The sequence below is a fragment of the Pseudopipra pipra genome, chromosome 25 (genome assembly GCF_036250125.1).
Source record: "Pseudopipra pipra isolate bDixPip1 chromosome 25, bDixPip1.hap1, whole genome shotgun sequence".
Classification (NCBI taxonomy): Eukaryota; Metazoa; Chordata; class Aves; order Passeriformes; family Pipridae; genus Pseudopipra; species Pseudopipra pipra.
Window position 1 is genome coordinate 1 of NC_087573.1, and position 544,918 is coordinate 544,918.

A 544,918-nucleotide genomic window follows, 5' to 3' on the forward strand; every position below is an offset into this window, starting at 1 on the left:
AATTACAGTCCGGCAGGACCGCTCCTGGCCAAGGCCACCGGTCCCTGCAAGTCAGACCACTCACCACCCGGGGCGAGGATTATCGGGGGCACACCTCCAGCTTTTATTCTCCAGAAACTCCAGTTCTTTCTGGTACCGCTTGCCAGAAAGTCTTCCCCTGCTGGAAGAGGTCACTTTAGTCTTTCGAGGGGCCAGACTGCCAAAGCCCGGCCAGTCCATTCCAACGAGGAAAGGTAGCTTGGTCTTGGACAGGATACTGGGGGGGGAGACACAAAATAAAAGTTTAATTTAAAACTTCCTGGAAGAGAAAGCAATTCAAACATAAGGCAGACAAGACTCGTGCAAAACTGAATTACACTGGACTTCAAAGGAGAATTATTTCCCTCTGCACCTCAGAGAACCCCAATTTTCACCCAGGTCCTGCTTGCCATCGTCCAACAAAACGTGCTGACAAAATTTTTCATGATGACAGTGGAGAGCTATTAAATGCACACTGCACAGGGAAGCTGAGGCTGCCCCTGGATCCCTGCAAGTGTTCCAGGCCAGGCTGGATGGGACTTGCAGCATCCAACCGGGGATGAGAGTGGAAGGTGTCCCTGCCCACGGAAGACAGGGTGGCCTTTGAAGGTCCCCTTCAAACCAAATCGCTCTGGGATTCCCCTCCAAAATCACTACCCAAGAGACACAGCAAGCAAAGCAGAGGGACTGCACTCCCAGCTTTTCTTACCTGCAGGCACACAGCACGTTGGACATAAAAGCCACAGGGTTAGTCCTGCCAGAGGTGTCCGGCACACACGTGGCAAACGAAGGGAAAGAGGGAGCCTGGGAACACAGAGTAAAAGACACTTTAATTAGGACTACACCGAGCACTAGCCAGGTCATTCACACAGCTTCACTGTCCAGTCACACAAAAAACACTCACCGAGGCTTCAGGGAGGATGGTTCCTGACGCTGACCAGGTGAATACCTCCCTGGAAGCCCGCTCCGCTCATGCCAGGCACTAGGGCTCCCCCAGAAGGGCTTTGCCAAGCATCCAAGGGAAATTAAAATTACAGCCTGGGCAGGAAATTAAAATTACAGTCCGGCAGGACCGCTCCTGGCCAAGGCCACCGGTCCCTGCAAGTCAGACCACTCACCACCCGGGAGGATTTTCGGGGGCACGCTTCCAGCTTTTATTCTCCAGAAACTCCAGTTCTTTCTGGCACCGCTTGCCAGAAAGTCTTCCCCTGCTGGAAGAGGTCACTTTAGTCTTTCGAGGGGCCAGACTGCCAAAGCCCGGCCAGTCCATTCCCACGAGGAAAGGTAGCTTGGTCTTGGACAGGATACTGGGGGGGAAGACACAAAATAAAAGTTTAATTTAAAACTTCCTGGAAGAGAAAGCAATTCAAACATAAGGCAGACAAGACTCGTGCAAAACTGAATTACACTGGACTTCAAAGGAGAATTATTTCCCTCTGCACCTCAGAGAACCCCAATTTTCACCCAGGTCCTGCTTGCCATCGTCCAACAAAACGTGCTGACAAAATTTTTCATGATGACAGTGGAGAGCTATTAAATGCACACTGCACAGGGAAGCTGAGGCTGCCCCTGGATCCCTGCAAGTGTTCCAGGCCAGGCTGGATGGGACTTGCAGCATCCAACCGGGGATGAGAGTGGAAGGCGTCCCTGCCCACGGAAGGAGGGATGGCCTTTGAAGGTCCCCTTCAAACCAAATCGCTCTGGGATTCCCCTCCAAAATCACTACCCAAGAGACACAGCAAGCAAAGCAGAGGGACTGCACTCCCAGCTTTTCTTACCTGCAGGCACACAGCACGTTGGACATAAAAGCCACAGGGTTAGTCCTGCCAGAGGTGTCCGGCACACACGTGGCAACCGAAGGGAAAGAGGGAGCCTGGGAACACGGAGTAAAAGACACTTTAATTAGGAGTACACCGAGCACTGGCCAGGTCATGCACACAGACAGCTTCACCGTCCAGTCACACAAAAATCACTTACCTACCAGGGCCTCAGGTAGGATGGCTCCTGACGCTGACCAGGTGAACACCTCCGTTTGCCCCGGGGGGTCAAGAATAACATCCCTGGGAAGAAGTCACCCCCAACAACAAAAAGGGAAAATTAGTGAAGCACGGCGTCCTCTTCTGACTAGATTGCCACCAGCATTCCATAGCAAATGCCATGACTATTCTGTTACAGACGAGAAAACCCTGTTCTCCCAAACAAACAGCGAGGAGATTTATGGGCACGCCTGAAAATTTCCTGTGAGGAACTTTTTGTAACTAAGGAGCAGGTGCTATCTTGAGTTGAAGGCATCCATTTGACAGACACTTAGTACAGCAAACTCTTCAGCAGAGCAATTAATTGCTGCCTATTTGAACAGCAGGGGAGAGAAAATGACAGTCGAAGGGAAGACAAGAAAAGCAGAACTGCAATCAGCAGACTTTTCTTCCATCTCTCCCGAGAAAGCCTAGTTTGTCTGTTCTAATAATTCTATGCCCTTTTCTACAGGAAACTTAGACCAAGGCTGAAAAAACAACTAGAAAACACGGAGAGAAGCTTTTTAGAATTTCACGTGATTTTCCCAAACCGATCCCAGAAAAGCAGAACTCGGTAGAATGTACTCACCTCGAGGCCTTTGGTCTTTTTTTCCATAAGCTTCGTCACCTGACGGAAAAAGCAGAGCAGACTCGGTATTTAAGCTCACAACAGGAAAACTTCCCCTTCGTTTCCTAAAAGAAACTACATTAATTCGCACAGCTGCAGGCGCGTCTCCAGCTGTTAAAGCCTTTCAGCTTTTCAGAGGGTGAGAATGCCCTGCTAGGGAAGGCTGAAAAATGCTCGGAGCCTGCCCAGGTCAAAGAGCCCCTCGATTTTGTCTGTGTTCCAGTCCCTGGCTAAAGAAAGGGCAGAAGAAGCGCAGTTGTTGCTTGCCTTTTCCCTCAGAGGTTTTGCCAGGCGCCGGGCCAGCCCGGGCACTGCGGGGGAAGGCCGGCAGCGCCCAAACCCCGCCGCTTTCCCGGGGGCGTCGCTTGCGAGAGCGCCCCCGAGCGCCGGGCCCCGCCTCACAGTCGCCGCCTGGCGGACACGGCCGGGAGCGGCGTTGCAGCCGCGCGCGGCGCTGCAGCCGCGCGCCCCCCCCCCCACCCCTCGGCGAGACCCGCGGCGCCTTTCGCGAGTACGGGCCTTTCCTCCCTAAAACCTGCCCTTGCCTAGGAAAAGCTGAGCAGTTCACAGAGTTACTGTTTCCACCCCAGCTTCCCAAAGGATTTCTCTCTCCCGGCAGCGCAGACAGGGTCCCCGAGGCAGCGCAGACCCTCCCCGCGGGGGTTGTGGTGCGTGTGCAATGCCAGGGCACATCCGAACCCGGCCCTGCGGCGGCACGCAGGTGCAAGTTTCTCCGCAGAGGCGAGAAACTTGCCTGTCGCTTCCCCTGCCTGCAGTCGCCGATGGCCGCGGGAGAGGCAGAAGAGCGGCCGCGCCCAGCTTACCCCGGGGACGATGTCGGTCGGATCTGGCGCCGTGGGTCGCTTCCTGGGGGGGGGGGGGCGGGGGGGGGGGAAAGGCGGCGGCGCAGCTCCGACAGCATCTCCAGGGCACGGCGGGAGCGGGAGCGGAGGGGAGCGGGGGGGGGGGGGAGCGGGGGCGGGAGGGGAGCGGAGCGGAACGAGGCGGGCGGGCGGGCGGAGCGCCGCGCGCGCGGCGCCGAGGGGGGCTGCCGGCGCCGGTGCCTGCCGCCGCCCACGAACCTGCCGCCCGCGCCCGGCGCCGCCGAGCGCCCAGCCCCGTCCCCACAGCGGGAAGCGGCGCGGCGAGACGGCGCTGCGGGCGCGGGGCGGGGGTCCGGGTCGCGGCGGAGGTCAGACAACCGCCATCTTTAGTGTGGCCTCGGCTAAGTTCCGGTCCTGGCGGCGCCATCTAGAGTGTGGCGTCGGGGCGAACTTCCGGGCCGGGGCCGCCATCTTTAGTGTGGTCGTTCCGGTCCTGGCGGCGCCATCTTTACTGTGGGCTTGGCGGACTTCCGGGCAGGGGCCGCCATCTTTAGTGTGGTCGTTCCGGTCCTGGCGGCGCCATCTTTACTGTGGGCTTGGCGGACTTCCGCGCCGGGGCTTGGAGGACTTCCGGTCGCTCTCTACTTCCGGTGACCGAGTTTACCCAAATTAGCGTCCCTCCTGGCTAATTTCTGCGCTTTCACCCCAAAAAATCTTCATGTTATTCCCCCCACACACACCCCGGGAGAGACGGGAGACCGCCAGTCCCGCCCTGCCGCCGGAACCGGCCCTTAACTCGAGCAGGGAGCGCTGCACCGGCACGAGAGCCACTGCGCATGCGTCGTCGGTCCCGCGCCTGCCTGCCCTTACTTACACGTCATCGCCGGCGTCTTGCCAATGACTGCGCACGCGCCGGCGTCGCCACCTCGGCTCCCCCCCCCACCCCGCCGCCCGACCGCCCGGCTTCGCTTTCTTACTGCGGCTCCCCCTCCACTTTTTCGGCTCCCTGGGGTTCCCTCACCCACATTTTGGGGTCCCCTTCTCACATTTTTGGGGTGATGACCCCGCAATTTACGGTTCGGGGGGGGGGGGAGGAGAGGAGAGGAAACGGGGTGCCCAAGAAGGGGTTTCTTTTTTTTTTTTTTTTCTCTTTTATTTCATTTTCATTTTATTTCCTTTTTAGGTTTTTTGCCTTTTTTTTTTTTTAATTTTCTTTTGGTTTTTATATTTCCTTTTTTATTTCGTTTATTTTTTATTCTCTTTATTTTTCATTTGCTCTCCCAGTGCTCCCCAGTAACACCCAGTGCTCCCCAACAACCCTCAGTAACACCCAGTGCTCCCCAGTGCACCCCAGTAACACCCAGTGCTCCCCAACAACCCCCAGTAACACCCAGTGCTCCCAAACAACCCCCAGTAACACCCAGTGCTCCCCAAAAATTGACCCAAAACCGACCCAAATCACCCCAAAAGCTGACCCAAAACTGACTCCAAAAGCTGACCCAAAACTGACCCAAATCACCCCAAACAATGACCCAAAACTGACCCCAAAAACTGACCCAAATCATCCAAAAAACTGACCCCAAACTTTGCATTTATTTGGCATCATTTCCTCTCAAAAACAACATCTCCAATTTAGCCATCATTTTAAAATCATCCCAGGAATCAAAAGGGACTGGAAAACACACAGAAATCATTCCTACACCCACCAAATCTTTAGGAATTGGAACCCGATTCCCTCATCTCCCTCCTGGTTTTTCTTGGCTGGAAAACCTGATGATCCCCGCTGGCTATTTTTAGGCTGCTTTTCTTCCACAGCTCCTTTCTCCCGGCTGAAACCTCCTGGCACATTCAGGGCTTATCTGGAGGGAAGCCCCTCTGAAGTATTTCCTCTCGTGGCAATTCTGTGGGATGAAGAAGTAAAAAAAGCACGTCAAGAGCTCCTTCTACCCCCTTCCTTCGCAAACACCCTCCCAGTTTGTCCTTGGCAGCTCCATCCCCCCGGCACCCGCACCCGACGCTTCGGCTCCGCTGGCAAAGGGACAGCAAGTGCACAAGCAAGTTCAGTGCTGGGCAGGGGCTCCCTGGGGAACGGCACTTCAGTGCTTTAGTCCGTGGCCTTTCCTGCTGCCCTCCCTCCTGGAGGCAGAGGATGACCCGGCCCTTGTTTCTCCCACGCTCGCAGACCCAGGTCCTGCTCCTTTGGCCCCACTTTTCTTAGCAGACCCGGCATCATTTTCCAGGGTCCCCAGGAAACTTCTGCACTTGACCCATTGCTAAGTGCAGAGCACAGAGCAAGGGAAGGACAAATTCCTTGGCACCCACCCCCTGGAATTTTCCTTCTCTGCAGCACGCTCCCGTTCCCACTGTCTCTGGAGGTGCCCGCACGAGCCCTCCTTCTCCCAGCACCTCAGAGAATGTCCTTTTCACCCAGGTCCCGCTTACCGTCGTCCAACAAAACACGCTGACAACATTTTTCAGGATGCCAGTGGAGAGATATTAGAGCACACTGCACAGGGAAGCTGAGGCTGCCCCTGGATCCCTGCAAGTGTTCCAGGCCAGGCTGGACGGGACTTGGAGCAACCGGGGATGAGAGGGGAAGGTGTCCCTGCCCACGGAAGACAGGGTGGCCTTTGAAGGTCCCCTTCAAACCAAATCGCTCTGGGATTCCCCTCCAAAATCACTACCCAAGAGACACAGCAAGCAAAGCAGAGGGACTGCACTCCCAGCTTTTCTTACCTGCAGGCACACAGCACGTTGGACATAAAAGCCACAGGGTTAGTCCTGCCAGAGGTGTCCGGCACATCCACGGCAACCGAAGGGAAAGAGGGAGCCTGGGAACACAGAGTAAAAGACACTTTAATTAGGACTACACCGAGCACTAGCCAGGTCATTCACACAGCTTCACTGTCCAGTCACACAAAAAACACTCACCGAGGCTTCAGGGAGGATGGTTCCTGACGCTGACCAGGTGAATACCTCCCTGGAAGCCCGCTCTGCTCATGCCAGGCACTAGGGCTCCCCCAGAAGGGCTTTGCCAAGCATCCAAAGGAAATTAAAATTACAGCCTAGGCAGGAAATTAAAATTACAGTCCGGCAGGACCGCTCCTGGCCAAGGCCACCGGTCCCTGCAAGTCAGACCACTCACCACCCGGGGCGAGGATTATCGGGGGCACACCTCCAGCTTTTATTCTCCAGAAACTCCAGTTCTTTCTGGTACCGCTTGCCAGAAAGTCTTCCCCTGCTGGAAGAGGTCACTTTAGTCTTTCGAGGGGCCAGACTGCCAAAGCCCGGCCAGTCCATTCCAACGAGGAAAGGTAGCTTGGTCTTGGACAGGATACTGGGGGGGGAGACACAAAATAAAAGTTTAATTTAAAACTTCCTGGAAGAGAAAGCAATTCAAACATAAGGCAGACAAGACTCGTGCAAAACTGAATTACACTGGACTTCAAAGGAGAATTATTTCCCTCTGCACCTCAGAGAACCCCAATTTTCACCCAGGTCCTGCTTGCCATCGTCCAACAAAACGTGCTGACAAAATTTTTCATGATGACAGTGGAGAGCTATTAAATGCACACTGCACAGGGAAGCTGAGGCTGCCCCTGGATCCCTGCAAGTGTTCCAGGCCAGGCTGGATGGGACTTGCAGCATCCAACCGGGGATGAGAGTGGAAGGTGTCCCTGCCCACGGAAGACAGGGTGGCCTTTGAAGGTCCCCTTCAAACCAAATCGCTCTGGGATTCCCCTCCAAAATCACTACCCAAGAGACACAGCAAGCAAAGCAGAGGGACTGCACTCCCAGCTTTTCTTACCTGCAGGCACATAGCACGTTGGACATAAAAGCCACAGGGTTAGTCCTGCCAGAGGTGTCCGGCACATCCACGGCAACCGAAGGGAAAGAGGGAGCCTGGGAACACAGAGTAAAAGACACTTTAATTAGGACTACACCGAGCACTAGCCAGGTCATTCACACAGCTTCACTGTCCAGTCACACAAAAAACACTCACCGAGGCTTCAGGGAGGATGGTTCCTGACGCTGACCAGGTGAATACCTCCCTGGAAGCCCGCTCTGCTCATGCCAGGCACTAGGGCTCCCCCAGAAGGGCTTTGCCAAGCATCCAAAGGAAATTAAAATTACAGCCTAGGCAGGAAATTAAAATTACAGTCCGGCAGGACCGCTCCTGGCCAAGGCCACCGGTCCCTGCAAGTCAGACCACTCACCATCCGGGGCGAGGATTATCGGGGGCACACCTCCAGCTTTTATTCTCCAGAAACTCCAGTTCTTTCTGGTACCGCTTGCCAGAAAGTCTTCCCCTGCTGGAAGAGGTCACTTTAGTCTTTCGAGGGGCCAGACTGCCAAAGCCCGGCCAGTCCATTCCCACGAGGAAAGGTAGCTTGGTCTTGGACAGGATACTGGGGGGGAAGACACAAAATAAAAGTTTAATTTAAAACTTCCTGGAAGAGAAAGCAATTCAAACATAAGGCAGACAAGACTCGTGCAAAACTGAATTACACTGGACTTCAAAGGAGAATTATTTCCCTCTGCACCTCAGAGAACCCCAATTTTCACCCAGGTCCTGCTTGCCATCGTCCAACAAAACGTGCTGACAAAATTTTTCATGATGACAGTGGAGAGCTATTAAATGCACACTGCACAGGGAAGCTGAGGCTGCCCCTGGATCCCTGCAAGTGTTCCAGGCCAGGCTGGATGGGACTTGCAGCATCCAACCGGGGATGAGAGTGGAAGGTGTCCCTGCCCACGGAAGACAGGGTGGCCTTTGAAGGTCCCCTTCAAACCAAATCGCTCTGGGATTCCCCTCCAAAATCACTACCCAAGAGACACAGCAAGCAAAGCAGAGGGACTGCACTCCCAGCTTTTCTTACCTGCAGGCACACAGCACGTTGGACATAAAAGCCACAGGGTTAGTCCTGCCAGAGGTGTCCGGCACACACGTGGCAAACGAAGGGAAAGAGGGAGCCTGGGAACACAGAGTAAAAGACACTTTAATTAGGACTACACCGAGCACTAGCCAGGTCATTCACACAGCTTCACTGTCCAGTCACACAAAAAACACTCACCGAGGCTTCAGGGAGGATGGTTCCTGACGCTGACCAGGTGAATACCTCCCTGGAAGCCCGCTCCGCTCATGCCAGGCACTAGGGCTCCCCCAGAAGGGCTTTGCCAAGCATCCAAGGGAAATTAAAATTACAGCCTGGGCAGGAAATTAAAATTACAGTCCGGCAGGACCGCTCCTGGCCAAGGCCACCGGTCCCTGCAAGTCAGACCACTCACCACCCGGGAGGATTTTCGGGGGCACGCTTCCAGCTTTTATTCTCCAGAAACTCCAGTTCTTTCTGGCACCGCTTGCCAGAAAGTCTTCCCCTGCTGGAAGAGGTCACTTTAGTCTTTCGAGGGGCCAGACTGCCAAAGCCCGGCCAGTCCATTCCCACGAGGAAAGGTAGCTTGGTCTTGGACAGGATACTGGGGGGGAAGACACAAAATAAAAGTTTAATTTAAAACTTCCTGGAAGAGAAAGCAATTCAAACATAAGGCAGACAAGACTCGTGCAAAACTGAATTACACTGGACTTCAAAGGAGAATTATTTCCCTCTGCACCTCAGAGAACCCCAATTTTCACCCAGGTCCTGCTTGCCATCGTCCAACAAAACGTGCTGACAAAATTTTTCATGATGACAGTGGAGAGCTATTAAATGCACACTGCACAGGGAAGCTGAGGCTGCCCCTGGATCCCTGCAAGTGTTCCAGGCCAGGCTGGATGGGACTTGCAGCATCCAACCGGGGATGAGAGTGGAAGGCGTCCCTGCCCACGGAAGGAGGGATGGCCTTTGAAGGTCCCCTTCAAACCAAATCGCTCTGGGATTCCCCTCCAAAATCACTACCCAAGAGACACAGCAAGCAAAGCAGAGGGACTGCACTCCCAGCTTTTCTTACCTGCAGGCACACAGCACGTTGGACATAAAAGCCACAGGGTTAGTCCTGCCAGAGGTGTCCGGCACACACGTGGCAACCGAAGGGTAAGAGGGAGCCTGGGAACACGGAGTAAAAGACACTTTAATTAGGAGTACACCGAGCACTGGCCAGGTCATGCACACAGACAGCTTCACCGTCCAGTCACACAAAAATCACTTACCTACCAGGGCCTCAGGTAGGATGGCTCCTGACGCTGACCAGGTGAACACCTCCGTTTGCCCCGGGGGGTCAAGAATAACATCCCTGGGAAGAAGTCACCCCCAACAACAAAAAGGGAAAATTAGTGAAGCACGGCGTCCTCTTCTGACTAGATTGCCACCAGCATTCCATAGCAAATGCCATGACTATTCTGTTACAGACGAGAAAACCCTGTTCTCCCAAACAAACAGCGAGGAGATTTATGGGCACGCCTGAAAATTTCCTGTGAGGAACTTTTTGTAACTAAGGAGCAGGTGCTATCTTGAGTTGAAGGCATCCATTTGACAGACACTTAGTACAGCAAACTCTTCAGCAGAGCAATTAATTGCTGCCTATTTGAACAGCAGGGGAGAGAAAATGACAGTCGAAGGGAAGACAAGAAAAGCAGAACTGCAATCAGCAGACTTTTCTTCCATCTCTCCCGAGAAAGCCTAGTTTGTCTGTTCTAATAATTCTATGCCCTTTTCTACAGGAAACTTAGACCAAGGCTGAAAAAACAACTAGAAAACACGGAGAGAAGCTTTTTAGAATTTCACGTGATTTTCCCAAACCGATCCCAGAAAAGCAGAACTCGGTAGAATGTACTCACCTCGAGGCCTTTGGTCTTTTTTTCCATAAGCTTCGTCACCTGACGGAAAAAGCAGAGCAGACTCGGTATTTAAGCTCACAACAGGAAAACTTCCCCTTCGTTTCCTAAAAGAAACTACATTAATTCGCACAGCTGCAGGCGCGTCTCCAGCTGTTAAAGCCTTTCAGCTTTTCAGAGGGTGAGAATGCCCTGCTAGGGAAGGCTGAAAAATGCTCGGAGCCTGCCCAGGTCAAAGAGCCCCTCGATTTTGTCTGTGTTCCAGTCCCTGGCTAAAGAAAGGGCAGAAGAAGCGCAGTTGTTGCTTGCCTTTTCCCTCAGAGGTTTTGCCAGGCGCCGGGCCAGCCCGGGCACTGCGGGGGAAGGCCGGCAGTGCCCAAACCCCGCCGCTTTCCCGGGGGCGTCGCTTGCGAGAGCGCCCCCGAGCGCCGGGCCCCGCCTCACAGTCGCCGCCTGGCGGACACGGCCGGGAGCGGCGTTGCAGCCGCGCGCGGCGCTGCAGCCGCGCGCCCCCCCCCCCCCCCCCTCGGCGAGACCCGCGGCGCCTTTCGCGAGTACGGGCCTTTCCTCCCTAAAACCTGCCCTTGCCTAGGAAAAGCTGAGCAGTTCACAGAGTTACTGTTTCCACCCCAGCTTCCCAAAGGATTTCTCTCTCCCGGCAGCGCAGACAGGGTCCCCGAGGCAGCGCAGACCCTCCCCGCGGGGGTTGTGGTGCGTGTGCAATGCCAGGGCACATCCGAACCCGGCCCTGCGGCGGCACGCAGGTGCAAGTTTCTCCGCAGAGGCGAGAAACTTGCCTGTCGCTTCCCCTGCCTGCAGTCGCCGATGGCCGCGGGAGAGGCAGAAGAGCGGCCGCGCCCAGCTTACCCCGGGGACGATGTCGGTCGGATCTGGCGCCGTGGGTCGCTTCCTGGGGGGGGGGGGGCGGGGGGGGGGGAAAGGCGGCGGCGCAGCTCCGACAGCATCTCCAGGGCACGGCGGGAGCGGGAGCGGAGGGGAGCGGGGGGGGGGGAGCGGGGGCGGGAGGGGAGCGGAGCGGAACGAGGCGGGCGGGCGGGCGGAGCGCCGCGCGCGCGGCGCCGAGGGGGGCTGCCGGCGCCGGTGCCTGCCGCCGCCCACGAACCTGCCGCCCGCGCCCGGCGCCGCCGAGCGCCCAGCCCCGTCCCCACAGCGGGAAGCGGCGCGGCGAGACGGCGCTGCGGGCGCGGGGCGGGGGTCCGGGGTCGCGGCGGAGGTCAGACAACCGCCATCTTTAGTGTGGCCTCGGCTAAGTTCCGGTCCTGGCGGCGCCATCTAGAGTGTGGCGTCGGGGCGAACTTCCGGGCCGGGGCCGCCATCTTTAGTGTGGTCGTTCCGGTCCTGGCGGCGCCATCTTTACTGTGGGCTTGGCGGACTTCCGGGCAGGGGCCGCCATCTTTAGTGTGGTCGTTCCGGTCCTGGCGGCGCCATCTTTACTGTGGGCTTGGCGGACTTCCGCGCCGGGGCTTGGAGGACTTCCGGTCGCTCTCTACTTCCGGTGACCGAGTTTACCCAAATTAGCGTCCCTCCTGGCTAATTTCTGCGCTTTCACCCCAAAAAATCTTCATGTTATTCCCCCCACACACACCCCGGGAGAGACGGGAGACCGCCAGTCCCGCCCTGCCGCCGGAACCGGCCCTTAACTCGAGCAGGGAGCGCTGCACCGGCACGAGAGCCACTGCGCATGCGTCGTCGGTCCCGCGCCTGCCTGCCCTTACTTACACGTCATCGCCGGCGTCTTGCCAATGACTGCGCACGCGCCGGCGTCGCCACCTCGGCTCCCCCCCCCACCCCGCCGCCCGACCGCCCGGCTTCGCTTTCTTACTGCGGCTCCCCCTCCACTTTTTCGGCTCCCTGGGGTTCCCTCACCCACATTTTGGGGTCCCCTTCTCACATTTTTGGGGTGATGACCCCGCAATTTACGGTTCGGGGGGGGGGGGAGGAGAGGAGAGGAAACGGGGTGCCCAAGAAGGGGTTTCTTTTTTTTTTTTTTTTTCTCTTTTATTTCATTTTCATTTTATTTCCTTTTTAGGTTTTTTGCCTTTTTTTTTTTAATTTTCTTTTGTTTTTTATATTTCCTTTTTTATTTCGTTTATTTTTTATTCTCTTTATTTTTCATTTGCTCTCCCAGTGCTCCCCAGTAACACCCAGTGCTCCCCAACAACGCTCAGTAACACCCAGTGCTCCCCAGTGCACCCCAGTAACACCCAGTGCTCCCCAACAACCCCCAGTAACACCCAGTGCTCCAAACAACCCCCAGTAACACCCAGTGCTCCCCAAAAATTGACCCAAAACCGACCCAAATCACCCCAAAAGCTGACCCAAAACTGACTCCAAAAGCTGACCCAAAACTGACCCAAATCACCCCAAACAATGACCCAAAACTGACCCCAAAAACTGACCCAAATCATCCAAAAAACTGACCCCAAACTTTGCATTTATTTGGCATCATTTCCTCTCAAAAACAACATCTCCAATTTAGCCATCATTTTAAAATCATCCCAGGAATCAAAAGGGACTGGAAAACACACAGAAATCATTCCTACACCCACCAAATCTTTAGGAATTGGAACCCGATTCCCTCATCTCCCTCCTGGTTTTTCTTGGCTGGAAAACCTGATGATCCCCGCTGGCTATTTTTAGGCTGCTTTTCTTCCACAGCTCCTTTCTCCCGGCTGAAACCTCCTGGCACATTCAGGGCTTATCTGGAGGGAAGCCCCTCTGAAGTATTTCCTCTCGTGGCAATTCTGTGGGATGAAGAAGTAAAAAAAGCACGTCAAGAGCTCCTTCTACCCCCTTCCTTCGCAAACACCCTCCCAGTTTGTCCTTGGCAGCTCCATCCCCCCGGCACCCGCACCCGACGCTTCGGCTCCGCTGGCAAAGGGACAGCAAGTGCACAAGCAAGTTCAGTGCTGGGCAGGGGCTCCCTGGGGAACGGCACTTCAGTGCTTTAGTCCGTGGCCTTTCCTGCTGCCCTCCCTCCTGGAGGCAGAGGATGACCCGGCCCTTGTTTCTCCCACGCTCGCAGACCCAGGTCCTGCTCCTTTGGCCCCACTTTTCTTAGCAGACCCGGCATCATTTTCCAGGGTCCCCAGGAAACTTCTGCACTTGACCCATTGCTAAGTGCAGAGCACAGAGCAAGGGAAGGACAAATTCCTTGGCACCCACCCCTGGAATTTTCCTTCTCTGCAGCACGCTCCCGTTCCCACTGTCTCCGCACGAGCCCTCCTTCTCCCAGCACCTCAGAGAATGTCCTTTTCACCCAGGTCCCGCTTACCGTCGTCCAACAAAACACGCTGACAACATTTTTCAGGATGCCAGTGGAGAGATATTAGAGCACACTGCACAGGGAAGCTGAGGCTGCCCCTGGATCCCTGCAAGTGCTCCAGGCCAGGCTGGACGGGACTTGGAGCAACCGGGGATGAGAGGGGAAGGTGTCCCTGCCCACGGAAGACAGGGTGGCCTTTGAAGGTCCCCTTCAAACCAAATCGCTCTGGGATTCCCCTCCAAAATCACTACCCAAGAGACACAGCAAGCAAAGCAGAGGGACTGCACTCCCAGCTTTTCTTACCTGCAGGCACACAGCACGTTGGACATAAAAGCCACAGGGTTAGTCCTGCCAGAGGTGTCCGGCACATCCACGGCAACCGAAGGGAAAGAGGGAGCCTGGGAACACAGAGTAAAAGACACTTTAATTAGGACTACACCGAGCACTAGCCAGGTCATTCACACAGCTTCACTGTCCAGTCACACAAAAAACACTCACCGAGGCTTCAGGGAGGATGGTTCCTGACGCTGACCAGGTGAATACCTCCCTGGAAGCCCGCTCTGCTCATGCCAGGCACTAGGGCTCCCCAGAAGGGCTTTGCCAAGCATCCAAAGGAAATTAAAATTACAGCCTAGGCAGGAAATTAAAATTACAGTCCGGCAGGACCGCTCCTGGCCAAGGCCACCGGTCCCTGCAAGTCAGACCACTCACCACCCGGGGCGAGGATTATCGGGGGCACACCTCCAGCTTTTATTCTCCAGAAACTCCAGTTCTTTCTGGTACCGCTTGCCAGAAAGTCTTCCCCTGCTGGAAGAGGTCACTTTAGTCTTTCGAGGGGCCAGACTGCCAAAGCCCGGCCAGTCCATTCCAACGAGGAAAGGTAGCTTGGTCTTGGACAGGATACTGGGGGGGGAGACACAAAATAAAAGTTTAATTTAAAACTTCCTGGAAGAGAAAGCAATTCAAACATAAGGCAGACAAGACTCGTGCAAAACTGAATTACACTGGACTTCAAAGGAGAATTATTTCCCTCTGCACCTCAGAGAACCCTAATTTTCACCCAGGTCCTGCTTGCCATCGTCCAACAAAACGTGCTGACAAAATTTTTCATGATGACAGTGGAGAGCTATTAAATGCACACTGCACAGGGAAGCTGAGGCTGCCCCTGGATCCCTGCAAGTGTTCCAGGCCAGGCTGGATGGGACTTGCAGCATCCAACCGGGGATGAGAGTGGAAGGTGTCCCTGCCCACGGAAGACAGGGTGGCCTTTGAAGGTCCCCTTCAAACCAAATCGCTCTGGGATTCCCCTCCAAAATCACTACCCAAGAGACACAGCAAGCAAAGCAGAGGGACTGCACTCCCAGCTTTTCTTACCTGCAGGCACACAGCACGTTGGACATAAAAGCCACAGGGTTAGTCCTGCCAGAGGTGTCCGGCACACACGTGGCAAACGAAGGGAAAGAGGGAGCCTGGGAACACAGAGTAAAAGACACTTTAATTAGGACTACACCGAGCACTAGCCAGGTCATTCACACAGCTTCACTGTCCAGTCACACAAAAAACACTCACCGAGGCTTCAGGGAGGATGGTTCCTGACGCTGACCAGGTGAATACCTCCCTGGAAGCCCGCTCCGCTCATGCCAGGCACTAGGGCTCCCCCAGAAGGGCTTTGCCAAGCATCCAAGGGAAATTAAAATTACAGCCTGGGCAGGAAATTAAAATTACAGTCCGGCAGGACCGCTCCTGGCCAAGGCCACCGGTCCCTGCAAGTCAGACCACTCACCACCCGGGGCGAGGATTATCGGGGGCACGCCTCCAGCTTTTATTCTCCAGAAACTCCAGTTCTTTCTGGCACCGCTTGCCAGAAAGTCTTCCCCTGCTGGAAGAGGTCACTTTAGTCTTTCGAGGGGCCAGACTGCCAAAGCCCGGCCAGTCCATTCCAACGAGGAAAGGTAGCTTGGTCTTGGACAGGATACTGGGGGGGGAGACACAAAATAAAAGTTTAATTTAAAACTTCCTGGAAGAGAAAGCAATTCAAACATAAGGCAGACAAGACTCGTGCAAAACTGAATTACACTGGACTTCAAAGGAGAATTATTTCCCTCTGCACCTCAGAGAACCCCAATTTTCACCCAGGTCCTGCTTGCCATCGTCCAACAAAACGTGCTGACAAAATTTTTCATGATGACAGTGGAGAGCTATTAAATGCACACTGCACAGGGAACCTGAGGCTGCCCCTGGATCCCTGCAAGTGTTCCAGGCCAGGCTGGATGGGACTTGCAGCATCCAACCGGGGATGAGAGTGGAAGGCGTCCCTGCCCACGGAAGGAGGGATGGCCTTTGAAGGTCCCCTTCAAACCAAATCGCTCTGGGATTCCCCTCCAAAATCACTACCCAAGAGACACAGCAAGCAAAGCAGAGGGACTGCACTCCCAGCTTTTCTTACCTGCAGGCACACAGCACGTTGGACATAAAAGCCACAGGGTTAGTCCTGCCAGAGGTGTCCGGCACACACGTGGCAACCGAAGGGAAAGAGGGAGCCTGGGAACACGGAGTAAAAGACACTTTAATTAGGAGTACACCGAGCACTGGCCAGGTCATGCACACAGACAGCTTCACCGTCCAGTCACACAAAAATCACTTACCTACCAGGGCCTCAGGTAGGATGGCTCCTGACGCTGACCAGGTGAACACCTCCGTTTGCCCCGGGGGGTCAAGAATAACATCCCTGGGAAGAAGTCACCCCCAACAACAAAAAGGGAAAATTAGTGAAGCACGGCGTCCTCTTCTGACTAGATTGCCACCAGCGTTCCATAGCAAATGCCATGACTATTCTGTTACAGACGAGAAAACCCTGTTCTCCCAAACAAACAGCGAGGAGATTTATGGGCACGCCTGAAAATTTCCTGTGAGGAACTTTTTGTAACTAAGGAGCAGGTGCTATCTTGAGTTGAAGGCATCCATTTGACAGACACTTAGTACAGCAAACTCTTCAGCAGAGCAATTAATTGCTGCCTATTTGAACAGCAGGGGAGAGAAAATGACAGTCGAAGGGAAGACAAGAAAAGCAGAACTGCAATCAGCAGACTTTTCTTCCATCTCTCCCGAGAAAGCCTAGTTTGTCTGTTCTAATAATTCTATGCCCTTTTCTACAGGAAACTTAGACCAAGGCTGAAAAAACAACTAGAAAACACGGAGAGAAGCTTTTTAGAATTTCACGTGATTTTCCCAAACCGATCCCAGAAAAGCAGAACTCGGTAGAATGTACTCACCTCGAGGCCTTTGGTCTTTTTTTCCATAAGCTTCGTCACCTGATGGAAAAAGCAGAGCAGACTCGGTATTTAAGCTCACAACAGGAAAACTTCCCCTTCGTTTCCTAAAAGAAACTACATTAATTCGCACAGCTGCAGGCGCGTCTCCAGCTGTTAAAGCCTTTCAGCTTTTCAGAGGGTGAGAATGCCCCGCTAGGGAAGGCTGAAAAATGCTCGGAGCCTGCCCAGGTCAAAGAGCCCCTCGATTTTGTCTGTGTTCCAGTCCCTGGCTAAAGAAAGGGCAGAAGAAGCGCAGTTGTTGCTTGCCTTTTCCCTCAGAGGTTTTGCCAGGCGCCGGGCCAGCCCGGGCACTGCGGGGGAAGGCCGGCAGCGCCCAAACCCCGCCGCTTTCCCGGGGGCGTCGCTTGCGAGAGCGCCCCCGAGCGCCGGGCCCCGCCTCACAGTCGCCGCCTGGCGGACACGGCCGGGAGCGGCGTTGCAGCCGCGCGCGGCGCTGCAGCCGCGCGCCCCCCCCCCCACCCCTCGGCGAGACCCGCGGCGCCTTTCGCGAGTACGGGCCTTTCCTCCCTAAAACCTGCCCTTGCCTAGGAAAAGCTGAGCAGTTCACAGAGTTACTGTTTCCACCCCAGCTTCCCAAAGGATTTCTCTCTCCCGGCAGCGCAGACAGGGTCCCCGAGGCAGCGCAGACCCTCCCCGCGGGGGTTGTGGTGCGTGTGCAATGCCAGGGCACATCCGAACCCGGCCCTGCGGCGGCACGCAGGTGCAAGTTTCTCCGCAGAGGCGAGAAACTTGCCTGTCGCTTCCCCTGCCTGCAGTCGCCGATGGCCGCGGGAGAGGCAGAAGAGCGGCCGCGCCCAGCTTACCCCGGGGACGATGTCGGTCGGATCTGGCGCCGTGGGTCGCTTCCTGGGGGGGGGGGGGCGGGGGGGGGGGAAAGGCGGCGGCGCAGCTCCGACAGCATCTCCAGGGCACGGCGGGAGCGGGAGCGGAGGGGAGCGGGGGGGGGGGGGGGGAGCGGGGGCGGGAGGGGAGCGGAGCGGAACGAGGCGGGCGGGCGGGCGGAGCGCCGCGCGCGCGGCGCCGAGGGGGGCTGCCGGCGCCGGTGCCTGCCGCCGCCCACGAACCTGCCGCCCGCGCCCGGCGCCGCCGAGCGCCCAGCCCCGTCCCCACAGCGGGAAGCGGCGCGGCGAGACGGCGCTGCGGGCGCGGGGCGGGGGTCCGGGTCGCGGCGGAGGTCAGACAACCGCCATCTTTAGTGTGGCCTCGGCTAAGTTCCGGTCCTGGCGGCGCCATCTAGAGTGTGGCGTCGGGGCGAACTTCCGGGCCGGGGCCGCCATCTTTAGTGTGGTCGTTCCGGTCCTGGCGGCGCCATCTTTACTGTGGGCTTGGCGGACTTCCGGGCAGGGGCCGCCATCTTTAGTGTGGTCGTTCCGGTCCTGGCGGCGCCATCTTTACTGTGGGCTTGGCGGACTTCCGCGCCGGGGCTTGGAGGACTTCCGGTCGCTCTCTACTTCCGGTGACCGAGTTTACCCAAATTAGCGTCCCTCCTGGCTAATTTCTGCGCTTTCACCCCAAAAAATCTTCATGTTATTCCCCCCACACACACCCCGGGAGAGACGGGAGACCGCCAGTCCCGCCCTGCCGCCGGAACCGGCCCTTAACTCGAGCAGGGAGCGCTGCACCGGCACGAGAGCCACTGCGCATGCGTCGTCGGTCCCGCGCCTGCCTGCCCTTACTTACACGTCATCGCCGGCGTCTTGCCAATGACTGCGCACGCGCCGGCGTCGCCACCTCGGCTCCCCCCCCCACCCCGCCGCCCGACCGCCCGGCTTCGCTTTCTTACTGCGGCTCCCCCTCCACTTTTTCGGCTCCCTGGGGTTCCCTCACCCACATTTTGGGGTCCCCTTCTCACATTTTTGGGGTGATGACCCCGCAATTTACGGTTCGGGGGGGGGGGGAGGAGAGGAGAGGAAACGGGGTGCCCAAGAAGGGGTTTCTTTTTTTTTTTTTTTCTCTTTTATTTCATTTTCATTTTATTTCCTTTTTAGGTTTTTTGCCTTTTTTTTTTTTAATTTTCTTTTGTTTTTTATATTTCCTTTTTTATTTCGTTTATTTTTTATTCTCTTTATTTTTCATTTGCTCTCCCAGTGCTCCCCAGTAACACCCAGTGCTCCCCAACAACCCTCAGTAACACCCAGTGCTCCCCAGTGCACCCCAGTAACACCCAGTGCTCCCCAACAACCCCCAGTAACACCCAGTGCTCCCAAACAACCCCCAGTAACACCCAGTGCTCCCCAAAAATTGACCCAAAACCGACCCAAATCACCCCAAAAGCTGACCCAAAACTGACTCCAAAAGCTGACCCAAAACTGACCCAAATCACCCCAAACAATGACCCAAAACTGACCCCAAAAACTGACCCAAATCATCCAAAAAACTGACCCCAAACTTTGCATTTATTTGGCATCATTTCCTCTCAAAAACAACATCTCCAATTTAGCCATCATTTTAAAATCATCCCAGGAATCAAAAGGGACTGGAAAACACACAGAAATCATTCCTACACCCACCAAATCTTTAGGAATTGGAACCCGATTCCCTCATCTCCCTCCTGGTTTTTCTTGGCTGGAAAACCTGATGATCCCCGCTGGCTATTTTTAGGCTGCTTTTCTTCCACAGCTCCTTTCTCCCGGCTGAAACCTCCTGGCACATTCAGGGCTTATCTGGAGGGAAGCCCCTCTGAAGTATTTCCTCTCGTGGCAATTCTGTGGGATGAAGAAGTAAAAAAAGCACGTCAAGAGCTCCTTCTACCCCCTTCCTTCGCAAACACCCTCCCAGTTTGTCCTTGGCAGCTCCATCCCCCCGGCACCCGCACCCGACGCTTCGGCTCCGCTGGCAAAGGGACAGCAAGTGCACAAGCAAGTTCAGTGCTGGGCAGGGGCTCCCTGGGGAACGGCACTTCAGTGCTTTAGTCCGTGGCCTTTCCTGCTGCCCTCCCTCCTGGAGGCAGAGGATGACCCGGCCCTTGTTTCTCCCACGCTCGCAGACCCAGGTCCTGCTCCTTTGGCCCCACTTTTCTTAGCAGACCCGGCATCATTTTCCAGGGTCCCCAGGAAACTTCTGCACTTGACCCATTGCTAAGTGCAGAGCACAGAGCAAGGGAAGGACAAATTCCTTGGCACCCACCCCCTGGAATTTTCCTTCTCTGCAGCACGCTCCCGTTCCCACTGTCTCTGGAGGTGCCCGCACGAGCCCTCCTTCTCCCAGCACCTCAGAGAATGTCCTTTTCACCCAGGTCCCGCTTACCGTCGTCCAACAAAACACGCTGACAACATTTTTCAGGATGCCAGTGGAGAGATATTAGAGCACACTGCACAGGGAAGCTGAGGCTGCCCCTGGATCCCTGCAAGTGCTCCAGGCCAGGCTGGACGGGACTTGGAGCAACCGGGGATGAGAGGGGAAGGTGTCCCTGCCCACGGAAGACAGGGTGGCCTTTGAAGGTCCCCTTCAAACCAAATCGCTCTGGGATTCCCCTCCAAAATCACTACCCAAGAGACACAGCAAGCAAAGCAGAGGGACTGCACTCCCAGCTTTTCTTACCTGCAGGCACACAGCACGTTGGACATAAAAGCCACAGGGTTAGTCCTGCCAGAGGTGTCCGGCACATCCACGGCAACCGAAGGGAAAGAGGGAGCCTGGGAACACAGAGTAAAAGACACTTTAATTAGGACTACACCGAGCACTAGCCAGGTCATTCACACAGCTTCACTGTCCAGTCACACAAAAAACACTCACCGAGGCTTCAGGGAGGATGGTTCCTGACGCTGACCAGGTGAATACCTCCCTGGAAGCCCGCTCTGCTCATGCCAGGCACTAGGGCTCCCCCAGAAGGGCTTTGCCAAGCATCCAAAGGAAATTAAAATTACAGCCTAGGCAGGAAATTAAAATTACAGTCCGGCAGGACCGCTCCTGGCCAAGGCCACCGGTCCCTGCAAGTCAGACCACTCACCACCCGGGGCGAGGATTATCGGGGGCACACCTCCAGCTTTTATTCTCCAGAAACTCCAGTTCTTTCTGGTACCGCTTGCCAGAAAGTCTTCCCCTGCTGGAAGAGGTCACTTTAGTCTTTCGAGGGGCCAGACTGCCAAAGCCCGGCCAGTCCATTCCAACGAGGAAAGGTAGCTTGGTCTTGGACAGGATACTGGGGGGGGAGACACAAAATAAAAGTTTAATTTAAAACTTCCTGGAAGAGAAAGCAATTCAAACATAAGGCAGACAAGACTCGTGCAAAACTGAATTACACTGGACTTCAAAGGAGAATTATTTCCCTCTGCACCTCAGAGAACCCCAATTTTCACCCAGGTCCTGCTTGCCATCGTCCAACAAAACGTGCTGACAAAATTTTTCATGATGACAGTGGAGAGCTATTAAATGCACACTGCACAGGGAAGCTGAGGCTGCCCCTGGATCCCTGCAAGTGTTCCAGGCCAGGCTGGATGGGACTTGCAGCATCCAACCGGGGATGAGAGTGGAAGGTGTCCCTGCCCACGGAAGACAGGGTGGCCTTTGAAGGTCCCCTTCAAACCAAATCGCTCTGGGATTCCCCTCCAAAATCACTACCCAAGAGACACAGCAAGCAAAGCAGAGGGACTGCACTCCCAGCTTTTCTTACCTGCAGGCACACAGCACGTTGGACATAAAAGCCACAGGGTTAGTCCTGCCAGAGGTGTCCGGCACACACGTGGCAAACGAAGGGAAAGAGGGAGCCTGGGAACACAGAGTAAAAGACACTTTAATTAGGACTACACCGAGCACTAGCCAGGTCATTCACACAGCTTCACTGTCCAGTCACACAAAAAACACTCACCGAGGCTTCAGGGAGGATGGTTCCTGACGCTGACCAGGTGAATACCTCCCTGGAAGCCCGCTCCGCTCATGCCAGGCACTAGGGCTCCCCCAGAAGGGCTTTGCCAAGCATCCAAGGGAAATTAAAATTACAGCCTGGGCAGGAAATTAAAATTACAGTCCGGCAGGACCGCTCCTGGCCAAGGCCACCGGTCCCTGCAAGTCAGACCACTCACCACCCGGGGCGAGGATTATCGGGGGCACACCTCCAGCTTTTATTCTCCAGAAACTCCAGTTCTTTCTGGCACCGCTTGCCAGAAAGTCTTCCCCTGCTGGAAGAGGTCACTTTAGTCTTTCGAGGGGCCAGACTGCCAAAGCCCGGCCAGTCCATTCCAACGAGGAAAGGTAGCTTGGTCTTGGACAGGATACTGGGGGGGGAGACACAAAATAAAAGTTTAATTTAAAACTTCCTGGAAGAGAAAGCAATTCAAACATAAGGCAGACAAGACTCGTGCAAAACTGAATTACACTGGACTTCAAAGGAGAATTATTTCCCTCTGCACCTCAGAGAACCCCAATTTTCACCCAGGTCCTGCTTGCCATCGTCCAACAAAACGTGCTGACAAAATTTTTCATGATGACAGTGGAGAGCTATTAAATGCACACTGCACAGGGAACCTGAGGCTGCCCCTGGATCCCTGCAAGTGTTCCAGGCCAGGCTGGATGGGACTTGCAGCATCCAACCGGGGATGAGAGTGGAAGGTGTCCCTGCCCACGGAAGACAGGGTGGCCTTTGAAGGTCCCCTTCAAACCAAATCGCTCTGGGATTCCCCTCCAAAATCACTACCCAAGAGACACAGCAAGCAAAGCAGAGGGACTGCACTCCCAGCTTTTCTTACCTGCAGGCACACAGCACGTTGGACATAAAAGCCACAGGGTTAGTCCTGCCAGAGGTGTCCGGCACATCCACGGCAACCGAAGGGAAAGAGGGAGCCTGGGAACACGGAGTAAAAGACACTTTAATTAGGAGTACACCGAGCACTGGCCAGGTCATGCACACAGACAGCTTCACCGTCCAGTCACACAAAAATCACTTACCTACCAGGGCCTCAGGTAGGATGGCTCCTGACGCTGACCAGGTGAACACCTCCGTTTGCCCCGGGGGGTCAAGAATAACATCCCTGGGAAGAAGTCACCCCCAACAACAAAAAGGGAAAATTAGTGAAGCACGGGGTCCTCTTCTGACTAGATTGCCACCAGCATTCCATAGCAAATGCCATGACTATTCTGTTACAGACGAGAAAACCCTGTTCTCCCAAACAAACAGCGAGGAGATTTATGGGCACGCCTGAAAATTTCCTGTGAGGAACTTTTTGTAACTAAGGAGCAGGTGCTATCTTGAGTTGAAGGCATCCATTTGACAGACACTTAGTACAGCAAACTCTTCAGCAGAGCAATTAATTGCTGCCTATTTGAACAGCAGGGGAGAGAAAATGACAGTCGAAGGGAAGACAAGAAAAGCAGAACTGCAATCAGCAGACTTTTCTTCCATCTCTCCCGAGAAAGCCTAGTTTGTCTGTTCTAATAATTCTATGCCCTTTTCTACAGGAAACTTAGACCAAGGCTGAAAAAACAACTAGAAAACACGGAGAGAAGCTTTTTAGAATTTCACGTGATTTTCCCAAACCGATCCCAGAAAAGCAGAACTCGGTAGAATGTACTCACCTCGAGGCCTTTGGTCTTTTTTTCCATAAGCTTCGTCACCTGATGGAAAAAGCAGAGCAGACTCGGTATTTAAGCTCACAACAGGAAAACTTCCCCTTCGTTTCCTAAAAGAAACTACATTAATTCGCACAGCTGCAGGCGCGTCTCCAGCTGTTAAAGCCTTTCAGCTTTTCAGAGGGTGAGAATGCCCCGCTAGGGAAGGCTGAAAAATGCTCGGAGCCTGCCCAGGTCAAAGAGCCCCTCGATTTTGTCTGTGTTCCAGTCCCTGGCTAAAGAAAGGGCAGAAGAAGCGCAGTTGTTGCTTGCCTTTTCCCTCAGAGGTTTTGCCAGGCGCCGGGCCAGCCCGGGCACTGCGGGGGAAGGCCGGCAGCGCCCAAACCCCGCCGCTTTCCCGGGGGCGTCGCTTGCGAGAGCGCCCCCGAGCGCCGGGCCCCGCCTCACAGTCGCCGCCTGGCGGACACGGCCGGGAGCGGCGTTGCAGCCGCGCGCGGCGCTGCAGCCGCGCGCCCCCCCCCCCACCCCTCGGCGAGACCCGCGGCGCCTTTCGCGAGTACGGGCCTTTCCTCCCTAAAACCTGCCCTTGCCTAGGAAAAGCTGAGCAGTTCACAGAGTTACTGTTTCCACCCCAGCTTCCCAAAGGATTTCTCTCTCCCGGCAGCGCAGACAGGGTCCCCGAGGCAGCGCAGACCCTCCCCGCGGGGGTTGTGGTGCGTGTGCAATGCCAGGGCACATCCGAACCCGGCCCTGCGGCGGCACGCAGGTGCAAGTTTCTCCGCAGAGGCGAGAAACTTGCCTGTCGCTTCCCCTGCCTGCAGTCGCCGATGGCCGCGGGAGAGGCAGAAGAGCGGCCGCGCCCAGCTTACCCCGGGGACGATGTCGGTCGGATCTGGCGCCGTGGGTCGCTTCCTGGGGGGGGGGGCGGGGGGGGGGAAAGGCGGCGGCGCAGCTCCGACAGCATCTCCAGGGCACGGCGGGAGCGGGAGCGGAGGGGAGCGGGGGGGGGGGGGAGCGGGGGCGGGAGGGGAGCGGAGCGGAACGAGGCGGGCGGGCGGGCGGAGCGCCGCGCGCGCGGCGCCGAGGGGGGCTGCCGGCGCCGGTGCCTGCCGCCGCCCACGAACCTGCCGCCCGCGCCCGGCGCCGCCGAGCGCCCAGCCCCGTCCCCACAGCGGGAAGCGGCGCGGCGAGACGGCGCTGCGGGCGCGGGGCGGGGGTCCGGGTCGCGGCGGAGGTCAGACAACCGCCATCTTTAGTGTGGCCTCGGCTAAGTTCCGGTCCTGGCGGCGCCATCTAGAGTGTGGGCTTGGCGGACTTCCGCGCCGGGGCTTGGAGGACTTCCGGTCGCTCTCTACTTCCGGTGACCGAGTTTACCCAAATTAGCGTCCCTCCTGGCTAATTTCTGCGCTTTCACCCCAAAAAATCTTCATGTTATTCCCCCCACACACACCCCGGGAGAGACGGGAGACCGCCAGTCCCGCCCTGCCGCCGGAACCGGCCCTTAACTCGAGCAGGGAGCGCTGCACCGGCACGAGAGCCACTGCGCATGCGTCGTCGGTCCCGCGCCTGCCTGCCCTTACTTACACGTCATCGCCGGCGTCTTGCCAATGACTGCGCACGCGCCGGCGTCGCCACCTCGGCTCCCCCCCCCACCCCGCCGCCCGACCGCCCGGCTTCGCTTTCTTACTGCGGCTCCCCCTCCACTTTTTCGGCTCCCTGGGGTTCCCTCACCCACATTTTGGGGTCCCCTTCTCACATTTTTGGGGTGATGACCCCGCAATTTACGGTTCGGGGGGGGGGGGAGGAGAGGAGAGGAAACGGGGTGCCCAAGAAGGGGTTTCTTTTTTTTTTTTTTTTCTCTTTTATTTCATTTTCATTTTATTTCCTTTTTAGGTTTTTTGCCTTTTTTTTTTTTAATTTTCTTTTGTTTTTTATATTTCCTTTTTTATTTCGTTTATTTTTTATTCTCTTTATTTTTCATTTGCTCTCCCAGTGCTCCCCAGTAACACCCAGTGCTCCCCAACAACCCTCAGTAACACCCAGTGCTCCCCAGTGCACCCCAGTAACACCCAGTGCTCCCCAACAACCCCCAGTAACACCCAGTGCTCCCAAACAACCCCCAGTAACACCCAGTGCTCCCCAAAAATTGACCCAAAACCGACCCAAATCACCCCAAAAGCTGACCCAAAACTGACTCCAAAAGCTGACCCAAAACTGACCCAAATCACCCCAAACAATGACCCAAAACTGACCCCAAAAACTGACCCAAATCATCCAAAAAACTGACCCAAACTTTGCATTTATTTGGCATCATTTCCTCTCAAAAACATCATCTCCAATTTAGCCATCATTTTAAAATCCTCCCAGGAATCAAAAGGGACTGGAAAACACACAGAAATCATTCCTACACCCACCAAATCTTTAGGAATTGGAACCCGATTCCCTCATCTCCCTCCTGGTTTTTCTTGGCTGGAAAACCTGATGATCCCCGCTGGCTATTTTTAGGCTGCTTTTCTTCCACAGCTCCTTTCTCCCGGCTGAAACCTCCTGGCACATTCAGGGCTTATCTGGAGGGAAGCCCCTCTGAAGTATTTCCTCTCGTGGCAATTCTGTGGGACGAAGAAGTAAAAAAAGCACGTCAAGAGCTCCTTCTACCCCCTTCCTTCGCAAACACCCTCCCAGTTTGTCCTCGGCAGCTCCATCCCCCCGGCACCCGCACCCGACGCTTCGGCTCCGCTGGCAAAGGGACAGCAAGTGCACAAGCAAGTTCAGTGCTGGGCAGGGGCTCCCTGGGGAACGGCACTTCAGTGCTTTAGTCCGTGGCCTTTCCTGCTGCCCTCCCTCCTGGAGGCAGAGGATGACCCGGCCCTTGTTTCTCCCACGCTCGCAGACCCAGGTCCTGCTCCTTTGGCCCCACTTTTCTTGGCAGACCCGGCATCATTTTCCAGGGTCCCCAGGAAACTTCTGCACTTGACCCATTGCTGAGTGCAGAGCACAGGGCAAGGGAAGGACAAATTTCTCGGCACCCACCCCCTGGAATTTTCCTTCTCCGCAGCACGCTCCCGTTCCCGCTGTCTCCGCACGAGTCCTCCTTCTCCCAGCACCTCAGAGAATGTCCTTTTCACCCGGGTCCCGCTTACCGGCGTCCAACAAAACACACTGACAACATTTTTCAGGATGCCAGTGGAGAGATATTAGAGCACACTGCACAGGGAAGCTGAGCCTGCCCCTGGATCCCTGCAAGTGTTCCAGGCCAGGCTGGACGGGACTTGGAGCAACCGGGGATGAGAGGGGAAGGTGTCCCTGCCCACGGAAGACAGGGTGGCCTTTGAAGGTCCCCTTCAAACCAAATCGCTCTGGGATTCCCCTCCAAAATCACTACCAAAGAGACACAGTAATCAAAGCAGAGGGACCGCACTCCCAGCTTTTCTTACCTGCAGGCACACGCAGCACAGCACGTTGGACATAAAAGCCACGGGGTTAGTCCTGCCAGAGGCGTCCGGCACACCCACGGCGACCGAAGGGAAAGAGGGAGCCTGGGAACACGGAGTAAAAGACACTTTAATTAGGAGTACACTGAGCAACAGCCAGGTCATTCACACAGACAGCTTCACTGTCCAGTCATACAAAAAGCACTCACCGAGGCCTCAGTTAGGATGGTTCCTGACGCTGACCGGGTGAATGCCTCCCTGGAAGCCCGCTCTGCTCCTGCCAGGCACCGGGGCTCCCCCAGAGGGGCTTTGCCAAGCATCCAAGGGAAATTAAAATTACAGCCTGGGCAGGAAATTAAAATTACAGTCCGGCAGGACCGCTCCTGGCCAAGGCCACCGGTCCCTGCAAGTCAGACCACTCACCACCCGGGGCGAGGATTATCGGGGGCACGCCTCCAGCTTTCATTCTCCAGAAACTCCAGTTCTTTCTGGCACCGCTTGCCAGAAAGTCTTCCCCTGCTGGAAGAGGTCACTTTAGTCTTTCGAGGGGCCAGACTGCCAAAGCCCGGCCAGTCCATTCCCACAAGGAAAGGTAGCTTGGTCTTGGACAGGATACTGGGGGGGAGACACAAAAGAAAAGTTTAATTTAAAACTTCCTGGAAGAGAAAGCAATTCAAACATAAGGCAGACAAGACTCGTGCAAAACTGAATTACACTGGACTTCAAAGGAGAATTATTTCCCTCTGCACCTCAGAGAACCCCAATTTTCACCCAGGTCCTGCTTGCCATCGTCCAACAAAACGTGCTGACAAAATTTTTCATGATGACAGTGGAGAGCTATTAAATGCACACTGCACAGGGAACCTGAGGCTGCCCCTGGATCCCTGCAAGTGTTCCAGGCCGGGCTGGATGGGACTTGGAGCATCCAACCGGGGATGAGAGTGGAAGGTGCCCCTGCCCACGGAAGGCAGGGTGGCCTTTGAAGGTCCCCTTCAAACCAAATCGCTCTGGGATTCCCCTCCAAAATCACTACCCAAGAGACACAGCAAGCAAAGCAGAGGGACCGCACTCCCAGCTTTTCTTACCTGCAGGCACACAGCACGTTGGACATAAAAGCCACAGGGTTAGTCCTGCCAGAGGTGTCCGGCACATCCACGGCAACCGAAGGGAAAGAGGGAGCCTGGGAACACAGAGTAAAAGACACTTTAATTAGGAGTACACCGAGCACTGGCCAGGTCATGCACACAGACAGCTTCAGCGTCCAGTCACACAAAAATCACTTACCTACCAGGGCCTCAGTTAGGATGGCTCCTGACGCTGACACCTCCGTTTGCCCCGGGGGGTCAAGAATAACATCCCTGGGAAGAAGTCACCCCGAACAACAAAAAGGGAAAATTAGTGAAGCACGGGGTCCTCTTCTGACTAGATTGCCACCAGCATTCCATAGCAAATGCCATGACTATTCTGTTACAGACGAGAAAACCCTGTTCTCCCAAACAAACAGCGAGGAGATTTATGGGCACGCCTGAAAATCTCCTGTGAGGAACGTTTTGTAACTAAGGAGCAGGTGCTATCTTGAGTTGAAGGCATCGATTTGACAGACACTTAGTACAGCAAACTCTTCAGCAGAGCAATTAATTGCTGCCTATTTGAACAGCAGGGGAGAGAAAATGACAGTCTAATAGAAGACAAGAAAAGCAGAACCGGAATCAGCAGACTTTTCTTCCATCTCTCCCGAGAAAGTCTAGTTTACCTGTTCTAATTCTGTGCCCTTTTCTACATGAAACTTAGACCAAGGCTGAAAAAACAACTAGAAAACACGGAGAGAAGCTTTTTAGAATTTCACAGGATTTTCCCAAACCGATCCCAGAGAAGCAAAACTCGGTAGAATGTACTCACCCCGAGGCATTTTGTCTTTTTTCCATAAGCTTCATCACCTGATTGAAAAAGCAGAGTAGAGGCTCACAACAGGAAAACGTCATCTTCATTTCCTAAAAGAAGCTACATTAATTTGCACAGCTGCAGGCGTGTATCCAGACGTTAAAGTCTTTCAGCTTTTCAGAGGGTGAGAATGCCCTGCGAAGGAAGGCTGAAAAATGCTCGGAGCCTGCCCAGGTCAAAGAGCCCCTCGATTTTGTCTGTGTTCCAGTCCCTGGCTAAAGAAAGGGCAGAAGAAGCGCAGTTGTTGCTTGCCTTTTCCCTCAGAGGTTTTGCCAGGCGCCGGGCCAGCCCGGGCACTCCGGGGGAAGGCCGGCAGTGCCCAAACCCCGCCGCTTTCCCGGGGGCGTCGCTTGCGAGAGCGCCCCCGAGCGCCGGGCCCTGCCTCACAGTCGCCGCCTGGCGGACACGGCCGGGAGCGGCACTGCAGCCGCGCGCGGCACTGCAGCCGCCCCCCCCCCCCCCCACCTTGGCGAGACCCGCGGCGCCTTTCGCGCGTACGGGCCTTTGTTCCCGAAAACCTGCCCTTGCCTAGGAAAAGCTGAGCAATTCACAGAGTTGCTGTTTCTATCCCAGCTTCCCAAAGGATTTCTCTCTCCCGGCAGCGCAGACAGGGTCCCCGAGGCAGCGCAGACCCTCCCCGCGGGGGGGGTGGGGGGGCGCAATGCCAGGGCACATCCGAACCCAGCCCTGCGGCGGCACGCAGGTGCAAGTTTCTCCGCAGAGGCGAGAAACTTGCCTGTCGCTTCCCCTGCCTGCAGTCGCCGATGGCCGCGGGAGAGGCAGAAGAGCGGCCGCGCCCAGCTTACCCCGGGGACGATCTCGGTCGGCTCTGGCGCCGTGGGTCGCTTCCTGGGGAGGGGGGGGGAAGGCGGCGGCGCAGCTCCGACAGCATCTCCAGGGCACGGCGGGAGCGGGAGCGGAGGGGAGCGGGGGGGGGGGGGAGCGGGGACGGGAGGGGAGCGGAGCGGAGCGGAGCGGAACGAGGCGGGCGGGCGGAGCGCCGCGCGCGCGGCGCCGAGGGGGGCTGCCCGCGCCGGTGCCCGCCGCCGCCCACGAACCTGCCGCCCGCGCCCGGCGCCGCCGAGCGCCCCGCCCTGTCCCCACAGCGGGAAGCGGCGCGGCGAGACGCCGCTGCGGGCGCGGGGCGGGGGTCCGGGTCGGGGCGGAGGTCAGGCACCAGGTTAAACGCCTCTCTGAGGCGGGAGGGGGGGGGGGGGGGGGGGGGGGGGGGCCTCTCGCCGCCGTCTTGAGTGTGGCGTCGGCTAAGTTCCGGTCCTGGAGGCGCCATCTTGAGTGTGGCGTCGGGGCGAACTTCCGGGCCGGGGCCGCCATCTTTAGTGTGGTCGTTCCGGTCCTGGCGGCGCCATCTTTACTGTGGGCTTGGCGGACTTCCGGGCCGGGGCCGCCATCTTTAGTGTGGTCGTTCCGGTCCTGGCGGCGCCATCTTTACTGTGGGCTTGGCGGACTTCCGCGCCGGGGCCTGGAGGACTTCCGGTCGCTCTCTACTTCCGGTGACCGAGTTTACCCAAATTAGCGTCCCTCCTGGCTAATTTCTGCGCTTTCACCCCAAAAAATCTTCACGTTATTCCCCCCACACACACCCCGGGAGAGACGGGAGACCGCCAGTCCCGCCCTGCCGCCGGAACCGGCCCTTAACTCGAGCAGGGAGCGCTGCGCCGGCACGAGAGCCACTGCGCATGCGTCGCCGGTCCCGCTCCTGCCTGCCCTTGCTTACCACGTGATCGCCGGCGTCTTGCCAACGACTGCGCACGCGCCGGCGTCGCCACCTCGGCTCCCCCCCCACCCCGCCGCCCGACCGCCCGGCTTCGCTTTCTTACCGCGGCTCCCCCTCCACTTTTTCGGCTCCCTGGGCTTCCCTCACCCACATTTTGGGGTCCCCTTCTCACATTTTTGGGGTGATGACGCCGCAATTTACGGTTCGGGGGGGGGGGAGGAGAGGAAACGGGGTGCCCAAGAAGGGGTTTCTTTTTTTTTTTTTTTTTCCTCTTTTATTTCATTTTCATTTTATTTCCTTTTTAGTTTTTTTGCCTTTTTTTTTCTTTTGTTTTTTATATTTCCTTTTTTATTTCGTTTATTTTTTATTCTCTTTATTTTTCATTTTCTCTCCCAGTGCTCCCCAGTAACACCCAGTGCTCCCCAACAACCCTCAGTAACACCCAGTGCTCCCCAGTGCACCCCAGTAACACCCAGTGCTCCCCAACAACCCCCAGTAACACCCAGTGCTCCCCAGTAAACACCCAGTGCTCCCCAACAACCCCCAGTAACACCCAGTGCTCCCCAAAAATTGACCCAAAACCGACCCAAATCACCCCAAAAGCTGACCCAAAACTGACCCCAAAACCTGACCCAAAACCGACCCAAATCACCCCAAACACTGATCCAAAACTGATGCCAAAAACTGACCCAAACCATCCCAAAAGCTGACCCAAAACTGAGCCAAAACTGACCCAAATCATCCCCGAAAGCTGACCCAAAACTGACCCAAATCATCCCAAAAGCTGACCCAAAACTGACCCAAATCATCCCAAAAGCTGACCCAAAACTGACCCCAAAACCTGACCCAAAACTGACCCAAATCACCCCAAACGCTGACCCAAAACTGACCCCAAAAACTGACCCAAATCATCCCCAAAACTGACCCAAAACTCTGCATCTATTTGGCATCATTTCCTCTCAAAAACAACATCTCCGATTTAGTTGATTGCTAAAGCCATCATTTCAAAATCATCCCAGGAATCAAAAGGGACTGGAAAACACACAGAAATCATTCCTGCACCCATCAAAATCATTAGTAATTGGAACCCGATTCCCTCATCTCTCTCCTTGTTTTTCTTGGCTGGAAAACCTGATGATCCCCCTGTTGTTGCTTGCCTTTTCCCTCAGAGGTTCTGCCAGGCGCCGGGCCAGCCCGGGCGCTCCGGGGGAAGGCCGGCAGTGCCCAAACCCCGCCGCTTTCCCGGGGGCGTCGCTTGCGAGAGCGCCCCCGAGCGCCGGGCCCTGCCTCACAGTCGCCGCCTGGCGGACACGGCCGGGAGCGGCACTGCAGCCGCGCGCGGCGCTGCAGCCGCGCCCCCCCCCCCCACCTTGGCGAGACCCGCGGCGCCTTTCGCGCGTACGGGCCTTTGTTCCCGAAAACCTGCCCTTGCCTAGGAAAAGCTGAGCAATTCACAGAGTTGCTGTTTCCAGCCCAGCTTCCCAAAGGTTTTCTCTCTCCTGGCAGCACAGACAGGGTCTCTGAGGCAGGTACCCTAGCCCTCGTTCCATCCCTTAGCTGTAACCCTTGACTGACCGCTCAGAAACTTGGATTTCTGAAGTCATCTTCAACACAGAGTAGCTTCACCTCAAGACCGGACAACTCTTGTGAAAAGCTGACAAGTTGCAGCTGACACGATCAGGAAATCCCAAAAGATGCAACGCTCCTAAGAAAAAGAAAAAAAGAGAAAAAAAAGAGCAAATTACAAAAGCATCTTACCATCCCTGAAGACAAGACACAAAAGGAATAACTTCAAAAACCATGCATTCAAGTGTAATCCTCTTCATGGCCACATACAGGTCTGCTTCTTTAGATGCCAAAGCTGGTGGTTTAATAATGCTGAAATAATTTGAGAGGCTCTATTAATTGAAAGAAAGAAACAGCTCTTAATCCTTTGAAGCCCGGCTGGCAAATGAGCTCCTTGACCAAAGGCTGGGGCTAATACAGCCCTAGCCACGCCCACCTCCCTTCCCCTGAGGAACGGGAAAAGGGAGGATCCAAATACTGGGAGGTATAAAGGCTCTGGGAGAAGCAGCACCCAGTTTGCCTCTCTGAGTTAAATTCAGGATGGCTAAAGGGCCTGAGGCAGATAAAGCTCTTTCTGTCTTTAGAGTGTCCAAGGTGGCCCACCACCTGCACTGGAGATCCTGAGGCCTTAAGCTTTCTTTCCTGGGGGAGACAGCTGTTGTTCTTTTGCCCAGGTAGGCCCATCAACTGTACCTGACACAGAAAAGCTTTCTTTCCTGGGGTTGGAGAGCAGTGTCCAGGAAGGGCCCTCTAAATACCTCTGAAAGCATCCACTGAGTTTTCAGATGTGCCACTTAGTTTTTCTCTCGTTCACCCAGATACTCCATGCGATTATGGCTGTAGTCTCCGGCTGCAGCCAGTTACCCTGGATGGTTTGCCTAAAAAAAAGTGAGACTCTTTCAGTTCTCCCTGTGCGTCCGGGTGACTTGGTAAATCATTTCTTTGCGAGGGATAGGATGTAAAGCAGAATTGAACATAAAAGGCCAGAGGAGCACAGCAAGAAGGTGGGTCATCATCTGATGTCAGCATGAAGATGTGACTTTTGGGTCCATGTTTACTTGATGTTTTAGGGATTGATTTTTTTTGTTTTGGTTTGGTTTTTCTTTGTTTTATGAGGCAGAGCCCTTGGCCCAGGAGGCTATAGGGACCAGAGGGGAGGTGAGCCAGGTGAGTACTGGTGAGCATTGACTCCGGGACAGAATTAGATGCTCTTTTACAGGTGTTGTGGTTTTGGTGAATCTGGGCACAGATGGAGCCTGAATTTGGCTTTTTTTAATTTTTTCAATGTAGTTTGCTTTTTAACCCTTTCTGTGCTCTGTATGTGCTTTTTTTTTGCTTATTTTTGTGGGATTTTTTGCAGTCTTTTCTCCTACAGGTGTTTGGTATTGTTTGGGGGTGGCAGTGTTAAAAATTTTGGTCAGTAATTTGCATAATTAAATGACAAATTGCATAATTACACATTATTACTTATTATTTAGCTCTCTAGATGGGAGTAAGAGGGGTGGAGAATAATAGTAATCATATGACTGGCTTTACTCCCATCTGGAGCACTAATTATGGGCTATATACAGTATAAATAAAAAAGAAAATGGCTCACTCTCTGGGAGTAATTTTTAATTTTTTTTTCTTAATTAAAAAAGGCTGCATAGAAACAGCTTCTGTTTCAGACTGAAGCAGCCACTTCACTGAAGCTAAAATGCCCCCCTCCCCGTGTGCATTCGAATGGCGCGCAGGGAGAGCGACGTCCAGCGATAATCAGCAAAGCGTCATTCCGCGGTGGTCTCCCTCCTAGGCCACTTCCGCCCCCCCCCCCTCCGCCGTGCGATGGTCTCTCCCGCCCCTCCGGCGCAGTAGGCCCCGCCCCCTGACATCAGTCACTCCCTTGCCTGCTGGCGATTGGCCGATCTGCAATGCCTTGCCCGAAGTGGCCAATGGCGGTGCTTTGCCCGCCCGGAGTCAAGATGGCCGCGCCGAGAGCTGCGGGGGGGCGGCTCTGAGGCGGCCTGCGGGGGCCGCCGCTCGCTCCGCGCCCCGCTCCGCTTCGCGCCCCGCCGCGCCGGGGGCCGGCCGGCCGGGGGTCGCTCGCTCCCGCGCTCGCTGGCGCCGGCCGGCCGGGCCCGCCCCTCCCTCCGCCATGGCGGCCGAGAGCGGCCGTCAGTTCTGGAAACGGAGCGCCAAGCTGCCGGGCAGGTGAGCCCGGGGAAGGGGTGCACGGGCCGCAACACCCACCCTCCCAGCTGGGGGATGTCGGGAAGGGGAGCTGGAGCCGTCCCTCTGCCTTGGGAAGGGGCTGTCACCTACGCTGGCTCTGGGATTGAGGGTCCTGCGGTACTTCCCTGCAAGGCTGGAGGGATACCAGGCGTACCTATCCTGGCTGCAGGGCAGAGGAGCTGGCTGGGGACCTAGGGTTCCCCCCTCTAACGGGGTAGATGCTAGGGGCACCCCAGGCTATGGGACAGAGAAAGTTTGACGGAGGAAGGCTTACTGTTTAAGAGACAAGGGTAGGATCAGAACTGCTCACTCATCTGTAGGACAAGGCAGGCTGTGTGGGGGCTGTGGGGACCCCTGTGTGCTTCCTCTGCCCCATGAGAAACAGAATGGAGGGATCAGGGCCTTGAAGACCCCTTTGGGGTGGCCTCAGAACCAAGACTGGACCATCTTCCTTTCCACAGCTACCGAAGAAAGCTCATCCTTTCCTAAAGTCCTTAGAGGTATCACTTTAAGTGGCAGCAACTCTGTCCTAGAGGGGTGCCCCTGCCAACGCCAGTAACCCCCCCCATTATCCTCCCTTAGGTAGGATATTAATTCTTCTCCACCTCTACTCAAGATGGAGAACTTAGAGGGGCTCTCTGTTTGCACCTCCCCTCAGTTCCTCTGGCTGTGATGTCCTGGTTCCTGTCGAGGCATGCACGCTCACCCAGGAATGTCGGGAAGGGGAGAAACAAGTGAAATGTCTGATTCGAGTGGTATTTAGGAAGAAGAGGCTGGTGGTGATGAAGGAGATGCTCCCTATAATGTCTTGGGAGCAAGGCTGCCATGGGGAGAGGGGGTCTGCCTCTCTGTGAAGGCTCTCGCAGGTGCTTTTCACATCTGAGGGCTCTTCATATTTGCTCTCGTTTTCCTTATGTGAATCCTGCCCTTCCCCTCCTAGGGTACACACACAATCTAAAATGCTTAGTTGGCTTTAAAACCTGCTAGACCACTTGAATGTTTCTAATGTGCTTTCACTCATCTCTCTGTCAGTGTGCTGACTCCTTCAGGTTGGCTGGACAATCCGGGTCTGTGGCAAGCGAAGGGAAAGCAAGGAGCACTCAGCGTTCCTCCTCTGCTCCTCATGGGGGAGGAAAATGCTGTGCTTTCCCTGGGTTATTTTGTCTCCTGATTGCTGCTGTCTCTTATTTGAAGGTCTCGGATGTGCGCTCAGCTGATGGTCTTGGGCACCATCTCTCTTCTGCTTTGGTGACTTTTGAGCTTTGACTTGGAAAGCTCAAACCAGGTGAACCGGTCTGGGAGGCAGCCAGTCCTACCTAGACAATACACTCCATCGTAGAGTTTTTGGCAGTGTTCTCTCCTGCTCCTAACTGCCTACTTGGCAAATATCCGGCTGTGCAGGAGCCGTGTTACCATCCCCAAATACCCTGTGTGCCGGTTATTTCCAGGGACAGTTACCGATAGGTCTTGGGCAACGTGACCACAAAAGGTGGAGGTGGGATGTGCTGCATCCACGGTCGCTAGACAGGAAGCTTCCTTTCTTCTTTTTTGTCTGAGCTTTGAGAGACCTTCTCGTACAGATTCTTGGCTCTCTCCTTTCTTTACCCTGACAATCTGGCAAAAGAAGGCTCTGTAGAGATTTGGACGCTGTGTTAGCTTCCTTTTCCATGACACTTTGTGCATTTGGTCACTCAGTTGTATTAGCTTTTATTTAGTGCTTTTGGTCCCTCTGAATTTAGGGTGGCAGAACTGGTAAATATTGTTTTTTCTTTCCAATGCTATCCTATAGTTTTTGCATTGGAAATTCACTCCCCAGTAATTTCCTGAAGATGCTTTGGCAGGGTGGTCTAATGTGTTGTCATCTGTGATGTGGTGTTTATTTCCTGCTCTTTGGGGAAATGGGCAGCCAGTGTCTGCTTGGGGCTATTTAAATGCTGTTCTAAAAGGGGAGAAACAGTCTGCTAGAAGTAAATATGTTCTGTGTCCAAAGGGGCACTGAAGTTTCATGGATATGCTTTCTGTTGCAGTGTCAAATAACCCACACCCTGTGATGATCTCGTGAGCAGTATAACACAGGTAGCACAGCCATTGTACCGTACAGTTAGTCACCCATTGTACCAGATGCTGAACATTCAGGTAACAAAGAGCCTGTCCCAAAGAACTTAAACTGAGACTGAACAGGGGAGTCCAGTCAGTCTGGGAGCACAGTGTCAGCTTAGCACGAGATTCTTTGTTTGGGAGTGTCTGGGCTCTGAGGCTTTAAAAAGCTGTTTGGGAGGTGGGACCCTCTGCCATTATATCAGCCATTGGCCGATTGCTTCAGAACCCCAGGAAAGAGTTTCCTCACCCAGCACTGGCTGTCACATCCCCTCCTCTCTCTCTAACGTGCATCATTCATTGGTCTCGTGAAGTTTAGGCCTTTGCAGGCAAATCAAAGCAGTTGCCCATTGGCAGCCTGTGGGTCTCAGCGCAGCGAAGAGCAGCGGTGTCCTGGCTATCGCGAGACAGTGCGAGTTTGGTACTGGTTATGGGAAAGGCTCTGCTGGCTCCTTTTCTGCAAGGAGCTGCCACAAGTCATTGGGAAACAATGCTGATCTGGAGGGGTTGTTTTTCTTACTCCTGATTATCTGCTTGCTGTGGCCATCCATGGAGGTGCCTCTGCTTAATAGCTGTGCTGACTTCCGGATGCTCATTAGTCATCACACTCTATCCTACCACCCCGTTGGTGGGTAAACACAGTAAGCCTTTTCAGCACTTCCAGCCATGAGGGACAGGTGCTGCAGTGGTGAGCCCACTCCTTGCTGGGCTACTCTGCCAGGATCTCTCTATGCTGTGGTTGTTTCCAGTCCCTGCCCTGGATCTCTGCATCTCTTCCGTGCCAGCTGGACCTGTTGCTTCTGCCTCCTCCTCATCATCTGGTTCCCAGCGTGCTTTCCAGCTGTACCAGGCTGCCATCCCTCTCCTACACGGCGGGGCTCTGCTCGTTTTACTGCCAGGCACCATCTGCAGCTCCTAGAAACCAGACCAGCTCTATTGACCCACGAGGAGCTTGTTTCTTGTGTGCCAGCTCAGAATGGGCCTTTGTCTTTGCCGTGGGTCGCGGGACTACGCTGCGTACCAGAGGATGGGGAGGACTTGTTTTTCAGAGATGGTTTTCCAGGGTGAGGTGGCTGTGAATAGTTGCCCAAATGGAGGTAATAACTCAGAATCCCTGTCTCACATCCAGAGTCTGTAAAACCAGCGATTAGCACTTGTCTAGTAGCTCCTCTCTGAGGTGATGTTCCCCATGCAGTGTGTGGAGCCCTCAGGCTCCTGTTCCATTAGTCCCACTCCACAGAATGGGGAGCCAAGGAACTGAGTTGTGGTGACTCATTTCAGGCCACATAGGAAGTAGTTGATTAAGCTGGGATTTGGACCCGAGTCAAACCACATACTGTACCAGACATTCCAATGCCCTAGCGTAGCCTATGATCCTGAGAGCCAGCATGGGGTTCAAACCCTCAAGTGTATTTGTGGAAGATCCCCAGTGTCACTGTCCTTCCCTGTCCCACAGGCCTTGGAAAGGTAAATTCCCAAAACTGGAAGTCCCCTCGATGGAAAAGAGAGTGAACATCAGCAGGGAGACTGAGACACGTGATCACTTGGAGTGAATCGATGGCACAGAAAAGAGCAGATCTAAAATCCCGGTTCAGGCTGGAAAGGGCCTCAGAGTTTAAACAAGGCTTCTCTTTGCTGCTGCAAAGAACAGATCTGCATCTGAATGTGGCACTTTGGATCTAAGGCTTTTAAGTTAGAAGGTTTTTGAAGTTACTTTTGGTCTTATATTCAGCTCCTGAGAGCAGACAAGAATTGTGACCCCAACCTAAGATGAGATTATTCGTGGGACCTCTTTTTGTAGTGTCTTGGGTTGTTTTTTTTTCTTTCCCCTTCCTGCAGCATTCAACCTGTCTATGGAGCACAGCATCCTCCCCTGGATTCCCGGCTCACCAAAAAGTAAGTGTTTATCTCCTGAAGATGCAGGCCACAAGGCTTTGCAGGTTTTTGGCTCAGTTCTGCAGTAGGTGGAGGTCTCTAGCATCCCTGGCATTGTGATATTGCAGCAAAGAGGGACAGCAGTGGGGTGCTGTGCTGTCTCGAGTGCTATGAAAGCTTGCATGGAAAGCTTATTTGCTGTGCCCTTTATGGCCAGAAATCCGTACAGTAACAGCCCCATCAAAGGAGACAGACTTTTTTTTTTTTAGCAGTGGTGTCTGATTCTTCTGCTGCTCTTTGGAGCTGGAAGAATTAAGGGAAAGGGAGGTAAAGCTGCCCAGCAGCTACAAGACTGGAGAACCGCAGCACCATTATTGGCAGGAAAAGTCAGAACTGATCTGAACTGGCTCCTTATCCCCATCTCGTGCTGTGTAGTGGTGAAAGTTCCCTGCTTCGGGTGGTGGACTTTGACTCTTGTAGCTTAAAAGTAAATGCAAAGGCTCCTCCTGCGCCTGAGGAAGGAACCAGGCTGATCTGGCTGCTGGGAACGATCACAGCTGTATTGGGACTGTCCACGGGAGCAGACCTGCTCTGTCTAACCTCTGACATGCCTCTCTCCAGGTTGCAAGACTTTTTTTGGGTGGTAATGTACCTGTTTTCTGTAGGGTGGGGGAAGGCAAAGCTGGAGGAATTGTATTTGCCCTTTTGAGCCGGGAAGCCTGGCTTCTCTCCAGCTGTCTGCTGCCACTGTGGCCTCCGTGACTGCTGTCAGAGCAGCTCAAACTCTGCCTCCAGTGGGGAGCCCAGACAGACTTAATATATTCCTTAGGTCTGGGAGGAGGAACAGGGAAATTGGATAAAGGGATTGGCTGATTGGAACCAGGATGTGGGGAAAGGAGACAAAATGGACTCATGTAACGGCATGGCTCTGATACTATTCCTCTCTGGCTCGCAGCTTCATCAAGGACCGCTCCAAGGCCGGCGCATTGCCTATGAAAAGCAAGAAGGCCTCCAGCTTTCATGAGTTTGCCCGCAGTACCAGCGACGCCTGGGACATCGGCGATGACGAAGATGAGGACTTTTCTTCCTCCTCTTCCTCTTTGCAAACTCTGAACTCTAAAGTGGCCAAGGCCACAGCAGCCCAGGTTTTAGAGAACCACAGCAAGCTGCGGATGAAACCCGAGCGGGCCCAGTCTACTCTCGGTGACATGCCCACCAACTGCAAGGTCATCAAGTCCAGCAGTGAGGCCCAGCTCTCCAGGACTTCTGGTAAGAGCTGTCTTCAGGGGCAGCCTCCTGCTCTAGTGCTCTCCTACTTGACCACTGAACTCAAGTGCTTATTGCTACTCACAGGGTATGGGCAAGAGGCTGTGACACAGCCTGTAAGCATAACAGAGGCTTTTTCTTCCTTGTAGTATCCTGTGCTCCAAGCATTTTTAGTGGCCTAGTCTTAATGCTTCAGTGTCCTCTGCTGCTCAGTATCCTGCTACAGGCCTGTCTGTCCAAGAGTATCCCATGTTCTGGGTGCTAAGGGAGTTTGGAGATCTGTTAAGTTCTTGCTTGGGCTTGCTCACTGTCTGCTTCCTTTGTGGCCTAGAGTGTGCTGCTCTTAGTAAAGATCTGGATGAGGTCCTGTTGACACCAGGTCGATACAGCTTGGGCAGGGAATTGGGCAGCATCAGCCCCTGCTCACTCTGCCTTGTCTGCCTGTGCAGTGAAAGTAACCCAGAAGGTGGCGCTGGCAGCCCATTGCCTCCTCTTTCTGCACTAGCAATTAGCTTTGTTGCTATTTAGATCAGTGGAGAGCAGAGCAGATCTGATGGTCAGTTCTGGAATTCCCACAGCTGCTTCTACCTTGTCACCTGTGTCCTGCCCATGGTTTCCCATGTGCAGAGGGAAGTCTGATCCGCTTGCAGCCGGGTGTCTGGATACAGGAGGAAGAAAGGGAAGGAGAAATGGGGGGAAGCGATGGAAGAGCTGCAGCAGATGCCTGTGAACCAGCCAATCCATTGGAGTGGGCCAATGATGCTGTTTACTGGTGCTGGGGAAGAGAGGGGCGAAATCTGCAGTGGCAGGTCTCTGAGAGTGGCTAGAAGAGTGAGGAAGGGTTGGAGAGGTGCAATCTCCTTCCAATCACTTCAGTGCAGCATCTGGTCCTTGCAGAGGAGGCCTGTGTGCGGACCCCCCTTCAGAAGCAGCAGTCCCTTCCCCTTCGACCTGTCATTCCACTTGTTGCCCGAATCTCTGACCAAAATGCTTCTGGTGCTCCCCCCATGACTGTGAGGGAGAAAACGCGGCTGGAGAAGTTTCGACAGCTCCTTTCCAGTCACAACACAGACCTGGGTAAGTGTGGCAAAATGAGGGTGCCTCTGGGTGGGAAGGGGAAGGCAGAGGGGGCCTGCTGCCTCTATCAAGTTGTAATTGAGTCTGCTTCAGAGTGGAAAAAATTACTACCTGCAGTTGCACCAAGTGGGATGGTTGCACAAATCACTCTGTTGACAGATGATAATGTGCCCCAGCCACTTCTTCTGTGTTCCTTGTCATTCTCCATCTTGTATATGATGGTTGGGATCACTGGGGGCTGTTGGACTCTGCACAAGAACTGAGGTTCTGGCCCACTGGGGCCCCTGCAGCTACCAGTTCTGTGCCCGAGCTAAGCTGAAATCATCTCTACTCCCCTTGCAGCAGAACCACATGCCCAGTCATTGCTAGTGTGGGAGCCTTCCTGGTGGCTCAATGTCTCCAGAGCCTGCAGGAGCAGACTGGGCTTTCCTCTCCTTCTAGGTACAGTGGTGCCTGGACGTGCCTAGGATCTAATCCATTGCCACCACTGTCCGTTTGCAGATGAGCTGAGAAAATGCAGCTGGCCTGGTGTACCTAGAGAGGTCCGGCCTGTGACATGGCGTCTCCTCTCAGTAAGTACTTGGAGCTCTGACACAGGAGTCTGGGGGAATTGTGCTGAGCCAGAGATCTGCTCCTAGACCTTCATGTGTCCCATAACCAGCTTTGCTCGTGTTTTATCTGTGCCCGGTCTACAGGCGAGCTCTAGGGTGTTTTTGATTGGGGAGTGTTATTGCTACATCTTCTTTGAGCTCAAAGCCCAGACTGGTGTGGGGAAATATGCGGTTCACTCTCACGAGGGAAAGTGAATCAAATGAAGTTGGGTTCCTCCAAGATCCATGAAGACATCGGGCTCAGAAAGCCAAATGCCATGAAAGCTCTTTCCCCAGCTCCTGAGTTTGTGTGCCTGATATTTCTGGGTGCACAGCTGACTGGCAGGATTTCAAGGGATGGTTTGTGATCAGGAAGAGGGTCTGCCCTGATATGGGTTTTCCTGGTGCAGGGCTATCTTCCTGCAAACTCGGAGCGTCGAAAGCTGACTTTGCAGCGCAAGCGGGAGGAGTACTTTGGCTTCATTCAGCAGTATTACGATTCCCGGAATGAGGAGCACCATCAAGACACCTACCGACAGGTATGAATCCTCTGCCAGCTGCCCATCTTTCTGTCTTGGTTATGTCCCTTTCCTCTCTGTTGCCACTGCTTGTCCATGAGGTTAGGGTGATGCTAGAACTTTCTCTAGCTGTAGCTCATAGGAGTCTTCTCCTTGGGTAAAAAGCACCATGTTTCTGTCCTTGTTAGTTTAAGCTTTCCCTAAAATGATCTAGTAATAGATCTAATAATAGATCTAATAACAGACCCCAACTCTTTCCCAGCTCTGGCCACCTGCCTGCACCTGAGCATAGGAGACTGGAGATAAAACTGTAGATGATTTTCTCAGTACAGCTGTCATCTCTAGCCCTCACTGTGCTTCTCAGCAAGCGCAGCTCTTGCTTGGTGGGACGCTGAGACGCTTTAACCTGTGATGAGTTATTGTGGCCCCAATAGAAAACTGTGCTTATAGAAAGCACAGTTGGTGTGTGTAACCCACCCTCTTTTCCAGATCCACATTGACATTCCAAGGACCAATCCACTTATTCCCCTCTTCCAGCAGCCACTCGTCCAGGAGGTAAGGGGAAGTGAAGCTCCTGCTCCACATTTGCCGTGGGGTGTGTGTGTGGAGTTAGACAAGCATTTCTACTAGTGAGTTAGCTTTGAGGGGAAACTTCCCTGGGTCACAGCTCCTGATGCAAGTACCTGCTGAAACTGTCTGGTCTTGTCCCATATTTCTGAAAGACTTGGAGCTTGAGGGTTATGACATCATCTGTTCTGTGGCAAGATGTAGCCAAGAGTTGGTAAAAGACCTGAAGCTTTTGTTTTGAGACAAATTGGAGGCATTTGAACCCGAAGAGGAGATAGTTCTGTTTTACTTCGAAACGTTTTTTGTGCAAAGTGGTATGTGAGCAACCCGGCCGGGGACAGGTTTGAGAGATGGCCAAGAGGGCACCTGTCCTCTTTGGAAACAAGCCCAGTGTGCATATGCGGTGTGTCAGAGCATGGTGTCCGTGAGGATGGGGCAATTTGGGAATAGCATATTGGTTGTTGTGGGGGAGACTACTCTTTGGGAACTATCCCAGTCTGTGATGTTTTGCTGGGAGTACTGTGCTAATACTTAGCTTTCCACCTGATGTTCAGCAAAGCATGCTGCTCTGATAAGAGGCAGCCCTGTCTTGTGGATATTATGCTATCTGGTTCTTGAAAAGTTGAGTGTGCTTTTCCTCAGGCAGAGGCTTTGATGAGGAGTCTCGACTGGACTGTCCTGTTCTCTGAGAGCGGGCTGGAATATATGGGGGATCTGTGGATCATACAGGAGTCTCTCCTAGGACTTTTATGCTTTTTACATTACCTGTATTGCTATAGAAAAGCCTGTCAGTGCATGGTCTCCACTACCTGAACTTAGCAGTTATGCTTTTCTGCCTTTGCTTTTGTGCATGGCTAATGCAGGTACATGCTTTCCCTCGTTCTTCCCTAGATTTTTGAAAGAATCCTGTTTATCTGGGCCATTCGACACCCAGCCAGTGGCTATGTACAGGGAATCAATGACCTGGTCACTCCGTTCTTTGTTGTGTTCCTCTCTGAGCATGTTGGTAAGTTACATTTGCTGCTTGAAGCACTCTTGACGATGGTGTTTGAAATGGTGTGAAATGCTGGCATGAGGAAAACTTGTCTTGCAGGAGGAGGGGGTGATGTGTTCTTCCTTCAGAGTGCCTGTGCCAGGTTGGAAATGCATCTTGACCTCTTACTGTATCTCTACTTCCTGGTTGAATTGGCTTCAGTTTGATAATCTTGCTGAGCCCCACAGAAGTTAAAGTGCTAAAAGTGGGTTTGCATTTGAATGTGCTTAACAACATTACAGTTTGGAGGAGAATGGGGTCTTTTAGGCACTGAGGGAGTTTAGGCAAAGCCCTGGTATACAGAGTTGCAGGAGGGTCTTGCTCTCAAAGCTTGGACTTGGAGACATTCCTCTAGGAGGAATGAGTGAAGTATAAAGAGACCCTGCTGAGAATGTAAAATAAGCTATTTAAGTAAGGATTCCTGTCCCTTGCTGCTAGTACAGGGGTGTTTCTCAAGCTGAGAGATTCAGAAAGCGAACTGACTTCTTCCTGCTGCTTTTGGATTTCTTGTCAGCCTGTGGCTTTTAGATGGAGATCAAGTCCTCTCCACCCAGAAGTCCCATTGAACAAATATTTTTAAGGTTTGATCCAAAACATGTTGAAGTTGGTGAAAGCCTTCCACTATCAAGCTAAGGCTTTGTAAACTAGTACTGATCTGCCTCTTCTGAGGGTATTGTGAAGAAGTAAGCCACCTTACTTTCCACTGTGATAGTGTGCTCAGGACCGATCCCTAGGAAATGCTGTTGCTCCTCGCAGCCTGAAGGAGAAGGCACAAAATGCTACCAGCTGGAGTGAATTCCCTTTTGTGGGAGGTCAAGAGCATTTCAGGTCTGAACAGGTTCTCTTTGAGTGACCTCTCCTGTGCCTTATTGCTTGAGCAGCATCGATGGCACATAGTCCTCACGGAGGCTCAGGATTGATTTATTGGGTTAGCAGTAGAGCTGTGCACAGTGAGTTACCTATGTAAGAAGGGAACTGGTCTGAAGCATCAGAGCTGCCTGTGGGTACCTGGTGTGACTTCTTGCATTCCTGTTCCATGTTGATTGTCATGGCTTAACTCTCTCTGCATGTGGCATCAGAGTTCATGCTGCATTGGCCCTGTCCATCTCTTTGCTGGGGTCATGCTTCTCACCATCTTCCAAGGCTGTTTTCACCCCTGATTGAAGCTTCCTCTGTGGATGTGACCTTCCTTTTTCCAGTTATCTCTGAAACTTGTGTTGGAGAAAACCCTCTGCGTGAGACCCGTTGAATAGAATTTGGCCAAGCAACATCATGCATCCCCCTTATGTCCCCAGAGCCTGCGATTTAAAAACCAGCCTTTAGGTCACAAGCTGTCTTGATGGCTACCTGCTCCCTAGCCCTCACTCCAGAAGGGATGACAAAAACGGCAGTGCTGTGGGATCCCTCCCACAGTTCCCTGGGGAGCTGGGCTGGGTTCAGGTCATGGCTGACAAGTCTTTTGGGATTCTTAGCCTTTCACCTGAGTTGGAGAAGTAGGTCAGTGCATGGGTACTGCAATCAGTGCCAAGCACACCTCTCACATGCACAGAGTGTTGTAGTCCTCTTGCAATGCTTTGGCTTGATAAAGCCCCTCTGTTTGTCCCACGTGCTGCCTGGTGTCCCCCATCTTCCTGATGCTCTTCGCTCTCTGTTTTGCAGAGGAGGATGTGGAAAACTTTGATGTGACAAACCTGTCGCAGGATGTTTTGCGGAGCATCGAAGCTGATAGCTTTTGGTGCATGAGCAAGCTGCTGGATGGGATACAGGTGAGCCTCTGGGGCCATGGAGATTTCTCTTCCCTTGCTGGGGTAGCAGTGTGGTTGTCTTCTCTCCCTGTCTGGGTGAGTGTTCTGCACGTTCTGGCATTAGGGAGATTTTGCTACTTCACTGAGCTAAATCCATTAGTAAAATCCTGGGGAGATGGATGCTGATGGCACTGTCCTGACTAGGGACTTCACAGCAGGCAGGTGATCCTGGTGCTCAAGAGCCATGTCTCCTTGGATCATGACAGTCTCATCTCCCTGTCGAACTGGTGGTGATCTGGTTCTGATCGTTTCTAACTGTTGTTAAAGCTGCTGCTTCTGACTTGTGGCCTCTCCCCACAGGACAACTACACCTTTGCACAACCAGGGATCCAGAAGAAAGTCAAAGCTCTAGAGGAGCTAGTCAGCCGGATCGATGGTAGGTGACAGGGGAACCTGATCATGTTGGCTCTTTTGTCATAACAGCAGGAGGCCTTCTTTTTAAGTAGTACTCTCTTTGTAAGTAGGGCAGGGGTAGACACTTGCTTACAACACGTATGGAAGCATGGTAGGGTGGGGTCAACCAGAAACTTCCTGGTGACAGGATTTGCTGGCTGGGCAGCACAGGGTGAGGAGTGGAGGAGTTTGGGAGAAAAAGGTCTCAGCCTGGAAGTGGGTGAAAACCAGTGTGTTCGGAGCAGTGTGCAGGAGCTGGGGCACTGTGATCCCCAGGTGTGTAAGTGAAATGTGCTGTTTCAGAGCAGGTACATAATCACTTTAGGAAGTACGAGGTCGAATACCTGCAGTTTGCCTTTCGCTGGATGAACAACCTGCTTATGAGGGAGCTGCCTCTTCGCTGTACCATCCGCCTCTGGGACACCTACCAGGTACACAGGTTTCCACTGACTTTCCTGCTGGGCATGTCACTGTGGGGCCAGTTCCCTGTACATGAGAGGACAGAGGTCTTCTGGCACCAGCTGGGGAGATGAGGGAAACAAAGCAGTGTGGCCCCAGGACATTTATAGTGAGTTGGGTGATGGGTGACCCAGTAGGACATTATCCAGGGAAGTCATTCTCCAGATGATGCTGGAAGAGCTGACCCAGAGTTTTGCTCTCCACAGTCGGAGCCAGAAGGATTCTCACATTTCCACCTGTATGTCTGCGCTGCCTTCTTGATCAAGTGGCGGAAGGAGATCCTAGATGAGGAAGACTTCCAAGTAAGACACTGAGGTTGAGGATAATTTCATGGGGGTAAAGGGGAGGGAATTGCTCTAATTGGGAGCCCAATGTGGACAGTCAGCTGTCATCTCAGAGCTGGCTCCAAGATCATCTGGTCTCAGGAGCTTTCCTTAAAAGTAACTTTTGAGCCTCAGTGGTAAGGACAGAGAACTGAGCTGTTGGACAGTTCAAACATCACATACCAGCTCTTCCCTGCACCTGAGCTCTGATCACAGTAAGTGATTGCCGTCCTGTGTCCAGCTGTAAGCCTATAATAGCACCCTTTACCTGAAGGGGCTTGGAGGCATCTGAGGTGCTTCACTGATTCAGATCTAGACACAAGCACATCTTAATGCTGTCTCTGAGCCTTTCAGACCTATGAGTGTGGTGCCTAGAGCTGCTGCCTCTGGTCGTTCCACCCCCAAGCCTGCTCTGGATCTGCACTCTGCCTTCAACCTCTCCAAACTAAGCATCTTCCCTTCTTTCAGGGCCTTCTGATGTTGTTACAAAACCTGCCCACAATACACTGGGGTAACGAAGAAATTGGACTCCTGCTCGCTGAAGCCTACAGACTCAAGTACATGTTTGCAGATGCCCCCAATCATTACCGCCGATAGGTGCCCAGACTTGACTCACTCCTCTCTCCCATGCCCGCTCCGTCGTCCTGGCCCGATCTGATCACTGTGGCATTTTTGTCATCCCAAGTCCTTGGACACTCCAGCTGGGAGCTGATCCTTGCTGTACAGAGTTCACATCAACTCTTGACGTGTGCCTGTCTGCCACTCCATGCGCCTGGATGTGCCATTTTGATGACTGTCAGTATTTTACACCATGCTGGAGGCTCAAGCCAGGAAGGGAGGCCTTAAGGGGCTGGGGGAGACCATGGAGGGAAGGTTTACAGATAAGCCGGAGCTGAAGATGAAGCCTTTCTGTCCTCTCCACTCCCTGTCCTGGGCTCGTCTGCCTCATGTTAACCTGCACCACGTGCGCTACCCCATCTGCTCCTTTCTCTCTTCTGACACTGTTTGCGCCATCTCCCAGATGAAAATGCCTTATCAGAGACCTGCCTGGCCGGAAAATCCTTCCCCACGAGGGTGGCAGGGCAAGAAGTTTCTCTCAGGGCCTACCTTCGCTCCAAGGGTCCAGAGACCCCAAGCACTTTGTGGGTTCACAAGAGAGTCCCTCATGCCTGCCCTCTCTCCTTCTCTCCATCCTCTTCACCTACCTCTCCACCAGGGCAGCAGGGCAGGCATGACAGGGGCGATGAGCACTCCATCCACATACAGTTCGAATTATGTGTGCCAGCTTGATGGAACTTTTGGTGACTGATGTTCTGTGAGTACAGCCCCCTCCAGTGTGTGGGGGAGGTGCAGGGCGGGGCTGGTAGGGGAGCAATATCTCCCAAAAGCTCCTTACAAAGCCCCCACTCCTCCGGGGTGTTCTGTGTATATTGTGTTCTTGTGTATATGGGTCAAAGATGTACAATATATGTCTTCTCTTTGTAGCAGATTTTATATTTATAATGTGCACCCCTTGTTCTCCCCATCCTCTCCATGCCCGAGAAGGATGCCTGACTGTGGTGTCACAGGGCTTTGGACCACTCTGGAGGTGGGGGGGTGTTTCAGACCTGCAGGTAATGTCTGTCCCAGTATGTGCTTGCAGTGTTGGGTCTGCCAGGAAGAGGTGCCATAGAAATACAGATCTCAAGGCATCCCCTACAGACAGAATTTGGGTGGTTAGAGGAGATGGGAGCTCCCAGCAGGAAGCAGGGCAGAGCTGTGTCCAAGAAACAGGGTATCCAGGCTCATCAGCTGCTGGCAAGTACCTCTCTGAGCACTGCAGGGTGGAGACCTGCCAGTGCTGGCTGGCAGGACTCTACAGGGAGGAATAATCCTGGATCCAGCACTGGCTGTCCCTGGCGCTGTCCAGCTCTGTGGACACAGCCTCCCAGGAATGGCAAAAGGATCTGGCTGACCTTTCTGCATCTGCTTTTAAATCAGTCAGGCTGGGAATGTTTTAATGCACCATTTTCTTCCCATGGGCAGAAACCATCTGCCACGTGTGAAAGGCTGGAGTCAGGAGGGCGTGAGGGTAGGAGGGCATTGGGCAGGAGGCCCAATCTGGGCCACCTTGGGTTTCTCCCAGCACTCCTGCTGCCCCATGAGGGCTGTCTTGGTGCGGAGGCTCTTGGTCCCTCTACTTTCCATTTCTGTTCCCAGTGGAGAAAAAGCAGGGGGCAGCGAGGCTGGGGCCCAGCATGTGACAGGCACAACCTTGTTGCCAATAAAACTCCAAACAGTATCTCAAGAAATCACTTTCCTAACCTGGAGCTGTTTCTCTCAGGCATTTGTCTGTGTGTGCCTTTTGTTGTTTTCTCTGAGAAACAGACCTGGTGGTCCTTAGTTGAACATGAATTAAAAAACAAAAGAAAAAACCCAAACAAACCAAAAAAACCCCCACCAACACCAAACCCAACAGCAAAAACATCAACACAACTCCAACCATCAACTGAGCTGTGTGGGTCAGGCAAGTGTTTGCAGTGCACCACTGCCTGGAGGAACATGAACCTGTGCAGGGAAGGAAAAGTGCATCTCAGGGAAGAGAGACAATGCAAGAGCCATGCTGAGATGAGAAACTCTCCCCAGGCACGTGACAGGGATCAACCCAGCTGCAGGGTCTGTCCTGCTGCCTCCACATCCCATCTGCTGGCAAGTCCCACCATCCCTGGTCCAGCACCACCAAGAGATGTGATTCAAGCCCCAGATTGCCAATTCCCATCTCTTCGGGGCTCTCAGCCAGCTACCCCATCAGCACGCTGCTGTGCAGGGCTCAAGGTGGGATCGCACCCTGCAGCATCTAGCCCTGTCACCTCGTCCCCAGGAGATGGTCAAGGACAAGAAACCCCTTCGTGTTTCACTTCCCCATTGCTCTTTGCAGGCTTTCTGCCTGCATCTGGGACAACTGAGATGATTAAAAGCCATCACAGTAAGTTCTAGATTTCAGGACAACACTAGCAAGGAAGAACACTTCTTGAGGGTAGTGTTTTGGTTTTTTTCATACATTAGAACATTTATTTCTCAGAGAGAAAATATAGTCTCAGACAGTCAGATTATAGAAGGTAAAATTAGGTTTTTCTTTTCTTTACAAGCATAGATTTTCTTATTACCCCTCTTATACCATCTGATATAAACAATTCTAGAAATCAAATAAACTCACTTTCTACAATAAATAAATAAATCTGTGCTTTACAGCAGACTGACAGTAACATTTAGGTTCCGTAGCAACAGCAGGACATTAGCCAATTCAAATTCTGAAATGTAATTTAAAAAAAAAAAACAAAAACCAAACCAAAACAAAAAATCAAACCAAAACAAACAAACACTAAAAAAAACACCTCCCAAGACCTTAAAGCATATACACAGGTCACAAGTCCACAGCTGAGCTACCACCTAGAAAAGTGTATGTTCCTTTAAATAAATTACACTGTGTGCATATAAAAGACCCAGCAACACAACTGAGGACTTCAAGAATAGTGACAATAGGTCTGAATAATTTAGAACATTTTACAACTATATACACAACATCCTTCCCTAGCCACACTCCATAGGTGTTATTATCACTATAAGTATTTTTACAAACCTATGTCCTACCTCTATATGTTGCAGGAATCTTAAAATTCCTTCAACTGTGGTTCCATGCCCCAGTGTATAAGAAGTGGCATTTTAAAAAAGTAGACCAAATAGAAATGGCAGTGATTACTCCCCACTATTCATTATCATTCTCTTTAGTATGAAAAGGTTAAAAATAATTTAAAAATATTGAGTTAAAAAGCAAAGTGATATTCAATCTACAATCTTACTTTGCACCTTTGGTTCTTGAAAATGGGAAAGCAAAAAGAGATAAGCAACAGAACAGATCAGAGAAATCATAAAGTCCTTGGCTGACAGAAAAGATTTTGCCATCAAGTTTCCAGACATCAGTTTGTCCCTGTGTTTTGCAATGCAAACACAGAACAACAGGGATTGTCTGCAGAGCTGGGTTTACTTGGCTTTGGATGAGTGACAATGCTGAAGACCCACACACCAAGGAAAGGATATGTCTGCATAGGAGAAGGGGAAATGGCAAAATGGTTGTGTGCTTTCGTTAGCACTTGGTTTCAACCCGAACTGCATCAGAAGAAAACATTAAATAGACAGAAAAGAGAGAAGAAAGGAAGAGGAGCCTTACACCAAATGTGCATAAACCAACACAAAAGATGTATCTCCCTCCAACCCTGATCAACCTCAGTACCTGCAGAGCTACTTCAACTCTACTTAGACACCTTCAAAATTACTTTTACTTCTTAAAAAAAGGAAGTTATCTTTGCTTAGATTCCGTACTGCACAGTCATGATATAAAATGTAACAGCAGATTCACAGATACAAAATAAATTTCTAGGACATACATATACACACAGATCAGGTAATCTGCTTTTCATCTTTAAAGCTCTGTGCATCTGTGCATGTAACTGTGTGCAGCAAGGGGGGGAAAGGTCACTGATATATCTCAAGCTTTTCTAAAGGCAATGAGAGAAATCTAAACATGAAAACACTATGTACATAGGCAGGAAAATCATAATGTGAACTCCCAGCTATGATTTTGTGGGGGTTTTTATATGATAGGACAATATCATTTAAAGAAAAATGAAAAGGCCAATGACGGTTTGGGTAAATTTGGCACAAGAAAGTCAAGTTGGGATTTCCGTAAAGGATCCTGGTTCTGTTACAGTGGTGGCAGGTTCCCAGGAACTACTCCAGGCTAGCTGACGACTTACAAACCCTGGCAGCACAGGGGAGGCAGGGGCAAGGGAGGGTGCATGAGGTCCAAACATCCAAGTGCTGCACTCTGCTCACTGCATCAACTCACCTTGGCTCCTATCACCGGTCAGCTTTTGCTAACTACCTTACTCCCAGCCCTGTAGACTACACATTTCCATCTCTTGCCAGCTCTTCAGCAGATACATTCAGAAAGAAGCTGGACAAGTTTTTTTTGGCACATTTCAGGGTACTTTGAGGACTGCTGAAAGCTGCCGGGAACGGTGTTCCCCTGCCAGTCAGTGCATGAGATGGTCCACTCTGCCAATGCAGTGAGCACGAGGTCTGGGGGGAAAACGAGGTCCAGTCACCCCAATCCTTTACAGGTAACTGGATGTAATGAAGGGATGGTCTCCGTGCACTCGGCTCATGTGGATCATGGCTCGGTCATATGCCACCTGCACAGACTTGCGGATGCTGGTTTTTCGTCCTTCCATCATCTTTAACTTGTCCACTGTGTCATCAACACCAAGGGGATAGACTTTGTCACGTGGAAGCCACTGCCTGCAGTAGAGAGTGCAAAGACCTGTCACCAAGAGTATCGAGAGGGAAAAAGGGGAAAGAAGAGCAAACACCTGGAGGCCTCTCACCCTTGCAATACCTGAGCAATCAGCAGGGGTGCGACTGCTTCAGTGTACCTGGCTCATTCCTACTGCATGGCTGCTACAGGCCAAGGACATTCTCCCATGAGTTTCCAGGACATGGCCAAGTACTCCAGCTCCTCAAGCTTTCCCCACATATCTCAGCAGCCATTAGTCACTGGCTGTTATCTCCCCTCCAGGAGCAGTTACACTTATGTAATATATTTGTTTATCATTAACAACCACAATGATGCTACAAATGTTTAAATGCCTGTATTTGACATAGAAGAACCACCTGTAGCCAAAATGCCTTCCAAGCACAGTCTTCTCTCTCCTTGGAGTCCTTACTCAAGGCTTTCAATGCTCCTTGGAGCTACAGGGGAAACTTGGAAATCCCTGTGTTCCACAGAGCAGAAAATAATACAGAGGCTTCCATGGTGGAAAGCAAGTTCTTATCCCCAAGCAAGTTCTGTCTTGTTCCAAGAAGCTGTAAGCATTAGAGGTTAGGTGGGTACAACTATCTGAGTATCACCCAAAACCAGGCAACTTCCAGTTGACATGTCCGAAGCCCAGGCTAACCCCAATGGATGACTTAAATTGCAAATGCCTTGTCTGTAGCAGGTTTTTATTGCATCCAGATTAACCAGTACACTGAGAAACATGCCACCTATCTCTCTTAATGAAGTTCAGCCCCTAGGAACTCAATCTCAGCCACTGCTAGCACAGTTCAAAGCATTTCCCAGCCAGCCAACATGGGCGACGAAGGGCAGCTCAGCTTATCTTCACCACAAAGATGAGGGACAATTTCAGTGTTTGTGACCCTTCTGCAACATCACTGAAGTCAGTAGAAATTTAGGACTTTCCTGAGGTGCCTTATTTTCCCACAAACTACAAACAAGGCTCTAAGGGGCCACTTAAGAGTGTAAACATACAGCAGAGCTTGTATTCAACAAGAGCAGGGCAAAGCCAAGGAAATGCTTATTTTTGTTGGAAAGGTAGTTTCAATTACAAGCTTGGATTTAGGTTTTTCAAAATGATGACTACAGCATGGTACTGCCATTGATTTTCTGCTAAAAATCATTAATACCTCTTTGAGGAACATGCTCCGTATCAACTAGTTCTGGTAATCAGGAACAGTGAAACAATGCAGTGTTCTAATAAAAAGCCTCAGGAGTTTGTCTCTTGACACCTCTTTTCCCCAGAGAACACAGAAATACTTCTCAACTTCCCAAGCAGATGGCATATACTTTGCCTGCACTGCACCTTGTCTCCATCTCCTTAGATTGCATAAAACACTGCTGCAGCCCCAAAATGTGAGGGGAAACCCTCTCCCTTGCTGCTTTAACCCACTATGTGTTTGGCTCTGCTCTATTCCCAATAGTGTATCTTCCCTCCAGCCCTGACACCACCTTTGGGCAATGCTCACCTCCTTCCTCCAGCCTCTGGCCCTTGCCTGATCTCATGCCTCACTACTCTTCCAGGAATGCCAGCAAAAACCTTCCTCAGGAGACTAAAGAGAAGGGCTCTTGAAACAAGGCTTCTTTTTAAGTTCCTGATACGTTATTTTATAAAGGCAGGAGAAGGAAAGGCAAGCCCATCTATCTTCTGTTCCCACAGCATCCCAACAGTCCAGCATCTGCTCTGTCTGCAGTATAAGCTCTCTGAATCTGTGATCCCAGCTGCACGCTCCTGTGTGTGACAGCGTATTTGCATGGTTCATGTTCCCATGTGGTAAATTCAGTGGGCTCAGCATGTGGCTGCCACCTCTTCCTCTTCCAGTATAATTCTCCAATTTTACAAGTTTCCCATTGTTTCATACACAGATTTCAGAGTCTTTTTAGTATTTTTAAGGCACTTCACTTGTTTATGACTTATTACATCTGGGTGGTTTATTGTTACCATGTGAGCATGGTTGGCAATTAATGCTAAAATCAGCAGATTCAGTCTGTCTGAAGCAGAACAACAAAGGCCTTGAGATATTTCACATGCTTTGAACCTACATGCTTACACCTACATTTTCCATCCTAAACAAAGGTCTTGATTTGAAAACTGCGGGTACTTAGCACCTCTGAAAAATCAGCCAAGTCTAAATATGAAATAAACTCAGCATTTTAAAAATGTTACCCTGGAAATTTCTGGCAAATCTTTTGTGCAGCATTGGAACAGGCTGCTTAGTCTGCTAGTGTTTTAAAGTCAAGTGCTCTCTGTAATTCGCTGCAAATTAACTCTCAGTGTGCCTCAGTATTTTCTTGGTGATGTGACCCTTGAGTGTAGGATGCTGGATTGTTCACTGTGGAACTGTGAGATGTTGTGTGACTGGGCCGGGAAAAGCAGGCTGTCTTCCTTAGACTCTTCTTGACTGCTGCATGTTCAAATTCTCCAATTTGCACGTAATATCATCATCATCATAATCCCTGTGTGCTCCCATATATCAAAGATTACGTTAAATCTTCCTTCTCTGCAACAGCACTCACCACAGGCCTGTCTGCACACACTCACCAGGTTCTCTTGTTGTCAAAGAAAAGGACAAGGAAGAGCTTTTCTCCTGCCTCTGTCTGCCTCTGCTCCCCCAACTTCAACACATCCATGGGCGGGACAGGGATGGGGACTCCATTGTGAAGCAAACCCTCACGCGGCATCTTGGGGTCGATTATCTAGTGACACAGGGAAAGGATATTTAAGAACAAAATCCTTTCAAGTACTGAAGAGAAGGCATTTTTTTCTGTTCTTTCAGTCTATCCAAGCTAGACAAATAAGTCTACTTTGGATGGTAAGCAAAATTGCTTGTTATGTTTCAGTAGGTCTTTCTAAAAAAACTTCGTCCTCGAGCCTTCCCCTGTAGAAGGGAAGCCAGTCAGTTCGAAAGTCAGGCATCCAATCTTAAAAAAGTGAAAGGATCTAAATATGTGGTTCTGTGTGGCGTAGATGCATCTACACTAATTGGTAATTCAGTACAAACTCAGTATTGTGTTCAGCAAAGATCTCCCTCCCTCACTTCAAAATCATACAATAAATGTAACAAGACTGCTGTACTCCACAGGCGTAACATGATTTCACAACAGCTCCATTCTGGAACAACCCAGTTGACTTGAGTGGCATTGCTCAGATTTACACTGCTATTAGATTAAAATCAGGCCCAATATTCTGAGAGAGTTGACAAGCAGTGCTGGCTTCATCAAGCTAGGGTAACACAGACTATAGTAATTTTGAAGAGAAGTAACAACAGATGCATCAATTCTCCCCAGTGTCCAAATTGCTATGTGATCACAGGAGGAGAACAAAACAGCAAAAGGTGGATGCAATACTCCATCTATTCTTCTTTGCCTCCTAAGGTCTTGAAAAAGTAGATTGGCTTTGACATTGGCCATCTGTAGTATGAAGGACACTTTACCACCACAACAGGCTGCTATTAAAAAAAAAAAAAAGCCTTTTTTGGAGGCAGTCTCAGTGGTTAAATGCATTCTAAACCACAGTTTAACTCCAGCTGTAGCCACACAGACAATTAAAAATGCTTTGGCTGGCCAAGATGGCTAGCAGATGCACAGCTGTTCCCTCCTCTGAGCTCCCACTTGGAGTAAGAATATAGATGAGCGTGGTTCAATTCCAGCAGAATCCGCCGTTTTTGATGGCATCAGAACTGTGCTCAGTCACAACCAGGCCTGCACACTGTGTCAGCTTATGCCCAGTCTCCCAGCTCTGCTGCTTGGATGTAGAGACCCCTCTAATTTCTGTGATGGCCACTTTCTTTTAGCCCTTACAATTTGTCAGCAGTCACAAGAGCTGTCTGTCCTTGCCATCCGAACCAGAAAGGTACTTAAGGGCATGGCTGCAGCCACATGGAAATTACATGAAGCAGAGATGGCAGGAAAAGCCATATCTCAAGGAGTATATTTAAAAGCAGCAGAAACAACAAAACATGGTTAGCCTATCTCATGTTCTTACACATATCCTCATTTCAGCAATCTCTGTTGACAACTTAACAAGCACTGAAATGCCTGCGGTGGTAGTGGCACTTCCTAGCAACACCTGCATGCCAATGTTTTGCTTTGAAAACAAGTATGGTGCTCAATGAAGACAGGTTTATGGATTTCATGTTTATAGAAAAACATCCAAAGAGATAAATATTAAGGAACTGTTGTTCAAGGGACTAGGTGCAAATGCACATGAATATATTCTCATATTTAAATCAAACATATGGTTATTGAAAGAGGATACATATGATAGGGCACCTACATGTGGAGTTGTACTCACTACACAGGAAAATGTGCAGGCACTTAAGACACCAGGTGGACCATGGCGCCTGCATTTATAAAATTTACGTCTTCTCATCCCAAAAGTACTAATTACTTTCAGGCGAGGGAAGGGGAGGGAAGGGGAGGGGGGTTCCTATCCCTGACAGTGAGAGGCCAATGTTTTATAAATTCTCTGCAATGCTCTGAAACAATGAGCACAGGGAAAATTAACTGCGCAAAGGGGAAAGAAAAAAAAAACACATATTGCATTATTTTGGGAAGTTTTCCTTTTCTGTCTGGTTACACTGCACACAAGCACTGTGTTCTGGGCTACCTGCACTGCAAGTACAAGTTGTGAGAGAGCAGCAGGGTACTTACCAAGGCAGGGTAGGAAGGATAGCCACGGCACTTGGCCCACACAAGCTCCAAGGGCTCCAGCTCAGCCTGACTCTCAAAGGACATCAAGAGAGTTCTGCCTAAGGGACAGGAGGACACACGACTTAGAAGGGCTATTACTGGCAAAAGGGTTATGGTAACACAAGAAACCACACTGTCATCTAACCCAGGCATGATGGCCTGCATTGTCTCAGGAGCAATCAGCTAAAATAGTTGAAATACTGTTGTACTTAAAACCTCTGACAAAACAAAATGGAAAGCCACTTATTGTTTGTACCCATATGCATTGGGTGGCCAAACGAGATGTGATATGACACACATCTCATCTGCAGTAAGTTTATGATAAAATTTAGTGTGCACTGAGCTCCAGCCTTCTTTATGCTCTGTCAGTACAGTCATGTTCAGCATTAAGATAAAGCCACAGCCTCTTAAATCACGGGTCCAAGTCTATGCATGCATGTAGCTTCACATGAACTCTTCAATATGGAAATATTAATCCAATCGAGTCACTGAAATCAAATGGCTATACAAGAGATGGATTTGGTCATACACATGAAATCTACCAGCTCATGGTCCTGGAAATGGAGTAATCTTCATTAATGCAAATTTTATAGCAAGTAGTGCTTGCTGTCAGGAAAATGATCAAACAACTGGCATTGAAAATTGAATTTAGAAAATGCTGAGTACAACCCAACTGAGCACCCTGTCAAGACAGATTTGATGTGCTTCTCCACTATTGCATTCCAGACATATTCTTCCATTAATGAAATTATATTCTAAGACACAGAATTGCCCCACTGAACCTAATTCTCATGTTACCAGCCCCACTCTGCAAGCTTATCTCCAAAGAAGATTGCTGAACACACAAATTCCAGGATAATAATGGTTCTCAAAGAGCCATGACAAGAGCCTGCACTCGGGAGCTGCACAGAAGGGCATGGGCATTCCAGGGCATCAAAGCTGAATTCTGATTTCAGCACAGACCTGCAATAACTCTATTGTTGACATACCATAAGAAAGCCAAGAATCTGGTTGTGTGAGCACAACACAGAAAGAATGGTGTAGTGCCTTGGGTAGTGACAAGTGAGGAGTGTGACAATTTTATAGACATGTAGCACAGTTTGACAAAGACAACTTTGTTATGAGGACCTTGCAAGCAATACAAGAGGGAACAGCTATGAAGTCATCTCCAGAGAGACCCCTCTTACAATTAACTCTTCGTATTGCAGCATCATTAAAGAGAACTAGTCCCAAAACAGGAGACAATGCCAGGCACATCACACACACCAGCCCAACAGAAAGTATCCTTCCAAGGAGAAGACCGGGCATAAGCACTCAGCAAAGGTGAAAGCAGGAAAAATCTTTTATGCAATAACCTAAATTTGTAATAAAGCAGGTAATAATGCCCAGGCAGGTCAGCAGCCTGATCATAAAACCTGGATAGTTTGTCCAGGACTGGTTCCTGGTGTGATTTGGGATGTGTTCCCTTTGGTTTAGATGGATGTCAGCCCTACAGTGCGGTGGGACCAGAGCAGTGTGTGCTGTGCAGCAATTCTCACCTGAGCCACTGAAATCAGGATCTCCATTCACACCTTCCACGAAGGGCATCCGAGAAAGAGCCGGCTTTCCTCGACTGCGCTTAGGAGGCATCAAACCACTGTTAGAAAGACATGGAAAAGAAGGGCATTAGGAGAAAACAGATTATCCTTGAAAACAAGGACAAGGAAACAGATTCCCCAGCTCTGTCTAAACTACTGAAAAATTACTGCACTGGTGCCTCACTGACATGAAAAGAAAACTGAATACTTAAGCAAAATGTGATCTCTTCTGGTGAAAGCACAGTGGACATCATCCCAGCTTTCCCATGAACTAAGAAAGGGCCTAATAGAAACCAAGCTGTAAACATGAGTAAGAAACCCAGCAAAGATGTCACACTTGAGAGTTGATGTAGTGATGCTTTTGGAGTTTTCATGAGCTATACCAGTTGTGTATAGACTTATGACACAAATGGAGGCAAATATGGTGGGGGCCATAAGGCCAAGACATGGCCTGAAAGGCAACTTCTGGCTCCCAGTCTTGTTCTGACAGCATCCTCACCCCATCAAAGATTTCTGCATAACTCAAGGACCCTCATTTAAATGACACTATAACTATGCACAAATCCGGGTGTCTCCTGTTTCCCTTCAATGCAGTTTCTTACTTTACAATAGTCTATTGCAACAACTTCTTGTAAGATCTGCACAGAGGTCATGGTAGCATCCAGCCTACAGAAGAAGCAATGACTGAGATGAAGATCTGGACACACAGCCCAGAAAACAGGGGAAGAGATGAAGTGCTGGGTGTGTGTCTCATCTCAAAGAAGAGCTGAAGGTTCTATGCCTACAAGGGGCTCAGCATGTGCAAAGAGAGATAATTTACTGGGGTGCCACATGCTGCCCTTGGGTTGCCCAGCACCTGACTGTGGAGGTAGGATCACTCTGCAACAGAGAAAAGCCCTTGCATCAAAATTGCTCCTCCAAACCCAGGGCCTTGCCCTTTGTCATGGGCATGATAGACTTTGCAAACAGATTTACAATGGTAACACTAATCAAACCTTAGCTACAAGTGCAAAATTATACGCCTCTTTGGGTAGCTAACATTTAGGATCCCTCTGCCCAGCAGAGCAGAGTTTTCATTTGAAAAATGCTCCTGTGATTCAACCCTGCCGCAGAACAATTTTTTACACAGCTAACAGTTTTGAACTGTTGTTTAGCCCTGAGAACGGGTGTACGCAGGCATATAATTTTAAGTGCCCAACTAACACTGCAAGCTTGAAATCTTACACAACTAACTGAGTACATGCATTGTGAGGAAGCACAAAATGTCCAAACGTATTTCTCTAGTGATGGGTCATGTTCAAGGCACTGCAAACATAACCACAAATATCAACTAAAAACATCTTGCTTCTGTCTGTCCTGGATGATCTTACCCATCAAGCTCAAATGTGCTCAGCCTGCCACTCAGAGCACACACAAACGTGATTCTGGCATAACAGAGGTTTTACTGTGCAGTGAAAGGGCTGTGAAATAACTTAAATCAGTGCTAGGAGGGCTGGACAGGTAAATAAGACCAGAAAATTGACACAGCACTCATAGGTACCTACTGAAATTGACCAAAAGATGTCAGGTGTTTGCTCTAAGTCTGTTCTAAGTCATGTTTGAAGCACCTAGTTCTACTTTTAAACTTCTGAGAGGAAGAAAGCAGCAATTCAGTAGGTGGCAGAAGTTCAGCTTTACGTGCAGTGCTGAACTGAAAATCTGAATTCAAGTTTTTTCCAGTTTTGGCTCTCAAGGACTGCAAGGCATTCATCAGCAGAGAGGATGTGTATGCATTGAGAGAGACAAGTATAACAGATACCCACTTGCTTGAAAAATCAAGCCCTGCTTTTGGGACCAATAACTTAAAAGAACAGGACAGAAATACAGTAGCTTTTTGTCTTTTACAGTAGGCACAGAAGTAACAGTTCGGGCTAGGTTTAAAATGAAGAAGTCAAAGAACAAAACCAGAGAGAGAAATCCAGACGCAGAAGGTGCTCCAGGGCACAGTTTTGCATGGGGCACTTACCTGCAGGATTCAAACACCAGTCCACTGCCCAGGGCAGAGCTGCACTCGAAGTCAGAGCCACTTTCTGCATGCTTTGCAAAGCCATTAGTCACTCCTGCCAAGGAGACAAATGGGAATGACAGGGACTGACTCCTGAGAGCATTCCCGAGCCCAGAGCATGCACAAGAAGCCAGATGACAATGGCTTTCCCCCATCCAGGCATCCACCACCCCCAAGTTCCCATGGGCTCACCAAAAGTCCAATAGCCATACAAAAGGCAAACTCATGGTAAGATCACTATTGTTTTTTCTAGGTGTAAATATCGAATTGCCACAAGGCACACATTTCTGGGAAACACCTTGTTATGAAAATCCTCTTCCCAATGACCTGCTTCTGCAGTAACACAGATTCATCACACCAGACACTCCCTCCCGTTAGGAGAAATCAGTTGTGTCTGAAATCATGGGAGGAGATGGGGCCATATCAAAAAAGCAGTGCTGCAACTTGAAAAAAAGCCAGTAGTGCTGCTTCAGCTGAGGAGAAATGTCACTGTGTGACGTGATTTTCCAGCACCCTGCCTTTACTTGCCCTTTTTTTATTTTCAGCCTCTCATTCTGACCTGTATCCAATACAGATGACAACTTTCTCCTTTAATTACCAACAGATGATGATGGCGAGTCCCTCAACTCTGGAGAAGTCATTTGTGATCCCTTTAACCTGTCCTGGTAAGTCTATCTCCACATTCAACTGCTTTCCTCCCACTCTCAGTATGCTAGCAACCTTATGATAGCCTTATAGTTATGAGATAATATTTGAAGTGTAGGCCAAGTCAAACCTTACAGGTGGGAACTGTCCCACAACAGCCGTTCACACAGAATCAAAAGAAATTACAGTGCTGTCACTCAGATGTCTCTTTCCTCTTGTGTCTTTCCAAATTTCACCTCAGGTGCTTATTCTTATTTGCAGATCTAATTTGAAAAGGAATCTTCTTGGTATTCCCACCAATTTTATTTAAACTCCAGAACTGAGAGTACAGCTGATTTAAAAGCAATGTTTAACATCTCATCTTACATGGGTGCTGTGTTACTACAGACGGTGCACACTTCCAACCAAATGCATCATTTCTGCAGCAGGAAACTCTCACTCCTAAGAGTGATCAAGCCAACACAAACCCTTCTATAAGGGCAGGAACGCCAATCTCAGCCCAGAGTCTCCAGACAGGCCTCTCAACAGCTTTGCAAGCAGCTGGGCACATTGGCTTGCCCTACACAAAATGGAAAACTCTCTCTTACAGCAGCCCTGTAGACTAGCAAAGAGAAGAATCATTTGTGACTTCCCTGGGTTTCATCTTGGTACCTCTAAATGTCTAAAATGGAGGTGACTAGAGCTGAACTAAGATACCAAAACCAACATGTACGGTCAGTGGAGAAGTGCAACTCATTATGGACATGTCTTGTCTGCCCTGTTTTAGAAACATGTGGAAGAGATGCAGCTTTCATCAGGCACATCTGGTCATGAAGCCTATGTTTTCTTCTAAGCATAAAGTCAGTTCCAGGTGATGCAAAAGTTTTTACTCAGCCCCAGGATTTCTATGTCCTCGGTCCCATCTCACAGTTTCCAAGGGTTCAGAGGGAAAAGAAATCCCAAAGAACTGGGATTTATAATCAGGTTGGAAAAGACCTCTGAGATCATCAAGTCCAACCCATAACCTAACATCACCATGTCAACTAGACTATGGCACTGAGTGCCACGTCCAGTCTTTCCTTACCTCTCTGTCCTGCCTGCCTGGGTGACTTTTCTCGATTGCTCTCATTGCAGGTTCTGCTCTGTGGCCGCTTCCGAGCTTGTCGCTCCCCATCAGGGCAGGAGGGTGAAAGCTGCCCGCTCTGCCTGCGGTCCTCCCTGTTTTCCAGGGAGCAGTCCAGACCTCTCTGCAGCTTCACCCCGTTCTTAGCTTTTTTAAAAAGGACAGATGTTCGTCGGCCCACGCTGCTGAAGGAGGGGCTGGCAGGGGTGTCTGCAGGCGACAAGGCCAGTCCATTCAGGCTGTTGTTGGTGAGCAGGCGCTGGAAGGCTTGGCTCTCCCGCTGCAGAGCCTTCTTGTCAAAGAGCTCCCTGTCCAACACCACCCTCTTCTGCAGCTGATTCAAGGACTTACTTTCACTGATGGGTTTGAGTGTTGGAGGGTCCTGCAGAGAGTCTAGCTCCGAGAGGGAGGGTACAGGTCCTGTGGGCTCCAGGGTTGGAGGGTGCGGGGGCTTGGCATCATCTGCTAAAGGAGTAAAGAACCTGCCTGAACATTTTACAAAGACTTACTCCCAAAACTACCGACAGCAATTCTCATCTTTCACAGGGCCACAGACAGGAGAAACAGCAGGTCTTGACTGCTGACATGCACTTGAGAGCTGGAATTAAAATCCTGCTGCAACCTCTCACCTTTCTCCCTTTCCTCAGCCTCATCCCTTGATGTTTTCTCCAGCCTCTGGTCCCGCAGCACAGTCTCCCCCTTGGCCATGGTCTTGTTCTGCTGCTGGGCCAGTTTCTGCCGAATGGAGTTGATCTCCCGTCTCAGGAGCCGTATGCGTCGTGTCCGTGCACCACTGGACCGCATGGTGCTCACTATGTCTAGTTTTTCCAGCAGCTCCTTCAGCTGGGCCTCCAAGGACAGGTGAGCTCGGTTCTCCGGGAGGAGGATGTTATCCACTGCATCAAAAGAGATTGTAACAGTGAAGGGAAGGAGTAAGGCTCCTTGAAGAAGCATCTGGGACCACTGCCACGCCTCACTCCCTTTGATGCTATTCATGAATCAATCGCTTTAGTCTGGGGATTTAGCAATCATTAACCTTGGAGCTCTGCCTTCCTTCCTTTGGGCAAAAAGCAGCTGATTTAACTTGCACTGCCCTTTAGTTCCCCTTACTGTCCCAGGGGCCGCAGTGAAAGGATGTGTTTGCACCCCACGCAGAACAGTTCACAGTCTAGGTCCTTGTCAGAAACCTACTTCATTGTCAGATAAAATGACAAAATCAGACCACAAACAGAACTGGTCAAAACATAACGTTTGCCATTCCTCTGGCTCTGTTGAAGGGCTGGCCTCCAAAGGAGCAGGACAGACAGCTGAAAGACATACTATCATGCACCAACACAAATTTTATAATGACTCTCCATCTGTACCCAAGAGAGCTTCAACATTTAGGAAGCAGATGGCAGACTGCAAGCTCTGAGTGCTTCATATTGGCCTAAGTATTCTGTACTAAGTTTAGCCAAGTTATTCAACCAATGCTTTGGAGCTGCATCTCAAGAGGGCTGTAGGAATGGATGCAACCATGTTGGGAATGGGAAGTCTCAGGTAGAAGGACTGATTGGGTTCCACTACTTTGACTGCCCCATCACCCCCTCCCAGACCTCAGTGCTCCATCTAATCCAGTGGCTCTACACTTCGCCAATTTACAATACAAAGAAATGCATGAGCTTTCCCTAGAGCAAAAAATCCTAGATCCACCTTTGCACTGCTTTGTAAAATAGCAAGTTTGTACTACAGGCACAGCACAAATCAAAGAGCATGAGCAGTTTACAAGGCTCTTCTGAGACAGACATGCCCTAAGAGAGCTGGAGCTAAGCTGCACCTAGCTCAGAGTGCCCAGCTCACCTGAAATCCTGCTCTCTGAGGCTCTAAAGGAGTTAGATATATGCCTAGGTAAACAGATGGATAGGAAAAATCTTGTATGTAGAATGATGGGTGTGATTTACATGCAGGCTGAAAGACATGCTCAGAACAAAAATTATGATCTGCCTGAGAAAAAAATATTAATAAGTACTCACCATCCTCCCAAGAAAAGCAGTAAAAGTCCTCAGTTTTGGGTGACTCAGGCAGGTGAATCCCCACACCAATGTCAAAGCCAATGCTTTCAGCCTGCCGCCGTGCGTGACGCAATATCGCTCCTCCGAAGTCTCTGAGCCGGACAGCTGCTCGGTGGAAAATCGTGTCTTTAGCATTATACCTCATGCAGTTGGTAACTATAAGGTTAAAGTCTTCCTCAAACTCATCCAATGTTCGGTACAGGTGGGACTCCAGCTTCCGCCTCATGGTGGAAAAATCCATTGGGTTGGAAATGAATTCCAGGTAATCTGGAACCTAAACATATAAAACCTGTACAATTACAAAAACCATTTACTAGCCAACTAGAGTGCATCCATCATAAGCACTCTTAATGCCCTTTCCACTGGCAAGGGGCAGCGCCAGAAATTCACTTCTGTGTCACCCACTCAAGGCAGACACACCCCGGCTCTGCAAAGCATTACTTGTACAAGATGTGCTAAAGCTTCTAGAAAAAAATGCCCTTTTTTGGCCCGGAAGGATACTCACATCATGAGTCCTTTTTCAGATATTCTTTAGTCCACCAGGAGCTTGGGACAAGGTAGTTTATGCTTCTAGGGTTACGACAGCACATGAGCCTCTGCCCAGCAATACCTTATCTACAACCCACTAGACACCTCTAGGAAAGAGACTTGCCTCATTCAGGTTAACAGGCTCTGTGAAGATCTGGGCAGCATCCTTCTCCTGCAGTAGATCCAGCGTTGTGCGCAGAAGGACATTGAAAGGGGTCAGCTGTAGCTCCATAGCAGCCTGCTGAACCTTGACCTGGGAATGAGATATGTGAGTGGTGTCTCCCTCCAGTTTCTTCCGAATCATCATCCCAGCTCTACTCAGTGGTGGAAACCTCAGGTCGGCATACCACTAGCCTGGCAGACTCATTGCTGTAGAACTTCTGGCAAACACATTGTGCTCTCCACATGCAGGATGTACATCAGCAGACAGCACTTTACAGAGTCTAACCGCACAGAACTCCTATTTATTCAATCTCATCAAGTCAAAACAGGAGGAACCCCCAGAAAATTAAAAGATACTACAACCAAAAATGAAAACAGGCAGAGGCTTTTCACACTTGGTAAATTATCCTGTAGAACTCCCTGCCTCATGATATTATTATTATGCCAATTATCAACATTATACAAAAGTTGAAAGTATGCAGGCGTTTACATGAGCAACAACGTCCCTAATTAGACTATAGAGCATAAATAAAGTTTAAGATATAAGCTCTCAGACTTCAAGGCAGAAGCCAAACAACAACAGTGGTCTGATGTCTGCAAATTCCTAATACAGTTTCTTATATCCCTTATGAAGTCTCCAATATTGTTTGTTTTCAAGCAAACAAGTTGTAGTACTGAAAATCTATTCAAAGAAGACTGGAACGGGATAAAAGTATTTATTTGTCTTTTAACATTTTAATTTCTTTGATCTTATAATTGCTCGTTATGTCATTAAATCAAGCACTCCAACAGCAAAGGTAAGCAAGTCTGTTTACACAAAGCAAACTGATGTGCTAAGCAACAAGACAGGATCAGTGAGAGAATGAATGAAGACAAGATGTAAAGACCACACTTTTCCCCCAGAACAGGAAAGAAGTCAAACAAAGATGCATGATTCTGGAGTATCCTTCTCCACTCATCGAAAAGGTGGGCTGGGATAGAGCTCCAACTAGACACACTTTTCTGTGATATTTTATTGTTTTATAAAGCACAGCATAGTTTCCACAAGCTTTTATAGATTTAGCCAGCTGTGACAGGGATATGTCAAGATATCAAAGGTGAACAAAGCCCAAGAATGATTTTTTTTTCATCCTCATACCTAAAATACATCCATACAGCAAGCAGGGCTGACCTACTGATGTAAATCAAGGACAACGCAGCAAATGAACCAGTGCTGGCATCAAAAGGACTCCAGAAAAGCTATGGGTAACTTCTGGCCACAAAAAAATTGCTTGCAGAGGAGCTGCTTTCCCTCTGCCTGGCTCCCTGCAGACAGCCTGAAAGCACCCAGGCAAGGCCTGAGGACACGTGTAAGGGCTCACTGTATGCAAGGCGAGCCTTTCACGAAGCTGTCCTTGAAGATACTCCTGCCAGAGAGCATTGTCGTGGGTGCAGCAACCAAAGGCAAGCAAAGACCCTCAACAGGAAAAGCTGGCAAGCATGGGAAGCAACCTTGACTGGTGCAACTTTGGAGATCTGCACACAGCTCAAAGAGTAAACTGGAAAATTTAGTAAATTGTCTCCATCATAAAACTTTTTCATCCAAAAAATGTACATAGAGTACAAATGACAGGAATTTTTAGCTTTAGAGATTAAGAGCTGAATTGCGATTTAGACCTTTCTCTGGAGTAGGTGTTACCAAACTCCTGAAATTATTATGAAAGGAGATCTAACTTCTATTCTGCAAAACACTTGCCCAGAAATAGAAGGGGTGCTGTAGGTCAGAAATCAAATCCACTATTAGTTATGCAAATACATTTTCCCAGCACTTTTCAGCCCAGCCCTGGTTCTGTGACTGACAGGGAGAGAGAGTTCTGCGCACCCAACAGTCAGACTCTATGAAAAGAGGAAAAGGTTCAAGAAAAACTGTTGTGTTCCTTCTCTGCCTCCTGCAGCACAGAGTGCTTGCATGGGACTGAAGTTAAGTGCAGCAACTCAACAGCCAAAACTACTCACCTGCTCCCGTTTGAGTTTTTCCCTCTTACGGATCAGCTCAATAAGCAGTCGAGCCCGCTCCAAGTCATGCCGCAGTTTTTGCCAGTACTTCAGCTCTTCCTTCACTGCACTGGTCTTCTCATCCTGCTCCTTCTGTAAGATACAGCAGTGGGGTGAGATAAAAAACACAACTGGCTTCCTGTGTTTCCTTCTTTTTCTGGGCATCCCCACTGAATTGCTCTCCTCTTCCTCCTATTCACTTACCTCTTGTTTAGACTATTTCCCCTCCTTTCTACAGCATTTAGCTGTAACAAACACAACATCAGCCTTTCTAGATTTTATATTATCTGTGAAGTTAGCCTAAGTTATACTGTAGCTACACTCTGGGAACACACTTCAGTGCATGCTCATTTACACCCTCCCAGCTTTTATATCCAAGTTTATTACAGAGGCTGGAAATTTTTCTGTTGGCTGCTATGCATTGAAGCAGCAGCCCAAAGCATTTACAATATAAAGGCAAGGTGACCAAAAGCAGGGGAGGAAGGAGCTATTATTATCCTCCTTGTAACCAATAAGAAATAGAGCCACAGAAAGACATTTGCCAAAATACGAAGGAACAGCCAACACTGGGAGATGAGCTCACACCTTCCAAGACAGACAACCTATCCAAGTTCAGTGGCTTCTCAACAAAATCACCCTTCCTCCTCTAAATCTGTAGCTTCCTTAATGGCTTGGATGATATACATAAAGTGCATACACTTTCACACAATTGCCAAGAAGACAATTGCTTCACAAGATCTTCATGGTTTATATTAATAGGACATTTGTTTTTAAGAACTTACCTATAGTAAATTGCCAATATAATACACCAAGGAAATGCTGCACTTTTCCAAGCTCCACACTGATAAGTGGGAAATAATTTTTTTATTTATCACCCAGGGCAGTCTTCTTGCAAATGAAAAGTCTATAAATTCCTCCAACTATAGTAAAAATATACGTGCACATTGTATACAATACCTACTGACAGGTTATGTTAGAGGATAGAGTCCAACTGCTTCATTGGTTCACCAACTACTTCTCATGCCAAATGCAGTGCTGCTTAATAGCATCGAGATCGAGTGACTCTAGACACTGGCTCAGAGGAGGAAGCAAAGGAGTCCAGAGCTGATGATTATGTCTAAACTTCCATATGAATGTGCACAGGACAGGCAGAAATTGAAGCTGAAGGAAGAATGACCCAAACTGGAATTTGGCCAAAACTCTGGAGCTAACACCCATTTTCTTTAATCACTCGCAAGAAATGTGATTTTATAAATCATCTAAGAGATCAGTCCACCAAGGGTCCATCACACCCTTGTGCAATCCTGGGTCTCCTAACTCAGGGGAAAAACTCCCACCTGCAGATTCATCAACACAAATTTTAGTAGCATGATGGATATCCCACTAATATACTAACTCAGTTCTTCAGGCATGAGCATACCAAGAGGAGACCAGAAGACACTTAAATCAGGCCTCTGATCCTTTCACCCTTAATGCCCTCCTTAGCCATGTGCCAAGCACATCTCCCCCTGGAATGCAAGCTCTCCATCCTCCCATGGGTGTTCAGCTGGGGACCAGTACCTGCTCTGTGTTCCGCTGGGATTGGAGATGTGAGTGCAGGCGCCGGATCAGGGGCACCCCATTCCTCGCCTGCCGCTTCAGCAGCCAGTAGTTGTGGAGCCTCTGCATGAACTGGTTCTTCCTCTGGAGGGAGAGCCCACTGCAAATTTTGTTCAGCCTGAAGGAAGCAAAGAGATGTCATAGAGCAAACTGCAAAGCAATTGTAACTCTGTGGACCCTTAGGTTTCCCGATGAAGCTTTGCAGTGCTGTGTCAAGCACACTCTGAAATAAACATAAACTGGTATGATCTGGGATCTCCTCAGCATGAATACATATGTGCCTGTGTTAGTAGAAACCTGGCTGGAGGGTCTCACCAAGCACTTGCCCCAGCACTGTCAAATAAGCAATCACCAATTCAGCTCCAAGCCTTAATTTCAAAAGTACTTTCTGTGTTAAGAACTTTCCAGGGGCCATTTAAGCCTGATGTTATTAAGCTGGACTCTTGAAAGGAGTCCAATAATAATATATCACCTATTTTAACCCTTGCTTATCATTTTTAGATTATACATGGTGCCTTATCAGCAGTTTCCAACACTTATCTGTTAAAATATCAGCAACACATCAACACACTTCCTAAGGCACCAAACAAAAATTCAGCACTACCTAGTTCTGCACAAGGAAGAGCTGGGAGAAAAAAATAAACAGTCAAATTCAAAGCTGCTTGCAACACTGACAGGTTTGACATGCTCTGTAATAAAAGGAGCAATTAAGAAACTATGAAATGAGACTTAAAAAAGGTCAGTAGTGGGATGACCCCTACCTGCCTACCAACCTGTAATGCCTGAAGTATTTTAAAAACACCTTCATGCCAGATAGGTGTTTGCTGTTAGGGACCACCATGAAATCTGTGTTACACAACAGTCTAGGATGGCTGCTTGGCAAAGCAAGAAAAGCACAGTATGCCAGTGACACTCACGTAGAAGAAAGCCAGTCAGGAATTATGCTGCAGAACACTCTGGACACAGCAATATTTATTGCTAGGCCCTGACTGAAGACTCAGTGTTTCCAAGTTCAACAATGACAGAGACTGAGTCCTTAAAACAGATCCTGTTCAGCTCCAGCTGTTCAACTCCTTCCTTAAACCTGCAACACTCACCTGTAAGAGGGAATTTGTGTGATGGTCACCATGGGCACAGATGAACGCCATTTGGTCACATCACCAGGCTCCTTTTTGATCTTTTGCTTCAATTTCACTTGGTTCTTTTTCAGAGACCCCTTGGGAGGGGCAGAATTGGCTTCCTCCTCTCCCTTCTCCTTCACAGTGTCCTCCTGCCCATCACCACTAGCAGCTGGAGACCCCTTTTTTACCATCCCAGGCGGGGAATGACTCTCACAATAGGCAGTCTTGCGCACAGTGAATGTCGTGCCATTGATGCTGGTCTCCCTCATGGGTTCAATCTTCATGAAGAGACCAGCCCTCTGGGCACAGGTGACATGGAAAGCAGTGTAACAGTTCACCTTGTGGCATTGAATAGCAGCTCCCATCCCCTTCTGCTTGCAGATACAGCATGTGAGCTTCCACCGAGCTGGAGGGATGTTGTTGATCCCTTCAATGGGCTCCAGGAAAACAGTGTTTGCAAAGCAGACCTCTGGGATCCAGATGGCACAAACCACGTGAGCCCAGCGGCCATCACTAGTCTGCTTGAAGGCTCCCCCTTTGTTCGGGCAAAGGACACAATCCACAGGGCGAGAAGGGGACTGTAAACAGCAGCGACAAAGCCACTGCCCCTCAGGGATATAGGGCACACCGTAACATTCCTGGTGCACGGCCAGATTGCAGATATCACAGAACAGAATGACATTACTGTTGTGACACTCATCGTCCATGCAGACACAGCAGAAGGCGTCCTCATCGATGAGGGACTGCTGAGCCCCATTGTTCCGGCTCTCAAGGTACGACTCCTTTTCCAATCGATCCACCAGCAGCTCAAAAGTGTCAGCAGAAACTGTTCCATAACCATCAGCCCTTCTCTTCTCGTTGACCATTTCCAGCCATGCCAGATCCTCCTCATCCATGTCATACTCCACTTCTACATCGAGGTCTTCAGGAGGCTTTTCCAAATACCGGTAGTAGGCAGCAGGAAGAGGAGGGGCATCTGGCTGGCTGAAAGAGTCCAGCACACGGAAGTTGGGCTGGGGTAAGTGTAAAGACGTCCCTGGTGCATGTTTGGAGAAGGACTCCTTCTTCCTGCCTTTAGAAGGTGTTTTCTTAGATTTGGAAGGCAAAAGGGGTTGCTCACTGTTTTCCTTGTTGCTGTTGCACTCAGTAATGTCCTGGGCAGTCAACTCATCCTCTGTGATGAGTTTTAAGGGATCGTAGATGCTGATGCGATGAAGCCGCCCATCGATGTCCACCTCCACGATCCGCTGGGCCTGAGCATATGTCAGAGTCTCCCGAGTCGGGGAGCACTTGAGGCTGTAGGGCGAGGGAGAACGCCTCCCCTCCAAGTTCTGTCGGGACCTCCTTCGAGGCTTCCTCATCACTATGGTCCAGAGACCCTGTAACAAAACAGGACAGAGGACAGTGTAAGACAAGGATACAAGCAAGAAACAGCGCAGACTGAAAAACTCACTCAACATTGCAATAGCGCAAATTTCTACTAGAGACTTGAGCAGTTTCAGGCTTGCTGAGTCTTTACACCTGCTTAGATAGAAGCAGGTAATTGATATATCAACCATTTCTTGCACTGTGTATCAGAGCAATGCACAGCACCCTCCAACTTTCTCTATTTGCAACTCAGGAGATGTATGTACCACCATATCACCTGTGAGAAGAGCTCAAAATAATTTTACAGCACGGTATACAGTCTGCTGTGCATTCAGATCAGCAAAACATTCAGATCCTCTGAAATTCAAATACTACTTATCATATCTGCTTGCACCATTCGCATACTAAGGTCACACAAGCCAATGAGTTCTTCTCTGTTCTTTTGCCTGTGACTTTTATATCTCAAATAGCACACAAAATGTGCTGGATGTTTTCTAGTTCAAAAGGAATGCACTGTTCAGGTCTTATGAAAGCAGTTCCCAATTATTTTTTTTTTTTTGTCACTGAGCTCCAGATGAGAAAACTAGCACTTCTCCTTCAGTCCAGGAGGGAGCTCCTCCAAGTTTCACACCTAAGGGTTGCCACCACCAATTCTTCTGTTCCAACACTGCAGATGCAAAAAGTTCTATAATGAAAAATCATCCTCCAGCTTTGCTTTTCTTTCTCTCTCAGATGTAGCTGTTCCTTACACCGCTCTCCAGATAGTGTATGCTGAACAGACTGTGTCCTTCCCAACATGCAAATGGGTCACAAACAGAACCAGAGGATGAACCAAGCAATATATCAGATACCAGATGTGTGTCCCTTCTGCTCTTCGGTGGGATCAAGGAGGAAGTGAAGGGGAACGAGCATGGGAACAAGCAGCATGGATCCAAATGGACTTAGTAGCTCTGGCTCAGCGTTAGCCCCTTTGGAGTCATAATTCCCATTCATGCACTTAAGCCAGTTCTGCATGGAGAATCCACAGGGGTACAAGGAGGAAAGTAGCAAGGCAGCTTCCAGACCACACCAGGAACCATGCAATGGTATTTGCTCAGAGCCTTAACAAAAACCCCAGGCCATCTCTGTCCTCACAAACTGCTAATCAGCAACCCAGATAATTAGTTGAGAGTCGGTTCCTGACGTTAAGGAGGTGCCTGTCAAAGGGGAGTAGAGGAGAAGCCTGCAGCTGGCGAGATGATCTGGGGGAGGATGCAAACATGGCAGAGCTCAGTGATCTGAGGGCGAAGAAGGGAGCTAGCAAAGAGGGAAAGCAGAAAGAAAGCCAAGTGAGTAACACAAGCAAGAAAGGAGGGTCAACAGTGGAAACATGAGTTATGGGAAGAAATGAGCGGAGTCTGAAAGAAGTTGAAAAGTAGACAAAGGAAAGCAAATGTAAATTCTCCTTGAGAAGACAGGCCAGCCCAGAGCTTATCTGTTGCCATGCAGAGGCCTGAACCTGCACCTCACCCTTATTTAAAGCAATCCCACATTCAGTCCCTTTCTGTGGGACCCATAGACAAGAAAACACACTATAAACCCACAATTTGTGGTTAGCCAATGCATTATTTGTGCTCTATGAAGGGCATAGCTCCAGAGACTCTCTATCACGCGAGTCAGAGCAAGCAGCACCTCACAGGAGTAGGACCTACAAGAAGTCCAAGCTTATTCCAGAAAGAAGCAACAAATTCCAGGAGCAACACATTTTTCGGTACTGTTTCTGTGAACCATGAGATTAAGCCATGACACAACATGTGTATTAAGAAACAAACAGGCTCTGGGATGGGTTTTCAAACTCTTCCTTGCATCCACAGAAATAAGCTGCAGGTGCCAGTTTCAGTAAGGATACTCATAATGATGGAACCTCTAAACACAATTTTATTTCAGGTGGAAAATATGAGATGACAATTTCTACCTGCAAATATAGGTACCACAAATTTTGGGATGTTTGCCTTAAACCTTTAATCAGTCACTTGATCCACAGACCGCAGACACGCAACTGCACTTGTCCTAGCTGAGCTCCAATGGCTTCAATGAGCGGGAAAAAACAATTTTAAAATAAGGGTATAAAGGCAACTTGATCATCAAATGAAAAAAAAAAAAAAAAAAAACAGAAAATCCTGCTGGCAAACAGCTCTCTTCCAATTCAGGCCAGTACAAGCAAAGAAGACACTGGAGGCAAAAAGATATATGGGCAAAAATATATTAGAGGATGAAGTAATTATTATGAGCTGACTGCACCCATAATTAATATTTTATTCAGGAAAAATGAGGTATTAGCCACTTGCTGAGGGACAAGTAAATTTCAGTGAAACAAGCTCCTGAAGGAAGGGCTATTTTATCTGTTGATGGGAAAAACAAGGGTACAGGGCTCCTTTAGCAAAAAAATCAATGTATTTCTAGAAAAATTACTCAAAGTGGGCTTTCCACCAACTGCCATAAAACAACCCATTTGTAAAATACACAATTACTTAGCACTATGAAGAAGCATCTAAAATGGCATGGAAATTGCTGCCAGCAAGAGATGACTACCTGGGATAATACATGCATCTGGACATCAGGAGAGACACAGCTACCCACTTCCAAAAAAACTTTGAAAGCAGCAATGAAATGAACTCAGACCCACTGAGCTGAACACTATGACCTTGTCTACAACAACAGAAATTTCTAAGCGACAACCTAGGCATGTTTTGATCTCCCTGGTACACTTGAGAACACCTCCCTGCTACGCATAAAAAAGAATCCCTCTGCGAACAGCACCCATGCACACTGAAATGCTAAAGACACTTGACACTGGTGAGATTAAATGCTATTTCAGCTCATGCTGATTACGTCCTACCATGGACAAAGGTTGCTGATGTGAATGCAGAAAGTTCAAACAGTCGTGCTCTGACTATTGCCACAGTATGCTCAAAGCTTTCCAAAACCCTCCCATCACCCACTTCCGCTGGATATTGCGCCAGGAGCAGGGTGTGAAGTTCCTAGAGAATACAACTGAACAAACAAGGTGGCTACAATACATAAAGCTTCTGGGAATGAACTTAACTCCGCCCCAGGAGTTCATTCAGGAATGGTTCAATTCTCCTGAGCAGCAGCTTTTACACCTGTAGGCAAGAGATGCCGGGGGGGGGGGGGGGGGGGGGGGGGGAGGGCTGTAAAACGCAACCAAGCCCATCGCCAGTTCACTTAAATTTACTACAAAGGGGTCAAAAGCTCCACTGAAAATCAACATGTATCAAACACCACCACAATACAGGCCCCTATTATACATGCAGCCTGGAATATCTGACGCAAATGAGTCCTCTAAAGGAAAGGCGAAATGTTGCTGTGATTTACACCCATGCAACACTATGTTGGCCATTTCCAAGAGTCAGAGACACCATCTCACATTGCAGAAGGCCTCAGTCTCCTTCCCAACTCTCCTTCATGCTGCAGTCCTTCCTTCTAGCCTTCTCACACTGAACAACCAAGGATTTACTTTACAGCACCAGGTTTCTTTGCTAACGTGCAGAGGACACAAGGCTGGAACTCAAGGCAGTGGAGGAGTTTCCTGGCCCTTTCCAGGCATGGCTTGGTGATCCCAGTGAAGAACTGGGTTCCTCAACAATGAAGAACTTCAGTGACTTGCAGCAAGAAGGCCACCTGGACCTTAGTGAGCAGCAGCAGATGTGAGCAAAGTGGCTCTCGTTCAATTCTGGCACACCATGACTACTGGCAGTGGCTATAGCTCATACAGTCCTAAACAGTTTGGGATTTGTTGTCACCAAAGACTGCCTTTCTTTGGGACATGTCAAATATGAGGTCTGGAGACGTTCCTCAGCATTGCTCTCCTGCACCACCAGCCACCCAGCTCTGTCACTTGTGGCTGTTTGCTGGGATTTAAAACCTAGTCCTGTGCAATGGGGAACAGAAACCCATGGAGCTATTTAAGAAACACATCTGCCAAACAAAAGCAACAGATGCCAGAGGAAAGAAACAACCTGGAACCGTTGCAGCCCCCTTTCCACCTTTTGCCAACCAAAATGCTGTTTAAACTCCTGCCGCCCTTGACAACACCCCTCCACGTTCCTGCTGTGTCTGCACTTACCACGGGCTCATATTCCCTTCACGCACCTGCCAAGGGTTTATAACTCCTGACACCCACACTGATGCCTACAACAAAGTGTGTCAGTGCTCAACAGATGTAATGGAGAACTGCCTGCCTTGGCACACAGAAACATCTTTATCGATCCCCTGGTACTTCTGTAACCAAATCAAGCTGACAGGAGATGCACCAGACTGCAAGAGAAGACCTCCTTCCAGAGGAGAGGGTTGCGAGACAGGCTATGGATAAAGTTTAAGGTAACGTCTGGGCTCACCAACAGATCGTGTGTGCCATGAGCTGTGTCTGGCCTCAGCAGCAACTGAGGGAACTATGACGTGCCATGAGCTGTCAGGTGCCGGCGGGAGCTCCTCTCAGGAGCTATCCTGTGCAGCGAGGGACACGGGATTCCTGCAGGGAACTCCAGTAGCAGCCAGCGATCTGGGTCAAGGCACAGCAGGGACTCGGACAAAAATGAAGCCGACCCCGGGAGAGGAAAAGGCGCGCCGGGCGCCTGCGACGACCCTCGCCGGTGCCCAGCACTGGGCCATGCCCAAGCGAGACCTCCCCTCCCCGAGGAGCGGGAACACTCTCCAAGGAGAGGGGCCAGGGCGGAGGAGAGCGAGAGAGCGCGCGGCAATTGGGAGGCGATTGGCTGTCGCCGCCGTACATCCCAGCTCCAAAACCAATAGCAACGCAAGACTTTGCGGGACTAAAAGGGGGTGCGCTTGGCCCCGCCTGGGCCAATAGCGTAGGAGAAGGTGGGCGGTGCCCCCGCCACGCCGCGAAGAAGGGGGGCCAAGATGGCGATAAGGGGGGGGGGTCGGCTGACACAGTGCTGTCCGTTCCCCGTCCCCAGGCGCTCGCCGCCGCCTCCTCCTCCTCCGCGAGGGCCCGCGGGCCGCTCCCTCCGCGTGGGGGCAGAGCGGGCATGCAAGAAGGGCCGCAGGATGCAGCGCACCGTGCTCCCCCAGCTCTTTCCCGCCCGCCCGGTCACCTTCCCGCGACCCTGGCTCGGGGGTGTGAGGGAGGGAGGAGAGACCCCCTGAAGGAAGGGTGTCGCGGTCTCCCACGCAGCGCTTTACCTGGCCGGCTCAGCGCGCCGCGGACGCGGCGTCTCCACCGTTGCAGCCGCCTCCTTTGGGGGGAATTTTTTTGTTGTTTTTCTTTTTTTTTTCTTTTTTTTCTTTCCTTTTTTTTTTCTTTTTTAATCCTCTCCGCCTCCCCCTCCCCTCCCCCCTGGGGCGGACGGGCTCACCCAGCTGGCGGCGGGAGGGGAGGGCACAAGATGTCGGTTCCGTGCGCTCCGGCCGCCGCCGTCTCCTCAGCGCCGCCTTCTCATGCCGTTGCCGCCGCTGCTCCCGCCGCTGCTCCCGCCGCTGCCGCTCCGGCCCCGGTGCCGCTTCGCCCCCCACCACCCTCACCTCCCCCCGCCCCCCCCCCCGGGGCTCCAGCGCCCCCGACGCTCTCGGTGCTGTGGAGGCGGGGGGGGGGGGGGAGCAGGGGACACACGCTCAAGATGGAGGCGGCGGCGGCGGCGGCAGCGCGGGCCGGCCGAGCGGTGGGGAAAGGCAGCGGCCAGGCAGGGGAGGGGGCTCCGCGCTCCGCTTCCCTCACGGGCAGGCACTGCCCGCCCCTCCCCGGTCCCTTCCCACACTCCGGCCGCACGGAACGGGAGGCCCCCGGGGGCTTGCGGTGACGGGAAGGTGGGGGGGGGGGGGTGTCGGTACCCGGTGGCCTCATGGCTTAGGAAAGGTCTGTTCCCGCCCCTCTCCCCCTCCGCGCCTGACGGGGCAGAGAGCACCGGGGAACCGCGGCCTCCCGGCACCCGCCTCTGGCTCCAGGCGGCTGGAGAGCACTGCCCCCGCTCCTCGCCTCCGCTCCCCTCCCCGCATCCAGCCTCGCGGGGGGGGGGTTGTCTGAGAGCGAGGGTATCATGCTAGGCGGTGTCTTGCAGCCGGTAGCCCCCAGGCCACGGGAGACGGGATTTTTGTCCCAGGCTCATTGGGGCGTCTTCATCTTGCACCCAGTTTTTTGCAGGAGGCATGGGATCCCACAAAACGTCCTGGAGTATTGCCAGGTGCCAAAGAATCTGTGGCTTTGTTTCTGCCACTCTTCGCCTAAACAAGCAGCATCAAACAAACAATGTAAATAGCAAGAGCCTGTATTTATTTCCTAGACCAACACTTAAGGTCCAGATGGCCTCCTAACGTGCAGAAGTGTGAGCGGGTAAAAGGACAGAGAGAGGGATGGAGAGGAATGAACAAGGAAGAAGCTACATTTGCAGCTAAGCGGTGAGATAGGAACTGCAGAGGCTCCTACACTTTTTATAGTGTACCACATACTTGGGCATATGTATGCTGCACCTCCCACTCTGTGCAGAGTATTGTATAATATTACCATCTGAATTTACAGAATTAACTGTTTTAGAAGGAAAAAATGAATGCTGTTTTCCCTCATGTACAGTCCAGCTATAGATCTTTTGTCTCTTAACGTATGTTAACTGTGGAATCTGAGAGTCTATGACAAGTCTGTTTTGCAAAGTCTCAGGTTGGACCAGAGCTTGCTGAAGCTTTAAAAGCACAGGAAAACATGTTCCTTACTGCTGAACAATCTTACAACCTTCTAAGTATATACTGTGTATATAAAGGGTATGCTTTTTCTACTATTCATGTATCAGAACTTGAAAATAAATAATAATCTATTCTTGTCCTGCATGAAAAATAACATATCAAAGATTTAGAAATAAAGTCCCAATACTCTCGCTGATTTACAATAGGATCTCACTTAACCCCAAAAGAACAGCTATGCAACAGTACAGTCCTAGCCATGAAGGACTAAAAAACAATCTAAACCTCAATCTATAGATACATTTGCTTCCTAGTTAAACAATAAATAAAATTATTTCAATAACTGATGAGCAACTTCAAAGGCTGAGAGAATGGGTATATTCAGCCTGGAAAAGAGAAGCTTCGGGTGACCTCATTGTGGCCAATGAGAAAGATGGAGACTTTTTAGAGGACAAGGGGGAACTGCTTCAAACTAGAAGAGAGTAGGTTTAGATTAGGTATTAGGAAAAAAAATCTTCCCTGTGAGGGTGGTGAGGCTCTGGCACAGGTTGCCTAGAGAAGCTGTGGCTGCCTCATCCTTGGAAGTGTTCAAGACCAGGTTGGATGAAGCTCTGAATAACCTGGTCTAGTGGAAGGTGTCCCTGTCTGTAGCAGGGGGGTTGGAACAAGTTGTTCTTTAAGGTCCTTTCCAACCCAGGCCATTCTAAGATTCTATGATTTTCCTTCTTTATGTGAGAATTTTAACAGTGGGTTTTACTTGATTTTTTTTTTTAGCCCTTTTAGTGTGTTTTTTAAATATGACGAGCTTTTGCAAACTTTCATTTTGATCCCCGTTTTGAAACATTATACTCTTAGATTTGCACTAGAGGTAGCTTATTATAATCACATTAGGTTCCCTATTAAGTTCAGTGGGATGACTCATGCACAGAGATGTCCAGATGACTGGGGGCCATGTGTTACAACATCAAAACAAGTTATCCATCGTTTAGTTTTATATCAAAGCTGTGGAACTAATGTGTTATTTGGAAAAAAACATTCTGAACTTCTCTCAACTCCCAGAGGCGAGTTAATTCAATTTCTTTGCTCTCCCAGTTTTTAAAGGGTACTAGTGCAAAACCAGTGATGTTGCTTCAAATGAAAGCAGGAGCTAAGACACTTAAAACAGAGTTGGGCACCTTCATTCATACTATTATTTTCTGCATCTTTATTTAAGTATATAAAACAAAAAGGGAAGAGAACTATCATTTAGAATTGAGAACTGATATTTTTTTCTTTGTTGATTCATTAACCCTCAAAACTGAGTAGTGTTTGTATCCCTCTTTGGCTGGTTGTTCTGCACTATTGCTAAAAAGGACCCCTATGTATTAAAAGTTAAAAGCCTGATATGTCAAAAGTGACAGTCCTCAGCTGCCATTTATTTCAGCTGGATTTGCAAGTGCTCAACTGCACTTCCTAAGACCCTTGTTTTGTGTGGAGTATATATAACCCTCTCAGCCTCACTAACATCAGAAAGGTGACACAAGCACCCAGCACTATCTCTTCAGTGGTGTTATTTTTTTTCCCCCCTCAACATCCTACAGTTTTAAGACATTTTTTTTTCAGTTGAAGTGTTCTCAAGACATGGTTTATGGTAGGAGAATTTTTATTTTTCCAGCCAAGCTTAGCTAAAAAAAGTTAACTGACTTTCATTTAACAGAAATTCAATGAGCATTGAAGATATAATATACTAACCCTTCAGTATTATTTAATGGAGTGCAATCCAGCAAAAAAGGAGTTATCAGTCAGCCAAAAAGCTGACTGAATCAGCTGTGAACCAGCACCAGCTGAATATCATACTAAAAGCTGTATAAACTCGTGCTCAGAAAATGGCCTTGTAGAGAGAAATCAGGTGAAACATTCTGTAAAACACATTCACCTGGAAACTCCAGCATTTTCACAGTGTACAGCTGGACTTAATGACCTTACTGGTCTTTTCTGACCTGAATGATTCTATGATAAGGTGCAGCGAGTGTACATCTGTTTGGGGGAAAAACAAATTAGTACTGGCTATTGTGGTCTTCATTCAATCCTTCATGTCTTGTTTCTCTTAGTTGCAAAAAGAAAAATAGCCATAATCACGTTTCCAGCCAACACTCTGCTGACCCATGATACAGGAAAATGCAGAGGATTAGGAATGCTTTCCCTGGTTGCTCAGGCAACAGTGAGACATGGGAATATGAAAAGGTATTAACATCTTTTGTACAGCATCTCACTAGAGTTCTCAGATGTGTTTATATTTGTCCATGTTCTTCTTCTTTCTCATTATCCCATAAATGAAAACATGAAAATTATTTGTTTAGTTTGCTACCTAGAATATGAAAATATTATATATGAAAACATATTATTTTTCTTTTTCCTACAGGATAAAATAAGTACAGTTTTCTGAGAGGCTGGAGAAATTTTCAAAACTGTGCACCGAAAGGTTTCTAGGTAGTATCCAAAACACAGCAACTATTGTCTCTCTTAAAAAATCCTTGTAATTTTGCAGTGTCTCTTAAGAAAATAATCATTGCTTCATCTGCTTTTTCTTTCCCACTTACATGTGCAAGTACCTAATAAATAGGTCCCGTAAAGTTCCAACTTCACAGACCTAATTAGCTATCAAAAAAAACTTGCAGAGAAGGATTGTTTATAAAGGCTTCACTTTCCAAATTTAAAAAAATTACATGAATGTAAGGATAGCAAGTAAGTAGTATTTCAAGTTAAACATTGGTATGTTATGTGAGACAGGCACAAAAATTCTATCCATATATCCACGTAAATTTTCATCATACATCCTTAATATAAACAGCAAACATATTTGTGGCTGGCCTAATTTATGGAATTTTGGATCACTTTAGGGCTGAGTGATTTTTATCACTTGATTTTGTATTTTTAAGTATGCAAACTATGTAAGGGCAAAAAAAAAAAAACATAATGAAAGGAATATGTCCATTACCTGTTGGTCATCAACAGGCACCACCTGCACCTCCACATAAGAGAATTCCTTCTTTGATTAACAGTGTCTGTCAGGGTCACACACACCCTCTCGTTTCTTGTGCTGATTTTGAAGTACTTCAATCCTGGCCTGAGTCACTGACTCTCTTAAGCAGGTGTTTTTCAAGCTCCTTTCATGAAATGTCAATGTGATTTTCCCCCCATCCCCTTCTAGTAGCTCATTCTCTTCATTGAAACATGTCCTCAGATGCCACACAAGCACTGGAACAGTTTGTCTTCACAGACAGACATGGTCTTTCTGCTGCCGACCTGCTACATTTCCTGCTCTCTATTTTGAGTTCCTGGCTGGTACATACCACAAAAACCAAATACACATACACTTCCAGGGTTCCTGAGCTTGCAGAGCACCAGCTCCCTGAATTTGTTGGGATATATATACCAGAAGAAATAGTATTTGGCTCTTGGACAGTGAGCTGTCACTGTATGGGGTTGGTGGGTGAATGGATGAAACCAGAGCATGGAGCTCACACACCAGCTGTTGAGATTGCTCTTGCAATTTCAGAGCATTCAGTGTAAGCTTTCAAAAGAGAAAACTGACAGAGAACCCCAGTCCCTGAAACACAAATTATTTTCTGGATGCATACTCAGCAGAAAGACTGATACCAAAGAGACTGTACATGCTATCCCTGAAACAAGTGAGAATAATGCTTGCTCTCAGTAATCTATGTACCCTCCTTGGTTGTGTTCAAAATTGTTCTTCTCACACCCATTTGTATCAGAAGTCCCCAGTGCCTCTTCATGTTTGTCCTCTGGTCAGACAGACAATTCCCAAAGGGCATCTTAGGTTATTCTTTAAAACTATGCCAGTTCCTCTTCAACTACCAGTAGACTGCTCAGTACATTCCTTCATTATGAAGATGTTTTCTCTCTCAGCCGTCATTACAAAGAGCCAGACAGCTCTTCAGGTCTACCTATTCCCTTTTGGAGAAGGGCAAGAAGATTAAGTTACACCCTGAATTCCCATTTACAGTGGTTTAGGAGTTCTGTCTGAATGGGTTCTTTGCCTTAACAGATGACTTTCTGAAAGAAAGCTCTGTACTCTGAAGATCTCCATAGATTTACTCAAATTCCTCTACAAGAATGAGCTTTTAAGAGTCTTCCCTGCCTCTCTATGTCCAGGGTTGCATATAGTCAGGAGGTCAGCCTGCCTCACCTACAGCCCTGAAACATCTCCCCGTGCATTCACAAACACTCACCTGGACAATGACCCTCCTCTGAAACCACCAAGCCTCATTTTACCATGGCAGAGGTAGCTTTAAACATCTGCAGCTTTCCAAGATGTTAATGGCAGCTGCCGAGACATTCTCCCCAACTTCTGTTCAAGATTACGCAGGGCACATGGCAGCCAAGTCAGATGCCAGGTTCAAAAGGACTATATTCCAGCTGCTGTTTGACATGTGCAGCTAGAACTTCTCCCTTTCGCCATTCAAGGAAAACGCAGGTCATCTCACACTTAGCAAGAAGTCCCTACTTAAGAGACAAGTGAGGCAAAGGGCTTATACGTGATCCAGAGAGATATGAGGCAAGAGAAACTGCGTCTCATCAGCATGGACCATCTGTGCAGCTACAGCAGGATAACATCAGTACTGTCCTATCAAAAAGCAGCAGGCGCTGAAGGGTTATCCCAAGTGCTTCATGGCATGAGCTGCAATAGAGAGACTGCCAAGAAACACAACAACACTGTGTCTGGTTCCCACTGAAGAGAGATCAGAAAATTCTGGTAATGTTGCAGTTTTCCCTTCCTTGAGGTCTGTACAGCAAAACTGAACATTACTGAAGAAAATTAGAGAGTACTGAAAGCAACATTGCTGAACCAAACCAAAATAACTCAGCAGCTACAGAAGAGGGGGAGATTTGAGAAACACTGCATGTATTACTGAGTTCACATGCCCTCTCAACAAATACTTTTCTCTAGCCCTGGGGACTATGTGCTGTGAGCTCTGATACAGAGAAGACACTTGTCTCTAGGCACAAATCCCTTGGGATGGACTTTGGAATGACTGGCTGAACCTGACTGATCATCATAGGGAAGAAGGTGTTGCAGTCCAAACGGGTTATCCACAACCAGTAGATGTACCTGCCTAGCACTGAACTATCTAATGACTGTATCAATAAGCCATGGACCTGCAGATACACCAGTTTCAGCATAGGCTGGAAAACTTCCTGCAGACTCATATTCAAACTAAGTTGTACAGCTCCTTGGGATACCCAGTCTATCAGTAGGAGAAGCAGCTTTGAATTCCCAGGCTATGCTTGCAACTAGCGGTGAGGAGACAGCACTGATCAAAACCCAGGGAATAAAAAAGGGGGGGGGGGGGGGGCAGGAAGGGGAAAGGGAAGAGGAAGCAGCAGTGGCTCTCCAGAGGGGAAGATCCTGAGCAGAGTTATGTGTATAGGATGAGTTTGGAGCTGCTCTGAACACAGACTGATCCTATGATCAACTGTATTCCCATGGCAGCCTGGAGCTGACACTATCCCAGCAGCCTTGCTATGCTGGATGCTGTGTAACTGCTCAGGGAAGGAGGACACAATCAGAGTTAGATTGGATAAAGTTTTGTTCTGCTGAGTGTCACTCTTTCTGATCATTTTGCTTGGGACTCACTTCCCAGTCAGTTTTACCTTTTTCTTTACCTTATCCATAATTAATGTACTAAACCCTGTGCTTGAAAAGACTAATGAGAAAGAATGAACCCCCTTCTCTCTCAAGTGGACAAATACAGTGGTAAAAAACCCAAACAAACAAAAAAACCCACCAGGTAAAATTCTCCCACTTAAAGTTTCAACAAGAATATATTTATCTTTTATGTTGAAAACTGTCTGGAGTGCTTCTCTTTTGGTAGAACAAAGTTCAATACCCACAGCATAGTGCCATCCTTGTGTTGGCACACAGAGAAGTCCCACAGGCCAAACGATAGCCACCAGCAAGGCAGTGTGGAATAAATCCCATCTGTCGTCGAGGAGAAGTGAATCCCAGCCACAGCTGCATCAGTCACTATAATGACATCCCACTTTGCTTCTTGGAATCCTTCCGTGCAATGGGACTGAAGGACAAGATCTCCTTGTAAATATGCTCTTGAAAAACATAACAAAATAACCATGAATGTGTGATTTTAGAGGACACAAATGAAAGCTTGAATGTTATATGTGCAGAAAGGAGGTATTCAGTGACAGGTACGAGATGGAAGAGACAAAGGAGAGAGGCAAAAAAAGTCTGCCTGAAGAGCTGGAGGGATCTTTGCTGAATGCAGAACAGCAAGAGCAAGGTAAGAGATGTGCACTGCCATTGAGGCATCAGCAGGCAATCACAGCCTTACTCAGCATGTGCACAGGAAAGAGAGAGGGGTTAGGAAAGTCCCATGCTAGACAGGAACTTCAAAGAAAATAAACTTCTTACTTTTCCACTCATCTATTGAAAGCTTTTCATGTTCCAGAGAATCATCATAGGACTGTTGTGCTTCTGTCTCCTCCTCGACATCTCGGAACTGGTCAAAAAAGGGGTGAGCCAATGCCTCTGTGGCTGTAAGGCGCTTTTCCACATCAAGCTGCAACATCTTGTCAAGCAGGTCCACAGCTGTAGGAGAAGATGGGAACAGGGCTAAGTAAGGTGCTGTGGAGAATAGGAATCGTGTGCATGAACCCTGCAAGCTGATGGGACTGGTATTTCCAGTACAGCATCTCCAGACCTGAAAAAGAAAGAGATTCCTCAACCCAGTCAAGGCAGTGAGGACCTCCTGTCAGTGGAGTTTCAAAGTCTGCCCAACAGCAGCCTCAGGGAGCTCTTACTAACAGAAGTTAAATTGTGCAGAAATAAATTAGTCTTGAATAAGCTTTGGGGCTGCACAAGGATGAAGAGCAAGCCAGTAACCTCAAGATATTTTTCAGTTTTTATAATTTCCTTTCACTCAGAGTCCTGCATCTCAAAGTAGTCTTAACATGAGTAATCCATATAGAAGTCTATACTTCTGTGGTAAACAGGAGGGCAGAAAACTCAGATAGCATCTAGTCTGTCAGCCCCATTCCCACTTGGTTTTAACATTTTAATGCTTTCTTTTTTTCAGTTTTTAGAACAGCTTTGTTTGCTTTCATCTCTAAGCTACTTGGGAAGAGAGCTCTTTGTAAGAGATCAGTTTTGACTCTGAAAATTATAAATTAACATCGTCTGTCTGTTAAGGATCACTAGATCCAGGTATTCAACAAAGAGGATCTACACTGTACTAAGAAAAAAAATACTTTATCAAAGCCCATGGTGCCTCAGATGTTAGGCTGGGAATTAATAATGAACAAAGAAGAGCTGGTTTGTTTATCTAAGAGCTACTGATCATATTGTCACCTGCTTGGTTACAACAAGAACAACTTCAGGAAGCTAACGTCAGCAAAAATTCATCCTAACTTTCATACTAATTGGAACTGATATATGCAACTGTCCTAATCCTTAATTTGCAACCCAGAACCAGGACATCCTGTTATATCCAGCATCTGCTTTCTTCTGGTTTGTTAAGACGAAAGTCAGAAGTTTATCTCTTCCATAAATATTGTATGTTACAGACTGTGTAATTTAAAAATAATTAAAAAAAAAAGTAGTAAATGTCCAAGAACAGCAAAACATCACTATTGCAATAAAGAATCATTTTGGTTTTTACTTGATACATATTTGCCCTGGGAGGGGCAGGGGCATAGCCTGCAAGGGAGAAATTATAAGAATTATAAGAAAAAGGAGAAATAGAGTTGAAGCTGTGGTGGTCAGCTTGCCTCTTTTTCAACTGTGAAAACTCGTGAGAAATGCTGGAGATGACTTACCCTGAGGATTTGCTTTAGGGAAAAGCACAGACAAATCTTTCTTGGGGATTTTAGGAAGGGACTTGATATAACTCTTAGCCTGAAAAAGCAAGGAAAGCACAATTACTGCACGTGGACAAGTATGAGGGGATGTGAAATACAGCCTTTAGATCTCATGGCTCTAATGAGCAAAGGCAAATGGAGAGAACGGCAAATTGTCCCAGATGTCACATTTCAGTGAGCAGTTTACAAGGAAGTATTTTTATCAATTGAGATACAGAAATACTTCTGTTTTAAGAGCCAAGCTAGAGAACAGAGAAGCTTGCTGGTTTGCTAGGGCATCAGGCACCTCACATGGGAGTTCCTGCAATCCACACCAAGTCCATCAGATGTGCCACTAGCAGAGAAATGTCTTCCTTGCCAAGGGGAAAAGGCTGCTGTTGCCATTCCTCACTGCTGCTGTAGAGGCAGCACCTCTCCCATCTCAAACACAGACATGTTAACCTCTTCCCCACCATATCTCTGCCACCAGGACCTAAATCCATAGTGAACTTTTTTACCGCTTTATCCTCCAACTTCTCCAAGAAGTCCTCTCCTGGATGCCCCGTTACTTTCAGGATCTGAGTCAGTTGATCCAGGTCTGGCAAGCTGTGTTAAAGATTGCCCATTGAGGAGCGAGCCCTGGACACCCTCCCACAACTCAGCTCAGTTTGTAATGATACAAACCCAACAGAGTTACACAAGTTCATTAGACTGGCAAAAAGAGCTCCAAGGCTTTTTTCCTGGCATGCCATTTTTATCAGCAGATAATTTTTCTGGCACAGCTATGCCAGGACACATGTCCATGGTCTTGGGGGGATATGCAAAGGTTTGGGGATGGAGCCATGGCCATGCAAGGTTGAACTGGTAGAGCTCTAACCGCAAGGTAGGGCACCCATGGCCAGCACAGAAGTGTATTTCTAAGGTCCCCTCTTACCTTCTGCTTTTCTCACCAAAAAGACTGGTCCCTGTGATTACCTTCCGGTAAACCAGACTGACACCTATTTTTCTCAGTAGCCTCATTCATTAAAAAGTGAATCCAAGAATTACTACTCCCCCCAAGGAAAAGGTTCAGCTTGAAAGGATACAGTCTTTGCCTTTAAACAGCGTTTTCCCAGTCAGCATTTCTGCCATGATACAGCCAATAGACCAGATATCCACTGTTCAGAGTGAAAAAGGGGGGGTGGGGAGGGGAGAGAGGGGGAAAAAAAAAAAGGAAAAAAAAAAGGACAATGAAAAGGCAGCAATGATTGCTGGGGCTGTCGCTTTTGTTGTTGCTTGCAGCAGGGACTGATTTAAATGTCACTCCCATTCTCCTCTGTTCTTTCTATGCTGCTAAAATCTCTGCTTTCATCATTTCCCGCAAGCACTAGCTTTGGGAGTGGCGCAACACCTTTGGGATCTTCTCCGCTCCCAGGAACACTGATGATAAAGAAGAAAAACAACTGGACGATTACGTGAGGTTTGACCCAGCAGGATCCCCAGGCTCGTCATCAGATAGTCATGCTGCAGAGGCAAGGCTGCTCACCTGTCTGGTTGTAATGCATCCAGTTCAGGATGACTTCTGGGGCTCTGTACCATCGTGTAACCACATAGCCAGTCATTTCAGCATCAGCATGTCTGGCCAAGCCAAAATCCAAAATCTGCAGTTGCAAAGGAAGACGAAGAAGGAAGGGCAGGAAAGAAAAAAGAAATCCTATGGGCAAGTAAGACTCCACTTCTAAGAGAAAATTAAGCAGATCCAATCAGATAATAACAAAGCTCCAACTACACCAAAGCCAATCATGGGATGGTTCAAAGACTTAACAGGTTTGTCTTGATTCCACTGTAAACTGCAAGTCAGTTGCAAAACCAGTTGTTGTGAGAAAACTCTGCTGAAAGGATCAGGGCTCTGTGCTACCTGGAAGGTCACTTTCTTTCTTGAAGCTTAAGTTTCAAGTCTGTGCTTTATTTGAGTTGGTCTATGACCTAGTGGTGAAGGCATGCTCCCAGGCCACCACGACTCACCCTTTCCTATAAGAACACCTTGCAGCTGACAGAGGATGGCCTCTCCCTCAATACTGAAGATGAACAAGCTTGACCCAACCATTACAGGCAATGAAGCCACTCCCTGTAATATACATTACAGAAAATACATGCTAGAGCACCACACCAGCAAACTGCAAGCAAACCTTTCAGAGCAATACTAAAAATAACTTTGTCTGGAATCACAACCATAATGTCAATGGGAACCAAAAGGCAGCTGTAGTTGAATCCAGTTACCCTTCAGGGATCGTTCACCTAACGCAAGCGTTGCTCAGCAGTATTGAATTTATCTAGGAAGTCATTATAAACTGCCATGCCGCAGGAATTACAGTGACAGGATGTTATTTGAAGTTTTGCACCTTGATTCAGCAAGTTACATCAGCAGGTATTTCCCACTGCCTGCAGTTGCCAAATAACAAAACGAAAGGAGGAAACGTGACAGTACCAAGTTCTTGCTGGCAGAGCAGTTCCTCCATGATCTGATATGCTACATGCTTCCAAAGTGGTGCTTTTCCACCTACCTTTAGCTGACAGTCTTCGTTCACAGCCAGGTTACTTGGCTTCAGGTCCTACAACAGTCAAGAGCAGAAAAAAACAGATGCTTCGAGTTGCAACACATCAACACAGGGCTCAGCTGAATCTCTGCTTGCCTTTGATGGGGTCTCATAACATCCCAAGTCGAGTACCAATTCAGCAAAGATACCATGCCTGCTATACTGTACAGCTTTAGATTGCTGTTTTATTTTTTCTGAAACAGTTTTAATTCAAGAAGCATCATAAAATGCTTCTCAGCTCACCAGAAAATACAGCATTTCCTCAAAATGCTGTACAAATGAGCAAATTCAAACATATATAGGGTGTAGGATGGAAAAGAAACTCCAGAGCAGACAATGCTATTAGTAAAATGATGTCTAAGAATTTAATAACTTTATGACTATGCTGTGTTTCTCAAACAGACAAAAATCAGAGTAAGAGCAAACATGAACTTACCCTGTGTATGATGCCGGCTGAATGAATATACTGCAATAAAAAGAGGAGCCACAATGTGATCACCAGCAGACAAGACTTTCTGTTCTCCAGCAGAGAAATGAGAGCTACAAATCAGAACTTGCTGTGAACACAACTCTGCATCCTGCTACTGCAGGGCAGCAGTTTGAAAAGGAATCTCTCCCCTGAATTGCTGATAGTATTTGCAATGCTATTGCCAGTCTAAGGAAGATGCATAGAACAGAAGAGGAAGGATGAAGCAATAGTTCCTTAGAGCAAGTACAACAATAGCTTCAAACCATCAAAGACATCAGGGTTACAGGAGACGACATGAAAACTTAGTTATTTTGGGTGTTCAAAAAAATAATCTCAGCATAAAAACATAAAATTGCAAAAACTGACTGCGTGGCTTGAATCACACCAATTAAACCTTCTGCATGTTCTTCCCCCCTTTATTTAAACTCAAGATAGCAGTGAACTGGGGAAAGATGTTATTAAGGTGAACTCATGCCTGTAAGCCACTGCTCTGATTCCAGGTGAAGGATGTTAGAGGGCAGCATTAAGACACTGTCTCTACATCCTGGGGTTTTCTGCAATTGCTTTCTGCTCTCTCAAAGCCAGTTACAGAAGCATATTTCTTTCTTATTCTACTAAATCGGAAATCAGTCCCTCTGTCTTCTCCCCTGAGAGCCTCTGTTATGAAGAAGCTCCTTCAGCAGAAGCTCCTGTTGCTGCCAATCTCTTACTCTCAGTGTAGAGTTTTGCTAAGGGTTTTGGCAGGTCAAAGAGCAATGCAATTGCTGCCATGGAAAAACAATCGCAAGGTCTATGGCTGCTGATTGCTTTGATACCCAGCTGACGTAAACAAGCAGTCACTTCCAGTGTGCTGGAACAAGAGCAGTTCAACAGCCAATATCTGTTCTTAGGTGATGCCATAACACCCCCACATCTTCCTATACAGTGTTGGAAGGGAGTTTAGTTAGGGTCAACCCTCCCATATAGAGGAGACAGAGGGAGTCACTAAACTCCTCCAGACCCACTTACCTTCAACCCTTTCAGCATTTGGTAGATCAGGTACTGGATCTTTTCATCACTGAATTCATGTCCCATGATCTTTTGTAAATCTGTCCGCATGTATGGCATCACCAGGTAGCTAAAAGGTAGTAAGACAAAGCCCTGAGTCTAGAAGAAAAACGCAGGGGACCAGGCTAGCCTTGGGGGTTAACTTACTGTAACTAACTGCGTTAACTTACTGTAACTAAAATGAGTTGCTGTGACAGTGTTCCGGGCTAACTAGCACAGCCTGCAGTGAAGCTGGGATTTCAACCTGCTCAGAAAATTGCTCTTTTTCCTCCTCTTAAATCAGGTATCTGACATCCGGTAAGAACAAGGATCTTTACAATCCTGAATTAGTTTACTTTAGACCTCAAGTGATGTTCAGTTCTGGACAGCCTTTCACCACCCGGAAGCTGAAACATCTTACACAGCAAAACTGTGTTGGCTCCCAATTTTATCTTTGTAATGTTCTCCTGCCCTGCCTCAAAAGACAACATCTAGCTTTCTTCAGTATCTGCCTGCCGAGACTGCTAATTAGTTGACGGTCTTCCTGCAGGAACTGCTCTGAGAACCTTCAAATGCTTTTCCTGCAGGCTGCTAAATACCCAGCCATCAGCCAAACCCCCAAATCCAGACACATGCTGCTCATTCCTAGTAATGGGGAAGGGAAAATGACTTGTCCATCCTAACCATAAACACTGAGGGGAAAAAAAAAGAAAAGCCAGAATCAAGATGAAAAGGAAGCCAGATCTTTAAAATTCTCAGTTTAATTGCCCTGGGGCCTGATGAACAAACAATACTTCTCCCATTCTGAGTGCAGCCTCTTAGCTCAGCAGTCACACAGCATGGATCACACTACATGTGATAGCCATGGAACATAACACATCCTCGTTACATAGGTTGGTCTGTACATTCTGTGGTCTCCCAGCTGTGAGTATGGCATGTGATCTATTTATGTATTCTGGGTGTGTTAGCCATGGGAACTGACATGTGCTTTTGATTCTCTGTGTTATTTGGGGATGTCTGGCTTTTAGTCTGGGCCCCTTGCACCTCAACCCAATCTGTTATCCTGCTGCTAAGACACAAGTGTCTTGGGCAATGGCTGAGTCCAGATAGAGCAAAAAACTCCAAACTTACAAGTCCTGGAACCCCTGGTAGGAGGCAGTGGAGGTAAAGACATCAAGCAGCCCAATGACCTGATGGAAGAGAGAAGTCCGCATTTAAACCTGGAAAGCATTTACTGTGCACATGGGACTCAGGTAGTAGCTCTCCACTGGCACATGCATCTGCGTGAACACAGAACTCCATCTGAAGAATCCACGGACTCCTCACTGATGCTGCACAAATGTTTTTCTTTTACTAATACATGGTAGCACCCATTACACATCTGCTTCAGACTGGTGACAATTGGGCACAGCAGAGGCAGCACCTGAACCCCAAAACTGCCTGCACATGCCAAATGTCAGTATCTCTCCCTATATTAAAATAATCCATCTCTATATATATAAAAATAAACATGGTGCCACCTGAAAGAACTTGCTCCCAGGTGGCAAGAAAATACCCCTCGTATCAGCAGGAAGAGAGAGAAATGAGTACTTACGTTCTCATGTTGCATGTGCTTCAACAGCATCAGCTCTCTGTATGCTCTCTTGGCAAAGATCTCTGACTGGAATGGGCGGCAGAGCTTCTTGATAGCCACTTTCTCCCCTGTCTTCTTGTCTATGGCTGAACTGCAGCAGACAAATAAAAAACAATTCTGACATTGGCAGCATGTTCTAACAAATTTTGTAATCCCAAAAGTCACCTCCTAGAGAAGAGTTAATTCTTGTGGTCACAGAAGAACAGCAAAGAAAGGCCCTTTGAGAAACCCAGTGGAGCTCTGCACAGGAGATGCTACCTGCGTGGCTTTGGGCAGCAGACCACAGCCTGTGCTCTTTGGATGACTAGGTGGGATTCCTAGCCAAGTATTAGTGGCTCATCTTTATTCTCTATAACCTGTAGAAAGAAGCTGGAGGTAACAGAGCTGTGAGAAGAGGGAAACACAAATGGCTGAAATTCAGAATTAGTTCTAACTCTGCCCTCTTCCCTAATGCAAGGAGGTAAGGGAATAAAGCAACTTTTGCTTTGCCATCTGCCTGGAGGCTCTTGTCTTTTAAGGCAGGGCAGTGCCTTTACTGTATCCTGGAGACAGTGGATGTCACACATTAAAAATACAGGCTGCTGGAATTAATTCTGCTGTATTCAGGATCTTTGATGCTACACATATGCTTCTGTGTAAAAGCAGGTCTGGCTGAAAATTAGAGTCTTCTATAAAGGTAAAACATGGTACAACAGCCATCACCACAGACATGATGTGTTATTCCCTCCGGTCACGTTCGCTGTTTATGTCACTGGCAATCCTGTGATAGTTTCTCTTCTTCTAAAGGCTTTATGCTCAGACTGCAAAGGAGGCCTCAGGTTCCGAGTGGGAAGGGAGGTCCTCAGAAGTCTTCAGCTGTAATTTGGGATTCTGAGTGGTGCCTCAGTGGTGCCTCAGCCCCTCCTTGACCCCTCCCAAGAGGCAAACATGAAAAAATCACGCTGTAGATTTCCAGAGCAGTTCCCATAGCTTCTTAAATCCCTATCCCATCTCCCATGGAAACAGAAGGGCTATAAATCATCATATTCAATCCCATGGCTTTTAGCTGCATCCTCAAGCCTTGCACAAACACATTTCCCCATTCAGTCGGTAAAAGCAAAGGAAGTGCAGGAACAGCTACACAAGGCAGCTTCAGCACTGAAGATGCTATAGGATATCATAGGAGGCCTCTGAGTGAAGAGTTGTCTCAGTTTCAGGACTTCAGCAGATGTCAGCAGAGGGGACAGCACTGTGTAAAGTTTTCTGAGGAGCGGGGAAATTAGAGGAAGGCACTCGGACTAAATAGTCAATCAACTTCTGCAGAATTCAAGGCAGATTTCCTAATCTGAGGGTGCACGTTCTTACCTGCCTTCCCAGCTGCTGACATACAGAACATCTAACCCCATGTCCCAACACAGGAGAGCAGGGTGATGGAGCTTCAGCCTGCGCAGCACAGACGGCACTAGTCACACCCTTGCCATAAGCACAGCTAGAGCTAATTCAGTTGACGCAGCTGAGAGAGCCCACCATGTTCTTCCCAGCACAAATTTAATGAACAGATACAGTTTGGGATGACATGGGACAGGCAGAGCTGTGTCCTTGCCTCAGCTGGCAGAGATCAACAAGACCAGTGTTGAAGGGGTCAGAAGACTCTTCTTTCCCAATTACATTCAGCTGGAAGCCAAATCACTACATATTTTGGCAAATTAATAAGGGAACAAACAAGACTTTGCTGTTTCTCCTGAGTTACTTTCTCAGCTGCTCAAGAAGGTGTAAAAGCCAGCTGCTGAATAACACTGCAATAGGAAAGTTTCCCAGCAATTCCCAGCAGAGGACAGCAAATCCTAACTCCACATGCTTCCACCTCTGTTTTGTACAAAAATCGGCAGCAAGCCCTCCCTGCTGAGCACTGTCCATTCAATACTACCACCACCATGGACCTCCAGACTGTTTCAACACCCTTTCCTCCCTCCCTCCTTGAGAGCTCCAGAGCAGCCGAGACTTTCACAGGGAACAGTAAAGATCTGTCTTACTGGTGTTGGGGTTTTTTGGGTGGGGAAGGAAATTTTGAAAGGATTTCTCTCTTCCTTTTTTTATCCTGTCTTTGTTTTCCTTCCTGCTTTCCTCAATGGTAAAAACCTGAGAAAACTGTACAAATATAAAAAAATAGTCTAGTCTTGCCTGATTTTGCAGGCCTAACTTAAGCATCTCAGAAGTGTAAAGGCACCTGGACAGCAAAAGGGGCACCTCTCTATAAATTGGAAGCCAAGGGACAAGGACAGAAGCTGGAAACCAGGGTTTCAGGATTAGTGCTGTGACAGCAGCAGGAGAGACTTTGCCCAACACCTATGAAAAGGGATACACCTTTCTTTTTTATTTTTAGCTCAGCATGTTATGAAACAAGGGCTCTGTTCAGATACTATCACGGACTGCTTCGTATTTAACCTACCTTTCAAAGAATCGCCCGTCTCCTCCAGTTTGTCAGTGTAAACCAAGCAAGGTCTGACTTCTGCTTGCTCTCACTACAGGCTCCTTTACCCAGGTGAATAATTAACCGCAGCTCATGCTGCTCTCTCATAGATTAGGGATTATTATTGGCCATGAAGGAAGTCCCAGTCTGTTACTGATCCTGGTTTACAGTAACATCTATCTACTTTATGATTTCAAGCTGGAAACAGTATCAGAGTGGGAGTGGTATTGTCCAGCTGCTTAGTCCAGGCAGACCAGCATCAGATATCTTGGACTAAGCAGCAAGGATACTTTGTTCCAGTATCCACCTCTGTTACCATCTACAAATTTCTTTCAGACACCTAGGTATTCCCTTCCCTGGATAATCTTCATGCAAGCTCAAGACCAAAGCAGCTCAAAAGCTGCCTGACCCCAGTGCTGAGGTGACACCCCAAGCTGCTCGGCACCCCTTGCTGCCGTGCCTACACAGTCCCCTCTCTGCCCACCCGGGGTGACCACAGAGGGAAACATTTTCTTCAAGTGACCAAGTCTCCAGCCCACTGCAGGAGACAAACCACCTCCATCACACATGCAAATGTCCTTTCTTAATGGAGAGGTGTTGACAAGCACCTCCTTGTTTTCCCCCTGGCAGGGAACACCCCTACCTCGCCCCATACTGCTGCTGGCAGTGCAAGCAGGACCCCACTCACCACACCGAGCCGTAGGCTCCAGACCCCAGCGGGTGGAGGGACGTGTATCTCCTGGGCAGCTCCCAGAGGGTGTTGTTCACCTCCTGTCTGTAAAAGCCTCTTCTCCTTGCGATGTTCATCGCCCGACGGGTGTGGGAGTGCCACCCCCCCAGAGTACTGGAGTACGGGAGGGTCTCTGGGGTGAGAGCACGACTGTGAGGCCTCCTGCGCTGGTAAAAAAGGCTCCAGCGAGTTTCCTTCTCTGTTTCAGCTGTTGCGAGCATGAAGGGACATGTCTTTTGGCCCTCCTCCCTCCGCCTCCACATTGGCAGAGGTGAGGCATCAGGTTTTCCGACACGCCTCAGTCTTGTACAGGTGCCTCTGGGCTCTGCTATAGGAGTGGAGCACCCAGCCCTGCTCAGGCACACCCCCGGGAGCCCTGTCACCTGGAGCTCTTACTCTCCTGCCTTCACAAGCCAAGAAATATCCTCATGCAGCTTGGAGGGGGTCTCATGAAATCCGTCCTCCAAACAAGTGGATGAGTAAGGACTTGTCGAGCTGGGGAATCTGAGGGACAAGCCACAGCACCTCGTCAGACAAGCAGGGACATTCTTCTTTAAAGCTGATGAAGGACAGCTCCAGCCTCATGACAAAGAACACACAGTGTTACATCCATAAAAGAGCAAGGAGGCGATGGCAATGTTCTCCAAAGTCTGGCTTCCCAGCAGCACAGGGACGTGCTGAAAGTAGGCTGAGGTTCTCCACCTATATCCAAGTGACTACTGGGAGGAGGTTCAGGAGCAGCTGTGAGATGGGAACATCCTGAGAACTGTTTGCTGCATCTGGTTTCATCTCCCACAGCAGGTCTAACTCTTTCTCGGGGTCTTCACGGACAGCACAGAGCCCAGGTTCACTGCTATGCCTACCATGACCAGGCCAGACCAGCAAACCCAGCCTGCAAGAAGGTCCATTCCTAGTAACCAGATGGCACCTCAACATTTTGCTCCAACATTAGGAGGCTCAGGCAGGGCTCCCACGCACGAGGTAGGTGCATCCTACATGCTTCCCAAAGGAAGTGACTAAGCTGTGCCTTACCAAGCCAGCCTAGCTGCTTACACAGTGTTCTACCTCACCAGCCCTCCACCCTGCCTAGAGCCTCTGCTCCTTCCATACAGGTAATCTGCAAAGGTGTCCCTGCTCCAAGAATATCTGTGCAGCAAAATTAGAGCCAAGCTACCTGGCAAATGAAAAATACACAAAAAGCACTATTGGGGATTGGGAAAGATTCACTGTTCCTGCTTACAGGCAACCACTGCAATACCCATCAGCACTGACCCTTATGTTCTTCAAGTAATCATGCTACAGCCACAGGCACAGCCTGCTGCTTTGTAAAATACAAGCTAGGGACAAGGCATTATGGTAGTATTTTAACCCTGCTTATGCATATCTGTGTAAATCAGCCCTGGCTGTAGCAACAGCACAGTCAGGAAATGAACCATCTGCTTGGCTGTGTTCTATAAATACACCTGTGAGCAAGAAGTGTCACAGCAAAAACTCCTGGTCCATAAGCAAACATGTAACTCCTTGGTTATTTGATGAATGCAACTCTTGCTCAACTACTTGTGCACATGAAGGTAATCAGAATGCAATTAAGGAGTCCTAAATAGCTGCAGCATGTCTGGGCTGTAAAAATATGAGTTAATTCAAGTGACCAAATCAAACAGCAAATTTTAGATTCATATCATTTCCTTTCGGTTGGAAAAGATAATCTTGAAGGTCAAATCTAATCGCAAACCTAACTCTGCCACATCCACCAAAAGAAGTGATGGGATGACCCATACATTCTTCTCCAGGCACCTCGACAGTGCAGCTGGAGGTGATGATAACTTACAATTTTTACCATTGCTTCCCTTCTAGTAATAGACATTTCATCATGGACCTACCCAAACGCCCAGTATGTTGTTCTCACCTGTGATGGCCCTACCATTGACTGGAGCATAGTTGGACAACAATTTGCAAGGGCTGCACACTGACTGTTAAGCTTCATGAGAGTAATTTGATTTTATAGGTGTAATTTCCCCCCTCCCAATTAAATTCTCACTGATTTTTTTATTTTTTTTTTTTGCTAACCAGGATATATTGTAACCGAGCACATTCTGGAATTGTACATCTTGGGTGTTCTGAATTTTTTTCCCAGAAAACAACAAATGACTGGTCGTGTTTAGGCTTTTTGCTCCCTCTCCTCTGTTTGCACCTAGGCCAACAGATGGTGAAAGCCAACAAGAAGGCTCATGGAGCTGAGAGAACATCCCCTCACTGTTTTTTGTACTTCCTCAAATCAGCTGCTGCACAGCTCTGTGCACACATTGTGGGGATCAGCTGCCTGACTGGGATCAACACAACCCCCCTGGTTCATCAGGGCCTGGGAACTTCAGTGACTGAGGGTTGTGCCAGTGTGAAGAACACAGCTTTGCTCAATCTGAGTTCTTCTGATTAAGTAGCTCTGATACACAATAGAAGTTGGAAAAGCTCCGCTATGGTACAGATCTTTCCACCACCAACTAGACAGCAACTGAAGAGGAAAAAAAAAAAAATCACTTTTAAATAGCAAACAAGCACAAACCAGTCCTACTGGGGAAGGGTCCCAGGGCCAGGTAAGCAGCAGAATGCTAGTCTATTTGTGTTGAATTATTGCTTCCCTGCACTAAACAAAAAATAAAAGGTGGGGCTTTTTTTCTGTGTCCCATACTCACAGTCAGACTCTAAGCTACTTTTGTAGCAAAGAATTCACTTGGGACAAATAAGGACAAGAAGCTCCATGTCAGCAGAGTCAGCCACCAAGACACGGCCTCGACTCCCGCCCCAGCCATCACACACAGGATCTCTTACAGCACACACCATGCTATAACAAACTTTAGTGTAAGAGGTTTGCAAGTACCATCAGTGCAGTAAATCTGAAAAATAAATTTTATTTTTAACCAGTGGTATTGTGACATCTTATCTGGCATAACCAATTACAGCAAAATTCATGGATAGAAACAAAATAGCAGATCTTTTCTTTCAAGTGCAGCATCCTGCTCAGTCTGCAGGCAGCTGACCAGCATTGCACTGACAGCAGGAGTGCATTCCACATGGGCTCCCTTAGGGACAGACTACGAATGAAACACTGCCGTTCACACACGCGCACAGACACACACACACACACGCGCGCGCGCACAACATCTATATTTTTAAAAATTTTTAGCAATATTTCCGCATGAACTCACACTATAGCATCTACACATAAAACAGCTGATAAAAATAATCTTGCTGTAGGTTTACATAGTATATCAACATTTTCATCTGAATACCCAGACTGCTGGTCCAGCAGAGAAGGGAGGTTTTCTGTCTTGATTTTTTTAGGCTGTGGAGAGTTTTATCCTAGATATAACTACTCTCTTCATCTCAGCCCAGACCTTTATTAAATATTTGGCCTGAAGAGATCACTGGGAAGTAGCCTAGAAAGAATCAATGGCTTTGTCATTCATGTCCCATCCCTTTATGCTGCCTCTTCAAACAGGGTAAAAACACTACAAATGGTTCCTCTCTGCTCCATAGGTAACAAGAATACAAAATACTTCAAAAGCCTTTCTCCTCACATACATAGTGATGTGATGAGTTGCCCACACAAGATGTCTGCAACAAATTAATGTCTAAAAATGTCTCCTCCAGAAGCCCTAAGATTAGGCTCCTGAACTCCCCAGCTACAGTTCTAGCACATGAACGTGCTGAGAAACCTCCCTCCTACCAGTCCCTAACTGGGTATTTTACTCCTGCAGAGTCCTGTAAAATACAAAATATTTGAACCCTGTTTATATTCAAACATACTCTCTTCTCACGTTTCCTTGGGCAGAGATCAAACTGCTAAAAAACAGCCAAGAAGCTCTTATCTGAGAGGGTAAAAAAACCTTCTGGTTAATGTTAGTTTTATATATATAAATATTTATATTTATAGATATAGACAGTGAAAGGGTGATTGTGTGTTTATGCATGCTTATTTCTTTGCTTTGGATTCCAATACTTCTAAAAAATTCTTTTCAGGAAATAAGTTAAGTTCTGGCACAAGATACCATGTTTCTTTAAAGAACATTTTTTACACCTGATCTCACAAAAAACTCTCCAGCCCAAGCTCTCCTTCTCTGCAAACAGAAGGTCAGAACAAGGAAAAAGGGGCACGTTTCTATATGCCATATATTATCTCCTTTCCTTGTTGAATGGCAGGTATTTCCCAATGAGCTGCAGCAAAGGAGGAAGGGTGCTGTGATTTCACGGCACCAGCTGAGGTACTCAGTAAACATTTCACTGATGATTTAACTGCCCCAGTGCCATCCCCAAAAAATAAGGACAAAAATCAAGCAGCTCTACATGCACATTCAGCTACAACATGCAAAACACATCACCTTCTAAGAAACAGAATACACAAATGTGTGGCTAGCAAGAATCTTCTCCAACCTCTGTCTCTCAGGAGCTAATGCTAGGAAGCCTCAGAACAAGAGGAGGAGAAAAGGGAAAAAACACAGGAATACCCAATCCAGGGGTTGAGGCTGTTGCCTCAGAAAGTTATTTCCTGATTACACTGAGTTCATGCCTGGCTATGTGGGAGCCTTCACCCTCAAAAACAGTGGGTCAGAGATTTCCTTTCCTCTCTCTTCCCATTCATTTAAGGCACAAACATATTTACAGTTTCAAAACAACATCTTTTCATGTTCCAAGGATCAGGCGTTGGAAGGCTTCTACATTCTGCTGTACCAGGAAGATCTGGATATAAATCAGACACCTGGTACTGAACAAGGATGTTCCTTAACCCCACCTTCAGTCCTGAAGAAAACAGAGGACTCTCTAAGCCTATAAACCAACTTTCATTATTTTGAGGTTACTTAGTTGTAGGAGAATTGATAAATGGCAATGACTGTAACCAAACCTTTAAACGTCAACTTCCCCATCTTGCCCCAGCAGTGCAAAATGGTGGTGCACTGTTACTCTGGAAGAACTAAGTGCAGTCAGAACAGGTCTCCAGAGGCTTGCCCCAGGCTGTACACAGAATACAAGAGAGCATGCAGCATGTTTACATGGACTCAGCTTTCTTCCCTCCCCCCTCCCTCCCCAATTCAATACACACAAAACCCTTCCACCAAGGAGAATATTGTTGTGATGAGGCACTTGAACGATAATTGGAGAGTCCCTACGAAAAGGCCTTCCCTTCACAGTGAAGTGGGACAGACAGAAGAGAGCAGTTTCTCAGGACTCCATCTCCTCTTGGTCAAGCGGTGGTGGCACAAAGCTGATTACTTCATCGTAAGTCAGGCCTGGTGGGAAAAGTGTGACAGAAACTTAGCAGCAGTACTATGACAGCAGTACTAAAGACATCTCTTCATGCAAGAAAACCTACAACAACCTTAAAGGTTTTAAAAACATATTTTAATTAAGACAAAAAAGAGAAGAATGGTTACACTACTCTCAGAGACTAACATACACAATGAAAGAGCATTGAGATGTGAATAAGTTACAAAACATAAAGACATGAGCAACTATGTTGCTTACATGTTTGAATGCTCCTAGTAATAACCAGTTACCAGGGACTATCCTAAATATATGCATAGCATACAGTAGATTCAGCCAGTATAAGGACCTCAGGATCAACAGAATGCCCATATTTTTATCACTTTCTTTTGTGCCTCGAATTACCAGGGTTTAGTTGAACCACAGCTCATGGGATGGACCCAGCTCACAGGATGGAGAAGACTGAGGGGAGACACACTGGGGTCTGCAGCTTCCTCCCGAGGGGCAGCGGAGTGGCAGATGCTGAGCTCTGCTCTCTGGGACCGGTGACAGGACCCAAGGCATGGCTGGAGCTGTGTCAGCAGAGGGTTAGGCTGGGTATTAGGAAGAGATTCTTCACCCAGAGAGTGGTTGGGCACTCGGAAGAGACTCCCCATGCAGGAGGGCAGAGGTCATGGTCCCAAGGCTGTCAGAGTTCAAGGAGCATTTGGACAACACTCTCAGGGACATGGTGGGATTGTTTGGGTTGCACAGGACCCCTGTGCAGAGCCAGGAGTTGGACTCCATGATCCTTGTGGGTCCCTTCCAACTCAGGATATTCTATGATTCTATGACCACAAGAGAAGCTAGCTGGCTCTCTCTCCCCTCCCCCAAACTTACTTTTCCATTCTTCAATCTCAAGTTCTCTGCTTTCAAAAGACTGGTCATAGGGGTCTGCCACTGGTTCATCGTCTGGATCATGATACTGAGCAAAGTAGGCGTGGGCCAGTGCTTCTGCTGCAGTAATGCGTTTGTCCGTGTCCAGCACCAGCATTTTCTCTAGCAAGTCCACAGCTGTAAGAGCACCAAAACAGAAAGGATTACACAGTGAGATGTGTGACAGTGTACTCTGAAATGTAAGCCTGTAAAAGCCCAACATATATGAGGAATCTGTAGTTTCTCAGGACCCACCCATCACTCACGATTTCTTCCTTTTACACCCTTGGTCCACACATACTTTGTAAACTTGAAAACAGTACATAGCCCTGTTCTGTACTAGTCAGAACAAAACTTTGGGAATGTCTTTGTGTCCCAGGACATGCTAGCTTCAATTTCAGGAAGAACACAGCATTTAATAAAACAAGTCTTACCCAGGGGATTGGCACCAATAAACACATTTTCAAAGTTCATTTTCGGCATGTAAGACAAAGACTGAATGTAGTTTCTTGCCTGTGGAAACAAATGCTCTGTTGAAGTATAATACAATCCAGCCACCAAGACAAAGTATTTTTCAACTATCCTAAAGCACTGGTTATTATAGTCTGTTTCCTTGCTTTGCCTTCTCTTTACTTACTCTGACAAGTACTAAGTGCATCAGCATTAACCTGTCCCAACTAGCAGGCACTCAAGACAGTAGAGGAAGAACTGACATTACTTGTGGTTCATGCAAGACTGAAAAGCAAAGAGGTACAGCAAGAGCTGACTCCCTGGAGTCCTAGTAAAGCTGTATGCAGCGTGCTGTTCGTTGAGAAGCTGCACAACACGGCACACAATACAAAACCAACTCACATCCACACTCTCCCGAGTCTCAGAAGTCTGTGGTTGGGCACGCACTGTCCAAATTTCGAGACTTTATTTAGTACAAAAATCTTGCTGAAGAGCAGGTAGTTAATTGCCCACCCCATGCCACATGCAAGCATAGAATTTATAGAAGAGGTGAACACTAAGTGAAGACCTGCCCTGCAAACCCCCCTCATCTGCTCAGATCTCACCTCATGGCTGGGCATCCTGTTAATGAGATATGCAGGGGGTGTTCCCGTCAGACGCATGATCTGCTGAAGCTGGTTAATATCTTAAGTGCCTAGTCAAGGGCTTTGTTAAAAACAGTGCAAAAACCATTTTAAACACAAAACAGTTGCATACAAAGCATCTCTTCTGCAAACCACAAGGCAAAAGCCATATAGGCAGGGCCCACTAATTTTTTCAGCTACCTGTGAGAAGTTAAGCAATTACCCTAGTGAACACTTGAAACAATGGAGGATCACTGATCAGTTGGTAACTGCCAGTACAGGAAGTATTTCTGTTTAATAAAAGCACTATTACACTCCAACGTGGTTGCATTCACATTTCCCAAAAGTTTTAAGCCATCAGAGTAGATGTTTCCTTCAGCTGAAGCTACACCTCAAAATTCTTCCTAGGCCGCTGAAGCTATATACAGCTTCAGGAAAATGAACAAAAATTAAAACAGAAACAAAACCTGTATCCTCTGCACTGGTTACCAGCTTTTTTTTACCTCCTCCCTGCATGGAGAGTACTTTAGTTTTTTGTGGTGCAAAGTGAAACTGGTTCACAACTGACACCTGAACAGCTTTGAATGCACTTTGATATGTGGGCGAGGTGAAAGAAAGCAGTAAGTGCAAAATTAGCAAAACACTAGCTTTGCATAAGACTGATGTCAGGGAACAGGGAAAGTGAGAGCAAGTAAAGTAATGCAGCAGAAAAACAATTTGTTATAGTGACACACTAAAGGCCCTCAAACACGTAATAGTTTTGCATTCCCCATACAACGGAAAAAAATTGTAGAAACAGTATTTTACTGGTTTTTTTTAACAGACTCTTGTTTCAGACCTCAGTAAGAGCAATTTTTAACTATTATTGCACAATAAATATAATAAAAGACCCACTTCAACTTACATATGCAAACTAATCTTTTGCTTAATTTAGTCAACCTTTCAGTTTATGTCTCTTGCTAGTCCCCTGTACTTCAAACACCAAACTGGCCTTAAGGTCAGTTTACAGAGCAACCAAAGCAACCTGCATTAATCAGTTCTAATCTCTCCAAAGGTAGAACATCCCAGGGCTTTTTAAATTGGTAGGATATTCAGCAAGTTGACCAATTTATTCAAATTTGCACTGCACATCTACCTTCTTCACATGTAATCCAAGGCTAATCTCACATTTTGTATTTACAGTCACTGTTACAAGAACAGGAACATAAGCTGCAGCACTAAATCTTATCCCCACTCTCCACTGCTCTGATCCTCTGCTGTGCATCACAAACAGCAGTGACTTGCTGAAGCACCGCCAGTGACCCCTGTGCCAGCTCACTGCCCACTGTGCATTAACCTGCTACTCCCAACTGCTACGGAGTTTATGCACTCCACCTTCACAAACAGGTAAAATTAAAGGCCATTTTTAACCCTGTCTTTGCAGAAGTTCACAATTCAAGATTAGTACAATATAGCAAATGGCAATATGGCTGTTTTTTGCTATTACCTTGATAAAAAGGGCCCCATATAGCAACATCCTACATAGCACAAGTAGTTATATGCTCAGCAGACTATGCTGTGTGCCCTGGAAACAGCTGCTAGATACAGGCATCTAAAAGGCATTTTATGCTACAAAAACAAAGATAGTGGCAGCAGTGTTTCAGGACTTAATCACAGCACAGAAGGGACTGTGTGTGTTTACAGGATAACACACTTGCTCCTATTTAGAGAGATCCCTGGGTACATAATCTGGAGAAGTAATAATAGAGATAAGCCTCAAGCTCTTAGCTGTGAAAAATATTTCCCCAGTAATATCTGATCATACAATCCACAAACTCAAAGAAAAGTCACAAAGCAGTAAAATGGGAATGTGAAAGGACAAAATCATACCATGGGCAGAGGTAAGAGGAATAAAGAACAGATACACATAGCATAAGAACTCAAAGCCATCCAAGAGCAAAGAATTGCAAAAGAATTAAAATAACAGAAAATAAATCCCAACACAAACTACAGAGAGACTACAGGAGAACAACACACAAACTTGGGACTTCTGAAAGGGCAGATATCACAATCAAAGTGTAAACTCACAGACTCTGAGGAGATTTTCTTCAAAAGCTCAGGCCCTGGGGTTCCAACGAGTCTCAAAATGAGCTTCAACTGATCAATATCTAATGATGGACCATAAAGGAAAATGCTGGGAGAAATCAAAATGAAAAGTGCAACATATCACCCTATTAATGTTGAAAATTAATTCCTGCCAAGGCCTTGACTGAAAATCTACTTTAAGCAAACCATATTAATTCCTCTTGTTTACAACTGAATACCCCTTTATAACTCATCTCTCTATCAGACAGATTGAACATCTTGTCTACACATACAAAACATGCATTGAATCGGTCACTGCATCCTTAACTATTTTGGAGCAGAACTCTAAGATTTTGCCCCACTGGCACAGGATCAGTTCACATGCTCCCTTCACCCCTTCAGGCCCCACACCAAAGTGGCCGCAGTTAGCAGGATTAGGTTGCGTTAGTGACAGCTGAAGTAAAGCAGAAGGCTGAAAAGGGTAGGCACTAATATTAAAAAGAAAGCCAAGGCCTTTTGTGAACACCTTCCAAGATAATTTAGCCACTTCTAAAACTTAGAAAGTAAGAAGATGATTGGACCCTGCTCGTAACCTCCAGCATTGCTTCACCTGAGCATGGGGCACAACTTTCGCAGGCCCAGAGCAGCTGGGCTGCTGCAGCTGCCAGAGGGTACTGACCCCTGCCAGCCCCTGGGATCAGGAGGGCCAAAGCACCTGCACATCCCCTTCTGCCCTCCAGACTTGCTGGAGCAGCAGAGAGAAACAGAATATGGGCTCAGGTTTAATATATCTATGTGGACAGCTCTCAGGATGTAACACTGCAGATGCAAAGAACATTTACTCCAGAACAGAGCTTCCACCAGGTCACATACCAGTCTGAGCTGTCCTCTTTAAGAAAGCCCAAGTGACAAAATGTACAATTGAGTGGAGGAGAAAAATAGGTCCATCAAAGACACTGTTTTATGTCTAAAACTCAAGATAGTAAGGAGACAAAATATCTTTTTAGGAACCATTAACACAAAATCTCTCTTCTTCCCTGAATTATCCTCCATAGTGATTTCAGACTGTCTGTAATGTTTACATTTGCTTTAATTATACCAAACTAGTTACACATTTCCCTTGCAATAAAAGTAGTCTACTTACTAGACAACCTTTTTTTCTGGGATCAATGCCTTCCTGATGATTTAAGATACAGCTACCATTTCCTGTTAGAGTATCTTTTAATTTCAGTACTACAAGGAACTTCAAAAACTGTCACCTGTTTAAAAAAAACAAACTGAAAAACAACAACTCTGAGTTCCTGTAATACTGGCAAACTGTATATGAAGGAAATCACCAATATTTTGCTAAAACCTTCACATTTTGATGTAAACTCCGGTCTAAAGTTTTACATATTAAATTAATTAAAAGCCTTGGAAATAGTTTGTCAGAACAGCTGATTTAACTTCTCACTTGTCAAGTTTCTTGGCCAACTTGTAGCTACTTAAAGCACTCACAACCTAAGCGTAAACCCAATGTATCTAGCTGGATTTAGCTTAGCTGAATTGGCAACTCTTAATTGTCAATGCTTAAAACGAAGTCAGAATACCCACTCACTGGTTTAGGAGAAATAGCAGAGGGCACTATACTAACCACAACTGACTCTTAAATTGGCTTTTCTCCAGTGCTATTTAAAACAGCCCTTACATCTTTCATTCATTCTTGTGCAAGACACAGTTGTGTAAATTTCAACTGCTAACATGCCTCAGAAGTCACATGCCATACCTCAGTTTAAATATTTAAATTACTTTAAAGGCATTTAAAATCGTGTGCACCAGGTATGCCCACAATATTGCTGCCCCATTTACTACTGGAAGTTACTTGTGTAATATGCTTCAGTGACTTCTGAGATAAACAAGAGAAAACACAGGATGTGTAACTGGCACTGCCACAGGCCTGCCGAAATCCATCCCTGCTTCTAGTTTCAGGCCTGCCATCTATAGCCTGCTGAACTGCAGCATTCTTTAACTACTACATCCCAGAGAAATCAGCCATAAGCAATTAAAGACAGGAAAAAGATGTAGTAAATAGAAAGCAGAAGAAAAATACCACCACATGTGCATAGAGAAGGAAAGCACAGCATGCAAACCCCAAGTGCCATCTCCAAGATACTCCCAAGGACTGATGAGCCTCAGTGATTCTAAAATTCAGAAAACAACCTGCCATCACCATTAGCAGCAGACATCATAGGATTGTAAGAGCTTATCCAGACAAAGCAAAGTTCAAAGTTGTTTTAGCTGCCACCACAAGCAAGAGTAAGACATAATAGAAGAATAGGTAATTTCAGACTGGTTAGTTATCATGAGACTCATACTACTGAATAGAAACAGTAATAAAAACACTCTTCAGAGTTTAAGGGAATACAGTCAACTTAAAACATACAGAAAAACAAAACTGGCTAAACTAGTCCAAACAGTTCTAGATATTCTTATTTTCACTTTATATGATTTTATGCAAGTCACACTGTCAAAAAGAGTCAACTTTCCTACTTACTCGTGTGAATCATTCACATTACAAGAGCTGAAAAAATTTAATATACATGTTTAGCAGAAACTGATCTTGGTATAAGACAGATACAATAATACCAAAAAAAAAGCCTCTATCTATGACTCATGCTAAAAGCCTAAAGGACTCTGATTTTCATTACCTCATATTTTGTCTCCGACTAGTCTTTCTCACAATCTTGTTCCCCTTCTCCGCCTCCTGGCAGAGATCTTACCAATACTGGAAGTCCATCTTCCATCCAAATATTTCTACCCATAGATCACAATACAAATAATTCAATTACCTTGCATTCAGTTTTAAGTTAAGAGTACTGTAACAATACTGCAGAGCTAGGCCCATATTAACCATAGGGGGGTTTTTCCTAAGAGTATCTCAATTCTTGCTTTACATCAATGACAGCCATGTTCAGAATCTCTACAAATTAGGTCTTTCAGAACATTAAGTTCAGCATTACTTTATCAGTGGCATAATCATCACAGACAGCATTGAAGATCATAATCTCAGAATACAACTTTATTACTTACCCAATTAAATGGACTGTACAGCTTACCCATACTGAAGCTTCTTACAAGTAACAGATGCATCTCTGCGCCGTATTAAGAAATATGTGATGGACTGTAAATAACATCACACCATTTCTGCCAGATTCTTGGTGAAAGGGACCAATACTTCAAACAAAAGAACCATCTAAACAGAAGGACGATCATCCTGAGAAGCCATTACGTATTCTGTCACTGTCTCTTTAATTTTAGAAACGTGAAGCTCTAGAGTCGAAAAAATGAACATCTTGAGACCAAGAATTTCAAATTTTCAGTTGTCAAATAGGAGCAATTTCCAGCTTCTTGAACACACAGAATGCAGTCACGTTGCCTCCAACTGCAAAGAGAATTTTCTAGAACTAGAACTGCAGTGGATTTGGACATACTGCAAGAGGCAAGCTTACTTGAGGCAAGCAATACTTACTAGAGGCAAGCTAAATATACCTTGAATTATGTATGTTAATAGTATTTGCAAAGTCACTAAGTCAGCAGTTGTATAGAGACACTGCAGGAGGAACACAGGCCTCAGCAAATCTGCGGGTACAAAGAAGTTATAAAGAGCCCAGAACTATCCAACAGTGTCTAAACCTGGAAAATTTCTTAAAAACGTTCTTCTAAAATCATGCATATATTCAAAGAGCCCTCCAAGACAGGAATAAACTAGAGCCGACTGTTATCTAGCTTCTGCTTGCTGTCTTTAGATGTCAGCAAAACTGGGATGAAAGCTGACAGCTTGGGTCCTTTCTAGATCCTTGGATGAGTGTTACATGCACAAACAAGATTCTGAACCAACGCTGCTCCCCTCATAGTTCTAACTTCACAATCAAAAAGCATATACATTTACCTGAAGTGGGAAACCACACACACAAACTGCAAGAACTACAGTACTACAAAGTTTTGTCTAAAATGGGAAATTGGATTTTTCTTAAATCTCACCATATTTTCCTAAATCTCAGAACAGAAAAAGCATTTAATTAAAAAGCATTGCTGCCATTTGCGGAAGAAATTGTGCATTTAAAGTAAACAATCACAAGCATCTGCTGGGAGATATAACTTAGTGAAGTATAACAAAGCAAACAATTTAGATCCCAGAAGTAAACTCTATTTTGCGTTGCAGATATTACTTGCTATAATTTACAGCTAAGAACACAGTTGGAGAAAAAAATTCTCAGGCTTGGAAGATCACTGTTGTTCAAGTCATAAAGAACTCATCATGAAGGATTTGTTACACACTGCAAATCCTACTAGCAAATATTTTAGCTGCAAGTGTCCAGATTTTTAAAATCTAAAGTGCCACTGTTACCAGAGTCAAATAATGGCAACAGCTGAAAGACTTTTGCTTTGTTTGAATCAACAATCCTTGATCTCTCAGTTTTTCTTGAAAGAAACAAATCTGTTCAAAGCAACCTGCACATGCTCAATCAGTGGATAGAAAGAGAGCAACTTTTTTTCTAGCTTTGAAGCCACTTTTGTTTTAGTTCAGTTTCTGTCTGACAACAGAAATATACAGCAGAGATGACTACAGAGTGGAATACAATCAATTCAACAAATATGGAGACAAATTATGAGATGAAGACAACCAGAAAAATAGGGAAGAGGATAAAGTTACAGCACACTGAAAAGGGAGGTTACTGTGTCAAAGCTGGAATGAGAGCCTTTTCCTCGAGATGCTTTCTGAAGGCAACACAGTAAACAGAAGGCCAGCACTTCCAACACTAGTGTTCTTTTCATCAAGTGCTAACATATTTGAATTAACAGACATAAATATTAATAAATTAATAAAAGTTACTAAAATAAACAAACTGTGGCTGAAATAATAAACTTTAGTCAAAGGTGGGCAATGTACTTTTCTCTGGCAAATGAAGTCCTCTAGGCAATGAAAATTCTTGCCAGTAGTAAATTACCCTGCTATGCTGTGTGCCTGAATGGAGAAAAGCTGTTAAGAGCAACAATTTGCATCAAGTCTCAGTTCCAACTTCCCAGGGAAAATGTGACCAAATCTCACAAACTGTTCTCATAAATTTGCCAAAGTGTCCTACCCAGTCCACTTTGATAAGGCCAAAAAAAAATAATTTTGAAAAGACATTATTCGAGCTTGATTTTCATATCAATACAAGCATGCTGTGAAAGAAGGCTCACAGTCTGTTTACAGTCAGGTGTGGAAGCAGAACCTAAACATTTCAAAGCAATTTTAATGAGAACCTTGGCACTAAAGAACCTGCAAACCCACTGCTTTCACAGCATACCCACAGGACAAGGAAAAGCCAGAAGGGATGCTTCGCATTTGCTAGAAACCTGAAGCATGAGAGGATTCTCAGCAGACAGCCATGCAGGTATTTTCTACAAACTCAACTAATAAATTTAAATAAACTTAAAGGAAAGTAACTCCCAGAAACAAACAGTATTTGAGTAATTCTAGGGATGCTAATAAATAGGAACAGATGTGCAGCAAAATCAAGAACTCACCTCATCGTACTGGAATAGAAGCCATTAATTTGAAAACAAACAAAAAAGTACACAACCAAACACACAACTTATTTTCTTGTCAAGTATGTGAAAATGAATATCTCTAACTTCCATTTCAAAAAATATATTACTTCTAAAGGATACGGTCTGTACCAGGGAACAATGTTCTTCCAGTCAACAGTTCAGCCATAATGCATCCCACTGACCAAATATCAACTGAACAAAATAAAATAGGAAACAAAACAACATAATGCATGAAAATACAATCTCAGTAGAATCACCCTGTCCAACTACTGCAAACAACTCCACCCTTAAATAGTCTCATGGCATTGAAGCAATCTGAAATACACTGCAAGTTAACTAATACAGTTCCATAACTGTGTCATCTAAAACTTGTACAAACAACAGAATACTAGATCAGGCAACTCTTCCTTCTAGAGAATAACATGAACTGAACACCAAAGAGCTGGGGAGGAATCTGTATAATCAGAGGACGAAACCTGTCCAAGACAGCTCTGAGAAATGAATTTGCACTTCGCCTTACATAAATTCTACCCAAACAACCACCAATTATTATACCAGAGATATAAGACAAGCCTATATACATGCAAGAGGAAAGAAAAAAAAAAAAAAAGAAAAAATATTGATGTATGAAATTGGGGTAGCACATTATTTTGTATGGTGCATATGCTGTCCTGTACAAGAACCATTCTCAGCCTTTGTTTTTTCTTCTCTGTGCCTGATCTGCAAATAGGAAGTGCGGTGTGCTGGAGAGAAGATACTGGAAACTGTGAGGAAGATAAAACTGAACAAATGGCTAACAAGAGGGGAAAGGATAGATTTATATACTTTTCAATCATTTCTTCACAGCATAACTGCAGACATTTTTCAGTGTATTCTCAGCAGCTTCCTAAAAGCACACCTTCTTATCCAGATCCATTCCAGTCACTTACTTTAAAAACTACTATGCTAGGGAAAACAATGGATAAATGCTGACAATATTTTACTGATTGCAGTTTCAAAGGTTCATATTTAAAGCAGTCTTGCCAATGCTATCACAATGATTCTTGACTTACATCTGACAGACTGTGGTTCAAATACCAATTCTATGACTTGCTTCTTTTAAGCTCCCTTACTGAAGCATAATTACCATGACTGCCGACTTATTCCATCAAATGGAAGGGAGCATGTACAAGGACAATCTCTTTGTTCCCCACCATTCAGAAACTGAAAAGCCTTGTGTTAGTTAGAGGCATTACCTGTCTGGTTGTAATGCATCCAGTTCAGCATGATTTCAGGGGCCCTGTACCACCGGGTAGCCACATAACCCGTCATCTCATCGTCTGTGTGTCGGGCCAAGCCAAAATCCAGGATCTACAGAAAAGACATACACCAACTACTGCAGTGGAACAATGCAAACCAGCTAGAGCAAACAATCAAGCAATCACTGGAATGGGGAGAAGAGGGGTAGTGGAGCTGCAAAAACAGATTATGAAACCAAATTTCACAACCAGTTAAAATACACTAGCCTAGAGCAGTATAGGACTCGACAATAAGAATTACGTCTCAATATCTTGTCTCCAAAGCAACTAAACCCAAACTAAATCTATTAACTCTTCACTTTCATTATGATTCATTAGAAACACAGAAACAGATACAGAAAACACATCCTTACATCTCTTTACATCTGGGAAGCACATTAGTATCTTGGGCTACAAAAGTATTTTCAAAAGGAATTATTTTGACCCTTTAATTGCAAGGGACATCCACGCAGCATTCGCTCAAATCTCAGTCAAACCAATCAGATCTTGTGATTACATTACCTTCAGCTCACAGTCTTCATTAACAGCTAGGTTACTAGGTTTTAAATCCTAAAAAATTAAACATCAACAGTGTTGTTTCACAAGTCTGAAGTAGATAAAAATATAAATGCAGATAGAAATATAGATTCTAACTCAGTGTAAATACCAACTCTGGGTAAAGTATTTTATCAGAGAGTCAGAGATCTGACATCCTCAGACGTGTTACATATAAGCAAAAATGCATAAAGGATTATTGCAAAACCAGTGCAATATATGTATATTAATAGAAAAGCTGCTTCACAAAGATACAAGCTGAACACAGGCAGAAACAGAAGTTACAGATCTTGATAATCACTTCCCATGTTTAATCTTTTTACTATTTAACCAAACTAATTCTCAGAAAATTTCTTCTGGCTTCAATCAGTGCTACATGGTAAAATTCTCTGCTTCATTTTTTAAAAACATTGCTTCCTGTACCAAAACAATCTTAGAACAAACACTCACCCTGTGTATTATGTCAGCTGAATGGATGTACTGTAAAAAAAAAAATGATAAATTTTATATAAGAGTCCAAGTAGCCTCCTTTTCATTTCTTCGGTAGAAAATACTGCCCTACACCAGCCCACACAATTCAAATGCTACAGCTTGTCTGCAGAAGGACCTGGCTGTGTGTCTGTAAGTTTTAAGTAGGTAGGTGTTCCAGTTTGTCTCTCATTAGGAACACCCAGGAGTGCTGTCACCTGAGTGAAACCACACAAGTAAACAAAACTGAAGAAAGGGCAAATTCATAGTCAGAGCAGATTGTAGGGCATCAGTTCATAGTTTTCCAGACTCTGCCCACAGGAATACACAAAAATGATAGGAAACCTTACTGATATAGAGCTCCAAAGAGCTATAAAATGAAAGAACGATAATATAAAGTTGTCCTACGATACATCAGGAAAGTTACAGAAGCCCCACTGTGTACTCACAAGAATCTCTGACACTCCTCAAGAACTTGCACCTCCTGTTGATGAGCATTTGGGTAGGACAGATGCACGTACCTTCAGCCCCCGAAGAATCTGGTATATGAGAAACTGCACATGGTCATCGGTGAGCTTCTGGCATTTCACAATGTTGTTCAGGTCTGCTCCCATAAGGTGTGTCACCAAGTACCTATTATCAGAAGGAAACACGTGGGCTATGAAGCAATCTCTTCAACAGGATTAGGATAAAAATTCTCTATGCATCTCCAGTAGCAGGGCTGACTGTCCCAAAGCATGTTAATGAACAAAATATGTCCACAACACTTTAAATAATGTAGCAGATTAGTACACTGATTCCAACAGCACTAGTCAATAAAACACACCAAGTGAACAAGTTTGACAAGGGCAATAGCTTAGGATGTCCTAGTATCTTTGTGCTGGAATTCAGAATTATTTGTGAATGATGGCAGATGAATTAAGGTGTTAAGTATTTCTGTAATAATCTGGGAGACATAAAAGAAGATACAAAAGGTATTTTGTTGCAGTCTTCAGAGAAGTTACCTACACATCATTGAATTCTTCTAGTGACTTGGCAGGGGTGAACACATCCAACAAGCCAATCACCTAGAAAGAAAATAGTAAAGTTGTGAAACATATTCATAGCACAATATGATACAATTACTAAGATCCTTTGTGGCATAGAAGCTACTCCTTCCAGTAGATGTTTTTATTTCCATCTGCTCAGTGTTGTGCTTTATGTAAGCTAACGAGGCCTTCTGAAACTTGAAAATATAATGCAGACGCACTTGAGTGCTCTGCAGGTTCATTTACTTGCTCAAGATCATAATGAACTAGACTACATACAGGATATAGAAAACTACCTTATGTTCAAGGCCCTTAAACTGCCATACTTTCCAGATTTGCACGTGATGAGACTTTTTGCTCCACTGCATGTAATGCTTGCTCCAAACAGTTTGCAGTGTATAAATATGTTGGTGGGCTCTGGTGGTCTAGTGGTTAGAGTGCAGGACTCTCACTGCTGCGACCTGGGTTCAATTCCCGGCCCCCCGGGCAGTTGGAGCTCGTCAGCCTTGTAAGGCAATCCAGCTAAGAGAAGGTCACTCTAAACAAACCTACGTCCTGGGGACCTCACTGTCACTGTCCAAGCTTTGCTCGGCCCCGGCAGATGAACCTCAGGATTAAAGGGTGGGCTCAGTTCAGCGCACGCTGTGTCTCACCTAAAAAAAATCCACTGCGCAGGCTCGAAGGGTTTATGACCTTTCCCAGATCTTCGCTCGCGAAGACTGGCCATTATATTAATGTCACACACACAAGAAATGGGTCAGCCAACTGTGTTCTATACCAAATGCAACTTATATCAAAAAATAGTTCAACATAAACTTTGTCACGTTCTGTTTTGTTTCCTTGTTGATGAAAAGCCATCTAATTTCCACCCCTTCACCACCACCCCTTTTTTCCTCTCTATTTTACCTACAGGAATCTAGTGAACATCTACTTCCCGCCCTTCTGATACAGGCAAGCCAAAACAAGTATTAAAAACCCTCCAGAAGCCACTAAAAACAAACGTTGGGATTTTTTTTTTAAATAAATGCTTAACATAACAAAAACTGCAGTTCACTACAGCAAGCAAATACAAAAATGTAAGTGACATCACTTGTGTCCCAAACCTTTATGACAGCATCAACTTGCTAAACTGTAACTTCAAGATTATATTCTATAGAACATTTAAGATTTTTTTAACAGAAAATTGGCTATTGTGGGGTTTTTTGGGTTTGGTTTGTTTTTCTTACTCTGCATGCTTTTTTACAACTATAATCCCTTGGACTACTGCAAGCTTTGTATTTAACATTAGGAAAAAATCATATGCAGCAAGATCTTAAATACAATCATGATGGATGCTCACTGGATAGTCCAACTTCAGAGAAAGATTTCATACCATCTCCTTCAACTTACATTTTCGTGTTTCATGTGCTTAAGCAACCGCAGCTCTCGGTAGGTCCTTTTGGCATGGATGATGGACTGAAATGGTCGGGACAGCTTCTTCACAGCCACACGCAACCCAGTTTTTGTGTCAAAGGCAGAGCTACAACAGAGAGTAATCAAACTATCCAAATGAATTCTTTATAAATGCCTTCAAATCCACACTTAGAAACTCTAGGCAGCAGCTATCTAGATACTGAGTCACAGTCAACACCGTTTCTGCAATGAAAATAATTTCTAGGTATCCTGGTCCGTAACCTGCATTCCCACCCAAAATTCCCACATATTTACACAACTGTTGGTTTCAACAGAAAATGTTTAAGAGACGTGTCCATACAGTAAAGGGTCTTGTCCATACAGTAAAGGGAAATTTTGTAGAAAAAAAAAGAAATGTTTCTGACTTTGCTGTCTAAAGTGCTCTTAAACATAAATATGTAATAAAGCTCTGGAAAGAGGGAGAGTACTTGTAAATATTATCACAATTCCTAAACATACTTTCATACGCCACACTTCATCACAAAATGCTAAGCTCAAGATACTACCATTCATGGATTTAAGTCCATACAAAAATCCAAGACTTATGCCTAGTAAAATTATATATGACTGTTGTTAACTATGACTGAAGCTGAAATCAAATTTCTTTGGTAAATCACATCCAATCCTAAAGTTCTGTTATACAAAAATGCATGTGAACAAATGATAATTAGCTGTACATTACCAAAACTTGTCCCTTTAGCAGAAATTTTGTACAAATAGGTTTGGGGTTTTTTATGCTTTGTACTGTAAAATTATCCTTTTTTTAAGTAAGTCCTTATATAACTTATAAAGCTCTGGTCTGTCCAAAAGGAAGGAGAAGGAGAAAGGGAGGATGTGAAATCAAGGTAACGCTTGACTCAAGACAACAAACATGAGGAGAGTATGGAATGAAGAAAGTCATAGAAGTACAATATTTATTTTCCTGCTGCATTATGATTCAGGTGAACTCCTGCTTCCATCTAAAAGTGAGTATGCACTAGTTCTTGATAAACATCAAGCAAAAAGGAATGCTACACATTTACAAATGTAAGGTGAAATGTAAAGCTTAACTAACAGAAAGTTCAAAACCAATCAAAAAAGTAACCCTAGAACAAACCCACAATTGCCCGGGCAACCCACAATGCCCACTCCTGCCAAAGCAGCTATTTGAAATAAATGTAGTTGTCATTTATTCTTAAAGCAATCAACTGGAATTAACCTGCAAAAAGACTTCTTAGCTCAAAGTTGCCCAGTTTCCAAGGAACTTCGTAAATGAGGTTCATGAGAAATAGAAAACACAGTATCGGTTCATTTCTGCAAAGAGGGATCCTTTCCCCAGGTCCTGCCAGAGACTGGAAACACCCACTGTGCGCAGTGGAAGAAGAGTATCTCCTTTTCTATAAAGGGCATACACACAGTGGAAAGAGCTCTCTGGAAAACGCACAGGAGTACAGACAGCAGGTCACAGGAGCACCAACCTGCCACAGCTGAATTACTGAAGCTACATCATACTGGCTCAAAGAATGCCCGTGAGCAACTGCTTCCACACGTTATCCTTTACACCCCACTCAGCTTGAGTACACAAAAGAAGACATTAAGCATTCATTTTTTAATCTTGATTTGAAATTAGCAAGTTCTCACACACCACTAGAAAAATAAATATTTAAGCTGCAACACTTCATGAAATACATACACCATTTTGCAATATACCAAGATCCCTAATTCAGCCTGAAATTACATTGACAATATTTTACTGATACATAAGGTGTTTTCTAGGACTTAGAGCAAAAATAAGATTAGTTATCATAATTCAACACATGCTGTTGTGAATTAGTCATGAATCTTTATCAGTTTTCAAACATTTCAGGTACAAAATGCAGCATATACCAGTAACTCTTTCATACTGATGGTTTCCAAGATATTGAGAAGATTTCAGAGCCATCAGACATAACATAAGGTGTTTCAGGGTCCAAATGAAATTCAATTTCATCTTTTTTTTTTAATGACAATTTTTGGGGCTGTATCAAGTTATTATGCTGCTATAGTAGCTGTACAATGCCCAAGAGGAATTGCCATCAGCAGCACTGCAACAATGACACTGTGCACAAGCTCAGGAAAGAAAGTTTTGTATTACTGCACATTCACAATCTAGACTTAAAGTCAGAAGACTAAGTTTGGTCACATTTGAGGCCTAAAGACTATTTCCCTACAGATAAAAGCATGCTGAGTAATTTTCTGCCAATATAGATAATCTGTCTAATGGTTCTCATGGAGCTACAGGACAGCTGTCAGTTGGAGAGCATTTTGAAGAACATGAATCTGGCTTCCATCACAGACTTAAAAGAGCTGCATAACACTGATCATATTTCAGCTAACGAAGCCCAATTGGGTAAAAAAACTGCATGACGTACAGTTTTAAATCTCTTTTAAAACAGGATCAGCACAAATTCAGAATTTATCATACATTTTTTAACCTCTTACATAGTACTGTGCTATGGCAAATGAATTGCATCCACCTCACCCTAAGCGAGCTAGAATTACAATTCTGAGCTAACCTGAATTAAATCCAGAACATAAAAGGTAGAATAAAACAAGTATTTTAGAGAACCTATAAACTGATCCAACTTAGATCTTAGAAGTAACATTTGAAGTAGTCTGAGGAACTAAAGTATGCACAAAATTACTCATGAACACAATTTATTTAAATACGAGATAATCAGAAAGATTATTTTGCAAAGGCTATTTTGCTAAATAGTATGCTGCACATTGCTAGTGCAAATACCTAAGCTGAGTATCTTCAGTGGTACCTTTGAAGTTAATTTATATACCCCCAGTCACAGACAGAAAAACACAGTTCTTAGTACCTGACAGTTTATTATTAACACCAGTCACTTCTGAGTTCAACCTGTACCTGCATTTCAGTCAGTTACCCTCCCAACACACTATCAAAGTTGTAAATCTCATTTTCCTCTGCTACACTAACTTCTGCTTCTAAAAAAGTTGCAATAAAAATCTCCCTGTAGGACAGATATCTTCACACTAATTTCACTTCTTAATATAAAAAGTTCCCATAAAGCTCAAACTACTTGCTAGCATTTTCAGAGCTCTGCCCATGGCTTTTCTGTGCCTGCCCTTCTCCTACTCGATTCTCCCTTCCTCACACATCTTCTGCTAATCCTGTCTGTATGGCTGCTTCCTCCCACTCGGTTTTGTAGTTCTTTTCATATCACTCCTCACATATCTACCACACCTTACAGGAGAAGCAGGCACCTGTCCCTTCAAGCATACACATGCTTTAGAGGCACCTGCATGCTTCTACAGAGGTGATATTTAGGGTTGTTATTTAATTCCCTCTGGAGCCTGATGTTTTAAAATTTCTTAAATCCATATGTTTGTCTGGTAATTATCTCAGTATCCAAGACATTCAGACTCACTGTTAGTACAACTGAGGGTTGAAATGGGAAGAAATCATAGGTTTTGCAAGGATTGTATCACCTGACAGTCTACCAAAAAAATCCAAAACCAACAAAACCAAATTTAAAAAAATCTTATGCAAGATTTTGAGGAAGAATAAGTTTTGGCTGTTCAATTGCTTTCCAAATTAATTAAGGCCATACAGACAGCTTGCAAAGAATTAAACCAGATCCATTATTTTACACAGGTATCAATATAACACACAAACAGCAGCTGCTAAAAATACAACTACGAAGTAAACTAAGAGTATACTGAGTGTGCCTTCACAGCATTTTAGAAATTGATGGCAAAAATTATCAAAACACTGTTTTGCTTAGCTTAGAACTGGCTCAACTAATGCCACATGCCCAGACTTCCCACCAGCACACACAAGAAGCAAAGCAATCCTCCAACTAACCTGTGAGTCACCCATCAATCCCATCTCTGTTCAGCAACTTCCCACTGCAAGATGTTGTATTGTCTAGGCCCCTCTCCTCCTTAAATGAAACATTACAAGACTGATACATCAGGAACCCTTTTTTTTTCCAGTGTAGGCCTGGTTACAAAACCTTTTTCACACAAAAGACTATGCTGTATGAACATACAAAACTGCTGCAAGAATAAATGAAATACCATTTCACACAGCAGATGTCACAGCAATTGTTATATGACTTAGTAAGAATCAATGGGAGGATACATACAGATTTTTCTCCAAGTTTCAGAACTGAATTCCTACTTGCATCTCCACATATTTCCATTTCTTAAAACAGATCTTGAAAAATACCTGAGCTGGCCATTTGAACATCATTCTTCCAATACCGCACACCATCCTTTGAAAAAAACTGCAATATTTGCTCTAACTTTAGGCACGTGTCTCAGGCTGCCTGCAGAAAATGCCTCTCTCTCCATCCACTGACTACACAAAGTCAAGTTCGTGTATTAGGGTGTTCAGACTCACAACAGACATTCAAAGCACCCGACAGCTCCATAGTCTAAGTGATTCATCTATTGGCTTAATTCTTTCTTTTTTATTTATTTTCCCCTCCACTATATAGAAATCCCTCATTTTCAAATGCCTCATCTTGGCAACTAAATAAACAACAGAGCATTTTACTACAGTTAAATATGATCATGCAGCAAATATATACCAAAGTATATTTAAGCATTTGGTTTAAGGGTGGTTAAACCCCACTATTTACTATCCCAACAAAGATACACCAAACTCAAAGTCTCAAATGAAACCAGGTAACTTTTTACTGGGGAGAAAAAAAAAATCTCTAAAGGGATAGAGAGCAGAACAAGTCATTGCAGGAATATCCTAAATAATATGAATCACCACTTGTAGCTTAATAAACTTACATAAATATGTGAAGACTTTTGTTTGTTGATTTTTTTAACTTTGACATACTTTCCATATCACTAGTCTTTTTGAACTATATATTTTCTGAAACCTATTTTTAGAAGAACATACAGGAAGCTATTAACATGGACTGTAGAAAGGCTCATGTGCCACATGTTTGAAATTGCTTCCAATACAACACTGTTTCATCTGGTCTGAACACAGTTGCACAATCTTTGAAAGTTTTGACACAGCAAAACAGGAAATTCACGATGCAAACTCCTTAGTTATTGGTTATGAAAACAAGCTTTGGAACTATTACACACAGTGGAGATTGTGGAGAGGGGGAAAAGAGGAGTGGGCTAGACAATACAGAATCAGCCTTAAAATACAATGTACAAGGCACTGAGCAAATTAATCTACCATTACATTTCAGGAGTTACATAACTCTGTGATACTTACAGGGGTATCTATCAGCTCCATCAACAAGGCCCTTCTTTCACCAAACAAAACCTGTCTACTCCCTTCCAATCAAAACCATTCTATGATTCTATTAAAAAAAAAAAAAATCAACAAGTATACTGGTTAATCTTGACACAAAATTGATCAGCCGTTTTTTCTTTTATGAAATGGAGGCATTTGCATACTTGAGGCTCAGCATTTTAAGAAATGCACGTCGTTTCAGCTCAACTTACCAACAATTTTATAACTGAAGAAGTTAAGAACAGCTGAGAGCAGTTCATTAAAACCATAGCACATGCAAAATTCTTTACTAGCATGCATCCCTCCTTATAATAAAATTGATACTCACGATATAAATTTGCACACTGTGTTAATAAAAAATATGCATGCCAGCTCAAACACAACAGCAGAGCAGCTGTGTAATCATTACGCACCCGTATTTGCAAATTCTGATCACACTCTGACAGAACCAAAGAACATAGAATGAAAAACAGAATGATTGTGTGGAAGATGTTTCTTAGGAAAGGGAGACAGTAATCTGTGAATGCTATACAGTTCTACTAAATGACTGCTAAAATCTAGCCGTCAAACTGATCCAAATACTACTTTGTCTTTAAGATTAAGCAATGCATGCAACTCCATTTATGTTTAATGATCCAACATACTTCAGCAGAGCAACTACAAATTAAGGATGTACTATATTTCACACATGTAGCCTGTTTTGCTCCTATTAAGTAAGAATTAAAAACTAAACTCTTCAAGCTTGCTGTATTTCTGCAGGATTCATACCAGGACTTTACTCTCCCAGGGAGAACACACTGCAGTAATTCTGTCCTCCTACAGCAATAAAAGGAGTTTTCCTGTGTTCGTCTACTAATGCCAAGAAAACATCGGTACTTGTACACCCACTACAATTCAGGGATACAATAACAGTCCTCGTAGCCTCCCCTCTACTTCTCCCTGCCTATCAACAAATTCCATTTACAATACAATTGCCTCAAATATAATCTATTCTTCACGTCCAGAAAGAAACTGCGACAAGAGCTGCCAGGCCCTCAGCTCTGTAAAACCAGCTATGGGGGACTTACCAGGCTCCATGCCTCTCCAGCCCCCACCTACTAACTGCAAGAAGGCACAGTGAAATATGTCCATATGAGATCATTCGGGGCGGGGGGACTGGGACGACACATTATTATCTTCCTCTACAAAAATGTTTCAGTACCACCTGCCGTGTGGTGCAATCCCCAACGCATTCCAAAGACAAGACTGCGGCTTCCCGGTAGTACCGCTCTTAAACCGTGAGGAAAATTGTTCAACGGGAGACCGGTAAAAAGCTGAGGGAGAGGAACTCCCAAAGGACAAGCAAGCTCCGCTCGCCGCGGTGCCCGCCCCGCACGGATCCCGCCGCGGGTCTCTGCAGGGCAGAGGGGGGGGCAGCGACCTAACGTGACCTCCTCCGCACACCCCGGTCCCCTCCCAGCACTCACCAGACGGAGCCGTAGGCCCCGGAGCCGACCGGGGAGAGGTTCTGGTAACGCTCGGGCACCTCCCACACCGTCTTGTTCAGCTCCTGCCGGTAGAACTTGGGCCGCTCCTGAGACATCTCGGCTGCGGAGCCAGCCCCGCCCGGCCCGGCTCGGCGGGAGGGGGAGGCTTTGCCCGCAGCTGCAGCAGCAGCAGCACCGACGCCGCCACTACCTCCTCCTGCAGCAGGGACAACTTCTTCCTTCCCTCCTTCCTTTTTCTCCTCCGCTCCCTCCCCTCCCCGCCTCGCTGCTCCCCAGGCGGGGACGGCCCCGCAGCAGGGACGCCCACGCAGCCGCCGCCGCCCCTCACGCCCCGCCCGCCTGCGCTCCGCGCCGCCACTACCCCCCCCCTCCAAAAGACGCGGGGGGCGATGCCGAACGCGGCCCTGTCACCGCCTTTCCGCCCTGCTCTCTCTCCCCCGGGTTAAGCCGCGAGGGGCTGGATGGCCCCGTGAGGCGCAGCGGGGGTCGCGCAGCCGGCAGCGAGCGAGGCGGAGGCGCCGACGTGCGGGGCGGGGACACACTCCCGCCGCAGGTAGGACCGCGCAGGCGACACCGCAGCTGCCGCCGCCTCTGCCCCGCCCCAAGCGGCCTCGGCCCCGAGTACCCGTACAGCCCGGGCACCGGCCCCGCACAACCCGCACCGCCCGGACACCGATCCCGGGCACCGATCCCGGGCACCGGCCCCGCACACCCCGCACGGCCCAATGCTCGTCACGGCCGCGCTCGCGAGAGCTCCGGTGCCAAGGACAGAGATGCCCCAATATGGAGCGCGCGCGACGGTCTCTCGCGAGAGCGGCCCCGGGGGCGGAGGACGCGGTGTGGGCGCGCCGGAGTTGGGCAAGGCCGGGCCGGGCCGGGCCGGGCCGCTGGTGCCTCCGACGCCGCTGTGAGCCCTGCTCGGCTCTTCTGCGCTGGATCCCTAAGGCTGTACTAGAAGTAAAAAAGAAAAGAAAGAATAGATAAAAAACCATACCTGGGGCAGCACTCCTGCAGGCGCAGAGTGAGTAACTGCCTGCCAGGGTGTATCCCAGGGGAGCTCTAGTCCTTCTGAAGTCTTGTAAGCCGGTATTAATTGTTCTTGTAAACTTGCTAAGGAGAGTTTGTTCGCTTCCAGAGGTGTCAAGCCAGGAGTGATGGGGAGAGCTGAGATCGCCCTGCACAGATTTCCCAGCCCCCTGATCTTTCTCTGTGTGTTTGGAGAATACTGAAAAAGGCCTTGCAATAACAAAGATACGAAGTGCTTGCTTTCAAGTACATGTGTAAGACTCAATGAAGTCATTAAGTGCTGCTGGTTAAGCATATTTTGGAGTGAAACCCATAGTGTCTTCAGCAGGTATTAAGTACAGAATATCACAGCAAATAAACTGTTAGGGATTTGTGTTTAAGGCCACAGCTTTTGATCTCAAGCTTAAGAGTCTTGCAATACTATGAAAGACAGACACGTTCTAAATGGGATATGGAAGCTTGCTTTTAAAACATTTGCCTTCCCATCTCAAAACCTTTCTCCTCTGCGCAGTGTAACAGTAGCACCCTGTCCTATGTTGTTGTGAGTCACTGCAGTCCAAACCACAGGAGTGAACAGCTGAAAGTTACCATTGCTGGCGTCTAAAAAATAACTACTTCTTGGCATGTTAAGGTTTTTAATGCCTTTCATTTGCAAAACTCTTTTGCTTCATGTTAGTTTTGCTCGTTGTATGACTTTGCCTTGAAAAGAGGTAATTGTGCTCGATGTCAGACACACTGAACTCTCTCTGTGGTTTACAATGATCGGGGCATGTGTACGTGTACAAGACAGTAAATATAGTGCTGGAGTCCCTGTTGCAGTATCAGAACAAGCAGGTCTCGGTGATCTTCGTGGTTTGTTTTAGTTTTGTTTGACCATTAATATCTGTTTTCCTTCTGAATCTCTTTTTGGATCCAGAGTGAACTCTCAAAGGTTATGGCTGTGTCTACTCCACAAAGCACTCCTAGGAAAGTAAATATAGGATTTCTGATTCATCATTTATTTGGGCTTTGTTTCAGCATGTATACTGAACATATACTGAAACTTAAACTGTTGTTTTGAGACCATGACAGGTCTTGAGACTCAGGTGTGCCTATGGGTGAGGTTCTACAAGGTGTGCTGAGCTAATCTATCAGCTTGCTGCTGCCAGAAGGGACAGGACCACACAGGGAAAATGAAGAAGGGGAGCCAGCCTTCTTTCTATATAACTAGCTCTTTCATCAGCTTAGCTATGTATGGTACTGCAGCCTAAAACTGCGGGTCTTGTCTAACTTATGCTGCTGTAAAGCCATTTCCTGGTGATAAATTCAGGTAAATGGAGCTGTAGTTTGAGTTGCTATTGTTTTTTCTAATTTTCATAAACCATGAAGACTTATCAACAAGATTACTTTCTGTAATAGTGAGATCCTTCAGATTGTGCAGTAGCCCTCTGTTCCAGCACTGTCTTTTTATATCTTACAACAAAATGTAAGAAGGAGCTCGGATGAAATTCTAGAGTCAGAGAAACAAAATCACTTGATGGAAAAGGTTGAATTGTGTATAACTATGACATGATCTAAAGTTAAGAGTCTGTCCACCTGTCCACCCAGAAACACTTGGTGCAATAAAATAGGTCTTGCCCAGGGTTCAAAGAGAGCATTTTTGCTCTGAAGTCATAGGTAATATTATTGGAAACATTATCATTGCACTCAATGTTTAATAAGAAAATATCTTTTATTCCCTCACCTAACTCATTTTTAAAAACCATGTCTGCCTTGCTTCCTCATAAGCTTTCCCCCGTTTCTTTTCCACTTCCTTATCTCATGTGTTTTCTCTGTTCTCCATTTGGTACCCACTTGTCAGCCTAGTGCATAGTCACCCTGGACAATGAAATTATGGAAAGGGACTCAGGTCTATAATGTTAATTGGTGTAAGTCCCCCACTCACTGTTCACACTTCCAAGCTGCCAGAAGCCCTGGGCAGTCAGGGTCACTTATATTTGGGTTGTACATAGAAAATCACCAACATTGCCAGGGAATTAAAAAGCAGAAGAAGGAACACTTGGCGGTGGGGTTAGTCAGAGTTCAGCTACTGGAAATTCTTATCCAAAAACATAGATGCAAAATAGATCATGTAGGTCAAGTCCTGATTTAATCGACTTACTAAATAATGTAACACAGGAAACATTTGCGTTTTGGGAGGTGGCATAGGTGTAAACTGCGGTGGTAAAGGATTTTAGTGAATGTTATAGTGTAGAGTTTCTTACTGTAGAGGAAATGGAATCCTGGAACCCTCAAACCCTTTTGGACGGAAAGACAGAAAAAACTGAAAGCCCAAATGGCATTGAGTAATTATCAAACCACGTATGCTTCCCTGCATTGTTTTGGACAGTGGCTTTATGCCAAGCTCCTCTCAGCTCTGTTCAAAACAAGTAATATAAAACCCCTGAAAAGTATAGCCCTAATTTCCAGATTCTGTTGGCTGTCCTATGTTAGCCTTAATTTAAGATAAAATGGCATTCCTAGCTGTTGGCAACATCAAAAGTCTCCACTGAAACTTAAGAGATATTTTTTTTTTTTCTTGTTCAGCAAAGTTCCAATCTTCATGACTTTGCAGAGTTAAGCACCAGGGGACAAATCAGAGTCAGTATGTTAGCATGCTAATTACGGGTATTCATCCTGCAAAACAAATATCTTACTGAGAGGAAATGTAGTCAATCCTGATCTTTTTCCCTTACAGTTGCATGGTGCCATAACTTTGCTTCCACATACGCACAAGGCTTCTGTGTTTAATCTCTGGACGTGGCCTGTGAAGTACAAAGCATGTACTTTATAGCCAAATATTCCACCTATACCTCTAAGAAACCACAGAAGTCAGAGTTTAAAGGCCTGCTTGTAATCTTGTGTTTGTTGGCAGCCTGACATTCTCACCTGACATAGTTGCAACAACTACTGTTGTTTTGTGCATGCAACAACATTTTCATATTCTTTCCAGCTAGTCGGATGCCACGATTTTTCCTAGCAGGGCATGTTGCAGAAATCCAGGCTGCTCTCCCACTGCACTGAATTAGAGGATACACATCCCCAGACATGCACATTTTCATTGATGATAGTGCAGTGTTCGTATAACCACCCTCAGCTCTGTTGTGGTTTTAGTCACATGCTACTCCTATGCATAAATAGCTGCAGAAGATATAAAGCAGCTGAGGAAGCTCGGACACCATGCAGAGCATGGCAGAAGCAGTTCTTGGGGCCATGCGTGGCAGCGGGGCACACTGCACAGGAAGCAAGGAGGAAGGACCAGATAAACCACTTATGTATGGGCATAGTCTGGGGACATTTATTCTGCTCCAAAGAATAGTGCCAGGCTGGCTGTGGAAAGATGAGTGTATCTTTGATGGTGCTGCCCTGTGTTTTCCATTCCCAAATTAGAAAAGCATGGAAGAAACATGGCAAGAAGAAGATGCTCAGTAGTATCTTGTTTCTGTAGCAGACCTCTGTGGAAGGCTCCTTGTTCAGACTCCGGTGGCAGCTACCGGTTCAAGGGAATACAATGCCAGTCTGCATGTGTGCTTCACTGGGGACTTTCCAAATCCATCCAGTGGGACTAGGGAACAGAGCAGTCTGGCAGGTGTGAGCACAGACCTTGCTAGAGCCAACAGCACGAGTCACTTTGTACAGATATGGGATGACAGATAGGCTACCTCTGAATTGAGATTATAATAGCTTCTGTGGTCTGTTAATGTTATGTCTTTGAGGTAGGATGTTGCTGTCCAATGCTAGCTGGGGGGATTCCATGACACTTGAGGACTTTCAGCTCAACCTTACCCTGAACACCGTAGTTGTGCAAAGGCTGAAATTTGCCCCTCTGTTGTGTTATCCCAAAATCTTGTGTTAGTTTCTCACATAGAACTCTTTGCAGAACAGATGTCCTAAACATCTGATGCTTGTAATAACAGAGCAACAAAGAGGATTTTTCTGTCTTCCAAAATTGCACACATGCATACCTGTCTTTCCCTGAAAATATTCATGATCTGATGCCAAAGGGCCCACCTCTTGGGCATGCTTAAAATGTCCTAGAAATTAAAACCAGACCAGACATGGCTCATGCTCCAGTCCCAGCTGATGGCCTTGACTCCCTCTGTGGCTTCCTGACAGGAACCCTCGACAGACACCTGACAGAATACGTAACATGCTTATAACAGAGCTGCAAGTAGTTTTTAGGAGTAAAATGGTGTTAAGCAAACTGCAGATAGTAGAACATACAAAAGTTCTAAGGTGAATATATAACCACCTTATACACAGGTATTTGTTCAGTGCGTGCAGCAAAATGTCTGAACGGCCCAGCAACTGAAAAGGTTTTTTTCATGGTCGTTATTGAATAAATGATTAAATATTAAAAATCTCTTAAGAGGCATTACACTCCTGTCGGGGCACACGACTTTACACATCGGTTCACCGCAAAGCTTTGCGCGCTGAGGAGAGACCGGTGCGGGTGCGGGAGGCCGGCGGGCGCCCCGAGCGGCCCCCGGGGGCGGGCGACAAACGGAGCTCACAGCGTCACTCCCGACCGTTGCGCTCAGGGCGCCGCAGCCGCGGAGGGCGGGCGGCCCCGAGGAGGGAGGTGCCGAGGGAGGTGCCGCTCCCCCGGCTCGAGGCCGCCGAGCCGCGCGTGCCCAGCCCGGCGGGCCCGGCGCGACGCAGGGGCGGGCGCAGCGCAGGCGCCGGGGGGCGCCGGCGTTGGCGGCCATGGAGCGGAAAGGTGAGCGCGGCGCGGCCTCCATCGGCCCCCGCTGGGCCCCCGCCGCCCCTCACGCCTCTCTCTTCTTCTCTCTCTCTCTCCCTTAGTGCTGGCTCTGCAGGCCCGAAAGAAGCGGACCAAAGCCAAGAAGGACAAGGCCCAGAGGAAGTAAGTGCGGCCCCGACTCTCTTCAGGTGGTATCTCCCGCCGGCACCGCCGCCTCTTTGTTTCCCTCGGCTGTCCCCTCGGGGAAGGGGCTGCCGAGCCCGGCGGCCGAAGCGTGCGAGACCCTCGGGCTGGGCCGGTGTTTAACGGGAGCTCAGTTGAGGGCACGTTTCTCGTGCTCGTGGCCCGGAGCGGCGGTTTTGCCGCCCAGCTCTCCGCCGGCGGCCCCTCGCCGTCCCCTGTCGCGGTTCTTTTGGCTGGACGGGGGAACGGCAGATTCTGTGTTCCCTGCTTCTCCCCGAAACCCAGAGATGGAGCTGTAGTCGTGCTTATGGATGGAGCTCTGTGTCGGGCTCTGTCCTTGCAGGTTCCTTTCCTCAGTCGCAGGCTGTACCCCGGGGAGAGTTTGTCAGCGTCCCCTCTCTGCAGCCCCTCGAGCGCTTCAGTAACTGCTGGCTTGGGAACCAGCTTCTCTTTACTCTTTTTCCTCCTCTTGCCCCCTGAGATTTTCTTTTATTTTTTTTTTTATCTCGCCGAAAGAATGCCATAATGCGTTGTTTACTTCTTTCTGTAACTTTGATGCTCTCGTGTGGCTTCTCTCCTACCACAGGAATGTCACAAGTCTTTATGTGTGGTGAGCTTTTGGATGCAGATATAAAAATTAAAAGAACTCGAGTAAATACTAAACAATGGCTTCCACCAGACTGCATTAAGTACTGTGTTCAGTGCTGCTCGTGGGTTCCTTTCTAGTGAAAGGTGATGTAAATACTAGAGCTGGTTCTGTGTGCTCCATAACATGCTGCTTATTCCTGTACATCTCTGGTGTCTCAGGAGGTTTTTTACTCGCTGGTACCTAGGAACCAAAGGTTTTCAATAAGTAAGGCTTTGAGGGTGGGACTTGGAGGTTTTTTCCTTTAGGCCTAGAGTGATGCTTTCTTAGTCACTTCCTAAGAAAAATCATGTGGATTTTCATTTTTTTTTCTCGTTGTCTCCAGCTGAGATTCAGTTGTTTTGAGATAGGGCTTTTGAGGAGCGAGGAGCACTAACTAAAGTATTTGGGAGATGCGTGTTATGGTTCCATGCTGTTCTGTACATGTTCCAGGTATTTCTTGAAGGTAGCATTAGGACAATTTTTGAAACTCTCCTCTTTTTCTAATTTCTGTGCGAATAATCCATTGTTTAATTCTATACATGTTACTTTTTTTTTCTTCTCTAGCTGCAGACAAACAATACTGACTCTGCCAATAGAGTCCACAGTGCAGCTGGAAAGACTGATTTCTGTGTAAATTCTGAGGTTGCTGAATGGTAACTTTCAGTGCTGGCATGTTGGTGGTGGTTTGGTTTTTTTTCTTTTTTTTAATCCTTTTTAACCACATATCCAGGACAGGTTATCTGTACTGCTGGCTAGCTCTTGATTTTGCCACTAACCTTGATTTGAGTGCAGAGCTGTACTCTTTGTAAAATGTTGTGTTTATATTCTTAAACTACATGCTTCGACTCTGTTTTCTGGTACCATGGGTTTATTAGGTCATGCCTCAGAAATTAAAGAAGCTTGCATATACTTTATGTTGTACAACTAAAAGAACCCAGTGTCAGCCTCTAACTTTAGATACAGTTCCACAATATTTATGCTATTTAATACAAAGCTGCTTGAGTTAAATCTTCTAAAATAAGCTTAGCTGGGTTGTTGCAAGACTTTCCACAAAATCTAAACTTGGAACTGTGTGGAATGTGCCTTTAACATCTGATGTTCTATGGTAGTTTAGATTGCGCATGTAACTTTTCCTGTAATATATTGTATTCTGTACTTGTGCAGTAAAAAACATGAAACAACTGATTTTAAAAGGTTGAGTTTAGTAAGTACTATGAATTATTATGAGTAAGTATAAAAATGCAGAGAATGTTCTGAAGGGATTTAAAACAATTCAAAATATCTTTTATTTTAGAAAATAACTGCACCTACTTTAAGTTTACCTATCAACTGAACAAAAAAATCCACTTGGAAAGGTTAAAGTAATCAAAATGAGTTGTGTTTCATACAAAACTGGAAAGTTACTTCTTTTTTTCATCATGCAGTAGTTACATCGTTCAGACAAGACAAGCCTAAACTGGTTATTTACAGAAACACCTTCTAAATACTAATTATGGTTCTGTGTATAAGCTTTTTTTATGGGAAGGTCAACCACGTTCTTAATTTTCTGCACATTCAGGATGTTCCTATTTCTTTCCATCTCTCCTGGCTTAAAAGTTGCATTTGATATCCATGAAGGAGAGAATGCATTTATCACAACACACTTCTGTAGAAAGACAACAGGTAGAGTTTCTTGGAATTATGAAGGTGAGGTACCTATGTTTTCCCATGCCAGTAAAACTACTCCAAACCTTTGGTGATACGGAAGACTCATTAAATCAGCTGTCTCAAATGTTTGCTCAGGAAGTTTCTACTTGCCAAGCCTGCTTGTTAGTTCTATCGCTGCCACTGTAGAGCTGGAAGAATATCATGGCTGTGTGCTTTTGTTCAGATCCCATATCTGTGAAAACCGAGGAGAAAGACGGGGAGGGTGACAGCTGAATGCCTTGGAGGGACAAAATGCAAGCTTAGATACAAGGAGATCCTGAGTTCTAATATTGATGTCACTGGGTTGCTTTGTAGCCTTGAGTGAAGCATTGATTTCAGTTTCTTAATTTCACCATTTTCCATCAGAAGGACAAGGAATTAGAATGAAAATTCCTTTAGTCTGAACTATTTTTAGAAAATGAGAAGCTTTTTCCTTAATGTTAAGAATATGTCAGGAAATATGCATGTCAAAGCTTTAGTTGCTAACAAAACACGGGGAGCTTGGTACGTAGGTTATTGCGCTTCGTGTTGCTGCCCAAAGGTGGCTCTTTGAAAGTTATCTGGGGAAGAATGTGGTGTAATAATTTTATAATTTCTTGAGGTGTGAACATCTTGGGTGCTGACAGTCAGTTGATTCCCAAAGACACTCAAAAAAGCCTTTCAAAAAGGAGCCCGTAGGCTTACAAGCTTTTGTTCATACAAAAGCATTAGTAAGTTTAACTACAAACTCTTCAGATAGCAGTATCTGGTGAGGTACATTCAGGTAGTTATTTTTGCTGAAGTGTCAAAAATGCAGAAGTCTTTTGCAGTTCTTTGAAGTAGTTACTATGTCTCTGGAGTTCAACACTGGGAGACAGATGTGTTAGATGTAGTATTTGCCCTGGTCCTGAGGAAGGTGGGAGAGATGCACAGTGCTTTCCTGGGAACACTTCTCGGACTAGTTTGCCTTGTGTGACTTCTGTGGAATTGCAAACATAATTCTCTGTGTAGTCTTGCTTCCACCCCATCTTCCCAAGTGCCTGCAATATTCATTATGTTCAAGAAACTGGTTTACAGTTACCTGAAATTTTCTGGCAAGACTCTTTACATGGAGTGAAACCTCATTTCTTTCTTCTTCCTCTCTTGTATTGCTGTGAAGAGAGACAAAGTTGGTAGTTTCTCTATGCAGTCTGGGGAGCAGAAATTCTTAGTAAGACCTGATACTTTCAGGTTGTTATTGTATGTCTTGCTTGTATCACTTTACTTCTGTCTTTGAGGAGCCTTGGAGTTCTGACAATCACCTTGGTTTCTTTCTCAACTTGTTCAAAGCTTTGCCTGGGATCAGGATCTTGGATTATGTTTTCCTCACTTGTCTTTCATAATTAAGACCAGGGATATGTCTTTCATAAGTATTTTGAACATAAGTTTAAGGTAGAGTAAGAATGCGTTGTCCTCTGAATTTTTTCATTCAAATGCAGAAGTGATTATCAGACTGTGACAGGACACAGCTGAAGATCTGCGGGTTTCCGTGGAAATACCTTGGTTTGTAATAGCTGGAATAGCAGACAGTTCTACAGCTTGTTCAGTGCTCGTGTGGGGGAGTGGGTATGGGGAGCAAGAAACTTGATTGCCTGTTATTTGTGTATTAATACTGTTACCATGTGGAAGCCATTACTTATCTTCAAACTGAGATCCTGAAGATCCACTAATCAAAAGTATGTCTTGGTGCCTCTGAGTACTGTTCTTTAAAAGCTAAATGTTCAACCATCTCCAGTCTTCTTTTAAGTTCTTGAAAGTGGTAGTCCTGTAGCTCTGGGGTGAGTGCTCTACAGCAGCAAGTATTGTGGATCTGCCCTACTGTGAGAGCATACCAGTTCTTTATTCAGAAAAATAGGGATGCAGGAGTGAATGAGTTGCAATAATCACAAAATAATGTGGATTATAGACTCAAAAGGCCCCTATAATCTATGATTTATTATTCTCTCAAATCCCCTCAAAATAGTTGAAATTTCTTGAGCAGAAAGATAACTGCATATAAGCAGAAAAATACTTCTATCATTTTGGACCTGAATTCGTACTGAGAGTTCATGTGTAATTGGTTACCATATTTATTGAACATGAGGTTTGCCAGGAGATCTGCATGTAAGCATTTTGGAGGCTGGCATCAGAAGCAGTCATTCTCACTAGATGTGCCTTAACATGATGTTGAAATTACAGACACACTAAGGAATAGGAATAAGATGCAGCTTGCAAGCATACTTCCTTAAAGAGGCATTGTCTCGATGCACAGATGTGAAAATGGGAGGGAGCTTTTAAGTCTTGGCTTTTTACCATGCCATATGGAGTTTTTTCTTTTTCTCAAATGAAAACAAGGAATTTTTAACAACACTGAAGGTGAGATCTTGCTGTAGTGGGTGTAGAGCCCTGGAAATAATTGGCTGGATGGTTAAGGTGGAAGACAACACTTTGTTCAGCAAGTCCTACGGTGTGTTAACCTTTATCTGTGGCACCTACAGGGTGAGCTGGAGTCATCATTCATGTTACATTCACTGAATTGAATTCTTCTTGGGGGTATTCATGTGTGTAATTTGAGCTCACAAATAAGGGATGACAATGTTTATGAAGACTGTGTTGCAGGTGACTTAAAAATCATTTAGGAAAGCATTTCTCTTCAGTTTCCTACAAATGGGTGTCATCTTTGCCAATATCAAGGGAGAGGCAAACTGAAATAAAAAGGTGTAAAAGAGTATCTTTTTTGTTAGTACATATATAAGGATGATGAGTGTGACAAAAGTGATTTGGGCTAAATGTATGTTGCCTTCCTTGTTTGAGGGTGGAAGGAATCTGCTTTTGTATCTACTTAAAGCAAATAACTTTTACCATCCCTGCTGTGCATTGCAGAGGTGAACAGAGTTATTGGGTGATATCTTCAATGAACGTGGATCAAAATCTTGTCTACAGTGGAAAATTTTGCATGTTGTTAGTACCTTTTCTAATATGAAGAGGTTTGGCAATGCTAAACTGTTAAAGGGATGTTCAGATTTCAGTAAGCTTTTAAGGTGAAAATACTTTAGATATACAACCGAATGAACACATTTCTTCTTTAAACCTCTTGGCTTGAAACTGCAGGACCAGCTTCAGAGTGTCTTTCACTAATAAAGTCCTGCTGTCATGTTGCTGACTTGTTTCCCCTATCACTTACATAAACCAGCAGGATAAACAGGCACAGGAAATGGCTGGTAATTCTTCTGCATTGTTGGAGGATGATGTTAAGTGCCTGCTGCTGTGAAAAATACTCAGTTCAACTTTTTAAAGAAAATTTGACTCCTTCTGCTTGTTTTGTTACTTTTAAGCATAAAAGATAAGTTTTTCTTGTAACTCTGGATGGGGAAGTTTGGGATTACTTTAGAAAATTCATTTTTACTTTGAACGCCCTTTCTCTTCTGCATGTTTGTGCTGGCATTTCTCTATCACAGGGTTGGTCTGTTGACAATTACCATGATCCTTGTCTTCATTCGAGCTTTGAATGCAGTGGGCTATTGAATAGGCAAATAAAACCGGCTGGTTCAGGAAGATGAAACAAAGTATCTGACTGAAAATCTAATTTCATGAGAGGGAAGAATGAGACAGACATCAAGAGAAGGGGATGAATCTATTTATGCTTACTCCCTAACATGACTGAATTTGCAGGAAGATCAGCTGAGAGCAAGCCCCAGCCTTGCTGCACGGCCCTTCACCTGCAATGCAGTGCTGGGCAGCTGCGGCTGGGTGCTGGAGGCAAATCCCTCTTCTCCCTCACTCTTACACAAAGCTTTGCTGTGTTCGAGAAGAACCAGCCCCTCTGCCTGCTGCTGATGTCCCCCTGCTCCCCAGATAGTGTGGTGTCTGATTTTTGATGGCTTTTTTGAAAACTATTGGGCTGACTTCGGGAATTTATTTATCAATGGGAGGCCGTGCTTCATGCAGGTAGGTTACCCTCTTTAATTTTGTCTCGTGAATTTATGCTGTTCTTCAGGCATTGCTGAGAGAATAAGGACTTTCGGGAGGGTCTCTAGATGTGGATTCATACAAATTCCGTAGAAGATCTAGCATTTTGCCTTAGCATTGCTGTTCCACATTGTTTTTCTTAAGTAGAATACTGCTATATAGCTGCAGAGGGACCCTGCATATCCAGTTTATTCTGATGTTTAATTAGCACATTAAGAGAGCAAAAGGAAAAAGGTGATCAGGGTGTTTTTGGGTAGACCAGAGGTGGCTATAAAAATAAGTACCCTAGAACACTTGATTTTTAATGTGTAAATAATCATTTAGTATAGAGTTCTTATATACTTTATCTGCATTTTGCAGTACTGCCAACAGCTGTTTCAGCTGTCATCTTTAAATACTGGGTATAGTATGGATTTTTCTGCTGTCTTTAACAGCCTTTTGTGCTTTTTAGAGTAGTGTCTTTGTGAGCAAAGCAGACAGATGAGGCTTGTGCTTTTGTGTATCAGTTTTTCTTAGGTAGTAATACATATTCTGCACTGATTGATTCTCTCTTAATCTTCAGCTGACATGGTCATTTTGAGGGAAGAATATGGTGGGATGTAATAACATCAAACGAATTTTCACAGGAAGGTGAAGGAAAGAGATGTGTTTTGGAGATGATTTCATAAAGGAAATAGCACTGTAGAAATGTATATGACCTGAATACAGCTCTCACCTTAGTTGGTATAATAGATTATAATGTAAAAGTGAAATGCTTTTGGATCCCCATGACAGACTCAGATGCAGACTACTGGGTGTGTCGTGCGAGACTGTCAGCATGATCCATCAGCCCTTTAGGAGGGACACAGAAAGCTTCCAAGAGAATGAATGGGTTTTAATGCTTCCAGTAACTTCTCCCTCGATGCATGAAATTACTATTATTGAAAACCATTGGGACTGCAAAATGGCGTGATGTTTCTGTCAGTAGTTCTTAAGGTGAATTTTCTTTTGAGTCCTTTCCAATCCCCTACATCTTGTGCAGTTAAAGTAAAAATCTTGAAACAGCGTTGGAGAGAATTACTCTTACGCTATGTGTGTGGCTCCTGGGCTTAAATTCTTTCCATCCAATTCTGTGTTCTTGTTCTCTTTACCCTGTCTGTAGGATTTGTTGTCTATGAGCATCTAGTTTCCCCTTCGACCATTCTGTCCATGGCCCTTTCTTGCCATTGCTGCCTGCAATTATAAATGTTTGCATTTTATGGAAGGATCTTGAATATTAAACTTCGTAGACATTTAACCGTTCCCTGTAATGCTTTGTAAAATAAATAAATTACCTGATTTAGTGTTATTTCATGAGCTGTTTCGCTGTGATCAGTGTGATGCCATAAAGGAGTTGAGACACAGGAGACAGTGTATGTTTTAACTTGGGGAACTCGAACACAGCGTGAATGTGTGAGAGCATTGAGGTGGCCTTTGCAGACATGGTCTTCACAAGCAGGAACTCAGAGTAGCACATTGGGTGAAAAGTTAAACACCTAACATTACTGGTTTTATTTATGAATGTGGGAGTGAAAAATTCCATTGCCTCAGTGCCTGATTTCAATCCCTCTGCAATAACAAACTCTCAGCAGTTTGCTGAACATCTTCTGTGTACTCCCCTCTCTGTAGTTCAGACAACTGTAATAAACTTTAGACCTCTGGTGAAGAGAAGAATTAGAAATGCAGCTTACCATATGAGAACAGGAGAAATAAAGGTCAGTTAGGGGCTTTAGAGTTCTAAAGTGTTAGAAGCAGAAGAATTGCTAAACGTTCATTTGACCTTGAACGTGAAAGAGATGAAGGGCACAAGTTCTAAAACACTGGTTTACTTTTTTTCCAAAGGAGTGAGAATTGATTGATGTTAGTCTGTAAATGTTGATGAATGTTATTTTAAATTTTCAGGTTTTACATGCGGTAACAAAATATAAATTTGCTTTAGAAAAGTCCTCATCAAATGAAAGGCTGGGAAGGGGTTCAAAGAGGCTAACGTTTTGGTGGATCATTAAGCTTTTAACTCGCTATCTGGTCTGGTCTTTTCTTTGTTCTTCTATGAAAGTGAATCTAGGACATTAAGTTGTATTTCTCACTAGTATAGGAAAAATTATTTCTCTCTACTTTTATACTAGCTTAGGAGTAAAAGCATTTAAATGTGAATAGTTTTTCTGAAGGCTGAATATTGCATCTCCTCCATTATCAACAATCCCTCGTGTGACACGAGAGGTACAGGCTTCAAGAGAACATGTGTGAGACACGCAGTGTATTCTCTTTCAGACCTGACACTCAGCACCGGGGCCCCGCTGCTCATTCAGAGAGTGATGTCCCAGAGCAAGAGGAAGAAATCCTGGGATCAGATGATGATGAGCAAGAGGATCCAAATGACTACTGTAAAGGTGAGAATTTGCCTGTTTAAGATGCAGGATTTGCAATTTAATTCCCTTCATTTCTCACTTACTATAGAGAATGAAAATAGACTCCATCATACTTTAAGGGTGTTTTGAGACTGCATGATTTTTCAAGCCAACATGAAATGGAGAAGCTCTTCTCCAAGTTTCCTTCTGTTATCAGTCAAGATTTGAGTTGAGAGCTGTTTTTAATGCATGAGTTTAAAGCTGTAAACTTTTCCTCTGTGCCAGAGGGCTTTCATTATTGATAAAAGCAAGTAGGCATTTAATTCCTTTTTTTATTTTCATTGTAAAAAGGACACTTTCAAATCCTTTTCAAATTCTTCAGTTTTCTTTTGAAGATCAAATCATCATGTTGGTCCATTCTTCAGAAAACTTCGCGTCTGCAAATAGTCTTCCACTGTTTCTCTGAGCAGAAACTAAATACAGAGAAAATGGAAATGCCAAATCACAATTTCCTTTCTTGTTTTCTGCTAGTTCCATTGTATGTCTGGCTTCTCATGTTTTTGCTTCTATTGTGGAATCCTCCTGCATAGTCAGTAGCTTGAGAGATATGAGGGGAACAGGGAGGAGACTTCCCTGTTTTCAGTGGTGATGTCAAGTGGCAAAGTGCCTTTCAGTCAGGAAGGCAATTGCAAGGAAAACTCCGGGATCTTGGCTGCAGTACCCTTTCATATAATGGGGTCAGAGCATGCAAAAGCAATATTGATACTTAGCTGAAAGATTCTGTTACTGACCATTACAACCTGTATTTTCCAAAGATGATCAGCCTAGCAGACTTCAGATGCTTGCACTGAGGAAATATTATTTTGTGATGCTGTAGAGATTACCTAATTGAAAAGATGGACATGTCATTCTAGTTCAATTATATTAAAACTTTCGAGTCAACTAGAGGGCTGTTCACAGTTTCTTCTCCAACATACTGTGTATTTGTACTAGCAAGATCCAATTAGAGAAACACTTGCATTTGTTTATATGATTAAAAATTTAAACACATCAAATAAGTCTGCCTTAAGTTTTGATGCTTGTTCCACACACCTGTTCTTTGGTTCTTCCTGCTATTTTTCTAGGTGGTTATCACCTTGTGAAAATAGGAGATCTCTTTAATGGACGATACCACGTGATTCGGAAGCTTGGATGGGGCCACTTCTCCACTGTGTGGCTGGCTTGGGACATCCAGTAAGTCTTTCTGTTCTAGCTAGTGTTTCTGGTGGGAATTTACAAATGTGATCAGAAAACATCTTTTTACTTTTAGATAAAAACACAAAACATAGCTGTCTGCATCCTAAACAGAAGTTTCTTTTGATATTGTGGATGCAAATGTGTGGGAGGGAGTTAACAGGACAAACCACGTATGTGAGAAGAGTACTCTTGTGTTCAGCAGTTTCTGACCTATTATTACATTTTAGGAGAAATTATTAACATGAATGTTTTATAAAAAAAGAGTCAAAGACAGTCTTTGAGTGTTTAAACCTTATTTTTCCATTATGCATAAAATAAGCTCTCTTTCATGCAAAAGAATTGGGATAATCCCGGAGAACAAGTTCTTTGTATGAGCATTAACTGTTTCCAATTTACTTGCCATGTGTGAATAGAGGGAGGAGATTTGTGGCAATGAAGGTGGTGAAGAGTGCAGAGCACTACACAGAAACAGCACTAGATGAAATCAAGTTGCTAAAATCGGTGAGTGCCTGAATTGTGTTTAATTTTTTATTTTTTTTTTCCATTTTGAGGAGTTTAAATTTGTCATGTGCTTGATATATAACTTTATATAACTATATATAACTTTTGTGTAGAAACCTAGCAGTAGTGCAGTAGATCTGACTTCACAGTAATCTCTTTCTCTGCAGGTCCGCAACAGTGATCCAAATGATCCAAGTAAAGAGAAAGTTGTTCAGTTATTAGATGACTTCAAGATCTCAGGAGTCAATGGCTCTCGTATCCTTTTGTGGAATAACAGCGAAGAACTGGGAGTTGCTTGGGCAGCTGTCCTGTTTGGGCTGGGGAGCAATGCCCAGGCATCCCTTTCCCTGCCCAAGGAAACCTGCTGTAGAACGGTCTGCTTCAAAACTGCCTGCTAAGCTCAGGTTCAGAGTGATCTTTCAGCCTGATGCAATGTGTGTCAGCCGCACTGCTTGGTCCTGCTTTTAACGTGCCGATGCCAATCAGTGAATCTGGACTGAATGGCTGTATAAGAGGTACCTTTGGGGTAGGAGAACTTATCTATCCCAACCCCTCCATTTTGCAAGCAGCCTGTTTAAGCCTACTTAAATAACCTGTTATTTAAGTAAAGCGATACAAAACAGTAAGATCAGTAGCTGAAAATAGCAAACACATGCCATCTATAACTTGATAATAAGCTTGTTTTCTAGTTATGGAAGCATCTTACTTTGTACTTTATCAACATTGTTAGCATGTTTAAAGTGTATTGCTTTGAAAATACCCTGTAATTCTGTGAACAGCCTTTTAATAGGCAGTTACTTGTAGCAAGTCCTAATAGATCCTTAACGTTTGAAAGTCGGACTTCTAGGCATGTTTTCACTTTGCAATAGCTTAAATTTTATTTCAATGAGAATTACTAAGTGCTTGAGATAATTGAGCTGTAGATTATAAATATTCTAACACTTCAGAAAACAGTAGGCTCATAATGTATTTCCTCTATTAACCTTCTTCTCAGTAAATGTTGACCTGATCTTGTATTTCTTCTTGTGAAATGTGTACTTTCTGCCAGTGTATACAAAAAGCAGCCTAATAAAGTCTTAGGAATTTGGATTCTAAAGCAAGGGCACTGTACTGAATATGTCACTGGAGTGACTGTAGCTGTTGAGATCTTATAGCCAAAAAGCAGATAATGTAAATATTGTTGAAGTCCAGGCTTTGTCAAAAGTTTGTTTTGCTGGTAAAGAGGCAAGGGAGGGTGAAGAAAGTAACCTAATTATTCCGAAGATGACTTATTATCTTTTCAGATAATGCTGCTACAGAGAGATCTGGCATCGAGTTTTGCCTGGGGTGAAAGCCTAGGCTGTTCCAAACCGTACATTGTTGGCTTGAAGCCCTCTCACTACTAGCAGGAAATACTAATGCATGCTTGCTTGTGTAACTGGCTTGCACTCAAAGCAGGAGATTGCTACTGCTGCAGTAGGACCATTGTGCTAACCAACTCCATCCCTCTGTATTGTGTGTTTTAGATAATGGTACTATTGTGTAGGATAGGATGATGCTGTTGAGGAAGGCAATTTTTCTAAGCTATGTCAGAAGGATGAAGGTTCTTTAATATATAAGAAAATATAACTGATGTGGATTTCTTTTGATCCTCTGTCCTGGGAATTCAGGGCTCCTTGGGTCAGGATGTCCATTTTTTCCCTTGATTGAGTTCCAGATATCTGTATGGTGTTTGAAGTTCTAGGACATCATCTTCTGAAGTGGATCATAAAGTCAAATTATCAGGGGCTTCCACTCCCCTGTGTCAAAAAAATCATCAAACAGGTAAGTTCCAGTTCTAACTGCACTGTTCCCCTTGACCCGGTTAAAACTCTTTCACTAATCTTTCTCATTGACAAGAAAACAAAAGTTAAAAATCAGTGGTATCTCTCTCGTGCAGCAAAATATTCTTGGGTTGATATTTCCTTTCTCTACTGCAAACTCCTGCTGCAGATAGTTAATTTTCTGCCAGTTAAACCGTGATGGGAGGCCAGCTGTGCTTTTACCTCTTCTTACCCCAGTCATTCCTCATAAGTGAAGTATTTTTTTAAAGTGTCACAGTAAGCACAGTGCTTAATGATAGGAAGAGCAAGAGAAACCAGTTTTCCCCACTAAATGATTGCCTAAGAAGAAACATCTTTCTACATGTGAGGTGGAGGGGAGGAGGAAAGTGTGATTTTATTGTAGAGTATTAAGATTACATTTTCAACTTTGATAAGTTATGAGGGTAAATAGAGCATTTTCAAATCATAGCTAAAATCTCTATGCAAATCTCTATTTTGTGACACTGCGTAATATCCACTGATCACATTAGCTCTAATCTGGAGCATTCTCAAACACAGAAGCCCTTCAGGTTCATTGGGCATCCTAGGCTATTTTGCATTTTTACTTCACTCTCAATTTGCTCATTATTTGCTTTGTCTAATGGTTGATTTCCTTCTTTCTTATCTGCAGGTTCTTCAGGGTTTGGATTACTTGCATACAAAATGTCGAATCATTCATACAGATATTAAACCTGAGAACATTCTTCTCTGTGTTAACGACCAGTATATTCGCAGGCTGGCTGCAGAAGCAACAGAGTGGCAGAGATCTGGGGCTCCCCCACCATCTGGCTCTGCAGGTGAATTTTTTTTTTTTTTTCACCCCTCCCCTGAAAATTGGTGCTATCTCTCCCACATACCCCCAAATCATCACTAGTCTCACTAAGGAAAACTTCCTGAGTACAGTGGAACAATTATGCAGGCAGCCTCTGAAAACCCAACTGTAAACGGTGAAGTTAGTCATAAGTTGTAACTCAAAGATGACTGGGAAGGCAGTTTGTGTAAGAAAAATGGAGAGATGATAAATGCACTCTGGCACCTGCTTTTAATACAGCTAATCTGGCACTCCTAAAGTGGTAGGATAGTCAGTCTTACGTAGCACAATCAGGATGCACTCAATATAGAACTGGGATGAAAATGTGGCAACATATTTCTCACATTTTCTTCAGAAGTTTATTATCTTCCATTGCATGAAGCTGTACCAGTGTGTACTTTTCAAGAACTACTGCAGTGTGTATTGGAAGGCTCTGTCAGTCATAATCTTACAAGACCAACATTGAGCTGAGCCCATCGTAGCATATCTTAGCTTAAGGAAGCTTCCTTAAGTTTAGTATTTTAATGCTTTGATTTGCATTTTCATTTAGGTAAGATGCATAATACATGCAGTAAATGAAGCTACATGACAGGAAGTTTGTTTCTGATATCAGTCAAGCAAGTCTTCTATCTGGAATTTTAATTATGCATTTACACATTTAATACTTTTCTCTTTTTTTTTTATCGTTGTATTTTTGTAGAGAAATGAGCCCTTAAAATAACATTTGCTGATATCATTAAAATGTTATTACCAAACCACATAGGAAAAATCCTACCTTAAGATCAGGATTCAGTTATAGTTTTTGAATATAGACATACTAATTTATTGATCTTTCTTTTCCTTTCAGTGAGCACTGCACCACAGCCAAAACCAGTAAGTGTAATAGCTTTCATCTGTAAGTACCCATCTTCTGATAGCATCTACTGCATTGTTTCATAATCCAGTCAGTGTTAAGGGAAAGCAACCTCATATCAGAAGAAAAAGTGTGATTTGTGTTTGGCATAGGCATCAGGTTCAATGCTGTCTTGGAGATGTAAATAGTATTAGCTCATATATCACCAGAACGAGTCCTTGTGGTGATCTCAAGGTCTGTTGTGAAAGCAATTTTTCTATAGAGTCTGAGATCCCTCACTTGGAGAATAATGTAGGTTTCTCAGGTCAGGGCAAAAATGCACTGATAAAAGCCATAGACGACTGGTTTGAAAGCTATAATAGCTGCTTTTTATCTGAGAGAAGAGCTATCTCCAACATTTTCATTGCAGACTGCTTCCTCAGCTCTAAAATAAATTAAAACTTGGCACATTTTAGATTTGTTGAAATATGAAATGCTAAGTCAAATTTCTCTGCTTGCCTCTGTGTAGGCTGACAAAATGTCAAAGAACAAGAAAAAGAAGTTGAAAAAGAAGCAGAAACGGCAGGCTGAGTTGTTAGAGAAGCGAATGCAAGAGATAGAGGAAATGGAGAAGGAAGCAAGCCCTGGGCAGACACAGCCTGAGGAGGAGGAAGAAGCTCAGACCCCTCTGGAAATGCTCATAAAAGTTAGTCCACCAGAGGAAGGTGTCGGCAAAAAGACAGGTATGGACCTGAAGTATTGCTGACATGGAGTGGGCAGTGTTGTCCATTCACTTATGTGGGTATGAGGAGAGAGTACCTTTAGTAGAGTTGGCTGTTGTCATTTCCCCTTTTTGCATTGCATTCTGCCCTTCTAAAGAGACTGGGAAATGTCCTGTTGCAAACTGAATTAATGCATGATTGTGTGAGAACTCCCTACTTCTGTGGGCTCCTTGAATAGCTTCCAGCTATTTGTTCAGACATATTTTGCGATATTCTCATTTTCCACTCTTCCAGCACAAGTCCTTGTACAAGAGCCATCTAATCTAATGGAAGGCAACGTGGAAAAATGTGTAACAGAAATAAACTGCAACGGAGTGATACAAATGACGGACTTCACAGACTCTGGGAATCAAGGGTCTGTGCGACTTGAGGATGACCTTCATAATGCCAATGACTGTGGCAATCACCCTCATACACAGAAGACTGAGAACTTCCATAGCTGTAATTACAGTCAGCATAACGCTGACTCAGAGAACAGGCCTCAAGAAGCAATGTCGGACTCGTTTGTGCCCTTAGTTTCAGAGGATTCCATGGCGTGTCAGCCCACATCCAATGACAAGCAGTCATTCAATGTGCAGGAGATTAACAATTTTCAGGAAAGCATCCGGACAGAGACCCCTTCAGAAGATGAGAATGAGAATAATAGCCCGTCAGACAACAAAGGTATAAGGGGAACCTTGTAAGACAGGGCTCCTTCCTCCTTGATGTGGGAGAGTTCTGTTACAACACTTCATCAGAGTATTAATAGAAATGTGCATTTTGTAGGCTGAAGTGATCAGAACCACCTGTTTGAGATTTTTCCTGCCAGGAGTAATTAACCTGACAGTTATACTTCAAGATGTTCACTGCTTGTAGCTCCTGGTTGTAGTTGCACCTTAGTTTTTGACTTTTCAATGCATAAGTGTTCCTACTTTTAACAAGTACTTATACACTTGGTTTTCAGTGTAAGACCATTTTCTCCTTTGAATAAGGTGTTGCTTATTCAAGTGTGATTTTCACTAATAATTAGAAACACAAGTTTACAAATTGTCACTGGCTGCTAAATTAGGGGATAAGTATTGTTCAATGTATTCTGATAGTATACAGCAGTTTAAACACATTGCATGTGTGTGTGTTAAAATATGAATGGATAAAACTGTCTACTTTTGCATCTTTGTGTCAATGTCAGGTAAAGTATATCTACTTGGAGAAGGAGGGCAAAACTAACATTTGTACTTTTTAAAAAAAAGGTATTCTAGCATTTTCTTGCCAGAGTACCACTGGGGAGTTACATGGATGAAAAGTAGCAAGAGATGTTTATATTTTGAAACTTGAACTGCAGTTAGGTGGATGCCTCTGCTAGATTACTAGGCGTCTTTTGCTTCTTACGGCCCTTTTCCAAATTGCTGGATGTAATTTAGTGACTTAACATTTTTGCTCTCCACTGTGTCATTCAGTTTCCCCAATATATACTTCAGCTCTTGTAATTGTGTTGCAGCAGTGAGTGATGGGTATATCAAAAAGATAGTATAATATGGGGACTTTCCTTCTTCAGAGACTTAGGGATTGTGAGGCTTGTTCTGTTTCTGGCAATGCCCTTATTTCAGCGTTTTTTTTAAATATAGACAGACTTCTTAAGGCTGTGCAAAGAGTGCTGGGAAAGTCACTCTTGTATATGCTTACTTGTCCTTCTGTCCTTCTGCTTTGTGACACCAGTCAGTTCTTAATGGTGGTACTTCTGTTGCTGATAGTGGAGACTGCTGATTTTTATACCTAAGCATCAGGGAGGGAAAAGTTCTGATCTGTAAGAAAAACCCTTCCTGGCTAGGGAGAGGGTGATAGGATTTGGGTGACAGATGGTGACACTGTCTGTGTAGCTTTAATCAGCTGTTGTACACATTGCCTCTAGGAAAATCAACTGCTGGGAATTTCCTTCTTAATCCTCTTGAGCCCAAGAATGCAGATAAGCTCAAAGTGAAGATAGCTGACCTAGGAAATGCCTGCTGGGTGGTAAGTGTACACTATTTTCACATTGACTGTTTAAACCTGCAAATTCATTCACAGTATGCCCAGATGGAAAATAATCTGTAAAAAAGGTTTTTAGACCTGGCTGTGAAAGTAGTGAGTTTGAAACTGTGACAGGGAAAAACAGAAGGGGAAGCAGGGACACTAAGAAAGAAATGGTCCTCTAAACATAAGCTTTTGGTTCATGCTTTGGGTGCCTCACTGGCATTAGATTTACTTCTAATGGCCCTGTGAATCATGTCGCATACAGTGCTTAGAAATCTGAGTATGTGATATTTCTGAAGGAGTTTGTAGCTGTCTTGGAGACTGTGAAAGTTGCAAACAATTGCTCTGATGTGCTAGTTCTGTAGTTTGTCAGACCATTTCAGTGGATTTGGGAGCTGTGTGAAAGATACTTGTGCAATAAAACTAAAAAGTTTTCTTTGATGGTTGTGCTGTGCTGCTTTCAAATGTTTGACATTTCAAATAGAAAAAATGTCTCTTTTACTTGGCTTCTAAAATGGCAAAATACTTCAGATCTTGTGGGACAGATGAGTCTCAACTCAGAATTGCACATCAGGCTTGCAGTGTCTGGCAAGGTGATCTCTTACATTGGTGTTGCTTATCTGATTTAAGGTAGCTGGATCATGGCCTCTCTGTCATGACTGGGTAGGAGAAGGGTGCATTTTCTGAAAGTCTTCCCTTATTCTGTTTTTGTGGCTTGCTTTCCTCTAAATTGCTGGACTGTTTCACTTGAGGAGTGTCTCATGTAGAGCATTTAAACAGCACTTGTAGGAATATAAGGAAATAGTTAATGAGGATGTTAAATGCGGATGAAATGTAATGGTAATGAGCTTTGATCTACTGTGGCCTTCCAGGTTGTTGATTCTCCTCTTTTAAACAGTCTTTAACTTTTTAGTAAAACATTTCTTTTATTTAGCACAAGCACTTCACTGAAGATATCCAGACAAGACAGTACCGGTCCTTGGAGGTGTTGATAGGGTCCGGGTACAACACCCCTGCTGACATCTGGAGCACAGCATGCATGGTGAGTGGTGTCAGCTGGGGGATTTTACACTCTTTCTACAGAGCATTCTGGGGAACTCGTTTGTGCTGTGTGCTCTGAGCTGCTGCGTGACTGGCCAGGCCTGGCAAAAAACCCTTACAAGTGTTCAGTCAACTTCCAGACTTGCTGAATACCGTGTTTCCATAGCAGAGTTGTTTTATTTTTTTTTTCCCCCATGTGTGGCTTTCCTTTTGAAAATTTAGTTGTACAGCATCAGCGGATTCCAAATGTGATTGTACTTTGCCCATTGTGATTTTTTGAAAAACAAGACAACCATGCAATTCTGAAGACGATATCTTTTTATATTAAAAAAGCCTTCCTGCTGTATCTAGCACTGTTTCACAGATGCCCTCAGTATAATTTCTAATTTTCGTCATCCTCTGCGTGTTTAATCTGGTGTATAATCTGAGTAATGCTGAGATGAGGCTAAAGCTGTTCCTGTAATAGCTGGCAAATGTAGAATATGGTGATTAAAAAGATCAGTCTAGTCAGTTACCGTATGTGCCTCTTTAGTGTCTCCATTCTGTGTTTTCTACCTATCAAAGCTTGGGGTTTATATTTTAAGCTTGGAAAATAGACATTTTTGCTGTTTTGGAAAACAAGCTGTGATTTTGACAAGTGTGTTAAAATAAAAGGTGACAGGGTCGTGTTTTCTCTGCAGAGCGTGTGGCCATAATTACACTGTGTGCCTAATTCAATAATTTGGCAACAGCAGTTCATAAAGAAAACTAACAATACAGAAGGTCAGAGGTAGTATTCTGAGTAAAAATGAATACATAAAGGGTAAATATGTTACAGAATTTAGGAGCGGTGAGTTGAAATGAATGCAAATGCTCTTCTCATTTAAAACATGTTTTCATATCTACAGACAAATGTTCAGAAATTAACTGAAAAAGGCCTCTGAAATTTGGGGAGAGGAAGGAATCTTTGTACAAAGAAGAAAAAAAAAAAACAACAAGCAAAACAAAACAAAAAACCAACCCCAGAGACTATAGTTTGGACATGACATCGTTTTTGCAAAATGCTGTTGAGGGGAAGAGGAGGACAGGCTACACAGGTGTTTCACACTGGTGTCCTGCACTGTGCTGTGATCCAGAATTCATCATAGATGTGCCTATGATGTTTTTAATGGAGTTGTTAGAATGGTGCAAAGTCATTGCACATCTTAGGCTGTAATGGTGTACTTAACCTGCAAAAATCTCGTACACGCCTATAATCTTACTTTTTCCCCACCGCTTTGCTTATGGCCCACAGAGGTTTGCACAGTGTTTTGAAGTGATTTAATGTGCTCATTTCTGTTTGTTTAGGCCTTTGAGTTAGCAACAGGAGACTACCTGTTTGAGCCTCACTCTGGCGAAGATTACTCACGAGATGAAGGTCTGTTTGCCTAAGTCTTCCCTTTTTAAAATGAGACATGAAATTCAACGGTTGCCTCTTCAGAATGAGCCTTCTCTTTTGAGTGAGCAATGCAAAGGCTCCTTGCAAAAACATTATTTACCCAAATCCACAGCAACTGTGCTAAAGCCTCTGCAGTAAAACACTATGCAACAAGTCTATATTCTTGTTCTGGTGTTTCACATTCCTCTTGCTCCTGGATTCTCTACCTTGCATCTCAAACTGATTAGGGCTTCAAATTCCCCTTATTTTTTTCCCCCCTTGCCCCCTGGCTTTGTTGTTACTTAGTATAATCTTGATTTCAGGTTGATATCAAAGTAATTTTTAAGGCAGATAATGTCTTTCTTATATCCCAGAACAGGAAACGGCAGCATAAAGATGTCTTGTGTATTTTTGGTGTTGTTTTTTTTAACATGCAGATCACATTGCATTGATCATAGAACTTCTGGGGAAAATACCTCGCAAGCTCATTTTGGCAGGAAAATATTCCAAGGAGTTTTTCACCAAAAAAGGTAAAAGGAAACAAAGGAAATACCACTTATCCCCTCATCTTCTACCCCAAATACACAGTAATGTCTTGCTGGAACTGCCAGCAAAGATGCCTCTTTAAGTCTTTCCTTTGTTTTATGAAAGGCTTCATCAGTAAAACTGCAGCTAAATCTAAGGCATTCTTGTTTTACTGCTAAAAGTATCCTACATCCCAGTACTTGACATCTTGGTGTAGATCAAATGTAGCAGGTAGAAAAACAGTACATTAGATGTTTAGTCAAACTTGATGTAGCTTTATTTAGCTGATCTTTGTCAACTAGAGGTGGTGACTCACTTTTGAAGACTTCTCTAGACAGCTTTACTCCATTTCTAGCATGCCAGTCACCTTAAATAGTGCCTTGCATCATGAGCCATATTGCTCAGAGCACATAACATTATCATAAAGCCCTAAGTACCCCAGAAATGTATTGAGTCGAAAAAGTAGGTTTTGACCTAATTTAATACTTTTTTTTTTAATAAAACCAAACTCTTTTTTCTTAGTAGCGTATTGCTTTCTCAAACAGTGCAGTATACATTGCATGTATTCCAAAGTCAATGGCATAGTGTTTGTCTGTCATGTCGAAGCAGTCTAGCTGGTGATTTAATGAAGGTAATATTTGCTTATATTGGATCTGAAATAGCAGGAGGTGAAAAAAGAACCTTTCAAGGAAGTACATTTCTGCAATACGCTTACAAAGCAGTAGAAAAGGGGTTTTACTGTAATTTACTTCTCCCTTCAGCATGCCCTACCACATTATATTCCCTATGCCCAACTATTAGAACAGTTTCTGAATGCAATCTGTCATGTTTAGCTGTTCAGCCTATTTTATTGAGCTGCTCTGTTCCCATGTCTTGCCAGACTTAACCTGTCTGTCTTGGGTTTTCAGGTGATCTGAAGCACATCACCAAACTGAAGCCCTGGGGCCTTTTTGAAGTGTTGGTGGAAAAATACGAGTGGTCCCAAGATGAGGCAGCTGCATTCACAGACTTCTTACTACCTATGTTGGAGCTGATCCCAGAGAAACGAGCTACAGCAGCAGAGTGTCTCAGGCACCCTTGGCTTAATTCATAGAAGCTTCAGTGCAGTGCCACAGCGTTACACTCTGGTTTACAGCATACCCTACACACACCCAGCTGCCCCTTCCCAGATCCATTGTTCTCCTTGTTCACTTTCAGTGTGAAGTTCTTCCTTCAAGGCTTCCAAGATTTTAGATAAATCTAACCTGTTCTGCTGAATTTGCTTGTGTGACTTAATGGGGACTTTCCTCAGCCAGTGGGCATCATCTGTGTTTTGCCTTGATTGGGCTTCACCAAAAACTAATTGACTGGAAAATGAAATCTTCCCTCAGTCTCCTCACTGTTAGGCACCATGTGTTACAGATGTGAGTTCACCTGTGCTCAGATGTGCTCTCTTAGCTAGATTTCAACTCTCCTTTCTTCATGAGGGCCATGCAAAGATCTCACTGACTCAGGAGTAAATTTCCCTGATCCAATAGCTAGTGACGGGGTGAGAAGTAACAGGTGGCATCAAGGTGGTGCCACATCCCTGTAGAGCGAAGACCTTGAAATCCTCCATCACTTTCTAGGTATCTACTGTATTCTTTCCAGTCACAAACTTTTATTTAGTTCTAGCTGCTTTTGAAAAAGCTTTTTAAACCTAGGTTTTAGTATCCTTTATTTCTTCCTCCAAAGTGTCCTGTCTGTTAACCTTTTCCTTCCCCATACCCTTGGTAGAATAGTTTCTGAACTTGGTGATGTTTTCTACTTCAATGCCTGTGACTAAAAGGCAAGCAAAATAAGCAAAAGCTGGAACTGACTGAACGCACAATCTTCAGCACACAGATGGGTTCACCCCTTGGTCTGCAAAGTGAGAGCCTTGTTGCAGGCAACTCTTAACATTATAGCAAGACGTAAGGTTTGGGGATTTTTTTATCCCTAACTGGCACTTTTTTGCCTTGCTTGAGGTGGTTGCTGTATTTGTGAGAGACTGCCTTTCACAGATGCAGTTTACTCTGACTTTTAATTTTTGACCATTCACTTTTTCCCAAGGAAAGGGTTGCAGCGCCTGTATCACAGCCATGCCATAGCCCTGGACTTTCAAAATTAAAACTTGAAATCTCTGTAAAGATTTCTTTTCTCTTAAATTGCTTCAGGTGCGGGCCTTCAGAAATAACTTCCCAGGATGGGACTGCCTTTTATTTTCTGGGCCATTAGCACAGGAAGAGCTAGCAGAAGTGGAAGAGAATTGACTTTTCCATGTAGATACTGGGTTAGAAGCTGTTTCTAGAGTTACCCCAAGTAAAAAGTGTTCTATGGGGCTTCTATGTAAACTTCTCAGAGGGGGTTTGGATATAATGAGTTAAATGGGTTAATTTTAATTAAAAGTTAAATCACTGTGGCATTTGCTAGTTTTATGATGGCTTCTTCTAGAGTTGCCCATCCTATTACAGATTCAGTGCATCCCACTCTTCTCTAAGCAAGATTTGGCAGCGTTGAGACTTCAGAGGCACTTCCTTACTCTGGACCAAACAAGCCTTTGGATTTGTGGTGGCTTTCAGAGGATAGAAGTTGCTGGAGGCCATGCAGATGCTATCCAAGACAATTACATTGCCAAAGCTGCGAAGATCACTGTTATGTGTCACTTCTATGTGTGTGTTTGGAAATTTTGGTTTATAAGGATCGTTCATTCATAAACCGGATCATTTAATCCACTGGAAAAGAGTTTCTCTGGTTCAGAGCCTGATGGGGCTTATTTATGCAAATCATGCTGCATGTTCCTTTAGTGGTAGATCAGATTCTCTATGCATATAATATAAAGTGAAAGGCAGGTAACATACCAAAAACGTTTCAAACGGCTGATTTGACAGGTTTTTTCCCCCGTTCATCTGGAGTTTTCCAGTTCTAGGTCTCTTCTGTATCTGTTACAGGACTGCAGACAGTACTGGGTTCCAACTTACTGTGAAGATACATTGGCAGGCAAACAATTCCTGTGCTCTTGAAAGCTTGCCCAGTCCTGCGTACTTGAGACTGGCTGATGAAGGAACATTTCCTAGAAGGGGTCTACAAGTTTTGACTCTTAAGAGCTCCTGCCCATCCTTTCTTCCCTTTCATCTGCCACCCCTGACTGGAGGAGGAAGTTTTTTACCCAGATAGCTAAGGCTAGAGCCAGCTTGGGAGTTAAAGACCTGCAGAAGCAGCTGTCACAATTCAGTCTTGTACTGTCTGCTTATTCACTTGGGGTTTGTTAAATTTCCAAGTTGCTGTAATGTGCTCACACTAAAGGATTTGTACTTGCTGTGTCAGTCTAAAACCTGAAGGAAAATACATTTTTATTCTTTCTACTTGGGTGCTTTGTCTTTTTTTTCTTTGTGAAAGCCCTACAATAAACAGATCATTTAATAACTGAACCCTAGTCTTCATACATTCCCTCTGTAAGTCTGTTCTTTCTGAGTCAGTGGCCCGTGGATGAAATTTGCTTCAATAGTGAGTGATTTCCAGAACGAGACAGAGGGAGATGGTGTAGGTGAGGATTTTGTTGCTGGTATTGTGATCTGTTTCAAAAAGGGGGGAAGAGTAATAAATAGCAGGACAACTGCTGGAATTTTTCCATTCTAAAATACATTTTTCTTTAAGTTTGTCGTATCTCTGCTGTCTTCCCTAGCCAAGAATATTAACAAAACCTTCCCAGACACTTTTTTAGAAGGAAACATAAAATTGTAAGGTACTTCTTGGAACTGAATTGAATTGACTGCTACAGGAACCAACAAATTACAGCAAGTAGAAATTAAAATAATGTAGGCTAATTTTGGGTTCTGACGAGGTAAGAGCTGGACAGGAGAATGTTCTGCTTTATCTTCTGCAGAAATGGACTGTGCCACAGGCTGCCGTGGGCGGGTGTTGGATGGGATGAGAGATGATGGCTAAATCAAGTTAATGGGGTGGTGCAGTGACTGGCACCGTCTGCTGTGGTTTGCAGGTGCTGTTACAGGCCTGCTACAGCCCAGCAGATTGGGTTTTGGTTTTCTTGTTTGGTTTTTCTTTTCCCAGGAAACTGCCCTTTTGGTTATTGTTGCATAGAGTGGGAAACTGATTCACCGCTCAGGTAGGAATTGGCTGTCATATTTTTCAAGTAAAAGTGCAATCTGGGACATGACAGAGGGTTTCCTCTGCCCTGAGCAGACTAGCACAAAATCCAAAACACTGATTTTTATTTTACTTTTTATTCATAAGTAATTTCCTTGAAAGAAGGTGTACAAACTCCACAAAAAAAAGCAGCAAATCACTGTCATTTCCCTCTTGCCCAGGACTCAGAAAAACCCCATGTCCAGTTTGGGCTCTTCCCATCAAATAAACTCCACGAGAGCTGTGAGCCAAGAGCAGCCCGATGGGTGAAGAAAACAGTTGTAGAAAATCCACAGAATTTGGTAAGTTTAAATCTCCTAGAAAAGTCACTTTAAAGAAAAGAGCTGATGAAAGAAGAGCTCTGGGTCTCCCTGGGAACAAAAAGAATAAGTCAGCTGTTGCCAAATGGAGTATGACTTCAAATTTTAAGCTTGTGTTATTTCATCATTTGGCAAGGGTTTATGTTTTCCCAGTTCTGGGATGCAAAGCAAAGACTATTTCCTCTCTAACCACAAATAAAACCAATGTGACTATAGCACCAAAACCAGTTGTCAATCGTTTAGTAATCAGAATACAACAGCAACATTATGTATGCTGGGAAGAAACATTAAAAGTCTGTGGGTATCACTTACGTGGTAATGAGCTCTGTCAGTCATTTCCCTCTTCTGTAAAACAAAAAGATAATTACAGTGTTAATGGGGTGTGGTATAAAACTCGAAAGTACTGGGTGTGTTTTACAGGTTTGTTTTCAAAAAGGGAGAAAACAGTTTAAAACAGGATGAGGAGAAAGCCCCATGCCTGTGAAAGTTAGTATGGGTCCATTTGGGCTCCTGCCTTGTTCTCCATCAGTCTTCTGCCTGCTGCTGGCTCTCCATCCCTATGAAGCAGTGTGATGACTATGCCAGGAAGGAAGCCAGCATCCTCCCAAATAACAGCAATGAGCTGAGTGGTTGAAACACTGCAGCAGGACAGGACCCCAGAGCTCAGCCCTAGCTGTCTTTACCTTTATTTTCCACTTTGAAATCGGATGGGAGGAGGTTGTCCTGCCGGTTCCCCAGCACAAAGGCCAGGAAGGACAGTATGAGAGCGTCGAGGATGCCAATGATGCAGAGGATGTAGGCCCAGCGCACGGTGCAGGCACCCAGTGTGTATTTGTCTGTCTTGTCCCCACACAGGCGCTTCACCTCGCTCGAGTCCCAGCCGTCAGGGTAGATCAGGCAGCCAATCATCAGCCCAGTAGCTGCAGGGAGAGGGACACACGTTGCCATTGGGGGACATTACAGTGGCCACAACTTGCGTCCTGAGCTGATACTGGGAGGTGGAGGAGCATGGCTGCAAACACAGCACTACAAACAGATAAGGCACTACAGACTGGCTTGCCAGGCTTAAAGGGGCCCTGTAGTTGCCCATCACTGTGGGCTCTGCTCTGTTCCACAGCTGGGGAGGAGCAGGATACAATATGCTGCCTTCCCACAAGTCAAGGACATGCTGCACCAGCATCTCCCATCACTCTGTTGCCCAGGCAACATCTCTCCTGCCTCTGCACGCATCCTTGGCCATGTCACTTCAAAGGAATGTTTTCTCCAAACAAAACTGGAATGGGTTTAGTCTGTGCAAGATGGAGAACCTTCCCAGCACCCTGCAAGTAGCTGATTTCAGCTTAGGGTTTGCTAAGTTAGAGCTGGTGTCAGCAGCAGCTTTGCAGGCAGATTAATTCTGCTTGTTCAGCTGTGGTGGTTCCAGCCCAGCCACAACACATCAGCTCTTCCTGTGACTGTTCTCAGTGCACCCACGACCTCAACAGCTGATCCAGCCTGGCCCCAGGGCCCTCAGCATGTCACCTCTGCAGCTTTGCCACAAGAGTTGCAACAACCTTGGTGCTGGCAGGCTGTTGAAGCTCCTGTCCCAAAACCTTGGAAGTACTTTTTTTCCCTCCTAACATGCCAGAAAAACTGTTGTATTTACTGGACAAGAAAAGTGACTGGGCTTGGGATAAGAGACGAGTTCATCTATAAGGCTTTGGGACATGATTAACAGAGGCCTTTCACATCCTCCACTGTTATCTTGGTGCAGAGCATGGAAGTAATTCGTGTTTTATGTGTTTTGGTGCAGATGCAGGGCTGTTCCCGACTCCTCTCACACAAGAAACAACCCCATGGTGGGACCTCTGGACAAGCAGATGTTTGTCCATGCCCCTCTTGGACATCTGCAGCCTCCTGCAGCAGTGAGATGCACCTTGCCCCACACCAGTGCCTCTTCTCTGTCACTGGGTGCTCAGTAAACCAGAAAAGACTTTTGAGGCAGTTGCTTTGTCCTTTTCCGATGTTTTCTTTTTCCTTGGCTTAGGGACAAGCGAGCAGCAAGGAGAGCAGGCAGCTTCCTTGGTCTGCAGGGAAGATTTCTCTTCACTGAAAAGCAGCTGGTTTATTCTGTATTTAATTAATCTTCCCTGTAACTAACTGAGAGGAGAGGCACAGAGAAATGGGGAAAGCTGGAATGAAATAATTTCTGTGAAAATGCACCCTGGTGCACAGCAAAGGCCAGGAAGTGAATCCTCTCTAAGCCCGCCCCCTTCGTAAAGTAATTCCTAAAATGCAGCAGCACCTGACCAGTTCTGCCTGTGACATGTTTCTCTTCCCCCATCCAGAACAAAATAAATACAGGTAAAAGCCCCACATACCACAGAAAAGCCTTTCCCTGCTCCAGTTCAGCTCCCCAAGATGCTGAGCTGCCCCAAGCCTCTTATCTAAATCTTTGCTTGAGCTCGCTTCTTTAGCTGGGAGCTGGAGAAACCCTGATGGACGGGGTGTCAGCTGGGCTGTCCCTTCCGTGGGAGCTGTGGCATGAATGATTCAGGAGCAGCAAAGGGCTGGGTTGGGTTTCAGCTGAGGCTTCGATCAAAAACAGGAGCTGGGTTACCAGGTGTCTCAAGTGCATTGGGAGAGAGGTGGGGAAGGCTGGAGATCCACAGGGGTGAGCAGAAAAGTAGGAAAATGCGAGTGATGGTACCAAGTCATAGTCAGTCTCCTCCTCCTCCTCTTCCATCTTCCTAGTACATTATTCCCTGAGCTCACAGAGTTATTAAAATAGCCCAGCAAATGTTATCACTGTCTCCCTGCTTAATTCTTTCAGGATTCCAAACACAGCAGGGAGTTCCATGCCCCAGCCCTGCGGGGGTTTTGTGCTCTCAACTGATACTCCAAAGCCACAAGCTCGCTGCACGGTGGGGCTGAGCAGGAGCGCTGGCTGGAGGGAAGCTCCTCCAGGTAAGTGGAGCCAAGCCGGGGCCGGGCCGTAGGTGCCGCGCGGTTTTGCTGCTGCAGCAGCACCCAGGGGGACGCATCGCCCAACATGCAGCGAGTCTGCTGTGTCTCAGCTGCTCTGACAGGCTTTACTTACTACAAACTCCACACTGGTAACCAGTAAGGGAGAGCAAATGGCATGAAGGTGACACAGGTGTCTCTTTACAGGCCAGCCCCGCTCTCAGCAGGGTCGAGGTGGGGGCAAAAAGGGAAAAGCGGCTCTGGTCGGATCATGGGCAGCTCCCGGCCCCTCCCGTGCATCGCCCCAGCCCTGCTCACCTGCTGCCAGCTGCATCCAGGCACACACTTTATAGACAGTGGCTGCGTTACAAAAGAAGAAGAGGCTGAAGCAGAGGATGGAGCCAATTATGAGGAAGGTGGATATGCCTACGAAGAACATGGCAGTTTTGAAGGCACTGGAAGGGATGGTGCCGAAGTCGAGGGGGCTGCCCTTGCAGATGAGCTCCCCGGTGAGCGCGTTGCCGATGCAGTAGGAGAAGAGGCCGAAGTAGCCGGCCTGCGGCGTGTCGATGCTGTCGCCGATCCAGTACGGCTGGATGAAGGTCACCACCATCAGGATGGAGAAGCAGAGGGTGAAGAGGGCCCAGAGCACTCCCATGGCCCGCGCATTCCTCACGTAGTTGGTATGGTAGATCCGGGCTGCTTCCTGAGCCGGCAGCAGCTTGGACATGGCGGGGCTCCTGTCCCGGCCCCGCTCCCGGGGCGCCCGGAGCGGCCCCGCCCGGCAGCGGTAGCGGCAGCGGCTGGACCGCCCCGGGGGGCGGTGGCGGTGAGACCTTCCCCACACCCCCAACGAGCCGGGGAGGACCCGGGAGGAGCCGGCACGACCCCCGCCCCCTGAGCCGGGGAGGGCGCGGCAGGAGGCGGGCGGCGCGGCTCGAGGTGGGGTCGCGGGATGCGCTCCTGGGATGGGTCCCCGGAATGTGCCCCGAGGGTGTGCCCTGTGTCCCTGGAATGCTCTCTCGGGATTTGCCCTTTGCCTCCATCGTATGCCCTACCATGCACCCTAGGATAAGCCAAATATCCCCAATGTGCACCCTAGGATCTGCCCTGCGACGCACCCTGGGCTGTGCACCAGAGTTGCACCCTGTGCCCTGCTGTGCACTCAGGGGTGCACTCTATCCCCCGCCTTGCCCCAGAAACGTGCTGTGTGCCCTGCAATGTGGCATGCACACCCAGGACATGTGGCAGGATGTGCTGGGCTGCACTGTGTACCCCTGGATGTGTCCCAGGATGTGCCACATGCCCCAGGATGCATGTTGGGATGCACCCTGGGATGTGTCTTGCCCCCCAGTATGTGCTCCAGGACGTGCCAAGGGCTGTGCCATTAGCCTTGGGATCCCACCAGGCTCTGCTGTGTGCCCTAGGATATGTCCCAAATTCTGTGCCTCCTTGGCTGCTCCCTTCCGGCCTCCCAGCTCATGTCACAAGGGTCTTCCCCCACTGGTGGGGAGTACATAGGGTGCTGCATCATTGGGGTGGTGGACTGCAGGCCCTTTGACCCCCCATTGTAGCCTAAAATTGGCTCTTAAAGAAACCTTTAAGAGTCAATTTGTGAGTTTTAGAAGCCAGGCATTCTTTATTACAATGCGCTGTATAATCACAGCACTGCCCCGGGAATCAGTTCACCAAAGTGCACACAGAGGTATCATCTTCACTACAGCTTATATGTCAGTGTTACATGATTATTCATTTTTCGTTCCTTGCATTCTTGTTGCATATTTATGACATCTCTCAATGCTTTTTAGCATGCATACATATCCTTATAAGGTCTTTGAGGGGCTTCGTCAGTGATCTCTGTTGGTTGTCCATGTCTGGAACCCCCAAAGTTCTAAGTAACTGCCTTATGAACTTCAAGACAATACACCTGGTTATAGAGGAACTGGGTGTTGCTTGGCTGGCTGCCTCAGTTCCCTTCTTCATTGTTTCTTTACTTTGCTTGGTTAGCCCCTTTAAATCACTTGGCTCAGCTATATGTAGTTTCTACGGTACATTCCTCTGTAAAAATTGTTAGTTCTTGTTGCATCTCAAAACTCAGATATCACCATCAGCTCCAGGGCTGACTGGGGCTGCAAGCAGGCAGGGGACCATCCCCACAGTTTCACTGCAGAAAGGGAAATGGCTCATCCTGCTACAAGGACACACCAGAGTGTCAGCCAGCACCTGTGGTAGGGCCAGGTCTCTGCCCAATCCCCATGTTCCCATGCCAGAGGAGCATGGGCAGCCCTAGAGCCTGCCCTGACAGGTTGCAGGCACTTGCAGCCACCTTGGGACCTCTCTTCAGGAGCCACATCTGCCTCACATCCCGAGAGACCACACAGGTCATGAGGACTGGATGCCACAAGCCAGCGTGACAGCCATAGCCAGCGTCATCCTCGGCATCACCCCTGCAGCTGTCAAAGGTCAGGGCTGCCTGGCCATTAATCATTGCCGAGAACAGCCAAGCATGAAAAGCTGTGCTGTTCCCAGGGCTGTTTTCCTTTCATCAGCTGCAGCCCCCAAGCACTTAAACATAGAGCAAATATTTGGCAGGGCAGGGTGAGGTTCTGGCCCGTGGGCTGGGGACCTTGGTGAGCTCTGGAGCACTGAGAAAGGCCAGCAGGATGCTTGCAGGGGGCCGAGCTCTCTCTTGTATGCTTGGGTTTCTTGGCATCTGTGATCATACCATTTGAGTGATGGAGGATCTGGTGGCGGGCACTTTCTCATGGAACAGAGTTCCTACCATGGCACCAGCCCTCACTTTGCCTGGGAACACCCCAGCAGAGCCCAGCAAGGAGGGCATTTCAGAGAACCTCAGCTCCACAGCTCGCCGTTGCCAAGGTGAGGGAGAGGAGGGAGGACTGGAAGAACAGGAGTGCTGTTACTTTGCATTCACTTTGGCCAAAGGAGCTGCCAAAGGGCAGGTTGACATCACCAGCAAGGGACAGTCACCTGGGAATGGGAGCTGGTAGCATTGGTAGCACAGGTATCACTGTTTCCCTGCCCTGGGTGGTGCAGCACTGTCCTAATGCCACGAGTTGAGATGTGATAGGAGCAGCCACGTCAGCTGATGGAGACACCGGCTATAAAGCGCCTGCTGGCCCCGTGGTGGAGGCACAAGGGAGCCCACCATGGCCAACGTGGTGCCTGTCTGCCTGCTCCTGGCCCTGATGCTCCTGGCCCCAGCCCTGTCAGCACAGCAGGAACGAGGGCTCATCTTCAACTTGGTAAGAGGAGACTAACCATGATCTTGGCACAGTGGGGGTTGCTCCAGTGCTGCAGTGGGGCACACAGTGCATGGAGGGTTGGAGGTGTCTGCGGTGCTTTGGCCTCTGGCAGCAGTTATGTGAGGGACCCCCAGGATGATGGATGCAGACACCAAGAGCAAAACTTATCGTGTCTGGGAAAACTGAGGCAGGTGGGGATGACGTGCTGGGTTTTCCAGAGTTGTGAGAGATCTTGGATCCCGGAAAAGCAGCTCTGTAAAGGAATAGGGAAGTCATAGAGCAGATGAAACTGAAGCTCTCAGCTGCCTGAGCCAGACAGAACCCCCACCCTGGGTGGCTCACGGGGACTGGGGAGGGGAGACGCTTTCCTGTGGTGTCTCAGCCCTGCTCCCATGAGCCCCACAAAAACAGCACTTCAGTGGGTGGCATTTTGGGCCAGACTGAGGAAATGCTGCAGACTGGGAGACTCAGGCATGCTGGCAGTGGTGCTGACCCTGAGCTGAAAGGCAGAGCTGATGTTCGACACCCACCCAAACCCCCTGGGCCCACAGCTAGGGAGGGATCAAGGGGGGACAGAGAGGGACCTGGTGCTCAAACCCTGCCTTGTCATGCAGGAGATTGGGGAGCTGTGCCTACAGAGTGCCCAGTGCAAGAGCGGCTGCTGCCACCGGGACAGTGGCCTCAGCATGGCTCGATGTGCACCGAAGGCAGCCGAGTTCCAGGAATGCACCCCAAAGGTATGTACTTTCCTGCTCCCAGGAGTGGCTGGGGATGGGGGCATGTCCCCCACACTGCACTGTGTCTTGGTTCCCTGCAGACCATCTATGGGGTCTATTACAAGTGTCCCTGTGAGAGTGGCTTGACCTGTGATGCTGATAAGACCATCGTGGGCTCCATTACCAACACCAACTTCGGCATCTGCAAGGACCCCCGGGGCTTCTACAAGTGGTGAAGAAAGAGACCCCCTGGAGTCCCTGCCCCTGCCACCCTGCCTTTCCCCTTCCCAGGGGTGCCTGGATCTGGCTGTGGGAGAATTTGAGTAAAGAGCAGCTTCTGCTGAGCTGCAAGCCAGCGTTTTCACTCGGCGCAGGCCCCCTGGCCTGGGATAGGGACAACAGGGCCAGAAGGTCCTGGAAAAAGCCACAGGGACATGATAGTTTTACCTATATGTGTGTGCAATCATATAATAATCTGGTCTAGGTCAGCAGAGAGCCATGGGGTGAGCTCTGCTCAGGGATAGTGTTAGCAAAGGGGGTGCAGGGGAAGGGAAGATGCAGCAGCCCCAGGATATGAGAGAGCTACTTTGGTTGTGCTGGACTTGTTTTATTTCCTGCTGTGGCTGCTCTGATTGGAAACATTTCCTAGAAAGGTTTGTTGCTAGGGAAGAGGAACTTGCAGGGGTTGTTGAAGCTGTGGGTGCTCAAGGTGTTTGGTGGTCATGTCCACCTCCCATGTCATGCCACACTGTGGGCTCTGGATGACATGCCTGCACCTCCTCCTCAGGGTGAGCAGATGTGGCCAGGAGGTGAGAGGTCAGCCAGGTGGGAGTCCTCCCTGAAAAGGACCTTGTAGGGGCAGCAGTTGTAAATGCCATGGGAGACCCTCATGCAGCACCTCCATCAGCATCTTGTAGAGTATCTTCTCTGGCTGAAAGATGTGCAGGGGCTTTGGGAATTCAGGATGGACCTGGGGAGAGACGGTGCTGGAAGCAGCCCTGGCTCGCAGTGAGGTGGCAAATCCCCTAAGCCCTGACCCCGGCAGAGCTGTGCCCTGGGCAGGGTAGCCTGCAGGGTGTGATGCCCAGCTTGGAGTCAACGTTTTGGGCATGGGGAGGGAGCACAGATGTACTACAGCAGGATGAGGAAGAGGAGGCACCCATCAGGCAGAGCTGAGGAGGGAGCAGGAGATGAAGGGGTCATCAGAGAGGGTGTTCTTGGCTTCTCTCATGCAGATTTCGTGCATGTTTTTTTGCCCTGGGGGCACGACAACAATCAGGCACCCCCACTGCTGCTTCCCACTGCCCCAAGGGGCTCTGCACCAGGTAGGGAGGCCACAAAGCCTGGGGGCCATACCTTGCAGCTGAGAAGGTGCTGTAGGAAACTTGCTTTCCAGGAAAACAGTGACTGGCAGCTTGAGGATCTGAACCTGCAGAAGCACCAGGGACACCTCTGGGAGGGTGGCACAGCTTGGAGGGTCCCCATTGTGGCAGCATGGGGACCTTCTGGCCCCTGAAAGTTTGACTCGGCGGAGCTGCAAGAGGAGAAAATTCTGACCTGGATTTTAGTTTTAAACTTGTGGTGGGTGGTGAAAGCTTTGAGAGTCTTGTTCTCATCATAACGGTGGCCCTGGCAAGAGGCCACCAGGTGAATGTCCTCATCAGTGCACCCCCTGGTGTGTGTGGGGTGCTGCCAGCCCTGGGGACAGGGGGACCCTACACTAGTGTAGGGGCAACCTAAGTTGGGAAGGGGGATATAAGCAGGGCATCCTTGTGCAGGCAGGTTTTGCTGCAGCAAGGTTCCTTGTGGAGGGACATGTGGGAGATGCAGCCCCCCAGCAGGGACCATACTTCACACTGGGTGATGGAGAGGAACAAGCATTGGGGTACTCCTTCCTCCCTCAGTGCTTTGGATGGGGTTTAACCCTCCTTGGTTAAAAAGCAATGAGGAGTATGAGACTCAAGGGATGTTGGGGTGGAGGGCAGCCCAAGACCCTCCCCAGCCTCACCCCATCATCAGGATTGCACCCCACTGTCAAACCCCATCCCCTCCTGTTCACCCATGGGGTGCCCCGCTTACCAGGGAGGTGTGTGGAACATTCCACCCGCCTGAGTGTCCCCCCTTCCTGCCTCCCCTGTGCTCCCCCGCCCGCCCTGGCTGTTGTTACTGGAGGGTACAGGATGTTCTCACTCAGCCGAGCTCCTCTCCCCCCTCTCTCCCCCCTTTCCGCCAGCCCTTGGCCTTCACCTCTTCTCCTCTGCACTGCTTTAACTCTGTTTTTTTTCCAAAACATCACCTTTTCCTCTTCCTCTTCTTCCGCCTCTTCTTCTTCTTCTTCTTCTTCATTTCTTTTTAATTTCTGCACAGATGCACTGATGCTCCTTCTCTGCCCCTCCCAGGGAGTCCCTGCACCATCAATTCACTGCATCTTCAGTGGTGTGCCCACACAATGCCCAGCTTTGCAGACATCCCCAGCAAAGATGCCCTACTCCTGACCTTGCAAAACATTCCAAGAAAGAAAGTGTGTGTTGAGCTGCCTCTTCTGGCTTTGCCTTTGCATGTGACACAGGGAACAATGTCAGACACTCTCCTTTTTTCCCACTCTCATGTTTTTCCCTGGAGTTGGAACAGGAAAGGACCTGAGTGAAGGGCAGGGACCTGCTCCAGGCAAACCACAGCCCCCGGAGTCCCAAAACCTGGGTGTGAGGATCTCGGTCTCTCCTCCATCCTCAGGGTTGGCTTTGGGGCTGGAAGTAGGGTCTCTTGAGGAGGCTCCCCCATCCCAGAGCAGCCCAGGGCTGAGGACTGCCCAGCTTGGGGCAGTAGTGGAGGTTGCAAGTGGGACATGGGGGACGCAGAGGTGGCCCTGGAGGACATCCAGGCACCCCACACACATCCATGAGCCCCTCATGATGTTGTCCAGCAGGGCACAAGTGGAAAAATCCTCAGACTGAATAATTTGCCCTGCTGGAGGAATTAATTAGTGCAATACAGGGATGTGAGGAGGGTGAGTGAGGGAGGCTGATGGGCTGCCTCAGCCTCGTGAGAGCTCGACAGTAGGTGCTTTGCTACAGCCACTTTGTGGGGGTGGTGTCAAGCTCAGATCCCCCTTGATGAGTATTTTTAGCATTAAATTCCCTGAAATGCTAGTGAGCGGGGCTGGGGGAGCGGGCCAGCCCCATAGGTGGGAGAGGAGATACTGGGGGGATACCTGGTGTGGCATGGCATTGCTGGGGATGCACTCTGGGGGATGCAGAAAGGGGTGTTAGGGTTGATGCTGGGGGTTGATGCCGGGTGAGATGCCAGGGGCATTGCTGGGGGGAACGCTGGGGGAATGCGGGGTGATGCCGGGGGCCACGCCGGTCTTCACCGGCCAGGGGACCCGAGCGGGACCAGCCGCTTGGAGGTCCCGCAGTGGCCCTGCCCGGTCGCCTCCCCCCTCCGTCCCCCCCGCCCCCTCCCGCCGCTGAGTCAGGCTGTTCCTGGAGCTCCCGCAGCCGGTACATCGCGTCCCCACGCCAGGCCCTGGCACCGCGCCCGCCCGCCCGGTGCTGCTCCCGGCAGGGGCAGGGCCCGGCCCGGCCCCGGCGGCTCCTCCGGGCTGCGGCTCCCGGGAGTGGTGGGGCTGAGGCCGGGGGCGAAGCCCCGGGAACTGCCGGCGGGACTTGGGGGGACGCAGCCGTAGCGCTGGCCCGAGGATTGCTTGTACATATCCCTGCCGGGTGTGCCCTGAACCCAGGGCTCCCCGGGCACCCAGCAAGCACTAGGGCACCCGGGGGGGATCTCCCCGGAGTGTTTTCGGGCCTCAGACCCCTCTAGCAGGAGCGTCTCCACTGCAGGGCACAGCCTGGCTGCTGAGCATCCTCGAGGGTATTGCACCCTTTGCCACCCCCGCACCCAACCCAAAAGAGAGGTGCCAGCCTGCACCCTCCCACCCGGACACCCCCGTTCGAGTGGGCAGGTGAGGAGCCCCAGCCACCCCCAGCCATCCGCCCTCCCCGGCGGAGGCTGGTACAGTTCGTTACGTCCAGACCGGAATGTACTTTGTGTTGGAAGTGGCCACCAGCCAGGACGGCAAAGCCGGACTTTATTTATCCTCCCTGCTCTGGCCCCGCTGCATCCTGCCCTTACTTGTGTGGGGCTGGATCTCCAGCAGGGCTGGGGGAGCCCTAGACTCTGTCCACCCCTCATCTGCTCATCGCCAGCTGGGGAGGACAGGGATTTTCCCCCTTTCCTCAGAAGATAAATAATCTGGGAAAATATTTGTGTCCTTTCAGCTTGTGAAAGCTGTCCCTGGTGTCTGGAAGGAAGTGTCATAGGGAAGATGGGGATGCAGGGATGGGTCCAGCCCAAGCAAAGCCTCTGGCTGGAGGTGCCCGTCTGCTGGCAAGAGGGTTTTTTGCAAAGGGACCAGAATTTGGATCACAGTCTGGTAATTTATGGATTGGAAATACATGTAGAAAGAGCCAGTCCTAGCTGTGATGCAGAATGGAGCAGGTTCAAGCCTCTGATGGAGTCAGGGCTTCTCTGGAGGTCCCCATGTGTGGGGGATATGTCTTGGCCCCTCTGCTGTTCAAAATTCATTGTAGGAGCCATGAGTCCAAGCTAAGAGAGGGACGGTGTTGGAGCCTCAGGACGGATGGGAGGGATTGCCCCAGGCTGGGTCTGATCAGTCATTCCACGACTAGACAGAGAATCCCTCCTGTGGCCTTTCTGGTAGGAGGATTTGGGGGGGAATTTAATACAGAAAGCAGCTTTCCAGCTGCTTTGCACCCCCGGGTCAAGTATCCTCATACCAAATGAGTGGTCTTGCACTACTGCCTCCATTCCCCCATGCCCTCATGTCCACCCTGTCCGTCCATTCCTGCTGCCAGTGCAGCTGCACCTACAGCCAGCAGCGAGGACACAGTGTTCTCCTGTGCTCTGCTGCCTGTTGTGCAACACCCGGCTGCACCTCCCATAAACACACAACTTCCCATGACCACGACGCCAGGCTCCTGCCACACTGCACCCCTCTGCCTGAGACAAACTGGGCCCTTGGAGGGGTGCACATACAGGGGGTGCAGGTGGGCGAGGCCATGGCATCATCAGGCTGCAAAAAACTGCTTTGATCCCCCAAATGGGCAATGGGGATCTGGGTACTGGGGGGAACGATGGATTTGATCCCCCTGGGAAGGGAGCATCTTGCATGGGTCATCTAGCCCAGGACCATTGATTTGTGCTGCCACAAACACGGAGAAAACCCATTTTTTCTACTCTCCAAGGCTTGAGAGATTGACTGATGTGGCTCTTCACTGTGAAACTGAGGTGGAAGGACTCCTCTCCTCCTCATGCTCTCGAGGCAGATTAACACTGGTTATTTTTAGCAGAAGACAAGGATGAATAAAAATATCCCCTATTATTTTTAAATTTTTTTCTCTTTCAGGAACTGCTGCTCTTACCTCACACAAGGTGCTTGGGAGCAGCACAAGGCAGGGCAGATTTCTTGGCTTTGCTCCCTTGTTCCAGTGCAGGACAAGACTTTCCCCCAGACTCCCTGCCCTTTTGGGGCTGGGCACAGGGCTGAGGCCGGACATGTTAAGCCAGCTGGACGGTGAGGGGGAACAAGCAGTACCCCTGGCAGCCGCCCCAAAACCGGACAGGATTATTTATGGAACAGATTTCCTCCAGGTTGTGTTACAGGGATGTGGGTGAACGGGGCAGACCCCAGCACTGGCCAAGTGGGAGATTTTGGACATCTCACCACCCAAGAAAGCAGAGTGAGCTGAGGGGTCCAGTGCTGATATAGCAGTGTTTTGGAAGATGTCTTTAAAAAAAGCAGCTCTAGTGCTTTCTTCCCATGTGTTTTGTGTGATTTTTTTGATGCAAATTTACTATTTTTGCAAGGTTTGCAAGGACAAACCAGGCTGAACCCCCTCACTGCTGCCATTGGTCCCACGGGATTTTTCAGGGCTTAGGTGTTATTTCGGGGGCCTGACAGAATTAAACTATGTGGTTTTCTAATATTGAAAGCACACAGTATTTTTTTTTTTTGGTAAATGGAAATGTTTAAAACCAAAATGCAAGATTCACCTGGGTCATTTTAGAGAAGGAAAAATGAAATGTTGTGAAAACAATTTTTTTTCCCTAAAGTGGGCTTTAATTTTAACTGTATTTCTGATAAGTGACATCAGTGTCTAAATTACAGCTGGGGAAATTGAACTCAGAATACAGAGCAGACCTGTGAGAAAGCACCTGCCAAGGCAGTGCTGCCTTCAGCTTGGCCCTGGGGGTTTTTTTGGATTAACATGTGGGAATCAGGGTGCAGGTTGGGAGCAGCAGGGACTCATTCCAACACAAACCTGGTAAAAAAGGACACTTTATAAAGCACTCAGAGATGCCCCATTTTAAATCTGTCCCCAACTTTCTTTTGCACCTCTTTGCTCAGGCGCTGCAATTAGCTGAACGTGCACAAGCAGCGATGAGATGCTTAATTGCAAATGTACATTATTTCTAATCTCGGGGGGTATTTGGAGGCAGCTTTTAACAAAAATCTTATCTCCTTCATACCAAAGTGGAACATTTCTGCACGTCCCAGCAGCCAGTGTGTTCTCCAAACCCACGTCTCTCTGTCCCTAACTGCGGAGACAAATTTTTCACTCTCTAGTGCGGAATTTCCCATTACAAACCCCAAGGAGCTTGCAGGCGTTGGGGTACCCGTGGGGCGTTGTGGGGAGCTGGGGCACTTCTGGGGCATCGCACGGGGCTGGTTGTGTCTCTGGGGCCGGGGTGCCCTTGAGGAGCTCCTCTGAACCTGGTCCCCCTTCTCCCCCGAGGGGGACAGCCCGGGGCTGAGGGAGCATTGGAGCACTTCATGGAGCCGACCCCCGCGGGCACCGCTCGGGGCCGGGACCCCGCGGAGCATCGCTCGGGGCCGCTCCCGCCCGGCTTCGCCGGCCCCGCCCCGGCAAATGCGCGGGGGCGACCGGGGGGACCGAGCGGTCCGGCCCGTCGGGGCGGGGAGAGCGCCCTCGTTTGCATATGCCTCCAGTGGAGCCAATGGGAAGGCACAGCGGCCGTCCTGGGCGGGACGAGCCGGCGGAGCGGCCAATGGGGCGCGGGCGGGGCGGGGCCGCGGGCGCGGTGCCGGGAGGCGCAGCCGGGTGGGCGCGCGGGGTCACTCGGAGCCGGGCGGCGGCGGCGGCAGGTGGGTCCGAGCGCCCCGCGTTGGGCTGTGGGGTCCGGTGGGCAGTCTGTGTGGGGCTGAAGAAATGCCGTGGGTAAGGGAGGCGAAAGCGTGGGGTGGTGCGGTGTTGGGGAGAGGCATTCGTGGGGCCGATGGACCCTGCCTGGGGCTCCGTGGAGGGCTTCGGGGTCCCGCGTGGGGCTGGAGCATCGTGTGGGGAAGAAGATGGTGCCCTCAGCTCTTGTTGTGGGATGAGGATAGGATGGGGGTTCCCACCCCATATAGCCCCCTCCGTGCAGGGAATGCCCGAGAGTTAATGCGGAGGTGCCCGAAGTGTTGCTGGAGGCACTGGGGCGCGCTGGGTGGGGAGGGGACGGGGCTGTCATCATCTGTGCCAGCGAGATGGTGCTCGACGGAGGGCATTTTTTTTTCCCCGCTTCACCTCACTAGACGAGGCTCCTGGGCGCAGCCGTAGGGTTTCCTCTAACACCACCGACCAGAAAGACCCTGCAGGGCGTGTGCATTACTATATAGCACCTTTGGCAGCAGGTATAAGTAGTTGCTCAAGGTAAATGTGATTTTTTTTTTCTAACTTCTGCTATTTTTCCCTCTCTCTGGGAATACAAACTCTTTCAAAGCTTCTGTTTTTAAAATGAACGTTCAAGTGAACTTACTCTTCTCAGGAGACAGTATTTTACACAATGAGCTATAGGAACTTGTGGGTGCTGGTGCGAAAAACCCTTAAAAAATAAAGTAAAAAAAAAGGCCAGGAGCTGATACTTTATGGTTTTAAACATAGAGTTTAAATAGTGTCTCACCATAATGGGCAATTAAACTGTTGAGGTGGATTTGGGATATCACTGGGGTATTAACCCCAGCCTGGAAACTGGCAATAAAAGTTAAAAAAGAGAAGGTGAAAGCACAGATCACTCCTTCCTTTAAAATGTGGGAAAGCTGTCTCCCTCCTGCCTCCTTCCCTGCCCTGTTGAAGGGCTGGGGAGAAGAAAATAATTAAATACATCTGGTAGAGCCTGTATCTGGCTTTTATGGGCTGTTTTCCCGAAGGTGTGGGTTTGATTTGGATGGCAGTGCTGCAATTTGGAGATACTTGGGTTTTATTTCCAGCCTGGTACCCTGGAGATGGGACAAAACTGCTGGAGGGGACAGAAATGCCGCTGATGGAGAGGGAACCGCTGCCAGGGGATGTACCAGGAGTGTGGGGTTGAGCAGGAATAACTTCCCAGTGGTGCTGAGAGTTTTGCAGCCCAAAGGTGGGATGCTGGTCTTTGGAGGCGTGCTAGTCCTTGGCCCTGCAGCTTGATGACAGCAACTTGTGTGATGCAGGAAGGGGAAGGCAAGGCTGGGATGGAGCTGGGTGCTCACAGGAGCCAGTGGTAGTGGGGTGCTGGTGGAGGAAGGGGTGGCCGGGGCTTTTCTGCGGGCTTGAGATGGTGGAGCAGGTGGGTCTTGTGCTAGGGAAAATATGTGGTGGCATCGAGAAAAGGAGATTTCTGGAGAGTTGGTGGAGAAGTAATTGTCTCTGCTGAAATGCATGGGGAGGGGTGACAGCATGTGGCCTCTGGTGGCTTCGAGTCTGGAGGATGGAGCAGGACTGGTGCTGGAGGGGGTCCAGTAGGGAAGGCTGGCATGATGGGGGCTGTTCATGGTGCCTATCCTGCCCAGAGCAGAGGTATCTGCTGGGATCACTGCTTGTGCAATTATTTTTTCTTCTTTTCTAAAAAAATAAAAAGAGATAATCTCCACTTCCCAAGGTTGTATTTGCCCATGTTGAGGTCCTTTCCCAGCACTGTTAGAGCATCTTCCCACTGGGACGAGGCAGAAAATAAGGACAATTCCTGAATAAAAACCATACTGCATCCCTTGAGAACATCACTGCTGTGTAATTAGATATGTTTTAATTACCTGCTTGCAGAAGGAGAAAGTTTGCTGGAAGGTTTGAGATGCTCAGCACCAAGACTGTCTTCTGTCTGGTTGCAGCTCCCAGGCTGCCTCAGGGGAAGAGTATTTTATAAACTGATTGGAGAATAATTTATCCTCAGTTATTTACCCTTTTATACTTTTTTATATTTTATTTTATAGTTACTCTCAGTTATATGTCTTGATATAAAATTGTTTCAGCCCCTTGAGGGAGCTACAGAACTCATACAGATCTCGTGCATATCACAGGGAAATAGCAAATTACTTAGCAAAGGTTTTCTTTTATTTTAGTGATCTATGTTTGTGAGTGTACAGAAGTGGCCGTGAGTGCTCTAATGTACAAGTTGTTCATGTAATTTGTTTGTCATGGAGCCAACAAGCTTTTTCCGTAACTAGTAATTGTTATTACTAAGGATTTCTGATTTTGCAAGTGAGTGTGTTGGAAAATTAGGAAAATAATACCAAAGTAACTGTCTGTGAAGAGCTGGGATGATGAGGGACTGCAATTAAATCATCTTCTGCCTGCAATGTCCCGTCTTTGTAAATAGCAGTATTACTCTTAGATACTTAGCCTCATTAAAAATACTCTTATTTCAAGTACTTTTGGATTTATGTTAAATGTAATCACTTAATAAAATGAGCTCTAGGAGGCACCACCTGGCAACTAGCATCGTGTCTAGGATGTGACCCCCATCCCATCAAGGAGCCCTGGTGGGATGCAGAGCTCCTTTTCTACCCTCAAGTCATGTACACGAGTGTGTACGTGTGCCCATATGTGTTCATGTGCATGTTCTTGCTCCTCTGGGCAGGCAGGGGTCCGGGAGCCCTGGTGATGGTCCAGCATCATCCCCAAAGCTTCAGCGTCTTCAGCCCCCAACCCTCCTTCTGCCCAAGGGCTGACCCTGCCTGCACCTCGCAGTGTCCCCCAGTGACGGCCACCCTGGACCCCCTCCTGCAGTTTGTCCACTTGTGACATTTCCTTCTCCTCTCCAAGAAATCCTGATTTGGCACAGGAACAAGCTGGTGTTTCACAACATGCTGGGAATTGCATTTTGCCCAAAATAATTTGGCATTTATAGACCGTTGGTGCAGATGGTCTTGTGTGCCGAGTTATTTCTGGGCGCCAGCACTGCTGGCAGCGATGCTGGATGCTGAGTCGGGGATCCCCCCTTGGGATTCGGCACTGGGCTCTCGAGGTGCTGCCGAGCCCTTCTGCATGGAGATAAGTGATTAAATACAGCATTTGCACTGCCAGGGGGTGCTGCCATTTGGGGTCACCTGGCTGATAGTTTCTTGGAGAAAGCCTGAAATCTGTTGCAAGCAATGAGATGCTTTTAGAAATGGAAAAAAAAAAAATCTAACTTTAATTGTCAGATTTATTCTGGAGAAAAGACTAAATCAAAACAGAATTGGCAAACAAGGAGTTTCTTGTTTATTCCCATTTTGTATTTATTTTAGTCTCCTCAAGCTGTCCCTTGAAATTGAATTTGCTCAGCATTGGTGTAGCTGCTGCCAGGAGGCTGCTTTGAGTCGCTTGTGGAGGGCTTGGACTTCACCAGGGTGTGCTGTATGGGGAGGGAAACTTCACATTTAATAGCCAGAGGTGAAATATTTCCTTCCAAAAAGCCTGGCTGGATCTGTTCTCCCTGGTTGTTTGGACCAGGGGAGAAGACATGATTGATAGGAGCCTGCTTATTTTTGATGGCAAAAGACCCAGTTAGAGAGTGCCAAGGAGTGGGTAGTGGGATGTCAAGTACTTTCTCACATTTTACAGATGGTTTATGTAACCTTCTTGTCTATATTATTGTATTTTTTTCCCATACAGTTACATAATCCTAATTTATGAAAGCTTTAGGAAATTGCATTCCCCACTGTGATGTGTCTGTATATAATGGCCTCTGAGCTTGTTAGGATGCAGCACTTGGCCCTTCTGCCAACCATCTCCCAAGAAGCTCAGGCAGGTGTGGAATAGCTATTTATACATTTATTGTTACCGTACTTTCTTAATTATTTTCTTTTAGCCATCATCGGAAGCTGTGTTAGCCCCTCAGGAGGGGTGCAGGCTGTTGCCTCTCCCTGCTGATGCAGAGCAGAGGCTTTGCTGCTGGCTCCTGCATTCCTCTTTTTTCCAGTATTTTTGAAATCTGTTGCCCGTGGCAGAATCTTGCTGTGATTTTTGTGATGGGAGCAGCTGAAATCCATGCTGGGGCCAGGGATGGCTTTGGGGGCCAGGAGCTGTAGAACATCGATGTGTAAAATATCCTCAACTGCATCCTGTCCCTAGCACCTTCTTCCCTTGGAAGAGCAACAACCCATAAATGTTTATGGCTTTTGCTCTCCCCAGTATACATTCATCTTTTGAAATAAGGGAGGAAGAAAAGAAAATGCTGCCTTTTTTTTTTCCATTTCACATGAAAGCGAAAGATGTTGTGTCTCTGGGTCCCCACACTGGAGGGGATGGACCACAGGCTGCTGATGGGATGCTCGCAAGAGAGTTCAAAGGAATTTTATCTGTGATTTTTTTTATTTTGAAGCAACCTGGAAAAAGCACCAAGCAAGCATTTCCTTGCTGTTGCCTTGCTAGGTAACTAGCAAAAGAGCCAGATTATTTTTAATGGGTTTATATTGTAAACTGGGAGGATAAAACCACCCCTCTCTGGAAGTCTTTTGTGTGTTGTTGGCATGGGCGTGTTTGCCTCACTCTGGGGGATGCAGAGAGACTGAACCCAACTTGCTTTCGCCTGAAATATTTTTTCTGGCAGGGATTAGTGACCCGTCCTGCTCACTTGTTCCTCTCGCTGCAGCTGAAATTGAGGGCAGCCTCTTATTTCACATATTTAAAAAAAAGATAGTTATGACTTGGATCTTAACTAAAACCATTCCAGAAGCTTAAAAATATTAGCTAGGCAGAATGGTTAAGCAAGTGTGATGGGAACATACACAGTTGTATTTAAGTTAGTTGCATGCAGTAGTTTTCTCACTTTGTTACTCTTCATTGTTTAAAACCCTTCCCTTGCTGCTGCTCTTCCGTTAATAGACTGATATGTTCCTGTTCCTGGGAGGTGATTGGTGACTGCATCCCCCTCTGAGATGTCCCCATGGGATGGGTGGCACCGTTTTGCCTGGGAGCAGCTCAGGAGATACTGGGGTTTCCATGGGCAGAAGGTGTTAAACCCAGAGCAGGGACTGGCTGTAGATAAAGGAGAGCAGGGAGTTTGCTTCGGTCCCTAGTGAGTCAGGGCTCACCCTGGGCATGATGGAGGTTTGTTAGAGTGCTGGGCAATTAAAGCAGCTCTGTTTGCATTTTGGTTTTTTGTTAGAATAAAAGTTGCCATGCCCGGCCTGCTGGGATGTTGGCTGCTTGCACAATGTGTGTGCTAGGAAGTAAATCGATCCTCGTGAGCAATTGTTTCAATTTTATGGCTTCCCTGTTTATTTTAAAGGAGGGAGGAAAAAGTCAAGTGGCCAGGATTAAAAAAAAGAAAAAAAAGTTAATATTTAATTCAAGCTGTGATGTGTGAGTGTGAGAAATGGCACTCGATGTCTGGGTGCATCCTTATGTGTTGGGATGGAGCTGAGGATTACGTGGAGCTGCCTTGTTGGTCTTAAGAAGGTTGTATTTTGTTAGTAATCCCAATTTGAATTTATTATCACCATCTACTGGGTCTGTGCTCAGGAGGTTGGCATTGCAGGTGTCTTAAAACACTCTCGTCTGGGTAAAATCGCTGCTCTGGTCTTCCCTCTCCTGCTGCACAGGGACAGTTTGCTCAGCAAGAAGATATTTTACCCGAAAAAGTAATTGTGATCAAAGGGGAACTGGAACCCCGGTGGGACAGTGGAGAGAGCCAGCTGCTATGCTAATTGGGTTGTTCTTCATTATCAGTCGGCAGGTGTGGTGGGGATGAAGGATGGAGGTGCAGCCCCATGCTGCTGCTTAGCCTGAGGGGCTGGGATTCGGGGTGATGCTCACTAGCATTCATAGCCCATCTTCCTGCTATGCATTTAGCTTTGTTGTTTTTTAGCCTGACCTTTGCATTTTAAAGAAACTCCCTCCCGGGTTGCAATCTGAAGCTTTTAGGGCTGTTGTGGTGCCGTGGAAGTGCAAGTACTTTATGCTAAGTGAGTCTTAAAAAACTAAACGCCAGAGCAGCCAACTCTTATTTTTCCATCCTGCTAATTTTCATCCTAGTAAAAAAATTGGACCAAATATAGCCTTGGTTTATTTTTTTAAAAGCAGATGGTAAGATGCTAAACACTGTTTGTGGAAACAGCAAGTCAAAACATCTTCCCATGGCTGCAGTGAGCAGAGGAGCTGCCATGGGAAGTTTTTGCCAGTCTCATCACCGCTCTCTGACCATGGTGGAGCATCATCTGTAGCTTGAAACTGCTGTCTCAGTTCTCCCTTCTTCTTAAATCCTGAAATCCTCTTTTAGAATACAGCACATGTGGTTTCTTTCCCCTCCACCCCCACCTCTTCTTACCAGGTGTTTTCCCACTGTGTCTCTGGGTGAACACCTCCCCAGACACTCCCTGGACCTTCAATCCTTCTCCAGCAATTTCATGGGGGCAATGTAAGACCCCTCAAAACACTCCCCAGTCTTGCTCTTCTTCCTCCTTTTCCCCTTCTGTGAGCCTCTGAGATCTGCAACATGAAATTTCCATTTGGAGCTGACAAATTCCTGGTATGCTGATTTCTAGGAAACGTGGCTTGGGATTGGGATCGTGTGGTTGGTGAAACCCTAACATGTGTGATACCTGCCTGTCCTCAGCCTGGGGTCAGACATCTGCATCCTGTTCTCTGCTCTGAATTTTCACCCATTTCTCTGGATTGGAAGATAGCAAACACCTGGGTGGAGAGGGGATTGTAAAATTAAATGGCTTGGTTTTATGACATGGATTTCTGTACTTCTCCTACCTGTCCATATTTATATCCCAGGGAAATGAAGCAGGAGGGAGGATGGTTTATCCTGGCTTCATTTACAGATGTACAACATTAACTTGTGTATAGTAGCAGCAGTGGGAGAGCAGAATCTGCTTGTTGTGTCAGAAACACCCATGGGCTTTTGTGCAGGGTAATTAATTAGTTCCCTCCCTATATCCAGAGTACACATGGTCCTGCAATGAGAAGATTCAGGCTCTGACACCACCAGCAAACTTGCTCAGCTCTCAGTGACATCCCTGTCTGCTTGGCATTTAAGTCTCGGGGAGTAGCAGATATTTCTTTTTGCCCTACAACTGTTTGTTTCAAATTAATTGGGATTTTGGACCCTAGCCAGCCTCCTTCTGTTGCTCCAAATGGGATATAAGTGGGAGCAGCATGCTCTTTTTTCTAACCTAGTTGGAACTGTTTTTGCTGGACGGAGAAGTCGTGAGCTCTTTTATAATGTGGACCACATCTTAATAGCTGGTCTTGTGGGCTCCATCCCTCCCACTGCTTCTGACGCAGAGCGTCTCCCCTCCCGCTCGCCTTGGCCAGCTTCCCTGGATGACTCCTCTAATTGCTTACGTAGAAAAATAATGAGAAGGATGTGTATGGTGTATTTTTAGATGTCTCTTGGTGGGATTTAGCAACCGGCAAGCCAGAGCCAGCACCTCCCCTTCCGTCTTCTGCATCCCAGCGGTGGCTGCTTGGTGGACCTTGGGAGATTCTGCCCCAGGAGGTGGCACTTCTTTGGCAAGCTTCTCCCCTTTTCAGGCTTCTCCTGGTCCTTAATAAATGGGTTATGGATGCTGCATCTGTGGTGATGCACAGGATCTGTGCCAGGAAGCCCTGAGCTGGTACACAGTGCCAATGGCATCCCCGTGCCATGATGGGTACCACTACCTCCTTGCTCATCTCCAAGAGGAAGGCTGTGGTGGTGGCAGGGCAGTGTGAACTGTGAGGGCTTGGAGACCATCCCAGCACCAGAATCATAGAATCATGGAATGGTTTGGGTTGGAAGGAACCTTTAAAGGCCTTCTAGTCCAACCTCCCCACCACAAGGGACATCTTGCACTAGACCAGGTTGCTCAGAGGTCTGCCCAAACTGACCTGGAATATTTCTAAGGATGGGGCAGCCGTCATCTTTCTGGGCAACCTGTGCCGGGGCTTCACCACCCGCATCATCAAACATTTCTTCCAAAGCAACTGATGGCATGTTTTCCAGTATATAAGTACCTGCAAGATAGTGGATCTCACCACAAGTTGTTTTTTCAGTGGTTTTTTTTTTTAAGATGTTCCCATCTGAAACCTCAGCAGAGCAGAGGAAAGTTAAATATCACCCTCAAGACTGTTGAGCATTGCAATAAGTAGTTCCCTTATTTTTCACTTTGCTTCTTCCATTGCAGGGCTCTTTGTGTCTCGGTGGCTTCCTGTGCTGGGGGGGGGGCTGGGCTCCAGTTCTTCCCTTTCCACTCGGGTGCAAGGAACACAATTCTTCTTGCAACATGACTTAGCTGCCCTTGGAGCTGAAAACATCCTTTCTCTGCTCTTTCTGAATCCCCCAAATGAATGATTTCTCCTGCTGGTTAACATCAGCTTCCACACCAAAGACTGTGGGAAAGTTTCACAATTAGAGTGACTTTAATAGATCTGGTTTATGTCTGAAAAAAACCATTGCTTTCCAATTCTATGTCACATGTTTTCTTGATGACGTGTCATGCAGCAGTGCAGCTACCAAAATAGCCTTACAGTCTGAAGGAAATTATCAGGAAATATGTTTTTGAAACCATAAGCAATTCCTTTTTCACCAGGAACCATTGGAAAAAGTCTCTGTTTGATGGAAAACGTGGCTTTTCTGGCACCTTGGCTGCTTATGTGGTGGTGGTGGGAGGACAGTGCTCCAGCAGTTTGCCCAAAGAACCTCAGTTCCTTAGATTCTTGCTGTGAATTTTCTCTTTATCCACCCAGATAGTTGAGATTCTTTTGGTGTTGGGTTTGCTTTGGTTTTTGGAGAAGATGCTTGCTGTGCATTGTCTTTCCATGAAGAGTGATAAACCCTTTCCTTTTACACCACCTTTCATGATCCTGCTGGGCTGATGGGTTGCATTCTGTGTCTCGCCAGGTCCAGTGCCTATGCCAGGAGACCATGACCACTGATGAGGCCACCAAGACCGAAGGGGAGGTGCAGGCAGTGGCCCTCACTGAGCGCGGGGAGGACATCACACCAGCTCAAGACCGAGGGGTTCTGAAGGTGAGGGGGGCTTCCAAGAATGTCCTGCCTTTCTTTCTGCATTTTGAGGTGCATGGTCACGTTGCTGGGCTGCATCCCCAGTCCTTGGGGTCACATAGTACTTTCAGGGTTGTAGGATTGAGTTCTTTCATTTGAAAGGCATCAATTGGAGTGAAGAAGGATGGGAGGGGTGTTTGAGACTGAGCTGCTCCATGAATTTCACTGCCATTGTGTTCCTAATCAGATTATTAGCTGTAAATCCACAAAGAATTTTTGTATGTGACTCACAGACGTTAGAAAGAGCACATTACTGAGGTCATCCAGTCTGCTCCACAACCCCTTTTCATATTCAGAGCCATTTCTGGATAGATCTGCTCCCCAGCGCTTGCTCTTCTCCAGTTAAATAGCACCTTTCCTCTAAGAATAGCATCCTCCCCTGCTCCATCCTCAGCTTGAGAACTGCTTGTTCCAGGCTGTAGCATTCAGAAAAAAAGAAGTGTTGACAAGAAGTGAGTAGTGAACAGACACACCCCTGCGAGTAAAATGCGTACTGACAGAAAGTGAATGTAATTGCATTCACTTTGGGTTTCGAACCACAGTGTTTATCGAGACGCCTCCGCAAAGTACCGGCAGGTCTCCCCTCCCAGCCCTGTCCCACTCCATTGTCATGGCTCTGGTTTGAGATTTATTTTTAGGGGCTGATGGAAGGATGAATTGAATGACTCCCACTTGAGCCTTCTGTTTGTTTAGAGCGGCACTGTGGTGTATATGCATGTGTGTGTATATATATATATGTTTATGTAAATGCATGTGTGTGTGCGTCTCTCTCTTTCCTTCCATACGTATCCTCAGCTGTCCTATGGCCCCTGCTCATGGGTGGTTTCTCTTTCACAGATCATTAAGCGACCTGGGAGTGAAGATGAGTCTCCCATGATCGGGGACAAGGTTTATGTCCACTACAAAGGCAAACTGGCCAATGGTAAAAAATTTGACTCCAGCCGCGATCGGAATGAGCCCTTTGTCTTCAGCCTGGGCAAGGGTGAGCTGGTCCAGGGAAGTTCATCCATGGGGATGCTGGAAGGTGGGATGATCCCAGTAGGAGCAGGTGGGATCATTCTGGTGGGATCAGGTGACCCTGTTTCAGTACAGATGGACGATGTCAGCCCTGCCCTAAGTGGCTTGGGTGTATGGGCTTTTTTTAGGTGCCATCCTTACAGCACTCGGGCTATTTTTTTTTCTGGGCTGCTGGTTGCTCCCTCCTGCCTGACATTTGCCTCTCTCCTAGGTCAGGTAATCAAGGCATGGGACATTGGGGTAGCTACCATGAAGAAGGGAGAGATCTGCTACTTGCTCTGCAAACCCGATTATGCATACGGCTCTGCTGGCAGTGCCCCCAAAATCCCCTCCAATGCCACCCTCTTTTTTGAGGTGAGTAATGCTGGTGAGCTGGCGCATGGATGAGCTCACTCGCTCCCTTCCTGCCTTGCTAACCAGCTTAGAAATAATAATAATAATTTTAAAATAACAAAAAACAACAACAAAAAACCTAGCTTGGATTCCTGAAGTGTGTCTCTCTGCTCCAGGAACTGCTGCCAAGGTTTTCTCAGAAATGTGTGTCTGAGGGAGGCTGGGACTGAAACTCTGGGTGAGGAGAGCACCGGTGCTGGGGCAGGGAGTGGGCAGATTCCTGGTTTAAACATGTACAGGGGAAGGAGAAAGGAGGTGGGAAATGCTTCCAGGTGCTAAAAAATGATTAGTGCTGTCGAGCGGTAGAAAAGCCACATTTTTGGCACAGTGTGGTTGCTGAGACAAGGCATTCCTCCTGGGCTGGGCTCGTTGGGACAAGGCAGGAGGAATGGGTCTGTCCTAAATTAAGGCTTAGTCTTTCCAAGTCGAGTGTGGACTAAGCTGTGGGTTGGAGTTGGTCCCATCAGAGGATGAAGGGGAAACTCCTGCCTAACCTGGTCCCAGGCAACTCTCACAGCATCTTCCAGCAGTAGCTGTGTTGTACCCTTACAGGTTTAATACATTTATTTTTACTGTTACTTTGTGTTATGCTTCAGGTACTGGATGTGCCCCAATTTCTAATAAATTGTGTGTGTTATGCTGTGGTTTGGAGCTGGATTTTATGGACAACTTCTGCTTCTCAGCTGAATGGAGAATACGCTGGCTTGGTTCTCCAGCCGGAGGATGAGCTGCTGCTTTGTGGCTTTGATTTTCCCTTCTCCTTCCCCCCTCCCTAAGCTCTGCCCACTTTTTCTTTATTTTTTTTAGGTTGAGCTGCTTGACTTCAAAGGCGAGGACTTGTTTGAGGATGGAGGAATAATCCGAAGGATCAAGAGAAAGGGGGAAGGTTACTCCAACCCTAATGAGGGTGCCACTGTGGAGAGTGAGTGCTAGTGCCTTGTAGGGGAGCTGGAGGGATCAGCCTGTCCTAAGCCACTCCACTTTCTTCTCCCTGGCAAGGACCTACTGTACAGGCTGTAGGTGGCTGTGCATCATGATAGGATGCAGTTACATCCATCTGGAGGCCAGATGGGGTGGAAAGGGGCTGGGAGAGCAGCAGTGTACTGCTGACCCAGGGATGCACCTCTGAGCTCTCCTTGGCTGGTCCCTGTGATGGCTCTACCAGAGCTGCTGCCCTAGAGGGCTGGTTGGAAAACCCGGAGCCCAGAGCTGCTCAGCCAGCATCTGTGGGGAGGATGGAAGAAGCAAAGCCCATGGGGTTTCAGAACTCTACCATTTCCCCTGACCCTTTTGCATCTCATTGCAGTGTCCAAGATGCTCTGTGATGTGCCATCTGCCAAAACCCCTGGCTCTGCCTTGCCTCCAAAGCATCAGTTGCCAGGCCTTCCTCCCTTCATGGAGGAACACATACTTGCTAAGTGTTTTGGGCAATGATACAGGCGCTTGGCACCTTCTTTGGCCTCTTTGTTCCAATGTTGATGGTATTTTTGGTGGGTTTTATCGCATCTCTTGCAGAACGGGGCCTTTTCCTTTTCCTATGGCCAGAGAGCTGCTCATGGGGGGGAAGGAGATTATTACAAGAGGTTTGCTTGTAATAAGGGTGGTTTCAGCTTTTGTGGGAGGATGAGGAGATCAGGTCCCATTGGGCTCTCCCTGTTCTGATCCCATTTCTGGAGCAGATGTTTCATGAGGCTGGAGAGGGGAAGCCAGATTCGGATTTTGGTTTTTTTCTTTCCCAAGAACCACTGGGACACAGACCCAGAGCTTGCTTCATATGGGACACATTTAGCTTTTTTCTAACTTCCAGAGCTCCTGTGCAAAGATCCTAAAGTCCCTTTAGCGACTGAGAAATTGAATCTGAGCTGTGACAGCTTATAAAGCTTGCGGCCTTAAATGGCCAGTTCTTCTAACGAGGCTTTTTTTAAGGAAAAATGAGGTTTTGACTCAGATTTGACTGTCTGCCTCTCCCATGCTGAGCATCCTAGCTGTGGACCAGCCACAAGCTAAGCTTCAAGCTGGCTCTGCTACCCCAAAGATTAAACTGAAAGACTAAATATAATTGAAATCATCACAGATCCAGCTCTCATCTTTATTTTGATTAGGTCTGAGCTCTTTAAAGACAGTGCTGTGCTCAGTGGGGAGGACAGGAAGAGCACTGGTCCTTCTGTAGTTGTTCCCTTTGCAGCTTGAGGTTTTTTGGAACGTGATGATGCTCAGGCTCAGGCAGGGGCTGGGGGGGGCAGGGGAGGTCATCAGCCAGGAATCATCTCTTTGAAAGGACATAAGGAGCCAAATAACAAGTCTCTTCATACACCAATGTCCCACAGCCCATTATCCTTGCTTTATTATTTCAAATTAGTGTCCATTGGAGCAAATGCCGTGAGCAGGAGCACGTGTGTCTCAGAATCACGGAGGTAGATGCCCTGCCAGGCCATCCTGCGGAGCCAGCGCTGCTCGTGTAGGGCAGGGATGGGGAATGCTGGGCTGGTCCCTGTGGCAGCCCACTGGCCCTGCCAGCCTTTCTGGTCGTAGCTGCTGTGGCCCCTAATTCATTGAGACCTACACATCCTTATATGTTCAGAGCCCTGAGACTACTTTAAATACATCCCCGTGAGACAGGACAAGGAGAAGGCAGCCTTGCAGTGAATGCTTTGGGTGCAAATAGATTTTGTTGGTTGTTTTTTTTTTTGTAACAAATGCAACTCTGTTTATGGTGGGCACTATGCTGGGGATGGCACAGCAGCTGTGGGGACAGGCAGCCCACCCTGGGATGAGGCTGTGATCCAGGGGGGCAGCGATGGTTTCCCTCAGCTGTGTATTTGGGAGGTGCTGGAATTAGGCTGGAAGAAACCATGCTTCCAGGAGCAAGTATCTCCAGGTTTTTATAGGTTTTAAGTTTTATAGACCTTAATTCACAGTTCTGATCTCTAAAACCTGGGCTGCACTCAAAATCTGTCATTCCAGCTTTTGTTACATCCTTTCCCCCCACCCCTCCTCCTTCTCCGTTTTTAATCTGAGTACAAATTGCTGTCAGCACATCAAGTTCGTGTGCCAGCCACACTCAGTACACTCTGTTCTCAGCTCTTCAAAAACAAAATCGCTGCAGGCACCGAGAGAACAATAAGTCAGAGCTGCAACCAGAGTGATGTTCCTTCAGTGGCTTTTTTTTCTCTGTAATCCAAGAGCAACTGCAACCAGCTGACCTGCTCCTGGAAACCTGAGTGGAGATTTCCCCCCCTTTGCCTTATTTTATGTGCAATTAAAATAGAGAAAAACTGTCCTTGAAAGGGAAGATCATGGCATCTTCTTGTGCATCCTACTCTAACATGGGATCTTCCTATTGCTGCCACGTCCCACAGAGGGTGTGGAACTTGGGAGGGCTGTAGTGCTGCTTTTGAGGTCAGGGATTATGGATCTGTACTCCCTAGGAACATGCAGGGAGATGGCACAGTGCTGTGGGGTTGCTGGGTTACCTGTATTTTAGGCAGAACTTTTCAGTTTTCCTATGCCTAAGGAAATAGCCAGATTGGTATTGGGTAGTGCAAAAGCAGAGGTTGACTCTGTAGGAGCTGGATTTGCCTTTTGTCCTCATCCCAAGATGGGTGAGCTCACACCAGCCTGAGCCTGGTGGTCACTGTGCACCAGTGTGGATGCAGGATGCGTCCTGGGAAGCTGGCATCCTCTGCTCCTCCACGCTTGAGTCCTAGCATGGCTTTGGTGGCAGGAGCTAAAGGGCTGAACCTGCCGTAGGAATGGGGGACTGCCTGTGGGCTTGCTTGGTCCGTGTGTCTCATACTGGGGACTTCCTGTAGGCCCCAGGGCAGGGCAGCATCGTGAGGTGGAGATGGGTGGGTTTCCTTCAGCGCAGGCTTCAGCTGTCCAATGCAGAGCCCAGATCCTCATGGCTGTTTCTGGTACAGTGCTGTCTTTGGCTTGTCCTGCTGCTCACCTCCTGCCACCACAGTGGGATGGTCAGTGCCCTGTAGCATCTCAGGTAGCACCCTGCTCTCTCCGAGCAAAGATTAGGCTCACATCCTTGCAGGCCACAAAATCTCTAAGCACAGTTGTGACAACAGGAATGCCCATTGTGAATTTTTCCTCTTAAAAAGCTTTTTTTTTTGTTTCACTTTTTTTAACAGTATGCAGGAGTTCCTTATAAAACTGCTTTTACTTTGTGCCTGCCTGCATGTGTATGCCTTGTACCCTGCAAGCAGAATGCAAAGATTGTAAAAGCGTCCCCAAGGCCTGGAACATCTTCAGGATTGAATAAATAAAGAATAATCTTGCTGTGGAAACACAGCCAGGAGTGCCAGGTGGTGGATGTGCCAGGTACCCAGTGTCCGCTCTGGCTGCACTTCTGCCAGCGTCTGGGGCTGGAACAGCACAGTTACTGGTTGAAGATTAAAAATAAAAAGTTTATCTTGTACTTTGAGTTCTGAGAGTCAGGAGAACATGGCCTTGTTTTCGAGGTAGAAGTCAAGGCAGTATAGTGCTGTATAGAAGATTTGTAATCACCGTGATAAACTCTGTGTGGCGGCGTGCCAGGAGCAATATCCAGTTCCAGTAAGACTTGACTCGTGCAGTTGAGTACAAGGGGAACATATTAGTCACGATGTTTATCTGTTGTTTGGTCCTTGGTTAGACGAGATATGCCTGCCTTGCTTTTCAGCAATGTTCCTAAGCTGTCCCTATCCCTCTCTGCACCAGGAGGTCCTTGGCTGCCCCCAGCCCTTTGTCTTCCCTCTTCCAGGGCTGGAGGCTTTGCTGGATTTTGGGAGAGATAAAATACTTTCTGATATTTTGGAGCCCACATTGCTCCAAGGTTTGGGTAACTGTGGGTGTGATCCTGCCACATTCCCTCTTGTCCCCCTGCAGTTCATCTGGAGGGATTCTGTGGCGGCAGAAGGTTTGACTGCAAAGATGTGAAGTTCATTGTGGGCGAAGGAGAGGACCACGACATCCCCATCGGCATTGACAAAGCCCTGGAGAAGATGCAGAGGGGAGAGCACTGTATCCTCTACCTCAGCCCACGGTAAGGATCATCCCTGCAGGGATGCTGTGTGGGTTTCAGCTTCCAGCATTGTTTTAGCACTTATGGAAGATGGCTGTCCTGAAAACAGAACTCTCCAGGAGAGTTGCAGTTTAGCAATGCCAGCAGGAATAGTAAGAGAGACTAGTGGTGTGCAGACAAGAATCTTGAGATGCTTTAAAAAAATCAGGTAAAAGGGCTTTATCCAAGTCCAGTGTCTGATGTCTCCCTGGAAATTGCCAGGGCTGGGTTGTTAGGCTGGAGAGAAGCCTATGGAAAAAGATGGCTTTGCAGCCAGAAGGGCTGATTCCCAATATATAATGCGTTGTATATTGTCAGGTATCTTTGCTCGTGGAGAATAACATAACCCTGGCCTCAAAATGTTAGAAAGCTGTGGGCAGGGAGCTTGGATGTGAAAACAGAATTGGGAACCTGGGCCTGCGTTTATGGCCAAGGGCTGCTGAAATGAAGGGTTTCCCCCTGTCCTCTGACTGCCTCCTTCTGCCCTCCAGGTATGGCTTTGGCGAGGCGGGGAAGCCAAAATATGGCATCCAGGCGAATGCTGAGCTGGTGTACGAGGTTACACTGAAAAGCTTTGAGAAGGTGAGGGCAGAGGCATGCTGGTCCCTTCTCAGATTACAGGAGTGTTGGGCCCTGTGTAGCATCCAGCCTTTGTCCCTGGTGTGTCTGCAAGCCTGACCCCCGCTGAAGTGGACACGTCACCAAGGAGCTTCGTGTTCTTAATTTGTTCTTCTCTGTTGGTTTGTTTTATTCTTGTGGCTGGGGTCCAAGGCTGGGTCTCTTATTTGTTTCTAGGCTTGTCCTTTTGTACTTTCTTTTTTTTTTATTTCTCCTTTTCCTTTTTCCTTTTTTCCTTTTCTCCTTTTTTCTCCTTTTTTCTCTTTTTTTCTCCTTTTTTCTCTTTTTTTCTCCTTTTTTCTTGTTTATCTCCTTGTTTCTTTTTTCTTTTTTTTCTTTTATTTTCTTCCTCTTTTTTTCTCCCCTTTTTTTCCCCTGGGCTCCACAGATAAGAGCTGGTGCATCCAGCCAGCTAGCCCTGAGGAGCTTGTCTGTGCCCGTGAGGAGCCTGGGAATGGGATACAGGAGAAGCCCATGGGATGGGGCAGGTGCTGCTGTGCCGCATCCCTAGATGGGTCCCCTGCCATCGCCCTGGCTGCAATAGGAGCAGAGTTGGCTCCTTGCTCTGGATATGGCCCTGGTGAGCCCTGAGCATGAACAGGCTGTCCCAGAGAGTGGTGTGGTCCTGCCGGGGGACGGGGGCTGCTGCACTCCCCTGGGAGTGCTCCAAGCATTCCTTTGCAGGCCAAGGAGTCGTGGGAGATGGACACCAAAGAGAAGCTGGAGCAGGCTGCTGTCGTCAAGGAGAAGGGCACAATGTACTTCAAGGTTTGTGAACTTGGGGATGACAGAGGTGAAGGAAGGGAGCTGGAAATTAATTTGGGGTGACATCAGATGCATGACTTGGCAGCCGTCAGTGTCAGAGAAACCATGTGCCCCAGACAGTGCTGGGGAAGGCAAGTCCTGCCCTCCCTCTGTCTTTTGCTCACTCCTTGATGCTCCTCGAGATATCTCCTCCTTTCCCAGTGTTTCCTTGGCTGTATGTGCTCCCTGAAGAGCAGGACAGCAGATTGAACCCTTCCTGGGCCAGGGCTAATGCTGAGAGGCTTTAGAGTTCCCTGTCACAGCTGGGGCATCCCAATCCTCCCCACTGCTCTGACTTGGCTTTTCCCAAGCCTGCTGTTTTTGTAGGTGTTCAGCATCCTCCTCCTTTCATTTACTTACTGAACACACCACATTACACCTGTTACCTGTTGTGAGATGTTGTGGGAGCAGATGAGTGTTGTCGCTTGGGTTCCTCTAGCCTCTTCTTTGCTCCATCCCAGGAAGGCAAGTACCTGCAGGCAGTGATTCAGTATGGGAAGATTGTGTCCTGGCTGGAAATGGAGTATGGCTTGTCTGAAAAAGAGTCAAAAGCCTCTGACTCATTCCTCCTGGCTGCTTTCCTCAACTTGGCCATGTGCTACCTGAAGCTGCGAGAGTACGCCAAAGCTGTCGAGTGCTGTGATAAGGTAGAGGTGCATGAGCCCCGGGGATGGAGCATGCTCTTCTCCTGCTTGTTTTCATTGGGAGTTCGTTGGGATTTTTTTGATTTCTTTTCATATAAGAAGCAATTTCCAAACAGCAATGGGATGATGGCATCCCTTCCACACCTCGAGGTCTCCATGGATGCTGTGTGCTTAGGACCAAAAGTGCCTTTTGGGGTTCAAAATCCACCTGGACATGTGTTTACAACAGCTTTTCTTCCTAAGCCAGATCCATGAGACTGGATCTGCGTAGACTGATGACCTTGGGGTGCTGTTTAGATCTGCTCAGGCTGGGTCTGGGCACTGAGTTCTGCTCTGGGTGTGACAGAGGCAGGCTCAGTGGAGCTGCAGTGGATCTCCAAGCCAGTTGAGGAGTGGGATGGGGCTTTGCCAGTCCCTAAAAATCTTTGACCTTGTCTTTGTCAGGAAACTCTGAATTCTTTTATAAAAGGCTTAAATTTAAGCATCTTGCATGTGGGAAAGCTAATAAAGCTAGTTGTCTTAATCTAAAAGGTAAATCATATCTGAGGTGCATATATGGCTTTTACTAAAGGAAAATAATGTCATTGCTAGAACAAGGAGACTAAAGGGCTTGGGTTGAGTGTTTACACCTGATTTCTTGCCTGTGAATTTGTCTCCCACTGACTGTCACACTCAGGGGTATTTTAAGCAAGGAGAAATAAAATTCTATATTAGTGACCTGCCATCTGCTGATGGAGAAGAGGTAATTTTTGTTGAGCAAGATGCAAGTGCTCTGGAGACTTGAAGCCACCTTCTCCTAATTTTGACAGATTTAATGAGGCTTTGACCATTAAATTTTTGGGGGGAGCTCCAGGGTGCTAAGGGGACTTGTGTGTTTCCAGGCACTGGGACTGGATCAGGACAATGAGAAGGGCTTGTACCGGAGGGGCGAAGCCAGGTTATTGATGAACGAGTTCGAGCTGGCAAAGTGTGACTTTCAAAAAGTGCTGGAAGTGAATCCACAGAACAAAGCAGCAAAATCTCAGATCTCTGTGTGCCAGAAGAAAACGAAGGAGCACAATGACCGGGACCGGAGGATCTACGCAAACATGTTCACAAAGTTTGCAGAGAGGGATGCAAAGGTGACTGTTGCCCATTTTTGGCCATCTAGCAGGCTGCACTGAGGGATGCTCGTCAGGCTTGTGATGAGAAGAGATGGGTTAAACCAAATTGAGTTATAGATCAGGCTGAGGATGGAGGGATAGAGCCTGCTGCAATGGGAGGAAGCATTTTACTTCTTGGTCTCTTTTGTGCAGACGCTGCCATCAGATGCTCAGTCATCAATAAAAGGATTTGCAGTGTGAGCTCACATGGGCTGATAACAGGGTCAGCATTGGTCCTTAATTTTGCTGTTCCCAGCTAGTGACTACTGATGAACTCCTGGTCTCCAGTAAAATGAAATATCATTCCATCTCTGACAAGGCCAAGGGTATTTTGAGACATGATAGTATGGATTTCCTGAAGTTGGTAAGGCAATAGCCTGCTCCTCTGCTCATATGGAGAGATCGCTGTCTCGTAACAGGCTCTCATCCAAAATTCCACTGGAAACCTGGTGTACTGTAATGAGAGAGGACACAGCTTTGCAAGCTATCTGTGTGGGTAATTTTTAGTATAAGCTCTTCTGAACTGGTGCCTGGAGGTTGAGGCTGTGGATTAAGTGACCAGTGCAGACTCTGGGGAGCAGCATGCTGGGGCAACTGGCTTGGGCAGGGCGTGGAGCTGCCCTGGCCATCTGCTGGCACTGTGGTTGGCTTGTGCAGCTGGTTGTGGCAGGAAGAGGCACTGCTGGAGCAGGCATAAGGCTTCACCGTGCCTTAGTACTCCTCTCCTGCACCCACTGGATGGGTTGCACCCACAGTTGGGTGGGTGGCCTGCAGCCATGACCAGGTGTACATGCTACACCTCCAGCTGGGTGGACAGGCTGCACCTGTGACTCCACTCCGATGCTACTGCCTTACCTCCTTGTCCCTCTCTTCTGTGCCTCTGCACCCATCTGTCCAGGCTCACTCCATGTCAGTGCTCTGCTTCTGTTGAGGTGGGTCACAATCGTTCCCAGGGATCCCATACCTTCCCCAAAAGCTGGCTGAGCTGGTGAGGTTTAACCTCCACCAGCCCCTGAGAAAACAGGACCCTCCAGTGTAAGCTGCGGTATTTGATAAGAATGGGGGAGCTGTTGGGGACAATTTTGCCTGCCCTTCCAGGCTTGACTGCCTCTGCCTATCCCCAGCATCACTATCACCTGCTTGCTTCTTCCTTTTCCTGTTTCCAACTCACTGTGCTTTATTTGCTGTTTGGCAGGAAGCAGCTAGCAAAACCGGGGTGGAAAGAGTAGCAGAGAAGGCAGCTTGTGAAAAAGGACTGAAAACTCCTGGTGCTGAAGATGAAGAGGCCGAAGGACACGTATGATGGAGGAGGAGGGGATGGGAGAGCCTCCTGCCCTTGGCCCACACAGAAAAAGGTTTCTGCCAAACCTTGGAACTTGCCAGTGTTTTCTTGTAAAGCTTGTTACAGTTAGTGTGATTGTGAAAGCAAAAAGAGCCCCGCAAAGAAAAACAAACCCTGTCCTACCGCCTGGGTGCGCTCGGGGACAGACCAGGAGCGGCGGAATGCCAAGGGACCACCGCACGTGGAACAAATAGCTTTTAAAGAGCAAGAAAAAGAAAAAAGTAATAAATTAAAACTCTTACATCTTGGGACGTTTCCATAGACAGCTTTTCCCAGCTCCCTTGGCTTTATATCCACTGTCAGCACAGCATCCTGGGTGCTCTGAGATGCGCTGGGATGTGGGACATACTCCTTGTACGCTGCAGTGCTGCCTCTGGTATCCGGTACACGACCGGGCTGCACCGCCCCGGCGCCAGCCCTGAGCACGCAGGGCAGCGCTGAGGCACGGGCACGGGGGGAGCCCAGGGCTGGCTGACAGGGACGTGGCCCCGGGGCTCTCTCACCCACGGTGGTTGGCTTTCTCTCCTGCTGAATTCTTGCCTGTGGCCAAAGGGGTTGCAAAGCGGAGCCAGGCTCGATGTGAGGACCCACATCATCTCCACTGCAGCCCCTCAGCGCAGGGATGTAATTTGTCAAGCACTGTTTGGGGAAGGGGGGACACAGAGATTTTATCTTCTGAAGAAGCTGGTTTCTATTTCTTTAGAGAATAAAAGCCTATCCAGGTTTGCAGGCACTCAGCCTGCAGCCTGCACCCCATCTCTTGGCTCCCGACTTCAAATGGGAGTTTTATTGCTTATTTGGGATCCATACCTAGAGAAAATAAAGAACAGGTTGACATGTGGTTCAGAAGGCAAGTGACTGGGTCTGAGCTGGTACCATGGGTTTGTAGCTTGTCAGTGAGCTGCTTTCCCATGGTGAGGAGGTGCATTGTGTCCTTGCACCGATATTGCTGCCTCCTCAGCCATCAACCCTCTCCATCCTAAAGGGATGCTGTCACTTCTGCGTGAGAACAGCTGTCCAGTTGTTATTTTTCCTGTCTCTTTGTAATAATGCCTTTTGGAGCTTGAAAATAAACAACTGAAAGAAAAAAAAGAAGTATTTTTTTCTGGATCCTGCTCAGCAAAGAAGGTGGCTGTGGGGAGGATAGGTGTGTACTCCCCAGGTGGAGATGCCCCAGCAATTAAGAAATTACTGGTGTCTCCAAAGTCTGATGCTGCTGCCCCTTTTTATCAGTGCTGTCATTTACTGGAGAGCCAGTGAAGGGCCAGAATGCTGTGCTTTGAAAAGTCCTGACTAGAGGATGCTCTTTGGGGGTCTGCTGCTCCAGCTGCTCATCCAGGTCTCGGGTTTTCCACCACCCTGGGATGTCCTAGAGCCAGCAAAGTATCCCTGGGGGTGCTGCCCAGGGAAGCTGCTGTGAGACCCAGGGTCTCTGAAAAACATTTTTTTTTCTTTTTTTTTTTTCTTGCAGGCAGGGCAAAAAAGTCCTTTGGGGGCAGCCCAAGCCACATTTTCCATAGGAAACAATCTCTACCAAAAGAAACCCAACTCACTTTGCGGTTTCCGGGCTTGCTTCCCGTTTTAAAGGAGATTTTTTATGTATTTTAGCTTGGTGTTTTTCTATCCCTTGGAAAAGAAATTAAACTTATGTGGGTGATGTGATGTGATTTAGAGATTAAAGGGAAACCAGGAGGATATTGTACGGAGGCATCGGAAGTTTGCAGTGCTGGTGGGTCTCGGTGTGCGGTGCTCAAATGCCATCTAGTGGCACCGGGCACGGCGTGGCGGGGGTTTTGGGGTGTCTGTGGTGGGCGGGGCAAGACCAGGGGTCCGGTGGAGACACTTGGCTAGTCCGGCTTTGCAACCGAACAGCATCTGCGGGGGCCTTTGAGAGGGAATATTAAGAACAAAATATTAAGTAGTGTAATAACGAGGTGAGGTGTGAGCTGCAGGGCGTGAATCCCATCACCCAAAGAGACCTGGGGACATGGACAGGGGTGGAAGGAAAGTGGTGGTCCGTATGGAAACCCTTAGCACTGCCTGGAGCCAGGGATGTTGCCTACCCCTGCATGGGCTTTCCATGCACAACTCACACAAACCAGTCCAAATCCTCTATTCTCTCACCAAGAAGACTTTTTGGGTGGAAAAAAAAATAAAAGAATATCCAGGGAGGATAACCCTAAATACAGTCAGACAGCATTCCTCTGCCCACACCAGACTGGAGTGAGTGGCTCTGCTGTGTTGGGGACCCCACTCAGCAAGGGAGGAGCTGTGCACCCCCTACATTCCTGTAGAGCCCCCTTTTCCTGTAATTACTACCCTGCCAGCTGCTCTCCCAGCAAGCCTGGCTGACAGCCCCTGAAATCCTATTAAGTGAGTTTCAGGAGAAATAAAGTTAATCATCTCCTTCACCTGCTCTTACTCCTCCTCCTTCTCCTCCTCCCACCACAAAGGCTTGTGGAGGTGGCTGAGCCAATGCTGTAAGAGCACACAGACTATTGTAGCTGTGACTGACCCCATGGATCTGGTCCTGGGTTGGTAGGGGCTGCAGCACCAGAAGGCCAGCAACTGGTGCCAGGGAGGAGGGGAGGCGGTCGGGGCAGGACAGAGGAAGCGATGCCGTTGCAGACGGAGATCCTGCGCGAGGTCTGGGCTGCGGACAGGTGAGTGCCCCGGGGCAGAATGTGACCTGTGGGGTGGATGATGTGCTGGCTGTCCCCACCAGACTCCCATCTCCTCCAGTGCCTTTTTCTCCTATTTTCAATTTAAATGCAATTTAATGAGCAGTTTTATCAGAGTCTTTTTGCTTCAGGGGTTGGTGTGATGATGCTCATTGACTTACAGAGAGGAAAAGTGTTTGTTAGAGGGGAATCCCCAAATTAACCTCCTTGCTGTCACCCTTGGCCAAGTCAGAGCCTCTCCTGTGCTCCCCACTAGGAAGGATGATGTCAGACAAGCTTGACCCAGTCGAGACAGGGGAAAATGCTTCTGGAGCCACATGAAAGGCTGACCTTTACCCCTTCACCAAAAATTGGGGCAGTCTCATGCTCCCTAGGGTCTTTGGAGGTCTGAAAGCCCTCACCGCTTTGCTTTCTGTGCCCCACAGTCCCAGCGAGGAGCCAGGGAGCCCCCAGCAGCAGAAGCCCAAACAGGTGAGAAAAAATCCTTCCCCTCCATCCCATGTGCTACTATTCCCTGCTGTGGGCTGTCCTCAAGGGCTGGAGTCATCAGAGACCCTGAAACCCTGGAGCCCCACACCAAGGCTGACTAGGGGCTGGATGGGCTCTCTATTGGGGTGCTGCAGCCCAGGAGGGCATGAGGTTTTTGGGAACCCTCTTCAGAGCAGGTGGGTAGAGAAAATCCCACAGCCCTCCCTTCTCCTTTGTGCATCCTTCTGAACCCCCTTTCCATGACTTTGAAGTACCCCATGTGGCAGTTTCCTAGTTAACACTTTAATTAAGCCCCTCAGTTAAGCTGTCAGCTGTGACTCACTTTCCTCAGGCTGTGACCCTGAAAGCCAGACCCCCTTCTTGCATTTCGGCACAGCCCTCACGTACCACCCGACCTTGGAGGGGTCTCAGCAGCAATTTCATCCACCACCCAATTTAATCAGCACCCCCTCCTCAAAGGACTTCATTAAGTAACGAATGGCTGTCCTCCCTGCAGCTGCTTAAGGGATTAGGGGATGTGAAAGAGCTTTTCAGTGTGAGCTGCTGACATGGAAGAAAACAGCTGGTTCCCAGCTCCCCTGTGGGACTCCCAGCTCCCCCTCCCCAAATTTGCAGTACTGGGATCCCACTGGGATCTGTCTGGATCACACCTTTTGCAAAACACCTTCACCCACCACCCTGGAGCATCTGGGAGGAACACAATCCCTATGAGGGGAAAGATACTCTCTTAGGTAGTGGAAGCTCTAGAGCATCTGGATTTGCTTAGATTGCCTTCTGAGGGCCCTGAACTGATACCCACTCCCCAAATACCTCCTTTCCAGAGCCAAGTGCTGACCCACATGCTCTGTATTTGGTAAATCAGGGTTATTTATAGCCCAGCTAACTGGGATTAGGTATGCTGTGTCTAATCCTCCTGCTTCCTTGCTCCTGCTGACCTCCATCCCAGCAAGGGATGCAGCTCCTTTTGCGGGGGTGAGAGATGGAGGTGAGGAGCAAAGCTGTCTGCCCTTCCTCGTGTACCCTGTCCCGGCTCAGGTACCCAGAGTGCCCATCAGTGCCCAGAGTGGCTCTCAGCCAGGGTCCCTGTGGCACAGTGTGGCTTGTTCCTCTATGCTGACACAGTCCATGGTGTCAGGGCAGTGCCAGCATCACTTGTCAACCCCTTGTCTCTGGGGCTGGCACATGGCTGCCTGTCCCAGGGTAGATGCTCTTCTGTTTGTCTGCTAACAGTCCTTTCTGTTTTCGTTCCTCTGCCTTCCCTGGGGGGTTGCCCCATGGTAAGTCACTCATTTTAAAGTGTGTGTCCCTACCCCACAGCGGGTCCTTGCTTCCATGCTGGGCCAGGGAAAAGCACAGCTGTACTTCTGAAAGGGAGCTGGTGCTGTATGAGCAGGGGTTGCCTTGCAAAGAGAAAAGGGGTTTAAGGCCATCACCACCTCTGCAGCACCATCTGTGGGGGCAGAAGCTGAAGAAAAAGAGGCAGGAACCTGGGCTGGAGCCTGAGGCCAAGCCAAGGCGGCTGCGGGTGAAGAAGCCGGGCGAGGCGGGGGCTGTCGAGGAGCCACATGCCCCAGCACAGGGTGAGCACAGATCACCACAGCTCCCATAGAAATGGGAGGACATACTGCCCACCCGCCCCCCTCCCCCCCAACCTGCCGTGGCCCCATCCTGCACCTGCCGTTCTCTCCATCACGAGCATCTCTTGAAATGTGCAGGGGTGAAGAAGCTGAGGAAGAAAAAGGAGGAGAAGGGAGAGGAGGAGAGCGACAAGGATGCCTATTCCAAATTCACCAGGGAGCCTCGGAAGAAGAAGGAAAATCCAGCACCTCGCTCCCATGTGGCCAAGGGCCCCAAGAAGCAGCAAGGTGTGGTGACAGCACCCACCTCTCTGCAGGCACTCACTCATGGCTCCTCATGTACCCATGCACCATGTCCCACCAGAGCCATTGATGCTCCCGGTGTCTGCTGGGCCTCTGCACATCCCTGGCAGAGCTTTTTGGCCAAAACCCAGCTACAGACCTGGGAGGAATGGGAATGTGTCAGGGGACCTGCACTCATGGCCTTGGCTGGGGAGTTGGGACCGGGGGGAGGTGGGGGGTGACGCACTCCCTGGGATTGTGGCAGTTGGTGGCTAGCCAGTGCCATCAGGTCCCCAGCCACCTTCCTGCAGGAAAAGATTGGGCTTGACCCCTCCTCTGCACCGGGGCTGCAGCCGCGAGAGGGCGCTGGGACCGCGCCGGCACCGTCCGGCACCGGCCACGTCCCACGCGCCGCTGGACACCGGGACGGGACGGGACCCACAGCCCCGCACCCCGGCCGGGACAGGATGACTGTCCATTCCGGCCAGTGTTGTCGCAAGAGGATCCGTCCTCGCAAACCACGAGGCTGGGGGTCCCCGCTGCAAGAGGACATTGCGTTGCTGATGCCATGGTGTCACCTCTGGGCAGAGCTGGCTGAGGACGAGGAGGATGAAGAAGAGGAAGAAGAGGTGGAGAATAAAGACCCGCCAAAAAAGCTCAAAAAGAAGCTTCCTAAAGACCCCCCCTCAGGAGAGAGCCGAGAGAAAAAGCTGAAGCCGAAGGGTGAGTGCCCAGGGGTAGGGATGACCTAAGCCCGGCTCTGTCATCATTTGCATCTGTCCTTGCTGGGATGAGGGAACTGCCTGCATCCTGTTCCCATCACTGTCCCGGGAGGCTCAGGGTGCTGCGGAGCAATCGCCCCCTCCCCATTCAATCTACCCTCAGCCCAGCCCTTCCTGCTACCTCCATCCTGCTGCCTCCCTGTCCCCATCACTGCCTGTTCCAGCTGCTTATCAGCTCCTCTGTCCCACCAGGAGACAAGAGTGACTCTGACAGCAAAGCCAAATCTGCCAAAAGCACCAAGAAGGAGCAAATGTCCGTGTTTCAGGTGAAGAAGGAGAAGAAAAGCAAGAAGAAAGGTATAGGGTGAGCAGGAGGGGGAGGTATCCAGTCCTGCTGCCCCACAGCTTCACCCTGGGCCAACAGCACCCGGTGTTGCATGACCGTTTCCCCCATGTCCCTCACAGTCACCACCAGCAGTGATGAGGAGGATGATTCTGACTCCAGCACCAAACCCATCAGGTCAGAGAAGAAGAAAAACCCAGCATCCCTCTTCCAGACTGGTGGGGACCCCCCCAAGGAGAAAAAATCCAAAAAGAAAGGTGAGAGTCCAGCACCAGTGATGGAGGGTGGTATGTGCTGGAGGGGCTTCTGGGAGTGCAGGTGAGCTTGGTCGTGAAGGATGGGGGTTACAATTAATGGTGTTGGCATGTGTCTATGCCAAGCTTGATTTTGGGGCTCAGCAGAGTCAGGATCTTCCCCCTTCTGTGCCCCTGCCTGTTCCTGCCTGCAGTTCCTCCCAAAGGGGCTGAGAGTGAGGAGGAGATCCTGGAAACCCTGCAGAAAAACTCCAACAAGAAGGGGAAAGCAAAGAAATCAAAGAAGGTACAAAGGTCCCCTCAGAGCCATGGGGGTCCCCTTGGGGTGGGGTGGGGGAGAACAGCTGTTCCACCCAGGGTGAGCTGGGAGGCTGCAGCATCCCCCAGCAAGACCCACTGCAGCATCATCTCCAAAGCCATCAGTTGCAGGGCCACAGCCCAGGGGGGAATTGGAAGCAAGGAGCAATTGGCTGGGAAAGGAGGGGGGCTTTCAGCAGGTTTGACTTTGGGGTCACCTTCCCCTCTCATGAAGCAGCTGAAGGAGGAGAGGCCCCCATCTCCTGTCATTGAGGTGGACAACCTGGAGGAGTTCGTGCTGCAGCCGGCGCCGCAGGGGGTGACCATCAAGTGCCGGGTGACACGGGACAAGAAGGGGATGGACCGGGGGCTTTACCCCACCTATTACCTTCATTTGGATAATGACAAGAAGGTTAGTTAGGGTGAGGGCATGGAGACTCATGGGGCTCTGCGTCCATCCTGGGGAGCACTCCCAGGGTTCTGGGGGGATGCTTGCCTGTACCCCCCTGTGGTGGTGGGTTCTGGATGGGGCCGCTTCCCTCTCCTGCAATTCCTCTTGGGAAATGCCCTACATTGATGGTACCTGGGATGATGAGCTAGTGTCAGCTAGAGAGCCATGCTGATGCTGGGCTGGGCTCAGCCCTCTCACCCTATGGCATAGCCAGTGTTTTGGGGATCATCTTCACTCCATGACTTGCTCAAGGTCATGGCAGTGACCTGTTGGGGGGTGAGCCAGAGACAGCACTGTCGATGGCAGTGACAGTGTCCGATCCTCACGTGGTCCAACCGCTCTACCAGGTGTTCCTCCTTGCTGGGAGGAAGCGTAAGAAGAGCAAAACCTCTAACTACCTCATCTCCATCGACCCCACTGACCTGTCACGGGGGGGAGAGAACTTCATCGGGAAGCTGAGGTAGGAGTAGAGGTGGCACCCCATTCCTGCAGCACCCTGTTCCCACCCATGGATTACTGGTTGCTCCAAGCAATGGCTGGGTCAGACAGGAGGCTAAATTCAACATTTCCCACTGCTGGGTCTGACCTGAGGAGTGGCAGGGGGCTGAGAGGGGAAAACAGGCTTGTCCAGTTCCTCCCAGCAGACAGGTCATGGCTAGAAAAGGTGCCCAGCAAGTCCCAGCCCACTGCATCACCAGGAGCCACACAGCAGTGCTGGGGGATCCCTGTAGTGGCAACACCCCGTAACACCCTGATTTAAGGGTGCCTTGAACCACAGCAAATGACTAAGGAGTGGGAAGGATGGCACTGGTTGGGGGCTGCATCAGGGGGTTGCAGCTAGACCAAAGCAAAGCCTGTGCCTGGAGAGGGTTCACAGGGGGGCTGTGGTGGACTCAGTGGCATCAGCCATGACCATCTCTCATCCTTGGCTGCAGATCCAACCTGATGGGTACGAGGTTCACAGTGTTCGACAATGGTGCAAACCCCGACAGAGCCAATGCTGACTGGTCCAATGTGCGGCAGGAGCTTTCGGCCGTGGTCTATGTAAGCAGCAGCGTGGGAAGCCCCCCTGGACCTCCTGGGCAGGCAGCGAGGGGGTCCCAACATGCACCCCTTCACTGGGTGCTGCCCCAGGGGAGTTGCAGGGATGAGGGATGAGCTGGAGCCATCCCTGAGTCCTTGTTCAGCCCCCATGAGTGGCTGCAGCCACTGGTGGTTGCTGGTTTTAGAGACGCGGTTTTTCCTGCAGGAGACCAATGTTTTAGGCTTCAAAGGTCCCCGGAAGATGACGGTCATCATCCCTGGGATGAATGCTGATGGTGAGAGGGTGCCCATCCGTCCCCGAAACGTAAGTCAGGGGCTAGGCTGGGCGAAACTCCTTGGGGGCTGGGTTTGCTGTGGATCACCTTAGATTTTACCAGTTTGGAGCATGGAGAGGCTTTCAGATGTCCCTGAAATTCAAGGCACTTTCCTGGGAGGTGGGAGACACAGTGTCTGTACTTTTTTCTCTGTGACAGATCCCATTTCCATGTGGGTACTGCTACAGAGCATCTCCCCCAGGCACACCACAGAGGGTTGCAGGCCTCTGGGGGAAGTCACCCTGACCTTGCTCTCCCTGCTCTTGCCCCTCCCCAGGATAATGACGGCCTCCTGATGCGATGGCAGAACAGAAACATGGATAATGTAATTGAGCTGCACAACAAGGCACCAGTGTGGAATGACGAGACCCAATCCTATGTCCTCAACTTCCATGGCCGGGTCACCCATGCCTCTGTCAAAAATTTCCAGATTGTTCATAGCAGTGACCGTAAGCTGGGAAGGGGGCAGGATGGGATGGGAGGATGAGGTGGGGAAGCACTGTCTCATAAACTGGCCCCACACCCCCTTATTTTGCCGAGGTTTAGTTTTTTCATGCTTTGGGGTTCTGCCTGCCTTTGCTGGAGCTGGGATGAAGCCGGACAGGGAGATCAGCATTGCGGAGAAGCTGCCCTGGGGCCCCAGCACTGGCAGAGGCAGCGTGCAGGGCTCCTGTTGCCACAGAGATTAGAGCAAGGACAGATCCTGTAGGGTGCTGAACCCCCCATCACACTACAGCCACCCACTCAGCCCAGAACACCCCAGAGCTTTAGCCCCAGCATGCACCCCACATCGCCAGTGGGCTCAGCCCAAGCCGCACTGTACCTTGGGGACAGTCTGTCAGGGGTGGCAGCAGCTCTGTCTGGATGTGGCCACTTGTCACCTGTCTGGTACAGTCAGAAGCTCTCAGCCTCCGGGGTGTTGGGTTACTACACAGAAAGAAACCTCTTGAGGGCCCCTGGTTATTTTTACAGATTTCCTGTCACCCCCCCTCCAGTAGCAGCAGTCCCACAGTCAGGGGATGGGAGTGTGGTCCCTGTCCCTTGGGGGACTGTGACTCCCAGGGAGGGGGTGCTGAAGGGACTAGAGGGTGCCGTGGTCCTTGTGCTGGACTGTGCAATGAGAAAATGATGCTTTTTGATAACATGTGCTGCAGTATGGTGCAGCCAGTGTGGGAGTCACAGGCAGAGCTTGGGGCTGGGGGGTGGGCAGCTTCTTTCAGACGCTGGGAAAAGGCAGGATGGGTGCACAGGTGACATTCCAGTTGCTCGCCCTCTTTCCCACAGCCGACTACATCGTGATGCAGTTTGGGCGTGTGGCGGATGACGCCTTCACCATGGACTACAACTACCCTCTCTGTGCTGTGCAGGCCTTTGCCATCGCCCTCTCCAGCTTCGACGGGAAGCTGGCCTGCGAGTAGCACCTGCACTGGGCCTGCTGGGACCACTGGGACCGCCTGCCAGTGCCCGGCGTATGCTCCTTCATCCCTGTCCTGTTCCGTTCCCTGTGTTTCCACCTTCTGTCCAGTGCATGGTTGCAGTCACAGTTGCTCCTGGGGTGGTTCACAGAGCATGATGCTTGCCAAGCACCATGGGATGCTCATCCAGCTGCAGCCACCCTCTCTGAGCAAATTCAGGACAGATCGCTGGTCTGGGGTGATGGTAGAGTCAGGCCTGAGGTATATTTAGCAGATGAGGCTGACTGTGAGCCCTATCTCATCCCTTTGAGATGTTTCTTGGACTCGGATCCTGGAAACTCATCCCCCATTTTTTTCTTTTTTTTTTAGATTCTGATTTGTATTTTTATGCTCAGTCCCCCAGTGAGAGAGTGGTCTCCTTGCTCTGTGTTTTTTCATCCCTCTGTGAGTCTGCACAGAGCCCACATGCAGATGGGCTCTGCCCAAGCTCCCAGCTAGAGCCCCCCATCCTGGCTCGATGCCCACTGGGCACAAAGCCCTTCTTTTGCCCCATTTTGTCCTGGTGTGAGTGGATGGCCAGTGCCCATGGTGTCTTTTCACCTACTGGGTCTCACCCCGCTGCCCAGAAACTGTTGGGGATTTGAGTCCCTGAGAAGCAGCCTGGCACCCAGAGCACTGACAACCTATGGGCACGTGCTGAGGGATGGTGGTGCCAGTGGAGGAGGGCCAGCAGCCACGTGAGGCAGAGCTGGCATTGCTGGCAGGGGGCCCAGCTGGGTCAGTTCTCCAGGAGGGACCTGGAAGAGAAAACTGAGGGTGCACCAGGAAGCAATGGAGTGACTCATGAGGTGTGGTGTGGTGCTGAGTCATGCTCAGCACCCAGACAGGCCCTCCCAAACCCCCTGTGCCTCTACCACTCACTGCCCCTTCACTCTGCAACATCCCTCCAGACCCCACACATCCTGGGTGTCCCCACTGCTGCAACCGGCCCCACTGGTGCTCCCTGTTCATGGGGAGGTGGTGACCAGAAGGTGCCACCCCCTGTCTCAGACTGGTGGGGTATCATGGGGAGCTGCAGGGAGACAGTGAGAAGGGGAGATGCTGGAGAGGGGTTAGCTCAGTGAGAGCAGATCAGCCCATGCTCCTACTGCAGCACAATCCCACCTTTATGGAGCGAGGATTTGGCTTCAAAGACAGTCCCAAATCTGATTAATTCAGTGATAAGAAATACAGGGATATGCCAAGGTCCCCTGAAACACTATCCTCAACTCCCTGAGCTGTTTCTCTTACCTGCTCAGCTAATGCACTGACCCGAGGACAATTTGGGCTTCCTTTCCCAGGACACATATAGGTTGTTTCCCCATTCTGGAGGTGATCTGAACCCCTCAAGTTATTGCATCTGAGAGGTAGCTGGAGCAGTCGGGCTGAGGAGTAGTAGATGGATGAGACAGATGTAATTGTGCAAGAGGGATGCTCGTCCTCACGGGACAGTGTTGCAACACTGACATGGCCCGAACCTGTCTCTGCATGGAGCTGAGGACAGATGACAGTGACAGTGGGACTACGAGCTGCTGCTGAACCACTGCCGAACATCTTGCTCTGGTAGCTTTGCAGATGAGAGTGAAAATTTTCTCACCAGCTGCATGAATCCAGGCTCCATCATTCATCAGCAGATGCTCATGGCAGGGGCAGAGGGAGGTGGACAGCTTGGGGACAACGGGCTGGCATGGGACAGTGTCCATTACCCGTGCAGCGAGATCAGAGACTGTCTTGTGAGCTAAAGGGAGAACCAGCCACAGCAGTTCAGGGGCAGCATCCCTCGTGAGGTATGGCCAGCAAATGTGGGGAAAGCAAGAGCTTTCTGCCCAAATCCAGCCAGGAACTCAACATCTGTTTGAAACTGGGACAAGCTCAGCTGATGGTTGAGCTAACACTTGTCCCTGTTTCCTCCAGTGGAAGCAGAAAAGAAGCAGCAGGGTGAGAGAGAGGGGTTTGGGCTCCCCAAGTTCTGGCTGGAGCACAAGCTGCTGTTATCCCAGCCGTTCCCCAGGATGATTCTCCCTTCCCTCACCCAAGAAGTCTCCGTTTTGCCGGTTGTTGCTCGCAAACCCCTCAGGTTTCCTGGCCTGTAGCCTAAGCAGAGCAAAATATCTGCCTTGGGTGTCCAACACAATGTCACCCCATCTCAGAGCCATCACTGCATCAGTCGCCCACCCCAAATCCCTTAGACAAACCCTCTAATGCAAACCAACTGCGGCACAAGAAACAAATGAAAACAATTTAAGAGGGCGATGGATATTCGGGCCCTTTGTTTGCGCTGGCTGTTAACACCAGAGGAGAGGAGGGATGGAAGCAGTTTAAATGTGTATCTACTTTGGCCGGCGGAAAGTGTGACGGATGCGCCAGAAGACCAATGGCTGAGGATGCTGGGGTGTGCGTGGGTGTGAAAGGAATGCTCGCTGCAAAGAAAAGAGAAAAAAAAAGAGAAGAAAGAGCCTTATCAATGGTGTTTGAGCCCAAAGTGTGTGTCTTCCTTGGAGAAAGGGTTTTCTCAATCCCCAGGGATGATATTTTCCCTGCATGAGACTTTGAGGCTTCTGAAGCTTCATTTTAGGGTGCTGGTGTTAGGCTGGTGCTACAGGGATGGCCAGAGGCAACTGTCGTCAGCTCCTCAAGGGAACCTCCTGGGAAATGCATTTTATTTTCGCAGAGATGCTTATAAGGCAAAGGGGAGGAAAAAAAATAAGGCTCTATGATGCTGAGCATGTGTCCCTGTCAGGACCAGTGTTGCTGTGGTGCCAGCACCTCTCAGGTAGTGGCTGCTGGCATCCCCATCCCATGCTCATGAGTGGAAATATGCTGGTCTAGAGCTGATCAGGAAGATGGATCTGGGAGGTTCTTCTCCAGTCGCTTGCTACTCCCTCTTCCCCACACCTCTGGGGCTCAGTGGGCTCCATACACCCAGCCCTGAGTAAAGGCTTAGCCCCTGCACTCTTTGGGGAGCTCACAGATATCTTCCAGAAGGCAAATACCCCATAGGGCAGGCAGCTGAAAAGGGAAAGGGTTGGTGCATTCCCAGAGAGTGCAGGAGGGGAGGCCAGCACTGGGAAACTCCCTGTCCAGCAATGGAAGGGCTGGAGCTGTTTGGTTCCCAGCAAGTTGCCTAGCAAAGAACAGCGTCTCAGCCCTGGGGGCTCTCTCTCCAGCTTTGAAGTGGTGATACATTAATTAATTAAAGAAGTGATTGTGACGAGGTGTTTTTCTCTTCCCTTTCCTTCCCCTTGTATTTATTTTGGTGACTTTTTTTTAGAGGGAAAGGCAAAGTAAGCTGGGCTGTGGCTTTGCAGGATAGGCTCCTTCTTAGTGCAGCAAGCAACAGGCAGCAATGGGAAAGCTAACATTTTTCAACTGCTTTTTAAAAAGGAGTCATTTTTTAATTAGTGAATCCATTCTGGAGAAGTGTTGGAGTTTTACAATGTTGTAGCTGTTCTTGGTGTCTTGCCTAGACTTGGATGTTCTGGCCATAAGAAAATATTATTTATGGCATTGCAGCTTGCAGCTCTTTTATATTATAATTTGGGAAAGGAAGTTGCTTGTTCCCACCAGTGGACAAAAAAATAGCAGAAACAAGGATTATGGACTTCTGAAGCAGAGAAAAAAAAAATTAAGAGGCAGAACAGAAACAAACCACTGAGCCGGGCTTGAATCATTGCACTCCAGAACAAGCTCATCCCAGCACTGCTAGCAGTTGCATTGGATGCTGAAGCGAGACCCCTGCCTGCTCAGCAGGCCCAGAGCAGCAGCGACCCCCTTGGTACTCCCCTGCACAGCATTACATGTGTTCCTAAACATTTGCAGATCAGGCTTTTATTCATGGGCTAATGCACACTTGTTTGCTCATGCCTTACTCAGCCTAAACTACTATTGAACTCAATTAAGGCTGTCATCTCCAGGAGCACTCAATGTCATTTTTGCCCAAGTAAGGGATGAGTAACGAGGCTCTGAACAGTCCTTGGAGAATAGCAGCCATTTTGTTACAGTTTTTAGTCCAGATTTCTTACAAGTTAACACCAGGCCAAGGGTGGAAGAATGCGATATGGCTTTATGAATCACACACAATTGCTGAATGTGCTGGATGCTTCAGAGCCTGTCACTTCATGAGCTGAAGAGTTGGCTTGTCCCAAAATGCTTGAATACAACCAAGCTCATCACAAAAATTAGAAAAATATGTTTCTAAAAGGGATGGGATGCAAAGAGGATCCCATCTCCAAGCAAGGCAATGGGAGGATTCCTCTCTGTGGGTTTTGAGGACCACGGCACAGGTCTGTGCTGCACATCTGCATCTGGCAGGACCAGAGGTTTTGCCCCTGTTGGGGCTGTGGCTCCCGACAGTGGGGCTGGGTTGTGGCCAGGGACTCGTATGCCATCAGCCAGCTGTGGCTTAGCACGTTGCCATCCATCAGCTTGCTCAGAGGAAATGACCATGGCTTGGCTCCTGGATGAGTTCCCTTGGGAACTCATTACAACAGTGTGGGCTGAGATCCCCATCCTGGGCACCATGGGGTGGGTGTCTGGGAGAGATGGGGAATCTGCAGTCTGGTGGGATGCAGGGGACTGAGTATATGTGAGGATAAGGAGAGGGATGAAGGTCTTGGGAGGGTGTTGAAGATGTGAGATGGGAATAAGGAAGAGGATGACGATGTGCAGCAGGGCACTAGAGTGTGCAAAGGACAATGAAGATGTGCAGAAGGGGATGAAGGTGAGCACAGGGACGAAGGTAAGTGCAGGGGGGCACGGATATGCAGAGTGGGATGAAGGTGAGCACAGAAGCGATGAAGGTGTTCACGGGGAGCCCTGGCCGGCTGGGGACGGGACGGGACGGGACAGCAGCACCCTCATGCCCCGGCCCGAGAAGGAGGAAGAGGAGAAGGATAGTGAGTGAGGAAGGTTCATAGAGGGCGCTCCTAGAGACCGGGCCGAGCCGAGCTCCAGGGCTGCCCTTTCCCAAAAAAAACTCCCTGCAGAGGGGAAGTCCCGCGTCCTCGCTGCCCCGACGGGGAGGTCGGGAGAGTCGGCCGGCAGGAAGGGCCGAGAGGAGGAAGAGGAGGAGGAGGAGGAGGAGGAGGAGAAGGAGGAGAAGAAGGAGCAGGAGCAGGAGGAGGAGGAAGAGGAGGAGGAGGAGGAGGAGGAGAGCAAGGGGGGAGGAGGAGGCCCGGCCCGGCCCCGCCGCCTCCTGATTGACTCCCAACTTTCTGCTCCTCCCTCGCATAAACTTTCCCGTCCCTGCGCCTGGCTCCGTGCGCGGACCCGGGAGCCCGCCGCGCTCCCCGCATTCCTGTCGCCCTCTCCGGCCAGGCCCCGGCCCCGGCCCCGGTCCCGGCCCCGGCCCCGGTCCGGCCCCGGCCCCTATCCCGGCATCCGCGGCCGGCCCAGCCCTCCGAAGCACGGAGCAGGTAAGCGCTCGCCGGGAAGAGACTCCCAACCCCCCTTCCTCCGCCTCCTCCTCCTCCAGCCCCTCCTTCCTCCCGGCCCGCAGACCTCCGCCTGCAGCTGGACCCGGCGGATGGCGGGGGTCGGCGGGGTCGCACCAGCTCAGTACCTCCTCCCGGGGCTCCCCCCGACGCTCCCCGATGGGGTATGTGCGTGTGGGGGGCACAGCCGAGGTGTTTCCACTCTCACCATCGGGTCCCCAGGCTCCCGCCCCGTCGGGGTTGCGCTGCCCCGCACCGGTCCCCCGCCGAGTGCCCCTGCTGCGGCTCATCCCGGGGCTACAAAGGGGCCTTGTGCCCGTATGTCGGGAGCGTGCGGGGCGGGCACCGGGCGTTAAGGACGGCGAGAGCCTGTCCCAGCTGAAGCTCCCCGGGAACCGGCGCGGAAGGGTCCCCGGTGAGGTGTGGGGTCACACGTGTGTCACGCTACATGTGTGTCACGCGCATGTAGGGGATGACCATGCACTGTATGCTAAACACTTTGTGCCTCGTCATAGGGGTGCATTGCTAACAAGGCAGCAATTAGATGTATAATTTTCAGCAGTGTGTCATCTTTATTATTATTATTATTATTATTATTATTATTTTATTTTTACACCCTCCTTGGGCTTGGGGTTGTTTTTTTCCCCTTAACCCCCTTGGAAGGAAAATAAGGCCAAGCCCTTGCAGTGCCACCCACCTCCGCCCCCTGAAACTGCTCAGGCCCTGTACAATGTGTTTGGGTTCTAAGGCTGAGAAAAAAAGCAGAGTTTGGGAAGAAACCAGCTGGAAATAGTACCAGTGGCCCTGCTGGGGCAGCGTGAATCCTGAGCCTCTCACTGCTGTTGGGTGGTTGGCATGGGGTGGCAGAGGAAAAAGTGAGGGCAGAGCTTTTGGGGGTTTTTGGTGCTTTGCAGGGAGCCAGGACAAACCAGGCTGGGCAACCGTCCCATCAGCAAAGCGATAATCTCCCGTGTCAGGCACACCAGAGTATTTTGGGCTCCGGCATCCTCTCTCCCCTCCTATCGCTTTACCCCGCGCGGGTACGTGCGTGTCGTGAGTCAGGGCATTGGCACAGCCTGGCCACCCCGGGGGGCCCTGCCAGCGAGGCTGCCAACCTCCCCCCACAGTACTGAAGTGCTCATAATGATGGGTGGAGAATTGGAGTTTACTAGGCTGGTGACCCCCTCCCCATGCACCCAGCTGCCCTGGGGTCTCCATGGCCCCACAGCCCTTTCCGACACCCCAGCTGGGTCATTTTCCCCGGGAATGGAAGGAAGAGGGTCCCAAAGTGGGCAAGGGTTGAGGACTCACCAACGTCACGCAACAGGGAAGGCAGGAGAGAAATGGGAGGGAGCTTGGACCCCTGCTGACAGGGCAGGTGATGGTCACTGTGGCAGTGCCCCAGCACTTCCCCACCAGACTGGACAGGCACAAGTGTCCTGTTGGGAGAAGGCACTGGAATTGGTCTGGTTTGGGTGTGCAGGGCCAACATTCTCATGGGAAGGGACTGCAGATGGCTGCGGGGTGAGCAGCTTGCCCTCCCAGCTGGGTGATGCAGGGGAAGACATTCCTGTCCCCCGGGACCTCAAGCACCCAGCTACCTCACCAGGGTGGGCATGCAGCTGGCACTGCACTGGCTTTTCTAACAGAAATAACCCTTTGAAAGTGGTGGGCTCCAGCTGCCTTGGGTAAATGGCACTCAGGTATTTCAAGGACCCTTGTCCTGATGGGGGTGACTGCAACATTGGGGCACAACTCAGAGTGGGGGGATGCTTCAATGGAGGCATTTTGGACAGCATAACCCTCCAGCAGTCATCCCACATCTAACATCCCTTTCCTGCAAAGCGGAACCCTCCAGCCTCCAGGTCCGCCAGTAAAAGGGACTTGTATCCATTTGCCATGACATACGGTCGCTATTTATCATGATATCAGAAACAGCATCTCCTTTTAATCACCATTTAATCCCCATCTTACCGCCACCAAATGGGTTGGGAGGCGAGTCCTGGTGGCCCTGGCACTGTGCTGAAGGAAGGAGCCTTTTCCTGGTGGTGTGTGAGCAGGTCATGGCACTGAGGAGGTGGGGATGGCAGTGGTAATCAGCTATAATTAAGGTATTAAAAAGCAAGTAACTGCGCAGCTCCTGTCAAACACGCAGAGAGCACGAGGCTGGTGGCAGGTGAGCTCAGTGGTGGGGCTGGTGGAGGCATGCAGCAGCCAGAAAGGTCATAAATGGGCAATTTTGGGCTGTTTGTTGGGAAAAAAATGTGTTTTCCTGCATTAGTACCTCTTCTTCTGTCCATGGGAGTGGAGAATGGAGAGGAAAAGAGAAGGGGCTGCAAAGCCCTAACCAAGGGTGCTGCTGGGACTTACATGGCAAGAACCATCCCGGGGCTCTTTGTGGGGTTGGCATTCCTCCATCCCTCAATGAACGGGTTGGATGCTGTCCAAAAACTGTACCACCTCTGGGAGCTTTCCTCTCTTATTAGGTCCCTGATGGCAATTGCAAGGGGCTGGTGAGACTGCCACAGCATTTACATCGCCTTGAGCACTGTTGATGGATGGGATATAACCAACTACCCTTGATTTTGGGAGCTTCCATCCATGGGGGATTTGCTGGGTGGCCAGGCCATGCTCTCAGCTTCTCAGCTGTTTGTCCAAGGTGTTATCTGGGGTCGAGGCCGGGCCGTGAGCCACGGCGGCCGAGCCCAGGCACCTGTGTGTTGTGGTTGGGGCAGGCACCTGAAGCGCATGGGTGTTTGCTATTGCCACCATCACGTGGCAACTTATGAAATGTTTTTTTGGAGGGAGGGAGGGAAGGTAATGATGGGGTGAGCCGGTGGAGCCATGCCCTGCACCAGCCTGCAGTGGGCACGCTGCAGGAGCAGCCCCCCTCTGTGATAATGCACGTCCAGATCCTGCTGCGGGTCCAGACATGCTGTTACAGCTCCCAGCGCTTTGGTTTTCCCCGCCTGTGAAATGGGAGCGAGGGGCCCCAGCAAAACCTCCTCGTGGTGCCGGTGGGCCGCTCACCTGCCCATGGTGGTGGGGAGCAGGGGGTCGTGCAATGCTGGCTGCTGTTTCAGGCTCCCCATGCAGCTCATTGTGGAGTTTCCTGATGAGCGCACATGGAGCCCTTTGGAGGTGACAGTCTCGTTCCTGGGGTTTGAAGCTGGTGGCCTAGTGGTAACAGTGTTCATGTAGGGCTCTGCAGCCAACAGGATCCTGTCAGCGAAGGGTTTGGAGGAACACTGATTTTACAAAGCATGTCCCATCCTGGCGGTGCAAATCCCAATGGAGCATGTCCCCCCACCTGGTCCCAAAGAGATGCAATGCTCCAATGTTCCCAGTGTCCCCCATTATGTGCCATGAGACAGCAGCAGCACCAGAACCGAGCGTGCCCACTGCTGCCACCTTCCAGATGGGCACTGGGTGTGTCACGAGCTGTGCTAGGTCTCAGCTGGTTAAAGCTGACCCAGGAGCTCACCTTCAGCCATCCTCCCGCGAGCCAGAGGCACAGAAGTGACTGCAGTGAGCTTCAGGGCTGTGCTTGTCCCCGGGAGAAGTAACTCTGGGAAGTGCTGCCTCGCGGGTGGCAGGTGAGGTGCAAGTGCTGGAAGAGGCTGATTGATTCCCTTCCCCCTTGCTGTGGGGGGATCAGTGCAGACCTGGAGTGTGTGCTGGCAGAGCTCCCCTGGCTGCAGGGGGTGGCTGGTAAGCGGGCAGCAGAGCTAAAACTGATTTTAGGAGGTGGGCAGAGCCTCACGGGAAGCAGCCGGCTGGAGGGAGGTGTTGCGCCACAGTGGCCCACAAGCGTCGGTGGCCCACCAGCATTGAGAATGAGCACTGGGGGTCCCTAGGTCTGAAGGTGCTGCTGTGGGCTGGGAAGTAGGCCCTGTGTTGGCAGCCCAGTTTTCTGCTGTGAGGAAGAGACATGCCACTGACGATGCCCTGGCTGCTGGAGGGGTGATGGGTCTGGGGACACACACAGGGGCAAAGCCCCAGATATCTGGACTCAGGTTTGCATCACGCAGAAGGTGGGTGAGCCCCATGCTGCTCCATGCCTCAGTTGCACTGTGACTGTCTCGCCAGCGCTCCCCCGGCAGAGTGCGATGAAGGCAGGAAGGCTGGCCGGGCTCAGGGATCCTCGCCTGGGAGCGCCAAGCCTTATTATTTCTCCACAACTGTCTCCTCCTCGCTCCTCGTAAAATTAAATCCAGCTGTTCACAATAGCCACTAACTTCTCTCCGGAAGATGTTCAAAGTTTACAGACGCGGAGTGGCGCGGGTGCGTGGAGGATGGGCTGCCGTTCCCATGCCAGCTCTTTGCTGCCCGCCCTTCCCCCAGAGGCAGCCAGCCCCTACCTCCCCCCCACCAGCTTAGGCAGTTTTGGTTTAGGAAGAAGCACACCCGCCTGGAGGCATGTGAGCCCCCGACCCAAGTGAGCGTCAGGTTTTTATTAGCAAGAAGATCTGAGTGCTTCACAGTCTAGGAGCAAAGGTCTGGTCCAAGACTCTGCTTTTCCATGCCCAGCTTTGTGCCTGCGTGCTTGGTGAATAAGTTGGGCAGGGTCCTCCCTTGGTGCTTGCCAGCACCTGTGCCCAGCTATGGCATGAGTTTGAGCTCCAGCTCTCATGTGAGGTGGCTGCTGTGCCCTGCTTGCAGCCTTGCCTGGGTGGCATCACAGAGCGGAGGGTCAGGGTCCAGCTCCGATGTTTGGATGTTAGTGTGCAGGGTAGGGGGCTAGCACACTGTGCCAGGCTCTCTGGCGCTCTTGGGCCATCCTCCTTGCTGGAGCTCCTTCTTTTACCAGGAATACTGCCTTCATGTATTTTTAGCAACTTTCCTTCCTGAGAATTCCAGAGCAATTTTTCAATCTGCAGGAACAGGAATCACTGTGCCCATTTCCAGCTCTCGGCTCAGGCAGCAGTGAGAGGTGCTGGGAGAAGGCGATTCACTGCCACAAGCTCCTGACATGCTCCTGGCATGCACAAGGATCTGCTTGCTGGGACTGTCTGGGGTGGTGGCAGTAAAATGGTGCTAAACCAAAATATACCTCTCTGAGAAAAGGTGACCAATGGAGTTTGTGCCAGGCAGCATGTACCTGCTATCGCAGCTCCTGCAGGACCTCAGCTTGGCACTGCCTCAAGATTCTGAACTCGTTGCAAGAGGGCAGGGAAGTGTGCCCCCTCACACGGGTGACAGTGGCCAGGTGACAGTTCCATGTCACATTCTGTCCCAGATTCTGGCAGCCAGGGGCATCTCCATGTCTCAGCTGGGAGGGTAATACCTGACAGCCCCCCTGCCCGGTGTCTCAGGTGCCGATCCCCCCCAGTCAGTTCTTGCACCCTCCAGCCCACAGGATTTCTCCTGGTTGGAAGCTGGGAGTGTGACAGTCGGTGCTAACCCTGGGCTCTGGCGGGTGCTGCAGCGCAGGCAGTGGGTGCAGCTGCTGCCCAGGCAGGGTTGGGTTTCGCGGGGGTGGAGGCAGCCGGGGGCGCGTGTGAAATTCATTTCAGCCTTCCTCCTCCTCCTCCTCCTCCTCCTTGCCTGGCAGCCGGTGTCCCCTGGAAGACGTTTTCCCTGGCCCTGCTGCAATGGCAAAAAATGGGGTCAGCAATACCTGGAGCTCCTCTGTGGAGGCATTTCTCCTCTCAGGAGCAAATCTGAGGGCTGCTGGAGTCCCTGAAATGCCTGGCTGGCCCAGATGGTGGGACACTATCCCACTGCAGGCACAGGACTGCCTGGCCCAGGCTCCCCCAGTGCTCCCCTGACAGCAGTGCCCCTTAGCTTCCCCTTGGGACAAGCTGGGAGTCCCTGAGGACTCCAGACTTGTGGGCTGTTCCAAGCTCATCTACAGGAGATGTTCAGGGAGACATTCTGGAATGGACACGTTTTGGCACAGAAGCAAAGCAAATTCAATGGTCCCCAGGGAGTGCTGTGTCCAGCACTGGCTGTGCCGTGGGCCACTAGCACTGGGGGTGTTGCAGGCATGGCAGTGGCCCATCCCTGGCAGGCGACTCCAACCCTGTTGTTTCCATCCAGCTAGTTTCATAACACAGAGAGCAATTAATGCTGTAAAAGCTTTCTATTTATGCGCTGCTGGGTGAAACGCCCCATCCTGGCTGGGCAGGGCAATGTAATTGGGCCAGGGAGGCATGCTGGGTTACAGTGTCCGTCTGTCCTCTGCCCTCAGGTCTTGAGCCTGGAGGCTTGAGCAAAACCGGCTCAGGTCCTCCAGAAGCTGAAACCCAGCTCTGCTGCCCTGCCAGGGCTGGGGAAAGAGGAGGGGATGGAGGGGTTGGTTTGAGTGCCCGTGGTTCTGCTATTAGGAGGGAACTGTGCCCTGCATTTGCCCCATCCCCTCCCTCCTTCCTGACAAAATATTTTGGGGCAAATCACTCACATTTCCTCTTTGTTCGTCCACAGCCCTTTGGGATGAGGGGTCTGAGCATCTCTCAGCCGTGTGCCACTGAGTGAGGACCAGCCACATCCCTGCCAGGTCGAGGCTCAGGGCTTTGCTGGGAGCTGGGGAGCAGCAGGGGTCCAGCTGGAGCTGGGGACCATGTGCCCAGGCAGCCCTGGCAGTTCTTCAGACCCTAGTGGGATGCTGCCACATGGCCTCCTGCAGTTTTCTCGCTCCGATTGCTTCCTGAGCTGCCCGCCAAGCCGGAAGGGACAGGAAGCAATAGAGAGGAGGAAATTAGTTGGGCTGTCTCACAGGGAGCCAGCCTAGTGCATGGGGAGCTTTGCCACCGCCTGGGTCCCCAAACTGTGCCAGGGGACCCTTTTGGGAAAACGTGTCCCTCGCCCTGGCAGAGAGGTGCAAACCTGGGTGGGAGAAAGCAGAGTGGCCGCCCTTCTCTCCCAGATCCAGGGAATCCCTCAGCGCAGCGAGAGCTGTTTGGAAGAGGAGCACGATATAAACAAGCCTCCTTCCCCCACCCTCTCTGCCGTGCTGCATCTTGCTCAGCTGCTGCCACCCGCATTGATGAGTTCTGATTGTCCCTGGGACAGCCTCATGCCAACCAGGATGGTGTCCCTGTGGGAATGGGGTAGTGTCTGGGGCAGGACGTGGGGCAGGGTGTTCCCAAAGGGTCTCTGGGCAAGGTGCTAGGGATACGGGACTCCTGCAAAGAGCAAGAGAAGAGATGTAGGGTCATCCTCAGCAGAGCCAAGAGCATTCGGCTCTGTGCACTCACTGGGGTTGTCAGCAGACAGAGCAACATCTTCCTGGTGTGTTGTGGTCTTGCTGGTGTCCCCCAGGAGCTCCACGGCTTTTGGTTTTCTTTCAAGGGGCTCTGCAGAGCTGGTGGCTGTGTGATGGTGTGGGCAGCATTCCCTCCGGCCGTGTCACCAGGTGAGCAGAGGCAGCATCATGGACATTGCCTCCGGCCAGTGCTCCCCTGCCTGAAACGAGAGGCACAGTAATGAAGGCCTCTGCCTGCCTACAAATCAATGCCTGGAGTCAGGGCCCCGGCTGTGCTCTCACTGAGCCCCAATGTGCCAGGGCATGTGGGCAGGAACTGGGGTGCCTGGGAGTCTCGGCTTTGGAGTTTGCTCAACTGGGGTCTTGTAAAGCCATCCCTGGATGAGGGCTGCACCCTCAGCATCAGGGAGGATGGGGGCTTCTCTCCCCCTCAGCCCTGGTGTGGGTGTGCCACTGGTCATGGTGACAGTGCAGTGGTGATGGTGGCCTCACTCATTCCCCCTGCAGGGCTGGCGCTGGCAGCACTGTGCTGGTGCGAGGCTGAGCACTGCTCTGTGCCATGCCTGCCTGGGCTTGTCATGAGCTTTTGTCCTTTTTCCATGGGGTCTGGGTGCAGGGGAGAGGGAGAAGGACTGGATCACCCTGGGCCCCCTGCATGTGGAGGCAGGACAGAACCGGGATGCTGCTGGCCCCCCACCCTGCCTTTGCAGGGTTCTTTGCTTCTGCAGTGTCCCCAGCACCTTTTTCTCCCAGGGTCTTTTTCTCCCAGTGTCCCCCTCCGTGGGCTGGGGGAGCCCCAGATAAGAAGGGGACTCTGGGGCTGCTGTGCCCCACGTGTTGTCCCTCCAGATAGTGCCAGCAGTCCCCCTTCTTGTGCAGCAAATGCTGATTATCGTGTCCTGCATCCCAGGCGCTTTGAGGGGATGCTGTGACAATAGCCACCCCTACCCCCTGTCCCAGTTTAACCAGGACAGAAGGGTTTGGAGCAGTGTGAAGGCTGCTTGGGCTGTGCCTTGTGGCTACACCAGATGAGACAGTGCTTTTGGGGTTGACCATGCTGGGATAGAGGAACATGCTGTCCCCTCAACTCGGTGGCACAGGGATAGGGATGGAGACAGGGTGCACAGACTTTGCGGGGGTGACAGGCACCTCTGCCTATGTCATAACCTCCCTGTGCCCCCAGCCCCAAGTGCTCTCCTCCATCCCACCCCACACACCCTTGACCTGATCTCTATCACAGCTGGTTGTGCTGGTCCCAGCAGCACCTTGCTCCTGGCCTTGACACCTGTGCCCGGCCCCCGCGGGGCACCCACCACGAGTCTCTGACCACAGCTAGTCGCCTCCGAAGTATTTCCTTCCCCCCACCCACCAGATAACACTCATCTCCCTAGGACCCCTCCCTCTTTGGAACTTTCTTTGCCTTTGCAGAGCTTGAAGAGGCTTCTTGTTGCTTTAGCAGGGTCTCCCACCCAAGCAGCTCTCCCAACAGGGCAGCTGCCTGCAGCCCTGCTGCCTGCTCAGGCCCCAGGTCTCCCTCACGTCCCCCGCAGTGGTGCTGGGGCCGAGCTCTGTGAGCTTGTGGGAACACCATTGGTCTCCTGGCGCAGCTTTGTCCTCGCAGGGAGATAAGGACTGCCCTGGAGGCATCCTCCCCTGCCTGCTGCGGGCACTCGTCCTGCATCCGCTGGGGGACCTCACAAGGGTGCAGCCCCCTCCATCACCCTCTAAAGCCGTGGGCTAGAGTGTGTCCCCCCACAAAGGCAGGATGCAGAGGGGTAAGTGAGCTGGATGTGGGGATGCCTGCCTGGTATGGGTGCGTGAGCATCCCCAGAGGGGGTAAGCACCGCTCCGTGGATCAGTGGTCCTGGGATCCGATCCAAAGCCTGCAGAGATGCCTGTGCTGTGGGAGGGGTCTTCCCGCCCTTGTCCCTGGGGAGCAGCCGGGAGGCAGGAGCAGGTGACGTGTTTTCTGGCAGGTCCGGTCCCCTCCCTGCCCGGAGCAGGTCTGGCCGCAGTCTCTCCACAGGCCGTCCAGCCCTGCCGGTTCCCTAATTGCTGCTGTTGGTGTTTTGTAAGGGGCAGGGTGGAGCGGCACTCGGCCGTGCCTTGCGTCAGCGCGGTGCATGCACCCTCCCTCCAGGAAATCCAATGTCTTGGCCTGGCCAAGAGCAGGTTCGGTGGAGGAGGAGGAGAAGGAGGAGGAGCTGCTTCCTCGCACCTTGGTCGGGGCCCCAGCATCACCCTCCCTCCTCTCCCAGATTCCCTGAAAAGGCTGGACTGGGATTTCCCTGCTTGGGGGGGGCAGTGGGGTGGGAGGGGGCTGGGGATCTCCTAGGAAGGGGGGCCCATGTGCTGCAGACAGGGTGTGGGGGCAGCCGTTACCCTGCCTGTGCATGTAGTTCCTGGCACAGGGACGATGACCCAGGGCACTGGGCATGCTGCCTGCAGTGGTGGAGCCAGCCCCATGGTTTTGCTCTCAGCCCTATAGCTTCACTCTTGGCCCTAATTGCACTCACCAGTTAGGAAGGGCAGGGAGTCTAGTGGGTCCCTGCAAAGTCAGCCCCTGGCACCAGCTCCTGGGGCTTACTGCTCTTAGGGTGAGCAGTAAGCAGGCTGATGGCAGCCCTGTGGTGCTCTGGGGTCCTGGGATGCTGCTGGGTGCTGGGCTGGCACCAGACTGTGGGGTCTCTGACCACTGAGGTATCTTGAGGCTGGGTGCTTCTGAGTTGCCGTGGTGCTGGGGGGTCTGGGGCTGCCATGGTGCTGCTGTGGGGTTGGAGGCCATTGTGGGCTTTGGGAGCAGCAGGGTCTTGGGCTGCCGTGTGCCGCTGAGTCATCTCCGGTTTCCATATGTCTGAGGGTTCCTGAGCTGTTGGGGGGTCTTGGACTGCTGTAGAGCAGCCAGGGCTCAGCACCCGGCCAAAGCAGCTGCACCCAGTGTAGGTACCTCGCTGGGACGGAGTCCTGATGTGCTTGATGAGCTGCAGAGGGTCCCACTGGGGCTGTCCCCGCTCAGTGCCATCCCTGCTCAGTGCCTGGTCCTGGTGTCCCCCCACCCTCCCATCCCAACACCCTCCTAGGTTTGGACAATGTATCCCTCCCAGGGGGCTGCCCCACAGAGCGCCCCAGCAGCAAGCACAGCACGGGCCTCGTGGTGCCGCGGGCCCGTCCGGCACTGCTGCCGCCATCCCTCCCTTGGCTGGCTGGCTCGATCCTACAATCCAGTTCTCCTTATTTGGCCACAGTGCTCGGCAAGAGGGGGAGCGGCGGCGGGGGGGACGCGGGCAGGGACGGGCAGCGGGACCGGAGGGGCTGACATCACATCACGATGAGGGAGAGAGAGATGGGGGGGTAAGTTTCTTTTTTTATAAAAGGAAAAAAAAAAAAAGGCAAGGCCTCACAGCGTACTTGAGCCAGCGGGCTCGGCAGTTCCTTTAAAAGGAGATGTCTGTGCCGGAGACCTTTGTACACTCCCAGCCTGTCCGGGAAGCACGGCGGCGCAGGAGACACCTCTCTACTCTGCTCCCACCGCCGCCAGCTGCCGCCAAACATGTTATTGCAAAACACTGAAACACTGCGCTGGGAGCCAGGCAAACGGAGGAGAAGAGCAGAAGGAGGAGGAGGGTTGAAGACTCTCCAGCATCACCCACCAGCTGGGGAGGGCCTGGGGCCCCAGCAGAGCATCCTCAGAGTGGGGGGCCTCTCCCAGTGCCAGGGGTAGGGCTGCCGGACAGCTCCGGCCACCTGGTTCCTATTAGTGGGGTCTGGCTTGGAGCCACCCAGCATCTCCCTTCAAATCCCAACTCTGCCTTTGCCATGCGTAGTGGAACAGGGATTTTGGGGGTTGGGGTTGTTCTTGGGGCCAGTTCGCTCAAGGAGGCTGCTGTGTGGCAGTTGGTATTGGTGTGGGGTCAGGGTTCACAAGCTGCAGGGCTCTTGCCACCCTGTCCCAAGGTGTCACCCGTGAGCACCATGTGCCCAAGTTCCTTGTATGGATAATGCAGTAACCAGGCAGTTTTCTTCCCAGACTTTATTTGGTGGATCCTGGGTGGTCACCTGTGGCTTGGATTTGGGGGAAATCATGGCTCTGCCCCCAAGGAAAGCCTGTTTGTCTCTGATGCCCCACATCTAGATGCTGCTCTGGGTGTGAGTGGGGACAGAGCAAGAGCCAGGAACAGACCTGGGACCGCACTGTCACTGCAGCCTCACGCCCCCAGCAAAGGTCTCTGGGTCTAACAGGTGTCCCCTGTGTCCCAGCAGGTTGTCGTGTGTCCGTGGGGGCTCAGGGTCGGAGCCCAGAGCAGCCAGCACCATAGCGTCCAACAGCTGGAACGCCAGCGGCAGCCCCGGGGAGGGGCGGGAAGATGGCCAGGATGGCATGGACAAGAGTCTGGACAATGATGCCGAGGGTGTGTGGAGTCCGGACATTGAGCAGAGCTTCCAGGAGGCGCTGGCGATCTACCCACCCTGTGGCCGGCGGAAAATCATCCTCTCAGACGAGGGCAAGATGTACGGTGAGTGACAGGGGCAGGATGGAGGCAGCAGGCAGGGACTGGGCTTCTGGCCAGAATGGGGTGGCCAGGGCTGAAGCAAAACCTTCTGCCCCAAACCCACACTGGGGCATTGCCCTTGAACACCCCCCCAGCCCCGAAAGCAGCTTCTCCAGGTTCATCACAGAGCTGGACTGGGGAGGTGGCAGTGACCTGCGTCCCCTCCCTCTGCGCTGGCTCTCCCTCCTGCTCCCTCCTTCTCTCGGCCCTGCTGGACTGACTGGTTTGGTGAAGCTGTCAGGCAGGGAGGGGGTGAGGACAGGGAGCTGGTGCAGGACTGCAGAGCCAGAGGCAGCCCCAACCCTCCTGCTCCTGTGTGCCTTTGCATCGCTCCCCAAACTCTCCCCAACTGGACCCAGTGGTGAGCACCCTGTGGCAAGGGACACTCACCCACCCTGAGCCATCTGCAGCCCGCTCAGTTTTTGGTGACGCTGTTGGCAGCAGCAGGGTTGATCAGCCCCACTGGGACAATGATTTTGGGGGGGTGTCAGCCTTGTTTCCAGTGTCTCCCAAAACACTTCTGTCTTGGTGACTCTGCAACTGGGAGAAAGAGGATAAGGATGGGTCATGTAGGCAGGAGGTAACACTGACATGGGGCGCATGGTGCCACCAAAGAGCAGTGGAAGGTGCAATGGTGTCTCTATCCCTGCCATGGTAGGGGCTGGTCCCTCTTCCCCTCTGCCTCCCAGGGTGTCACCCCCAGGGCTGGTGACCTCAAAGTCAGCAAGAGGCTATTACTATAGCCATGGTGACAGCAGGACCAGGGCCAGCATCTCTATCCCCAGCCTCCAAAATACATCAGGATGCTGCTGTCAGGGCAATGGCTCACCCACTGCCAGCGGAGAGGGGCAGAGGGGATGCAGCTTTGTGGAGAGCACTATGCCATTGTCCCTGTCCCCATGCCAGCTCCCTGTGCTACCCTGCTTGCCAGGGCCCCCAACTCACAGCACCAGGACTGGTGAGTGGGGGGTGGGGGGGAGCACAGGGCTTCCCAAGCGGGTGCATTTTTTGGATTTCTCCGGGAATAGCTGAAGTGCCGCCGGGAGCCTGGCCCTGCGAAGCACACCCCAACCGGTTTTTCCAGCCTTTCAGAGACATCTGGCAGCTGCTTAAAGAGGCAGTAGCCCCCTCCAGCCGCCTTTCATCTCCCCCCACCTTCTCCAGCACCTCCCCACTGGGATTCACAGTATCCCTGGCTGGCCATACCAAATTTACCAGGACCCCCAGGGTCACCGGAGGCACAAGCGATGCCAGCATGTGACATAAGGGTGTGCCAGTGCCACTGCTCTCCACCACCACCCCTCTTTTTGGGGGTCCAATGGGATGCCCACGGCCACACCAGCCCCTACCCCACTGGTGCGGGATTGGCAAAGCAGGTGGGAGCTGGGGGACCAGGACCCAGGACGGGCATACTGGGCCTTGCTACACTCTGCTGCCTGATGGGTTATTTTTAACCCAGCCTGTCCAACTGGTTCATGTGGTGGTGTCAGGGGAGAGGAATTTGAGGAATGTGGTAATTTGGAGGAGGACATGCCCTCTCAGAGGGAATGGCACGGTCCAGATGAATCACAAGGAAAGGGGACAGGGCACGTGGGTACAGGGATGGCTGCAAGGGTGTAGCCTAGGGTGGCCTGGGCATGTTGTGAGGCAGGACGGGTGCAGGAGATGCTGCCCCTGGCTCCTGGGCACTAGGTGCTGGGCTGGCACTGCCCCACTGGGTCCATGAAGGCACCTACATTTCTTTCCCATATTTTTTCCCCATATTTCTTTCCTGCAAGCAGGGTATGGGAGGGACAAGGTGGGACTCAGGAGAAGGGCATGCAAAGGGAGATGCTGTGGTGCTCAGTGAAGATGTACCCCCAAGCTGGGGCTCAGCACCAGAGTCCCTTCTGCCCGCACCCCTTGTCATCACCTTGCTGTGGGCATCGCCTCACCTGGGCACCCTGGAGGACCTGGCCCTTGTTAGGTGCTAATGAGGCCAAGCACCGGCACAGGCTGGGAGGCTGGAGGGATGGGAGCTGTGCTCAGTGCTAGGGTGCCACACTGGCTGTGCAAGGGGTACCCCCATTGCCATCCACCCACCAGCTCCTGCCTGGCGTGGGCACCCCAGGGTGCAGCCATCCCTGCATGGCACCTGGCCCTGTCTGTCCTCATGTATGTGTCCCCCCAGGAGGGTCCAGTTGCTGTGGGGCTGGGAGGGGGCCACTTGGAGTGGAAGAGGAGAGGGGAGTGTATTTTTTTTTAAGGGATTTTTTTATTCTTTTAAAGCTGAAACCCACTCCAAGGGCATTTCGACAAGTTCCAACCGCGACCATCTGGTCCATTAAAATAAATCTGGCGTGCCTGGCCGCCCCCGTGCGCGGGGGGGGGCGAGGGGGGCGGCGGGGGCCGGGGGGGCCGGGACCGGGAGAAGAAAGCTCCCAGCTGCTCTGACGTTTGAACGTAGATTGGCCACAGCTGGCCCCTGAAATGTGGCACAAAAGCAACTTCTGCTTCGAATTAAACCAGGACGTTAGGAAATACTGGTGGAAAGGCCAGCACGGCTTGCAAACGAGAAGCGGGGTGTTGGGGGAGCAGCTCGCGACCCCTGCGGGCAGGGCTGCGGGGAGTGGGTTCATCGGCTCCGAGGGGGTTCCAGCTGGGATGAGTTTTGGGGGAGTCTGTGGCTGGGGACACCGCTGTAGTCCCCGGTGACCGTCACCTCCCTCTGAGCCCCGGTGTGTGGGGCTGGCAGAGCCGGCGGGGCGGGGGCGCGGGGCGGGAGCGCTGCCCTGTCCCGGCCCGGCCCCCCGAGCCCGACACTGTCCCGGCAGCGCCACCTCCCGGCAGCGCCTCCCCCGCTGGCCGGGGGTCCGCGGGCGCTGCGGGGTGATGCCCCGGCCCTCGTTTCCCGGGGCTGACTCCTGGCTGTGCCGGCAGGTCGTAACGAGCTGATCGCCCGGTACATCAAGCTGCGAACGGGAAAGACACGGACGAGGAAGCAGGTGAGGCATTGCTCTGCTGTTTCTCCTGGGGTGGGCTCAGGGTGGGATGGGAGGGGGTGCCAGGTAAGCCCGAGGGGGAGCGGATTTTCTGGCTGCATCGCCCGCCCTCCGTGTCCCCTCCTGGAGCCACCGCTGCTGTCAGCGGGTCCCCCATCCTCTGTGAGGAGCTTTGCCTGTGAGCACAATCCCCCTCGGGTTTGCTCTCTCCCAGGATGCCCTGAAATAGGGCTTGTAGGAGCAGGCAGCACCCAGCCCCCTGCCTGGTTGAGGTCACCCCATGGGTGGCAGGAGCCCTCAAAATCTCTATCCAAGGCAGTGTGTATATCTGTGTGTGTTGGCATGAATCTGCTACTACTCCTGAGTCTGGAGACTGTTCCTGCCTCTGCCCCATGCCAGGCATTTTACCACTTCTGCCAGACGCCACAGCAAAGGCACCCCTGGGCTGAGACCAAGGCATCCCCAACTCAGCCAGGGATCCAGGGACTGGCTGTGCAGGGCTGTGGTGCTGGTCTTGGTGGGGCCAGAGGTACCGCAGAACCCTTTCCCCGACATTGCTGCCCTGCGCCGTTGGATGCTGGGGCAGACAGGGATGCTGACAGGGCAGGGAGCACACAGTGGTCACACTCATCCCTGGAGCCCTCATCGCACCAAACCTGTCTGAGGACCAGGCTGCTGCAGCCCTCAGTGGGACATCTGTTTGTCACATGTCCAGTGGCTCTTCCCTCCCCTCCACGGTGGCCCCTAACCAGGAGCCAAACCACCTGTCCTGGCAGAACCAGTGGCCTTGGATGCTGGGGAGCATCTCCCACCACAGGGAGATGGATGGGTTTGGGACACTTAGGCTGGGACTGCCATGAGTCCCAGCAAGAGAGGAATGCTGGTGCCAAGACACTGGAGGTGACATTGCTCCAGGACTTATGCTGGAGGGAGAGGGACCACAGTCTGGCCACTGTCCTTGTGTTTAGACCAGTGCCAAGCAGTGCTTTATTTCTGGCTTAAAGACATAGGTGAGCCCCCCCTCCATGGGGTAAGAATGCAATGCTCTGGAGGGACTCAGGAAAAGCGCAGGGGAGAGCTGACATGGCATTGATCTCTCTGTGCGCTCGTGTCCTGGACAGCCCTGTGTCTCTTCTTGGACAGACTGGCACTGGTGTGAGAAGGTTCTTCCTAAAATCAGCCCTAAACCCTGGTGGGTTGCCAGATGCCCCCCTGCCTGTGGCTCAGGCCCCCCAGCCATGCTGCACCTTTCCTGCCTGGACATCAGTCCCTTTTCTTTGAATCCTCCTCCTACAGGGACCTAGACACAAAAAACCACTTTCTCATCTTTCCCACCTGCAAGATCAGCAGGAGCCCTGGGGCAATGAACCAGTCCCTCCTGGATTAATTTAGGACTGGCAGTCCCACTGCAGCCCCTGCCAAGTAACCCAGGGACACCCCAAACCTGCAAGGCTGTATCCTTAGGTTATTGTGCTTGCAGGGGCTGGCAGGGTCTGTCTATCTCCAAGAGATGGTAAATATTGACCCACTCAATTGCAGCAGCTTTACTCCAAGGAGCTTCACCCCAGCCAGGGGGGCACAAACAAGCATCAACCAGTGCAGCACCAGGGTCCCCCTCATTTTTCCTTCCTCCAGCTCGCGGCAGGTGCACGACCCTCAGCATCATCCAGAAGCAGCAAAAAGTGCTCCCCCATTTCTCCACACTCCCTTCCCTGGGGACAGCATCCCACCCTGCAGGGGGAACATATCTTCACGTTCTCTGTGTTTTCCTTTCCGAACGGCGTGGCGGGCGCTAGGTGTCCAGCCACATACAGGTTCTAGCTCGGAAGAAGGTGCGGGAGTACCAGGTTGGCATCAAGGTACGTTGACGCCCTTGCCCAGGTGTCTGCGGCGGTGTCTCTGTGAGCATGGGCAGCCCCTTTCCTTCTTCCTCCTTTCCTCTGGTTGACGGCTCTGCTGTTCCCCCTCTCCTTCTGCTCTCTCTCTGCAGGTCTCTAGCCACTTGCAGGTTCTTGCCCGACGGAAATCTCGTGAGATTCAGTCCAAGCTGAAGGTACGCGTTCCCCGCATCGCTGGCCCCCGCCTGCTGACGACTAACCCCCTCGGCTCTGCGGTGTGCCGCTTGCTTCCCTGTATTACCTTTCTTTTTTGGTGTTTTATTTTTCTTCCCGCTCACTTGGCTTCTAGGACCGGATGATCTTTACAGGTGTCATTGTGGGATGCCCGGAGAGAAGTGCAAGGAGGGGCAACAGAGCCCTTCCCTTTCCTTCAGGAGGGTGAATTTGGGTGCCGAATCCCCTCTTTTCACCTGGGCAAGAACTCTGCCATGGGGAAATGTGGGTTTAAACCCTCCTCCAGTGATGTATGAGGGCTGCCCCCTCTTTTGGGCCATCAGGGGTTCTCCCAGGAGGGGAAGATCTCCCCAGAGCAGCCAATGAAGCAGAGTAAGGTTTAAGCAAGGTATGCAAAGGCCCGCTCCCCTCCTCAACTGAGACCTGACCCTACTCAGGACAGCTGCTGGTGGGATGTGGGCAGAAGCAGGGGGGTCAGGGGGCTCCCTGCAGGCTGCCAACCCAGTGGCTTGTGAGACACCAGGATGTGAGTATGGCCTAGGGGCACCTCAGGGATGTGCATGGCAGCAGGTCCAGATGGGACCATGGTGCTGGGAAGGAGGCTCAGCAGTGTCGGGGCAGTCCATGGTTCCAGGAGCCAAGGGAGCCAAGTGAGGAAAAACTGGATCATCCTCTCTCTCTTCTCTGGTTGGCTTTTCTTTCCTTCCTTCTCTTCTTCTTTCCTCCTAACTGGAGCCCAACTAATCCTTCCATAACCGTTCCCACCGAGCTTTGTGGTGGCAGTGGGGAGGGTGATGGTGGGGGGGCGTAGACAGGCCTGGGAGCATCACCGAAAGACCGAGCCCTGTTCGGGTTGGACACACACGGTGCAAGGTGGGGGGCAGAGCAGTCCCCACTGCATGACTGCCCACTGGGGACAGCCAGCTCCTGGGATGTGCCTGACTTAATGCCTGCACTGTCACACCAGGGAGGATCTCCTTGGGCATCTCCAGGGGTGACCTACTGCCTTGCTGGGTGTGTGGGAGCCCAGAAAACCTTTCAGCCCACTGACCTTGAGGTCCCAAAAGCATCACCAGCCCCCCCTGTCCTGGGTGCTCTATCCATCTCCAGCACTGAGGCTGGCAGCAGGGGCCAGAGAGTTGAGAGCGAGGGCCACCATCAGAGCTGGAGCTGGCAGTTTTGTCCTCAAAGTTTTAACAAGCTCCAGTTCATGCTGCCTGGAAGCTCACCAAGTTGTGCCCTCCAAAGCCCTTCAGCAAGGACCCCAGTGCCCCATGACTGAGGTGGCAGGAGGGCTCCCACAGCCCAGGAGGGTTTGATCTGCTGGGAGAAGCCAGGAGATGGCACCCAAAACTATTTGGGGAGGCTCCTCTGCGCTTGTATGTCTTAAACCCAGCTCCCGAGAAGGGCAGTCAGGGAGGTGAGGGCAGCAGGGTCAGCAGCAGCAGAAGCCTTTACAACAAAATAACAGAATGAATAGCTTTTCTTGCTGCACAGCACAGTGCAGGGCAAAGGGGGAGTTGGAGGCAGCAGTGACTCCTGGGGTCCAGGGTTGGAGGCCTGTGTCCATGGCTGTGCTCTCTATCCCCAGGCATGCTCCCTGTGGGATTTGGCAGGGAACGGCCAGGACAGAGATCCCCCTGAGCAATACTCCGGGGATACAAAACATCCTTTCCCAAGATCGGTGCAGGCAGCCCTCTGCCCTCACGCAGCACTGTGGGATGGAAATTCCCTTCCATGAGCAGTGTCTGTATTTTTGAGCTGCAGTCATGTGTGTGTTCATGCTCCCGGCGTGTGGCTGCATGCCTGCGCTCCCACCCTACCCCAGGTGAAAATAAATGAAGCATTGATCCCTGGGGAAGGTTCAGAAGGAAAACAGAGGGTGTGCACTGGGACCAGCATGCACATGTCCTGTGAATGCAAGTGGAGGATCAGCCTTGCCCCAGGCAATACCTGGGAGCCTTGAGCCCTGTGCTCCTGCCCAGCAGTGCTGTGACCTCCAGAGCAAAAGGGAAAAGGAAAAATGATTGGTCTCCTATATAAATGCACACATGGCAGGTGCAGGTGCCCTTTGCCAGTCAGAGCAGGAGCTGGCAGCTCTTTCTCTCTGTGCCCTGGCAAGCATTGAGGGCCCCTGAAGAGGTTGTAGAGGTTATTAAAGAGCCAAGAAAGACACAGGCTTGGCTCACCTCAGTGACCCCATAAAATACTGGGGGACTTTGGCATCCCGTTCCTGGTGGGATTAAGCCCAGGCATAAATGGCCACCATGTGCAATCCCCTGGTGACCAACCAGGTCGAGGGGTTCACTCCCCAAATCTGTGTGATGCCGTGATGAGCTGGGAGTGGGGATACCTGACTGATGGGGAGGTGCACACAGTACCCATAGGCTCCCACAACGCTCTAACCTTTTTTTTTCCTTTCTTTTGTGGACAGGCCATGAACTTGGTAAGTTGAGTTTGAGTTTGAAATGCCTTTTGTTCCCCATTGCCTTTTGCCCTCTTCCATGGAGGGGCTAACCCCAAGGGTGGGGGGCAACAGGGGTTGGGAGTGGGACAGGGATTCACATCTTCCAGAGCTGTCAGCTTTTGCCCAGGGAACATTTTCAAGCTTCAAATGTTAATTAAGATGGGTACATTTGAGAGGGGTGGGGGGATCCCTCTGCCCTCACCCCTCGGCCAGGCTGCAGAGTTGGCTCCTAGCTTTGCAAAACCTGTCAGGCACAATTGGATTGAGGGAGCTCAGTCTGCCCCTGTAACCACCACTACCCTCCTGTCTTCCCTTTTGCCTCCAGGACCAGGTCTCGAAGGATAAAGCTCTGCAGAGCATGGCTTCCATGTCCTCTGCGCAGATCGTGTCAGCCAGCGTCCTGCAGAACAAGCTCAGCCCCCCACCTCCTCTTCCTCAGGCCGTCTTCTCTGCTGCCCCCAGGGTGAGCACAACCCCATGTTCCCCTGTACAGGGACCCCCTGGGGCAGGGGGGGGCATGGATCCCTGTGCATGAGCCACACAGGACAGGGGGATGATCAACAGCCATCCTCAGCCATGCAGGGGGAGAATGCAGGGGGAGAAATGGGGGCTCCCTGCTGTTTGCAGCAGGTGAGGGGAATTTGGCTGGGGCAGAAAGTCATAAGCCGCTGACTTTTCCCTGTGCTACTTCCCCAGTTTTGGAGTGGGCCTATCCCAGGACAGCCTGGACCCTCTCAGGAGTAAGTACGAAACCCCTCCACTACCTGGCACCAGGCAGGACCCTACCTTGGCAAGGGAGTGGGGTATCCCGGGCTTGGTAACCTGATGATTGCTCTTTACTTTCCAGCATTAAACCGTTTGCACAACCAGCTTACCCCATCCAGCCACCCATGCCTCCATCACTAGCCAGTAAGTCACATCCTTGCCCCCTTGCAGGGAACCCTGCGCCCCTGCCAGGTCATATTTGTCCCCTGTCCCCTCCCACCCACGGTGCTACCCACCTGAGGCTCCTCCCCAGTCCTGATGGGGGAAAAGCCTGAGTTTAAACCTGGCAAAAAGTCCTGCAGTGAGCAGGACCCTGCTGCTCCTGGCTGGGTCCCCTCCAGTCCCTTTCCACTCAGGAGTAGGACTGGCACATCCTGTGTTTTAGCCACTCTGTGGGAAAACCCCCATGCTGGGAGATAAGGGAGAGTGGGGAATGCAGTGAGGACAGCAGCACCATGGCATTGCAGGGGGACTCCCCCCAGTTCACAGCTGCCCCCATCCCCATGTCATTCCCCCTGCCCCAGGTTACGAGCCCTTGGCTCCGCTCCCGCCAGCTGCATCAGCCGTGCCTGTCTGGCAGGACCGCACCATCGCCTCCGCCAAGCTCCGGCTCCTGGAGTACTCGGCCTTCATGGAGGTGCCGCGGGATGCTGAAACGGTAACGGTCCCCTCCGTACCCCCACCAGCTGTGGGGGATGGCACACACACCTGTGCTTGGTGGCATCTTGCTTTCACCTGACCTCTCATTCTAATGTCCCTGGTCCCTACAGTACAGCAAACACCTCTTTGTGCACATTGGCCAGACGAACCCCTCATACAGCGACCCACTGCTGGAGGCTGTGGACATCCGCCAGATCTATGACAAGTTTCCTGAAAAGAAAGGTGGCCTTAAGGAACTCTATGAGCGTGGGCCCCAGAACTCCTTCTTTCTCGTCAAATTTTGGGTATGATGCTGGGAGGATTAGGATGGGAAGGGTTGTCCTTGAGCCATGGGCTCGTTGCAGGTTGGGCCCCCTGCCAGCATGAAAGCTGGTGTCTCCTGTCCCCATCGAGAGCTGGGTGTGGTGGTGCCTAATGGGACCCTCTCTCCCCTCATCTCTCCAGGCTGATCTGAACAGCACGATCCAGGACGGGCCGGGGACATTCTACGGTGTCAGCAGCCAGTACAGCAGTGCAGAGAACATGACCATCACAGTATCCACCAAGGTGTGCTCTTTTGGGAAGCAGGTCGTGGAAAAAGTGGAGGTGAGTTCCATGCCCTGCTGCATCGGGAAGGGGTAGGAATTGGTCCACACCAGGTCCTGGGATGGAGAAAGCCCCAGAGCTGGGTGTAGGACATGTGGCTTCATACCTGTCCATGGGCGGAGCGGAGAGGACATCACTGTGTCCCAGCTGGCCACCACTTGCCCATGCCTACGTCCCATGTGACAGCTGCTCACCCTGGCTGTCCCCTGCAGACGGAGTATGCACGTCTGGAGAACGGACGGTTCATCTACCGCATCCACCGGTCTCCCATGTGCGAGTACATGATCAACTTCATCCACAAACTCAAGCACCTCCCAGAGAAGTACATGATGAACAGTGTCCTGGAGAATTTCACCATCCTGCAGGTACCTCCACTCCTTTTCCAGGGAATGTTTCCCACCAGAAGTGTGGAGCCCGCACTTGCATTGGCCCTGCCGGCCCTGGGCATGTGCTCCAGCAGCTCAGATACTCCTGGCTGTGCCTGAGCCCACACAGTCCCTGAATTCCAGGGAGCAGATCTTGATGATGCAAACAGGCCTGAGCCTGGACGAGTCTCCCAGATAATGGGAAGCAAATTTTTCACGGTGCAGTTAAATAGGCTGTGCCTGAGCCTGTTTGCCTTCCCCAAATAATGGGTAGCAATTTTCTGTGGTGCAAATGCAGTGGCTATGCCTGAGCCCATGCAACACTCTCCCAAACAACAGGTAGCAAATTTTTGGTGGTGCAATTCAGGCTGTTCCTCAGCCTGTTCCCTCCCCCCCGCCCCAAAATTGGGTAGTAAATATTGACAGTGCAATTAAATTGACTCTGCCAGTGCCTGTGCAACCCTACAAATAATGGGTAACAAATTTTTCATGATGCAAAGTGGCTGTGCCCATGTGCATGAGCCCATGCAACCCCCTGAATAACTGCATCTGCCCACAGCACTCCCCTAACACGCTCTGCTCTGCTACAGGTTGTTACGAACAGGGATACCCAGGAAACCTTGCTCTGCATTGCCTTTGTTTTCGAGGTCTCCACCAGCGAGCACGGCGCCCAGCACCATGTGTACAAGTTGGTCAAGGACTAGGGGCACTCGGGGACAGGCAGGGGCACAAGGGGCGTGCAGGGGAGGGAGGGGGCCATGCAGAGTAGCCACCCGTGCCTGTTGCCTTGTGAGAAGTCATTTGAAGAGAGGAGGAGGAGGAAGAACAACAATAGCCAAAAAAGACTGACTTGTGATTGCAGATGTTTTCTACTTAGGAACAGTTTTTGTTTTTTTTTTAATAAATGAAAAAAAAACCAAAAAAACAAAGAATGGGAAAAGAAACATAGGGAGAAAGGAAACCCACATCCGGTGCTGGATGAGGAGAGACCGGTCCTCGGTGTTGCTGATAAAGGCCAGGATCCCACCGTGTCGTCACCAGCGGGATGTCGGAGCAGAGAACGACCCTTTCTTTCACCCCCACCCTCACTCTGAAGTGGTCCTGGTCCTGAGTGGAGAGGAGTGAGCACAGATGGGCTGGAGGAGGGGCATTGCACCAGGTCTGGTCCAAAACTGATTGGCATGGCAGCAGCAGTGTCATTGGCACAGCTTGGCAGAGCCCAGGTGGCAGTGGGGACCTGTGCAAGGCAGGAGCAGGGCAGAGCAGAGTGGAGGAGGGGGACATTGCTGCCTCCCTGGGACTGGCAGCCGGGAGGCTTCTCTGTGTGCAGTTGGGGCACTGGGAACCAGTGGCAGTGAAGGCATGAGGGCATCGACAATGCAAACCATGTTTTTTTATGTCTCTTTCTTTTTTTCTTTTCCTTTTTTTAAGTTAAAGTGCTTTTTAAATACTTTTTAAAAGGACACCGTGCTTGTAATCGGGATGATGACCCTCTGCAGTGCCTGGGCCTCTGCCCCGTGCCGTGCTGGTGACCAGCAGAGGTGACAGCAGAGTTTACTGGGTTGGAGGCAACAGCGGAACTACCAGGCACAGGGAGTGGCTTGTGTAGGGAAGGCTCAGGATATTTTCATCTCTGGCTGGTTTTTGTGTGGGATCCCCTGAGCTCTGTGTGGGCTTTCAAGGATAGCGCTTGGGGGTGGCCCAGGCTCAATGTCCCTGCTGTGGTCACTTGCTGAGGAGTCATGAGTAGAGAGCAGTGAGGTTAGATTTGCCTGATTTACTTTGCATATATACATTTTCTTTGTTTCGGTTCTTTTTTCTTCACCTTTTTTGCCTTTTTTCTGTGTTGACTGTTCTGGATTGCTCTGTCCACTTGCCTGCATCCTGTGGGAAGTGGCCAGAGAAGTGGCTCGTGCAGGGAAAAGCATATTGAGGAACACAGGGCCAGGCTGTCAGTGGGCAGGGTTTAGGACAGAGGGGACAGAGACAGAGAGGGGACAGAGAACAGGAAGGATGCCAGGATAAGGGACTGGGTGTGCTTGGAGGTATTTTTATGGCTGCTGCCCAAAGTAAGCCAATGCAGCATGCCCAGCCCTGAGGCTGCAACTGCAAGAACAGAGGCTGGGAAGAGCATCCCCGGGGTGCAGGAGGGGCACAGAGAGACAAGGTGGCATGGAGCAGGGTGGCAGGAGGCTGGCAGGGGGACAGGGAGCCCGAGGTGGCCAGGTCTGGACGGATTTCTCGTGTTGGCAGGGGAGCGAAGGTGGCAGGAAATGCAGAGACCAGTGCTGCAGGGGGGGCAGGAGTGGTTTGAGGGGGGCTAAAGCCCAGGATGGGGAGACAGGGCAGGTTTAGGCTCAGTGCTGCCAGGTGCAAAGGAGCAGGAACAGCCTCAGAGCCCAGGAAAGTGCCTTGGCTGCCACTGTGATGCCTTGTGTCTGGTGAGGCATGGGGGCTTTGACCTCTTGCTGCTGGGAGAAGACACCCATCCCTGTGGGACAGGGCAGAGCCATCCTGGCCCCACACCCAGCTGAGGGCTCCATGGTGGGACTGGACTTAGGCAGCTGCATTGAACAGGGCAAGATGGAGCAGGGTGGAGAGAGGGAAAAATCCAAGGCAAGGCACTGGAGTCCTATCCCAGTGCTGTGCCAGGGCAGCCTGGCTGAGTTCTCATATGTAGCATGTTTGTTGTTTTGTTGTGTTTTTTTTTTCTTCTTCCGTTTCACTCACTGATCTGAAACTCTGGGAATGAAAACTCAAAACTCCCCCACCATAAAACACAGGTGTGCCCCACTCCCAGCCCCAACCAGGGACAAAGCTCTTCATTAACTGGACTGGTTTGTGCCTCCACCCTCCCTCCACCCCTGCATCCCTCCATCCTGCCTGCACTGAGCCCCAGGGTGTGCACCCACACCCCAGGCACACGCTGACTGGTGCCCCCAGCAGCCCTGGCCGGGGTTTAGCCAGGATCCCAGAGACACTTTCTCAACTCCCCTGCCCCCCAGCCTCTCTGTTCTCCTCCAGTGTATTTATGAATTTCACATGAAGTACTGTTTTATTTTTTTAAAGACTTTGTAAAGCTTACCAGGGTTACAATCACCATTTTTAGAGCTGTGTCAGTCCACAATGTTAAAAATCCAATTTTTTATGTATTATATTTTTTGTGTATTTTTTTTAATCCAGCTGTGATGGGTTGTATCATATATTTGTTGTGTTTACTGTATCTGTCCAACTTCAAAGAGAGGAGACTGTAGAGCTCCGAAAAAACTACAGTCTGCTAAATAAATATTAAAATTATTTGTTCATGGGTTGGCTCAAGTGCTTCTGAAGTTCATATTTTATTTCTTGGGGTTTTCTTCAACAACCAGGACTATGAAAGCTGCTCTGTCCCATGAAACCCCATGGCTGGGTAACGTTTCTCCCGCGACCCCCTCTCCCGGCACCGGGATGCCACATCCAGCTGTATTTTGCTCTGATTTGAATCACTGGTGCAGGGTTTGCTTGGGAAAGGTCGACCAACCCCATGGAAGACGCTTCCCTGCAATTCCCGGCAGCATCGCTGGGTTCAGGGACACGTTTTAGGGGGTCGCATTCTCGCCCACGCCGGCAGCAGGTGGCAGAAGGCTGGTCTGTCCCACCAGTCAGCAACACCCCTCGAAGCCCTGCTCGTAGTGCCTCGGCTGTTCGGTACACACACACCCGGTTCCAAACACAGGGGACACAGACGACGTATTTTAACACCAGCTGCTTTCCCCCGTCCTGCGAGACGCGCGTACCCCAGTGCTCCTCGTGCACCCCCAGCGCCCCCCGTTACACCCACCGGCCCATTCACCGACCCCAGACCCGGCCCCGTCCCATTCATCCGCCCCGGCCCAGTCCCATTCACGGACCCCGGCCCCAGACCCGGCCCCGTCCCATTCATCCGCCCCGGCCCCAGACCCGGCCCCGTCCCATTCATCCGCCCCGGCCCCGGCCCCTCCCCTTCCGCTCCGCTCCGTTGCCTGCCGGGACGCGTAGTCCGCGTAGTCCGCGCAGTCCCCGCAGCCCCGCTCCAGGTCCGCTCTCGGCCCCGCCGGTCGCTCCGCCTCCCGTTCCTCCTGTTGCTCCGGTCCCGTCCCCGCTCGGCTGGTTGCCCCGTTCCGCCTGTTGCCCCGTTCCGCCTGTTGCCCCGCTCCTCCAGCTGTCCCGCTCCGCCTGTTGCCGCTCCGCCTGTTGCCGCTGCCCCGTCCCGCTCCGCGTCCCGCCGCTGTCGCGCCGCCCGCCCGTCCCTCGGGGAGCTGGGAGCGGAGAGCGCCTCGGAGGGCTCAGCCTTGGTAGGAGACGCCGGTGTTAGCACTGCGCAGGAACGGGACGAGCAGCTCGGTAATGCCGCCGGAGCAGGCAGAGCTCGGCTCCCTCCCCCGGCCGCCTGCTACCGGCATCCTGGATAATCTTACGGGGTCAGGCGTGAGAGAAGCGAGGGCTGGGAGAGCGCTGGGGCTGGGAGAGCGCTGGAGCTGCTTAGGGAGCTTCTGGCTCCTCCGCGGTTTGGAGTCTCCAAAAGGATGCGTGGGCTTCCCGAGTGGGGAGGTGTGGGGGGTTGTCCCATGCCCGTGCTTCGCATCTCCAGGGTTTCACCCTGAAACCAGGGTGAAAGTCCATCCTGGACACAACTCACTGACAGACAGAAGGTTGAGCCCTGTATGCCATCCCTGGCCCACCAGTGTCCAAACTGGATGGAGGGTCACATAGTGGTCGGGGTACATGGATCCCTTTGTGGGGGCAAGTTGGGGTTCGGGATGGGCTTTGTGCACAGGAGCAGAGGGGTCAGGCCCAGGGTAGGCTGGAGCACCCTGAGCACTCCTCCTTCCTGGCTTTTGCCTTGGCTCAGCCTTTCTGCTACGCCAGCCCGGATCCCTGGCTCTGTCCTGCACCTTCCGCCGGCTCCCCGGGGCTGTCCCCCCAGTCTGCTCCCTGCAGGACCCCCCCCTGCCCAGCGTTGCCCTCTGGCCTCTGCAAAATCCAGCAAGAGATGGAGGGCGATCCCGCCCTGCGCCTTCGTGTCTTTGACCTCAACTGCTGGTGAGTCCAGTGTTTGCCAGGGCTGTGCCAGGCTGCATGGGTGGGGATGGGGACACCACATTGGGAGAGGGGTCCCACTTTGGGGTTACCTTTGTGTCCCCTTCATTTTGGAGTCACACCACTCTCCTAGCCCCAGAGGGTCATGAGGTGCTTGCCTGGGTAGTACCTCCAGTCCCCTCTGTGCCTGTTAACCCCGGGGAAGGTCCCCCATTTGCACCCCAAGCAAGGATGAGCTGCCTCAGATCTGCAGGTAGGAGAAGCTGTCCCCAAACAGCCTCCCTGCGTTATCCCTCTTGTCCAAATGGCCTCGCATAGCCCTTTCCCATCTGCATCCTGCTTATGCTGGTGCTGGAGCCCTCTCTCCCCATTTCGGGTGGCAGTGTGCCCCGACAGCCCCCATCACCCCGTCCCCGCCAGGCTGTGACTGTCACCCCTCTCTGGCAGGGCCATTCGCTACCTGAGCAAACGGCGGCAGGAGCGCATCCGGCTCATCGGGGACATGCTGCGCCAGGAGGACTTTGATCTGGTACTTCTTCAGGAGGTGAGGGCAGTTTCTGAGCCGAGTGTGCCCATTCCCAGCGTGGGATGTGAGTGTGACTGTTCTCAGCCCATCCTACTGTTCTCCAGGTGTGGAGTGAACGGGACTACAGTGACTTGAAGGTGAAACTAGGAGGCTGTTACCCCTTCTCTCATTACTTCCGCAGGTGAGAAGGACAAGGCCAGCTCCCCAGGACTGTCTGTGGGGCAGTGGGCAGGGCTGTGCCATGTCCTATGTTTGACACATGTAGAGACTGGTGCAGGTGCTGTAGGTCACCTCTGTCACTGTGGGAGACCCCATGTCTGGAGAGTGGGATGCTCATGGGAGCACACTAGGACTCAGGCATCCGTGGAGCCCTCCTGGCTCGGGGCTGGAGCGAGGCAGAGTTTTTGGGGACCACACTTCCCCACTGTGCTTTTCTCCTCCTGCAGTGGGGTGATCGGCAGCGGCCTCTGCGTCTTCTCCAGGTTCCGCATTCTGGACACGCTCCTCTACCAGTACTCGCTGAATGGGTACCCCTACATGGTAAGTGGGGCAGGAGGCATATGGCACCATTGTGTCCACCCCCGTGGAGCCTCAGTGGCCCCAACCTGCTCTTCTTCCCCTCTGGCAGCTCCAACATGGGGACTGGTTTTGTGGCAAATCCGTTGGCCTTGTCATCATCAGGATCTCAGGGATCATCTTCAACATCTATGTCACCCACGTGAGCATCCCAGGGAAGGACCCAGCATGGGGGGGGACAATGGGAAGGAGGGAGATGAAGGGCCACTTCTTTGCTGTCCGCTTGCTTTAACCCCTGCTCTTCACCCTCTGTCCTGGACTATGCACTGATTTAATAAAATATTACTCAGGAAGGGGGGACAGGGACACACAGTCTGGCTGTGCAGTGGGGTGAGCATCCCAGGCTGTCCCCAGGGGGGTGAGATAAAGGCAGAGGTGTTGGCCAGACCCTAGGTGAACCGTCTAGAGAGGTTGGGTAGGTTTGCAGGGAGCCTGGGAGCAAGGCAGGTATTGGCATGGGAGTCAGCCTCTTTGCTCCCCTGCTCTCACCAGCTGCACGCCGAGTACTGCCGGGAGAAGGACGCCTACCTGCCCCACCGCCTGGTGCAGGCCTGGGAGCTGGCACAGTTCATCCGGTGAGCAGCCAAGGGGTGCCCCACAGGGTCCCCCATTGCAGGTCCCCAGGATATGTGCAGTCACCCCTGCCCCTGGGTATGCACTGCAGAGAGCTCCCAGCTGCACCAGTCCCAGTCAGGGGTAAGGCTGAGAAGCACTGGGTGAGTCCCAATCACTGCAGTCTGGTGCAGGGCAGTGCAGGGATGGGAGGTTAGCCATCCTTTCCCCTGCAGACACACCTCCAAGGCGGCTGATGTGGTGCTGCTGGGAGGGGACCTGAACATGCACCCTGAAGATGTGGGCATCCGGCTGCTGCGTGGCTGGACGGGGCTGCGGGATGCCTTTGCTGAGGCCACACACTTTGAGGTGAGCAGCAAGGGCTGAGTGGGGTCCAGGGCAAACCAAGAGGCCCCCACCAACCAAAGCTCTTGTCTCAGGGCTGTGAGGATGGTTGTACCCTTGTTCCCAACAACTGCTTCACTGACAAATCAGAGCTGCTGCCCTTCCCACTGGGCATCCGCATCGATTACATCCTCTACAAGGTAACGGGGGACCCTTCGCCACCACCTGTGAGTGGAGAGGCTGAGGAACTGGTGTGACCCCCTTGCACCCTCACCCAGGCCATCTCCAGCTTCATGGTAAAGTGTGAAGAGCTGAAGACCACCACAGGGGCAGCTCCGGGCATGGACGTCCCCTTTTCAGACCATGAAGCTGTGATGGCAACACTGCACATCCAGAGGCAGGGACAGGCTGTGGGTGCCACCCTCGCCACTGCTGGTAAGTTGGGGGGCTGCTGCCAGCGTCCACATGTGCTGGGAGGGCTGGTGGATGGAGGGATGGAGTTGGATGGAGTTTTCTGGGGATGTTTCCCTTTGCGTAGGACATCCTTTGGGGTGGTGCTTGTGGAGTGGTGCACGGAACAAGGCACGGTGTGGGGATGTGAAAAAGGGGGGGTATAGGAGTGGTAGAGAGGGGTCCCACCCTGTTGAGGCCCCTTGTCCCCGCAGAGCCAATGCTGGTAGATGTGGTGACAGAGGCACGGACAGAGGTGGCCGTGGGGCTGCGGGCAGCACAGCGGCAGCGCTACTCCTCGGGCAGGATGGCCTTGCTGGCCCTGCTGCTGCTGCTGCTGCAGGCCGTGGCCGCACTGGGTGCGCTGGCAGGGCTGGACGCCGGGCAGCCCTTCCCCAAGCTCTCCTTCTGCCTGCTGGCCTTCCTTGCCATCGGCATCCTCCTTCTTGCCACTGGTCTCCACCTGTTTCGCACCATGGAGGTGAAGATGCTGCACAGCACCGAGGAGCAGATGCGGATGGTGCTGCAGACGCTGCAGGAATGTCCCAGTGACGGCTGAACTGAGGCTGTGGGTGTCCCACAATACCCCTCCAGTGACAGCTGAACTGAGGCTGCGGGTGTCCCACAATACCCCTCCAGCCCCACTGTGTCCCTTTTTGATCCTTTTTTTAGCTGTCTTCTGGCAGCAGTGCAGCCAATGCAGTAGTGCAGGTTTGACATTTGCCTCTGAGAGAAATTAAGATATTGGGGGTAGATTTGTTGCACTGGCCCTTGTGGGAACTACGATGGACGTGGGGTTTTATTGCTTTTTAAATACACCCTTTGTACCTGGAGGGACCTGCTGGCCTGGTTGGGAGGCTTGAAAGACTCAGGCTCCCCATGCCTGGGGTGGAACGCTGGCAATTGCTCTAACAACCAGATTTGACTCAGATTGAAAATAAAGGTGGTATTTTAGCCCTTGGTGCCGGGTCAGGGGGCTTTATTAGAAAGGAGGGGGGCTGCAACAGGATGGTAGGGCTGGTACAAACACCAGGGAGAGCTGGAGGAGACACTGAGGGGAATGGCAGGATAAGGGCTGAACACAGGGTGGTATTGCTAAGAACCCATGCCTGGGACCCCCGTCCCCAACATGTCTGGGGCTGCTGCAAGATCCATTCAGCCACAGAGGCCACCCTGCAACACCTGGAGACTCTAGGGGGTCTGAGGTCTGTGCAAAGGCCATTGTGGCATTGCCAAGCAGGAGAAACCTGAAAGGGGCAAGGAGGACATGGCCACTGGCGTCCCTTGTCCTTGGTATCACAGAGTGATTGGGCACAATATGGACAAAATGCCCTTCCCTGCCCCAAGGGGCTCATGGTGGGGTTGTGATCCTGGTTTCCTGCAGCAGCTGGGGACAGCATGGACATGGCATGCAAAAGCAGCTATGCAGAGTGGCAGGATCAGCCCAATCTGTCACTGGCCCCCACTTGTAAAGCCAAATGTCCCTTGAAGAGATGGACAGTCCAGGCTGGGATGGATGCCCTCAGCTGGAAGGGATGTCCCAGGGTAGCTTCCAGGGACCTGTCCTGATGCTGCCCCTGCACATTTGACATCTCCCCTGTGACCTGCCTGTGGTGGCTACGGTCACCTCCTTGCTGCTGGGCACCCGTGGAGCCCCCTGCAAATCTTATTTTCAAGCAAGCACAAGGCAAAGGCAATCCAGCCACATGCGAGAACACCCTCTTTGCACCCCAAAGCTGGGTGCTTCTCAGTGTCTCTCCATGTGGGCATCCACCAGCAGGTCTGGCCCTCCCGTGACAGGCTTTGGCAAGCAGGGAGCTGGATTCGCCATGGCAGCTGCTGGTGCTTGCAAGCAGCTCAGGCATCACGACCATCACAGAGGCTGCTCAGAGTGATGCTTGTACCAGGAGACACACACACACACACACACTGCTTGTCCCCCCAGGGAGGATCTGGTGGGTCCAGGGGCTGTGAGGATCAGGCCCGCAGCTCACTGAGCCGCTTCTCCTCCTGGATGTGGATGAGGAGGTTGCGCTCATTCACCACCTTCAACAGCTGCGCCAGAGTCTCCTGCTCAGCCCTGCAATCCTCGGGTGTCTTTAGGGTTTCTGTGGGTGCAGGGGGCCAGAGTAGGGCTGGGTGGGCCACAACCCTGGCCTGCTCCCCACACCATGCACAGGGACCCCCCTCCCATGGCAAGTACTGGCACTCACCCTCCCTGTTCATGTAACTCCGGAGCTTCTTATCAAGCTGCCACTGCTGCTCCTCCAGCTTCAGTTCCTGCACCCTGTGGGGAGGGAAGGAGTGTGCTGAGTGCTGGGTTCGAGAGGGGCTGGGATGAGCTGAGCCCCCACACTGACCAGAGAACATCCCCCCGAGCCTTACGCAATCATGAGGTCTGACTCCTCAGTCATCAGACTGTTCTTCTTCTGGACCAAGTACAGCAGCTGGTTTGTCCACTGTGTCTGCTGGTCAGCTGGGCTGCCTGCAGGACAGGGAGATGGTGAGTGGGGTGCAAACCCCCGTAATGGGGGACACAGTGCTCCATCTACCTTGGTCTTACCATTCTCATCCCGGAGTAATTTCTCCAGTTTGATGCCTTCCTGCTCCAGTTCCCGGAATGTCACCTCAATCTCCTCCAGCCGTCTCTGGATGGCCTGCGAGGGAAGGGCAGCACTCGTCTGTGGGCTGGCACCTGCCATCACAAGGCCACCAGGAGCCAGATGGAGAGGACAGGGGATGGTGCTGGGCTGAGGACCCAGCTCTCCCCTGTGGGGGTTACCTGGGCTTTGCAGAACCGCTTCATGTGGGCTTCCCTGGCCCGGCGGGACAGTGTGTGCTCACAGGTGGAGTACATATCCTCTTTGCCCAGGTTCAGGCACTATGAAGAGATGGTGGCATGGGCAGAAGGGGGTCAGTCCCTGCACCAGGCACCTCCTGCCTCGGCAGCCATGGCTGAGCCAGACCTGATGCCTCTGTGAGAGGAGATGCCAGCAAGAGCCCCAGCTACCACCTGTGCTGATGGGGCCACTGCCACTCTGGAAAAATCCTCACCAACTCTGCCATGATGCCAAGGTCTGTGCCTTCCTCCTCTTTCTCCTCCTCCTCCTCTTCCTCGCTGTCGCTCTCCTCCAAAGCTGCCCCAAGAGAAAAGCCCTTTCAGGCTGGTGCCTCATGAGCAAGACGTGGGGTACAGCAGGTTACAGCAGGGTCCTGAAGGGACTGAGAGCTTTGCTCATCCAGAGACTCCAGCTTCTACCACCTACTTTTCTGCATGTCAAGTTCCTCCTCCTCCTCCTCCTCCTTCCAGCAGTCTTGACCCTGCCATGGGGCAGGGAGGGCCTCAGGCACTGCTTGGAGCCACAGACGAGCTGGCTTCGGTGGAGGATCAGGCTCTGCTTCGCTGGTGAGATTCAGGGTGGACAGACTGAGCTTCTCCAGCGGTGTAAGGATGATCTTCCTCCTGCCCCCACTCTCCTCACCCTCCTCTGCCACCCCCTGGAGTTCTGCTCCAGGACCCTCCTCCTCCCTTGCATCCCCCCCGGGCTGTGCCAGCAGCTCCTGCTCCTCCACATCACCAGCATCCGCAGCATCCTCCACTGCGCCAGGCTCTTCCCCTTGCTGTGGAGCTGCTGGAGTGGGCTGTAGGGGACCAGGCGCCCCCTCCTTGGGGGACACACATGGGCTCCCAGCATCCAAGGGTGGGTCGGTGGCAGCATCAGCATCCTAGGGCAGAGCCAGAGCAGAGGAGTGATGCAGCATAGGGGCCATGCTCAAGCATCCCCCTCCACATACTGTCTTTCCTCCATCACCTAGGTGATTTAGGGTGACTTACCCCTAAATCCGGCAGTGCTGGGGCCTCGTGCTGGGATAGGTCCATGCCAGGTAGATTGGGGTAGTGAAGTGAGCAGTAAAAATTACCTGGGGGGCAAATTCACGTGATGACCTGCAAGGTGGAGAAGTCCTGCCCCAAGCATCCCCTCTCCCCAAAACCCGCCTCACCATCCTCCTCGTTAAAGGCGTAGTCGCCCAGGCGCAGGGTGGCCCCACACCGCCGGCACTGGAAGCAGCCACGGTGGAAGAAACGTCCCTCGGCACTGGCTCGCTCCAGGATGTAGACATGGCTGCCACAGAAGTAGCAGGCATCGCTGTTCTCCCCTGCCCTCTCTCTCGGTGGCTGTGGGGGGAGAGGACAGGCCGGGGTGGCACCAGGGTCCTGGCACCCACCCTGCCCCGCGGCTTTGCTGGCAGCCATAGGTGTGCAGTGGGGGTTTTGCCCCTCTTGCAGAGACGGGTCTGGGTGCTCAGGTTGGATTTTCTGGCACCAGTGAGGGAGCGGCAAGTCTTGGCTCTGGAAAACCAGTTGGGTCAGGAAACAAGCAGGGAGGAGCCAGGAACCCGTGGGTGTTTGCTTGCGTAGCCCTGGTCCCAGCCCTTGGCTTAGCCCTGCCAGCCACTGGTGTCCCCCCCAGTGCCACCTACATAGCTGAACCCCCCATCCCAGGGTGACATAGGACCAACCTGCCCTGGGTCCGTCATGGTGGTTTGCAGCGGCTCATGGGCACTGTCCAGAGTGTCTCCATCCAGCCCCGTGTCCAGCTACGAGCGACCAGAGGGGGAGGGTCAGCCCCCCACTCTCCCCCCAGGAAAGCTGCACCCCTGCAGAGCACTCCTCGGGGTGCCTGGGGCAGACCCACCTCGGTGTCCCTGTGGCTCCTCTTGGCCTCAGCATCCTTCTGGGCACTGTCCTGCAAATGCAAAGGGAGTGGCTAGGATGGGGAGGGGGACAGGGCTTTGGTGTGTCAGGAGAATCCGGGTGGAGGTCCCTCACCTGGGCGCGTTTGCGTGTCAGGTTCCGGCTCTTCTGCAGCTTGCTGAGGAAGAGGATGGCCCCTCGTGTGCCGTGGGGAGACAGTGGTTTCTTGCTGACCTCCTCTACCTCTGCACAGAAGGACACGGCCATGTTGGTGGGACCCACTCTACAAAGAGGGGAGCAGCCAGCCAGCCCCAGTGGGGCTCAGGATGGGACAAATACCTCCAAAATCTCACACCTGGTGAGGTCTTGAAAGCTTCATAAAACTGGCTGAGGTAGGTGATGAGGCCCAGGTGGTCAGGCTCTGTCATGGTGGCCATCTCAATGCTGGAGAGGACAGGCTGGATGCCCAGCTCCTGTTCTGCCATGTCCAGCATCATCTGGTGGATCTGAATGGCATCCTGGGTGCCCACAGAGTCAAAGTCCCTGGGGGGACACACGGGTGCCATCAGGGTGGGCTCCGCAGGGGAGGAGGTCCTGAGGGGTCCCAGACACTCACACTAGGTCAGGGCGGAAGCGGTGGATGAGGGCACAGAGGGCCAAGCCACTGGTCCAGGAGGTGGTGAAGTTGGTCACTGCCACGCCACGGTACCCAGCTGTGCTGGCCTGGCACCAGCTCAGCAGCTCTTCGTAGACGTCTCCAGAGGCTGCTGGGGAGGCAGCATATGTGTCTCCATCCTACAGAGGCAGGGGACACCCCCCCAGTCTGCCTCCCACTGCAGCATCACCGCTTTAATAGGGGAGGAGTCCAATGGGAGTGACCTGAGACTCCCCCTGCTACCCCCACAACCACCCCTGCAAGGCTTGATAAATGGGTTCATAAAGCATCTGTCAATATTTCATGGCTCAGCATCGGTGTGGGCTAGGAGGGAGGCAGCCTCCTCCCCAGAAGGCAGTGGGGGGCTGTGTCCCCACATGGGGAGCAGAGGGAAACCAGAGGTGCCACTGGGACAGAAACGCAGTCAGACAGCTGAACACAGGCCAAGGCACAAGAAACAAGGATGGAGAGGAAAATCAGGGCAGGAGCTACTCGGGCATGGGCTTCAGGGAGGAATGGGGGAGCTGCTGCAGGGGGTTAGGGCAGGACTGGCTGCTCCTACCGGTGATGAGCCGGTTGTCACTCTTCCTCTTGTGGTCCACCTCCTCTATGCCCACAAGGTAGAGGTCTCGGACCTGCCAGTGGGGACATGCCAGTGGTAGGTCACCACATGCACAGAGCCAATGGCACCATGCAGGTGAGCTGGCCCTGGCAAGGGAGACACCTGGATCCCTCCATAACTCTCCAGAACCCTCCTGCATCCACAATGGACAATGTATTCAATGCCCTGGGAACTAACAGCTTCAGTCTTGCACCCTTTGGGGACTGGGAACCGTGCAAATTAGTGTCACTCTGACTGCCAGGGAGGCTGGGCTGGCTGGCTGGCCTGTGGCAGGAGCTGGCTGGGTACCTGGCTGGGTTTGATGGCCTGCAGGTTGATGTTGGGGTAGCGTGTGGCCGGGTCGATGCTGTACTGACTGATGTTCTTGCTGGTGTTGTCTGGGGAGGTCTGTGAGAGGTGCTGGTAGATGCTCTCCCTGGGTGCAAGGGAAAGGGCTTGGGTCACTGCTACCACCCTTGCCCACTCCAGAACCAGCCCAGCAGGACAGGGACACTCACCTCTCGGCCAGCACCTCCAGTGGGGGGGTCCCAGCTGCCCACCGCCGCACCATCCATGCTGCGTCAAAGGCGGCGAGGAATCCCCTTGCCACCCCAGTGCCCAGCGGCCAGAAGGGCTGCAAAGGGAAAGGCAGAGCTGGAGCTGGAGTCACATGGCTGGTCAGGGCAGCTGGGAGGAGGCTGAGAGCTGCCAGGCTTGGCTGGGGATGAAAGCGGGAGCGGCGGCAGACGCGCAGAGAGGATGGGTGGCTATCTCCTCCCCGACGGTACAGATGCGTCTGGGGAGGAGTTGGGCTGCTTCTCCACCCTGAACCAACCCCAAATCTCTGGTGGGGCTGGAGAAGGCATGCCACTACTGGGTCCTGGGGAGCCTGGGATGGGGTGCACTGGGCAGCTGGGACGAGAAGCACTTAGGGAGGGGGAATATATTGCAACCAGTGCATCTTGCAGGAAGAGACATGAGGTGGTGCTGCAGGGGGGACCCTCACCTCCACCAAGCAGTCGCCCACCAGCCCCAGGAGCAGACGAGCCCCATTGTGATCCCGCACCAGCGCCGCATTCTCCGAGCGTGTCATGCAGGTGAAGTCAAACATGTCAACATCCGGCAGGTCCCGGTGGTTGAGGGCAAACTCCAGTTCAGGCAAGTGGTAGTTGGTGGAGAAGTTGGCAGCTTCTTTGGCATAGCTGAGGAGGGCATCCTGGTTCACGTTCTCTGGGGACAGGAGGCTCTCGATGTCTGCTTTGTCCTGTGGGGATGGGTTGAAGCTGGCTGGAATGTGGGAGATGGTGTTTGCCCCTCAGCCTGGGAGCACTCAGATCTGGGGTGCAGCTGTGCCATTGGGCTCTGAGCCCCCTGAAAGGATTTTTCTTGTGGCACAGGCAACAGCTGCCAAAAATCCCACTATCCCAGGGGTATGCAATCAAACCAGCACCCATGATTTGCATCCCACCTTCCAGGCTTTCAGTTGCCCATCACTGTGGGATCCCAGGGCCAGACCCTGCCCTTCTTACCTGGAGGATGACTCCTTTCTTGAGCAGGCTCTGCTTCTTGGCCGTCATGACAAAATAGTGAGTGTCGTCCTTGTAGTATACAATGTTTTCCAGGTCAGTGCCTGGTGATGGGGAAAGGGCTAAGCCAGGGCCACAGGGAGCCTCTGCACTGAGCTCAGCCACCAAATGGCCCCACCAAATGATGGGACATGCATCCCATCACAGGGGACATCCTGGGGCTGAGCCTCCAGCTGCATCAGGAGTCGACAGGGACTCCCAACACCACCTATGCTGGGGCTGGGACCACCAACCCGTTTTGTTGTAGAGGTTCTGGAAGAACTTCTGGTTGTAGATTCGGGCCACACCACTGATCTCAGCCACCTCCACCTCGGCCTGGCTGTGGCGGTTGATGAAGTTGGTGGTGATGCCGATGGCCAGCTTCCCCCGTGTCTCCTTCCGCTTGAACCCTGCAGGAGAGGAGAGGTATGAGCCCCCACCCAGTCCCCCTTATTGGTCCACAGGTTGCAGGGACCCCTTTTGTCACCTTCAGGGACAAATTTGCCACCGCCAGCTGAGATGAGGACGTCAAACTGGTAGTGGGTGAGGGGAGAGGAACTGGGCTGCACCACAGCTTGCCAGGCACCTGCAAGGAGGGGGATGGTCATAAGTGTGCTGGTTCTCAGCTGGGGCAACAAGAGGGTTGCATCTTGTTCCCCCCAAAAGGCATGCCCCAGGCTAGCAGAGGGACTGGGGGGCTCAGAGTGGCCACACGCAGCCCTGTTCTTGTCCCCAGGGATACCACCTACCCTGCAGCAATACCATACCTGCCTTGCGTGTGGGGGGAACAAGGCCCTCAAACTTCACATTGATGTGCACCTCCACCCCCAGGAGCAAAGCCACCTTCAGCAGGATCAGCTGGAGCTGCCGGATACCTGGGAGGGGAGAGGGCTGCACTCCCTGGGCTCCCCACAGGAGGGGATGCGGGGTTGCAGAGCTTCATCCCCCTGAGACTCACTGATGTGATCCAGCGTGCCGGTGCAGAAGCGCCCATAGAACTTCTTGGCGCCCAGTGCCCGCAGGTCATGGATGGTGAAGGGCCAGAGATGCAGGACGTTGTTGCGGGAGAAGGAGTCCCGCTTCTCCAGCAGCACCACGCGGGCACCCAGCAGCGCCAGCTCGATGGCCGCCCGCAGCCCGCAGGGGCCGGCTCCCACCACCAGGCACTGCCACGGGATGGGATGGGCGGCGTGAGGGGGGCGGGCAGACCCCAGAGCAGGGGTTTCAGTGAACCCCCAGGGAGTTCAGCACTCCCGCAGGCAGCATGTCCCTGCTCCCCAGGTCAGGATGTGGCCCTCCCAGCCCTTCACCTGCAAGCAGTGGTTCTCCCTGCAAACCAGGGGGCCCTGTGAGGTGGCCCCACCACTCTCTGAACCTTGCCTTTGCCCAGGCCAATGGCAGCAATTAAAGCACTGGGTGAGATAAGGCTGCAGGTCTACTGCAGCCCTGACACCGGTTTGGTCTCCTGGCAGCCTCTGCACAGGGCTAGGGGATGATGGGGCACAGCAGTGGGGACAAAAGCCATCAGCTGTGGGACAGGGGAACCCCAGCCCCAGGGGTACATCCTACTGCAGCATGCTCCTGTCTCCCAGAAAGGGCTTGTCATGTCCCTCTGCCCCTTTGCAGCCCTCCCATGGGACATCCTCAGCAAAGAACAGCTGGGAGAAAGAAGGACGCTGCTGGCTAGGTGGCATCGAGGTGGCATCACACCATGCAAAGTGGAGCAGCACTAGTTAACATTCTGTCCCATTAAACCCCATCAACCTTCTGCCTGGCACATCCTGCATCCCACTGGGGTGAGGGGCAGAGTGCCCCAAGGGATGCTCTCACCCTGGGAACAAGGACACAGAGCAGGGAGGGACCCAAATCCCTCGCCCCATATCCTTGGTACCTTGGTGCTGGCACAGGCCTTGCCCTGGTCGTAAACCTTGTGCCCGGCTTTCTTATCCAGCTTGCTCCACAGGGCCTTGGCACTCCAGTAGTTGAGGGCAGCCTTGAGGCTGTGGTAGAGCTGCAGCCCACTGCCCTGCAGCCCCAGCTGCTGGCACAGCTCCTCAAAGCAGCCCAGCACCTCCTGGCACTCCCCTGCATGCAGGAACCTTTCAAAGATGGCATGGGCGACGTTGCCCGGCTCATCAGCTGGCACGCTCATCCCACGCCACCCGAAAGCCTGGTGAGGAAAGGCAGAGATCAGCAGGGAGGGGACCCTTCTGGACCCCATCCAAAACCCACCCAGTACCAGCCCTGCTGTCTCAGCACTAGATTTCCCAGCTGCAGGTGCCGTTGGGTGATGGCACTATCAAAATTTGGGCCCTTTCTGGCAGTGGCTGGCGGAAACTCCCCCGGATGCTGTACCCAGAGAGCCACGGTGTCATCCTGCCAGGGTGACGTCAGGGGAGGGGATGGGGAGGGCTGTGGTGGCAGTAAGTGGCTTCCTCCATACAGCGTGTACCTGCAGCAGCTGAGAGCAGAGCAAGCTGTTTTGGAGCAGACACCGCTTCCTTCCTCTTCACCCTTGGCCTTGCTGGGGGGGCTGGGAAGAGGCTCCTGGCTTTAGGAACCAACACAGCTGCCCCAAAACCCAGCAAGATCAGCCCTGGGGCAGGAGGCAGCAGGATTGGATCCGTCCTGCCAGCCTGGCTTCAGCAACTGGGAGTGAGGAGACTCTCCCTCACCTCCACCTCTGCCACTCCCAGAGCAGGTGGAAGCAGATTAGCACAGAGGAAGCACCGGTGAGGAAACAAAAAAAGTCAAACCACCATATGAATGGCCCCATAATGCCAAGGAACCCAGGGGAAGGGCGGTGCAGCACATTTCCCCTGGGCACACCAAAACCCCCTGCCCCTGGCATGACTGGCACTCCTTACATCTGTCTCCTGCTCCCAGCACCATCCCCCCAGCATCAGCCTGTGCCACCCTCTGTCTTGCCAGCCCAAGCATGAAGAACAAAGCTTTGCCCTTTCCAGTCAGTCGCCAAGCCCTGGGGCTGTGAAAGGCTCCCCCACCCCAGCAAAGCAGCTGGTGGAGACACGGCACTGCCAAGGAGGATCCGGCTCAGGATTACGGAGTGCTCCTACCTTTGAACCACCGCTCTTTGCCCTCTTGCCACTCAATGTTACCTTGGGCACTTGGCGGCACCCCAAAGGTGGCAGCCACCCCTGCAGTGGGACACTGGAGTGGGAAGGATGCCATGAATGAGCCAAGCTGCCCTGGGGGGGAGGCGTGGGGGCAGGGAAAACAACTTGGTTAAGCCTGGGCTTAAATTTGGGCTGGAAAAACTGAATTCTAGCTGTGTTTCAAGTTTGGTCTCACCCAGGAGTTTCGCAACACCAGAACTGTGCTTTGCAAAGCAATTCTGCAGGTCACCTTCCCTCCCAGCATCAGAGTCAGGAAATCCAGGCATTTTAACCTCTTCCTTCCTAGGCAGACATAGGATAAGGCATCCAGCCAAGCAGAGCAGGAGCTGACACCCACCAGACCCCAGAGTGGCAGCGTGAGGACAGAGGACATGACCTTTGCGTTCGTGACAGGACTGTGAGACCTGGGGACAGCTTTCTGCTCTTCCCCTGAGTGCTGCTAGCAGGACAGAATGAGCCTGGGGAAATTGAGGCAGCACTACAAACCTCACTGGAGAGCGTAGGCGTGCTGTCCCACCAGCCATCCGTTCTCCTGCCATGGAGGATGCCCAGGCAGCACTTCCTGGCCAGGCACCACTGGCCCACGTGGATGGGTTTCCCCCCAGGAGCTCATGTTACTGCAGTGGTGCCTGCCAAGGTCACCATGCAGCAGCCCCAGGGAGATGGGGTGAAGGCAGCTGCTCGTGCTTAGAGCATCTCCTCCAGCCTCAGCAGCTCCTGGCTTCGAAATAAGCCCATCTCAAGGCCTCTATTCCCACTGGACATGATGCCGGGAGGAGCACGCCATCCAGGAAAGCTTTCCAGCCCCTACACTTTGGCAGGGAGGCTCAGAGGAGGCAGAACAAGCCTTGTGTTACACCATTTCCTGCAGAAACAATGATCATGCCAGCACTTTGGCACACTCAAATCCCTTTGACAACTGCAAGCAAGGACAGAAACTCCTGGAAGAACTCATTTCCTGCAGGTTTGATGCAAATAAACAGCTTTCAGCCCACAAAGGCCAGTGGCAACAGAGAAGGGCACAGTACTGCTCCAGGCTGCCTCTGGTTCTGCTCTCACCCTCAATGCCTTTTGCATTTCTTCCCTTAACACAGCTCCTGCAAGCAGGAGGGAGGAGGGGGGGTTGCAGCCAGCCCTGACTCAGCTCATATCAGCTCTGGTTGGGGTGGCTGCAGACATGCCTATGGGAACATCACCCAGGTCTGACACATGTGGAGCATCCCTGGAGCAGGGATGCCCCATCTCACTTTGCAGGTTGAGGTCTTACCCTTGCATGGAGAGAAGCAGCCTCTTGGGAGATGGTGGGGGGAGCTGCCTGGGAACTCACGTGTCTTCCAGGCACATGAAATGGGGTAGGAAAGGACACAGCTCCATACAGAGCTAATGAAAGCTGGGAGGATTTCCAGCAGCAGCAGATCCCATTGCCTTGCTGCTGCTCTGGCTCACAGCATGGACAGGCAATCCCGGGTTTGAGATCCAGCCTGGAGACCCCCAGCTCAGCTCGACTGGACCCCATGAAAGCCCTTCCAGCAACAGGTCGGTGGGCAAGATGGAGGTTTTCTTGTGATCATCCAACAGCTTGGCCAAAGCCCTTGCTTTCAATGGCCAGCCAAGCTAGGAAGGTGTCAGGAAGAGGTGAAGGCACTGGATGCTTTTACCAGTGTTATTGTGCTCAAGAGAAACATCCCAGGTGTGGGACTGGGCAGGGAGACGACCCCAGCCAACCTTGCAGAAACCTGCCTTAATTTGGGTGGATTTTAATCCTTGGAGGGAGGGGAAAATCCCTGTCAGCTCCTCTGGTTTGAGGTGGGGATGTGGGTGCATGAGAACACAGCAGCTGAGCCCCCCTTTGCAAGGCCCCAGCATGGAGCTATGGGGAGAAGGGCTGAGGAGAGGTGACAAATATGCCACCAGCACTGCCCAGGGCTGAGGCTGACAGCTTCAGGGACCCGGTGTCACAGTGGAGGGGGCTCACTTTCAGGGGTGCATAACTCGCCCCAGAAAGCTCAAGCCAAAATCCCCCCTTGGAGGTGCAGGACCCAGTCTCGGCTCCTGCGCTGCCGTCAGCAGAAGTGGGCACTTCTCCGGGACATTTTGGTGTTGCCCTTTGCAGGGGATCTACAAGCCACAGCCTGGCAATGTCCCAGGGAGCCCTGGACAGAGACAACACTTGGAGAGGAGCAAACCTGCCCCCCCTGTTTTGGCTGCTCAGCCTGGCCTCCCCCGCTCTGCACCAGGCCCATGGACGGAGCTGCCTCTTGCAGCTGAATTTCAGCACAAAGGGGAAGTCTGCTTACAACCAGGCTTCACACCCTACATCCTTTTCCTCCTCCTGCTTCTCCCTCACCACAAACCACAGTCATCCCCACGAGGATGCCATGGAGCATCCCTCCATAGATCCCAGCAAAGTTCTTCCCACCCTATCCTACTCGGCACTGGGAGCACTGGTGGTTCTGGGAATGGAGTGGAGGAGGATGAGCAGAGGCTGCTGTCTTCTCCCTTGTCCTGGGAGCAGCAGAACTCAGGGGCTGGAGGGGAAGAGCAGTGACGATTAGCCAGGGGAACACCACTGCTCCCGAGAGAGGCTGCGGGGAGGGGGCAGGCAGAGACAAAGCGCTTCCCTGCCATGAAGCAGGGACAGGGACCCTCGTTCGACATCCCGGGGTCACTCAGGACACGGGTTCGGGGGGGCTGAGCCCCTCGGTTTTCGCACCCGCCTTGCGGAGCGATGCTCTCGGCAGGGCGGGCGGAGGGGACCGGCCGTCAGGATGCCGGCACCACTGTGTCCGCAGCCGAGCGGGGGGACATAGGGCTGGGGGGGCAGCAGAGCTCTGACCCCCCACCGCCAAGGGATGTTCTGCCCATCTCCACCCCCCACTCACCTCCACAGCCTCTCGAAGGGGGAAACTGAGGCGCGGACCGGGGCGTGGGGAGGGACCGGAGCTGCGTGCAGCCAGGCGAGGGCGAGCAGGAAACGAGCTCCGGCTTCGCAAGCAGCTGCCGGCCAGCCCGGCCCTGCCCTCCCCTCCTCTGCCCTCCCCTTCTCAGCCTTCCCCTCCCCTCGCCTGCCCGACCCTCCCCCACGGCCGAGGGGCTTTGTGCCGCTGCCCGGTACGGCGGGAGGTTTGGAGCAGCGGGATGAGCGGCACAGCACAGCTCCGGCAGGGTTTTTTGAATTTTGGGGTGAGAAACCAGACTTTTCCCAAAGCAGACCAAAAGATTCGGGTGATGAAGCCAAACCGCTTCACGTCCCGCCCCCGCCGCTGTGCTGCTCCCCCCGCAGCCATAAACTGGCCAGGAGGGAGCTGGAGCCATGGGAGGACCCGGGACGGGGGGTCTAGCCCAGTGCAAGCTCCAGATCCCGACCAGTATCCCAGACCACCACAACTCACGTGGAAACTTTTGGGATGATGTTTCCACCTGGGTTTATCCGGGTGGGAATGCTCCCAGGGGGCGTGAAGGTAGCTTAGGGCGGGGGGTGGAGCCGCCGGGGTCACCGAAGATCACTCCTAGCTGGTGCTCTTTAGGGGTTTTGGTGTCCTCAAGGTGCTGCTGGACACTTGTCGTGTGCTGGGGTGGCACAGGAGCTCGCAGCCTGTGACTCGCAGGGACAACCTGCCACGAGGCTGGGGGCGGTGACTCAGGGACACAGGGTGTGGGTTACGGAGGCCACCATGAGTCACCCGTGGCACTGCTGGCAGCTACGGCAAGCAGAGTGACCCCTCCATCCCTGCCTCCTGCAGCCCCCTCGGGCCTCTTCCTAGGGCTCCTGGTGCAGAACCCCCTGCCACGGCCCTGCACAGCTTGGCTGGGCTGTTTTGGGCTCACAAAGTTGCTGGGTGCAGGCACAGTGAAGTCCACCTGTGTTTCAGGGCCACTCGGATGTGGAAACGGGGCATCTGAGTCAAACCAGGCCATTTTCCTATGCAGTGGAGTGGTTGGAAATAGCTCCCTCTGTTTGTGAGCATTTTGTGGTGCCATGGGAAAGGCTGAACAGGGACCTGCTCCTTCCAGCCCCAGCATTATCCCCCAGTCGGCAGCAAACGAGCATTAGATCTGAATCGCAGCAGGGACCGAGGGCGTGCGGTGGCAGAGGGCACGTGGCCAGCACCATGGGACACGGCTCTACTGAAAGGCCATGGCTGTGGGCAGCCCAGTCTGTCCCCAGCAGAGGGGACGTGTGGGGGCACACCTGCACCCCTCAGTGTGCCAAGAACAGGCAAACTCACAGTGTCAGTGAGGACTGCTGCAGCTCCCTGAACCCTTCACACTTATATGGTGGTGCCAACCGTACCTTAGATCCTACCACAGGGTGTTCCACCTGCTCCAGCATTACAACTGCCCCATTTTTCCTCTAACTTTTTATTCTAGAGCTTTGGTGATTTATGGCATGGGGAAGGAGCAGTGACACCTCCCAGCTGCCTTCCCCTCCCTGGTCCAGCTAGGCCTTGGGCGATGCTGCAGACTGCAGCCGCTGCAGCTCTAGGGCACGGATGAGGAGGAGGAAGGCGATGCTCAGGAGAAGCAGCCAGAAGAAAACCCAGTAGTGCTGCGGGAGGAAGAGCCACGGCCGCCACAGCTCCACTGCGGATCCCTTGGACCTGGGGAGAAAGCAATGGGGGACACTCGTCATCCATGGGAGAGAGCAAATTCCACCTCCACCCCAGCTGGGGATGGGGAGGGCGTTTAACACAGCCCCAGGCCTTCCACAAACCAAAATGCAACAAGCCCGGGGAGGGCGTGGGTGACCCGCAACGCATGGGCAAAACTGAGGCACAGCAAGGTCTGGCTGAGGCAGCCAAACAACATTCTGGCCTTCCACCACTAAATCCCCCAGCCTGCTTCCCAAGTGCTGGCCACCTGGGGACCACAGAGAGTCCAGCAGCCGTAGGGGAATGCTGGGCACACACAGTGCTGCTCACGTCAGCCCAAGCTGCTCCGGCTCCTCATCCCCTGCCCTTGAGCCTCTGCCATCTGCCTCAGCCACCAGCTCCTCAGTCATTGCACTGCCCTGGCCCTGTGGCTCCAGTTCACTCCTGGGGAGGGAGAGGACAAGGTCTGTGCCATCCCACATGGGCCAACAGCAGCCAGTACCATGACTGCCCTGCCACCAGTTACCTCTGGGTGCTGGGCCAGCGCTGGGCCCCCTCTGGCTCCGTCTCACCTGCCAGGGCTGCTCGGCTGTCAGGGCTGGCACCTGGCTGGGCACCAAAAGTAGGAGCATCAGTGGGGACTCAGACCCCCAGTAGTACTGAGCCTGGGGACACATGCCCAACAGCAGGGCACAGCTCTGTGTGTCCCCCCTGCACATGTCCTTACCAAGAGCTGCTTGGGGATGACAGCGATGCTGACTCTGCGGCGGGCAGACCCCTGCAACAGAGGGGCTGGGGGTGAACACCACACCGGCTGCTTCTCATCACCTCCTTCCCTATCACCTCCCCAGCAAAGGCAAGGGACACCGAGGAGAAGGGACACTGCCAGCTCCCACTGGTCCTGCACTAAGAGGGGAAACGGGAAAGCCAGGGAGATGGGGGAAGGTCAAAGCCAAGGGGTTTGCGCCTGTCATTACTGCTACAAGCTGTGCTGGTGGGGCTGCCTAACCCCCTTCCCGAGCACTCCCCTACCTCTTGAGCTGTAGGGGAATCAGTGCCGAATTCAAGCTGGTGCTAGAGAACAGCCAAGCCTGTGGTTCTCGAGCTATGACCCTGCAATGCAGAGGGATTTGCCTGAGACCTCCTGGACAAGCAGCCACAGGAAACCCTGTCTGTGTCCCCCCAGCACTTTGAGGCTGCCCCTACATTTTGCCTTATCCCCAGCACTTCTAGCACATCTTCCCTGCAGCAAGCAGCGAGCCAGAGTGGCATTGCCTGGGGACTAGGGGGTGCATTGGGACAGCCAGCCAAGGGAGAACAGCAGGGCATGGGGAGGCAGTGGCTCCAAGATGGCTGAACTGGACCAGTTACCTGATGGAAAGTTCGCTTCAGGGGGTGAGGCCTCAGCCGTGGCTCCACATCATCTGGGAGCAAAGAGAAACCACCTTACATCGTCCCCCAACACTAAGATGGGGCTGATGTGCAGGCGGTCGCAAACCTCCCTCCCATCAAAAGCTGTCCTGGCCATTTGCTTTGTGCGTGGCAGGGGTGCCCTGAGCAGGGGGACCTGGTCACGTGCACAGCAATGGCACATGTGGGGCTTGGTGTCCAGGGACAGAGAGTTCTTTGTGTGCATGGGGCCCCCCTGCCCCGCATTCCCAGCTGGGCTATGGGGGGATGGCTCTCCAGCCACCAGCAGCTGCTCCCATGCTGCGTCTGCTGTTACAGTGGCCCCTTGCATCTGTCATCAGGTCCCAGCTGTTCCCCCACCACTGGTCCCCAGCTCACACAACCCATTGGCTCTGTGGTGCAGGGTCACACTGACCCCCCCGGAGGGGTGTGGGACCAAATCCTGCAGGGTTGCTCTTTGCAAACCCCATGTGGGCCCCCGTGGCAGAGCCCACCTCACCCTGGGTCTCTGCCAGCTGCCGGTTGCGGGAGTTTTGCTGGATCAGGCGCTTCATCTCCTCCAGCTCCGCGTGCTCCCGCATGTGGTGCCGCTTCAGGTTCTCCACGTGCTGGACCATCACCTCTGCTGCTCGGCTCATCCGGGCCTCCTGCAGCCAGGCAGTATGGCAGATTAGGGCCCCCATTTCCTGGTCCCTAAGGAGCCAGGTCTCTGCCAGTCCCTCCCTGTGCATCCCATAGTGCCTCCACTCAGGGAGTGCAGATACATCCCCTTCCTGCTCCCAAGGACAGGCAGATGCAGCCTGGTACGTGCAAACATGAGGTCAAGGCCAGCACCACGAGGAGGAGGGACAAACCCCAGCATGCCCAGGGATGGGTCCCCAAGCCCAGCTATAGCACCCTCCATCACTCCTAGCCCTGGCAGGGAGCTCTGGTTGTGCACAGACCTGGTGTACAGCCCCCAGCTTCTCTGCAGCGCTGGTTGCCCGCTCGACAGCTGCTGACAGCACAGCCAGGTTGTGCTGCAGCTGCTCCAGCATCTCCTTGCAGCCCACACTGGCACAGGATGGACCCAGCCTCTGTGGGGGGAGAGAATGGAGCTGCTGGAGCTGGGACTTTGAGATGTCCAAACCCCTCCCGGGCTGGATGTCCCCAGCACATGCCAGCCCCCTGCCCTGGTGCCCACCTACCTCCAGGGCAGCCCGGCACTGCCCCAGCTCCTCCTGGATGTTTTCCTCTGCTGCATCCCGTGCCCGTTTCTCCACCTGAACCCGTTGCTGCAGGGTGAACATGTCACAGCGAAAAGCCAGCGCGAGGTGGGCAAAGGCTGCCTGAGAAATGGGGGGCGAGAGATGGGACATGGGGCAGAAAGGAAGGCACCAGGACAATGTGCTGCTGTCCTCAAGGCACAGAGAGACCTCACAGTGTGCCACCAAATGGGGCAGTGCTAAAGACATTTAGCACTTGCCTTTCCCCAGCACCAGTTAGGTTGCTGCATGCTGGACACAGTCCCTTGAGATGCCAGCCTGAGGAAACACGTCTCCCAGGCAGCCGATAACGCACGGAAATCCCGAGCCCTCCTGGCAAGAGCACGCGCCGGGCAGACGCCAGCGCTCGCTGCGGGTCCTGGCTGATGGTGGAGCCTGACTCAGCCCTGGCACTCGCAGGGAAATTATTTTTATTATCGTGGCTCCCGCCAGCTCCCCAGCTAAGGGCGCTCTTCAACAGCTGCAGAGCACTTTGTAGGATTGCTGGGTGCTCAGAGGACAGACTCATCTTGCCATGGAAATGCAGCTGCCTCCAAATGCCAAGAGCATTGCTGGGAAAGGGTTTATAAGGTGTCTGCCAGTGGACTGCGGTGCCTGAAGGGTGCCCAGGAGCAGCACAGCCAAGGGACTGTGAGCCAGCAAGGTGTCCATCCCTGTGTCCCCCTTCCCTAGCCCACCTGCAGCCCCTGGCAGCCCTCACCTCCAGATCCTGCTCTGTCAAAGCCACCCTGCAGAAAAAGAAGTGCTGTCAGGGACAGAGGCATCATGGGGGCTGCATGCTGAAAATGCCCTTGTTCTGCCCCCAGGGGTGCCAGCCACCACCAGAAGCGGGAAGCCAAGTGCCCACTGCCTGGACAGCAACTCTTATGCAATGATAAAGGAGGAAAGTCCAATCTCTGGACCATGTGGTGCCCTGGTAGCCCCTGGAGAGATGCAGGTGCTCACTGGTCTTACCTGTGCAAGCCTAGTCTGTCCAGCACCGAGAGCTCACTGGGGAAACTCAGCACTGGCTCCTCCAGGGTTTCTGCACCTGCAGGGAGGCAGGGACACCACAATAGACCACACATGAGAACTTCTCCTCAGCCTTCCCTCCTCTCTCTGCCTTTCTGTCCTGGCAGGGAGCAGGTGCCCCTGGTGTGGAACCATCCCAATCCTTCCTCTAGCATCAGGGGGCCTTCAGGTCCCCCCAGGCCAGCCTCCCCTTCCCCATGTACCCACCAAGTGAGATGACCCCATCAGAACATGTTCCCAGACTCATCCACAGCTACTTCAAACCTTCCCCTAAAGGGACTCAGCTGGGATGTGGGATGGGGATTCACCCACCTTCTTCAGTCCTGTCACTGTCCCCGATGTGAGCAGCCTGCTCCTGCCTGTCCCTGCCTGGCACCTGGGAGGCACAAGGGTGCTGTCGGAACAAACCTCTCCCTGGTGCTGCATGGCATCCCAAAAAGACCAGCACCAAGAGGCTGAGCCCAAGGAACTGGGGAGGGAAGGGCCCCCCCAACCTGTTAACCTCCCCTCCCTCTCACCTCATTGACACGCTCCGCACTCTGCTGGCTCCCAGCCAAAACCCTCTCTGGGTGCCTCTGGGGACTGCTCATCCTGCCTGGGGACAGAAAGGGTGGTGGGAGCTGGGCAGCAGGGTCCCCTTCCCAGCCTGACACCACTTCAGAGGAGACCACTGAAAACATCACTGGCATTTTGGCAGCCTGCAGGCTCACAGGGAATGTGAGCTGGCAGGTGCTCTGCAAAATATCCCTGTGAGATTAAGGGAGCTGCTGCTAGGCTGGGCCAGGGCAGGGGGAGGAAGGCAAGGTGCAGAGGGTGGGTTACAGCTGGTGAGGCAGATACAGGGGAGAGGGTTGGGGTCCCAGGGCTGGAAGGGGTTGCAGGCAAGTGCTGCCAGGCCAGGGGACACCCTCCTGCTGCTCAGGAAGGGAGGGTGCAAAACCCACCACTTTGCCCCCATCCCCACCCTGGGCTGCCCTTACCTTCATCTGGAGACGTGGGGAGCCCGGACAGCTCTGCCTGCTGCTCCCTGTGGAAAGAAGCCTGGGTAAACCCTAAAGAAACTCAGAAAGCATCGGCAACATCCCACCCCTCACCCTCCCCCCACTGCCACGGCACCCTTTGGTGTTGCTGCTCCGGACCTGGGTCCTTTCCGAGCATCCTCCACAGCCTGCTCCGTCCCCATCCCCGCTCTCCCTGGCACGGGTGCAGCAACCCCCTCCACTCCTGCTGCTGCTGCAGAGCCGCCACCGAGGAGCCTGCCGAAGCCGTTTCCAGCCAGCAATGAGTCACCGGCCCGCGGCCGTGCTTTTCCTCAGCACAGTCTTTTTTTTCTCGCCCTGGCTGCCAAGCAGACCTCACTGCGAGCTGGCCTCTTCCAGCACCACAACGAACCCAGCTGCCGACAGAGCCCAAGCACCATCTCACATCACCCCCTGGGGATGGCAGGTCTGGGTGCATGCTTTTACCCCCCTAAAAGTGCACTGGGATGGCCTCATCAGTCCAAAACCCTGCCTTGGGTGCAGGAAAGTCTGGCAGCTCTGTAGCATCCCTGCTCACTGGGGCCAGGGATGCTGGAGCTCGCCAAGGATGGCAGGTCACCAGTGCATGGAGATACAGGGGCTGATGTGCAAAGGGCCTCTGTGGCACCATGCTGGATCCCAGCACATAACTTGGAAAGGGTTTGAATCCCCAAACTTTGCCCTTAGCTCTGGAAAGGGCTACAGCAGGGTTTTTCCCTCGCCTCCTGGCAAGCCTGGGGGTCATGCCCTGAGAGCAGTGGCTGCAGGAGAAGAGGGTGCCATGCCAAAATGATGCTCAGTGTCCCTTGCCTGGCACTGCCATCCCCATCCCATCCTTGCCAGCACCCCAAGAGCCACAGGGTGAACTTTTTGTGCACATACCTCCGAGGTGAGAGGCCGGGTTGGCAGCTCATTCTCTGCCGCTGCCGCCGCCGGCGCCCCTGGGTGAGTCCCTGCGCCTCCTCTTCCCCCTCTCCCAATGAGGTCCCTGTGAGTGGCTTCATTTGTGGAGCACAGAGGCTCCAGGACCAGCACACCTATCATGAGAGACACGCAGTAGCTGTGCACAGATGGAGAACGCCTCTAAATGTTATATTTTTAAAGCATTTTCTCACCCAGCAGGAGCTCCGAGCTCCTCTGCTTAGCATGGGGGCATGTGGGAAAAGAGGTGGGGAGGCCCACTGTGATTCAGGAGGAGGCTGGTGGGATTCAGGTGGGCATGGTGCAAGGCAAGTGAGGAATTTAATACAAGCCCCATTTGTGGGCAGCGCCGAGGGGGGACTTTTGCCTGGGGCTTGTGATGTGGGTCATCTCTGTGTGGGGAGGTAATTTTGCACCCACCAACCAGTGTGAGCACCCAGTGCAGAGTGAGAGCGACCCACTGTCCCCCAGGCTGCAGACAGAGCAATCTCCAAGCATCTTCCTGCAACACTGGCTCCCAGAGAGACTAATATGAAAGATTTCCGAGTCCAAGGGAGCTTGGACAACTCTTTTAAGCTGTTTTATAACATTTGAAGAATTAGAGAAAGATGCAGAAAGCCCACAGAGTCCCTCTCCCAGCCCAGGGTAAAGTCACTGTGCAGAAGGGACTGTCCCACAGGACACATCTCCTCAGAGGCTGTTCCCACAAACATGCAGATATGGGGCAGAAGGAGAAGTTTTCTGGCCAGGACAAGAAATACAGCAGAAGTTTAAGGGGACAGAGAGCAGGGACTGCTTGAAGCCCCCCATACCTGTGCAAGCCTTGGCCGAGCTCAGTCTAGGTCACCCCAGCATCGAGCAGGGCCATCAGCCGACTCGCAGAGCCTGATGAAGGTGTAAAAGCAAGCAGCACTTGCATCTATCGAAGCCAGCCCATTTCATGCCCATACACTGGGAATTGTTGTTGACACCTTCACCCCCCCAGGGGCTCAGGAGCCCCCAGCCACTGGGCATCAGCCAAACTCATCACACCAGCAAGCATCAGAGTCCTCTGGAGGGCTGGTCCCTGCTGCAAAGCGCTTGCTCCATCACAGCCATGGCAGACCCTGCTGTCTCACTACAGCTCTGACAGCCTCACAGACACTCACTCCTATCTTTGTTTTACGGATGGAAATACAGAGGCACACGGCTGGTTTGGCATAAGTAACCCCCTGGAGAACCAAACCGAGCGCTTTCCCTCAGCTTGGCGACTTCACCAAACGCTCCCCGGGTCATTACCTGCCTGAACTCGTCTCAAGCAGCCGAAGGCAGATGCTGGGGCCACCCATCTCAGACCCAGCACTCAGCGCTGTTGGGCCCCCATCAGACCCAGGAGGGGGTCAGGGGACGTGGCGTGGCTGGCAGATGGTGGGTCGGGGGGTGCTGGAGCCCCACACGGTGCAAGCTGCCAGCAGCAGAGCCTCCCCGGAGGGGAGAGCAACTGCATCTGCAGCAGAAGGAGCTGCCAGGGACAAGCCAGATGAGAGAAGGCCTTTAAAGGAGATGCACAAGAGCAGCTGGGAGCTCCCTGTGCCGGCCGGGGCGGGTGGAGTGGGCTGCAGGTGGTCAGGTGACCTCTGCTTTCGATGAAAGGCCAGTTCCTGCACCCACTCTTAGGAGGTGACAGAGCTGGGAAAGACAACGACTGCTCCCTCTGTGCCGGGTGTCTGTAGAGCAGAGCAGTCCTGGGCAGGAGGCTCAGGGCAGGGTGGTGGCACTCAGGACCTCCACAGAGACGGGGGATCCCCCCATGCTTTCATGGGGGACTCAGCACCAGGCTAAACCAGGATAGCTGATTAGGAACCCCTGTATTAGGTGATGCAGGGAAGCCATTCTGCCCAGGCCCCCCATTCCTCCTGCTCCTCTCAACAGTCCTACTTTCCCACCAGCCATCACCCCACTGCCCCTTCCCCTGCCCAATCACTTTACTCAAATCCATCACATCCTCTAAAGCAGCTTTCTTCCCCTAATGAGCTTACAGAGTCAGATTCGATGCTCAGCACTACCAGGCTAAGCAGGCAGCTGCTGTTGCCCCCCCTCTTTGTGCCCAAGGTACCCTGATGTACCCCAAGGAACAGTGCAGCCCCTTGGGGTCTGCAAACCTCTTAAGCCCTGGGAGGGCAAACAGCATCTCCCAGCCCCGGGGCAGACCTGGCCCAGCCTGTGCCCTGCCTGCCAGAGCAAGAGGCCAGGGTGTGGCCCCAGGGCCAGAGGTTACAAAACAAGGGGGGGTGGAGGACAGACACCTTTGCACAGAGCCCTGGCTTCCTCCCCAGGAGCAGCAGCCTGGCACCAAGCAGCAGATGAGGCTCTGTGGCCTCTCCTGCAGTGTCCTGGCAGGTCCACAGCTGCAGCAAGGTGCTCCATGAGGGACACAGACCTAAGGACACCATCACACTAGCTCCCCTATTCCCTCCCACGCTCTGGGGAGAGTTAATAAGAGGCAGTGCCCCTCTTTGCAAACCATCCCATTCAAACAGCCTCTAAAGCATTTACTTAAAGCACACATGGATTTTTTTCTATTCTTATTTTTAGCCTTAGAGCATCTAAATCGCGATTGCAATCCAGGTTATCATAGAGCCTCAAACAAGAAAAAGCAGCCCAGCTCCCCTCACACAGACCTGATCAGTGGGAATGAACAAGACCCTGCTGGGAGTTCTCCAGCCCAGGGAGGTGAGCACGTGGCTGTGGGATCTGGCTTTGCCCCCTGTTCTCCTTCCAGCGAGGTCCCTCCGGCAACGCAGCAGCTACTGCAGCAGCATCTTCCAGGGCTCCTGCTGAAGCTGAGCTGAACTTGCAGCTCAGATTGCAGAGACTCTGGTCATCTGGATTATCCACTTCTTGGAAGAAAGCTGCTCACACCGACACTGGCTGCTACTGCTGATGTGGCAAACGTGATTTATTAGGTCTGTGCAGGGGCCCAACAGTAAAACAACAGCCCAGCCCTACCACAAAGTCACCTTTCTGAGGCCCTGGCTCCTCAGCCGACAGGGACCTGGCAGCCACCAGACTACCCAAGGGAGAACATGGTTCTCTTCTCATGATAAAAAGGTTGTTGGCAAAAGGATGAGAAGGAAAAATGTTCTTTTTATTCAGTTTTAAATTCCAAGTTAAAAAAAAAAAATTGCTGAGCCTTCCCCAGAGCACTTCAGCCTGACATCTGGGTGTCACAGCCCCCAAGTTTCCATGCAAAGCAGCATCAGCACGTTGGGGATTACACACAGGCAATTAACAGGCTGTCACTGGACATGCAGTTACCTCCAGGGAGAAGCAGGGTGACTACTGGCCCCTGACACTGCTGCAAGAGGGTGACACAGCAACTACCTGGACATGCCCGCAGCTCCTGCTTGGAGAGGGGCAGCCCCTTGGGGATGGATATGGACCATTTTCAGGAAAGCTGCTGAGTTTCAGCCCTTTCCAGCAAGCTGCTGCATGGCCCCAGGCTCCTCCAGGGCTCTGATGTCTGGTGTTTAATATCTGTGGATGCACTGTTCGCACACCCCTGCCCAGCCCAAGGATGTCTGCTGCCCGATCATGGCACCACGATGGCACTTGGGGAGTGGAGGGATCATCTTGTCATGAAACTGGTTCAAAAATTACTGTGGAAGCAGCAAAGTGGACAGATAATTCATGCAATCATATATTATGGATTTCCTTTAAAAAAACCAAAGAACTAATAGGCCAAAAAGGGAATTCCCCACTGTACTATGAAGGAAGTAAATCTCTACAGAAGAGGAAGCAGATAAGGAACCACTGTCAAATGTCACAAGTAGACTGGCTGAAAATTATACACCTATAATATATGCATTCAACATCCAGCCTAAGAAAGGTCTTGGACAAAGCTTCAGACAATTCTCTCCACCAATACTGCTATTAAATCAGGGCAAGGGCAAAGCCAGTCCTGGTGCTCCCTCCACCCTTGGATAAGGTTCTGCTAAACTATAAAACCTGACAGATGTTTTATGCTGCATGCACCTCTTTGCACTGTTCAAGCTGGATTTTAAAGTTCTTGAGGGTCAAGAGGAGTCAAAAGTAAGGTTTTCTGTGTGGGTGCTACCAACTGCCACATAAACAAGCAGTCTATCACCAGCATGTTTAGTGTCTCTGGGGTTTGCTCCAAATTCTCCTTACACAATTGTTATCTGCACGTACACCCTAGAGGAATCCACAGCACATGATAAGCTGCAGCCAAGAGCAAAACCAGGGCTAAGAAGGCTCTGTCCACAAGCCAGAGTAATGCTTCCCAGCAGAACAGGAATCCCCCTTGCAGTCTGCAAAGCTGATCCCTTCCTGACTACCCTTTCTTGCAAAACCCACGTAAGCTGGCCCAAAGCACAGCTCCCACTGTGTCCCGACAAGTTGGAGGCACAAGCTGCAGTGCAGCAGCAGCAGCCAGGAACTGTCACAGTGAGCCCACTGCCTAAAGATAACACCGAGGAGTTACAACAGCAGACACCCCTTGGGGAGCAGCCGTGCGCCACGGCCGGAAAATTTCCAACCCTTTATCACTGCCCAGTCCACAGAGACACTGAGGGTTCCCCACGGAGCTCCAGTGCACACGGCCTGTACCTTCTCAGCAATGACACCAGGAAGCTGATTGCCATGAATTTGAGATCAGTTTGTCCTTGGTCATCTTCACATGACCGACAGCCACGGCCAGATGGAGCAGTGGGGACAATGACACTGAGGTCATTTGGTAGAAGCTCTGCAGGGAAACTGCAAAGACCAGAGCCTGCTACCTAATAAAGCCAGAACAGCAGTCTCAGACCTTGATGATCATGGCACAATTTCTATTTATGTCATATTTTGGGCAGCCCTACAATAGCTTCACTTTACTGAGCCACTAACTCAGTGGAATGCAAACACAGCAACAATCCAGCTCCCTGGAGGTTTCTGTCTTCCAGCTAATGCAGACTTTGAAGCCTCATCAGTCCACTGTCACCTAAAATAGCTTAAGAGATTCTTATATAAAGAAATCTGTGCTCTCAGCCTTAAGAGCATCACCTAATGCTTCAAAGTTTCCTTCCTCTGGCTGGATCTAAATGAGCAAACTTAAAGCAGCCACGTCACACCTACAAGTTTTAGTTCCCTTTCTCCCTTTGTAGATGTAAATGTTTATGGATTTTTAAATAGCTCCAGAACTATGCAACACTTCTAACCTTCATTAAAACCCTAGCAGTACCTCTCTGAGTCCATCCACTCTCTCCCATCCTTTTCTTCCCAGCTCCCAGACCAGGAGGTGCCTAAATGAGGTTTCATGCAGGTATTTTCAAGGATACAGGATAGAACTTTGGGCACAGTCACACTATAGAAGCACTTTTTATTAGAGTATCATTAAACATCCTGCAACGGGAAGTGTCATCATCCCTGGAAATATGTCACACACAGCAGGGTCCCTAGCAAACAGGAAAAAAATGTGGATTTAAAGCAGAAAATTCAAGTTTCCCAGCTCTTCAGCTAAGTCCCACTCTCCTGAACCCAGAAATCTGTAAATCCCAGCCGATCAGATACGCAGCGCAGCAGACCGCCACACTGCTCCGAAACCAGCTCAGCTCTCGGAGAGGAACGCTGACACGTGCAGAGCTTCTGCCTTGGAATGTGACAATGTAAAATCAGGATAGTGAATTAGGTCCAGAATTATTAGCCTCACAGAGCCTCAAATCAATATCTGTCCTGGTTCAGCGATGTGTTTTGGACATTAATAACTCAGAATCTGCGAACTCAGCCCCAACAGCCCCACCCGGCCGGCATCCTTGGAGGGGCGGGGCGGGGCCGCCATGTTGAGTGTGGCTGGGCGGGGGCCGCCATGTTGAGTGCGGCTGGGCGGGGGCCGCCATGTTGAGTGCGGCTGGGCGGGGGCCGCCATGTTGAGTGCGGCTGGGCGGGGGCCGCCATGTTGAGTGCGGCTGGGCGGGGGCCGCCATGTTGAGTGCGGCTGGGCGGGGGCCGCCATGTTGAGTGCGGCGGGCCGAAGGGAGAGCCTGGAAACACGTTAATTGTTCAAACAAGAGCCCTCACCTCCGAGCTCCGGGGATGTGGGAGGCTGGGATGGCGCTGCCCAGTGATAGTACCCTCACATCAGATGCTGCCGTGAGGCTTTGGATACTCTGTGGGGCACAGACACCATCTGTGGGGTTCCACCCCATTGGGGGAAACCCAGTGCAGGGTGGGCTGCAGCTGCCACTACGCAATGAGTGTTCTCTATGCAAGGAACCTGTCACCTCGCAGTTCCCTTTGGTGGTCACCTGAGAAAAGAAGAAGACAAATCAAGAACAGGGAAGCCCACCGCCATGCACAGCCAGCATGGTGCCAGCACGGCTCCATCACGGCTCTGGCACAGCTCCATCACGGCATCACGGCGCCTGCTGGCCTAGAGCAGAGAGCCTGTCATCCCCCATGACAGAGACCCCTGCACCCACCTCATCTGGCCCCTTCCAGCACAGCCTGCAGTGATTTCTTCAGAGCTGCATTGCTCTGATCCAGGGCGGCAGCCAGATTGCTCCGGTGAGTTGGGGTGACCTGGGAGCAAGAGAGCATGAGCTTGGAGCGCTGCCCTGCCAGGAGCCCACCTGAGACCACTGGACCAGGTCCCAGGCCAGCTGCAGCCCTGGCTGCCGGCTCACCAGCCCATCTGCAGGACCTGAGCCTGGTCTCGCTCACCTGGCTCTGGTACATGGTAAGCATGGCCGTCACCAGCTTAGCATAGTCAAGTGATGTGGCAAAGGCTGAGGCCTGCCGGCACAGCGTCAGGACCAGGAGATCCAAGAGCTCCGGGGGCAACACCTCCTGGAAGAAACCCAGGAGCGGGTAGGAGAACTAGTCCTTGCTCCAGCACTGCTGGAGTCAGCAAGGAAACCTGGGGGACAAGGGGCCTCTCTCACCTGCCGCCCCAGAACGGCCTGCACTACCGGCAGGAGCTTCTCTGACAAAGGCATCTCCAAGACTTGGCTAAAAGCACAGTGAAGAGAAGACGTGCTGCTTCACGGCCTTGCTGGTGCTCCCGAGTGGCTGGAGCCAGCTGACCCATCCGGGGAGGCATGAGGCCAAAGCAGCACTGTTGACCCTGTAATCCCTTACCTTAGCACCAGCTGCACACAGTGTGGCTCCAGGCACTCCTCCACAAGCTCACACACCAGCTTGGTCTGCTCAGCACCTGCAAGGGCAAGTCAGATGGGGAGAGCCTCCAAAGGCTGCCAAATCCATAGGGATGTGCCCAGCTCTTCCTAGCAGCCCTTCACGCAGGCATAGTGTCAGTTAGGACATGCAAAAACCACATAGTGCCCCGTTCTATTGTTCAGGATAATCCTGCTTCCTTTGCCCACCTGCACTCAGGGTTTAAATAGCACCAGTCCCTAGGAAAAGGGGTTCACACATGAGGAGAGGCATTCAGCCAGCAGCTGGGAAAACTGATGCTGGAAGCTAGCTTGGCCTCCCCTCCCTCTCCATCTCAGGCATCTGTAAACCCATCTCCCATTCTAATGCAAGTGATTGCTTGCCCAGGTAAAACCAGCCCTATGTCTCCATGGATCCTAACACATGTTCCACGTGACAAATGCCTCCCAGAAGACAGCACTTTGCAGTTGGGGCCCTTCTCCAGCTCCCACAGCCATGTCTCCCACAAGCCCACCGCACCTTCCCCTGGCTCCTGCAGGACCGCAGCCACCAGCACATGGCAGAAGGGCTGGGAATACTTGGAGCAAAATGAAGCGAGGGCAGCCATGAGGTGTCGGGAAGGTGGCTGGGTAAGGGACAGGACCTAGGGACAGAAAAGGCAGGAGGTGGGGATGGTGGAGAAGGGAAACAGGGAGCAGGAAACTTCTGCTGCCCTTGCACGTACTCGCCTGAGGAAGAGCTGCTCTGCCAGGATGGCCGCGCTGGTGTAGCTGAGGTCAGGGGTGAGAGCCAGCAGCCACCTGCAGAAACGCCCCAGGAAGGGCTCTGGGCACACAGACAGCTGGAGGAAGGAGCACAGTCCTTCAAGCTGGGGATGGCAGAGGGGATGGGACGTTAGGGATGGCAGCAGGCCCTCCGCAATACTGGCGGCTGCAGCAGGGATGCTGAGACTCACCTGGCTGGGGGAGCAGTTGTTCAGGATGCAAAGCTCAGGCGGGATGCTCAGCTCAGAGTGCTGGAGGGAAAACAGTCCTAAGTAATGCACCAAATAAATCAACACACAATATATGGCTCTAAGGATTTTCCTTTCCCCTCACGTCAGCCAGCGCTGTGCCCACAGGCTGCCCCTCACACAGCAACCCCTGCGAGGTGCAGGCACGAATCGGTATCCCAGCCCAGAGGAGGTGGCAGTAGGGCTTTCTATCCTTGTCCAGTCAGTCCCATGAAACCCACCTCCTTTCTCACCCCTTTTGAGGCCCTGGCACGAGCCCATTTAGACCACTGGCTCCAGGAGACAGACAGAAGCAACCACTTACGCTGGACTCCTGCAGCAGCAGCATTTTCAGCTTCTGTCCATGCATCTGAGGGAAATGAGATAAAGGAAGGGGAATCAGGCTGTAAAGGCTCACTGTCTGGAAGGGGAGAGCAAACCCTACCCAGTACCTGGAGAAAGAACTGAGCCTCTGCTGGCAGCTCTGTTTCGGGACTCTTCCTGAGCTCCCCAACTGCATCCTGCTGGGAGCTGTCTGGAGCAGCCCCATCTGTGCCCTCAGCACATGTATCCACTGAAGGCTCCTCAGGCATCTCCTCTTCTATCCCTGTCACATCCCCACATTCCTGGGGTCCCAGAGGGTCAAACACCACCTCCTCCAGCAGCAACCTCTTCCTCTCTCTGTCACTGATCAACTCCGCTCCCTCCTCCAACACTTTCTTGCGCTTTCCACCTTGAGGCACAGAGTCAGCCACATCTCCAGTGGCACCAGGCTGCTTCCTAAAGCACCAGTTCAATTTCCTTTGCCCCTCTGGTTTGTTCTGGGCAATTTTCTGGCACAGGCACCTAAGCTGCTGCTGGCATGTAGACGAGAGTGGAGTGGGAGATGGGAAGCGCTCTTCTGTTCTTGTTCCCTGCCGGAGCAGATCCCCCAGCGTCCGCATCCAGGGATCCACATGGGAATCCTGTTCCATGGCCTGGAGCAGCTGGCCAAGGCAGCCCCCTGGTACTGCATCCCGCATCACGAGGAGCAGGGAGAAGAAGTTTCTCTGGCACATGATAGGCAGCAGCAGCAGCCGTGGCTTGCTGGGTAAGGGGAGAAAAGGAAAGGCAACTTGTCACAGCAAACCTCCTCGTCCTGACTCCAAGCTGCCCTGTGTGCCTCTCTATGGAGCAAGAGGAGGCAGCAGCTAACGCCTTCACCAGCTTTTGCAGACACAAGCTGGGAGATCAGCTGGCCGCTGATACGATCCCAGACTCAGGCATAGACCACTGCACTGGGGTAAGTGGACATGCGGTCCCAAATTAGGCACCTGACACGCCAAACCTCCCACAAAACACCAAGTTTTAGAAACGCATCTGACTCACACAGCCAGGACGCCCTGTGGCTCCTCCAGCACGGGCTCCTCGGCGCACAGGGCTGCGGTGAGGGCCTGCCAGGGGAACGCCTGTCCCGGTCCCTCGCGGGGCTGGTCCCGCTGCACCATCCGGAGGGCGGCGAGTGCCCCGGCGGGGCCGGAGGCCAGCGCGTGGAGCAGGAGGCGGCACGGCCGGGCAAAGCTCTGCAGCCAGGGCGGGCAGCGGGGCTCCATCGCTGCTGCGGGGGCTCCACAGCCGCCTGCGAGACACGGGGGAGAGCCGGGCACGGGTCACACGGGGAGAGGCGCGGGAGCATCAGGACCCGGCCTGCCGTGCTCGGAGCCGACCCCGGCGCCAGTTTCGGGGGCTGCCCTTACCTGCCCTTCCCGCCCGAGGATGCGGGAGCGTCACTGGGGTCGCACCGGGAGCCCCTCGGAGCCCTCCAGCACCCCTTCCCCGGCAGCTCCCCCATCCCCGGCTCAGTCCCCGCTGCCCTCCCGGGGAGCTCCCCCCGCCCCCTGGGCACTGCCCCAGTCACTGCCGTGCCCCGGGCACAGCCGGGGCAGCCCCGACACTCATGGGGGGCCCCGCCGGGCTCCACCCGCTGCCCCGGGCCCGGACGCGCCGCTTCCGGCCCCGCCCCGGGAAACGCGGATCAAGGGCGCGCAAACGAGTCATTATGCAAATATCCCCTAATCCCAAAAACCGCCCCGCCCCCTGGGGGCGGAGCCAGCCAGCCCCCGGACAGAGACCCCCGGTACCGTGATGTTACGTACGCGTTTTATTTCGTAATTCCCGGATTTGGCTAAAACCAGTTTAAAATAGTGCCCGCGGGCCTTAAATCCCCACGTTAAACCCCCAGCACCCAGCCCAGCCCCCCGCCCGGCACCCGCGGGTCTCCCATTGAGGGGGCGAGGACAAGAGCATGGGGACTGTGCCCCACCGCCCTGAGTCACTCCCGGCGCCCCGATAAATGGCAGCCAGACCGCTTCCCCATCCCACCCCCTCCCTGCAACACTGCCTATGCCCAGAGCCACTCCAAAACAACGGTGGAAGTCAAAAGCAGATGATTCCCCCTCCCAGAGATGCCACCAGCATCACCTAGGCCCAGTGTGACCCCCCACGGCTCAGTCCGAGTTGCTGAAGTCAATGAGAAGCATCTCGTGGCCATAACTTGAGTAGTGAAATTCTGTCTCCAGCACAGTCAGGGTGAGAGCCCACTCGAGCACGCAGAGCTCTTCATCCTCCTCACCAGAGCTCTCCGAGGAAGAAGGGTTGAACTCCTGCAGCACAGGAGGGAGGATGAGCCCCGGTCTCCCACCGCATTGCACCCAGCCCAGCCCCATGACTTGCCACCCCACTTACAGTGGGCATCCTCAGCCGCTGCTGTCTGCGCCGTGGCAGGCGGCTGGTGGGCAGCTCGTGCAGGTAGATGCAGTCAGACCTGAATGGGCAGTGGCCACGGTTTCGAACAAAGAATTTACATCTGATTTTCCTGCGGGATTCCAAGCAGTTGTGAGTTGGCTCCCGAGGCAGCACAGAGCCCCCAGCCCTGCCACCCACAGTTCCATGCACTCACCCCGTCCGCGCCTTGAAGGTTCTGATGAGCTTCTCCTTCTCACCCACATCCGAGATCCAGTATTTGTGGGGAATATAGTAACTGGAAGTGATCCGGCACTCTGGGCAGGCCCTGGGTGAAGGCAATGGGTGCAGATGGGTGTCCCAAAAAGGGAGCAGGGAGCACAGGCTCAGCACCCATGCAGGGTGGTCCTGCTGCCATGGCCTCATCCAGTATCCCCATCCTTACTCCCACTGACATGTTCCCAAAGAAAAGTCATGCCAATGCAAAGTCACATCACCAGACCTAAGGAAGGATTTCAGGGTGCAGAAGGGGTGATGGTGACCACTCTCCATTGTCCCCATCCCCACTCACTTTATGACTGTGCTCTGGAAGTCCCGGCTGCGGCGCCACTTGCGGATGCATCCCACGCAGTACGCGTGGCTGCAGTTCGGGAGGATCCCAAAGAGCCGCTCTTCCGGCAGCGGCTTCTCGTACACCCTGTCCATGCAGATGCCACACACCACGGCCTCACTCTGGGCTCTCAGTGCCTCGGTGGGGACTGGGGCTGCCGCAGCACCCAGATCCATAGAGACCTGCACGCAGAGAAGCAAAGCATGGCAACCCCCCAGCTCCATCAATGCCCTGGCCTTGGGGAGTGCCCGGCCACAGGACACCCCCAAACCCACCTCTGCAGGGTCAGTCCCCGTCACCATCTCCACCACTGTCTCTCTGGGGTCAGAGGAGTCTGCATCCAGTGCCAGCCCTTGTAGCTGGGAGCCTGCAGGAGGAAAGCTCTTAGAGGGGAAAAGCACATCCCACCCCCCCATCAGAGAGCCAGGCAGGCTGCTTAGAGCATGCAGCCTCAGCAGTGACGGTCCCCTGGAGACCTCTCCACAGCCCCAGCTTGGCCAAGGTTTGGGGCACGGGCAGAAACATACTCGGACTGCTCCACCGTGACCACTCCAGTATCCTCAGCCCCACTGGTCCCCTGGGCAGCCTAGCACCTACCTGAGGCACACTGAGCATGTGTGGGGACAAATTCTCCACTGATGTTATCAGGTGCTGTGACATTCTTCTCGTCTTTCTGTTCCACCTCAGCCTCCATGTTTGGGAACTTGAAGGCCACATGTGTCGTGCTGGGGGCAGGGTAGTCCGAGGTGTGCTGGGGTCCCACCCAGCCCTGGGCCGTGGCCGTGGGCACAGTGCCAGGCTCTGGGCCCCAGTGGCAGGGGGGCATGGAGGGATCCAGGCCATGGCGGGATGGCACCAGCTCCTCCTGGATGTGCTGGTAGCTGGAGGAGCCCAGAGACAAACAGACAGAGAGTCTCATCAGCCCAGCATGACTCCTCTTGGCTCCCAGCCCATCCTTGGGGCATCAGACTCCTGCTCGCTGCCCCTTACCTGCACTGCTCTCCGTAGCTGCAAAACCCACTCTGGAAGTACCTGCAGATCTGAGCTGAGTTTCTGTCATGTAAGAAGCGGCAGCTCCGGCCCCATCGACAGGATCCACGGGCAAAATTCCTGTTGGCCAGAGGAGCCGCATGGTTGGGGTCAGACCCCACTTCAACCTTGCTCCACCAGCCACCCTGACACCCCTCTGGGTACCAGCTTTGTCTGGGTGGGGCCATAACTTGCAAAAGCCCCACCTGGTGTCTGGGCTCAGGAGCCCCTGCCAAGGGCAGAGCCCGGGGGGAGCCAATGCTCTCCCAGCCCCATCCAGCCTTCTCTCCTGGTTAATTGCAAAGCAAAATAAAGCTTAGGACTGGGCTGGCCTGGGGGCTCTCCTCAGGGCAAGCCAGGGGTGCTGAGGGCTGGGGCAGCCCCTGGCTCCCTGTGGAGCCATGGAGAGAGCAAGGAGTCCTTGGTTTGCAGCTGACGGGAAAGAGGTGCCTGGCTGGAGTGTTTCTGGGGACCCCCAGCTCCGGAGGTGGGGCAGCGGCATGGGGAAATGGGTGGGGGGTGGGTCAAGGCCATCCCAATCCACTCTCTGTCCCCACAGGGAGGGACTCGTGGCCCCATCTCAAGCCTATCTCCCCCAAAAGCTGCTCGCAGCCCTCCCGACCCCAAGCCTTTTACCTGCACCGGGGTCTCAGACAGCTCTCCCTGGCCGTGAACGTCCCAGATGCCACCGTCGAGCCCGGCTCCATCTGTTCCCCGGCAGCCAAGAGGGTTCGGCCACTTCCCGGGGCTGTTTATGGCCTCAGGTGTGTCGTAGTCCGTCTGGGATAATTCTCCCCTCGGAGTGGGGGCTGTGCTGCGATTTGGGCGGAAGACAAGCCTGAACAAGCCCGGGCTGATAGCACTCGGGAGTGTGAGCATTGTTTACTTTGAGTCAAGGACTTCCCAGCTCCTCTTGCTCCTGAAGTGAGAAGCCTGGCGGGGGTCACCACTCCAGTGTGCACACTAAATTCTGTATATTCTAATTCTTTTATCATTACTATTTCCTTTTTGTTTCAGTCATATTAAACTATCTTTATCTCAACCTATAAATTTCACTTTTTTCTCAGTTCTCTCCCCCATCTCACTGGGAAGGGAGGCAGTGAACAGCTCGGTGATGTTTCGCTGCCTGCTGGGTTAAACCATACAAGGTCCCCAGCCAGGTACCCTGGATCACATGCCCAGCAGCACCACAGCTCCCTGTATCCCCAGATGCATGGGAGAGGTGGGGGACAATGGAATAGGTTCTCCCAGGGGCACTCAAACTGGGGAGAGTGAAGTCTGAGGGTCTGCAGCTGCTCTCTGCAAACTCTTGGGTGTTCAGACACAGCCAAGGGCAGAGCCCAGAGCCAGAATGTGGCCCATCCTTGCCCATCTTGGGGTGGTTTTGGCTGGGCTGAGCTCATTGCCCAGCTCCACCTGCAAGCATTTGGGGCAGGAAGCGCCCAGCTCTGAGACTGGGATCCTGTTCAGAAATGGCTCTTTCTGCTGCCTTTAGTTTGCAGGCAGGAAAACCACAGGAGCTATGAGATCTAGGAATAATGGAGACTCAGGAATCATGGCAAATTCCTGGAAATCACAACAGATCCAGCAAATCCCATCACCTCTGCTGGAAACCCTCCCATGGGCAGCCCCCCAGGTGCCAAGAGAAATCCCACAAAGATAGGCTGGACACTAAAAGGTTCTTAAATATTTAATTCAGATTTATTTAAAGTCAAGTCAGTTTGTGGACACTATTTATATTATTAAAAACACTTGGAGGTTTGTACTTCTAGCAAAAATATACATTTCAGTTTGAGGGTTGTTACACTGTTGAGGAAGGAAGAGCAAAAAGTTCCCCAGGTGATGGGCACAAGTCCTGCATGTGGCTGTGGTGGGGATGCCACCAGGGCTTTGGGATGGGCAAATCCCCTGGGCTCCATCCAGCACACGCATATCTCCAGTGCCCTCCCGGAGAGGGCTTCAAAGTGCTTCAGAAATGGTAACTCCTAACGCCCCTGCAAGGTAGGGAAGGGAGGGGCTGGGCAGGGAAACTGAGGCACAGCAAAGGGCTGGAGTGCGGCAGCAGGGGCAGGTTTGGCCATCGCCAGCCCTGTGACGGGGTGGGGAAGCCCAGTGCTCTTCCCCTTTGGGTTTTTTAAAGGAATTATTGCACCAGGGAAATCTGCTACCCTGAAGACAAGGAAAGTAAAATAAAACCGACTAATTTGCTCCCACAACCCCTCCTTGGGGATTTCAGTATTTTAATAAGGCTGCTCAGGACACACAGGACCAGGAGCTGCAGACAAGTAAGTGCTGCTACTTAGGTCAGACACCATCATCCTGAGAGGGAAACTGAGCCCTTCCCGGGTCCATCCTCTCCCCTCGAGCTCAGGTGATGCAGCCCTTCACACTGGGGGCCTAGCCCAGCCCAGCCCAGGCAGCACTATGGCGTTTCACTACAGCTGCGAGAAGTTATGAGGTAAAGTCCCAAAACGGTGCTGGGTTTAGGCAGACCCTGAAGCCTGGAGCTGTCCCAGCTCTCGGGACAGTGGCAGAGGAGGACTGGCAGCTTCCCCAACCTGGCTGTGCTCTCTGGGAAGCTCCTGCCCATTGTGAGCATCCTACCCACTCCCTCCCAGTTTATAAATCCTTGGCATTTATACTGGGGTTTACAGCTGTAAAGCTCTTTGCAACCAATGCACTAAAGGATCCTTTTGCTCCCCCTCGAAGCAGAGAGCCGGTGACAATCCAGGTCCCTTTCACAGGGCAAACTGAGACAGGACACCAAACCCTGACCAGCCCAAAGCCCCTGACCCTGCACAGACCTTTTTGGTAACTCATAGCTGTGCAGAACAGCCTGTGGAAGCCACAAATTCCAGCCTCTGCTGTGAAGGTGAATTTTAACGAGTCAAATCCTTTCCCTTCCACCTCCCCATCCCTCCTCTCATACTGAGGTGCCAAGGAACACATTCCCTCTGGAATCAGGGTGCCAGGAGCACAGGTTCCCACACAGCACTCAGGAAGGCAGAGCTCGCACAGTCCCTCTGGGAGACAGGAACACACTGCACAGCACAGGGGGCTGCTGCTGAGGGTCCCTGCTAGGACAGCCCTACCCGTGTTCAAATACTCTGGCTTTTCTTTGGGAAAGAGAGAAACATCCTTTCACATCACAACTGTCCCAGACTTCACGGCTCAGGACTATGTCTTCGGAGTGCAAACAAACAAGAAAATACAGACACGCTGTAAGTGCTGCTGCTGGTCCCACCGGACCCCTGCACCTCGCTCGGGTCTCCTAAGGACCAGAGCTCCTCCCACCTTGGGGACCTGGGGTGCTGTAAGAACCCCACTGCCTGTGCCATGTAAACCGGGCGGCCGCTCCAGAGGCCCCGGAGCAGCTGGAGCTGGGCCGCAGTAACGGAAGCAGCAGCTGTGGAGATCTGTTAGTGTGTGTTAATGGAAGCCCTGGCCGAGCAGGAGGCAGCTGCAAATCGTGACAGCATCTTGCCCTACGTACCGTATGTCAGGGTCACGTAGAAAAGAGTTTCCAGTAGAAGAAATGGAAGACACAGGGAAGGGTTTTCTTTGTTTCTGTACAAAGAGTCTTGATGGGAATCCATGGCTTCATTCTCATAAATAACAGGTCCTTAGTACATGTCCTTGTAGATCTCCTGCAGAAGTGGGTGCAGAGATGTCTCTGTCTCTGTCTTCTTGATCTTCTGCACCAGCTGGGCATGCTCTGTCACCAGCTGCCGCAGATCTGCCATCTTCTGCAGCAGCTTGGGGAAGAGGTACTGGGCATCCGGGTGGTTGGCCTGTAGGTGAAACTCCAGCACTCGCAGGATGTTGTCTTGGATCTCCTCCACCTGCTTCACGTTCATCAGGCCAGGACGGTCTGTGGAGAGGAAGCACAGTAGCTGCAGGGTCATGGGGCAGCCCTCCAAAGCACATGCTCCTCCTGAGAAAAGGAAGCTGGGGACTGTATCCCACCCACTGTGACTCCAACCTCATCAGCTAGAAAGGGGAGAAGTGCTGCCCACAGCAGCACATGAGAAGGAGATGCCACTTCTACACTCCTTGCTCTTGGTCCAAGCTCGCCAGGCATCACCACCACAGAGCAGCTTTGGGTTTGGAAGTGTTCAGTTCTCCTCTTGTGCCCCTGACACACCCCTGGCTGACCCCAGGGCCAGCTGCAGCTCAGCTCCCTCAGCCCCCTCTGACCCACCTCTAAGTAAGGAGGACTCTTCCTGACTCTGGCATGGCCGAGGGCACCCGCTCACCTCCACACAGGATGATGGCTGCCACAAACAGGGACAGGTCACTGTCATCCAGCTCCAGCGCATTGAACTTCACAGCAAACTCAAATTTGGGCTCCATAATCTCACTGAAGGGCTTGCGCAGGCTACGCAGGAACTCACGGGTCACGAAGCCGTTCCCGTTGGCCACCAGCAGCCCATCCTTGTTCATGATGGACGCCAGCATGGCGAAGATGGCCTCGTGCACCCCGTACTTGAGCAGAGTCACTTGGTCGTTCAAGTAGAGGCCTATGAAGCTGGGGATGCTCTTGGCAAACTCTGTGAGCTCCCGCACAGTCTCCACCGTGGTGCACTGGCAGCGGTAGAAGACGTGCACCCCAATCTCCTTGTAGGGGGGAATGCCATTCACCAGCTGCTTCCACACCAGCCCCTTCTCTGCCTGCCACAAGGTGTCCATGTCATGGATCACAAAAGGCTGCTTGAACAAGAAGCAAGTTAGGAGTCTGCTGTGGGGACTCGAGGTGCCAGCTCTGCCCAGGACACTCATGTTTGCCTGCCTGTCCCTGTGCTGTTCCCTGCCTCTGGGACTGACAATGCTCAGGCAACCTGCACCCACCACCACAGCACAAGCCTGCACAGCAATGGGACTTTTCCTAGCGAGGGGCAGGACATGCAGGGCCCACCTGGCTGCAGGTGGGAACTGGTGCATGTGAAACAGCTATGGCAGGAGGGAGATGTGCAGCATCTCCCAGAGAACAGCCCTCTGTGCTGCCATGGCCAACCCCGCCTGCCCTGGGAGGGAACTTACTGGGGTGCTGCTGGCTTTCCCGGTCAGGATACCTCTTGCCTTCTTTTTGGTCATGTTGAAATTCTTCAGGTAGGCATTGTAGATGTGCTTGGAGAAAGCTTTCAGGTCAGCCACCTGCGGGTTCTGGCAGCTGATCTCGCTCGCTGTCAGCCCTGCCACCAGCTTTCTCTTCTCTGCCTCTGGCATGCGCCCGAAGCGGATTGCTGGGGGGGCAAAACCAGTGGGTCAAGACAGGGGGGTGACTCCAGGAGATGCATCCAGAGAGGTAGCAGGTTGTTCTGCCACCGCAGACGGACAGGTCTGCTGGTGAACCCCTGCACAACACAATGCTTCTCCAGGATGCAGCTCCTCCAGCACTGGCACCTTCATGAACCAGCCATTGTTGCTTCCCTCACACCAGACTCCCATCCCAGTCCTCTGGGCTCTTGCACAAACCCACATAAACACCTTTGCTTGGTCATGACCTAGATGACCAAGAAGTTTTAAAATCCTGGCACAGAAGAGCAATCTGTGTGTCCAATTCCCTCTGGGCCAGTTCATAAGGCACAGCCATGTACCAGCAGCTGTCCTGCATGGTGGGAATGAACAGCCCCTTCTCGTATAGAAGACAGGGATGAAGAGTCAAAAGCTTGAAATATTGTGTTTGAATGATCCTTTGGCAAGGAGAACCATGGGCTAAAGCACAGCCTGCCATATGCACCTTTCATAGGAGGGCAGCTGGCCCCGTGTCACCCAGCCAGTCAGGCCTGTGGTCAGCAGTGACACTCACCATTGTGTGACATGCCCAGGGAGAGGCATTTCTGGAAGCGGCAGTACTGGCACTTGTTTCGGTTCTTCTTCTGAATCTTGCAGCTCCTCTCACACTTCTCGTACTCCAGCTTCATGCGGATTGTCCGGCGGAAGAAACCCTGTAGGCAGGGAGCAGGGGGACATGAAGCAGCAGTGTTAGGGCCTGTGGTTTGGGACCTGGCTGGTTTCTTAACCCCAGGAGCCTCAGGGAGGTTCAGGCAGGTGAGTAGGGGGAGCCCTGGGTCTCTCTGATGCAAGCAGAGTCTCTATCCCAAGAAGGTTGTGCAGGAAGCACATCCAAGCTGCAGCCAGTGATCCCAGGGGGATAAACACACAGCTCAATGCTGATCTGCGGCACAGAAACCAACCTTGAAAAGCAAACTCAGGGGCCTTGTGGGGACAGATGGATTTGCCTTTCAAAGTAAAGCATGATGGGGCAAGATTTGGGCCACACGGGTCTCAGCCACCTTCCCAGGGCAGCACTTGCTGCCTGCTGTACTTGCCACACTCTCTGGACAGGTTTTTTACACTCACTCAATCCCACATCCCTGTTTTGCTGCAAATCTGCTTGTTTGAGGAGGCAGCCCAGTCCCTGGGGTCTAAGCCCTGCTTGGTGCAGCTGATCCCAGCCCTCCCTGTGGACTCACCTTGCAGCCCTCGCAGGCGTGCACGCCGTAGTGGAACCCCGAGGCTTTGTCCCCGCAGACTCTGCACTCCACGTTCAGCGCTCCCAGGGCCGCCTCCTCACAGCCCACCTGCAGCTGGTCCGACAGCGAGGGAGAGGAGCTCTGTGACACGTCTGCAAACACACACAGGGACGTGTCCTTCCACGTTACAGCCATAGGCCCAGCTCCTGGTTTGGCCAGCTCCTCCAGCCATGGGGCTGAGGAGGGATTTCCAGCCCTGTCCTGCCCACCACTGCCATAGCAGCTGGCCAGTTACCAGGAATCAGGCACTGGCTCCAGGCAGATTCCAGGCATTCATGCCCAGGCAATGAAACACAACCAGCTGATTTTATAATCCTTGGTTGGCTAGCCGCTGGACAGGGCTGCCCAGCTGGAATGTCCAGGGCTCTGGAGGAGCCTCTTCAGCAGCCACAAACCTTCTCTCCCAGCTCCTACAATCACTTTGCACTGAGGACTTCAAGAAGTGTCCAGGGAAGCATTCCCAAGCACCCTAGGAGGCCCCTTGCTCTGAGGCATAATGTTACCTGCCTGTCCTTTTAATTTCCACTCCACAACCCATTGCCAATGGGTGTGCAGTGACCGCAGAGCAACAAGTGAGCCTCTCCATGACTTGGCTATTGGTGCATTATTTCACAAAGGGAAGAAATTAAAACCAGCTGAACTCCATTCAGAGACAGGTCCTCTGCCCTTGCAGCTGAGCACGCTGCCTGGGGGCTGTGGATGCCTGTATGCTCTGGGGGCAGATGAGCTCCCATGGCTCCACTTACCTGTGTAGCTGCTTGAAGGCAGCGAGCTGTCTGGTCCTCCAGTTGGGTCCGAGGCTCTGCTTGCCACCATCACTGCCTCTTCCTCTTCCTCTTCCTTGACCTCAGGTACTTCCTCCTGTAGTTGTTCCATAATTGATCACCCCTCAGTGCCAAGACTGCAATCCCTGTCATAGCTCTGGCATCATCCGTGTCTATCCGAGATGGACCCCACCAGGCTGTTCCTGCTAGCCTGCAGGACACGGGAGAGAGGCCGGGGTCAGCGCTGAGTGCCTGCATGGAGCAGCTCAGCAGCAGGACAGTGTGTGACCAACCACACCAGTCCTGCTCTGCGCTCACTCCTCAGCCCGTGAGACATGCAGAGCTGGGGCCCTTTAAAGACCCCTTTGCACTCTGGAATAAACATTCTCTAAGACTCAAGGAAGCAAAAACTCACAGAATTGTATTTAAAGGCCAGCAGACAGAACCCAGATGACAAACCAGCTCAGATGCCACCCAGGGACCTGGGGTCCCCAGCCTGCAAGTCCCATAGCAGAAACACCGCCCCAGACAATGTCCCCCAGAGCCGCCAGTGCCCTAGGATGTCACGGTGGCAGCCAAGGCCAGTGTCTTTCAGAGCCAACACCTCCAGAAGGATCAAGGTAGGGCTGGCTTCATCCTACATCCCCATCCAGCCACGGCAGAACTGGGACCAGGAGCAGCGGCTGACCGGGGTGTTCTGTGCCCATGGGTGGGGGATGCTGGGGGAGCAGGGCTGGATGTAGCAGCAGGCAGTGGCTTAAAGCCCCTGGCCCGTGTGAGCCATCTGCGAGACCGACGGCTTCCTGCTGGCCCTGCACTCGTGCTCCTTTCCATCACAGCACTGCCAGTTACAGCCTCTGTGTTTGTTTTCACTTGGCTCCTCTGCCAAGAGCTGCTGGGTTGAACGTGTTGCTGTTGCTCTGCGCAGCTGCCGGGCTCTGCTCAGCCACAGGGTCCAGCAGCACAATCCCAACAGCCACACAATCCAACCAGTGTCTTAATCCTGAGTTTCCTGTGGGAGGAATGGCCCCATCCTCCCCCCGCGCTTCCGCTCCTTGTTTGCCTTACTCTATCCCAAAGAGCCCGCGAAAAGCTCAAGCTGTGCAAACGATGCATCGCCACTACCACAGCCATTGCAGAGCCATTCCCACCTCCCTCCCAACCATGTGGATCTTGCCTGAGCATCCAGCTTGTGCTGCAACATCCTGGTGCTCATTTACCTCCAGATCTTGATTCCTAAACTGACTCTTGCTTGAGTAATTAATATCTCAAGTCCAGTTTATGTAGAGTTCCATCCACTTCCTTAAAGGAGCTACTTTTAAGCAGAGAAATATCCATCAGGAAAGCCACTAAAATTCAGGTTCTTCCAGGAAAGCCTCAATTTGCAGGCCCAAGTTAAACCAATGCAGCATCTCACAGGGGCCTCATACAAGGGCAACCCTAAGCTCTGGGATGGTCTGTGCCCTGTGCCCAAGTCCGTGGCACAGCCCAGGTCTTGCTGGGGGAGGGTGCAGTGACCCAGGACTCCCTGGGCTCGTTTGCCCTCCTGCAGCAGACCCTCATGCCTCACACTTTGCTCTTAGAGCTGCAGCCAGTTCCTTGGATTCCTGGAAAGCTGTCAAGGTCAGAGCTCCCTGCAAGATCAAGGAAGCATCTGAGGGAGAGGACAAAACCTGCAGGTGGGAGGGTGAGCACAAACATGTTGCAAAGCCAGGACAAAAGTCACCCCCAGAGCTGGTGCTGCACAAGCCTGGGTCTCCCGCAGCCAAAAGGGCTTTGTTTTCCCTGAGCACAAGGAGGGACCTGCCCTGCCAGCACTGCAGCCTGGAATCTTTGTGAGATAGCACTAGAGATAACAGAGGATGGCCAAAGGACCCATCTCCACCCCAGGACCTCTCCAGCTGCTTGGTGCCCCCACATCCAGTGGTCAAGTAGACAGAGCAGGATAAGAGAACTCCATCTCCTCCTCTTGGCTAAGGAGTCCCCCACCAGAGCACAACACACAAGCTTCAAGCTGCAGGGAGAAGGGCAGAGATTTCTGCCTAGCATAGCCAACCACTCCTTTTTGCCATTTGGCAGCTCTCACAGAACAGTGATGGAAACAAGGATGAAGACTGTGAATTCCTTCCTAAATTTCTCCAGAGAATCCAGCAAAGCTGTTTCCCTTCTTCTTCCCACAGGGGAATGAGCAAGAGGGCAAACATCTTGTGACTTGCTCTGCTCTTGCCTCAATCCCTGTTCCAAGGAGCTTTGGTAACCCTGGCTGAGCCAGCAGCTCTCTCCCAGGAGCCCGCAGCTGGCAGAGGGAGGGTTTGTTTGCTGGTTCTGGGCTTGGGCTCATGCCTGCTGGCTGCAAACAGCTCGGGCAACAGGTTTGTCTTTCCTAGAAGCTGGTATCTACGCCAAGCTAAAACACTGGTGGGAACAGGGAAAGAGATGTGGCACACAGGGAGCTAAAAAACGGAATAAAAGTTAAAAAGAGATAAATCTTCAGTGTGGATTCCCTGCAAGAAGGCAGTACTCCAGAGCTGACCAAGATCCAAGCCTCCAGTTCATCAACCCACAGCTTGTGCTGTGGCCCAGGAGCTCCCCACTGCTGCTTAGTGCATAAACCCTGGAGCCAAGCTCAGAGTTCCCAGGCAAAGCTAAGCGCCAAATAAAGGTCCAAACCTCCCAAGGTCAAGTCACAGAGTTGATCTGCTCTAAGCAGTTGTTCAACTTACCGTAAAAGAGGTCACCAGGAACTGTAAAAGGAAACCAATTTATCATGGGAGCACTTCTGACTTGTGTTTTTATTCCTCTGGACAAAAATGTTAGCCAAATTCACAGTCAACAGAAGCAGAATGGGTGAGATGAGAACTCAGCCCTCCGTAGGGCAGTGCTGTGAAGCATATTTTGAATCCAAAATTGACCTGAATCCATACAGGAGATGTGATTACTGCTGGTTGACCACCTCTTGGCAGACTCCCCTCAGGTTGTGTCACTGCTTCCAAGATCTGCTGAGCAAGTACCAGTTTCTGTTCCTCCTCCTTCACGTCAGCTACCACTAATAAAAGCCAAATATGAGCTAAGCAGATGCTGCAATACAGGAAAGGTAACTAAGTGTACAAAACAGGAGAGACAAACACTGAAAACATGTTTGTGTTTGTTCCTGGAAGATCAGCATGCCCCCACATTAGCCAATGAGATCCCAGCAGCACTTATTAGATGAGTGCTTCCTCCCTTACTCAAAGTCTTGGCTGCAAGGCAGGCTACACACAAAAACAGACTACTGGAGCTAGATAGGTTCTTCCTTGCCATGCAGCCCTGACCAGGATGGATATTCTGGGCCGGATTTTTCCCCTTGAAGCGCTTGCTCAGATGTTGGGCCGTGCCCCAGAGTCCAGTCCTGTGATTCTCTCTCCAAGCCTGACCACCTGTGTTTCCCCAAGCATGAGCCCAGCTGACTAAGCAGCAGGGTGCTGCCAGAGCTGCCATTACCGTGCTGCTGCTAATTACTCAGGGACATGTGACACGGTGCAGGAGATTCCCTCGACTGCCTTGAGAAGCCAGGCTTGCCAAAATGAATCACACATATGCTGCGTGTTTTAACTCACCCACTTCCTGGGCATTGAGGGGAAAAAAAAACTTGTTAAAAAGATTACAAAACTCAACGGATTCTTCTCCTTTCATACTATGATTGATGCTGTTACCCAAAAAAGGTCACAGCACTTTGCTGCAAAAGGAACTGCTTTCTCGCCTGTGCTGGGTTTGTTAAGAGCACAAGAAGTATCGCAGACATAGGAACAAATCAGACTTTGGGCACTGAACTCTCAGCCATGTGCAAAGGAGGGTCTGCCAGGCTGCTTGGCCTCCAGGAGTTGCAGCCATTCCTGGCTCCAGCAGGTCCAAGCATGAATAAGATATGCTCGGAAATCTAGAGATGGCAGATTACTGAGAGACAGAGGAATCATCCCTCCACACCTTCCCAGTGGAGAGACTCTCTGCCCTTATCAGGCTCTACGGCTGCCATTGGCAGAAGGGCAGCAGCAGGACATGCAGGGAAGAGCTGCACAGTTGTTAGCTCTTATTTGAAGTGCTGCTCCACAACCTTCAGCAAATTCAGTCAAGTCCCATACCTCCATTTCCTTCATCATCAAAAAACCCACAAACAAAACCAAGACTCACCACAAAAAAACAAACCTAGGACTTCTACAGTGCTTCATTCCTGATCCTCCCCTTGCTGCGTTAGCTCACAGAGACAGAACGTTTTGGAAGTGCAGAGCAATCGATCAGTGCCAAGTGTCATTGTTTATTCCTGTATTATGGATTTTGGCACCTGTTCGCAGTCACACTTGCAGGTCTGGCCCGCCCAGCCCCCAGTCAGCACCCCACACTTCTCGTGACCACCTTCTCCTGTTATACATTCCTGTACAAGCCATTTCCAGGAAGACTTTCAGCAAATAAATGGGCGCTGACTGGCATTTGTGCTTTGCTGTCAACTCACACCAGCCCAGAGCACCCAGGGCCAGGAGGGGCATGTGGGTCTGACCCACTGGAACAACAGCAGCCAGGAAACGAGCAGGTACTGGAAAGGTGACAGCACTGGGGCTTCTCAGTGCTGGAAACAGCACAGAAGTGCTGCTATTTGAGAAGACCACTAAGACTGGCAAGGAGAGAGAATCATCCCCCCACAGCCCAGGGCACAAGTAGAGGTGGCTGTGAAGCTGTGGTAATGCTTTGGCATCACACTGCAAACCCAGCACACACATGCTAGAGAAGCTGTCTGGGATATACTCCCCTTTCCTTAACCATCCTGAAGGTGAGGAGAGGTTGAAGGCTCAGAACTCACTGAACCACTGTAAGATGATGCTTTCCCATACTGCTGAAGTTCTCTTGGCTGTACTCCAGGGCTGCTGGTTTGCTTAAGGACCTCTTGTCCTCCCAGACCTGAGCAGGACACGTGGAAGGATCTGGTTTCAGGAACATCAGTAATTATAGAACAGGGCTGATGAGGGAGGAGCTCACAGGAACAGAAACACCACTTCCCAAGGCAAACACTGGGCACAGGGTGTTACAGACTCAGAGAAGCACTGAAATGGAACTCCAGGAAAGTGGCAAGTGGAACAAGCTGTGGCTGCCAACAGGAGCGCCGATGGTCAGTGAGGCCATCGTTTGGCAGTGCTGCACACACCAGGACCCAGCTTAGCTTTCCCCAAAGTCTCAGTGTCACTGGGACAGCAGCAAGAGTCACCTCTGCTTTGGATGGGGCAATCAGCTCCCCAGAAAAGCAGTGGGGGGCAGAAAAGCAGCAGCGGGCCAATGCATCGCTCAGGATCACACACACGTGTGTGCAGCCTTCTTTCTGGAGCCAAACACCCAGCAGGCCCCTAAGTTTTATTGCGAGGCTGCCAGTGCTCCCAGGTCCAGGAAAAAAACCCATAAAACCAGTAGCAAGCCTTCTCCTCTTTGCAGCGACAGATTTAGATCCCATGGGCTAACCAGGAAAAAAAAATAAATCCATCAGCTTGTAAATTTTGTTATGTTTACACTTGGACTCACAGAAAAGTGCTATTGGTTTTGTAGACCTTAGCAAAATATCCTGGGCACCAGCCATGCTGCTCTAATCCCAGGATGCAGCTGACAGAGAGCAATTGTGCCCAGGCACAAGTTCCGATGATTCAGCAGGGCCAGGGAACACGTGCCAGGGAACTGAGACAGATCCAACAGATCCCTGCATCTGCTGTAGCTCCACTTCAACCACAGAGCAGGAAAACAGAGGGGTCCAAGTCTAACTGCACAGGTCTCCATGGGAAAACCTCCAGAGAACATCAGAATCACTTTGCTACACAAACCAGTTCAACATCCTCTCAGGGAACTAGATGGGAATGCTGTTTCCTTACTATTTTTGGCCACATTCACATAGCAAGAGCCGGCTGGAGAACAGAGATTTCCCTGCACTTTCAGCAGTGAAATGAGCAGCAACCATGTCAGCATAATTCTGCCAAGATTCACAGTGTGTTCTGACCATTTGAATTTCTGCACCAGCCCCCAGAAAACAAAACATTTGTGCAAAGCATTAATACCTTTCATAACATCCTTGTGTCTTTGGCACTGTCTTGAGAGTACAGGGTGAGCTGCAGTGGTCCACAGCAAGCCAACGACTACTGTTTCCCAACACAGCCAGCTGCTGGGAGCCTAGTGGGCTCCACAAGTTCATGCTCACAAACAACCCTCTTCCAGAGATCCCCATGTCCCTAAGTCCCACAATACAACACCTACCTCACGGACATAAGAACCCGTGGACATTTTCAGAGATATGGGACTCTGACCATCAGCCCTTATGGGGTTAACAGCTTTCAAGGGCCAACATCTCTAGCAGAATCCATATAACCAACTTAAAGGTGAAAAGCTGATTTGAGCATTTTCAGAAATGTCCCAGATTGCATTATGATGAAATCGAGGGTTGCATTAAAAAAATGTTTGTAACAAGTCAGGCAGGATAGAGATTTGAGCTTAGGTTCCCATCAGCAAGGTGGCTGCACAAAGTATTGTTATTTTGAAGCCATCTCAATGGACCTCTCCTCAGCCTGACAAAGCTTTTCCTGAGGAGACATTCATTAGGCAGGCATGTGGTTCACAGTAAAGCCTATCTTAACAGCTCATCAAAGAAACACTTCCCTATCAATTCATTTGCCCTTTCAAATCACCAGAACTATTCCCTGTCTCCATCCCACATCTATGTTACGGGTTGAACATGCAAGTTCTGTTTTTTGCTCTTCCAAGCTGCAGTTTGCAGACCAGGGCAAACCAGGAAACACATTGATGGAAACAGTTCTGGTTAGCATGGAGGTTACCTGGCCGTGGCTGTGCCCCAGCCCAGAGATGGGCTCTGTCTTGACCCAGCACCATGAGAAATGTTCACACTTCTGGCTTGTGCTTTCATCCTGTCACTTCCTCCTTGGTCATGATTCTCCTGCAAACCACAGCCTCCCCAAAACTCAAACCTTCAAAGCAGAACCTGTCCATGGGGTCCCCAGGGAAGCACCCTGACAGTCACATGTACTTTGGAACCCTTTGCAAAACCAAATGGAAAGACCTGACCCAAATGATCACAGATGTTCACAAGCTCTTGACTAAGCTTTGGAGGACACAGACATTTTCCAGATACTGTGATCCAAACAGTGAATATTAGAGCATTTCAAGAAGTCATCCTGAAACTGAGATACATCTCAAGTCAGTTCTACTCTGAACCCTTCCTGAAATCAAGCAGGGCTCTGGTGAATGTCACCCCAAAACATATATTTTGGGTAAGACACATTTCACAATCTCCTTGACCAAAAGGACTCATAGTGGCATCAATCGTTCCATTCTAAACCCTGCTTTGAGAAAGTAATTTCCCAGGCATTCTGCCAAGGCAAGCACATTTCAGAGTATTAACAAAAAAATAAAACTAGCTCTACAGAAAAATCTCATTTGTACTCACTATGGAAATGACTTCTGCTTGTCTAGACTTTCCCAGGGTCTCCAAAATTATTGCAGCAGTGCTAAGCAGTGTATCTCTGAACATGGGCACTTCTAGAAAAGCAGAGATTGTTCTGCAGCACCTGATGAGAAGCAGTGAACACAGCCTGACAAATCCACAGGTATCAGTTTGTTCCTGCTCTAAGCAAGAAAGCCAGTACAAAACACAAACCTCCGACATCTCTAAAATGTCATAGTCAAGGCAAGCCAGCCTGGCAGCAAATAACCTTTCAGGCATAAGCACTGTAACATCATCTCACCCAATTAAAACACCATTTGCATGTCAGGTTCTGCTGTTCGAAGGAGATGAAGAGCCTTTTGTCGTGCCAATTCTGCAGTCTCCAAGAACATTTGCAGATTTCCAGCTCATAATTCAATAGCCACAGACGAAATATTCCCCAAAAGGCAACAAGATGTACCGTACAAAAATACATATTTGTCAAAAAGCATCACGCAAAAGAGACGGAGCCCATCAACACCAGGAAGCAATTCCGTAAAACAATGCTCTTCTGATCAGCAAAGCCTCACGGGGCTCATTACAAAATCCTCTCCATATGCTGTGAAGATCCTTGGAAGTTTGTGTCTTGAATATCAGAACAGAGACAGCACAACAGTTGCACAAACTTGACACAGAAATCCACGGGAGCTGAACACCTCAGACCTGTGTTGTGGCAAACACACCCACAGCCAGGTGCAGACAGCCTCGGCACCGCTGGAAGCCACACACAGTGTCCCGGTGCGGGGACTTCAGTGAAGACTTCCAGGCATCACTTCAGAGGTCTGCAGGCAGGAGGGTGCCCTGCCCGATCCCACTGACCAGCTCCTCCAAACCCCCACCCCGGCTCTGCCGTGACCTGCTCGGCTCTGTCGGGCACCAGCAGACGTCAGCAGTGCCACGCGTGTCGGATCGGTGCGTGATTGGTTACCCACATGCGGCCCCGGATCTCATGTGCCCTCCCCAACCTAACAGGAGCCAATTTCAGTATAATCATCAGTGAAACAATGAACTATTATGTCACTATGCTTTGACAAGCAATAGCCAGCTGAGAAGAACAGGATTAGACCACGGTCCTCACAACGTACTTCTAAGATCATATTCATAAAGATCATATTCAGAAACTGAACAAAAATAAGGTATAGAGTTTAAATTTACAATGAAATTTAAGAACGTTTAAGCTCCTGGATGAAAGTGAAACTTGCTGAAAGCAAACTGCTCTTCCCAGGCTCTTCCGTGTCCCAAGTTTATAGAAACATACATAAGGTCAGTGCCTTGGTCAGTCGCCTGCAGTGAAGGGAAAGGGTTACCTCTGTGGAGCTGCTGTCCCTGTCTGCCTGTTGTCGAAAGCCACCGCTCGGTCACCATGTCAGCATGGAGAGCCAAAACCTGGAGCAATCTGCAAGAGGACAGAGCGCGGATTTCCACGGCTGTGCTGAAGGCCAGATATTTATGCCGCTGGGAGCACTGGGCTGGGTCCAGCAGCAGCTCTGAAATTTAAACACACACTCCCTCTACCGCAGGCGGTCACAGCATCTGCCCCAGGACTGGGAGGTAGAGCAAACCCCTGGATGTCCCAGCAGAGACAGCCCCAACCCCTCACCCTTGCCTTATGTCACCTGCAGTTAGAGGCTGATGACCCTGAGCTTTTCTGACAATACATGAAGCTGATGTTAGAAAAGGGTCTGTGGTGGCTGTAAGGTGGTTTGTTTACTCAGCTTGCTTAATCCACCTTCAGGAGGCTGCCAGAAAGTTCCTGCAACTTTAATGAACTTCCCTCTCGGGTGGCTGAAACTTAAGGATTTGACAGAGTTCATTCACTCTTCTTGGTTTTCCTGATAACTTTGCCTTATACGAATTTCAGGATCAGAACAACAGTAAGAGACCAATGCTAGAAAAAAATGGCTTATGAAGCTTTGAACTAGAGGACTTAGAGAAAATATGTCCTATTTTTAGACAGTTATGCAGACTAACTGGACTAAAACATTAAACAAAGATGTTGTGAACATGATGCTATTTGCACCCACATATCCTCCTTGACATTACCCAGGCTTAGCTGCTCCTCCCACCCCAATAGAAAAGCTGTTTCCTATTGCTGCCCCCAACACGGGATGACTTGTGAAGCAGCCGAGCACCAGCAACAAACCAGCGTCACCAGCCCCCACCAGGATGGGCAGCTCGGCAGAGACCTGCACGTGCTGGGCTGAGAGTGAGCCCCTGGTGTCGCCTGCCCTTCTGGCTCTGACACGGCACCAGGAGCTGCAGCTGCTCAGGAGAGGATGAAAAAAGGATGCAAATCCCCTGCCCCAAAAGCCAAGGCTCTCAGCACACTGGCCTGAGTGTGGCAGGTGTTCCCTACAGCACCAAGCAGATCAGGTACATCCGGGGGGGTCACAAGTGTGAGATCCAGAAATACGACCCCAGTCCCTCACACTGGAGCATCACTCTCATCAGGACTGCCTGTTCTTGTGGTCAATAATGTCAAAGTCACAGCTCCCCTTGCAGGCAGCAACTGCTCTCCTTTAGAGGCGGGGCAGGAGCCTCTGCTTCAGTGGGGCCATAAAATGGCCCTCGGGAGCTTCACTTTTGCAGCAGTGCATTACAGCCAGAGCAGGTTCCTCATCCTTTCTCTCCCAACATGGAAGACAGTTTTTCTAAATAATCCTGACAAAATTTCTCTTCAACCTTCCTAATGAGGAACAATAATAAAGTCATTCCAGCTCCAGTGGCACATCAGGAATTGGCTTCCTCCACCTGCAGTAAAGCCCATCAGCATAGCCTTGACACTGTCAACGAGGGCTGAATCACACACAGGGAGTGCACAAATCACACCCTGAACTCTCTCCCATCACAGACCAGTGCTCTGCTGCTGCTGCTGCCAGAGATCTGAGAATTAAACCTAAATGACTGGCTCACCTTGCCCCGCTCACAGTTAAATGCCAGGACATGCCCAATCACACCACACACAAGGCAACACTTGCACCAGCTCAGCAGGGCATGGAGGGAATCTGCCAGCATATCCCTGCTGGACTCTTCCTCTGATGTCCCTGGCTGACACATGGTAAGTCACCAGGAAAACTCCCACCTCAGCACAGCCTGGAGCACGTTTGTGCAGAAGAGGATCCTCCGCCAAAGGCAGCAAGGGATTTGCATGGAGAGGGCTGTGGAGAGGAGAGTGGAGCAGAAACGAGAAATGGGACATGGGCTGCCTCAACCCATGGGTCACTGGTTTAGAGACCGACACTGCAACCTGCCCTGGGATTCCAACTGAGGAGTGGCCACTGCTCAGACCCCTCTGTATTGCCACCAGGGATGTTGTCCAGACCCTACAGCACATCCAAAGCTTTCTTGCCTCTCTGCCCACCCAAGTGTATTCACAGGGGCTTTTCCAACATGTGGGGGCTCAAAAGATAGATTTCTTCCCAAAAAGCATGTCCTTTATCTGGGATCTCAGGGAAAGCGGGAGCAGAACACGGAAATATGAGGGATGGGAAAGAACTCTCAGATCCTTCTTCCTTGAGCAACCCCTCACCAGATGCTCTGCTGACTGACCATCCTGCCCCTCTTGGTTCTCCTCCTTCCAGCCCCAGACCCCAGCAGCGCCCCTCACTGGTACCCTCAATCCCCAGCCCAATTCCCCTCTGCCACCTCACCCTGACACAGAAGATGGGCACTGTCCCCCTCAGCCTCCTCCCGTGTGGGCCACGTCCCATCCTCTGTCTGCCCTGATTTCCCAAGCAGGAACTACAGCCTGAACCCTCAAGTCACTGCAATCCCCCGCGCGCCAGCTCCTCGCACCAACGTCCCCTCTGCCCCAACCCCTGTTCCTCACATCTCCCTGCCCCGTCCCAGCCCCTGCCCCTGCCGCCCCCCGTTCCCCTCACAGCCCTGTCCCAGCCCCTGCCCCTGACGCCCCCCGTTCCCCTCACAGCCCTGACCCAGCCCCTGCCCCTGACGCCCCCCGGTCCCCTCACAGCCCTGTCCCAGCCCCTGCCCCTGACGCCCCCCGTTCCCCTCACAGCCCTGTCCCAGCCCCTGCCCCTCACGCCCCCCGTTCCCCTCACAGCCCTGTCCCAGCCCCTGCCCCTCACGCCCCCGGCCCCGCTCACCTCGCGCGCGGCCCCGCTCGCGCCGCCGCCCCCCCGCCCCGCGCGTCACCGCGCGCCCCCTGACGCCACCGCACCCCGCGCGCGCGGCCAATCGCGGCGGCCGCCGGGGCCTCGCGCCCGCGTCACCACGGCAACGGCCCCGCCCCGCGCCGCACAGCCCCCTGCCGGGCACCGCCGGCACTGCGCCCCCCGGCGGGCGCGGGGCCTCATGGGAAGTGTAGGCGCTGCCCGCGGGGCGTGCCGGAGGGGGCGTGCGGAAGGGCGGGGCGTGTCGGCGGGCGGGGCGTGTCCGGCGGGCGGGGCGTGTCCGGGGAGCGGCCGACAATGTCCCCTCGGCTCTGTCTCGTGGCTCTGTCCCCCGTGGCTCTGTCCCCCGTGGCTGTGTCCCCGCGGGTCGCTTCCCCTCGGCGTCCTCTGCGACCTCCGGGACCGCTGCTTGGCCACAGAGCGGCGCGAGCTCAGAGCGAGCGCGGAGGGCGGGCCGCGAAAGGCAGCGCGGGGAGAGGGGGCGGGACTGTAAACATACGGAAATCATTCCTACACCCATCAAATCGTTATTAATTGGAACCCGATTCCCTCATCTCTGTCCTTGTTTTTCTTGGCTGGAAAACCTGATGATCCCAACTGGCTACTTTTAGGGTAGTTTTCTTCCACAGCTCCTTTCTCCCGGCTGAAACCTCCTGTCACGTTCAGGGCTTATTTGGAGGGAAGCCCCTCTGAGAGATTTCCTCTCGTGCCGGGGAAAAACCCGGACTGGATTTCGGCCATAGTACGGAATGGGGGGAAACCCCGGACTGGATTTTTCTAGAGTACAGAATGGGGGAAAACCCAGACTAGATATCCAAAAAAAAAAAAAAAAAAATTAAAAAAATGAAGGGTTGGACTTGATGATCTCAGAGGTCCTTTCCAACCCTGTTGATTCTATGATTTTATGAGTCTCCTGCGCACGTGGAGCCCGAGCAGCTTGGGGCCGAGCTGGGAAGGGTCCACTCTGCCAGAAAACATGTGCAGAGTGGAGGGATCCTGTGTCCAAGTGGTCCAGCCGTGATGGCACAGGACAGGCAGGGACCTCAGATGCACAGGGCTCAGGACCACCCTGCTGCAACCCAGTGCACTGGGAAGGGGGGAGAGGTGTTGAATTTGACCTGCAGCCCCCGAACCACCCCTGCCCTTGCTGTGCGTCAGCACGGCTGTGTGGGACCGGGCACGGGGCCACCCACCCCCGGGCACACAGAGCACTTTGTCCCTGCCCCGCGGAGCGGGGGAAAAGAACTGTGAAACAGTGTGGGAGGGGGGCAGCGCCCTGCGAAGAACGCCCAGAGCGCCCGGGAGGAAACAGATTGTAATCTCCCCAACGAACTGCGGCTCATCCGAACGAGGAACAGCAGGGGCGGTGCAGAGCTCCTCCAAGGACCTGTTCCGGGGGGACCCTCGGAGGCTCTGGGCCCTGGACAATAAAGACCCCAAAGGCACAGGTGATGGGACTGTTTAAACAGAGATGCTCGGGAAAACTAACTCTGATGATTGTGTATGCTATTGGGGTTTTTTTTGTTTTATTTTACATCCCTCTTGGCCCTCCAGACCAACCCAAAATCTACTGGTGGAGCCACTTTCCACTGATTCCTTTCAAAGGGCTCTTTCCTACAGGGGGAACCCAAAACCCACAATGCTCAGGAGAAAGGGCTGGTGCCTGCAGGGCCACCAGTGTGCAGGGCAGGAGGTCTGTGGCCACCGGCTCCAAAAGCTTTATTGCTTGTTGGTTTCTGCTAATTCTAAGTGACTCTAGGACTAACAACCACCATCAGGGAACACAGTGGTAGTTAAGGACACCCTGGCCGTGCTGGGGGGGCGATGAGAAGGTCATGCTCTGTTGGCCCAAGCATCCCTGGCAGGGCCCCACAGCCCAGGGTTCAGCAGGCGATGCAGAAGGGTTGTGGTAGAAACCAAGGGGAAACTGCAGCCCTGAGCCACGCAGTCCTGACCCACCAGTGCTTCTTTTTTAGGGCAGGGTAGAAACCAGAGTGCAGGGAGTTGAGTCCAGCAGCCCAGAGGAGATGGTCCTGCTGCCCTCTCCCCAGAGTTGGGCTACCTGAGCCTCCTGGCACGTGGCAGCTGCAGCCCTTTACTGATGGAAATGGGAGCATCTCTGCCTCATGCAGTCCCCTGTATGCTCTGTGCTGGTCCACACTTGGCTTCACCCAGAGACAGCCACACCAACCGTCTGCTCAGAGGGACAAGCTGGGCCCTACCATTCCCAGCTGGGCTCTGCCATCCTGTTGGGCTACTTGGTGGGCTCTGTGGCCACGGTGTCCGCATCTGGAGACGGCAGAACACCACTGTTCCCACCATTGCTCACGTTTTCCTCGCTGTTGTCTGTCATGGGGCCACTGCTTTTATCTTCCACTTTCTGCTTGAGTTTGAGGGAAGAATCTCTCTGGGACAGGAGGGGCTGGTAGCCAGCGAAGACTCCTCCGCTCACGTTTGTACGCTTGTCTGTGGGTGGACAGAAAAAGAGAGCTGTTTACCTGGGGTCCAAACTGACCATTCAGCTGAGAAAAAGGGTTGTGGAGTCTCTCCTTGCAAGAGGCATTCCTTCTCTGAAAGATGAGGATCCTTCTGGCCCCCAGATGCTCCCAAAGAGGGGCTGATGGGTGGGGGACTGGGCTCATGCCCCAGCTCAAGGGAGGCTGGTTGGCTGGTCTCCTACCTCCTGGCCCGATGGGGTGCATCAGTCGGTTCATCTGGACGTTCCAGTGCTTGACGTTGGTGCTGGCCTGTCGCAGCTTCCGCTGGGCTGCCTGGAGGGAATGGAGGAGAGGGGTGAGCTGGTCACCACACTGCCCCTGACTCGGGACTGTGGGCATGGATTTCCCTTCCCTGAGTAAGCCTGGATTGGAGGTTCCCTCTGGGATGGAGACCCAGCTCACCCTCCTCTAGGTCTCCTACTCCTCCTTCAATTCTTACCCCTCCACACACTCCCACTGTTGACATCGCTTTGGACACCAGGGCTGTCTCCACGGGGCAGGACATGCTTGTCCTGTCTCAGCACTGCAGCACCCCGTGCCTGCACATGGCACAGCTCAGAAACCCCCGAGGCAATGCCACCTTGATTCTCAAAGCTGCTGTGTCCTCCCCAGTACGGAGGTGGCTCCAGGAGGGCTGGGAAGTCCCCTGGGGCTCACCACATGAAGGGATGTGACACTGATGTGATGCTCACCATGACGTCTTGGTCCACCCGCTGTCTGTTCACTCTCACTTCTTCCAGCTGCTTCTGTGCCTCTTCCAGACATTTGTTCTTGTTCTCCATCTCCTGCTTGAGGACTTGCTTCTCCCGCTGAGTTTTGATGATATATTCCTCTTGCTCCTCCTTCAGCTTCATCAGCTGCTTCAGTTTCTCCTCTTCCTCAGCCAGTAGCCTGACAATGAAGAGCAAGAGGTGAGAATGTCCCTCTGCCACTTCATCCACCAGCTTCCCCCGTCCCTGCCAGCATACTGGGAAGTCACCAGCACACCTCAGTACCCAGGAGAATTGAGCTGCCCTAGGGAGCACATTCCCATGCACAGCTGCTGCCCTGGGAGCGGGGCTGGTTGGGGAGAGGGAGGGATGCCCCTGGGATACCTGGCCTGCGCGTATCTCACGGCTTCCTCATCCTGCCGAGCTTTCACCTCCTGCTGCAGGGCCTCCTGGAGCCGCTCCTGCATGGCCTCCAGCTCCAGGATGCGCTTGCGCTGACGCTCTGCCTCTGCCTCCTTCAGGACCATCTCTGCCTGCATGGAGGCACGAGCCTGCCGGGGGGACAGGAGCCGTCAGCGTGGGCGGCTGGCTGGGCCACCACCACTGTCTCCAGAACCCCTTAGTCCTGCATCCCGGGGTGGATGCCAGACATCTCCCAAAACAGGGAGAGCCCACGGCAAGTGATCCAAAGCAAAGCTGTTTCCCTGCTCAGGAGACAGGCTGCATCATTTGGAGCCAGTGCCGGCTGTGAGGTCAGAAATGGGCTCCCTGGCCAGCCTGGCACCAGCACTTGCCTCTCACTGCCCCCCTACATACCCTTGGGGCAGGTTGTCCCCATCTCCTGCTCTGCAGGAATCTCAGGCCTGTCCAAAGGCTGCCCCAGGGAAGGGAAGGGAAAGGAAGCACCCACCCCATGAGCAAGGAAGCCCTGGCAGGACTCTCCACAGGGTGCACCCACCTGCTCAGCTTCCCGCAGCTGGATCTCCAGGGTCCTCTGCATCTCCTCGTGCTGCTGCCTCCGCCGCTGCTCCTCCTCCTGCAGCAGGATCTCTGCCTGCCGCTGGGCCTCCTTGAGCAGTTCCAGCTCCTGCAGCTTCCTCTCCTTCTCCTCCTGCAGCTGCTTGAGCCGCTGCGTCTCCTCCTCCTTGGCTGCCTTGCGCTGGTCCCGCTGGTCCCGCTGCTCCCGTCGCTTCTGCTTCAGGTCCTTGTGCAGGGATTTCTTTCCCTCAGCCTGCAGCCGGATAGCCGTCTGGATGGCTGGAGAGGGAGGCCACAGTCAGTGGGGACATGGAGGGGGGCACAGGGAAGCTGGGGAAGGGGTGTGGGGTGGGCACAGACCGAGCGTCCACTCCTGGCGCTGCCGGGTGTCGGAGGCGCTCATCTCGTAGGTGCGGGAGGAGGTCTTCACGCAGAACATGCACCTCTTCCCGTCCCGGTCAGGCAGCACCTGCAGGGTGAGGACACAGGACGGTGTTACCCTCGTACCCCACCTCATCCCCCTGGCTCCAGTGCTCCTGGATGTAAAATTGTGTGTTCTTGGGTCTGCCTTCCTGGGGTCTGAAGGGGATCTCCCAGGTCTCCTGTCCCCAGGCTGACGAGTGGCCCTGGCTGTACCTCCACGCAGCAGTGCTTGTCCAACGCGATGCTCCCCTTTTTCTCCTTCCGCTCCTCGCTCATGTAGTAGGACAGGACACTGGGCTTCAGCATGAACCACCGCTCTGACCAGTTCCTCCTCAGCTGGCCCCTCTTCCAGAGGTATCCCTGCACACAAGAGACAGAGATCAAAACTGGGGATGGGGGCAGGACAGGGCTCGTGCCCCAGGACATGTGGGTTCCTTGCCTGTTTGAGCACATCCTCGATGACCTCCTGGTACACCTCCTCCACGGCCATGCTGATGGCCTCCTGCTCGATGCCTCGCAGGAACCGCCCTGAGTTCACCATGTCTAGGAACTGCCAGACCGTCAGCCCCTCTTGCCCCTGTGGCTCCTGGGACAGGTAGTCATCCAGCTCACAGGAGTTCAGCTCCACGTTCATGGCTGTACAGATCTTCTTCAGCAGGTACTCCACCTGTGGGGATGGGGAAACTCAGGGATGTGGGGAAGTGAGAGCTGTTCCCACCCCACCGACCCCTTTTGGAGAGCCCAAGACCGCCTCTCTTTCCAGCCTGGAGATGCAGGACCCTGATCCCAGAGGTTGCAATGGCTGAGGTCATGGCCAAGGCATTCTAGGCAGCAGGCTGCCTCAGGAGGTTGGCACTGGGTTAGAGCTTGACCACTGCTGGGAGGTTTTTCCTTTTTAACCCCAAGGCTGAGATGTTTTGGGTGGTTTGTCTGCAGAGTAAGAAAACTCTGCAGCAGCCAAGAGCCTGAGGGAGAACAGGCCAGCACTGCTGGACCCCATACACAGCATGCAAGGTCAGTGTCTCAGAGCACAGCCCTGAGCTCAGCACCACTTTGATTTCCAAAATCACTGGGAGGAGCAAGGGGACAGGACCCAAAGGAGCATCGTTTTGAAACTGCAAGTAAAGTGTTTCTAAAAAGAGCCAAGATGGCTGACATGATGTGGGGAAGACTTATTTCAGCTTAAGTTTTGCTGCCAGCTCTCCTCTGCCCACGATCTGGGGATTGAGGCAGGTGGGTGACTGCAGGGAGCCACACAGGAAGGTGACACACAGCAGGGTCCCCCCAGCTGGATTTTTAATGTCATTTAACTAGGAGAAGGGCAAGCAGTGAATGCGCTTGCTCAGCCCCGTAAGCAGAAGGATGGTTCAGTTTGTCATGGTCTGGGGAACAGGAAACACCTCTTGCAGGGTGCAGGAAGTGTGGTTGCCCTCCTACGTCTGCGCAGCACGGCCCTTCTTGCCTTTTTTTTTGTCCTCTTGTTTTTTGGAGTTTTTTTTTACTTTTCTGCTGATCTCAGGATGTTGATGGGGTAGAAGCCAACAGCAGTTGCTTGCCCAGCTAAGTTCCTTCTGCTGATGCTTGTTCTTGGCTTCTATGTTTGTGCCTCCTCCCTAGATCTGCCCCCCTTCTCATGGGGCTTTCATCTGACCCTGGAGAAGGGAGAACCTCCCCCGCTAAATTCTGTGGAATTTGGAGATTTGGAGATTACTGCCAGAGGCTTTGCTTTGGCTGGAACCTCGCTCTTAACGCTCCAGATTCTGGGCAGGGGCTGAGTGCCCAGTGGCAGCGGCCACGGAGGGGGACAGACAGCTCTGCTCTGCCACTGCCCTCTAGGTGAAAGAGGCTCCAGCATTTTGGAGGGGTCCTCCCAGATGCTCCCAAGTCACTCCCTTCTCTGTGGGCAGAGGGGGTGGCTGTGGGCATAGCAGGCAACCCTCCTCCCACCTCTTTCCTGCTCTCTCTCACCCCCTGGAGCACCACATCTTGCAGGATGTGGTGGGACGTGCCAGGAAGCGATAGCAGGATGTGTTACCCCCAAAGAGGGCTCTGCCAGAGCACGGAGCCCTGGGAGGACAGGGATGGGGGGAGAGGCAGTCCTACCTCATCTGGCACCATGACAAGAGGGTATTTGTCTTCAGACAGAAAGTTGAAGAGACACCAGAGCTTGAAAGCATCTTGGTGGGATACAACGCTATTCCCGTTCCGGTCAGGTTTGTAGTTTTTCTTCGCTGTGAGGGTCCAGCAGAGCTCATCAAAGTTTTCTTTGACAAAAGCACCTTCCTCCACCTGTGGGCAGGAGTTGATGGTGAGCAGGGAGCTGCAGGGCTATGGAGAGGGGTTCTGAGGGGGAAGTGCTAGCGGGAAGAAACTCTCACTCCTAAAATCTCTTGTCCCTGCCAGTGAGAAGCACAGGGTGATTTGGAGCACCAGCAGAAAACCTGTGGTGCAGCACATGCAGCAGTGTGGTGCTCTTCAACCTCCCCAGTGCCTCCACAGCTTCGGGTCTCTTTTTATCCCATTCCACCATAAAGAGGAACTGGGGAGCGAAGGGAAGTGCTGGCCTGAGGGCAGGCAGCAGTGGAGGCAGGAACAATGCCTCCACCAGCCTCGGCCCCACTGCTGTCTGTGAGCTTCTGTAACCATGTCCTGGCACTGCAAGCAGCCTCACACAGCAGGTTTGGTGAAGATGGGTGAACTGTGATGTGTGAGGAGCCTTGGCTGTCCCTGGGTGCTCCATCCCAGGTGTAGGAGCCACATGCTGCCAGCACAGGAGGAAACTGCAGCCTGTGGCAGTAGAGCTGGAGGAAAACCTTCAAGTGGGTGGCAAAAGCTAAAAGCCTCTCTTACTAGGAAAACCCACTTCCCCTTCTCAGGCTGCTTCTGGGATTTTATTAACCATGGTGAATCAGAAAAAGGGGTTTAAAGATCATCTCCCAAAGAACCACATGGGAAACTAGAAGGATTTTGGCCACTTTGTGATGGGGAGATTGGGCTGGGCTGACCTTGGGCAGCTCTTGCCCTGGGCAGAGGGAGCTGGGGAAGCCTCTGCCCTCACTTGCTGCAGACCAGATCCCTGCGGCCAAGATCAGCTTTGCTGGATCAGACTGGGCAGCTCCTGACCAGCTCCAGGCAAGGCAAAGATGGGCATGAAGACCCATAGAGAACTGCCAGGAGAGCCAGGGGAACAAAGGGTTACTGCACCCAGCTCTGGCCCCCTTCTGTGAGCACACAGTGGAAGAAAGCTGCCAGTCCTCGCATGCCTGGAGGAAACAGCACCCATGGACAAACTGGTGGCTGTACTAGACAAAGGTGCATTTGAATTATGGAAAAAAGGGAGAAAGCCCCTGCCCACCCCAACTCTGCTCCTGTCCTGGCACCTCATCCTCCTCCCTCTCCTCTCTGCCAAATGACGTCACACCCCAAATTTGAACAGGGTTAGAGAGGAAAAAGCGGCCAGTTTCTCTCTCTGCACCCTGCAGGAAACATGGGCAGAGATACTGCTGCATCCAGAGCCTTGATGGAAAGGGCTGACTTCACCCTTGCCAAGGAGACATTGAGAATTAAACGTTTCTCACTTGTTTTGGTATTCACCTGAGTGCTCCCCATCTCTCTGCACCCTTTTTCCAGCCATCAAGGCATGTGACCTCCTGCGGGCTGTGGGGAGCGGAGCCATTGGGCTCCCGTGTGATGCAGGAGCAGCCCAGGCACCACTGTGTCCCCCCTTCCAAGGCCAAGGGGCTCACCTTATCCAGGATGTACTTGTTCAGGTATGGCATGTAGCCCTGGCTGGACACTGGCCCATCATCGTCATCACGGAAATGCTCTTCCAGGGCCACGGGATCGTGGGGGATGCACAGCACTGTGTACAGGTTGTGAGACAGCACCTGGCCAAGCACAAGATGGTGAGAAGGTGAACAACCTCCAGCCCTGCCCCAGCACACCTCTGTGGTGCCACTCCCATACCCACTATGCCCTGTGACCTCCCTGCAGCCACAGCACTGAGGCAGAGTTTGGGTTTGGCAGAGAACGGGGCATCATTCCCAAATGAAAACCTTACAGAATCATTTAGAAACAGGTAAAAATTAAGGATTTTTTCACATTAGTTACTTTTCTTCACACATCAGGAACTTTTTTTTTAAAAGAGCTGTTTCAAACCTCTCAGAGAAAACAGGACTTGCTCTGATCTAGAAAAGCTGATAAGCCACCCTGAGCCACGTGTTTGGTACAACCATGGCCCAGCCTGGCAGCAGCTGTCTGCCAGGGGGCACAGAAAGATGGAAACATGAAAATAGAAAAGATTTATAAGAAACTAAGAAAAAGTTTTGTCTGGAATGGGAGCAGACAATGGAGATCTGGAGATGCACCATCTGCAGAAACACTCCACGAGTCTCACCAACAGCCCGTTTTTGTTCAAATTCCACAAAACAAAGGGTGTTTGGAAGCTCCCAAATTTCCCACGTGCTGGAAAGCTCAAAGCAAGGCTGTCCACGAGCATCACCAGCATCTCCAGCTTGTGATGCCAGACAGGCAGTGCTCTCCTTGCCTCTACCTCCCAGAAGTAGGAGATGACTAAATGAGCATCCCAGACTGATGTTGCCCCATTGCACCAGGATCTGGGGATGCAGCTGGCCAAGGGTTGAAGAGAAGGCCTGGAGGAGAGGGTACAGCATCCCTACTCCTCTGTGCAGGGCTGGAAATTTCCTCCCAGCAGGAGAGGAGCCGGAGGCCACGCTGGGCTGCTGCAGTTGGAGATGGTTCTTGCTCAACCAGATTTTCTTTCTCTTTTCCACCCTCCAGACTGATGGGATCAGCAGGACTCCGCCCTGTGCTCACACACCAGGGCTGCAGCCCTGAGCACCGTTGCTACAGCTGCACCTTTTGGGGTTGGTGCAGCCCTGGGGTCTGCACAGGACTGGAAAGGGTTGGGAACACCCAGGACATCCTTCAGGATGTCCTGAAGGCTAAAAAATCCATCAGGATGGACTGAAACTTCGGGAATTGCATCCTGTTCCCTGTTTCCAATGTGGGCCCTCGTCCCCATCCCTCACACCTCTCACAGCATCCCTAAAAAGCCCTGGGAGGTTTGCACGTGCAAAACCATGGGGTTCCATGATGGGAACCCCAAGCCCCTCTGTCCACCTTGGCACACCGTGACCCACAGCTCCTCCGCTCGCAGAGCTGTCACTGGACAAACTGGGAGGAAAGCCCCAGCCTGGCCGACGGTGGGGTGACTGGACAGAGCAGAGGTGGGAAACACTCCTGGGCTCTGAAACAGAGACTGGAGGGGGAAAAAATGACAGTGGGGAGCCACTGTCATGATCCCCATCACCTGTGAACAGAGGTGCTGAAAAGCACCAGGACAGTGCTCGGTGGCTCCCACCTCCTGCTCCAGCCACGCACAGCCACACTGAAGGCACACACCCCACATCCCAGCCTGGATCCGCAGAGACAGGGAGCAGCTCCCTCTGCTCAGCCAGGGAGGATGCAATGGCACCGAGAGGATAAATCCTTTTCCAGGAGCAGGGCTGGCGTGTGCCTGCGCTGGGAACAAAACTGCCCGACCTCGCTCGGCGCGCAGCACTCCACCGCAAGCTGCCCTTCCTTCCTGTGCACACACACCCCCACACTCAGTGTCTGCACACACTCGCCTCGGAGAAGTGCCCCTGCAAGGAGCCCAACGGCTCCCACAGCTGCACCATCACACTGGAAACCCCAATATGTTTCCAGCAACTGGCTGGAACGAGGCTGGAGTTCAGCCCCAGCTCCCGCTGGGACACTGCCCCATGTGCCAGCACAATCCCACCCAGTTCTGGGACTGCTTCCTTTCTGCAGGTGCAAACCCTGTGAACGCCGCTGCTTCTCCCACCCTTGTTCAAGACCCTTCATGCAGCAACACACCCGGGTGAGGAGCAGAACACAGCTCAGGAGGGGTTTGGAGAGTGCTCAGCCACTGTGGCTTCGACACGTTATTAATCAGGCCTGCAAGACCTCGGATTCCTTCTGCACTGAATGGACAAAAATGCTGCTGCTGGCCTGGGTAGGCTGGGGCAAACCTGAGCATATTTGGAGATGGAAATGAGCTCTCCCAGGCCTCGAGGCAGGTGGAAAGTTATCCAGAACTGAGTTTCATCATTCAACAGTGCAGCTCAACCCACCACCAACCTGTCCTGTCACTGAAGGCTGGGGGAGAACAGCAAGGAGGAAAGTTCCCTTCCCCTCTGGGTACAGCTGCTATGGACACACCATCCCCAGCATCCCCGCAGCCCCTACACGAGGGTTTGCAGCCCCTGTCCCCCCTTGCACAAACTCTCTAGGAAATTGCCATAAATTGAGGGTTTCTGTGGCCTCAGCATCATATCTGGTGATAAAGATCTCTCAAGACAAGCACTGCACGTGTTCACACTGGCACTTTTGGGTCCATCACACGTGTGGGCTGGGCTCCAGACCCCGAGCATGGGTGCAGGGGATGCTGTGAGGGGGGCACAGCAGCCCCTCTCAGGGATTAGCAGAGGGAATTAAGCTCTGGCCTACTTTGGGATTTTCCTTAATTCCTTCAGCTATTTTTACAGTTTTAGCAGGTGAGTGTGGCTCGCAGGACACATGCTATGAGTTCTGGGGAGCAGCAGGAGGCTCTTTGCTGCAAAGGCAATGGCTACTTTCCCTCCAGATTCCTGCTAACAAACTCTTAATTTTGGGGCAAAACATGCCTCCCCACCAAGCGCAGCACCTTCCCTGCAGTCTGTCTCTGGGGAAACCCTATAAAATAGAGGAAATAGTGGAAAAGGGCTTTCTTTGCAGCACTTCACAACTGGTCTCGCAAACTGGCAGCAGCTGCCAAGTCCTGACGCAACACCTCCCTGTGCCTGGCATTCTTCTGCTCAGGTCTCTCCTCTCATCTCAGCCCCTGATGCTGATCAGCATTTCCAACCCTGGTGCCAGCTTAAGAACCAAGAGAACGCTCACATGGCAACAAAAATGAGGCCCACCACGTGCAAAGTAAAAAAAAAATCAATAATTACTGTCGAAGCCAAGGGCTCCCTGGCAGGTTCGACCAACCACGGCCTGGGGGCAGGCAAAAAGATTTTTAAAGCCGTGATGGGTTTGATGAAGGGCTAAGGGCAGGAGCCCTCTGAAAGCTGCTAAGCAGGGGGAGAGGGGAAAGCAGAGTTTTTAAAAACGCCTTGTTATTTCTGGCCACAGCACTGTGGAGTTTTAGTTTAAAAACAAACTGCCCCTACCTCCCGACCCACTGGCTCAGCAGGAAGCAGAAATGCAGGTGCTCTGGCAAGCAAGAAAATATAAACTGAGTTTGGGCTGTTAGTTGGCCATAAAAAATGTAAGAAAATGTAAAAAGCTAGATTTCTCCTCATTTTCACCTAGAAAACATACTTGAGCATGAACTCCCAAACTCCCACCTCTCCCTCTTTTTTTTTTTTTTTTTTTTTTTTAAAGGGAGATGATGCAGAGCTTGAGAACTTCACCAGAATCAGTACGGAGGCAACAGCAAGGTCTTACCGATCTCAGTATTTAACAATTCCTCCGTGGAAGGTGGGGGGATGCAAAGAGCCCTGGACCTGCTCTGCCCCTCGCCGCCCACCCTCCAGCCGCGCGGGGGCCGCCCGAGCCCCCCGGGAACTCACTTTGAGCTGGGATTTGGAGACCTTGCCGCTCTTCTCCACGTCCAGGGCGGTGAAGGCGTACCAGATGGACTTGAGCAGCTCCGCTCGCAGGTCCATGGCTGCGGCGGCTCTGCCGAGCCCGCGGATCCGGTTCCTGGACGCCGCCCGGGCGGGCGGGACGGGGCGGGAGCGCCGCCCGCCCGGGGCTCCCCGGGAACCCCCCGCGCCCCATCGCTGCCGCTCCGCTCCCGGGGCTCACGGACACGAGCTCGGCTCGGCCCACACATCAAACGCTTCCTCGGCATTTGCGCTCTGGGGAGAGAAATCTCCTCCCTGGCTCAAGCAGCAGCTTCCCCTCCCGGGACTGAGGCGCAGAGCTTCCCCTCGCAGCGGGAGCACGGGCTGCGCTTTGGAACGGCTCCAGCTCTCCTTGTTTTGCGATCAATCGCATCAGGGCAGGTGTGGGGAGACCCAGCGTGCTGCACCCTCCCGGGCTGTGCCCGTTCCGTGCCCGCAGAAACCTCTTCCTCTGCGAACTCCTCGGGGACGTCCAGAAAATAATCCACCTGACTGCCGGGATCCTGCACTGGGCTCAGGTTTACAGCTGGACTCAACGATCTCAAAGGTCTTTTCCAGCCAAAATGGTTCTATGGTGCTTCCCGTGCTGGCTCTCTCTGCCCAGTGCCTGGGGCAGTGGAAGGGCTGAGGGCACCTGCCCAAGTCTCTCTCCCCAGCTCAGGGGCCTGTAAAATGTGTTCTCTGACACAGTTCCGTAAATCTGGGCTTGCAGGGGTCCCTGGAAGAGCCAAAACCTGATCTGAGATTTTAGAGACACTTCTTAGCCCCCCCAAGCCACATGGTGGGGGCTCAGAGGGTACAGCTCACCCTGCTCCTTGCCCTCCTCTGGGACAGTCGCTGCTTTGGCAGGACACATTCAGTCAATTCCACAGATCTCCTCAATTTCTTTAATCCCTACAGCTGCAAAACAGTAACATGGATCACCTCCTCCCAGCCTCCACCAGAGAGAAGGGGGCTGCTTTTAAAAACAACATTGTTAATTTATTTTTATTTCAACTCAACATTTACATTCAGGTCTAGCTCAGCCCTCGAGAAGTGCAGGCTGCTCTGCTCTGCAGCCAAGGAATCAGCCACGGAAGCTTGCTTGAGAGCGGAATGTGCCAAAGAGATGGGAGAACTGCTGTCAGAGCACTGGCTCCAACGGCAGGTACTGGTCACCCTTGAAACCAAGCCCAGGACAGCCTGGGCTTGCTTTGATGGGCCTTTGTTGCTTCCATACACATGCTGCCCACCTGTCCCTGAGCTGGAGGGGTGGACAGGAAAGGGGAGCTGTTGGACTATTCCTAGAGGTAGAGGGCAGGAAGTGCCTCTCTGAAAACAGGGCTGCTGCTCAGAGCCCAGGAGAGGCTCCAGCAGAGCCTCCAGGAGAAGGCAGCAGTCCAGTATCTTTGCCCTCCCTCCTTGGAGAGAAGAGCCCTTTGCACGGGGTCACTTCAGCAGCCTCACGCTGCCCTGTCAGCCCTCCCGGCCCGTGCGGGGCAGGTGCTGGCTCAGACATGTCCCTGCCCCGTGTCCCCCTGCAGCACCCACTGCCCCCACCCATGACAGGCCAGGGCTCCTCTCCCCCTGCCCCAGCAGCTCTGCCGACCTCAGCTCCCTTTCAGCTCCCTTTCTCAGATACGGCTGTGTCAGACGTCACCGGTCCACAGGGGATTACTGCTGCAGCCATGCTGACGCCTTCCTCCAGGCTCTGCTGCTCTTCCAGCTGGGGGAGGCAAGGGAGAGAGATAGTGAGTGCTGAACCCCCGAAAGGCATCTCAGGGCAGCCCCCAGAAGGACAGGGGGGCAAGGGGGCGGTGACAGAGGTGTGAAGCAGAGGGGCAGACGTGGCCGTGATGCAGAGAGGCTGCTTACACGAGAGCATTCTGCAATCCCAGGAGCACGTCCCTGTGCTGTCCTCTGTATGCAGGGCACCTGGGAATTAAGAAGCAAGCCTTCTGGGCAAGCAGCAATGCAGCAGGGCAAGAGGGCAAGTGCTGCGGGCAGTAGGTGGCTGGGGAGCAAAGGGGTGCATGGCAGGAGCCTGCACCATGTGTGGCACCTGCACAGTGATGTGGGTGCCGTGGGCAGTGGCCAGCAATGCCACCTGCTGATGATGGAGAGGGGCAACGGCGGATTCCTCTGACACGACTGCCCCAGAAGTGACTACGGTCACCTAGGAAAATCAGATAAAAACCAATCATGTTTTAAAAGAAAATGCAGCTCCTTTCTAGCAGAGAACAGGAAAGGTCCCAGTTTTGCCTGTACCCCCTGTGTCTCGGTGCCATGGGTGTTGGCCACAGTCACGGTGCGAGTGTCACCCACCAGCTCTCCCTTGGGCACGGCAAGGGCCCCACTCTGTGTCACCACACTGATGGCACTGCCCAGGGCCCGCAGCTCTTCCTGTGACAGACTGACCTGGGGGATGACAGCGGATGCTCAGGGAGTCTTAGACCACTCCCTAGTTTAGCAATGCAAAGGTCTGGGCAAGGATGAAACAGTCTCCCCCCAAGACCGAGGGCACAGAGAACTCCAAGGACTTTGCCCAGGGCCATGGACAGAACTGATGACAGAGAACTCGGAGCTTGGGTCTCCAGCCCTCCCTGCTTGTACCACAGCTCCCCTCCCCACTCAGCCTCTTCTTTCCAGGCTGTACAGGACAGCTTGTGCATTGTGGCAGCAGAAGCATCTCAGGCTAAGAGGAAACAAGTCACTTTTGGCAGCTGCTTCCTTTGCCCTGTACCACAAAAGGGAGTTTTTTCCACTCAGCACATGGGCAGCTGGTGGAGGGAAGTACAAGAAAAGCACTCCTGCATACAAATGATGACAAAACATCTCCAAATCCAGCCTATGTCAGCAGATGTTGGGAGCTGCTGGGAGCTGAGGACTGACAGGCACTGCACACAAGCCTGGGCAAACACCTGGAGACCCCATCAGCAGGGAGAGGCACCCTCCCTGCTAGATCAGAGACACCCTCAAACCAAGACTGCAGCAGTGGGTGAGGCTGTAGGAGGGATCCCTCAGAGCAGGCAGAGCCCATGGAGCCCCAGGGTCTGTTTTATGCTGAAAAAAGGCCCTGAAGAGAACACTGCAGCTGGGTAGAGGCAGAATCTCACTTCACATAATAACTGCTGTCCCTGATGTGCTGGAGGCTGTCAGTGTCTGTACCTGCTCTGTCCCATCCTGAGAGATAAGTGAGACCTGTGTAGGCTCAACATCATCTTCTTCATCTTCCTCCATCTCCGACAGGAAAGCAATATGCTGGCTCTTCAGCAGGCAGCCTCTGTCAGCAGCAGCAACTGGGTCAGGGAAGGGGAAGAGCAGCATTATCAGAACATGAAAGCACATGCTGGGCCCCAGGACCTGCCTGTGGCCTCAAGGGCCAGCACAGAAGAGCACGAGATCACGATGACACCAGCCCAGTGATGGCCTGGTAAGAAGGGCCTTTACCTCTCCCTGTACTATAGAATGGGCAGGGGCCTGCTCCCAACCTGTGACTTACAGCAAGGACCATCAAACACAGATCTGGATTTGATAGGGAGGCAGGAGGCCATGGCACAGACCTGGGTCTGAGAGGGGAGCAGCTGCAGGCTCTTGCTGTCACCTCTTCCCCCTTTGCTGTACCTGACCTGAGCCTGCTGCAGGTGATGGGGAGTGGGGGCTCACCTTCCAGCCTCAGCTGCTCAAAGAGGGCCCGCTCACTGTCCTCCATGGTCTCCAGCTTGCCGTGGCTGCTGCGCTTGTGCATGGCCAGCGTGGAGGTCTGGCGGTACGTCTTCCCACAGCTGCTGCAGGTGTAGGGCTTGCAGTGCGTGTGCACCACGTGGTGCTTGTAGAGGCTGGAGTACTCCGTGAAGCGCTTCCCACAGCCTGGCACAGTGCACAGGTATGGCTTCTCTCCTAGGGCAGAGGCCACAGAGCACAGCTTCACCCACTCGCTCTCCTCATGCTCCAGGGAGGGATTCCCCACCAGAGCAAATAGCTGGAGGTGGACCAGTGGAACAATAATCAACCCAGCAAAGCAATTCCCACTATTTGCTTTAACTCCCTGGCCACCCCCAGATCTACTCCTGCAATGCTGGGCCTGGAAATGCCCATCTCAGCCCCACAGACCTCCCTGCTGCTGGCTGGGAGGAGCTGGCCGCCTCCTACCTGTGTGGATTCTTATGTGGTTCTTGTAGTTGGTGGCACTGGTGAAGCCCCTCCCGCAGCTGGGCTCTGGACACGTGTACGGCCGCTCGCCCGTGTGCGTCCGGACGTGAACCTTGCGGATGTTGGAGGTGGTGAAGGAGCGGCCACAGCCCACGAAGGGGCACTTGAAGGGACGCTCACCTGCATTGACAGAGTGATGTGGATGAGCCCTGCTACCATGCAGCTACCTGGAATGCCCTGGAGACCCTTTCACTGGCAGTGCAGTTCTCCCCCTGTGCTGCTCACCTGTGTGTGTGCGGATGTGTTTCTGTAGATCCCCAGAGGTTCTGAAGGCTTTGCTACACATATCTTCTGGACACTTGTATGGTTTCTCACCAGTGTGTGTTCTCATGTGGCTCTTCAGCCCATACCCTGTTCAGGACAGAAACCACAATTAATTTTGTAACAAAAAGGAGACGCCATGATAAGCTGTGTACCACCCCCCAGTTCACGTACTTGAGTGTCTGTCCTGTGTCTGCAAAGCTAAGGGGGAAAAAATATCCAAACAGCTCCCAATGCTACTTTCAACCCTACTTCCACCATTATCTGACTACAGTCAATCAAGTCCTGCAGGCTCCCATGCTGTAGTTCCCTCACAGAAGGCTTTAGATGCTCTGGACATTGTGCTCTGCTGGACCAGAGCCAGGGCTGAGGCTCAACAGCATTTTTGGGTTGGAGAGAAAGCAAAATCTTCTCAAAAGAGAAGCTGTTACCTGTAGCAAATGCTTTCCCACAACCTGGGAAGTCACATGTATATGGCCGGTCACCTGTGTGAGCACGTTCATGTACCTGGAAAAGGAAGAATGGGTCATTAAAATGAGGACCAAGGCAAGGAGGAAGGAAAACAGCTGTACAGAATGCAGAACCCTGGCACTGTAACCTGGGATAGGTCTGGCCTGCACACTGCCATGTCAGCTGCTTTACCTTGCGGTGGTGGGCAGTGGTGTAGAGGCGGCCACAGCCTTTGTACCCACAGGGGAAAGCTCTGCTGCTGACCTGCTGCCCCTTCCCATGGCTGTGCACCTCCTCCTCCTGCAAATCCTGCCAAGACAAGTACAGGAACTAATCCAGCAAGCCACCACAGCAGGCTTCACCAAGCCCACACAAATATTTCCCTCCTTGCCATACATATGCACTCCTGCAGTTATCCTCCAAAAACATGTTCCTACAAACAAGCTTGTACCCGCACGGTGCAGCCCAGGTGACAGAGCTCCACAAACCTGCATTTCCCACTCCCACCTCCCAGCTCACTGGGGGTTCTCAGACACCTAACTCCCTCTCTGGGCTTTGCTCAGCTCATTTGTGAAGTGTGCACTTACTATTTGCTAACTCGGCAGAGAAGCCACCAACGCTTTTTTAATTATTCGCTGGCAAAGAGGAGTTCAGCCTAGTTCCAGTCACTGAAAAATTCAGACCTGAGAAGGGACGTTGCTGGAGTCCGTAGGGTTCATAAGGCAGGTGTCTGTCACTCCCTCCTCTTCCTTGTCAGACCCCTGTGGGTGAAGAAGCACAGGCACTCTTTGTGCCTCCCTGTACAGTGTAGAGCACGAGAGCAACCCAAGCAGGAAGACAATGACAGCCAGTGCCACCCCGCCCTTCTGCAGAGAGCTGGGACTGGGCCTGCCATGGCAAGAAGGTCTGTGCCCAGCTGAGCATTGCCAGCACACTGCTGGCAGCCCCATCTCCACAACGCTATGCAGACGGGAGAAAACGGCAGCACCAGGATGTTCAGGTGGGACACTGCAGTGACAACGCATCAGGATCGAAAGCTGTTCTGTTTTTTTGAGGTCTTTGTCACCATGGGGACAGTGGCCATAGTTTAGCCACTGCTGACATGCCAAAGGCTGTATCACAGCAGCTCTCCTCTCTTCCCAAATCCAAGCCTGTAGCATGTTAAGGGTGGCAGGCCCAGCACTCCATGGGACCAAATGGCCCCGTTCTGGGCCCCTAACTGCCAGCCACCCATCAGTGGTGGCACTTGCCCTGGAGCCCTGTCCAGCTGCTTCTCTCAAAGCTGGCACTGCTGAAAGACAGATATACACAAGTACTGCTGAAGGGAGGGCCAAGCGTGGCCCCCAGCCCGTGGTGCTGCTGGCAGACCCCGGGAGCAGTGCTGTGCCCTCACCTTACTGCTGTACTGCTGTACTGCATTCGTGGTCTCCACACCAAAGGCATCATCTTCCTCCTCCCCAGCTAACTCCTCGAGCCCAGTTCCTGTCTGCACTTCCAGGATGGTGCTGCCAGGTGCTACGATGACAGGACGGTGGATGTAGGCAGTGCAGTCCTCCACCTGGATGGCCTGGAAGGTGCCAGGATCGTAACCGTCTGGAAGAGGAAACCAATTACATCAAACGCAAAGAGCTGCTGAGTGCGAGGCAGAAGAGTGCTCCGCCTCCCCAGCCACCCACAGCCCTGGAAATCTGGGACACTAAGTAGCTTCTGCTCCAGCTGCCAAGTGAAGAGCAGGGAGCACTTTACCTTTAGCTGTGCTGTGTATGTAGGCCATGCTGCCATCTTCCAGCACCACTGGCTGACCATCTTCCAAAGCCACAGACTCTAAAAGAGAAGTGAAACATCCACACACTTTCCTGGAGGACTCAGGATGGAGGGAATACTGTGGCAGTTCCTGAACCCTACAGCATTAAGGCTCCCGGGAGAGGACACAGGGCTCCTGCTTGCCCTGGAAGGCAACCACAACTGTAGGTTTTAAGACACCATTTGAACCCTTCTGATGTGAATTATGAGATTTTTCAAGGCTTCATGCACAGATTTGCCACTTTCTTAGCTCAAAGCATTAGTGAAGTGCCTTCCCAGTTTCAAAATGCCAGATTATATCCCAGACAAGGAGGATGGTTCTGGCACAGGGATGTGTGAAAGGTAACATAAATATCCCATGGCAGAGGAAGGAGGGATGAGAAGGAAAACCCTTCTCACTTTGCGTGTGGAGGCAGTGAAGAGGATGAAGGGGGGAAAGGCATAAAAAGTGGGTTTCAAGCAACCTTTTGAGATTAGAAGAGGGAGATGGCATACAAGAAGCTTGGGAGGGTAAAGAAGGACTGCCCAAAGCAACCGAGCTCTTTCTACCTGCCCTTTTGCATCTTAGCGTGGTCAGGGAGGGGCCTGGGTCTGGGCCACTCTGCTGCCTGCCACATGAAATGAATTCCCACCACCTCTCAGATTAATGTCATATCAGTTTGGAGGTGACATAGGCCGATGGGTCAATGATCAAGGTGGCATTGCTTCCAACAATCCCCACCTGCCCTTCACCAACACTTATTCCAAAAGTAATATATTATCTCGTAGTTCAGAGGAAATTCCCGTCCAACTGCTCCCACATGAAACAAAGTCTGTGTGGGAGCAGCACAGAGCTCACTGGGCTTGTGGTCTGTCAGACTGACAATGGGGAGAGAGAGCCCAGAGGTGAAATGACACCTCCACCAAACTGATCTTCTTGACAGATTGCTGAAAACTTTGCAGGAAATCACATATTCTATGCCCTTGTTTATTCAGCCTCAAAACCATGAGCAAAAAAAGCCCTACACAAACCCTGGACTTGTGAGAGCTGGAGCTGACAGGAGCCCAAGCGCTGGAGCACTGCCAGCTGCAGCCACATCTACAGTGTCCTTCCAAAGAGAAAGAGGGGAATGTATTGTTCTCACCTTTCTGAACTGTCACCTGATGGATATAAGCTGTGGTCCCATCTTCAAATTCAATGACTTGTCCTTCAATCAGCTTTTCACCTGAAACAGTTATAACATCCCATCAGCACTGCTGAGCCCAGTCCCTCTGCCTCACGTGCTTCCCAAGGAAACCAGTCCCACAGAAGGGAGAAACTGTCACTTGTAGGCTGTTAGGGACCAGCTTTCCCTCGGATTGCTGGCACCTCACTTCCCAGAAATGCCAGAGCTGCCCTTTCCTAGAGAGGAGGACACACAACAAAGACCCTTAGGCATCACTTGTTGACAAGCTGCCCCTCCCAGCAGTTTGTGCCAAGGAGCAGAAAGAACATTGTGTGCTGAGCATTTGGAATCTAGTAGAAAGCATTAGACTTGTGCTGGAGAAAAAAATCAACTGGGAGCTCTGAGTGGCATCAGCAAGTGCCTGGAGATTTCTTTTTTTCTACTTTGGCAGAGGATCAACTCTTGGAAAAAAATTACAGTACCTAAAGGGGCCTAACATGCTGCCAGGGTTGGGTTCTGAAGACTGAAATCTTACAGAGCCTAACTCTGTGCAATCCTGTAATAATGACTGAGTTACCCAAAGATTTGATGCAGAGAGGACATTGCTCCATCCCACTTGAATAGGTAAAATCCAGGTTGGTTTCACCTGGAGCACAAAGTTTGGGGGGGGGGGGGGGTCACACAACCCAGTGGTTCCAAGACAGTCCAACTCTACACATGTGGAATATAAATAAACTTCCAGTGAGTTTTCACAGAAAAGAAAGCAAGAGAGCAACCCCCAGGACATGGAGCTGCACAGCTCATCCATCCTGTTCTGCAGGCTGGGAAACAGCATCCTCCTGTTCTGGGAGCAGTGGGTAGTGGAGGAAGGGGCACCTCACACACATCAAAGTAAGGAAAAGTGTTGAAATTGGCACCTCTCTGAGTGAGAAATGCACTGTTGTGAACCAATCCCTGTGCACACCAGTGAAGCAAAACCTCCTGCTCAGCCCAAGGCAAGTTTTGGTGGAAAAGAGCCCTCCAAGCCACAGCATCAGCTCTGCTTCCCCCAGTGATCCCAGAGAGAACAAGCCTCATCTGGTCTGAACAGCACTTTTATTGTCTACAGCAACAGCTCTCTCATCTCCACAGCTTCATTTCCACACTAGAGGCACATTTCAATTCTGTTTTTATATCAGACTTCTGTTCAAATCCAACAGAGAATCACCTGTGCTGCTCGTGTGACGCGGCCACACACGTGTGGCAGCTCATGCACTGTGAGGGCACTTTTGGCAAGTCTTTCATTTGAGCCCCAGAAAAAGACTTTGAGCCCTGCAGCCCGAGGCTCCGTTACCTCTGGCAGCCTGCTGCAGGAAGGCCGTGGTGCCGTCCCTGAGGGTCACTGCTGGCAGCCCCAGGCTCTCCATCCCGCCGGGAGCACCGGGCCCAGAGCCAGGGGCCTGGGGGACACTGGGCTGTCCTTTTTGCTGCAAGCCTTAAGTAAAAAGAACAATTCCATTTTATTTTCTCTCCTCAGATGTATACTCACTTTTGGACACCAGGAAAGGCTTGAATGGCCTCAAACTAGTTTTGAGGTTATAAAGGATTAAGATGGACAACACTGCATCCTTCCCCCACCAATGGCAGGCAGGGCTAACAATCTGTTCCACAGACAAATATAAAATCACACTAGTGAACTGACAGACTCTTCTTTGAGACAGTGCAAATGCCACATTCAAGCCCTTCCTGTCTTCCAAATGATCTGCAGGGAGGGTTTCCAAGTACTATAAGGCCTGAACCTACAGGCTGAGCATGTCCTGTACTGCAAGAGACAGGGGCAGGATGATGAGCTTCATCCCTGGAAGCATCCTCCTCTCCTTCCTTTCCCGACTAATTCCCAGCCTTTTGAGAAACAGATTTTCAGGCTCTAAGCACATTATATTAAAACCACCACGCCCCCACAAGAACATTTTGCTAAAGAGGCTCTCTGCTGACAGAATATCTTTCAAAGCAGCTACAGTGGGTTCTTCCTGAGCCATCTCTGAGATAGCCAAATACTTATTCGTCTGATTTGCAGGAACAAGTCGGACCGCCCTGTCCGTCCCCGCCGCAGCCCGGGGTGAGCTCGGCTTTGAGCCCCCTCAGTACGCCTCACCCCGCACCCTCACCCCTCTGCGGCTGCAGCGGGTCCTGCCGGGGTTCGTTCCCCCTGGGCTGCGGCGGCCCTGCACTGCTGAGCCCCCGGTACGGGCTGCGGTGCGACGGCACCGGGGAAGGGCAGGGCCCGAGGGGAGCGGCCGGCGGGCCGGGGGTGGCGGGGGACAGGAGGGGCTCTCCCCGCGAGGTGCCGGGGGCTGGGGCAGCCCCGAGGCCCGGCCGCCATCGCCCCCCGCACCGACCTGAGCGACCCGCCGGGCCCGGGTCCGCCGCCGGACCGACATGCACCGCGGCCGGCCCCGCAACCCGCACGGCAACGCGCTGCCCCCGCGTCCGCAATGCAGGTTCCGGGGCGGGCCGGGCCGGCTCGGGGAGCGCGCGCCGTGAGGCGGCAATGCGGGCACGCGCGATGTTAACACTGAAGCCGCGAGGCACCGCTTTCCCTTGCCCTTCCCGGCCGGGGGCTGCGCGGGCCGCCAGCGGGACCTGCCTAATGCCGGTGTTCTACAGCACTGCCGCCCGCGGGGAGCCTGTCCAGCTCGCTCCTCACGCAGCGGACGCACCCCGTCTTCTTCCCGGCAGTTGCTCAGGGGAGCCAGAGGCTCCTAGGATGCGCTGTGAAGCGATGGACGAGCTCCTGTCCTGGTGGTCCGCCAAGGAGGCAAAGAGACCTTGGTTGTTCGTTTAACAGGGAAGGAGATGCGGGCAGGGCAGGGCGGCGCTCTCCACCGTTCCCAACATGGTGGCTCTGCGCTGCCGCCGCTCCCTCCATGGCGCCGCGTGGCCAAATCTCGCGAGATCTCGCTCTTATTTATACCGCTCCGGGAGCTGTTCGGCCCCTTTGGTCCGAGCAGCCGCCGCCATGAGGTGGGTTGGTCCTGGCTCCGCATCCGCCGCCATCCGCCGCCATCCGCCGCCATCCGCTGCCATCCGCCCCGTCCGCGGGGCTGCCCGGGCCGCCTGGGGGGTCGATGCAGTGGGGTCGATGGCGGAGGGAGAGCGCGGGGGCCGGGGCGGGTTCGGGCCGCGCCTCGGGCGGGGCCTGCCCTGAGCCCGCGCTGCCGTTTCCCCCCGCAGCAGCAAAGTGTCCCGGGACACCCTGTACGAAGCGGTGAAGGAGGTGCTGCACGGCAGCCGCGCCAAAAAGCGCAAGTAAGAGCCCCAGATGCGGCGGGACCGGGCGCGTAGCGCCCGGCCTCGGCCTCCCCCCGCCCGGCCGGGCCTCACCTGCTGCCTCTCGCAGGTTCGTGGAGACCGTGGAGCTGCAGATCAGCCTCAAGAACTACGACCCCCAGAAGGACAAGCGGTTCTCCGGCACCGTCAGGTTCGCCATCCTCTCGCTCCCACCCAGCCTTCGGCGCTGCCCGGCCCTGCCCGGGGCCGCCGCGGCGCCGAACCGCTTGGGGAGTCCAGAGCGCCCCGGCCCAGCGGGAGCGGCTGGACGGACCCTCACCCTGGGTCTTAAAACATGAGGGGAGGTGTGGGAGCCCCCCGGGCTGTCCCCACCGGCCTGCTGTGATGGCAGGTGAGCGGCGGTGCAGGACGCCCCGTGCTGTGGTAAGGTGTCTCCGTGCTGGCTCCAGGGACACGGCAGCGGTGCTGGTAAGGCACTGACTCGGACCTTCCATCCCCAGGCTGAAGTCGACGCCACGGCCCAAGTTCTCGGTCTGTCTGTTGGGGGACCAGCAGCACTGTGATGAGGCCAAAGCGGTTGACATCCCGCACATGGACATAGAAGCTTTGAAGAAGCTCAACAAGAACAAGAAGCTGGTGAAGAAGTTGGGTGAGTGTGGGTCAGGCTCTGGGTACCTTAGCCAAATTGGGAGGGGTCTGGGTAAGCAGGAGGTTTTCTGTCATCTCAGATTTCCATGTCATGGTTAGCTCCAGGGATAGAAAGCTGAGCAGAGTACCAAAATCTGCCCAGAAACTACCCAGAAAAGCCCCCAAGCTGCTGGCAGTGCAGGTCTGACAGGTCAGTGTGCAGCAGGAGTGGGGCTGGTTGTCCTGCAGAAGGAAGGAAGGGACATAGGAAAGCATGCCTGTCACAGAGTTTCACCCTTTGCTGTGTTCCTCGATTTTCTGGTCAAGGACCTGGAGTGCAGCAAAAGCAGAGAAATGCTGGAGGCAAGAGTGGGATTTAGTCCTGCAGTTCTTACATGAACAGAATAAAATTTGTCTCTTTTCTCTCGGAGAGAAAATCCTTCCTTCCCTGAGAACTCTAGAATCACTTTGGTACGTTCCTGAGGCAGACAAGAACTTGACACTCAATCCATGATCAGCCACGGAACCATGTGCAGTTAGGAAGTGACATGGGATACTATGGCTGTTGGCTAAGCCTCTCGTAGATGGGTCATCCATCCTGGTGTGCACAGGCTGTGGCAGGAGGCTCCTGGCAGAGCTCAGAGTTCAGTGTCATCTGGGGCTCAGCAAAGGACAGTTCCTTTAGGGAATGAGCTTTGTGCCGTTCGGAGTCTGTGTCAGGAGTGGGGCTGGGGTCTGGCTGCTGTGACAGTCATTCCTGATAGATTGTTGGTAAAACCAGCCCCTGTCCAGGTGGGACTGTGGGAGTGTCTGTTGGGGGAAGTGGAGCTGTGCAGGCTTGGCTGAGCCGCTCACTGGGAGCTCAGTGTGGGAGCAGAGTCTCTCCTCACCTCCCCGGTTCTCTCCTTGCAGCTAAGAAGTACGATGCCTTCCTGGCTTCTGAGTCCTTGATCAAGCAGATTCCTCGAATCCTGGGCCCAGGCCTGAACAAAGCCGGGAAATTCCCTTCTCTGCTCACCCACAACGAGAACCTGGTGGCTAAGGTTGATGAGGTCAAATCGACCATTAAATTCCAGATGAAGAAGGTAAAGCAGGGCTTTTCCTCTCCAAGGCAGTTCTGTGTCTCTGCTATATCTGGGATGGACTGTAGGTGGCCCTCGAGTGTTTCCTCCAGCAAAGGGAGACCTCTGCTGCCAGTCAGAAAGGAGGAATAATTTTTCTGTCATTGACAGATCTGGAAGCAAGTGATCATGAGATGATTCGATATTTCAGTGCTGAGCACAATCCAGTGCAGTTAACACTTCTCCTGCTCCAGTGCTGGCTCTGCACAGCATGTCGTGTGTCCTTCCCAGTGTTGCTGTCTCTGGGAGGCAGTGATGTTCCCACCTTCTCCTGGTCAGCTCTGTGTGTGTTAGAGGTGGCATCCAGGGGCTACAGGCACAGGGAGCCACAGGCCAGGTGCAGCAGGCACTGGAAAACCCTGTGGGTGGGCTGGGGAAGCTGTGTCCAGCTGACAGACCATGGGACAGTCCAGCACATGGATGAGTTCAGGTCGGCACCTTTGCTCTGCCCATGAAACCTTTTCCTGGTGTTTGTCCCCAGGTGCTCTGTCTGGCTGTGGCTGTCGGTCACGTGAAGATGACAGAGGATGAACTTGTCTACAACATCCACCTGGCCATCAACTTCCTGGTGTCCCTGCTGAAGAAGAACTGGCAGAACGTGCGAGCTCTGTACATCAAGAGCACCATGGGGAAGCCCCAGCGCCTCTACTGAGGGGGCAGCAATAAACTCTGTGGGCACCCACGGCCATGTGTGGTTCTGTTACTCCAGAGCTCCTTGGGGTGGGTTTGCCAATGAGCTGTGTTGATAGGGATGTGAATTCCAAGTGGTATATGGAGCTTTTGAGGGAAGGGGCCTCTGTGTTCAGAGCAGGGAGGGGGAACGGCTTCACTTGCCCCAGACTGATCAGAGCAGAGGTGTCCCGGGGCAGGTGGAGTTTCAGCAGTTAAACTATGGCCCCCAGATCCCCCTGTGCCCATGTGCAGTGCTCACCTGCAGCCATCCTGCTGCAGAGCCCACAGCCTTAATCTGAGGGGGGCTCCAGCTTCTGAAGGCTTTTGATGCTCCAGCCTCGGGCCGGGGGATTCTGCCCAAGATGCAGCGTGTGAGGACTTGATGGGCATCGTCCAGCTGCCCAGGGATGCCAGGGGATGGAGCTGCAGCCCAGCAAGGGGGTTGGGGCCAAGGGTACAGAGTGTGTTCCATCCTCTCTTCCCTCTGAGCCAGCCTATGTCCAACTCCTTATTCTGGGCTAAAAATCAGATTTGTTGCATCTAATTAGTGTGCATAAATAAATACATTGTGCTGGGACTAGTGAGCTTAGGGAAGTCTGAACAGGGAAAAAAAATACCCTGGGCCCTGGAAAAGCTTGTCAGCATCTGAGGAAACCAAACAATGAAAATAGCTCTGGATCCTGCTGTTAGAAACCTTTCAAATAAGCATCCGAGCCAGTTTTTTGAAAGATCAACATGACACCAAGAAATTCCATTTAATAATTAAAAAAAGACAATACAAAATGCAAACATTTCTTTTTACAAAGTTCAAATACATTTTTCTTTTAATCAAGTGCAAATAACTTCATGAACTACATCTTGCTCATCACTTTAATAATTTTTGCTGGAGATGGCAAGTCCTGGCCTGCTGCAAAAGCCAGATATAAATACTCCAACGTGGAAAAAAAACAACCCCCCCAAAACCCTCATTTCTGTTCACTGCTGAAACATTCAGTTCATCCCCGAGGTGGCTGGTGTGGGTTTCAGCCTTTGAAACCCTTTCTGGGCTGGGGGTGGATGGGGGAGTGGGGCTGAGCCACACTGGAGGAGGTGGGTCCAGGGTCCTCGTGGACTTTTTTGGGGTTTTTTGAGCTATTTGGTGAAAGGTGGCGGAGGAGGTGCCATTACAGGAGGACATGTTGCCCACCTCATGCTTCCAGAACTGCTTTAGGGGAGCAGAGGTGGTGGTTGTGATAAGGGTGGGACAGTGAGCCCATGTCAGATCCCCCAGAGTTAATTAATGCTGGACTGCTCTTTGCTGGACTGCTGTGGACTGGGGCACCACAGTGGGGTTGGTTATTCCCAGGCTTGTATTTTTGCTGTTGTTTTTTTTTCTTCTGAATATGAAGGACCCTCTCAAGGGTCACTGCCCTGCACGACTGTTCCAGAGCCACAAAGCCCCTCCAGATCCCTGCAGCAGCTTTTGTGCATCAAAGCAGCTGCTTTCAGACAGCAACCAAGTGGTAAACAGTGCAGCCCACAGATGTGGAGCTTCCAAACAGGCTGGGAGCCGGCAGCAGGAGGGGAAAATCCACAGCTGGGATGAATCAGGACAGACTTTTCCAACTGACACATCTTGGGGACAAACCTCAGCCCCTGTGCCAGTGCTCACCCCGCTGGCAGCCCCTCACAGAGCCCGGGAGAGGCTCGGAGTGCTGGAGCAGTGTGGATCAAGGAGGGAAAACAGGGATGAGCAGCTGCCTCCTGGATTCAGGAAAGACAGACCCAGTGGGATGTGCAGAGCAATAAATAATTGGTTTGTTAAAAGCAGAGCTGGGCCCACGGGCCCAGGTGTGGGCAAAGGGATGGGGAGGGACAGGTGGGTACAAGGGTGGGAGGGGACCTGCCTCTGGCAGAGCTGTAGGCAAGCTGACCATGTTTAGTTCTGAAAACTCCAGGTTTTTGAGAGGATGAAGATGGGGATGAAGGCACAGGGAGGTGACAGCTGAGAGCTGGTGACAGGGCTGGAAAGGGAAGGAGGCTGGGGGAGGACGAGGAGGGATGACTGGTGGCAGCAGTCACCTGTCCCTGGGGGTCCTGTCTGTCTGCATGCTGGGGATCAAACCCACCAGTGGTGTCCACCTGGCCCTTGCCCCGAGCCAAGCCTGTCTGCAAAGCAGGGGGCAGGCAGGTGGCAGTAAAACAGCAAGTGGCAGGATGGGTCTTTCCTGGGATCTGCACCCCATTCCCTGGGGAGGGGCTTCCACAGCATCCCTGTGGGACGAGCATGTGCAGAAGGACGGAGCCAAAAGCACCTTGGAAGAGCAACTTGGAAGCACAAAGGCTGCCCAGAGGTGGGAGGGTGGCTCTGCCTCCAGGTCTCTCCGTACCTGGGGGAAAAATTTAGGGGCTGAGTGAAGGCGCAGCTCCCCTCTCCTCCCAGCGTGCCCCCCAGACCTGAACTTAGGAGCTGCCACCCCATCTTCCATGGTCTTGGCTCATCCCTGAGCCCCTGCAGGAAAGCAGATCAGTTTGCAACAAGCAGATGATGGGCCGAGTTCTGATCCCCCTCGCAATGAGGCTTGAACAACACCCAAACTGTGGCAGATGAGCCTGAAAGGGCACGGCTGGCCCAGCTGCTCCACCCCCTGTGGACGGATCAAGATGCCTCAAACTCCCTGCAAAAACTCACCCCATTGTGCTGAGCAGGAGAGGCACCATCTCCCCCCAGAACAGGGGCCTTTACTGGGGACAAATGTGGCAGAAAAGGCCTGAAGACGCCATCGTGCCGGTCAGTGCAGCCCAGGGCCAGGCTTGCTCTAGGAGGGTGGTTTTTGTTTTCTTGCAAATGCACATTCTCATTTCTCAGGCAGGTATAAATATTGTCATTTCTAGTAGAAAAAAACAACAACTTCCCTCTAAATAATAAAGACTCAAATGATTGCACTTAATACATATGAGAAAGGTAGAAAGGAGTATATCCTAGTGCACAAACATTGACTCCTGCTCTTCTCAAAGCTTGCTTTTCCGAGTTACTCTTTGGCCGAGCTTGTAACAAAGTCTGGTTTCTTGGCACAAGTGTCTGGAGTTGGGGGAAAAAAAAATCGAACCCAGCTGAAAGTCCTTCTCCTTTGCTCCCTGTTTTCTCCTGTGCAGCCAGACATTGTTCTCTGGGAATGTGGCTTGGCTGCACTTCCCTCCGAGTGCCAGCCCGGCTCTCCAGCGGGATGGCCACGGAGCCACCACACTGCCATGCTGGTGGGCTTTGCCATCTCTCCTTTACGTTTCCTTTTTAATCAAGTCGGCTTTGTCAATGGTCTTTCCCCCGACCTCTGCAAAGCAGCACCGATGCCCACGGCCCAGCGCTGTGGTGAACACGGCTTCACCTCCTGCACTCCTCTGCGAAGGGCTCTGTGGGGCTGCAGCCGGCACCAGCCCCAAGGGCTGGAAGGACAGTGACCCCCTCAGTGTCCTGGGCTGCCGGTGGCACCAGGGAACATGGACAGACCTGGCGAAAAGGAAACCAAAGGCAGGACAGAGGACAGTGAAAGGACCAGTACTTCAGTTTCCTAAAACGAAGAAGCTGCTTTGAAAAAGGGGAGCGGCTTCGTCCCCAGCTGGATGAGGCCAGAGCATCCCCAAGGCTGGGAGCACTGCTCTGCAGGGAGCGGCGGGGAGATCGTGGGGAGATGTCTGCGGGATGAGCGGTGGTGATCCTGCCAGAGCCGGGTGGAGGAAGGAAAAATCGGAAAGAAGGAAGGGAGAAGAGGGTTTCCTTGGCTGCGGGGCGGCCTGGGACGGCGGGGGCACGGGGGGCTATTTGTAAGGCCGAAGGAAGCTGGAGACTTTGGAGCGGAGCAGTTTGATGAAGGAGCGGGGCAGCATCTCCTTGTGCTTCTCAGTGTACTTGAAGTAGTTCTGGGGGTGTGCCAGCACGTCGAAGAAAGCTTTGATGAGCTTCTTGTCCTGCAGGGAAACCGAGGCAGAGGGAGGTTCACCACCCTGCCTTGTGCTCCCCTGCAGTGGCTCCGAACTGAACCCCTGAGTGCAGGGAGAGCATGAGGCACCCCTGAAGGGAAGGATGTTCCTGCATCCCCTGCAGCCCTGGGTAGCATGGACATGGGGGCACACGCTCACCTTGAGGATCTCCTGGTGGTTTTCAGAGGCGTAGAGTCTGCCATCCCGCACAATGTCCTCCACCAGCTGCTCATAGTCCTCTGCAACACCCAGCCGAAAAACACAGTCAGGGCACGCGCTGCCACTTGTGTCCAAGCATCTGGTCCCCATCCCTGAGTCCACTCCCCCCAAAACACACAGGAGATGTCAACTGGGGGTGACCTGGGTCCCAAGCCGGGCAGGGTGGCATCAGCCTGCCAGAATAGTGTCTTCCTGTGTCCTGTGCTCACCGTCATAGGTGACATAGGGGATCTGGAAGCCCCGGGCGCTGTTGGCTTCACTGGTTTTGAAGTTGATCCACAGTTTCCGTGAGCGGGCGGTGAAGGCAATGGGCCTCTCATAGGTCTGGCACGTCTCATAGGTGGTGATAGAGGATGGGGAGGCTGCAGGGAATGGCAAGGGGACACGGGATGCCGGTTGCCCATCAGCAGACCTACCCCCAGCCTTACTGGGCTAAAAGGCTCAGGGTGAAGGGCAGCACCAGGGATGGGGATTGTTCATGTTGGGCAAGGCTGAGCCCCCCTAACCCTCATGTTACATACCAGGGATGTTGTTATTTCTTCCTTGCTCTGGAAAACTCCAAATGGGGCTTTTTACCCACAAAAAATAATGCTGAGACTCAGATGTGCAGCCCCGCCCATCAACATCCCCCTGATCCAGCAAGACACCAGGCCAGTAGGGTGATGCTGATCTCCCCACTCAATTCCCAAAATTCTCCTCCTGCTGGCCGGGGATGTGGCTTTCTCCCTTTGCACAAGACAGCCGTGCCAAACCCTGAACTTTTCCTCCCTCAGCTCCTCCTGTGAGCACCGTGGCCTGCTCGGTTACCTACAGTTTTTCCGCATGACCAGGACGTCGCCACACTCGTCCTCAGAGGGGAGGAAGATCTCTGGCACCACGATGAGGATCTTGCGCTTGGGTGGCGGGTTGATGTTCCAGGTGCACTCGACGTTGGCAGGGTAATTCCCCGGGTAGTTTGGCGACTCGATGTAGCCCGTGTACTCACCCAGCTCCCCTCCACACTGCCGGTCTGCAAGGCATGGGGAGAGCCAGTTCCACTGGGAATCAGTGCCATGGGCACTGGGGGTGGAGTGTTCCCCTGTGGGTGGTTTACTGGGTGAGGGGGCGTGTTCCATTAGCACTGCTCCATGCATCCCCCCATGCCTGCCTGCATGCATAAAGCACTGAAATGACCCAAAACTCTATTTTACAGAATTTTAAAATACTTCTGAGGAAGAACGCCACGCCTATCTGCCCCCCATCACACCCCTGCCCGCCTACTTTTGCACTGGGACACAGAGGTGGAGCCGTCGAAGTCGGTGGTGGTGTTGCCGGGACAGGCGATGCAGTAATTCTGCCGGAAATCGGGCTGGTAGGTGCCCACGGCACAGCGGATGCAGCGGTGGACACTTGTGTTGTAGTAGTGCCCCGGGGAGCATTGGACTGTGGGGTCAGAGAGCAAAGGGGGCTGTTTCAGCTGCCAGCACAACCTCACTGGCTGCCCTCTCCCCAGGGACCAGCTCTGACCTACCTTTGGTGTCGCAGTCCTGGAAGGAGAGGGCTCCCTCGTGGCGGGTGGTCAGCCCCCCACCACAAGGGAAGCAGAGCGCCCGCCCCACTTCGGGCTGGTAGGACCCACGGGGACACAGCTGGCAGGGCTTGAAGCCATCAGCTGAGTGCTGGCCAGGGGGACACTGACCTGTGGGCACAGGCATCGCTCAGTCCTGGCACCCCACATACCCAGAGCTCTCCTGCCCCATGTCCAAATCCTCTCCCCCAACAGCCTTGGCAGGACCAGTATATCCAGAGCAAGTGCTGCCTTTCCCAGGGTCCCCTCAAAGTGATAAACACCCAAAATAGCAACTTCTGTGGGCTCTGGCAATGCTTAGGGCTTTCCCCTCTTCTGGCTGATGGTTGAGATTGCAGCCCTGGATATTCCCCAAGTGTGCCTCTGGTCCCACTCCATGCTCTCCTTACCTGTGCAGCTGGTGATGTTGGTGGCTCCTACGGGTCCGAATGTGTCTCCACGGGGACACAGGTCACAGGAAAGCTGCCCCTCCTTCTCCTGGTAGGTGCCGGGGGGACAGGGCACGCACTGCTCCGTCTGCCCGTGGTAATAGGTTCCCTGCGAGCAGCTGACTGAGAGCCAGGGGGGACATCGGTGATGCTGTGGGGGCTGTCACTGCTGGGGCCCCCCCAGATACCCCCCTGCTCCTTACCACACTTGCCAGCCAGGCGCTGCTGGCCCGGCCCGCAGCTCTCCTGCCGCTCCGGGGCCACGCTCAGCTTCCGCGCCACCTCGTACTCCATCCCCGCGAAGCGGAGCAGGAACCGCTCCTGGTTGATGGATTTCTTCAGGGCTTTGATGGCCGACTTCAGTTTTTTCTCCACTCTCTGTCGCAGGCAGTGCAGGTTGCAGCTGGCTGGGGGAGCAGAAGGGAAAAGGGGTGCAGGGGGAAACAAGGATGCAGTAAGAAGTGAGGGATGGAGAGAGAAATCCAAAAGGATTAAAATCATCCCCCCTATGCTCAGTTGCAAGCGCTGCCCAGTACATCCCAGTCCAGTGCAGGATGACAACTAGTTTGTCTCTCCTTGCTGCATAGGGATGGTATTGTGTCCCTGGTCCCACCACTGTCCCTGTGGTCCCACCACCCCTGCCTGCACCTGAGACAGACCAGGCCAGTGCTGCACCCACCTGTGATCTCCTCCGGCTTGATCTCCGCCTCGAACTCCAACGTGATGCGTGTCACCTCTTTGTTGGGGGAGTTGCGAGCCCGGCGGCCCTTCCCCTTCTTGGTTGAGTCGCACTTGAGGTTGACGAAGGTGACCTGGCAGTCAGAGCAAGGTGCCGAACCACCTGCACGTGGGGGAACAGGTCAGGACCCCATCTCTGCTGTGAGGACGGGCACCCCCCCCCCCGGCTCCCTGCCATCACACCTCACCTTGTGCCCCAGCCTTCCCGGCCTCATCCTGCTTGCCCTTGGCCCGTGGGTGCAGGTAACACTTGGCATCTTTGATCTTGAAGGAGGCCTTCTGCTTGACTGGTGCAGTGACAGTCTCTAAAAGAAAAGGCAGGTGCTCAGCAAACTGGAACAGCCCAGCCTGGCTGGCGACGGCCATGGGCACCTCAGGAGCCCCCTTACCGAGGCACTGCTGGCTGCTGTTTGTGGATCTGTGCTGGCCACCCTGCCACAGGACGGGGGTCCCACAGCTCACCGTGTAGCTGCTGTCGGACTCTGTGAAGGAGGAAGGGGAGTTGGTGGATGCCAGAGCAGCTGTCTGGTTCCCGTGATGCTCTGCCAGGGTGATGCAGGGAGGCACAGCTGTGCTGTGGAGGGAGGATGCCCAGCACCCTGCCATGGGGATCCTGCACCAGGGCCCATCCCATGGGTCTACACCCAATGACGAGCCCTCCTGAGCAACAACCTTCCTCCCTCACCCAGCTACTTCTTGGGTGCTCTGTACCCCAGCTGTGCAGCCATTCTCCCTCTCCCAACTTTAGGCCATGCAGGGAAATGGGGATCCCTCTGCCCAAGCTGGCCGTGGCACTAGCACTGGTACCTGGCAGAAATCGTGCCTTGGAGGTGCAGGAGAGGGCACAGCTATCCTTCTTGCCTGTCTTGTTGCAGGTGAGGGTGGCCCGTGGTGGCACCGAACCTGGCAGGCATTTCACCAGCTCCATGGGACATGCGCCGGCTGGTGATGACAATCGGGGACACCTGTGGCTGGCACAGCCCAGGGACCCACGAGGGACCCCTGCACCCTCCCAGCTCATGGGGGGATTCACTGGGGAGGAGAGGGTTCCAGAGCATGGCATGGGGACGCCAGCCTGGCATCCCAAATCCTCCAACTCCTCCACCAGCCGTGGTGGCTCCTGGCCTGACATACCGACACAGTCCTTCTTGTTCCAGTGCAGCTTGCAGCCGGTGGGACAGGTACACTGATAGCTGCCAGGTGTGTTGATGCAGCCAAATTTGCAGCCACCCCGGTTGATGCTGCATTCATCAATGTCTGCAGGGAGGAAGGGAGAGGCAGGGGGTGAGGGTCAGCGAGACCCCCGGCTCTGACACTGGGACAGGGGATTTGCACCACAGGGCACTTCCAGCCATGCCAGCTTCGTGGGGATGAGGGACACTCCTGGTGTCCCCAAGGGCTGGGTGGTGATGGGTGCAGCCCATCCAGGCTGAGTTCAGCTCTGGCCCCCGCTGGGCTGAGGAGCTGCAGGGGAGACAGCAGACAGTGCTGACATGGAAGCACTTAGGAACTGAATTCAAACACAGCTGCTCCGCAGCTCTGGCCTCTCTTCTCAGCAGGGACCCTCTGCCCCAGCCTGAAACAGGGTGTTTATGATTCAGGTCTGGCATGAAGCATGGCCAGGGATGGAGCTGCCCCCCACAGCCCTCCCTGCTCAGCTACCCCTCACTGGGGGCACTGGTGGAAGTCGTCAAATCCTCTGCTGCAGGGTCACCCTGAAAGCATCTGGGGGCTGTGCTGGCTCATGCTGGCTGCATATTTTGGGAATATGAGAAGGGTGCTTGCCCTCACCAGCCGGAGGCATCGGAGCACCCGGCCTCCTGCTGCCGTCATCCCGGGCTGCCGGCACGGCTGCCACGACACGCTCCGGCAGCCCCTCCAAAGCATGTTTCATCTGCCTCCCGCTTCCCGGGCGCCGCACGCCCCCGCCCTTGGGAGCTATCTGCCTTGTGAAATTTAAATCAAACCCTTTTGATGTTCCCCTTCCCACCCTGTCCCAGCTCCTTGCCAAAAACGTCGGGGATTTCTCCCTCTCTCCTGCTGCAGACAAGTCGCAAATTGTTCCTGTCGCTCTGTTTGAAGTTGCAGACACCAGCTTGTCTGGCTGTGAGCCCCCTCCCTGCCTGGTCTCAGCCTGGGGTATGTGTGGAACCGACCCTCTCCATGGGCCCTTGGGGTGAGCTCTATCCCCAGGGGTGCCACAGGAGCCGTACTGTGGGGCTGCCCCACCCCCGGGGGCCCCATGTGCCTCCTTGGGACCCGAACCCTGTGGGGCTGCAGGCTGCTGCCAGCACCCAGCTGGCCCTACCTCCGCAGTGCGTGAGCCCGTACAGTGTGTAGCCCTTGTGACAGAGGCACTGGAAGCTGCCGGGGGTGTTGATGCAGAGGTGGTCACAGGTCCGGTCAAAGGAGCACTCGTCGATGTCTGGGGGAAAGCAAGGGAAGGAGGTGAGGGCTGGCACGGCAGAGGGGCCATTCATGACACAAGGGCTGTCCCCTTCCTGCTCCAACTGCTCCAGCAAGCTGGGAGCTGCACTGTAATGCTATGAGACCCTGCAGTGGGATGCTCCAAGGATCCAGCACCAGATTGCTCTGGGGATCAAGCACCAGTTTGCTACAGGACCCTGTGCTCCCACCCTGCCTGCCTCCAAGCTCCCTCCTCACCCACTACACCAGCATCTCCTGGCTGCAAGCTGCTGCAGCCCCTTTGCATCTCAGATGGGCCAAACGAGGCCAGCACCATGTCCTTGGCATGGGAGGGCTGTGAGAGCCCCTGGCTGGCTGCTGCCTTGCCAGTGCTCAGCTCTGTGCCAGGGCAGGATGAGGAATGCTGCACAGGCAGGTTCTGCCACAGGGGTGGTGCCAGCGATGTCTGCTTGGCCCCGTGGGCACCTCGCTGGGGCAGGGAGGCCCTGGCTGGAGGGTGAACCCAACCTGGCAGATTGGAGTGTCATTTCACTGACTTCATTAAGTTAATTGCTGCGCTCATGTCAAACTCCCAGAGCACAGAACCTGGAGGGAGATGAAAGCAGTGGCAGCCCCAGAGCGTAACAGCCCCCTCCTTCCCCAGCCCTGTGCTTTCAGGAGGCAACACTCGGGCTCATGCACACCTGCTATGCTGACCCTGGCCGTGGGCTGGGGGGCAGAGCTCCACATTCCTACCAGGACAGCCCAGCGACCTGCTGGGTCATTTAAACCTGCTGTGCTTATGTGGGACATGCAGAAGGATGTCAAGACAGAGAGAAAAAGGTGGAAGAAACAGCATGGATCAGCCAGCTCCCTCCGGAGTGAGCAGGAGACATCTTCCCCCCAACTCCCGCCCTCCAAAAAGCAGGAAGCCTGGTATCTGTCTAATTGCCCGCTTTAACTCTGCCTCAAGAAGAACCCACAAGTCCCCAGCTCTGAGATCAAAGGGCTAAGCCCCAGACCAGAACCCAAATCCAGCACTAATCCCCCAAAGGATGTATGTGGTCCAGAGGAATGAGTAACCAGGGCAGCACTCCTCCAGCAGCAGCTGTGGGAGGGCTGCGAGACACGGGAGAGAGGTGCCATCCCCGGACAGGGCAGGGTGCTGGGGGCCCCCTGTCCCTTACCTTGGCAGTTCCTCTCATTGATGAGCAGCTTGTAGCCCTTCTTGCAGCTGCACTCAAAGCTGCCCACAGTGTTCCTGCAGATGTGGTCACAGCCGCCGTTGTTGAGCCGGCACTCGTCAATGTCTGGTGGGAACAAGGGACACCCGTCACACCCTGTCTGGGACGCTTGCCCAGGAGAGACGGGTGCTCCCCTCTGGAGCTGGCAAGCGGAGGAAACCCTTTGGGCTCTGATGGTCACCAGTGTAATGTGGCTGCTGGTTTTCTCTGGGTGCATCTGGAGAGCCAGTGTGTGACACTGGCCAGGACTCCGGGCTCAGCTCCCCTTGAAAGTGGTGCAAAACAACTACTTTCTGCAGGTCTCAGCATCCCCTGGAGCAGAGCTGGGATCCACGGTCTCTGAAAGAGCCTTGCAGCTGAGGGAGAGCACCAGACCAGAATTTGCAGAGTCATGGGTTTGGGCTGGGGGCTGCTTGGGGGGACCAGGAGCAACAGGAAGAGAGAGAAAACGCAGAAGGGAAAAACTCTCCTTCAGAAACAGCCACTTAACAAAAAACTACTTTTCAGCCCTGGCCTCTCTGCTTGCCACCTCCTTCCTGCCATGAAAGCCAAAGCTAAAAAGGATGAAACACAATAACTGCAAAGAGCCCCAACAAACTTGAAAGAGGCTGAGACCTTTTTTTCAGTTGTTTTTCTAATTTTTCCACTAATCACAAAATTTACTGCTAGGAAATGACTTGTAAAATGGAAGGAGACCAGGAAGACGTAGTGGCCTGCCCTGTCCCTCCATCCCCCAGCGCTGGGGTAACAGCTCTGCCTCGATGGGGCTGAGGCTTTCTTTTATACGACTGTGAGGGAGTGAGCTGTAAACCCACCCACAGCCATAATAAAACCCCAGACACAGGGGCCGTGGCTCTGGGTTATTGCATGTTCCTGGAAACTGCAGAATTGGAGAGGGGGGATGCTCTGATAAAATACCAGGGGCAGGGGGTTCTGGAAGCAGTCAGCAGGTAGACAGGCAGACGGCAGCAAGACAGGCTTTCCTTTCAGCCGGGGTCAAGTTCCCAGAGCTGCCAAAAGACACAACACAGGCACTGGGCACTCCCAAGGGGGGCAAGTTTGTGGTGCTGGGATAACCAGCCTTGACTGCCCTGTCTTGTGGGGGCAGGTGGTTGGGGATGTCAGTGGGATGTGCTGCATCTCAGGATGTTCTCCCCCAAGTGGGACATGGTGCTTGGACCTGGCTGGACAGTGACCCCAGAGGGACTCATGCACCTCAAACTGCCAGAGCAGGTGTTGATTCCCTGCACACCCAAACCTACCCCTGGGGCAGCTGAGGCACTGGGGTGGCACTCCAGCCCAACAACTTGACCTGACCCCTTTTCCTCCTCTCCACAGGCTTCCCAGAGGAGCAGGGCTAAGCACGGTGCCTGCAGCAAGACAGCCAAGTGCCCGCGCAGGGGGGTGATTCCTGTCCCCACCGCATGGATGCAAACACCAAGCCAGTGAACGCTGTGGGCAATGTAGAGCCTTTTTTAAGGGCATCCAGGGGTGAGCAGTGAGCACCCCAGCCCTGTTCACACCCCCCTACCTTTGCAGGTCTTCCTGTCAGGCTGGAGCATGAAGCCCATGGGGCAGCTGCAGTGGACGCCCGTGGCCGCATCGTGACACTTGCTGTCACAGCCCCCGTTGTTCACAGCACACGTCTCTGCATGGGGAGGGGAGAGAAAGGCTGGGGTTAGGGACTGGTGTTCAAAAGGCTGGGGGGGTCACAGCACCCAGATATCCACCATGCCACAGCCTAGAAGCAGCAGCAGATACAAACCTCCCTGCAGAGCCCTTGGCTTCTCACTCAACAGTAACGAGGTCACAGAGCCCCGAATTAATGAACACACTGGCATGGGGGCTGCATGTCCCCCACAAACAGGGTCTCACGGAGGCTGGCTTCGGCAGCAACAGTGAGGAGGAATTGAATTTCCAGGGGAAAAAGTCACAGCACTTGTGCAAATGCAGCCAGAGACAGGTCTCGACGGGGGTGCCCAGGCTGCGGCTCCCCAGGGATTGTGGGTGAGCAGCCCCAGTCCCCCAGTGAGGTGGCAGGGGGGTCCCAGCCCCCTTGCTGCCACCAAGCTACTGAGCCACAAAGCTACAGGTGACCCCGTGCTGCTTGGGCACAGCAGCTGGTCCAGTGTTGCAGGCTAATTTGGGAGACACTTTGTATAATTAGAACACACACTCAGAGGCAGGCAGCATCAGTGGAAAAAAACTCCAATTGAAAAAAAAGCTAATTATTTCAGTATTATCAAAATCAGCTGTTGTTGGTAGGACTAGAAGGGACACTAATTTAAATGAAACATTTTCAGCTTGACAGCTTCCCTGTGAGATCAATCCTCAGTTTTGACCCTAACCACTAGAACAATGGTTTGAAGTGCATTAAGTTGTTCACAAAGGATAATAAAACATTCCTTTCAGAAGGCTGGTTGCTTGGATAAATGAGGCATTTGGGCTTCAAGGAACCCAAGATGAAAATGCCTTGAAGAAATTCCTTGGAAAGAGCAAATCCCAGGTTCTCCTGCTCTTTGCAAGCGCTGCATGGGGTGGGAATGACAGAATCATCCAACCATTCGCCGCAGGGCTCGGGAGCTGGGATCGTTCTGTGCTCGTCTTGCCACTGCTATTTTTATGATGTCCCATAATAAGAGAACAAAAGAGACCATTTTATGAAATTAATCGCCAGCACAATTACAAAACCTAACGGCAAGGGAGGGATTTCTGCGGATACTATTCCTTCAGCCAGGTCCTTGCGCTGCACGCAGCCCAGCCGTGCCAGGGCTGCCCTCTCCCTGCGGCGCCAGGGCGAGGAGCACAGGGCGGGTGACACCGCGCCCGAGGGAAGGGAAACTTTCTGGAAGCCCAGTGAATTATTGAACACCAGCCTTTGTTTCAGCAGCTGATGCAGAAGCAGCCCGGGGAGGACTGATTTAACAGGGTCACTGCCGAGGGGCTCTCAAGAGAGTGCAGTGCCCTGGGCACACTTCATGGTGCTCACAGCCTCCTCCAGCACTGTGGCACCCATATGCCCTCGTGGCCCCTTTGAACCTCTGGACTTTTCGGCCCCGATGTAAGGCCAGTCCCACCCACCATCCCAGAACCACTGCCACACTGGGCTTCAGCGAGGCCTCCACCACTTGGGCAGGGAGTGAGCAAAGCAGCTCCACACTCCACCTCAGCTGTGGTCTCACTTCCCGGCTGCTGTGCCACGGCGCTCCTCGCCCTGCTCAGCACCCTCCCTCTGCCCCCGTCACTGCAGAGCCCTGGCTGCACATGGTGCAGCCTTGCCTCCACCTTCTGGGATGTGATTCCATGAGCCTGAGGGGATAATTCCATGGTAATTGGAGGGATTACAGCTGGGCTGGCTGAAGTGCAGTGACTGAGTGGATCTGGGCTCCCTTCCTTCTCCCACCCCTGTGGGAAAGGCTCTTCAGAGAAAAGCTGCAGTCAGTGCTCCCTGCACTGGTGAGGTGCACTCCCACAGCTCCTTCTGGATGTGCCAGGAGTTTGCTTGTGCCCAACACATCCAGGAACAAGATTCCTCACCACAGACAAGTCGCTGCACCTTCTGCCTCAGTTTTCTTGTAGGCAGAGCAGAGGCATTGCCTTACCTTTTTGAAGGGCTTGGAGACACCACGGGGATGCAAAGAAACCCCTGGAGAGGTGCCCAGCCGTGTAAAGAGCCATTGCAGCTCTGCCACTGCTGCAGCTCCAGGCTGGGAGCCTCGGCATGGCGAGCAGCCTTGTGAGACCTAGTCCTGGGACACCCAGAATATCCCAGAGGGGACTATCTGTGAGTGGGTGGGCTCTGGGAAGGGGTAATTGTGGGAGTGCACAGCATAGAGATGGGCACGAGCACCCCCCTCCCCATTGCATGGCTGCTGGCAGCCCACTGTGAGCTCCTCCTGGTTGGTGGGGGGGTAAGCACCACTGCCTGCAAAGTGGATTTGTCACCCCCTGAGCCAGGCTGGATTGACCAAAGCAGAGCGAGAGCCCCCATCTCATGCAAGCACAGCCAGGGGAGGGTTTTCTGCTCTGTCCCCCAGCCCAGCCCGCTGGCAGCCTGGGCCAGGCTGGCCCTGCAGGGTTTGGAAGCAGCAGCGGGGCACGGTTAGTGAGACATGCAGTTAGCATGGCAGCTCAGCCCCCCGAGCCCTGTTATGATCTCAAGAACAGAGACCATCTACAGTTAGACCCCTTTGTAGAGATAGAGAGAACAAAAATATTTACCATTAGAAAACGTCTCAAGGATAACGTGTTGCTGGAAGTGTCTCTCCCCTGTTTAACATTATAAAAAAGTGATTTAGAAACAGTGTCCAGCAAGGAACTCGGTTGGTGTCACATGTCAATGGGTTTGACTCCGCTGCCTTTCTAGCCTGGTGGAAACTGTCCTTTCAGGCTTTTTCTCCCCCACCTCCCAAAAGAGCCCAAACCTGAGGTTTGGGTCCAGTGCTACTGACTCCTCCATCACTCTGCCCCAAGCATCTCATGTCCCTCAGCCTCTCCAAACCCTCTCCAGTTTCACACACTGTGTTGGACTGGCTGGAGCCCCATGCGAGAGGGAGAAGCATATTATGAGGAGCGTTAGTGCAGCCTGTTAGTCTGGGCAACCAGGTCCTCGCCCTTGTTGGAGCAAATCCAGCATGTGCCAGGGCAGGTGGCAATTCCCAAGAGAAGCTGTGTGGACACTGTGCAGCCATGGGCCTCGGGAAGGGAACCGTGTCCTGCCAGTGGCACTTGCACGCCTTGGATTTAGCAGCCAAGCCAGCAGTGAGCCCAAAGTCTGGGTGTGTTTGGGCTACTGAGCCTCACCCGTGTGTGGGTGCCCCCAGCATTGACCTGGCAGTGGGACTGGCGCAGACTCTGCTCCCGACTCTGCCGGATCCACAAAGCCGGGGCACATCGGCAGTGCCGCCGCAAACCGCCTGGGCGTGGGTCAGGAAATCAGCCATAAAACTTGAGCTGGGTTTAGTTTCCCTCTCCATCTAATAATATTTCCTCTCCACTCACCCCCTCCCACTCCACCAGTGCTCACCACAAGCAGGGGTCCAGCAATGGCCCTGCTGCACCCCAGATATCAGCAGGGGGGAGCTGCAATGATGCCCTGGCTGGTAAATCTTCCCACAAAGCCAAAATGTGCATCAACTGCAACAGCTGTTTGCATCTCCCCACGGGCACTGCACCCTCAGCATGTGCTTTTTTATTTTTTTTTTTAAAAACTGCTTTTGGAGCATAAATATAAATATACAAGGTCACTGGCCTCCCCTCCTGCCTCCCCCTCCCCCTTGTGCCTGCAGACATGTCGGGAGCCATTAGCTCTGGCCCCCTTGCTCAGAGGCATGTTATTCATTATCTGCATTTTTAAAAGCAGCAATAAAAAGCGGAAAAATGAAAAACACCAGCCGTGGCCTAATGAAACTGTCACTCAGAGGGGCTGATCGTGCTTCCTGCCGCGTGGTGTGATCTGAAGGGAACCTGGACCAGGGGCCTGTCCCGGCAGCCCATCAAACGCACCGAGTACAATTTCAAAGCCCATGGCCTGGGGAACGACTTTGCGTTTCCACTCACTGGAAAATTTATTTCCCTTGAAATGATGAAATATTTTTGAGGAAATGGGGAAGGGGCGGTGATGGGGGCACCGTGGATGGGGGAGGGCTGTTTGCTGAGCCCCAGCCATAAAACAAGAAAGGGTGGTTATAAATATCCAAGCAGGTACCTTGGCTGGAAATCCCCTGCCTGGGCATCCCTGCAGGGTTGCTGCTGACTCCCAGCAGCCGAGGCACAATCCCACAGTGTTCCCACAGTGGGGATGGGGGCCAGGAATCCTCCAGGGAATGTGGGAGCTAGGTAGGCCCCTTCCTGTAAGAGGGGACTGCAGACCCCAAAGGGATGAGATAGATGTGGTGGTGGGCTTTGGGCTGATGCTGCTCCTAAAATCCTCCTGTGCAGTGTTTGATTTGCCCTGGGAAGGTGGACAAGGGGAGAGCTCACAGGGATGTGCTGTCTCTGGTGGGAGATATCTCCCTAGCAGATACGCTGCAGGGTATGGGGACAAAGAGGGAGATTCTGGCCAAGGCCATGAGGATAAGTGATTTTGGAAAACCCCAAATCTCACCCTCACACCTGTGGTACCCAGGGTATGACTGCAGAGATCCCCCAGTAAACGGACCACTCTCAAGCATCCCCCAAATTAAAGGATGCTTTGGAGAGCTGCTGCCCCCAGCCATGCCCAGCAGGTCAGGAGCATCCTTGGTCCCAAACCTGCCCAAGTCCTTGCACCAACACAGACACCACGCACAGAGCCCTCCATCCAGGAGGAACACACCAGCTGATGCACCCCGGGGTCCCAAGGACCCTGCTGGAGGAGCTCTGCCCACCTGGGCACAACAACAACCCCCTGGGGACAGGACGCAAACCCGAGGACGGCGGGACCAGGGGCTGCGAGCCCCTGCCAGCAGCCAGGAGGGACTGGGATCCATCCTGGGAGTGGGCTGGGGGACAACGGTGACATTAAGGCAGCAGCGAGCTGATGGGCAGGGGGCCTTTGCTGGGGGCTCAGCCCCAGACACCCCTCAAGCCAGCTGGGAGCAGGCAGAGCTCGGGGGCTCCGCTGCCGTTTGCCCTGAGGACAGAGTCATCTGTGGAAAGTGCAGAGGGTTTTCCGTTCAGGCACAGCAGGGACACAGGGAGCCAAAATCTCTCTTGCTTTCTTTTTCATTTTGCAATAAGAACTCAAACGTCTCAAGCAATTTGTGGACTTAATCACTCCCCAAATATAACATTTTTTAAATCAAAGCAGCTGTTAAACAGCACAAGCATATGAAACCAGTAAAACTTCTATCTCTGTTTGATGTTCTACAATTTGAAAACACACACAGGAAAAGGACAATTCTGGGGTGGTTGAGTTGTCAGGTTGTTGGGGTTTTGTTTTTTTTTTTTTGCAAGACAATTGTTCCTGGGCCAAGGCCACGCAGTGCCAAGTTGGAACAGATTGCTGTGGCCAAACCTGTCCTCTCCATGTCCCTCCTCAAAAGCTGCTGGTGACAGCAACAGTAACAATTTCTGGCATGGGGATATCCTTACTGCTCTCCCTCCAGCAGCATGGATGCAGGCAGGGACCCTTGTCCACACCCCAGCACAGCGACCTGTCCCCAGAAGTCCCTTCAAGCATCCCCGTGGTCACTTCTGCTCCTGGTGGTTGAGCAGCAACATATCCCTGCACCTGCGGGTGCCGCAGCACCCCTCACATACACACTGAGCTTCCCCAGTCTCAGCAAAAGGAAACGCTGCATTCCCAAAGCTTGGGATAAACCCTTCAGCAGGCCAAGGACAAACCACCCAGGGAGGAGGACGAGCCATCCTGCACCCTGCCCCACATCCCCGTGGCCAATGGTCTGACTTACCTATGCAGGTCACCCCGTCGGAGTGGAGCAGGAACTTGACGTGGCAGCCACACTTGGGCCCCTGGTCGGTGTCGTCGCAGGTGTGTTGGCAGCCCCCGTTCCCGTAGTTGCAGGTCACTGTGGAAGCAAAGCACCGGCGTCACCACGGCCCCAGCTCCTTCCTCCCTGCCTGGCATCCCCTTGTGGTGCATAAAAATGGCTTGGGAACACCTCGTCCGTACCCTCCGAGACTTCCCTCCCTCCTGGATAATTCCTAAAGCCCTTCACTCTCCCTGTGGGATCTCGGCAGATGCAAACTGTTGTGTGGTTTCTCATGTCTTCCTTTTTCATATCTGCTAAATGCCACTAGTGGAGACTGAGCAAAGGGGACCAGTGGGCTGGTTGCCCCTGCCCCTGAATCTGGTGTTACAGGGGAAGGGTGAGACTTTCCTGAGCGCTGGAATGACTCAGGATCTTCTGGGAATCCCTCCCAGCCCTCCCCTGGGGGCAAGGTTTGCTGTTCATTTAGATTAGAGAGAAAATAGGCTCCTAGGATTAAAACTCCATTTCATCAGCGATTTTACACGTTCGCTGCAGACAGCAAATGAGAAACAAAATAAAAATAATTGCATAAACACATATATATCTATTTAATAACCCTGGCAGTGCCAGCGGAATGCTGGCAGGAGATCAGATGAGCTGAGAGCACCACAACCCCCAGGAAGAGGATTCTTGCACTCCTCACGTGCCGATTGCATTCTCCCTGTTCACCTCCCCTTCAGAAAGTGAAACACTGGGACAGGGACAGGGGATGCTGTGTCTCTGGGACCTCTTTAACTGCCATTTCAGCCTGGTCATGTAAGGACAGAACATCTCATGGCAGAGAGGAGTGCCAGGAGTACTGTCTGTAAGGGAACAGAGGCAAAGCTGGGCATGCTGGGCTTCAGGTTTGATGAATCAATTGCTACCGGGGGATCAGGGCTTTGCTGCAGGGACAGGAGGTGTTTGTATCATGAGGACGGGGTTAGGGGGTCTCCAGGAGGCTGTATCTCCAGCCCCAGAGTGCTCCTTACATTTGCAGTCACGTTGGTTCTTGGTGAGCTCGAAGCCAGGGCGGCACTCACAGGCGATGCCCCCCTTGGGGGTCTCCCGGCAGATGTGGGCACAGCCGTGGTTCTTGTTCATGCAGTTCATTCCTTCTAAAAGAGAAAAGGAAGCAAAGAAATGCTCCATGCTTCAGCAGTGGCAGAAGCATGTCTGAGGTGGGATGGGATGGGACGAGGGGGGCAATGAGGGGAAAACCTTGTCAGTGAGGATCTTGGGGGAACAGGTTAACCCTGGGCAGCCTCAACGGGCAGCTCCTCCTGACACAGAGCTGCTTGAGAAGGTGGACAAAGCTACCTAGGAGCCTTCAACCTTTGATTCCCTCCCAGCTTGGGTGAGACCTTGCTCCCACACCTCAAGGTGGCTTTAAATCCCACTGACTCAAAACACAGCATCTGCATCCCTTTCCCCAGTGGGGCCACCCACTGCAGCACCAGGAGGAAGAAGCAGACAGCTCATCCCTCCCAGACACAGAGGGCTGGGGACATGGGAGATGCCACTGTGGCTGCTGAGCCATCCTAGGCTGGGCAAGATTCCTGGGGAGCCAGAGTGACCAACACAGCTGGGAAGGGGGAAGAGGAAAGCAAAAACCTTCAGCTTGCTTTGCCAAGCAGTGGAGATAAAAATCAGCAGAGATGCAAAAATCTCTCATTTCCTTCTATTTTGGCTAAGAGATTGCTCCAGACGGCAGCAATTTAGAGCTGATACCAAGATGAAGGGCTCGGTGCTGTACAAGACTTGGCAGGAGAAGATGAGTCTGGCAGGGTGGTGTGACAACCTCCAGGTTCCATTTATTAATAAACTGCTCTGGGCATAGGATTAACGTCCTTCATTCAGTATTGCTGTGCCTGACCAAGGGGCCTGCAAGGGTTTTGCTGCAGAATGTTTATCACCTCGCAGCCTCCTCTCCCAGTGTGCTCATAATAGATTCACTTTCAAATCTGCCACACCACGAAGGGTCATGACCCAGCAGCAGCAGCCAAACCCAGGCACTGCACAGGGGTGGCCAGAGGTGACGGGGACAGACCTGCCTGATAAATGCAGGGATGGAGGGTGCCCTGGGGCACAGAGCTGCTGTGCACTGACCTTCGGGGCGCTGGATGCAGGTGTGCTGGTTGTCGCTGAGGAAGAACCCCTCCCTGCAGAAGCACTCGTAGCTGCCCATCATGTTGACACAGGTCTGCTGGCACCCGCCGTTGCCCTCTGAGCACTCGTCCAGGTCTGCAGAGGGAGGGTGGCAGGGGGTAAGCACAGCTCCGTGGCACACCCAGGCAATGGGGACAAGGTGGGACAGATCTGCTGGGTAGTGAACTACTTTTGGTTTACATCTGTGACCCCCCAGCTACAAGAAAGGGGGATGCTTGAGGGCTGCAGGGGACAAAGGCAAAGCACAGCAAGGGGTGGGTGCAGGGACCATACAGCTTCCCTAGCTGATGGGCATGAAGTATCCAGCCTTGTTTTACAGAAGGGAATACAGACAAAGGTTTTTTTCCTTGTCCCGGGACCCCCAAATAACCATGGATGGGACATCCCAGATAACCACGGATGTTTATCTGGGATGCTGGTTGCCCCCACTCCCAGCCCCTCAGAGCCTGTCGCCAGCTGGGGATGCCTGCACTTCATTAGGGAGAGCTGGGAAACCTTAGCCCAGAGCAGGGATAATTACTTGTAAGGAGACTCGCATCCCCAGCCGCTTGGCTGCCCTAACACCTGTTTTGGTTTAACAAACCAAGGCTGCAAGGGGCTGGAGATGTGGCCCCGTGGCGGCAGCAATGCCTTCACCCTGGGCTACTCCTGCTCCAGCCTTGCAAATCCCACATTTAATGAAGAGCAACGGCCTGTTGCTCTCCCCAGAGGGTTTTTGGGGACAGTGGTCTGAGCTGAACTCACCAGTGCCCTGAGGTGCCAGAGCAACCAGACGCCGGGTTCAGGCAGAGACAAACTTCTGCCGTGGCCACCCCTTGCCCCCTCTGTGAGGGGCCCCGTGCCAAAGAAAACGTCCTGTGAACTCGAGCATTGCAGAGCCGTGGCTGAGGGGAAAGCTGAGCCCACCGGAAATGCCGGAACAGCGGCTCAGTGACGACACACACGGGGGGCTCCCAGCCCCAGCCCCCCAGGACAGGCCCCCTCCCCAGGCAGCACGGCACACATCAAAACCTCTTGCTTTTGGGCAAAGAGATGGATGGACAGATGGATGCCTGAGGGGTGTGGGTGCCCTACACTGTGTCCCAGCCCCAGGCAAGCCCTGGGGGAATGCTCAGAAATAGAAGCAGAGCTGCAGCTACGGCTGGAAACTGCCAGGGAGCAGAACCCAGAAGCACCCCACAAAACCACTGCCTTGGAAAGGAGGTGTCGCAGCCAGGCACAAAGGGACATCCTCTGCAATGGCAGGAGGCTTGCAGCTTCCTCCAGGCTCGTCCCAGCCAAACTATGTCCTGCAGATGCCAATAACTCTCCTCAAATCCCCCTGCTTAGAAAAAAGGCTTAAGGTCTCACAACTTCTCCTTCCAGCTACGCTCAAAAATGAGGAGGCAGCCATTCAAACCCAATGGCTGAAACGAGACTCCACTGCTCTAATACCTGTTTTATTAAATGCAATGGAGATGGGCAGAAGCCAGAAGGGCCCGTGTCAGGACAGTAGCTCAAATTCCTGTGCTGGTTCAAAAGGTTGCCCAGGGTGGGAAATGGAGGGGCTGGTGGGATCCTGTGGGCATGCACCCTGACCTCTCTCCAGCTCAGCCCCTGCCCATGGCACCAGCAAAGCCTGGGCACGATGCTGTGCTTTGCTCTGCTTCTCTTTCTTTTGGCTAAGAGAGGATGCAGGCAGGTTGGGCAAAGCATGTCAGGATCAGGGATGAGATGCTGGGATGAGCTGAGGAAAGGCTCAAGGTGGGAGCCAGGCTGCCTCCCACCCCCAATCCCTGCTTCCCTGGCTGCTCCCCAGCCATCTCCATCCCCTCCCACCCAACTCTGTAAACACATGACGTCTGTGGCTCGCCGAGTCCGGCTTTCCTTTCTTCTCCTCGGGCTCATCCTCCCCCGGGAGAGGAAGGCAGGGCCACCCGCCCGCGCCTCCTCCCAGCTGTGTAAATCTCCCTCCTCCCCGAGGAGGCTGCAAAGATCCCGGTGATGGTGGTTAATGCAAAAAGTATGTGTCCATAATCCCTTCCCCCTCCTCCTTCTCCAAGTGATGAGCTCATTAATGACCCCTGTGCAGACATTAATTAGAAAATAGTAAGAGCTCCAGGCGGAGGGAAGGTGGGCGGCCCCGTGCCCTGGCGATCCCGCATGGATGCTGCGGGAGGAAGCGGGTGACGGGCGCGGGCAGCCCACGGGACCTCAGGGCTCTGCCGGGAGCTTTGGCTCCGCCGCGGCCGGATGGAGTTTGGGACGGTGGGAAGTGGCAGGGAGGATGCACGGCCGCTCCGTAGGCAGATGCCGGGTTTGTCTTGGCCCGGGTATTATTTACCCAGTCCCTTTGCTGGTTCCCATCTCCACCATGTTTGCTATTAACTCATCTGTTTTGGCAGGTGCAGGGCTGACCTCAAGCAAGAGCGGAGCGAGTGGCAGGGCCCGGGTGAGCTCTGCTGGCTGGTCCTGCCTTCGGCAGCGGAGCAGAACTGCCAGCCCGGCCACTCACCACAGCAGGATGAGGCTGTGGGGAGGCCGTGGCTCACACCCAGCATCCCCAAACCCCAGCCTCACAGTCTTGCCTTACCCCAACCCTCCCAGTCTATGGAGCGTCCTCCCTTGGCATCATCCCCGTGTAATGGGGAGCAATCCTGTCCCAGCAAGCCATTGCAGTACAGGACACATCTGCACCTAGCTTACTGCCCTGGGAGTGCCACCACGCTTCCCCGGCTCTGCAACAGCCCTAGGGGTGTCGGGGCTCAGGAGGTGCCTGGTAGAGAAAGCCAGCAGGCTGGTCCCAAGCTGCCAAAGCTGCCAAGGGGCTGGGACAAGCTGCCATCCTTCACCTAAGCAGTTGTGGCCATCGTGCGCCAGGCGGAAGCCGTCGTAGCAGGTGCAGCGGTAGTTGCCGGGGATGTTCACGCACTCATGGACGCAGCCCGCGTTGTCCTCCCGCTCGCACTCATCGACGTCTGCAGAGAAGGAGGGCAGGAGAGCTGCAGGGCTGCCCCAGGGGCCGGTGGCTAACCCGACACATGGGTACTGCTCCCCACCTCCAGCGTGTTTGCACCCCGGCTGATATTGTGCCTTGGGGTCTTCTGCTCTCTCTGCCTATTCCAGCAGGTCCCCAGCTCCGTTATCACTTGCAGAACTCCTCCAGACCATGCAAAAACATCCCCGTTCTCCCCAGGCTGGACCCTAGACCCCCAGCTAACACACAGTCTTACAGCCTTGGCGCAGTGCAGCGCACTGGGAACCACATGGGATTTCCCAGGGTGGAGGCAGCACAGCCCACCTCCACGGCAAAGCCCAGCAGTTCCTGGAGTGCTTTAATCCCTCTGCTATTTGTACTTGGTCCATCCTGACCCTGGACCTGCTTCTAGCAAAGCCATGAATTTTTCCCCCTGCGCCATTCCTGCTTTCCTGCTGCTGCTCCTCCAAGGAGCCCATTTTCTTTCCATTCCCCACTGAACTGCATTTATATATAGATCCATACCTATATCTATACCGATATCTACATTTACATCTATATCTACATCTATACCTGTATCTATATCTACCATCTATATCTGTATTTCTATATCTTATTTTGAAGTTTGCCATGTTTTAACTGCTATCACAGTTCTGCAGCCTCAGAGTTGAAAGTCCTGCTCGAAAATAAGCCTAGCTTTGTTTAAAACAAGCCCCAGGTGACCCTCCTGGGACTGGGAAGCCCCAGCCATGCAAACACAATGGCTGTCACCACCACCAGCAAGGACAGTCGGTGCTGATGAGCCACCGCCAGCCTCTGACCTGCCAGGGTTGTCACTGCTCAGCAGAGCTCTGGCTCTGGCTCTGGCTCCAGCAGCAATGGCACGTCCCTACCTTTGCAGTGCTTCCCGTCGCCGGTGTAGCCGGACTTGCAGATGCATTTGTAGGACTTGGGAGTGTTCTGGCAGATGGCATCAATGTGGCAGTTGTCGGTGCCCTCCACGCATTCATCGACATCTGCAAGAGGACAGGCAGGAGGAGCTATGGGGAGAGCCAGGGACCTCTACCCCCGGGGAGCCAGGAAGCAAGAAACAGGAGGGAGAACTGGGGAAAACATCAAAGCTTCTTTGGGGACGCAGACAAAATCTGCATCTCCTCCATCCCCCTTTGCCCCTCAACCCTCTTCTCTGGGATGCAGCGCTGTGGTACCCGGGACATCACAGCCAGAGCTCCACATGCTGGCAATGGCCTCAAGCAGCCATGTCCAAGGGTTTGCTCTGTCAGGAGGCCACAGGGATGGAGGTTTTAAAGGCATTTGGGAAACGGAAAAGCCTCAGGCACATGGGGTGGAGGTTTGTGAGAAAGAGGCTGCTCAGCTGAGGCAGCAAGGGAGACAGGGAGCCCTGACTGCCAATGCTTGGAGGGGGTCAGGCTGCTGGGGGGCAAGAGGGGACTAAGCATCACCCTCAGCCCATCAGGTATGGGCAGGGCTCCCAGAGCAGCCCAGGCTCCCTGCTCCAACTCCACTGGCATACGGGGAGCACCAGCGCTGCTCCTGAGGGTTTGCCTCCAGCTCCTCTCACAGGGATGGGGAGCATCTCATCAGGGAAGGGGGACCTGAGAGTCCCCCATCAGGAGGAGCGTGAGGCTGCAAAGTTCTCAGTTGTCTTTAAAAAACTGCTTTTCACAGCCCTAAGAGGAGCTCCAGGAGCTCCCCCAAGACACAAAACATCCCTGCAAGCGGCGGGCGGGCCAGCAGCCCTGCAGGACAGGGGCCACGGCCGCGGGAACGCCAGCCGGAGCCCTGGCCCGGCCACCCCGGCGGTTCTTTGCCGGGAGATGTGAGTCACCCGGCCGGGAGTAGGAGAGCTTTGTCTCTGCACCAGGGAGGCGGCACGTGCCTGCGCATTGTATAAATATTTACAGCCCGCATTCATATTTGTTATTTGACATTAGCCATGGCCCGCGGCCACCACAGCCTCCCTTGGGCCATTAATCACCGGCTGGAGGCTGACCCACCACGGTGCGGACGACGGAGGGATTGCACGGGGACCGGCGCCAGGATCCCGGCTGGCACCGTCACCTCTGTCAGCCACAGCACCGGCCACGGTGCCACCACACTGTGGCCACCCCAGCACCCCGCAGCATTGCCGGGGAGCAGCTCGCAGCCCTCCCTGCACCAGGGCTCCCGGGGCTCTTGTCCCTTCGGGGAGCTGAGCGTGGCTGTTCAGCACTGGCAGTGACCACCTCCGGCTCCAGCATCCTCACTGGAACCCAGTGACAGGAGCCTGGGAGGATGGTGGGAGGTTGTGGTGCTGGAGCAGGGGGACACGAGGGGACATCAAGTGCTGGCCATGATGTGTGCAGGGACTCAACAGCAACAAAGCCAATGTTGACCCAGAGATCTACTGAACCTGCAGATCCTGGTCATGGTCCCGTGTGGTCAGGAACCCCCCTCCAGGTCTTCCCCCAGAGTTATAAATCACATCTTGATGTTTCCAGCCATGGTCCCAAGGTGAGAGTTGCTGGATGTGGCACCCAGGCACCCACCCTGGCATACTGGTGGGAACCAACACCCAAACAGTGCAGACCAACCATCGACCCCATCTCCTTCCCCTAAAAACACCCAAAACATGAAGCATCCACCAGACATCACATCATTTAAAACTTTCCCAGTCTTTTGCCAGGAATCTCACTTTTCTGGGGGTTATATTTCCGCTTTCTTTTTCCTCCTGCACCCCCAAACTCAATACCATGAACACACTGCCGGGCCTTTCCCACTTGCACATGCATAGTACCTTTTTTTAATGTCTTTTTTCCCCCCATTCTGTAACTTCAAAACTTCTCTAACTTTGGAAAGATTACACAGCAGCAAAAGTACAAAAGAAAACATTATCAATTTTCCACTCTGTCATTTTTCCAAAGCTGGAGACATTCTGAAAGGTTACAGGATTATAAAAAAAAAAGGAAAAAAAAAGTGTGTGTGTGTGGGAAGAGTGAATAAATACCCTCCTTGACACCCCAGGAGCCATCCCGAGATTGGCGAAGATCCCAATTTTTAGAATGCTGAAGTTCTGGCTCCTAAGTATCCTTCAGAAACGACGTAGTGAATTAAAATAAAAGCCAATGAAAAACTAATTTTTTAGCACTTTTGTCAATGCAAGCAACATTTTCCCATGAAAAGGAAGATTTGCTGTCAGGACAGCCTGTTTTTCCTGCAGGAGAATTTTCTGCATCCAAAAAGCTGCTCGTGGCCTCATTGCAGGTGCTCTGAGCTGCTGCTGCCACGTGAAGAGTTTCATATTCAAACCAAGTGAAGATTTTTTTTTTAACAAAAAGTCCTTCTTGATGTTCCTGTCCCTATTTGCTTCCACAAAGTCCTCACTGGGGGTATGTCCTGCTTGTCCCCCTACTCCAAGGTGCCTGCTTCAGTCCAGCTCCCAAATTCAGGTGGGATTTTTGGAGGGTTTGCCAGGCTCCCAGCAGACTTGCATCCCTACAGCCCCTCTATTCCTTCTCTGCACAAATAATCAAAACCTCTGTTTTTCACCCCAAGCTGCCTGAAATGAGCCCAAACAGGGCAGCACAGATGGGCACATCACACCTCAAATCCCCAGCACTGGGGAGTTTTGCACCTGGCGGGGAATTTGGTTTAGGTGAAGACATTGAGTCTCTCTGGGGACTGCAGGTCTCGCCTGCGGTGGCCCCACCTCCCCATCCCACTGTGCTGGGGTAATTAGGGCTCCTCAGAGGGCAAGAGCATCCCTGGCACAGCCATGGCCAGGGGCTGCAGCGAAGGGCAGGAGGTTGTGGTGCTCGCCCTGCGCCTTGGGCCATGTTTTTTATTCCGTTGTGGGTGGGATTTTCCAGCTCTGGCTGTTGGGCCCCGTTCCGCTCCAGCTGCAGCTTTATTCTCCATTTCAAAGGCAGCGGAGGCAGACGGTTTCAATGCCACTGCCATTTCAAGTGTGCCAAAAGCAGGGGGACCGCCACGTCCCTGGGACCGGCGCGCTCACCAGGCACCCGGAGGGCTCTGGCTGAGGCCAGCGAGGGAGACGTTGGCAGAGCCCAGGGGCACCTGGGCCCCATGTCTGCACCCTGTGGCATCACACTGCCAACGACACCCCGACACAGCAAGCAGGGGGATAGAGCAACAGCTCGTATATTTTTAGAGCCTGGATTGAGCCTCTTTCCTCAGTTCCTTATTTTGTTTTAAAAAAATAATAAAAGATGGTTTTATCCATAGGCTGAAAGTCCCAATAAATTTGAGGAGAGGGGCAAAACAGGGCAGCAAAAACCCATCTGAAAATCCCTAAACAAACAAACCCACCATCCTTTTTCCCTCTTCTGCAAGCACTTCAGCTTTTTCTTCAGATTAATTTTATTCTTTGTTTTCATATGGGCATATATATTAACAGCCTGTCTGTATGGGGATGTGTGTGTAGCTGTTGGCAGACATGCGGAGTTTCCACTCGGCCTTAATGCCAAATTAAAGCTTTATAACTTCAGTAGCTCTTTTTACCAGGGTATTAATAACCACCTCAGACACTGTGGTGCAGTTTATTAATCATTTGTTCATCCGGGGAGCTCGTGAGGGCGACTCGTGCTGTGCCACGGCAGGATGGGAGCGGGGCACAGCCCCGGGAGGGAACAGGGGCTGGGAGAGGGGAGGAGGATGCCCTGCGGGGCAGCTTTTTGTAAATTGGCCAAAGATGTGTTATCTGAACTCAGAGATCCTGACTCAGGTGGTGGGTGATGTCCTGCTGTGCCAGCAGTCTCTGGGCAGGTACCTGCACTCAGATCACGTCAGAGGGGATCTGCATCTCACCATGTGACAGAGACCCTCGCACCAGCCTGGTGCCCCATGCACCCACCCAGCTCTCCTGAAAGCATGTGAGACACAGGAGAGGCAGTCTCAGCTCTTGGCCCTGTGGAATGATGGAGCACGGATGAAGGACAAGGAACCACAAGTCACAGTGAGGACCTGGGGGGTTCCCAGCCTAATCACCCCACTGTCCCATGCCTAGACCCTGCTCTGTACCCCTTGCAATGGGTTTAGCTTCCCCAAAGATGGCAGTGCCCCAAAAGGGGCTTTTTTCCCCTCTCATTGATGCTTCCCACTCCCACGAGGGCAGAGACGGATCGAGATCCCCATTCCCTGCACTAGTTTAGGTTGTCCTGATGGATTGGAGCTTTATCACCACCCTCTGGGCTGGAAATGCTCCCTGCATCTCCATCCCACCTCCTTGTGCTAACCCTGGTCGCTTCAGCCCAATTCTGTCACCATTTCCCCATGAAGGGTTTGATGCTCCCCACCAGCAGCATGTTCATCTCCCTGGGGAATTGTCACTGCTGTTGTTGTTTCTTTGGCTTATCAGGCTGATCAAGCCTTGCTTTAAAAAATGTGTTTGTTTGGTTTTTGCTCTGGGAGTAGCAACTGCAAGATCCCCAGCAGGGAGATGGCTTCCCCGGAACGTGGCCGGACATCCTCCAGCACCACCAGACAGAGCAAACCTTATTTGCCATCCCAGGCCTCTCCTAAAGCTTCTCGGGGGACTTATAATTTTGGAAGTGAAGGTTAAGGTCATTCATGCATGTTTTTTTCCTAAATGGATTACTCTAGTGTGACTGTCTGCAAAGGAAAAATCTCTATAAAAATAAAAGGAAAAAGACCCTAGCAGTTTGGAGACAGCAATACATCGACACTGGAAGACTCAAGGTGTCTGAATATTTATACTCCAGTTGGCAGTTATAAAAAAACTCTTCTTCCCTCCTTGTACCCACCCCCTCCCCTTTTTAATCTCAGTACAGGCACGTTAGACGCCCTCAGTCAAAGATCTCCTTTGAACTGTGTATGTGAAATGTTTACAGTTTTACATTTCATATTTCAGCGGGGTGGAGGGGACAGGCACAACAGTCGCACACTGTGAATGCCGGAGAGGGAGGAAGGCAGAGGCCAAGGGGGAGGAGGTTTGGCAGCAATGGGAGGAGAATCAAACACCATCCCCACACTGCAATTGGAAAATTTTAGACTCCTTAAAAAAATATTTAAAAAATAATCCCTGGTGGCGTAGGCTCTGCAGGTGCATCCCACTGACACTGGCCCCTCACATGGGATGGTGGCTCCATCCACCAGCACCAAAAGGGCTGGCGTTACCCACAGGTGACCACTGAGTGACCAGCAGGCTGGACTGGGGCCCCAGTCCCACACAGAACCCTGCACTGGGTCTGTGGGAGTGCCAGAGGCTACAAACTGGAGTGCTGAGGTCCCCCAGGGAAATGCTGCATCTCCCTCCCAGCCCCATGCCCTGGCATCATCTGAGGGCAAGTGCAATTAGTTGCAGGGAGAAGTGGCAAATCCTGGTACATGTCCCCAGTGATGGGGGTGCTGCCAGAGGGGCTGGTGCTGCCTGGTACAAGAGGAGGCTGCAGAGCTGCAGGTCCCTGGGCTCGGCTGTCCCAGGGCACAGGGAGGGACAGATGCTGGCAGGCAGTGGGCAAGCACACTGCTCTGCTGAGAGGGGAGCTCAGGACAAGCTCCTCTGCCTGGCAGGCTGTGAGATGGACTGACAGACAAGGGGCTGAGACACTGGGGGTGACATTATCTGTCCAAAACCCAGGGGAGCAGTGGGCATGGCAGTGTTTGGGCAGCTTGGACTGGGGGACCAAGAGAGAGTCCATCCTAGCTGTGAATGCATGTCAGCAGCCTCCCTGTGGTTACTTAGATTTATATTGCCAGTACTCCTCTTGAAAGCTTTCCTAGCCCTAAGCTGACCCTGCAGCCAGACAGGTCTGCTGGCAGACACCCTCCAGGCCCAGCAGCCGGTTCTCTAAATCCTTCCTTCCCCACAGACTAAACTTTCTGGGGTAATTCAGTGCAAGAAATGAGCCAGCAAGCCTGACCCATGGCACAACGTTATCCCAGGAAGACAAGTCGATCCGACGGGAGAGGAGCCCTTCCCAGCCTGTGACAGTCACCCGGTGAGAGTGGCTGTCCCCAAAAGGGCAAAGGCTTCGGGGTGATGTGTCCCCATCCTTGGGGCATCGCCCAGCACATACGGGGGGGTGCTGATGCTTTTCAGAAATATTCTGCTGAGACATGTCCCAGACACACAGGGCAGCTTTGAGGAGGAAACCAGGCAACAGCAAGTTCCGAGGAAAGGCACAGGTTGTACCTGTCATCAGTGATGCCCTAATGATGCCCATGAGTTCAGTCTCATCCAAAAAGGATCAGGATCGGGTCCAGCCCTGCCCAGAGTCCTTGCATGCCCGCGGGCACCAACCTTCGCCCCTCTGCAGCTGCTTCCCCCTCCCCAGCCCACAGAATCCCCCAGCAGCAGCCTTGGGGATTAATTCCCCACCACAACTCCCCTGGCTGCCAAGTGGCCGGACACCCAGGGGCAGCTCGGTGCCTGTGCAGGACCAGGAGGAGACAGCACCGTCCCAGGCACACATGAGCACCAACCCGGTGCAGGATTGAGCTCACCTCTCTCCACCCCCACTCCACCCCTCTCCTTCCCTGAAGGGATCTGTCAAGTCTCTGCACGATGGAATTTCACTTTGCTATTTTAATGCAATTCTGGCTCAGGCTTAAATGGAACTGGAAACCAAAAGGCCTTAATAAATAAATATTATGATAAGAAATGAAAGCAATGCATACACTCAAGATAATTTGAGGGGGGATAAAAACCTAAGCATTCCTTTCTGTGCCTAAATCATAAAGCTTCACGTGAAGCTGGATGTCATCTTACCAAACCTTTGCCCTGGAAAATCTCTCCTGCTTGCCCAGGCTGCCCTCCTGAAAAGTTGCCTATTGTTTTAGAAACACTTTGAGCCAGATAAGACAATAGCCTTGAAATTCCTTCTAACTTTGTCGGTGACAGGGCTCGGGTGACCCTGCGCATGGCTGGAATCCGCCTATAAGAGATCTTTCATTATATTCTGCGCTCTGAGATTTCATTCACACGCTATTTAACCTTGCCGTGCACACAAACACGCAGCTGCCACAACAGCACAGCCAGAGCGGGGCTGGAGAAATCCTACATGCTGTAAGTGCTACGGAAAGCAAAGAGAAAACCCAACAGATGGCACAGATAGTGGGGAATTAAGGAGAAAACCCCCTTTGAGGCAGCCAACACCATCATGTATGGGGCTGTGTGTGCCCGGGTGCGCGCGCACTCCCGCGCGTGTGCATAGAAAAAATCCGAGCTAAATATAGAGGTGCTATAGAAAAGGGAAGGTATAGACAGACCATACATAAAGCTCTGTGTGTACGTCTGTGAAGGGGAGGCTCTGGTTCAACACGGGAGTGGTGAAACAGAAAAGCCAGAAGTTGATAAGGATGGGATGTACCTCTCTTTCCAAGAGATAGGGAAAGAGCTCCCTTATTTTTCAGGCTTTGCTGTGCTCAGCTACCCGAAGTTTTCTGCTGCCCACACCCCTGGAGCCAACATCTGAGATTCCCCCACGCCGATGTAAAGCCCCTGAGCACAGATGCAGCCTCCCGGCGTTATCGACGCCCGCTCCGCCATCCCTGCCCTCCAGCCCAGCCCGGGGCAGCCTCCCTGCCTGCACCGCCCTGCTCAGCCCCATCTCAGGGACACCGAAACCAGCAGAGCCCCCCTAAGCCCCTCCAAACAGCCATATTTTCCCTGTGATGGGTGCAGACTTGTTTGCCCACCCTAATTTTCTGCCTCTGCACTCCCTGCCTTGAGATAAAGAGTCCAAACAAAAAAAACTAAAGTCTAAGAAATGCAACTCTTATTAAAGAGTTTACAAACCCAACCCCAGTCCAAGGCAGTAGGAGAGAATATCTGCAAGCGACATTTAAAATCCCCTCCACTGTTTGTTGTTACTGCTGCTGCCTTCTCCAGCCTGCACTTAAACCCCAGCTCTAAGGAGGAGATCCGGCTGCCCAATCCACACATCAAACAGCAAACCTTCAAGCAGGGAAGATTTTCTCTTACCTTGACTGGCTTTATTTGCCAGAGTGTTTCCAGAGTGGAGGAGAAAGAAAAGGATGGAAAATCCAGCAATCTGCAAAGCTCCCATTGCAATCCCAGTCTGCAGGGAGGAGCGGGGGCAAGAAGGGGGATTTCTAGTGCTTTAAAGGAAACAAGGGGCTGAGCATGCGAAGGAAAATCAAGGGGAGGAAGGGGGTCTCTCCTTGCCGTGTGTGAGACAGAGGAAGGGAAGGGAACTGAACTGATGGAAAAAGCTGCTTTGGGTTCAGTTTGGGGCTCTTGGTGTTGCTGAAGAGAAGAGAGCGAGGGAGGGAGACCCAGGGCAGTTGGAGGAAAGTGGACTCTATCGCCCTCTCTCTGGCGGCTGCTCTGATCCCTTCTCCTTTTTTTTTTCCTTAAATAATCCCAGCCAATTCCAGTTTTGCAAGAGCAGCAGCAGCAGCAGCAGCAGCAGCAGCACTGAAGGGGGGAAGCAGGCGCCTTGCCCTGGTGCTGGGGACCTGGGAAAGGGGAGTGGAAAGGAGAGCCCCATCCAAGCAACGCCCTTTTTCTCTCTCCCAGCCTTTCTTTCTTTCTTTCTTTCTATTTGGCTTTGGTTACTCCTTCCCGGCTCCCCCCCTCGCACCCCCAAGGCTGGGCTTTGCCTGCAGGAATTTACAGTCTGCGCTGAAGGAGAAGGGCCAGTAGCCATGGAGACTGCTTCCCTGGGAGCAGGGAGGTCAGGCGGAGACCATGGGCGATCAATGCATCAATGCAAAGCCCCCCGCAACCCCCAGACCCACCCGGCACCTCGCAGCCCCTCGGCCAGCCGAGGGCTTGAGGTGGTGGCAAGGGGAGGGGTGCCGGGGGAGGCTTATGGAATGAGAAAAGGCAAGGGGTGGACAAGAAAAGGGGAAAGAAAAATATATATATAAGAAAAAAACCCAAGAGCTTGCAGATGGCACAACCCGGCTGGGCTTGGCAGCTGCGGGAGCATCTCAGAGTTGTGGGCCAGGGGAAAGCAGGGCCAGAGAGTAGCTCTGCTGGCCACAGGGAAAGGTGGGAGGAGGGACTGAAAATAAGGGTGGAGGGAGAAGAAAAAGACCATTCTGAAATATTTGGGGGATTTTGTTTGCTTGTGGGAGCTTCTCATAGCCTGGCCTTCTGCAGCTGGGGGCACCCCAGGCAGGCAGGGGGACCCCTGCCCCACTCCATGACCATCCCTGTGCTGGGAGCTGCTGGCACCATCCCTCTTCTGGGGTGTTCCTGCTCCCCAAGCCAGGAAAGGCATGGCCAGCCAGGAAATTGCAGCAGGAGATAAGGCTGGGAGCCAGGAGCGGGACCAGGAGGAAGGTGTGCAGTGATTCCACCTGTCCAGGGATACAGGGTCCCACAGCCACAGCAGCCACCATGCCCACAGGGTCATCCTGCCCATGGGCTCCTCCCAGCCCACCATGCTGCCCCTGCACCCTCCTGTACCCCCTTTTGTCCTAATGACACCTAAAGATACGACAAAGGGGGCTGTAGGCAATGGAAAATATCCAACCTAGCCAAGGCTCCCGCTGCATAGAGGAGGGTCTGCAGCTGGATAGGAGGATGCTGAGGAGTCCCTGGATCTAGTCATTCTTTCCCCAGAAAAACATCCCTCCTTGGGCTGCCCTCATTGGATGGGGACCTTCCCTTTGAGAGGGGGTTTGCAGGAGCAGGTCTGCTCCCCTGAGCCACACCAGTAATGCAAACCCATCCTTGGCACAGCCAGGCTCCAGGGCAGCTGGGAAAGGGCAAAGGCGTGGGAGTCATTAGTAAAGTTGCAAAAGAGTTTTACACATAAAAGTACAAATGCAGAGGTGTTGTCCTTAGGATGTACTGGGAGAGGACCATGACCAGTACAGTGCTATCCCACTTGGCACTGCCACTGAAGGAAGCCAGCTCCAGTCTGTGCCAGGAGCTCCTGGGGAGGAAGGCTCCTCTCGTACTGTGCTGAGCGGGAAGGAGCCCTGGTCCTTGCATCCCACATCCTGGCACGAGCTGAGACCATCCTTAGTGGGGTGCCACCACCCTCCCACGAGCATCACTCTGCTTTTCTTTCCGGGCTGGGATTTGCTGCATAAACACGAGTCTCTTATGGCTGTTGCAAGAGCAGAGTCAAAATGGAAACTCTGCGCTGGGTTACGCCGGCAGACCCTGTGCCTGCCACCGCACCTCGCACCCCATCCTGTGATCTTTATCATCATAACCAGAGGAAAACTAAACAGTCCTCCTTTTTTTCCCTCTAACCTGTCCTCTAAATCTGGAGACCAATCTCTCGGCAGGAGGAACAAGACCTTCAGCAATGTTGATTTATAATTGAGCTTCTAAATTGCAGGTTTACGCATTAGTATAAACACCCATAAACCAGCCTTAAATACACAGGACCGTGTGTAATTAAAACACCAAAACACCAGGCAGCCACGTGACAGCATGGGGGGATGAGCAAACCTCCTCACTTGTGCCCAGGCTGCCTCAGTGGAGACTAGTCTCCAGCCAAGTGCTCCCAGTTAAACCAGTGCCTTGCACTGGGGGAAGTGGGTCTTGCCCTTGAAGGCAGATCCTTGGCCAGCAGAAGCCTTGCTCATGCCACGTGAGCCAAGGGGCTGAGACCCACATCTCACTCCTCCAACCGGCTTGCAAAGCACCACAGCAAAGCAGCAGGGTTGGGGTGAGCTGCTGATGACCAGGAATGCACTAAAATATTATATAATCTTGCTTTCTTCCCAAAACATGCTGCCTGGTCAAGCGGCCGAAGGGCCGACGGAGGCGTCAGGGCTGTGCATGCTGCGGTGCCCCTTCAAGTACAGGGGTGTCCCCTGCCCCATGCACAGATGGGGAAAGTCAGGCAGATGGAGACTCCCAAGATCACACACGGAGTCTGGACAGAAGGCCATGAATCACACCTGAATCACCTGCAGGACAGCCCAGCGCTTCGGCCCTGATGGCTCCTCACCAGCTCCTGCTGCTGCCAGGCGGAGCTGGCATGGGTCTGTTCCAGGGAGCCCTCTCTGAAGGCCTTCACAGGCACTGGGACAACCCTGCCAGCCTGAGCCTTGTGAGTGCGTGTGTGTGCATGTGTGGCAGGGAAGGAGGTGGCAGGACTCTCCTCCCCGCTGCCTCCACTCCCCGTTGTGCACTTCTGGGCAAAATCCATTTGCTTTGGCTTCATGTAGGGCCAGAAGATTCGGCCCATTGTGCTGCAGCACTGAAGAGCCAGCAAGGAATTGTCAGCCATGCTGAAACGGTTACATGGGGAGTCATGAAAATTTACTGCACCACACTCCAGTCCCTCGCCAAGAAATAAAAGCAAAAGATCACAACAGGCATTTTTTTAATTTGAAGCAAAATTAAAAAAAGAACGGATCTGCACTCAGAAAACAACAACCACATCCACAGATCAAAGCAGCTGTTCTCCTCTCATTCAGGGTTTTAAGAGGTTTCTGCAGCTACAGAGATGTTTACACAGGGAGAGAGATACATACATTGTGCTCTCTTGATGCTGCCTCTCCCCCCTTCATCTGGCAAAACATTCCCTGGGAGGCGATATGAGGTCATTCCTAGCCCCTGTCTTGTTTTCCTCAAGCTGCAAGGCTTCGGGGCAAGAGGCAATTCAGTTCCCATTAGCACACACACATTTGCACTTGGAACCCTCCCATGTACATTTTGCTGGGGAACCTTGGGATGAACAGGGGACCAGCCCTCATCAGTTTTTTCCCTGAGGGAATTCCAGCAGCCAGAGCTGATGGGAGAGCCAGTGGCTCTGACAAAGCTCCTGGGAAGGTACATGGAGCCAGGAGGCGGGCTGGCATCTTCTGCAGACCAGCTTCTTCTGCAGACCAGCCACAATGTTTCTGTGGCTTCCACCACTTTTACGACAAGAAGGCTGAATGGCTCTGGGGAGCACTAATGGACTGTAAAAGGCTTTTTCCCCTCTGCCTCCTTGGCTTGAGCCCAATTCCGAGCAGCACTGAGCCCCACTCCAGTGCTTGTGCAGGGACGGAGGCTGTGGGAATGTGCCAGGGCAGGCTCTGCCTTCACCTCTCGGCATCAGCACGTCGGTCCAGCTGCTCCGTAGGCAGCACCCGCTTTGGCAAACGGACAAATTCTGGCTGTGAGCCAGCCTGCACTGTCTGTGCAACTGAAAAAACCCTCCGAAACAAATCTCCCTATCTCTAGCATGAATTCAATGCCATGTGCTAGGAACGAGCTGCGTCTCCAGCTCGGACTGCGTGTGCTTGCGTGATGCTGAGCCAAAAGGTGTTTGAGGCTGCAGAAGAAGCTGCTGAGAAGCAAACTCCCCAAGGCCCTTAGGGCCTGCAGAAGCAGTGACTGAATCAGGCAGGGATATTATAGGCAGAAGAGTGAACTGGGAGATTTCCCCTTCCCTCTAGTCCACAAGGACTAGAGGGACAACACTGCCCATTCAGGGCAGGACCCCCTCTCTCTGCTGCAGGGGGTGGTTGGATGCTGGCACCGTGTCCCACCCTGCACGCTGGAAGGTGCCGGGTCCAAGAAACAGCAGCCCAGACATTTCAATGCCCCAGTGAGGGCTGTAGCCTACAACTTGGAACAGAATAGACTATTTTTAAAAACAGAGAGGAAAACACAGTATTCCCAGCGACGTGCCAACAGCCCAGGCTCGTGCGACCCAGCCAGTCCCCAACGCTACGTCCCTCATTTCCCCTAGGGTTTGATCAGGATGCCTCCAAGGTGGGTAGAAAAGCACCAAGTAACACTAAATGAGTGCCTGGCACCCTGTGACACCTTTTTTCCAGTGTCACGGAGTTTCCTAAAACGCTGTGTGCGAAAGCCCTTGTTTGTAATTCCCAGTTTGCAGCAGGAGAAGGTGACACACGCTGAGGTGAGGTGACTTACCCGGCATCATCGGGAAGGTCAATGGCAGCGCCAGGAATAGCCCAGTTCCCAGTTAACCACTAACCACACTTATCCCAGAATAAGGGTCTCTTTTTCCAGCTAAATTTATAACAGCTTTCCAAGTGACATAAGGTCTTACAGAAATAGGCAGGCTTTTATTCCAGAATAATTACTGGGAGATTGGACTGGAGTGTGTATAATTACACTGGTGTCACTGCTGCCAGCGAGTCGGACCCTGTGCCACTGGGACACTTGCTGCACACTCCCTACAGCTTTTATCTCATCCTGCTTTTACACGAGTGTGTGTATGTCAGCTGAGATCATCGGGGTGTGGGTGGAGAAGGACGGGGCTTTGTGTAGAAAGGAAAGCGATGTATCACTCTCTAAAGCTCTGTTAATTGCATTTCCCATGGAAGATATCCTGATAAAAGGTCTTCAGCTACTGAACTCAAAAGGAGTCTTTTGGGGGGCACTGGATCGCACCCCAGATGGAATCAGCAATGCTCTGTGCATCTGCTTCAAGTTCATCCCAGACACAGCTTTGGAGCAGGTGTTTTATTTTAAATACATTTTACACCCCACATCAGTAAAATCGAGCTCTGAGTCCAGGTCAAGGCCTGAAACACATTTCTGACATAAGCTGCGGGGACACATTGTACGTAAACACCCTTTGAAAGTAACTTCTGTGTTTATCAGGTGTTGATGTGTCTGGGCATTGGCTGGAATGGTGCCTGCCAGGAACAGGGCTATGGGGGCTGTAGGGGGCTGCAGGGGGCTCTGGAGGGCTGCTCTGCCACCCCTGGCCCTGGGGCCACACACTGTGACAAGGCAGGGGTTAACTGTGACACCGCGGGAACTCCAGGACCCAAACGCACATGTTTAAAAGTAGCACTTCTCTCCTTAAAATAGTTTATGAATCTTACTTGGGGATAAATCCAACACCCTGCAGCAGAAGGAGACCTATTAATTCCTGAGTTTTTTCACGCCGTAGTAAAGCAGCGGTTTTATTTGCCCGCCTTGTGTAAGATGTCAGTCATTTTCCCACTTGCATTTCCATCTACAATTTAACAAGGCAGCAGTTTATTTCCAGAAGCCCCAGCCAGACCCCAGCCAACTGCGTCAATATTTTGTTGCTTACACAAACGCCACCATTAGAGTCAAAACCCCATTCTGGGGGAGGCTTTTTCCCTTTTTTTTGGAAAAGGGTTCCTCTGGGATGATGCATGTACACTCTGGAAGTATGAAAGGTAACAGCAGCCTCTCCGAGCGGGTACCCGGTGCAGAGACGTTCTGAAATCATGAGCACACTGCTCAGGGCACTGACCCGACCAAAGGCATTTGCTAATTAATTCATTCTTCCAAGAGACTTAACTGCCTCTTGCCTTCGGAAACCAAGGCAAACCCGAGCCAAATCCAAAGCCTGTCGGAAAACAGGGAGAGACCCTTATTGAGTGCAGAACACTTCAGAGGTGGGAGCTGGCTCCCGCTCGTCTGGTGCTGCCGCGGGGCCGAGGCAGGGCAGGCGTCCAACCCCGAGCGGCCGCTTCGCTCTCCCGCAGGGTTCCTCACTGCCACTTTTGGGACACAGGAGGGAGGCAGAGCTTGGCCATGCCAGGGCCTCCCCACCTTCTTCAGCCTCCCCCTACAACACTGCTTTGGGATGTCTTCCCTGCGCTGCAGCTGGTCACGGGCTGACCACGGCTGCTGCCTTGTTTGACGGTTGCTCCTGCAGCCTGCATCATCCTGTTGCCTTTGGCAGGTTCTCCCAAAAACCCTCAGAGATTTTCTGGTCCAGTGTGAGCTCGAGCTCAGCACGGCAGGTTCACCCCTCTGCCCCAGCCTCCCGACCACGGCTCTTGAGTCACGGGGCCCTCGAGGCACCCCTAGCACCTCCCTGAATCTGCACCCATTGGCACCCACAAAAGCTGGGGGATTTAACCCCACTCATGGCTAAAACATCTGACAAAATCCCAAGGCTAACACAAGCAGGGGAACCTAAAGAAAAAGGTTCCACCAGCCTGGGCAGCTGGGGAAGCCCTGCAGGATCTCCTCTGTGATCCTGCATCAGACCACTTTCACATGAGAACAGAGCAGGCTTAGTGTGTCAACAAGCCCCAAACACCGAGGGCAGCTGGAAGTCAGATGACATTATTTTTTTTTTTTTATTTAAAACAAACTTCTTAACCTACAGGAAAGTAAACGTTCTTCTAGGATGGCCAAGAAAACCATGCTGGGATTTTCCAAATGGGCATGACTGACTGTTTATGAGCAGAGGCTTCCAAACGCAGGAATAAATGGCTTGCTCTCAGCAGGTTTTCCTTTCTATATTTACCCTCACCTGAAATGAACACTATTGCACACTGCAACACTTATTCCCTCTGATCAGGGGAGCAGGCAAAGAGACTAACCAGCCACAACACGTCAAATAAATTGTTAATCTGGTGTTTGCACGGGCAGGGGGAGGAGGGAGTCCCCTGGGTTTGGGGCAGGGCCCAGGTCCTGCTTACAATTCCCATCCCAGCTTGGCAGGAGCACTTTGCTTGCCTGCTGCTGCTTCTGGCTGCCAAGAGCTGGAGCTGGGTCCTTCGTGGAACTGATCTGTCAGTTCCCAACAGGTCTCAAGTCCCCTCCCTGCGGCACCTGAGCATCCCTGATCACAGGCAGCTGGTGGAAAGGGCTGACAGCTGGTGCAAGGACCTGCCCGAGGCTGCACAAGAAGCTTAGAAAAGGCAAGAAAGTGTGCCCAGATCCCAGGAGAATGCTCAGGCATGAGACAACCCTCAAATGGGGGGGCTGAGCCATTGCAAACCAAACCTTACCATGAGGCCAACCACTCAGCTGTAAAATCTCTCCTAATCCCAGCCCTGGGGAAAGGAGAGGACGGGGAGATCACCTGCCTCTCCAGGATGTCACCCACATCACATGGCTCCCTGGGTCATGCTCACACCCACCACCACCTTCAAATCTGGGCTTGACCTCCAGTTTACCTTGAAGTTCACTAATTGTGCCAGCTCTGGCACACCGGCTGAAAAAGGGGTTCACATCGTCCCAGGAAGAATGGGGGACATTAATCCCCGTGGCAATAGGGGAGGTTGATCAGTCATTAGAGTACACGGGGGCTGAGGACACCCGACAGCCCTCAAAGGGGCCCTTGGATGTGGGCAGCAGGGCTTGCATGTATTCATGCCAGGCAGGACCTGTTTTTTTTTTTCCCAGCTCTAACTTTTCACTTTTGAAAAAGTCTGTCCTTGTTGGAATAGCTGAGCAAACCCTTCCCAACCAGCCAGCCATTCCAAGAGAATTTGTGTTAATCCAGATTAATGAACATAAAGCAATCTAGATAAACCGCATTAAGCCAAAAACACCTTTGAACTTTTCTTTTTTTTTTTTCCGATCACAATCCCTACCCGAGCACTGTGTGTGGTTTGGGCCTCCCCAGAGCCGAGCTCTGCACAGACCCACAATTAAGTCAGAAATACAAAGATTACCCAGAGCCAGTGGCACTGGCAGCGACCTGGCACATGGGGCCCAAAAGCAGTTCCAGGTCCAGAGGCACCCAGAGGGGTGAGATGGCACAAGAATCATGTCCTCAGCTCCAGGCACATCTCCTGGCAATGATGCCTGGGCTCTGGCCTGGCTGCCTACGTGGCTGTGAGCCAAACCCCTCCAAGACTCAGTTTACCCAGCACCAGCCCATCTCCTAAATACACAGATGACAGATTGGCCTGAAACACCCTGAGGCCAGGCACTGCCCACAGCTGACTGGACAGGGTGGGTAATGGCTTGTCCCCACAGCTCGGACACGTGCACTGTGACTGAGGTGGCAACAGCCAGGGCATGCCTATGGGATGTCTCATGGAAAAGGTCACACACCAGTTCAGGAGCAGGGAATTAACAGATACCATAGTAATTGGTGAAGCACGTGGCATGTTACGGGCACATATATGCCTTGACACCCACACCAGAGTCATCACAGCACCAGATACTCAATTCTCCAAAGAACTCCCAACCAAAATCAGACCCAACACCAAGACATCCTCTCACCTGGACAAGGTGGACAACACCCCTTCATGCGCCTGCCAGGATGCCAGGAGCTCCTCAGGATCCAGCTGTCTGCCCACATCCAGCACAGGAACAATCCAAACCTTGTCTGGTGCCCTAGGAGCTCCTGCAAAAATAGCTTTCCTAACTGATGGGGCAGAGGAAAACTCCTGGCTCTCCCCTCCACACCCTTCCAAAACACCTGTTAACACTTTCTGCCCCCATTGCCCTCCTCCTTGAAGGCTGATTTCTAACAGCCACAGCTGTAGCTTGTAGGCTCCAAATTTGGAAGCGGGGGCTGTGACACCACCTGGGCTCTGCCTCTCCTCTTGGGCCTGGGTTTGCTATTTTGCAGAGAACCTTCTGTGGCTGCTCAGCAGGGTGGCTCACAGCTTGGGGCACTGTGCTTTGCTCCCAGGTCATTTGGATTGGGATACCCCAGGAAGTTTGCTTTCGGCTGCCTCTGGCCGTGCGTGGGTGTGCAAACAGTGACCAATTTCACTGCTGGTTCGACTCCTTTAAATGGGGACTTTCATATTTGTCAGGCTTGGAAAAACATCACCATCTTTTAAACAAAAAATCCATTTCCTCTTCCATGGGGAAGGTGTTTCTGTTTGCACTGGCAGGCCCTTCCCTGCTGCTGCGCCCAGCACAGTCGTGCCGGTGGGGCTGCAGAAGTGTGGCTGTTCCACTGTGCTGGAACTATGGTGGGTTCCTACTATGGTGAGGATGCTCCAGCTGTGGAGCTCTCTCTGCTCCTGCTGGGAAAATGGGAGCCTTCTAGGAAAGCTGAGCCCTCTGTGTCAGGCTGGGTTTGATTTCTTAGGGAAATTGCTTCAAACAGGGCAGAGGATTTGCATGGGCTCTCCATGGCCCCTCATCAATGCCATTTGTGGTGCAGATTTGCAGCTCAGATGGTTCTTTTCCAATGTGATCATCAGGGTTACAAATTTCTGAGATGATAAAAGGGCAAATTGGAAATCTCCCTATGGAGTTTGCTGCCTGACACTCAAGTGCTCACCCTGAAAGACTCAAAATCCCAATTTCCTCTGTTGGGATTTCAGCTAGATGGCTTGGCTAAAATAAATGAGATTATTCTAATCAGAGAGATGGATGGAGTTCATTAAAACAGTAGATTAGAAGAACTCACCCTGCCTATTACCAGTGCTCCTGAGGTCTTCTGCCTTTCTGGCAAGTTAAAGCCACTCAGGAATTAGATTGCTTTGCAGAAATCTGCAGGAAATGCATTAAAAATACATACTGCTATTACAATTCTTCATGTCACCAGTCACTTGGGAGAGGAAACTAATGAAGGGAAAATGCATATATATTTAAATACTTACAATTAACTCCCCTGGGATCAGGATTTATGGGCTGGGAGCAGTGGGCCTTCCTCTGAAACAGAGACAAGAGCAAACTTAAGTCCCCTCAGGAACGGTGAGGAAAACGCTTTTCCCCACCCTCACCTTTCTCACCTGAAGCTAAGGATCAGAAAAGGGCAGAAGGTGGGTCTGGCACTGCACAAAGCTGAACAGGGAGCACTGGGGGAAATTCCTGCGCAGGATTTGGGCCAAACTGGTCCCATGAGGAGCGTTACTGGTTTTGTTTCTCATGACCAGTTGCTTTCCTGCTCACGAGCCATTCCTGTGGCTTTGAGCAGCTGCCCTGTGCCCTGCCCGGGGGCTCCGTAACCCCCAGCACCAGCCCCGGCTGCACAGGTGCTGAGGAAACAAACAAAAAAGGAAGTTCTGGGAGGGAGAAGAAAGGCAAATTGTTTACTGGCACACAAGGAGCCTCATCCCAGATTTTGTGGGTTTGCCCCTCGTAAGATTTAATCCCAGTTTCAGCGAAGTCGAGGGGAGGTTACAGGAGGTGGCCGGAGTCAGGGCCTTCCCTCAGGGCCCGCCAGAAAGGAAAACGGACAAACCCAGATGGACGCGGCGGCTGCACGGCCGGCAGCGCTCCCTGCAGCCTCCCGGCTGCTCCCGCCGCAGCTCCCGGGGTGAAGCGCCTGCGACAGCCGGGATGGCGGGGAAGGGGTGGCTGAGACGCGAGGACAGGGACGGAACACGCGCTGCCCGCGGGTCGCGGCGCCTGGACACGCCTCGCACGGACACGCCTCGCACCGGGGCCACCGCCCCCTCGCTCCCCCCCCGCCTGCAATGGGAGCGTCCCGCCGCGCCGCCTCCGCCCGGCGCCCGGCGCGGCCCATTCGCGGGGCAGGGGGGCGCCGCCTCCCGCGAGTGCGGGGTCCGCGTATGGCGGGTTGGCGGCCTGGCGGGGGCGGGCGCGGGGCCCCCGGGGCGGTGTGACCCGGTGTGACTCCTCGGTGTGACTCCTCGGTGTGACTCCTCGGTGTGACTCCTCGGTGTGACTCGGTGTCCCCAGTGCCCCCCCGGTGAGGCGGCGCGGTCGCCGCTCCCGGCCGGCACTAGGGGTCAGCCCCGCGCCGGGGATGGCGGGGCCGGAGGAGCGTCCCCTCACACCCACAGCAGGTGGTTTGTCTGAGCACGAACCTGCACGGTTCCACTCAAAAGCTGCTCGGTAATGCTTTTAACCCCCCTTCCTCCCCATTCTTCTCTTACTCTTACTTTTATCCTGCTTTTGTGCAGCCAACCCTGCACCAGTCCTTGGAGGAGCTACTTACATTTCCATACTGCCCGCTGTGCGTGAAATTGTCATCAGAGCCACGTGGGACTGCCAGGGATCAGCTTCGGCCACAAAGGCTGTGTGTGTATACACATATCTGTCTATAGAGGTGTATATCTACATGGGCTTGGCTTCTCTCTGTCAGGTAACAAAACGTGTGAGAATGGGGAAGGAGGTGGTTCGGGTATGACACTACAAATAACAAGAAAATAGGATAGCTCCTGAAATAAGTTGAAGAAGTTGGAGCCTGTTTTATTTATTCAATGCTTTATGATGTACTGAGAAGTTCTTAAATCTGGTGTCAGGTATGACTCACTAGCATGGAAAGATTTAGAGGCTCCAGCTGTGTAAGCTGTGACTATGACAAGAACAAAGCACACTCTGCAGAGGAGCTCCCTCTGAGGTGTCGGGGTTTCAGCTGAAGAGCTGTTTAAGTGCCTGACACTCTCTCACTGCAAAAACAAGCACTAGCTAGAAAAATGTTCTGGTGGGTCTTCTCTGAGGGCTTGGAGAGTTTCCCTGAAAAGTGCTGTGCTTCTCTCACAGGAGATTTCTGTGCAAAGGTTGATTGACCAATAATTTTCTGTTTTCATACTTTTACTCCCTGGAAGGCAGTGGATTCATTCCTTCCTCAGCCTTTTAATTTTCTTTGATGGACATAATTCTCAAAAAGATTTCCCCAAAGGCCGTTCCCCATTCAGGAAGAGCTGCTGGAAGTTGGGTGCAGGTTTGGATGCGTGATCCACCACAACAGGCAGGAGTCCAGGAATTCTCAGGAAGCTGCTTCTCCCAGACACAGGCTGGATTATTTTTCATCACATTCTCCGTGTACCAGGCAGGAGTGGAATCCATTCTCCAGTTTCTCAGATCCTGCCTCAGCTTGTAAAAGTCCACCCAACCAGGGTCAGTGGGAAGTGCTCCTTGGTATGTCAGGATCTGAATAAACCTCTAAACTACAAAAAGTAGTGGTCTTCTTTCCTCAAAAAACCTGCCAGCATTTGAGGGGGAAGGCAAGGGGGCTGTGGAGCTCATTGAACTGCAGTGCAGCTCAGGCCTTTTAATTCAAGGTGTTAATTCTGCACTGGGCCTGTAACCTCTGCTGAGGCGTCGGTCCCAGCCAGGGCTGTGGCTGTGAGGGATAAAACTGCACAGTCTTTCAAACCATTCAACCAGCTCCGTGTGTTTCAGAGTCAGCCTGAAAACCTGACTTGCTGAGATATTAGAAATGGAACATACAGTATAAATTTAGCAATCCCTGGCATATTTAGTATTTTACATCAGCCAGATTTTACTTGACATGAAAATCTGAACTTTAACCTGTATTTAAATGTCTAGATTTCTTGCTCTAATTTTACATAATGAAACGTCCTAGTTCCTGGCAAGCCCCAGGTCTTTGCTGGGTAAATGCTACAAGCTATGGCTGCTGAAACAGGCCCCTGGAACTACTCACTGCCACGCTGCAAAAAAGGGATCTCGGTGGTTATTGTGAGTACATTCGGGTCCTGACAGTTGCCAGGGCACAGTCCTTGCAGATGTACATTAGTGGGGGTAAAGTCAGCTTTTCTCACACACCATCATGCAGAGAACACACCCACAGTGGCTGCAGACCCTTGTGCTGTCTTTAACAGAACATGTGGATGCAATTTTATGCATAAATTAATTTGTCTCAATAATATTCGATATTTGGGTCATTATGACTAACTGCAAAAAAGAGCAGCTTCAACCAAAGCAGCTGCTCAACCCCCAGTGCTGTCCCCCCTGCATGGCCCCAAACCCCCCTGGGCTGGTGCCCACAGAACAAGAACTGGTCTGACACAGACACCCAAGAGACTTGGGTACAACACTGAGGCCACAGACAACAGCACAAACGTGGGTCTAAGGTTGTTTATTAATTCGGTCTGTTCTAAGTTGTACAATTATGAAAACAACAAAACGACTGCTGGAAGCCCAGGAATATTTACAATCTCGCCTTGTTGTAGTGAGGTCAGTCTATGTTGTTGCACAGATTGGTTACGTTTGGTACCACAAGATGTTTAAAATTCAGACAAATTCGAACAGATTAACAATTGTATATACAAGAAATAAAAGGAAATTCAAGTATCAAAATACAGACAGATTAAATAACATTTGTATACAAATCAGCCCCACTGCCATACATCACAATTAGCAAAAATGTCCACATTGCAAACTGAACTTGACTGTCTCTACCCTGTCAGGGAATCCCAGGTTATTCTTCCATGGGTAAGAAAAATGTCTGAGCTGGGTTGACTTAGTGAGAGCAGCACAGGTACTTTCTTTTGGGAAAAAAAAATGCAATTAAGTAATACCAATGCGAGACCTAAAAGGGAGACCTTTGCAACAAGGCAGCGTTGTGAGCCCTGTACCAGCTCCAAACCACAGGTCTGACGGCACGGAACTGATGTGAGCAGAGCTGGGGGAACGCTGCTGCTGGAAACTTATGAGGTGGGTGGAAGGAGCATTAAAGCATTGGCTCCACCTCAGCTGCACACAGAACGGGACGTGTTCTGGTGCTATTTGGCATCTGCTCTGTGTCTCAGCAGCCTCCTGAAGGTACAGAATTCACATGTACAGCCTGGAAGGTGCCATATCTTCTCCCTGGGAAGGGGACAGGCGTGTACCCCAAAAAGGTTGCATAATTTCTTCTAAAAAGAACAATCCCAAAGCAAGTTTAAAGTCAGCGGAACAGCTAAGATTAGCGCTGTTTTTTTCTTTGTAAACACAAAATAAAAAAGGATAAAGCATCTTCAATTTGAAAAAAAAAAAAATCATCCCCTCCTGTATAAAAAAAGACAAAACTGAGCATCTCCGTTTGCCGGCCATGAGTGAGGGCTCAGCCCACAAACCAAAGTCTGTGAAACACAATCTGTCCTTAAAGAGGGGAACAAGGCCCAGGGCAGCCCCACCTTCTCCCAGGCAGGTAAATACAGCAGATGCAGTTTGATGCAAAGTCATATTCAGCACCAGAAATTTGGGGCACTTTCCTCCAGATACCACAAAACCCTGCAGGGAGGAAGAGCCCGAATACTGTGCAGTGGGTGGGTTAATGTGGCCAGGAGCCAGCAATTGGCACGGCCCAGGGTCAGTCTCCAGCACTGACTCCCTTGAGAGATCCCACCACACTGAACTGCTAAAACAACTGTTCTGTCAGGTGAGAAAGGGAGTATCTGGCTAAAGAACGGTTGGATCACTAAAGACAACCACACGTGGGGCTGGAACGGACCACCAGGGTCACCGAGCCCAGTCCCTGAAGATTGGAGTCTTCATCACCATGTCACCTCCAAGCCAACCTCCAAAAAGCTCACGTGTCAGAAAAGAAACCTCCCAAACAGAGGTTCAATTTGCAATCTCGCCAACGACTTGTTGCCAACACACCAAATATTTACACTTAACACCAGTATGAATTGCAACATGTGCATAACAAGGAATGTTAGGTTTCCTAAATTCATCAGCTTCACCCAAAATCTTCACTTCTCCCTCCCAATCCTTTACAGGTCTGAGCCCTCAGGATCATGGTTTGCTTCTCTCCCAGCCTCACTGTGAGAGAGATTAAAGGAAATCCTGACATACAGCAGCAACTGGAGTTAAACAGGAATTACCTGGGCACAGTGTTCCCGTGCAGCAGCAGGTCCCACAGCCCTGATAAGGCCTGACAAGATCGTAACGGACGCACTGCGCTACATTTTGCATCTGAAGAATTTAAATCACAACTATATTAATATTCTCCCCTGAGGGGAACAGTCTGAAAACACGTCAGTCACAGCCCAAACCACTGTTAAACACTCTGTAATTCAAAAGGAAAGCAAGCACACAGCACCTTCGAGGTTGTGTCTTTGGGGACACTGGGCTTGCACAGGGCCAAGCCACCCTCAGGCTGATGTGGTTTATCCTCAGGAATGGACTGTTTCAGTGTAATGCCCAAAGTTTAACTCCTTATTTGTTCATCTTCTGAAACTGTTGCACTAATTAAATAATGAGCTAGTATCAAAAAAGTGCTAAATCACAATTGAATATACTTAAAAACCCCCAACCCTTCAGGGCATAACTGCATTTAAAAACAAGACAGGTGCACAGAGGCTGGAGGAGGGAGTCGTCCCCAGGAATTCAATGCGGAAATGGGAAGAAACGGGGTCCTTGCCATAGAAATGTCAAGTATTGCAACGCGACAGTTCAGGGGATAAGGAAGCTTTGTACCATGGGGGATATTGGCCACAACCACTCTGGGGGGAAAGATCCTTTGCAGACTCTTTTCCTCAAGTTACTTCCATTTGCTACAAAAGCATGGAGTGGCTTGGAGAACAGGATGCAGACTTACCCCGCACGGCTCTCACACGGGAGGAAGCAATATCCAAGAGTTTGGCGTTCTCTCCTGTTCACCCAGAGCTGAAGCAGAGTAAGTACCGTCAGAGATGTGCACACCATGCCCCTGCTAAGACTTTCTATCGTACTCCTCGCTGGACTGTGGGATTCTCAGTAAATATTTCGGGTTTTTTCCTCAACCAAAAGCTGCGGTGCTACATTGAAACCGTGAACTGCATTTGCTCTGTGTCATTTCACACTTAAAAAAGAAACAGGTCGAAAGACGTTTGTCTCAAACTAGAAAAGGCGACATCGCTCTCTGCCTCCAAGTCTCAAGTTTCCTTCGCTAGGAAAGGAGAGAGTGGTTTTCCTCAGCGGGGGCTGAGTCCCTTCCCCCTCTGCTCTGGGAGCCCTCACCGAGCAGCCACGCACCCACTCCAAGGCAGCCGCCTGTGCCAGAGGGAGATGATCTTCATGTCAGCAGCCACTGCGTCCCAGGTCTCTGCCCCGTAACTACATTCCATGGTAGGAGACAGCTGCCTGGAGCTCAGCTTCGCAGAGGCAAACAGAAAGGGAGATAATGGAATGAATTTCCAAGTCATACAAAAACACGTGCTGGGAAAGACGAGGCGAATGGCCCCGGAGATGGGACACGAGAGTGAGGGCTACGGACACACACTGGCAGTGTCGTGGCTTGGGCAGGGCTGCCTGTGATCCCTGCTGGGCTTGGTCACCCTTAGAAAGGCACATGCTCTAGTGACCCAGATTTAGGAAGTGTGGAGGAACCTGCCCTTCCCAGCTGAGAGCAGGGGGAGATGAAAAGCTCAGAGCTCAGATCCTCTGAAGTGGGGCAGACGTGTGGCAACTGCATGGTGAATGCCTACACGTAGAAACTGCACTGCCACCCCCACCAGTGAGGCAGTTTCTCTTTGAGGGATACAGAAACCTTAGGGCACTCTTACAGCTTGGAATTTTGCTGATGGAACCCAAACTCAGCCTCGAGGAGCACCTGAGGCACAGCAACATTCTGTCCACAAGGCCTGGGCTGGCAGGGTGGCACTGCAGCACCTGGGCAGTGCTGGCTCTATATCAGGGGCTCTGTGGCACATGAAATGTATTTACTAGACTGAGCTTTCCTTTTTTTTCCCCAAGACAGTCCTTTTACTTTTAGTCCTCTTGCTTGGATCCTCACTAGCACAGCCCTCAGTCTGAAGTCAGTTTGCCACTCAGTACCATTAAGTCACAAATGACTTGGGAGATCAAACTCATTCCTGAGAAAGAGCTAAATAAAGACTTTGAAACATCAGATTTGGCCGCAAGTCTGGGGAAATGGAAGCTTCGAGGCAGCAGCTCTAAAGCCCCACCAAAGCTTGGACAAGCTGCTGCTGCCCTTAACATGAGGAGCAAATAACCCAGGGCTGCTCCCTGACCTCTCCCTGCTGATGCCAACTGCTGCTTTCGGTGTCCAGCCCACACCTCCCCTCCCCAGCCCGGGGCTAACAGCAACATGTGCCTTTGGAAGCTTAACCACAGGCTGCCCCATGAGAACTACGCCCAGAGCTCACGAGTAGTCTGATGAGTGTAAACAGGAGGACTATGGGGTGAAGAAAAACCTACAAGGGACTGAAATGCATGCAACCAACCCCCCCCTCATCTCCGAGGGGCAGAGCTCACAGTGGGAACGATCACACCCGGCCCAAACCAGCGCTCCCCCAGCGGAGCGGGTTCTGTGCCGGGCTTTGGGGAGCGAGGCTGCGGGCAAGGGTCACCGGGAGAAATGGAGTGCCCGCGTGTTATTTGCAGAGAGCATCACAGTGGTTAGTGTCAACTCGACTGGCAGGGAAGGAGAGGTGAGTTCACTGAACAGTATACAGCCGTGGCTCAGTCGGGAAGAGGAGGATCTAGGAGAAGGGAGTGTGTGCACCGCAGAGACAAGAGGTCTCCATCAGTCCAAGGACAAGGTGAGATAGAAAAAAAGGCCTGGGGAGTGTCACATTGCCCCAGGGATTCACAGTGCCAGAGCGAGGGGGAAGACGTGAAAACGGCAGGCGGCTTTCCTGGATCCACATCTCCGACTCCCAGCCTGCCCTCTGCTCCTCCCGCCTCACATTCAGCTACAGCGCGTTACCCTTGTTTCCGAGTAAGGAGATTCACAGTGTTCAGCAGCGATCAGGTACAAAAGCTGTTTAAGTCTACAGTCTCCTAAGTGCTGCTGCCTTGGACGTGGTGCCTACACGGGCTCAGGGCGAGCAGCTGGAGGAAGAGGGAGTTTAGAAGAGCAGACAGATCAGATCGCAAAGGCACGGTTAGACGGGGCGGACGCGGTGTCGGCTTTAGAAGATAGTGGTCTCATACTTAGTGCTGAGGGTCCGCTTGGAGTCCTGCTTGGGGTCCACGACCCAGGAGACACTGGCATGAGACTGGGAGTCTTGGTCCACTTCAGGGGGATCCAGCTAGAAAATACGGAGAAAAGGGCATGTTAGGTCACCCATGCTTCTGGGACAGAACAAGTGGGGATTCAAAGCACAGAGCAACTGCTGCTCTGCCTACTGCCCGTCCCAGAAACGTGCACGTGGGCAAGGAAGCAGCTCTTGCTGGGCAGACATTTGAGTCCTTCACATCTAAAACATGTCTGGCCACGTCAGTCTCAACCCAGCACCCCGAGATGACTTCCTGCATTAGGCTGCGAGTCCCTGTCACCCTCGGTGACAGCTTAACTCATCTCAAACAAGCATGAAAAATGGAGCGCTACAAAGACAGGAGAGAGGGAGACAGCTCCTGGCAGGTGAGCTCCCGTGTGATTTACTCTCCTGACCAAGCGCGGCTCTTTCCTTTTGTCCTCCTAAATCAGGGTGCCACAGAGAAGTTACCACCACCAGCAAGAGCAGCAGAGTTAGCTGAGAGCTGCCACACTGCTGAGCAGGAGCAGGTGGGAGCAGCACATCCCTGGGGCTCGTCCGAACCCACGGCACGGGCTGGAACGAGCAGGGGGGGGACAGCAGCGAGGCAGGACACGGGAGCACAGCAGGAGACACGGGGAGTGGGGAGGCAGCCCGGGTCAGTTCGGAAGGGAGGATGGCAGGAAGAAGGGTAAAGACCTTCGCTCCGGGACTAACAGACTGCAGCGGCAGGTAGGAGGGGCGGTGTGTTGTACAGGTGTGACAGTAACAACAGCGGGTGTCGGGAGGGAGCGGCACCTGAGCGGGGGGAGCAAGCAGAACACAGACAAAAGGAGACATTAAAGGAAGGCAGTGGCTTATGGCAGCAGTCCCTGCTCCTCAGCAGCTCCAGTCTTGGCTGGTTTTGGCTACAGAGGAATCTTGTACTGCAAACTGCAGGTCACCCATGGATCTCACTGCAGCTCTGCAGGGTTTGCACATGGAAGCTGTGCTGGACCCAGCAGGGCCCTTAAGCCTCATTCCACCAGGCCATTTCCACCTCTGCCTGCCCTGCCCCTACCGGGGGAAGCCCCAACCCCGCCACAGGACTAACAGAGGCACAGACCTGCAGTGTCAGCAGCACCTGCACTGACAGGCACCTCAGCCACACCTGGGCTCCCCCCACCACCCAGGGGAGGTGTAAGCGTGTGGTGCCCAAGGGAAAGCCCAGCTCAGACCAGCAGTCACTCCCTCCCGCACACACGTACCGCAGATTTCCTCATGCCGGCTCGCGGTTTAGGCACTGGTTTGGAAGATTTTGTTTCAATCATTTCTCCTGCTCCAGCACCAAGAGGCTTTGCTCTCTGGGCTTGGAGGGCCAGCTGGTAGGCGACCTCGAACGCCTGCCCCAACGTGAGGATGATCTCGTACGTCAGGTTCTTGGAGAGAGCACAGAGCACAAAGCCATCAGGTCACCCTGTGCACAGTCCCCACACCTCCCCCAGGACCTCCTGCCTGCCTCAGCCCCACCAGCACCACAGTTCAGCAGGGTAAAGAAAAAAAGCCCAAACATCTCCTGCAGTTGATTTTGCCCAAGTATAAAAGCGAATCATGCTTCCACCTTCTCAGTGAGTTAAAAGGTTGTTAAATCAGCCCATTACGCTCACAACATAATTGAGAGCATGTGAGGGGTTTGTGCATGGCATATTCCCCAGAAGGGAAAGCTCCTGCCCTGCTTTATTCAGCGCTGGAGACTGCAGGAACGAAGCCAGACAAATACTGTCCACAGAGGTCCAAAGTAAAGGCATTTGGAGCCAGCACTGTTTTAGGGTAGAAATGGTGAAGGAACCCTAGAAGGGACTAGATCCTGGTCTGACTCGCTAACAAAGCTGAGAGATAAAACAAGTGGACTGTAAAGGACTGGGAGATGCAATGCAGTAACCCACTCACCACATCCACAGTGCTGAAGACGTGGCAGTAGTGGTGGCTGGTCTGCAGATCCTTGGTGATGTAGGCAAATGTGCAGAGATCCTCGGGGTCCTGAGCAGCACAGGAGATGTTCCGGATCTCGTGCTCAGCAATGACATTCTGCCAGGGTCAACCACAAGCACCTGTCACCCTTCAGGGGATGGCAAATACACCCAGCAAATGGTGGCTGTGGAGTGTGTCCTGGGGGCAGGGAGGGGGAGTCTCCCAGCTGGGCCAGTCCCAGCTCCCTCCCATGGCAAGAATAAATGGCAACATGGCCCACAAACAGCTAGTCTGCCAAGCCTTTGGCACTTAGGTAACCATCATCACCTTGGTGCTCCCCCACAGCCTGAGCAGTTCCCCAGGACCAGCCGTGGCTTCTGGAGCCACAAAAAGGGACCTGCAGCCCCCAGGCAGGTGGGACTGCAGGTCTTGTCCCTCCAGACACCAACTCCAAGGCATCTGCAGCTCACCTTGTTGGAGGCATCGATGAACTTCACCCCTTTGTATGTGATAGACAAGATTATGGTCGGGACCTTCTTCATGTGCTCCGTGGATTTCTTCAGAAACAAGAACATTCAAGTGACCAGCTGTGAACAGATGCTCCCTTCACCCCTGCCCCAGCCCACCCCAGAGACCCCAGGCCCATACAGGCAGGTTTTGGGGGTCTTGGACCAGAAGGAGGAAAGCAAGCTCCCGGTGGAAACAGAAGGGGAGGGATGGGGACCTGAAATGAACCCAGCCACCCCTTCCCCAGTGAAAACACCCACTCTCCCACTGCACAGACCTTCCAGCTACGGGGAATGGTGCTGGGGAGGGGCAGTTCAGCAGTGACAGCGGCACCGCCCGTTTGGTGGTCTGGGCCCCCACAGGGTTTGGGGAACCACAGCTTCACTGAGATCCCCCATCCCCCAATTCACATCATCCACCACAGGCTGCAAGCGGCCCCAGGGCCTCCGTACCCTCATCTTGGCACAAGCATCCTGTGTAGACTCTGTCCCTCGGAGGTCTTTGATCAACATGGAGCCCAAGTACTGTTTGAAGGAGGGGGAGATGTTAAACCCTGCCAAGGCAATGCCATGGCCCTGACCCCAGAGCCTCCTCATCCTCATCACACCCACAAGCCAAAAGCCACTTACATTGGCCTCGTACCCGCAGGACTCAAAGATGAGCTTCTCGGGCTGGTGCTGCCAGTTTTGGACTGGGGCATATGGGGCAGCCAGGCTGGGGGGGCGCAGGGTCAGCTTGGATTCCCGACGGTCCTCCTGGAAGGAAGAAACATGGATGTGAAGCCACAACAGGTCCAACCTGGGTTGAAACAACTCTCAGGAGGGCTCTTTGGGCTGAGGTGATTGAGGCTGGCAATGGCCAAGCCCCCCAGGGGCTGGGTGAAGGCAGCACATGGCAGATGAAAGTGCCAGCTCTGATGGAAGCACGAGCTGCCTGTTTTTGAGGTGAAACCGAGGCATAAAGGAGCCACTGCCTCTAATGCCTGAGGAAAGCTGAGCCCGACCAGCTCTGCATCACCCTACCTCCTCCCTGGCTCCAGAGGGAGGGCAGCCTGCACAGAGGGCCACTGGGACACACTAAAGCACCCACTGACCTGTGCTTTGTAGCGCTCAGCTCTGGAGTAGGGAGCAACCTCAGTGCCACGGTCGTGTTGCCTCTTGCTGGTGTCCCCCGAGGGCAGCAGGAGATCAGCAGATCTGCCTGTGCAGGAGTCATTCTGGCTCAGGGGCGATGAGGTCTGGGACATCAAGTCCTGGCACTGAAAAGAACAGACACCACAAAGGCTCCCAGTCAGTTTGGGCTGTACCCCCCCATCACTCCCCTCTACATTGCCCAGCTCTGCAAAGAGCAGAGTTAATGGGGTCAGCTCCTGCTCTGGGGGCTCCTGCCTCAGTGCCAATGATCCCACCCTTTATCTTCTGCATGAGACCCATAATTTGCTCGAGGCTGGTTTCAGCCAGGTATGCAGCCCCTTCTGCCCAGCACGCCTCTGCGAGCTCATCCCAGGGGCAGGGGACACACTGGGCTGCAGGCAGGGTGTTTACAGAGGAACAGGCTCCCCTAAAGCACTGAGCAAAGCACCCCAGGGTGCTGATGATCAGCCAGCCCAGGAGTGGAGCCCCCACACAGCTGCAGCCGCGTTAGTCCCATTTAGTCCCATTCAACCCACTCGCTTGATTTGCCATTGATGTCCCTCCGCCCCCCAGCCTGGATCTCACCAGCTGCAGCGCCAGGAAATGCTGCAAATGGCCCATTCTCTCACCCAGCCTCCCCGGGCAGCATCTCAATCAGCTGAGCTGCACCCAAGGCCTCTTCTTCCCCCCCAGCTCTGCTGCCTTCAGTCTCATCCATCTCATGGGGATGAGCAGTGGGCAAAGGCCTGGCACCCTCCTGGTGCAGCACCAATGTGAACCCTCTCTGTTCTCACACCTGAACCTGGTTCCTAAAATATCCCATGTGAGCAAGCAGGGCACAGCAGCCCAACCCACTTTGGCTAAGGCTGTTTGTGTTGGGAAGACTTGGGAATGCAGGACAAGGATGCAGAGCTCTGCAGCAGAGCAAGAACAGGATGCTTAGGATGGGGAAACTCTAATCATTCCAATTCCTGCTCCAGGAAGCTGATTTGCAATCACTGTGAGGAGGCAGCAGCACATGCCACCACACTCCTGAGCTCTCAGGGTCGCTGTGAGCCCCGTGGCTTTTGCCAAACTCAGTTCTCAAATGCCAGTTTTCAGGAAGAATGGGAACGTGACAGCTCCCTCCCAGACAACTCCCATAACAAGGGCCTGACATCCAAATGCTGCCACTCCTGCAGCAAAAATCAACATCCACACATCTCATCGAGTGCTATTTGGCAGTGACAGCGTGAGCTCTCAGCAGCCCAGCCAGGCCAGGGAGATGGGTTCCGGCTCCCAACAGTGCAATCAAACACCAGGCCCCAGCTGCAGCCCTTCTCCAGATGGGCTGGGTCGCTCCTGCCTGCCAAAGACTGCTGCGTGGCTGGCCAGGAAACCAGGGTGAGGAAGTGGGCCCAGCATTCCCCTTGGTGCAGGGCAGAGGTGGGGGTGGCACCCTATACCCCTTCAGTGCAGGCACTTGATCCCAAGGAGTGGCCTGACCTTCCCTGTGGGACAGCATCCAGAGGCTGACCTGCAAGGGCTGAGTGTGACCTTCCCCCACTCGCTGCAATCACAGGGTCACGCCTGCACTCGTATTTGCTGCCTGGGTGGCTGGGGAGGATGAGGTGAGGAGCTGAACAGACACACTGGACACACCAAGATTTCTCCCAGCACTGACATGCCCTCCCAGCCACAGGAGCCAGGCAGGGACCACGAGCAGGGACTCACTCTCAGCTGCGAGAACCGCGGCGGCTTGGCCGGGGGCTCCTCGTAGGGCCTGTCTGCCAGCGAGGCGATGATCCTCTTCCGATGGCCCAGCAGGTTCACCTTCAGCACCTGCAGGGACAGGCCATGGTCACTGGGGGCTCTCCTGCCCTTGGCACAAAGTGGCTTCGTGAGACGACTCATGGCAAGTCTCAGCCCCAGGGAAGGGGGTAGGACCTTGGTGCCCTGGCCAGAGAGAGGCAACACTCACGTTTACTATCTCAAGCTCCCAGAGGTTTTTCACAGTGTCAATAGAGCTGTAGCCACTCGAGAGGAAGGACTGGATGTAATCCTGCAGCCCCAGGGAGTCGAGCCATGCAGGAACTGACGGCTGGCTGTTCCCATCACAGCCCAGGGGTTTCAACTGTGAAAGCACAAGAAAGGGGTTAAAAGCTGCAGGGATCCAGAGGGATACGGGGTCAATGAAAATCAGTTTACAGCGCATCTCCACTAGCACTTTACAGTACCAAAATCACTGTATAAACAAGAAATGCTCTTGGGATTGGCAGGAGGAACAGCCACCCTCTCCCTAGCATGGAGCCATCACCATCTGCATAGCCTGGCAGACCAGTATAATCCTCCTCCTCCCTGCTATTCCCAGAACCCTTCCCATAGCCCCTGAGATCCCTCTGTGGCCAGAGACACAGGGACTGGCTTTTGTTGTCCCCTGAGCTCACAGCCATGCTGGGCAAAGCCCTGTCCCTGCTCCGCGGAGAGCATCGGTGCTCACCTTCGGGAGGGAACGAGCAGCCTGGAGCAGCTTCCGCCGGTGCTGCGGGTCCCCAATCCCAATGTCCCGAAGGTCCTGGTCTTCCATGACATTACAGCCCTGTGGGGGGGACAGGAGGGAGTGACACGGGAGCAGGGGACAACAGGAGCAACATCAGGTGCAGGAGTAGAGATCAGGTGGTTACAGCACCCTCCTGACCTCACCTCCCAGCATGTCCTGGCAGCAGGAGGAGGAAGGTGCCCAAGGCTGGGAGCTCTGCCCCACATACTGACCTCAGGCACCCAGAGGGCTGACACTAGCAGGGCTGTGGCCCACGGAGCAATGCCCTCCCTTCCCACCCTGCTCTGGGTTCCACTTCGAGCCCTTAGTCCTGGGTCACAGCTTGCAGCCACCTCCCGTGGGATGCAGACATGTTTATTGCTGTGTAAAACGTCCAGACAAACCCCAGCCCCCTCCATGCCCGAGCAGGGGCCTTTGGCTCTGCTCAACCTCCCTCCACAGCCACAGAGAAACCTGTCTTGCCTTCCCTGGGAGCAGGGGAAGGTCAGGTGTCTCCTCCAGCCCCGGGCAGAAGGCAGCCACCCACTCTGGCAGAGATGCTCCTGTCACCACACACTGCACTGTTAAAGCCAATTTTCTGCCCCTTTCCCCCTGCAGAGCAGGAGCACACAGACTCTGCCCCCATTTAAGAGCCTCCACCCACCACAACCCGATTCCCTGCCCTCATACCTGGGCAGAGCTCAGCGGGAAGCCTGGGCACGTCTCCCCACGGCTGGCAGAGCCACACTGCTGTGTGACCAAAGGTTTCAGCTCGAGCCCGAACCCCCTCCCTGGCCCTGCCTCCCTCTGCTCCCCAGAGAGTCCCAGCAGAAGGTCTGTGCTGACAGTGCTTCGCTGTTCCACATTTTGGTTTTTTAAGAGAAACCCAATTAAAGGTGGCTGTGGGGGGGTGGGCCGGCCGGGGTGGGGAGAAGGTGAGGGGCAGGTTGCCAGGCCTCCCCACACAGGGCAGCAAGTGCTTCCTATTCCTTTCCATCCACACATTTGTGGGATTTCAGACTGTGTGCTTTGCTGAGTGAAACCTGCTTAAATGCAGCAGCCAAAGGCAGTGAGCTGCCCAGCGAGCAGCCATCCCCACCCCGAGCATGTCCCTGCTCCTGCCTGCTTCGTGAGCCCCTGTTCAGCAGCATCACTCTGCCCCTGCCACAGCCTGGCACAGTGACAGCAGGGCAGGACAGCAGGGCAGGACAGCAGGGCAGGACAGCACACGGCTCTGCCCAAGAGCTGCTTCCCTCGGCTGCAGAAAAGCGTTCAGGGAAACGGGGAATTAATGCCATAGGTAAGAGATGCCCAGGTCACAGGAGAGCTGCCCTGGAGCCCAGACTACAGTCACTTAGCAAACAGGAGCAGGGGTGATGGGAGGCAGAGGTCTCCACAGCCCGTGGCTCCACTGCATCCCTCTCCCTTGGCAGCCTGGATCTGCACACACTGGATTCCTGGAGGGCTGGGGGGCACCACCATGGCAGAGCTTGAGCCAACAGCTGCAGCACAAAGACATTTGTCTGAGAGTTGTTTAAACAGCAGGAGGAGTCAGGACACCAGGGCTCACCTGGGTGGTGATGCTGCACATAACACACCATGCATGGATGGAACCACGTCACAGGAGCTGTTCTGTGCACCCCTCAACTGCACAAAATGAGTAAGAGGCAGACTGATGCTGAAGGCTCCAGGGTGCCCCTTTGGTGCACGAGAGCAGCTCTGTCAGATTGTAAACAAACCCCTGTGAGTAACACGAGGGGCTGCTGCTGCTGCTGGGGCAGTGACCTCTGGCTGGTGTGCAGCAGCATCCCACCAGAAAGATGGAAACACCCCTCCCCTTTCTCACAAATTTTAAGCCAAAGAGCCACATTTAATGTACATTCCTGTAACTGCAGGAGATTGTGTGCTCGGCTCAGGGGAGGAGGGAAGAGATTAAAGGGGATTAACTCCCCTGACAGGCACCTCACCTGGCACTGTTGATGCTGCAGCACTGCTGTAGGGGTTGCCAGAAGGTCCTTGGAGGCAGTGTACGTGAGAGGAATTCATCTCCCAGAGGGAGAGGCTTCAGAGGGCTTTTTGAAAAGGACAAAGAGGGCTAGAGCAAGTGATGGGATTTCTCCTGTGAGTAGTCTGGAGAGCTACTACTGCCCTGCCTGGGGAAGAGCACAGAGAGGGACTGAAGTCCCCAAGCAGGTTATCATCACACCTTGGGTACCCAAAATATGCAGTTCCTCATGCCTGAGCCTGCTCTCTCTCCCATCCTGCCCATCTTGGTGCCCTGCAGCTCCATCCCTCTGTAGAGAGCCGGGGTTGGGAGCTGGGGAGGCACAGAGACAATGCTGGCAAGGGCAGAGCTCACAGCCAGCCCTTCCCTTCGTGCCACCCAGACAGCAGGAACGGTTGGCAACCAAATGAGCTGTGACAATGGTGATGCGTAATTTTCATGTATAAAAACTAAAAAAGCTTGCTGAGCCTATTTACATTTTCACTCATGCTTAACTTTCCAACATTGAGCCCTTTGGTGCTAATCCCCTTTAGCACAGCCACACTGCCACATGAGCAGCACAGGGATAGAGGCTCCTGCTCTCCCAGGGTACCAGCGCAGCCCCACAGCAAGGCAGTAGGTGTTCTCCCACCTTTGGCATCTCAAATTCAAGGAAAGCTGCTTGCTATATATCAAGGATACAAGGTAGTTAAATACTGTGAAGCCTACAGCTTTCTCCAACGCTCCTTATTTTTATATGTCACATTAAATTCCCTTGGTGCCAGTCCATATTCCCTGGGTACTTAACAAGGATAGACGAAGCGTAGCAGCTCTGAACAAATCATTTCAGCCCCTGGTGCAGGAGAAATGTCCTTCAAACCCATCCAGATTTCATCTCCCATGAAAAACAATAATCTGCCACTAAAAGAGATAATTAAATGCAAAGACACTGGAGATCTTTTAACCTTTGCCAGCTGTACAGAGGAGCTGCTTAAACCAGACTTTAAACCTGTCTGCACCCTCAGAGCCAAGGGGCAGAGCTGCTCTGCCTGGACCACTGCTGCTTTTTGGTTTTACCCAAAGGTCCCTGTTGGTGCTGCCACAGGTCAGCAGATGCCCTGATGTGGGCACAGACTGGCCCTGGCTCCCACAAGCCCCTCTCTGGGTCCTCTGAGGACAGGCTCAGTGTGGAGAGCAGAGCTCTGGGATGTGCTCTGGCATCAGCCCAGTCCAGGAGCCTCCAGCAGCAGCCTCAGAAATGCCAATTAGAATCAAAACGACTTTCCCAAGACGTGTTTCCAGCTTTATTCCTTGTGACAAGTGCTTTTACCTTGCATGTTCCTCCCAGCTGCCCCACCTCTGCAGGCTGAGTGGAACGAGGGTGGCTCAGGGCTGACCTGGGCCAGAGCTCTCACTTTCACCCACCCTGGGGGAGGAAGGGGCATCCACAGCCTCTTCATCCCAACACCTCACCTTGTGCTCTGTCAGGAACCAGCCATGGGCACTTCCTGCACTGCAGGCAGCTTGTGAAGGGTTTGTCCCTGGACCACACATCCCTGCACTAATCCAGGTTTCAGTGCAGCACCACGTGCACACATCCATCAGCCTTGGTAGGAAAATCTTTGGCAATTTTTTTATTCCCAGAAGAACTGGGATGATCCCTAAAAAAATCCCCCAGAAAGTAGAGGTTGAATTTTTTTCTTGGCAATGGACACAGGAGCACAGTTTCCTCCCTGAGCTCATGCACTCGGCCAGGGAAGGGACATGGGGAGCACAACACATGACCCGGGACAGAACTCCTCTGCTCCCGCTGGCAACCCAAAGAGCAGAAAGATCAGCTCAGTCAGACATCTGAAACCAGGTAAGGCAAGTCCCATCCCAGCTCCTAGCTGGCACAGAATGGTTCCTAAATGGTCGGAGGGGCCTTCATTCCCCAGCCTGGCCTCCAGCTTCCTCTGAGCCAAACACAGCCCCCTCTGTGGAGAGGCACAAACACACACCACCACGAGGGGCACTCCTGGACCCCACCTCTGCCCTGCCCCGAGGGAGGGCAGGGATCTGCCAAGTGACCCATGTCCTCCCCTGGTCTACGCCGGGATGCTGGTGCACCCGACCCCCCAGAGAAAGGAGTTCTTGGAGGAAGGGTTGGCTTTGGTCACGCTTCACCTCTTGCACTGTAATTAAACAGCCCGCGAGGCTCCAAGTTTGTCATTAAAGGAGAAAAGCACAGTCAGAGGTTACCTGGCAGCAGCAGCATCCCCTCCTGCTACTGAGGTGACCCCAAAGCGAGTGTGCCAAAGGCAGCGCTGCCAAAATCTGCCAGATTCCTCCTCCAGCAGGACACTCTGCAGGCATTTAACTACCCAATTTTCAGATGCTGCTTCTTCCCCAGAGCCTGGCGTCTGTCCACGCTCTCATTCCAGCTAAGGAAGGGCCTGAGGCACGGACTGTTCCGGGAGGGATGCGTGGCCGGGCCAGCAGTGCCGCGGCCCCGACGCCTCGCTCGGCTCACGCCGGTGCTGCCGTGAGCAGCCCCTGCCTGGAGCAGCCCCAACCAGGCCGGGGAGCAGGACGGGGAGCAGGACGGGGAGCAGGACGGGGAGCAGGACGGGGAGCAGGACGGGGAGCAGGACGGGGAGCAGGACGGGGAGCAGGACGGGGAGCAGGACACGTCCGCTATTAAAAGCGCCAGATGCAAAACCCAAACACACTCCAAAGGCTCCTGCAAACATCCCAAGCAGAGCTCCAGCTGAAGGTGTGCATACAAAGCTCTTTTTCTTTTTCCCCCTCAGTGCATTTGAGACAATTTGCATCTTGTCTAGGATTCTGCTGTCACTGCTATTGCTCTGCTTTTGGCAACCAAAAGCCTGGATGTGGGAGATGGAGACACATCCAGCTCAGCACAGACCTGGGTTGATGATCCCACAGCTGGGCCCCACACCCCAATCTCAGAGCTGGGGTACCCCACTTGGTCACATAAATCTGCATTTGTAATTGGCCTCACGATCCACAGGGTTTGGTGCCTTCCCTTAATGGCATCTGCAGTCTGGGGTAGGTCAGTGAAAACTGGAGGAAAAGATTTGTTTAGTCATGGGCACAACAAGGAAGCCTCAGCTCTCCACAGAGCATCGACTGGGGAAGGGGCTCATACACAAAACCCTACAATAAATCCAAGATTAGCACACAGCCACTTCATTTTTGTTTAATTTTCTTCCCCATGCAGACTGGCAGCGTGACAATGGCAACGGAGGGAATCGGTCATGGTTGTCAAGTCCAGGCAATTTTATTGAGAGAAAAAAAATTAACTGCTACTTTAATGGCTTTTTTAATGTTTATGGGGCCTGGAGCTACTAATAAATCAAATACAAGTATCCTCTAAATTGCCAGTTCTGGTCCACCCACTTTGCTCCTCAAAATCCACTCCAACCTGGCTGCTCCCCATGGAGTCCATTTCCATCATCCAGGGAGTTTTGGCACAGCTCTGCCATGTTTTTCCAGATCAAAAAACCTCCTCAAGCCCCAGACCCCTGCATGTCTCCACTCTTACCATTCCCTTCCAGAGACACCCCAAACACCCATACCATGGTGGATAAAGCACAGTCCTTGGGAACCTCCCAAGGATCAGCTGGAACCCACCAGGGAGCTGCCAAACAAAATCATTTCCTTGTAGAAGCAATTCCCACTCAGGGCTTGGCAGAGGCCCTCCCCCAAGGGTCCAACTCCTCTCCCACGGGCTCGTCCAGGGCGGCACAGTCAGCCTGGGGACCCAGACACGCATTCCCGGGGGCTGCAGAGTGACACACAGACAATACTGTGGAACGTGGCTGCTGCCCCATGTCACAAAAACAAATGAAAGCCGTTTTGGTGTGTACCTCCAGCTGGTGTGAACCAGGCCAGGCACTCCTTGGACTGACCACGATCCCTGCAGGGCAGTGTGGCCAGGAGCTGGCAGGGCAGGGCTTCCTTACCCCACCGGCTCCGGTGAGCTCAGGACAAAGCTGTTCATGGGTTTGGGAGGACCAAATCCAGAACCAGCCACCCAAGAGCCTCTGCCTGGCTGGGGAGAGCCTGACACCAGCCCAAGCACGAGCTGCAGGGGCTCACCTGGCCCTGCACTAATTGCCTCCACCAGCTGCAGTCATGCCACGTTCTTGCTGCATTTCACCAGGAGCAGACACAGTAAAACCCTCTTAGGGGTCTCTGGTGGGTTCCTGATCCTCCCAGATCATTCCTGGGTGCAAACAGCTACTGGAACATGTCAGTTCAGTTTTCCCTGGATGGCTACTATAAAATGACAAGTTCTATATGAAAATAGAAAGAAGCTCTGGGGCACACACACTCCCAGAGCACGCCCAAAGCCTGGCTGCTGCCCAGGGGACCAGCAGCTGTGTGCCAAGCTGGGCCCTTCAGGAGTGGATCAGGCAAAGCTGAGTGACTGAGGACACAGGAGCCACCACATCCTCCAGTGGGGCAGATACCAGGTGAGAATGAAGATCATGCAGATGTGAGTCCACATCCAAATCCCAGGGATCTGCAGAGCAGAGGAGACCTGGCTCCATGTACACCCTGTCCCTGGGCAGCAGGGGCTGTTCTCAGCCTGGGCAGACACGAGCAGCCCTGAGATCTGCTCACACACCCAGCCAAGGTGAGCCAACCTGAGCCAAGGCCTCAGCTCTGTATTCATCCTCATTTTCCCGTGCACACAGAGGGGCAAAGAGAAAGGAAAGGCTCTTCTGTTAGGGAACACCACTGCAGGATAATGTAACATGGCACTGAATTGCTTTGAATCAAATTAATGTCAGTACTTTAAATTATTTGCGAACACGCCCTTCTTCCAACACCATCATTTTCCACCACTTCTCCCCAATTATAAAAAAATAAATAACCCCCCCACCAGAGGAGCCCAGGGCACTACATGCAGAGAACAGATTTCCCTTTCTGACGCTGTCTCATTGAATCAGCATTAGCTGCTTTCCACACACTCCATGGGAATCCAGGCTTGAACAATAAAAAAAAGCCATAAAAAATGGTTTATATTCTCTTTTACCTGCCCATTTGTGAATCAAAATACCTTTGGACTGAATAAAAAGTTCAACTCCAGAACACTGGTACAACTGCCAGAGCACATGGAGTTTGCCCTTCTCAGATGTCAGCCTGGAAACTGTCGGGGGCAGCAGCAACTATCCCGTGCCCCAAGGGAAGGGAAAAGCTTTTGCAAACATCTCAGACACATTTATAGGATCTGTGGGATCACAAAACACTGTGTGAGGGAGCAGGTAATGGCATTCCCCTCCCCATTTCTGTGGGGAAATTCTACCATCAATTACTGCAATTCCTTCTCATTACAGTGGCCACGTCCCTTCCCTCTCATGAAGGGCAGAGTCCAGCCTGGTTCCCCGGCCACTCCCTGTTTGCTGCAAGGACCAGGAATGCACTGGGCATCCCAAAGCTCATTTCCTATGGAATTCCCACATGGAGCATCTGCAGCAGATGCACTGTTGACCACAGCTGACAAAACGGGGCCAAGCTCCAGGAGCAGCAGAAACCCTCTTGGTCCATATTCCTGTGATATTTTTTCTGCTCTCCTGTTCCCTGGCTCATTACCGGCCAAGGACAATTAAGTCCATTTATTGTGCACTTTTCTGGATGACACTTCTCACTCACTGGTGCAGTTTTGTGATATTACCTTTCATTTCCCTCCTCTGGTGAGGGATGAGGCAATGGGGCTCCTGGAACTTGGCTCACACTCTGGGGCCACATTCCTCCACGTGGAAGGCAGCGGTGCTGTTCCTCCTCGGTGGTGGTGAGATATTCCTGGTTCACTGGAGCTGTTCACATTTGGCAGGCAGCTCTGCTGAGGATTTTATCCTACTTGCAGAGCTGTATTTTTGCTAAGTCAAGGACAGCACAGCCACTGGCAGCAGCTTTGGCTCAGTTGTGTTCACCCACCGCACAAATAAACCTTCCCCTCTAATGAAGGAATCCCAGCGGGCTGCAGAGCAGAGAAGACTTGGAAGTGCCATCTCCACTTGAGCTCCTCCTAATCCCAGCTGCCTGTACAGGCTGCTGCCCAATTCCAGCTCCATATGAAAAGCAGCAGCTGAGTGTCCCAGTGTGATTGCCCCGTGGCAGTGGTGCTGCCCGTGAAGGTCACTCGGCAACCCAGAGGGCAAGAAGCTGCTGCCCTGGACAGTGGGGTTTGTGCTTGAGAGCAACAGAATAACAGGGAAAGCCTCTTCCTTGCCTTGTCCATAAACACAGCAAAGCTACTGCAGGCAACTTGAAGGGAGCAGAAGAATTTCTGCAGACACAGAGATGTGGTCCAATGTGCAGATGTGGAAAGAGAACTCAAGTCTTTTGGAAAACTAAGCTACCTAAATTTATCTTTTATCATCCCTTTCTTCCCTCAACCAAGCTGAAAGATTACACAATCTGAGATCCATGTAGACCTCGGTCCCTTCCAGAAACACGTACATGGGTGAAGGCATCACGTCACATCAATGTCTAAATAATCCTGCTGACTTGTGCAAGTAATACCCACCCCTGAGTGAAGCCAACGCTAGACCAAGATCAACTTTGTCCCAGATGCAGAGCTGGAATTCCCAGGAGCAGAGAGGCCTCCACTGGACCTTGCCAGCTCACCCTGGCTCCAACACACCGCACCGTCCCCCTTCACAGCCCAGCCTGGGAGATGCTCACGGTTCCCAGTCACTGCAAACCTGTAGGAGCTGCAGGAATCCAGAGCCCCCCTCAGCTGTTGGTGCACAGCAGACCCCGAGAGGAGCAGGACCCTCACTCCCACCCGAGGTGCAGCCTGCCCAGAGTCATCACCAGCGGCAGTGCTGGCGTGTGGCCAGAGCTAATCCCCTAATCCCCAATCCCTGGAGCTCTGAAAATAACGGAAGTGTTATTCTTGGAAACAATGCCTGTTTCTGCCTTCCTACATTAATGTCTAATTAAGAAGCCCAATATATTTACAGAGCACTTCTCAGACTCCCTTTACACACGGTGTGTTCATGAATCATTTCCCTACCTGGTGGTAAAGGTTCTTGTGACACAGGGTGCAAATTAACACAGGAGCCAGCTGAAAATACCCAGGGATTCAGGAATCCCTGAAACCAGAACCGGCTGAAGTACAGGCTACCAGAGCACTGAGGAGCACCAGCAAGGCCAGCACCCTCAGTCTGTGTCTCTCACAACCCTGCCCCATTCCTGGGGCACACAGGGCACTTTAAACACCTCTTTCTCCAGGGAAGAACAGCACCAAGCGCCCGGTGCCAGCACACACTGGCTCTCACTGTCCCCACTGCAGTGACAGGACACGCTCCTCGTGTCTGCTCTTACTCCTCTTCTGAGCTGTAATCTACTACAGGCTGAGTATCTTCCTCAGTACATTAAAGGGCTCTTTCAGGACACTGCCCTGCTCTGCAGCTGCACGACCTCTGCCCATCAAACACTTTGCTCCTGCAAAGCTTCTTGTTTGCCCCCAAATGGCACCTGGGGACCCTGGAGCAAAGGGAGCATCCTGGCACCTGGAATACCCTGCAGCTCTACGAGCAGGGAGCAATGCAAAGCAAAATCCTGCACAGAAAACAACTGTTACCCTATCAAAGGACTCCAACTTACTAATTTTGGCTACTAAAATTTAATTAGCCTCACAGCCCATCTGGCGATTTTCAAACCATTACCTGGCGTTCTTTGGACCTCGAAATATTGAACACAGTGAGGCCCTAAGAGGGACTAATCCTCTTACAGAAACTGTTTAACTCCAGGAAAGCAATGCCACTTAGTTTGGAATATTCTTTGTTAGCCACTGGAAGGGGCAGGTAAGACAGAAATAGTTGTGTGAAGAGGACTGAGCAGCCTGACAGGCGTCCACCCTACCCCGAAGTAGCCCAACAGACACTGCTCAGGTGTGCACTTCCTTGCACTCCATCCACACCCTTTCCTGGCTTCCTGTCTCTCTCCACCTGCCTCCCCTGCCCTCCCCAGCGCTGATGGCCACTGTGTGTTCCCAAAGCCCCTCACATCCTCCTGGTGTCACCTCTCCGCACCATCCCCAGTACCAGAGGGATCCCCACCGTTCCAAGGCAGGATGCAACATTAACCAGAATGACTTTTCCAAAGGTTTACATCCATTTTTTGTTATTTACCAAACTTGGAGTCCACATCAAAAGCACTTCTTTAAGCCATGCAAGGAGAACTCTCCTGCAGGACCAAGATTTTCCATCTTTGCACTTCAGCATTCCACACGAATTCTCAGATTTTTACACAATGCGGCTTCAAGTTTATAGACCCTGGTTATTAGAAACCCTCATCACTGAGCACTGCTGTGTCGTCATTAGGTTTCAGAGCCAACAGTGTCAATGTAATTAGGTACAGTTCATTAACATCCTGCCTGCATGCTAAGAGCAAGTACAGTTCCAGCAAGAAGTCTGCTGCCTCCTTCACAGCCCAGGGCACAGACTGTTCAGGGACTCCTTCAAAACACCAGTGAATTTCAGTTCACATTTCTGGAGCAAATCAAATAGTACATATTTAGGGGGCAGATTAAGTAAAATTTTCTATGAAAATTCCAGTGAAAAAGCAGTAACACCTGAAATAAATGTGAAGACCCAACACAACCCTCATCTATTCCTTCTGTCAAACCTTTTACACCCCCCAAGACCATTGTGCCGGGCAGCAGAACCAGCCCTGCTTGGCGCCGACACGGGCACCGGTAACGCGGGAAGCTTTGGCCAACCCGCTCCTCGGAGCCCGGGGTCCCTCCCGGACACTCACCAGGAAGCGAACATCGTCGAAGCCGTTCAGGAGCAGCTTGCTCTCGTACTGCTGCAGGCCGATGGACTCCAGCCACTCCCCGACGCTCTGCTCCAGCATCCGCGAACCTGACGAGAGAGGAATCGGCAGCCGCTTGAACAGGGAGAAACCGTTCAGGCGGTAGCAGCGGCACTCTGAGGAGGACAGATGGCATTGCCACATCATAGTCATTACCATAAAGAAACTCAAAAAATTATGCTCAGAGTACAACAAATCAGCTGGCAGACAATTGCTCTTGTGTGCACAGACCATGGACAACAAGCTTTCAGTGCCTCCGTGGGCTCCGGGTGCAACCTGTACCGCAGTTCACACTCAGAAAAGAAACTCCTCGCCCGGGCAGACGTTCAGAAGCACTGCTGGGGCTCTGAGATCACAGGCACTGCTGACAGGGCTCCTGAGTTCCTCGCCAGACAAACACATGAAGCCCAACCCCACGGGAATGCGGATCCACTCCTTGGCTCAGCAGAAGGGGGCGGGAGGAGAACAGCGAACTTCCACCCGAGGCATTCCCAGGCAGTTGCAGGTGCGAGGGAAGGGAGCGGAGCCGCTCCTGAACGCACGGAGCTGTTCCAGTCCTCTCATCCGTGCACCTCCAGATGCACCCCCTGCTCAGCAGGGAGCGCAGAGCAGCCTGAGAGAAAACAGCTTCGTGCAGCCGAGCCAGCACAGACACGGCGGACGCTCGGAACAGCAGCAGGAGCTCAGGCTGTCCGCGGGAAGACACGCAAGACAAAGGAAGCACAGACTGCAGCAGCGGAGAGAAAGGGCTTGTGCTCTTCCTTCCCAGCAGTCCTGAGACAGGCGAACCATGGCAGGGGCTTTGTCTCGCCGTTACCGTGTCATGAGGATCCCGAGCACGAGTCCGGGAGCCCTGGCACTGTCATTCTAGCAGTGCCCCAGCCGGGTGGCATTCCAGCACACTGCCCGGGCCGGGCTGGCTGCCCCGGAGAGCCCGGCCCTGCCGCTGCACCGCACGGCAGCGCAGTCGGGACCGTCCTCACCCGACGCCACCGGCCCTGCCAGGCGTTGGGTGCACACCTGGATTTGACCTTCCTTCATCTTCTTCAGCCCCGCGCAGCCGCCGCATCGAGCCCCTTGCTCAGACAAGGAGCAGCTCTGCAGGAGGAGGCATTTCGGTTCCCTGCTTCCAAACCACATCAAAACAAAAAGCAAGCAAATGCAAGCATACTCTCTCCTCTTGCTGCAGCAGCTCAAGTCCGAACCATGCCCTGCCACCTCCCTTCAGCCTCTGATAAAGGAGATTCCTCCCAGCACCTACGGAAGCCGTTTTGGACGAGCTCTCCCTTCCTTCACCCTTGGGATGAGTCCAGTGACTTGTTACTCTCCTCTAGAAAAGCTCAAGACCTTAAATATGAGAAAAAAAGTTCAGAGCTCTCCTTTTCATCAGGGAATTTGCTATGCAAGACAGGCAGATTTTCAGGCTCCCTGGCACATCTGTTTCCACCGTGGATGCAAAGAAAAGGATGATCAGGAGACCCCAGTTTGCTTCCTTTGAACCTTCTGGTCAGCTGAAGCCGTTTGGTACCTTCCAGCCATCCCTCCCCGCTCTGCTGCAATGGCTGCACACACAGAGCTCACGGTGTCATCTGCAGATTCTTGGGGTGATTCCTGCTGTCTGCTCCACGGGATTGCTGCTCTGCCCAGGGAGCTGTTGGGCAGCGCCGGACGGTCCTTCCAGCATACGAGCAGTGCCGAGATCACAAAAGGCTTCTGCCCCCCCTCCCCTGACCCAGCCTGTGCACCGGGGCACCAACTAAACCCGGACTGTGTCCCACGGGCTCCCAGCTCCCCCGGGCTCCATCCTCCCCTCCGCCGGTCCCTGCGCTCAGCCAGCGGCTGCGGCGGCTTTGTCTGAGCCGAGCCCCGCGCTCCGCGCTGCCCGTCCCTCCCTTCTCCTCATCCTCTCACCCCTCCCAGCGCTCCCACCCGCCGCGCCAGCCGGGAGGGAGGCAGCAGCTCCCTAACTCTCCAGTGGAAATCACTGACTCCTCAATATTTACTGGATGATGGATGACATGGCTTGGGGTTTTCAAAAAATGATGTCACAGGTCTGCTCTGACAGTTCCAAGTGATTTGTGGCTGGCTCAGAATTCATTTATCAAGAGAGAGGTGAGGGACTGCCTGGTGCCTACCACAGCATTCCTGGGAGCAGTCGGGGTATTGGCAGGAGGAATGAAACCACAGCAGCTCCTTTCCCTCAGCTCCTGAATTTAATTTTAAAAATTATTTACTCTGTTCAGCCTTTTATGTGCTCAAAAATGTATTTCTGCTTTTAAGAGGGAAACCTACAGTGACACAAGTAGAGGTTTTCTGTTTATAAAACTGCTTCAAGTCATCACAGAATGAATGGGGGGAGGTAGGGAGGGAGGGAATGGAGGGGTTTCCTCTGAAAAGGAAAAGAGGATAACAGATGCCCAAAACATCCCAGGCTGAAAATAAAGAAGCCCCAAATACACTGGGTGTTCAGCTGTTCATGTGTTACGAGGATGACACAAGAACAAAAGAATCCCAGTCCCTGTGCCCCCTGTCAAGAGCCTGATCACAACTTGTGACTGAAACAAACTCCCGTTTCTCAGCTCCATCCTGACCAACATCACCCCGTTTGCTCATGGACTGGGTGCAGAGAGACACAAACGTCTGTTCCAAGGCCAAGAACTCCTCTAAGGCAAAGGGCAGGTGGAGTCTGGTATCCCCAAAGTGATGGTGTTCCTTGGTTGCCCAAGCTCTGAGAAGCCCTTGCCAGCCCTTACCCACTGCTTTCCCCAGACACGAGGCAGTAACTGCTTGTACAAACAGGCTCCAAACACACTTATCCCCACAGTAACTGCCAGCAAGGCATTTCACCCTTCCAGACCCCAAAGTAGTCAGGAGCCCAAATATCCTCAAATCTCACCCATTTTTGAGGATGAGAGCATTTGGGAAGTTCCCTGCAGCTCCCTGCACGTTTGCCATGACCCAAATTGTTATGACCCCACGAACCCCTGAGGAGCAAAAGCCAAATGTGTGGGAGCTCCCTGGGTCCCGTCAGCCCCACAGCAAGGGCTGGCAGAGCTCTGCCCCCTCCAGGGAAGGAGGGACAAACAGGAGCGTGCCCAGCAGGCAATCTGCACACAAGGGATCCCAAACCGAGCGTGGCAGGGCACAGCCTGTGGGAACACCCCCAGCTCCAGGACACAGCAGCTCAGGCTGCCCATATCGCCGAGAGCAGATCTGTGGGAGCACTGGCTCCTCCTCTCCCCTCCATGTCAGTCCCTTCCCTGGCACTATTGATCCATCATAGCCTGGACCACAGCCTGAGCCCAAACTCACACAGCGCTTCGACTCCTCTGCAAAGCCACCTGACCCCGGAATACGGAGCCCGAACAAGGTTATTGCACTGGGAACACCCAGTGCCTTCCTCTTCACCTGAGCAAAAACCTGAGTGACAAATGGATGCGAGGTGAGCTCTGTCACAGCCCTGTGAGCCCTGTGCGGATCCGCATTAGCATCTCCTCAGGAGGAGCCGCCGTTCTGCGGCAGCAGGCTGGAGGTGAAGGATTTAAAAGGACAGGATCCCTTGTGGTGGCAGCTCTCCAGCAAGCTCGAGTTCTGCGTTTGCTCAGGATTTAAAGGCAGAGAAAGGAATTCACGCTTTAAGTACAGAGGGAAGCACGTGTCCTCCAAGAGCCTCGTTCAGTGAGTATTGATACCTACAGGTGCCTTCAGGAATGCCAGGATAACCCTCACTGAGGCACTTGGCAGATTGACCACATCTGAAGGGCACGGACACCGTGGGACCTGCAATGACCTGCCACTGGCATGACCCAGCCCTGCTCAGCACAGCTACTGCCCTCACAGGAGCCAGGAGGACAATCCTGCAGCTGCATTCTGTAAAATTAAATGAATCTTCCTGGAGAGCATTGAATTAAAATTCCCGGCAGCAGCACTGAGCATCACATGGGAAGCCCAGGTCTGCTCCTCCTGTGCCAGAGCCTTCCTCTCCCTCCCAGAGTCACAGCAGATTAAAGAGATCAGCACCTTGTTTGTGTGCAGAGCACTGCCAGGACAGGTGGACACACGCTGAGTACACACCTGAGATCCTCTGCTGCTCCTGGGAAAAGTCAATGCCTTCACCAATGGAACTCATGATCTTCTCAATCTGGAAATAAAAAAAGCACATGCTGCATTACTCATAAATCAGAAAAAGGTAAAGCAGCCTGGGATTTCACTGCCACATGACAGCCAAAGAAATTCAGGGAAGGATGTTAAGATACCTCTGAACCAGAAGAGGTACCCTGGACACTTTGCCTAGGAAAGTCCTCATCAGGATGGATGGCTCAGAGGGATTTGCAGAAGTTGGTGCTCTGTAGAGCCTTCCCTTCCACAACTTGCCAGAGCCTGGAAATAAGAAGCTCCAACAAAACCATCCCTCTGGAGCACAGCACTAGGGGTGAGGAAGGAGCCCCAGACTGGCCACAAGGTGGGGGAATAAACCTCAATTCCTACAGGACTTTTTTTCCCTTATCCTTTAAGGACAGATTTGGGGAAGGAGTCCAAGTTTCTCTGGACTTCACCCCTGGCTGCCTCTGGCCTGATCCCAGTGCGATGCTCCGCTCGGGTGCAGCACGAGCCCCAAACCTGCTCCTGGGGCTGGGGTCACAGTCAGGGGCAGCCTGGAGCTGACCTCTGCTAGAGACTTGGTGAAACAAAGAAAAAACCTCTTAAAAGGCTCCTGCCAAGGCAGATCTCCACAAAGCCCTTCCTGCCTGCAGGGAGCAGCGGGCAGTGCACTTGCAGCATTAAATCTCACCAGGGAGAAGGCACTCGTGTGAGCTGGAACAGGGCCAGTAAGGATGTGGATCCCCACCCCTGGAAAACCATAAGGACAAGCACCTCTACTGGGCTTGAAACACAGCTAATGTCCATTTACTGGGAGATTAGAAAAACAGCCTGGGAAAAAATAATCAGAATCCAAACATGTATGGGAGAAAAGGGAAGTACGACCTAAAAAGAAATTCCAGTTAAAGATGGGTTTTGGAATGAATGCACACAAGGGTCCCACCCTGTCTTAAAGGCAAAACCAGTCCTTGCTCCTCTGCCCCTGGACACAGCCAGGACTAAAATGTGATCTTTGCTGAAACTGCTGGGAGACACCTGAGCTCTGCAGGGCTCATTTCAGCAAGAACCACCAGAGCAGATGGTTTTGCCTCCCTGAAGCAGCAAATGCTCCCCAGCAAAACCTTCAAATTTCACAGTGCCCTCAGGTACCATCAGGGCATTGTGGCCATGCAGGACTGGAAGGAAATAAAGTGATGGTGCAGAACCAGGGCTCTGGTACTGGCTGTTCTATTCCTTCCCATGGACAGACACTGAACAGGCTGCAGAGGATTTCTGGGACACTGCTGCAATCCTGAGCACTTGCTGCACAGTTTGGGTCTTGAGGTCAATTCAGTTTAAGCTCCAGAAGTTTAAGGACGTTAAGCTTTGCAGATTGGTGTCCATCAGCTTCAGGACAAGGTACATTTCTGAGCTGGAGCTGCTCTTGTACCTTGTCTGGGAATCTCTAGCTGGATTCAAGTTGCAAATTAACTCCGAGTGCCAGCCAAGTTCCCTTGTTTACTTTGTGCTGTCCTTTCCTAATTCAGGAGAGACTTGATGCTGCCCAGGCTCAGCCCCTGGCACTGCCAGTCCCAACACCACCATGAGGACTCGCAGGTGCTTCTGCAGCACTGAAACACCCACGACCTTTTCCTCAAAAGCAGGGAACTGCCTTGTGCTATATAAAACTGAATGGAAATTAAATAATCACGTGGCAGAGGATTACCTTTCACAGCCATCCTTTGCCAAGCATCAGTCATGGTTACACACAGTCACAACTATTACCATTAATGCAGAGGGAAATCCTGCCTCATGCCCTCAGCTCTCCACGAAAAGCAAACACCTCAAACACAGTCACACACCACCCGAAACACGGGCTTATGGCTGACCAGCTTAATTTAACTCTTTAGGAGGCTGCGAAGAGAAAAATGAGAGGAAGGACAAACCTAGAGAGGGAACCAATGCTTTAGAGCATCCCTGTCCTCTGCAGCCTTTCCTCACCTGCACTCCAGCACTCAGATGGGGCTGAACAGAAGATACTTTGGAAATAGCCTACACTACAGTTTTTTAGGTTGTTCTTTCCCACTGGTGAATTATTAAAATACAAAAATACCATGTTTAAATATAGCACTGCAGCTCAAACTTAGTTGTAGCCTGAACACTCAGTTCTGATTTGTTTTGGCTTAACCTGTGTTTTTCCACTGAAGCACCAAACGCCCGTCCCTGGTTGTGCTTGGTGCTGTGGGGTGAGTTTGGGGTGGGGATTTAATTATTTATTTGTTTTCACACCCATAGAAATAAAAATGCAAAATGCTTTTGCCTCCTAAATTAATACTACCAAGAGGAACAGGTAGCTCTATGCTGGGAAAGTGTTTTGGCCAATGAGCCCTGAAACCCCACCAGGAAAGGAGATGAAGTCCTGCAGAGCTGAAGTATTCTGGGAGAAGGAAAGGCTGCAAGGATGGGGAATCATTAAAGTCAAACCAGGGATACAACAGGAAGGAGCTGCAGAGCAGTCACCAGGACTGAAACTCTTGGATCTATTTTCATATTTGCCTACGTTTTGTTGAAAAATAAAAGTGCCCTGACATAAGGAGGAGGGTGAGGCCCAGAGTCCCCGGGGCCAGGGAAGGGTGAGCTCTTCATGCAGGCAGGCGGCCACGGAAACATAGCAACTGGCCAGTGAGTCCAAAACAGAGCTTTACTCAAAACCAACTGTCCTGAGCAGAGTCCTATTAAAGGAGGAAGAGGCATTTGTTTGCAGAAGGACAGTGAGGCCAAGCCAGCCTGGAGGACACGTGGCATGCCAAGGTCTGTCCCGCTGCAGGACAGGGGACATTTCGACACTGGAGTCCTGCACAGTGAGTCCCCACCTGCAGCACTCACAGCAGAAGCAGCCAATGGCCTCAAGGAGATCACCAGATCGAGCAGCACCCCATCAGGGTGACACTCAACCAGCCTCTGTGGCATCTCAGTGCTCCTGGAGCTTTCTGGAAGGGGCTTCACAAACCTCACCTGCAGCTGGAAAACCCCTACAGTCACCCTCAGCACAAAGGCAGGAGTTTGTTCTCGGTCTCTGCACAAGCATCAGGGGCTGCCAAGGACACAGCGAGGTCATTCCCAGAGAAGAAAACAAATCTGGAATCCTCAAATGCTCTGGGTTGGAAGGGACTGTAAAGGCCACCTTGTTCCAATCACCTGCCATGTGCAGGGACATCTTCCACTAGACCAAGCCCCATCCAATTTTGGACACTTCCAGGGATGGGGCAGCCACAGCTTCCCCGGGCAACCTGTGCCAGGGCCTCCCCACCCTGGATGGGATCGATGCCTTTTGCTTCCTCTGTGACTCCTTCCCAAATTGGTGGATTATAAAGCACCAGTGCAGGGCCTGAGCATGAGGGAGATGAACTGCAGTGCTCCTGCACGAGCAGTGAAGTTACTCAGATCACAGTCTGTAATTAAATAAAGCTACGCAGAACCAAATGCACACTATCTGCCATATGGAGGGCATTAGTGCACTGAAATGACACCCTGCAGCAGGAGCATAATTAAGAATATAGCAAGATTCTCATTATAAATCCTTATTACTGAGGGTTCATAACCTATTGTACAAACTCACCCAGGGCTCAAGCTCTGCAGACAAGAGCAGCTCCAGCACCAGATTTCAGACTGGAAAGCTACTTACAAAGTTGGGTGGAAAGGTTATCAGTCTTTTAAATTTCTGCAATTCTAGGAGAGTGTCAGGGGTTAAGACTTCATTATTTCTAAGCTTTAACAACAGGGGGATGGGGCAGATTTGGTTTCAAATTATAAAAAAAACAAACCCCCAACTATAGCTGCTTCTACAGTTTCAAACCCCCCTGAGCACAACAAACCCCCCAGTGACAACTTGACCAGCCCCATCACAGCCAGGGGATCACCTCTGAAACCCAGGGGAGAACTAGGGGTATGTGAGGTCGATGGGCAATGCTGGGGCAGCCCAGAACCACTGACATTTCCATTTGCACCAATACCACAGCAAACCCCAAGTACATGACTGACTGATGCTGCACTCCTGAAGGAGGAAGCGAGGCTGCTCAGACCCTGCTGGGACACATCCTGGAGCAGAGGGATGGCTGGATCACAGCATCCACCAGAAACTCTGAAAGGGATGGAGCAGGAGGAGGGTCTGGGACAATACCTGCTGACTCCTCAGTGCAAGTGCAGTCCTGGAAAATTTGGATCTGGGCCATGAGCCTCATTTGTAGGTTGGTGACAGCCCATAAACCACTTCTGGTTCAGTTTACAATCTTTCAGCTTATGTTCTCCCATCACCATCCCAGGGAGCACGCGGCTCGTATTTCATCGCTCAATATATTCTGTGGCTCCAAGAGACACCAGCCTGTATGAACTCAGCATAACAAACACCAAAGGCCTGGAAAACATAATGCTCAATCTATTAATTCAAAGCTAAACTACACAGCCAGTTGTTCGTGGCACATTTCAGCACTTGAACTCCAGTGTTCTGTGTCCCATCCTCCCCCAGCAGCGTGTGCCTTGCACACAGCATGGGGACTCGCTCAGTTCAGGATTTATTTAAATCATTCTGCAACTGTGATAAAGGCAAACACAATTTCAGGCTTAATATGGTCTCTGAGAAACTCATTTGGATCAGGACCAGGCCTTGTTGCTTCATACCACTCTCCAGCCTGTGTTTTAGTACAAATCCCAAAGTTACAAATCTAAACACATACCAAAAGGAACTTACAGCATAAACTTCAATTTCACAACAGCGTGTGGGGAATCTGCACTTTCAGAGCCCTCCAAATATCAGTGTTGTTTTGACAAACACTCAGTAAAATCCAACATTGACATGACAAGAAAATGGTCAAATGCAGCAACACGTCTGCCCACAGCAGGGAAATGGCTGGACAACAGCTACAGTAAAAAAGGCAGAACCCCCTGAAGAATACTGAACCAATTCACTGTCTTTCTGTATTCCCACCTCCCAGTACAACCCCCAGACACGTTATGCTCTTGGGGCAGGGCTGGCTCCAGCCTGCGGGACACGAAGCAGCACAGGGAAGTCACTTCAGGCTGATGAGAGAGCTGTGAGGACTTTGAAAATAAAAGCTTCTGAAGTGCTGGAAGATGCAATGTAAAGCGGAAGAGAACATAATGAAGGACTGGATTTAGTAAGGGCACTGCAGCCGGACATTTCTGTTCCCAGAAAACAAAACCGTCCCCAAAACGCCAACGATCACGAGGCTGTTACATAACCAGAACATCCGCCAGAGCTCACACAGAAGAATCAAAAGCTCCTGATTCACAAAAACCAAGTTCATTCACTCGAGGAGGTACCAGAAGCACCCCCAGAGGTGGATGGAGCTGCTGACAGAGCTCCACGTGCAGCCTGAGGGGGTGACCCACGAGGAAGAGGATGTCAGGAGGCATTTGCCTCTGTCCGAGGCCACTTTCACAACCCTTCTGAGGGTGGATGGGAGGCTCCCCCCACCAGGTAGCAATAACCTGCCATGTCTCACTGCCCTGTCAGACCTGCCCCAGGGAGAGTCACCAATTTGCTTCTGATGGACTGAGACAACTCTCAGAGCTGGCAAATATCATCCCTATTGTGTCTTACCCTTGCTGCTAAACACAGGAGAAAAGCCTGGCTTATGCATTTGTCTTTCAGACCAGCACACCAACCTGTAAAACCATTAATTTGTCTTATATTGGCTTGGATTGGCTTAGTTCCACAGGCTACCCCTCTGCAGCAGATATAAAAATGGTGGCAACACAAAAGCTTTCACTTCAAAAAGTTCATCAGGATGGAGGAAATCTCACCACTGGGGGCAAAGAGAAGAGATTGGACACGAGGGATGATGTAAGAATTCCTGACCTTAGCACAGGAAAAACAAGAGGAAACATTGGGATCCAGAGATAATAGAATAATCAGCCCAATAATTAAGGTGATTAAGATCCTGATGACCTCGCCTTTTTAGCAGAAATCAGACCAAAAATACTGACCCTGTTACTGCTTCTCCCTAGACAAAAATGAATTATAAACCCCTTCAGGCAAAGGGAAAACTGGAAGGAGAGCAGAGGTCAAGGGCCAGCTCGGGGCAGGGGACACCAGGGACAGATGAAGCCACCGTGCTCCGACACGGGCCCTGCCCCACCAGCCACACCCGGGCAAGCCAAGTGCTGAGACTGTAACACTGAACCAAGAGAATCAGTGAAACATTTGGGGAGGAGAGGCTGCTGGGAAGCCTCGTGCCCCCAGGCAGGGATGTCCTCGGAGCCTGCAGGGCGAGCCAGGGGTGCTGAGGGTGTGACAGGAGCCCCTCTGGGCAGGGGAGTGGCAGGAGCTTAGAACACAAACCCCTGAGCTCTCATGATGCAGCTTCATCAGGCACAGAACCAGCAGCTCTGCCTGAGGAACAAGGGAGGTATTTGCATTTTCTTTCAGCAGTGCTGGCTGGCAGCTTGGAATTTCAACTCCTGGGTGTTTTAAGGCAGTGGCAGGTTTTGCATCAAGAGCTTTCCTGAAAGTTTCACCCTTCCATGCAAATGTTGTTAATCCTCCACTGTAAGCCTGTAGTTAAGGCACTGATTCCACTGAGTACTGCACACCCAACAGTCCTGACAAGGTTTAAAGGCACCCACAGCAGTGCCATCTGCTCCTGGCACCCACCCTTAGGGGACATTAAGGCCCCCAAAACAAGTCAGGAACCAGTGAAACACCACATCCATGGTTACTGCAGATGGAAAGCATTCTTTTCACAGGAGACATAGAGCACCACTGCAGTTAGTCATGAGAGATGAATGTCCAGTGCCATAAATAGCTACAGAATATTCATTAGTTATTCAACTAATTCACTTGGGGGAAAAAAATGCATCAAAGTGGTGGACTGTGCACCTCCTGTTTTCTAAAAAAAGCTAAAGTAACATGCCTGTTTTATTCAGTTCCCTAAATTACTTTTGAAGGAGGTTTAATCTCTTCCTAGAAGAGTTGAAGTCAGAACACAGAACCACTTCATTTTGTGAGGCTGATGCTGGAACCTCTGAGTGCCATGATCATTAAAAATTCAGCATCGGAGCCACTTACTTGATAGGCAGCTGGAAGTGGAGGATTAAGGGATGTAGGGAGCCAGGTCTGAGGCTAATTCCCAGCAGCCTGCCTCTTTCTTTGCCCTGATCTCTTAACAGATCGTTTTTCTTACCAACACCTACAAGGCAGAAGAGCAGCCCCAGGCCTCGACTGCAGAGATCTCTGCTGGGAGCCCGGGGCATGAGCCAGGTAGATGTGCAGGGCTGGAGCTGCTCTGCAGAGGAGGAAGGCAGAGCAGATGCAGGTTAATCCACTCTGGAAGTGGGGCTGGAGTGGAGCCGGGTGCCAGAGGCCCCCCACCCCAGGGGTGCAAACACAGGTTATTGTGAGCTGATCATCCCCACCCGCTCAATATTCATGAGCCAATGACAAAACCCAAATCTATCACTTCAGCCCTCAGCCAGGTTTGGAAGGATTCATGTATTTATGCTGACTGTGAGCTCTACCCCTCACATGCCTCCTTGCCCCCAACTCTGCTTCCCACTCCAGCAGGGACCAAGCATTTTCAGTCCTCACCCTCTCCTGTGAGAGGCATGGCTGTGTGATGAGAGAGTTTCAGTGCCTGGCTCGCACAGAGCTCCCACCACAGGGACTCCCAGGAAGGAGCAGGGACAGGAGGTGACAGGACACGGCTGAACTGGCTCCTGGGCAGCACAGAGCAACACTCCAGGCCAGTCCTTGGAGTAGGGGAGCTGCAACTGGGAACAGGAATGAGCTTTGCCAAGTGAATCACTCCTTCCCCATCCCACCCTTTTGGCAAAGCCAGCACCACCTTCCACTTCCAACAAACGGCACTGGCAGTGCTCAGCCAGGGCAGGGATGGGACCCTTCGCCTCCAAGCAGCAGATTTTCTGCTGTCAGAGTGGCTGAGCACAGGCACCACGGCCCAGGGCAGTGCCATCTGCCAGGCACACCACAGATCCCTCCCTGCACACCTACTGCTAGCCAGGCTGGCAGGCAGAGCCCTTGGCTTGCTGGCTACAGCTGGGAACTGCACAGAGATCACTTCCCTCCTTAGTTGCCTGCATAAAGACTATTAAGATTAAGAGAATAATATAAATATAAATATGCCATTGTTTCCCCTAAACACAGAGGAAAAGCCAAACCATCCCTAACAAGGGTGGCTCAAAAGGGTTTATGTTGGCCTGGTAAATTCAGAGGTTGCAAGTTGCATCCAGTTCTGACCAGCTGCATTATCCCATCCAGGAAACTAATTCAACTCCCAATGACAACACTGCATTTATGTTTAAATCTCACTGTTTCCATTATGACCAGCTAGACCAACCCCTTTCTGCACATACAAATCCTGCAAACCCCCAGCCATTCCCACAGGTGCTGCTCCAAGAATCCCCCTGGCAAACCAGGTCATAGGATGCTGCTGCCAGACTACAACAATTCCACAAAATGTTTCCATTATGCCAGAAATCAGGAAGACAAAACCATCAGGTTTTAATAGTACTTTTTTTTTTTCTAAGTGAGACCTGCCCCATTGCAGACAGATGTGAATTTTTCACATTCTTTCTCTGATTTCCTCACCTAAACATAAGGGGAAGCAAAAGCAGATTTTGTCTGGCTGCCTCGGAAATGAGGGGGTTGTTTACAAGCAGGAGGAAGCAGCTCCGAGGGTTCATCTGAGCAGAGGAAGCAGAGGCAGGGGCAGGCAGCCCAACACTTGACCTCTGCTACCACTGCAGTTGTGCAGCACTGCCGAGTCAGAGGCTTCTGCCCTTTCGGTGTCTGCTGCAAACAGCTCAGATAAAAGCACGGGGAATTATCCAGTCCTTCCAAAACCTTCTGCTGCACTCTTTCCCTGTGCTGTGGTACAACTGACCCGGGCAATTAACAGTGAAGCCTCTCCAGCCCAAGCAGCTGCAGAGGAAAACATCTTTTTGGCAACCCTGAGACCCAGCAGGGAGTGAGGGGGAGGGAGAGAATGGACTGAGGGATGGGCTCATACTGAGGACAAATTCCCACATTGCTTTTAGCATCTCTGAATACAGGGGAGTATTCAGAGATCCCCTCCCACAGAAGGTGATCTTCTCTCCAAGTCAAGGTTGGAGAGGCAGCTGAGCAACAGCCTGTGCAGAGAAGGGAGCAGGGGCACAACCCTCCCACAGGTTTCCACGCTCAGCACACGCGGCTCCACACCCCCAGCACCACGCAGGGGGGGTTTAGTTCCTTTCAGAGTACAAAGAGTAGTTCATCCCAGCTTATCACTTCTGCAGCCACTGCTCTCCCAGCACAGAATCATCCCCAAAGAATGTATCAGTAATGCTGCGGTGCTGAATTTCAGAGGGACACTTAATCTCACCCCAGTGGCTCTCCAGGGCCAACTTTTGGAGCATGAAATATTTAACTATCCGCCGGCGTCCGATATGATAATAAAGTGACTGCTAAACAGCCGCTGAAATGAGCTGTGAGGAGGAAAGCCCGAGCTACTCAATACACAAACCAAAGTACTCTCTTCCTTCCATCTCCATGAACCCCGGACACTTCTCACCCCCCAGCAGCAGAGACCCAGCAACACAACATCTCCAGATACTGGGAGAGTCCACAGGGAAGAACTGGAAGGAGGAGGTCAGGATAAAGGTTGGTAAGTGGCACTGTTACAAAGTCCCCCTCATTTTGGGAACGTCTTGCTTCAAAGAAATCAAGCCCCGCATTTGAGCAAAAAACTTTTGACAGTTTGAAAAGCCCCTCAGTTCTTGCAATTCTGTTTCTCCCCCACTCCAATGAACTCTATCTTTTGGCACTTAACACCTTACAGACTCCCAACTGAGCGTGTGTCTATTAATGCCATGTGAGAGTTAGTGAAAGCAACAGAACCCACCCGGGACCCTCCCAGGGCAGTGTGGCAGAGAGGAGGCACAGAGGCTCTTAAGCAAGCTCAGCCTTACCTCGTCCCACTCCGAAGCAAAGGACGGGGACTTCTCCAGCCGCTTCTTCCCAGTGCTGCAGTTGGAGAGCGATTTGCTGCGGCTCCCCATGGCATCGTCCTCTGTCGGGGAGCAGGTCAGCAGGTCAGAGTCCGACTTCGACAAGCTGCGGCTGAGTTTGAGCTCGGCTTTGGGCTTGCTGCCCGGGTGGGCCCTGCCCACAGCTCTGTCCCCCTCTTCCTCAGCACCGCCGGGGTGCTGCGGCACGTGGGGCGTGACTACAGGATCCGCCCGGCTGACGTGCGCGTGCTGCACCGTGGCGTAAACCACCGCCTGGTCCCGGTCGGGAGAGCTGCCCCGCACCGATCCTGAGCCAGGTAAGTCAGCATCCTCCACCTGCATACCAGCAGGCTGGCTTGTAGCTTCTGTGCCCCCCTTCTCCGCAGAGGAAACGAGCCTGAAAGGGTCCTCACTTATCTCACAGATCGGAGAAGAACCGTGAAGCAACCCTGAAAACTGCTCTGGCACCTGGATGTCCTGGCTGTCAGCAGGGTCCTGGCTGCAGCCACCGCTGCTCCTCCTGTGGTCTTCGAGGGAATGGAAACGGAGAGGAGGGGGAAATTAAAAACATGGAAGAAGCAGCAAAATTCCAGCTCTTTCCCTGCCCTCCCTCAGCGAGGGAGGGAGAGATAAAGAGAGAACAGTTCCGTATTGTTCCGCGTGCTCAGCCTGTACCCAAAGTCATGGCATTTATGAAATTCCAAACACTGGCCCGATTTACGCAATCTGGCAGCTCCCTGTGTTGTTTTATTCCTGTTAACACTAACTATCAGGCCTTGCTATATAAGGCCAAGAGAAGTGCTAACTATATCCTGTAGAGAGAGCAAGTGAGGTGGGAGCAGCAGGGACGGAGGCTCCTGGAACATCTGATCCGTCTCCATAAAGGCCAAAGCGTTATTTGGAGCTGCTCTTGGCACGGGCTGCAGGGTGGGAAAGTGCCTGGACTGTAATTGACCTGCGAGTTCCAAAATCCACTCCCAAAAAAACCCACTGCCTTCCTCCCTAGTGGTTTCTGAGTTTAACCTCTCCTCCCTGCTCAGGGGAGAGAAATAAACAGTTTATGCAATAAAAAAAACTTGAGCAAAAGGTCTCTCTTGCAATGAACCACTGAGCGCAGAATGGTCCGAGCTGGCAGAGCACCAGCTGCCCCAGAAATGTGACACTGGTTCCATGCTACTCCTGCCCCAGCAGCCTTAATATCAGGTACCAGGGTCCTGCATAAACCATGAATAATTGACTGATACCCAGTGCCAACCGTGTGCACACACACGTGTACTCACCTGTCACAGCTGAGCAAGTGTTTCAACTGCAAAAGCAAAACTTTGTCAAGTCAACAAGTCTAACTTTGGTTTCCCAGGATTTCTTTGCCCTCCCAGCATTGCTTGCGAATTTTAACCACTTCCATTTAGTGCTGAAGAGCCTCTTCAGTCTGAGGACCAAAAATCCATGCTGGAAAGGAACAATAAGCAAAGCACCCCAATAATGAGGCTCTGAAACACAAGGAGGATGTTTGGATGTGAAGAGGAAATTGTTTGCCTTGCAGACAGCAGCTCCGGGAAGCCAAGGCAAAGGAACTCTCCTTTCTGTGAGCAAAATAATGAATTCTACTTTAAATAAAAGCAGCCTGTCAGCAGCAGCAGCGAGCCCAACTCCTTCCCCCAGCACCTTTCCAGCACCAAGCCTGAGCAGGGGATTTTCAAACACCAACACCCATCGGGGTTTGTGGTCTGCCCTCACACCAGAAATGGGCAGGAAAGGGCTGAATTAGTCCTTTGCCTTCGTGTGGGGGTCCCAGGCACTCTGTGCCCGACGTCCCTCGCACAGGCACGGGAGGGTCGGAGCAGTCAGAGCCAGGGCAGCACCACAGCCCTCACTGCTCCCTGGGATCTAGTGATGGGAGGGATTATCTCATCCTGGATCCTGTGAGTTAGAGATTCCAGGACAGTGAAGTAGTTGTTGACTCTCGCACGGGCACATTAAAGCACCAGTTCTGTGACTGGAGCCGCCAAGGGAGAGGCAGGTCCCGGCACTGGCTGGAGGGGGGTCAGCAGCAGCACCCCAGATAACAAGGCCAGACTGGACTCAGTTACTTTGCATAAAGCTCTGATGCTGCAATGCTGGAGAGAAACCTCAAGAGGAGAAACCTCAGAGGAGATCAGATGTGCTTCAGTCATTGGCCAGAGTGGTACTAATGCAAAGCCACCAACTGGTGAGCAGGACAGCAGTGAAGGGACACTCACCTAAACCTGTGGGGAGGAGAAAGCTTTTGCAGTCTTTCTTCCAAACCTCTTCCCTTCCTTAGAAACTATTTCTTCCATGCCCCAGCTTAACCTTTACTGACATTTCAGCAGAAGGCAGAGAGGGGGCTGGCAAAAGTTTGTGCCACGTGCTGGAACACTTGAGTCCAGCCAGAACAAAATGCTCCAAATCCAGCTCCAGTGCCTCACAAAGGGCTCCTGTTGGACAGCAATCACAGCCACCCACTCATCTGCAAGCTGAGGAGGGACTCCAAAACACAGGGCAGCTGCCAGGGAACGAACGGATGGAGTGAGGGCAACAGCACTTGCTCAGAAGATGTGAGGAACATCTTGCAGGACACATTTCAGAGTCTGTCCTGAAAGCTGCAGACATAAGAACTAATGTAGAAAGAAAAGAGTCATCTCACTCCTTTTTATCACTGAGATGCACACAGCAGGAACACTGAGGGCTCTCCAGGCCTCACCTTTTAAGGGATCTGGAAGGGTCATCCTCCTCCACTTACACCTTTTAACTACTACAGGGACTTCTGCCCAACTCTCTTTGCTGATTTTACACCCCAGCACAGATCATCTGACTGATCCTGACTTCTTTGCCCACAGCCTGCTGCAGGTCTCACCCACAGGAGAGGCTGCTTCCAACCCTTCCTGGGATCACGAGCCTATTCCTGGGTACAGACTGTCTGCTTCCCTGGGAGGATTTAATTAAGAGCTTCCCTGCCAGCAGGCTGAGGACTCCAGATACGAAGCACTTCCCTAAACACTCCACACTAAACTGCAACCATCCTGCCTCAACTGGATTTCTTTCCCTATATATATCAATAGCAGGATTTGTCTCATGCCCCTGGATTAGGAGAATAAAGCTGTTACTGCAGCTGCTGTTTGCTCAAGCTCCCCAACCTTAAAACTAGAAAGGGCGTGCAGCAGCCTCTGACTTGCATATGGAAAAGGCTTTCCATGCTACATCAGGCCAGAATTTGTCAAGTGAGGAGCAGGCAAATCTCTTTCCCATGGCACAGAAGGCCCGAGGAGGAAGCTGGCAAAAATAACCCTCACCTGCAGTAGAAGTGAGCCACGGGCTCATTCCACAGCCAGTAGTGCCTGTGGAACCCAGCTGAGGATGGCACACTCCTGTGTTAGTCTCACCAAGCTCAGTCACTCCAGACAGAGTTTATCCACCCGAACTTGTGCTCTTGTGCACTCTCTCCCCTCTTCAGAAAAAGTAATGAGACACTGTCCTATGGAAGCAGCACAGAACAATCTCAACAAGCATCAGTCTGTAATAACTATGAGAAGGCACCAAGTCAGTCCTACCTGCAGCTGGTCACTGCTGACAGCACCTGGGGGTGATTCCTGAGAAGCCAGACACATGAGAACTCAAAGATCTTTTCCACATTCACCTTCCATCACATCTCTTTCGAGGCAGCAGGAGTTAAGAGGTCTCCTCCTGGTCACTCTACTTAACAGTCCCCCACTCTTGACTTATTTTCACGCCCTGTTACAAGGTCTGAGTGCCCTGACTTCACACGTGTGACCGCACACCAAAGGGGAAGGGAGAGTATTTGGCTTAAACCACTTCTGATACTCTGCCCAAAACATGAGACCAACTTCTCCCAGTGCTCCAGCATGTGACAGCAAGCTGCTCTAACACACACAAAGGCCACCAAAGCCAGTGGATAATGCCACATTCATCTGCTCGCTGGACACAGGACAACTGGCAGCCCGAGGAACAAAGGCAGCTATCACAGATGAAAGGCACCATTAAACCCGCGTGCCTGAAATGCAGCGTTTCCGCTGCCCTGAAACGCCCTCCCAACAGCCACAGGAACCCAACTCCTCATCTCCTGACCAAAGACTGCTCCAGAACTCATCCAGAAGCCCAGACCCTCAGATCGAGGGCCAAGAAGCAGTTCAAAGCCATCTTTAGCCTGTTCCATGTCTTGGGATGGAGCTGCTGCCTTTGATGCTCCAGGACCCTTCTGACCCAGAGGTGGAAAAATTCTCCAACACCCCAATGAAGGCTTCAGTCCCTCCTCTCTCAGCCCTTGTTTAACTTTTTGCCAAAATGACTCTGCTACTCCCTAAATGCATCTTCTCCCCTCCATCAGCCACTGACTGCATTTAAAGAGCAGGCAAGCCCTGGAAGATGAGAAAACTCAACTGCATCCTTGGATTTCTCCCACTACAACAGTGGGAAGGGCTTTACACTTGTTACAAACACAGCAACACTTTCCATGGAGTGCAAACCCTGAAGTCACAGCTTTTATCTTTCCAGATGTAGATTAAAAGACAGGACTCTGCTCTGGATCTGTACAAGGCTAAAGGTCTTCCTGCAACCTCTCATGATGTCTTCAGGTGTTCAGGCTAAGAGTTTTGCATCAAGAACACACAGCTGCATTACTCTGAGCTTTCACTCACACATAATTAGGACACACCTCCTCTCACACTAATCAAGACTGGACACAGCAGCCAGAGAAAGGAGTGGAGCAGTTGGAACAGCTCGTGCTTGAATAACCAGCAATAGCTGCCCGCTGACGAGAGCCTGAAAGCTCTGGCTCAGTGGCTGTCACTCAGGGTCTGTTCCTGGCCCAAACTGCAAAGCATCAACCTGAAAAGCTCCCAGACTTTGCCTCTGGCACCGAGGGGACTTTGGCAAGTGCTGGTGGGAACACAATGACCTCTTGTGTCACCCTGGGCCAGTAAGGAGAGCAGCAGGACTTGAGCAATGAGAGTTAACGTGCTGCAAGGAGGGAAAACATCTGCAGGTCTGACAGGGCACTCAGTGAGGCATCCCTTGTCCATCCTCAGAATGAGAAGGGTTCCAGCGTGAGAGTCCAAATTAAATCCTTCCAAATTCCTGCTCAAGACTTTTGAATAAAGCTGGAAATTTTTTCTCTCTAAACAAATCTTTTTTGTTGTTGTTGCAAGAAAGCCAAAAAGCCAACAACAGCTAAACACAAGAGACAAGGTGTTCTCAGATCCTTCGTAAAGCACAGAATTCCCTCTGGGGGAGGAGAGACTGGTTCAATATATACCTGGCTACCCCACGGATCTGTGTCAGTTCTAGTTCTTGCTCTACACACTTTTGTTTTCCTCCTCTCTTAGTTTCCATCTCAAATTAGCTTTAACACAGAGCAGGATGTTGATTTTACAGCAGGACAGCAGAAACCTGCAGCGCCAGCTGGATGCAGAACACGGCTCACTGGAACGCTCGCGTTGCTCATCTCCCCTGGAACAGCCTCCCACCCTCTGCATTTGCTTAGCTGAGCACAAGATTTGGGTATTTCTGAGTTCACAGAGCAGGTCCTCAGAATCTCTCAGCTATCCCACAGCACAGCTGCCCTTCCTCCTCGTACACTCTGTACGGGAACGCTCGGAGCTCTCCTGTACCAGAGGGAGGATTACCAGGAAACACAACAATCACCCTCCAGCCCCCACCCAGCAGAGACTTTCATTGTTCCAGTTGCCCTCTGCCCTCTGTATTTTCCTGAAGTGCACAGAAGTCCTTGAAGTGCTCTGTTCTTTGGATGGTCACTCACCTTTTGTTTTCCTGTCCACTGCAACCGGTTTCTTAGTTTCTGCTGTAAGCAACAGCTCGTACGGGTGTTCCTCTTCCTCAGCTCCACTTCCCCTGCTCTTCCCCCAGGCAGCAGAGGCCTAATGAAGAACAGCACAATGTGGAGCTCTGCAAAGCAATGCTTTGTCCTGGCATAAAGCCCACAGCCTCTATGCCATGGGTTAAGCAAGGAATTAGCAGAGGGAACACCTTTGCTGCAGAGTGTGAGCCAAAATCTAATACTCCTCCCCTTTTTTTTTTTTTAACCCCCTCAACAAACACCCACCCAAACCCCCTTTAATTTTTAGTATCTCGGGATGCTGATAACTTTCCAGCACTGACCAACTGACTCACTGTGCAAGAGCTGCAGACAGCCTGGAGGGGGAAAAGAGCTGAGACCGTTATTCCTGTTCATCCCAACTCAGACTGGCTGTTGCTATTGGAATTTGCATTCACTATTTAGTTGCTGGCCCTATTAGGACAGGGCTGAAAAGAACAAAAGCCCAAATACCTGCTACCTTCTCAGATCCAGCAGTTCTGACCTCAGGATGGACGGCATCAGGCAGCACTGTATGAATTCGGTTTAACTCCAGGATGTGCAGCAGTGACTGTACTTATTTAAATCCCCCAAAGCCTCCAGTCAGAGCTGGTTTGGAACCCTGGCAGACCCTCCCTGAGCTCCTCTGGAAAGCTACCATCCATGTGCAGGGACGAGGTTTTGGCACAGGATCCAGACAAGTCTTGCTGCAGACTCACATGTTGGCCTACACCAATGCCAAGGATGACAGGCCCTGGATGTCCCTGGGTGCCATCCCAGTGCTGATGGGGCTAAACTGGCCTTCAGGGCACCCTGCCAGCACAGTCGGCTGCCTTTCAGCACCATCTCCTGGCCAGATCCTGGCAGACTGATGCAACCCTGCCCCAGGAGCTCAGCACAACCTGGTAATGAGCCCTGGCAACAGGGCCTAAAGGGGCTCCAAGAGAGCTGGGGAGGGGCATGGGGTGATAGGAAGTTGTGGCTGCCCCATCCCTGGAGGTGTTCAAGGCCAGGTTGGATGAGGCTTAGAGCAACCTGGTGTAGTGGAAGGTGTCCCTGCCCATGGCAAGGGGTTGGAACTGTATGGTCTTTAAGGTCCCTTCCAACCCAAACCATTTTGTGATCCCATGTGTGACTACAGCCAACCCAAAGCCAGAAAGCAAATGATCTCTACCTGCTGCCAGGACAGGGAAGAACAGGTCTGAACAAAACACGCCCCCAGAGAGGGCTCCTACTGCTCAGACTCCTGGACCTCCCACTGCCTCACCAGCAGACCACACACCACCTCCTCCTCTGCCCCAAAGTGAAAGCACCAGAGCTGCTCCAAGGGCAAATCGGTACCTACCTGACCTCAACCCAGCCAGGAGTTCTGGAAGCTTAGGGAGTCTTGGAGAGACACCCAGGAGTCAGCAGCACAGCCAGGATTCCAACATCCATGTGCTGTTCTGCACGAGCCCAGCTGGCTTTTAAAGCAACTTTCTCAATAGGAGGAAACGAGCTCTGTCCGGCACGGGAAGTATTTATTGTACCTGCTCTGAGCAGGAGCTGCCAGGCAGACCTGCTCCCTTCCAGGTGAAGGAGCTTGTAATGAGCAAATTAGGGAAAAAATTCTGACCAGATGGTGGCACAAAACCATCAACCAGAACAGCAGGTAACAGGTTCTCACCCGTGATCTTGGAAAAATCCTTCCCAGCAGCAGCCTGTCAGCACAGCAGCAGCCTGGACCTTCTGCCAGGCTCTAGTGCTCTCCTGACACTCCAGTGGATGATGATTCCTGTGCTGTCCTCTTTAAATGCACTGAAGGCAGGAGCTCCCCAGCAGCACATAGTTCCCAACTTCTGCTTTGTGAACTTCTGCGCTGGTATCCATGGGCCTGGTTACACTTGATTTTCTCCACCTCTCATCCTTCCAAGCCTTAAATAGAGTTTCAAGCTCAAATTCACTCAAAATGAAGACCATTGCTGGAGAACTGTGCTTGCTCTGTGGGCTCTGTGACCAGGAGCAACAAAACCAAATAAAGCTTTCTTCCAATTCAGCTTCCAGTTCCTCAGACATGTTGTTTGCACATACAAATGTTCACTTCTAGCAAAGCCCAAAAATAAGATGCTGTGGGTGAATAATGAGGATACTCTTTAAGATGTACTTAATCCACAGCAGAGGACTTTGAAAGACTTTCTAAAGGGTAACTCATCTCCTCCTCTCTCCTCCCTCCCAGAGCTGCAGACCAAACTGCTGGAACCACCGTGGCGCCTTGTCCTTGATCTGCACTTCCCTTCCGGAGACGAGCAGTAAACAGCTGGAACCCAAGTTTAATTTGACAATGTAGGCTCTTACTCAACTCCAAACCCAGAAGGTTTCTGGAGATAGTGAAAGGCACCACTCAAGCACCTCCACACAATCAGCTCCCTTGCCTGTTTGTACCAACATTTTTCCATGATGAAAGTGAAAAGTTTGTTTACACTCATCTGTTTTAACTGATAGCTCCAGCTTGGCAAGGAATAAAAAGACTACTTTGGAAACTAGAGTTTGGCCCAACTCCAGAATATTCAATGAGTAACTGTCCTGGCTCCAACAGGAGAGCAGGGCTGGAGGATGGCACATTGGGATGCTGCAGCGAGATGTTTACAGCACTCCAAAGCATATTCCTGTTCATGCCTGCCTGACTCAGAGAGAACATGCACTGAGGTGATAAAAGATAGGCAAGAAAGCAGAGAAAAGCAGAGCAGGCCAGGAGAAGTAATCAAAGGAAAAGGATCAGCCCCAAACTACCTCATCAGTACATCCAGAAGGTCGTTTCCAGGCAGCCACACACTGCCCGTAAGTTCTATCACCGAAGTTGGTCACAAATCAAGATCTCCCCAGTGAGTCACTGCCATTTGCCAGCAAGATTCCCTTTAATGGATCATGCTCCAAAGCCATTAATGGCAGGACAACACAGCAGGTGTTTGATAATTAAACATGGCAAGATACCTCTAGCAGGAGCGGTCAGGGCACGTTTGCCTCCCTCGTGTTTCTTGTCATAAACAAGTTCTGCTTCCCAATTATGCCATGACCTGCTGCCCAGCTCTCCTCTGCCAGAGCCAGGCACAGGACCAGTTATCACACCCTGCATTCGAACAGCAGTGCAGGGATCAGTCCACAATGTCACAGCCCCCTGTTCATGCACAGCTCAGAGCTCTGCTCTCTCTGAAGTCAGTTGTACTACAGCAGACCACGTTCACTCGTGTCTCGTGTGGATTTGACACACTCCAGACAACAGATCCCATTTATGCTTCGCAGAACTCCAGCAGATCAGCACATTCAAAGAAGGCACGTGTTGAACCAGAGCCTGCTCCGACAGCAGAGGTGGCACACACTCCATGGGTTTCACACACAACCCACTGCCCTTGGGAAAGCACGAAAATCCACAGATTTGGGTTTGCTTTGAAGGTTTTCCTGGGTGTCAGCAGAAGTTGCCAAGACACATTTGTGGTTTCCCACAGCCGTGTTTCCTGGAGAGCCCTCGTATCTGAGGTTCACAGACAGGTGAATAAAGATGAGCAACAAGAAGCCCAGGAGCAACAATACAGAATGTGAGAGCTTTGGTTCCATCAGAAAGCAGCTCAGATGCAGAAGGCAGCTTTCAGATGTGCTCGGCCAGATCCTCAGCTGAATTCAAGCCCCTGCTCCCTGCTCATGTCAGTGGGACCCACAAGCCCACGCAGCTCCTCCACAGCTGGGAGCTCAGAGGAAGCAGGGACTCTTGGTGTGTCTGCATTTCGGTCCAAGTGAAGATGCACGTGGTGGGATCTGTACAAGTGGCAATGGTCCACATCACAATGTGATTCAGAAAAGCCTCTTCCTAAGGGAATTCTCAGCCAAGAATAGGAAAGTAAGGCTGAAGGTCAACACTGAGGTGCCCTGGAAGAACCGGACAAAGGAAGTTCCCATGGCAAGGACAGCAGCAATGCTGAGTGAGGGAATGTTTCACATTCACAGCCCAACTAGCACAGGAGGTAACAGCATCCTTGGCTCCTCCCAAATTATTAAAACTGGTCTTTAAACCACTCTCCCATAAAACACCCCAGATGAAGCCCCACATACCTCAGAGGGAGCACTGTGACCTATCTTCTTTTCCACATGCTGCTCCTCCTCTTCGTCGGGCGGGGGCTTGGCTGGCGGTGGGGGACGTTCTCTCTGTGGGTAAGACAAGCACTGTCAGCTGTGCTGGTACAGCTCAGCCCTTCTGCCCCCACCAGCCCTAAGTCCCCACTGCTGTGGATGCAGCAAGGACCTCCCCACACTAATCTGGATGGAGGAGTAGTTCAGCCCTGACAGCACAGAGCTGGGCAATGGCTGCTGCCTCTCCTCCACCTCTCCTGCAGACACTGATGTGGGCAGAGCTCTTCCTGTTCACACAGGTCTCACTTCACACCCAGACTACTCTCCACAGCACTGCACAAAGGAGTCAGGAATGAGCTGATGGGGAGAAAAGGAAGACTCATGCCCTGTGTCTTAGTGAAACAGTAACAGGAATAAGTGATGCCAGAGGCAGCTCTTATAGTGGAAAACTAGAGATGAAGAGACAGTGCTGCACCAAAGTCCTCCAATATCCAGGGACTGCCAGTGGGCAGCTGGAGCTGCTGCCCAGTCCGATGCAGAGCATATCCCCAGGCCAACTCCTGCTCAGCCACAGCTCCATCTAATGGCAAAGGGAAGCAGCAGAGCTGCACTGCTCCAACAGCAAGTCTGGGGAGAAACTCCAGCGAGCTTCTGAAGCACATCCCTTTTCCTGCTCCCTCCTCACTGCAGTTCAGCCTCTCCTTTATCTGTAACACAGCTGAACTTATTTCACACCAGACACTGTTAGTACAAGACAATGACAAGATTTGGTCAGTAACAGGACAGTGCATCTGGTACTGCTCACCTGAGTGAGACCTGGCTGAAATGTCCATCTGCTAAAGCTTTTGTCCCATTTCTACTCTATTTGCTCTCAGCACAGGCCAAAGGCTGCACCTCTTTGCAGAGAGGGAAACCATGGCTACTGTGCCCCCAGCAGTTAAAGTGTTCATTGCTGCTCTGCCTCTTGTCCAAAAATGCCTCCATGGAGCAGGCTTTGGAAAATCAATCAGAACACAGACCCTGAAGCTGACCCAGCACTGCAGGGCCCATGTCCCATCTGCCCCACAGCAGCCTTCCCGTGGATTGTTAACAGGGCAGCAGATGCAGCTGACAGAAGGTGAGGAAGACTTCTCTGGGGACAGTTCCAGGAGCCTTGTGTTGCCTTGTAAAGCCTGGAGTACTCTCTTCAGATCTGTGCAAGTAATACACAAAGATGCAGCAGCTTGTAGGCAATACGTGCAGTTATTCCCTGTGAACAGGCCAGGGAAGAAGGAGAGGTACCTGTCTGCTTTAATCAGTGTCAGGGAAAGGTTTAAAGATTTCCTCAAGCTGAGGGACTGGCAGCCTGCTGCAAAACCTGACACTGGAGGTGGGTCCCCCGTGCCCCTGGGGTGAGCAGGGCTGAGCACACACAGCTACGTACAGGCCTGACTGCGGCCGCCTTGGGGCCGCCGGGTTCAGCTTCCTTGTTCCCAGAGTCCCGGTCGGAGGATCTCCCGCTGGCCAGGCTGTCCAGGGAGTGGCAGGAGGTGGCGTTGTACAGCGCTTCATAGGGGCTCTCCTCTTCGGGGTTCACCTCAAAATTGATGATCAGCTCTGTCACGGCTTTGTCCACGTCTCCTGGGGGAGGAAGAGAGACAGGCTCATCACCGGGGCTCCCGCCCTCGGCGTCAGCACTCGCAGGGAGAGGAGAGCTGGGGGTGCCCACCCTGAGCTGTCCGGCCCGTGGCATCGGCGGCGGGAGCGAGCGGGGCTGGAGAGGACTTCTCTGCAGCTTTGGCACTTTTCTTCCCAATGGTGTAATCTGGAATGGGTGAGGCACAGGGTCAGCTCACGTCAGTCTGGTTTTCCGTCCCCTTCAGCACATGGCACCTCCTCCCGCGCGGGTGGAAGGCCAACTGTCAGCTTATTAAGTTTCCAAAAAATAACCAAAGCACATTATTAAACCTTGCAGCTCAGATCCCAAAATAGAAGCAGGCGGCCTCTTTAATCACAGGCACAAGGGGCCTTTGAACTTTTAGAGTCTTTAATCAGAAAGCTGCAAAGCTGCTGCATGGACACAGCGTCACGGAGCAGATCGGTGTTGGAGACACAAGCTCCATCGCTGAACAATCATAAGACAGAGAAACCCAACCACAGGTAAAGCCAGAAGCAATCAGCTGATGTGAGTAATGTCCAACAGCAGCTCTCTCCTGGGGCAAACTGAGAGCCTTTACCTGCAGGATCTTCAGTTTTAAAGCCCATCTTTGTCCTCAGTTTTAGAATAGACCTAAAACCTGCCAGCCTCACAGGCAAAGCTTAGTTAAAAGTCTGCAAAGTGCTTTGAACCTGCAAAGCTCCCAAATGCTCAGCATGAATAATGCACCCCAGCTCCAAATGCTTCTGATCCTCCCCACAGCTGAGAGGAAATGCAGACAGTGTAATTACAAAGTATGAATTTAGCCAAGATGTCACATTTCATTCCTGAACTTGGACAGACACAATGGGCCAAGCTCCTTTATAAGCCACAAGTAATCAAGGCCTTTTCTGTAAATCTCATCTGCAAACTCCACGCCCAATCTTTGAAAGGAGGCGAGAAGCAGGATGTGAAATCTGTGGATGACTATTTGCCTACACAGACACATAAAGGGGAGTTACACCAAAACCATTTCTAAAGCTATTACTTTGCATTCTCCAAGTAGATTTAGGATATCCTTAGTTTCAATTAACTTCTAAAGTGAGCTGAACAAAGCTCAATTAAGCCCATTTGCACTGTAAAAGTCATGCCACACTCCTTTAGCAGAAGTCCTCCCCAAGTCCTCCTCCAAACATTTGGTCTGGAGAAGTTCACCCCAGCATTCGAGCATCATTCCTTCCAACACAGCCTGGAGCTGCTTTGCTTTCGGCAGTTTCCAGGTCTAGAGAGGCACATCCTGTACCTGTCCTGGCACAATCAGCACCCCGAGCTTTCCTCTCCTCCCTACAGGCAGAGCTGCATCACCCACCTTCAATCAGAGCTGCTATGTGCTGGCTTTTCTGGGAAGGAAGTTCCCTCACAATGTCCAGAGCGGTCAGGCCTCTGTTATCCTTTATGTTCACATCAATACCTGTGGCAATGGGGTAGAAAGAGCAAAAGCAAGAATACTGTCTAACTAGTCCATGTCTTTCATCAAGTCACATCTGTGATCATCACTGGGGGGAGCTAAAAAGCTCTAGAGGCAAATCTAAAGCCAAATGCTGAGAGCCAACCTCTCTCAGAACCTGCTCCGAAGAGCTCTGACAGCTGGATGGAAAAACCTGCTGCACTAGAACGGGATTTCCTCAAGCTCTGGGTGAAGGGATCGCCACATTAGTGCTTCAAAGGGGGAACATTCTCTCACCTGCAGCCAGCAATATTTGTACCACATCTGTCTTGCCAAACAAAGCAGCTTCGTGCAAAGCACTGCCTTTCTCAGTCTGCAAATTAAATGGAAACATAGCATGAAGCCAGACAGCAGGGAATGGTGAGGGAGGCATGGCTTAGAGGGTTACGGAAGCAATAAATACACGGCATCGTACACAGTGTGGGCAGCACTGCCTACAGCTGAGGACAGGACCATCAGTGTTATTACAGCGCTGAGGATGGGGGATGGAAAATGTGCATGGTCCCGTCAGAGATGTGTGGGCCCAGGTGAGAGACCAACAAAGGCCCTTCTACAGCTTGGCAAGAGGTCGTGTCCTGACAAGGAAAGACAAGACCCACATACAAGCCATTGCTGTGAAAACAGCACATTCACAAGTGGCTTGATAGGAAGAGACACGTTTGCCTCAAACCCTATCAAGAGCTCCCAGCACTGCGGGGCAGAACAGCTTCAGCAAAAGGACATTTCTCTCTCCTGCTCTGTGTCCGGGGCTCTGCCCGGCCCCTGAGCAGACGTGAGACATGCACAGCACCCCAGTCCCTCTGGGCAGCCCCCCCGAGCAACCCAGAGCTGCACAGACAGCCCAGCAGAACACAAAGCTCTCCACATCTTCCCTCTGGAGCGTCCCTCCCTCGACCTCTGACCCCAGCCGTCGGCCCAGCCCCGCAGACAGACACACCAGATACCTGGTAGTTGCTGTCCATGCCAGCATCCAGGAGGACGTGGACCACGGCTTTGTGACCGTTCCTGGCTGCCAAGTGCAGGGGAGTGTGTTTCTTAGTGTTGCAGCTCAAAAGGTTTGGGTGGGCGTTCAAGAGCATCTTGACAACCTCCAGCCTCCCGTAGAGCGCGGCCAGGTCCAGGGGGGTCTCAAACTTGTTGTTGCGCATGGTGGGGTCGGTGAGTTCCTCCAGCAGCACCTTCACCACCTCGGTGTGGCCGTGCTGGGCCGCGCAGTGCAGCGCCGTCTCGTTGTCGTTGTTCTGGGGGTCACAAACAGCAGCACGTCAGGGCGGGGGAGCGGCCGCTCCACACCTCGCTCCAACATTGAAGTTTAAATGCAAAAACAAGACACAGTAGCAGTGGGGAAGCAGAGAGCCCAGTCTGAATCAGCCTGGAGCAATGTCTCACCATCTACCTGGCCATTTACCAAGCACAGACATCCCCTCACAAGCTCATCAACCTGCCCACCCAGCCACAGCTTCAGGAACGTCCAGAACAATGGGCTAAAGCTGTGGGAAAGAGGGGCTACAGTTGGACCAGCCTCCTCTCCAAGCACTAGGGTCAGAATCCAGGGGCCATGCTAAAGTTTAAGGAGTGTTGAGCTGTATCTGAATTCCCATTAATTCACCTGGGGAAAGCAGTCTGGTATCTGTTGGCAGCATCCCACACTTCAGGGTGCCACAAAAATAAAAGGCTGAATACATGACAGGCAACCTGCTGTGTGAATTCTATCTGCTGGAGCTTCATCGTCATAGTTTTAGATTTAAACTTCAATTGTTTCAAATTCTACTTATCCTGATTACAACAGTCATTCCACCTCTGCAACTCCAGCTGTTTAGAGACAGGGTGCACCCAGTTCCATGCAGTTTGTGAACCAGAGAGCCGTGCAATTCCATCACCCCAGGAACGAGCCAGGGCTCAGATCAGCTGAGGGAAGTGATGTCCCAGCCACAAGGCAGCACCTCCGGGCTGGAAGCCAGACCCAACCAGTGTGTGCAGCAGCAGCCGGGCTAAGAACCAGCAATGCAGAGCCCAAAGACAAGCGGTGCAACACACTGCACATGCAGGTGCAAAAAAGGAACCCAGCCAGAGCCTCTTCTTAAATTAAATTCTCCTTAAGTTTCTAGTTTTACTACTGTGTGTTATCCACAGAGGGACTGTGGTTTAAGCACTTCAGAAACAACTATCTGACAATTTGACCCAAAAAAAGTTTAGTACAAAGCGTTACACACTTCAGCTGAGAGAATGGTGGTTGAATTTGTCATTTTAAGAACAGTCCCATTAAAATGAACAGAATGTGCTTGTCCTGCTGGAGGGCAGCAGGACCATTTCAAAGGGAACCAGATCCCTGCCTTCCTGCTGTGGGAGCACACACACGCCTCTGGACACGGCTCGGTGTTCAGCACCACGGCACGAACTCGCACGGCTGAACGAGCACTCGGGGCCCGCTGAGGTGTTTGGTCACTCTCAGGCTCACAGGAGTCCTGCAACCCCTCACTCATTGACATCTGGCTTTTGCATCACTTCTCAGGCACAGGCAAAGCATGAGGGAAGCAGGAGCTGGGGAGAGGCTCCAACAGCTGCAGCTTGTATGGAAGCAAAGCGAAGGAGGCAGGAGCAGCACCAGCCACATGCAGGGGGGAAGGGGCAAAGGGGGCAAAGCACTGCTGCAGGCACAGAAGGTCCAAGTCAAACAGGCTGTATCCTGGAGGGAGGCACATACACGTGGACAGAGGTCACTGCAGGATACAGAAGTCTGCACATAAAATATACAAGTGGAGTGAGAGGGGACAGAGTAGAGAACATCAGGGCTCACACTTGTCCGTCAGCTCACGCTGCTGCTCTTGGGCACTCACAGGGTTGGCAAATCCCATTATTCTCGTTTCACAGGGGCGGAAGAGCAGGGATCAGGGAGCCCATGACAGCCAGGCCCAGGCCCTCAGCCTGCCCTGTGGCATGAGGGGGTCTCGCTGCCAGGCTTAGCAGAAAGAGTGGATGACCTCAGCCCCTCTGAGTATGGGGTTCCTGCCCCAGAGCCGGGGGTGTGTGTGGGGGGCACATGCTGCTCATGCCAGGCCTGTCTTGGCTACTAGGGATTGCCTTGGCTAGGACTGTCCCCCTCTCCTCCCTCCTCAGCACAAGGACCATATCCATCAGGGGGGCTTTAAAGCATGCAGCAGCTCCAAACACCTGCCTGAGGGCTCATAAATGGGAACACATCCTTTAATAACAGAATTGTTGGAGACTTCCCTCATCTTCACTGCAATTTAGTCCAATTTTCCCTAAGCAGGTCAGGGCTCTGACACTCCAGGTGCAATCCCCAGACTTTCCTCCTGCAGTGGAGATCATTACAGCAGGGTTCTCCCTGTCCCAGACTGTGCACTGGAAACTCCTGCTACTGCTCAAGTCTTTATTGACTCCATTTTGGGAGAGCTTTGAGCAGCCAAAAATAGAGCCCTTCTAGGCAAGGGAGTTTGCTCTCTTCTCACATCACTCTCCAGGCACAAACCAGAGTGGAGCCTGAGCAGTGAGCAGGAGCACTCAGACATACAGATTTATCGGAGATGGAAAAGGAAAATTCCATTCCAGCAGCCAGAAGGCACATGGCTTCAAATTTCAGAACTACTTAGAAAAAGAGAGCACTCAGGAGGGCCCAGGGGCTGCATTCCTGCAGGAATCCTCACATCCCCCAGCTCACAGCCAGGGGAGAGGAGCTGGGCACACACGATGCCCTTCTGCAGATCACAAATGGGACACAAGCAGGAATGGCTTTGCTTCCATATGGGCTCCACCACAGTTTCCAAGCCCTGGTAAGGAGATACCACTCACCACACACAGCCCTGCTGCTCCTCCTCACGTGCTAAAATGGAGAATCCAGAGCCCCTTAAAGTGCATCCAGCCATGCATCTGCCCTGCAGCCTCCATCCTGCACCCTGCCCTGCACCCTCCATCCTGCATCCCCTGCTTCCAACACACTGGGAGAGGTTCTGACTGAGCAAAGGGAGACTTGGTCAAATAAGGGAAAGTTTTCTGACCTGCAAAGATCTGAAGGGTCAAATAAACTGCCAGAGTCCACAGAGCTGCCCCTCTCTGAGTTTTCTGAGAAGCTGCTGAGCAAACACTGACCAGGAATGGTTTAGGGAGACCTGATCCTGCCCAGGGCTGGGGAAAGTGGCTGCACAACCCTTTGGTCCCACCAACCTACTTCTAAGACTGCTTTGTAGGATTTCTGTTGGTGTCTCCATGTCCAGCTGAGTCCTGCCCTAATGACAACCTGTTGTTTGGCTGCTCCAGTGCACTGAGAAAACCCCAAGGTCTGTGTGACAGGTATGACTCCACACGCTCCTCACCTGGGCAGGAACTGGTGCAAAGCTGGTCAGAACTTGTGATGAACCCAACAACTGTGTATAAATCATCTCTCTCCTTAAAACCAAAGGAAAGGCTGCCAAAATCTTGCCTTGCTCTAGAGAGCACCTCAGCCACTGTGAACACTGAACCAAGGCTTTAAATAATGCACTTCTCCACAGTATAAAATCCAAACTAGAATACTTTGTAAACAAAACTCCACAGGAAAGGGATCTCACTGGATATTCCCCCTTCACATTCCTTCTTCATTCAACATCCCAGTGCTGGAGAGTGTAAGATTTTACTTGGTTATATTGACAATGTTTCTGGAAGCTTCTTTCAGGCAACTGAACTGCTTAACTATGATGTTTCCACGGAAGACATTTGTTGGTGAAAAATTCCATCTGGATTTTTGTAAAAATCCCCAATTCAGATAAGCTTTATGGGAACATGTTTGGGTTCAGAGGGTGGGCATTGGGTACTGCTTGAAAAAGGACTCACACCAAACTCCCAGCAAGTGCAGGGACTCTGGCTGTGTGTTTCTAAGGTCCTGCAATCAAACAGAAGGAAAAAGAAAAACAACTCTGAGAGACAGAAATCTGCCATGGATGGCTTGATCCAAAATAAGTGACTGGAAGCAGCTGTGGTACAGTGGCTCATGGCAGAGGTGTCTCAGGACAGAGCAGCAGAGTGTTTGCCATCCCTGGCTTGCAGCTTCACTAGAAATAAAACTGAAAAAGGGTGTCTGAGAAAACACCACCAGGAACTCGATCTGTTTCCTCAACAGCTCAGGCTCAGCACTTCACACAAGCCAATGTTGTGCTTTTTGTAGCTCAACAACTAAAAACAAGAGAGGAGTAAAACAGGCCAGAAAACAGGAACAGGAAACCAGGGCTGAAGGGTCAGACAACACCACAGACTGAACATCAAAATAGAGAGACTGATGCAATAAGCAGGACATGGAGGACTTGGGAAGGGAGGCAGGAATGTCACTGCCTTCCCTTCTCCCCACCACCACCACAGGAATTAACTGTCCACTCAAATAACACACACAGCATTATGCATTTGGTAGGAGAAAAGGCATAAAAATTCACTCCAAACAGCCCACAGAGAAAATGCATCCATGGTTAAGCAGGGAAAAAAATTCCTTCTCTTTGCATTTATCAGCAACATCAGCACATGAAACAAAACCTAAAACATTTAATTGAAGTAGCTTTACCTTTGGGAAGTCATCCAGCCCAATCAAGCAAACTGACCATCACCACGAGTCCTACAAGGTTAAGCAAGGAAGGAGCCCCCAGGAAAGTAAGGAAAAGCTTCCCTTTAATTATGTTTCTATAACTGCTTTGAAGAGAGAAACCCACAGTAAATAAATGGTCCCGTTTTCCTTCTCCCCCAAGCAGCTGCAAAGTGAACAGGTATTATTGCACCTGGAATCACGGAGTGCAGCTTGGAGTGATGATGCAGTGAAATGCTGACAGCAAAGTACACACCTTGGCATTGATATATGGGTCAAAGGGGCCGTACTTTTTGAGTTCTTTGATCTCAAGAGCATTCTACAAAAAGGAAGAGGAAAAAGAAAAAAATGTGATAATGAAATGGGTGAGATACAGCAACAAAGCAATGGGTGACTCCAAGGGGTGGAACACCAGAACACAGCACCTTGTTCCAGTCAGAGCCATGACCAGCAAAAGCCATTCCAGCTGGGATTGCTGTAACCTGGACCCCTGTGCAGTGCATGGACAAGGCTCCAAGTACAGGCAGCACAGGCTCCTCAGCTGACTTCTCTCATTTAACAAGGCTCCTACTAAACAGACATTAATGAAACATTACCTGGAAGGATCACACTAAGCTTTGGGTCTTTTGCAAAGGTCTCCTCTGTATCTGCCCTACTCAGAGCAGAACATTTACACTCAGGGCCCTCAGGCAACTCTTATCAGATTGATTGTGAAAGGCTACCTGAACTCAAACCTCTGTAACCAGAGTGCCTGCAGCTGTGCCTGGAGACGTGATTAACCACAGCCCCAAACTGCAAAACTACCACCAGAGACATTAAAACAAACATTCCTCATTATTCCTGCCCGACTGAGGAGTGTAGGAAATTAGATTTTTCATTCCTGCTGCTTTAGCAGCATTTAGGCCTGGGGCAGCCTGGTGCATCGAGCTACCTGTCCCAGGAAGCTGCAGTGTGGCACTTGGGTCCCCATAAGGTGCAGCTGGAAGCAGGACTGGGACTCTTAAACCTGACTATGAAGGGAGTTTGCTCCTCAGCTTCTGAAAAAGTGCACACACAGAGCAAACAAGCAGCAGGGACTCCCAGTTCCCAGCTGCTCACCCTGACTGTGACAATTTGCTGAACTCAAGCCACGGGTGCCTGACCTACCTGGGAATTACCTTCGGAATGAATGGTCAGGTTTAGCCTTGTGCTACTAAGGCAGGCAAACCTATTTTGGTTTACTCCTCTCCTCCTGATGCACACCTCAGTGGGCTGGGAGCTGATTCACAGGGATATCAGATGTTCCTGCCTTAGGGACAGGACAACCAGGGCCCAAGCACCTGATTTAGGCCTGTGACTGTTTGCCAGGCTCACCCAGCGACAAGGTCAGTGACCCTGCTCAGCTGGCCTCAGAAAACGAGTTCCCTTAAACAAAACCATGAAACAAGAGAAGTATTTGGGTCTTCCAGCAGTAGCATTCCAGAGGTTCTCTGGAACTGTAAGGTCCCTCTGATGTGCACGGGACAGTTACAGGGGAGCCAGTCCTCTGGAGTGGACAGAGCTGTCTCATACCCCTCATTCCCTCTGCACCCCAGACCAAAACTATCAGCTTGACAAATGGAAGAAATCCAAGAGGCTTTTTTTCTTGCCCGATTGAGAAAATAATTTAAGATTAAGCTAAGGATTTATCTGGGGGCAAATAGGGTTAAAATTATCTTAGAACTTACAAATTAGTGAACTGGAGCAAGTGCCAGAGACAAGCCAGGAGAGCAGCTAAGAGAGCACGGCCAAACAGAGACTAAACAAAGTTGCCTTGATTAGTTCCCAAAGGAGGGAGCCAATGGATCTTCTGCAGAACTAGAAACCTGCTCAGCTATCCAGCAACTGAAAAGAAAACTATGGGTTAGTTTTAGAAGCCCAGAAGCAGGAGAACACTTCCTAGGTGTTGAGAAGTTCTCATATTTGTGTGTCTGTCTATAAAACTTAAATACCTTTCTCATCCTACCACTAACTCAGAACTGAAGGTATTGCTTTAGGCAGTGCCCCTCTTATCCCACCAGCAAACAGGACCTTATAACCACTGCTGCTGGTTTGGGAAGGGTCAGGAGTCAGCTGAAGGAGTCTCTCTCCATGCAAGGGCAGTGATTCAATGGTACATCAGAGAAAACCAGCAGACCTGCTCATTCACTTTGGTGTGCGAAGGGCCTTGGTGGATGAGGAGCTTCACGATGTCGGCGTCTCCCTTCCAGGCTGCCAGGTGCAGGGGGTAGCAGCCCTTGCAGTCTGCCACATTGGTGAGGGCGTCGTTCCTCAGCAGAACTTCCACAACGTCCCTGCGGGAGAAGGGAACTTGAGTCTAAGACACTCAGTTCTTGTTTCACAGTTACATTCTGTATTGCATGAAAAGTGAGTCTGAACAGAATACTGGAGATCCTCCTGAAATATGATTTTAAAGTGTTCCTATTAAATGCCACCCAAGGAAATAAAAAAAAAGAGAAATAAATATTGATGAGATGAGCTCAGAAAAGATCCACGTTGCCTCCATGCTAATGGGGCTGAACAGGGGCTGAAGTCAGCCACAAGCCTCTGCTGCAAAGTGAATTGCATCAGCACAGTGAAGGTGAATAAAGATTTTAGCTCTATTCCATTTCTCAATACCTTCAGCAGCAATGAATAACACGAGATCCACCACGGTAAAGACTGGAGTTACTTCCAAATGTGATGTGCACACAAGGCAACTCTAAGTGGTGCAGGCCCAGTCCACCCTGGACACCAGACAGACTGCAGGGACTGTCACAGGGAGTCCCTTTCACGTGGTGTTACAGCATATCCAAATTGCTTTGAAATAAAAGGGTGGTTGGTTGAAAACCTCAATGTTTTGCCAAATATTTCAAGCTGTAAGATCACACTGTACAGCAGCCAAAGCAGTGACATTCTCCATTTCCCCTGAAGATGGAGTAGTGCTGCAGCACCAGCACTCACCAGCGCCATGGAAGTGACAAGTGAATGAACGACACAGAACCGTGGCCTGGAAAGCACAAAACATCCATCCCCTGTGAGCAAAGATGGGAGCAGGACTCACCTGTGGCCGTTGAGAGCAGCGTGGTGCAGTGGGGTGTATCCAGTGCTGTCAACGCAGTTCACGTTGGGCCCTCTCCAGATGCTGCAATACAGAAAATGGACAGGGGACACTTAGGCAAACAGCAAAGAGGGACAGGGCAAGGACAGGGGCAGCAGAGCTCTCACACTGGGTATCTGGGCAGCTGTGGTCAGGAGCAGTCACGTGGAGCACAGAGTCGAGCTGAGGGGTCAGTGCCGCAGCACACACCGGCACAGGGACTCACTCCTCTGCTTTACCAGGCCCTCCTGGTTTCCAGTCAGAGCTCCCACTCCCACACATCCTTCAGCCATACTTGTGCTTGCCAAAAAGCATCTTCAGAGGAACGTGTGTCTATTAGGGTGAACCACAAGAGACCACAAACCATCGATGCACTGCTAATTCACACCCCGCTGAAGAATTCCAGTGGCTCTGGGAAACTCTCTTCCCTCCATGGCAAGAGTCACAAGCAGGGGCTGTAAGTCAAAGACTGTGGGATACAGAGCCTGCTCTTGGTCAGCAGTGTGATTCCACACTAACTTCTCACTGTCCCAAAATCACTTCCATCTGTCAGCTGCTGGTGGTCTGTACAAAAGAGTAGGTGGTCTCCCAGCACTTCTGAGAGCATTCACTTCCCTCCCTTGTTCAAAAGTCAAGCACCACGGATTTAAGAATTAACCCTGCCGAGAATTACTCTTCCCCCCACCCCTGGAAGGTGTCCTGTTCACATCAGTGCAGAACAGTGTGAGTGAGGGGCTGGTGCTGCTCCTGACCTTGCTGTGAAAGGAGTGTGGTGTCTGCTACCCCTCACTAGTGCCACCACCCTCTCCCAGAACAGGCAATGGAACTCAAACCAGTATGCTCTTACAGGTAAACTGGAACTGCTCACCTTTCCTGATGAGGGCCCTCACCAGCACAACCCACCACCCATGTGCCAGTGTGCTTTACACTCCATCCTTTCAGGAATTACACAGCGTTTATCACAAGCCCTGGCAATCTCCCTTGTGCCAACATAGTACTTTTTCCTGCACAGTCTTCTTTAGGGGTAAAACTTAATAGCCTCCAATCTCCAGTTGAACTGGTTTCAAACCTATTAGAAGCAGACCTTTCCTGAGCAGTCCATTGTCTCCCCAGCACACAATCACCACGACCCATGTGGCTCAGAGGCTTCCTGCAATACCCATCATCACTGGGGGGCTGCTAGCCAGGAACACCTAGGTGCTACAGTGAGCAAAACCAGCAGGAAAGGCACCAAACCAGTGGGAATCTTGTGCAGACCGAGTGGAAATTCAGAAGGGAATGAAGCAACAGACTCACTCTAGAGCGTGTTCCATGGGAAATGGAAAGTCTGTCCCTGTTCCCTCCGAGTGACTCCTGATCCGCAGAGCATTATAAAAGGCTTTGCAGACCTGAGATGGACATCAGCTCTGCTAGAGGAGAGGCAGCTAAGGGGAACCTTCATCCAAGAGGACAGGCAAGTGAGCCACAAAATCCAATTTGCAAAGGATCAGAGGCTTATCCCGAGGCACCCCGCACACCATCCCGCGCTCCGGGAGCAAACACAAGCCAACACACGCATGCAGTGCACCTCCAACACCAACAACAGGGTGTGCAGGACGATGGATGGCTTAAACCAGAAGGTCAGTGAGACACCAGAGTGAGTGCAGGAGTGCCCTGCCCCATCCAGCTGTGCTGGCCTGAAGCACAAAGGGGACTGAGTAGTGCTCAGCTCCGGTTTGTTCCTGGCAGTGGGATCCTGCACTGTGGTTGCCCAAATAATTTATTGCTGGATTTAAAGTGGCAATTAATGGTTAGAACTCAAGCCAGAAAGCCTCGTGTGCCATCTGGAGCCCTTCTAACACTGCACCTGCGCTGCCTTTGCTCGTCCATAACCTGGGCAGTGCCAGAGTCCCATGGTTTTACACATTAAACCAAGCTGTGTTTGGATGCTGAGCTCAAACTACTTCAGGGTGAACACAGGAAAAACCAGCAGCATTTAACACCAGCTTTTCTTTCAGCTGAAGTTATGAACCAAGGAAAACCAGGGTCGGTGGTGCAGTGGGCATAAAATGAGCTCTGTGCCCAAAGTGACCTGGAGCCAGGACATCCGTCCCCGTGGGAAGACGTGCGTGTCCCCACGATAAAACACTTCCATAACCTTCCTTAGAAATCTTCAGGTCAGTGCTTTAGAGTTAAATGCCAAGTTTACTAAAGGAGCTCAGAGAAGGAGGAAAGCTGGAGCCCAGGGGGGAGCTGGCCCAGCAGTGAGTGCTGGGTGCTGCAGAAACCAACTGCCAAGATATAAAAATATTTTAAAAAATCTGCTGTGTCCTCTCCTACCCTTTGACCTTTTATTCCTGCAAATAAAGAAAGCTTTTATCAAAGAAAGGTCAAATCACCCAGAAGATCAGACTGGAAGGATCCAAGAGGAGAACTATTTATATGTGCAGACTGCAGTCAAGTACATCAGTCTCTCCCCTCCTCTTCCTCTCCAGCTCTGCCAGGAAGGCCAGAGTTCTCCTAAGGTATGGAAACAGAGAGCTGAGAGAAGAAGAGGCCAAAGCCCAGAACTCTGTGTACAGAGTAACTCTGGGCTGTTTCTGATTAAACAGAAGCACAGATCCCAGTGCAGGCAGGAGACCACTGTAAATACAGGTCCTCAGTAAAGGTCTGAAGCCAATTTGACCACCATTGCTTTCTTGTTTCTCCCCCAAAATCCCCCCAAACCCCTTCACATCACAGAGGGGTGTTGTTTTTAACTTAATGGTCTCTATCACAAACCCAACATTCTCAAAGATTACCCAGATCTCACCCCCTTTGCTGCACCAGAGCAGCATCTAATGATGCTCCTGAAGCACCTGCTTAAGGCAATTAAAACCCAATGGTGAGGACATCAGAAAAGCTCTGAAAACAGCAAAATCTGCTTCACTGAAAGTACTTCTTGCGCTCAGCTCTCTCCTGCTCCACGATTCAGCAAGTGCTGGAGCCTTTAAATAAAGCTTCCTGCTTGTAAAAACTGCTGAATAAAGCACATGCTTTAGGTCACGGTCAGCCCCCAAAGTTCCTTTAAACAAGACCATATTTGTCCTCTTGCTTTTCCATTTCTTTCTTCCCAACTGGAGTAACTCTACTCACAAAATCATCCCAGGCAGGGGGCTAGAGCAAGGCCAAGCCTAGAGAACAACTCGGTGTTTTCAGCTCAAATGATGACCCTTCAGGACTGGTTTCTGGTCTCACTGAGGTGGATTATGGAAGGATCAGGAGACCTCAGGGACTGGTGCCTGTGCAGAGCAGAGGTCATTGCACCTGTGTATTTGCACACCCAACATCAAAGACAAAAAGCTTGATACTGGATACAAGACACCAGAGGAGAGAGTGGCTTGGCCCAAGGTCACCAGGAAGTTTAAAGCAGCTGAGCACTGGCCCCAGATGTTTGTGGACTTTGCTCAATGCCTTAGAGACAAAGAGAGGCCTGGAGGCAGATTCCCTCAAGTCCATTGCCCAGAGGCCACCACAGCAGGTCATTCACACACATCCCAGCTATCCACATCCATACAACTGCTGGATTCCTGCAGTGAACAACGACCCTCACTTGGTATTTCCTGCTTACAGAGGGGAACACAAACAATCAAACACTTTGGGCAAGGTCTCAGAGTCAGAGAGCTGCTTATGTTTTCCTGAAGGGTGAAGAAGCCACTGCTGTTTCCACCCTGCCAATGGGAAGGGTCCAGCGTGGTGGGACTCCCAATGGAGCAGGAACCAACTCCCTGCTTGCCTCAACCACCAGATAATGCAACAGCCTTTCCAAAAATAAACAGCTGATGCAAGGCTGGAGAAGATTAAAGCAGAGTATTGCTGGGGCAAGGGAGAATGTGGCTGGATCACAAGTAATACTGTCTCAGCCCCTCTTGGCAGGTTTTGGGAAAGCCCAGGGAAAGCAGCCAGTCAGATTCCAGCTATTGGCTGCAAAGGAAGCCAAAGCTTCTGCATTCCTCAACTTCTTGGTCCAGATTTTCATTTGCTATAAGAAAAGCAGGTGGATTTCCCTCAAAGTTAAAGGATCATGAGCTCAAATACAGGATGCCAGAATGGATGGGGAAAAACAGGGACCTTAACATGGGCAGGGAATGTGGAAGTGACCCAGCTGACATTGCACAACACCACAGCCAGTGCAAGACCTACCCGAGGCACCCAGTGGTGAAGGCAGAGCCACTGACCAGGGACTCCAGTGAAAACCCTCAGGTTCAGTCCCACTTTGACTGAAGGCAGAGCCATGCCTGGCCCTCTGCACAGAACCAGACCCCAAGCTCCCACTTTATCAGCTCATTCTGAGTTAAACAGTTCTGAACAACGATTGCCAACAGCTCCAGCCTCGTTGCCCAACACCTACAGACAATTCAGCCAGCATAAGGTCAACAGTGCCCTGTGAGAAACAAGCACTTCCAGAGGGAGGCTGTTCAGGTTGGTGCAGACTACGACAATCATACATTTAACCCTGGGCTTGCAGCTCATGCTACAAAGGAACCCGACAGGGTTGGCATCACTAATAGAAACTCGTCCATCCAAGCTAAAATACCCCCCAGGAAGAGGGCAGCCCCAGCCTTACAGATGGCTCCTGGCAGTGGAAATGCATTTATTTAATGTATGGTGGGAGGTGGCAGTGGGCTCTGTCACCCCCATTACGCAGTGGGGACAGAAAGGCCAGGTCAGGCGTGCAGGGTGTGCTACATCAGAGAACCCCTCTGAGCCAGAGCAAAGAAAGAGCTGCAGGACAGGAAAAATCCAGGTCTGGTTTGAGTGCACGTGCTGCCCTTTATTCTTAAAAGCATTACAGGCACTCTGCAATCCACTCCCATTAGAGAGCATTTGCAGCTGATGACAGGCCAGGGAACAGTCCCACACAACACGGGCTCATCACCAGGCCATGGCCAAACGAGCTTTGCTGGGAGAAGTGTAAAAAGTGTCAGTAGTCGAGTCAGGGAAAGCCAAGTCTCTGGGGAGGGGTCCAGGAGCTCTGGGGTCTGATGTGTGCAGGAGCATCCTTCTCTCCACACCCCGTCCAAGGGCAGCACGATGGTAGGAGAAGAGCAGGGAAAATAGGAAGGCAGCCACCCAACATGCAGATGGAAGGTTTGACAGGAAGCCTTGAAGCTGCCCTTCAAAGTGGGAAAGTGACCCCTAAGAGAGGACAGATTTGACAACATTTACCAAATGTTCACAAACCTCTCACTGAGGTTTACTAAATGCCAATTTTGCAGCACATTCTCCTCTTTTGCATCTGACTAGATGGGGGTTGGAGGAGTAAGAGCAAAAGGAATCAAAACATTCGTGCAAAAATTCAATGAACTGAGCAATGTTATGAATGTGATAAACCAGCCTGGAGCTGGCAACATCCCAGATCTGCAAACAGGAATCAGAGCACTGCTCAGGGAAGCATTCCCTGCTCTCTGTTTGCAGCTCAGCTCTGCTCCACAGCACTGGAGAAGATGCCACTAACTGCAAGAAAATACAGTACAAAAGAACTAGGTGCAGAGAAAATTAGCAGGACATGTGTAGATGGTGCAGACTTTCCCTTGGCCTTCCCTCCATCCAGCACTCCCAGGGAAACAGAGGAAGCTGCCTGGGCAGCCACAAATTCCTGATCAAAGCCACCAAGCAGCCGATGCTGCAGCACCGAGCTGATTACAGCTGGCAACCTTGTACTGGGCTTTCCCTCCCCCGTCTCCTTTGTGAGATGATTTAACAAGCTGCAGAATCCCACGGGACATGTCAGTTAGCCAACAGCAATGGAGCATCGTGTCTGGAGTCATACATGTCCATCTGCACCGTTCCCTTCTGACAGGCACAAAGCTCTGAGCTTGGAGTAAAAATGTCACCAAAAGGAATTTGCCCAGAAAAAAATCCTGGCAGAGCACATTCCCTCCCCTGCCCGTCAGTGCCCCTGCACAGGAATGGATGTGCCACTTATGTGTTTTGGGAGGGCAGAAAACGTGCCTCTGTGCTCACTGCCTGCTCTGCACAGCGGCCACATGGGCACTGTCAGACAACACCAATGGGATCAGAACAGCTCAAAGTTACTGCTTGTTTCCAGCGCTCTGTTTCCCAGAACAGAGATCTGATCCAAAATTGGGGATTTCTAGCAGGAACCTTGCACCTGGAAGGGCATAGGGAAGGTGGACACTTTAAACACAGACACCCTCCCCCGGTGCAGGCTCAGACCTGCTCTGTACAGAAACAATAAACCCACGCCCATGTTCTCTCCATCTCAGTGCCAACAGGCTGCTCGAGGTGGCCACGTGCCGCTGCTCCCTGGGCCACCGTGGCTCCCTTTGTGTCACCCCAAACCCACTCCCGTCCCTTCAGCCTGGCTGCTGCCCAGCCCTGATGCCTGGAATGCTGAACTGCAGCGTGTCTGACCTGGGGTGGATGAGAAGCAGGTAAATAGGCCAAGTCAAGCAGAGCCAGAGAAACAGACATTCAGGGACTGAATTACCCCTTCCCTACAGCAATTAAAAAGCAAATGCAATTATTTTGTAACAACAACTGCATCCAGAGTGCACTTTTGCCTTAGGGAGACTGAAACCAGTGAGATGGAGACTCGCACGACATCCCACAAGGGCTCTGAACGGTGCTGGCACCACAGTGCCCGACTGTTCCCACGGAGGGACCACGCACATGGGGACAGTCCCACAGCTCAGGAGGGACCCCCAGGCACTGGCCCGCACATCAGACAGGCTGTGAAACACTGCTGTGAAACACTGCTGCGTTGGAGTAAAAGGAAATTAGTTGCTCTGATACTGAACACCAGAACAATGGGATGGGACACGAGGCCCTCGAGGAAGGGGACACGGGAGTGGAGAATTCAGAGCCACAACAAAGCTTCCACTGAAGCGTTTTGAGCAGACTTTGCCCTTGAACGCAGCCCACACCAGCAGCCCAGCAGCTCACCCACATGGCTCCATTTAAGCCTGTATCAAATCCCAGCTCCAGCTTAACCAGGAGTCCCTGAGGGCTAAAGAAAGACACAGCAAGGAGAGATTAACTGGCAACAGTGTGGGACACAAACAAGGCACAGACATACCACCGACTCCAGAGACATTCCTTCTTGACGAGTTTTTTAATTGGGTGCCCAAAGAGCAAGTGACAGGGAAAGGAGAGCAAAGACAGCGAGGGAAGGAGGTAAAACAGAAGTTTTACACCCGCCACGGTGGCTCCAGTGGGAGCACAGGAGACACACCTGAGCAGTCAAAGAGCTCTGTGATCACTGTGATCAGCCCCTGCTCCTTCCTGGTATGTGCCATGCAAGCAGGGAAAGCATCAACTTACACACCAGTTCCTGAGAAAGCTCAGGAAAAGAAAGATGAAGATCAGAAAGGACATCCTTTTACTGCAGAAGCATCCGTGAAATCCAGTCCCTTACAGAACAGGAACAAGAGTGAATGGCCGAGGCAGGAAATTATTCCCAAATCCTGAGCTAGCTCCCAGAGTTGTCATTACTCATCTGCACTATCTACAGAGATAAGGCCAGAGCTGAGATCATGAGGCAGGCAGCCAAACAGAGCATAGGGAGCACGACGGTCCTGCCCTGCTCCTGCTCGAGAGCCCTCCTCCCTCCCAGCCAGGAGCTGCTTTCAGTGGCAGGCCTGGGGAGTACCCCTGGATTCCTGCTTCAAACCTCAGTGGCCACCCAGCCTCTGCAATTGATTCTGTTCTCAAACCAGGCACTTTGTAATGCCAAACTTGAGAGGATTTCTCACACTGTCTTAATTAGGATGAGGCAAAAGTTGTTTCACCTAATTTCCAACCCACCTCAATATTACATTTGAAAGACCACCTATGACATCTTCAGCCTTGCTCGCCCCAGGATCTGCACAACGGCAGCCAATGGCATTAGATAGAAATCTAATGAGATAATATATTTACATAATATTTATGGCACTCACTCTCAGACAGGGTTTTGTTCTTGCGTCCTCAGTACGTGGCACTACAGACACTTCCTTTGAGCTGGAAAAAGCCTGAGGTTAATTTTTAAATCTAATTTCCCTTTAAAAGAAACCATGTGTTTAAATAACAAGGGAGGAGTGCAAATGTACCTGGGTTTACCAAACCTGAACACCAACTCAAGCTCAACTTCCCTTCAGCTGAATATCTCAGGCTCTTGCAGAGCACCCGGTAAGGCCAGGCACACACTCCTCCTCCTGTAATTCCCTCAGCACCCTGCTATGTTGGGTGTTCACACTGATTGTCACCTGAAATTCTCAGCAGCCACAAGAGATGGGACACGTCAGCAGGTTAAGCACTTACCTAAACACACAGTCCCAGCACTTGGCATCCTGCAGCCTCCCCAGCACTTAAGCAGCTCACCCTCACTAACCCTGGGGAAATAGCCACCTTACTACCCTGTGTGTGCCACAGCTGGTTCCAAACTCAAGCTCCTTATCCAGCAGTCTGGAAGCCCAACTGGATTTTCTTCCAGGATACAAAAAGAAACCCCTGCCCTGGCCCAGGCTGCTGTGCAGCATCCAGCTGTTCAGTTTGAGTTAAAGGGTAATCGAGAAAATTTAGCTCTACTATTCATCCAAACTTCTCAAATCTGAACATTTCTCATCAAGCCACGGCGACAAGACAAAGTAATTTCAGATTTAGGTTTAGAAACGTGCCCATGACACGATGGACACCCAGGCACCACATGGCATCAATGCTCTGGCTGACCCTGAGCAGGGCATTCCCCCCCCATGAGGGTGCAGGAGCACAGTCCTTTGGGAAGCAGGACATGCAGAGCTCTGAGGACATCACACAGGCTCTTCAGGTTTTGTGTAGAAGAGGGTACATGCACACACTCCAGCTCCAATGTTGTTCCAAAGGCAGCTCACACCTTGCTGTCCTGTCTCTAACTGAGCCTCTCTCCCTCTCCAGCCCCCCAAGCTCTCCCGTTGCCCACAGCCAGCCCAGGTGCACCCACGTCTCCAGCGCTGTTTTCCTCCCTCCTGCAGACAGCAGCTGCACTCACTTCTCCAGTCGGTTGCTATAGAAACAAATCAATCCTCAACAGTTTTATTTTTACCAGTTTCTGTGAAATAGGATTTATCTCATTTCCATGACTAAGCTGTACTCCAGAGCAGCAGCTTTGGGATAGTGGCAGTGCCAGCTCAGCATCGGGCAGAGCTGGCGCTGCAGTGCCAAGAGGAAATGGCCATCACTGTGTTCAGAGACACCTTCTCATCTCAAGGACACTTCACCTTGAAAGGACTCCCACAGCTGGAGCACGAGAGCACTCCACAGCTGCATCTGAGGAGTGGATGGCACAGCCTGGGAAAGGCAGAGGGCTCACATGGAGTGGAGGTGTTGGCACACATTCTGTCTCCAGCCACCCAGGCAGCCCCTTGAGCACTGCCACAGGAGGGACTCAGCCTCCGGGAACTGCCTTCCCCTTGTCCAGGGGCAGCTGCAAGAGGCTTTCCCTCTGGTCTGGGGTGCATTATCCTCCCTTCTGTATCCCCTCTACTCTGTGCCACACCTTCCATGTATGTCTATGTTCTATCCTGCTTGTTTGTCCTTCTGTCTCGTTGGAACAATGCATTACCTCACAACATCCCTCAGTGCACCCAAGTCTCACGAGCACCTGAGCACAAACCACCTGCTCAATCCTCACACTGCTCAGGATCCTCCAGCCAGCACTGGAGCCAGGCCTGAGCACGAGTAAATGCATGTCATGGATGTGTTTCACTGCTCCTCCCAACGGGGCAGAGCACAAACTTTAAGTGAGCCCTGCAAATGCTCCTGGGAAGGTGTGTAACCTGACAACTGGAAAAAACACTGGGAAGCCCCGTGTCTGGGCTCTGCTCCTGCCACCACAGGACACTGTGACTGCTAACACACTGCACTCATCAGTGGGCAGCAGCTGCCTTGGTTCCAACATCCTCAACACAATCCGACCCACCTGACACTCCTCACCTGAGACTCTGACTCACCTCATATTCCTCACACCACATCTCAGCCCACAGCAACTCCCTCATGGAATATTTGAGGTAACCTCTACAAGCACATGGCTATTTCCAAAACCCAACTGGCACTTCAAAACACTCTCAAAGCAAGGCAAAAAGTAAGCTTATGTGTTTCTCACCCTCCAGCTGACATAAACACATTGACACACTGACACTCCCAAGAGAGGGAGTCTCAGAGCACCAGAGGACTCAGCATGTGGGTAAAGACTGGGTGCTGCACAACCCCGAGTCCTGCTCTACAGAGGGGAGCAGCAGCACCCGGGGCCTGGGCCAGTGGAGCTGGGAGGTCCCACAGCAGGGAGAGCCCCGGGCTCCTGACCCAGCCCCGAGCACGGAACCGTGACCAGAGCATGCAAATAAAACCTTCCAAAGCTGCAGCACAAGATCACACAGCCAGTCGCTGCAGCCTTTGAATTCTTTAAGAAGTGCTCAGGAAACGATTCCCAGCAGAGCCCTGGTGCACACCCGTGCCTGTGGCAGGAGCACGTCCAGCAGCCCCTGCTGGGTGTGCAATTACAGAGGGCTCCGTCCTGCGGTGTGTGCACGGCAGGGCGGGAGAGGAGACAGCCTGAAGAGGGTGAGATGCTTAATCACAGCAGCAGGAGAGGGACAGACCCAGTGCTGCCCAGTTCTGTGGGGATGCAGGGGGAGCAGCTCCCCTGTGATGCTGTGAACCATCAGCTGCACCAGAGCAAACACCAAACCCCTCTTTGTTTTAATACAACTCATTTTTCTGACTCCAAACCGCCCTTGAATTGTCAGGACCCACTTCAAGTGTTCTGCCATCCCACCATGTCATTCCCTAAACCAACCAGACCCCCTCACCAGCAGCAACTGCTGCAAATGGGCTGGAACACAGGCTGTGGCTTCTGTGGAGCAGCACCCAACCCTTCCCACAACAGATGTGCACCCAAACTCCTCCTTCCCAGCAGAAGTGTCTCCTTGATACATTCCCAGAGGATTGCATAGCTCATCTAGGGCTCAGCAGCAGCCTCAGTTTCCCCTCCCAGCAACAAAGATCCAGGCTTTTCACAGCAATAGTTAAAAATAAAAAGCTTTTTCTGCAGATTTGGCTTTAACACAACCCATCCCTCACTGCTCCTGGCAAAACCTCCTGAATGCAGCCTGATAGCTCAGCCACAGATTATTTTGTTGTTTCCTGCCTTCAACTTCGCAGTGAAGCACTAAAAAAACCCAAAGCCAATAAATCCAAATTCTGCAGCCTTGATGCAAAAGTGCCCCTGAAAATCCAAGAACCCTCATGGATTCACAGTGCATTTCTGATTTCTGGACTTGCTGCTGCTCATAAGCCCTAAGCTGTACATGCATGGAGTGGATTTTCCCTCTGGCTGCTCACTGGTCCTCACGTGGTGCCTTTGCCTGTGCTGTGGTCAGGTGTGGAGCTGAAGCAGCCGGGCACAGCCGAGGGGCTGATCCAGCCCCCAGCTCGTCCCCAGGCCCTGCGGATCCCACGGCACAAGGGCTGATCCCGGGGCCACTGAGCCTCCCAAACCCTGGCAGACACCACCTCTTTGTGAGCCCACCCTCTCTGGCAAACTCCAGACTCCCATCTCCTCCTTGTTCCCCCACCCCACCAGGGTTTGTCCCTCTGCCCAAAATCCTGAGTGTTACACCCTGCACCTTCCCTCCTCGGGAGAGACTTCCATTGTCTTTGCAATTACTGCTCCTGTGGCTTATCCCACTCCATCCTGTCCTGCTTCCTGCTCACCTGCAGCTGTAGGTGATTGGAGTCTGTGCATGGCTCCACACCCAGCAGGCTGGCTCGGCCTCACCACAGCCTGGACTGTGACAAAGTTCACATCTGCCTGATAACAGGCACGGTGGCAGCTCAGGTGATGTGATAAAACACCACATTCCAAGGAATTTACTGCCAGAGGAATCTTCTACCACTTCATGGAGCAGCACTTGTTCTCTTTGGAAGAAAAATGGCCCAAATTGATGAGTGCTAGCTCAGAGCAAGCACCAGCTCAGCACCTACCAGGTGTAACGTGGGGATTCCAGGAAATGCCTGGTTTGTACCTCATCCAAAACTGTATCTTTGAGATGCCTGAAATGTTGCAGAACTGCCAGAAAAGGCTGAGACAGGCACTTTGGGACACATGGGCTTTGGGAACAGGTTGTCCAAACACTGGGACTTAAAAAATAAAATAGGAACTAAATAGCGACATCCAAAGGAACCAAAATCGGGAGGAGGAAGGAACAAGGGAGTTCTGCCAGCCCAGCTGAGCATTCATGACCCTGCAGCAGGAATGAGCTCCGGGGGTGGAGGGCAGCTCAGCAGCTCCCGTGTTGGGACAGATCCTTACAGACGGGAGGAGCCTCGGCAGGAGCAGGGATCAGCCTGAGTAGGAGGGGGCAGCTGCCTGAGGAAGGGAAAACATGGAGCACACAGACCTGACCAAGGGCAGAGCTCTCCCCACAGCTGAGGGGGCAACACCCTACACTAGAAAAGCTCCCATGTTGTAGTGTTGGAAAGGTGAGGTTTCCTCCACCAAACACATCCCTAAAATTGATCTGTCCCAGCTGCTCCCTTGGGCCTCTCCTTTCAGGGACACTCAGCAGCTGCTTCTCATCCAAACCCCATCAACAAGCTCCTCACCTGGAGTCACTTAACCCAGAGCCAAAGCCCAACAAAGGGTCAGGAGCTGGGAAACAATCCCAAAGCCCCTCAGTGGCAGCAGGTGCCACACAGCGAGTTGAGGACGCGCTGCCAGACCCGGAACTGCTGTCACAGAACACACACAGAACACACAGTGCAGGGAAAACAGCCTCGGGCTGGGACTCGGGAGGGGAAAGGGACCATTGCAGTGTCCCCACCAGCCACGTCAGCGGACACAGGTGACACTGTGACAGGCACTGTCAGACATGTCTGTGCACAAAGCCACGGCCAGAGTCAAACAGCCCCATGTGTCCACAGGGAAAGGGCCCCGTGTGGAGCTGGTGCAGCTCAGAGCGTGTGTAATCAGACCCTCGGCACTGACCAGAGCCCCCCGCCCGCACAGCCACCCCCTGAGGGGCTGCAGCAACTCCCCTCCCAAACCAGGGCTCAGAGCATCCAATGTATCCAAGGAGAAGGACACAGTCTGACCCAGAGGCACATTCACGTTTCAGAAACACAAACCTGTGCCCCAGGGCAGCTCTCCTGGCCAGGGCCTCTGCCCCAGACAGGGATCAGGTTATGACAAAGGGAAAACACATCAAATTTGGCCACAACCGGGCCAGTCACATCCCTCTCAAAAGTCAAGGTGTGTAGTGACAGTGGCACAAATCTCCTCCCCATGCTCCAGTACAAACCAGTTGCTCAGGGACCAGGAGCAGCAGCATTTCCAGCAGAAGCTGAAGTGGCACAAAGCTGTGGCTCCAGAAGCACAGCACTGAGTGGTTTCCTCAGCAGATGCCAAAAAAAGGGGAGGAGAAAAAAAACTAAAAAAGGTCCAAGAGCTTCAAACCAGAGAATTGCACAGCGCAGGGCTGGGGACACCAAAGCCACTGAGGGAGATCCTCCAGAACCGACCCCGACCCCACAGAGGGTCACCGGGAGGGTGCCCCAGCAGGGCCCGGACACCTCACCCAACACCCACAGCCGGCAGCTCTCCCACCGCGGGACCCCCCGCACGTCCTGGGCTGCACCCAGAACCCTCCAGACGCACCACAGCTCCCCAGTCACACCAGTCGGAGCGGGGCAACAGGACACCCCTGGGCAGCGCCAGCCCTGGCAGTGCCCGCTCCAAACAGACAGACAGCCGCCCTCCCCTCCTGGCCCACCGGAGGCACACGGGCCCGAGGGACTCTGCCGCGGCTCCCCCCGCGCCCCCGGTCCCACCGAACTCCCCGGGGTCTCCAGGTCGCACATCCCTCACAACCTTCCGCGGTGTCTTATCCCACCCTCGGCCCTCGACTCCCACCTGAGGCGCCTCCGACTATGACCTGGCCCCCCGGGGACGGACTCCCAGCTCCCCGCTCCCTCCCTGGCCCCTGGCCCCGCACAGCGCCCTCCCCGCCCGCCCCGGGGCCGCGCTCACCTGAGCAGGCTGGACAGCGGGTGTCCCACACCGCCGCTCCCACCGCCGCCGCCGCCGCCGCCCCCCCCCGCGGAGCCGCCGCCGCCGCCTCCCCCGCCGGAGCCGCCGAAGCCGGAGCTGAGGCGCTTCCCCGAGAGCAGCTTCTCCACGGCCGGGAGGTTCCCGGTGCGCGCGGCCTCCAGCAGCTCCTGCTCCTTCCCCATGGCCGGCGCGGCCCCGCGCCCGCGACACTTCCGGGGCGGGGCCTCGGGGGGCGGGAGCAGATGAGGCGGGACCCGCGCAGGGCCCGCCCTCAGCCCCGCCCTGTTCCTCAGGCCGCGCCCGTTTCCGGGCGGGGTTTGGGGGGTTTCCTCCCCGCAGCGGCGGGGCTGGGCTGCGGTGCCGCTCCAGCGCCGTGTCCCGGCTCTCTGCCCCGCGGGAGCAGCCGAGTGTGGAGCTCCGGCTCGGGGCGGGGCCGGGCCCAGCACAAGGCCCTCCGCGGCAGCGCCGTTGCCATGGCGACAGGCCTCGCCCCTCCTCGCCCTGCCCCTATCTGTGCGTCATCAAGAGGCGCGGGCTCTGCGCCGTTGCCATGGCGATAAAAAAGCCACGCCCCTCACGGCGCTCTTAGTTAATCGTCATCGGGGCGCCGCCGCGGCGCCGCTGCCATGGCGACAGGCTCCGCCCCTCACTGTCCTCTGTTTGTTGCGTCATCAGGAGGCGCCGTGGCGGTTCCGTTACCATGACGACAGGCCCCACCTCTCGGGCACTCGCAGTGTTGCGCCATCAGGCGGCGCCGCGGGCGCGGCCATGGCGGACCCGGCCCGGGACCCGCTCGGAGCCGCCGCGGCCGCGGAGCCGCCTCCGGGCCCGGCCCTGCCCGCGGGACACGGCGCGGGGGACGCGGCGGCCGCGGAGGGGGAGGGCGAGGGCGAGGCGGGAGAGGCCGGCGGGGGCGGCGAGCCCAAGGCGGAGGGGGCGGACGGGGAGGTGAGAGCGGGGCCGGGCGGGAGCGGGCCCGGGAGGGGCCGAGCGGCCGCAGAGCGAGCGCTGCGATGTCCTTCAGGTGAGGAGCGCCGAGGGGGAGGCGGCGGACGGGGACGAGCCCGGGCTGCAGCCGAGCGCGGCCAGGAAGGTGAAGCTGGAGCTGAAGGAGCGGAAGGAGAAGAAGCAGAAGGTGGATGAGGACGAGATCCAGAAGATGCAGTGAGTGCCGGGGACCCGTCCCAGATCCCCCTTCTCACCCCCGAGAGCCGCCAGGGCACAGCCCAGCCCAGCCCTGCCCCGGCTGGGGCGCCTTTGCATGGCGGCCGCGGGGACCCGAAGAAGCCTCGGAGCTGTATTTTTGCTGTGACCGATCGTTCTTCCCCCCCGCAGGATTCTGGTCTCGTCCTTCTCCGAGGAGCAACTGAACCGGTACGAGATGTACCGTCGCTCTGCCTTCCCCAAGGCCGCCATCAAACGGGTACGACGGGCAGGGGCATTCGGGACAGGGCTGAGGGGCCCCCCAGGACCCTCCTCAGCCGCCCCGGCCCCGCGGCTCAGCCCGGTGTCCCTGCACTGCCGATCCCGAGGGATTCCCGGGCAGAGCCCGCGGGGCAGCTCCAGCCCCCCGGCGGTGCCGGCGCGGGGCTGCAGCTCGGGGGGGCTGGGGGTCTCTGTGGGTCAAGGTGAGGGGCTCTGACTGTCCCTGCCTGTCCCCCCAGCTCATCCAGTCCATCACAGGCACCTCGGTGTCCCAGAACGTCGTCATCGCCATGTCCGGCATCTCCAAGGTCTTCGTGGGGGAGGTGGTGGAGGAGGGTGAGTGGCAGCTGCTGGGGGGGAATTCAGCGCCCCGAGCTCAGGACAGGGCCAGGGGAGGCAGCCCCAGCTCAGGGCAGAACAGCGAGGGCAGCCTGGGCTGGCACAGCCCCTCTGTCCCCTGAGCCAGGTCCTGCTGCTGCTCCTCACGAGGAGATCCCGCGGCTCCAGCTCTGTCCCTCAGCCCAGGGCTCTCCTTAGTGCTGCTGAGAACAAAGGAGTTCCTTGAGACCTGGGAGCTGTCCCAGCTGGGCTGGGGGTCCTGCAGCCTCAGGGCCTGTCACAGGGAGCAGGGGGAGCACAGCCCCTCTGTCCACAGCCCCCCAGAGCCCACCCAGCCCTGGGTTTAAGCACATCAGTCCCTGTGTGACTGGATCCAGCACATCCACACTGGCTGAGTGGTTCAGAGGCCCTTTGTCCTGGTCACTCCTGGGACTCCTGTCAGGGAGGAGCTCATGGAGCAGGTTCGTTCCTGGGCATTAGCAAAGCAGGAGCTGTAAACCCTAAACACAAGCATTACCTGTTGCCTTTCCAAGTGCAGCTGAAGCAGCAGGAGAGGGGGAGGGCTCAGGTGTCCCCTCCTGTGACCTCTGTGTTTGTTGTTCAGCCCTGGACGTGTGTGAGAAGTGGGGGGAGCTGCCCCCCCTGCAGCCCAAGCACATGAGAGAGGCCGTGCGGAGGCTCAAGGCACGAGGGCAGATCCCCAACTCCAAGTACAAGAAGATCATCTTCCACTGACTGGCCCTGGAGCAGAGAGGGGCTGAAACAGCAACCTCTGGGACCCTCCCCAGCTGAGCCACAACCTGAGGCCCCTTGGGGAGGGGTGTGAGACCTCGGGGACCACAGGGACAGTCCTGAGTCACTGCTCAGGACCCTGCACTGGGCAGAGCCAGGTGTTGCTCCTGACCTGGAGCCACAGGCTCCTCTGCCTCAGCACAGCAGGGAGAGGAACATCCACGGCCTTCAGAGTATTTCCCCCCCAGGGCTGTGCTTCCTGCTGGCCCAGATGTGGCTTCTTTTGTACATTAAAGTTGCTCTGTGTTGGTGGCCCGGCTGGACTCGCTGTGTGCCAGGGCAGGGCAGGATGAGGCTGTGCCTCAGCCCCCCACAAGGTGCTCCTGGAGCTGCTCCCAGCCTGGGGCAATGCTGGGTCCCTGGGGCCTCTGAAGTCATGGCTCAGCTGTGCTTCCAAAGCCAGAAAACAGCACAGTTGGGAAGACAGGGGGGAGGGAGAGGGGGGGAGAAGAGGCCTGAGCCTGGAAGGAGGTTAAGGAGTTTAATTTTGCTCCTGGTTCATAGAACCAATAAATGCATCAGTGGAAACAAACTGCAACAAAGTTCCAATACTGGCTAAAACTCAAATTCAAGTTCAGACTTGCACATTCCCCCCGTCCCCAGGCCCTGGGAGCTGCTCCTGCCCCAGAGAGGTGCTGAGGCCACGGGCTCTCCCACAGCAGCTGTGGTGGGCAGGATTCCCTGGGCTCCCACCAGAACAGAGGATGAGTCCTTGGATAAGGGGCTCCACAAAGTAAACTTTGCTCCTTGTGATCCACGGAGATCAGGAGGTTTTGTCCTCCCACGCCTGTGGGTTTTGGGTTACAGTCCTTTTTACTGGGACTTCAAAGGAAACGCTTGAATTCTTCAACAAAACCCATTGACTTGAGTTGCTGGAGCAAGAAATTTGCTGTAAACAACTTGGCCCCAGCTGTGCTCAGCCTGCACACGTGGGAGGAGCTGTGGGACCCTGCAGGTGGGCACCAAGGCAGAGCAAACCCTTTGCACCCCACTCATTCCCCACCCAAACAAAACATCATGAAAATTTGAAAGAGCAGAAGAGAAACCTTCCATTTTCAAGCAATTAGCGAAGAAAAAGCAGGAACACCATTGCATTCCACCTCAGGCAAGCAGTCTCGGAGCTCCTGCTCCCCCGGGGAGAGGGAGCAGCACAAAGGTTTGGCAAAGCAAAGTCCAACTTCTGCTCGGAGGCTCTGGGCGGTTCCCAGGGGTCTGTTCCAGCAGCACCTGGATCCGGAGAGGCTCTGTCACCTCCTGCCTTGCTCTGGGAGCTGCTCACAGCAAGTCACTCCCTGCAGAGGGGTCTGACTTCACTGCTGAGGGCTGGGGAAGGCAGTGCCCCTGACACCCACTCCAAGTGCGTTTTCCTCTCGGGAACAGAGCAGGTGGCTCTGGAATGTGTCCCAGCCCAGGCAGCCCCCTTGGCCACAGACCAGCAGCCCTGCTGAAGGATTTCCCTCAGACAGGAGCTCAGTGCTGACAAACCCCCACGGCCCTGCAGGAGCAGCTCCTTCCTCAGGGGTCACAGCTGCTCCCTCTCCCCGCCGGAATTCCGGCACACAAAGCTGTGAGGACAACGTGCACCCCAAAAATTACACAGGTCATCTCACTCTGAGACTGAACCAACTTCCTTCACCCCTGTTCTTTGATAGTAAACGTAAACAGTGCCTTGTAAGGAATCAATTCCCTTGTTTTTCTGCATCAAAAAGCCAAATGTTGTGGGATTAAGTGAGAATGAACTGGACTAAGTCTAATACACTGTCTCCACACAAGGAATTACTGGTGGAAAAAGAAATCTGGAGGGATTTCTTTACTATCCTGACCCTGTTCTTGAGGGGATAGTGAGCTGTATCCCCTCACTCCACAGGGGGAAATCCCTTCTGCACTCCTGTCCCTCCCTCCAGGAGCCAGCAGAGCCCTGAGCCCTCTGCCACCCCTGTCCTGTCACTCCCCAGGTGCTGAAGTGACCACCCTCCTCCTGCCATGTCCCTTGGTGAGCAGGACTGGGCAAGAACACAACAAGGGAGGGTGAAAGAAGCAGAAACCCCAACATGGACCCTCTCTAGATGTCACCATGGAAGGTGAAGGCTGAAAGGATGAGGAGACACAGGATGTGTCTCTCTCCCCCCAACATCTGACCTTGTGTTTGCAGGCTGAACAGTGCCCTGGCTCAGTGCAGCACTGCCAGAACACAGCAAAGAAAACTCCTCCTCATTCCTTCCCTGTCTCAGCCAGGCCTCCCTCCCTCCCTCCCTCTCCGAGTCCTGTGCAGTCCCAGCTGGTCTCAGTCCCTGGGTCAGACCCATTTGGCAGCGACGTGACCAAACCTGCCCTGGTGGTGCTGGTGCTGGTCCCTGCTCCCTGGCAGTGCCAGCACTGTCAGAGCTGGAACAGGGGGTTGTATTTCCTGATCTCCTGCAGAAGGTGAGCCTTGTCCATGTTGGCTTCTGCAAGGGCCAGTTTCATGGTCTGCAGCTCCCTTTGCAACTCTGGCACTTGCTTTAGCTACAAGAGACAAACAGAAAACAAGGCAGAGTTTCCAAGGTGCACAGTGACCTGCTCAGAGGAGAACCAGAGCAGGAGCTTTTGAGATGAATTACATGTGACACAACTTCTCTTTGTGGGAACCTCTCTATTCCTGTTTTTTGAGCAAGGAACTGGACACAGTGGGAAGATGGACCCAACCAGAAAAACAACCAGGTTTCTGAAAGGGAATGGGAAGGTTTATGCTGGGCAAGGTGCCCTCACTCCTCAGAACTCCCGTAAGAGGAGGCACAGGCTGCTCCCCTGGGCACTCCCTTCCTGCAGCTCACCACACCTGCCAGGGACTGCAAACACATGAAGGCCAAAGAGAATTTCCAGCCCCCTGCCAGCTCTCTCCTTGTCCAGACAGCAACAGGCAGCAATGACTCACCTGCAGCCCATGTGCTCCTGCTGCTGGGGCTGCCAAGACAGACTCTGCTGGGGCCTTTTGCTCCTCAGGAACTGACACAGGTTTTTCCTCTTTCAGTGAGTCCTTCCCCTGGGGAGCTGGAAAGCAACAGAACACATTCAGGTGTGGACATTCACAAAAGAGGGCTCTTCGCACAGAAAGAATAATATTTTTTTTCTTCTCTCCCCCCCTCCTTTTTAAGCAGGGAAACAAAATTCTCTTTTCCATTTTGAAATGAAGAAACTAAAGCAAGGGAAGAGGCAGAAAGGGGTCCTGGCTGTGTGTGCTCAAGGAAATACCAAGTATGAATTCCCACACTAGGAAACAGAGGCAGGGACTGCTCCCACCCCGGAGCCCATCCTTCCCAGCAGCAACCATCATTCAGTTCCAGTCTCCTCCAGCACAGCCTGAGGGTGCAGAGGGACAGTACAACCAGCTCCTGGATGTTGCTGACCTGTGAGATAGAACACACCGTCGTCCCTGCGCCTCACGACAACGTGATCCACTGCCAGGGTGATGGGGACAGGGCCGGGGGAGGTGGGGTACACCCGGGGGCTGTCATCCTGGCAAAACACAAAGCAGAGAGGAGATGAGCTGCTGTGACAGCTCTGGCCCTCTGGAAAGGATTCTCCTTGCCTGCACCCTCCTCAGGAGCAGCATTCCTGCCCAGCAGCACTGCCAGAGCTCACCAGGGCACCCACCCACGGAAGGGCCTGGCTGCATGAAGAGGCTGCACGTGAGCAGCAATCAACAGTTCCCTTGGGTTCCTCGTTCATCCCCAAGGCAGTTTTTAGAAGCAAAACCAGTCTCAGGAAAGCAGAAGTTCTGCAGAGGCCCCTAGGAATCCCATGGGGTCCCTTCCCAAGCAGAATCTTCCAGGTGAGCTCTGCCCTGGCTGCCATCCCGGGAGGAATCTCTGGTTCCCCACACACTCACCTGCATCGTGATTTTGGCATCCACCACCTCTATCTCCATGGGGATCACCTCTGGAATGATCTCATCCTCGAGGAAGGGGCCCAGGCCGGTGAGGGAGGACGTGCAGAGCTGGGTGTGGCAGCCCCGCAGCAGCACCCGCAGGAGCCCGTTGCGCTCGGCCAGCGGGGAGTGGGCGGCGGCGGCGGGACCCCCGTCCAGGCGCAGGCACAGCTGGGGCTGGGGCGGGCTGGGCACGGGGGCTGCAGGCTCCTCCACCCCCGGGGCTCCTACAGCTGAAGCAGAGAGGAGTCACTGCACAGCGGGTCTAAACCCAGAAAGGGCATCTTGGAAAGCCCATTTCTGCCCAGCTGCAGAGAGCAGCCAAGCTCACAGTGACCTCAGTCCGACATCATCTCTCACTTGAAATGAATCCATGTTGGAGCTGTTTGGGGTTTGTTTACTTAGGGGTTCAGTTACCTTTTTTTGGGGGGTGGGGGGTTGATTGTTTTGGGGTTTGGGTTGGGTTTTTTAATTCGAATTTAGCCCTGGGGAGGTACCCTAGACCAAAAGCATTTTTCTCAGAGCAGGAATAACTTCAGGGTTTCCCTAGATAGCTTTATTCACTCTTTTAATTCATTTCATGCAGCCTAGCAGGAATTAAAAAAATCCCAGTCAATGATTACTAAACCCCACAGAGCCTGGCTATGCAGGCATTTGGGAAACATCTTTGAAATGCAGATCTGAACCCTCACAGCTGAGCTGTATTCAGTCCTAACCACCCCAAACACTGAGGTCCCAGTTACTGGAATATTCCCCAAGCAAGGCTGGTGTAAAAGCCAGTTCTAAGAGCACAGCTGTAAAAGCAGCTGAGTCCCAGAGCAGTGTCTCACCCACGTAGCCACGCAGATACTGCCACATCCCCACGTTGTTCAGCTGCTCTGGAACCACGTTCATCACTTGTACAGCCACAGACAAATCATCCCCTCGTGCCTCTATGCCACAGTTCACCTCATTCATCTTCAGCACAAGGACAGACACCTGAAACAGCCACCAAGAGCTCATTGATTACAACAAACATCTCTCTGGTTCACTCCCAGATCCACTCAGGGACAGAACCCCAGTGCCAGACTGACCAGCTGCAGGCTGGGGTCTTCACTCTGGGACGTGGAGCTGTTCACCTCCGGGGACAATCCACCCTCATCCTCGGCCACCAGGCTTGTCCTGCTGCCTGAGTCACCGTGGGCCTGAGGAAGCTGCCTCGAGGAGAGAGGGTCCAGGCTGGGTTCTGAAATGAAGTAACAACAAAACTCGATTCCACTTCTTTTTCTGGTTTTGAGAAGTCCTGATGTCAGCATCTGCCTGAATCTCATGGCCTCTCAGCCTATACCATCCTCTGGAGAACTCTCTCCTGCTCCTCTGACGAGTTTAAGCAATACAGAGTTGAAGTGAAAGATGTTCAGAGTACTCTATACCCAGCCAGCCCTTCCTAAACCATTCCTAAACACTCCATACACCCCTCCACTGGCAGTCATAGCCCCTGCTCTGCTATGGCCTCAGGACATGGTGTTATGTGCAGTCACCCCCCCACTCATTTACACTCCTCATCTCAAAGAAACGGCACCTATGAAAGGAGAAGGAGCCACTGGGGGGGAACTACTGATGGCCTTCAAAAAGGAGGAGGAGCAAAAGCAATTCCACAGGAACACAGCACGGAAGGGTTGCCCATGGCACAGAGCTGTTCATCACTGTGAGAGGAGAGGAGAAGCCAAGGGCTCGTACCAGAGTCTGTGAGCAGCACGAAGCCGTCGCTGCCGTCGCTGTCCACGGACAGCCCGTCCTCGGGGCCGCTCCCGTCCACGGACGTGGTGTCAAAGGAGTGCTGGGACGGGGTTCTCTTCATGGAGAAGAAACGCATCCGGCCCCCGCCCGGGGTCACTGCTCCCTCCTCTGCTTTGGGCACAGAATCCCTGCAGAAAACCCAACACAAACCAGTGATAAAGGCAGACACCTGAGCCTGCAGGTTACACGGATATTGGGCTGGACTCTGACTTCTTGCAAGTCAGACTTTAGTGTCCTCAGACCAGCCCCAGCAGATGAAGACTTAACTCATCTCCAACCCAAAGGACATGGGAAGAGGGGGAGCAGTTCAGTCTCTGTTCCCCCTCCTGTACCCCGGGAGCCCGTGGTGCTCACCTGGCTGGGGGCAGGGAGAGCATCCTCTGCACCGTGGAGGTCATCCTGTCCCGGCTCAGGCTCAGAGCATCCTTGGTGAGGGACATGGCCTCCTTGGTGAGGTCCATTGTCACGTGCAGAGCCTCCTTTGTGGCGTCCTTGGTGATGTGCAGAGCACTGGAGAGCTCCACCTCGATGTTCCTCAGTGGGATGAGCTCTGCCTGGACATCGAGGGCGACGCCTCCGCTGCCCGAGGGCTGCACATCCGAGGTTGGGCTGGAAGGGAGAGCAGGGGGGCTCTGAGGTTGGCTGCTGGTCTCTGCTGGTCTTTCTGCTACCAGGGCTTCCACAGCTTCATGTGCTTCCTCTATCAAGCCCTTCTCCTCTGTGCCCTTACCACATGGAGCTGCACTCAGAGCTCCGTCACTCGCAGACCTTGGGAGTGACTCTGGCAGGACACTGGCACTGGTACTCCCGACCTCACTGTCCTCTGGAAGCTCTGAGGAGCTGCACACTCCCTTCTCTGAGCTGCTCTCTGATTTCAGCTCCTTCTCTTCGGCCACCAGCCCCTCCTTGCTGTCTGAAGGAGAGAGCTCAGACTCGATCAGGCTGGTTGTGTCCGAGTCAAGGGATCTGCCTTCCGGGACAGACCCTGGAGCAGGGTTCATGAGCAGGGCCACTTCAGCACTGTGGAACATAACTCCCACACAAGCAGACATGGGATCTAAAGGACACCCAGTCACTTCCTGGGTATCTTGGGCCAGCTGCTCCTGTAGTGTTTGCAGAACTTCCTTCATCCTGAGCAGCACCAAGTACTGGTAGTGATTGAGCCGAACTTTGACATGAACAGATGAGGACATGAGCACATGGATATCAGCAGAGGCTTCCAGCTCTTCACTGTCTACTCCATCATCAACTTCACAGTCAGATTCTCCCAAGACATCCATTGTTTCTGGGGCCTTGTAGATGTTCTTCAGATCCTGGTCAGTCTTTGATCTTTGACAAATGCCGTGTTCTCTGGAAAGGTTCTCGTTCTTTGAGTGGTTGCTAAAGCTGGCAGAAGGCTTGATTTTCACCTCAGAGGCAGCCAGTTCCTGTCGTTTAGATATCTGAGCTTGCCTCCACCTCTTGGGCAGGCAGGCCCAAATGGAAAGGGGAAAAGGGTCAATAAAGCTGAGGGCTCTGCCCTTGGAGCTTTCAGCCCCCTCGAAGCCCAGGGCAAGCTCAGTGAAGTTCACAGACCACAGATCCTCAGAGGCAGAGGTTTTGTGGAGCAGCTGGGGCAGGCCCGGGTGCTTCTGAGGCCTGTCATCCACCTGGTAGGCGTGGCGCAGGAAGAGGGTGTGCAGGAGGCTGAAGCTGCCCTGGGCCCGGGGGAACTCGCTGTAGCCCGAGTGGAAGAACTCCGAGCCCGCGAACCTCCGGAAGAGGCTCTGCAGGTCCTGGCAGCCACAGGAGGGGCCGTGCCGGGTGTTGGTGGCCGTCACCTCTGACGTGCCAATGCAGAGGCTCTGCGGGCGATCCCGATGGTCCGTGACCTTCTTATCCACGGGGATGTTGAGCTGTGGGGAAGAGAGACGTTGCCTATTCTGCACGAGAACCTGAGCACCCGCTGTACTGCCCACAGACAAACAGAACTAGCACAGGTGGCAGACAGAGGAAAGTCAGAGCATTTGTTTCCTCACTGTGTCCTGGTCTCATGTGCCTTCCACAACAGGGAGGGAGAGAACACCCAAGGCTGGGGAAGGGAGGAGAGGAATGGTACCTTCAGGCGGAAGCCGTCCAGTCGGACATCGACGTGCTCATCACGCTTGCCTGAGTCCTCCAGCTTGTAGATGGCTTTGAACTGCTCCAAGCTGCGATAGAGATCCAGGCAGAAGAGATTGATCCAGAGCACACTTGCTGTGTCCAGGGTGAGAATCAGGCCGTTCAGCTGCACATACAGGTTTGGGCACGGAACTGGAATGGAACAGATCAATAAGAGCAGAAAAGGCCCCTCAGGTCTCCGCAGCTCAGTGCAGAATCTGCACTGACAGCACCAATGCAGGGCCTTCACCACTCTGGGAGACTATTTCTGAAAGGGAGTAGCTGTGGTGCAGGCAGAGAAATGAGGTGTTCCAGATCAAAGCAGCTGCAGAGTACCCAGAGCACCCCACAGCCCTGCTCCAGTGCTGACCAGTAAGGCAGAACCCAGGAGCTGGGCAGGCAGCAGCTGCTGCAATTCCTTCCTGCTCACGGTATTTTGCAAGCACAGCTCTGCATCCACACTGTGCACAAACTTTATCCCACTTTCCCACAGGCAAAAAAAAAATTAAAATTAGGAAGGCAAACGTCAGGAAACTAACAATGATGGACAGAGAATATCTAGGGTTTAACACACCTAAACAACTAAGACTGATGATTCTTAAGGAAACTTATAAAAGAAGGTGCTAACCTTGGTGTATTACCTGGAAAGTCCTGATTGTCTGGGAAGTAATACTCTGTGAATTCAATATGGATTGCAGAGACCTGGTCAGGGAGTTTGAAGAATTTTCTCCTACATGAAACCAAGGTGGAGGGTTTCTTACTTTGTTGCCCAGCTGTAGAAACCTGAAAGCACAACGGAATGCAGCTGTGCAGAACTCAGACATGGCAAACCCAAGTGTCCCAGTAACCCCACAGTCACCTGTATTCAATCCACCTCATTTACACATCAAACATACGCTGCTTTCAAACAAAAATAAAAATTTCTTCTACTGGCTGATATTGCCACTCCTTTCCTTTGAGGGAATTTAGTTCTTTATGTCTCCTGTCACAGCTAGTAAGAGCCATGACAAGCAGAATTAGGTGACATGAGCAATCAGAATGAAACCTATTACAGCTGTCTGCAAGATCTGCAGCACGTTGGTAAGTCCATTGTAGTATCTGGTGCTGGAAAAAGCAAAACCAGCTCTTGGAGAGGATACAGGGCACATGGGTGTAGGGCCTGATCCAGGATAGGGATGCTCTGTCCCAGGTCAGAAAGCCTGAGGTAAGACTTATCCTCTGCCAAAAATCCACCTCCTCATGGACTTCTCAAAGGTATGGGATCTTTCATTGAGGGCCTGCCTAATGCTTGGTGCAAGCTTAGATATGAACAGAGGGCAGAAACCTGTGCTTATGCAATTTCCTCGGAACGTGAAAACCCCCAGCAGTTCACACCTGGGTGGAAAGTTTTCCGTGCAACATCCCAAGGGCGCCTGGGCTCCGGGGCAGGGCTCGGTTCCTCTCGGATGGCGCGGGATCCGAATGATTTACTGAAGTCATATCTGATTACATTTCTTTTTAAAAATGCCCCGGACATCTCCAGAGCCTGCTCAGCTCCCTACCTGGTGCACGTCCAGGTCGTCCACGCGCAGCAGGACGCAGCTGGAGCGCAGCCGGTGCCAGGGCGGCTGCCGGAGCCGCGGCAGACTCGTGGGAGGGGCTCGGCCTTTCTCCGGGGGGCTCCTCTGGGGGCTCGGGGGGGCGTCTGTGGGGACAGACAAGCAGAACCAGCAGGGTTTTAGTCACCTCCTTTGCATCAAACTCCACCCTCAGCACCGACACCTATGTGCTTACTGAGCAGAATGAACAGCCCCAAAATTAGAAACAGATGAACACAGCTGGGCAGGAAAAAGACCTCAGGACTTTTGAAGGAAGAACACTGTGAAAGATGAGTCTGCTCTGTGGCAAGAGAACACATTCTTCAGCCAGGTCTTAAGTACTTCATTTCATCCTTATAAACTCACTTATGGAGAAACTCAATAAGAAGCCAGGAAAGGGATCACTGCAGCCCATCCATCCTTGCTGCAGAGCTCCCCAGAATGACAGCCACTTTCCTCTGACATTATATTTATGATTTTTAGAGTGCTATGGATTTCTGCATCAACAAATCAGCTTGCTCAACTGGGGAGGAGCAACTAGAGATATTGCTGGATGGAGCAAAATTGGTACCACCTCCTGCTTCACTAGTTTTATCAAATACCATTACCTGGTTTCTTTTTGAAGGGGGAAAGTGGAGTCCTGGCAAAGGCAGGGTCCATTTCTTCATAAAGCTTCTCAATCTTGCTTTGAAATTCACTGACCAACTTCCTTGCCCACTGTCCCCGTGTCTCCATTGCTTCACTGTACCTCACCCAATGCTTGCAGGCATCTCCTGCGGGAAAGCAAACATCCTGGCTTTAAAAACCAAGGTTCCTTTCTTCTAGTTCTGCCTGAAGCCATAGAGCAGGACTGTTCTTCAAACTCTTTATATCCCCCTCCTCAAGTTGTGAGGCCACAGGCTCCTTACCTGCCCTGTGGAAAGGATAATAGTCAAAAGCCATCCTCCTGAAGGTCAGCTGGATGGCACCTCCCAGCATCCCATGCTTCAGAGCACCTGTGGGAAACAGAACAAAGAAAACAGTGGTCAGCCCTGCAATCTGAGTCCTGATCCAGGAGAAATCACAACTACATTGCTCTGATTGCCACCACTGACTGACTGACACCATGGCCAGGATCAGGGTACCATCTCTAGAAAGCTGTATCAAAATCTTGTCCTAGGCAAGGACACCTGAACACAACCGGCCTACAGTTCATACGGTAAGAACCAGACCCAGAACCCCAGATCCCAAACTGCAAAACTCCATTGCTTTCCAACCCCCTCCAAGACAGAAAACCAGTGCCTGGGGTGATGTTCTCCCTGCTGCTGCTCTCCCCACCTGCCTCCCGGGCGTGGCTGTCGTCGCAGATGTGCAGGTCCAGGCGGGAGATGAGCAGGTGGTACGAGGACTCCTTCATGTCGTGCTTGTCAAAGTACTGCCCGATGCTGCTGGGGCTGGGGCTGCCCCCAAAGGGCTGGGCCCAGGACTGCTGGGCACTGGGAGCAGGGGGGGTCACCTGTGGGAGAGAGACAAGCTCGGTGAGAACTCAGAGAGGGGGGAAAACAGAGAGGGGCATTAAAATGCACTTAAGCAATTTATGTCATCTTCCAGCCTGTTTATAGAAACTGAATTGGGATTCCCTTTCCTATGTTTTCATGAGCAAAGCTCTTTGTCTGTGGCTCTGCCAGCTGCAATTCACTTCTCTTGAAAGATGCTTTAAGACTCCTGGGCCAAAAGGGCCAAATATTCCCAGTCCCTCCTGTGCAATCTCACTGTACCATGTGCACATCTCTGCTTCCCCAGAGCTTCCGACTCCAGCTGCAATATTCCTCTTCCCTTTTCCTTGACTTGGAAAACGTATTTTATTGGCAATGAATCCCACTCCTTTGGTCACTTCATTGCTCCTCATCAGCCCACAGTCCATGTGACACTCACCTGACACCAGGGAAGCCCATGTGTTCCCATCAGGGGATACCCTGTGAGCATGGGACAGATGCCACACAAGTAGAAACTACTCCTTTTCCCTGGCAGCCCAACTTCCAAACTCATTCACCTGTACAGACTCTGGAGCCAAGCTTTTCCTCTGCTGAGCAGATTTCTCCATGGCCTCGCTCAGGGACTCAGCATATTTCATCATTGCCTTCAGCTGGGAGTCTGTCAGCACCCACAGCAGGTCATCCAGGAGAAACATCAGCTTGGAGGCCACCACATTGCAATCTTTGGTCTGCAACAGCGAGGAGACAGGGACTTCAAAACCTGCCACCACAGACAGAGAGCCTTCATAACATACAGAAAGAAGGGAGGCTGCTCTGAAACTCCTCTGGGATGTTATCTGCTGGATGTCCACAGCACCTCTTCTCAGGTGGAAAGTAGTCAAAGACACCTTCTCTTTAGGAGGCAAACTGCTCACTGGTTTAAAATTGGAAAAAAAAAAAAAGGGAAAAAAAAAGGAGATAGTTTCTTTTTTTTTTTTTAATCATCACATTTCCACTGACAGCTAAAAATCAGGCTGCCAGGCTTTCAACTCCCAGTACGGAGCTGACAGCTCTCCTTGGGATGTTCAAACAGATTGAAAAACTCGCTCCATCCGTGATATCCTCCCCTGGGAAATAAACTGCTTTGACATGTGGTAAGGACACAGCTGCCTCTGACAGAAAACATGGAGTGACACACCAGCTTGGGCTCCACATTTCTGAAGGGAAAGAAGGGCTGCTGAGGAATGTGGGAGGAAATATCATCACTGCACCAGGCAGCGAGACTGTGTCCTGCAGAGCATGGAGGAGACTCTCACCCTTCTCTTGAGAGAGATCTGGATCCTCCCCTGGTTGGTGATGAGTCTCAGAGGAGTAGTGACAGGATCCTGATCACCATTGTCTGTGGCATCTGCTTCTATCCTCAGTGTCTGCCAGGTGAGCTCTTTGAATGTCAGAACCTGCCCAGGAGGAGAAAAACACTGAGAGTTTCACAACTTCGAGGATTTTAAAAAAAACCCACTCAGACGATGTGAAATGAAACAAACCCACACAAAATCATTCACCACACTTTTCCTCTGTGATCCCAACACAAACTCAATTCAGACAGCAGCCTGAGGGCCCCAAGGCTGGGGTGTCCCAGTGGGGGCTGTGCCAGGCAGGGCAGGGCAGTGCTCACCTCTCCCCTCTGTGGGTCGGTGATGCGGGTGAGGCGCAGGTCGCTCTGCTGCCAGTTGGGGTTGACACTGTAGCCTTGGAGCTGCCAGAGCTCAAAAGAAGCGTGAAAGGCCTTGGAGTGAATCTTGATGGTGATGGAATTGACAACAATAAACATCCCCTCCACGACCTTCTCAGCAAAGCCATATTCACTGCAAAGAGAAGAGCCCTCCATGGCATCACCCGTCAGACAACAGGCCTGGCACAGGTGAGGCTCACGCACAGAGGTTTAGAAGCAACATCAGAGGCACTTAAACCCGAGTGCAGGGAGGTGACTCAGGGAGACCAGCAGCCCCCACAGCCCAGCAGGGCTCAGGGTCTCACCTTTGGCCGGCAGCCAGAGCGATGGGGGACTGTCCGTTGGGCGGCCGAGGCTCCTCACACGTCCTCATCTCCACCTCCACCTTGTCCAGGTACTGCAGAGACACAACGTGGGAGCCTTCAACACCACACCCAGCCTCCAGCTCAGCCCACCAGCCTGGGGGGTGAGACCCCAGCACAGGGACAACAACTCTGGAGCCTCCTGCCTCTCCAAGAGTCTCGTGTGTTAAAGCTCTCACACCAGCAGTGCCCAGATCAGGGTAACCTGAAACCCCAGAAGTGGGGAAAACAAACAACAAAAACGGGCACAAGGTTGCCCTGGACTTCCCTGAGAGCTCGTCTGGCTCCATCCTGCAGTGAAATGGGGATCTCATGAGGGGGCACTCGTGGCCAAAGAGGACTGTGCTCCCCATGTGCTAAGGGCCTGGAGGACTCAGGTCAAATGAAAATTTGAGCCCTTCATGGTTTCCCTCTGCAGAATTTTTCTCGAGTAGAAGAGATTGAAAAGAGTGAGGAAGAAAAGAAAGGGACAAGAGAGGCAACATTACCAGGCAGATCGGGTGTGTTTTCAGCTTTGTCCACTGGATCTGAAAAGATGAAGTTGAGGTTACAGGGGTTATCTTTGCACTGGAAAGTTTCAGAAACTGCAGAAAACCACCTGAGTCCAAACTTTGAGCCCTGTTTCTCTGAGAAATGTCCACAATGTCTCACTGTATCCAGGTCAAACAGAGACACAGACAAGACATTCCAGACATCAGATCTACAAACCCAGATGAGCTTTTGGATCTCAGATATCGTCACGAGTAATAGATATTCTGCAGGTCAAATTCTGTTATGGAGAACATGCCTGGCCTTGCAGAGTTTACACCTAACTGCTGCTGTTACTGGAAGTCAGGCAAGTCCTTTGAAGACTGTGCACAAACCAAAAGGCTCCATTTTATTTTCATACAGCAACGCTCCCTCTGCAGTTCTTGTAGGAGGGAGAACACATGTTTGTTACTAAACTAAGCAGATCTGACTCTAAAAACAGAGCACATCAGATGAGTGAGACAAACTCATTTTTATTGTCACTTGGCAGAGTAGAACCATATTTCTCTTATAGAAAGTCTCTTCAACATCCTAAAAACTTTTGCATTCATGGAATGCAACTGTGGTTAGTACCAACTGCAATTAAGCAACCTGGAAGTTCATGTCAGCTAAAAGAATATTTTGCTTTAAAAAGTACAAGGAGGAAGAATTTACAAGAGTCCAGTGTGCAAAGTGCACAATCCCAACACTCCTGCCTGTGAACAGTAACTTTACCCCTCTGAAGTGGGGCCGTGGGTGCAGCCCCCGCTCACCCTGATCGAGGCCTTGTTGCAGTAGACACGAGTGATGGCGAGCCAGGTGGGCAGTTCCAGCACATTCTGCAGCACCTCCTCATCCAGCTCCAGGTTGGTCAGCTGCCCCTGACCTTTCAGCGTGCTCAGGTTGATTTTGTCCGGGGAGAGATTCTTGGTAAACCTACAAGAGAAGAAAGAGGAGACTCTAAAAACAGCCCCCAGCGAAGCTGCTGGGACTGCAGGAGCATTTCAGAGCTATTTTAATACCAGAGTCTCTTTGCTGTTTCGTTAAACCCCTTCTGACATTTTTAAACCCTAGGCATGTCGGTTGCTCCAGAAAAAAAAACATCTCTACACTTTGACATTTGAAGGACTTTTTTGTTTTAAACCAAATTCAACTCTGAGAAACTGAAAGTTCCTTCTAAAGCTCTGGATCCTGGAAACCAGCAAAAGTGCCCTAGGACAAAACAAAAGAAACCCAAAGCCTAACTGCAACAGCTCAGCAGTTTTACCCTCCCAGAACTACGACGTCAGCAGTGAACAGTTTAATTCTCTAGATTCTTTTCACCCAGGAAAGCAAAAGATCATCAGTGTTTAAACACACCCAGGAGGGTGGTGGAGGTCAACCCGGCTTCTCAGCATCTGTACCAAGAAACTGCACATTCTGGAGTGTGTTCCAGCAGGTGCTCCACTGGCTGGGAGCTGCAGGGGTACACAGAGTGTGTGATTAGTGCTGGGAGTCCTGTTGTGAGCACCCACAACCCCAGATACAGGGGAGAATTAGAGCAAACACCTCCAGAGGCAAACACGAGCATCCTTGTGTTGCATCAGAGAACCAGCTCTGCTGAAAGCTGATGGCATCGTGGCCACTTGGGATTGGGTACTAGGAATAAAGCAAACCCAGCCTGGACAGGTAGGTGATACAAAGCCCTTAAGCTCCCAGGCTGCTGTGGGCAGAGATCAGCTCAGGGTGGGAGCAGCTTTCTCACACCTGCACAGAGGGATCAGCCCCAGGGCTCAGATCCTCATCCCAGGATCAGTGTGCTCAGAGGGGAAGCTGCTTTCAGCTGGTAATGCAGAGGAAAGGCACAAGCACATGCCTGAACCAGGGCATCACTTTTATTTAGTGTGGAGGTGTATCAAAAATACCAACAGTGGAAGAAGAGCAAAGCTGAAACAGGACACTGCGGAGCCCAGTATGAAACAGGACCCAGCTAAACCAAATAACTCTTTGTCACCATCTCCAGGGAAAGGCTGCAGAAATCCTGCTGAGCAGGTACCAAAACCACCACCAGTGCTACCAGACTCTACAGAAGAATCCTTTCATGAGGCATTCTAGATGCACCAAAATGCAACATTCCACTCCCAAAGCAGAGCTTACAGACCTCACCAACGTTTGGGACAACAGCAGCTGCAAGTTTTGGAAACAAAAATCTCAAATGGAAACAAATACTTTGTTTTAAACCACAGCCCAAATTCCCCAGGATATGCTGCCTATTGCCAAACCCCACTCTCAGCTCCTGCCAGGTACAGGAATCCAAGATCTTGGAATAACCTTCACGTTTGAGCCACTTTGACACCTGCAGTGACATGGGGCTTACAGGGGGCCAGAGCTCCTGCACACCTGGGGCTCACACGTGCCAGGTCTCCACTGCTTCCCAAGAGGAACCACCGGGGTCAGTCCTGGGGAGCAGGAGCAGCGAGTGCAGACAGTGGTGGATGTTTGCTGGCAGCTCACCCCATTCACCCTCAGCCACAGCATCCTCCTGGCAGCAGGGACTGCTGGCTTAGAGAAAGCAGAATGAAAACAGTGGCCATTGGGAAAACTGACACGGGAGGATATTGGCACTTTTTTTTTTTTTTTTTACAACCCAAACAGAAGCCAAGCAGCACTGAGCCAGCAAACTCACAGGGCAGCACTCCTTTAGAGCCTGCTGGGATTACCCTGGCAAAAGTCAACCCTGAAAATCTATTTGCTTAATCATCAGCTTGAATATATATCAAAACACAATGTCACTGCTGAAAACGACTGCCCCATTCCTCAGCCTGCATATCCAGAGGCCACAAACCCACTGACTGCAACAGGGAGTCAGGCCCAGTCCGACTGCTGGCCCAAAGCCAGGCCAGAATCATAAATAAATTTATGTTTACATTTGTAGCTGTCTCGCCACACTGTCTCCAACCAAGCAAATGCACAGACAGACAATGTCAGAAGACATCTGAAATCATAAAACTTCTCCTCAGATCCATGTCTCATCACCCTGCTGCCACACAGACCAGGAACCCTCTTCTCAGGTATTCAAGGAAGGGGCTCTGCCTCAGCCTCCTCCCCACAGTTCTCCAGCCACCACCCCCAGCTCCACACGAGCATTTCTATTGATACCTCATCACTAAGGCTGGGAGAACTAATTAGCAACCTTGATTTTGCTCAGTGACCAGCATCATCTCTTGGCAGAAGTGACACCAGCCACAGCTGCAGCAAGTAGCTGGAAAATCCCTCCAAACACAGGTAAGGCAGGAAGGGGGAACTGGTGAGCTCCATGTGAAAACAGCCCAGCAGTGCTGAGGGCCCAGGAACGGCTGCAGATCCAGGTTCTTGCCTTCACAAGAGTCACAGCAAGGGAAGAAATGAGGATTTTCTGCTTTGATTTGGAACACAAATATGTAATTTAAGTAACTGTGGCAGAAGGACAGCAATTGGACATGGAAAAAAAAAACCTCAACAACTATATTCTGACCAATGCAGATTTGCTTCTTCCCAAAACCTTTTCCAGTCTTGCCTGGTCTGGTTTTGGACAGGGCATTTAGTGGGATTTCCATCTTCCTTGGGAATCTTCTACAATTCAAAAATCTCTGTGATAGGTCATTTCACCTCATGTTCAAACTTCTTATCTCAGGAGCCACAGGGCAGGTTCACTTGGACAAAACGTTCACAACTGCTAAAAGAACAGGTCAGTGACTTCCCAAATCAGGGGTACTCTCAAGGAAGGCAGCAGTGGAAGCTTTAACTGCAACACACGTGTCTGAGGATTAACTGAAAAATAACTTGGAAGGAAATAAAACTGGGCAAGCGAGCGACACTTCTGTAAAAAGGGAAAAAATAGCTGCCTCGAGGACACGTGGGAAGAACTAAAAGCCTTTTGAAGAAGAAAAGCCATTTTACTTCCTCGAGGTTTCCTATAAGCAGGGCCCACTCTGCCTGACAGCAGCACTGCAGACAAGGGCAGAGCTGCAGAGGAGGAAGAGAAACAGGCTGAATTAGCAGAGGATGGGACTAATGATTGCACAGCACGAGATGGTGCCCAGATCTAACAGAGCTGGTGTCAGCCCCACTTAGCACAAACCCATTCAGAGTTTAGGGGAATCCAATCAACACCAAACTGCCCAAGTGTTTAGGAGACAGAAAGCACCACATTTCTAACCCTCTCTGTATCTCCAGCTGCACACTGTGCACAGCTCTGTGTGCCCCAGATATCCCAGGAGGCAGGAACACCTTCCCGTGGGGACAGTGAGGTCCCTGCACCATCAGCCCCATGGCCTCGTCCTGCTCCAGTTCCACAGCAAAGTGTTCCCACACCCCCCAGTACCAGCCTGTCCCAGGCTCCTTATCAGGGTGCATTCAGGCACACTCACAGCCCTGTACACACAGGCCACTGCTGATGGCTTTACATTATCAGCTTTCTGTTTTTCCAGGCCTCAACTGCACTGAATGAAAGGCTGGACCTCCCAGCCACCCGAAGCCAAACACAAAACATCCTGATGAGTAATCAGTTGTCTTGGCTACACGTCACCTACTGCAACCCAACATGGCTAAGAGAAAAAGGCTTAGAATTTCAATTCAAAGTTAAACTTGCAGGGGAAAAAAATCAGCATTTCCAAGCAGATAAGACAGGAGTCTGAACCATTACACAAAACAGAACATCGGTTCACTCCTCCTACGCCTCCCTCAGGCCTCGAGGACACTTTCTTGTCCCAAACAGAAACTTCTCCGAAGGGTTCTGAATGCTGAGACTGGTTCTGAATGCTCCAGACCAGGTGTGCTCCTGGGTCCACACCCACAGCACCACACGGGGTACCAGGAGACCTGGAAAGCAAACCACGAACCATCTGAGAGAAGAGGCTTGGCTCTGCCAGGGGCTGAACTCCATCTCGCTGAGCAAAGGGGCTGCTTTACTATTTCTAGCTCCTCAGCTGGACACTCAGTGAAATTTAAATGCCAGCTGCCCCACGCTCCCAAATCTGGAATGAAAACCCTCAGCAGCTGCCAGGGAATTTCCCAAGTCTAAACCTCAAGTAAATAATAATACACAAAAGGAAACTAGGAAGAAACAGAAAAAATACATGCACTAGTCCAAAGCCCCACTTCTTCGTCCTGCAATCCAGTCTGCAGTTCTGGTTCCAACCTGCAGAAACTAAAGGTTATTACATCACTCAGACTCAGCCAAAGACCTGCAGAGGATGCTCAGGCAGTACAGGAGCAATGAGGAGAGTCCTGTTTGACAGCCCCTTCCCACGGCAGAGGCTCAAGGGCTCTGGAGAGGTTCCACAGGGCCAGCACAGAGCTCTGCAGACCCAGAGTTGCTGTGACAGAGCTCCAGCCACATTTTCCTCCTGAGCTACTCAAGTGCAGTTTATTTCTGCTGCAACAAGCGTCTGTTTAACATTCCAGAAATGGCCCACTCGTGTCTCGAGCCGAGGGGAAGTGTTTGGAAGTGCCTTGCACCCAGCAGCTGACACATGCTCTGTAAAACTGACCACTCAGTTCTCCTGGCAAAGAGCAGCACAGCAACCCTGACTTTGGAGGTTACTCTCTGTGAAGGGAAAATGCCACATCCTGTCTGTGCCCACTCCCTTTTCCCACCCTGCCTTGAACAAAGCAGTGGCAGGTATGTGCTACTTTACCTGTAGCTCTTGACTTGATATTAAAATCCCTTGATATTAAAATTTTTAAAAATAAAAAATAGCCATCAAAATGTACTGGGAAAATAAGAAATTTCCAAATTAACACATCGAGTAAAGGGTTTGCATCCAGCCTCATGTGCCTTGCTGGGCACAGCACACAAGAACTCAGAGACGGCTCGTGGCCAGTGGTTTGGGGCTGGTGCAGCCACTGCTGGGACCTGACAGAGCTTTTTCCTCATAAACTGCCTCACGGTGTCCTGCTCCATGCTCTGGACCCACCATGTGCTCTGGGGCACTGGGCACCAAAGGAACTGTTACTGGCCAAACAGCCCCCACGGAACAGGGAAGAGTAACGGGGTTTTTATCAGTGTTTAACCGCTGGCAGCTCTGTGGTTTCATGAACTTGCCATTGCTGCAACAGCTATTTCAGGCAAATGATCACCTCAGAGATCATCACAAAAATTTCCCTCATCACCAAAGGAGGATATTAAGGCAGCTAAAGCCAAAATTGCAAACTTGGTCTCAATTCTAGCGAAGAGCCTCTGTCCAAGGCAGGGCTCCTGCTGCCTAAATCACTCATGCTTCTGTACCTTCCTCAGGCCATTCCCAAATGCAATTTCCTTGCTTTCCTCCTTACCCACCATGCTCGTTAAATTGCTTCCAGTTAATTGGTAATCAAGGTCAGGAAGCTAGGAGGAGCCTGAAGGTTGGTGGTAAGCACACGTCTCTTACAGTGGTAGCTCTTCCAAACTCGGAGGGTGCCCAGCAGCCCTCAGGAGCTGCACGTGCCATCCTGTGACTGCAGCAAGGGCACAGCTGCAGCACAGCTCTCAGCACGCAGCGATGCTGCAAAACACGTCACGGCGAGGGGAAGCAAACAGAGCAAACAGGAACTCGGGCTCTGCTCTCTCACAGCCACGTCCAGCCTGCAGAAATGTGAGCACGGGATCTCACCCCTGCCATTCCAGCCCCAGAGTCTCTCACCCCTGGCAGGGTGACCACAGCTGCAATGGCCTTTCTCTGCCCTGCCTTGGCCTGAGTGCAGGACTCTGATGGTGGGGATGGACAGGGAGCAGGAAAGGACTCACAGTTCTGAGCACTGAGTTCCAGAAGGCTCCAAGGCCCCCTGTGGAACAGGCAGGGCTGGGGCTGGGACCCGGCTCTCAGATCTTTGGGTTGGCACAGAAGTAGCACAACTGCGTGGAAGGGGTAATGCCAAAGGCATCCTTAGGGCCAGGAAGGGATCCCGAGATCCTCATATCCAAGTTGGGAAACAGCAGCCCCCGGAAGCCCACACAGTCCCCGCTCAGCACTGTGACACCCACGAGTTCCTGCTGCCAAAGGGATCTGGAACAAGCTAAAGATACACCAGGGGCCCTCCCAAGCTCTTCACTTACCCACTCCCAGCAGCTTTGTCAGCTGCAAGGACTGGTGCAACTGCAAGTGGAAGAGGGAAGAAAGCAAGGCAACCTGGCCCAGAAAAAGGGATGTACAACCCAATCCCTGGGAATGAGGGAAAGCTCCACCAAGGTGCAGCACCATTACAGGGAGCTGCACGAGGCTGCTTCTCCTGGCCAAGTACCTGACCTACACTGACAAGCACCACAGTGTTACACCCTCCCAGGCTGCTCCACGGGTCTGTTCTCTAGCAAGTTTTTTTAATTCTGTTTCTAAAGCCCATCTTACTTACCCAAAAAGGTGGCTCCATACTGTCCTGAGGACAGTTTGCCAAATTCACAGCCTGATATCCCCAAATTTCTGTGGTGCACATCTGCTACACATCTGCCCAGAGCAGCAGCTCCAGCTCTGCGCTCTCCTCAGCAAACAGCTCTCGTTTCCTGTGCTGGTTTTCCTCTCTGGCAACACCTATGCTGGTGTTACCTCAGCCAACTCCTCTCTCATTTCTCCTCTGCTTCCTTCTCATCCTTCTTTCTGATATTCCCAGAGTTTCTCCTCAGCTGCCATTCTCCAGGGCTCCTGTTACAGCGAGACACACTTGTGGTCTCCTTCCCCTGCATTCAGACCTGCCCCCAAGCCCCAGCCCCACTGTTCCTCTGCTGACACCAGCTTTCATCTCTTCACAGCAGCAGGACTGCACTGCATTTCCTCTGGGAGCCATGTCCTGTGTGCTGTTGGATGCCTGGTACTCCACAAGCTCACACGCTTCAACACGTGTACCAAAAGAGAACGTCACAAAGCAGCTGTTAGAGGCAGCAGGGGATAAACCTTTCCAATGCAATCAAATAAAAGTAATTTTGGCAGGGATTTCCACTGCAGTGGTGGTATATGAAATAAGCTGGGGCAGTGGACTTGTGGATAAACAGCCTTTGTCCCTGAGAACAAGGATCTGCTGTGGCTGCACCGACACTGGTTAAAGAAAAAAGACAATGAGAAGAAGCTACTTTCAAACAAGACCAGGAAGAGGCAAAGGCAGCTCACTGATTTTATTTTAAAGCATTAGATGTGCTTCTGTGAATAATGACAGACTGGTAAACACAACCACACACACAACCAGCAGCTGATGTCCAGGCAGCTGACAGGGCCCCAGCCCAGAGCAGGGGCTGATCCCTGGGGGGCTCACAGGGAGCCCCTGACGTTGGGTTCCAAACACTGTCCCTGAGAACCAGCACTGTGCCTGCCTGGAAGCAGCAAGAAGTGAAAGCACCTAATCTATTTGATTTTCCAAGCTAAATATAGGACAAAGGAGTGAAAGGCACAGATGGTGAAAGCTCCACAACTTTTGAGATTCTCCTGCTCTAGGAATTTAAGCTGCTAAAGCACACACAGGCTGAGCCTTCCCAAATACCTCCACAAGGGAGCAAAGCCCAGCTGTACCATCGCCACCGGCCACCGGGTCACACACGTGACACGGGATCACACCTCAGTCACAGTTCCCTGATCCTGCTGCCCCTCTCCTGACTGCTCCTTGCAAACCTCCACGGAGAGAAGGAACAAAAACACACCCCGTGGGGAATCGACTTCAAATGGAGACACAACAAGAGGAACAATGAATTATTTCATATGCAAATGTGAGCACAAAATAAAGGTAGATTAATGATTCAGTAGCAAAATTCTTCCAGGCAAATGAGCATGGCTGAAAGAAAACCCAAAGGGAGGGTGAAGCTGAGGTATTTAGAGGAAACAAAACCAGAACGGAAAAAACTTCATCTTTTTATACACCATTAAACTGTTTTCGAACTGCATTTCTGCAAAACATCCACAATCCCTGTGCAAGAGAGGGGCAGGATCAGACCAAGCACCCAAAAGCCAAAGTCCAGCAGGTAAACAGGCAGAGCTGCAGAATGTTTTGGGGCTCTTTGTCCTCCTTGGAACAGCCCAAAGGAGACACAGGTGAACATTATCAGGCCTGATTGGAGGGGGAAAGGGGCACTTTGGGGCAGGAAAGTGCTGTAACAGTGCAAGGTAAGGGAGACCAACAATCAAAATTAAGGAAAAGCACCAGCAAAAGTGTATTTATGTACAGAAAGAGAATTGTCCATGAGAACAACAGACGCAGGAGCAGCACCCAGGGATAAAGCCAAGCTCTGTTCCATCCTCCATCACAAACTGCTCTCACCCACCTCTCCATGGTATAAACACTTCAGTGCCTCCTGACCAGGAGGATGAATCTGCACTGAGTGTGACACGCCGGTGTGAGGTGGAATGAGACAAAACTCGGAGGTGTGGGATGTCCAAATCCCAAACCCAATGCAGAATTCCATTTAAACCAGCACCCAGAGCAACTCCATCACTCTCTGTCCAGGACAGTGCCAAGGGAGCTGGAGCACCGAGCAACTGGTGACTCCGAGCACACAGACCCTGCACTGAGCCCACAGTGTGTAGGGACAGTGTGGGGCTCCAGGCACCCCCAGGACTCAGCTCCAGCCCCAGAGGGTCGGGATCCGCGGGTCTCGCTCCAGCCCTGAAGCCACAGAGCCCGCAGGGGTCACTCCGGGCCCCTCGCTCTGCACCCGAGCGTCTGCAGCAGCAGAGACGGGAGGGACCTGCCCGGCCGAGCTCGGAGAGCGCGGAGGAGAAGCAGAGAGCGGTGCCCTCAGCTGCCCGCTCCGACACGGCTCCTGCCGTCCGTGACACCAACCCCGCAGCGAGGCGGGACGAGCCCGCGGCCGGGAGGCAACGCGGGCCTTTTGTCCCAGGCAGAGGAGAGAAGGCCCGGCCCGAGCAGGGGCTGCGGCCGCGGGTCCGCACCAGCCCCGCGGCCCGCCCGGGAACCCACCGGGAGCGACGGAACGCGAGCGGCCCCCGAGCGCCGGTGCGGCCCCGCCCGGGCTCTGCCGGGGCTGGTCCCGCTCCCCGCCCGCCTCCCGAGCCTCCATCGCCCTGCCCCGCTCAGGACCGGCACCGGCACCGGGCACTGGTACCGGGAACCAGCACCGGACACCGAGAACCGACACCAGGCAACCGGCACCGGGCACCGGGAACCGACACCGGGCACCGGGAACCGACACCGGGCACCGGGAACCGACACCGGGCACCGGTACCGGGCACTGGCCCGGGCTCAGACCCCGTGGGCCGGGCGGCAGAGCCGGGCCGGGCCGGGCCCACTGCCCGGCACCCCCGAGCCCCGGACAGCCCCAGGCCCGGCGGCTCCGCAGCCCCCCGGACCCTCAGCCCCCTCCGGGAGCTCCCCAGGCTGCTGCCCGGCGGTCCCCAAACCCCCGCCCAGGCCCGGCCCTCGCCCCCCGCAGACCCCCGGGAGGAGGAGGAGGAGGAGGAGGAGGAAGAGGAGGAGGAAGAAGAGGGTGGGGAGCGGGAGCCTCACCGGGAGAGGTGCTTCAGGATCTGCTTCTTGATGATGCCCGCCATGCCGGGCCGGCGGGTCAGGCCCGCGGGCGGCGGGACCCCATCGCGCACCGCCCGCCCCGCACGGCCCGCCCCCCTCGGCACCGCCCGCCCCGCCCCTTCCCCTCGCCCCGCCCCCGTCGGCACCGCCCCTTTGGTACCGCCCCCTCCGGCCCCGCCCCTCCGGCCCCGCCCCCGCCGCGCTCGGGGAAGGGGCGGCCCCGGGACCCCGAACCCCTCCCGGGACCTCCAGGACCCCTCCCGGGAGATCCAGGGACCACCCTGGGACCACTCCCGTCAGCCCTGAGCCCCCCGCGCCCCCCCCAGACCAGCGCTGTCCCAGCACCGCTTCCCACCTACATCCTTCCCCTGGAGAGGGTCCAGAACAAGGCTCAGAGTCCTATGGAAACATCAATGTTTTATTGTTACTTTTACGACTCAGTGGGGGGTAAAATATAACACAACTAAAAACAACGCCCCACAAGCCAGACCCCATCCAGCAGTCAGTGCAGGGTGTGTCCATGCTGAGGTGAGGGCAGAGCCCCTGCACACACCCAGCACAAAACCCCCGGGACGTGGGTCTGTGCTATTTGCCATGCGGAAGATCCCAGTATGAAAAGGCAGCTCCATTTCCACCTTTATCTGTCTGGACGGGTCATTCCCGGCCTGGTTGGCACCATCATGGGTCTGGAGGGGGGTCTCATCATCGGGGGCCCCGGCATCATGGGCATGTGTCCTCCCATGGGTGGCCTCATCCCGGGGGCTGCCGGGGAAAGACAGGACGTTAGAGAACACTGGGAACAGCAGTGCCCAGTCACCACAGAACACGGAATGCTTTGCGTCGGAAGGGACCTTAAAGACCTATTTCCAGCCCACTCCACGGGCAGGGACACCTTCCACTAGCCCAGGTTGCTCCAAGTCCCGTCCAACCTGGCCTTGGACACTTCCAGGGATGGGGCAGCCACAGCTTCTCTGGGCAACCTGTGCCAGGGCCTCCCCACCCTCACAGAGAGAAATTCCACACTGTACAGTGGGCAGGTTCTCTCCCCCCATCAAGGACCTTCCAGTCTGGAAGCTGCTGAGATGGATTCTGTTCCCTGAAGGGGCTCAGCCATCAGCAGAGGAGGAACCAAGCTCATAGGTTATACACCCACCCTGACAATATTCCCTTGTAAATTATTGCCAGTCATGAGAGAGACACGTGAGCTTAATTACTGATCTGGAGAGTTTGTTTGGAGAAAAGTGCTGCTAAAGCCTCCCATGTGCCCACGAACAAGCACCGGGCACCTCTTCCAGCTGGGAAAGAGCACGGCCAGGGAAAAGCATGGGCTTTGCTGCACAGCCCTGAAATAATGGTTTCCATCCCACTTTGCCATTTATTTTCACCAGGCTGCTGAATATTGCAGATTGTGTACTTATCTTGTGCTTTAAAAACACTTAAAGAACACTTTCTACCACAAGACAGTAATTGCAAAGACACTTCAGTACTCTCAGTGCACATGTGTGTGTTCCTGTAGAGCTGTTCTGGGAAATGCTCCAGTAAGACATCCCCTGAGAATTCTTCAAATGCCAGGAAACTCAGGAGTGGAATGGATCAAAGACCTTTTAGTTTGCCTTTACAGTTCTAAAAAAAAGCTTTTTCAGGCCCATTATTTCTCTAGAACACGTTATCTTGAGACATTTTAAACAGTGAAATTCATTTAGTGCAGAAACGTGCCCCTTGTGCAAAACCTGAGAGCTGCAGACACCAAATTCCTAAAAAATTACTGCTCAGAGCAGAGGAAGAACAGCTACAGCTTCCCAGAGCCATAATTTCAGCTGTGCAGGGAGGGCTGGTGACTCTCAGCCAGGAGTAAGGGGGCTTAATGAGTGGTTGTAAGACTGTTGTATGCAGGGGAGTAACAGTGACAGAGGTGTGAGCAGAGTGTGCCCCCAGCCCAGCCCAGCCCTGCTCCCCACAGCTCAGTCACCAGTGGGTCAGGACACATCCCCCAGACCCCCCCAGCACCCCTGACAGAGTCACCCCCTCCCAGACTCACCGGGTCCGACTGGCATCATTCCCGGGGGGGGTGGGCCCATCATTGGCATCATGGGGGGCCCCCCCATGTGTGGGGCCGGCATCATCCCGGGCCGGGGGGGGCCAGCTGGACACAGAGACAGTTACACACTGCAGGCAGCCAGCACCCTCAGGCAATGCAGTTATTCACTCTCGTGGCACATGGCAGTAACTAAGGCCTTGGTGGCTTTACATCTGCCTCCCTCACTCCCAGCCCCGATTCCAGGTGCCAGGTGACCCACAAGAGGAATATGCTAGTTGCCAACTCCAGCTGTGCACACCCAGTGCAGGGAACTGCCACTCCCAATAGCAGGACTTGGGGCTGGAGGTCTCTTGGCCCTTTGCCAGCTCAAGTGCAAAAGGTTATCAAAATTATTCTATTTAAAAAACCCAACCCTAACCCACACAGCACTGGCAGTTCTGATGGAGCCCCCTGCACGGGAGACCCCACAGATGGAGGGGCTCTCCCTGCTACTGACAGTCTGAGCATCCCAAAATCAGACACACCAGGACTGGGGTGCTACTGGACTGCCCCCACACAGAACTCCCCCACACTTCGGTAGCATAAGCTCAAAATGTCTTGACTTGGTTTCAAGCTAAAAGGACTTTTCTTTCCAAGTCGAGGCCACAAGGCACACACCCCAGGAGGGCCACGGTCTCAGTCCCAAAGTGCCAGGTGAGACTTACGGATGCTGGGAGGAGGTGGGATCATGGCTCCGGCCGGAGGTGGTGCCGAGAACGGCGTCGGTGGGATTTTCCCTTGCTGGAATGCAGCCGCTACATTGGGGGGGAAAAGAAAAAAAAAAAAAAGGAAAGAAAGAATCCCAGGGAAAAAAAAACCAGTTACTAGGCCGAGGAAGCGCCGGGGGACTCGTCCGTTCATGCCCCGCGGAGAGAACATCGCGTCATGCAGCCGACTCCGGACACGTCCCTGCGGGCGGGAGCACCTGGCACTCCTGGAGACAATCACTGTTACAGGGGGCCAGGGGGCTGTGTCACACCCCCACGGCACCCAGGCGGGGACAGGAACACCACACACACGGCGGGATCCGCAGCGCTCCACCGGGACATGCTGTGCTGGAATGGCAACGGGGCAGGGGCTGGGAGGGACAGGGAGCAGGGAACGGGGGGAAGGCAAGGGCAGAATTCCAAAGGCTGGAGTCGAGTAGGAGGAAGGGGAAAGATGGGAAGGTTGGAAGCATCACAAGGGAAATGGGCAAAAGGAAACGGAATGAGGATGCGTCAGGGGAAGCCCAGATGGGAGGTTTTAGGAACAGGCTCTTCCACCGGAGGGTGGTGGGACACTGGAACACTCCCCTGGGAAGTGGGCACGGCTCTGGGCCTGCCAGAGCTCAAGAAGCGTCTGAGTGATGCTCTGGGTCACAGGGCTTAGTCTTAGGCAGTCCTGCACAGAACTAGGAGTGGGGGCAGTGACCTAAAGGGTCCTTTCCAACTGAAGATATCCTGTGATCCAAGGAGAGCTGCCACAAAGTCTGGTGTTTGTATTGCTTTCACAGAGAGAAGAACCATTCCTCAGAAGAAAGCAAGGGGAAAAGGGCCCCAGGAACTGACACAGAACACACTTACATGCTTTAAGAGCAAGGGAAAAATATCCCTTGGGAACTGAGGGTGAGCAACCCCAGTGTGTGAAAAACACAACGTTTTAACGTCTGCTTTCCTATCTTTTGGAATTCCTATTCGTGCTCTTCACACAAACGTGTCACTACCAGGGAGCACAACTGGTTGTGTGACCCTGTGGGACACCACCAGACACAGAGACACTGCCCCCAGCCTGGGCAGGGAACCTCAGCTGCTGGGGGTGGGCAGAGCCCTCAGGCTCCCTGGGGCAGCCCACTCTCTGAAGAGCTCAAGATCAAAACTCCAAGTGAAGTTTTCACTCCTGACTTCCCCAGGGCAGTGAGAACGAGTTGAGGTGGGAGCAGGGAAGAGCAGTCAGAGGAGAGGCAGGGGAGGGCAGAGGTGTCACGGAAGGATTGGCCTTACTTGTTTTGTCAATCAGGCTCTGGGCCTGCTCCTCCATCCATTTCTGGTAATAGTCCTTCACGTTCTCCTTGTGCTTCCGGCCACTGCAGTGGGTTTTCCTCACGGAGGGCTGGGAAACATCAGAGAAACCTAGAGATTACTGAGGACTCGGTCTGATTTTAAACACAGGCAATTCAGCAGCACAAAGCAGCTTGGTTTGTGCCCAGTCAGAGGACGGGAGATGCGCAAAACCTTTGTGTGATAAGTGTTGACCCCCCAGTTTAAGCAGAAGGTGCCCCGAGGGCCCCCCAGCTGCCTTCCCCGGACCCCCGCGGGCACTGGGGCATCACTGCCCCGCTGGGAGGGCCGGGAACACGGCACGGCCTCTTCTGGCTGGAACCAGGAGACAATAAGTGACATCACTTATGTCATGAGCCGTGGTCTTAGCCCGAATAAGTTTATTTTGATGTTCTTGGTACTCACCGAGTCATGGGTGAGGTACGTGTCGCAGTAATCGCAGTAAAACCTGAACAGGGAAAAGCGGGTTACTGAGAGCCCCCCCTTGCGCTGTGAGCCCCGGATCGGCCCCGCGTGGCTGGGATGGGCTGGGCCGGGCCGGGCCGGGCCGGGCTCAGTCTGCCCGGTCTCCCCGGTCTCGGTCCCCCCCGTTCCCCCCGCTCTCACTTGGGCATGATGCTCCCGCCGCCGCCAGACGGACGTGACGCACGCACGCACTGACGCAATCACACAGCGCCTCCGCTTGTCCCCCGCCGGCCGCCGTAGGGCCCGGAGGGGACGGTGGGTAGGCCCCGCCCCCGGTCACGCCACCGCTCCCCGCCCAGGGGCCCGGCACCGCCCGCACCGCCCCCGTGTACAGCGCGCGGGGTTCGCTGCTGCCCGCGGCGCTACCGGGACAGAGCTGGCCCCTCCGTGTTCTCCTCACGGGAAACACCCCCTGCCCCGGGTCACGAAGCGGCCTCGCGCGGCCGAAAACTAGGGGAAAAGCGTCATTTTGTGGAGGAAAAAAACAGCAAGCGATTTCCCGGCGGGCCTTGCGCAGCCTCATTTGCATGGCGATGCGTGACGTCATAGCAATTAATTTGCATGCGTAATCCTGCGGGCCGCGCCGCCGCCATATATGGAAGGCAGCGCTCGGCGGGGGGCGGGGCCGCCCGCCGGTGACGCAGCACCCCAGCGCGGAGCCCGCGCGTCATGCCCGGACGTCATTTGCATACTAGGCCTCCGCCCCCTCGTCCTTGCCGTGCTCCCTGCCTTGTCCGCGGGCAAGTGGCCCCGCCCCCACTCGCGCGCGCGCGGTGACGTCAGCGCGGCGGTGACGCCTCGGCGCCGCGCGAGGCGGGGCGGGGCGGCGCAGGCGCAGAGCGCGGACGGCGCGCGCGCACCCCTGGCCGCCCCCGCGCGCCCCCCCTCGCGCGCGGCGCTGAGGCGGCGCCGGCCCGGCCCGGGACCCCCGGCCATGGAGGGCATGGACGTGGACCTGGACGCCGAGCTCATGCAGAAGTTCAGCTGCCTCGGCACCACCGACAAGGACGTGCTCATCGGCGAGTTCCAGCGCCTGCTCGGCTTCCAGCTCAGCCCCGCCGGCTGCGCCTTCTTCCTCGACATGACCAACTGGTGCGGGCCGGGGCCGCGGGCGGGGCGGGTGCGGGGCCCGGGGGGCTCCGGGGCCGAGGGGCTGCGGGCACGGCCCCCCCGGCCCGGGGCCCGCGGGCACGGGCGGTGTTTGTGCCGGGCCCGGGGCCGCTCCTGGGGCTCGGGGGGAGCGGGACGAGCCGTGGTGGCGGCGCTGACCCCCGGCCCCGCTCGGGGTGCGGCCGTGCCCGTTCGCCCGTCCGAGGGCCGCGGGGCTGTTGGAGGGTGGCGAACCGACCTACGGGCCGTGTGACGGGGGGCCGCGGCCGGGGCCGGGCCGGGGCCCCGCGACACCGACCCGGCCTCAGGGGAGGGGGAGTTGCGGCTGGAAGGCGCTCGGGGGGCCCGGGAGCGGCCGCCGTGCGCGGGTGAAAGTCACCGGGGGTTCGGGGAAAACTCGGCGTCTGCTGCGGGCTGAGGGCCTCGAAACCCGCTGACTTTCGGTGTGTTTGGCTTTATAAAGGCTCCGTGTCACTGCCAAGGGGAAAAGCAGTGTTGTCAGGGAAGCTGGGGCTTCAGAAAAACGTGAGAAGTCCTCAGTATACTGGTGAAAAACAGAAACCGGGAGTGTTCTTGTGCAGTGAGCCCAGTGACTGCGAAAATGTTGTGGAGCTGCTGCCGTGTGGATTTGGGGGGGTTGGCTCGTTATGAGCACTTGCCCCTCTTAGCCCGTCTCCAGTGTCCTTTTCTTAGAGGTGAAACATCAAACCCAGAAACCTCAGCTTTGAAACCTGAAATCCAAGGATAGGTCTGGATATCAACAGTTGGGAGAAAACTTGTGTAGAATCGTTGAGCTTATAAACAGTGATAAGACAACTTTGTCAGTTCCTTGCTTTTGTCTTTCCCTCCTCCTCTGGTTCTATATTGAGTTATAGTGGCAAATCTGCATCTGTAGTGGGGGAGTAGGGAAATAGCAAGTGATTCCTTGTGTTTTATGAGCTGACACAACGTGAGAGAAGGTCTTGTGGAGTTCAGGCGTTTGCTCGTGGTTGGTTCCCAGCAGAAGATGCTTTCCCACTTCTTTGTTTGTTGGTGATATGACTAAAACTGACCCTGCAGTGTGATCCTGGGGTTTTCTCTGAGTTTCCCGGGGGGAGCAGAGCTGAACCTGGAAGTTACTCGTGGAGTTGCTGTGTGTAGCCAGAGTGTTCCTGGTTTGTGTTGAAGCAGCTCTTTCTCATTGGCAGTATTGAATTTGTGTTTGAATAACAGCATTTCAAAAGCAAGGGCTTTTTCAGACTTTTAGTTACAGTTGAAGAAGATCTAAAGTGATTAAAATAGCTTTAGTTTCCCAACTCCGGTGACTAGTTTGGTTCTGAAAACATAAGTTTTCACATTTTTTCTGAAGTATTAGTTGCTAAGCCTTGTGGATGGATGGGTGTGTGCACAGGGTGTGTGCCCAGGCAGCCTGTGGGGTTGGTGGGCTGTGTGTGCTGGGGCTGTTCTGGGGGGCTCAGTGCCCCTGGGGGTGCCGTGCCCGTTCCCAGCACGGGCAGGGGGGCTGGCAGGGGCTGCTCCCCCCGGGTTGGTGCCGTTCCTGTGCCGCTGTTTGCAGTCCTGCCCGGGCTCTGTCCCTGCCCTGCGGGGTCGTCGGCCCGGCGGGGCTGACCCCGCGCTCACCCCGCTCTCCCTCAGCACACACGGTGTGCTCGGGACACGTGGCCCCTTCTGGAAGCTCCTCTCCCGTGCCGTTGAGGGCCCTGTGCAATCCACACTGCCCAGGTGGTTCGGGCATGGCCAGCCAGGTTTGCCTCGTGTGGCCTGGAACTGGGGTCAGAGCCTTCTGGCATCGGGCTGTCCTGCAAATGATTTGTCTGGGTGGGACTGTCGGGTCACTGTTCCGTGTGTTAAAGGCATGGCCTGTTCCTGCAGGCACCATCCCTTCCTTCTGCATCAGGACTGATGTTCACCTGCAGGAGATGGTCAGGGGGCTCGTGGTGGAGGTGACAAGTGCACACACTGGGCAGACTGGGTTCTGTGTAACAATGTCCATGTGTGAGTTAATTAACAAAGACATAAATAACTTCACTAGAACTTCTTCCCAGGTGTGAAAGCTGCCCTTTGGCAATAAATGTCGTCTCCAGACCTGCAATTCCTTCCCTGGTTTGTGCCTTTCACACACCGTAGTGAACAGAGGTTAATGTGCTTTGAAAGACCATTTCCAACAGCATCGTTGGTAATTGTGGTCAGTGGATTTACAGTGAATTTGCAGTTCTGCTGGAACAGAGGAAGTATTTTTAAAATAGCTTGTTTGGCCAATCTGGGGGGAAGATTAGTGGCTGACTGGGGAGGAGTACAGATACCTGTAAGCAGCCTCTAAAGGTCTGTGCCCACTCCTCCAGTTCCCAGGAATTGCCCAATGCCCCTTTGGGATTCTGGCAGGCTTGGGCAGTGCTAAGGAACTGCCAGCTGGTTTTGTTAAGTGCTGCAGAAATGCTTCAGGTGGAGCATATGCATCTGAAGTTTCTGAGGCTGTTCCTTGATCTGCAAGAAATACAGGTTAAACCCTTTGTCTTTTCCCTGGTATTTATGAAACACTTTCCTAGAGTTCTGCCTCTGTGGAGCTGGGTTCTGTCTATGGGCTGTGCTGACTTCTTGCCTTCCTGCTGCACAAATCTGACTTTGCCTTCCCCAGAGCCCAGCTATAGGTTCCCCAAGGGCAGCACATACCATCCCACTTTACCTTTTATTTATTTGTTTTCTATTCTGAGCTGTGAGGCTGCGGAGGGAGAGGCTGAGCTTTCGCTTTCAGCCTAAAACCAAAAGTGAACTGTTGTGGTGCCAAAATGTTTCTTCCTCTGGAGGAAACTCCAGGCAGTGAAGTCGGGAGGGTGTTTTGCTGCCATTGCATCCAGGATCAAATGCCCTGGGTTACCTGGTGTGCTGGCTCTGCTCCCTCCCCTCCAGATGTTGGGCTGTGCCACACCTGGGAGCAGGGGGGCTCGTGTGAGGGTTTTTTGTGGTGCAGTGAAGTCCCACATGTTGCCTGCAGCTCCACAGGGATATGTGAGATGGGCAGGAGAGGGTTTGAACCCCTCCAGTCTCAGCCCACATGCAGGGGGAGCGCCTGGAACCCCATAAAAGTCATTGGATTTCTCTAAAGTTAGTGTGGAAATTGTATTGGGGCAATAAGAAGGAATGATTTTCTTTTAATTGGCGAGTGTGCCAGCTTTAAGGGTGAGAGGCTTGGAGCTTCTTTAGTTCCCTGAGAAAGTGAATTAGTTTGAAGTACCTGGTGGTGGTGGATTTAAAATCCATATTTCAGTGCAGTTGGGTGAGGGATTCCTAGTTTGGAAGAATATATATATATATCTCAGTAATTACATGTAATATTTCTTTACATTCTCTTTTTAGCTTTTGTTTAGAAAGCTGAATTTTTATGAGTCTAGTAGGTGTGATATTTAATTGATGTGTGTCAGATAATGATGGTTTCCATTGTGTGTGGGGGGAAGCTTTACTGTTGCAAAGTCTTTTGGATCCAGCTTTCGGATAAAAAAGGTCCGTTTAAGGTTATTATTTTTAAGGTTGTCAGATCTCTGCTAGAGGTCCTTAGTTTTTTTCATCTGTTTAGGAGAATTTGTAGCTATGGTTTAACTAGTACTCCCAAGGTGATGTTTTGCATGGAGATATTTCTAAGTTCATTTCTGAAAATACTGCAGAAATCTGCAGTCAAACCTCCTTCTCTCTGGTGTCAGGTGTGGGGCAGTTCAGTGTGTGCAAGTGAGAGAGCCAGGTTGGGGATAGCAGTTCTTACCTCAGAAATCTGGGATTGTCCAGCATGGCAAGGAGAAAAATCCAGCACCTCTGTGCCTTTTCCTGGCTTTGGAGAGCAGGTGTTGGCTTTTAACAGAACTCCCATTGCCTCAGAGATGCCTGTTTCCATCCTGGCTGTTCAAATTCTTTATATCCACTGGAACACCTGTACTGCCCAGGTGGGCAACTGGATTGGGAGTCTAAAGATGTGGTTTAGCTAACAGGGGGTTTAATTAATTTTCCCATGGCTTAGTGTAAGTGTTAGATTTTTGAGTTCTAGCAAAGGTGATGGGCTCGTGCTTTCAGTACAGCTGAGGTCTGTGTGTGAAAGCTTGTCTCTTTACACCTGATAGTAGTGCTACTCAGAGAAATACTTGAGGTCTGTTTAAGTAAAACATCAGGACGTTGGAATTTAACAGAACAGACCCAGTCAAGAGGATTCTCTCAGGTGGGATGTGTTTCTCACAGTCACACCAGCACTCCTGCTCCTGATTTGTATCCCCAGGTGTTTGCAGAACTGCTGTTAAACCCCAGTGTTCAGGTGCCCTCCGAGACTTTAATTAAGGTGTCCTCTCCCTTTGGAGAGGGCAGTGGGGAATCCTCGTGTGGTGGAAGAGGCAGGAAATGAGACCTTATCTTCCAAGTCAATCCTCCCCCTTCCCTGGGAATGCCTGTGGGTTGTTCAGTCCTCACTCAGTGTCGGTGGGGCAGTGACAGCAGCTCCTGGGCTTTGCTTCCCATTGTCCTTATCAGGTGACAGAGAGCAGAGTCCCCTGTTCCTGCTGTGACTCAGGACACAGGGTGTTTTTTGAGCAATCCCAGTGTGACTCTGGTCGGGTTAATGTTTGTAGGTGGTGACCAGCTGGAGCAAGTCTGGTGACAAGAGGGAAGCACTGGGTTCAAAACATCGATTGGGTTTTGATAAACTCGATGTCTTTCTTGCTCTAACCCAGTGGGGGACCCGCTGTCCTCACAGGCAGAAGGGACACCCTGGAAGCAGATCTGGTGGTTCCTGATGGGCAGTCAGGATGTCAGGACAGTCTGGGAGCCCTGCACGGGTCATTTACACCCTCGGGCTGGGGAGGGAAGAGGGGTTTTACACTGTTTGATCTGTTGTGGCTCACTTGAAACGTTGTGGGTGTATCTTAGTGCATGAGAACCATCACAGACTGGTGCCTCTCTGTGTCCACAGCTGTCTCCTGATGCTACTAAAAATAACAACATTACAGAATTAAACAATTTAAAAATATTTTCTTGGAAGCTTTTATCTAGTGTGTAAAAAACCAAACCAAAACAAAAAAACCCAACTAAACCCACACCTCTTTTCTCCAGAATAACTCAAGTGTTTGACCTGATTATTTTGAATGAAATCTAGACTTTAAAGAAATTGTATTTTTAACTGTGGAACATACTATAATTGTGCTCCAATGTACAAAACATTTTAAAATTGGGTGTCTGTGGCATGGAAGCATAAGCAGGCAACTGTAGCAGTAGGAAGTGGGTACAATATAATTTTGATGCAGTTGAATTCTGCCTTACATGCCCCAACTTGTTCTCAGACAGTTTCTGCAGCTTAATCCCCCTTTACTTTCCTGCAGACAATTATAGATTGGTGACATAGTTTGTACTGAGGAATTGGCAGTTACAGAATCTCCTGTGTACTGGCAGCCCTCGCTGACTTTCCACTGGGAAGAGTTGTTGCCTGTTTTCAGTGGCAGCTCCTGCTGGGACATTCTCAGGATATTTTACCCCACACTTAGAGCTGCTGTGACCACCTGCTTTGGGAGGGCTCAGCTGCTGGGGATGGCTCTGTGGGCTCCAGCTTGTAGTGCCGTGGTTATGGTGCTGCTGGGCAAGGGGCCGTGCCCAGGTCCTGGGGGGCCGTGCCCAGGTCCTGGGGGGCCGTGCCCAGGTCCTGGGGGCCGTGCCCAGGTGAGGGACTGTGCTCAGCCCTGGGCAGGTATCCCGGGAAGGTTTCAGCAGCTGCTCTGGGTGTTTGTGTGCACACCAAAACTGCTTGAGGACAGTGATTTCCTTTGGTGCTGTGGGTGCTCTGAGGACGCTGTGGGTGCTCAGTTTCTCTCCTTGTGCTGCCCCTGCAGAGCATGGGATGGCTTCTGTCACCACAGGTTTCTGTTTTCTTCCTGGAACACCCCACTTGTATTTGGAACTGCTGCTTTCAACTAAGACAATTACATGATTTTCTGTGGCTTCATGTGAGAATATACATAACCTTTGCATTAGCCAGCCCTTTCCCCCCCTCCTTCAGCTGTTTAAGTTCAGCTTAAAGCTTTCAGCTTCCCTCAGTGGTCGTTTTGCATCATCAGACCTCTTCTAAGGTAGTTTCCTAACCTCGTGTGTAGAGTTCAGTGTAAGTTTGGTGTAAGAGAGGTCAAGAATGAAGGTAACTGACACACAAATTTTGCTTTCTGAAATTCTCTCTATTGAAAGCTATTCACTGATTAAAATTCCAGTCCTTCAAACCATCTTGAGACTTTGCACATAATTGCCATGTGTCATCTCTGTTGAACATTTGAATTGAAAGCTCGAGGTAGAAGTGGTTCCCTGCCTCATGATGAGCCTGGCTCTTCCCTCCACCCTCTTCAGCCTTCTCCAAGGCTTGGAGTGAGGCAACTCCTGCTTCAGGAGCGATAGGAGCTGTTGGAGATGTCCCAGCCTGGAGTGTCAGCAATCCCCCAGTTCCCTGAGAGCTGGGGTGAATAACATCCGACTGAGAGAGCAGAAACTCAGAGGCAAAAGGAGTGTACTGAGGTTTGCCTCACTTGCATGGCCTCCATATGCATTTTTAGTCTCTGCCCCTTGTTTCATGTAAAGATGTTCCATTATTAAGGAGTAAGAAATTATCCATCTGCTGCACTATTTCTTTTTGTGTTTTAACAATGGACACCTGCTGGGTGCTGTGGTGCCTGGTTACACGGTGCATTTGGAGGGCGAGGAAAGGCCTGTGAAGGTTGAGACTTGAGTTACAGAAGGAGTCCGAGGTGTCCTCCCTCGTGTGTTCTGTGCTGGAGGTTTTCCTCTGCTGTTTAGCACTGCTCGGTGTCTGCATTGCCTGTTTCCAGGAGGTACCACCTGAGCTGCCTTGCTCGTGACAAAACACTGCAGGAGAGACCTGCAGGGAACACCCCTCCCAGCGGCACCTGCCTGGCTCCTCCCTCCCTCCAGGGACAGATGTGTCCCTCGGCACCTTCCTCAGTGTCTGTGTGTCACGGTGCTCCTCCACCACCTCAGGAATGTCCTCTGCTGGCTGGACGGGCATGATCCAAGGGCTGCCCCGGCTGCAGCTGCACGTGGAAGGAGCCCTCGGTGCCACGGTTGTGTTCTGACAGCTCGGCAGAACCAGAGCCCTGCAGCGTTCCCTGGGAGCTGGTGGGTGCTCTGGGCATGGGCAGGAGCCACAGAGGGAAATTTGCAAGCTGGATTTTGAGCTTTAACTGCGATTTGAGTTGAATTTTCACACCCCCCTACACCCCCCAAATCTATTTCTTAAAAAAAGGCATATCTTTGGCTCTTTCATCAAAGAATTTGACGATAAATGAAAATTAGCAGATTCTTGTAACATTTATAGTTCAAGTTCTCATGTCCCTCGTCTTCTGTGTTTGGAGGACCTGGTTGTGCAGCTCTTTTTCTGAGCTGCTGAACTTCTTGATGCTGAAAGCATCAAAGCATCTGGGGAGCAGGAAGGTACTGGGCACCTGCCGTGCTTTTCATGAGGCCACAGTAGCCTTGGTGCTTCGGTTTCTTCATTCTCCTGGAAAAACTCTGATTCAATTAATTAAAAAACCATTTCCACTTACCCGTGTGCTGGTGGTTGTTTGTAGGACAGTGAGGCTGTGTAAGGAGGCCTCGAGTTTGTGAACTGATTTGGAAGAGTTTCTTTTATTTTTGAATACTGCCGTGGTGACCTGGTTAATTGGGAGTAATTAATGCCTAAATATATTGGTTTAACATAACAAAAGGCTGGAAAAAAAACAGGGAAGGGAAAGAAGGGCTCAAGATGAGCCACCTCTTTGCTAACACTTAAGAGTTGTTAAGGGACATCTCCAGAGCTATTAGCAGAGAAGGATTTTAACTTGACTATTGTAATTTTGCTCCTGAGGCTTGAAACAGCAGCATTGCAAAAGAACTGATCCAAAAGGAACACTTTGGTGTTGTGTGGGAAAAGTGCTTGACACCTAAGAGTCATGGGATGCCCTTGGAGAGGAAGGAGTAGAGGTAGAGTGGATTTGGGTGATGATGTGGAGCTGTAACCTGTATTTGCTGCCTCCTCCCCTCTCTGTTTTTGGAATCTCGCTCTTAGGACTAAAATTGAGCATGGTGCTGATTAGGACTAAAATTGAGCATGGTGCTGATTAGGACTAAAATTGAGCATGGTGCTGATCCCTGGGCTCACCTGCTCACTGGGGTGACTTGTGACTGGAGGCTTTACCCAGGAGTTAGGGCCTGGATCCTGTCAGACCTGCTCTGTAAGTGTGGCAGGGCTACACACTGCTGTGGCCTGGGACTGCTCTAAAAATGGAAAAATTGCTTAATTTCGGGAACACAAGGAGGGCCTGGGACCTGGAGGGCCCTGTTAAGAAAGAGCTGTGTGGCCACCCCTGTAATTAGAAGAGCTCAGTCATGTCAATTAAACTGGCTACATTTGCAGAGTTGTTTGGTTTATAATAGTAATTTATCTCCTTTGGCAGAGAGCAGAGGGGGAGTAAGTAGTGTGGTGAGTTTACTCCACTGAGGAGGAGTAAAATCAAGCAGGCAGGGCTGTGTGAGCAGAAGCCTTCAGCTGATAACCCGTCCTGCCGAGGGCTGACTGCTCCTGCCTGGCCCTGCAGTGTCTGCACTTGAGACTGTGCAGTTACAGCTGGGCACAAGGGTAAATTAAAATAAAAATTACATGTGTTTTAAAGAATAGACAAGTTTCAGGGCCTTAAGTGTGTTTGCCCTTAAGCCATCTCTGTCACTAGGGTGGCATTTGGTTGTGAGCTCCACTGATGCCGTGGCACGGTGTGCTGCTGGGGCTCTGCTGCCTGCACAGGACCAGGCTGCAGAATTCACCTCTGCAGATGGCATCTGCCCCAGAGCACTGCCCTCCAACTGCTCCTGGGGGCTCGGGGCAGGGGAGGGGGGGAGCACTGCCTCTGGGGAGCAGTGGGACAGAGCTGGCAGCGTTGTGTGAGCTGGGGGCACCTCTGGCACAGAGCAGGGCCACGGCTGCTCCATCCCTATCTCCCGGGGCTGTCTGTGTCAACGGACGTGAACTCAAGGCAGATTTGCTTTGTCATCCTGACTTTGGCTTTTGCCACTGTGAATTTCTCTTCGGTTTCTGGAAGCTTCTTTGTAGTTCTCTAGTGGGGAGTCCAAGAGACATGGGAACACACAGAACGGCTCACCCGAAACAGCCCCCACCTCCCAGAGCACACGGTGGGAGTGGGGAGGTGGGTTTGGGAATATCTGATCACAAATGGTGGCAAATCTGTTTTTCAGCATGTGTTGTTCTTTAGTTAGTTTTTAACTCGATGCTGCAAACGAGTGTTGTTGTTTCCCAATGGCAAAGAGCACTGAAATATGACCCCGGGAGGGGAGTGCTGGCCCCGGGCCTGTGTGCACAAATAGCCCACTACCTTCTGAAGCCTGTTTGCAGCCAAGCAAACAAACACAGTGAGGCTGCCTCACACAGAACTGCAGTAGAAATCTGCCCCTCAGAGATTTTTTTTTTTTCCTCTCAATGTCAATAAAACCTTAGTACAACTGGTTCCAGAATCGTCACTCACAAGATGTTGTGGTATGTCTGAAAATGCAGTTATGTAGTACTGGATTAGGAAGTGAAAGAGCTGCGTTGCTGTCTTTTGTAGCTCCTACAATACCTTTTGCCTTGGATTGCTGTACTACAGGAAGAAATCCTAGTGCAAACTAAGCTCCAGCTCATGGTGTTAGCTGGGTGAGCGAGCAGGAGTCTCTTGGCACAGCCCTGGTGTGAGTTATGTAAATCTTGTGCAGTGTATAAGCAACAGGCGGTTGGTGACGTAAAACTGAGCATTTGTCTCTGTTTACTGGCTGATGTGACATGGCCCCTTCCTGCAGCATTTGACTGAGCTGGCGGGATTAAATAGAGCCCTGACACTCCTAAGTAGAAAACGCCTCAGGCTGAATAATGGTTTCTGTCTGGAATCCAGGGTTCTGGCCATGGCAGTGGGACCTGGTGGCTCTCGTGTCAGACCAAAGTCCACTCTGGGGGTGGCAAAGGTCTGGCTGTGGGGCTGGGGCTGCTCAATTGCTGATCGATCCCTGGGCCGTGCTGTGCAGGACGTTCCTCCGGGGCCTCCTTAGCAGGATGTCAGGAACTCCAGCGTCTCACACAGCAATTGTCTGCTGGCACTGTGATGGATTGGTTGCCAAACTGTGGGGCTCTTTGGGTCCTCTCCCAGTGCCCCCACCAAGGCTCTGCCTTTCTGACCCCAGCTCCAATGCAATCAGCTGCTGCACTTCATCTCCCCTGAGTTTTCTGGGAGGAGAAAGCAGTGACACTGCTCCCATGCAGTTGGGATTTTATCCAGAATGTCCAATTTGAATGTTTTTCCCATGAACAGTGTAGGAATTGAACAGGAGGCAGTTTGCTTCACTCACCGTTTGAAGCCTCTTTCCAGCTGGCAAGCAGCCCCACAAGCCCTGTGTTTGCTCTTGCTCAGGGTCATGCTGCAAATGTTTCTCTTGCTTTCACCTTGGCTTTCTGGCTCTGGCTCGGACACATGATGCTCCACCACAGTACAGACCCTCAATATGTCACTGTGCCCACACAGGGCAGCTTCTGCAGGGCTTTGGTTTAGGTGGTGGGTCTCAGTTCCTGAAGGTTTGGGTTTGGTTTTTTTTCTATCCTGCTCAAAAAAGCAACACAGATTTCTGTAATCATGAATAAAGAGCAGTTGTGCCCGTTGCGTTTGGGGAGATTTTACTCATCTCCATTCTCACAGCACCCACTCACAACATGTAAATTAGGGCCACAACCTCTCAGACATGCATAAACAGAGGAATTACATGACTTGCCAAACACTTACGTAATAACTTAATAGTATATCGTGGAACTGAGCTAAGGCTCATGAATCCTCTTCCTGCCTGACTGTTCCTCTTCTCACATTAATTATCATGGGTTGCAGCTACACCACAGCTCAGGAATCAATAACATTTGTGGCTTTTTGAATGTCCCTAATATATCACAGGCTTGCACTGTCATTTGTCTTTATTCAGTGGGAACTTTTGACTCAGGTGGTTTATAAGTTCCTGTGAATTGTGACTATCCAGAGCTGAGCAGGCACTTTAATGATGAGTAAATAGTTCCTACCTGGTGGTATGTTTCAAAAGCAGCAGGGCTGGAGTTATTATCTGTAGCTACCAGTGCTCTTTGGCCTTGAGAGTTATCAGAAGAGCATTCCGTGTGTTTTGTTCCTCTTGTGCTCCTTTTGGACCTTCTGTACCAAAATAAAGTGGAGATGTTTGGCCCTTTGGAACTTAGCTCAGGAAACAAGGCTGGTGGGAAGAAACTGCCCTGTGTTTGCCTCCATAGCTCTCCTCTTGTTGCCTCCTGAACTGTTCAGCAAGCTTCAAAAAGAGCTGATGGGGTAGAGGTCTCCAAGATTTCCAGTGAAAATAGAAGCAGAGTAGAAAAGTGATCTAAACCAGCATCCCTAGCAAGGAAGAATGCTGTATTTTGAGCTCTGTTATCTTGGACTACAGAATCCTTATGTGGTAGAGATCAAAGGTTTGAAAAACACACGAGCAGCAGAGCTATTATGGTCTGGGTATTTTTGCTCAACTGTTCAGGATGACACATGTGCACCTGTGCAAAGGGCCTGACCTGCCTGTACTTCAGGTTGTAATGTGCTTTTTTCCCTTTTAGGAATCTACAAGCTGCCATCGGAGCCTACTATGATTTCGAGAGTCCAAATATCAATGTCCCCTCGATGTCCTTTGTGGAAGATGTCACCATAGGTGAAGGGGAGTCCATCCCCCCCGACACCCAGTTTACAAAGACGTGGAGGATACAGAACACAGGTGAGGCCTTTGGGTGCAGTAAACCCCGTGCAGCGGGTGCTGGGAGTGGGGTGGCGGGTCCAGGAGGGGGGTGCTGGCCCAAGGCAGGGGGCTCGTGTGCACTCACCTGGGCTGGAGCCACCCTGTCCCTGAGGGAGGTGCTGCCAACCTCTGCAAGTTCCTCTTCTTGAGTTGGCCCAAACATTTTGTGGCGGGCTGTGCAGCTCTGTCAGTCCTGTTCCTCAGCCACCACACAAACACGCTCTAGGAAACCTGCAGACAAACGAGGCAGTGACACAAGGTCAGATGGCAGCTCTCCTTTGCTTTTAATACATTTCTGGCAGAATTGCCTTTTCATGTTCCAAGAGGATGCAGGGCTGGAGAGACCACATTCCAGTTCAAAATAAGTCAAAGCAGGGGCTGGGATCCAGGAAGTGAGACTGGGCAAAGTGCATTCCCAGTGCTTGATCTGTTGGGATGCACTCAGAGAGAAAAATGAGATGCATGGATGCAAAGGAATCCCTTGTCCTCAAGCAGTGCACTGACAGGATGTTGCACAAACATTTAAAATGTGTGTCTGAATTTAATTGCCCTGCTTGCAGTTATGTGAAGGAGAATGGTCACACACTGAGGCCTGACACTGGGAGTCATCACAAGTCAGGTTCAGCTCTCCCAGGATTTCTGCTTGGGAATAGCTGCAGTACTTGAGCTGTACAGGCTTGGACAGAATATCCCAAGTGTGACAGAGACTAAAACCACACTAAAAATATAAGAGTATTTCATCAGGACACATGGAGGTGTTTAAGAACACTGATTTATAGAGACTGTGTTCTAGAGAAAGGGCTTAATATTTCGGTTTACTTTTTCTGCCTCCTTCTGTTTGACAGTACAATGGAAGGGTGACATGTGGAACTTCCTTAAACTCCACTACTGTGAAAAATCGGCAATTTTTTTATAACTGTCCCAAATACAGATCTTACAGATCTAGTAAGTGTGGCAGGTCTTGTTTCTTCACTCTTAGTATCTCAATTTGTGTGTGTTATGACTACGCCTCTGTCTTGGGCCCTTCAGACTCCCCCCTTTCTTGTCCCTCTGATGTGCTCTTTCCTGCATGGAAATTCAGCCTTAACATCTCAGTTCAAGTGATGTTTCATTGTTCTTGGAATGTTTGACCCTCTGAAATCCGTGGGCCTTCTAAAATGAGGGGCGGGAACTCAGCTTGGCTTGGGAGTTCCTGGCGAGGCCAGCATTTGTTTTGGCTTCTGTGTGGGTCAAAGCCCAGCTTGTCAGGCAGTCCATCCGTGCCCTAACGGTGGTGCTGGAGGCCAGGGCTCGGTGCAGCCACACTGCCCAGGCACGTTCAGTGAAATGCAGCTTCACTTGCTGGCTGTGACTGTGCAGTGTGGGGAGGACTGCAGCACTTGAAAACCATTTTACCGTTTAATTAAGGTACAATATCAAAGGGCTGTAATGCTTCCAGATAATATCTACTTGTTAGGCAGGTAACTGAAGCAGTGCCAAGGGTTTTAACAGCTCTCCAAGAGCCCTTGATTACATGACTTGAGCTCTAGCACACGGAATACCTGAGGAATATGTCACTGGAGTGTTCTGGGTCTGACGAGTGTGACAGGCAGAGCTCAGAGATTGGCACTTTGAGGTGTGTCAGCTGGTTCTCCCGTGTGTCATTAAAAACCAATGCCCTGCTCTGGTACCTGCAGGGTGGTGCTGCCTTGTCTGCCAAAAGAGCAGTTTGTGTAGTAGAACCATTGCTGAAAAGGGCAGCAGGATTTAACAACCTGGCTTCCTCCCCACACTCTGCCTCCAGCTGCTGCTGGCTCTGCAGGACACTCACTGCAATTTATCATCTCCTGAGAGTGTCCTGAAATAGAATGACATAATCATAATTTCATTTTATGGGGCTTATCAGTTGCAGCATTCTAGGCACCTTGCAAGCCTAAAGCCATTAAACCTGATAAAAATCACATAAATTATTTAATCTAAACTGTGTTGCTGGGCTGCCAACCTCTGCAGATGAGACTTCGTGCTCAAGTGCCCCACACCCCAGGCTGAGGTCAGCCAGGCACCCAGATCCTCTTTCAGAGCCCTCCTCTCTCAGCACCTTTCCAGCTGGTACCTCCCTCATGCTGAACATCCCGCTGCACTCATGCACATCCTGCTTTCCTGAGAGGCTGCGAATTCCACAGACAAGGGCTTGACAAGAAAACCAGTCCCTGCCGTGTCTTTGCTGAAGTATCCACAGGGATTAAATTAGCAGGCAAGCTGTTGCAAAGGATACTCCTTGGGGTAACCTGGGGTCAGAGCAGGCTCTGCCGTGCTCACCCTGGACCACACGGAGCAGTTCCAAGCTCCGTGGTGGTTCAGGCTTTCCATGGCCATTTCTGTCAACCCCAGCCAAGCAGGAGATATTCTCAAAGTTGTTGTCTTAGTCAGGTCACGTGACTGGGAAAGAAGCAAAAGAAAATTCTGCTAAACTGATTTTTCACGAGTCTCAGAAACACTTTTTCTTTCTGTCTGCCCCAACATTTGTTACCTTTGGTGGCTGTACCTGCACTCAGGAACTGTTTTCTATCTCTCTGATTGCCAGGTCATGCTGTCAGTCCAGTGTCTGAAGTCTAAACATGGATCTCCACAGATAAATCATATGTTCACAACCCTTCCCACCTTTGCATAAGGCTGAGAAAAGTGTTGGTGCAAGGAGGGAAATAAAACCATTTAGGAAATAGTGCTGGCACTTCAGTTGTAGCTCAAACTATGAGTTCCTCCTGAGACTGCTAGCAGGCTTAGAAGGGAAGGAATCCCTGAAAGGAAGTGTTGCCAACACTTTGCATCAAGAACAGGTATTTGATGTGGTGTGACTCAGGAGCTGCATGCAGGGAAGCAGAAATGGAGGACACACACAAAGACCCCCTGGTGCTGCTCTTGTCACTGCCTCTGGAGAAAGGGACCTGTGTGTCAGTTATGTTGATTTTTTTTTTTGCAGCAGCAGCAGTTACACTGGGACTTGGAGAATTTTCCTGTGTAGCAAAGACCTAGAAACTAGTCAAATAGAAATATCATTTGTTCTGCTGGTCCCTAAATGCACCAGTTAAGCCTGGTTCGAAAACTCTATCTATTCTTCCTCAGCATCCACTGCTCCTGTGTCCTGTTGGTTTCCTTTGACTGTCTGACAGTTGCACAGCTGTTGTAACGAGCGTGTTTCATCCCAGCTTACACAAGCAAAGCTTTTCCTGGTGCACCGTCAGTAATTCCCTCTCCTGTCTAATCCCAGGGACAGAGGCGTGGCCCCCGGGGGTTTGCCTGAAGTACGTTGGGGGTGACCAGTTTGGGCACGTGAACATGGTGATGGTGAGGTCCCTGGAGCCGCAGGAGATGGCCGATGTCAGCGTGCAGATGTGCAGCCCCAGCACTGCCGGCATGTACCAGGGACAGTGGCGGATGTGCACGGCCACGGGGCTCTACTACGGAGGTGAGTGGCCCTTTCCCAGCACTCCAGGCTCTCCCTGGCATTCCCACTGCACACAGCAGGGACACCACTGGCCCCTGCACCGAGCTCTGATAACAGAGCAGGAGGGCAGAGCTCTGCCAGCCCCGGCCTAAATATAGAACATGGAATGCAGGAAAACATCAAGGGAGCTGCTTTGTTGTCTTGGTCAGCACAGAACTGTTTTCTAAACACTGGAACGAATTACAGGTTACACAAAACTCTGGAAAACAAAGGGACTTGCACAGCTCTCCTGGAGACTCTTTCCCAGTTGATCCTTGTCGGGATTCTTTCCCAGTTTGCCAGTGCTGAACACCATGAACTGCATAGGAGCATAAAATCTGTTACTGGTGAAAGCCTTCTGTGAGAAGCGAATGCCCAGGTTTTAATGCAGTGATTTAGTGCATCCCCTGCAAGCCATTTCTCTGTTTAAAGAACACATTTTGCTGTTTTGCCTCAGCCTGGGCCTCCAACGTCTGCCTTTGGTGCAGCCTTCCAGCCCTTTTCTGCCAGCTTTAGTTTACACTGAGAACATCTTTGTGTCTCTGTTGGCAGTTTGGAGTATCCCAAGTTTCAGAGTTTGAGCGAGAGGTGTTGGCACTTGGAGGCACAAATACCAGTGCCCAGAGGGAGGGGGCTGCTGGCAGCGCCGGCACTGCTGCACCTCCTCGGTGCAGAGGAGGGGAGGGATGGGCAGGGGTGGCTCCGTGCAGGAGGAATGGCGTGTGCTCACAAAGCCGAGGTGTTCCCGGGATTCCCGAGTGCCCCGGACCGTGGGAGATGTCCCTGCGTAGCCTGAAGTTGCCGCTTTTGGCAGAAGACGAGTGAACCCCTTTGGCCGCCGAGCTCCGAGTCCGAGGGGCTCTTCCCCTGCAGCCGAGCTCGTGGCTTTGGTGCCGGCGGCCCGAGGGCCGGGCCCGGCGGTGGCAGCGCGGGGCCACCGCGACACGGACCCGGGGCCACCGCGACACGGGGACACGGGGGCCACCGCGACACGGACCCGGGGCCACCGCGACACGGACCCGGGGCCACCGCGACACGGACCCGGGGCCACCGCGACACGCGGGTGCGGGGCCGCGCGTGGGCGGCAGAGGGCGCTGCGGGGCCGCTCCGCTGCGGCCGCACCGGCACTGGGGGTGTGCGGGGGGGGCACTGGGCTGTACTGGGCTGTACTGGGGGGTCCCAGCCCTGGCAGGATGCAAGGATCCCTGAGCGAGTCGTGTGTCCCGAAGGTACAATCCCACCGTCCTTAATTCGCTCCTAAAATTCAGGCTGCTGAGCCTGCTGAACTGGGGGCGCTGGAACCAGTATTGCTGAGGGTTCATAAAAATGTGCTTTAAACTATTGGTCTTTTTCTTGCTGGTGTAAAGGATTGAATTCATGTTCTGTTTTGCTCCTTCTGCCCCTTCTTCATAAACTCCGATGTAAGTGACAGCCCAAATGTGTCTCTTTTTCCACAGATGTCATCTGGGTGATCCTCAGTGTGGAAGTTGGAGGACTTCTGGGTGTCACACAGCAGCTGTCATCCTTTGAAACAGAGTTCAACACGCAGCCACATCGCAAGGTAGAAGGAAACTTTAACCCGTTCGCCTCTCCACAGAAGAACAGGCAACCAGATGAAAACAACCTAAAAGACCCTGGGGGTTCCGAGCTAGGCACAATCAGCAAAAACACATGGGGGCCTGCTCCTGACCAAATCGAACAAGATCAGAATGGACTGTCACAAAACTCTGTAAATCTCTCCCCCAGCAGTCACTCGAACAACTTGTCGGTAGTGACGTACAGTAAGGTAGGTGCCCTGGGTGAGCAGGAGAACGGGTAGGGGAGGAGCCAGGCAGGTGTGTGATTGCTCTTCCTTCCAAACTGCAAAGCCCTTTCCTTCTGCTTCTGCCAGACCTGCTAAGGAAGGTTCTGAATTTGACTGTCTGACTCTGCCAACTCCTCATGTTATATTAAAATATTTTTGCCTCTGATAGACTCTACCAGATCCACCTTTTTGTTTTCACTTCAAGTCCTTCTTTAAATTTATATAACCTTGTTTGGCTGCTGTAACTGCAAGTGGCTGGAGCCTGCTCCGGTCACGTGTGCAAATAAGTCAAAATATCTCTCTAGATGTGTCCTGAGTTTGACATAATTTCGAACAGAGAACAAATATCCACACCCCCAAACTTCAGATTAACCAGATAACTTCTTTTAGGCTGATGTGGGGGAGAGCTCACCATTTGATCCCAGAAGCTGCCTGTCAGGAACAGTCAATCAAAGGACTGTTCCTGTCTATGTCCTTGTCTTGTTTATAATTGTAGGTGACTTTTAAATTATCTTTACTTTAAATCTCTCTCAAAAGCTTGCTTGGTGGATGCTATATGAGTCTGAGTGATATTTTGACTGTTTTTATTTGCTTGTGTGTGAAAAATTAATTGCAGGATTATTTACAATTCAGAATCCACCTGTTAATGCAGCAGTATGTGTAGGTGTGTACTGTCGTATGTCAAACTAGTTTGATTTTTAAAATCTTTTAAAAATGCTTTACTGTACTTTGAGCAGGCTGTGTAGGACAATAACACTTGGTTGCTGAATGACTTAATAAAGCCCTACTGTTAGTTCACCTACAGCACTTTAGTTCCTCCCTGGATGACCTGCCTGTCCTCTGCCAGTGGACCATGTTTTAGTGACCTTTGCACCAGGGCTGTGCACTTTTTACGGCCGGGGTGACAGTGTGCCAACCTGCCACCCTCTGGTGCTCTGCTCCCAGCCACCATGGCTGGGCTGGCTCCTGCTGGGAGACTGCTCACTGACAGTGAAGTGATGGCTTGGGAATGATTCTGCTGCCAGTGGAACACCCCCTGAATTAGCAGTGCTGCTGTGGGGCCTGCTGCTCCCCAGGGGCCGGGCTGGGCTGGCTGAGAATGTGGGGGTGAGGAACCAGAGCCCCTGGGAGGTGCAGCTGTGCTGGGGGAGAGAGACCAACAGGAGAGTGAAGCACCACCTGGGAGGTGTCACTAGAAGTGAGCTGGTTACCTGGTAACCTGGAGCTCAGGATCCTTGCTCTGGAGAGACGTGGGCAGTCAGAATCTAACCCCACACGGAGCGCAGGTGATCTTTCCTCCCCTTTTTTGTTGTTGTTTTGTTTTGGGGTTGTTTTTTGTTGGTTTGGTTTTGTATTTACAGAATATTCTTGGGTGGATTTGAGGTGGATTATCCAAGATTAAAGCAGATGTTTTGTTTGCTTGTTTCAGAAGGGATAATTTTATAGTCCTTTTTGGTCGGGTTCGTGTGAAAGTTCATTGATTTTCGCGGGTTTTTGTCTCTGCTGCAGTGTTTCTGTTTGTGACATAGTAAAACAAGGTAGCTTCTCCTCTGGAGGCTGTTCAGGTAGGTCTGAAGATCAGAGTCCTGTTCCAGCCTTGCCCATCCTGCCCAGAGCAAGAAGCTTTCTGCAGCTGACCCAATATTCATATTGATACAGTTCTGGTTCTGTAGTGAACAACTTTGAGGGAGTTGGACATCCCAGACATTTATTTCTCTTGGGCAGGACCTGTGATATTTTTGTTCACGTACCCGGGGAATGAGGGAATCCCTGGTCGTATTTGAGGGGCTGTTTGGTGAGATGTGGCAAAGGGGATGGGTGAGGTCTGGTCAGGTGTTCAAAGGGCCTGTGTTGTGTAGTCAGAAGTAAAATAAGCCCTTAGTTATTTCTCGGGTCACTGTGGAGGATTCCTCTGCTGAGAGGCTGTTGGGGAACCCAGTCATGCAGTGCACAAGACCATGAAATCTTTGAGATAAGATGAGCAGTTTCTGGCATCTGCAGCTGTAAAACATACTCGAAGTTGTCGGAATTAGTTCTCCCTCTGGTGCACTGAGCAGGTGTGGCTTGTCCTCTGAAATTCCCTGTTGGAGTTGGGATCTTGGTGATGCCGATGTGCCATCTGCTGCTGGGTTAGACAAGTACAGCAGCATTTCACACCTGGAAACATTCAAAATGCTTTGATTCAGCAGCAGAGAGTACGTGGTGTGGGTGCTCTGCTCAGTGGAACAAACTTTCCTGGGGAAAAACAAACCAAACCATATACAGAATTCCCTGTAAGTGGATGAGATGAAACCTGTGGGTGGTTGAAACAAATGGTGCCCTTTATTCCTGCTGTGGTGAGCACCTGCCTGGGCCCCCTGCCCACCTTCCACATGCACTGTGGGGAGGCTGCAGGCCAGGGCCTGTCTGGGCTTTGCTTGAAGCATGTTGTTGTTGTTAAATCTATTCCCAGTGGGGTTTTTGCATGTTCTTAGATGTAAAGATGTGCTTAAGTGCAGGATAGGATGCTTCTCTCGGGGTAGGGATGAGCTGCACTGGATCCCAGATCCCCCCATGCACGGGTGTTTTATTCTCTGGCAGTCGCTTTCTTTGGATTCTCCACAGAGCTGAGGCTGATACAGCTTCCTCCTATTTACTCCTCCTGTCTCATAGCAACCCTGCACAGTCACTGGTGCTCTCTTGTGACTGGCTTTTCCATTAAAAGCCCAAGATCCAGTCTTACAGTGCCTGGGAATTAGTTTAATTGCTTAACTGAGGGAAGAAACGTACGGGTCTCCATGTCTGTATAGATCAGAAGTGAATAGCCATATCCTGACATTTAGATTGTACTTATCTCTATATAAAATCCATAGATCTGTATCGAAATCTGGTGCCCAGATGAATTAAGGAGTTACTGCTCTCTGTGCCATGCAGAAAACTGCACATGGAAGTTGTGATTCTGCAAAGATTTGCCTAGACAGGACACTGGGCATTGTCTCCACCACAGCAAATGGTGCCTGGCTGGCCTGATCCTGACTTGTGTTGCTCTTCAAACCCCAGTGAAATAGAAACATACTGGAGATCAGAGCATTAAAATCTGAACTCCTTTTTCCTGCTGTGTTTATGCTCCCCATCTCCCTCCATTCTGTGTGGAGCTGAGCTCTAATCCGTGCTACTTGGCAGCTTTCTGTACATAAGGGGAAACCAACCCTGTGTCCTTGGAGCCTTTAACTGGCTTCCCCTCCCTGTGCTTAAACGTTGCTGTGGCTTCTAGAGGCTTCTCCCAAACCAGGACCTCCAATTTGCAGATTTTTGGAGTACCTGTGTAAACTTTAAGACAGATTTTTTTTCACTGGAAACTGGTCATCAAGCTGTCTTTGTGGGTGAGGACAATGCCCCATGAATGTTTGCATCCATGGAGGAGAGCAGCTCCTTCCCTCGTGGAGTGTGGGCTCCACGCTGGGCTGGTCACCCTGTGGCTCCATTCACTTGGACACAGAGGGGGAATACTGGACTTGGAGCTGCCATGGCTGCACCTGCAGCCTGGGCTGTGGTGGCACGAGCTGGTTTGCTTCTCTGGTGAGAGACTGGTGTGTTTGGGTGCTGCCTGTCAGCTCATCCATGATACCCAGCTGTCTGCGTGCTTCCAGACTGTGGGAAGTGCCAAACAGCCTGATTTTAGCTAAATCAGCTAAATTAGCTAAATCACCTCCTCACCTGTGGGCACCTGAACCAGCCCTGCCTGTGCCTGCTCCGACAGGGTTCTGAACTTCCCGGTGGTCTCCCTGCCACGCCGTGTTTGCACGGCACGCATGGAATAAAACTCAAGTGCTGGATGCTTTGTGCTCTTTTGTGCTGGTTTACATAAGTGAGGTGAGAGCAGCGGGGCAGGAGTGGTCTGAGGGGCCGGGTTGGGCTGTGCCACTGTCAGTGTACTCTGGGAGACTCCTGTATCGCTGTGCATCCGCCTCCTTCCCTGGAAGTGTACCTGCACTGGTGGTGACTCGCTCACAGAGGTGAAATAAAGAGCTGTCTGAAAGCCTGTGTGTGATGGTTTATGAAAGATTCACTTAACCCTCATTTTGTTCCCAGCACAGGTGACTCCATCTACAGAGCTCAGTATTCACAAAGGCTTTAACTTCCCAAAACATCTCACCTCCCTTCTAGATGCACAAGTCAAATGAGAATTTATACCAGTAGTTTTTGTGCAGAGTCTTTTCTTGGAAAATCATGGTCCTGTGTTCTCACACACTTGTCTGTGTGAAGAGCCTAGTGCTCCCACCAGCAAGTAGGCAATTACTTCTGGGGAACATTCTGGAAGAACTGAAAGTGAGTTTGCAAAGCTGCAGCTGAGCTTCTCATAAAGACAGTGATCCCACTTGGAGAACAGACGGGAATGCACCAAAAATAGTGGGAATAATCCTTCCATTGAAACAACTTGGAAAAACTGCAATTGTCTGCAGAATTATTTTTGCATGTTTGTTATGTAAAATGCTGCATAGAGGGGATAATTAGTCTTGAAAATGTCATACCAGGGTTTGGTATTTACATTGCAGCAGTAACTGAAGTTTTCTGGTATCAAACCCTTACGCTGTGCACGGTGAATAAATGTGGGACACTGGGCCTGGCTGAGCAGGGCACAGAGTGTGTCGGGGAGGGGGAGCTGCCTGCTCAGGGTCTGTGCTAAACCAGCTCACACTCGGCTTAAAGAGGCACAGGTGGTGTTTGATTTTGCATGTTCTCATGTGCATAATGAGTCTGGGGTAGGTGAAGTGCTGTGAAGAGTGGCAATCCCCAGAGAAAACATTTGGGGCTTTTTCCTGGTGAAATTCCTTGTGTCAGGAGGAGCTGAGCGTGGTCACAGATTCTGGGACTGCTCCTGGCACTGCCCAAGGAGCTCATTCCAGGGTGTTGGGTGTTCAGTGCAGTGGGGCAGAGCTGTACATACTGAGGAATCTGCCACACTGAAGGTGAGCTAAATTCTGGGTTTAATTGGCACATGATTAGATAATTGTGTGGCTTTGAATTACATGCTACAGGAACCAGTATCTGAAGATCCAGAGGGTTCCCCTGCAGACAGGGTTCACAGCCTCTTCACGAGGTCCCTCCATCCAAAACCAGTAAGGAGCTGCTCTGCTGGGCTGGACTGAGGGCTGGGTGATGGCACTTGTGTGCACCACAAGGGGAGCAGGGCCTTGTGGCCCCCCCAGGTTAAAGCAAGTTTTACCTGTAACATCCCATGGGGGGTAACATGGGGTGGGTAACAGGGTAAGGTGCACCCTGGGTGTTCCTGGCAGAGGGGCAGGTGATGGTTAAACCCTCCCAAGTGCTCGCCAGGCAGTGCCTCAAACAAAGCCTTGTGTACAGGTAGCTCAAAGATGAAGCAAATTCTGGCAAATGTGTCTGTACAGGAAATCAGCAGCAAATCCTGTGTTCCTTCTGCAGAGCAATAAGTACAATGGCTTAATCCCTGTGAGGTGAGACTGCTTGGGATCCTGCTCCTATGTTGCTTTCCTTCTGTGTCCTTTTCTTGTGCAATTGTTCACACCATCTTAATGTTTCTCTCCTGCTCCTCCCCTTCCCCCTATTTCTGTGACTATTTTTCAGAAGTGTTGGGTAGCTCAGCCTGGATTTTGTTGGGAGTGTCTCCTTCCTGAGGTGAACTGTCATGCTGGAATCTGCTGGCTGTTCTCTTTTGAAAAGCTTTACAAACTGGGACTGCAGCATATTCCTGGGGTAGAAGCGTGTTTGTTTTTCCATCACTTGCATGTATTTCTGTCTGCAAACAGCAATTTCCACATTCCCAGTCTTTCATACTTCCCACACAGTTCAGGAGATGTCCTGGTTAATTGTCTGCTTGTCCTTCTCTTTGTTGAATTCTGAGAGCTGCTTCACTTTACCACTCACTTGTATTTAGCACCTGATATATCCCAAAAGAATTTCTCTCCAGCTGTAGCAAGATCACAGACTGCTCATGGTGCTTCCTGTGCAGCTCTGCAGCAGAGCTCTCCAGCCTGGGCTTTGCTGGGCACATTGACTTGTTTGTATGATCCGTGTTCAGACCTGTGGCTCCATGGCCCTGGCTCCTGCAGTGAGGGGGTTATGGAATTGCAGAACATGCAGAGAAAGGTGTTTCCCTTGAAACTTGCCCTGCTAAAGGCAAGGTGGTGAGAACTGTGCTCAGAGCTTCGTGTACAGCCTGAGCAGGAATGGCTTTGGCTCTCTGGGCTCTCAGCTGCCCCACTGTGTGCTGGGAAGAGCTGGACTGTGTTTAGAAGCATTTGCATAATGGTTTACCGACTCTGATGATGAGGTATAACGAGCTTTTCTCCCTCCTCTGCCTCCTGACCACAGTGTGTGTCAGGTCTTACAGGAGGGGATTTACCTTCATCACTGACAAACTTCATCTTCCTGTGAGCTGGGGGATATCTCGTGCTGCCTGTGGTTCTTTCTTTTGTTTCCTGATGAAACCCCAGAGAGCTGATCCAAACAACAGAAGTTACAAAAGCAGTTCATGTTAATTTGAGACCCGTGACTAGATCTGACATTTTAGGTGACTCACTTCAGGATGTAAAGGAGGGAAATGGATTCTGTAGGAAGCATTTTGGATTTTTGGTAAATGTTGTGGTTGATTTCACTGAAGGCAAATGTGTATTGTTACCTTGAGAGAGCACAGATGGCAGTTGTGGGGACATGGGTTTCCAGATCTTCACTTTTTTTCTGAAATAGCCTCTTACCCAGTTCCAGCCCTGTAACTGCTGTGGTCTCTGGGACAGACTGGGGAGGCTACAGGGGCTGCAGCTGCAGGTGTTGTAGCATCTGTAGGGGATTCTGGTGTAGAAAACACCGGTTATTTTGTGCCTTGACCTAAAAAACACTTGAGAGAGGTAAGTGATGGCATTTGCCCTCTCTGGGGAAAGCAGCCCTGGAAGGTGCAGTTCAGGAGTGTCTGTGAGGCTGGACAGGCACAGGCACGGTGGGGGAGAGGGGCTGTTTTTGGGGGGAAGCCCTGGGCTGGGCTGGGCAGGATTTGGAGGTGAGCACTGAGCGCTCTGTTTGTTGCCTGTTGAATTGATTATGTCTCCAACTTTCTTTCAGGGTTTCCACGGTCCTTATCCCTTCGGACAGTCTTAAAACACAAAAACACAAAACGGGTATCGACAAGAGGAGAATTTAAGAAAAAACTGACTTTTGGGGGAAGGGAGGGGGTTCATGTGGCAGACAGACACAGCGTGGACCCCCCTTCTCTGCCTCCGTGTTCTGGATAAAGAAGAAAATAAACAAAAACCCAGTAACTTAAGACTAGATGTTTCCAGAGGAAAATCCAAAACCTGAGTATGCATGTGTGACTGCTGGATTTCAGAGTGGTGTAAATGCTATGAGGAAGAAGAGACACCAACACTATGGGTTTTTAGAAATCATCCTCACGCATAATTAGGTAGCTTAAAAAGAAGTTTAAAAATGAAAATTTAAAAGCCATCTTTAAAAAAGAATATTTTGCCTACAGAGCGGTTGTAGTTTGAGCAAATGTTTAATTTCTGTTTGTTTCTTGTTGATATTTTTTTCCTGAGGGACAGCGTGCATTTTCCCGGAATGTCCTGGTTTGCTGGCCCGGCGCCCGCTGGGGTTTGTGCAGGGGCTGCTCCTGTCAGGCCTTTTTAGTGCCAGGTGGGGTCTGCCCCCAGCACTGCGTTTTTAATGGCATCTGCTGGTTTTAGTTACCGACTTTTTAATCTTTTAAGTCTTCTTTTCCTTTTGGTTTGGGTGTTGCTGTTAGCTGTCCTGCGTGTTGTTGGGAACCGCGCTGAGGCCAGGTCTTGGTATCAGAGTTGGAAACGGAGACTCTGGGACTTCTGGGATGATGTGGAGGCCTTGTCTCCCTTCCCCTGGTACATGAGGTACACAAATACACACCCATGTTAATAAGAATCCAATTTGTTCAGGTTCCCAAGCTGTCCTGTGTGGTTAGCAGTTTAAAATCCCTTGTTGTTCACTCTCGATGTGCAGTAGCCGTGCCCAGAACCACCACGCGAGCGTCGTGTGCCAAGGGGGGTCTCTGTAGCTGTAATGCACCTGGTGGTAGTTGCAAAGCTTTACAGACGTCCTGTCCTTTCAGTTTGGGGTCTCCTCTCTCTCTTACAGAGCATAAGTTTGCATTTGTTTCTCCTGTGCTGAGGTGTGAGCTTAGAGGCTGATCCCAGTGTTCTGGAGCTCAGAGCAGGAGTTGGCACCACCACCTGGGTCCTTCTGTCGCCTCATCTTCATCTGCCTTTGTTGACTGGGCTCTCTAGGACTTGTGTTAGGGGAGGGATCATAAAAGATTTGGGTAGCTCTGCTGTTCCTCCAATGTGTTTTCCTCCAGTTCTGGATTGGGAAGTGTGGTGTGAGGGGAGGGAGCTCGGCCTCAAGCTGTGGAGGGTTTATTGTGAAGTGCTGTCCCACAGACCCTGCTGAGGACTGTCCTGCCCAATAAACCAGGCTGGAACAGCCATCTGCCAAAGATACAGGAATATGCAAAGCTCCCACTACCTTCTTCCAGATCTTTCCACTGAAAGTTTTTCCCAGTGTTGGAGTTGCAGGTTCAGCTCTGCCCTTACTGCTCTTGGCTGTTCGTGTTTTAGAGTTGGTTTTGAATGGGGGAATCCTTCGTTGAGCTGCCAAGTGCTATTACCTGAATGCATATGGAGGGACCTTGTAGGGACAGTGGGAGTTCCTTGTGTCCCACAGAGGAAGAATTGAGTGATAGATGTTGTTTATGTTTCACAGGTTCAGTTAAAGATCACCGTTACCTGAAATCTCCCTTCTCCCACCTACCAGAAATCTGTTTGCTGAGAGAAGCAAGTGTAATATAAAAAATTACCTGCATAGAAGTGGCACTTCAGGATTTGGGCTGCCTGACACTTGCTCTTGCAGTCTGGTGGGCACCTGGCTCTGCCCTGGCAGCCGCTGGAGCTGGGGGAGTGCTGGGGTGTGAGTGAACCTGCGGAAGGCGCAGCACTGCTCTGTGCTTGGGTTTCGTCCTGTAACAACACTTTGCCTTGGATTAGTTACCCCCTGAGCAGTGATCTGGGGAATGATCTGCAGCCTCAGAGTGTGGTGTGGGCAGGTGGAGTCTTTCCTCACTCCCTCCTTTCCTCCCAGATGCCTCGTGTGAGCCCCTCTGAGGGCATGAACATCCCTGCCCATCACACCTCCTGCAGCACTGCTGCTCCCCTTCTGAGGGCACTGAACCCCTGAAGGCTGTGGTTGGTTCAAGTGATGAGGTGATTCCCTATCTGTATTGGCTCCTTGTGTCAGCTGCATAGTGGAAGGGAGGGGAAACCAAGCTCTGAGTCTGTGAGTTAGAGCTGGTGCTGTGACCTTTGCCTGGTGTCAGTGGAGGCACGTGGGAGACCCTCGGATACCCCGCACTGGCTTTCTGCTCCCAGACACGTGTGCTTCTCCCATGTCCCATGGCTGCCACACTCGTGTTCCTGTGCTCCTCCTAAGGCTGAATTTCCCTTGTCTTGAAAAAACCAAACCTGCATGCACCCCATGCATTCTGCACAGGCTGTTTCTCTGCCTCTTGCGTGTTTGCGGTCCATGGTGTCCTGGGGACAAGGGTCACATGCTCCAGGGTGTGAGGAAAGGCAGGGCCAGAGCCAGCTTGCTCTGAGATCTGCAGCTCTTGCTGCTCCCATCCCACTCTGCCCATTTGCTGAGGGATCCACGAAGCACTGGCCCGTTGGGGTTGGGGTTGTGGCCCTGGCTGGGGCGGTGGAAGGATGTTTCAGTCAGGGGTTGCTCTACCTCTGGGTTTTTCCTAGAGTAAAAATTGTTTCATTGAGGCCAAAGGTGGTTTTATCTCCTGGTTCCTTGGAGCTTTGTAGTGCAGCCAGACCTCAGATTGCTCATACTTTCAGGTGTCCAGTTTTTAAATGGGCATTTAAGATGAGTTTGACAAAGCTCTGCCCAGGTGACCTCGGCACACTGAGGTTGTGTAGGTTCCCATAGGGAAAAGGATAATACAGAACATCTCTGATGGCCTCTTAAGGGGGTCCCTGTGGCAAGTGAGAGCCACTTGGGCCCTGTCACTGACACAACTCGAGCAGTGGCACCTCTCACCCTTGGCAAACTGGAGCAGGATGTCCCTGGGACTGGCCCCGAACTGGCAGTGCCACGGGAGGGACTGAGGGAGCAGGAATCTGCTGCCCACACCTTGGGAGTGTGGGGTTCGGGCCCCGCCAGGGTCTGGGAGCTGGGCAGAGCCGTGGGGTGGGTGGGAAATGCACGCTGTCCCACGTCTGGGTTCTGTTGTGTTTCATTTTTCCGTGTGTGAGTGCGTGGGTGGTTCCCAGCCTGTCTGTGCTCGCCGGGCAGTGCATGTGTAGCACGGGATGGTGTTGCCTCTCTGAGTCTGGGAGAAGTCCTATGATAGCACATTGGGGTGAAAATAAAGGAAGCTTTTTCCTTAATGTATAAATGAATATTTGTATGATTAAATTAACACAGAAAAAATGCTCTGTAGCTGTTGAGAGTTTTATTGAAGCTACAAAACTTCTGAGTCTGTCACCTTGTAGTTAAATGTACCCAGTTTGCTTCATCCCCAGACACTGAGCATCCTTAAACCCAGCTCCAACCCTGATTTACCCCAAATCACTGTGAAACCAAACCAGATTCAGTGCATATTGAGGTTATCAGACCACCTGTCCTGCCCTCAGGTGGGGGCAAGGGTGGGAAGAGGCTGTGGGGGTGGTTGTGAGGGGCGTAGAGTTGGGAGGGGGCTCCTACAGCCTCTGATCAGGAGGAGGATCCCCCGGGGCTGCAGCAGGTGCCAGCACAGCCCGTTCACCAACCTGGCTGTGGATTACCTTGTAACAAGGTCAGGTCACTTCTCCACAACAATTCCTGAGGAGGAGTGGGATGGTTTCAGTGATCTCCACACAAAGTGATGCCGCAGATGCGGCCCCAGATGCTCCTTGTGTGGCTGATCTGCACCCCAGCCCTTCCCTGGGGCCCTCCCTGCTGCAGGATCCTGTGATGCTTCACACTTCAAACGGCCCAGACTAGAGGGATCAGACCTGCTGGCTCCTGAATCGCTCGGGAAGGCAGGAGAGGGAGGAAGGAAGGGAGTTTGGATCTGTTTTTTCTATTCTCACAACCCCTAAGGGAACACCTGGTGCTCCTGTATGTCAGCATGGGGGCATGTGAAGGTCTCGCTCTGCTGGGCATCCCGCGTGGTCATTTTGGGTGGATCCAAGTTCCCAGGTAAAGCCTTGCTGCTCAGGGCACTCAGCCCAAGAATTGCCTGAATGAACTGTGCCTTGGAGCAGCTCAGCTGAGGCTGTTCCTTTGCTTACCTGGGAGTTTGTTACTAATCCCTGCGAGAAACCTCAATCTGTGTGTTCTGGGTTTGCTTTTACCATTTGAATAAATGCCTGGAGCTTTCATGTGGCATTAAGCTTGACTGAAAGCCTGACTGGGAACAGACATCCTGCTACCTGTGCCTGTGGGTGTTTGTTTTGTGCCCTGAGCAGAACGCGCCCCTCGAGCTCTGGGTGCTCGTGGGCGTCCCAAGGTCTCTGTGTTTGGGCAGGGGAGGGTTGCCCGCCCCTGCTGCTGCCCAGCTTTGCATTTACTCCGTGTTTGCTTGAAAGAATCTGTTTGTCTTTAGGGTTGCAACCTGTCAGAGGTTGCCAGCGCAGGAAAATCCCATCACACCTTCAATGGTGTCTCCTGAGCGGGCAAACACCCGGCGGGATCACCGTGGTCGTCCCACAGCGCCATCCTGGGCAGGAGGCCAAGTCACACGGCTGCCCAGGCACCTGCAGCTGCTCGGGTGCTTCTGCTGCTGCTGTGGTGTTTTTAGGGGAACCAGATGGTTGTCCATTAGAAGTTCCAATTCTGGTTTTCTGTAGGTTTTTTTGGTCCCTGAAGAGATGTGGTGGTCGGCAGGAGGCTGTTCCCTGCTCTGTGTGACGGATTACAGGGATGAGGCTGTGCCCCTCTGGCTAGAGGGAAGGGCAGGATCTGCTCCAACACCTCCACAGCACCATTGCACGTCCTCACATCTGCAGGTGGGGGCCCAAAGGCTCCAGTGGGCACCACCAATCTGGGATCAGCACCTGGAACAGCAGCAGAGAGGAAAAGGGCAGGGTTTTGTGATTTTCGTTTATTTTTCTCTCTTCTGCCTGTGGCAGCAGCCCATGGTGTGCAGTGTGATGCTGAGGGAGGATCTGTGCTCACTCCTTCCCTCTGCTCCTGCTTCTCTGCAGATCCCTGGGGATGCACAGGGGATTGTTAACAGGCCGAGGGGGAAATGAGGCCAAGCCAGTGGGGAGATGCTGCCAGGGGTCCGTGGGGAGGGAGCAGGGTCAGGGGAAACTCGAGCTTTCTGTGGAAGCTCTCTGTAAGCTGCCCTTCGGCTGCTGCACCTGTGTTGGAAAATACCCAGTTACCCAGGAATTATTTAAGGAAATCTAATCTCAAACGTTTCCTACCCCATTGATAAAACAGCTGAGTAGTAAAAGCTCTCAGGGAGCCCGGGAGGAGGCAGATGGCACGCGCGGGCACGGACCAGCCCTGTTTGCCCCATGGAACCCCAGCAGCTGGGGCTGGGCTGGCTCCAGACCTGCCTCACTCCTATTCCCGTATTTTTGGTTAATCCTTCCCTGCAGGAGTGATGCCTTCACAGTAACGTAAAGTGGGAGGAAAAAAATTTGGTTTTCACGTCTTTCCACGTGGAGTGAGCGGTGCAGTGTCCGGGAGGTGGCTCAGCTTGTTGGGAACAGGGCGATGCTGGGCAGGCTGGAGGGGCTGCCTGGGCCCTGGGTGCTTGGGCTGCCGGTGAAGGGTGTTCGAACAGGGTGTGCTGGGGACGGGCCCGGCCTGGGGCAGGTGCCAGCAGAGGGAGCTGAGGTTGTTCCTCGCCCGCAAAACCCTTGGGAGCTGCGGGACGTGGCTTTTCCAGGCTCCCGGACCTGCTGGTGACAGCGGCCAGGCAGGTCCCCGTGTCCCCGGGCACTCCCGGAGCAGCTGCTGCCCTGGCTGGGCTGGGCAGTGGGGTGGCACTTGTCACCTGGCCTGTCACCACCACTGTGGGGCTGGGGCAGTGCTGCCGAGCCGAGCAGGAGCTGCTGGGCTGGGACACCGTGGACAGGACCCCCCTGGCTGGGGATGAGGAAGGGTCTGCACAGCAGGAGGTCCATGTCGTGTCCCAGTTTGGAGGGGGATGTCTGCTGTGGAGAAAAGGGGGTCTGGGTGCTCTGCTCCCACTGCCAGCCCCAGGGCGATGCACAGCTCTGCAGGAGGGAGGGAGAGACCCTCAAACCTCGGGGCTGGGGTAAGCCAGGCCCTTTTCTAGGAAAGTATCCCTCAGGATGGGGGTTTCAGCCTCCCCTGGGGCCAAGTCCCTTGTGCTGCTGCTGTGGAGCAGCCGGGTTCAGCAGGGTCTGTGCAGCACTGGCTTTCCAGGGGGAAACACAGCAAGAACTCACATTCCTTGTTATCTAATCTGCTGCCTTTTCCCTCCTCGTTGTTTACCATGGCTGGGTTTCCTCAATTAATTGACAGCTGCAGGCTGGGCTGTGACGTCAAACTGCAGCAGTGGAGCCCCAGACCCAGGGTGGCACTGGAGCCCCTCATGCCCCCGTGAGCCCAGCGGGGCAGTGACCCTTCTGGTAGGTGGCAGTGAGAGGTGCCTGAGGACTGGCACTGCTGTGGTGGGCAGCAGAGAGGGTCCCTGTCCCCAGCAAGACCACAGGAATGTCCCAGCCATGCTCAAGGGACACTCGAACCCGTCCTGTCCTGCCTTGGCCCTGGTGTCCCTGTGCTGCACTAACTGGGGCTTTGGAGCATCCTGGTTTGTCCATCTTGTTAAGGAGGTGGTGAGTGGGGGCTGACAGTGTGTGGGTGCCTCCCTGAGCAGGGGACCCTCCTCGGGAGGAGCTCAGCTGCTCTGCCTTGCCTGCGGGGACCAGGCTGGGAGGAAGCAGGTGACAGTGCCTGAGAAGCAGGTTTGTCAGAATTTTAAAGGGATCTAAATCAATAGCGATAAGGAAACAATTATTTAAAGAGCAAACAAATGGAAACTGCTAAATGTACCTTTTTTTTCCCTTTTTTTTTTTTTTTTTTTGTTTTTGCTGGTGAAGGGTGCAGGGCTTGCAGGGCTGGTGCTGCTGAGTGCTGGGAGGGGTCCCTGCTGGGGCTGGGGCAGGGCCTGCCCTGGGCTGGGCAATGAGGGGCAGCATTGCTTGCTCAGCCCAGCCCCAGCCAGCCTGGAAATGAGCCTCACAGGACAAAGTGTTGTTTCATCCCACCAGGAAAAAGGTTTTATGGGTCATCTGGAAATGCTAATCCTCAGGTGAGCCCGCTGACAGTGTCACAGCGTGTGCTGGGACAGTGTCAGCAGGGGCAGGGACAGTCCCAGAGTGGCTGCAGGGACGTGTCCATGTGCTGCCTTCTCCCGCTGGCTGCAGTTTCAAGGGGCAGGAGCCAGGACTGGCTGCTGAGGCCAGGCAATCCCTGCAGAGCAAGGATGTGTTTGCTGCACCTCCTACATGGAGCTGGAGATCCTGCTTGGGTTTGTGGCAGGGCCAGGCTGCAGCTGGAGCCCATCCCTGCTCCATGGGTGCTGGGGTGCTGGTAGAGGATTCCTGTTCCCCCAGCCAGGCCTGTGGCTGTCACCACCGGGGCTTTGTCTCAAAGGGCAGCTTATTCCCATCCTTCCTCTCCCATGGCGTTTTCATCGGCTTTTGGTTGAGGATTAGGCACGTGTTGACAGAACAAACATTTTGCTGCCCTCAAAATCCGCTGCTGAGGAGAGAAGTGATGTCCTTGCTCTGCCAGTGCCTGAGCCAGCCCCAGGATGAGGAAAGCCAGGATGGGGAGAGCTGGGATGGGAAGAGCTGGGCTTGGGGCCGGGGCAGCCCTTCAAGGGGAACACGGAACCATTTCGGGTCACATCCCACACCAGGGCCAGAGCTCTGGCTCTCTGCTCCCTCACAGAGCATTAATGACTTTGTGCTTTAATATCCTGCCCTGAGAAACCAGGGATGCCACAAGGAATGCTGCCTGTCTCCGGCAGGGCTTTGGCAGGTGCTGGGGCCCAGGTCTGTGGGGAGCTCTGTGTCCCCCCTGCCCAGCTCCTGGTATCTGTCACAGCTCCCTCCTCCCAGACCAGGCTCCAGGAATGGTGGCTCCTCACGGTGTCTGGGCAGCTGAGGAGACCAGGGGTGCCCATGGGCTGCCCCCAGGGTCATGTGTTTGTCAGGGAAAAGTAAATCCCTCCAAGCTCTGAGGCCAGCCCAGGGCCTGTGCAGTGGGGGAAGGCAGAACATGTGGGACCTCATTTGGGGTCCTGCCCCTCTCCCACACCATTTTTTCCCTATGTGAGCCCCCAGGTCCTGGCTCCTTGCTGAGCCCCCAGGACGAGGTGCCTGAGCTGGGCGATGCTCACGGCAGTGACACGTTTCCTTCGGAGCCGGGTGAGTCACGGCTGAGTCATGGCTGGCTCTGCTGAGCAGCTCCATGGCCCCTGCAGCCCCGGGGGACCCACAGCTCCATGGAATGCTGCAGGATGTGAAGCTGCCTCATCCCTTGTGGGGTCCCTGCCCTCTGTACAGGGGGGCACAGGGGAGCCCTCCCCTCTCTGCTCCCCTGGGGCTGCAAATCTGGCTCAGCAGGTCAGGAGCAATAGGAGGGGAATGCCTCTGGTCACCCTGCAGCCCTTCGCCTTCCAGCCCCACCAGCTCTTACTTTGAGCTGAGACCGGGCTGAGTGTGGGTTTTGTGGTTGCTTTTAGGGTCTTTCCTCTGGGGCAGAACCTTCTGCAGGCTCTCCTGGGCTGGACAGCACAGGAACCAAGGGTAAACCACTGCCAAGAGCCTCCCCTGCTCCTGGGGCACCGCGTGCTGCCCCAGCGCTGTGTCCTCAGGAGTGCAGGAGCTGCCCGTGCCTCCCGCTCCCCCCGGGCTGCTCCCCTGCCCAGCGGCTCCCACACTCCCTGGGCTGGCGCTCCGTGGGGCCGTTATGCCCGAGGATCGTTTTGCATGTGGGGAGAACCAGCGGCAGCAGAAGAATGAATTTGCATTTCTCGGTGGCACCCAGTGTGGGAACCGAAGCCGCGGAGGGTTTCGCTGCCGCTCGGCCCAGCGGGGCTGTGTGAAAAGACAACATCCCGTCTGCTGGCACCGGGCCCGGCCCGTCTCACCTGGCTGCCCGTGTGTGCCTGGGAACGGCCCCGGGCCCACAGCACAGCCAGGCCCTGCTGGCCCCGCTGCCCCATTCCCGGTGTGCCGGCGGGATGAGGGTGATGGTGAGGAAACTGGAGTACGGGGCCTCTGGGACTTATTTTGGGGGGTTCTCTTGTACTGGGTGTGATCTGGGGCTCGTGTGCTGATGCAGCAGCTGCATGAAGAGCCCAGCACAGGATCCTTCCCCGCACAGGGGGTTTCCCTCCTCTGCACCCCAAATCTCTGGTGGCAGTGACAGTGTGGGGGGAGCCGTGACCTTTCCTCACCCTGCAGGGAGCAGGACACGCCCAACCTGCCCTGAGCCCTCTCTTCCTGGCACTGCCATGCGACCCACAGCCATTTCCAGGCTTTTAATCTCAAGAGACAAAAGCGGGAGTTTAACGCAACTGGAGGAAGAAAAGAGCAGGGCTTTGGGCCGGGAACAGCAAACACAGTGGTGGATCTGCTGCTCCCGCGACCTCCCCTGCGTCACCCGGGTTTGCACTGGCAGTGCTTGGCCCAGCTGGGAACCCAGCCCGGGGGGTGCTGGGGGAAGTGGGGTGGCCAGGGTGGAGAGCTGGTGGTCCAGGGGCCGGGCTGAGGGCTGTGCTGCCACCATCCTGGCATCGTCACCCACCTCCAGCTTATCCTTCCTCAGCTGCCATCCCAGGTACAGCCAGGCTGCAGAAGGGACTGTGACACCCCAGGGCCAAGCACTGTCCACCTTCTGTCACCGTAGGGTGTGAAGGAGCCTTTGCATGGGGCCAGGTGAGCACCTCCGTGTCCGTGCTACCAGTGTGGAGCAGACATCCACCCTTGCACCCCTGCACGGAGTTAGCTTCTACAACACCCCCTCTTTGCACCCTCAAGGGCTGCCCTGGAGTGCAGGTGACACCACAGTCCCACCTGCAGCAGCCCAGGAGCACCAGGAGCCTCAGGCAGTGGGGATGGGATGTCAGGGCAGTGGCCAGGACCCGAGCAGGGCTGTAGTGCAGCAGTGGGGACCCAGTTGCAGAGCAGGGCCGGGAGCCCTGTCCCCTCTGTCAGGGTGGGGGCCGCAGCAATAACGTGGCTGTTTGCCCCGAGCACACACAGGGCCCTGTAAACGGGGTTTATGGCAGCAGCTGGGAGATGGAGGAGCTGGGGGGGTAATAAAGAGGAGCGGCCCTGCTCGCCCTGGGGCTGCCCGGGAAGTGGGAATGTCTGATGGGGTGAGGAGGAGTCTGAGGGCATGCAGGTAGTCTTGGCTCTGGAGCAATCCCAGCACCCTCCTTGGCAGATCTGCACGGGGTCATTGCACCATAAAAAGTCCCTCTGTGCACACCTGTGGGTTTCTGCACTCGCACTCCCTGCCCTTGGGTAACTTTGGGCTCTGTTGCAGAGCACTTGTCACCTCCCAGGTCCCTTCCAAGGGGTGGGGGGGATGTATTAAAGGTACTTCAACCATTTCAACCATTTCCAGTCTCCTTGGGCTGCAGAAAAGCCTGAGTGTGCCCATCCTGCAGCCTGAGAGTGGGGATTCACCCTGATTCAGCATCGCCCCGAGGCACAGACATGGGGTGCAGGATGTGGCCTCAGAGGGACCCCAGTTCTGCACAGGGACCACCACTGTCCCCAAAGGCTGTGTGGGAACTGGAGCAGAGGAAGTCCCACCACTGCAGGGGACCAGGAAGCACAACTGCGTGTGCAGACAAGTCGGGCTCCGTGGTCTCTGTGGTTTGTGCAGTGACATCAAGGGCCTTCAATAGTTTTATTATATGTGACATGGCTGCTTATCTATTATTCTTGTGATGGAGCCAGAGATTAGTTGTGAGCAGGTGGGCAGAGATTCTTCCAGGCTGATTCATGAGTAGTTTCTCCGTGTCTCCTCTCTGGCCACGTTCCCAAGCGTTCAGAAGTTTCATGGCAAAAGGCACCGGAATCGGAGCCGATGAGTTGACAGGGAGGACAAGGAAAAGGCACTGAAAACTGTGCACACGGGGCAGAAAAGCCAGACTTCCTTTCTCTCTTTTGCTGTTCCTCAGGTGTTGCAATCTCCCCTTTCCCTGGTTTGCATGTGCCAGCAGAGCTGTGCCGAGCTGCGATTGCGAAAGGCAGCGGGGAGAGCCCGGCACGGCCGGAGCCGGTGACACCCCGGCGGCTGGAGAGGTGTCATTTTGGGGCCTTTTGCCTGGTTTTGCAGTGCTGTGCTGCCTAGCTCTCCCTGAGCCCAGAAAAGCAAATGTTTTTCCCTTTAATCTCTTATTCTTATCAAGATCCCGGTGCTACTGATAAGAGGAGCAGGGAAAGCTCTTTCAGACTGAGGTGTGAGTTGGGCAACAGGCTCCCGGACAGCCCAGGATGACGCGGGTCTGGGATGCTCCGGAGCAGGGACCAGGGACTGCTGGTGCATCCCCTCTGCCTGGTGAGGTCTTGCCCAGTGTCCCCAGCTGTGCTCTCCTCCGCCTTGCTCCTGCCTCCCTCGGGTGCTCTGGTTCGGTGTTTGCTCTGGTGAGGTTGTAAAGAAACCCAATAAACGAGGGTGACCTGGAGGTGGTGTCACAGCAAATCCAGCTCTCAGAGCCCATGCAAACCATAACCTGCTCCCCAAATGTGCCCCTCACGCAGCCTGGGCGTGGGGCAGCAGCAGGAAGGGTGGGATGGGCGCTGTGGCTTCCCAGCATGGCTTGTGTGAGCCCGGTGTAGAGTTCACCCGTGATCTCACCCTGCATCCTCAGTCTCCCTGGCTGAGACACCTGCATTCCCATGCTCTGGGGGAGCCATCCATGCTTGGAAGGCTGCAGCCCTGGGGCTTTGCTGGGATGCTCCTGCCCCAGGTGCCCTCAGGAGATGGTGGGGTGGGACACAGGAGCAGGTTTGGGTGCCTGTGGGGCCTTGCCCAAAGCAGAGGATGCTCCAAATGAGGGGGGGCTCTGCTGTGGCTGCCAAGAGTCAGGAGCACTGAGGGGGGACACTGGGGGGCCTGGAATGCCCTCCTGGCTGTGCCACATCCCCATCCCACGTGCCCAACCCCTGGCAAAGCCTGACCAGGGACTGGTGGCTTCCCAACGCAGCCGCTGGCCCAGGGGTCCCCCCGTGTCCCCCACAGCCACTGCCACGTGTTCCAGGCTGTGTTTACCAAAACAGCTCCGCTGGGACATGGGAGCCCTGATCCGGGGGGAGCTTTCCCCACGATAAGATAACATTGAGGAGTTTCTAAGGGAGGCAGAAACTCCTGGTGCTGCCGATAGCAGCAAAGGCCTTTCCCAGCACCCGGGCTGGGGTCGCCTCCCCCCGGGTTTTATTTTCCTCCCAGCAAACATTTCCCATGGATGGCTTATCGGCCCTGCTCAGGGCAGGGGGGGTCACCAGCTCTGCCACTCCATGGGCTGGGGACGGGCCCCTGGGATGTGGTGACGTGGGGCCGACCTGAGCTGCACCGTGGGTGTCTGTAGTGGGGTTTGGTCTGACGTGGGTATTTAGGGCACGGGGGAGTTGGATTTTAGCAGCACTACGTGTGTGGGAGAACCGCCTGAACTGCCCTGCCTGCTTCATGTGCTAAAAAAAAGACCATAAATACCAACTCGGTGTCTGTCTCGCTCAGAACAGCTTTTTCCTGCTTATGCCGGTGGAGACAACCCGGGCCCGGAGTGCTGCATGTTCCAGCCGTGCCCCCGTGCCCAGTCCCACCTGCAGCAGCAGGCACAGACCCCAGGCACTGGCCAGTGCCGTGTCCCCAGGGTGAGGAGGGTTTGGGTGCTGCCAGGGGCTCCCCTCACCCCCAGTGGCTCTGAGCCCTCTTGATCACAGGCTCTGTGACAAACCCCCGGTGGTTGCAGACCTTGGATAGGGGATGGTCCCAGGGTTCAGGTCAGGGATGCTCCTGGGTTATCCCTCAGGGATGCTCCCATCTGCTCTGGGAGCTGTGCCATGGCTCAGGGCCTGGCCAGGGGCTCCCAGGCATCCAGCAGGTCTCTTGCTGCAGGTCCGACTCCAGGAAGAGCCGTTGGTCTCGTCCAGGTCAGGCTGGAAGGGGTTAACGGTGGCCGGGTTTGCCCCGCTCCCCTCCCCGGCCCGTTCGGGTCTGAGCCCGGCGCCTGCCAAGGGTTAACCCGGCCCGGGCTGTTCAAACACCTCGGCTGAGGTAAGCGCCGCTTGTTTGTTCAGGTAAATAAGGAAGGAATCGGATATAATGGGCAAAGGAGGCTCTGGCTGAGCCGTGACACTCGCTGCCGGGTCCCCCTCGCACGGCTCCGTCCCTCTGCCGCCCTCGGAGCCGCCCGGGGTGCCCGGGGCCGGTCCCTGTCCCTGTCCCTGTCCCTGTCCCTGTCCCTGTGCCCCTCCCGTCGGTGTCCGCCCGGAGCCGATGTGGCTCAGCCCGGCCGTGCTGAGCCGGGGCTGAGCCGGGCAGGAGCTGCTGGACAGTGCCGGGGCCCCCCCTCGGGGCCATGCCCCCCACAGCCACCGCACCGAGCACCACGGGGATGGCTCTTCCCGCCCTGCACCGGCACCCATGTGGATTGTGAGCTGCCCGCGCACCCTCGAGGTAAGACATGACCCCCGGCTCCCAGTGCTCCATCAGCACCCACCCCACTCACCTTCCCTCCCTTCAGGGGCTCCCACAGCCCTTTCAACACCAGTGTGGGGAGGACAGGGGGCCGTCGCATGTCAACATCCCATCCCACAGTTCCTTGCACCTCCAGGTGCCATTAAGCCTAAACAGGGACAGGTTGTTCCTTGGCATGGGGTTCTGGCACTTCTTGGGATGGTGTCACCCAAAAGTAAATGGGATTTGCTAATTTTGTGTCTTTGCAACCCCCTCTTGCTCAAGCAAGGAGGGTGGGAGCCAGGACTCCCAGGGTGGCTCCTCCCAAGCCCACCCGGTACCAGCAGGGACCCTGAGGGTCCCACCAGCCCCTGTGCTGGCAGGGACAGTGTCCTTGGGGCACCGTGTGACTGACCAGCAGCGGGGGCTCCTTAGGGAGTGGCCCAGGGCCCAGGTGGCCATCAGGGACATGCCAGCTCCAGGGTGTCTCTGTGCAGCTGAACCCCTTTTCCGGACTTTCACTGTCCCAGCTGCTCTCTTGATGGGTGTTTTTTTTGTCAGCCCTGAAGTCCCTTTGGCTGCGGGTCTGGTTTTCGTGGTTCTGCTCGGTTGGTGAAACACAAACGCGGCGCGGCTGCCAAGAACCCACAATACGGGCATTCTCCGGGCTGGCAGCACGGGGGGGAAGGGGCTGCTATAAATAGGGGCTCCCTGGCCCCACATGGGGAACACCAAGCTCTGCTGCTCACCTGGGGGACACCAAGCACCAGGCTTTGGTCAGGTCACTGGCAGGTTGTGCCTGTCCCCGCCACTGCTGTTTGCCTCCCTGTGCTGGTGGAGAGGGCAGCCTGACCCGGGGTGTGGGGACCCGTGGGGACACCCGGTCCCCATGCCAGCAGCCATGCAGGTAATGGCAGGAGGAGCTGGGGGACCTTGGTGGTGTTGGAGGAGGCTGGTGGGGAGCTAAGGGTCCAGGACCCCTGGGATGGGCTGCATCCCTCGTGGCTGTACATTGAGGTGAGCCCAGGGCTTGCCCTGGTCTCAACCCTGTAACCACACAGCTACCAGAGCTCAGTCCCCAGGCTGTCACCTTCCCAGTCCCCCAGTGCCCTTCCCAGTCCCTGCCCTGGCTGTGGGGAGGTTTTGGCCAATCCTCCTCCCTCCACCCAGAGATAAGAGGGGTGCGTGGCACAGGGTTTGGCAGCCAGGAGGGACGTGGCAGGGCTGGCACTGTGGGGCTCACAGGGCGGATGGGACGTTCTGACAGGACCCCAAATTATCAGCAGCCTCTGAGCACTCCTCTGGGTCCCTGCTGCAGCTCTGGCTCATGCAGGGACCCCAGGTCCCTTTACCTGCTTAATCCAGGCTGCTCTGGGCAGTCTGGGACAGCTCTGGGGGCACATGTCCCTGGTTCCTCCTGGCACAGCACAGCATGTCCCTGTCCCTGTCCCTGTCCCCAGCCTCAGCCTGGGCTGGAGCTGACCCTGAACCCTGGCCCTGACCCCCACCCCTGCTGCTTGGGAAGGGCTTTGGGAAGTGCCTGGGGGTTTGGGAGACATCCCGGGTGCCACAGGCAGCACCTCCTTGTACCCTGGGCCAACCCTGGGCCCACGGGGCTCCGGCACAACCTGTTCCACCGCGGATTTGGTTTAATTAACGGACCCATTGTTTGAGGGTGGGGGGTGGGTGAATTTCTGATATTTATTTTTTCTCACTCCCAAGGGCTGATCCCAGCACTGCACCACTGCTGGGGCCCTGAGCCATGGGGGGTTGCGTTTGCCAGGAGAGTTTGGGGTGACGTGGGGGGTCCTTGGCCCCATCCCCACCCCCCTTGGCCGTGAGATCCGTGTGGGGTTGGGTCCCTGCAGAGCTGCAGAGCTGAGCTGTGACCCAGCACCACCCACAGCCCTGGGCTCACGCTGGCCTCGTGTCCTGGAGAGCGCAGGAGCCTCATCCCAGCCCTGCTGCCCCATCCCAGTCCTGCTGCCCCATCCCAGCCCTGCTGCCCCATCCCAGTCCTGCTGCCCCATCCCAGCCCTGCTGCCCCATCCCAGTCCTGCTGCCCCATCCCAGCCCTGCTGCCCCATCCCAGCCCTGCTGCCCCATCCCAGCCCTGCTGCCCCATCCCAGCCCTGCTGCCCCATCCCATCCTGTGGAGCTGGGGCCTCACTCAGCCCGTCAGCAGCCAGGGAGCCTCTGCCAGGGCAGATGTAACACCCAGAGCAGCCTCGTCCAGCTCGGGCTGGGAATGGGAAGGTTTTGGGAGTCCCATGAGGGTTAGTGCACTTGGGGCTGCCCCTTCAGCTCTTCTTTTCCAGGGGAAGTGCAAAAAGGGAGAGGAGAGGGAAACAGCCACCCAAAGCAGCTCCTCGGCACAAACAGGTCCCACCCATCCCGGCTGCTGGAGCAGGAGAAAGTCAAACAGTGGCCCCCGCCCTGAGAGTACAGTGCCCTTGGTGGGGCACGGCACGGGCTTTTGGGGACACTTCCCAGGGTTTGGGTCCCTCTGGTCCCAGCTGGGAGGAGGGGAACAGGATGAGGATGGGGCTGGGGCTGTCTGTCCTGCCGTGTCCATGTGCAGTTCCACAGCCCCGCTCTGCCATGGGTCCGGTTTACAGCTGTGGAGGGCGGAGGATGCACCATGACCTCAGAGCACTGGAGGTGTTGGAGACCCCCATCCCCTCCCCAGACATCCCCATGGCCGGCACCGTGCAGCTGCACAAGCTGTTACCACTTCCCTTTTGTGCCAGGAGCAGCGTGGGGCTGGATTTAGGGCTGATCTCCTACAGCTCTTCTTTTAATCCCAACCCAATCAAGGAGAGCTTTGGAAGTCGGTGCCATCTCTCAGGGAAACAGTTTGGGTGGTGGGGGCAGCTCAGTGATCTGGGCACCCCTTCTCCCTCCTCCTCCTCTCTGCGGTGCCACGGAAACTGTTCAGGGACACGGACTCCAGCTCTTAACCCAGAACCCCTCCCCAGGTCCCCGTGGGCTCAGGCTGCCAAGGGGCTGGGTAGGTGTCCATGGTTCCTCTGTGTGGTTTTTTTGAGCTCTCCAGGCTTTTCCAAGGGTGAAGTGATGGGATTTCCCCCTCTCTGGGGTTTGGAGCAAACAGGACACCCCATTTCCCTGGCCAGTGTCCCCTGTTCTCCCTTCAGGGCTGCCTGGTTTCCTTAGGGGGGATTGGCATGCTCCTTTCCCAGTGTCAGCTCTGTTGCTAAAGCTCCTTTTTCTGCTTTTAAACCACCAATTTTGGATGGTTCTTCCTTTTCTTCTTGTAAAATGCAATGCTGGAGGCAGAGGAGCTGGGCAGTGGCCTGGCCATGCCCATCACCAGCTTCTCCCTGGCAGGGGCTTCCCCTTCCCAAAGCCTCAGGATGGCTCTTGGGGAGGTTTATCCGTGGATGGAGCCATTCCCTGGTGTTGCCATGGAAATTCAGCAGGTTCATCCTCTTCTCCATGGTCTCCAGGACTCCCTGCGTACGGAGACAGATGGGGACAGGCTGATTTTGGGCAGTTTTTCTTGCAAGAGAGTGAGGGTAATTGCAATTATCCTTTCTTGCAAGCAAAGTTCTCATCCGGGGGTTGGCTTTGGTGACCAAGGGCCCGGTGCTGCGGTGCTGGACTCGGGCTCACCGGGGAGATCTGGGGGCTGGGGGCTGCTGTGCTGGGGCACCCTCAGGTGGCAGCAGAAGGAGGGGTTTTCCATGCACAGAAATGTGTCCTTGTGGCTCAAGCATCCCCTCTCACCCCAGGGCTGCCCTGTTCAGGTGTCAGGAGCCCCCTCATCCCCTGCTGCCTCCTGCCAGGGCCTCAGCTCCAGCTGGGACTGAGCTGCTGCCAGCCTGGTGTGCAATCCATGGGGAGACCCTGAACACCCAGGGGGTCAGATCCTGCCAGTCTGCTGCGCTCCTTCTCCCTGCCAGCTGCTGCTGCTGGTCCCCCCAGCTGAGGACAGCCCCCCCAGCCGTGGCTGACCCCAAGCCCGCACTCATCCCGAGGTTTGCAGGGCGCCGTGGGGCGAATTTGGAGGTTTTTTCATCTCTAACAGGCTTAGTTCCTCCCTTTGTGCCTGGCTGCTGGGCGGGAAGGCAGGAGCAGCGCCGGGCTGAGCTCTGCTCCTCTCTCCTCTCCGGGCAGGTTTGGAGCCGGTGCTGAGCGGAGGGATGGGCAGTGCCAGCCCCGGGCTGACCGCTCTGCCCCCCGGCCGCCTCGCCTGGCCGGACCCTGCGCCGCTGCCGCCGCCCCGGGACCCCGGACCCCGGAGCTGGGGCTGCCCGGAGAGCCCCAGCCCCCCCGGCACCCCCGAGCAGCCCCTGCCCGCTTTCTGCCTGCACTACTTCGACATGCTCTACCCCGAGGACGTGGCCTGGGCCACCAAGGGCGTGGGAGAACCGTCCCCCGGCGGCGCCCAGGGCGGGCGGGAGGAGGCGCGGAAGGAGCCGGAGCAATGTCCCATCATCGACAGCCAGGGCCTGGGGCTGGGGCCCGAGGGGGACCTGCAGGCCAGCCTGCCCCTGGAGGAGCACTCACTGGAGCAGGTGCAGAGCATGGTGGTGGGAGAGGTGCTCAAGGACATCGAGACGGCCTGCAAGCTCCTCAACATCGCCGCAGGTGGGTGCCCCGGGCGGGGAGGGACGTGCTGGGGTGGGAGCCAAAGCCACGCTGCACTTTGGGGGCTGCGACCCATGGGGGGCTGGGGGAGCGAGGCTGCCCCCCAGGGAAGGAGGGTACGGCTCCTGGGGCTGCTGTGGGGGGAGCTGGCTGGCTCTGCTCACCCCCCACCTCCAGACCCCACGGACTGGAGCCCCGGGAATGTGCAGAAGTGGATCCTGTGGACGGAGCACCAGTACCGGCTGCCGCACATCGGGAAGTCCTTCCAGGAGCTGTCAGGGAAGGACCTGTGTGCCATGTCTGAGGAGCAGTTCTGCCAGCGCTCGCCTGCCTGTGGTGACATTCTCCATGCCCACCTCGACATCTGGAAGTCTGGTGGGTGCCAGGGACTGGGAGGGAGCTGGGGAGGGTGGGCAATGCAGGGCGTGCAGCAGGAGATGCCCTCCTGACCCCCCACTCCTCCCTTCCAGCTGCCTGGATGAAAGAGAAGGCTGCCCCTGGAGATGTAAGATACTGTGGTGAGTTCTGTGTGGGCTCAGCTCCACTGGCCCTACTCCTGCCTCGGGCAGGTCTAGGGTACTTTGAGGGGGTCCCTCCCTGCTTAATTGCAATTATCTGGCTCACTGGAGTGGCTGTTGCTGTGAGATCTGTGTGGTTACACAGATCTGCCCCAGAGCAGCCCCAGGGCTCTCTGCAAAGGGGGAATGGCCACGAGACCCTCGCTGGCCCCAGCCCACATCCCCTGCACCCCTGCAGGCTGTACAAGGCAGGACTGAGCTGTTCTTCCTGCTCCAAGATGAAGAGGAGAAAATGAAGATTCCAGACCCAGTGCTGGTCTGAGTCTGGCACTGAGCTGGGGTTTCCCAGATAACACTCGTGCAGGTCCCTGGGATGGTGCACAACAGCAAGGTCTCCCCCTCTCTCCTCTCACCCGTCCCTTCCCATGGCAGGGGGTGACTCCAGCTGGGCCGACAGCGAGGTGGACTCGTCCTGCGCCGGGCAACCCATCCACCTCTGGCAGTTCCTCAAGGAGCTGCTGCTGAAACCCCACAACTACGGGCGCTTCATCCGCTGGCTCAACAAGGACAAAGGTGTGGGGGGGATGCTCGGAGGCCCCGGGGTGGGCACTGGGGGGGTGGGGAGCAGGCGGGGCTGCAACCAACCCCCCGTGCCCCGCTCCCCTCCCAGGCATCTTCAAGATCGAGGACTCGGCGCAGGTGGCCCGGCTGTGGGGCATCCGCAAGAACCGCCCGGCCATGAACTACGACAAGCTGAGCCGCTCCATCCGGCAGTACTACAAGAAAGGGATCATCCGCAAGCCCGACATCTCCCAGCGCCTCGTCTACCAGTTCGTGCACCCGCTGTGAGCGGGACAGGCTGAGCCCCGGGAGGGACAGGGCACTCACTGCCTCCCTCTGCCCCAGCCACAGGAACCTCTGCCAGCACTAGGGCCCTCAGCTGGAGTGCGAGAGGCCCCCCGCCCCCAGGACCTGCTGGACACGGACCCAGAGACCCCCCATTCCCCAGCTGAGGGACCACCCCCCATGCCCTGGTGCGGGGCAAGGGCTGTGCAGAGCCCTCACCTCCCCTGGCTGGGCTTGTCCCCCCTCCTCTCCTCCCCCGGGTGCTGCCCGTGGGTGGCTTCGCCCCAGCCATTGTTCGGGGAGGACAAAGCCTGGGCATGAGCTGGGACAATGGAACCCGCAGGGACAGGGCACCCTCAGGGACAGGACCACCTGCCCCTGCCCGTGGTGGGGCCACTGGCCAGACCCAATCCAGGCAGGAGCAGCCTGGCACTGCCTGCCATGGGAGCTGTGCCCCTGGAGACCACGGGCATCCCCTCGGGACAGGTGCACCCCCTTCTCTTTCCACTCCAGGACACACTTGGCTTCCCCTCTCTGCAGGGGCTTGGGGCTGAAAACGGGAGTTTTTCAAGGACCAGCTGTAAATGTGGGTGTGGGGCTGTGCACAGTGGGGATCCCCCGAGCTGGGTCCTCCACCTTTGGGCATGGGGCCACCAGAGCCCTCCTAAGATCCCAGGTCCTGTGCCCTGGCACAGGGCTTTTCCCTTGATTTGGATTTTATCTGGACTGCCTGATTCTGTGGTTTGTGAAAAGGGAGATGTCAGTTTGCTGTTTCCCTCTGGACAGTAAATCTGGATTGTGACCCGCTGAGGCTGGACTGGGACAGAGAGCTGGGGATTGCTTCACCTGTGCCTTGCACCACAGTCAGAGTTACCTGGAGATGTTGATCTTTTATATTATAGGTTTTTTTATTTGTTTATTTACTTTTTGGTTTTGGCTGGCGGCGAATTGTGGTTTAGGTTCAAATGCCGAGGGGTGGCCTGTGCTCCCGGGGATGCTTTGTGGGAGTTTAAGAGGAAAAACACCTGGTTCTTGGTATTTTGTTTTTACCTTAAAAGAGCTGCCTGTGCTGGCTCCTGTCTTTGTTCCACCTGCTCCGTGCTGCTCACACACTCTGTGTGAGTCCTGCTCCCCATCCCGGCTGGAGGGATGGAGGGCAGCCAGAGGGAGGAGAGGAGCAGGGGAAGGAGAAAAACTGCCTTGGCTTCTGGAAAAGGGGATGAAAAAACAAATAATGGGGGGGGGAAAGCAAAATGTGTCTTGTGATTTGCTCTGTGTGACCGACACTCCTGCAGCCAGTGCAGGGGCACCAGGAGGGTGGGCTGGGGGTGACCCTGATCTGGGGGTGCCCCAGATCTCGTGTCCCTCTGGTGACCCCTCCAGGTGTCCCTCTCCAGGTCCTCTGCCAGGGTGGGGGAGGGCAGGTGGTGGCATCAACTTGCTGTGCCAGGGCTTTCCCAGCCTCGGGGAGTGCTGGGTCAGGGCTGGTGCTGGGAATGGCCCCAAAACCTAATGAGCCCCCCAGGGGCTTCCCAAGGCTTTGTCTGGGAGGGGCCCAGGAGTCCCCAAAGGCTCTTCCCCCCTCCCAAAGCCCCCAAGGACCCCAGCAATGCATCTGAGCCCCCCACCCCTCTGCAGCCCAGAGCCTGGGGGGGAGTCACTACCTGGGGGTGCAGTGGCTGTGACTGTGCTCTCTGGGCTGCAGGGGGTCTGTAGCCCCCCAGCCTCCCCCACGGGGGGCACACGGCGGCAAAGGAGACCCCAGAGCCAAGGACGCGGACAGAGCTCGGTTATTTTCTCTTGCTGCTTTTTGTTGTTGTATCCACTGAAATACAATCACGATATATATATATATATTATATATATACTTCTTAAATTACACAATCGATGTACAAAAACCGGGGTGCATTGCTGAGACAGGTGGTTGGTTGGGTCTTTTCTGACTTTGTGGTTTTTTCCTGGTACCTGGCAGGGGCCGGGCGGCTCCCGCCCACCATGCCCAGCACACGGTGCTTCCATGAGAACACTGGATCCCTGGGGCCAAAAAATTCACGAACCAAAGGAGGGGGCGGGACAGGAGCGGGAGGAGCGTGCAGGAAGCTGATGGCGTCGATGCTGCTAAGGGTGATGGTATGGAAAAAAATGAGAGGTGATCTGTAGGGAAGAGCTCGGGGTGACAAATGCACCCGAGGCAGAGGGGTGGGGTGGCCGTGCTGGGGGCAGCACCCGTGGGGACTGCAGGGTGGCAGAGCCCAGGGGAGGGGGGCAGAGCCCCTCGGGGACAAGCAAAGGGCAAAGCCTGTGGCCGTTCCCCTGCCTTGGCATGCCTTGTTCTCGGCCGTCTTCACCAGGCAGCTGCTCTGCCCGGGCTGGGTCTGCTGCCTGTGCCAAGCCCTCCTCCTCCTACCCCTCCTCTTCTTCTTCCTCCTCCTTCTCTTCTTCTTCCTCCTCCACTGGCTGCAGCTGCTGCTGGTGTCCTCCAAAGCTGGATGATGCTCATCCCCCCTCCCTCATCTGCTCCTGCCTCTCTTCAGGAAGGGGGTGGACGGAGACCATCCCCAGCCACGTCCAAGCCAGTCCTCACTATCCCAGGCTGGGTGTGAAGGTGCTTCCAGCAGCACTGGGCTGTGGTGAGTCCTTCTCTGGACAGTGCTGGATTTTGGGGCCATCTCACCCGTATCTGGTGTGTGCTGGATACCTGCCCTCCTGAAGGGTGGTGCTGCTCCCTGCAGCACAGGCCAGGCGTCAGCTCGGGAAGAGGAGGAAGCTGAGGAGATGCCATCAAGCTCCACGGTGGGGCTGGTCCCACCTCACCTGGGCATCTCAAGGATGGCCGTGGGGCTGAAGGGGGCCAGTCATCCCCTTCCTCGGGGTGGGAGGATGAACTGGGGAGAACATGGAAACACCAAAAAAAACAACCGGAGTCAGACTCCAATCCCTCTCAGTTTTCTGGGATGAATTTGGTTGGTCCCAGGAGCTTCGGCGCCGTGCATTTCAGAACAGTTCCAGCCAATCAGAAGGCGGCTCATGATTTCAGTATCTTTAAAAACCAACCAATCAGGAGCTCTCACTGGTTGGGCTTTAAGATCTTGAGGTATCGGCTTTTCACTCGGAAAAAAAATCAACTAACGTAGACGGACGGACAACGTCATCTTTCGCTTCACGTTATCTTAGAAGAAAGCGACTATGCAAAATACTCTTCGGAGACAACTCTTAAAAAAATAAAAGCTTGGTCGGAAAATATGTCTGAATCTCTAAGTATGAGGAGTGGAGGACCAGACGGCAGAATGGCTGGTTGGCTGGTGGAGAGATGGAGACAACGGAGGGTGGATTTATCTGCTGATGGTGACGAGGAGCACACCACAAGACTTAGATTGCCTCCACGTAGTTGGCGGGGTAGAGCCCTAACTGCCCGTTGTCCAAGCGCCCTTTGCACCATCCCTGCTCGTCTTCCTCACCGAGTTTGGTTAGTTCATCACCTGGAGAGAAAGGTGGAAGGGAAGAGCTCGTTGCAGGTGCTGGAGATTCTCCTACCCCCTGTTTCTCCCCGGGATGGAGCTGCTGGGAGTTTCTAGGACTGATCCTGAGCATGTTGGTTTGTAGGGTAGAAAAGCAAAGGGTGACCCATGAGACCTCACGTGCCCTGTCCCACCATCACTCCAGTCCCACCCACGCTTGGGCTTAGCTTCTGCTTTTTCCTTTCTGACAGATCAACTCTTTGAAGGGCTGGGCTAACTCAGGAATTATTTGAGGGATTTCACACCAAAATGTGGGGGACCCACAGCTCCAGCAGACGATGGAGCATACCTGCTTTGAAGCTGAGCTCGTCCTGCTCCTGCCCGTCGTAGTCGTACAGAGCCCGCACCCGCACGCCCTTCCCCGCCGCCTCCTCGTCGAAGGGGTTGGTGCCGCCGTTGGCCTCGCTGGTGTTGAAGGAGTTGCTGCCCTCGTCATCGGACCACTCGGCGCTGTAGGTCTGCCCGCGGTCGTGGCTGCTCACGCTGGGTGAGGGAGGAGGGGGAGGAGGTGGCTGTCACCGAGGACACCCCGCACCCCCCAACACTGGCAGTGCCCACACTGGCAATGCCTCTCCCACGGCACCTCCTCTCTGTGCTGCCCTCACCTCCCACGCTCGCCCGCCAGAGCCCCCGACTCGCTGGCGCTGCTGGCGTTGGTCAGGGTCACCCCCTCGCCCTTCTTCTGCTTCTCCTTCCGCGTTATCGTGTGTGTCAGGTCTGGGTTCCACTCCTGCAACCACAGAGCAACCGGCCCCTGAGCACTCACCCGGCCCCCAGGGCGGCCAGTGCCCAGCCAGGGTGCCCAGCCAGGGTGCCCAGCCTCACCTCAAACTGGGGCCAGTTCATGGGCATCCCGGGGCCGCTGGTGCTGCGGAACCACCGCAGATCCTCCTGCGCGTCCGAGAGGCGGATGGTCTGCTCCAGCTCCCGGTACACGTTGGCGTAGCTGCAGGGAGAGATGGGGTCAGTGGGCTGTGGGAGCTGGGGCTGTGTCACCTCCTCCAAGGCACTGGGAGGCACCAGGCTCCCACACAGCCTCCAGCCACTCTGGTACCTTTTGGTGACCATTGTGTTGGCCAGAAGCCCCCTCCCTACCTGCTGCTCTCGGCCAGGTTCAGGTGCCTCTTGATGTCCAGGAGCATTTCCTTGAGGAAGTTGAGTCTCTTCTCCTCAAACTGCTGGCACTGCTCGAAGACCTGCTCCATGCTCTCGATGTACTGCGGGGTGCACTTGTTCAGCTCATCCAGCACCTTCTCGTACTTCTCCTGGGTCTGCAAAGGTGTAGGAGGGACCTCATTTGTACCTTGAGCACCCCAGAGGTCATTTCTGGATGCTGAGAGATCTGTTTGGGGGTCACCAGGCTGGGGAGCCCAGATTGACCCAAGAGCCTCTGTGGGTAGAATCAGCCTTGTTGCTGGAGAGATTTTGCCCCAGTAAGAGGGATAAATCCCTGTCCTGCTCACACTCCCCTGGGGACTGCTTGCAAGTCCTCACCCTTCTACAGGAGCACAGGGATGGGAAAATGGGAATGGATGGTGGACAAAGGGGTGTGGTGGCCATTTCCACTGATATCCTCTGCTTGATGCCTCGTGAGCCCAGTGCAGGGCAGTGGCTCGCACCTTTTGTACGTCTTGCTTGCACTTTTCCACTTTGTCCTGGAGCTTCTTCTGCTGCTCTGGGGTGTTGGACTGATCCGCCTTGCTGTTGGCTTCCCGGGTCATTGCCAGCTTCTCCTCCTTGCATGCCAGGTGATAGGCTTTCTTGGCTGTCTCCAGCTGTGGGGAGGAGAGGGAAGGGACATCAGAGAAGCGTCACAGCCCCCTGTCCATCCCTCTGCCTGCACGGAGGTGCCACCCGTGTCTCCCAGCCTGGACCAGGCACACAGAGCCAGAGCTGGGAGACGCAGGGAAGCCCCAGGACACTCTGTGCTTCTCTCACCTCCTTGAGCTTCTTGGCCCAGGGCTTCTGGGCTTTCCGGAAGCCATCCTCAGCCTCCTTGGCTTCCTTGAAGCCCCCCATGATCTGCTTGTGGTAGGCATCCTTCTGCCAGTTCTTGACCTTCTCGAAGTCGTCGTTCAGCAGGCTGTTCTTCACCTCCTGGTGCAGCTCACTCACCTTGTCTGCCTCCGTCATGATGGCTGCCCACGCCTTCTCCAGGCTGCCATACTGGGGACCTGGGGGCCGAGGGGACATTGGGGGTCACTCCACAGCCCTCACCCCTCCACCCCTGCCCGGGGAAGCTGGGATGGTGCACGGGCACCCAGGCGTCCTGGAGGGACCTTCTCCCTGGGGCAGCCATGGTACCTTTCTCGATGAGCTGCCTCCACCTCTTGGACCAGTCAGTGAGCTGCTGGGCGTAGGACTTCTCGATCTTGGCCCGCTCGTGCACACAGTTCATGAGGTCGTTGCAGAGCCGGTGTCCATCGTCGATCCGCTTCACCGTGCGCTTGTAGTTCCCCACCTGGGAAAGGGAGGGGACGGGCAGGTGTGGGAGCTGGGCTGGGCTGCCTGGCTCAGCCCCAGCTGGCCTGGCCTGGGGATGGAGGAAGCACCAGGCAATTTTGGGGGTGCAGGGAGGGTGCTTTGGTTTGGGGCTGCTCAAACCCAACTCCTTCCAGTCCCCTTTGTCGCTTTGTGCCCGTTGGGGACAGCCGAGGTTGAGACCTCTGGCAGAGCAGGGATGCTCTCAGGCAGGGAGGGGAGGGCATCCCTGTCCCCCCCAGCCCCGGGGAACCTGGTGTGCAGCCACAGTGGTGTCAGGGCTCCATGGGAGGAGAGGATGGCCAGGACTCACCTCCCAAAAGCTGTCGGTTGTTTCCTCCGCAGCCGCTGCCGACTCGTCGTAGGAACCCGACATGGCTCCTGGTGTTGTCTTGGGTGTCAGAGCGGGCACTGGGTGGCTCCTGGGCAAACACCAGCCTCATGCACTGAGGGGAGAGGAGAGGGGAGTCATGGGGATGAGCAGAGGACCCCCATCCTTCCTGCCAGTTGCAAAGCCAGACAAGCATCCAGCTGCAGGGGACGGGCGTGGGGATGGTGCCCACTCCAGCTCTGGACCCAGACTCCTCCAGTGCCCACCACCCACTTGGTGCCATCCAAACCCCCTGGAGCTGGCTGTGCCCGCAGGGAATCACGGGGAGCAGCACGGTGGGTGCTCACCGGCCGGGGCCTGGCTCAGCACCACGTCCCCGGGAGCCGCTGGGCGAGGGGCTGTGGCAGGGCCAGGGGGATGTGCCACCCAAGAAATTCTCGTCCTGATATTCCACCCTAATCCATCCTGATCTTCAGAAAAACGGCATCCCCCGAGCATCACGTGGCCTGGCTGCACAGCTTAACCCTTTGCCGCTCTGCCAAGAGCTGGGAGGGGGCTGGAGGTTGGGGGTGGCATCGCGTGGGGTGGAGGGGACACCGTGGTGGCCATGAGCATCCTCATCATCCCCATCCTGACCCAGACTCGGACAGTGCTCCCACAGGAAAGCACTGAGTCTGTCCTGCATGGCATCTGCCACTGGAATGGGAACAAAGTGGCCACAAACAGCCCAAATTTCCCTCTGCCCTGTCCCCAAAAGGCCTGTGGGAGGAGGATGTGTCCAAGATCCCCACACACCATCCCTTCCCTGGGGCAGGGAGTGGGCAGAGGGGGGTCTGGTTGCCTGTGCCCTGCCCCACACCGGCCAGAGGGCGATGGGGTGGGAGGACAGTGCTGGGGGGCAGGTCCCTTGGGGAGCAGTGGTGGGTGTCCAGCTGTGCACACAGCTGGCCCCAAGGCACCCTCGGGCTGGGACAGGGCATGGACCCAGGAGGATGGGGGACCGAAACAGTTACTGGAGCGCAGCACAGGGCTCGCTGTGCTGGAACTAACAGGGCCTGGCAGGGATTTAGTGATATAACCAGGGAGGCACCAATCCCCGCCGCCCTCCCCAGACAGTTAAAAATAAACGCGTGACTGTCCCCGCTCAGCCGCCGAGGTGCAGATGGATGGGGGGCCGCAGCGTCCCCCCGCAGCCGGCAGCTCACGGCACCCACACCTGCCTGGCACCCACGGCACTGCCACCATGCCTGCCTGGCACCTATGGCAGTGCCACTGCTCCTGCCTGGCACCCACAGAACCGCCACCGCTCCTGCCTGGCACACATGGCACTGCCACTGCTCCTGCCTGGCACCCATGGCACCGTCACTGCCCTCCCCACCCAAGCCCCCACGGGCTGCCCCAGTGCACCTGCAGCGGTGGCAGATTCCCGGTGGCACAGGGACCCCGCAGGGTGCTGTGTGCCGTCCCCCTGCAGGCCGTGGGCACGGTGCAGTGCCCAGCACTGGGGCTCTGCCTGTGCTCCTGGGCTCTGGCTCTGGGTTTTGCTGCAGAGGCTGTGCTGGCACAGCAAGGGCACACTCAGCACGACAGACCCAGTTGCCCGGGGCCGGGATGGGACCCCCGGGCTGGAGCACCCCCAAGGCTGGGGGTACCCCGGGACCCAGGGGCACACGTGTGGCCCCCGCTGCCCCCTGGCCGCCGATGCCCTGGGGCACTGCGGACGTGGCTGCTGCAGCTCCCCCTCCGAGCCACTACCTGGTCCGAGCCGCAGCCAGGGGGTTATTTTTGGCTCTGCATCACTTCCCAGCTAACGCTGCCTCCTCGTTGCCACTCTCCCCCACGCGCGACCATCCTCGTGCACCCACGCACGTGCCTGTGCCCCCACCATGCTGGGCCTGTGAAGCACGTGCCAGCCCCCCGCCAGCCCCTCGCCAGCCCCTCGCCAGCCCCCCGCCAGCCCCCTGGCCCTGCTGGCGCAGCCCATCACCTCACATCAGGGCGGCTGGCGGTGATGCCTGGCGCCTGCAGAGCCGGCGGCGGAGCCGTGGCATGGAGAGCTGCCAGCCCCAGCCACGCGCTGCCGCCTGGGTACCCTCGGCCCGGGGGCTCCGCTGCAGCCCCGCGTTCCCACAGAGCTGCTGGGAAGGAGCCACAGAGCGTTTGGCATCGAGTGACAGCAGAGTTTGTCCCGGCTCCTGCCCCGGGTGCCCTTGGGCTTCTCCTGCAGCAGCCACCTCCCTGCTCGTCCCTCCTGTCAGCCTGCTCAGCACTGAGCACTGGCACAACTCATCTCACCTACCAGGCAGCTCCTGCTGCCCCAGAGCTGCAGGGGGGTCTCTGCCCTCCGTGGGGGCTGGGACGTGGCCACTGACCCTGTGCAGGCAGGAGGCTGCTGCAATGCAGAGGCTGGTGCTGCCGACACTGCAGGCAGGGCATGGGCAGCTGCCCATGCCCCTGTGGCCACAGCCCTGGCTGGTAGAGCCCTGTCCCCAGGCAGGTGGGACAGTCTGGTCCTGCTGTCTCCTGTCCCCAGGTTGCTCCCTCCAGGTGTGGGAGGCATCCTGCCTTTGGGCATGTTTGCTGAGCCCAGTGGGGCAGGAGGGGCTGCAGAGCCTCCTCTGCTGCAAAGAGCCCCTGGCCAAGGCAGGATGGTGGCGGGTGCCCTGCAAGGAGGGGAGCAGAGCACAGAGTGAGACGGTGTCCCCACCCTGTTCCCATCCTGTCCCCAGGCAGCAGGTTCACACCAGGTGTGAGCCCCATTGCTGAGAGGGCAGTGAGTGAGTGACTGTTGCTGAGAGCATCCGGGGCAGGAGGCAGCCAGGCTGGGAAGCCAGGCTGGGAGCTGCGCTGGTCTGTGGGAATCCGAGGGCTGGGCTTTGGGCTTTTGGCTGCAGGAAAGGTCATTTGCTCTCTTGTCTTGGCACAGAGCTGCTTGAGGGTCTGTTGGGGGCTACAGCACCAAATGCCACTGCGAGGCACCACTGCTATGGCCACATGAAACCACTCGTGGCAAAGACAACAGCACTAGAAACAGCCAAGGGAGCCCAGGGGAGCCTGGCAGCAGCAGCTCCCACCGCACTCCGGGGCTGCCCCGCTGCTGCCCCGGCCCTGCAGCCCCCACCGGCCCCGGAGCTCCCGCCACGGCCACGCAGGGGGTGAGGTGCCCCCGGCACGGCGGCAGGTCCTCGGGCAGAGCTGGTGACGCCGATGTGCGTCGCACGAGGCTTTGCAGCTGCAGGAGCTGTGCCTGGTTTGCTGCTCAGCTCTGGCCCGGGTGGCTGCGGGATTCCCACCGGCACGGGGCTGGTCTGTGCATCCCGCGGGGCTGTGGCAGGGAAATGCTCCTGGGGGTGGTGAGGGTCAGAGCTCGGGAGTGAGGGGAGGGGCTGCTGAGGGGTTTGGCCGTGGCTGAACCGTGTCCCCCTCTGGAGCCGATGTGGACCCTGAGAGGAAATGGTTAAGCAGTGGGTGCTGCTGATTCACGCTGGCAGCTCCACACCAGCAGAGCCCAGGGCTCAGGGCTGAGCAGCCTGAACCCCCGTCCTGCTCCTTCATTATCAAACTGAGCCCAAACTGAGGTGGGCCTGGGTCCTTCCTGGGCACTGTGTCCATGGCAGCAGGCTCACGTCAGGGTTCCTCCTGCATCCCCCGGCAAAACCGCTCTGACCGGAGCCCTGGGGCAAAGAGCCAAATCCTGTCCAGAGGGAAGGGACGGGTGTTCCCAGTACTGCGGGTGCATCCCCACGGAATTTCAGCACAGCAGTGCCATGGGGCTGGCTGGGACCTGGTGCTTGAGTAGTGCACGAGGTGGCTGCAAGGGCAGCAGGGCCCTGGAGGGGGCACAGAGGTAACGATGGGAAACTTCTGTGAGCCACTTTTGCAATGAATGTGCCATAGGCAGAATGTGCCTGCGGCAGCCTCCTGGTTTGCACTGGGGGATCTGGGGACCTGCTGGACACTGCTGGGTCAGGGCTTGTGGGCTCCCCAAAAGCAGAGCATTTGCCAAGGAGGTTCAGTGATCCAGAGCAGTACCAGGAGCCACGTGTCCCATGCACAGAAGGGAGGCTGCCGGGGCCGGGTGCTGCCAGGCTGCAGTAGCCAGGGACACTCCAAGCTGTGGCAGGATCAGCTTCACAGCTCGTGTGGGCTCTGCAGAGACCTTCCCCTCTCTCTGCACTCCACAAAGCCGCCCCGCTCAGGGCACACATCAGTCTTGTAGGGATTTTAGGAGCCTTGTGCAATGATTTCTGGAAGCATTGGCATTTGCAGATAACGCAAGTGTCTCTCTCCAGGGGAGCCTGCAGCTCAGGGACAGCGGATGTGCCGGGAATGCGGATGGGGAATGTGGATGGGCATCCCGGGAGGGGCAACAGCAGGACTGCCAACCCCCTGCATGTGCTCAGGCCTGGGGAAGGGAGATGAGGCTCAGCCTCAGCTCGGGTGCTCCACTGGCCTCCCAGCTCTGCAGCCCATCTCATCCTCCTGCCTCGGCTCCCGAGGTAAACAAGGCTGCTCGGACACCGAGCAGGGATTTGTGCAGTCCCAAGAGCCGGGTCTAGGCAGAAATCCAAAGATGAGGTTTGCAATTAAACCCAGAAGCGGCAAACAAGGGTGGTGGAGGATACAGCGGTGCCATCCCCCTGCTCCTGTATCAGGGAGGGGGGAGTGGAGCGTCACGTGCGGGCACGGGGGTCCCGTCCCCGGAGCCTTGGTGGGATGGATCTGGGGCTGGTGGTGACAGAAGGCAAATGGGGTTGCCGGGAGCAGGAAAGGTGGAGGGACAGCAGGAATTCAGCTGTCTGTGGTGGGGAAGGAGACTTGGAGCCAGAGGGGACAGGGAAAACAGGAGGGGCAACAAGGGGAAAGCTGAGGTGACAATGCTGGAAGGAGGGGGTTCGGGGATGGGGTTCGGGGGGCAGTGATGGCAGGGACAGCACAAGTCCCCCCCCTTATTTGCAGCTGGGGAAACTGAGGCACAAGCCCAGGAGTGCAGCAGCATTGCAGAAGGGGTGTCCCTTACCCCAGCACCCCACCAGGCACACGGAGGGGTGAAGGTCACGTCCCCCCCCAACCTCCCTGGCTTGCAGAAGGGATCAGGGGACACTGTGTCCTGCCGGGGGGTGCAAACCCACGCCATACTGCCTGGTCCTTGCCCAGCACCCCCTCGCTCTCCCCTCATCCCTGCAAGGGACGTGGGCAGCCTGCACCGCATCCCCACAAGGGAGCCGGGCACCCCGCACCCCATCCCCGCAAAGGACCGGGCATCCCGCACCTCATCCCCACCAGGGTCCGGGCACCCCGCACCCCATCCCCGCAAAGGACCGGGCATCCCGCACCCCATCCCTGCCAGGGTCCGGGCATCCCGCACCCCATCCCCGCCAGGGTCCGGGCATCCCGCACCCGCCGCCGGAGGGGACCCGGCTGCCCCCGCGGGGGCCGCGCTCACCTGGCGGGGCCGGGGGGCCGGGGGGCCCGAGGCCGGGGCCGGGGCTCCGCTCGCTCCGCTCCGCTCGCTCCGCTCCCGCCGGGCAGCGGCGGCGCGCACGGCCGCGGGCACGCGCCTGCCCGAGCCGCCCGTTGCCATGGCAACCGGGATGGAGCCGCTGCTGCGAAAACCATCCGGGGGGGTGGATGGGGGACGGACCCCCCCGTCCCCGGGCCCGCGCCCACCCCGAGGTGCCGCACTGCCGGCAGCCCCCGAGGGACCCGCCGGCCCCAGACCCTCGCCCAGGGCGCCCCCGGGGCCGCCCCACTGCTGGGGCTGCGGCCGGGGCACGGCCCGGGGGGCGGCTGTCACAGCCGCGGGAGGGGGGGCTCCGTTACGGCCAAACCGGGCTCCACCCCCCCGGTCGCGCTGCGGGGAGGCTCTTTGGGGACCCCCCCGGGGTCCTGGTCCTGCTGCCCTGGGGGTCCTTGTCCCTCCTGCACGGGAGGCCACAAAGCCATGTGCCCCCTCCACTGCTGCCCTGCTGCTCTGTCACCCCCGGCCCGGGAAGGGGCTGCAGGAGGGTTTTGGGGCTGAGCCACAGCTTTTGCAGGAATAAACACCCCAAAACGCCTTCGGAGAGGCAGCCGGTGCCGCCTCCCTGCCAAATGTGCCAGCTGGGAACAGGCTGACGGGAGAAGCAGGAACAGTCTTTCCTCCCCCCGGCAGGGCTGGAGAAGGGGGTGAGGGGGCTGCACCCCCAAGGCTCCTTGGAGAGGAGCAGGGCAGCTCCCCTTCACTGCCATCTGTCCATCCGCCTCCTCCCACGTGCCAGGGCTCGTGCCCGGGGTCACCCGGGCTTATCACAGGATGGGGGTCCCAGGGGGCAGAGGGGGCTGGAGGCTGTTGGGGAGCAGGGAGGAGGTGGGTTGGGGTGGCAACAGGCTCCCCCCGCGCTGCGCTCGCGGGGGATGTCAGGGAAATTAAAAGCCAGCAGGAGACGAGAGCGTCCAGGCAGTAACCGAAGCCGCCACAGAAGCTGCAGTAATGAGGCTGCGGGGCCGCTGCCGCCGGGATCGGGTTGCCCAGAGAATGCGACCCGGTCCCGGGGGGCTCTGCCGGCCCCTGACGCCGGCTCAGCTTTCCCTTAACAAGCGCCGTCAGCTGCCTAATGAAGCTCGGTGGGTCTCTCCGGCCCACCTGCCTTCCAGCTCCTTCCAGCCCCGTGCCATCCGAGCATGTCTGCCCACCCCAGGGCCAGACAGAACTGCCCCCAGAACATCTCCTGCCCAGCTGCAGCAGGGCAGTGGTGTATGAGACCCCGGGGGTCCAATGCCCCTGATCCTGAGCAGGAGGAATGGTGGTTCCTGCAGGAGCCGGGGGATCTTTGCCTGTTGGTGTTCCAGGGCCAGGAACCAGAGGGTGCTGAACATCATCCCTGCCTGCAGAGAGTTGGCAGTTCCCAGCACAGGGTCACTGCAGGTGCTGCCGGGCTGTCCCAGCCACCTTCTGCCCTCACAGCATCCCTGCTCCAGAGGGGGAAATGTCCTTGGCATTAAGCATTAGGTGACAAACACTCTCCAGGAGAGTGACAGAGGGGGGGGGACGTCAGTGACTTGGGGGCTCCCCAGTGCAAAGAGCCATTGCCACCAGCTCCGTGGTCTCTGCAGGTAGGACAGACTCGCTCCAGTGCAGGGAGCAGGTGGGAGCTCAGCCTCCCTGATATGTCCAGCTGGTTCCTTCACCAAAAACTTGGACACCGCAAACTTTGCCCTGGCTCTGCCATCCCACTGCTTAGTGTTTCCTGTGGTAAGTCATTTCCTCTCCTGTAAATGAGTTGCCTTGTGGGAAGCAGTGGACAGTGTTGACAGGAAATAAGTCCTGATTTATTGGGCCACTTGCCTCTCTGGAATTACGGCTCTGGGAGTGGAGCAGATGAGCCCACACTGTGTTCCTGCTCCTGCAGGAGCCAGAGCGGGTAGGAATGAAGAGCTGCCACCAGCAATCAGCTGCCTGCCCATCACCCTGCCAGGAGAGCCAGCCTGCACATGGATGGAGGGCGTTCCAAGCACAGCTGGCTCCCCTTTGCCTCCCCAGCAAGGAAAGGAAAATGTGTTTCCTAAATCCCGGCAGAGCCCCTGGTTATGGGGGCTCAGCTGGTGCTGGGAGCAATGGGAGAGCTCCCGGCCCATGGGTGCTCCAGGGAAGGCAGGGAGAGGGCCTGGCATCCTGCTCATCCTGAGCCCTTCCCTGGGCTCCGCTGCCCCTTCCCACCCGATGCCGGGGCACAGCAGAGCAGGAGCTGTGGCTGGATGGGGTCAGAGCCCCCACGCTCGCCCCATGCCCAGGCTGTATCCCCACTGCAGATGTGCCGCCGGCCCCAGGAGCCCTCCAGGGTGCTGGGAGAATGCAAGTGCTACTTTCCATCTCTAATTAGCCGCGGAGGATAATTGCCGGCTCTGTGGCCGTTACACAGACAGGCAGCTATTGTGGAGGGCCCCGCATGGGGCAGGTGCTCCCAGAAACCCAGATCCCACCAAAACAATCCCCCTCTTGTGTGCCTGGGACCGGCCGGGGCACCCTCCGAGCCCTTCCGGGGAAGGGGCTGGAGCCGGAACATAAAGGCTCCATTTTCCCTGGGAAGCAGCTGCCCGAGCAGCCCGTCCATATCGCCCACGGGCACGGCGGTGCCGGGGCCCGCTGCCCCCTGCCCCCATCTGTGCCACACCGGGGGCAGCCGGCCACCAGCCCAGCCACCTGGGGAAGCTGCCGGCTGGATGTGGCCTTTCCTTCTCCAGGATCACTCACAGGAGCTCGGCAGGTCCAGGGTTTGCCTTTGAGGTGTTGCACAAACGCCGGCCAGGTTGGCACCCCCGGGACAAAGTCTGTCCCTGGGCAGAGCCACGCCGGGGCTGTGCCGGAGGAGCCCAGCTCCAACCCAGCTCCATCCCGCCCTGGCAGGGCCGTGTCCCAGCACAGCCAGGGCACCAGCAGGTCTGGGGACACGGCATTCCCAGCGAGCAGGGCCCACCTGGGCTGAGCCCCATCGATGCTGATGCTGTGCTCGTGTCCCTTCCCTCCTCGCCCTGCCCTGTCACGTCACCGCCGGGCCCTGCCAGCACCCGGGCTCCCTCCCTCAACCCTGCCACAGGGAAAGCCAGCCAGCTCCCATCCTGCCAGAGCCCCTCCAGGGCCACACACCCTGGGACAGGAGGGACAGGATGGAGAGAAGGGTCCAGCACTGTCAGGGGGTCACGGGTCCATGTGGGGCAGCACCCCCAGCCCCAGCCGAGCCAGTGCCTGGTGAACTGCCCCGTTTTCTCTGCACTCCTGCCAAGGGAACATAAACCCTCAGGAGGTGGAAGGACCCTCAGCTGCAGTTTGGGGTCGGATGTGATGGGACCTGCAGTGCCCAGTCTCTGCTGGCCCGGCTGAGCTGCGGCCACGGCCTCGACCTGGACCTGGCTTAGGGCTGGGGTTTGCTCGGGAAGGGCAGCGCGGGGGCCGAGGGAGCGGCCGGAGAGGCTGCCGGGAGAGCCCTAATCCGGTTAGCAAAGCACTGGCTTTGCCATTCCCAAGGCAGGCGCAGGAGACGTGAGGAGGAGATGGGGCAGGGGCAGGGGCAGGGGCAGGGCAGGGCAGGGCAGGGGCAGGGCAGGGCAGGGCAGGGCAGGGCAGGGCAGGGGCAGCTCTGGCTCCGCGGGACGAGGCGAAGGTTGCTGCAATTGTCGCAGCATCCTGGGGGTCACCGTGCGGGAGCGTCCCCCCAGCTCCGTCCCTGCTCCCCCCGAGGGGGTGCAACGGCAGCAAAGCCCCGGGATGGCACCAGGCGGCTCCAGGGACGCAGCGCATCCCCCGGCCCCTCCCGCCCCCTCGGCACAAGTTGGGAATCACTTAAAATGGGCCGGGAGCGGGTTCATTTCCCAGCGCGGGGACGGACCCGGATCAAAGCAGCGGGGTGACAGCCCTGTCACCGCGCCCCGAGCCCCGGTATCCCCCCGTCCCCCGGTGCCCCCCGGGACACCCCCGGCACCCCCGAGCCCCCCGTCCCCCGCGGTACCTCGGGGCCGCGGCGGAGCCCGTCCCGGGGCCGGCGCTGCGCATCGCGGGCAGGTCGCGGCAGATGGGGCGGAGGGAGGGGGTAAAGATCAGCTCGGAGATTAGGGCGGCATTTTTAGCCGGCCAATCCCCGGCCCCGCGAGGTGACAGCGGCACCGCCGGCAGACGGCGATCACCGGGGGCGGCGGGTCCCTGCCCCTCCCTCCCGGGGCTCGGGGCTGCCGTGTGCGGGCTGTCGGGGGGCACAGCGGGAACCCCGGTCCTGCCGCCGGGGGGTTCAAACCCCGCACACAGCCCCGGGCTGGGGGGACACGGGGCCGGTGCCCCCGAGCCCGCGACCCCCGGACCGAGAACCGTGGGGTGCGGGGGGCTCCTAGCCCCCGGCCCGGTGCTTTGGGGTCCCCCGGAGCCCCTTTGCCCGGGGTGGGACATTTTGCCCCCCGGGACCCCGGCAGGGCTTTGCAGCCCCAAAGGGCACCGTGGGGAGCGGTGACACCTCTGGGACCCGGGGGTGTCACGGCTGGGGGTGAAACGGGGGGGTGACACGGCTGGGGGTGACACGGGTGCAGGTGACACGGGGGAGTGACACAGCTGGGGATGACATGGGGGGTGACACGGGGGGTGTCACGAGTGGGGGGGTCGTCCGCTGACCCCATCAGGCACTGTGGCGGACACCCCGCTCCCCGGCTGGGGGGCCTTCAGGCAGCGCCGCTGCCACCCGCGCGCCGCCGGCGGGGTCCTTCCGGCGGCGGAAGCGGCGGTGCGGCGCATGCGCAGTCCTTTCCGGCCGGGCCCCGCCGCCGCCGCCACGGTGAGGCTGCGCTCGGGCCCGGCCGCACCATCGGCGCCGCATCGCCGCCATCCCGGGCCCACCGCGCCCCGCGGGGCGCCGCTGCCACTGTGGGGGCCGCGCCCGGCTGTGCGGGGTGGGAGGGAGCGGGCGCGGGGCGGTTCCGGGGGTGCGGGGGGGGGGGTCTGCTCCCGGTGCCGGCGCCTCCCATACTCTGGCACTGCCCGCGTCCCTCCGGGGCTCCCGCGGGCCCCGGGGTCACCCGGCCCTGTGTCCTGTTCCTTTTGCAGATGTTGATGCCCAAGAAGAACCGGATCGCCATCTACGAGCTGCTGTTCAAGGAGGGGGTGATGGTGGCCAAGAAGGACGTGCACATGCCCAAGCACCCCGAGCTCGTGGACAAGAACGTGCCCAACCTGCACGTCATGAAAGCCATGCAGGTGAGGGGGCTGGGGAGGCAGATGTGGGGTCTGGGGGGACAGATGTGGGGTTGGAGGGGGACAGATGTGGGGTCTGGGGGGCAGGTGTGGGGTTGGAGGGGGGCAGGTGTGGGGTCTGGGGGGGCAGGTAGGGGAATCTGGGGGTATAGGGGAGGGTTGGTCCCTGTGCTTCCCCCTGAGTGGGGCTGATGGTGCAGTTCTGTGCCCGTGAGCTGGTCCCTGTTCCCACATCCCCATTCCCCACATCCCTGTGCAGCTCCAGTGCCCATGAAACACCCGCTGGGGGCACTGGTGGGGGAGCTGGATGGGGCTCAGCCCTGGCTGGGAGTGACTGGGAGCTGTCCCCGCAGTCCCTCAAGTCCCGGGGGTACGTGAAGGAGCAGTTTGCCTGGAGACACTTCTACTGGTACCTGACCAACGAGGGCATCCAGTACCTGCGGGATTACCTGCACCTGCCCCCCGAGATCGTCCCGGCCACGCTGCGCCGCAGCCGCCCCGAGACCGGCCGGCCCCGGCCCAAGGGTGAGCGGGGGCACAGGGGGCTCCCTCCATGGCCATGTCACACACCCAGCGCTCCACGGGGCCCTGCTGGACACGGGGGTCGGACTGGGGGACCTCAAGAGGCCCCTTCCAGCTCCAGCCACGGTGTGGTTCTGTGTGTTGGGCCTGTGTCTCTGGGTTTCCCTGGGTGGGTTTCACAGCCCTGAGGGCAGGAGGTGCTGGTGGTGCAGCCACTCATGTGAGGGCCAGGCACTGCCCTGGGGCCAGGACTGCGGGTGGGGGGTGCTGAGAGCTCCCCTCCAGCTCCTGCAGCTCTTGTCTCAGCCCAGCAAAGTAGGAGCATCACCCGCCTCAAAGGGAGGGATTGCACTGACGCTGGGAAGGTGATGGCTCCTTTGATCTCAAGCTGCTCTGGATGTTCCCAGGTTTGTTCCTTAGGTGCTGTGTTTATCCAGGGAGCTGAAGGAGCTGCAGCCCTGCTGGAGCCCTCGCTCAGCCCCACCAGGCAGGGATTCCTGGGAAAGCTGTGCCTGTGCTATGCTTCCCTGTGTATCAGCTGCCTGGGGCTGCAGCAGCCTGGGAGCCACAGAGCTGTGTGTGGATGGGGGTACAGGATGAAGCTCAGGGCTCTGGTCTGAGCTCTTGGGGAGTTGGAGCCTTCTTTGGTTTGCTGCCAACTCTCCAGCAAGGCCTGGAGCAAATGCTGGAATAAGGGGCTGGAGCAGGTTCCAGAGAACTGGGGGCTGATCTTTGGGATTTGTGTCTCTGTCTTAGGTGTCACTGAACGTTTGGGTGTTAAGGATGGACAGAAATGAAGTTTAAAACGATCTATCCATGGGTGGGGTATGTGCTGTAGGGGTTTGATCTGGCAGGAAGGGAGGACAGGGAAAGATCTGCAGGAGAAATTCATCCTCAGCGGGGAGTGTTCCTCTTTGTAATAAAAGAGTTATAAGAGCTGGCTCTGCCTGTGGCTGTGCAGGAGGACACTGAGGAGGTACAGCTGCCCCTGCGTGGGTCCTGCCCGGCCCCTGAGAGCAGCACAGGGGCTGGTGGGTCCCACACAGCTGGTCCTCTGTGTGGTATTAACCTGAGGTTCTAGAGCTAACCTGCTCTTGGTGTTCTGAACCTGTTCCATTGGGGGGATTTGAGTACTGACAGTGTGGCTGTTTCAGAGTGATGTGCACTTTGTCAGTGTGGGCAGGCTTGCTGGACATGGCAGATTCCTGGAATCTGTGGGGCTTTTATCATCTATAATGTTTGGCTCTTGTTTGACAGCCAGAAGACTGTTGAGACGATGCTGTAAAGCCATTTCTCACATAATGTTTAACTTGCACCCGATCACAAGCTGGGGCACTTTTTCCCCCCTCAAAGTGAAGTTTTCCATATTAAATCCCTGTTTTCCTTAGGTTTATCCTCACTGAGCTGCTCCAGGGGTGGCACTGCTGGCAGATCCAAGGCTGGTCTGCACCCTGGGGCGCAGGTGCCCCCCAAAGGGGGTGTTTGAGGCCTGGCTGGGCGGTGATGGGGGGTGTTGTTGTTGCAGGTCTGGAGGGCGAGCGGCCGGCGCGGCTGACGCGGGGCGAGGCTGACCGGGACACGTACCGGCGCAGCGCCGTGCCACGTGAGTGCCCCTCGTCCTGCACTGGGTGCAGCCCCTGCTCCACCCCGTGTGTCCCAGGCAGGAGCACTGCCCTGGGCAGTTCTGTGAGCACTGACTGCTCCTCTCTTTGCAGCTGGTGCTGACAAGAAGGCTGAGGCTGGTGCTGGAGCAGCCACCGAATTCCAGTTCGTGAGTGTTTGCATTTGGGATTTGTTTCCTTTGTTGAGGCTTTGATGGGAGGAGCTGGAAGGTCCTACGGGTGTGCTCCTCACTGCGGGGCTCTGAGGGTGTAGGAGAGGCTGGAAGCTGTCACCCTTCACACCCAGCTCTCTCTGTGAGTAGAGGATGTGGTGGCCTCGATGCTGGGACAGAGGCCAGCAGCAGGTCTGAGAGCAAGCTAAGCTCTCTGGAGATCCATGACTACTGAAATAAGAGTTATAGAACTGCTGGCTGGGGTGGGTTGGTATTGGTATCAATCACCTGATTAACCTGTGCCAGCTAGTGAATGTCAAACAGGTCGGCATTAGGTTGTTAACAAAGTAATGCTGAGCTGAGGACAGAGCTTTGATGGTGGTGTTTGCTCTGTTTGCTGCTGTCCCTTGCCTGACACAGTGATCTCTAACACTCTCCCTTTCCTGTTGCAGAGAGGTGGATTCGGCCGTGGCCGTGGGCAGCCCCCGCAGTAGAACCCCCTGCTCATGCTTTGTGTATAATAAAAGAGGTGAAAATGCCACTGGGTCCATCCCTGTGTTTCACTGAAGTGCATAAACATCTCGGGAGCAGAGGGTGACTCAGATGTGTGGCACGTGGAACAGCACCGGGGGAATGAGTTGTGCTTAGAGGAAAGGAACGTGCCGGGTTTGGTGGTTCCTGCCGGGTGTGTGGAGGTGATTCCTGGAGGAAGGCGGAGCCGTTGTCCCTGTGCCCGGGATGACGGGGATTCCCAGCGGTGCCGGGGGGGACACAGCCCGTGGGGGGGCGGAGCCGGGGACACCGGAGCAGAGGCCGCCGTGCGCCGCCAGGTGTCGCTGGGGAGCAGTGCCGGTGATCGGTGACGGGACGGACGGACAGACAGACACTGCCCGGGGGTGTCGCCGGGGCCGGACGGACACACGGACACCCCCGGTGCCTCAGCGCCCCCTGGCGGCACGGGGCGGGCGCTGCCCCCGCGGGGCCACGTGCGCGCGCCCCTGCGCCGTTTGCGTAACTCGGGGCGGCCCCTGCGCCGTTTGCGTAACTCGGGGCGGCCCCTGCGCCCCCGCCCCGTTCCCCAGCGCTCCTGGGGCCGCGCTGCGCCGTTTGCGTGGCGGGCTATTCCCGGAGCCGTTACGCCGTTTGCGTGGCGGGCTATTCCCGGAGCCGTTACGCCGTTTGCGTGGCGGGCTATTCCCGAAGCCGTTACGCCGTTTGCGTGGCGGGCGGTTCCCGGAGCCGCAGCGGCAGCGCCGCCCCCGCCCGGCCGCGCTGCGCCGGTTGCGTAGCGAGCCCCAAGATGGCGGCGCGGTCGTCGTCGGCGGAGGCCGGAGCGCGGGCGGCGGCGGAGGCGCGGCTGGAGGCGAGGGCAGGGGTGAGGCGGGCGAGGGGCGGCAGCGCGTAGCGAGACCCACAGACCGAGACCCATAGAGAGACTGTCGCGGGTGGGCGGCCCCCCCGCGCCCCCCCGTCCTTCCCCGCCCGGTGGGTCCCGCCCTCCCCCGCCCTCCGGGCCGCGCGTCCTCCGGCCCCGCCGCCCCCGGAGCGGAGGATGATGAAGCTCAAGTCCAACCAGACGCGCACCTACGACGGGGACGGCTACAAGAAGCGGGCGGCCTGCCTGTGCTTCCGCAGCGAGAGCGAGGAGGAGGTGAGGGCCGGGCGGGGGGCAAGGCCGGGCCCGGGACCCCCGAGCCGCCCGGGGGGGGGGGGGGGGGGGCTCGGTCCTAGCGGGGGGTTGTTTTTAATAGGCGTAATTAAGCGTTAGTGGGGAAGTTGGTGCTTCCCCCCATGGCTATTCCTCCCCGTTAGAGCCGGGGGATGCCGCGGGGGTGGTGGGACAGGCTGGGGCAGCGCGGGAGGGGGTTTGGCAGCCGAGGGGACCGACCACGCTGGCACAACTTCAGTCCAGCACATCACATGAGATGGGAGAGGAAACCTGACCTTGGATTTATAAAAAGAAACTGGGATAAAAGGGGACTGATGGAGTGCCAGAAGTTGCTGTCCAGAGAGCTTGGGAGGAAGTGGGAATTAAAGGTGGATTGGTTGGTTTCAGAGCGGCCGCGTTGCTAAGGGGCTGCATTGTCCGTGCAGTTCCAGAGACTTCACTCAAATGTGCAGTTTCGCACTATTCTTTATTAATACCTTTTGAAGGTGGGCTCGGGGTGCTCAGAGCAGTAGGGTTGCAGGTCTCCCTTGTGCTGCTGCGGGAGCCAGGCACACACACTCCACTGCGTTTGCTGTGCCCGAGTGAGTGGCTGTGCTAAAGTCTTTGTTCTCCTGATTATCATATTTGTAGCTACAGGAAATCTGAAGGGAATGCAGACAGTTCACTGGAGGAAAGGCAATTAGCATACATCCAGTTATTATTTAATGTGAAGGAGGCTGCACAAGCCCTTTGTAGCTGTGCTGGCGTGGTGAGGAGTGTCAGCATTTCAGCAGAAATGGTCTGAAGCTACAACAGTGTGTTTGGTGCAGCTTCAATGTAGCTGGTCCTTCCCATGAGCTATGAGGAAATTTATGGTACTTTGAACTAACTGTGAAGCAGAACATAATTGTATTGTGTGACAGTGGTGGGGCTGCTCAGCACAGGTGGGTGAGGGTGTCAGGGTGTCCTCGTGCCATTTCACACAATTGCTGAGGCAGTTTGGAGATTCTTCTCAAGAGGTGGAGGCTTGGCCATGTCTGATTGCAGTGTGGTTAAGGGCAGAAATGTACTTTAAACAGGCACCTGATGTAACCAGCCTTTGGTTATGAGTTTTATTTTAGCACACCTGAGTTGGCAGCATCCAGCTGATCCCTCCACCTCCTCCAGCCCCTGGGAGCTGCTCTCAGAGCCCTCAGGTGTGTTGAGGACCAGTGTCAGAACCCTCAAAGTGCTGGGACCCCAAGTGTGGCAGTGTCCCAGTGCTGACCCAAGAGGGTCGAAGGAGGAAAGTGAACTCATTCCAGAGGCAGCTGGTGTGGGACAGGTGCTTTCAGCAGGCCCAGCTGTCAGGTTTGTGTAAGGCTGAGCTTTAAAATCATCTCTGTGTTAGTTGTGCCTCTGCTGTGGTCTTCAACAACCTGTGGTAGATTGAAGGATCTCATTTAATTTAAGCTGGTCCCATTTCAGGCTGTAGTTTCTGGGTACAACCTAGGGTAGAACAGTCTGCTCCTGGTTTTGCAGGCAGGAGCTGGCTCCCCAGGCTGGTTGTGCTGGGTCCTTCCCAGGGGTCTCTGAGGCTGCGGGTGGAGCTCTGGGCAGGTTTTAGTGCCCAGGGCAGAGGAGGTTCTGGGTGAATGTCGTGTTGTCCCTGGAGCTGTGGGCACTGTGGGTGTGTGGCCTTGTCCCCTCGTCCCCAGTGGGGCGGTGGCTGTGCTGCCCTGGGACACCTCAGGGAGGGAGCACTGGCTGCTGTGTCAGTGCTGCAGCCTGGGCTGGGGGGTTTCCTCGGGGTGTGCCCTGTGTGTGCTGTTGGGGAGGAGCCCCAGCAGGATGAGGCAGGGAGGGACAGTTCTGTTCCATTCCAAATGCAGCCTTTCCAGGGCCCTGTTTGTGTGTGGTACCTGTGACTTGAACCCTGAGCTGAAACTGCAGCCTCTGTTCTCACCTGTCACACCCCTGCTGTGGGAGCTGCCCAGCAAGTGAGATTGTCTCGAGTACATTTAGGAAAGTTCTTATCCAGTCCCTCTGGGATGGATCCTGTGCTTGGCCTTGGCCAAAAGGCCGAGAAGCCATTTGAGTCAAACTTGTGTCAGTGATTGAAATCAGCAAGCAGGACACCTTGATTTTTAGTATTTTTTCTTTCTAGTTTTTCCTTAGGTTAATTCCCATTTGTTGTCACTTAGATAAACTTTGAGGGAAGGCAACTTGTGTGCACTCACTGCTGCCCACGTTTTTTGATACCAAGTGAGGTGTTACCTGTACATGTTTAAGTAGATGGTTGAACGTGGCTGTGAAAGATTTCTTGGTCTGCTCTTGGAGAATAATACTTTCTTATGCTGACATATTTTATTATTGATTGCTTCTATTTAAATGGAAATTGGGATCTATTTAAAAGGTCTCTCCAGGGAGGGGAGAAAGAGTCAGAGCCAAAGTATGTACATTAAAGATCTATTAAAAGCTTACTGTTTGAAAAGAAGAGAGAAGAAAAGAACCATGTTTTGATAAATAAATTAAACTTACTGCATTACATAGGATTTTTTCCTAGGACTGGCTGTTTCTGGTTGCTCTTTCTTTTAAGTGCTTAAGAAATAGTAGAACTTTGCTCTTGCTTTTCTTCTTAATTTCCTCTTATGACTTTGGAAAACCCAGTTTTCTCCTGTTTTGAACCCCTAATTAGTTCTTGAATTAAACAAGTCTGTCGATGAACGAGAAGAAATAAGACAAATTCTGTTTACAGTTACAGAGGAGACTGCTTTCTTCTGTTTAGGTGTTTGCTCCCTGACTCGTCACTTCACTAATGTATTTTTCTTTGGAATCCCAGCAATCCCTGGAGATTGCTTAAGCAGCATGTCCTTGGTTTGATGATACATTTGCAAATAAAGGGTCTTAACAGAGAAATACTTTGTTTCTTTTTTAGTTTTTAAGTGATTTATTTTTTCCTTATGCTGCTGGAGGTCGCACATTGTCTCTGTATTGCATTTGGAAACTGCTACTTTTGGACATGAAAGAAGCTCTGGAACGTTTTTGGAAGACCAAGCATTGGCTGAAAAGATGCCTTTGTTACATATTCCTTTAAAAAACAGCACAGGGAGAATTCATTTCAACATGAATCTCAAATGGAGCAAAAAGTACATTTCTGACTTGGGCTCTGTGGACAGCCCCCAAAATGTGTGTGGTGTCCCAAACCAGGAGTCTTCTCCTTGGGCAGGAGGGGGAGCAGGGGCAGCAACAGGATTCGTTGGGAGAGTGGGAACAGACTTCAAAGGACCTTTTGGCAGCCGAACCCAGGGCTCTGTTCCCTTCTCTTCAGGTGGAGTGAACCCCCGGGATATTTGCACAAGTGGGGAAGGAGAGTGCGGAGCGAGAGCTCCCAGTCCTGTGTTACCTCTGGAATCACTCAGTGGTGTCCCTGCCTCTCAATATTGCTGTCAGGGTGTTATTTTTACATAACACACGTATCTTCTGTGCAGACCAGCTGTTTCCATGAGGAAACGTTCCAGAAAGTGTCCCTAATGCCTTCCTGTGCAGCGGCAGCTGGAGCCGAGCTCCGTGTGGGATCTGACAGGGATGAAAGGGCTGTGAGGCCAGGGCAGCAGCAGGTCTGAGCAGGCCCACATTGTGTCTGTGAAAGGACAAGCTGCTCGTTAACTAGGGCCGTTTTTAAAGACTTTTTGGAGGAAATGCCTGGGGAAGAATAGGATCCGGGCTCGGTCATCTTTTCTGAGTTGTGAATGAGGCCTGAATGGAGCTGAGAGAAGGGAAGTTCCACCCAGGGGCCAGTGCCCTGCCAAGCCCTGCAGTCACCAGAGTGGCCCCACGGCCTCCCTGGGAAAGCCTTTGGAATGCAAACGAACCTTTTTCTTCTGCCCTCTCCTGGGCCGGTTTTACTCCAGCTGTGATGTAACAGGCAGAGCCGGGATTGGAGCCACGGGCTGTGTTGGGGATCACGCGCTGCTCCTGGGCCATCCTTTGTGCTCTGCTCCAGTATTAACCAATAACAGCCAAAAACACTTGAAGTGCTTCACTGTTGGGATGTAGGTGAGCCCAGCATCACGTGATCATCCTGCTTCCCATGGAATACAGGCTCAGAATCCCTGTTCTGATGGCTCAGCTTGGCTGTGCTGCTGTCAGCTGCATAAAAGGGTTGTGGTTGAAACCAAATAAAGTTCTCCCTGTCTGTTGCTAACACGTTACCACATCTGCAGGAGGATAAGGGCCAGCTTGGAAATGGGTCTTCTGCCTGTGCTTCTCCTGCCCCTCTCAGCTCTGCTCACAGCTGGTGTTCTCCAAGAGCAGGAGCACGGACAGACATTTGCAAGACCTGGCTTTCGTCTCAGAAAGTGTTTCGCCTTCCCACAAAGGCAGCTGTCACTGAACAGTTTTACAAGCAATTCCACCGTCTCTTGTACTTTCCCAAACAACAAAAGAATGAAAATTGTTAAATTTTCACTTCATTCACTGGAGGCTCAGTAAGTTGTTTTGAAACTGAAGAATTGAGTCAGTTTTGTTCTGCTGCAACTCAGGGAGAAGTGATGAATATGGAAAGAGGAGGGTGTGCTCCATCCTGGCTCTGTGGAGAAGGACCCAGGAGTGGTGTGTACTCTGCAGAGCAGTGCTTTGGAATCTCTTCCAGCTCACATCCATTTATTGCCTGACCTGAGTCTGGGGCTCTTTTTCCTGCTTTTCTCTCCTCATGCTGTGTCATGGGGTCACCCACAAAAATTGGATAGAGCAAAATCAACAAAACTCACCTTACAAATAGCAAACATCCATTTTGGGATGCTGTATGTGACCTTCAGTGGTTGGGAAGCAGGGACTCCATTTCTTTTTCCTTTGTTCTTTTTCAGTCCAACCGAAGGACTGGCTGCACAGACCAGTCAAGGATATTTCAAATTTTGTGTGTCTTTGTATCAGAATTCGTGTCTCTGGGGCTGCCCTTGTTGGGCAGTGGATAATTCACTCTGACTCTTTGTTCTCAGAAATTTCACATTAACATGTGAAATTCGGAGGGATATGATTACCTGTAGTGGATTTTTGTCTGATGTTTCAGATGGATTGAATGTTATTTTCATTCATATTGGCTCGGGGTTACTTTTCTGTGTGTAAATGACATGTATTGATGTTGTGTGTACAATTAACTACTTATGCTTGAGCAGCTTCTCAAGGGTTTTGGTGGCTGTCTGGTTCTGTGTGCTGTATTTTATGTTAACCAGAACAGTGCATGTGGACACAGCTGCTGACAGCCAGAGTCATGTGGGCTCTGTGAAAGGCCCAAATACCCCTTCATTTCTTTTTCCCCCCTTCCTTTTTCAAAAAGGCAGTTATAAGCTAGCATTCCTGCTGGCAGAGGTGTGCCTGGACAAGTTGTGTAAGCACTGAGTGGTCACCAAACTGGTTTTGACAGTCAGAGATAGCTTCTGGGGTTTGGGGTCTCTCTCTGGGAGTGCCCCTTATCAGCCTCAGCCCCTGAGAGCAGTGGCTGCTGTGCAGGTCCTTCAGCTGCCCTGGGCCCCGGCCCTGCGGGGGAGGCAGGCTGTAGATAATTTCTGTGGTTCTCTGAGCCATAATTTGGCTGGAGGGGGAGCACTTGGGATCGTGTTCCTCCCCGGTAAGAGCAGGCAGTGGCTCTGGAGTGCAGGAGCACTGTAGTAACAGTAACACGACCCGTGGTGTTCTGCAGCCAGAGCAGCAGCGCAGTACACGGTGATTTATTATTGTTATTCTAAGCAGCAACCTAAAAACCAACAGAATCTTCCTTATTTTTTCCTCTCTGGTTATAGGACTGTAGGTGCGATCCAAATGCTTGAAACTACTTGAACTTCTTCCAGTTCACCTCTTGCTCCTGTTCCAAGACTTGTGCTTTACTTTTGTCAAGTTCTGTAGTGTGAATACCTTCCCCTTCGTGCTTCCTGCCATGAATTTCCTGCCTCCAGTTCCTGGGTACCACACTGTAGGTTAAATCCCATTATCTCATGGAGCCTGGTGTTGGTGTGTGTGTGAAAAGGAAACGTGTAAGGAAACATATCCTGCTGAGGAATGGGAGTGCTCCTGTGAGGACAGGCCGTCACGGTCAGGAGAGGGATTTCTGTTCAGGGTGTGTGTTCTGTCCCAGCCCTGGTGCTGTGGGGTGCAGGGCTGGGGTAGCCCTGCTGACCACAGGCTGTACTTGCTCCTACCCTGTGCAAACTCCGGAATGTGCCTGGAATAGCGAGAGTGTGGGAGAAGCCCTCCCGTGAGCTTGGCGTGTGCCCTGGGACTGGCCTGCCTTAGCAGTCTGGCACAGCACGTGATTTGTTGTAGTGCAGTCGAGGCCGTGTTTCTGCCGGGGAAATGAGATTAATTTTGCACGGCTTTGCCAACGCCAGGGTCCCTCCTCCCCTCCTGCTCCTCCAGAGTGCCAGTTGTCAGCCCGTGCTGGTCACAGGGCATAAAGGTGGTTTGGCGTGGTCGAATGGAGATCCCACTCTTGTCAGATAGAAAAGCATTAAGGAGACTAATGATAATATTTGGGGATTGAGAGAATATTTGTTGATTTTGAGTAAGGCATCCAAGGTGCTTGTTACGCTGGACGTGGCACCGTCCCTGGATCTGCCTGGCCATGGGGCACATGGGAGCGGTGCTCCCCCAGCTCAGCTCTGAGAACAGGCTCGTGCTGAACCGAACCTCTCAGACAAAGGCAGATTGTACAGGCAGAGCTCACAGTCAGCCATCTTCTGCTCCCGGCTCCCGCAGCCTCTGCGGCAGTGTCTCCTTCCAGCCTGCTCTGATCAGTGATGCTGAAGTGGGAAACGACTTTAAATGTCGGGAGGTTTTTTGCTTTAGTTGCTATGCAAATGACGTGATTTATGGCTCAATGTTGATAGAAAGCATGAAAATATTGATAGAAACCATGACAATATTGAGGGAAAGCCTGAAAATATTGAGGGAAAGCCTGAAAGGCAGTGCAGGGGCTGTGTCAGGAGCCAGCAGCTATGGATGGGCTCCTGGCAGCAGGAGGCTGCCGGGCCAAACCCCCGGATTTAACATCTTGCCTGCTGTTCCCTTGCTGGCTGCCAGCTCGGCGGGCCTGGGCTGGCACGGGTGGGTAGCACTGGCTTTTCCTGGAAGTCTGGAAGGTTCTCAGCTCATTTTGTGTTCACGCTGGGGCCCAGCTTCTAGCAGGGCTGCGGCCCTTTTAGTCTGCTGAAATTCTGCTGCAAAGCCTCTTTCGAGGAATCGTGTTCCTTATGGTGTAGACACTCTTGTTTTATTTATGGGGGGTGGTGGTTGCTGTTTAAATCCAGCACAGCATGAAAGAACCTGGGAATCCCTCTGCCTGTGTTTTGCTAAGAGGGAGTTAAGTCTCTGCCTCATTCTGGTTGCCTTGTTTTCGCTCTGCAGAGCCCCATTATTCCTGGGGAAAAAACAGAAAACCCCCTCCATGTGGATACAACAGATTGGTGTGTGAGTAGGCTGGTTTAAGGTCAGCATTATGTATTGGGGATGCCCAGATTTATCCAGGAGACAAACTCTTTTCCCCTTTTCCCGTGGAGATTCTCTCTTCGTGTGGCAGTGCAGGCAGCCTTGGATGTCTCGGTGTGTTCCCCATCTCCTCCAGGCAGAGTTGTTCCTGCTCGAGTTTGTTTGGATTTGTTTGTTGTGTGCAGCTTTGAAGGTTTTTGCCATGAGGCTGCAGCCCTGCTCTGAGCTGAGCCCCTGCTGACACTTCAAACTTGGCTTATTTTTCTAACCTTTCTCTCGAGTGGGGGTTTGTGTGTGAGAGCCACGGCAGGGCCACCTCCTGCCTGCCAGAGAGGCTGGTGTTGCTCATTTCCCTGCTTTGAAATGACATAATTGTCTTTCAAATCCCAGAAAACAGAACTTGGCCATGTGGCATGATACCTGCAAGTGCTTTTCCCAAAAGTCTGCTGGACTTGGCTCCAAAATCCAACTCCAAAATCCCTGGTAGGCCAAGAGTCTCAGTAGCCATCTTAAACACAGTTGCCTGGCAATGATAAAATGGAAATATCCAAGCTTCCCATGTGTTCTGATCTGATTTAAAGAAATGAAAGAATTAATTTCTGGTGTATTTTTGGTGACTATTTAGATTAAATTAACTTCTTTAGAGTGTATTCAAATGAAATTTTTTATGTAATAAAGAAGTAAATGAGCAAAAAAGCCAACTGTACCTTGGGCTGGTCTAGTGGAAGATTTCCCTGCCCATGGCAGGGGGTGGAATGAGATGGCCTTTAAGGTCCACTCCAACCCAAACCAGTCTAGGATTTGGATTATAACAACCTTTTCCTTGATCCCTCTGAGTGCACTGCATGTATTGGGACACAGGGCTGGTGTTGCAAGTGTGGTTTTTTCCAGCACAACAGTGTCTCCCCCTCGTTTGGAACTCGGCCCCTTTGTCTTGGGAGAGCTCATTGGTAGCAATATCCTGTTTGAAGTTGTTTTAAAAGAATGACCTTGTAGGGCTTGTTTCCTGCTCTCTCCTGATTTGATTTCCTTTTTATTAAACAGGAAATAGTCTGATTACATAAAAGTGTGAGAATGACAGGTTTTTCCTTCCCAGCGAGGGTTGTTCATATTAATTCTATTCAGAAAATGCTCAACTGCCAGAGCAGCTGAAGTTAATTTACTTTGCCTCAAACAGTTGTTTACACCCAAAAGTTCCTCCTGGTGTGTTGCTGAGGCATTGTCTCAGCCCGAGCAGGTTTCCTGGAGCACTCTGTGTCCAGGGTTCCACAGCAGATCCTTGTTCTCACGACTAGTAGGTGGCAGGAGTTCAGGAGCATGAAGTGTGCTGTGTGAGTTTCAAAGATCTGGTTCTGCAGCTTCTTTTAATCTTTTTTTCCCCTTTGAGCTGGAGCTCTGAATTGCAGTCGGAAGCGGCAGAGCTGGTGCTTCCTTACCTGGCAGCAAACGTGCACTCGAAATGTTCCTCCTCTTTTAGCTTTGGCCTCGGAATCACCGGCTGCCCTGCAGTCAGGGGTTTGAGTCCAAGCTGCCCTGTGCACAGCACTGGTGATGAGTGAGGAAGGAAGAACTCCAGGGACTGTACTCCAGGAGGTTTGGTGGCAAACCGGAGGTGGCTGGGGACAGCCCAGGACTGGCCGCTGTCCCGAGCCTGAGGGCTCTCAGGATGAATGAAGTTTACATTCCCTATTTAGGCATGGCTTACTGATGGAGTTTTACATGGACTGGATGCCTGGGGAAAGGAATTCTGCCTTCCTCTTGGAGAGGGCCAAAATCTCGGGATGTCACTATAAAGTAAACGCTGTTCCCTCTCAGCCTCGGCCAGAAGGTGGGGCAGGCAGGGACCATCCCACTTGGAACTGTGCAACTGGGGTGGCTCTTGCAGCCTCATTCCTTTCCAGGATGAGTTTCATCCCATGGATTGGGGAGTGCTCAGGGATGTGGATGGGGTGGTTGGGTAAATGATGATGCTTCATGAGTTTGGCTGAAGCAGGAAGGGAGAGGCTTCGAGACTTTATATTATTGGTGGGATCCACAGAAAAATGATGATTACAGGAGTGCTGACACTTGAGAGCACCGAGGTCAGTTCCAGACTTGGAAAAGGTTGGCCCAGCAGTTGCCAGAGCATTGGTGTGACCCCTCTGCAGTTTCTGCTGTAAGGTCTGCTGCTCCTGGTTTGAGAGCTGGGGTTTGCCCACCACAGCTGGCCCTAGTCTGCTCACCCTGGTGTGTTCAGGCCTGTTGACCCCCCTCTTTTCCCTGTGCTGAGCTAGTGGGGATGGGTGGCCCTGGAAAATGAAACATCACTTTGCCAGGTGGTCGGTTGGCAGATGAGAATTTTTGAGATAAAAGAACTGGGAATCCCTGGAAATCCTGTGCTTGTTTTTGTTTCAGAAGTTTAATTTTGAATTCTGTAGGTAGATTCCTCCTGATAGTTAGTGCAAATCTTTTAATATCCTACTGGCAAATCAGAGTTTCCCCAGTAAAGCCTGGGATTTCAGTGTCTCTGCAGTGTAACTCTGCAGTGTCTGACACTGTTACAGCTGGCCTGGAACCTAATTGGACTGGTATGCTGGAAAGTTTCTGGAGCAAGTCGCTTTGGCTCCGAGCTTTGTGCCAGTGAAATGATGAAGTACAGCAGGATGACTCTAATGAACAAGCTTTGTTTAAAGAGCTGGGCAACAGTATTAGTTTTGTTTTTAGTTTCCATCTCTGCTCATGGATGTATTGCAAGTAGATTTAATAAGCTCAGTGTCTCGCTATTCTTTGGGACAGTCTGTAGCTGGTTGAGAGCGTCACTGAGCGTTTGTGTGGCTGGAAGGTGGGAAATCAAAACCTGAACTTGTACAGAGCAGAAGTACACTGGAATAAAATGTGGCTCAAGAAAAACTGCCACAAAGCATGAATATGGCAAATCCCTCCTGGGAAGGGGGTCACAAAGCATGAATATGGCAAATCCTGGGAGGAGGGTTGAACTATTTTTCTCATTCACGAAAGTCTGTCCGTCTGTGCAGCCCTTTCCTAGGGGATTTTAAGTGGTTTAATATAAGTTTTTATTTTGCTTACACCTCATTGAACAGCTTCCTCTAAGCCAAAAGTACTGGCTCCAGAGCCGACCTCCTGGGTGCCTTCTGCAAAAGAAGCTGAAACCAGGGGGCTGAGAGTCTCTGCTCAGAGAATTGCACGTAAACACTGCAGTGAGAGTTCCCTGACGTGTATGTGTTGTTGGTGACATAACTGCAGGGACAGGCAAGGCCAAAGGTACCAGGACAGTTAAATCAAGGCCCTTCTGCAAAGGGTGGAGGTGCTGAGCAGCATCTGTTGCATGAGGTGTATCCTGTGCTGTCAGGCCTCAGCAGTGCCTGAGCTCCATAGGGAACTCACAGTGTGTGTGCTGCTGTGTCCATGGTTTGCTGTGCAGAGGTGGTTTTGTTCTGCAGAGTGTCAGAGCAGGGAGAGGCAGTGGCTGAAGTACCGAGGAGTGTGGGAGTGCCTCGGTGTCGGTGCTCATGGAGTTTGCACAAGGAAAAGGTGGGGTATTGGCAAGGCCTGGCCTCGTGTGGGTCGTGTTGTGGGGGTGAGGGGTGGCTGGCTGTGGGAGGCAGTGCTGCCCCGGTGCCCTCACTGTGCTCTGCTCCCCACAGGTGCTGCTGGTGAGCAGCAGTCGCCACCCGGACCGATGGATCGTCCCCGGGGGGGGCATGGAGCCCGAGGAGGAGCCGGGCGTGGCCGCCGTGCGGGAGGTCTGTGAGGAGGTGAGTGTCTGCTGCCAGGGACTGCTACCAGGGCTGGGGGCATCGCTTCCAGCCCTCTTAGAGGGATAGGGGGTCACTGGTGGTATCCCCATCACACATGGGAGGAAACTGGAGTCCTAAATAAAGCGAGCATGAGAATGTAATTAAACCTCTTAGCTGGAATGAACTTGTCCTTGCCTGATACCTTTAACTGAAAATAGATAAAATTCAGCCCTAGGCACTTCAATGCCTGTGAAGATATTCTCTGCTTTGTTTTCTCTGTATGAAGAACAGTTTCTTAAAAGAACTTCAGCTGTGCCTTTGAGGAGCTGTCTAGTACTTCACTAGGAGGTAGAAAAAAGCCCTTATGAGCCACTAAAGACACTCCAAATACAGGGACCTTGGTATGTTTTGGTCTAGAACAGATTGTGGTGTTTATGTGAATAAGTGAAATTGGCTATAAGTTACCTGCAACAATTCCTAAAGTGTGTATGGGTTTGTTAGCTTGGTTTTTCTTTTTCACTTGAACTTGTTTCAGGAGGGAGATCAAACAGCAGATCAAACCAGATCAATGGGCTGTACGCAGAAGGCATATTTTTCTTTTGAAGCTGGAAGAGCAATCTTTTTCTTCATAAGAAATGTAAAGGCAGCAAATGGCAGTTGACTGCATTGTATGTAAAACATGTTTTTAGAATTTGCTTCTGGATATCAACAAATTGGAGAGATGCTTGTGTTCAGAAACGATTAAATGATTATAGATGGATGACCAAGTAGGTTCATGGTTACATAAGGCAGGATTAAAAATGCTTTTGAGAGGGTTATAAATCTTTGTGCTCTCTGCAGAACAGAAATCAAGAGCTAATTGATGGAACTTGGGAGGACCCTTCTCCTGTAGTTGCTTTATTGAAATGTCTGGTATATGCAGGTTTCTCTCTGAAGTATTTGAAGTACCTGCTGCTGTCTAACAAAATGCTGAATATTTGGGCTGTTGGACTCATCGAATGTGGCAGCTCCTGAGTGGTGTGTTTCTCTTTGGATGTTTTTATAAACTAGCAGTTTATCAGAAAGATACAAAAGATTATACAGTCAAAGTGTATTTTTTTCAGTGTCTTTAGGTCCCTCTAGTACTGGGGATTGCTGCTTGCAAATTTTGTTTCCAGCTTGTAACACAGCTCCTGCTTTTCCAGTAACTTGGCAACCTTTCAACCACATAACAAGCCAAAGTGAGTGCAACCAGAACAATAGGAATATTTTTAGCTGCAGATTCCTGCTTTACAGCCCAAGTGTTATTAATAATGGAGTGATTTGATACAGAAGCCCAGGGTTCATTCAGGAGGTGCATGGCTTCACCTCTCAGTCCTTAAAATAAATGTGCATCCCCTTCCCGGGCAGCAGCACCCGGGAGAGCAGCACCTTCCATGGCAGCCCCGGCTGGAAGGGAGCCTTGGCACGGCTGGGCAGCACAGGAACTGGTTTGGGCTGGCTGGGATAATCCCGCTCCTCCTGGTGTTCCCTGCTCACGTGGCCCGGTGCCACTGGCAGTGTAACTCAAGCCTGGCAGCCTGGCAGGGGTGAGTCATGGCCGGGCACCTCTGCCCGCCCCACGGGGAGCAGCGGGGAACAGCGGGAGCTCAGAGCACCCACGGAGCACCCACAGAGCACCCACGGAGCACCCACGGAGCACCCACGGAGCACCCACAGAGCACCCACGGAGCACCCACAGAGCACCCACGGAGCACCCACGGAGCACCCACGGAGCACCCATGGAGCACCCACAGCTCCCTGGGGCTGCGGGAGCAGCGGTGGGAGCTGACACACAAGGGCCCCCGAGGGCTCTGACACACAAGGGCTCCCCAAAGTTTCTGACACACAAGGGTTCCCCAAAGGGTCTGACACACAAGGGCTCCCCAAGGGGTCTGACACACAAGGGCTCCCCGAGGGGTCTGACACACAAGGGCTCCCCGAGGGGTCTGACACACAAGGGTTCCCCAAAGTGTCTGACACACAAAGGCCCCCCGAGGGGTCTGCAGGGCCCGGCCTGCAACAGGGACAGAAGGACTTGGGTGCTCTGCAGCTCTGGGGGTGTGAGGCCTTCCCCAGACAGGCTGTGCTCATGTGCTGCTGAGGGTCTGCACACAAAAGTGTCCCCTACAGCCCCAGCCTCAAACTCCAGGAGCTGTTGGCTGGGGTGGATGTTGTTGGAACAGGAGTGCTGGGAAGGATCAGAGCACCCACCTCCCCAGCTCGTGCTGCTGGTTTGGCAGTGCTGGGCAGCTGGTGTGTGTGCCAGCTGGGAACCCCTGCTCTCCTTTCCATGTGAATCCAGGCATTTTCAGCCTGCTTGGAGCTGAGGCTGATTTCTGAGTAGGTTTGATGTCTTTGCTTCTCTCCTGGACAGACGTGTCTGTCACGAGGGCACAGGTCCAGTCTGCTGCTCCTGTTGGGAGAGGGAAAATGCAGTTTCCTCCATGTCAATGAGCACAAAGTAATTTTTATTCTGAAAGAAGGTGGTTTCCATGCTGCTCAAAGCTGGGGAAGAAATGTGTGGAGTTTCTTCCCCTGACTTTGGTATGCCTTTTCCAGTTTTTAATAAGAGCCAGTTGGAAGAGCTGTAAAGACTCGTGACCCTTCCTGTTGCTCGTGGCCTTTGAAGATGACAGTAGGCTGCCTCTTCTCAATTCATTCTCTTTTGCATGGTGTGCATTTTCTTTTCAAAAGACGCTTCCCCAAATGAAGATTTTTAACTTCTCCATTCACTCTTTTAAATTTACCTTGTATGTGTTTGAGTTTATCCATGTTATTACTGGGATAATTGTCATCTAAAGATATCTAGCTTTTCCCTCTTTCTGATATTCCAAATTCTAGAAGACTGTGCCAAAAAAGAAATGTTGATTCTGAGTGAAGGCTGTGATCACTCTGTCCCAGTTTGAGTCCAAGTCCTTGTCCCAGTTTGAGGTAGTCCTTATCTGTATTAATCTGTGCCAGCACGAGTATTAAAGTAGACAGGTACCAACACTTGTCATGCTCACTGTTGTCTGCATGAGATTGGAAGTGACTGGAGTTCTTGGGCATTGTTTGTGGCAGTGGCAGTAGACAACACGCCCGCTCTGGGGCAGAGCAGCCTTTTAAGAATAAAACCTCTCATTCCTGACAGGTTGTTGGGAAATTCTGTAATCGGTCCTGCAGAGCTGGGAACTGCAGGTGTGTTCTGAAATTCACCCTCTAGAAAGTGTGTGCCCTTTCCAAACAGGTGTTGGTGCTCATGGGGTGTATTTTTTGCTTAGGAATAAGGGGGTTTATGGGTGTGAGCAACTGGTAAAGAACGTGGCTTAGAAAAAGATGCTTTAAATTAAACTTATTACAGAGTGACTTTGAAAAAAGTCACTGCACGTTCATCTGTGAAACCCATTTCATTTTTCACTTAGAGCATCTTTCACATCCTGACCTTTAAATGCTTAGTAAATGTCAAATTTTATAAAATTGCAGGAGTGTTTGTTGTGCTTTCTTCATGAGAGTCAAAAGCCAGAGAAGTTGTGCTTGATCCTGTGATCAAACAGGCAATTGGTGCCAATATCAAAATAGTCCATAGTACTTTGATCTGGTTACTAGACCTTTTTTTTCCCTCTTAAACATACTTTATAAGTCATCTTTACTGTTTCATGTATTTTGTTAGTGATTTAGAATACAAATATTGATATTTTTCAGTGCTAAAATACAAAGACTTTTTAAAAATACTGCAGGGACCGTGGATGAATGATAAGATGATGGCCTTGAACTCTTCCTAGAGTTAGTCATACCCAGAGCAAGTGGTGGCCCAGAGTCACTGTCCCGTGCCCTGTGTACTCAAATCCATGAAAACGAGTGCGGTGTTGGAATGTTCTTCTCCCTGTCGTGGTGTTTCATTTGTATTTCACAGGCGTAGCAGCAGACACTGGTCCATGCAGTACAGAGTTAGATGAATGAGTCCAACCCTCTGTGAGACACAGCAGTGACAGCACAGTTTGCCCAGCAGGTCTGTGATCGGCGTCCTCCGAACGTGTCTGAACCCGCGGCCCTCGTGGGTGGATTTACTCCTTCAGTGGTGCAGGTCTGAGAGCAAAGATTTGGGTGTTCCACCACAGTACTCTTGCTCAGCAGTAATCTGTAGTAGATGCAGGCTTTGAGCCTAATAGAGCAAAGTGAAATAGCTGAAATTCCAACCCACATTTTCCTTAGCTCAGATGGAAGGAAATAAAAGCTGTCCCGAGGAACAGATGGTGTTGCTGCAGGCTGCTTTTTGCATCTGACCCCAACTTATTTTCAGCTTTGAAACCTGAACCTGCTGTTCTTGGATGTCTTCAGTAATTTTTCTTTATTAAAACAAGTTGTTCCATGAGCAGCAGAACTAGTAAAGCTTCATTTCCTCTGGATTTTTGTTCCTTGTCCTGAGCCCCAGCCCACCCCTGTGGGTGCAGCAGTGGTTTGAAGTGTGTGCTGCTCAGGCAGCTGCCTGGGCTCTGGCTGTGGCTGATGTGCTCTTGCCAGAGCTGCCTTTTCCTCCAGCGAGGACTCCCTGAGCCACTGGACAGTGATTTGGATCAGCAGAGCAGGGGAGAAGCTCTGTGTGCCCTCTGTTGTGCCTGAATGTGCCTCTTCCCAGGGAATCCTGTCGTGTGATGGCCTTGCTTTGTTTCCACACCTGCAGATGGAACAGTTGGTGCTGGTGCTCTCCTAGCCCTGCTGGTGGGCTCAGTAGCATCTCCTAGCATGCTCCCAGGATCCTCCATGTGCTTTGAGGTTCCAGCATGGGCTCCACGTGCAGCACTTGCAGTGCCTGGGGGGAACAGGTCCCCATGCCAGTTGTGCTGCCCCTGCCACACTCGTGGCCACAGCCCAGGGGGGCAGAGGATTCTCAGTCCATTCACTTGAAGAGAAAATTCCTGAGTCGTCTGTTGCAAATTAAGATTGAGACCCTGCTGCAGGCCTGGAGGAGCCTGTGACTGTGCTTTAAGTCTCCAAGAAAATGCTGTTGGCCCCTAGGAAAGGAGGACGTGTGGAGCTTGCCCAGAGAGGAGCCCAGCAGTTCTGTTGCTTGTTACCAAGCTTGCTTTGTTAGTGACAGCAGCTATTTATTTTCTCAGGTGTCTTGGGCAACTTTTGTTAGAAACCTGTGTGAGACTGTGAATTCCACTGGCATGTCTATTTGTTCCATTGTACAGAGGCTCTCCTGTTGGTGTGGGAATTTAGTGCTTTATCAAAAATAGGCCTGACAATCCTGTCAGTCTGTGTTGGGTGTCCTGTAGGTTGTCTTTAAAATCCTCTGTACCAGAAAAACAGGCTGAGAGAGGCATTGGCCCCCAGGAGCAGTGGCTGATGTGCTTTGCAGGCTTTGGTAGGGACTTGCTCTATAAAATCAGCATGTTTTGTTTGAATCAAACCATTCATTTATGTGGCCATTTAAGCTACATGTGATAAGTTCTTACAGGAAACAAACCCTGGCGCTTTTTCGAGCTGTCTGATGATAATTCAACGTGATTTTTCTACAGTGCATGGTTGCCTTGGCATTGTTCTTTGTGCCTTTTTGGGTGAATGAGACCAGGCAGGACAGATTAGGAGGATCCTGGTTTGCAGACAGAGTTATTTCCATCATCTCCCTTTACCAGCACAGAAGGAAGGGCTCCCCACCTCCCTCTGCTACTTCAAGCACAGCTCTAGAGCTGGGGATAAACTGCCTGGGAGGCTGGTTGGGCAGGATTCATCCTTAGTTTCCAGGCTTGCTAGTTGCCTGGAGATAAATTTATTTCTAGTCAGGCTTGAGAGTTCAATAAACCATCACAACAACATCCTTGGCTTTTGATTCGTTGCCTACAGGTAAATAAGGAGAGCAGAAATTCAACAGCCTTCTCCAGGAACCAGTGAAGTGGCTTAAGACAGTTATTTACGAGAAATATTGGATTACACTTCACCTTTTAACACATTTGTGTCTGTGTGGTGCGAAGGTGGAAACCTCGTGTTCCTCCCTGTGTTCTTGCTGGCTGATGGACATGGCTTTGCTAAAAAATACATCCCACTGCTGATGGACATGGCTTTGCTAAAAAATACATCCCACTGCTGATGGACATGGCTTTGCTAAAAAATACATCCCACTGCTGATGGACATGGCTTTGCTAAAAAATACATCCCACTGCTGAAGGCGTTCCCTGAGGGAAATGTATTTGAAGCATTTGCCTTCCAGCTGCCTTGGGAGCCCAGGTCAGCAGCCCCAGTTTCAGGAGGTGGGATCACTCCCCCACAAAGGTCAGGCCCTGCCATGTGCAGCACAGTGACCTTCAGGGAGCTGCTGTTTGCTCCAGAAATAGCTGCGTGGGCCAGAGGCAGTGGGGCACCTCTAGGCTGAGCAGGATGGCAGAAATTCTGAGGAGACAAAGTTTGCGTCCAAAACCAACATAAAAGCTTCAGCTGAAAAGCTCCTTCCTAGGAGTAGAGCTCAGTGAGTGCATTACCAAAAGGATTTATATATCTGTGTGACTGATTGTAGTGGGGGAGCTGCAAACCCTTTGCTCCTGGGGCAGTTCCACATCAGCTCCCGTTGGAAGCAGCAGTGAGATGTGCCATGGGATTGTTTTGTACCTGTGAATGTTCATTCAGTAGGCTGCAACTTAACCAGGAATATATTCTCATTAATGAAGGTTCTTCCTTTCTGAAGGCACGTACAGCAGCTGTACAGCAGCTGTACTGTACAGCAGCTGGTCAGTAGGACAGAGAATTTGTCTTGTCATTAACATCACCCAAACATCTTTTTTTTTTAAAAAAGCAGCTCGACATAGTGAGGTGCCTGTATCCCATCTGCAGGAGGCACTGTTTCCCTCGGCTGTCCAGGGTGTGTTCCAGCTGCTGGAGACACAGCTGACCCTTCTGCCCAGTGGTGGCTGGCTCGTGTGCCAGGCTGGGCGGGTTGGTTCAGACCTGTTAAGTCATGGACCAAAATCTTCCCTTTCTGTAGTCAAAAAGGAGGGACTGTAAGGTTGGGCTGGGGTTTGCACAGTGCAGCCCTGGAGAGCTGAGAACAGCTGTGAGGGGAGGAGCAGGTGCCAAAAGGGACACCAAGTGTGATGAAGTGGTAACTCCTCAGTAGTGTTCAAATAGACAGAACTGTTGCTTAGATCTTCTCTTGATTTGTGTCTCTGCTTGATTCAAGAGTCCTGTTTCAGCATGGGTCGTGTTATATCCAAAATCCTCTTGTTGCTGCTGCTGGGGCCACAGCACAGCATTGGTGTGTTTGTGTTGGCTGTTTTCAGGAGTGTGCAGGACACCCCTGAAATACCTGGGAGCTGTCGTGTTGCTCTGAGGGTGTAAATGATGTCCTTTAAAGTTACTTTCTTAAACTATAATTTTGAGGAGTTAAAACTGCTAAACCCTGAAGCCAATGTTCCCTGTGCTCAGGCTGTAATAACCTGCAGAGGAGATTCTGGTCACGAGGACTGTATTGGTATGCAAGGAGTAACTCCTCAAATATTTCTTCTTCCTCCAGATTGAATTCAAAGTTGCTTGAATAAAGGAAAACAAGATAAAAAATCCTGGGAATGCGTGGATGATTAGAACTCGGGATACATTTCTGTCTCTTATCTTGTGACTGTGTTGGTTTAAGATGAACAGAATTTTAGAGCATTTGCTTCCTGTCCTAAGGAACTGGTCCTGCACAAGAAGTAGAAAACACGTACTGAGCTGTTGTTAAAGCATGTTTCTTTTCTCTTTGAACTTCCCCTAGGCTGGAGTGAAAGGGACGTTAGGAAGACTAGTGGGAATTTTTGAGGTAAGTTTCAGACATCAATGCTGTGAAATTTTGTTGCAAAAAATTGTCTTGGAGTAAGCATGGCTCTGCAGGGTGTTGTGAAGTGAGCTGGTGCTTGTGTGGAGGGAAACTTGAAAGTTCCCTGTAAATAAAAGCTCACACTGATGTGTTCAGCGACTCTGATCATTGCAATGGGCACTTCAGCTGAAATCACTGCTGATACCTGGTGCAACAGTGAATATTCTTGGTGCCTTCATACCCTTCTTGCTGCCAAAGGCCACCCCCAGCCAGGGAGCAAAGTCCCTCCTTCTCTAGCACCCCGAGGGGCCGGGGCAGTGTTTGTGCTCCCGTGGGGTGCACAGCCACACCTGGGGGTGCTGCACAGTCAGCAGGTACCAGACACAGCTCTTCCCTTGTCCCTGACTCTGGAATTTCTGAGTTGTGTAAAAATCTGCCCTGTGTTTTTTTCCCAGCTGAGGAACTGATTTATAAGCACATCAGTCCTCCAACCACTTCCCCACAGATCAGGAACTACACTTTAGGGCTCCAGTCCCCAACAATATTTTCAGACCTTTCATTTAAAACACAACAGCTTTCAGTGGCTACAGACGAGCTGTAATGTGGCAGGAGCCGCACCCAGGGTGCCCCAGGGTCGTGGGGGGCAGTTTGCAGTCCCCCCCTGTCCTGCTGCCCCAGATGGTTTGTGGTTACTCTGTTCCCCTTGCCTTCCAGAACCGGGACAGGAAGCACAGGACATATGTTTACGTACTTATCGTCACCGAAGTGTTGGAGGACTGGGAGGACTCTGTCAATATTGGTAAGCTTTGTGCTCCTGCCATTAACTGATGCAGACAAACCATTTCAGCTCAGCATCCCTCTGGGACCTGGAATCCCTCTGGGAGTGGTTAGGAAGGGTTGCAGTGGTGTGTCCTTCGGTTGCTTGGGAAAAAAATTTGTGGTCAAATTGAAGCTTTTTATCACCTCTGTGACCCAAGAGAAGCTAAATAACTGTCCAGCTGTCTCTGCAGCAATTTTGTGTTTAATTCTTGCACTGGAAGGTGCAAAGCAAAGAGCATGAAGAGCTGTCCTGTCTGGGACTAGAGGAAATATGTGTGGGCAGTGTGGGTTAATCATTCCCTGTTATCTGTGCATTTAAATTGGATTCCCAAATGGAAATGAACCTGTTGTTCCCAGGAGGGATTGCACTGCAGCACCTGGAATGTGACTCTCCTTAGGCTGTGTATGGAAGGGGTTTATGGGAAGAGAGCTGTCCTCAGGAAATTGAAGTTCACTTGCAAACTGATAGAAATTGGGTGGTGGTTGGTATGTGTCGTGGATTGTCTTAAAATGAGTATCTGACTTGAATAGAAATTGCAGAAATAGCAAAATAAATGGGGGAGATTAATTAGGAAATGCAAGGTAGGAGATGTACTGCCCTAAACAAACACCTGTCCTGGGGATGGGAAGCCACCAGTGTGAGGTTGGAGTGGGAGGCCCTCGAGATCAGAGAATCCCAGGAGGAATTTCCCAGTGCCTTTGCACTGCCAGTTTGCTCACAGTGAAGTGAGTCCTGCAGCCTTGGTGCCCGTGACAGAGAATGACAGCTCAGGAGCAGGAATGTTCAGACTGGAAAGGACAGTGTCGTTCTGTGGCACTCACTGATTTCTCTCCTTGCCCCCAGGAAGGAAAAGGGAATGGTTTAAGATAGAAGATGCCATAAAAGTTCTGCAATATCATAAACCAGTGCAGGCCTCGTATTTTGAAACCTTGAGGCAAGGCTGTCTGGCCAACAACGGCACCCCGGTGATGACCACGCCGTACTCCGAGAGCTCCGTGTCCGACATCAGATGACTGACAACGTCCCTGCCAGAGCCATTTCCAAACCCAGACTGAGACCTGGATTTCCCTCCCCTCCCCGTTTCCATGCCTCCTCCCTCACACCAGGCATGGGCAGCCGCCTGGGGCAGAGCAAGTGTTCAGAGTGCTGCAATTTAGTGCAAGGTGGGATTTTTTTTCATTGGCTTTTTTTGCTTTTTTGGATCTGTATTTTGTAAAATACATTTTGTGCATGAAGTGCCCCTTTCCCAGTACTCCGCTCCACGGCCTGGAGGCTGCCAGCCCCTCCTCTGCCTTGTGCTCTGAAGTGTCCCGAGTGTCCCCTTCGTGTCACCCCAGCCAGAGCCACTTTTTTTTTTTTTTTTTTTTTTTAATTAAAAGACTTCAATGTGAGATCAGCTCTTCAAGTCTTAGTCTGTACTGTAAAGTGCTGCTCAGACCCATGTGGGGGTCGCTTGCAGCACGTCTGTATAAACTTTTTTTAGATGGAGGATCTAACATTTTAATTTTGCGGGAATTTTTTTAATCCTGGTCTGCTTCTGAAAAGAAGGGTTCATAATTAATCTGTTTGCCTTTTGTTCTGTTTTTTAAAAATACACATTCTGTGACAGTGCTAGTGGCTGGGCCAGTTTACTCCCCATCCAGTATCTCCCAATTTAGTGCAGTGACACTTGAAGTTGAGGGCAGAGTTCGGATCACCTGCAGACATCCCTGCAGACATCCCTGCGGCTCCGTGGCTTCTCCAACAGCTTCTGCCAATGTTTCTGCATTTTCATCAGAGTGAAACCACAAGGAGTTGGTCTTTACCCCTTGGCCAAAACCAAACAGCCTCAGCAGCGCTGCGATAGAACCCGGACTGCGTCGTCTGCAGTGGGAGCCGGGGCTGCACGGGGGTCAGACAGACAGACTGCAGTGTGGCTCCCCAGTGCTGCTCCCTGCTCCTGCTGCGTTCTGCTCGTGTCTCTCTTGTCCACATGCCTTACGCCGTGCTGAGCTGGAGACTTGGAATTTGTGCTGAAGCATCGGATCGGCCTCACGGAGCGCTGCTGCGCGAGCCCGCGGTCGGGCAGCCACGTGTGTCCTGAGGAGAGGTCCTGGAGGAAACGTTCAGGTGTTGGGTCTCTTGTCCTGTGGTTCTGCAGCACTTACAGTCGCACGTGGAGTGTGCCCTCGGTGAAAGGTACAGCTGCTCCGGCAGCATTCCCGGGGGAGCACGCCCGGCTCGGAGAGCCCCCCGATGCGTTGGCACACTTCACACGGGGTTTGTTGTTTTATTGCTGTAAGTTTCATGCTGTCTTGATTTGCCAACAGTGTTGTCTAGTTGGGAAATAAAATGGGAAGGGTTGGGGCTGGGGGGTGGGTTGGGTCAGGTACAAGTTTTGGGAGGGGCATTAATTAATCCCTGGCTTGGGACAAGAAGTGGTTGCTGAGTTCAGTAACCTCTCCTTTGTCAGAGCAGAGCCAAGATGTGAAATTAAATCTGCAGTGCTCTTTTTTTTTTCCTTTTTTTTTCCTTCTCTTTATTTAACAAAAAATATTCTAATAAACACTCACTGTTCCGGAGTTTTCTCTCTTCCCGAGAAGCGCTTACAATATGAAAATCTGATAGAAATATCCATGGAGCCTGGGACAAGGGGGAATGGTATCCTTGCTGGTTTGGCAAGAAGCTGTTCATTTTAAGATCCTCTTCTGTTCCTTTCCTTGTTCTCCCTGCTTTCATCAGTGTGGAGTAGCAAGGCCAAAAGCAGTGCCAGCGATCGCTGACATGGAAAACCACGCGTAAGGAACAGCCCATTATTCAAGGAGTAGCTCAAACCCGGGCAGCTGGAATTGAGCCTAAATTACACCAGTTCAGCTCACTTCAACTTAGAGACGAATGTACAATCCTTTCTCACTCTGTGCTGGTCAGCCTGAACCAAACTCTCAAAGGGCTTGAATATTCTGTCTGGAAGTGTACAAGGAATTCCAACACTGTCCCTGCGAGGCACCTGACACAGCCAACTACTGCCTTCGAGGAGTCTTGGTCTCTTCTGTACAGATTAGTATGTTGGGAACGCGTTGCAACAAAACAGCTGGTACTCCTGAAAGAGTAACTGCAGTTTTAATATCAGCAGCATGCACACTTTTGTTTTTAAACTAAAAATGTTTTTACAGGGCTGTTAAACTGACAATATAGGGTAGAATATTGTTAATGACTTGCTAATGGCTTATTTGTTTGGGTCAGAAAAATAAATTGTGCCAAGAAAGTGTTCTAATGTGGCATGAGTTGATGCTGTTACCACAGAGTGGCTGATGTTATGCCTTGTAACTGGAAATGGCTTCTGGGGCAGGAATAGTCTTGACTGAAGAGATGCAGATTTCAGACCAGGCCTTAGCCCTGTGCTCCCTGAGCTCTCCCTGCACCACACCATTCCTGTCTTCCTCAGCATCTGAGGTTCTTTCTAGAGCTGGTCCAGCTGCAGAGCCCAGCAATTGCAGTGGTTTTATCCAAACTGGTGTTAGTTGGTTTGGGACTGACAGTCAGTGCCTGTGTGAGGGACAGGGGACCTGCTGGGAGGGCGGCCCCGTGCTCTGGTTCTGCAGCCTGGGCTGGTGCTGCTTGGTGTCCGTGCTGAGGCCACTGTCCTGACCCTGCTGAACCCTGTGGGATGAGCCTTGGGCTCCCAGCCTTGCTAAACC

The 544,918-nt window shown here is 52.5% G+C and overlaps 29 protein-coding genes and 10 long non-coding RNA genes across 121 annotated transcripts in view; 14 read left to right on the top strand and 25 right to left on the bottom strand.

Moving 5' to 3' along the window:
* Window positions 1-5,054: 5,054 nt before the first annotated feature.
* On the bottom strand, window positions 5,055-6,922 carry LOC135402571 (uncharacterized). The gene is made up of 3 exons (XR_010425166.1): window positions 6,417-6,922; window positions 5,808-6,316; window positions 5,055-5,386 (listed from the first exon to the last, which is right to left on the bottom strand). It is a non-coding gene; the product is annotated as an uncharacterized LOC135402571 (long non-coding RNA).
* Window positions 6,923-8,723: 1,801 nt separating this feature from the next.
* Window positions 8,724-28,674, bottom strand: LOC135402588 (uncharacterized). 11 transcript variants are annotated; one of them, XR_010425179.1, is made up of 5 exons: window positions 28,099-28,674; window positions 26,814-26,915; window positions 20,611-20,917; window positions 20,416-20,510; window positions 19,249-19,580 (listed from the first exon to the last, which is right to left on the bottom strand). It is a non-coding gene; the product is annotated as an uncharacterized LOC135402588 (long non-coding RNA). The 11 variants fall into 11 exon arrangements; XR_010425178.1 differs by lacking the exons at window positions 20,416-20,510; window positions 20,611-20,917 and adding an exon at window positions 20,002-20,140; XR_010425183.1 differs by lacking the exons at window positions 19,249-19,580; window positions 20,416-20,510; window positions 20,611-20,917 and adding exons at window positions 21,996-22,088; window positions 27,020-27,064 and having other exon boundaries at window positions 28,135-28,653.
* On the bottom strand, window positions 12,691-13,650 carry LOC135402411 (uncharacterized). The gene is made up of 2 exons (XR_010425120.1): window positions 13,553-13,650; window positions 12,691-13,022 (listed from the first exon to the last, which is right to left on the bottom strand). It is a non-coding gene; the product is annotated as an uncharacterized LOC135402411 (long non-coding RNA).
* LOC135402456 (uncharacterized) lies at window positions 16,049-17,193 on the bottom strand. Its single transcript, XR_010425132.1, has 3 exons — window positions 16,816-17,193; window positions 16,193-16,271; window positions 16,049-16,084 (listed from the first exon to the last, which is right to left on the bottom strand). It is a non-coding gene; the product is annotated as an uncharacterized LOC135402456 (long non-coding RNA).
* Window positions 22,402-24,265, bottom strand: LOC135402590 (uncharacterized). Of its 2 annotated transcripts, none has more exons than XR_010425185.1 (3): window positions 24,249-24,265; window positions 22,763-23,424; window positions 22,402-22,654 (listed from the first exon to the last, which is right to left on the bottom strand). It is a non-coding gene; the product is annotated as an uncharacterized LOC135402590 (long non-coding RNA). The 2 variants fall into 2 exon arrangements; XR_010425184.1 differs by lacking the exon at window positions 24,249-24,265 and adding an exon at window positions 23,970-24,232.
* Window positions 28,675-31,125: 2,451 nt separating the features above from the next.
* Window positions 31,126-32,580, bottom strand: LOC135402600 (uncharacterized). Of its 2 annotated transcripts, XR_010425188.1 has the most exons (3): window positions 32,323-32,441; window positions 31,328-32,191; window positions 31,126-31,146 (listed from the first exon to the last, which is right to left on the bottom strand). It is a non-coding gene; the product is annotated as an uncharacterized LOC135402600 (long non-coding RNA). The 2 variants fall into 2 exon arrangements; XR_010425187.1 differs by lacking the exon at window positions 31,126-31,146 and having other exon boundaries at window positions 31,411-32,191; window positions 32,323-32,580.
* A 1,520-nt stretch (window positions 32,581-34,100) lies between these two features.
* Window positions 34,101-48,560, top strand: TBC1D22B (TBC1 domain family member 22B). Of its 3 annotated transcripts, XM_064635917.1 has the most exons (13): window positions 34,101-34,242; window positions 38,200-38,256; window positions 39,191-39,504; window positions 40,399-40,578; window positions 41,080-41,150; window positions 41,579-41,707; window positions 42,176-42,241; window positions 43,145-43,259; window positions 44,946-45,052; window positions 45,392-45,467; window positions 45,788-45,915; window positions 46,150-46,245; window positions 46,735-48,560. In XM_064635917.1, the coding sequence occupies exons 1-13, from the start codon at window positions 34,187-34,189 to the stop codon at window positions 46,861-46,863; spliced, it is 1,524 nt and encodes a 507-aa protein (XP_064491987.1). In that variant the 5' UTR covers window positions 34,101-34,186; the 3' UTR covers window positions 46,864-48,560. The 3 variants fall into 3 exon arrangements, with proteins under 3 accessions (XP_064491987.1, XP_064491985.1, XP_064491986.1); XM_064635915.1 differs by lacking the exon at window positions 38,200-38,256 and having other exon boundaries at window positions 34,128-34,242; XM_064635916.1 differs by lacking the exons at window positions 34,101-34,242; window positions 38,200-38,256 and adding an exon at window positions 38,292-38,856.
* A 728-nt stretch (window positions 48,561-49,288) lies between these two features.
* Window positions 49,289-81,596, bottom strand: BRPF3 (bromodomain and PHD finger containing 3). Of its 8 annotated transcripts, none has more exons than XM_064635903.1 (13): window positions 81,483-81,596; window positions 69,169-70,571; window positions 68,033-68,189; window positions 66,434-66,565; window positions 64,401-64,529; window positions 63,710-64,022; window positions 62,327-62,593; window positions 61,659-62,162; window positions 59,912-60,005; window positions 57,868-57,965; window positions 56,291-56,388; window positions 54,180-54,334; window positions 49,289-51,603 (listed from the first exon to the last, which is right to left on the bottom strand). In XM_064635903.1, exons 2-13 carry the CDS (start codon window positions 70,551-70,553, stop codon window positions 51,420-51,422), a joined length of 3,516 nt encoding a protein of 1,171 aa, XP_064491973.1. In that variant the 5' UTR covers window positions 70,554-70,571; window positions 81,483-81,596; the 3' UTR covers window positions 49,289-51,419. The 8 variants fall into 8 exon arrangements, with proteins under 8 accessions (XP_064491973.1, XP_064491975.1, XP_064491977.1 ...); XM_064635905.1 differs by lacking the exon at window positions 81,483-81,596 and adding an exon at window positions 75,766-76,510 and having other exon boundaries at window positions 61,659-62,159; XM_064635907.1 differs by lacking the exon at window positions 81,483-81,596 and adding an exon at window positions 75,939-76,509 and having other exon boundaries at window positions 62,049-62,159.
* On the bottom strand, window positions 76,829-96,760 carry MAPK13 (mitogen-activated protein kinase 13). Of its 4 annotated transcripts, none has more exons than XM_064635919.1 (12): window positions 93,946-96,760; window positions 90,770-90,899; window positions 90,307-90,365; window positions 89,158-89,266; window positions 88,117-88,146; window positions 87,648-87,695; window positions 86,630-86,744; window positions 86,190-86,261; window positions 85,623-85,702; window positions 85,084-85,162; window positions 83,681-83,857; window positions 76,829-83,327 (listed from the first exon to the last, which is right to left on the bottom strand). In XM_064635919.1, exons 1-12 carry the CDS (start codon window positions 94,248-94,250, stop codon window positions 83,272-83,274), a joined length of 1,260 nt encoding a protein of 419 aa, XP_064491989.1. In that variant the 5' UTR covers window positions 94,251-96,760; the 3' UTR covers window positions 76,829-83,271. The 4 variants fall into 4 exon arrangements, with proteins under 4 accessions (XP_064491989.1, XP_064491990.1, XP_064491988.1 ...); XM_064635918.1 differs by having other exon boundaries at window positions 83,058-83,358; XM_064635921.1 differs by having other exon boundaries at window positions 83,058-83,358; window positions 93,237-94,062.
* A 117-nt stretch (window positions 96,761-96,877) lies between these two features.
* MAPK14 (mitogen-activated protein kinase 14) lies at window positions 96,878-121,141 on the bottom strand. Of its 2 annotated transcripts, none has more exons than XM_064635924.1 (12): window positions 120,370-121,141; window positions 113,587-113,716; window positions 112,178-112,236; window positions 111,691-111,802; window positions 111,152-111,181; window positions 110,669-110,716; window positions 110,105-110,219; window positions 108,990-109,061; window positions 101,214-101,293; window positions 100,593-100,671; window positions 100,123-100,296; window positions 96,878-99,269 (listed from the first exon to the last, which is right to left on the bottom strand). In XM_064635924.1, exons 1-12 carry the CDS (start codon window positions 120,483-120,485, stop codon window positions 99,202-99,204), a joined length of 1,083 nt encoding a protein of 360 aa, XP_064491994.1. In that variant the 5' UTR covers window positions 120,486-121,141; the 3' UTR covers window positions 96,878-99,201. The 2 variants fall into 2 exon arrangements, with proteins under 2 accessions (XP_064491994.1, XP_064491992.1); XM_064635922.1 differs by lacking the exon at window positions 101,214-101,293 and adding an exon at window positions 103,299-103,378 and having other exon boundaries at window positions 120,370-121,140.
* Window positions 121,142-126,036: 4,895 nt separating this feature from the next.
* Window positions 126,037-149,284, top strand: SRPK1 (SRSF protein kinase 1). 3 transcript variants are annotated; one of them, XM_064635908.1, is made up of 16 exons: window positions 126,037-126,154; window positions 126,241-126,301; window positions 134,892-135,010; window positions 136,093-136,201; window positions 136,618-136,705; window positions 136,873-136,960; window positions 138,402-138,508; window positions 139,178-139,343; window positions 140,205-140,230; window positions 140,719-140,932; window positions 141,206-141,634; window positions 142,860-142,960; window positions 143,895-144,002; window positions 145,328-145,397; window positions 145,835-145,927; window positions 146,831-149,284. In XM_064635908.1, exons 1-16 carry the CDS (start codon window positions 126,142-126,144, stop codon window positions 147,013-147,015), a joined length of 1,977 nt encoding a protein of 658 aa, XP_064491978.1. In that variant the 5' UTR covers window positions 126,037-126,141; the 3' UTR covers window positions 147,016-149,284. The 3 variants fall into 3 exon arrangements, with proteins under 3 accessions (XP_064491978.1, XP_064491980.1, XP_064491979.1); XM_064635910.1 differs by lacking the exons at window positions 126,037-126,154; window positions 126,241-126,301 and adding an exon at window positions 126,619-126,665; XM_064635909.1 differs by lacking the exons at window positions 126,037-126,154; window positions 126,241-126,301 and adding an exon at window positions 132,415-132,581.
* On the bottom strand, window positions 139,161-154,058 carry LHFPL5 (LHFPL tetraspan subfamily member 5). Of its 2 annotated transcripts, none has more exons than XM_064635926.1 (4): window positions 153,647-154,058; window positions 151,069-151,305; window positions 150,698-150,730; window positions 139,161-144,277 (listed from the first exon to the last, which is right to left on the bottom strand). In XM_064635926.1, exons 1-3 carry the CDS (start codon window positions 154,056-154,058, stop codon window positions 150,714-150,716), a joined length of 666 nt encoding a protein of 221 aa, XP_064491996.1. In that variant the 3' UTR covers window positions 139,161-144,277; window positions 150,698-150,713. The 2 variants fall into 2 exon arrangements, with proteins under 2 accessions (XP_064491996.1, XP_064491995.1); XM_064635925.1 differs by lacking the exon at window positions 139,161-144,277 and adding an exon at window positions 150,148-150,436.
* A 154-nt stretch (window positions 154,059-154,212) lies between these two features.
* CLPS (colipase) lies at window positions 154,213-163,147 on the top strand. Of its 2 annotated transcripts, XM_064635928.1 has the most exons (4): window positions 154,213-156,594; window positions 157,209-157,331; window positions 157,412-157,539; window positions 159,710-163,147. In XM_064635928.1, exons 1-4 carry the CDS (start codon window positions 156,499-156,501, stop codon window positions 159,840-159,842), a joined length of 480 nt encoding a protein of 159 aa, XP_064491998.1. In that variant the 5' UTR covers window positions 154,213-156,498; the 3' UTR covers window positions 159,843-163,147. The 2 variants fall into 2 exon arrangements, with proteins under 2 accessions (XP_064491998.1, XP_064491997.1); XM_064635927.1 differs by lacking the exon at window positions 154,213-156,594 and having other exon boundaries at window positions 156,605-157,331.
* A 1,001-nt stretch (window positions 163,148-164,148) lies between these two features.
* Window positions 164,149-184,879, top strand: FKBP5 (FKBP prolyl isomerase 5). 3 transcript variants are annotated; one of them, XM_064635911.1, is made up of 11 exons: window positions 164,149-164,496; window positions 173,457-173,585; window positions 174,459-174,603; window positions 174,850-174,992; window positions 175,839-175,953; window positions 179,907-180,063; window positions 180,573-180,663; window positions 181,384-181,467; window positions 181,965-182,150; window positions 183,029-183,268; window positions 184,485-184,879. In XM_064635911.1, the coding sequence occupies exons 1-11, from the start codon at window positions 164,164-164,166 to the stop codon at window positions 184,590-184,592; spliced, it is 1,731 nt and encodes a 576-aa protein (XP_064491981.1). In that variant the 5' UTR covers window positions 164,149-164,163; the 3' UTR covers window positions 184,593-184,879. The 3 variants fall into 3 exon arrangements, with proteins under 3 accessions (XP_064491981.1, XP_064491984.1, XP_064491982.1); XM_064635912.1 differs by having other exon boundaries at window positions 164,246-164,569; XM_064635914.1 differs by lacking the exon at window positions 183,029-183,268.
* Window positions 184,880-190,090: 5,211 nt separating this feature from the next.
* Window positions 190,091-198,014, top strand: TULP1 (TUB like protein 1). The gene is made up of 9 exons (XM_064635880.1): window positions 190,091-190,383; window positions 190,635-190,739; window positions 190,848-190,982; window positions 191,174-191,688; window positions 192,075-192,187; window positions 192,663-192,771; window positions 192,977-193,075; window positions 193,363-193,534; window positions 194,370-198,014. The coding sequence occupies exons 1-9, from the start codon at window positions 190,128-190,130 to the stop codon at window positions 194,501-194,503; spliced, it is 1,638 nt and encodes a 545-aa protein (XP_064491950.1). The 5' UTR covers window positions 190,091-190,127; the 3' UTR covers window positions 194,504-198,014.
* Window positions 198,015-199,814: 1,800 nt separating this feature from the next.
* Window positions 199,815-224,941, top strand: TEAD3 (TEA domain transcription factor 3). Of its 3 annotated transcripts, none has more exons than XM_064635778.1 (14): window positions 199,815-199,953; window positions 211,436-211,692; window positions 214,648-214,712; window positions 216,506-216,568; window positions 216,700-216,762; window positions 219,216-219,227; window positions 219,574-219,711; window positions 219,945-219,988; window positions 220,096-220,157; window positions 220,538-220,671; window positions 220,784-220,957; window positions 221,118-221,258; window positions 221,471-221,623; window positions 222,214-224,941. In XM_064635778.1, exons 2-14 carry the CDS (start codon window positions 211,557-211,559, stop codon window positions 222,325-222,327), a joined length of 1,299 nt encoding a protein of 432 aa, XP_064491848.1. In that variant the 5' UTR covers window positions 199,815-199,953; window positions 211,436-211,556; the 3' UTR covers window positions 222,328-224,941. The 3 variants fall into 3 exon arrangements, with proteins under 3 accessions (XP_064491848.1, XP_064491849.1, XP_064491850.1); XM_064635779.1 differs by having other exon boundaries at window positions 211,439-211,692; XM_064635780.1 differs by lacking the exon at window positions 216,506-216,568.
* LOC135402518 (uncharacterized) lies at window positions 224,660-225,702 on the bottom strand. The gene is made up of 2 exons (XR_010425147.1): window positions 225,629-225,702; window positions 224,660-225,303 (listed from the first exon to the last, which is right to left on the bottom strand). It is a non-coding gene; the product is annotated as an uncharacterized LOC135402518 (long non-coding RNA).
* SMPD2 (sphingomyelin phosphodiesterase 2) lies at window positions 225,669-230,090 on the top strand. Of its 4 annotated transcripts, none has more exons than XM_064635757.1 (11): window positions 225,669-225,936; window positions 226,494-226,684; window positions 227,129-227,225; window positions 227,312-227,388; window positions 227,654-227,747; window positions 227,836-227,925; window positions 228,276-228,358; window positions 228,572-228,704; window positions 228,776-228,880; window positions 228,959-229,115; window positions 229,346-230,090. In XM_064635757.1, exons 2-11 carry the CDS (start codon window positions 226,635-226,637, stop codon window positions 229,687-229,689), a joined length of 1,230 nt encoding a protein of 409 aa, XP_064491827.1. In that variant the 5' UTR covers window positions 225,669-225,936; window positions 226,494-226,634; the 3' UTR covers window positions 229,690-230,090. The 4 variants fall into 4 exon arrangements, with proteins under 4 accessions (XP_064491827.1, XP_064491829.1, XP_064491828.1 ...); XM_064635759.1 differs by having other exon boundaries at window positions 225,815-225,985; XM_064635758.1 differs by having other exon boundaries at window positions 225,815-225,936; window positions 227,690-227,747.
* MICAL1 (microtubule associated monooxygenase, calponin and LIM domain containing 1) lies at window positions 230,075-244,019 on the bottom strand. 6 transcript variants are annotated; one of them, XM_064635752.1, is made up of 26 exons: window positions 243,177-244,019; window positions 241,052-241,937; window positions 238,539-238,817; window positions 237,606-237,813; window positions 237,415-237,522; window positions 237,135-237,233; window positions 236,902-237,057; window positions 236,612-236,712; window positions 236,089-236,346; window positions 235,601-235,716; window positions 235,392-235,518; window positions 235,044-235,116; window positions 234,443-234,593; window positions 234,182-234,369; window positions 233,962-234,071; window positions 233,828-233,878; window positions 233,652-233,729; window positions 233,133-233,307; window positions 232,966-233,051; window positions 232,397-232,856; window positions 232,185-232,267; window positions 231,913-232,011; window positions 231,694-231,787; window positions 231,516-231,615; window positions 231,344-231,417; window positions 230,075-231,238 (listed from the first exon to the last, which is right to left on the bottom strand). In XM_064635752.1, the coding sequence occupies exons 2-26, from the start codon at window positions 241,298-241,300 to the stop codon at window positions 231,108-231,110; spliced, it is 3,654 nt and encodes a 1,217-aa protein (XP_064491822.1). In that variant the 5' UTR covers window positions 241,301-241,937; window positions 243,177-244,019; the 3' UTR covers window positions 230,075-231,107. The 6 variants fall into 6 exon arrangements, with proteins under 6 accessions (XP_064491822.1, XP_064491823.1, XP_064491821.1 ...); XM_064635753.1 differs by lacking the exon at window positions 243,177-244,019 and adding an exon at window positions 242,667-242,815 and having other exon boundaries at window positions 234,443-234,590; XM_064635751.1 differs by lacking the exon at window positions 243,177-244,019 and adding an exon at window positions 242,667-242,815.
* Window positions 244,020-244,130: 111 nt separating this feature from the next.
* LOC135402515 (inositol 1,4,5-triphosphate receptor associated 2-like) lies at window positions 244,131-256,143 on the bottom strand. 5 transcript variants are annotated; one of them, XM_064635776.1, is made up of 16 exons: window positions 256,060-256,143; window positions 252,663-253,640; window positions 249,964-250,118; window positions 249,043-249,089; window positions 248,581-248,657; window positions 248,375-248,438; window positions 248,006-248,081; window positions 247,752-247,779; window positions 246,974-247,114; window positions 246,731-246,862; window positions 246,286-246,433; window positions 245,748-245,800; window positions 245,104-245,154; window positions 244,903-244,985; window positions 244,707-244,820; window positions 244,131-244,385 (listed from the first exon to the last, which is right to left on the bottom strand). In XM_064635776.1, the coding sequence occupies exons 3-16, from the start codon at window positions 250,083-250,085 to the stop codon at window positions 244,226-244,228; spliced, it is 1,296 nt and encodes a 431-aa protein (XP_064491846.1). In that variant the 5' UTR covers window positions 250,086-250,118; window positions 252,663-253,640; window positions 256,060-256,143; the 3' UTR covers window positions 244,131-244,225. The 5 variants fall into 5 exon arrangements, with proteins under 5 accessions (XP_064491846.1, XP_064491843.1, XP_064491844.1 ...); XM_064635773.1 differs by having other exon boundaries at window positions 251,281-253,640; XM_064635774.1 differs by having other exon boundaries at window positions 249,964-250,887; window positions 251,281-253,640.
* FANCE (FA complementation group E) lies at window positions 255,342-259,996 on the bottom strand. The gene is made up of 12 exons (XM_064635762.1): window positions 259,882-259,996; window positions 259,514-259,763; window positions 258,598-259,231; window positions 258,471-258,515; window positions 258,110-258,169; window positions 257,879-258,022; window positions 257,674-257,797; window positions 257,119-257,194; window positions 256,923-256,989; window positions 256,702-256,827; window positions 256,461-256,560; window positions 255,342-256,286 (listed from the first exon to the last, which is right to left on the bottom strand). The coding sequence occupies exons 2-11, from the start codon at window positions 259,735-259,737 to the stop codon at window positions 256,462-256,464; spliced, it is 1,599 nt and encodes a 532-aa protein (XP_064491832.1). The 5' UTR covers window positions 259,738-259,763; window positions 259,882-259,996; the 3' UTR covers window positions 255,342-256,286; window position 256,461.
* A 153-nt stretch (window positions 259,997-260,149) lies between these two features.
* On the bottom strand, window positions 260,150-266,096 carry LOC135402513 (E3 ubiquitin-protein ligase makorin-2-like). Of its 4 annotated transcripts, XM_064635772.1 has the most exons (9): window positions 265,999-266,096; window positions 263,142-263,358; window positions 262,467-262,586; window positions 262,074-262,357; window positions 261,752-261,843; window positions 261,438-261,658; window positions 261,084-261,194; window positions 260,870-260,999; window positions 260,150-260,787 (listed from the first exon to the last, which is right to left on the bottom strand). In XM_064635772.1, the coding sequence occupies exons 2-9, from the start codon at window positions 263,210-263,212 to the stop codon at window positions 260,632-260,634; spliced, it is 1,185 nt and encodes a 394-aa protein (XP_064491842.1). In that variant the 5' UTR covers window positions 263,213-263,358; window positions 265,999-266,096; the 3' UTR covers window positions 260,150-260,631. The 4 variants fall into 4 exon arrangements, with proteins under 4 accessions (XP_064491842.1, XP_064491840.1, XP_064491841.1 ...); XM_064635770.1 differs by having other exon boundaries at window positions 261,438-261,843; XM_064635771.1 differs by having other exon boundaries at window positions 262,467-263,358.
* On the bottom strand, window positions 264,185-281,473 carry PPARD (peroxisome proliferator activated receptor delta). 6 transcript variants are annotated; one of them, XM_064635764.1, is made up of 8 exons: window positions 281,413-281,473; window positions 278,614-278,702; window positions 269,788-270,016; window positions 268,982-269,133; window positions 268,315-268,453; window positions 267,546-267,748; window positions 266,762-267,215; window positions 264,185-266,376 (listed from the first exon to the last, which is right to left on the bottom strand). In XM_064635764.1, the coding sequence occupies exons 3-8, from the start codon at window positions 269,915-269,917 to the stop codon at window positions 266,129-266,131; spliced, it is 1,326 nt and encodes a 441-aa protein (XP_064491834.1). In that variant the 5' UTR covers window positions 269,918-270,016; window positions 278,614-278,702; window positions 281,413-281,473; the 3' UTR covers window positions 264,185-266,128. The 6 variants fall into 6 exon arrangements, with proteins under 6 accessions (XP_064491834.1, XP_064491838.1, XP_064491833.1 ...); XM_064635768.1 differs by having other exon boundaries at window positions 266,762-267,212; window positions 281,413-281,468; XM_064635763.1 differs by lacking the exon at window positions 281,413-281,473 and adding an exon at window positions 280,389-280,813.
* Window positions 281,474-283,141: 1,668 nt separating this feature from the next.
* On the bottom strand, window positions 283,142-294,584 carry DEF6 (DEF6 guanine nucleotide exchange factor). Its single transcript, XM_064635807.1, has 11 exons — window positions 293,692-294,584; window positions 289,795-289,935; window positions 288,152-288,337; window positions 286,488-286,715; window positions 286,262-286,408; window positions 285,986-286,094; window positions 285,606-285,904; window positions 285,032-285,198; window positions 284,630-284,828; window positions 284,120-284,210; window positions 283,142-283,905 (listed from the first exon to the last, which is right to left on the bottom strand). The coding sequence occupies exons 1-11, from the start codon at window positions 293,785-293,787 to the stop codon at window positions 283,694-283,696; spliced, it is 1,875 nt and encodes a 624-aa protein (XP_064491877.1). The 5' UTR covers window positions 293,788-294,584; the 3' UTR covers window positions 283,142-283,693.
* Window positions 294,585-294,707: 123 nt separating this feature from the next.
* ZNF76 (zinc finger protein 76) lies at window positions 294,708-304,484 on the bottom strand. Of its 6 annotated transcripts, none has more exons than XM_064635809.1 (16): window positions 304,298-304,484; window positions 302,932-303,072; window positions 301,578-301,658; window positions 300,397-300,474; window positions 300,044-300,243; window positions 299,334-299,411; window positions 298,843-298,959; window positions 298,632-298,707; window positions 298,165-298,290; window positions 297,880-298,059; window positions 297,394-297,627; window positions 296,896-297,026; window positions 295,996-296,145; window positions 295,790-295,903; window positions 295,603-295,662; window positions 294,708-295,453 (listed from the first exon to the last, which is right to left on the bottom strand). In XM_064635809.1, exons 2-16 carry the CDS (start codon window positions 303,002-303,004, stop codon window positions 295,349-295,351), a joined length of 1,803 nt encoding a protein of 600 aa, XP_064491879.1. In that variant the 5' UTR covers window positions 303,005-303,072; window positions 304,298-304,484; the 3' UTR covers window positions 294,708-295,348. The 6 variants fall into 6 exon arrangements, with proteins under 6 accessions (XP_064491879.1, XP_064491880.1, XP_064491881.1 ...); XM_064635810.1 differs by lacking the exon at window positions 304,298-304,484 and adding an exon at window positions 303,977-304,058; XM_064635811.1 differs by lacking the exon at window positions 304,298-304,484 and adding an exon at window positions 303,746-303,963.
* A 51-nt stretch (window positions 304,485-304,535) lies between these two features.
* On the top strand, window positions 304,536-307,300 carry RPL10A (ribosomal protein L10a). The gene is made up of 6 exons (XM_064635819.1): window positions 304,536-304,601; window positions 304,812-304,886; window positions 304,978-305,058; window positions 305,369-305,517; window positions 306,408-306,580; window positions 307,098-307,300. The coding sequence occupies exons 1-6, from the start codon at window positions 304,597-304,599 to the stop codon at window positions 307,266-307,268; spliced, it is 654 nt and encodes a 217-aa protein (XP_064491889.1). The 5' UTR covers window positions 304,536-304,596; the 3' UTR covers window positions 307,269-307,300.
* Window positions 307,301-308,079: 779 nt separating this feature from the next.
* SCUBE3 (signal peptide, CUB domain and EGF like domain containing 3) lies at window positions 308,080-350,429 on the bottom strand. Of its 8 annotated transcripts, none has more exons than XM_064635799.1 (24): window positions 350,241-350,429; window positions 349,657-349,708; window positions 348,317-348,440; window positions 331,320-331,442; window positions 330,302-330,427; window positions 327,411-327,545; window positions 326,294-326,419; window positions 325,242-325,358; window positions 322,069-322,116; window positions 319,379-319,495; window positions 317,791-317,913; window positions 316,506-316,622; window positions 315,005-315,454; window positions 314,587-314,679; window positions 314,386-314,502; window positions 314,139-314,300; window positions 313,663-313,866; window positions 313,421-313,582; window positions 312,975-313,142; window positions 312,725-312,886; window positions 312,276-312,473; window positions 311,674-311,826; window positions 311,405-311,484; window positions 308,080-311,233 (listed from the first exon to the last, which is right to left on the bottom strand). In XM_064635799.1, exons 3-24 carry the CDS (start codon window positions 348,393-348,395, stop codon window positions 311,084-311,086), a joined length of 3,210 nt encoding a protein of 1,069 aa, XP_064491869.1. In that variant the 5' UTR covers window positions 348,396-348,440; window positions 349,657-349,708; window positions 350,241-350,429; the 3' UTR covers window positions 308,080-311,083. The 8 variants fall into 8 exon arrangements, with proteins under 8 accessions (XP_064491869.1, XP_064491868.1, XP_064491871.1 ...); XM_064635798.1 differs by having other exon boundaries at window positions 349,789-350,429; XM_064635801.1 differs by lacking the exons at window positions 348,317-348,440; window positions 349,657-349,708; window positions 350,241-350,429 and adding an exon at window positions 339,392-339,910 and having other exon boundaries at window positions 315,005-315,139; window positions 315,332-315,454.
* A 2,403-nt stretch (window positions 350,430-352,832) lies between these two features.
* Window positions 352,833-424,904, bottom strand: ANKS1A (ankyrin repeat and sterile alpha motif domain containing 1A). 13 transcript variants are annotated; one of them, XM_064635784.1, is made up of 26 exons: window positions 424,472-424,904; window positions 410,410-410,490; window positions 409,504-409,660; window positions 407,605-407,667; window positions 402,730-403,026; window positions 402,023-402,098; window positions 401,648-401,749; window positions 400,372-400,467; window positions 400,087-400,283; window positions 398,646-398,738; window positions 394,509-394,626; window positions 388,676-389,241; window positions 378,629-378,749; window positions 374,552-374,658; window positions 363,748-363,846; window positions 363,229-363,381; window positions 362,982-363,089; window positions 361,229-361,393; window positions 360,765-360,890; window positions 360,588-360,659; window positions 360,099-360,185; window positions 359,608-359,745; window positions 358,926-359,096; window positions 358,378-358,476; window positions 357,635-357,732; window positions 352,833-357,532 (listed from the first exon to the last, which is right to left on the bottom strand). In XM_064635784.1, the coding sequence occupies exons 1-26, from the start codon at window positions 424,672-424,674 to the stop codon at window positions 357,520-357,522; spliced, it is 3,606 nt and encodes a 1,201-aa protein (XP_064491854.1). In that variant the 5' UTR covers window positions 424,675-424,904; the 3' UTR covers window positions 352,833-357,519. The 13 variants fall into 13 exon arrangements, with proteins under 13 accessions (XP_064491854.1, XP_064491855.1, XP_064491853.1 ...); XM_064635785.1 differs by having other exon boundaries at window positions 352,833-355,830; window positions 424,472-424,903; XM_064635783.1 differs by having other exon boundaries at window positions 352,833-357,732; window positions 424,472-424,902.
* Window positions 388,935-389,460, top strand: LOC135402537 (uncharacterized). Its single transcript, XR_010425149.1, has 2 exons — window positions 388,935-389,031; window positions 389,139-389,460. It is a non-coding gene; the product is annotated as an uncharacterized LOC135402537 (long non-coding RNA).
* Window positions 424,905-425,230: 326 nt separating the features above from the next.
* On the top strand, window positions 425,231-427,300 carry TAF11 (TATA-box binding protein associated factor 11). Its single transcript, XM_064635822.1, has 5 exons — window positions 425,231-425,440; window positions 425,517-425,656; window positions 425,828-425,915; window positions 426,157-426,253; window positions 426,861-427,300. Exons 1-5 carry the CDS (start codon window positions 425,261-425,263, stop codon window positions 426,989-426,991), a joined length of 636 nt encoding a protein of 211 aa, XP_064491892.1. The 5' UTR covers window positions 425,231-425,260; the 3' UTR covers window positions 426,992-427,300.
* Window positions 427,301-427,515: 215 nt separating this feature from the next.
* On the bottom strand, window positions 427,516-451,067 carry BLTP3A (bridge-like lipid transfer protein family member 3A). 2 transcript variants are annotated; one of them, XR_010425148.1, is made up of 22 exons: window positions 450,946-451,067; window positions 441,279-441,441; window positions 440,487-440,525; window positions 439,942-440,033; window positions 439,580-439,769; window positions 439,221-439,361; window positions 438,483-438,653; window positions 437,768-437,945; window positions 437,359-437,445; window positions 437,059-437,223; window positions 436,415-436,557; window positions 435,515-435,656; window positions 434,833-435,026; window positions 433,089-434,629; window positions 432,675-432,862; window positions 432,029-432,180; window positions 431,786-431,933; window positions 430,917-431,188; window positions 430,435-430,543; window positions 429,963-430,078; window positions 429,376-429,553; window positions 427,516-428,275 (listed from the first exon to the last, which is right to left on the bottom strand). XR_010425148.1 is itself a non-coding variant. In XM_064635781.1 (21 exons), exons 1-21 carry the CDS (start codon window positions 450,987-450,989, stop codon window positions 429,428-429,430), a joined length of 4,401 nt encoding a protein of 1,466 aa, XP_064491851.1. In that variant the 5' UTR covers window positions 450,990-451,067; the 3' UTR covers window positions 427,516-429,427. The 2 variants fall into 2 exon arrangements, 1 of the variants encoding a protein (XP_064491851.1); XM_064635781.1 differs by having other exon boundaries at window positions 427,516-429,553.
* Window positions 451,068-451,370: 303 nt separating this feature from the next.
* Window positions 451,371-455,829, bottom strand: SNRPC (small nuclear ribonucleoprotein polypeptide C). 2 transcript variants are annotated; one of them, XM_064635826.1, is made up of 6 exons: window positions 455,689-455,829; window positions 455,488-455,530; window positions 455,026-455,134; window positions 453,709-453,801; window positions 453,005-453,109; window positions 451,371-451,728 (listed from the first exon to the last, which is right to left on the bottom strand). In XM_064635826.1, the coding sequence occupies exons 1-6, from the start codon at window positions 455,694-455,696 to the stop codon at window positions 451,604-451,606; spliced, it is 483 nt and encodes a 160-aa protein (XP_064491896.1). In that variant the 5' UTR covers window positions 455,697-455,829; the 3' UTR covers window positions 451,371-451,603. The 2 variants fall into 2 exon arrangements, with proteins under 2 accessions (XP_064491896.1, XP_064491897.1); XM_064635827.1 differs by having other exon boundaries at window positions 453,709-453,798; window positions 455,689-455,826.
* Window positions 455,830-456,401: 572 nt separating this feature from the next.
* On the top strand, window positions 456,402-481,041 carry ILRUN (inflammation and lipid regulator with UBA-like and NBR1-like domains). The gene is made up of 5 exons (XM_064635816.1): window positions 456,402-456,639; window positions 468,320-468,474; window positions 471,743-471,940; window positions 473,416-473,744; window positions 480,840-481,041. Exons 1-5 carry the CDS (start codon window positions 456,482-456,484, stop codon window positions 480,873-480,875), a joined length of 876 nt encoding a protein of 291 aa, XP_064491886.1. The 5' UTR covers window positions 456,402-456,481; the 3' UTR covers window positions 480,876-481,041.
* A 10,647-nt stretch (window positions 481,042-491,688) lies between these two features.
* On the bottom strand, window positions 491,689-493,919 carry LOC135402538 (uncharacterized). The gene is made up of 2 exons (XR_010425150.1): window positions 493,773-493,919; window positions 491,689-492,439 (listed from the first exon to the last, which is right to left on the bottom strand). It is a non-coding gene; the product is annotated as an uncharacterized LOC135402538 (long non-coding RNA).
* Window positions 493,920-493,951: 32 nt separating this feature from the next.
* SPDEF (SAM pointed domain containing ETS transcription factor) lies at window positions 493,952-501,371 on the top strand. Of its 2 annotated transcripts, XM_064635817.1 has the most exons (7): window positions 493,976-494,075; window positions 494,393-494,477; window positions 498,615-499,088; window positions 499,266-499,463; window positions 499,559-499,606; window positions 500,039-500,179; window positions 500,277-501,371. In XM_064635817.1, the coding sequence occupies exons 3-7, from the start codon at window positions 498,641-498,643 to the stop codon at window positions 500,453-500,455; spliced, it is 1,014 nt and encodes a 337-aa protein (XP_064491887.1). In that variant the 5' UTR covers window positions 493,976-494,075; window positions 494,393-494,477; window positions 498,615-498,640; the 3' UTR covers window positions 500,456-501,371. The 2 variants fall into 2 exon arrangements, with proteins under 2 accessions (XP_064491888.1, XP_064491887.1); XM_064635818.1 differs by lacking the exon at window positions 494,393-494,477 and having other exon boundaries at window positions 493,952-494,075.
* An 871-nt stretch (window positions 501,372-502,242) lies between these two features.
* PACSIN1 (protein kinase C and casein kinase substrate in neurons 1) lies at window positions 502,243-516,467 on the bottom strand. 2 transcript variants are annotated; one of them, XM_064635815.1, is made up of 10 exons: window positions 516,268-516,467; window positions 506,765-506,897; window positions 506,275-506,431; window positions 505,909-506,144; window positions 505,590-505,745; window positions 505,066-505,241; window positions 504,796-504,916; window positions 504,576-504,700; window positions 504,260-504,453; window positions 502,243-503,931 (listed from the first exon to the last, which is right to left on the bottom strand). In XM_064635815.1, the coding sequence occupies exons 2-10, from the start codon at window positions 506,825-506,827 to the stop codon at window positions 503,822-503,824; spliced, it is 1,338 nt and encodes a 445-aa protein (XP_064491885.1). In that variant the 5' UTR covers window positions 506,828-506,897; window positions 516,268-516,467; the 3' UTR covers window positions 502,243-503,821. The 2 variants fall into 2 exon arrangements, with proteins under 2 accessions (XP_064491885.1, XP_064491884.1); XM_064635814.1 differs by lacking the exon at window positions 516,268-516,467 and adding an exon at window positions 512,229-512,313.
* A 520-nt stretch (window positions 516,468-516,987) lies between these two features.
* Window positions 516,988-520,330, top strand: RPS10 (ribosomal protein S10). 2 transcript variants are annotated; one of them, XM_064635823.1, is made up of 6 exons: window positions 516,988-517,077; window positions 517,347-517,496; window positions 517,847-518,018; window positions 519,541-519,618; window positions 519,731-519,786; window positions 520,242-520,330. In XM_064635823.1, exons 1-6 carry the CDS (start codon window positions 517,036-517,038, stop codon window positions 520,281-520,283), a joined length of 540 nt encoding a protein of 179 aa, XP_064491893.1. In that variant the 5' UTR covers window positions 516,988-517,035; the 3' UTR covers window positions 520,284-520,330. The 2 variants fall into 2 exon arrangements, with proteins under 2 accessions (XP_064491893.1, XP_064491894.1); XM_064635824.1 differs by lacking the exon at window positions 516,988-517,077 and adding an exon at window positions 517,144-517,166.
* A 727-nt stretch (window positions 520,331-521,057) lies between these two features.
* Window positions 521,058-544,488, top strand: NUDT3 (nudix hydrolase 3). The gene is made up of 5 exons (XM_064635825.1): window positions 521,058-521,440; window positions 532,543-532,653; window positions 540,380-540,424; window positions 541,136-541,220; window positions 542,085-544,488. Exons 1-5 carry the CDS (start codon window positions 521,342-521,344, stop codon window positions 542,252-542,254), a joined length of 510 nt encoding a protein of 169 aa, XP_064491895.1. The 5' UTR covers window positions 521,058-521,341; the 3' UTR covers window positions 542,255-544,488.
* Window positions 543,731-544,918, bottom strand: part of LOC135402539 (uncharacterized) — a 6,931-nt gene continuing 5,743 nt past the window's right edge. Inside the window, exon 2 of the long non-coding RNA XR_010425151.1 lies at window positions 543,731-544,918. This exon is cut by the window's right edge and continues 2,751 nt beyond it. This is a non-coding gene — a long non-coding RNA (uncharacterized LOC135402539).

Coding starts and splice junctions, on each gene's coding strand:
- MICAL1 (XM_064635752.1), bottom strand. CDS start 241,300: ATGGGGTCCAGTCGAGCTGAGCTGGGGGTCTCCAGGCTGGATCTCAAA. Junction 234,072..234,181: donor AGCTTTCAAGACCTCACCAG/GTGTGAGATTTT, acceptor CCTTCTGTGCAG/AGGTAGAGGAGGTCAGCAAG. Junction 232,857..232,965: donor CAGCACTGCCGGATTTAGGG/GTAAGTCACCCT, acceptor GCTCTGCCCTAG/GATGCTGATGCTGCCACCGA.
- NUDT3 (XM_064635825.1), top strand. CDS start 521,342: ATGATGAAGCTCAAGTCCAACCAGACGCGCACCTACGACGGGGACGGC. Junction 540,425..541,135: donor GACTAGTGGGAATTTTTGAG/GTAAGTTTCAGA, acceptor CTTGCCTTCCAG/AACCGGGACAGGAAGCACAG. Junction 541,221..542,084: donor GGAGGACTCTGTCAATATTG/GTAAGCTTTGTG, acceptor CCTTGCCCCCAG/GAAGGAAAAGGGAATGGTTT.
- SRPK1 (XM_064635908.1), top strand. Junction 136,202..136,617: donor TGGCTGGCTTGGGACATCCA/GTAAGTCTTTCT, acceptor ATGTGTGAATAG/AGGGAGGAGATTTGTGGCAA. Junction 145,398..145,834: donor AGATTACTCACGAGATGAAG/GTCTGTTTGCCT, acceptor TTTAACATGCAG/ATCACATTGCATTGATCATA.
- SPDEF (XM_064635818.1), top strand. CDS start 498,641: ATGGGCAGTGCCAGCCCCGGGCTGACCGCTCTGCCCCCCGGCCGCCTC. Junction 499,607..500,038: donor TGGAGATGTAAGATACTGTG/GTGAGTTCTGTG, acceptor TTCCCATGGCAG/GGGGTGACTCCAGCTGGGCC. Junction 500,180..500,276: donor CTGGCTCAACAAGGACAAAG/GTGTGGGGGGGA, acceptor CTCCCCTCCCAG/GCATCTTCAAGATCGAGGAC.
- ZNF76 (XM_064635809.1), bottom strand. CDS start 303,004: ATGGAGAGCCTGGGGCTGCCAGCAGTGACCCTCAGGGACGGCACCACG. Junction 298,708..298,842: donor CCACTGCCCACCACCGCAAG/GTAAAGCAGCTG, acceptor TTCCTTTTCCAG/GTACATGAACGTGCTCACAC. Junction 296,146..296,895: donor CTCAGGATGGGACAGAGCAG/GTACAGACACTG, acceptor GTCATCCCCCAG/GTCAGTCTGTCACAGGAAGA.
- FANCE (XM_064635762.1), bottom strand. CDS start 259,737: ATGGAGCCCCGCTGCCCGCCCTGGCTGCAGAGCTTTGCCCGGCCGTGC. Junction 259,232..259,513: donor CCACAGGGCGTCCTGGCTGT/GTGAGTCAGATG, acceptor CCCCTTACCCAG/CAAGCCACGGCTGCTGCTGC. Junction 256,828..256,922: donor AGGCCGTTCTGGGGCGGCAG/GTGAGAGAGGCC, acceptor GGTTTCTTCCAG/GAGGTGTTGCCCCCGGAGCT.
- TAF11 (XM_064635822.1), top strand. CDS start 425,261: ATGGCGGACCCGGCCCGGGACCCGCTCGGAGCCGCCGCGGCCGCGGAG. Junction 425,441..425,516: donor CGGAGGGGGCGGACGGGGAG/GTGAGAGCGGGG, acceptor GATGTCCTTCAG/GTGAGGAGCGCCGAGGGGGA. Junction 425,916..426,156: donor CCAAGGCCGCCATCAAACGG/GTACGACGGGCA, acceptor CTGTCCCCCCAG/CTCATCCAGTCCATCACAGG.
- SCUBE3 (XM_064635797.1), bottom strand. CDS start 339,476: ATGGGAGCTTTGCAGATTGCTGGATTTTCCATCCTTTTCTTTCTCCTC. Junction 327,546..330,301: donor CGATGGCCACAACTGCTTAG/GTGAAGGATGGC, acceptor CTCCCTCTGCAG/ACCTGGACGAGTGCTCAGAG. Junction 314,503..314,586: donor CAGCAGCCAGCAGTGCCTCG/GTAAGGGGGCTC, acceptor CTTTTCTTTTAG/AGACTGTCACTGCACCAGTC.
- MAPK14 (XM_064635924.1), bottom strand. CDS start 120,485: ATGTCTCAGGAGCGGCCCAAGTTCTACCGGCAGGAGCTGAACAAGACG. Junction 113,717..120,369: donor GGGGCCTACGGCTCCGTCTG/GTGAGTGCTGGG, acceptor TCTCTGTTGTAG/CTCTGCCTTTGACACAAAAA. Junction 99,270..100,122: donor TGAGATTGAAGAATGGAAAA/GTAAGTTTGGGG, acceptor TTTTCCCACCAG/GCCTGACTTACGATGAAGTA.
- PACSIN1 (XM_064635815.1), bottom strand. CDS start 506,827: ATGTCGGGTTCCTACGACGAGTCGGCAGCGGCTGCGGAGGAAACAACC. Junction 506,432..506,764: donor CAACCGACAGCTTTTGGGAG/GTGAGTCCTGGC, acceptor TCCCTTTCCCAG/GTGGGGAACTACAAGCGCAC. Junction 506,145..506,274: donor GAGGCAGCTCATCGAGAAAG/GTACCATGGCTG, acceptor CTCGGCCCCCAG/GTCCCCAGTATGGCAGCCTG.
- DEF6 (XM_064635807.1), bottom strand. CDS start 293,787: ATGGACCTGCGAGCGGAGCTGCTCAAGTCCATCTGGTACGCCTTCACC. Junction 286,716..288,151: donor TTGTCATGGTGCCAGATGAG/GTAGGACTGCCT, acceptor CCATCCCCACAG/GTGGAGTACCTGCTGAAGAA. Junction 283,906..284,119: donor GCACCCCATCGGGCCAGGAG/GTAGGAGACCAG, acceptor GTCCACCCACAG/ACAAGCGTACAAACGTGAGC.
- TBC1D22B (XM_064635917.1), top strand. CDS start 34,187: ATGGCGGCCGAGAGCGGCCGTCAGTTCTGGAAACGGAGCGCCAAGCTG. Junction 41,708..42,175: donor ATCAAGACACCTACCGACAG/GTATGAATCCTC, acceptor CCTCTTTTCCAG/ATCCACATTGACATTCCAAG. Junction 42,242..43,144: donor AGCAGCCACTCGTCCAGGAG/GTAAGGGGAAGT, acceptor GTTCTTCCCTAG/ATTTTTGAAAGAATCCTGTT.
- RPS10 (XM_064635823.1), top strand. CDS start 517,036: ATGCGCAGTCCTTTCCGGCCGGGCCCCGCCGCCGCCGCCACG. Junction 518,019..519,540: donor CGGCCGGCCCCGGCCCAAGG/GTGAGCGGGGGC, acceptor TTGTTGTTGCAG/GTCTGGAGGGCGAGCGGCCG. Junction 519,787..520,241: donor CAGCCACCGAATTCCAGTTC/GTGAGTGTTTGC, acceptor TTCCTGTTGCAG/AGAGGTGGATTCGGCCGTGG.
- LOC135402513 (XM_064635769.1), bottom strand. CDS start 262,693: ATGGCCCCACCCAGACAAAGCTGGTACCCAGAGGGGTGTCAGGGTGGC. Junction 261,195..261,437: donor TTCCAGAGCACAGTCATAAA/GTGAGTGGGGAT, acceptor GCCTTCACCCAG/GGCCTGCCCAGAGTGCCGGA. Junction 261,000..261,083: donor ACCTTCAAGGCGCGGACGGG/GTGAGTGCATGG, acceptor GGAATCCCGCAG/GAAAATCAGATGTAAATTCT.
- CLPS (XM_064635927.1), top strand. CDS start 157,110: ATGTTCGACACCCACCCAAACCCCCTGGGCCCACAGCTAGGGAGGGAT. Junction 157,332..157,411: donor TCCAGGAATGCACCCCAAAG/GTATGTACTTTC, acceptor GGTTCCCTGCAG/ACCATCTATGGGGTCTATTA. Junction 157,540..159,709: donor GACCCCCGGGGCTTCTACAA/GTGGTGAAGAAA, acceptor TGCCCCTCCCAG/GGAGTCCCTGCACCATCAAT.
- PPARD (XM_064635764.1), bottom strand. CDS start 269,917: ATGGAACAACTACAGGAGGAAGTACCTGAGGTCAAGGAAGAGGAAGAG. Junction 269,134..269,787: donor GCCTTCAAGCAGCTACACAG/GTAAGTGGAGCC, acceptor GTGTGTTTGCAG/ACGTGTCACAGAGCTCCTCT. Junction 267,216..267,545: donor GGAAAGCCAGCAGCACCCCA/GTAAGTTCCCTC, acceptor TTCTTGTTCAAG/CAGCCTTTTGTGATCCATGA.
- LOC135402515 (XM_064635776.1), bottom strand. CDS start 250,085: ATGAAGCCACTCACAGGGACCTCATTGGGAGAGGGGGAAGAGGAGGCG. Junction 248,082..248,374: donor CAGTGACAGGACTGAAGAAG/GTGGGTGAATCC, acceptor GCCTCCCTGCAG/GTGCAGAAACCCTGGAGGAG. Junction 247,115..247,751: donor TGACAGAGCAGGATCTGGAG/GTGAGGGCTGCC, acceptor CCCATTTCTCAG/GCAGCCTTTGCCCACCTCGC.
- MAPK13 (XM_064635918.1), bottom strand. CDS start 94,250: ATGTGGAGGCGGAGGGAGGAGGGCCAAAAGACATGTCCCTTCATGCTC. Junction 90,900..93,945: donor GGAGCCTACGGCTCGGTGTG/GTGAGTGGGGTC, acceptor TGTCTGCTGCAG/TTCAGCCATAGACAAGAAGA. Junction 85,163..85,622: donor AGAAGTTGGAGGATAAAGCG/GTAAAAAAGTTC, acceptor TTGCTTTTTCAG/GCTAAGAGTTATATCAAGTC.
- FKBP5 (XM_064635911.1), top strand. CDS start 164,164: ATGGAGCCGACCCCCGCGGGCACCGCTCGGGGCCGGGACCCCGCGGAG. Junction 180,664..181,383: donor CACTGAAAAGCTTTGAGAAG/GTGAGGGCAGAG, acceptor ATTCCTTTGCAG/GCCAAGGAGTCGTGGGAGAT. Junction 183,269..184,484: donor TTGCAGAGAGGGATGCAAAG/GTGACTGTTGCC, acceptor GCTGTTTGGCAG/GAAGCAGCTAGCAAAACCGG.
- RPL10A (XM_064635819.1), top strand. Junction 304,887..304,977: donor AGCCGCGCCAAAAAGCGCAA/GTAAGAGCCCCA, acceptor TGCCTCTCGCAG/GTTCGTGGAGACCGTGGAGC. Junction 305,059..305,368: donor CGGTTCTCCGGCACCGTCAG/GTTCGCCATCCT, acceptor TTCCATCCCCAG/GCTGAAGTCGACGCCACGGC.
- LHFPL5 (XM_064635926.1), bottom strand. CDS start 154,058: ATGTCCAAGCTGCTGCCGGCTCAGGAAGCAGCCCGGATCTACCATACC. Junction 151,306..153,646: donor CTGGATGCAGCTGGCAGCAG/GTGAGCAGGGCT, acceptor CTCTCCCTGCAG/CTACTGGGCTGATGATTGGC.
- TEAD3 (XM_064635778.1), top strand. CDS start 211,557: ATGGACAAGAGTCTGGACAATGATGCCGAGGGTGTGTGGAGTCCGGAC. Junction 219,712..219,944: donor TCTTCTCTGCTGCCCCCAGG/GTGAGCACAACC, acceptor CTACTTCCCCAG/TTTTGGAGTGGGCCTATCCC. Junction 219,989..220,095: donor CAGCCTGGACCCTCTCAGGA/GTAAGTACGAAA, acceptor TTTACTTTCCAG/CATTAAACCGTTTGCACAAC.
- BLTP3A (XM_064635781.1), bottom strand. CDS start 450,989: ATGGCGGGCATCATCAAGAAGCAGATCCTGAAGCACCTCTCCCG. Junction 430,544..430,916: donor ATGCCAAAATCACGATGCAG/GTGAGTGTGTGG, acceptor GTGTTTTGCCAG/GATGACAGCCCCCGGGTGTA. Junction 429,554..429,962: donor CAGGAGCACATGGGCTGCAG/GTGAGTCATTGC, acceptor TGTCTCTTGTAG/CTAAAGCAAGTGCCAGAGTT.
- BRPF3 (XM_064635903.1), bottom strand. CDS start 70,553: ATGAGGAAGCCTCGAAGGAGGTCCCGACAGAACTTGGAGGGGAGGCGT. Junction 54,335..56,290: donor ATCCTTCCTACCCTGCCTTG/GTAAGTACCCTG, acceptor CTGTGTCACTAG/ATAATCGACCCCAAGATGCC. Junction 51,604..54,179: donor TTTGACAACAAGAGAACCTG/GTGAGTGTGTGC, acceptor TCTCTACTGCAG/GCAGTGGCTTCCACGTGACA.
- ILRUN (XM_064635816.1), top strand. CDS start 456,482: ATGGAGGGCATGGACGTGGACCTGGACGCCGAGCTCATGCAGAAGTTC. Junction 456,640..468,319: donor TTCCTCGACATGACCAACTG/GTGCGGGCCGGG, acceptor TTTCCCTTTTAG/GAATCTACAAGCTGCCATCG. Junction 473,745..480,839: donor CGGTAGTGACGTACAGTAAG/GTAGGTGCCCTG, acceptor ACTTTCTTTCAG/GGTTTCCACGGTCCTTATCC.
- SNRPC (XM_064635826.1), bottom strand. Junction 453,110..453,708: donor CCCACCTCCTCCCAGCATCC/GTAAGTCTCACC, acceptor CTCTGTGTCCAG/CTGGCCCCCCCCGGCCCGGG. Junction 451,729..453,004: donor AATGATGCCAGTCGGACCCG/GTGAGTCTGGGA, acceptor TTTCCCCGGCAG/CCCCCGGGATGAGGCCACCC.
- SMPD2 (XM_064635757.1), top strand. CDS start 226,635: ATGGAGGGCGATCCCGCCCTGCGCCTTCGTGTCTTTGACCTCAACTGC. Junction 227,389..227,653: donor TTCTCTCATTACTTCCGCAG/GTGAGAAGGACA, acceptor CTCCTCCTGCAG/TGGGGTGATCGGCAGCGGCC. Junction 227,926..228,275: donor TCAACATCTATGTCACCCAC/GTGAGCATCCCA, acceptor TGCTCTCACCAG/CTGCACGCCGAGTACTGCCG.
- TULP1 (XM_064635880.1), top strand. CDS start 190,128: ATGACTGTCCATTCCGGCCAGTGTTGTCGCAAGAGGATCCGTCCTCGC. Junction 190,740..190,847: donor GAAGAAAAGCAAGAAGAAAG/GTATAGGGTGAG, acceptor TGTCCCTCACAG/TCACCACCAGCAGTGATGAG. Junction 193,535..194,369: donor GATTGTTCATAGCAGTGACC/GTAAGCTGGGAA, acceptor TCTTTCCCACAG/CCGACTACATCGTGATGCAG.
- ANKS1A (XM_064635783.1), bottom strand. CDS start 424,674: ATGGGGAAGGAGCAGGAGCTGCTGGAGGCCGCGCGCACCGGGAACCTC. Junction 403,027..407,604: donor ACCCATATATCAATGCCAAG/GTGTGTACTTTG, acceptor TGTGACCCCCAG/AACAACGACAACGAGACGGC. Junction 400,468..401,647: donor CATAGCAGCTCTGATTGAAG/GTGGGTGATGCA, acceptor CACCCATTCCAG/ATTACACCATTGGGAAGAAA.